The sequence below is a fragment of the Stegodyphus dumicola genome, chromosome 4 (assembly GCF_044657685.1).
Source record: "Stegodyphus dumicola isolate Sdum_Otavi_A_Nest chromosome 4, ASM4465768v1".
Classification (NCBI taxonomy): Eukaryota; Metazoa; Arthropoda; class Arachnida; order Araneae; family Eresidae; genus Stegodyphus; species Stegodyphus dumicola.
The window spans coordinates 4,690,930-5,186,803 of record NC_140771.1 but is presented as its reverse complement, the minus strand read 5'-3'; the positions used below and the strand labels follow the sequence as shown (position 1 = coordinate 5,186,803).

General features: G+C 33.8%; 3 protein-coding genes and 2 non-coding genes across 7 annotated transcripts; 2 read left to right on the top strand and 3 right to left on the bottom strand.

Moving 5' to 3' along the window:
* Positions 1–51,140: 51,140 nt before the first annotated feature.
* LOC118188907 (papilin-like) lies at positions 51,141–397,135 on the top strand. 2 transcript variants are annotated; one of them, XM_035359432.2, is made up of 37 exons: positions 51,196–51,277; positions 200,965–201,025; positions 268,685–268,736; positions 294,871–295,046; positions 302,766–302,823; positions 313,591–313,693; positions 315,944–316,077; positions 317,915–318,038; positions 319,368–319,448; positions 319,545–319,717; positions 321,762–321,894; positions 324,452–324,578; positions 326,972–327,182; positions 329,889–330,068; positions 335,002–335,175; positions 337,913–338,092; positions 342,221–342,362; positions 344,743–344,920; positions 348,511–349,455; positions 351,479–352,203; positions 355,313–355,492; positions 362,256–362,432; positions 365,642–365,818; positions 366,562–366,897; positions 367,459–367,662; positions 369,881–370,048; positions 372,209–372,403; positions 376,075–376,263; positions 380,074–380,124; positions 380,207–380,377; positions 380,785–380,945; positions 381,073–381,163; positions 384,273–384,428; positions 385,927–385,968; positions 388,303–388,587; positions 391,039–391,314; positions 395,358–397,135. In XM_035359432.2, exons 2-37 carry the CDS (start codon positions 201,009–201,011, stop codon positions 395,516–395,518), a joined length of 6,933 nt encoding a protein of 2,310 aa, XP_035215323.2. In that variant the 5' UTR covers positions 51,196–51,277; positions 200,965–201,008; the 3' UTR covers positions 395,519–397,135. The 2 variants fall into 2 exon arrangements, with proteins under 2 accessions (XP_035215322.2, XP_035215323.2); XM_035359431.2 differs by lacking the exon at positions 200,965–201,025 and having other exon boundaries at positions 51,141–51,277.
* Positions 160,898–160,970, top strand: TRNAM-CAU (transfer RNA methionine (anticodon CAU)). The gene has a single exon. It is a non-coding gene; the product is annotated as a tRNA-Met (tRNA).
* Positions 234,506–234,587, bottom strand: TRNAS-AGA (transfer RNA serine (anticodon AGA)). The gene has a single exon. It is a non-coding gene; the product is annotated as a tRNA-Ser (tRNA).
* A 16,390-nt stretch (positions 397,136–413,525) lies between the features above and the next one.
* LOC118188902 (serpin B8-like) lies at positions 413,526–436,212 on the bottom strand. Of its 2 annotated transcripts, none has more exons than XM_085814489.1 (4): positions 431,954–436,212; positions 423,288–423,607; positions 418,405–418,841; positions 413,526–414,511 (listed from the first exon to the last, which is right to left on the bottom strand). In XM_085814489.1, the coding sequence occupies exons 2-4, from the start codon at positions 423,597–423,599 to the stop codon at positions 413,677–413,679; spliced, it is 1,584 nt and encodes a 527-aa protein (XP_085670615.1). In that variant the 5' UTR covers positions 423,600–423,607; positions 431,954–436,212; the 3' UTR covers positions 413,526–413,676. The 2 variants fall into 2 exon arrangements, with proteins under 2 accessions (XP_085670615.1, XP_085670616.1); XM_085814490.1 differs by lacking the exon at positions 431,954–436,212 and adding an exon at positions 427,187–428,019.
* Positions 436,213–440,070: 3,858 nt separating this feature from the next.
* Positions 440,071–491,882, bottom strand: LOC118188908 (LIM domain kinase 1-like). Its single transcript, XM_085814488.1, has 13 exons — positions 491,748–491,882; positions 488,445–488,541; positions 488,183–488,318; positions 487,933–488,042; positions 477,110–477,298; positions 476,167–476,260; positions 474,019–474,233; positions 465,808–465,955; positions 465,321–465,599; positions 463,640–463,705; positions 461,619–461,834; positions 451,718–451,872; positions 440,071–444,407 (listed from the first exon to the last, which is right to left on the bottom strand). Exons 2-13 carry the CDS (start codon positions 488,537–488,539, stop codon positions 444,161–444,163), a joined length of 1,950 nt encoding a protein of 649 aa, XP_085670614.1. The 5' UTR covers positions 488,540–488,541; positions 491,748–491,882; the 3' UTR covers positions 440,071–444,160.
* Between the last annotated feature and the right edge of the window lie 3,992 nt (positions 491,883–495,874).

Genomic DNA, 495,874 nt, shown 5'->3' with positions numbered 1-495,874 from the left:
TAAAATAGATATTCAAGAAAATTGCAATATCAAGTAGTATAATATCAAATTATATCATGTACACTGGTGTGCAAATCTTAAGCAACAATGCAAATTTTAATCAGATAACCATGCAGTTGCAGAAAATGGGTTGTTGCTATCGGTACAATGAACACGCAATTCAGTAGAACGGTCATGCATATGCAGATGTCCGGAAAAAAAACATCACAGGCTACGTAATCGTACGCAAAACGCGTGTGCTCCACTCAAGACTACCATAAAAGGAAGGAGGAAGACGCAATTAAAGACATTCGCTGCAAGTACAAGTGAAATCTTTCATGAAATATGGCTAGACCGAATCCTCTGGATGACTTCACGAGTGGAAGAATGATCGGAAAGCTGGAGGAGGGGTGTAGTGTGACCAGTGTGGCTCAAGATTTCGAAGTCAACAAAAGTGTCGTTCGCGGGCTTGGAAAGCCTTCCAAACCATAGGTACAGCTATTAAGAAAGGTTGGTGGTGGCCGCTCTAGGAGAACAACTGCAGCAGATAACCGATATATCGTTTTGCAGGCGAAAAGAGCCCAAAACCAGTCAGCAAGCTCCACAGCTCAGCAACTGTGTACAGCAACCGGCGACAATTGTCGTGGTTTACTGTGTCCAGACACTTTCACAAAGATGGCCTATTCGCCCGCCATCCTGAACGCTGCATCCCTTTGAAAGTTGGACATCGGCACCACCGTTTAGAGTGGTGCAAAAACTAGGCATCTCTTCAATGGAATCGTGTCCTCCTTACGGATGAGAGTCGTTTTAGTACCCCAAGTGATTCTCAATGCCAACTTATTTGGAGAGAGGTAAGGACATGGTTTAATCTCAGTAACATCATGGAAAGAGACCATTACGGTGCCCTGGAGATCTCGTCTGGGGAGGCATTATGCTGAACAGGCGGACAGAGCTCCACGTTTTCGACAGAAGTTCTGTAACCGGAAATCACCATTATCAGGAGGTAATCCTTCCCTATGTGCGTCTGTTGAGGTGCAATTGGACCAGACTTCGTTTTTATGGATGACAATGCACGGCCATACCTGACTCATGCTGTTCAGAAGCTACTGAAAAGTGAAGATATCACTCGAATGGATTGGCCAGCATACTCCCCTGATTTAAATCCCATAGAACATGTATGGGATGCTTTGGGGAGACGCCTTGAGGCACGATTACATCCTCCACCGAACACCCAACAACTGAAACAGATGCTGATTGAGGAATGGGCATTCTCACCTCAAGATCTGTTGGACAATCTGGGGGGAGACGGTGAGAAGCAACCATTGCAGTAAGGGAAGAGCATATCCCACACTAAGGAACATCTTGTTATTCTTCCTCTTATACAGATAATCATGTGTAATGATACTATGAGTTCAATAAAGCCTGTTTATGTTTAATTCCATACTGTATGTGTTGTATTCATTTTTGCGCAATTATGCTTTCGTCATCGTTTAAATACAAAATGCTGTTTCTTATTTCTGAATTTCATGTCTCTCAGACGATGTCTCGTGGATTATGTCAAAAAGAACACCTGTTGCTTAAGTTTCGCACACCAATGTATAATATCAAACTACATATAAGAATAATAGCCAAAATTTTAAATTGAATATTGCCAAAATCGGAAGAATTAAAATGTACCAATTCTGCTGTGGTTAGCAAAAGTAGATTCCCCCCCCCAAAGAAAGTGAAAATTTGACCTAGATATTTCAAATTAGAAGTATTAAGATTTTTTTAAAGTTATCTATGCTATTATATATGTGCATCTCTAGGCAAACCCGGGGGGGGGGGTTTGGAATTTAATAATGAAGACATAGAGGATTTACTGGAAGATCTTACAAATGAGCTTAACAAGAAAAGAACTGGAACTATTCAGAAACATCAACAAAAGTGATTTTGAAGCAAGTGTCTTGAGAGGGAGGGAAACCTAGTTTTTTTTTATCTGAAAAATTTGAACAGAATGGGGTAATGCACAAATTTCATTTAATGGCATCCACAATGATAGAGCTACAATGCATCATTTTTAGTGGCAATGTCATAACTATAATTAGGTATATTTTAAAGTGTAGAAAACAACAAATCACATTGAACAAATATTCAGATGAAGACTGAGTCTGCCTCAAGCAAGAAAAGATTAAAAAAATTTCCAAAAAGATGGCTACCAGCTATTTTATGAAAAGGAACTCCTTGTTGTTGTGCCTTATCTCACTTGTCTGAAGCCCACAAAGTTCTTCGTGGCAAGAAGTGCATGATTGAACCTGTCATTGGCAAGATCCTTGAGTACCATACAAGTGACATTACAACTTCACTCAGTTTTGTCCCGAATTTTGATGGAGAGCACCCCGGGGCAGGGTCCAAGGGTCTGCCACCTCTGTTTCCCTACCACCAATCTCTTGAGGATTTTTGGCTCACCGCATATTTAAAATGCCCCCTTGCTGTACAGACACCATGCATTGACAACAATAACAATACAGTCAAAAGTCTTTAATCTGGAATGATCTGTAATCCGGACCTCAAAGCTACACACTTTCTACGCATGCGCATAATACCTTTACGCATGTGCGTTTAATGTATAACGGATGGTATAAGCTAAGCTAAAATTATCTATTTCAGTTAATGTTGCAGATTGCATTGTTCCTTAATCTTCTAATTGGATCTGCCTTATTATTTTTTGCAGACTGTTAGTGCAATTTTATAAAAAGTAAGCTTGAACTTTCGATTATGTCAAAAAGAGTTTGAAATTCTGGAGCTGCCAAAGAATCTACAAAGTGAAAGCATGTTTCGATGTCCATTAAACAAAAAGTGGAATTGCTGCAAAAAATGGATAAAGGCATGAAGAAAGTGACAGAGAGGTGACTTATAATCATTGGCATTGGCAGAGAGGTGATTTGCTTCTCTAACCATTCCGAAATCAATCATGCTGCTCTGCGCGGAAGGGGGGGAAGTGGCAGCGCACAATGAACTGGAAGTTGATCTGTCAGCACTATCTTCATCTTCAGGGCAGATGTTTTTATTTTATTCGACTTATAATTCCTTACTAAATGTAATGTTTCATATTGATGTACTTCGATATGATTTAAATCAATTTCCTTGTCATTATAAATATCACGAATATACATCAAATATTTTTCTGGTTGCAATTTTCTAATTTCGACTATGCGTAATGTATGCTTTCCGCATGCGCTCGTTGAAAGAAATGTTTAATAAAGTAAAAAAATAAATATTAAGCTTTTTTACTTCCTTGTATGAAGTAAAAAGGAAGTATTGTAATCCCGAAAAGTTTCAGGCAGCATATTTCAACGAAAATATCCATTTTGACCGCTATCGAATGCAATTTAACTATGTTTCTGCATGAAATCTGTATGTAAGGACAGAATAAAAGACCCTTTTCCATCAAAAAAATTACAAAACTGCTTTAAAATGAATTCTGAAGAGAATTTTTCGTGGCATCTGTACGAACGTATGTACGTACGTGCGTATCACGCATAACTCAAAAACGAGTAGCCTCAGAACTTTGAAATTTTGTATATAGGACTGCTATAACATGTACATGTGCACCTCGTATTTTAATTGCAATCGGCAGCACCAAACGTATATAAATATATTTATATATATATATCCAGTCTGTTACCCGGTTCAGTGATCTCAGTTTCTTCACTCTTACATGTTTGTAAGTTATACATTTTTTGCTTTAAAAATGATTGAATTATGTTGTTTTTATCTTCCGGTTAAGATTTTTATGCCTTTAGTAAATCTGTATGCAATATTTTTAGAATTATCAACAATTTTAAAGTTGTTTAAAATTGTTGATAATTCTAAAAATTGTTGATGATTCTAAAAAGTTGTTCAAAAAAGCGGAGTATCAACAATTTTAGTTGTTTAATATTGTTGAAAAGTTGTTTAAAATTGCTGATAATTCTAAAAAGTTGTTTAAGTGCAGCTAAGCCTTTTTTTTTAATGGCGGCCATTGATTGTTTACATTTGAAACAGCAGGCTAGTGGATTTGTTGCCAATCTAGAGAAACTTAGCTTCGCAACAACAAAGATAATGCCTTCATTTATTATTGCGAATTAAATCATGCTTAATCCATTCGGGAATTTTTTCAAGGAAATAAGTGTTTGAAATTTACTTCGTAACTTTTAATACAGATATTTTGAGTTTTTATGTATTTTTGCCTTGTTGCGAAATGAGAACTGAATTAATTGAATGAGAAAAACTCAACCGTCTGTGAAAAGCTGTTTCTTTTTTGTTTTGTTTGCTTAATTTCTTTTATACATCGTTCTAGCTTTATTATAGTATTTGAATAGAACATGTGGCAACGATTAGATAATTCTTTAAATGATGTAAATTTTGTGCCTTCTGAGCGATAATATATGAACTCCGACTTTCGTAAATATTAAGAGGTGCCTGCTCACGCAGCTGAATTTTCTTTGCCCACGAGTGTTGGTTAATGACCAGAAAAAGTAAGTCATAATGAAATATAATACTGTTAAGTGAATCTAGCGCCAGAGTGTCGCTATGGTAAACAAATAAAGTGAATTTTTAAGAATGCATTTATTCTATTGTGGTTTATGCGCTGTCCATGAAGTAGATTTAATTCAATCCAATAAGTTTAAATGAAATGCAAGAAAGAATGTGTATAATTTAATATTCCGTACAAGGAAGTCGTGGTGTACACATCAGATTTTTTTTGTAAATTTTGATACCCTTTAGATCATAATTGCTCTTTATTTCATAAATTACGGTTTCATATTTTTTATTTTATAATTTCTGCATGCCATCTAACCAGATTTAAATTGATGATCTATAATCCAGAAAAACCGATAATCCGGAATCGCCAAAGTCCCGACGAGTCTGGATTAAAGACTTTTGATGGTATTATGTTTGCCTTTTCTGTTTTAAATTTAATTATTTCCATTAATGTATTGTGCATGAAGTAATATTTTAAATTGTAACTAAGCAATCAATGTGTGGTCCAGGATCCAGAAATGCATTAATCCATTTTACACTAATTCTTATGAGGAAAATCATTTTGGTTTCTGAACATGAGTGACAAATGACCTTCAGGAACAAATTAAATTTGCGAAGCAAAGTTTCATCATTTTAGAAATGTCCGCAAAAGTGCCAATGAAAGAAAAATAGATTTTAGAAAGCTACACATTTTACAAATGTTCCATACTAACAAAATATGTGATGTTTTATTGGTTTCATCATTTTAGAAATGTTCACAGAAGTGCCAAAGAAAAGAGTAAATAGTAGTGTTTTAATTTGAGAGCATTAATTATACTGTAAATATGGTTTTTGATTCAAATGCCTTTCAGAAAAGCTAAAAATCATCTCATGTCATATTATTTACTGATAATATTTTGAAATACCAGGTGGCCGTAATTAAACTGACAGTGCTCACAATGTTCTGTAGCTCGATCTATTTGCAAGAATGACGCCACATTTTGTAGGAAAATTAAACAAGACGGGGGACGAAGGATTCCGCGAAAAACAAAATTAGTTCCAAAAGTCACCGCTAGGGGAATATTTGGCACTGTGTAATAGAAAATAGAGTGTTAACAAATGCAAATTAATAAGGAATAAAATTACCTTTTATTATGAATATGCCTTACAGTACGGTATGGAAAATCTTACAAAAGATTATCAACTTCTATCCAGCCGTGTATAGGAGTTACTGTACCCCGACCATGATAAGCGATTGACTTTTGCTCCCACCTTTCTTGCCAGAATGGAGGTGGATGATGCTTGGCCGTGGAAAATCTTATGGGGAGACGAGGCCCACTTTTACCTGGATGGAACTGTGAATACCCAGAACTGCCGAATTTGGGATGACAAATCACCACATGCAGTCACAGCAATTCCCTTACCTTCACCAAAGGTAACTGTTTGGTGTGGGTTCACAGCGGAATTTATCGTAGGTCCATTCTTCTATGAGAACATTACCCCGACAGGACCGGAAACCTGTTCTGTTACCGGAGAGAAATATCACCCCATGTTGAACAGCTTTGTCATTCCGGCACTTCAGCAAAGACAATGTCTGGGAGCCCCTCCACACGTTGCTGTATGGGTGCAACAGATGCTATGACAGAAATTCATAACAGAAAGAGTCATTAGCCGCTACTTTCCAACTGCATGGCCACCTTGGTCGCCTGATCTTACCCCATGCGACTTCTGGCTGTGGGGTTACCTTAAGTCCAAGGTCTATCAAGGAGTAGTCCAGGACCTGGGTACGTTGAAGGATAACATATCACGGACTGTACGGGAGATTCCTGCAGACATGTTACTTTCTGCTGTTGTGCATACTGTGCATAGAATGTAATATGTGGTTTACAACAATGGCAGCCACATTGAACCTCATTTGAATGCAAAATAAAAGGTAATTTCTGTATTGATTTGCATTTGTTAACACTCTATTTTCTATTACACAGCGCCAAATATTCCCCTAGCGGTGACTTTTGGAACTAATTTTTTTCGCAGAATCCTTCGTCCCCCCGTCTTGTTTAATCTTCCTACAAAATGTGGCGTCATTCTCGCAAATAGATCGCGCTACAGAACACTGTAAGCACTGTCAATTTAATTATCGCCACCCATTATGTTACAGTGTGATCTGCATAATTTGAGCAAAATTGAATTATGGCTCTAGGATATAAACTTTGCAAATCTTTCAGACCTTAAATCTTGAGAATTTAAAATTTTTAGTATGCACACTTTTTTATTTTACATGATAGGTAATATTTAGTAATATAATAATATGCGAACACTATAGCCAGTTATTGAATACATGTAATTTTAACTTTTGTTCATTAATATAATTTTTTAAGCATTTGGTATTCCCCTTTATGAAAAATCAGGATGTGCCTCTGTTGTTTAGTGAATTTCCATGACTGGCATTGCTGAAAAATTCCATGATGTTATTGTGGAAGACAAATGAAGAAAAATGTGTGAGCTTAAGATTATAGGCATCTTAAAACAATGCACATTAACCTGCCTGACAAATTTATGATTAAAAAGAAATTGTAAAATGAAAAAGAAAAACAAAATCTGAAAGGATTCAGATTTTAATATTGCTTCAAAGGGTTTGTTAAGGTTCCCCTCCCTTTTTGCTGAGCTCGCTGTTTGCCAATCTACCATTGGATTCACTCCTATGAACACACTTTTTTAAAATTGTTTTAGCTTTATTATTAAGAACTTATGCCATCTAAAATTTAACAGCAAAATCACAAAATTTTTAAACTCTCCATATGTGTAGAATCCCCGATGCAGTGTTAAGTGTTACCATTAATTTTGTATCAGTCTTTTCTCATTTCGTTATGAACTATGTCATGAAACATAATCAATCATGAACAGTGTTCCATTTTATTAATAAGATGACTTACACAAAATTTTTTTTTATCTCTTTATAATTATCTTTTAGTGTTTTTAACTTTATTTGTTAAATATGATATTCTTCACACTGACGTGACATTAAATTCAAGACAAAAATGTTTTATTTCGAACAGTGTTGCCACTACTTACATTCAGATTGCTGAGTTTGTTGATAAAAAATTCATTAAATTTGTGTCAAATATAAAATAAGAAAACGACATAAAATTCAGGCTTTGAGATCTTGGGGGTGGAGGACTGTGTGTATTAAAAATTTGGTGGCTTTAGGTGATGTCATTTTTTCACAGTGCAAGGAACATATGCACATACATACAGACGCTTCATCATTTAATTTCTTTAAAAATAATACATGGAAATAACATTTGGTAGCAACAGTTTGAAAAGTAATTTAGACCAAAAAAAGAAAAGAAAAATTGAGGTTCGAGACTAATAGCACTCCTGGTGCTAAAAATGTGCTACAGTTGTTGATTATTTTATTAATTATTTATGATTACATGCACAGTGATGTTTAACAGCAATCATCAGAACTTTTGCATTGGTTTATAGTTGTGGATTAAACGTGGATGTAATAAATACACACCACGGTCAAAGCAGTGAACAATGAGTGACGAAATTTTCTTGAAGAAGCCATTCTTTTGACTGGGAAGATAATGTTTTTTGAATTTTTAAGGAATCATCTTGGCCAATTACTTGCAGAAGAGAAAAACAACAACATGAACCTGTTATGCTGTTATGTTTCAGACAGTCTAACAAAACTGTCTGAAAAAAAAGAAAAAGAAAAAAAAAAAAAAAAAACTATAACAAAAACAATCAAGATTGGCTCACAAGAAGATGCTTTTTCAGTGCAGTACACCATCTCGCAAACTGCCTTAGCAATGACAAAACTGCATGAATAACATCTTAAATTATTTGTTTATCTGTCATAGACTTCAGACTTATTACCCAAGCGATTTCTTTTCTTGTCCTCAAACCTAAAAATTTTGCTAAAGGCAAGGAAATCTTGTCAAATAGGGATGTCATCACTTTTATCAATATGTATTATGTAACCTTTGACAAAAACTTCTTTTTTTGATGAGGTGAAAGCTTTGCAAATTCACTGGACAACATGCATAGCTCACAATAGTGACTGTTGAGAAATAGAATGATTTTTTTTTTTTTTTTTTTTTCAAAGAATGCTATTTATTTATTTGTTCCAGTTTATTTGATCCAACTCTGGTAATTCTTCCTAAAACAGAATTGGCTCCCGAAATACAGTACTCACTTGACAACTTTTGTGATCACTTTTATTTAGTTTTTAACCTCAGCAATTAGTATGATCACAAAATATAAATCACATTTATTTATTATTACATAAATATGCTTATGTGAACTAATTTTGTAATCATTATTGACATGTTCATTATGTGAAAGCATTTAAGCTTTAGAATAAAATACATATTTCATTTTATAAAATAAATATTCATGATTGTTATTAGTACATATAAAAAAAGTATGAGACTATTCCTATTAAAAAAAAAGAAATTTTAGACTATAACAATTTAATTTTTTATTGGGTCACTAACTGTTTAAAGAAAAAGAAGTAATTTCAACAGTAAAAATTTTATTTTTCCACATTTAATTAAAATTATTTTATGTCAATGTGTAAGTGTAGCTGCTTGTAATTTTTTTTTGGGGGGGGGGCTAAAGAACTTAACCATTTTTTTTTTTCTATTTAAGAATGTTTTATTCGTTTTAATTTTTTATATTTGAATTTATTTATATTGAATTTATATTTATATTGAATGTGAGAATTTTAAAGAATGTTTTTTAAAACTTTTTTATTTGAGAATGTTTTTTCTGTCCACATATAGAACTGGAATATAAGCTGTTTAGGAACTTTTTAATGATATCTTTATTATATTCTCTTAACCATTATATACATTTCCAAGTATATTACATTAATTTCTGAAGATGAAATTTTTCATCCAGAAATCATACTTTAGAATTTGAAAGTAAAAATTATTCCAAAATAAGTACCTCTATAAACTAAACCCAGTTTTCTAATATTCATTAATGACTTATAGATCTGTTACCGTGAAAGACCAAAATTGGAGGATGTCAACTTTCACCGGAGAATGTCAACATTCACCAAATACGTCGGTGAAAGATCGAATATTACATTACATTTTTTTACATTCGGACCCTCACCGGTGTATGTCGACAATCACAGATATGCTCTGGTGTACGTAGAAAAGAGAGGAGTATATGTACACGCTGTCATTGCAAAAAGAAGTGTTCCACAAATAAATGCAGCTGTAAAAGCAAGGGCCTCTTGTGCAGTTCAATGTGTCATAATAGTTTAAGTTGTTGCAATAAATAAGATTTGAATCACATAATTTAGTAAGTTTTTAACTTCTATTATTTTCCTCTCTCATTTTGAATGTACTGTGTGTTTTAAGTTCTTATATTCTTAAGGTCTTATTTTAAGTCTCAAGTGCATTTTTTCGTGACTGAATCATGGAGAAGATATGTTCAACATATAAGAATGTTCAACATATAAGAATGCCGGTAAATGTCGACATTCACCATGTACTAATGGTGAATGTCGACATTTACCGGTGTAAGTCAGAAATAAGAATATTTAAAAAATATTTCGGACATACACCAAGCAACTATGTGAATGTTGACACTCACCGGTGAAAGTTGAGATTCTCCAGATTTCGATGTTTCACCGTAACAGATCTACGTTGTAAATCCCAAAATGATATTTAACACAAAAAAACATTGCAATCCTTTTCAAGAGTTCAAAATTTTGTGTGCATAACTTTAAAATATTTAAATTAATAAATTTTCACAAAAATATATACTATTTGTATTATGGACGTAGATTTATTAGGAAAAAAAATTCATTTAGAACTTCATATCCCAGAAAAAATTAATGTGCAGCAAACTGAGTTTTATTTTGGAACTTTATACTTCATAGAAGAGAAAATTTTGCAAGATCCAGATTCTACTACTATAGCCATCTGTAGGGCAGGTTTAGATATTTGTTTATCTCTCCATACTTATTTTGTCACTCTTATTTTTGTATATTCATAAATAATAAGAAAAAATAAATTTTCGGAATGTCATTTAATACTTAAATGAATGTAAGGTAGAAAGGCAGTTTGAAAGTAGTTTTTATACCATAAAACACTAAAATGGTAAAATCGAAGTTTTTAAAAGGTGCAGAAGGAATTCTTAATTTAATAAAAGCAAATATATATTGTTGCATCCGTATAAGTTCGTAATACATTGAATGTATTAGGAACTGTCTGATGAAAAGTTAATAAAATTATTCTTATGCTGAAATTTTGCCTCACAGATATTCGTACAATATCACACAGTAGTTATATTTTAAACTACTGAAGCGTTAAATAGAATACAATTTGAAGCACAGAGAAAGCTAAACCAATCTCAAAATTACGGCAACTTAAGTAAAACAACAACTCAAATGAGATGCGAGATATTTTCTCCAGCTTTTAATCAGTCAAGTTAGTTTCTCGAGGTTTCTGGAAAGCAAAAGAGAGTAGAATTACAGTTACGGCCAACATTATTGCATTTATTTCAATTTAAATATAAATTACGACATATCTACTATTTATTAAATGCACGTGCTTCTTTAAATTTACTTTTTCAGCGTAGCTTTCTCTTAAAACTCGTCACGCGCTGCATTACACGGGGAAATAAAACAATTTTAATTACAATTCTACCAAAAATAGCTAAATAAATACAAAATCCGTAACAATATATAGATCCCTCTCGAAGTCGCAATAAAATTAATTGAAAATGTTAGATTTTGCGATTCTTTTCTGTAAGAATTCCAACTAAGGAATTGCTGCTATCATTAAGAGGTGCTGCCATCTAGTTGTTGCTTGTTAAATTAATTTCACACGTGAGAATGGAATTATGTTTCAACCAGGAAAGTTTTTTGTCCTCGAACAGGTTTCAGTTTTGATATTGTTTATTTGTTTTTCATTATTACAATAAATATGTGATACTGCAATAAACTGTTCAGTACAGTATCAAAATCTAGAAAATAAAGGGTACCGTGATACAGGAGTTATTATATAGACCTCTAATGTATTTCCACATTGGGCCATGAGGATAAAAGTTCATGATGTAATTAATGCTTGCGGCGAGTGATTCTTGATTGAAGAGGAAAAGGAACTTGACCCTCTGTATCCCGATAAATATGACTGGAGAACTAGAAAAGGTAGCTTTTATTAAGCGAAAAGTACTTTTTCTTTAACTTATGCATCGCAAGTTTTCGTAAAGAGTTCGTAATTAAATAATAATTAATTGTTGATATTAATGTCAAAATATTTTGACACACTTTTAATACTTTTCATAACGAGTATTCTTGAATGCACAGAACTGTCATTTTAGTTAATAACCTAATCTGCAAACAGCTAACGCGCAAGAGAATAAGGAAAAATTAATTTTTTATCAACAAAATAAAAAATATTTTTCCCTAATTTTAAATTTCGCTTACCGAATACTTACTAAAAATACACTAACAATAAACTAGCAAACTTTTAATGATAGCAAAGGGAAACAAAATTAAGACATATATATGGTATATTGATATTTTATCTGAAATCAAAAGTTTTGTATCTGAAAAGACATGATTGGTTAGAATTTTGTAATTTTAGAAGTCAAAAGTTTGGTATCTGAAAAAACTTGGTTGGTTGCAATTTCGCAATTTTAGAAATCGTTGGTTACAATTTCATAAATCAAATATATTGACAAATAAATAATCAATTTTCAGACTAATATTCCTTTCAAATACAGTAGGTGATCGGTTAACGAACATAGTCCGTTCTAAGATTATGTTCGCTATCCGAATTGTTCGTTAACCGATTACCGATTTACAATATATGTTAATAGGAATATAATTAATTCGTTCTGGAGATCCTAAAAATTAAATTTTAAAAAAGTGTCATGTACAAGTATAATTTCTTAGTAAATTTATTTATTACATATATAAATACATACATATAGTCTTACTTATTAATCAGTCCTTTTCCTTTCTTTGGACGTTAAAGAACATGTGCAATGTCGATTGTTTTTCTCTCTCCTTCAGGACTTTCAGGAAATGATTGATAGCAATGTCGTTGTAGAGATCAGCAACCCTATTGACATCAGCTTGGTTTGGGTGCCATTTTAAGACGTCCTCCCACTTCTTGAAAAGATCTTTAATGGCAGATGTCGGCACATCACTGGCAGTTTTCTCTTGATTATGGAATTTTTTTAAATGCTCTAGGATTCTCAGAGTAATAAACGAGAAGTGGTTTAAGCCAAAGAATATGTATTGTTAAAAAAGAAAACTTCGCAGCAGCACGAGTGGCTCCCTTCGAACGAAAAGGGAAACAGCTGCGCATGCGTAAAATATCTGTCGTCAAAAAGCGGCAATGCTCGAAGCTGATGTCAAAGTTCGAACAGGTTTATCAAGAGTTTAAAGCTGTGTGACTCCAATTTTTCTCTCTCCATATTGACACATACAAAATCAGACATCAAACTGCGATGTGGATAATGCAATTTCAACTAGTAAAGCAAAAAAGCACGAAAATCCGAGTTTAAATTATCTCGAAAAGTCAAAGAATGATTCGTCTTAACCCGTGCTCCTCAATTTCCTGTACACGTGGCGGAGGAGGAAAATCTCGGCCAGGTTCGGTACATCAAAGAATTTGTAAGGAACCCTTTCAAATTCTTTCGGTACATCACAGAGGGGGAAATTCTCGCCAACAGGTTCCGTAGCCAAATCCTTTGGCGAATTTTCCCTCTTCTTTCTTAGCGGCGTAGAAGACAAACTAGTTTACATTACGTCTATGGAGCCTTTTCTTCTTTACATAGACGTTCTTTGTTTAAGCTTCATATCACCACTAGTGTTAGCTCCCAACAGTAACGTCAATCGGTCTTTAATGGGTTTATGCTTAGGAACACTTTTCTCATCTTTTGTGATGTAGGTACGGTTCGGCATGCGCTTCCAAAACAAACCAGTTTCATCACAATTAAATATTTGTTGTGAACAATACCCTTCTTTTTCAATGAATTCTTGAAATTTGAGACGGAACCTCTCAGCTTCTTCTTTATCTGCATTAGCAGACTCACCATGCATGACCACATGTTTAATGCCAGATCTCCTTTTAAACTTTGCAAACCAGCCTTGAGTTCTAGATTTTCGATTGATGAACCTGGAGTTTGTTCTTTCAATTTCTCAAAAATTTCTCTAGCCTTCTCTTGAATGATGGCCATACTAGTTACATCTCTTTTCATCTCCCGTTCATTTATCCAAACTAAAAGCAAACTCTCCATTTCTTCATGGATGGCACTTCTTTGTTTCTCAGATATAATTTTCGTTACTCCTTTAGCGGCTTGAGTCTTCTTAATGATATCTTTCTTAGCTAGGACTGTGCCTACTGTAGACCTGTTTAAGTCGTGCTGTCGAGCAACAGTCATTTTTTGTCCACTCTCTACTTCTAGTTACAATCTCTTGCTTGGTTTTTATGGTGAGCACAGTTCCACTCTTTTTAGGTCCCATAATATTGTCAGATTTTCAGGTTTTATTTATAAGGCGTTTAGAGAAGCACATACGAAAACCACAAGGACAGAAACCAACTATGGTATACAACTGACAAAGTGTCGTCGCACACTACCGTACGCCTCATACGGTGCTGCCTCACTGCTACATAGTATCGATGATGACGTGTCAGCGCACGCGCACATCCATTTTCAGGACGAATTAAGGACTGGTATCGGGTGTTCGGAGAGCCGAGAGGTTTACGTTAGAATTAGTTTTTATTCGTTATCCGAATATCGTTCGTTATCCGAACACAAAAATCTTTCCTGAAAGTGTTCGCTGTCCGAACTGTTCGTTAACCGATCACCCACTGTAATTAAACGTTAAATAACTTATTTAATTTAAAATGAACAAAGTATGAAAACTTTTTATGTTTTCAGAGAAATTTTTCCAAGTAGGACAAAACTTCATATAATTAATAACAACCTGGTCTCTTTTTCTTATTAGATCCGGAGCTCTAAATAAGAAGGATCCGGTACTTTTTTAATTTAACGGAACAATTATTTCAGTAGAAATTTGATGTAGAAAATTTTACTTTTAGCAATAAAATTAAAAACTCGCTTATTAAATTTTAATTTATCACTTTACATTTTATTTAATTTTAATTATTTAATTACTTTCATCTTTAATTATTTGATTAAATAATTATGAGTTAGATATGAATTAATTAAATAATTGTTATAAATTAGATTATAATAAATAAATATTAATTATTAATATCAATTGAATAATTATTAATTAATTTGATACTCATTAACTATTTAATTTTAAAATTATTAATGACTTTAATAGTCATTTTATTTATTTATTTAATCTTGTTCCTCTTCCCTGATGGTCTTCCATAAATTAAGCCTTGTTGACACATAAATTAAAGTACGTATGTTCGTATGTAAATAATTAGAAATTTTGTATACAAATACAAAGTTTTGTATAATGTTAGTGCATTAGAGAAAAGTTAATAGAAATTATCTTCATCATGAATTATATATGCTCATCGCTTAATCGGGTTCTTATTACTTTTCAACTGTGAGGAATAGCTGTTCGTATATAAATTAATTCCCAAACAGAATCGAAGTAAAAAAAAAAAAATCTTAACTGAGCATTCCCCCCTTTTTTTGGGGGGGGGGATAAGTACGAAAAAAAGTTAATCAAATCTTGTATCTTCAGATCTTAGATTTATATAACAAAGTAAATTAATTATCTCGATTTATAACTTTTCTGGTGCATTATTCTCGTTAGTTTTTAATGATAATGAAAACGAATGTAAGGGCGTACTTCAAATATTTCACATTTTGAAAGGTTTGCAAGAAACACATATCTGAAATGTATTAGTGGAGCGCATAAAATTCCTTCGTTGCAGTTTGAGACTGCTTCATACAGAATTTTGTTTGCAGAATTCAATTGAATTTGGATAGATTCAAGGACAATATATAAAGTTTCTACGTAGAGTCCGCTGGCATGGAGACATATTGCCTCGTCATTTGTAATTGGTGAAATTGTCTCTTGTTGGCTATGGCAATGGCGATCGACTTGTTGGCCATTCCTGCTATATAGTACTTAAATATAAGTAAAATTCTCCAAGTTACTTAAAAATTCAATTAAAACTTATATTCATGATAAATATAATGAATCTTGATTTAAAATCAATTTCCACGATCATGAATTTATAGGTTTATGTGGAGCATAATTCTGAAGTGCACATGGATATCGCAACCGAGGGAAGAGGCTGCGAGTACAGACCAGTCGGCTTCTACTGCTCTTTGTGATGATGAATCTTTGAAAACTGTTGTTTACATTTTATTTCGCAATATTCAGCATGTATTTGCATTTCTTGTAAAGATAACTGGACGAAAAAATTTTCAGCCATCTTACTTTGGAGTTAAGCACAAAAGTCACGTGATAAAACAGAAAATATGACTGGGAGCCCATTGGTTCGTTCTAGAAACCCCTTATGCGTCTAATAACATTCTATTACATCCAAAACTATTAATTGCTTTACTGTTTCAGCATCATTTCTAATAGCTTACTTTTTTTCTAGTTGCGAATTAATTATTAATTTAGGTATATTTCTCCTTGGATTAGGATACATGCTAAGAATTCGAGAAAACGATTTTTTTAAATTGTTTCCTGTTGCTTAAATTCAAAATTATGTCATAAATTTACATGCTGTGTGTAATGGAGATGATTTTGTTTCAGAGTCTCTGTAGTTTCAATTCTTTTAAGACATGGTTTTCCATTTGTACTATGATTCTAAACTAATAAGTGGACTGTATAGCAAAAGAACTAACTAATTTATTTACAGTAATTAATTATTCAGATTTAATACATGCTCTGGCATGTTGCTTAGCCGAATTCAGATAGCCAAGTGAGAGTTTCTCTCCCTATCCAATAGGTGGCGCTATATTCTAACTTAACATGCCGCCGCCCGTTGAAATTACAAATTTCAACATGTAAATTACAAACAAACATACAATTTAACAAATCAAGAACAACTAATTCTACAATACAATATGAAAGCTAATAGATAATCTTTCATCATGAATATAATATAAAATAATGTAACATTTTAAGAACATAAACATTCACTATGCTACAATCGAACTTATTCTTTAAACAATTCCATTTTAATGTAAAGCACAATTTTCAATAAGAACATAATAATGTAAACTAAGCATTATTATCCTGGATAGGTAATAAACAAATTTTACTAATACATCGAATATACACACCATTTGATGTTTTCACTTTAACAACTCTGGCCTTATTATCTTTACCAGGTAAAACTTCTAGAATTCTTGCTAAAGACCATTTAAATGGCGGAAGATTATCTTCCTTTAACACAACTAACATACCTGCCTTTAAATTTTCTTTATTAATAAACCATTTGGTGCGTTGTTGTAGATGATTTAAATAATCAGTTTGCCAACGTTTCCAAATAACTTGAATGAACTTGGTAATAACTTGCCATTTAGACAGTCTATTATCTGTAAGATGAGACAAATCTGGTTCAGGATATGAAGTAATGGAACGTCCAATTAAATGACCCGGCGTTAAGGCTTCAAAGTCATTTGCATCTGTTGATAAGGGTAAAATTGGACGAGAATTCAGAATACCTTCAATCTGTGTGACAACAGTCCAAAATTCTTCTAAAGTTAATTTATAACTGCTGATTGTACGCTGAAGATGGTATTTAAATGACTTAATACCTGCTTCCCATAAACCACCGAAATTTGGTGCTCTAGGTGGAATTAGTTTCCAATTTATACCTTCAGATGTTAAGAAATCTGCTATATCAGAATTAGATTTAACGACTAAACTACGCAATTTTTTCAGTTCTGATTTTGCACCAACCATATTAGTACCGTTATCTGACATTATGGTATTAAATTTTCCACGTCTAGCAATAAATCTTTTAATAGTAGCAAGTAATGAATCTGTGGTTAAATCAGTTACTACCTCTAAATGTACTGCTTTAGTAGCTAAACATATGAATACAGCAACGTACACTTTTGCATAATTACCCTTTCTCTGATTTTTATACTTACTGAGGAATGGACCAGAAAAGTCGAGTCCACAAGTATTAAATACAAAATCTGAATAAACTCTCTCACCAGGTAAATTTCCCATAAGTTGTTCACATACAATTGGTTTAACCTTAAAACATGTTACACATTCATGTACAACCTTTCGAGGTATATCTCGACCATTAATAACCCAAAATTTACTACGAACCTGATGCAATAGTGCTTGAGCACCAAGATGTAAATATTTAACATGGTAATACTGAAAAATTAATCTAGTAAATACATGATTTTTTGGCATTATATAAGGAAACTTTTGGTTGTAATTAAGATTACTATTGGCAAGTCTGCCTCCTACTCTCAGAAGAGAATCATTATCTAAAAATAGACATAAAAATTTTAACTTACTTTTGGAAGAAACACAATTTTTATTTTTTAAAGATAAAATATCCTTGCTAAAATGTTGGAACTGTACATACCTGATCATGATTTTCTCAGCGTCATCCAATTCTTTAACTGTTAGAGAACCTATTAAATTTTTTCCCTTACAATTGGCTGTAAATCTACAAACAAAACTTAATACACGAATAATACGAATATAGTTATTACTAATGTTAAGAATATGATCTAAAACAAGGGAATTAGAGTTCACATTTAAATTAACTAAGTCATTATCCTTAAGTTTGAGTTCTTTGACGTATTCCACATTATCCATATCAGATGAAATTACTTCACAAGGATTAGTCAAAAACCTCTCCTTAGTCAAGAAAGTTGGTCCATACCACCATAAATCATTATGAAGAAGATCTTTAGGTTCAGCTCCACGTGATATCAAATCAGCTGGATTATTGTGAGTGCTAACATGGTACGACTCATGAACCGCAGTCATGCTTCGAATAACAGATACTCTATTAGCAACAAATGTCTTTAGTTGATAAGGTTCCTTCTTAATCCATGCTAACACTATTGACGAATCAGTGAAGTAATAAACCTTGACTATAGGCAGCTGAATGGCCTCTAATATTCTTTTCATTAGTTTTACCAACAGAACTGCACCACAAAGTTCCAAACGAGGAATGGTAATTGACTTCAGAGGTGACACACGAGACTTGCTGCACAGAAGTCTTGATGAACATTCATTTGAAGATGACATACATTTCACATAAATTGCAGCACCATAGGCTTTCTGACTAGCATCACAGAATTCTATAATTTCTATTTGTTGTAATCCTTTGGTTAGAACAAATCTGGGGATGCGATAATCGTTGACTATTTTTAGACTATGCAGAAATGCCTTCCATTCTTCAGAGTAATTTTTAGGAAGAGGTGTATTCCAATTTAATTTTAGAAGCCAAAGGTTTTGTAGAATATTTTAGCTTTTGTCGTAACAGGTCCAATTAAACCTAACGGATCAAAGAAGCGACCTATCGTTGATAAGACATCTCTTTTCGTTCCAGTTTCTTCAATGTCAAGTACCTTTAAATCATAAGAAAAACAGTCTGTAGACGTATTCCATGACATTCCTAAGGCTTTTGTAATCTGAGGCTTACTCGTAACTTGAAAGGAGTAATCCTGAGTAGCACTTTCTTTATTCTTCAATAATTCTGGATTGTTTGAACACCATTTGTGTAACTGCATTCCACCACGTTCTAGAAGACAGGTTAACTGTGTCTGCAACTCTTTGGCTTCTTGCATCGTATTAGCTCTAGTAATAATGTCGTCCACGTAACAGTCCTTCAGTATGGCTCTTGAGGCATGAGGTAAGTCTGTCGCTTCATCCATTGCTAACTGCTTCAGGACCCTTGTTGCAAGGAATGGTGCACTTGCTGTTCCGTATGTTACAGTCCTTAGACGGTAAGTCTGCACAGGACTACCAACTGATTCCTTCCACAAGATCAACTGCAGGTTTCGTTGAGATGGTTCAATAAGTATTTGTCTGTATATCTTCTGAACATCAGCTCCTAATGCATAGTTGTACTTTCGAAATCTAATAATAATAGAAAATAAATCTTCTTGAGGTATTCTCCCTTTCATTAATATTGAGTTCAGTGACTTTCCATTGCTAGTAGCCGCGGATGCATTAAACACAACGCGAAGCTTGGTAGAGGCTTTCTCTGGCCGATAAGCTCCATGATGACTAAGATAACTGCAAGTCGATGTTTCAATTTCTTGAACTTCTTCCATGTGATTTAGATCCTTATATTCTTTAATAAAATTCTTATATAATGTTTTCATATTCGAATCACTTTCTAGTCGATTCCACACTTGATGCAATCTTTTCTCAGCCAGCGTTTTCGATTCTCCTAATTCTACGTCTTCCCTTATGGGTACTGAACTACATATCTTCCATCATTTTGTCTATAGTGAGTACGCTTGAAATGTTCTTCACAGTATTTTTCTTCTTCACTCAAAGCATCCTCGATATTTTCAATGGATTCAACTTCCCAAAATCTTTGCAAAATTTCTTCAACTCTTTCTTCACTATTTAGAACTACACCACAATAATTTACACTCTTGCACGCACCAGACGCGATATATCCAAAAACTGTTTCTTGGAATATCAACGGTTGATTTTCTAATTGAAATTTTCCTTGTTTTAAAATCTCAAAGAACAATTCGGCCCCTAATAACATATCTATTTTGTTAGGTGTTCCAAATAGCGGATCCGCCAATTCAATATCAATGGGAATATTTAATGACTGCACATCTAAACTCCTTGATGGAGTTACACTGGTTATTTTAGAAATAACCAAGCAATTAACTGATCTTACATATGTAAAATCCTTATTCGAAATCTGTACATCTAGTTGATAATTAATATTTATAACGTTCTCATTAATTCCGGATACAGATGCAAAAATTCTTTCCTTCTTTAAATTTAACAAATTAGCAACTCCTTCACACAAGAAACAACTCATGCTGCCGTTATCAAGTATTGCGCGAACTGGGATTCTTTTTCCTTCGGAATTGCAAATATATATTAGTGCAGTCGCCAATAAGTCGTTTTTTCTGCGTGTCAAAAGACAACTTGATTGATTTTTATTAGAGACATCTGCGTTCTTGTTTATAATTTCGTCACTCCCTGATTCCGTTTTTGTTTTGTCTAACTTATGTTCGATGGCGCCATTTCTGAGCAGGCGATGTATTAATGAATGGTGTTTTTTATGGCATTCCGAACACCTGAACTTAGAATTGCAATTTGCGATTAAATGTTCGTTACTGAGACAGTTTAGACACAATTTATGTCTTTTAACTATTTCATATCTTTGATTTGGATTTAATTTTAAAAATGAATCACATTTATGCAGTGGATGATTATTATTTTTACATATAACACAAATCGAAACACTATCGGTTTTAACCATCAGAGCCTTTGATTTCGAACTTTTTTCTAACGGATATTTCATTTTATTAATACCACGGTTAATGTTATCCAGTAACTGACATCTTTTCTCTAAAAACGAAATTAATTCATCAAACGTAGGAACTTCCGTAGCATTAATGCTTAGTTCAAATTGTTTGCGCGTTTCGAAATCTAGTTTCTGAAGTACGATATTTAATAACAGAATATCCGATAAATTATTTTTCTCATATTTTAAAACATTCAAAGCCCTAACGTTTTTAGTAACATTATCTATTACATATCTTATTCCTTTAGACGATTCGAATGTTAAAGTACGTAAATCCATTATTGACTTTATATGCGTCTCAACTAATATTCTTTTATTCTCATACCTATCTTGAAGAGCTTTAAATAGAGAATTAAAAGTATCATCAACAGTTTCAAGATTTTTTGCTTCATCTGTTAATGCAGCCTTTAAATAGTAGAGTTTTTGAACTTCTGTCAGTTGAGTGTTATTCGCTATGATGTTTTCGAATTGAAGCTTAAAGTTATTCCATTTACCAGAAAACTTAGGAATTGGTAATTCTGGCAAACGTATTTGTACTTTAGGATCAAATTTATTACAATCATTTTCATTTTCAGAATGTGCGATAGATGATAGAATTTCCATAATTCTTACCTCCAGAACTTCAGTTCTATCTTCCATTTCGGCGATTTCTTCATCAATAGCTGTGACATCTTTTTCATCAACGCTTTCGAAATATCTAATCCTCAAGTTTCTAATATCCATTTGAATGCTTTGTAGCGATCTATACTTTATTTGAATTTTGTTCTTATTCGAACTATCATCATACGCCTTCACTACATTTTCTAACCTAGTTAGTTTCGCTTTTAACGAAGTTTTATTTCTATCTAATGCCAGCATGCTGTTCATTTCTCCGGTTCTGCTGACCATGTACTATGATTCTAAACTAATAAGTGGACTGTATAGCAAAAGAACTAACTAATTTATTTACAGTAATTAACTATTCAGATCTAATACATGCTCTGGCATGTTGCTTAGCCGAATCCAGATGGCCAAGTGAGAGTTTCTCTCCCTATCCAATAGGTGGCGCTATATTCTAACTTAACACCATTTTTAAAGAGAAGATTAATTTTTTAAGCTTAATATTTTATTTTTGGAATAATACTTAGCAGAAAACGAAGACCTTCAGAATTATTTACTTCAAAGAAGTCCGCAGTTTCAGTTTTGTTCATGTAAGTTTTTGAAATTACTTTCGGAAATTTATAGCATTCGGTCATTTTTGCGATACATTCTAGGCAAGAGCAAATTTTCCTAATGTAATTCAACTTCAATTTGCTGAGAGAAGCGTCTTTAGCGAAATCTCTGCAAAGTTTTTGGAGTATTACATTACGTTACGTTGCCATGCATTTATTAACCATGCGATTTAGGAAGTATTACCTTTGCGCCTAATGTAAGCTAATATTTATTTTTTTTCTTCCTTGCATCCTGGGGTATAGCCAGCCAATCCATTTCTAGATCACTGCCATTCGACCATATTAGGTCGATAAGATATTTAATTTATCTTTTAGGTTAAAATCGGTAAAATCGGTTAAGAAATCTAGAAGTTACCAAAAACAATATCTGAAAGGTTTTAATTGAATGTCATGTTCTTCGCACTTAAACCATAAGATTCAGTTCAAGAGCAATATCGCAAAATAATTTTAAATTGAGCATATCTTTAGAATTTTCGATACACAGTCTCACGCGCTGGAGATAAAAATGTTTTCTCTGTACAACGTTGCCATTGCTCGCTTTGAAAGCCTTGAGTTTGTTAATAAAAAATTCGTCTTAAGTTTTACAAAATATAATATCGATAATAAAACAAATACCAAATTTCATATTTGGGCTTCCAGATGCCCATATTAGCAGTAGGCAAAATTGAATGGCTCTAGGTCAGTTGGAAAACCTAGCAAGCACCGGACCACAAGTGGCTCTAGTACCGTACAGTTTTTTTTTTATCACAATATGAGAAACATACATACATTTATGCAGATTCTTCGTTATTTAATTTCTTTAAATATAATACAGGGCGATAATATTTGGTGGCAACAGTTTGAAAAGTAAAACGGAGATTCAGAGTGATTCGACGCAACAGCGCAAAACGAAAACAATAATCTTTGTTCAATTTCTTAATAGTCTACAAAAGTCATGTAATTTAAAACATATTTAATTTACAGTACACTCAGTTGATAATTATGAATATTTGTAGTTTTACTGTAATTAATAAAGTAGGTTTCTAATGATATATATTATGTACGTCAATTATGGAATCTTTCAAATATTTTATCGTTATTATCAATTTGTAATACGTTTTCTGTGAACTTCTTTTCTGTAATTGAATGACTGAAAACAGGTATAAAGTATAAGAGAAAGTAAAGATTTCCTCCCCCCCCCTCAAATGTATTTTTTTGCGTGACTTCATGAAATAGTGACTGAATAACAGGAATTTCTTGTATTTCCTAATTCCCCCTCCCCGAAAATAATAAGTTATTTTCTTTCAGTTATCTATGTAACCATACGCTGTCACTTATTACACTGAAGTACGTTTCCAAAAAAAAAAAAAAAAAAAAAAAAAAAAAAGTGAGAAAGTGAGAAAGTGCACTCGAGGAAGAAATAAAAGACTGTGTGTTGTAATGGCAATAAACGTCGGGGAGAATGTCACGATGTATTTATTGGTTATCGAAACAGTAAATTCAATGGTTCACGCATCTTTACGATGTCCGCGCTTAAATCACGAAGATGAATCACGAAACACTTTCGTCCTCTATTGGTTAAATTATTTGACCTCAAGAGTTATTTGAGAGGCCCCCTTCCGAAAAAAAAAGGGATGGATATTTGCTTTCATCTTAAATTTAGAGTTATGTGTGTGAATTTATTCTGCTAAGCTCAGACAGATCAATGCTCTAAATATGCAGCAGCACTACTGCTACTACTACTACTACTACTACTTCTATTATTATTATTATTATTATTATTCCGAACAGGCTATTAATCTCGAAACGGGATTTGCGGAGTATTACTTTAAACGTCTGAATGACTTATGAAATTGTTGCCACCAAATATTATCGCCCTGTGTCATATTTAAAGAAATTAAATAACGAAGAATCTGCATAAATGTATGTATGTTTCTCGCACTCTGAAAAAACGACGGTACCTAGAGCCATCAAATTTTGAATAACGTAGTCTTCCACCCGAATATGGACACCTGGAAGCCGGAATTTTTTCGAATTTGTTTTATTACCTATTTCATATTTTGCAAAACTTTAAAGAATTTTTGATTAACAAACTCAATGATTTCAAAGCCTGCAATATCAACACTGTTTGAAAAAAAAAATTAATCTCCAGCGCGCGAGACTGTCTATTGGAAATTCTAAAGATATGCTGTTTTTATATATTTTGTGATTCTGCTGTTTGCCAGCAATTCATATATATACTTGGAAATTTTGAATAAAAAAATTAAATTTTTTGCAATAAGCTTAGAAATGCATCTACTTTAAGGTGATTGTAAAAATTTTATAGGTTATAATTGAAAAATTTTTATCGGAGAATTTATATATATATATATATTAAAAAAAAAAAAAAAAAAAAAAAAAAAAAGAATTAAAAATAAATCAGAAAACATCTGCGAATTTTATGTAGGTCGAACCTAAATTTCGAATTGTGAAAGAAGGAATCAAGTAAATTAAATAAAAAAAAAGAGGTATTAATAAATATATACCGAATTCAATTAACTTAAGAGCTAAAATTTTGAGACCTAATTTTTAAAAATACGAATAACTTGTCACTTTGGCATGATTTGAGTCGTAGAATGCAAATACGGAAATAAATAAATAAATAGGTGTGTCATTTCAGAAAAAGTTCGATTTCTGTGTCAGAATGCCTACGTTAGAAAAATGCTATATATAAACCTAATAGATATCTTAAGTCGCGCTTTCGAGACGTGAAAAACGAAAGTTAAATTTCTTCAATCCGTCCAGTTGAACGGGAGATAAAGAAACTGGCCTTTTTTGGGGGGCTAAAGAGACAATTTGCTCAAAAGGGAATATTAATTTCGTTTTGGCATTTTGCGTTGGTTCGCTATAAATGTCGGTTCGCTTTTCAAATTTTTTCACCAAATATATTAGATCCCTGTATTATATTTAAAGAAATTAAATAATGAAGAATCTGAATAAATGTATGTACGTTTCTTGCATTTTGATAAAACAACATTACCTCTAGAGCCATCCAATTTTGAATAACGTAATCCTCCTCTATATGAGCATCTGAAAGCCAAATTTGAAATTTGGAATTTGTTTTATTATCTATTTCATATTTTGTAAAACTAACGAATTTTTTATTAACTAACTGAAGGATTTCAAAGCGAGCAATGGCAAACTGTACAAAAAAAAAAAAAAAAAAAAAAAAAAGCTCGCGAGATTGTGTATCGGAAATTCTAAAGATACGCTCATTTTAAAATTATTTTGCGATATTACTGTTGAATTGAATTTTGTGGTTTAAGTACGAAGAACATGATAATAATTTTGATTAATAAACAAAGGTAACACAGAAAACGTTGAAAAATGGGGGATGGGGGCGTAATGAAAAATCTGAAATGTTTCAGATTTTTATATATTTTTTCTCTTTGTGCGTGTGTGCGTATATGCTAAAAAAATCTGATGTGTACACCACATGACTTCCTTGTACGGAATATTAAATTATACGCATTTTTTCTTGCATTTTATTTAAACTTAGATTGAATTAAACCTACTTCACCGACAGCGCATAAACCACAATAGAATAAATGCATTCTTTAAAATTCACTTTGTTTACCATAGCGACACTCTGGCGCTAGGTTTACTTAACAGTATTATATTTCATTCATATTATAACTCAGAATGTACAAAATGTATATCATTTAAAGAATTATCTAATCGTTGCCACATGTTCTATTCAAATACTATAATAAAGCTAGAACTATGTATAAAAGAAATTAAGCAAACAAAACAAAAAAGAAACAGTTTTTCACAGACGATTGAGTATTTCTCATTAATTTAATTCAGTTCTCACTTCGCGAGAAGGCAAAAATACATAAAAACTCAAAATATCTATAATAAAAATTATGAAGTAAATCTCAAACGCTTATTTCCTCGAAAAAATTCCAGAAAGAATTAAGCATGATTTAATTAGCAATAATAAATGAATGCGTTATCTTTGTTGTTGCGAAGCTAAGTTTCTCTAGATTGGCAACAAATCCACTAGTCTCCTGTTTCAAATGTAAACATCAATGGCCGCCATTAAAAACAGGCTTAGCGGCAATTAAACAACTTTAAAATTGCTGATAATTCTAAAAATATTGCACACAGATTTACTAAAGGCATAAAATCCTTCACCGGAAGATAGAAACAACATAATTCAATCATTTTTAAAGCCAAAAATGTACAATTTACAAACATATAAGAGTAAAGAAAGTGAGATTACTGAGCCAGGTAACAGAGTGGATATATATATAAATATATTTATATACGTTTGGTGCGGCCGATTGCAACCGAAATACGAGGTGCACATCTACATGTTATAGCAGTCCTATATCCAAAATTTCAACGTTCTGAGGCTACTCGTTTTTGAGTTATGCGAGATACGTACGTACGTACATACGTTCGTACAGACGCCACGAAAAATTCTCTTCAGAATTAATTTTAAAGCAGTTTTATATATATATATATATATATATATATATATATATATATATATATATATATATATATATTTTTTTTTGAAGGAAAAGAGTATTTTATTCTGTCCTTACGTACAGATATCACGCAAAAACATCGTTAAATTGCATTCGATAGCGGTCAAAATGGATATTTTCGTTGAAATATGCTGCCTAAAACTTTTCGCGATTACAATACTTCCTTTTTACTTCGTACAAGGAAGTAAAAACAAGTTATATATTCCATTATAGTTCCTTAAGGGAAATATAGTTTAATGCCATGTTCTAGTTTTAGCTGTAATAAGTGTTTAGCTTCTTATATAACGGAAATTTAATTTTTTTTTCTTTTGTGCGTGTAATTTTTCTTGGAATAAATTAAGAGAAATATAAGGTTTCATCTCTCGCAGTATAATAAATATGTATCCTTAAGGGAAATATAGTTTAATGCCATGTTCTAGTTTTAGCCGTAATAAGTGTTTAGCTTCTTATATAACGGAAATTTAATTTTTTTTTCTTTTGTGCGTGTAATTTTTCTTGGAATAAATTAAGAGAAATATAAGGTTTCATCTCTCGCAGTATAATAAATATGTATTTAGCTTACCTTGGGAAATATTTAGATGGACAATTCAGATGTTTGGACAATTCAGATCAGCTGTGACTCAATTTATTATGGAGGACTGGAGTTCTATTGTATTTGATATTCAATAAAAGCTGCCAGACGATTCTGTAAACTTATATTTTATAGGTAGTGATTTTGGATTTTATTGATGCTGGTCAGTATAAGGAGATGCAAATATTTCTGAGACGTCAGTATAGAAGTACTTTCAATAATCAAATAATCGTGCAGTTCTGGGGATATTATTTTAAACAACTCGCATTTTCCGCGAGCAGATGCCTATTCCAGTTACATTCCAAAGTTTGGAAAATAAATATTGCATTTCCATTCAGCTATAGAATTCCAAATGGATTTATTGGAAATATAATAACTGGAAGAACGTGAGGAAAAAAAATTAATTTCTTGCAAGAGAATATTTTCGTGGAGAATAGCTATTTGATAAGGAAATATTCAATGTCATATAGTGTTTAGAAAGATCTGTAACATTTGAAAAGAAAAAAGTATCCAAGAATAAAACTGTAATTGACTCCAAATGAAGCGAGATATTTTTCCATCTTTAGAGAAAACACATTTTTATGAAATCTGTAAAACTGATTCGTTCGTTCGTTCGCCGCCGACCTGGCTTCCGTCCTAAGGTGGTAGACTGTCAAGATCAGCGACTCTTATTTTGTATCAGCCAAAGTAAATTGTTACAAAAATTAAAGAATGTGTATCAATGATATCTTTGCACTTTGTGCGACATATGTACAAATGATATATTACATAATCAAAATTTGCATACGAGAACTAAGCAGTTACAACTGCTGCCTTCAACCATATTTATAAAAAAAAATACAAGTTTGAAAGTTATTAGAAACCTCTTAAAATCGTGAATTCATATTTTGTTCCAAATCTCATTTTGTTCTTAGCTATTTGGGAACGGCCACACAATTGAATCCCAGTCAAGGTAATTAGATCATAATTACATGAAAAATGTGGTCACTATTTAAATTCATTTTTCATGAATTCTCAAGTCTAAAAACCAAAACAATAATAAAAAATTAACAAATTATCAAATTTCATTATTCATAGTTAATACGAAAAACAGAGCTGTAAAATTAAATTCAGAGAACATTATCTATTTATAATGATTCTTATATATCTAAATCAATTCTTATCTATGCAATAATTTATCTTAATTATATAATAAATGTCCTCCTAATTAACATATTCCAGTTTGAAATACAATTATTCTCAAAAACTAAGAAAAGAAAAACAAACAAATAATATAGCAATAACATATTTTAAGACATAGCTTTTAACTAAGAACGTAACTCTTTTTTAAAAACAGGGCAAGCATAAGAATTAGAAGTGTGATAAATGTTGTACTGTGTGTGCGTTTCTAGATTTGATCTTAAACAGTTAATACAAGATGAACCCTCTTTACAGTTCGGAACTAATTAAATTATGTATGCAGTTACTAATAAGGATGCATACAGCATCTACTGTTCGTAAAAAAAAATAAATGTGTGGTAGCTTCGATTAAGCTCAACCGAAGGTCGACATTCTGAATGCTATGGTAATCGTAAAAAGTAATACAGAGGCTGTTCGCACATTTTTAGACGATTTTGTTAAGCGGTAATAAAAAATCGTTTGCTGCAAAAGAAGTAATTGCAATTGTACTATGTTTTTAAAAGTCAAAATTATCGTCTATGGCTTGAAAGTTTTGTTTTTATTCAAAATGGCGAATTTAACAAAGCAGTGGTTCGAAGGCTACATTTACGCCCTTTCCGAAGAGAAATATGCATATTCCGTTATCCAAAAACGTGTGTGTGTGTGTGTGATTATGGCAAAGCCTCGAGGGCTATCTGCCTAAGAGGAGGGATGCCTTCGTGGAGGACTTTCTAAGGGAAACTGGCTCGTATACACGTTACACATGGGGAAAACCACGAAAACGGCCAAGCAGCCAGCCCGTTCGCGAGATTCGAACCTCGGACCGAACTACCAGTGTTCAGCGACTTTACCGCTCGGCCGCTGGTGGGCCCCTTATCCAAAAACGATGTGAGAGTCATGGTTTTGTGATATCTAAAGCGTCGATAGGTAATATCATCAACAAGAAAGGAAACAAACGTCAAATTGGAGCCTCAGGTGGGACAAAAATTGCAAACAAGTATTCAAGGAAAAGAACGGACATCTTCGACTATTGCAAAGTTACGTTTTTAATGCTAAAAGAAAATCCTAGTCCTAGTCAAAGGACGGTTGCAAAATCATTAAAATGTTTGGTGTCCACTGTAAACAAAATGATAAACGTTGATTTAAATCTTAAGAAAGCGAAAAAACGCAATGTGCATCGTCTTCTTCCAAAGCAAATCGCTCGACGCAGGACACGCTGCAGAATTCTATATGAGAAACACTTATCCAAAGAAAAATGGAAAACAATTGTCACAATAGATGAAGCATGGATGTATTTAAATGATTGTAACAAAAAAAGAGCCATTTATTATCATAAAAGGGGAGAAAAAAATTGAAGTACATGGTCCATTCAAAGAATCGAAAGAAAATTTTTCTAAGGGATTCATGATTGTTGCTGGTTTTTCTTATAATGGTAAGTTAAAAATAAAAAGAGTGCAAAAAAATGTCAAGATTAACTCCAAATATTATCAGGAACATATTTTATCGCCCATTTTTCTAAATGAAATACCATCGCTTTACCCACAGTGCCATCCATCTGTGAGACTCCATCAGGACAAAGCTAGCAGTCACACATCAAAATCCACTGTAAATTTCCTAAAAGAAATGGAACAAAAAACTGGTATCAAGGCCATACCCTTCACTGATATTCCTACTAAATCACCCGATGTGTCACCTATCGTGATCCTATGGATTTTTTTGCTTTCGGACTTTTAAAAACTGCATTATCCAAACGTTGTCCCAAAAGCCTAACAGGACTCTGGAAAGCTGTTCGGGAAGAATGGGATAGAATACCTCTTCTGCCACTTCAAAAGGCATTATTATCCTGGAAACTTCGGTGTCGAAAGATAGTTCTGAATAAGGGATGTCAAATAGAACATTTAAAACACAGGAATTTTATGTAATTTAGTTTTTTGAATACAATATACATCGTCTAAAAAATGTGTGAACAGCCTCTGTATTACGTTCTGAATTGTGCGCAAAGCTGAATCAGTCAGTAAAAAGAAGCACAGGATTTTTTAAGAAAAATATACACCTTTCACTTTTCAAATTAGTGCCATCAAATACTATCGCCCTGCATTATCTTTAAAGGAATGAAATAATAAAGAATCTGCGTGTATGCGCATCACTCATTCTAATTCCGTATGTATGTTGCTAACATTGTTGAAAAACTACTGTACCTAGAAGCATTAAATTTTGAATAACGTTGTCCTCCACCCGAACATGTGCACCTAGAAGCCCCAATTCTGAATTTCGAATTTTAAATTACATATTTTGCAGAACTTTTATGAATTTATTGTTAACGAACTCCACAATTTGAAAGCGAGCAATGGCAACAGTGTATGGAATAAAACATTTTTATCTCCAGCGCGCGAGACTGTCTATCGGAAACTATAAAGATATGCTGCTTTTATAAATATTTTATGATTTTGCTGTTGAATCGAATTTTATGTCATGTAAGTGCGAAGAACGTGATATCTGATAAATAAAGTTAACGCACAAAAAAATAATAATAAAAGGGCACACAAAAATTGTGATCCATCTTACGAAGAAAACTGAACATTGACTATGATAAATTGAGAAAAATTTGAAAGAAATAGGAAAACGAATGCCAACACTTGGCACTGCATCGGGAGTTCTAAAATAGGCTGCTTTTAAAATTTTTGTAGTTTTGCTTTTGAATCGTATATAGCGTAAGAACAAAGAAAATGGTGCTTAATAACAAAGCTCCATTTTCTTCGCACTTAAGCCATACATGGCTCACCAGCGTCCGAGCGGTAAAAGCCGCTGAACACTAATAGTTCGCGCAGGGGTTTCAAGCCTGGCGAACGGGTTGGCTGCCTGGGCGTTTCCGTGGTTTTCCGCTTGTGTAACGTGGATACGAGCCAGTTTCCCTTAGAAAGACCTCCATGGGGCATCCCTCCCTATCCGTGTAAAGGCGAAGCACGTAATAAGTAAAAAGAATAATAATAATAACAAGCCCCCCCCTAAAAAAATCTGAAAGGTTTCAGATTTTAAATGACGTCCAAAGAGGCTTTTTTTAACGTTATGTGTGTTACCTTTATTTATTAAATATCATGTTCTTTGTACTTAAACCATAAAATTCAGTTCAGTAGCAATGTCGCAAAATAATTTTAAAATGAGCCTATCTTTAGAATTTCCGATACACAGTTCCGCGCCCGCTGGAGATAAAAAGTTTTTTTTCCCCGCCGTAGAGTGTTGCCATGGCTCGCTTTTAAATCGTTAAGTTTGTTACTCAAAAATTCGTCAAAGTTTTACAAAATATGAAATCGATCATAGAACCAATTCCAAATTTCTAATTTGGGCTTCTACATGCCCATATTCGCAGTAGAATGACGTCATTCAAAATTCCATGGCTCTATGTACCGTTGTTTTATCACAATGCGAGAGATATACATACATTTATGCAGATTTTTCATTATTTAATTTCTTCAAATATAATGCAGGACTCTAGCATTGGGTGGCAACAGTTTGAAAAGTGAAACGGACATTTATAGTGATCCAATGCAAAATCGCAAAACGAAAACAATCGTCATCAGGGACAAAGACACTTTGGACTAATAATAATGTTGGCAGGAGTGAGTGCAGCAACAGACTGGTAGACTGCGAGTTCAGCAAGAGCGTAAAAAGCTTTAACAAATGCCCCTTGGGCAATCGTTAAAATCTGAAATCTTTCAGATTAATTTTTTTTTAAAAAATTTGTATTAAATATACAGATTATTGATAAGAGTCAGTTGTTGAAAATAAAAGCAAATTGTGCGTTATTTTTCCGGACCTCGAAAAAGTTGTCTTGCCTTGCTTCAGAGAAATGTGACGTTAAACCTTAGGGAATATTTAATGCTTCTTTTGGAATCGTGAACATATTCGGAGAATGTATATTCTGTAGTCTCAGAACATGATATACATCTTGCATATAAATCAAAAGCTTTTAATTCAAAGTAAAAATCGCATTAAAAAAAATCTCGCATCCTAAGTCGTTCAGCATACGAATTACAGCGAACTGCGCGTTATGTAATGAAGATGCGTGTCATTTAACCTACTTTCTAATTTTCTCAGGTAGAGATTTAATTTGGAATTTCTGTTTGTCACTTATTTAACGAGCATCCTTCCAAAAAAAATAATAATAATAAAAGGATCTATCACTTTCTGCTTCTTTACTGTAATCTGTAACGACGATTAGGTGGTAGCCATTATTCCTCTAGAAATGCTTTTGCTTATCTGAAAGCAAACATTTGGCACAACAGGCTGTTCGTGACTTGAAGATTACTGTCGGTGAACCTTGGAAGAATATCAGCGAGACCGTCTCCATCCGACCCGGGAGATAACAGACATTCGAGTGTTACAGCATTCTTCCAGATAAATAAATATTCTCACGTGTAACGATGAGGTCTGCAAATACTGGAATTTCCCTTTCCGCTTAAAAGGCGCGAAATACGTATAATGCTAAAAATAAACGAGAATTTCCAGCATTGCACTTTGTCACACTGTTGCAACAATTCGAAAGCGGGCAAAATGGATACTTTCGTTGAAATATGATACCCGAAATTTTTGGCAATCACAATACTTCCTTTATTTCGTACAAGGAAGTAAAAAATAAGCATTTTCCATTAATTTTTTTTTTTTTTTTTTTTTTTTTTTTTTTTTAATACAAATTAAGGGAAAATGCTTATTTTTAACAGAAACTCTTTCAAACAGAAAATTCTTAGTGAAAAAGGGGCAATTTGCTCTGAAGGACTATTAATTTCGTTTTGGCAATTTGCGTTGAAAACTATAAATGGCGAATGACTTTTCGAATTATTGCCACCAAATATTATCGCCCTGTATTATATTTAAAAAAATAAATAATGAAGAATCTGCATAAATGTATGTATTTTTCTCGCATTGTGATAAAACAACAGTACCTAGAGCCACCAAAATTTGAATACCGTAATTTTCCATAGAATATGGGCATGTGGAAGCCCGATAATAATAAATAATTTACAAAGAGCATATCCTTAGAATTTCCGATACACAGTCTCACGCAATGAAGATAAAAATTTTATTTCGATACAATGCTGCCATTGGTCCCTTTGAAATCGCTGAGTTTCTTAATCAAAAACTCATAAATGCTTTAGAAAATATGAAATAGATACTAAAACAAATTCCAAATTTGGGTTTTCAGATGTCCATATTCGCAGGAGGATTACGTTATTCAAAAGTGGATGGCTCTAGGTACCGTTGTATTATCACAAGGCGAGAAACACACATACATTCATGCAGATTCTTCATTATTTAATTTCTTTAAATATAATACAGGGCGATAACATTGGGTGGCAACAATTGGAAAAGTGAAACAACGCTTGTAGTGAATCAACGCAAAATGCCAAAACGAAATTAATAGTCATTCTGGGCAAATTGCCCGTTTGGACTAAAAAAAAATTGAAAGCTTTCAGATTTTATATTACACCCAAAGGGGCCCTTTTTTTAACGTTTTGTATGTTACCTTTATTTATTAGATATCATGTTCGTCGCACTTAAACCATAAAATTCAATTTAAAAGCATTACACAAAATAATTTAAAAAGAGCCTATCTTCTGAATTTTCGATACAAATTGTCGCGCGCTGGAAATAAAAATGTTTTTTTTTTTTTTTTTTTTTTTTTTTTTCGGTGCAGTGTTGACATTGCTCGTTTTGAAACCGTCGAGTTTGTTAATCAAAAATTCTTTAAAGTTTTACAAAATGTAAGCTAGATAATAAAACAATATTCAAATTCCAAATATGGGCTTCCATGATGCCGATATTCTAGTGGATGACTACGAAAGGAGGACATCATATCAATGTTTAGTTTTCTTACTAAAATGGCTTTACAAAACGTTTTTTCTTGTCCTTTTATTAATTAACGTTTTGTGCGTTTACTTTATTTATTAAATATCGCGTTATGTGCGCTTAGCTGTATAAAGCTGTACAAAAATTCGATTCAAGAGCAAAATCACAAAATATTTAAAAGCAACATGTTTTTAGAATTTCTGATAGACATTCTCGCGCACTGAAAAACAAATTTTTTTTTTTTTTTTTTTTTTTTTTTCGTACAGTATTTCCACTACTCGCTAAAGCGAGTATACAAAACGTGAAACAGATAATAAAAGAAATTCGAAATTCAAAATTTGGGCTTCCAGATGCTCATATTCGGTTGGAGACATAGGCTACTCAAAATTTGATATCTCTAGGTACCGTTGTTTTTTCATGATGCGAGAAAAAAACAAACATTCATGTAGATTCTTCATTATTTAAATTCTTTAAATTTAATGCAGGGCGATAATATTTGGTGGCAACAGTCGGAAAAGGGAAACGCCGTGAAGTTAATAGCCCTTTTGGGCAAAATGCCCCTTTGGACTAGTAAAACATAAATGTAGGAAACCATTTTTTCGATACTTTTATTCATATTCTTAATCTAATTGTTATCTTAAAGTTATTTATTGCAATTTTGTTGTACGAGGTGTTCTCTTGTACTATAGAATAAAGTGTAATTAAGGGAGTTTGGGGGTAAATAAGGGAGTTGAGGGAGTCTGGGTGTAATTAAGGGGGTGAAAGAAAACATTTTTTTGAAAGGGGTGGATGCAGGAAAGTTGGAAATCCCTGCTCTAGATCAGCAATTTCCTGTTTCTTAAATATATAATGATATCTAAAAAAATAATTTATTCTATCACGTTGAAGTTTGCTAATTGAGTGTAACAGTTTATATGCAGTTAAATTTTTAATTTTTCCATAAGCTTATACGAGGTTTAAATAAAATCTCTGTGATGACACAAGTAATTTCAAGAACGAGGAATTATATTAGACAAATTCTGAGTAAACTGCGTATTATCTATTTTTTAAAATGAAAAACCTACCTTCATACTTCTTTTTTTGTACCTCAAACTGCATAATATGTATTAGTTTTTCTGTGCTGAAGTCTTTATTTTTATGCTTATTATCTTTTAATGCACAAGATTAGGTGCTGTTTGTTATACTAATTAGAAAGGTGTGGCAAATGTTTCTGGCTTGAAACTGCAAGAATTCCGAAATAAGCCCCCAGAGATGCCATAATTGCAATAGTTTACATGTCCAAATACCAACTGGGGGGAGTGCCGCCACATCCAAACTAATTTTTATTTATTTTCCCTCAAATAAAGTCCTATTCGATAGCTATATATATTTTAATAGCATTAACTTTGTATTCATGACAAACGAATTTGATGCAGTGAAATTAACTGTATGAATGTGTGGAATAACAATGCCACATAAAAATTTCAAGTGTTCATTTGACGAATTCTCTTGAAAAATCCATCTGTAACTTTGAGTTTAAATGTTACTGTTGCGTGCATACGGGTTTGTAATAGATTCAATGCGCAGAGAACCGGTGATGGGTTGATAAAAATTTATTCTATCGAAAGAAACATTTCACAGTTCTGGAACTTTCCACTGGTACAGCTCCTTACAGTACCACAGAGCGCAAGAAGTAGTTACACTTCAAACTGCTGAGAACGTTAAGCACAACGCAGTGCAATGCGCATCTAAAGAATGAAGCTAATACGGAGATACATCAATTCTCCGAATTCACGCTAAACTAAACAACTGAGAATCTGATGCTTTCCTCGGTTTTATATGGTTTTTCCCAGGTCGCCGAGAAATCTCGAGTACCTTCCCTTTTTTCGAAAATACTGAAAGGCATATGAGGGCCGAACACGGTTATGGTTACGTATCTAGATCAATTACATTTATTCAATCACAGTACTAATTACAGTTATACATGATTCAAACCAGAATGTCGCCAAATGTTCGCCAGGTGTGGCGATTTTTGGCGATTTCTCGCTAAATTGGGCGACAAACCGACGTCGGCTTGGCGATATATCGCCAATCTAGCGAGATAGCGATTTACTCGAATGTTAAATAGACTTGTCTTTGTATTCTTATTTTTCCGGCAAAGCTTCGCCTCCTTAGATTTTACATGTTTACATTACACAAAATATACTACCATTTCACATACTTTCTCATTAAAATTATTTACATCGTACAAAATTCATAACAATATATAGTGGGCCGAACATTCCTTCGAGTCGATTGGTGGTGGGGTAAGAGAGATGGGAGACCCTCGGAGCCGTTCCCTGAGGGTTTCTCCTTCGAAACTTGGACGGAGCTAAGAAAGTTGTACCCACATGATGGCCGAGGCCCATGCCAAGGACAGGGGCAATCCTGCAGTCTCCAACACGATAAATTTCCTAAAAATTAGTTGATTAAATACTTCCCTTCTTAAATATACGCCGTTAGTACCTTTTGGAAATTTCGAGTGTACGTTGGTCTCCATGACACTTCGTGTCTAACCTATGCCAGTGTCGATCCTATGATGTTTTGATCTTATGCTAATGTCGATCCAAACCGTATCAGTTATAAGCTGGTGTCGAACGTACGTCGTGCCACTCATATGTGATATCGATCTTATGCTGGTGTCAGTGCTGTGCTGGGCTTGTGCCAGTTCTGTGCGAGTGTCAATCGTATGCCGTGCCGATCACATGCCAATGTCGATTCTCTAGTCTGCTGATCATATTGTTGCGTGCGTACGGGTTCGTAATAGATTGAATGCACAAGTCCGATAAAAAGTTAATAAAATATATTCTTATCGCAAGAAATATAGCAAAACGCTGGATTTTTTCCCTCAGAGATATTCGTACAATATAATCACAGTATCAGACAATATAAATAGTGGCTATATTTTAAACCACTAAAACATTAAATAGAACGCAATCCAAAGCGCAGAGAAAGCTAATCCTATCTCACCGCGAATTCGCTACAATCAACAAGCAATGGTTATCTAAACAACAACTGAGCTGAGATAACATTTTAAATCGGCCACGCGAGCTAGTTCTAGCATCTGTATCTGTATCAATCTTGCTTTTTAAGCAAGAAGAAAGGAGATGAGGACTTTGGCGAACGCCGTTTCCTCCAGTCCGTGAGAGTTAATTATTGAAACATTTAACAACAAACGTTTTTACAACTTTTTATTAAGTATTTACAAACATCCATGCCTTCTCCGGGATTCGAACCCAGGCCCTTCGGCACGGTAGTCAGCAACGCTAACCACTATACCGGTTGGGCGACTAGTTCTAGTAATTTCTGGGAAGTAAAAAAGTGTGGAACTACGGTTACAGATAACATCGTAGTCAATTACATTTATTCAAATTAAATATCAATGACAGAGATAAATTTAGTTATTCAATGCTAAATGCACGTGCTCTTGTATTTTTACTTTTCCTGCTTAGCTTTCTTTTAAAATTTATCACGCGCTGTTTTGCATGGGGAAATACAACAATTTTAGTTATAATTATATTAAAAATATCTAACTAAATGCCGCCCAGTCGGTATAGTGGTCAGGGAAGGTAAACCGCTGAGTTGACTTTCGACCCAGGTATAGATATACCCATGCAGAATTGGTTACCAACTCGGCGGGAGTGAAGCACTAGCTACCAGGCCGCTGCCCTGGGCAGCCCCGGCTGAGCAGACGACATTTATAAAATGCAAAAAAGAGATATACATGTGCATACAAGGCACTTGAAGAAGAGTACAATCAAAATATATGTATATACATATAAATACCAACTCATATACAGATATATACACACTTACGTACATAAATATTCCGAAACAAATAAAAGTATACATACTCTCACTCATATTGATAGGGAAGCTGACTGTGATGCGGAAGGGCCTGGTTTCGAATCCCGGAGAAGGCAGGGTTGTAACTGTCCGTCCTGGTGGCCCACCTATTAGGTGCCTCCATAATAAAGAGACCACCACATCCGCCTTGTATAAATTAATGGACTAAGTTACATTTTTAATTGTTCAAAATCTGCCATTGGGGGCAAAAAAAATATCTAACTAAATGCAAAATTCGTTACAATATATTAATGTCGATGCCATAGCGTATCAATCATATGTCGATATCGAAAATAAGTTGTGCCGATGTCGAATATTTATCGTGCTGAGCGTATGGCCAGTGCAGGATTTACGTATAAGCTACAGCTTAGGGCCCCCGCTTTTTTGGGAGGTCCCCCCCCCCAAAAAAAAACTCTCTTAGGTATCCGAAAATCATATTTGACACATAGTATCTAGAATTAAAAAGCGCCCCACATCACAAATAGCTTAGGGCTTTATCAAGTCTAAAACTCCAGCCCTGCGTATGTTGTCGTCTATCCTATGCCGGTGTCGATTCTATGCGAGTATCAATCCTATGCCGTGCCGATCACAAGCCGATGTCGATTCTGTGTCGTGTCGCTGCTGTAGCTGTACTGTTTCTACACCATTTCGATATTATGTCGATGTTGACTTCCACTCATAGGAACGACGCAGCATAGAATCGACACTGCATAAGATCGATATTGCACAGGGTAAATGCACTGTACAATAGATACGATCAGGAGATCGACACTGGCATAAAACCGGCACTAGTAATTAGCATGCAGACAGAAAAGAAAGTTTTTTACAATGATGTAATAATAAATAACATAAACAAATACATATTTTATCATGTTCACAGAATAGCCACAGGCATACTCTGGGCTCTAAATGTTCAAACTACCATAGGAAACACTGCATAGAACTGGCACCGATAAGCGATCGACATTAGCATCACATAGCACTTATAATAAACAATTGTGCATAATCCGCAATGTGAGAATTTGCCCACGTTATTATTTTTAATTCACTAGCCGTAGAATCGCAGTCTGTTTTTGAGTTGCCGTGTCGATCTCGCGCCGGCAGATAAGCTAGCTTTTCGTTTCAATGTCGATCAACTGCCTGTCACGACCCTGCTACATTGATGAAAATTGCGCACTTATCCTTTTCCTCCTTTTTGCCCATTATTACATGATTATCAAAATTTCTTTATCATCATGTATCTAATATGATCGAGGGCGATGAATAACCAGCAGTTTCGATCCTTTCGTAAGAAAAGTAAAAGTGTTTTCTTAAAAAGGTTTTTGCTTGTGAAGAAAAGGGAAGTATGTTTGATTGCCTTTGAAATCGATTGAGTTTCATTAATCATCTATATAAAATGAGGTTGCTTTTTTCCCTACTTCAAATGTTTCACTGGCTTATTTCTCTTCCAGTTTGAAGTAAATAGACATCTATTTCACTGTAGATGTGGCAACTATTGTAGTTCATTAGCTAAATATGTAGTATAATTTTAACTGAAAAATGAACAGTGCGTCGCTAGGCAACATCTCGTGGGAGATAATGAAAATCCTAAGTTAAAAAATAAATCTGTTTTGATATTTGCCAAAACCTAAATTCTAATACTAATAATTGCCAAAAACCTAAAATCTAATACTATCTAATACTAATAATTGCCAAAAACCTAAAATCTAATACTATCTAACACTAATAATTGCCAAAACCTAACATCTAATACTATCTAATACTAATAATTGACAAAACCTAAAATCTAATACTATCTAACACTAATAATTGCCAAAACCTAAAATCTAATACTATCTAATACTAATAATTGCCAAAACCTAAAATCTAATATTAATAATTGCCAAAACCTAAAATATAATATTAATAATTGCCAAAACATAAAATAGAATATTAATAATTGTCAAAACCTATCTTTTACCTACCATTCATTTCATAGGAAAAGCTGAAATGCATTTGACACTTCAAGAAATTTTCTTTTACATCACAAAATTGTTCAAAAGAATAATAATATTCTCAAGAAGGGGCATGTCGCTCAAGTGGGTAGTCGTTAGCGATGCTGAGCGCCCGGGTTCGAATCCCGGAGAAGGCATGGATGTTTTTAGATGTATAGTGTCTGTCCGGCAGGGGGATATTCTAAATACCCGGCGAGCCGAAAGTCTTCTGGAGAGGGATGGAAGACCGTTGGACTCTTTCCCCCGAGGATGCAACATTGGGGGCGAAACTGAGCAAAGTCGTACTCTCACTTGTACGGTGCTCAGGGCTCTTGCCAACGACAGGCGCAGTCTGACACTCCTTGCCACGATGAATTTCGTGGACTTGTTGTAATGTTACTGTCAGACAGGTGAAATAAGTCACAAGAAGGGGCATCGTTTTTTTTTTTTTTTTTTTCTCTCAAAATGGCCTGAGCTCTCCATACACATAATTTGGGATACGAATGTACTTCCGACCCGGGAATACATTCGTATACCTAATTCACAGAATTAGGAGTAATTTCCATCTTACTCCTAATTCACGCAGTTTAAGAGTAACATGTTTTCTCTTTCTGTAGTCACCTGAAGTCTTGATTTTGAAATGAACATCGAAGGCTTTAGTAAATCGCACTTGCTTTAGTCTAAATATAGTTGTTCTATATTGTTCCTTTTAGTAGTAAATATGGCTTTTCCAAACGAAACAAATATAGCGCTGGTTTCAAATGCAAAGTCATTCAGATTGCGAAAGAAAATGGAAATCGGGTTGCAGCAGGGATGTTTTGTGTTGGCGAAAGTTTCACACGTGAACGGAAGAAAAATGAAATCGCGATAATTAATATGCCATAGAACAAATATGCTATCATTTTTATATCCGGAGTGTAACGCGAACTCGTAAATTTCCATCTAATTTTTTTTTTTTTTTTTTTTTTTTTGAATGTGCGCATTATACCCCAGAATATACGGTACTTAAAAAAAAAAAAAAAAAAAAAATACTGAAACTGTATCTGTAATCTCTAATAAATCTAACACAGCTGTATGAAACGTAGATTAAAAATGGCAAGCTCACAGATAATATGGCGTTGCAGAGAGCTTTATTGCAAATGTAAGAAGATTAAATATAAACAAGAAATTCTAATTCCACGTAATATGTAAATCTCATTCTGCATTGCGGGTAACCTTTAGGATTTATGAATTAATTATTAGCTACGCATAAATAATCATTAGTTTTTCGAGATGTTCATTTATCATTTCAGCGGATCTGATCTGTGAAAACAAAAGAGGGGTAAAAGTCCTCGCATGCGCTGTAATTATGCGAATCTGCCTTCTGTGATGTTTTTCTTGTTGCTTCCATGCATAACGCTGACTGTGATTTCAGTGGAATATTAATAAATAAAAGAAAATAGTACAAAAAATTTAGTTATCTAAATGTCCCGTGAGTTCGCTAATAACTCAGTCACTACTATAGCTATCGTCACCAAACTTTCCACAGTTCTTTTCTGGGTTCTGAAGAAGGTCGACGTCCACTTTTTTCCAAACAAAAGTAGGTAAATTCAGAGATATTAATTAAAAACTCGGAAAAACGATCATTTTCGCCCTCATTTTTCCGAGTGGCAACAGTCTCGCAAGCTGGAGATGAAAATATGTTTTATTTCGAAAGTTGTTGCCACTGCTCGCTTTCAAATCCTAGAGTTTGTTGATAAAAAATTTATAAGTTTTACGATGAAAGCAAAATAACATTGCCAGACATTAAATACATTATTCCCGATTCCGAAAATTCGTGGGAAGCCATTTTGACTATTCCCATCTTCATACGCCTTTAATCAGCCGAAAAATTAATTTAAAACTCTGAAAACTCTAATTTCCGCACTCATTTTTCCGAGTGTCGCAACGTTGGAGATAAAAATGCTTTATTTCGAAACGTGTTGTTAAAGAAGAATGTCTCTCTGTGTGTGTTTGTTTGTTCGCGTTATTGATTTCTGATCAATTATGATAATTTTTTTGCCACATTTAATCGACTAAAATTGTAGACAGGTAAAATATTGTATGGAACTTGAGCTTTTACGACCATTTGATTAGAAAGACGAAAATCATTAAAAGCTGCGTGCCGTTCTTGCTGATATAGTGAGAAAGAATTAGCTTATTATTCTATGGAAAAATTTTTATATGGTTTCCATATCGGATCAGACTGAAAAATGTATGACTATGAATCGTATTTTTGGCATCGTTATTAGAGAAGGATTATAGCGGTATCGTTCTCTCTGCTGTTAGATGCATCGCTCTCAATCTAACTTATTGGGTACTTCCGCTGGTTTAATATAAATTAAGCCTCGGGTTTATTTCTTTGAATGATGAAATGCGGTTCTTAAAGTCTGCATATTCCTTAGGGATTATTGATCCTGTGGAATACAGCGCCTGTTGGCACATTTTTTAGACGATTTTCATTGTAATTACAGAATTATTTTACTAAAATTTTTATGTTTTAAGTGTTCTGTTTGATAACTATTGTTCTTCACTATCTTTATGAACCGTAATTTTCAGCCTTTTGTAATATCGGAAGAGGTATTTTATCCCATTGTTCTCGAACACTTTTTCAAAGTCTAAGGAGGTTGTAGGTCGACATTTAGGTTTTGACATGTCGCTTGTTTTGTCTTGATGCAGTTCTAATGACTGCTCACACCGTATGTAAAGAGACGGTCTTTTATATTTGAAAATTGGGTATAAAATATGTTTTTCATAAAATATGGAGTTGATCTTCACATTTTTCTCCACTCTCTTTATATTTAATTTTTCTTTAGATGAAAAACCAACAACAATCATAAAAACCTTTCTTTAGATTCCTTGAACCATGTTTTAAGATTTTTTCTTCTTTTTTGATGAGAATAAATGGATCTCTTTCTATTGTAGTCATTTAAGTACACCCAAGATTCCTCTACTGTGAACATTTTCCCATTTCTGTCCGGATAAATGTTTCTCATAAAGAATTCTGCTGCGCGTTCTGCGTTCGGCAATATGTCGTGGAGAAAGAGGATGCACATTATGTTTTTTCGCCTTTTTGTGATTCAAATTATCATTAATCACTTTGTTTACAATTGACACTGAGCATTTTAATGATTTGGCGTTTGTCCTTTGACTTGGCAGATTTTCTTTGAACATTATAATCTTACTTTTGCAACATTCGAAGCATTCAGGTCGTTCCTTGGATACGTACTCGGAACAATTTTTCCACTTGAAGCTAAGTTCTGTCGTTATTTTCCTTTCTTGTTGTCAACATTACTCATCATAGCTTTAGATATCAAACACCCATAACTTTCACAAAGTTTTTTAATAACTGGATACGAATAATTTTCTTGGGAAAGAAGACAACTATAAACTTCCATCTATAGTTCCAGAAAAGCTAAATCGTCTAAAATATGTGCGAACAGTTTCTGTAGTTCTCAGCAATGATAATCTGTAATAGCTAAAGGTTTTTAGCCGAAGCGGCGTTAGCCCAGAACGGCTATTAATTTCGTTTTGGCATTCTGCGTTGGTTCACTATAAATTTGGTTCACTTTTAAATTGTTGCCACCAAATATATTAGAGCCCTGTGTTATATTTAAATTAATTAAATAATGAAGACTCTGCATAAATGTATGTATGTTTCTCGCATTGTGATAAAACAACGGTAAATAAAGCCATCCAATTTTGAATAACGTATGTCTAGATCCGAATGTGGGCATCTGGAAGCCCTGATTTGGAATTTGAAATTTGTTTTATTATCGATTTCATATTTTGTAACACTTTAACGAATTTTTGATTAACAAACTCAACGATTTCAAAGCGAGCAATGGCAACACTGTACGAAAAAAAAAAAAAAATTATCTCCAGCGCGCGGAACTGTGTATCGGAAATTCTAAAGATATGCTCATTTTAAAATTATTTTAGGCCACTGCTGTTGAACTGAATTTTATGGTTTAAGTGTGAAAAACATGATATTTAATAAATAAAGGTAACACACAAGACGTTAAAAAAACGCCCCTGTGGGCGTAATATTAAATCTGAAAGTTTTCAGATTTTAATTTTTTATATCAATTATTTTATTATTATTAAAGAGGTATGTTTTTTTGAACATGAACAAAAATATCGGGATACATTCAAAAATTAATTTCATCTTCCGGAGTATATAGAAATGCCACCCTGAGAAATCTATTTACCGAAATTTTGCAAATCCAAAAGAGCGCAGAACTTCAAAACAGGATAAAATAATAAACTATGATCTCCGCAACCATAAATTACGATACCCCAGGGATATACAGACCACCTGTTGAGATACTACATAATAAAGCTCAAGCTGGACGGTTGTTATTGCTTAAGGAGTTTAAGAAAAATCACCGGTGTGGTCGCATCTGGCTCCAATTTCTTCACAGAAGTTCTTTCTTGAAGGGTACAACTGAAATGAAGGAGTGCTTAGTATTTTAATATCTGTTGTTAAATTTTATGAAGCAAGAGGAGTTTAAAATTCTTTTTCATTCCCTTAGAATTTTTAACGTGCATAATTTTACTTAGTGTGCTGAGGCTCAAGTTTTTAAGTACGCTAGACTAATTTCCAAAAATTAAAAAGTCAATTTATTTATAATTAAGGAGTTTAACGAGAAACCTTTAAATATATTTTCATAATGAACCTTCATACCTTCATAATGAATTTTCATAAATATGGTGCAGATAATGGACACATTATAGGTATACGCTGCACACACACACAAAAAGAGACAGTTCTATATCTTCTGTTCTACTGGGCCGATTGACGAAATTTACCTTGCGTTTTCTATGTCTCGAAAGCCCGACTTAGGATATGTTTTAGATTTATATATAGCATTGTTCTAACATAATTATTTATTTACTAAAGAAATATTGATTATATTATCTCCTAATATAAATTTAGTAGAATGTATCAAAATGAGGGAACCCAGAAGTATGAAATTTAATTCCGAAAATTGTTTTTTAATAGGAACTTAGCGAAAATGCTACATTCAGAATGAGTTCTTTGGTACTATAATTTGGCTTTAATGTCTCAGGTTTCATAAAAATCCAATCACTTAACGGAATTTGACCTTAACTAAATTTGCGAGTTTGGCATTATCATTCTTACTTGAGTAAAAGACGAAACACCTTCGCATTTATAATTTATTGTTCATTGAACGGAAGTTGGTTTGTTCCCCCTTGAAAAGTCAACCAATTTCTGATCAATGACGATAATTACTTGGTTTATTAATTTTCTTTTTCAAAGTTTGAACTTTTGTTATTCATGATTTAAATTCAAATAACTTTCAAAATCTTTATCATGATCTAAATTCATGTCCCCTTAAATTTTTTTTTTTTCATGATTTACATTCAAGTTCCTTTTAAAAAATAATTTTCGGTATTAAATTTAGTACTTCTGGGTTCCTTCATTTTGATAGTACATTCTACTAAATATATACAGTCAAAAGTCGTTAATTCGGACACCCATAATCCGGAATGATCTATAATCCGGACCTCAAAGCTAAAAACTTTCTGCGCATGCGCCGCATTGACACATGCGCATAGGTGTTTACGCGTGTGCGTAAGACCTTTACGACTGCGCATATGCGTGTGCGCAAGCGCAGAATACGTTTCCGCGTGCGCATTTTATGTATAACGGACGGTATAAGCTAAAATTATCTAATTATCTATTTCAGTTAATGTTGATGATTGCGTTGTTCCTTAATCTTCGAATTGGATCCGGCTTATTATTTTTTGCAGACTGTAAGAGCAATTTTATAAAAGTAAAGTTGAACTTTCGATTATGTTAAATAGAATTTCCGATGCTGGAGCTCCCAAAGGATCTACAAAACGAAAGTATGTTTCGATGTCCATCAAACACAAAGTGGAATTGCTGCAAAAAATGGATAAAGACATGAAGAATGTGACAGAGAGGTTAGTGAAAACGAAAAAATTTCGATTGACAAGTTAGTCGGTATTCTCGGCACAACAATTACGGGACTTGAACAGCGGAACTTTGTAACTGAACAAGAAATTGTGTCTGTTTATAGAATTAAAGAGAAAGTATTATCACATAAAACGAAGCAACTTAAACAACTTACATTGAAAGAAATGTTTAATAAAGTAAACAAATAAATATTAAGCTTTTTTTTTTTGTAAATTTTGATACCCTTTAGATCATAATTGTTCTTTATTTCATAAATTACGGTTTCATATTTTTAATTTTAGAATTTCTGCATGCCATCTTACGAGATTTAAACTGATGATCTATAATCCGGAAAAATCGATAATCCGGAATCGCCGAAGTCCTGACGAGTCCGGATTAACGGCTTTTGACTGTATCAGGAGATAATATAATCAATACTTCTTTCGTAAATAAATTATTATTATCTTACTTTGCAGCTATTGCGCAAGTCTTAGAAAAACTTGTTTTCGATTTTAATGAATTTCAGTTCATTCAATTGTTTCGGACTTTTTCTGAAATGACATACCGATTTGTTTCCATATTTCAGTTTCTATGACTCAACTTTCTGCAACCCAAATATTCAATTTTGTAAAATTTAGTGAGAAACTTACCGGGAAATACAAAAATTTATATTGGCGTACTCTTTTCGGTTTGCGCCAAGAGTAATTCGCTTGGCGATATGCAGTTTTCTCCCCATTCTAACCATTATAGGCGTTGGTCACTATTGAGGCCATAAGCGGTGGTCTCTTTATTATAGAGGCGCCTAACAGGTGGGTCACGGTTGCCTCCTATGAAGGGACAGACAATTTACATCCATGCCTTCTCCGGGATTCGAACCCAGGCCCTTCGGTACGGCAGCCAGTGTCACCATTTTAATATATTATATCAGTTAAATTATACTGAAGATATATTGTGTATAGTTACAGGTGTTCCATAATTAATTAATTATTTAATTAAAATTGAAGGGTTGTGCTGTATCTAGACTTTAAGTTACGTAAGTTGCGTTAATGTCTTACAGATCTTAACAGAATGGAAACTAGTTATCGCTTAGACTGAAACAAATCCTTAGGTTTAAAGAAGTTTAAAATAACCATTTTATTTAAGTCTCAAATGAACATAACGCACTGCTTCACAAGCTCCGCTACTCCCGGAAATTAAAATTAATATTAGATACCGTTAATTCAAGTGTAGGTAACGTAAGCTTAGACTGCAACGCAAAATAATCTACTGAAGCTGGCTGAAGACAATTGCGACGCGCCCTTTAAACTTCGGCTAGCAAGATGCTGAAGGCGAGAATAAACTAAGCAGAGCTGGTGATTATACGTAACAGCAAGACAAGGCTGCCAGAAGCTCTAATTTAAACGGATGTAGATTATGAAGTGGTGTATGTTATCCCAAAGGAGTCCTTGATAAGCTAGATAAGACAACTATGCCTTTGAGTGGACATGACTTTGCTGAGCTAGCAGGTGAAACTCCGAGAATGGTCAAGAAAATAAGGTAAAGGTGAGAAGACCATTGTCTTCTTTATTGCATACGAGCCAATCTGATGGAAAGCGACAACAGATAAAAGTCACACGGCGCAAGAAAACAAGTAAACGCCAGTAATCCAAGATAGGTTGCGAAGTTACGGTCTCTAAGCATGTCTGATCAAATTATGTTCTGGAGTGACTGGTGTCAAAGAACTTCGGAAAAAATCTGCAGCATCGCAGATAAGCTCACTTTTAAAGAAACATTCTTCTGTAGGGTCGATTTTCAAGTCATCATGGATCAGTTTGTTTTGTAATCAGATAATGAGCATTTCAGATGTGCTCAGAATCTGATTCTATACCTGGTGTTTGTGTAAATCTACATTTTAGACTGACGCCCAATCTGGAGATGTGTGGCATAGAACTGGCCTTGCTAATGCATAGGTGAATCTTGAGAGACAGTCCGGAGTAATTTCCAAGAAGTACCGAAAGCGATACCACGGGCTTTTCCTAGAAAGTGCTTAATATGATAAGTCCATGTCAGCCTTTGGTTAATGATGCCCCCCAGATAACTTAAACGATCGTCGCCCAGACGGTATAGGGATTAGGGAAGTAAACCGCTGAATCGACTTCCGACCCAAGTATAGGTATATCCACGCAGAATTGGTTACCAACTCAGCGACAGTTAACAGCTAGCTGACAGGCCAGAGCCCTGGGCAGCCCCGGCTGAGCAGACGACATTTATAAAATGCAAAAAAAGACATATATATGTGCATACAAGGCACTTGAAGAAGAGTACAATCAAAATATATGTATATACATATAAATACTAACTCAGAAACAGGTATATCTACACTTACATACATATATATTCAAAAACAAATAAAAGTATACATAATCTCACTCATATTCATATATGCATCTATACATATACGTTATCATAATAGTTAAAGTTTACATGAAGCATGCCAATGAGGTACGCGTGATCCTTAGTATAAATTAGGTACCATAAATAAAAGATATAAACATGTACAGATATAAACAGTACAAACTTTGTTTATGAAAACCTGGCACAGCATAAATACAAAATTACATATTGAACATACATATCACATGCTGTGTTGCTGACATATTGAACTAGCTTATATAATTAAGACACAATAACACGCCGAATAAATACTAATTCAGAAGTCAAACAACAAAAACCAGCGTTATATTTAAAAAATTGCCATACTGAAGGTGCGATGTCTATTTCTAACAGAACTGTGCTTAGAAATGGCGTTGTTAGAACTTAATGTGTGTTAGATACGACTCAAGTTTGTACTTTGTGGCTACTATCTTACAGCGTCAGAAGAGTAATTGCTACTAGAAGAAGTAGTCAATAATTGAAGAGTAATTGCAGTAGTCAATTATCGTTTTCAGTTTCCGCTGGGCAACTCTGTTACTTCTGGAATCAATTTGGCCAGAAGGGGTATTAGGGGAGCCTACTATGGTGCCGAAAGTGCCGGGTTCGAATCCCGGATAAGACATGGATATTTGTAAATGCATAGTGTCGGTGCGGCACGGCGGCAATCTAAATATATGGCGAGCCAAAAGTCCTCTTGTGTAGATTGGTGGGAGACCCGCGGATCTTACCCGGGGTACTCTCCCTCAAAATTGGGGGTGGAAAATAGAAGTCCAGCCTCTCTTCGGAGTAGGCTCTGGCTACCATTGTTCTATGTAATAGGGACAAGATAACAACGGCAACAACTTAAACTATTTACACTGTTCAAAAAATCCTTAAATAAGTAAAGGTTGTTCAGTACTATTTGCCTGATCTTGCGTCTCCTTACAAATAGGGCCTTTAATGCATTTATACAGATTTGCCACTTCTTGCACCCATCCTCAATATCTAAAATAATTTCCTGAGTTTGGAGACTCTAATCTTCAACATTCAAACCCTCAGCTTAAATACGTAAGCAATTAATTTGCATTCTGGTGAGAACTATGGAAAGGATAAGATATAATAAAAGTTTAAATCATAGTAATTGACTAATTAACATAAAATACCTCATAAAATCAACCATCTGAAGGACTGGTTGTCGGTTTCCAAGACAATGGATAGATCGGCAAACGGATATTAAGTTGCCCTCCACGAAGCCCACACATCGCACTAATTGACTTTGATCTATGGAGTCACTTAACGTTTTTATCTTCGTAAAGAAGATTCGGGTTTACAGCATACGCAGCAAAGAATCCATCTCGCTTGTCATTAGATCAATCATCTTGCTATCGAACTTACATTATTAAAATGCCATTGGCACTGAATGAATTTGTGTCGTAATAAGACCATTTTGAACAAATTTTGCAGTTGTAAATACTGTAATGATATAATACTGAAATTAAAAGCCTGCTGTTAATATTGTAGCAGTCTTCCTGTAAAAGCGAGGCTAGCTATACAAGGCTTGGTTTGGTTTGGCTTATTTGATTATGGCAAAGCACTCAAGGGCTATGTGCCTAAAGGGAAGGATGCTTTCGTGGAGCACTTATTAAGAGAAGCTGCTTCGTATACATGTTACACATGGTGAAAACAATGAAAACGCCTATGCAGCCAGCCGTTCGCGGGATTTGAGCCTCGGACCGAACTACCAGTGTTCAGCTACTTTACCGCTCGGCCACTGATGGGCCATGCGGGTTATTGCATTATAAATTGTAAACGTAACTATTGATCAGCTGAGTGTAAAGCTATCGTTTATTCCATTTTGTAATATTTTTTTATCCTCAGCCGGTGTGGAGGTTGCAATCGTTTGTTCAGGATGGAGGAGGGGATAATAATAACAAACAAGAAACAAAAAATTTAAAATAAAATGTATTACTGAAGTTTTTTTTCTTTCGAGTGTTTCTTTTTATAAAATAAAAAAGTATGTAATTATTATTTTTTGAACACTTCCAGCTGCAGCTACACATCCGTGCCGCACACTTTGTTTTCATCTTCGCCTTTCTGAATTATATAAATTAAGATGTTGATGTCATTGCTACGCTACGAATTAAATCAATGTGTGATTCCTTAATAAACTGAGCACTTTAAAATTAATATTCGTGTTTCTTTATTATAAAAAAATACATTTTTATGTTATTCATTTAATAAAATATCTGACTGATGTGGAAAATAAAGTACCTTTAATTTATAACATGTCATTCTATTGGTATCTTTTATGAATATTTGGAACTTTAATAAGTAATGAAAGATATTTCGCATGCTATTTTTTACGTTCCTTACATAATCGTTTGGCTTTTTAAGCATATTTAGTTCAATATTTAGTTTAGAACGTTCGAACTGCTACCCCGTGATGCATCGTACTCCAAGAAAAGAAGCTTATGGAGGGCGTTATCGGGATTTATCTAAGGAACCGTTAAGAACTTAGTGTATTAACATATAAGATGACACCAAAAAAGTGTGCTAAGTAAGGCTACTACAAGCAATTAAAGAGCTATTTAAAACGTCTCATAAGAAATAAACAAGAAAAAAAGATACGCGTGATATCGAAACTTGCTCCGCGGCGCCAAACATTGGCGAATTGGCGTCCAGTACAAAGTCGCCAATCCGAAGACGAGCCGGTAGGTAAAAAGACATCTTTTCAGTTCGTGACCTTGGTCCAAGTAGGGAAGGAAAAGTTTTACGTGGGGTCCTCTCCTTTCGCTTGACCCGTCCTATTCTCATTCCACTTTGAGCGATGCTGCCGCTAAGGATGGAGTCGAGGTAAGTCTTCCAAAATTTCTTTTCAACCAGTATTTTTCTACGGAATATTTCTGCGAACCCCTTTTTGGCGGCTTAAGAATGAATCGCGTGCCAGACGCACGTGTTCTGTGTTTAGAATTTTTTTTCTCTCTTCAACTGGAGTATAAACAAAGCACAAATACTTAATGCAAGACAGATTTGTAGGAAAGGGACATTATTCCTAGGCAGATTTTACGTATATTAACACAGGCGGTATTTTATTTCAATACGTGAAGTAAAAAACATGAACTGTGTATTGTCGTGATTCTTAATACCATACAGCGGCTTCCAAAAGTGTTCCTACACTTTAAGAATTTGTATAAAAACGTTGTAGCCAGGAATTGAATTCGAATATAAATCCCAACATTTTTTTTTTTCATATCATCTCCATGCGATTTCGAATAAAACCTAACTTTTTTTAAATACTGACGTATTTTCTTTCTCTAAAATTTAAAATGTAAGGAGGCATAGATATAACGCTCCACAAAAGCAATCATACACCGAAACATTTTTGTAAAATGTCATACATAAAATTATCGTCTGCAATTTTTTTTTTTTATTTTTCAGCTTTCGATGACATTTAAAAAGTCGTTTGATTTCATTCTTTGCTTGCTTCGTTATATTTTATTTAATATTTAAAAATGGCTCGTAGTCGTAAGGAAAGAACGAATAGGATTCTAAAATAGGTAAATATATTAAGGTAAAGGCAATACAGCATCAGTATTTTCGTTGAAGTATAAATACAAGTGTACACTTTGTTTGGAAAATGTATTTTCAGAAAACTATACACTTGTATAACGAAAATTTCTAAAAGATTCCATAAAAGAATTGTATTTGGTTTTCATAGAAGCAATATTTTATGCCCATACATATCATTTATTTATATTACTAAAATGAGTACTTTATATAATGGAATGTTTTTTTTTTCACATTAAATATTAAAAAATTATTTTTCGTCGTTAGTATTCAAGTTAGAAAATATGTATAGTAAATGAGTGAGTAAATTAATATGTAAGCTAAATGAATGAACTTGCATTACGTTCTTTTGTTTTCATGGATAAAATAAATAATTAAGCACAACTATGAAAGAGCGATATTTAAAATACGCTTGGTTGATTACTTAAACGCCCTTAAATACGTATTTTACTGTAAAACCTATATTAAAAATAATTTTTAACAATACCAGTGTTCATATTTTTAAGGTCTTAAAACACATAATATGATTTTTTATTTGTAATGCAGTTGTTTTCCCAAAAGTATTTGTTTTGTTAATCAAAAAAGATTTCAGGGTATTACAGAATATTTCAATTTCAATCTGAGAGAATGTTTCTAATACGTTTCTAAATGTCTGTGGCGATAATTATTTCAAAATATAAGAATTTCCTTGCATTTTGCGTCTTTTCCTGAGAGAATTTTTAGTATTAGTATATTTTTAAGAAGTTATTTATCTTGCTTTCTTAAATGCTTTATCGATAACGTAAAAACTTGTATATTTAAATTTTAAATTATTCCTTGTCAAAGTACTTCATGTATTGTCTGAATTTTTTTTGTTCTAAAATTTATATATAGTCTATTTTACGTGTTACATTACATAATAATTAATGAATGATTATGATGAACATACATTCCTTCATCAACTATCTTTATGCAGTGTATGATAGTAGACGAATTAATGTGTATTTTCTAATGTATATATTTCAGATGCCCTAAGTGTTCCACTATTTATTGTAATTCAATATTTATGCAGTTTAATGAGAATTTATATTGATAAATTAGGTTTTCCGAGTGTACAGTTCAGGCACTTTCGCTTTATGGTTTATCATCCAACTAATATTATATCTTCTACGCTTATAAATAAATGTGATATACCCAATGAAAATTTCTCTTAAGTTTTGTAGTCGATGTTTTCTCATGAAACTTTTCTTTTTAATTGAAAAATTTGCGTAAAATTAAAATTACTCGTAAATTTCAAAATCGCAGTATTTCTTCCGGAAATAGTTATTTTGGAAAACCTCTTTATTTATTTGTAGCGTAAGTTATATAAAGCACTGTCTGCATTTGAGTTATCTGTCGATTGATAAACTATAAACGACGGTCTGTATAACGAAAGTATGGACGGAGAGTGGGTAAGTGGGAATAATCCTCCCCCCCCCCGAGTTCAACTCTCAAAGACTGAATGGCTGGCTGCTTGATGTTTCTTATGGTTTTTGGCTTCGTTATTTAAAATAAATATCAGCTTTTCTTGTATGCCGTTCACTAAGGCATCAATCCAAGACACCTTACTATTCAATAAGTACGGGTTACAGAAAGTATACACCTGATTTAAAGAAAATACGTAACTGTTCTCAGTCGTTTCTATTTTCTTTTTATGTGGAATTGTGGAAGCTTCGCCAGTGGCTGAGTTTGTAAGACCACTGAATACTGGTAGTTCGTCCTATATTCGAGCTTCAAGGACTTCGAGCTTCATCTAGGATTAACAAAAACTTTTCATGATTGAAAAATTGGGATATGTTTCTTGCATATTATATTGATGCAACAGCAAAATTATGTCTGCCAGATTATATAATTACTCTTTATAATCTAGCAATTGATTTTTATTCTGAAATTCTCAAAGATTTTTGTATTTGTATAATTAACGGTACATGCAACTAATATCTGAGCGCCGCCTGAGATAACCACTGACCTGACTTTGTCGTAAAAGATTTAGTGTTAATAGTCATCCTGGCAGAAGGGAATATTTCCTCCGTGTAAAAATATAAATATAAATATCACGTGGGCATACAAGTCCTGTGTATAAGCATAGATATGTTAATTACAAACATTGTCTTGTACAAGTTGCATGTGATTGTTACATAAAATCGTGACAATTATGTATACATTTAAACATTATCTGAATTCATATTTACAATTCTTGTACTGAGATAATCAAAGTAAACTTGTAATTCATTTACACATTGACTGGATTTTCAATATCATTTAAACTGCCCAATCAATATTATTTTTATCAAGTACATACAAACTGGATAGTAATATGCTTACATTACAATAGTTTTGCTCTTACAGTCCTGTTATTATTCTACGGGGTGAGCTATTTTTCTAGTGTTGATTTTCAGTTGTTGTAGTATTTTGAATTGGTATTAAAATTATGCTGCGAAGATACAATTCTCAAGAGAGGGGGAGAATTTCTGAGTACCTTACTGAGCATAGCCTGATTACCTCCTCTATTTTAGTTTTCGTCTGCTTGTTACCGCAGGTATTCTCCGCCCATTGCGGCCAATATTCACTGCTTGGCATTTTTAAATGCAGTTTATCGGTTTGTGAGCAGTTGGAAGAGGAAGTGATCTGCATCACTTACTGCACCACATTCACACAATTCTGATGCTCGTTTGCCGAATCTCTTAAAGATAATGTGGGAAGGGACCACGGCCAGTGTAAAATTGAGTTTGTGCTCCGCTGTATGTATTAATTGAGCATGTAACTTTCGGAAAGAACTTGTAGGTTTTCCTCCCTGTGCTTTCCCTTTCCCATCTTTTCTGCCATTCTTGTAAAAGGCTATTGAGCGTGATTTTTTTTTTAAATAGGACTGCGAAACACTTACTGCGTTTACCAGTCTACTGGAGTCATTGGCTGCAGATTTCGCAAGCACGTCCGGAACCCAGATCAAGATGAGTCTGTCATCTGGTCGGATACTTAGAAGAATGCAACTAATATCTGAGATTCTTAAATAAATATCGCTGATCTGCTGGACCTACTCTTTGGTTGGGCGTTGGCAGTGGTAGACGGTTTCATCGGGTGGGCTTTTTGCTTAAAGTCTATTTGTTATATGATGGTACAACTGCCTACTTGATGGAGACCTGACGCTTGACTTGTGTTCGAACCCGCCTTTGATATTTTAAGTGGTATACTGGTTGGTGTTCAGCAGAGATGACTTTTTCTGCTCTTGCAAACCTTCCGGCCCAGCTGGTATAGTGGTTAGTGACTCCAGTTTGCAGTACCGATGGGTCCGATTTCGAATCCTGTAGAAGGTGTGGATGTTTCCAAGCTTGTAGTGGCTGTGTGGCAACAGGCAGTCAAAATACACGGTGAGCTGAAAGTCCTCTCGAGAAGGTGTTCTTTCTCAAAATTGCGGTGGAATGGCACATTTAGTACGGCGAGACTATACTTACACGACCAGTCGTGAATTCTTGGTGTCCCGCCCACTTTTACCTGTACCCTGCGCTCGAACTCAGAAGAACGGGCTGAATGGTTTGTTTTCGTTGTTCAACATGAATACGAGCCAGTTTCTCTCAGAAATTCCTACGCGAAAGTAGCCCTTCCCTTTGGCAGGTAGTCCGTGTGTGCTTTGATATTCAGATAACTTAATCGCTGCACACTACCAGTTCCGTCCTGGGTTCGAATCCAGGCGAACGAGGTAGCTGCATTGAGTGTTTTCATGGTTTTCCCCATCTGTAACCTGTATACAAGTCACTTTCCCTTAAAAAGCCTTCCAGGAAGGCATTCCCCCCTTAGGCAGGTAGTCCTACTGTGCTTTGCCCGAATTTTGATAGTACATATAAACCAAAACAAACAGAGCCGCCCAACCGATATATTGGTTAGTGTCGCTGACTGCCGTGCCGAAGGCCCCGGGTTTGAATCCCGAAGAAGGCATGGATGCTTGTAAATGTATAGTGTCGGTGCGGCATGTTGGCACTGTAAATATGCGGCGAGCCGAAAGCCCTCTCGTGTTTGATGGAAGGGGAGGAAGGTGGGAGACCTTCGGTCCGCCCCTCCCGGGTTGATCTCCATCAAAATCAGGGGCGGAACTGAGCTAAATCGCACTGTCCACCTGTAAGGTGCTCAAGACTGTTGGCAACGACAGGCGTAACTTACGCTGCTTGCCACGAGGAGTCGTGGGCTTGGGCCGATGTTACTGTCAGACACGTGAGCAATAAGTAACAGCAATAGACCAAACCGATCTGAAATTAACCATTCTTTTTTCTTCAAAAAGTCGCCAGACTGCGCCAAGGTGGTTGCGATAATACCCCAAAGTACCGAATATATTTCTGTAATGCAAATCGAAGCCTTATCACCGCCTGTGGACGCAAGTTTCGCGTCTACTACTATCTAAGAGAAAGAGGGCCCTTAAATCATTCTGCATTTCCTTATAATGATGTTTTTTCTTTTATAAAGGCAAGGAAAATGGTCAACGTGGGTCTCTAATAATAAGGCTGAATTTAGTGTCCAAATATGCATAGTTGGGTCCTGATACAAACGGATGTCCGCCCAACAGCGGCTGAGCGGTAAAACGCTGAACATTGGTAGTTCTGATCTGGGTTTGATTCCAATTTGTTCGTTTCCATGGTTTGCCCCATGTGTGACATGTATATGAGCTACTTATTCCTAACCAAACCAAACAAACGAGTGTATATCGTACAAGAGTGAAGTAAGAGTGCAAAATTTAGTAAATCTTTACATTATAGTAACCCTGCTACAGCAACCTGCTAGTTTTTTTTTTTTTTTTTTTTTTTGACGCCCTTTTGTTTTCACGAAGTAAAGGCATGTTCCCCCCCCCTCAAAATTTTTTTCCAACAATCTGCTAGCCGAATTACGCTTATACTAGAACTTTTGTGGAACAAAAGTGCTTAATTATGACAAAGATTAGGTGCGAAATTGGGAGAAAGTGTGGAATCGCCTACTGCTTGCCGCGTTTTTAAAAATTGCATACACACGGTATCCATGTACACGTCGACCTATTTTCACTTAAAAAAACCATCACAGAATTGCACAAAAATGGCATTGCGCACACTCTTGACTTTATCCATGTACACATCGACCTATTTTCACTTAAAAAATCAAAGAAAATTGACAAAAATCCAATTCTTCGTACTCTTGAAAAAAGCGTCAAACAAATAAGTGGGCGATTCTGCACTTTAGCAGAGAAATTGTTTCCAAGTGCTTATTAGCTAAAATCCCCACTGGAATTTTCCGGAAAATGTCACATTACATGTCTCATGATCTCTCATTTCTCCGAGACAAAATAATCTGTGATTCGAACTGTGTACTTCTCAGATTATTGCTAGTAAATCCTAGCTAGTAACCTTTATCGCCTTACCAAAATATCGCCAAACTACCTGTTACCATATTCTAAAGATTAGTCCAAATTTTTATAGGGACTTAATTATTTAAAAAAGAAAAAAGATTATTTTTTGCCCTTAATGGAAGAGCTTAACGCAGCAGAGCAAAAACTATTCTTCACTAATGACCCCTTCTCCCAAAAAAGGCAACTAAATTTATTGTCGGTTCAAATAAAATTATCCTTGGCTTTTTAGGTTTTTAGCCAAAAACCTTCCCAACGAACTTCACTCATACAGAATTATTAAGTAAAAGCCGTTAAAGAGGTGAAAGTTCACTTTCTCTTTCAATTATGGAAAAATAATTACGTTCACCGTACATATAATATAAAAGTAGCTTATTGTACGCATTCGTACGAATTGCTAAATTGAATATATACTACGTGCTTTCGGAAGCGGGCAGCTGATGTTTTGTGTGTAAATGCATTAGGAAGAAAAAAAAATCTGAAAGTTTTCAGATTTTACATTACGCCCAAAGAGGCTTTTTTTTTAACGTTTTGTGTGTTACCTTTATTTATTAAATATCATGTTGTTAGCACTTAAACCATAAAATTCAAGTCAACAGCAATATCGCAAAATAATTTTAAAATGAGCTTATCTTTAAAATTTCCGATACACAGTCTTGCGCGCTGGAGATAAAAAAAAATTTTTTTTCCTTAGTGTTGCCATTGCTCGCTTTTAAATCGTTCAGTTTGTTAATCAAAAATTCGTTAAAATTTTACAAAATATGAAATCGATAGTAACACAAATTTGGGCTTCCAGATGCCCATATTCGGGTGGAAACGTACGTTATTCAAAATCGGATGAATGTAGGTACCGTTGTTTTATCACAATGCGAGAAACATACAAACATTCATGCAAATTCTTCATTGTTTAATTTCTTTAAATATAATGCAGGGCTGTAATATTTGTTGGCAATAGTTTGAAAAATGATCCAACATTTATCGTGAACCACCGCAAAATGCCAAAACGAAATTAATAGTCCTTCTGCGCTAATAAAATATTTTCTTCAGATGAATTTCATCATGGAGAAAACGACATTTGAATGGATCTTGAGGAAATTTTCTGAACTGGAAATTTTGAATCAGAAATTTAATATTTGTATGCAAGGCAGTCATGGGGGAAAATTGTACGCAAATTTTCTTAGTAGAATCAATGCAATCTGAGTACTATTTGTAAATTCAACACAAACCGGTAGGTTTTTAGACACAACGCCTCTTAAATGTTGAATATCTTCAATGTTTCTAAAAGGTTGCACTTCCAGTTCTTGCACTAAAATAGACACAACCACCAGAAGAAAAATAAGTAACACATCCAAAAATATAGCCCTGAAACACGGGAAATCTCAGACGAGTAGATCCTTGCTTTCGTGCTCTGGATGCCAGTCTGCGAGGATACTGACTGAGTTGAAGACATTTCCGAAGCATGTTGTACAATCATAACGTGATCGTCAGAATGCTGTGCAATGCATTTCCCATTTTAATTTAAGATTGATACCTTGCTAATGTGACTCCTTTTTAATACAGCGTGTATCGCTTAAAAATCCTTTGTATTATGTCGATATGTAGGTACATTATTAAAAGTAATAACGATTGTATCCTTACGTTTTATTTTTAGTAAAAAATTGCTTTGTCCTTGAAGGACTATTGTTTTCGTTTTGCGATTTTGCGTTGAATCACTATAAATGTCCGTTTCACTTTTCAAACTATTGCCACCCAATGTTAGAGTCTTGCATTATATTTGAAGAAATTAAATAATGAAAAATCTGCATAAATATACGTATATTTCTCGCATTGCGATAAAACAACGGTACACAGAGCCATCGAATCTTGAATGACATAATCGTAATACGAATATGAGCATGTGGAAGCCCAAATTTGAAATATGGAATTTGTTTCATGATCGATTTCATATTTTGTAAAACTTTAACGAATTTTTGATTAACAAACTCAACGATTTCAAAGCGAGCCATGGCAACACTCTACGGGGGGGAAAAAAAAAAAAACTTTTTATCTCCAGCGCGAGAAACTGTGTATCGGAAATTCTAAAGATACGCTAATTTTAAAATTATTTTGCGACATTGCTATTGAACTGAATTTTATGGTTTAAGTGCGAAGAACATGATATTTAATAAATAAAAGTAACACACAAAACGTTAAAAAAAGCCTCTTTGGACGTAATTTAAAATCTGAGACCTTTCAGAATTTTTTTTTTTTCTGATTTGGTTTGGCTTATTTAATTATGGCAAATTAGCACCCGAGGGCTATCTGCCTAAGGGAAGGGACGCCTTCGTGGAGTACTTTCTAAGGGAAACTGTCTTGTATATACGTTACACATGTGGAAAACGCCCATCTATCGAGCCCGTTTGTCAGGATTTGAACCCCGGACCGAACTACCAATGTTCAGCGACTTTACCGCTCAGCCGCTAAACATTGATATTTGGTGAAATAATGTTTTTTATATGTGTGATATAACTAAGAAAATTCCCCTTAGGAGTAGCTCGAAAGAAACTTTACACAAATCAATAGATAGATAGCCATTCATATAATTACGTATCATTTGCATTCATGTGAGTTCTGTTTGTAGACTACAAAATTTAAGATACAGCAGCTCTAAGATGAGGGAGGGAACAAAACGTGATTAAAAATAATACTGCTGGGAAATTTCAGATTACAGCTAAGTAACTGAAAAAGGAATTTACTGTTAAAATTTGAAAATAAATAAATAAATAAACATTAAAATTTGTAAAAAATTAAAGAAAAATCGATTCAATTTAACATTTAAACGTAAGTTAAACAGTTATGATGGGCTTACCGCTTTAAAACCTTAAGACAAAGAATGTAAAATCATATAGTTAAAATACTGCTCAAAACTGTTAAACGGCATAGAAGATAAACTTGAAATGATATATTTCATATGAATTAATACGATGAGAAGTCTTGTGAAATGCCTTAAGGATGAAAAGATTTAATTATTATTCAAGACGTAGCAGTGCCTTTTCTGTTATAAACTTACCCTTCTACTCCACAAACTCTTACAATTCCATTCTTCCTCACAAATCTCTACAACCTCTTCCTCCTATGCATTAGTACTATGAGAGGTCTTATCAACTGGCTTAAGGAAGAAAAGAATTAATTGTTCAAGACGTAGCAGAGAGTTTTCTGTTATAAACTTACCTTTCTGCTTTACAAACTCCTACAATTTCTCCCTTCCCTATAAGCCCCTATAAGCTTTTCCTCCTGTACATTAATGGAGAGTTGATGAGGTGTCTTATGAACTGGTTTAAGGAAGAAAAGAATTAATTGTTCAAGACGTAGCAGAGAGTTTTCTGTTATAAATTTACCTTTCTGCCCTACAAACTCCTACAATTCCTCTCTTCCCTACAAGCTCCTGTAAGCTTTTCCTCCTGTACATTAATGGAAAGTTGATGAGGAGTCTTATGAATGGGTTTAAGGAAGAAAAGAATTAATTATTCAAGACCTAGCAGTGCGCTTTCTGCTACACTCGGGGCAGCTATTTCTCGCAAATGAAGTGTCGACAATTTTTATTTTTCCAGGACCTGAAATTCGCATTGCGGAAACAATATAACCACCTTCGAGTCATTAAAAAAAAGGAAGCTATATATTACCTAAATTAGTAGTAACCTGCATTCGGTTTCTATTTAGTTGATTAGGCAAAATAGGCTAGGGCTATCTGCCTAAGGAAAGGGTTGCTTTCGTGGAGGGCTTTCCAAGGTACACTGGCGCGTATCCACGCTACACTTGGGGGAAAAATCACGAAAACGCCCAATGCAGCAAGCTGTTCGCATGGAATCGAATCTAAGTCGAAACTACCAGTGTTCAGCGGCTGCTGGTGGATGTAACCCGCATTGAAATTTGTGAGATTTTTCATCCTACTTTCTCGGTTTGAGAGGGCTTTAACTGTAATAATTGGCTAATTTAGTTTCTATTATCTTTTTTACTTCCGCGTAAACCATAGTTTACTAGTAGCATTCGTACAAAAATGGGGGGGGGGAGTTCTGTAATGAGGACATATTTGTAACGAAACCTGCTGTATGACTTGAAGTTTTGCAGGTTAAATAAATATATTTGAAAACTTTAACCACCTTATTAAGAATGTTTTAGTTTGGTTTATTTGATTATAATAAAGCACAGGAGGGCTATCTGCATTTTAAAAATTTTCTCGCTCTGTTAGTTAAATCAATTGCTAATTTAATCTTTAAATTTATTTTGCAAATTAATAAGAACATGCGCATTATTATCGTTATGAATTTAAACTGAGTTTCAGAAGTAAATATAGCATTTTTATGATTCCTGTAATTAAAATGGGGCAGTCGATTCTGTTCTTTTGTAATGTTTCTTCACTAGATCTCAGGTCGTGTCGAGGGGCACTGAACGTACTTCTCGAGTACGCTATTTCAGAAATACAGGGACAACTGATTATCCACTTGTGCAACTCCCGAGTTTTCATGCCATGCTGGGTCGTGAACATTGCATGAAACTGTATACCATGTGTCATATTTAATTTCAGCGAGGCAAATATTATTTGCTATTTACAATTTTCTTTTCCATTCTGCGGCACAATTTTTGCAGTTGAGAGCTGGCTTGTGTTTAAGAGCAGTTACTGTCGGAGAGGGATTACGTTTTGATGAATCATATTTTAATATTTTAATCTGGCAATGGCTGGCTTGTATTTAACAGCGGTTACTGTCAGAAAGAGATTATGTGTTGACGAATCACTTCGAAAATTTTTTTGCTGTCTAATTCTTGTTATATAGAAAGCCAGTAGATGGTGTAAAACCATGTGGCAAACCTTCCTAACGACGTAAAACCATGTGGAAATATCCTTCTTTACATCCTTGTCTTCATTCCGATGATAAATTCTGATATGCTAGATAAGACAACATATTTCTAATTAAAATATGGTATTTAACCTACGAAATAATCAGGAAATGAAATTATTTCGTCAGTTTACACCTTTCTGATTAGTGCAATATTTATAGAAAAACAATCTAGACTGGTCTCCCCAGGAGTTAGAGTTAAAATCACGGGAACACTGGTAGTTCGTCTCTGGTTTGGCTCCCGGCGACTGAATGATCTGACTATATGAAATTTCTGTAGTTTATCGCAGGTGTAGCTTGGTTACTATTCTGGGAACTTTTACGTTTCGCCGGCGCAAGTCTCGCCAAGCAGACTTTATTGGCGACAACACACAGTATGCACATAAAAAATGCAAATGTTCTACGAAATTTTTATTTTGAAGGTATAAACATTTTAATATCGTTTACAATTTTGTAAATTTGTAAAAAGACGTTATTTTAAAAATTTATTATGCTTTAATGGTACAACATCCTGATTCGCCGTTTCATATTACATGCCCCCCAAGTGATCTCATCTCAAGTAAACTACGCTACAACAATCTAATTCTCTCAATAATTATCTACATTAATTTCAGGTTAAATCTTAATTTGGAATACGAGTCCAAGAATTATTTCAATTCGCACGGATAGCTTAGTCAGAAATTATTAGTCCAAAAGGGCTTTGTCCCTGAAGGACTTATTTTTGTTTTGTGATTTTGAACTGAATCACTATAAATGTCCGTTTTACTTTTCAAACTGTTGCCAGCGAATGTTAGAGTCCTGCATTATATTTGAAGGAATTAAATAAAGAAAAATCTGCATGAATGTATGTATATTTCTCGCATTGTGATCAAACAACGGTACATAGAGTCATCATGACGTAATCCTCCTACGAATATGGGCATGTGGAAGACCAAATTTGGAATTTGCTTTATTATCGATTTAACGAATTTTGGATTAACAAACTGAAGAATTTCAAAGCGAGCAATGGCCATACTCTACGGGGGGAGGGGAACGTTTTTTTATCTCCAGCGCCTCGGAACTGTGTATCGGAAATTCTAAAGATACGCTCATTTTAAAATTATTTTGCGACATTGCTATTGAACTGAATTTTATGGTTTAAGTGCGAAGAACGTAATATTTAATAAATAAAGGTAACACATAAAACGTTAAAAATTCTAAGATTCTTTCTAACCCTTTGCGGCCCAGTGTGTCCGGTCTAGACACATCTAAAAATTTTCTTCTATACGCACAGAAAAATTGAATGGAAAAGGATTTATAGGTTACTACAGGTTACTCTGAACCTTCTTTATTTGCAGTAGATGGCAGCTCAACACGAAGCAATCCATATATTTTAGCCATGTTTAGTTTTTTAAGACCCTCATTTTTCAAAGAAATCTTCCAGATTCTTTTTAGGGTATAAAAGGAATCGTTTGAAAAGAAATTTCTATGTTACTTTTTTTGGCTGTATGCTAATCTCCTTATTCTATATTAGTTTTAAATTTTTACCTTGAAATCTTGCCTAAAATCAAACGGCGAACTCTAGGTGTGCCCAGACCAGGCTCACCGATAATCTATGACAACTGAGAGTCTGTATTCTTTGTTTCTCCGCATCTGATCGGTCAGTTCATTGACAACAATGCTCGTTTCAGAACTCTTTTCCGAAGCTCTATTCAATCAGTGGGCCCACAGAATTAAAAGATAAGTGCTATCTACACAAAATTTTACTTGTGTACTCCTCTAATTAGACTGCCTACTTTAATTTTTTTTGTTATCAAAACTCTAACTTTAAAAGATAGAGTGCCGGAGAGGGTTAAATCATGTATCCTGGACTGATTTATTTACCGAAACTATTACTACCGTTAATTAGTGACATTCATTTGCTAAATTTTGTGCGCCCTTCGCCAAGACCCTAAATCTTCGTATAATCTTCGTTCTTCATGATCCCTATTTTCTCTCACCAAAACGAAGTGAATGTATTTACAATCAAATATTCTTTTAATCGAAACTTATTTGTACCCGCTCGATTAAACCATATATATGTCTTTATCTTATAAATACACAAAGACGGTAATATGTATTTAAACTGGTGTAGAATGTAGATTCAGACTTTTAAATAAATAAGCCCTGATAGTTGAAAAGGGCTATGTCGTGATAAGAAGTTACTGCTGCCTTTATTTATATCTTAACAAGCAGCCATGAGACGACTCCTCTCGACAGACACTCATTTGTAGCCTCTCAGCTCCCCGTCGTTGCTACTGTATGACAAGGAAACTCTTCGCGGAAACAGCTACAATTATAGCCTTTCTTATTTTAGTCGATTTAGACGGTTTTATTTGAAGTTAGGTAAATTTCGTCGATTTTTAAGTTGTATTTTAAGTCCCTGATATCTCTACATATAATAAAAGAAAGAGTCTGTGTCTCTTTCGTTCGTGCTGCACGTAAACTAATACACCCAGGGCTACGAAATTTGGTACATAGGTGCATCTAGACAAGAGCCAGTGCACCTCGAAACCATTTTATCAAAATTCGAATCAGATTTTTTTTTTTTTTTCATTTTATCTTTTCTGATGAAATCGCATCATTTTGAATAGTTTTATTCTTTTAGAAATGTTGGTTTGGCAACAGTTTTTCATTCAGTTGTATACTGGACTGCTGAAAATCAGCACTGTTGCCACTTGGAAAAATGAGAACGATAATTCTGTGCAGCTTTTAAATTTAATGTTTCTTTTGGATGCTGGACGTTTGTCGAGAGAAGGCGACGGAAATCTGGTTAATTTATTTATTAGGATAATTAATATCTTCATTAAGAGTTATTGCTTATTTCATTGTAATTTTTTGTATGTAAAACATTTTTATCGATTTTTTTGAAGGGGGGGATAAAATTAGCTTTTAAATTCAATGTTTAGTGTTCCCGTTAGGCATTATTACGGTACATTTAAAAGCCAGACGAAGGCTGGCCGCATATACAATAAATAACTCTAAAAATAAAATGAACAATGGGTATAATGAAATACAAATAATGTCGGAAAAGAATTAACATACGCTTGATGTTGAAATTTTATCCGAAGGGGAAAAAATGTAACTTTAATAAAAATTAATACTTTCTGAAGTAATAAATTTTATTTAAAAGATTTAAAAAATTTTTAGTTTTTCCCGTTGAGTCTACAACTTATGTGCCCGAAAAAGTAAACTTACCTCAGCCGTCTTGTTTTATTTATGTATACGGGTTGTTTCAATTATAAGACAGTATTTACTTCCTTTAAATTACCCTTCTGATAATCATAACCGTCTTATATAGACAATATAAAATTTAAAATATGAATTGTTAAAACTGTTTTATCTATATTCATAAGCTGTCGTGGTAAAAGAAACCACATTTTCTCAGTTTTCCGGCAAAGTTTGGTACTGAGACCCTGCAATTGCTTAAGAACAATTACCTCAATTAAGTTCACACATGTAAAATGTTAGCCGTGAGCTTTTTTCCCCGCTTGTAATGTATTTAAAAAATGCTGGTCGTCTAACTGCTAAGAGCTCAGCAAATTCAAATAATCTTCAGAAGAAAAGCTTTTAAATTATTTTAAAAAACCTAAATTTGCACTGCCAGTAGCGAAGTGATAAAGAGTGCTAAAACCTGGAAGTTCGATCTGGCGAACGGGCTAGATGCACGTTTAGATTTTCCTCGTGTGTAACGTGAATACCAGTCAGTTTCCCTTGGAAAGTCTTTCACGAAGACAGGTATCTAAGTCCTCGTGTGCTTTGCAATATCTGAGTAACCTAACCTAACTTATTAATTCGGCTATTTAATGCAATTAAGTGGTAGTATCCCAAATAGATTACCCAAGATAATCCGAAATTACTTTGCATTGAAAAAACGGGTTTTGCAAAGTCAGGAATAAGTAAGTTTAAGGCTTTTATATTATGCAAAATCACAGAACAGTGTAATTAGGTTAAACTATTTGAATATGGCAACACACACAAGGGCTGTATGCCTCAGGTGAGGGAAGCTTTCGTTGTTTTCTGAGAGAAAATACTTCGTATTCACGTTACACGCAGGGAAACTAACTATGCAGCAGCCCGTTCGCTTGAGTTCGAGTCCAGGTCGAACTACTTGTATCCAACCTTTTTAACTGCTCAGCTATTAGTGGGACCCGTACATCAGGTGCATTTATGATGAGTTTCTTTATGTGTAATGAATGGTCCATATCTGGCTAAACCAGAAAAACGTTCTTTAGATATTTTCTTGCTTGGCCAGAAATGGAGATCTTCTAGTAAACTGTGGATAAGTGCTGCCACCAGTTACTTACCAAATGGTTTCATTTTCAAAAATGAAAATTTTGTGTACTGCCAAAAGATCACCCCAAAAAGGGCTTGACAACTAACAACTAGACCCGTTTTAATTATTGTACTCGTATTTTACCCTGGAATCAGTACAGATATCTGATTTCCGTTTATTGCACAAGAGATGAACTGTTGATTGTTATAGATTACTAGCAGCGTAATGGTATAGCCGCGAAATATTGGTACTTTATTCCAGGTTCGGTTCTCGGCAGCTGCGCAGACTGGTTGCTTGGGATTGCAATGTTCTTTCTCGTGTATAAAAATAAATGCGAGTTATTTTAGTAGTTGACGAAGGGCATCCATTCTAAAGTACGCAACTCTTTTCTGTTTCCCTACAATCAGATTCAACCTTAAAAGCGTGGGAACCATTGAGATATAATTTGAGAATTGTGTGTGTGTGTGTGTGTGTGTGTGTGTGTGTGTGTGTGAGGTGGGGAGGAGAATTTTTAATAATTTAATTTTTCACCGAGGAACAAAGTGCAATACTTGTGTGTTAGCTGGCATCCATCGATTGACAACCACCAAAGTATTAGCGATTTTTGGCAATGAAATATAGTTTATACATCGGTAGACCGATGTAACAGGTTTTTGGTTCCCGGCGAATTGATGTAAGACGTTTTCTCAGGTGTTTGGTATTCGCATTGAGTAGCATCACTCTGTTATTCTCCGCAGCTACAGTGGATGGACAAAAATATGGAAACACCTTGTGAAATGCATGTTTGAAAAGAAAGATTGATTTTAATGAAATATGTAGGTGGCGCTGGCGTTTTTGACTACTGACGCCACCTATACAACTTCGTAAATGTGCTAAACAGTTCAGTTGTTGTCGGAGTACTGTTATGTGACGTTGTCATTGCATTATGTCAGAGTTAACAGACTTCGAACGTGGGTATGGTAGGTGCTTCCGTAAGCAAGGTAGCCGAGGTGTTTAGTGTTTCAAGAGGTACTGTATCGAAGATTTATTCCGCATATTTGAAAAGCGGAAAAACATCATCTGCTAAATCACAGCGCGGACGAAAGTGTGTCCTGAGTGATCGTGACAGACGATCATTAAGGGCAATTGTGACGAAAAATAAGAAGACCAACAGCTGCAAAAGTTACTGCTGAAATGAATGTTGTGTTACCGAACCCTGTGAGTACCAAAACAATTAGAAGGAAGCTTCATAAACAGGGAATTGCTGGCCATGCTGCAATTGAGAAGCCACTCATCCGTGATGCTAATTCCCGTAACAGGAAAAGGTGGTGTTTAAGTCATAAAGCCTGGACTATAGAGCAGTGGAAGCGAGTAATATGGTCTGACGAGTCTTCTTTCACATTGTTTCCCACTTCTGGCCGAGTTTACGTCTGGAGAACGCCATCTCAAGCCTATAATACAGACTGCTTGTTGCCAAGAGTGAAACATGGCGGGGGTTCTGTTATGGTTTGGGCAGCCATATCGTGGTTCTCTGCTAGCCCCATGATAACTGTGTCAGGGCACATGACTGCCAAGACTTATGTGAACATTTTGGCCGATCAAGTTCATCCCATGGTACAAACTTTGTTCCCCGATGGTGATGGTGTCTTCCAAGACGACAAAGCCCCTGTTCACACAGCTCACATTGTCCAGGACTGGTTTTCTGAGCACGAGGATGAGTTGTCCCATCTCCCCTGGCCACCACAGTCAGCAGACCTGAATATTATCGAACCTTTGTGGTCTACATTGGAACGGAAAGTGCGTTCTCGTTATCCACCGCCAACATCGTTATCTGAACTTGCCACCGTTTTGCAGAAAGAATGGTATAATATTCCCTTGGCAAACATACAGGAACTGTATTTATCCATTCCGAGAAGACTGCAAGCTGTTTTGGATACCAACGGGTTTCCTACACCATATTAAGCAAAGAAACATGTTTTTTTAAAGGTGTTTCCATATTTTTGTCCAACCCCTGTATCTCTGCCTTTGTATAAACTCTGCAGATTAAGTAACTTCTCAAAGACAAGTTTTTCCTCTCACTTTCCGATTCTTATTCTAATAAAGTGTCAACTGTTGCTGTCGATACATTTTCATCCTATATCGTCTGCAGTTTCATTGCGTGAATTAAATATTTGCGATATATTGGGAAAATATCGTATGCCGAGAAATAATAGATTGCTTCTTTTTAGTCCAAAGAGGCAATTTGCCCAGAAGGGCTATTCATTTCGTTTTGGCATTTTGCTTCGATTCACGATCAGCATTGTTTCATTTTCAAATTGTTGCCACCAAATATTATCGCCCTGTATTATATTCAAAGAAATTAAATATTGAAGAATCTGCATGAATGTATGTATGATTCTCGCATTGTGGTGAAACAAAGTACCTAAAGCCATCCAATTTTGAATAACGTAATCCTCCTGCGATTATGGGCATCTGTGGAAGCTTAAACTTGGAATTTGTTTATTGTCGATTTCACGAACTTTAGCGACGTTTTAATTTTCAAACTCAAGGATTTCAAAGCGAGCAATGACAACGTTGTAGAGAAAAAACATTTTTATCTCCAGCGCGCGAGACTGGGTATCGAAAATTCTAAAGATATGCTCAATTTAAAATTATTTTGCGATATTGCACTTGAACTGAATTTTATGGTTTTTAAGTGCGAAGAACATGATATTTAATAAATAAAGGTAACACACAAAATAATAATAATAATAATAATAATAAAACCGCCGCTTTGGACGTAATTTAAAATTTGGAACATTTCAGATCCCCCCTCCACGTCTTGGCAGGTCGAGTTAACACATGAGGCAAAAAGTCGCAAAAACGAAGGAACAATATCTGAAATTAACGAACAAACGGGACGGCAAACGTCGGCCCGAGTATATTCCTCATGGAATGTTTTCAAAAATGATATAATGCAGATATGTTGTTTCTTCGCGTGATCTGAAGTCGACGTGCAGGTGGGGGCGAGCGAACAATAACAGAAAAGAAAGAAAAAAATGTATCTTTCTAGAAGATTCTGGAATAACTTCTTTGTTTGTTCAACGTTCGAAGATCTCTGACTCAGGAATGGTATTATTGGCGATGCGTCGATGGGTTTCAGCTAAATCACTAATGGCCACAAATTTCTGTGTACCGGAGTACATACAGAAAAATGATAAAAATCTAAAGCTTTGATTGATTTATTGCATTCTAAAAAACCTGAGTAAACTTTATGAAGCACCCCGTATTAATTTTCACTACGCGAAATGATCAACTGTCCTACGTCCGTTTGTGCGCTTCCAGCTAGGACTATGACTGGTCAACGATGCATTAATAATGTTCTGCTGCCTCAGGTTCGCATGTTCCGTGGTGCTGTCGGTGATAATTTGTTTTCGTGAACGACAGTGCAACATGCCGTCGAACAGTCGTTGTCCTGGATTGTCTAAACAGCGAGGATATTCAACGCCTCGTATGGCCAGCAGATTGTCAAGATGTGAATTCCACTGAATATGCTTTGGATGCTTGATGGGTCGACAATGCCCTCCAATAGATAAGGACATCCTCGTCCGTGCACTGACAGAGGAATGGAATAAATTACTCCAAACAGCTGCTAGATAATACTGTGCAAAGGATGACACGACTTGCGGAATCTTGCATCGCCCTCGATGGCGGCCATATTCCGTATAGACATCTTACGCCAGAATACCTGCAGACGGTAATTGCACTTGAATGAGTTTGTTTTCGGAATGTTATTGTGACCAAAAGTATTGGAATCGCCGTTCAGATTTCATACATTCTCTCGGAACCTTTCTAAATTAAAGCAAGTGCGTAGAGAAGCTGGAAGATTATTTCAAGAGTTCACACAGATGAACATTAGATTACGGAGCCCTTAGTTCTCTCTGAAATTTTAAGATGTGCATTCAGAGTGAAACAGCATGATACTGGTGATCTATTGAATTGATGCTGCAACAACCAGGAGTGGATGGGGCTGGTTTGACCGGCAAGGCCAATTTGCAAAAAGGTGCCGTCATTCTTTTTGCAATTTGGTTGTTGTTCGCTAAGACAAAAGGTTGCCCAGACATAACGACACAACGTAGACCATAGTACACGGCACCCTTATGAAGTTCAGCTTATATCACGAAGAATGCAACTTTCATCGAGGTGCTGGAACGGCCATGTATCGAGGAGCTGGAACGGCCATGTGAAGGTCTTTATTTTGTTGAATGATCACAAACTTGCAAGAAGTGTCGCCATCTTTATGATATGCGATATGCCATCGTGGTCAAATAATCGGTATGCTGGGACATAACAATTCCCTGCTTGTGCCATAGAGTAAAGAATTAGATCGAACAGTTACGAATTTGATGAGCTAACGACGACTCGTTTAAGATGATACTTAGTATGTTTACCGCTAGTTTTTGTTTTCGGAGGGAGAGGTGCTGCTAAATATTTTTCTTCGAATGAGTTTATTATTTTTTGCTGCATGAATCCTACAATTATGATTAATATGTCATTCGTTTTTAAACCATCTATTTAAAGTGCCTAACCGGTTAATGAGGCGGAGCTATAGCTATCGGCGCCTCGGAAAATTGCCCAAATTCTCAATAACCCATTTATTGACCCAACCAGACTTCTGTCGGACATAATAAAACTAATCTTAACAAAGTTTTAATTAAAACGTTTGATGGTTCTTACGTCAGGATCCAAAAGATTCGAAAGAGGGAAAACGAACAAATGACGTTGTTCGAAAGACACAAGGACGATAGCACAAGTGCGTATTCAAAATCAGCTTATGCGAAACAAATTTTACTTATTTTGTGACACAATTTAGAATGCGGTAGGTTATACTTATTGGTTTTTTTTTTCAGTTAAAATTATTTAAATGTGTAAACATTTATTAGATCATACTTGTTTTTACCTATCCGTAAAGTATTATCGCATTTAGTCTCTTCAACACATTCCTTCTCTGATTCGATCTAAATTAAAAAAAAAAAAAAATAATACAAAAAATCTGAAATGTTTCAGATTTTAAATTACGTTCCAAAAGGGCATTTTTTTAACGTTTTGTGTGTAACCTTTATTTATTAAATATCACGTTCTTTGCACTTAAACCATAAAATTTAGTTCAATAGCTATGTCGCAAAATAATTTTAAAATGAGCCTATCTTTAGAATTTCCGATACACAGTTCGACGCGCTAGAGATAAAAAGATCCCCCCCCCCCGGTAGAGTGTTGCCATTGCCCGCTTTTAAATCGTTCAGTTTGTTACTCAAAAATTCGTTAAAGTTTTACAAAATATGAAATCGATAATAAAACAAATTTCAAATTTGGGATTTCAGATGCTCATATTCGCAGTAGTCATTCAAAATTGGATGGCTCTGGATACCGTTGATATTTTATCACAATGCGAGAAATATGCATGCATTTATGCAGATTTTTCATTATTTAAATTCTTCAGATATAATGCAGAACTCTAACATTTGGTGGCAACAGTTTGAAAAGTGAACCGACATTTATAGGAGTCCGACGCAAAATGCCAAAACAAAAGTAATAGTCCTTCGGGACTCAAATCCCTTTGGATTTAAAAAAAAGTTAAAGTTTTCAGATTTTAAATTCCGTCCAAAGGGGTTGTTTACGATCCTCGTATTAGAATGGCGCCGACATGGATGACGCAGTTTCGACTTTAAATATTAATAAATTCAATCACTCTCGGTCTATTTCAACCAAACTGAAGACATTTAATAATATAACATTCACACGTAAACATTTAGTAATAATTCAGGAGTACAGATAAGCATAAAATAATAATTACAACAGTTACAGGTCAGCTACGCTTTTAGCGACCGAATTCTACGAACGACAAATCTCAAAAGCGTGTTGCCAACGCAGGGCAACGAAAAGGTAGAAATTAATTCGACAGGCGTGGAAGTGAACAGGGGTGTTTTTTAACATTTTTTGTGTTACCTTTATTTATTAAATATGTTCTACGTACTCAAACCATAAAATTCAATTCAACAGCAATATCGAAAAATAATTTTAAAATGAGCCTATGTTTAGAATTTCCGATACAGACTCTTGCGCGCTGGAGATAATTTTTTTTTTTTTTTTTCCCTGCAGTGTTGCCATAGCTCGCTTTGAAATCGTTTAGTTTGTTAATCAAAAATTCGTTGAAGTGTTACAAAATATGAAATAGATAACAAAACAAATTTCAAGTTCAAATTAGGACTTTCACATGCCCATATTCTATGCAATATTACGGCTATTCAAATTTTGATGGCTCTAGGTACCGTTCTTTTATGAGAATGCGAGAAACATGCGTACATTTATGCAGGCTTTTCATTATTTAATTTCTTTAAATATTATGCAGGGCGATAATATTGGGTGGCAACAATTTGAAAAGTGAAACAACGCTTGTATTGAATCGACGCAAAATGTTAAAACGGAATTAATAGTCCTTCTGGGCAAATTTTGCCTTTGGACTAATAAAATAAATGAAGTCTATGAAATTTCTCCTTCAGTGATCGAAAAATTAGCTCTTAAAAAAGGTGTCGTAAATACTACGTGTTAACGAGTTCAGTCTCCATTCACTCCAGCCAATAAATAATAGGGCACTGTTATTGCTTAGAGATACTAATTGCTTACTAACCAAGTTAAAATAACCACGCAAGATTTTAATTCATTGTTATGACGCTGAGCCGACGCAAATGCTTCCACCTGTCACTCACGTCGACAGCAAAGTATAGTAGTGAATTTCTTTATTCGTTGGCAGCATGCCACATTCTGTGGGTACGTGATTGCCATTTGGGGAAAATTTAAAATTGAAGAAAAATTTTCCTTAATTTTCTGGCGGCACGCTACTGGGACTGGGGCAATTATGCGGAGCGGATCTTTGTGGCGTGGGCTCGTGAATCAGCCGCTAAATGAGGAGAGCATTTTAAAGTGCTGCAAATGGGAAGTGCTTATGCATTGAAGCATTTTACTAAAGACGATTCCCGGTGATATTAAACTGCCAGTTTTACATATTGAAAGTAAGATTACATGAATGATGTCTATTTCCCAACAGCTGGAACGAAACTTACTTGTTCCTTCGGTGGTATTATGACCATCAAAAATGGTATACGAGTACATGTAATAAAAGTAAAAGGAGTTTCGCTATTCTTCAAGGATAAAATCATTTCCCGATTTAATGAGGGAATATAACAGCCCTTAACAGCTTACTGTAATAAATAACTAATATTAGCCTCTCCGAGCTTATCTGCATGTTTAATACTTTATTACTAACTAGCAGAAGTACCCGATGCCGGTTAAGTTAGATTGAAAGTAGTATATCTAACAACAGAGAGAACAATATCGCTGTAATGCTTCTTTAATAACGATGCAAAAAATACGATTCATAGTCATACATTTTTTCAGTCTTATGCGATATGGAACCACATACAAAATTTCGATAGAAAAATAAACAAACTAATTCTCTCTCATTATATCAGCAGCAATGCCAGCAGTTTTTAATGATTTTCATCTTTCCAATCAAATGGTCGTTAAAGCTCAAGTTCTTTCCAGTATTGCACCTATATTCAATTTTAGTCGATAAAATGTGGCAAAAATTTCATCATAATTGATCAGAAATCAATAACGCAAAAAACAAGCAAACACACAAACAGACATTCCTCTTTATATGTATGGATTTTGTAAAACTTACAAATTTTTGATTAAAAAATTCTCCGATTTGAAAGCGAGCAGTAGCAACACTTTTCGAAATAAAGCACTTTATCTCTAACGCGCGAGACTGTTGCCACTCGGAAAAATGAGTGCGAAAATTAGTGTTTTCAGAGTTTTTAATTAATATCTCGGCTCATTCAAGTCGTTCGAAGATGGGTCGAAATGGCGTCCCACGAGATTTTGGAAGCGGGAATAATGTATTTAATGTTTGGTAATGCTATTTTTTTTTTCATTGTAAAACTTAGAAATTTTTATTAACAAACTTTGGGCTTTGAAAGCGAGCAGTGGCAACAACTTTCGAAATAAAGCAGATTTTCATCTCCAGCTTGCGAGACTGTTGCCACTCGGAAAAATGAGGGTGAAAATAATTGTGTTTCCGAGTTTTCAATTAATACTTTTGATTTTAGCTACTTTTTTTGGGGGGGGGGAATTGGACGTCGACTTTTTCCAGGACCCAGAAAAGAATCGTAGAAAGTTTGGCGATGATAGCTATAGTAGTGACTGAGTTATCAGAGGACAAACACACACACACCTTCTTCTTTATATATATATATAGATATTAGCGGGTTGCAGCCAAAGCAAAATTTATAAGCTCTATGTATCTCTGAAGAGCAAATGTATAAAAACATTTCAGTATGAATGAAATCAGTTCATTGAATGAAATCAGTTCATTCTTTCCAAGCAAAAACCAATTCATAAGTATTTTTTTATTGCTAAACCAAGAATCAAAAACTTTTGACACTTCAGGTTAATATATATGACGTCATGGTTTAAATCTGATGTAATATAACATTTTCTAAATATCAATAAAAGAATTTACGTGGTATTAATATATCGTGTCAATGATACTAACCTGAAACAAAAAATTTGCCATCAGCTGCTATTTATTTAAAATGCTGACATCATGGTCCATGGCTGACATACATTGACGTCACATGCTAATCGCGTGCTTTTTTCAGCGTTAGAATTGGACATTATTTAATAATAATATGTTTTATTTAAGTTTGGCAGTGCTATTTTTATTTCGTATTTTGTAAAACTTGGAGAAACTTTTTATCAACAAATTCTACGATTTGAAAGCAAGCAGTGGCAACACTTTTCGAAATAAAGCAGGTTTTCATCTCCAGCGCGCGAGTCTGTTGCCACTCGGATAAATGAGGGCGAAAATTAGCGTTTACAGAGTATTTAATTAATATCTTTGTTGGCTGATGTCGTTCGAAGATGATAATTGTCGAAATGGCTTCCCTCGAATTTTTGGAATTCGGGGGGGGGTACCTTTCTTGAAGCTTAACTGCCCGCCGTTCCGGAGGAGATAATGCCACAAACAAAAAACACAGACGCGCAGGTATTTTAATAGTATAGATAAGATAAGAGGATTTTCAACTTTAAAAGAATGTGAATTAGCAAATACAGAATTTTGCATTAAATTTTATTTCGATATTGATACGGTCAAATAAAGACAGCTCTCTTTGCACACACGTTTTTTGAAGTTCATTAGTGTTTAATTAAACAAATCCAATTTTTTCCGTTTTTATGCCGAAAAAGAAAATTTTTGTGACGTAAATAACGAAGAGATTCTACATCGTGTGGGTGTTATAGGTATTACAAATTCTAATGCATTTGAGTATTGGTAATAACAGCAGTGATAATAATTAAAATGCGAATTTCAGGTATAAAATATTCATTGGGTTATTTAATCTATTTTATTTCAAATGCATTCCGTTCTGTTTTTGGCAGTTTTTTCCCCCTAAGTTTTTTTGAAACCCGAAAACCAACTGATCGTTAAAATGTGCTAATTTTCCCATCAACCTGATTCTTAACAGCTTGCCGGGGTTGATGGCTTTCCGTAAGGATTTAAAAGATTGCTCCACAAATGAATCGAATTACCAGAGCAGGCTCCAATCCTCACACTATCTTCTCAAGGTCAGTATTATGCTGTTGAACTCGCTCGGCATCTGGCTGGACCACTCTACTCTCTTGGATGTGCTGCATTATATGAAGTGAAGAGAGACACCTTTTGAATGTATTGTTTCTCTAGAGCGAGAAAGAAATGAAAATAAGAGCTTATTTGATATTTAAAAGAAAATCAATATTTGATAATTTGTATCGATAACGAGACCGTCGTTATCGATACAAGTTATCTGTGAAAAATTATTGGATTACTGGAGAAAAAATTACCTTCACTAATTTTCCAAATCACTTCTGAATCAAAGATACTTTTTTTTTATTATTTCTTATGGCGGATTGCAAGGCTAACTGTAGACAGAACAAGCAAATATGAAAGAGGACAAAAAAACTATTCACAGCATATTCTACAATAAATTTGTTTTGTGTCTCGTTTCCCAGTATCTCTACAAGTTTAATAAATAATAAAAATTTAATTAGAACCGTTGGGTAGGGATTTTTCTCACGCTGGTATACTTATAAGGTATTTCTCCCGCCTTCTTAGCATGCCTTCGTAGTGTAGTGGTCAGCACGATGGGCGCGTATTTTCAGAGGTCCGTGGTTCGATTCCCGGCGAAGGCGTTGCTCATTTTTCATTTCTTTCTGCTTCAAAAATAACCTAATGACTCTACAGTGGCGTTGTGATTTTTCTTAAGAATGCGACGAATTCCCAGGGGCAATTGTAACGAGCATTCTCTTCCGTAAATGTTCTGCCGTTCGTTCCATGGATATCAGTGATGTATGCTTACAACGAGGCAAAAATTTTTTAGTTCAAATCCAAAATGGCTGTTTGAAAATGCATTGCATTATAATTGTAATTCCAATGCTGTTGAACAGAGCGTGAACATGGAAACTTCTCATCTTATAAGGTATCTCTCCCGCCTTGTAGGCATGCCTTCGTAGTGTGGTGGTCTGCACGCTGGGCGCGTATTCCAGAGGTCCGTGGTTCGATTCCCGGCGAAAGCTTTGCTCGCTTTTTCATCTTGCCTGCATCCAAAAAATACCTAATGTCTCTACAGTGGCGTCCGAACCAAAAGGGTGGTGGATGATGATTCTCCACACCCAGGATTTGGCGATTGGGTTCCCTAAACCCCAGTCGGCATGCCTTCGTAGTGTAGTAACCTGCACGCTGGGCGCGTGTTCCAGAGGCCCGTGGTCCGGGGAAGGCGTTGCTCATTTTACGTCACTTCTGCTATAAAATTATCCTAATGTCTCTCCAGGCTGCACAATTTAGAAATTGGGCTTGGGACAATGTTCATTCGATGCAGATGTTCTAAAAGACAATCATGGCTATTAACAAGACGAAAGATAGCAATAGATTTCTCTCTGAGCCTTAGAGGAATGCCAAAAATTCTGTTAATTCGTACTTCACGTCTGTTCCATTCAGTAATGTCTTTCCAGATAGCTTCTCTGTAGTAATTTTTTTTATTACTGTGTAAAAAAGGGAAGGTAGTTGTCAGTTATTTGGAGGATATTGGCCCCTTTCTTTACCAACAAATTTACCCTTTCCTTTCCGTGAAGGTCACAGTGTGATGGCATTCATTGCGTGGCGAATTTTTTGCCATCCTGAGTTCCTTAGTAGCTGCTGACGTTTTAAAACATCAACAGACATTGGTGATATCTAATGTGTACACCACAAGACTTCTTTCTATGGAATATTAAATTATGCGCAATTTTCCTGCATTTCATTTAAACATACTGTATTAACAGTTAATGAATTTCGAATTAAATCTACTTTGTCGATAGCGCATAAACCACAATAGAATAAATGCACGCTTTATAGTTAGTTCACTGTATTTATTTACCATGGCGACACTTCGGCGCTACGTTCACTTAATAGTTATTCATTTTATAATTCTGAAGAATTACCGCAAGCTATATTCAAATACTACAACAAATCTACCTAATGAATAGCTATATATAAAGCTATATATAAAAGAAATTAAACAAATAAAAAAGAAACAGTTTTTCGTAGACGATTCAGCGCCGATTACCAAATGCGCATGCGCTACTAATTCAGTTCTCACTTCGCGGCAAGAGAAAAATACATAAAATTTCAAAATATTTTCATTAAAAATTGAAAGGTAAAGAAAAACATAAAACACCTAGTACAGTTAAAACAATTTAAAAAAGCAATTTCTATAATTAAAATTACAGTTTCTACGCCAAAACAAGCTAATAACTTGATAATTCCAGAATGAATTAAGCATAATTTAATTTGGGATAATAAAAGAAGTTACTTTGTTTTTGATAAGCTCAGTTTCTGTAGATTGGCAATAAATCCTTTACTCTGCTGAGTTTCAAATGTAAACAAACATGGTTGCTATGGTTATCAAAAATTAGGCTTAGCCGCACTTAAAAAACTTTTAAATTGTTGACAATTCCACAATTATTGCATGCAGGTTAACTAAAGGACTAAAAATCTTAACCATAACAACATAATTCAATCATTTTTTAAAGCAAAAAATGCACAATTTACAGACATAAGAATTACATTTGGTGCGACCGATTGCAACCAAAATGGGAGGTGCGCGACTACATGTTATAGCAGTCCTATGTACAAAATTTCAACGTTCTGAGGCTGTTCAAAATTCATTTTAAATCAGTTTTATAATTTTTTGGGGTAAAAAGAGTCCTTTAGTCTATCCTTACGTACAGAGACTACACGCAAAAGCATCGTTAAATTCCATTCGATAGCGGTCAAAATGGATATTTTCGTTGAAATATGATACCCGAAATTTTTCGCCCTTACAATACTTCCTTTTTTACTTCGTACAAGGAAGTAAAAATTGGCTAGATTTCTTGGTTTTCACCTTGTGAAATGTAAATACGAGCCATTTTCCCTTAGAAATTCCTCCACGAAAGCATTCTTTCCCCTTGACAGATAGCTCTCGTGGGCTTTGCCGTACTGCTACTAATCAGTTCAATCGCATGCTTATCATATTCGATATTCGTTTATGATTTTTGTGTTTACGGTATGTGATCAATAATTAAGTTAAAAAATTCCTTCACAGAAATACTTATTTTTGTTATCTTGGGAGTAATAATGAAGTATTAGCCCTCCTGGACTAGTAATAGTAGGAAAATATTTGTAGCCGTTGACTTCGGCCATTGATCACTTTCATGTGGACAACTAGGTTGTAGCTTGCTCATAGCACGTTTTCGAGAGTAGCGATATTTCAAACCGATAACAATGGTGAATGTTTTATTCAATGGCTGTTCTTATTCATGAAAACTGCTACAAATTACAAAACTTAAACAGTCAGACAGTAAGAAATGGGCAGCAAGCTCAACCTGTTTCATGAATGTTGTGTGTCAGAGCAGGTTTTGTATGTATGTATTCAGCGAGTCGGATAAATGATCAGTGAATAAATTCCGCATTCTCCGAAGTGGCTTGTGTTTTGACCGTTTTCAGCAATGCGAATAATGCCATCTGCTAAACAGCATAATACCGAACTAAAATTTTAAACGTAGATATGTTATCGGCAAAATATGATACGCCGGCAATGTATATAATGCCGGACGATTTTAGGCAAATTAGGAAATATGAGAAAATGCCGGACGATTTTAGGCAAATTAGGAAATATGAGAATTATTACTTACTTTCTCTAGGCATTGTATATAGTACCCAGGCATTCTATAGAATGACAAATGCTTTTTAGACAGACGATTTTAGGCAAAGTAGGAAATATGAGAATTATTACGTACTTTCCCTAAACATTCTATAGAATGACAAATGCTTTTTAGGCAAATTATGAAACGCCGGCATTCTATAGAATGACAAATGCTTTTTAGGCAAATTATGAAGCGCCATCATTGTATAGAATGACAAATGCCTTTTAAGCAGACGGTTTTAGGCAAAGTAGGAAATATGAGAATTATTACGTACTTTCCTTAGGCATTCTATAGAACGACAAATGCTTTTTTAGGCAAAATATGAAACGCCGGCATTCTAAAGAATGACAAATGCTTTTTAGGCAAATTATGAAACGCCGTCATTGTATAGAATGACAAATGCTTTTTTAGGCAGACGGTTTTAGGCAAAGTAGTAAATATGAGAATTATTACGTACTTTCCCTAGGCATTCTATAAAATGATAAATGATTTTTAGGCAAAGTATGAAACGCCGGCATTGTACAGAATACCTAGGCATTGCATATAATGCCGAACGATTTTAGGCAAAGTAGGAAATATGAGAATTATTAAGTACTTTCCGTAGGCATTCTATAGAATGACGAATGCTTTTTAGGCCAAGTATGAAAAAAAAGGTTATTATTTAAAAGACTTTCATTCCTCAAAAATACAAATGTTATTTTGAAAATTAGTGAAAGAGTGACATTAAAAAACTGTTATTCGAAATATGTAAAAATAGAGTAGGGAGATAAAATTGTATTTTCTACCTGGCTGAGACTGGGAATCAGCAAGATCTACCTGACAGCGGAAATTATATTCAGAAACAATCATAAGTTTCACAACAATGCCCTTTTTAATACCTGTTTATTTTTAATGGCAGGGCTCGTAAAGGTGGTCAGTTCAATATCATTACTTGTACCGTTTTTGTATGTGGTTTGAAAGTTCTTTCAACGTTCTGGTCGCGTCGTCCGTGTCCAGTACTCAAATGAGTTTTCATGAAGTGCGGGAAATAACTCGGCGTCCGTCACATAATACTGTATAGTACTGACACTTTCTTTAACAGGATTAAATGAATGTACTTTTGTTTCCCACAAACATCACATCCTAGCGATTCGGCGGCCCTACCCCCGTGGTTCTTTCTTAGTAGTCATGTTAGCGTTTTTACGTTATTTATTAACTTCTGGTAAGTAGTTTGGTTTTACGAAAAGAATCGGAAATGTATTTCATATTTTGCCGGTTTGTCTCTTAGCGTTCTATAGAATGCCTAGGAAATGTGTGAAATATGAATCGTTTCATACATTACCGTTTAGTTTTAGGCATTATATATTACCTTTTCAAAATACTTATTGTTTTCAGTTAGGGGATTTCGTATCCTCGTAAAACAGAAAGTAGTGGAATTTAAAGAGAATATTTGTTGCAAGTCTCGAGCAGAAGCGATCCAATAAAATATATTCGCAACTCTATCGTGAATAATTATATTTTCTTTATTTAATCAGTGCAGATCTCCATGTGGTGTGAATTTATGATGTGTACTATCATACTAATTTTTTTTTCTATATGGCTTTGGGAATTTGAACAACTCGTTTTAAAAAGAAAGGTTCTATGTCTTTAATTTCCAAGAAACTTATTCTTAAAGTAATAGACTTGTCGTAATTGCTTAGCTTAATATTAATAGGCATTGAACTAAAATCTGCTTATTAGTCTCAAAAGAGCATTTTATGTTGAATCACTATAAACGGCTTATCACTTTTCAAATTGTTGCCACCAAATATTATCACTCTGTATTATATTTAAAGATATTAAATGATTAAGAATATGCAGGAATGTATGTATGTTTCTCGCACTGTGGGGGAATAATAAAAAAAGGGTACCTAGATACGTCAAATTTTGAATAGCATAGTCCTCCACCCGAACACATGGGGACATGGGCACAAGGAAGCCCCAGTTCTGAATTTCGATTTTTTTTATTATCTCCTTTATATTTTGTAAAACTTTAACGAATTTTTGATTAAGAAACTGAACGATTTCAAAACGAGCAGTAGTACCACTATACTGAGTAAATCGTTTTTTTTTTTTTAATCTCCAGCGCGCGAGACTGTCTATCGGAGATTCTAAAGATACGCTGTTTTTTAAGTATTTTGTAATTTTGCCGTTGAATCCCATTTTATGTGGCGTAAGCGCCAAGAATGTGATCTCTACATATAATAAAACAAAGAGTCTGTCTGTGTGTGTGTGTGTGTGTGTGTGTGTGTGTCTTTCGTTCGCGCTGCGAGTAAGCTAATAGACCTACGGCTACGAAATTTGGTGCATAGGTGCATCTAGACAAGAGCCAGTGCACCTCGAAGCGAGTTTTTCGAAATTAGAATTAGAATTTTTTTTTAGTCCCAAGGGATTTGAATCCCGAAGGACTATTAGTTTCGTTTTGGCATTTTGCGTCGGACTCATAAATGTCGGTTCACTTTTCAAACTGTTGCCACAAAATGTTAGAGTCCTGCATTATATTTGAAGAAATTAAATAATGAAAAATCTGCATAAATGTATGTATATTTCTCGTATTGTGATAAAACAACGGTACATAGAGTCATCGAATTTTGAATAACGTAATCCTCCAACGAATATGAGCATGTGGAAGACCAAATTTAAAATTTGAAATTTGTTTTATGATCGATTTCCTATTTTTTAAAACTTTGACGAATTTTTGATTAACAAACTCAAGGATTTCAAAGCGAGCAATGGCAACGTTGTGCAGAAAAAACATTTTTATCTCCAGCGCGTGAGTCTCTGTATCGGAAATTCTAAAGATATGCTCGTTTTAAAACTATTTTGCGATATTGCTGTTGCACTGGATCTTATGGTTTAAGTGCGAGGAACATGATATTTAATAAAGAAAGGTAACACACAAAATGTTAAAAAACGCCCCTTTGGACGTAATTTAAAATCTTGAAACATTTCAGATTTTGTTTTTATTTTATGTTTTGTGACGAAATCACGACATTTTGAGACATAATGGGCTATAGGAAAGCGAGATTTTACTCTACGCACTCCATTTTCACATCGTCATGAAACGTAGGCACTTAGCTATTTTACGAACTTAAAATAAATTTCGTGTTTCAATAAATCGATTAAATACGAATTTATTTAACAAAGGGAGCTTAACACCTTTTCAACCGGAGTTTTTCTAAAAACGTATATGTTTAAAAATGTACAGTGTTTTTTCTTCTTTGATTTTTGGACACGTTAAACTTTCATCCTTGCGACTGCTTATACAAAAAGAATTTTGGAAAAATGATAATATTTTGCATTTTTAAAAATTTTTTTAAATGAAGATTCCGAGTACACTTCTCACATCTCACATCTTTACAAATGTGATTTGGGCAACAATTTTCCTTTCTTATTGTTGATAGATTTTGGATGAAATAGCATCATTTTTAATAGTTTCATTCTTTTAGAAATATGGGTTTGGCAACAATTTTTCATCGTATTTCTTATGTCACTGTTTTTAAGAAATTGGCATATTTCATTGCCATTTCTTTATATATACTAGCGGGCAAGCCCGCCAGCTGAGCGGGCTGAAGCCCGCTTATCATTGTTCATTTTTAAAAGAATATCCATGTTAAAATTCGCCTACATTCGAAAGTTGGACCGAACTACCAATTTCCGGCGATTTTAACCGGTTTATTCCCGTATGCATCCATACGGTACTGCATACACCTTACACATGCGGAAAATCATGTAAACACCCATTCAGCCAGCCCGAAAGTTGGACCGAATTAGCAGTGCTCATCGGTCTTGAGCGGGCTGCGCTCGCTTTATTCACATATACATCCAGAAGACACTGCATACATGATACACATGCGGAAAATGACGAAAACACCCCTGCAGCCAGCCTGCTCGCCAGGACTTGTAAGTTGAACCGAACTACCAGTGTTCAGTTTTCTTGCGCCCGCTTTGTTAACATATTGATGGAGGATATACTGCATAAACGATAATATGCGTAAGATCAAGTAAACACCTATGGAGCCAGCCCGTACGCCGAGATCGATATTTGGACCGAACTACCGGTGTTAATCGGTTTTGCACGGGCTGCGCCCGCTATATTCACATATGCATCCAGAAGACACTGCATACACGATACACATGCGGAAAATCGCGAAAACACCCATGCATACAGCCTGCTCGCCAGGACTCATAAGTTGGAGCGAACTACCAGTGTTCAGCTTTCTTGCGCGGGCTGCGCCCGCTTTATTCATTTATGCATCCAGAAGACACTGTATACACGATACATATGAGTAAAATCACAAAAACACCCGTATAGCCTGCCTGCTCGCCTGGATTCCAAAGTTGGACCGAACTACCAGTGTTCAGTGTCTTTACAACTCAGACGCTAATGGGCCGTTGTAGAAAGAGTGATCGCAAAAATAATGTTTTTTATAAAGTTGTTCTGCAGAGTAAAATTCTGCACGGAATATTCTGTTCTTTGAGTTTCTTTCATGTTATTTTTTGCTTATTTCACTATTTGTAAGATATTGAAAAGTTTTGCATGATTTTTTTTCTTCAACGGAAAGTTGGTTAATTTTTTTATTAGGATAATTAATATTTGTATTAAGAGATATAGCTTATTTCATTGTAATTTTTTTCTCTTGAAAATATAAGATAAAATATCATTAATTATAATTTGCTTTTCAGAATTTTTTGTTTTTTTGTATTTTTTTATGTTATTTATTGCTCATTTCACTGGCTTTAAGATATTGAAAAGTTTTGAGTGATTTTTTTTTAAGGAAACAAAGTTCTTAACCTGCTTTATACCATTTGAGTTCTTAAGATTTTGCGAAGGGAAGTTAGTTAATTTATTTATTAGGATAATTAATATTTGTATTAAGGGATATTGCTTATTTTATTATAATTTTGTTATACGTAATAACTTTTTTTATGAAGTTGGTCTGCAGAGTAAAATTCTACGCATTTTTTAAATTTAATGTTTGGTGTTCCCTTCAGCCATTTTTCCGGTACATTTAAAAGCCAGGCGAAGGCTGGCAGCGAAGCTGCTAGTATTTAATAAGCAAACACACAAAACTTTAATAATAAAAAGACAAAAAGTGTTTTGTAAAGCTATTTTAGTAAGAAAACTGAACATTGATATGATGAACTGGGAAAAGACTGAAAAGAAACATAAAAATGTTATGCCAACACATAGGGAATTGTAAATGTATACTGCTAAGCTGGTTTTAACCTTTTTTAATTTTGCTGTTGAATTGTTTATAGCGAAGAAAATTATGCTTAATAATAAAGCTAAAAAAGGAATGTTATTTATTTTTTAATTAAACAACTTTAGGGGATAAATTTTTTAATGTGTTATTTTTTAATTTCTTTACAAGAGAAATGTATAGATTAAAAATACCAGAATAATATAAATCCGTCCTTAAGCTTGCCGTTTAAGGCAAAGGAAGAAAGGGAGGGAAGGGGGGACTAAATCTTGTTTTGGTCGGTACGAACAAATGAAAACTTCCTGTATTCTATCATACGTCATTTAGCAGCTGATCTCTGTCCAGAAACCAGTTTGTTACATGAATCGAAACGAATATTGCTGTCCAATTACTTCTTTCTTACATCAAAGAACATCAAAGAACTCTTTCCGCCTTTGTTTGTTAAGTGGTCATATAATGAAGGGACTGAAAAGAAAAGTTGTTTCACCTTCCCTTTAGCGCGAAATAAAAACTAAAATGTTCTAGGAAAGTGTTTAGGAGTAATATTAAATGAACGCCAACTAAACGTTTACAGCAGCGGTGCCCAACCTTGTGCTCGCCGATCGTTTTGTATGTTCTCGCGAGCCCGATTAGGTACTACGAACAAAAAATATTTTAAAAATAACCATTCTTTTATATTTCTTAATTGTTAAAATGTAGTAAACATTTATAGTCATAAGAGATATCTTGGAAGACGTTATAAAATAATTGATTGCTGACTGATGAACTTGATAGCGACCATGGAATCTTATTGCTTCATTCCGATGTTAGATGGCTCAGTAGGGAAAAAGTACTTCAACGATTTGTAGAACTTCTTCCACCAGTAAAAGCAGTTTTTGGAATCCGGAAACGAAAGTTATAAAGAATTGGACGACAATAATTGGTTATCCGATCTGCATTTTCTCACGGATATAACAGCTAAACTGAACAAACTGAATGAAGACCTCCAGGGAAAAGAAAAAAACCCTTTTTCAATTGACTGGGACTGTAACTGCTTTTTAAGATAAAGTAAAATTTGTGGATAAATCGGATGAAAGAAAAAAATTTCATCCATTTTCAGAATTTATCAAGCAATATTAATAACCGCAAGACAACTGAAACAGAGAAATACTCGGAAAACCTAAATGCGCTGAAAAATAATTTTGAAGTCTGCTTCTCTGATTTCCATAAAGTTCAACCAATATTATTATTCATCTCAAAATCATTTGCTGAAATTAATATTTAAGATGTATCACATAAGATTGGAAATATATTTAACAAAAATGTTGATGTTTTGGAAATGTACTCGCAATAGGCCAAAATGTGCTCGCGAGAGGCCAAAGGTTGGGCACTACTGGTTTACGGGTTTTAGCTTTCAATAAACTCCGCAATAGGTAGGAGCTTTTTATATTCTTTCTAGTAAGCATTTCGTACAACTGTTGAATCAACGAACGAAGATCAATAAGTGTGCTATAAGTAACCCAGTAACGTAAGAATGACGTCAAAACGTAATCTATTTTTAATATATAAAAAAATTGCCAAGAGGGGTGAGCTATTTTTAGCATTAGATGTAATAATCATAACGTATTCATGAAACTATTAAAAAAATAATCAGAAAATAGTAATTCAAAGGATATTAGCGTGCAACGGTAAGGGCATCGTTGATTCTTTTTAAAAATCTGTGTGTGTAATGGAGAAATATTAGAAAATCGGAACACATCAAACATCGACGAAGATGAGATCCAGTTTGTTATAGGAAAAAGAAATTCAATTTGCAAGAGATTGTAAAAGGTAATGAGAGCTATGTAGGAATTGAACACGGCTACTAGTATTTAATAATAGCTTTGAATGTTTTGCACGTAATGATATTAAACTTCTTACTTTTAACAACATTTTACTAATTAGTATTCTTATTCTATTTTTAAAGATATAGAATTGCCCTGCATTAAAATATGAAACTATTTTCATAGAAATCAGCTCTGATTTTGAGAAATTTCGTAGTTGGAAATACGTACTTAGGTTATTCATTATTTATGGGGGAAAAAATCTGTTGCCACTTATTTCAAAGGCAGTATGTGTACTGAAAACGAAGGAAATTTTCACATAACGAACTGACGAAAAGGACGAGCTTAAATATCTTGCTGTAAAGAATTTCATTAAATTCGAACATTTTTTACATTAAATTAACCTTTAGACATTCATTTATGTAAATAGCTGGGTAAATAATTCTTTTTGAAATTATGTTTGTTTTTTGAATTTATATTTGCTACGACATTCTCCAAATTATACTCAACACGGTTTTAGGTTAAAGGTATCGCAGCTGCAGTTATTGAGATAATCATTCTACAAGTTTTAGTTGGGAGATAACCGACATAAATCTATAGCCTTAATCGCAGGAAACTGCCCCTTTTCTGCTACTTTGGAAGCAAAGATTCACTTATCGGCAGAATCGAAGTAGATAGATTTGTACTAAGAAATGCTAGAATGATGTTTCACAGAAAGAAAACTTATTTCTTTTACTCAGAATTTATCTGTTAAGAATATATGTGACTAAAAATTTAAAACTTTAAAAGTGGACATTTTTCTTTAATTGCGTGCGTTTTCTCACTCTATATATTAACTAAAGTAGTGGTTAATATTATAAAAAAATCTGATGTGTACACCACATGACTTCCTTGTATGCAATATTAAATTATATGAATTCTTTACGCATTTCATTTAAACTTATTCAATTTAAATCTACTTCGTCGGTAGCCCATACATCACAACAGAATAAATGCACTCTTTAAAATTCACTTATATTTGTTTGCCATAGCGACACTCTGTTGCTAGGTTCACTTTCATTCATTTTATAACCTTTACCTTCACTCGCATTTGGTACCAACTACTGTGAGTTATCACCAATAGATCAGGTATGCCTTAGGCCTTTCACGTTTTATCAAAAAGAAGATGTACTATTTGTACATCTATCACCCAGAGGCGTAGAATGCATTCAAAAATTCTAAGGTTTGGAGTAATCTGGTCGTGGGGAAGCAAAAGTTTCCATACATCTTAAGTTGTAAAGCAATCTTTTACAAATGGTCGCATTCAGTCTCTGCTAGATATTAATTCGGAGTTATTTAAGAAGAAGCATTCTGAATTGAGAGCACTTTGTCACAGGATAGGAAAACAGTTTAAATCTGCGTTCAATCAGTAATGTCCTTAACATGCACCGAAACGTCAAAGTTCAATCAGACTTTGGTCAAAAACACGAAGTTCATAAAAATTAGTAGAATTTGCATTCACACACAATTGTCTTTGGTCAAATCGTTGCCATACGCTCTATTCAAATACTATAAGAAACCTAAAATGATGTATAAAAGAAACAAACGAGAGGGGAAAAAAAAAAAAAAAAAAAAAAAAAACTTTTCACAGACGGTTCAGTATTTCTCATTCAATTAATTCAGTTCTCACTTCGACAAAAAAAAAAAAAAAAAAAAAAAAAAAAAAAAAAAATATATATATATATATATATATATATATATATATATATTAAAAATTACGAAGTAATGTTAAATACGTATTTCCCCGAATAAATTCCAGAATGGATTAAGCATGATTTAATTAGCAGTTATAAAAGAAGGCGTTATCTTTGTTGTTGCGAAGCTTAGTTTCTCTAGATTGGCAACAAATCCGTTATTCTACTAAGTTTCAAGTGTAAACAAATATGGCCGCTATGGTAAAAATAATTAGGCTGCGCTATCGACGAAGTAGGTTTAATTCAATAAGTTTAAATGAAATGCGAGAAAAAATGCATATAATTTAATATTCCGTACAAGGAAGTCATGTGGTGTACACATCAGTTTTTTTTATAATATTAACCATTACTTTAGTTAATATATAAAGTGAGAAAACGCACGCAATTAAAAAAAATGTCCACCTTTAAAGTTTGAAATTTTTAGTCACATATATTCTTAACGCATAAGTTCTGAGTATAAGAAATAAGTTTTCTTTCTGTGAAACATCATTCTAGCATTTCCTAGTTACAGATCTATCTACTTCGATTCGCACTTAAACAACTTTTAAATTGTTGATAAGTCTACAAATATTGCATGCAGATTTACTAAAGGCATAAAAGCCTTAACCGGAAGATAAGACCAACATAATTCAATCATTTTTAAAACAAAAAATGCACAATTTACAACACAATAAAGAAACTGAGATCACTGAGCCGAGTAACAGAGTGGATGTGTATATATATATATATATATATATTCATATACTTTTGGTTCGGCCGATTGCAACCAAAGTAGGAGGTGTACATCGACATGTTATAGCAGTCCTATATACAAAATTCCAACATTCTGAGTCTACTCGTTTTTGAGTTATGCGAGATACGTACGTACGTACGCACAGACGCAACGAAAAATTCTCTTCAGAATTGATTTTAAATCAGTTTTATAATTTTTTTTTTTTTTTTTTTTGGAGGAAAAGAGTCCTTTATTCTGTCCTTACGTATAGATGTCACGAAAAACCTCGTTAAATTGCATTCGATATCGGCCAAAATGGATATTTTCGTTGAAATATGATACCCAAAATTTTTGGCAATTACAATACTTCCTTTTTATTTCGTACAAGGAAGTAAAAATTAAAAGTGCTCCATCTATAATCCACTTTTCTCCATCGTTCATGTAAATGCGAGCCAGTTTCCCATCAGCGTTAGAGCGGTAAAATCGCTGAACACCGGTAGTTAGACCTGGGTTGGATCCCGCAGAACGAAAGTACTAAAAGGTCTATGATAAATTAACCCAATTTTACAATTTATTATTAATGCCGAAATACATCATACAAAATGCCTTTCAGTCAACTACAAATAAGCATTCTTATGTGTTTTTTTTTGGGTGATGCAAGTAAATATTTTAAATAAAATAGCTTTCATGAAATATCTTTTCCGTTCGTTGTTCGTTTAATTTATCTTAGTCATTTCTAAAATCTAATTACTCAAAGCACACAGTATGGAGCAAACAGGAGTATAAAATAAATCTCTCGTAAAAAAAAAAAATAATAAGCGAAAAAGTAATTGAATAGAAGAACACATTGAGACTTATTTGACAGCACAGAAGTAGGCGTAGCACTCAACTCATCTCGAATATTTACCACCGTGAAACAGCAATAAACTTGAAACACCGTGTGGGACTGAAATATTTGCACTAATTTCTCTTCAAAATAACTAGTCACGTACATTTGACCTTCGGGAACAAAAGTTATTTTAGACTTTATTCTCTTTTCGGTATTTCCTCTTATTTGAAATCTTACGAGTGGAAATACCATCACATTTACGATTAATCTGAACTGATGATCGTGTATGATTAAGCAGAACGAGTTTTCTTCGAAGATTAGCATCTACATAGGTAACAAAAAATGCATATTTTGCGTATTATGCAATTTTTCCAGTATAGTGAAACAAGAAAATGGAATGAAAATTCTTTTCATCATACATATATTCATGTATTTCGTAAGAGGTCCGTTTCCTTTATTACCATCAGGAATTTGCTTTGTAACATTTTTATTAAATTATTTATGCGTGTAGCATTTAGTATATAGTTATTAAAATATTAATGAAATCGATAAGTATTTCTATATTAAATTGTTAAAATTTTTTATGCACTAATTTGCCTGAAATAAGTTAACCAGTTAACTGTGGCGCTCTCGTTTAAGAGTGCGCACCGTTTTGTGTCGCCAGAATCGAGCCATGCATGACGAGTATATTCGTCCATCACAGAGTAAGTTGCGCTGGTAAGATATTACATGAAAAAGATGGGTTTATTTTATAAAATTGAATATTTTATTACTAATATTTACTTATTTGGTTAACATAAGCATATATTACATACATATTAAGCTAAAAACGCAATCAATTAAAATATTATACATATAAAAGTAAGAATTTAAATTCCTGCTGTGGAGTGATATTCAGCGAAACAGGGTACTATGGGACTTTGCAAATCGAACACCAGTCACATGATTCCTTCCTGATCTTACGTTTGTAGCAACGCCAACACCTTCGGGTAGGGTTGTTTTTTTTTTTCGATGTTCCGGGTGTATAATCCGGAACATGATTCCCGCCTAATTGGCTTATATTAGGTCTAAATCAGGGATGACAAACTCATAGGTACACTTGGGCCAAACAAACAAGGTTTAACTTTAGGCGGGCCAAAAATAAATAAATAAATAAATAAATATTCATAGAAACGTAGATTTATTTCGAATAATACAATAATAAACATATATATATATTTATATAGAAAAGAACAAGAAAAATTTAATGTTTACGTCCTGATACTTGACATCTCTTCTCTGCTATTATCTTTCCTATTTCGGGAGAAATTTTGTTTGCAGTGATAACTTTCAACGCTGACCCAAGGTGAGCATCATTAATACGGTTTCTAATAGGAGACTTATTACCTTTCATGACTGAAAGTAACTGCTCGCACCGATAAGTGCTGCCAAACATGGAAATAATTTCATATGCGAATTTTCGAGTATTTTCAAACCTGGCTGGTAAATATTTGTAAAATTCAGGCACGCCCACTTCAATGAATTTTGCTTTCAAATTTGAGTTGCATTGAATCTCGATCACCTCCATCTGCATATGGCTGGGTACTGAGTCAATACTTATTGAGAAAAATCGGGGGAAAAAAAAAAAAAAATTTCTTCGAGGGAACAAAAATCATTAAACCTCGTTTCAAATTCAGTTGTTAAATTTGCAATTTTTTTCTGCGTATTTTTGATACGAACTAGTATCATCTAAACTTGATTTGTTCATGCTGCACGTCCGGAAGTGCGTCAAATCTTCATTTTTAAGTTGTTTTTCCCAAAGAACTAGTTGACATTTGAATGCTTTAATTATGTCAAACATGTTCGTAATGATATAATCTTTTCCTTGTAACGATAAATTTAAATCGGTTAAGTGTTTAGTTATATCAACCAAGAAAGATAAATCTTGTATCCATATTGGATCGTGTAATCTAACAACACAATAAATTATCGTTAATTACTTAGCAGTAAACATTTCATTTTTTTCTTCGTCGATATATTATTTTATTATTATATATTATTATTTGCCGATATATTGGCCGGGCCGCAAAAATATTTGTTGTGGGCCGCGAGTCTGACATCCTTGGTCTAAATGATCGAGTTTGTGTCGATTTATTTCTTTCAATTGGATACGCCGGAAAAGTGTCTTCAATAAATTTGACCAAAAAGTTGATACGCGAATAATATTCCATTATTTTTTGTATAATATGAATGCATTCAGACACATAATGTTTAAGAAATGGAGAAATATCTTTTTGTAGTACTTTTCGAGTCGTTTTCTTGCTGCGGAGTACCCTATGATAATTCCATCGCTCCTATCCACTCCACCCATTTTTTTATTATAATCAATCACTAGCTCCGGTTTCTTTGTTATTTTTCTTTTCTCTGTTTCTATTACGTTGCCATTATGTACAATACTTACTAAATAAACCTCCGTCTTATCTTTCCATTTCATTATACACATGGCCCACCAGCGGCCGAGCGGTAAAGTCGCTGAACACTGGTAGTTCGGTCCGAGGTTCGAATCCCGCGAACGGGCTGCCTGCGTGGGTGTTTTCGTGGTTTTCCCCATGTGTAACGTGTATACGAGCCAGTTTCCCTTAACAAGTCCTCCACGAAGGCATCCCTCCCCTTAGGCAGATAGCCCTAGTGTGCTTTGCCATAATTAAATACACCACCATTATACACATGACGAGTATACTCGTCAATACAGGAAATCGTGTCGCTTCTCCATAACGAGTAAACTCGTCAATCACAGTTAACTGGTTAAATAAAAAAAATTTTGCTTATGAAGCAGAGGGTCCTATGTCTTACTGCTTTTGAAATTGAGAGAGTTTTGTTCAGATCTACGTCGCTCAAAGTTTGTTTTTATTTTGCTAATTTAAAACTCTATTAGCAGGTTGCAACCAAAGCAAAATTTATAAGTTCTATGTACCCCTGAAAAGCAAAAGTATGAAAACACTTCAGTATGAAAGAAATTAGTTCATTCTTTCCAAGCAACAACCTATTCGTTGACATTTCATTCATATAGCATGCTGTCTAACTAACCAGTGTGGTTTACGACCGCTGATGGTTTTATTCTTCAGTATTATGTAAGTTCACTGAGTGGAAATGCAGCGTATGCATCTTAGAAGGCATATATATCAAATATTATAGATGAAAATAAGTTCTATTTTTATGCCTGGGATTCTGCAAGGCCCATTTGTTCTTCGAATCAAAGGTATCTTAAACTTACCCCCCCCCTCCCCAAAATAAATTAACAAGGTTTCTTCATAAAAGGACTAGGAATTCCATTTTAATGAAAGCAGCGAAAATTGATGAAAAGATTCTTAGTTCTGCTGGCCTAGCAAATTTGATTTCCGAAATTAACTTTCCGAGCGTCATGTTTACAATCTAGGAATAAATGCAACTTAACGAAACGATAATTTTAATGAATAAATGAAGAGTAATTACTCTCACATATTTCAGCCTGCATGTAAATATAAAGCTGTGCACTGATTTAAGCCATTCTCCGATTAATATTGTGTTCAATGTTGGATGATTCGTGTAGATCTCTTGAATGAGGAAACCTGAAGAAGATAAGTTTCATTTTATGTCTAAGCGATAAGAGATTAGTACAAGTGAAGAATATAGACCCATTAGTAATAAGGTTGCGCTCCAAATCTTCCTTGAAACTATAAGTTCTTTTTTTTTTCCCTTAATTATAGTAAAGCACGCGTGGGCTATCTGCTTTAATGGAGGGATGGCTTTGTGGAGGATTTAAGAGAAATTGGCTCATATCCAAGTTACAGTTGCATATGGAAAGAATTATTACTATTAGAAACATTGTTTCATAATGTTCGAAGAAAGATTTTCTTACTTTTTCCAAATCTAAACACGTTTAGATTTGGAATCAGATGTTTAACTAAAGCTTGACTCATCAACAAAGAGAACTTGGAACCACTGGTGTTCCTCCACTTCTGTTCTTTGCGCCAGTTTAAAGCGATCTCTCTTTCGTTGTGAAGACAAAGAAACTCATATCATTGGCTTAATGGCATAAAGACCTTCTTCATTGAAACTTTTATACACGTTTTGCCATGATACAACAGTTCTAGTGGTGGCTGCAAGCTCTTGAATTTAACTGCAAAATAGTAGACGCCCTGCTATTTCGTGTTACGACAATTTTCATGGCGAGCGTCTTGCTTAGAAGCCCACCCCGAAAGTGCAGTGTTTATTGGAGTATAAAAAAAACACCAGTATCATACAATAGATTACTATGACGACTATCTCTACAACGGACCAGAATCATCTGTAGTTACGAAAGGTCTTTTCAGAAGCTACATGAAGGGAAATATTTGTAAAAATTTGCGAAAACTGAAAGTTTTCTAAGATTTTAGTGTCAAAGGACTCGTCATTTTGAAAGTATTCTTTAATAACTCCAGCAGCTAGCAATTAATTTGAAGAATGTAGGGTTCTACAGGTTCCTGGTTGTGCATATTATGCTCACAATACCACCTTTCCTTTTTCCACTAAATGACCGTAATATTTCCAGCAGTATATTTCATTACTTTTAAACTGAATGTGATAATTTTATTGCATAGCTTACTAAAAAACGAATGAAAGGAATTTGTCTTTCTTGAATTTATCTTTCTTGAAATGAGGAAAGAAATTTATCTTTCTTCGGAAAAGGCATAATCCTACCCTTTATGAAGTTCTCATTTATAACAGTAGCTAGTTATGGAAACACAGCAACCAGTTACCGGATTAGCAGGACACGTGCTCTGGATTCAAGATAAAAAAAAAAATCTTTAGCACGTGATCAGAAAACTTAGGTTTCCATCTCAGCTTTAAGACGTCTCTCTCACCCACCAGTCACAGCTCTTTAATTCGACATTAATCTGTTGACCCATGTCCCCCATTAATCTCAGATGCGATTTCTCGTCGTGCCATAAGCAAGAAAAGTTAAGATTTCCGACTCTCTTATTCTTGAACAAAACAGCAGCTGGAAAAATTTTAAAAGTTCCTCGAGAAATACCACATGACAATTCTCGCACCTTTTTTTTTTTTTTTTAGTCCAAAGGGGCAATTTTCCCAGAAGGACTATTAATTTCGCTTTGGCATTTTGCGTCAAATTATTACAAGTGTTGTTTCACTTCTCAAATTGTCGCCATCCAATATTATCGCCCGGTGTATACTAATTTGTTGTTTGTTTGATTGTTTTAACTTGATTTTTTTGGATATCGAAAAATAAATAAATGACATTATGTTAATTTAAATGTACAGAAACGTTGGTGGTGTTTCAGCAGATCTTATTTTCACTTTCACGAGCGCCTAGTAGGTAATGTGCAAAGGGGAGGGAGATGGAAAGGAAATGAGAAAAACGAACTTTTGAACTTGAACGGTACGGAAGCTGTTAATGTGCACATTATGTCCTTGAATTGTTTACAGTTGTTCATGTTTACTGTTCATTTCGATTTTCCTGTTCATCTGGAACGATAAGTTAAAACGATCCACGAACCCATACCTTTGTCGTGTTGGAACTTTCCACAGCAATACTGATCCAGTTATTCATAGTGTCACAGAATGCAATCAGTAGTTACACTTCAAACTACTAAGATTGTTAAACACAATGCAATGCAAAGCGCATCTAAAGAGTGAAGCTCGCACAAAGATCTCATATGGAAGTCTACTCTCAGCTAACAAATGAAAAAAAGATGGTCTTTGTGCTCTTATATACCTTTTCCCGGCCGCCGAGAAATTTCTGGTATCTTGAAATTATTGGAAGGCATATGAGAGCCAGGTACGGTGACAGTTGGATATAAGGATTAATTACATTTATTCAGTTACAATACCAATGACAGTTATACCTGGATCGGACCAAAATGTCGCCAAATGGTCTCCAAGCTGGGCGAATTTTTTAGATTTTTTTCCAAATTTGGCGACAAAAATTAGTCTCCAAAGTCATCGCTAACTTTGGCGACATCTCGAAAATTTAGCGAAATAGCTATTTACTCAATGTTGAATGGACTTACTTCCTGTAATTTATTTTCCAACAGAGCATCAAGCATTTCATGTTAGATTATACACAAAATACTATACTTATAACCATAACTTTACTAAAATTATTTACATATATACAAAATTCGTAACAATATTGTATTTTCGATTGTGTATGCGAGATTAAATAAGATTTGTTAGTTTTAGAAGAAAAATTATTGTCTTGTATTAGAACTTGTAAAATTCCTTCTCTATTTTTGAAAATTTCTGAAATATTTTGAGTCAGTTTGTGATTAGATTAATTCTAGAACATGCATCTTTTTCATTGTTTTATCTACAAGATGAGAGGGAAACAAGCACAAATTTTTTTCTTCATTTTTGGTTTATGAGGTGTTGGTTTACATTCTAAAAAGTGTTCTTTGGCTTTTCCCACAAAGGTCAAGCACAATGCCACTGCGGTTGAAAGCGGTTTCAAAGACCTCCGCTATCAGTCGTTGAAAAGTGCAGCCATCCTTAAAACGAACGATTTATACGAGCGCCGAAGGGTTCAACAGCACATACGAGTGGGTGAGAAGTTGCTGAAAAATGAGAACTGGGTGGGGGAGGAGAAAAAAAACAGTTATTCCGGAATTATACGAAGTGCGATGAGCTTCATCCGTCAACGAAAATCTTAATGTTCCGTTAAAAAAAAGTGGCACCGCTTTCATAAACATTTCCGTAATGTGACTGTAATGTGACTTCCGTAATGTTTTAATCGGTGTCATTTAAGAGAGAAAATGTTCTGTACTGCAGATGAAACGCGTAAAAAAAGGCATTCGTTTAACATAAAAAAAGATTGTTTAATGAGGGAAATTTTCAACTACTTGGGGTATTGAGAAAGGATATTTCAACAGGGTTTATAGAGACACTTAAAATTAGATATACATACTATTCACTTTTAACTAATCAGAGTTAATTTTTCGAGAATGTTTAATTCAGAATGATTATTTGTCACATAAATTAATTTTTGCATCTTAATGGAATCATCTAAAATATTTAACTTTACTTAATGTATATTGGGAACTTCTTTTTAGTTTGGTTTACTGAGGAATCCAGAGAGGAGTTATAATAAAAGGAAGACTTATCAAGAATAATTAATGTACAATGTTTGTTTCGCACATAGGACATTTTCTTTACTTCTCTTCGTAAAGCGTATGAAATCGTTAGCGTACGTGTGTGTGTATAATTATGGCAAAGTTTCGAGGGCTATCTGCCTAAGAGGAGGGATGCCTTCGTGGAGGACTTTCTAAGGGAAACTGGCTCGTATACACGTAACACATGGGGAAAACCACGAAAACGTCCATGCAGCCAGCCCGTTCGCGGGATTCGAACCTCGGACCGAACTACCAGTGTTCAGCGACTTTACCGCTCGGCCGCTGGTGGGCCGTTAGCGTACGAGATTGCCAGTTATGTGGGTGTTAGAAAATGTTCTGAAGCCACCAGAGTGAAATTAATTCAAGTAAATATTTCGTACAGGAATATAACAACTGTAAACAAACTGAGGTTTATTGGCTCCCTTTGGAACCATGGAAGTACTATCATGAAACCATTCGATAAATATACTTGAGATACTACCAATTTGAAAGCAGCGAGAACACTTGTCACTGATTTGGAAGATAAAACTGCCGCACATAACTCAAGCCTAAAAACAGTTTGGCTCTTCAGAGGGGCGACTCTTGATTTACTCGGTATTGTCTTTGCCATCGTTCTGCCAACTGAATTTCTGGATTTACTTTTGCTCCGAAACAACGTCCAGAGGCATCGGCAAATCCGTGAATTTCAGTTGTTATACCTAGTCCAATCACGATACATCTTTCAATATCCATGTTCCTCATACTTTCTAAGAAACTGATGCCATTCGTGATGTTCTTCATTTGGAAGGAGATCATTCCAATCGATTTTAAGACGCCATAATCTTTGCATAAATATTTCAGCTTTAGCCACTATAGGTCCAAGAAGTCCCAAGGGATCAAGAAGTCTCGCTGTTGAGAAGAAGTCTCGCAGGACACACCCAGCATTTTGGTCTCAACAGGATCGGGAAAAATGTAGTCTTTGTTTTCTATTGATGACAGCTCTGGATGATTTGCACACCATTTGTTCAGTTGCATTCGTGCTTTCGACATAATGCCAATAAGTTCACTTTGCAGCTCTTTAGCTTCTTCCAAATACGATGCTTTACATAAAAAACATCATCCATTGTTGTTAGCGGGTGTTTTCACCCTCGATGTTCTTGATCTGCAAGGTTAGCGCGAGTATGGCTTAAAAAGAATAAAGCTTGGAATGGGAAATCACTACAGAATTTGTTCATGATCTATCTCAGCGCTCCGCAACCGGTGTGCCGCGGCACACTGGTGTGCCATGAGTAGGATATAGGTGTGCCGCAATCAAATACATGTATTTTACATTTTGCAATTTTTTATCATGTATTTAATACACAATGACAATTTTTTTTTCCCTTAATAATGTCTATTTTAAATGTTTTTATATATTTCACTGTTGTGTGGTTGTGTGTGTGATTGTAAGTGTGTCAGCATTTGAATTTTTTCGGCACTTCCTTGATAACTCAGAACTCTTTGTGTGCCACGAAATTCCAGAAAGATTTTTTGTGCGTCGCAGGTGAGAAAAGGTTGCGAAGCGCTGATCTATCTGACATTCACTGGCGCTGGAGCTGCCTTGTACTCTTCTGTATTGGTTACTTTTATTTTATTTATTTTACACTTGTTTGTAAGTTGCTTAAAGCTTCCATAATTTCCGCATTTCTTTTATGATAAAAAAATTTATTCCCACACAAATTCCATCGGAAACAGAATTTCGTGAATTTGCATTTCCCAAGTTCTGTACTACTCCAGATAAATACTTGCTACAAATTCCTTTCAGTTGATATTCCTTCTCTTAAAAATCTTAAGTGTGGATCTCTATACAACATGAAAGGGAAAAAAAATGATGTTGCCAGAACATGGCATCTCGAATTCCGACAATTTCATGTTAAGATATAAAACGGTGGAACTACTGCACTACCGAATCAAAGATACTACAACCTTCCAGTGTTTTTGTTGTATTATATAATAATTTCTAAAGTCAATATTAATTTGATTACTAATATTATGTATTTAACAATTCACAAATATTTGGATTCATTATTTGGATTTGTTTTTAAGTGAAAAGGTTATATGCATTTTGAGAAAGCGATCTTGTAAAGTTTCTTTCTCGAAACTTTGGGCTCACCAGCGGCCGAGCGGTAAAGCCGCTGAACACTGGTAGTTTGGTTCGAAGCTCGTATCCCTCGAACGGGCTGGCTGCAGGGCGTTTTCGTCGTTTTCCTCATGTGTAACGTGTTTACGAGCCAGTTTCCCTTAGAAAAACCTCCCAGAAGGCGTCCATCCCAGATAGTCCTCGAGTGCTTTGCCGTAATCAAATAAACCAAACCATAACAAACGAATTCCGTAAACGTTACAATCGAATTAATCATTCGCAAATTCAATTCCTTATTCAATTAAAAGTGTTTTTAGTCCAAAGGGCCTTTGTCCCTGAAGGACTATAGTTTTCGTTTTGCGATTTTGCGTTGGTTCACTATAAATGTCCGTTTCACTTTTCAAGTTGTTGCCGCCGAATGTTAGAGTCCCGCATTATATTTGAAGAAATTAAACAATGAAGAATCTGCATGAATGTATGTATATTTCTCGCATTGTGATAAAACAACGGTACATAGAGCCATCGAATTTTGAATGACGTAATCATCCTACGAATATGGGCATGTGGAAGCCCAAATTTGGTATTTGTTTTATAATCGATTTCAGATTTTGTAAAATTTTAACGAATTTTTGATTAACAAACTCAAGGATTTCAAGCAATGGCAACGTTGTACAGAAAAAAACATTTTTATCTCCAGCGCGCGAGACTCTGTATCGGAAATTCTAAAGATACGCTCATTTTAAAACTATTTATTTTGCAATATTGCTGTTGAACTGAATTTTATGGTTTAAGTGCGAAGAACGTGATGTTTAATAAATAATGGTAACAGACAAAATGTTAAAAAAAGAAAAGCCCCTTTGGAAGTAACTTAAAATCTGAAACCTTTCAGGTTTTCTTTTTTTTCGATTTTTTTTTTTTTTTTTTTTTTCTCATGAATGATGTACTGAATTTTCAGAAGATAATTCTCAATAATTGTTCACTTGGCCAAATGACTGTCTTGCATTATTTTATGGTACCTTTGTTGACTATTTTATGCGATAAGACTCGCCATCAACGGGATGTCGACATTCATTGCGTAATTTCCGGAATGAAAGAAAAACGAAACTAACTATTTCTGCATTTCCCTCGAACATGTTACACAGCCGGACGAGCTCATGCGCGTGAAAATGGTTATTTCCGCTTTGTCTTGAGTTTTCGTTGGCAAAACACTCAACAGCCAAAACAACGCCGCCGGATTTTGCATCGGTTAGGACGCAACAAATGATAACTTTCTATTTATTGGAATTTATATTCTGTTCGTTCGTACGGGAAGGGAATGCGCGTGGGTTGTGGACGTGCCCTCCCCGTTTCCACTTCGTGCTCTGATCTGGTTAATTAGCCTGACTCATTGCTCGCCGGAACAAGATAGCTACTTTTTCCCTGGCAGTTCTTATGATTTTTTAACGCACTTCCTCATCTTTATTGTTGATTATATCCGCATTTGCCTCCCCTCTTAATAGCTGGATGTATTGCCGTTGATGAATGGTTGGTCCCGTTCTTTTCGAGTTCTTGTTGAACTCGGATGTGTCACGCTGGCAACCGTTGATGGAAGTGAGATTTTTGGCCAGTATCAAAATTTTGGCCATCATCCAGATTTTTCGCCAGTATATTCTGCTTTTCCTATTCTAAGAATACTTAAAAGATGAAAATTGGTCTTATAATGTAAGTCAACAAAGAAAATATTTAGACTATCTCTACGACGATAGCATTTTGCCAGGCTGTCTGTCATCTTTTCCCGTGGCACTATTTGAATAGCCTTTATCATAAACACGGCAACAACCACAACAAAGAACATATATTCCTGAACATAATTTTTTATCTTTCCATTTTCACTTCCTTGCACTAAGGAAGTATTTATTGTACTCGCGAAAATTTTCAGGCATCATATTTCAACGAAAATATTCATTTTGACCGCCATCGAATGTAATTTAACGATGTTTTTACGTGACATCTGTACGTAAGGACAGAATAAAAGGCTCTTTTCTTCCTAAAAAAATTTAAACTGATTTAAAATGAATTCTGCAGAGAATTTTTCGTGGCATCTGTACGTATCTCGTATAACTTAAACACGAGTAGCCTCAGAACGTTGAAATTTTATATATAGGTCTACTGTAACATGTAGATGTGCACCTCGTATTTTGTTTGCAATTGGCCGCACCAAACGTATATAAGTATATGTATATATAGATCCACTCTGTTAAGCGGCTCAGTGATCTCAGTTTCTTTATAAGATGTGCATTTTTTGCTTTAAAAATGATTGAATTGTGTTGTTCTTATCTTTCGGTTAAGGCTTTTATGCCCTTAGTAAATCTGCATGCAATATTTGTGGAGTTATCAACAGTTTAAAAGTTGTTTAAGTGCAGCTAAGCCTAATTAATTTTGCGATGGCGGACATGTTTGCTTACATTTCAAACTTGACAAAATAGTGGATTTGTTGCCAATCTAGAGAAACTAAGCTTCGCAACAACAAAGATAACGTCTTCTTTTATAATTGCGAATTAAATCATGTTTAATCCATTCTGGAATTGATTCGAGGGAATAAGCATTTCAGATTTACTTCGTAGTTTTTAATATAGATATTTTGAGTTTTTATGTATTTTTGCCTTGTTGGGAAGTGAGAACTGAATTAAATGAATGAGAAATACTGAATCGTCTATAAAAAACTTTCTTTTTTGTTTTGCTTGCTTAATTTCTTTTATACATAAATTTATTATAGTATTTGAATAGAACATGTGGCAACGATTCGATAATTCTTCAAATGATATAAATTTATATCCATTCTGATTTATAATGTGAACGAAATGTGACGCTATTGAAGCTAGCGCCAGAGTGTCGCTGTGGTAAACAAATATAAAGAATTTTAGAGTTTTTTTTTTTTTTGTTGTTGTTGTTGTTGTTGTTGTTGCTGTTGTTTATCCGCTATCGATGAAGTAGATTTAATTCAGTCCAATAAGTTTAAATTAAATACAAGAAAAAATGCGCATAATATAATATTCCGTGCAAGGGAGTCATGTGGTGTACACATCAGATTTTTTTCATATGTTTAGTTGTTAATGGGTTTATTGCCTCACCTTGTTTTTCACTTAAGCTTTGCATATTTTTATCATTTTCAATCCCCTAAAAATAGAATCATCCATTTTCGACATTTTGTTCTTTTTTATTTTATATCATTGTTCTTGTGTAATACTTGAGCTGTTTTATATGTGGATTGATCCTTCCAATAAAGCCATATGTAATAACAACATTTTTGGCATCGGTATATTGCGAAGGTAAAAATTTTGCATACATGTGACTAATTTACTATGATTTATTAATCATAAAAACTGAGACTGAGGTAATTGAAAATAGGAAATTTGCATTTTATATGATACTAATGATTAATTTATCTATCTGAAGAAATTTTATTTTTGTTGGGAGAAGCAGAAAACACTTTTTGAACGACAACTTGAAAAGAGTTATGGTTTTCATTACGCATTTTCTTGCCCTAGGAAAAATATGTTGCTAATAAGTTTCTGACAAATACTTTTTGCAAGTCTCGTAATTTACATCATCAGTGTTATGTAAGAGTCATAATTGACTTGGATTAGTCTCGAAATGACGAAGTGCAGACAAAGATTACTATTTTTGAAATAAGGAGGGGGGAAATACTCAAATTAAAATTAAACATTAAGGGTCTAGTGCTAACTTGAATTATAATTTATGTTTTTCATAATTTTTTGGCTTACATATGTATTTTGCATTCTACTTGCAGTAGAAAGCTTCTGAGACACAAACGTTACTCATTTCATATCAGAAGAGGATAGCCTAGAATAATTTTCGAACTTGAGAGAAATTTGAATAGAATTCTACTTAAAAAAGATAGCGTCTTTTTCGAAAGCTTATTCGTTCATTAATATTTAAACAATAACCGCGCGTCAAATGTTCATTATTGAAAGTTTTGATCATACAACGTTTAAAAAAAAAGTTTGCTGTTGCTGAATCCGATTTGGCGTGTCATTTATGAGAGTTTATGAAATTCTGCCAAGGTGCAGCTTTCTAAAATATAGCATTTCGTCGGAAAAAACCATTTAGTCGTTTGGGGGAGTCGGATTTTATTCTTCACGAAATAGGTAGCAGCAAACAGGACGGTTTGTGAGACATTAAAATGTCGTTAACACATTAGTCCTCTTATAATGGAAGCTTCTACTTTCGAAACATTGATTTCTTCTGGACTGAGTACAGTTTTAAAGTACTTTAAAAGCAATGAGTTTGGCAAAAGCTTAACTCGCGCTAATTCAAAGCAAGCGAGAAAATTGAATCCAAAGTTTTCTCAGTAACTTACTTCTATGTGAATTTAATCGCATGGCACAGGCCAGCTGCAGCATGGCGTTATGACTACGTACAGAAGAAAAGTGACTGGCATGAATCGATATTCTATATGTGTTACATTTCTTTGTTATAACCAATTAAAAGCAATATATTGTTGCATGTGTGCCGGTTCATAATGGACTGAATGCACACAGAACCGATGATAGTTTGGTAAATTGGTAAAGCACATTTTACCAAAAGAAACACATTACAGTTATGGGACTTTCCACAAAAATACTCTTCTCAGTATCGCAGAGTAAAATCAGCAGTTACACTTCAATATGAAAGTTAAACACAATGTAGTGCAAAGCGCAAGTGTTGGGTTGAAACATGTGTTGGGTTGAAACATAAGTTTTTAAATTAAAAAAAATTTTATTTTAACAAATCAAAAAAAAAAAAAATTAGTCAATTATATATTAACGTTGCCATTGCTATAAATTGCCAAGATGTCGAACTATAGTCATTTGGCTGCAACCCCTTCGTTCGGCTAATTCTCGAGTGGTTTGACGCGCGTCTTAGTGCAGAAGTTGTTTCAAATGCTCTTCATCAAACTCATTGGGTCGTCCGAAACGAGCAGCGTCTTCGAGGTGGAAATTTCGATTTTTGAAGTTGGCGAAACATTTTCTTGCAATTCGTTCAGGCATTGCACCTTCTCCATACAATTTAAAATCTCTTGGGCAGTTTCTGCGGCTTTGGCGTCTCGTTTAAACGCAAAAAGAAGAAGGTGTGGAAAATGCTTAGTTTTGTCGACTTGACACTCCATTTTAATGATCTGGAAAAGAACAAAAATTTGCTCAGACGAAAACATCAAATACGCCATCTTGTAGAGGGAAAGATTCTCTTTCAAATAACACAAAACACTATGCCAATACATTCTATTTTTACCGTGTAATTTTAAACACAACATAAACGGCCGTTACTTATGTTTCAACCTAATAAAAAGCAAAGCTCACACGGAGATAACTCAATATTCCATAGTCAACTCTGAACAGTGAAACTGAGAGCTGATGCTCTATTCGATCTTACATAGTTTTACCTCGTTCCGCTAAGAAATCTCTAGTGTCTTCTCCCATTTCTCAAAATTACTGGAAGGCGTATACTGTTACAGTTACACATAGGGACCAATTACAGTTATTCAATTGCAGTTATGCAGGATCTGGAGCCAAACGTCAACCCCCAAGTTTGGCGACTTTTGGCGATATCTCGCGACTTTTGACAACAAAAAATAGTCGCCAAACCGTCCCCAGCTTGGCGATATTTCGCCAATTTTTTTAGATAACCATTTACTTAATGCTAAATAGACTTGCCCCCAAAATCTTATTTTCCGGCAAAGCTTTAGCTTCTTCAGACATTTCGTTTTACATTAAAAGAAATATAGTATAATTTTAAACTTAACATGTCTAAAATTACTTGCATATATATTAAATTCGTAACAATGTTACAATGAATAATTTATGCCTTTGTTTATTTTTAGCTAGTGTCTGTACTTTTCGTCATTTTATTATATCTTAATTCATGTGATTTATATGTATTTGGTAATTTTAGAGACGTACTCATTACTGTTATTAATAAAAAATGTGTTACTTACCCGGGTAGATTAAAATATTATTCGTGCGCGGCTAGCAGTGAATTTTTATTTGAAAGGGTGGAAAAAAAAAAGGTGCTTCGAAAATATTTGTAAAAGAAATTACAATAATTTAAGAACCGCTCCTTGAAACAACTTTATTTCAGGCAATGGTATGAATGCCATGTTTTTTGGAGATACAAGTAATTTAAGATTCAATCTACAAGGAAAAATTGCCCGTAGTTGGGAAAAAGAACTTTTAACCTATCATTTAATCCTGATGTACTCGATGAAGAGCCCATTAATAAGCATATCCATCGAGGATTTATTCTGATTTATGCGAAAAACACAATGGCAAATACGCCCCTAGTCTTTTTCCTCTTGCAATTAGATTTTATAGACTGCTATTCTGTAAAGTGCTCTAAATGGTTTACTCATGAAATCCCTAACCCCCCCCCCGCTTATGTTACAGTCAATTGGATCGTAAATGCTGTTTGTTTGTTGTTACTATTGGAAATTTAAAAATATTATTAGTCCAGAAGAGCTATTAATTTCGTTTTGGCATTTTGCGTCGATTCACTTTCTGCGTGGATTCGCTTTTCAAACTGTTGTCACCAACTATTACAACCCTGTATTATATTTAAAGAAATTAAATAATGAAGAATCTGCATGAATGTATCTATGTTTCTCGCATTGGGATAAAACGATGAATCCTCCAGTGAATATGGGCATCTGGAAGCCCTAGTTTGAAATTTGGAATTTGTTTTATTATATATTTCATATTTTATCAGAGATTAAAGAATTTTTGATTAAGAAACTCAAAGATTTTAAAGCGAGGAATGGCAACGCTGTACAGGAAAAACACTTTTATCTCCAGCGCGCGAGACTGTATATCGGAAATTCTAAAGATAGGCTCATTTTAAAATTATTTTGCGATATTGATCTTGAACTGATTTTTATGGTTTAACCCATTAACCGCCAAAACTACAAGGAATGATTCTTTTCTCGTGAAAATAATAACAAATATTAAATTAAGCATTTATAACACAAATTTACATTGAAAATAATAATAATAATAAAAAAAATGATCTTTCCTGTGGAAAACGCGGGTGTTGCGTTCGCGCAACGTCAGCGGAATAAGACTACGGATGTTTAATGAGTAGGATTGTACTCGTGCGATGTTTCCTTTGAGTGGAGCACGTGATTACTTTTTAGTTGTATAACGTTTTATAAATCTACAAATCGCTCTACTTGTAATTAATTTAATATTAAAATATACATTATATTTCTTTTACAAAGACAGATTATTTCAATTGAAAGATTCAAGCATGAAAAGCTCCACTACAATCATGATGTAAACCTACATTACATACTTTGCATCTATAAACAATCTGGCTATGGCACTCTTTACAACGAAGTCTTTTGTTATCTTCGGACTTTACAATAAAATGTCTACCATCTTCATGCAATGATTTTTGAATGCTGAAATTACTAGGTCTTCCTGTTGCTGATCTATTTTTGGCTAAATCTACACTCTCAATAGGAGTTTGCAAAAGGAATAATGCAACCTCGCGTCTGAAATCTAAAAGAGACGTTTTATTTCCAGTAGAAGAAAGTCGTGATATTTTCTATGCATTTGTCAAGGCGACATCAATGTAATTAGTAAATATTGGCCACCACCATTTTTTGCCACGAACTCTTATTCTGTAATTGGCTACTAAATTGTCACATAAATCGACTTCAATCATTTTGGCATTGTATTGTTCAATAAGATGAGGCTGAGATATAAAAACCTTTTTCCTTTGCATTTTTGAATAACGGGAAACATTTTTTATGAGTTTAATGTTTCCAAATGTTGAACCAACGGTTACAACCGAATTGTCGTTCCATCGGACAAAAATTATTTTGTTTTTCTCTTCATACTGGAAATCATAATAACCCCTATCTTTCTTATGGACACATTTCACAGTTTCTCGTTTGCACATTTGTATGCGGTTCTCCTGAATTGTTCCTGTAGCATTGAAACTTTTATTTTTTAGATGACAGAGAAGCTGAAATGCTGTAAAAAAGTTATCAAAACAAAATAGCGTGATTGGCGGGAGTTTCAACAACACTGAGCAAATTTATCACCACACTTCCTCCAAGACAAATTTCTTCATATTCTGGTAATTTTGGAGCTGTCCACTTACGTGAATAAATATCGAAATGAAACACATATCCATCAGATGACGCCAGATTCCATGCTTTGTTTCCAAATCTTATAGGTTTCCCTTTTAAAAACATCTTTGCTGAATGTTTGCCTCGATAAGGAATCATTTGCTCGTCAATACTCAGATCGCAAGAAAATATACCAAACTGTAGGAATTTCCTATTTAGTAAGTTTAGATACGGTCTCACCTTATATAATTTATCAGTATTATCAATTTGACTATTGTCAGCTAAATGCAAATTCTGCTTCATATTACTGTACTGCAAACGTGACATCGATTCTTGTACAATAGGAACAGAAATGTCCTTATCAAGAGACCAATACTTTTCTTCTTAAATGATATCCTGTAAAAAAGAAGGTAAAGAATGATATCCTGTAAGCAATAATATTCCAATAAATCTTCTCATATAGGCTTCAGATGCAATAAATTCTGGGCGTTTTTTTTTTTTTTTTTTTTTTTTTTTTTTTTTTTTTTTTTTTTTTTTGCTGAGCGTATATATTTGTCTGTTCAACGAGAAGAGAGTAAATATCTGAACCAAACAGAAAGTCGAAAATCTCTCCACTAGTTTTACCTTGTATTTTGTCTTTTATAGTTTCTCTTCTATCTCTTTCTTTATTTTCTTCCTGAGACATAACTAACGGTTCCTTTTTTATCCATTTCAAGTTTTCAGTTTTCTGCTTTTTAAAGTTTTTCGTATGACTACCACTGCTTTTAGAAGGCTGAAACTTACTTCTTACGTGAATTTCAACTTCTCCAGAAGTATCATTTGGTAAAATATCATTGTCATTATTTAAAACATAGTCTTTCCCTTCTTCTTCATCACTAGCTTCTGCAATTTCTGGGGGAACAACAAAAATATCAGTTTCATTCTGGTCATTATTAACATTATCATCTGTTTCTTCATTAAAAAATCTTTGAAGGGCTTCTTATAATCTAAGATACCTCGTTCTAGGCATTTTTTTGAGCAGCCAGAACATGAACCAGAACGTCGAAAGGAATGAGTAAAAACGATTACCCGTTTCCTGCTGACGTTGCGTCAGCGCAACACAATGTTTTCCCTTCCTTCCCAATATAAATACTATAAACATCTAATATATATACTGCTTTGATAAACGGTGACCTTGACAAAAAATAGATCACTCATAAAGACGGCGATTCTTTCCTGAAATATTTTCGGCAAAAATACCCGGTCGAAAATTTTGCTTAAAGTATGAGATTAATTATTATAAACAAAAGGATTGTTGAAGGCAAATATTTTTTTACAGACATAATCTTCATAATATTCCCTACACAAAATCATCTGCTTGTACAAAATATCTTGGGTAGTTATATTTATATACGCATTTATTTTGACCGTTGCGTCAACGCAACACCAGCGGCTGATGGGTTAAGTGCGAAGAACATGATATTTATTAAATAAAGGCAAAACGTTAAAAAAAAAAAAGCTCCTTTGGGCGTAATTTAAAATCTAAAGGCTTTAAGATTTTTTTTTTTTTTTTTTTTTTTTTAGTCCAAAGGCATTTGAGTCCACCGAAGGACTATTACTTTCGCTTTGGCATTTTGCGTCGGACTCCTATAAATGTCGGTTGCCTCAAAATGTTAGAGTCCTGCATTATATTTGAAGAAATTAAATAATGAAAAATCTGCATAAATGTATGTATATTTCTCGCACTGTGATAAAACAATGGTATCTGGAGCCATCCAATTTTGAATGACGTAATCCTATTGCGAATATGGGCATCTGGAATCACAAATTTGAAATTTAGAATTAGTTTTATGATCGATTTCCTATTTTGTAAAACTTTAACGAATTTTTCAGTAACAAATTCAACGATCAAACGATCAAAAAGCAAGAATGGCAACACTGTACGGGGGGAGGAAAAAAAAAAAAAAAACTTTTTGCCTCCAGCTCGTCGAACTGTGTATCGAAAGTTCTAAAGATAGGCTGATTTAAAATTATTTTGCGACATTGCTATTGAACTAAATTTTATGGTTTAAGTTCAAAGAACATGATATTTAATAAATAAAGGTAACACACAAAACGTTAAAAAGACGCCTCTTTGGACGCAATTTAAAATCTAAAATATTTCAGATTTTTTTAAAAATCTATGTAGGGATTTTTTAAATTTTTTAATAATTATTTTTAATTTTGAAACCTTTCCTTTAAATTCTTGTTTTCCACCTACAATTCCCTACCGGAATGAGTTTTCAGTATCCCGTTTTATGTTGAGTTTTCAGTATCCCGTTTTATGTAAAAGAAGTAGAATCTGTATTTAATGGGAAGTTCAGTCACTTCTGTAGAAGATCGCAGAAGTTCTGCGTAGAGCGTGTTCTGCCTTTAAACCTATCTTACTACGTTCGGCTGTAGTGTTATATTCCTGTTAGTATTTGCCGGCTAGGTTTAATTACGGGACAACTCGGTTAGTTATTTCTGTACAGCTTTGGCTAAATTTTAGTTAGAATTAGTTTAGTTCCTTTATTTTCTATTTAAAGCACAAGTGAAGGCTCTCCTGTAAGCCAGTGCTATTTTTACTTTGAATGAATAGAAAGGTATTTTAACCCATCTTTTTAGACGTATCTTCATAGTTGTGAGAACAGCGAATAGTCCCTAGACGCTTCTCAAAAGTCCTAGTAGCCGAAGACTCATAAATTAACTAGAACTTTATGTTTGTTTTAAAGTTGAGTTTTTTTTTTAATTCACTACGCAATGAGTTTTTAAATACTGTTCTTATTTACTCCGAAAATCTCGTATTTTTGCACAGTTGAATTGCATTTATTCGGTGTTTATTTTGAAATCAATTACAAAAGATGTCTTGGATGGATGTCCGCTGGGAACATCGCAGAGAAAACGTCGTCATATAAACCATCGTAGGAGAAAAGAAAGCAACCTGCAGTACCATAGCGTTCCCTAAACCACCAGAGCTTAAATTGCGCCTGAGCCCGACTCCGGTACGTCTTATAGTTTTCGATATAAATCATAATTCTAGCCGGAGCGCACCGGAGCCCTAAATCAAAGGCTCCGCACTGAGCGGAGAACTTTTTTGTAGCTGAACAACAATTTCAGTAGAAATTTGATATCGAAAATTTTATTTTTTGCAATAAAATTATATTACAAATCGCTTAGTAAATTTTAATTTTAATTTAATTACGTTTATCTTTAATTATTTGACTGTTTTAATAATAATAATTAATTTTATTTAATTAAATAATAATCATTAATTAGATAATAATTGACAAATACTAATTATTAAAATTAATTTAATAATAATTACTTTCGTAATAATTAACTATTTGATTTTTAAATTATTAATGATTTTATTTATTTATTTACTTTTGTTTCTCTTAGCTTACGTTCTTCCATAGGGCTCCGGCACTTCTAATTTTAGAAATCAAGCCCTGCTAACCACTATACCGTCTGGGCAGCCAATCACGCACGTGATTACTGTATCTTAAACTGCTTATTAATACGGTGGAACCTCGAGATACGAGTTTAATCCGTTCCAGCATTGAGTTCGTATAGCGAATTTCTCGTATCTAGAAACCGTCGTCCCCATTGAAAATGATGGAAATCCAGTTAATCCGTTCCGCGCCCCCAAAAATCACATTACCATCTCAACTTCAGTCGACGTACCTGGTGTTTTTCGGAGAAAGTCTAAGTAAAGTTTCTTAGCCTTAGCGGAAATGATAGCTTCCGACACGGAATCGCCTTTTAACTGCTTCTGGTCCAAACCAACAACAGCTTCTCAACATCTAGGAGTTTTGGATGGTGCTTGGAAGTAACGGTAAGCATATTTCGTAAGTGCACATCTGTATCGCCACCGAGAGTGTGGCTTCTGGAATGGACCATTAGGCTTCTCATAATATTTCTATCATTTCACATGACCTTTGCCTGGTTTTTAAGCAATATGCTTGAAAATGGCTTGCCACCTAGTTCTCTGTACAAAATAATCAAAGCATCGTGCATTTCTTGTAAAAATTTTCAGTACGAAGTTAGATCAAATATAAGCATAATTCTATATGTAAGTAGAATTCTTAGCATTTTTATTACGGTCTATGTGAAAAGTATGTTCTACAATAATAACAAATGCGCAGTTTTGTTTAATATGAACTTTCCTAATTTGCATTCCTACACATTTATTGTGTTATATTTCACATTAATAACTGTTCATTCTTAAATGAAAACACCTAACTCTTCACCTGCACAAGAAATACTCTTCAAGCAGAATGAATTTATCTTATTCACAGCAAAGAGGTTTAATTTATTCATATATAACTTTTAATATTAACAATAGGTATAATCAGATTATTCATAATGTATATTTTGAATCTTAACTTCAAAATCAAAGGAATGTAAGCATTGAGATAAGAAAATACTAGATTCATTGCAACACTTCTAGTTAATCTCAGTTTAATAAAAAATTGTACACTTGAATTCTGTTAATCCACAAGTCTTAGTACATGCATAATATGGAAGGCTAATTGAAGCTTGAGTTATTTTGTCGATATAAAGAGGTACGAACATTAATCCAAATGTCCAGTGCGTGATAAGTTTCGCGAAAGTGAAATGTTGACGATTAAATAAATAAACTTGTAAAATAAAAGCACTACGAGATTTTCTAGATAGCAGCATTTATACGCATACATTTATAACTGAAAAAAAAAAGCAAAATAAAACGTAAACAACTTTTTGCGGTCATATGCACAGTTTCACAGATTCAGCGACGCAAGAGAAATAGCTCATTGGTCTGTTTTTGAAACCCCTTCCTCAGTGGTGATACTGATGTGCACTTGTGAATTATGCTAACGGTAACTCCTTTGGCCACATCGAGTTACTTAATTTCTTTCTTCTTCTTCAGAATAGTGCAGATCGTCGATGTCGAACAGCCCTAAGTCTTAGCCATTTCCGTCACTTCTACACCACGCTTATGTTTATCTATGATCTCTTTCTTAATTTCAAAGGCCGTGGTTTCCTTCTCTTTCTTTGCAGCCCTAGCTGAGGCAACAGTCTTCTTGGGAGGCATCGTGAAATAATTATTTTCACGTTAAATATAATAAACAATTGACTCACAAGCGTACAAACACGTAGATCAAAGTACACTGAGTGATCTGACGAGAGTATTTTCCGATTTGAGCCGGATCGGAAAACGCGTTACACATATCTATCTAGTCTGGCTCGGTGTTCGTTACTCGAGTCACTGCTCGTATTTAGAGACGAATTTTTCGCTCATACTTTCCTCGTATCTGGAATTGTTCGCATATAGAGGTGCTGGTATCTCGAGGCTCCACTGTAATGTTATACAACTAACTTTCGTAATTTTTTTTATTATACCATTCTGCAATACTGTGTTGAATTATGTAGCTTGCTTGTCATTCTAATTAGAAATAAATAACTTCTAATCGGAATCAAGCACTTGTCAAATGTACACTTTTTAGAATCGGGAGATTATTTTTGAGTAAATGGTAAATCCAATCCAGCCTCGTGCTTTCCCGTAAGTAGACAGCCATCGTAAACTTTGCCGCGTTCAAGCAAACTGCTGAAAAAGTAACCGACAGACTTGCGCTGTATTCTGCACAAATATCCAAGCAGTCTAAAATAAATTTTCCTGCACTGAGATGATGACCCCCTCCTCTGCAAAATAGTGTGGTATTACCATCGGCGCGACTGATTGAGACAGGGATTGATTGAATGTTGACAGATTTGAGGAATGAATTAGGAACATCTCTGGCGGCGCTGAAAAGAGGACGAGAGTGTTGTTCCGCGCGCCCAGTTAATTTTTTATGAGTCAAGTAACAGTTATGGAAAATGAAAGGTCTGACTGTAATTGCAGTATAATTTTGTCACTCTTAACATTTTTCAGAGACGTGGGATGATTAGAAGCAAGCTGTTTCACTTCCTATTCGATTGTTAATAGTTCTAAATGAGGATGAAAACCTTCCGGATGGTGACACAGCCGGAAAGAATATTTTTTGAAACTTCTTAGATTTCCTTTTCGTATTTCTCAGGACACATGTTTTTCCTCATATCATTATATGTTTTTATTAGAAAGATATTTTTGACGAAATTTAAGATGAAATATATTTTTGTTCCTTACTCATAACCGCGATCGGAGGTTAACTTACTTTGTAGAGACATTAGGTTATTTTTGAAGCCGGAGACGTGTGAAAATTCAGCACTGCCCTCGCCGGGACTCGAACCTGAAGCTCCCGAATATCGACGAGTGTGCTACCGTTACACCACGAAGGCATGCAGAAAGGAGGGAGAAAATACCTTATATACTCCCCCTTTGAAAAGGCGACTGGGGATTATTGGCCCAGTCGCGAAATCGTGGTGGTGAATAATCCTCATCCACCACCTTTTAGTTCGGGCGCCACTGTATCAGTATCAAAAGTGGGCGCAGCCCGACCCGCCTAACCAAACAAGTTGGTCTTATGGTCATGACAGGCCACTCTCATTTCAACAAAGGAAAAAATGAAACATAAAATATCTATATGAGAATAGTTATGTGTTAATAATAATTATAAACATAAAAGTGAAGAAAAAGAACAAATACAAACATTTAGACAAGAGCAGACACCAAAGACAAAAACAAACAAGGAGGGAAAAGCAAACAACAAACACAAACAATGGTAAAACAACAAATTAATAGTTACTGTAGAGTCATCAGGACTTTTGAAACCGGAGACATGAAAAATGAGCAATGCCCTCGTATGGACTAGAACCTGGACCTCTCGAATACGCGCCGAGTGTGCTAACGGTAACACCACGAAGACGTGCTGGAAGGAGGGAGAAAATACTTATGCTACATCAAAAATGCATTCCTAATTAATGTGCAAATACAGTTAGTTATAAGTGGGCGTGACACCAGATATTCACAGTTTGTCATTCAGATACTGCTGCACTAGCTATTAAGCTGCGCCCCAATTTTGATTCAGAACATCTCGGGGGACGGTCTGAGGGTCTGTCACCCCTTCTCCGCTTTCACCAAATCACACGTCATAGAAAGCAAGGATGAGTAAAATGCAAAGGAGGGGTACACGACTTATGTGTTGGAGTTATAAGGTATTTCCCCTTTCTTTCCTGCATATCTTCGTAGGGTAACAGTAGCACACTCGGCGCATATTTGAGAGATCCAGGTTCGAGCTCCGGCGAAGGCATTGCTCGTATTTCAGCCTTCCGCTTCAAAATAACCAAATAATTCTTCAGTGGCGACCGAATTGAAGAGGTGGGGAACAATACTTCGTCACCACCAGGATTTGGTGATTGAGTCCCCTAATCGCCAGTCGCGTTTTAAAAAGGGTTGTATATTTAAAAGGGAGTGTATTTCAGGCAATGTCTTTAAAAGAGCATAGCCCATTTTTCACGTCTTCTGCTTCAAAAGGAAAAAAAAAAATCCTAATGATTCTGCAGAGTTGCCAAGAAAATAAAAAAGTATCCTTATGATCATTGTTGTATTTAATTGTATGAATATATTGAGAAAAAGGAAGTTTTATTATAGTAGCCCAATTTTAAACGTAGTACGGCTTAGATTACTGGTTGTCTAAGTCGTATTAAGTTCATGCTCATAAATTTTATTAACCTTATCTCAGGCACAATCTTGCCTCCTTGAAACGATGAATTTTGCGGGCTTGATCTGATATCAGGCATGCGAGATTAGTCACAACAATAGAGGCGCTGGCATGGGAATTAGTGATAAGTACAAGAAGAAGAAAAGCAAAGGATTAGAATACGAAATGCGGTTGTTGATGACTGATTTGCAAGTTAATGTGTGTAGCAACAATTATATAAGAACCGCCAAAAAATCAATTAACATTAAACTAAAAAAACTAAACCACAGAACAAAAACAAGAACAAAGCCGTAATGAAAACAAGTAAGAAATTTTTTATACAACAAGTAAGAAACATTTTAAACAACAGACATCAAACTACTATACTGATTTTGTAGTTTGATATTTCATAAAAAAATATAAAAAGAAATGACCCACGGCAGTTTTTCGAAAGGAACTGTTTTCTTTCCTGCAACTTATTTTATCTTTACTAATAAGATTGTGAGGTTCCACTCTTTTATCTAACAGCTAAATATGTAGAAACCTCTTGAACAAAAGAAGAAAGTCTGTTTGTCATCTATAACTCATTCACTACTATAGCTATCGTCAGCAACCATTCTTCTGTGGGTCCTGGAAAACGTCGACGTCCACTTTTTTCAAAAACAAATAGCTAAAATCGGAAATATTAATTAAAAACTCGAAAAACTATAATTTTTTACCTCATTTTTCTCAGTGGCAACAGTCTCCCAAGCTGGAGATGAAAATCTGCTTTATTTGGAAAGTTGTTGCCACTGCTCGCTTTAAATCATAGAGTTTGTTGATAAAAAATTTCTAAGTTTTACGGTGAAATCAAAATAACATTGCCAGACATTAAATACATCATTCCCGATTCCGAAAATTCGTGGGAAGCCATTTTGACTATTCCCATCTTCGTACGGATTTAATCAGTCGAAATATTAATTAAAAACTCTGAAAACGCTAATTTCGGCACTCATTTTTCCGGGTGGCAAAAGTGTCACACGTTGGTGATAAAAATGCTTTATTTCGAAAAGTTGTGCTACTTACTGTTCGCTTTCAAGTCTTAGAGTTTAATCAAAAATTTGTAAGTTTTACAAAATCTGTATATATAAAGAAGAATGTTTCTCTGTGTTATTGATTTCTGATCAATTATGATAATTTTTTACCACATTTAATCGACTAAAATTGTATACAGGTAAAATATTATATGGAACTTGAGCTTTTATGACCATTTGATTAGAAAGACGAAAATCATTAAAAACTGCGTGTCATTGTTGCTGATATAATGAGAGAGAATTAGCTTATTTTTCAATCAAAATTTTTTATGTGTGTTCCATATCGCACCAGACTGAAAAATATACGACTCTGAATTGTATTGGGTTGACAACTAAGTAATTGCGGATTTTTTTTTAGAAAATCAAAGACAATTTTTTCATGGAACTTAATAACTTTATTCTGTAATGTATTGCCCATTTTGATCAATGACCTTTTGCCATCTTTCAGGCAGCATCATAATCCCACGTTCATAAAACTTCTGGTTTTTATTAGCAAAATACTGAGTCAGGTTCGATTTGACATCATTTGTCATCATCATTATTGAAATTTTTACCATTCAAGGAGTTTTGTAAAGATCGAAACAAAAAGTAATCAGATGGTGCAAGGTCAGGACTATATGGTGGATGTGGCAAAACATCCCAACCAAGCTCCAATAATTTTTGCCGAGTGACCAAAGATGTGTGTGGCCTTGCATTGTCATGATGGAACACAACACCTTTTCGATTTGTCAATTCGAGCCGCTTTTCTTCAACTGCATTGTTTAATTTCGTTAGTTGTTCAATGTAGACATCAGAATTGATCGTTCGGTTGGGTGATAAGAGTTCAAAGTAGACAATTCCTTTGTAGTCCCACCAAACTGATAGCAAAACCTTCTCTTGATGAATATCAGCTTTTGATGTTGTTTGAGTTGGTTCACCTAGCCTGCTCCACTATCTTTTCCGCTTCATATTGTTGTAAACAACCCATTTTTCATCGCCAGTTATAAGTCGTTTTAAAAATGGATATTTTCATTACGTTTCTTTAGCAAATTGCAGCGGTTAATGCGTTGCTTTAAGTGCGTTTCTTTCAGTTCGTGAGGAACCCATGTATCGAGTTTTTGAACATAGCCAAGTTGTTTTAAGTGATTTTCAATGCATGTATGTGTACATGAAGCTTCTCTGCAATCTCACGTGTTGTACTGTGACGATCCGAATCGATTATTGCTTTGATTAGGTTGTCATCAACTTCAACTGGACGACCAGAGCGTTTTTCATCTTTGAGTGAAATATCACCAGAACGAAATTTGGCAAACCAATTTTGACACTGCCGTTCTTTTAAGGCTTCGTCACCATAAACAGCACATAACTTTTTATGAGCTTGCGATGCGTTTTTCCCTTTGTGGAAATAAAAAAGCAAAATATGACGAAAATGTTCCTTTTGGTTTTCCATTTTTCAACGAACGCCAAACGAAAACTACGCAACCGATCAAAACGCTTTTTTTACTGATTGACAGTTGAATTGCCAACTATCAAATAACAAAATGTGTTTTACATTTGTACTACGTCTGCAACCCTAAAAATTCAACTGAAGCCATCTATGAGTGAAATCCGCAATTACTTAGTTGCCAACCCAATATTTTTTTGCATAGTTATTAGAGAAGAATTACAGCGGTATCGTTTTCTCTGTTGTTGGATGCATTATTCTCAATCTAATTTAACTGCCTTCGAGTACTTCCGCTAGTAAGAAATAAAACTTAGGTAAAGCTGAACTGAAAGATATAGCCGAAGCTATCAAGAATTACTTAGTAGTTGGCCGCTAAATATCAAATAAGCTGGCGAAGCTATCAAGGACTTGAAATGCGGCCGAGTTTAGAAAGAGATATAGCCAAAGGGGGAACGCGCGCTAGTCAGGAACTCTGAGGCTCTCTCTCGAAGTCAGTGGAACTTCGACTTAAATACTATTCATTTGCATTAAACGCGATTCTACAAACACATTCTGGTAGGAAATTGTAAGCTGAAATTGAACTAAAATTAACTGTTAAAAACTTAGGATAAACCTTACAAGATTAAATGTGAATGTGTTCGATTTTCTTTTCAGATGAATTTTATGGTGTTTTAATTCGAAAAGACATTAGCGTACAACCAATTAGAGTACTTATAAAAAAATACTTAGTTTTGGAGTAATCATTCTTAAAAAATGATAATTATATGCCGAGTAACGATATAATTCTTTTCACACATACATAACTTCAAAGGAACTTTAAAAATCGAGTAGTTCCCTTCATTTTCTTTTCGGATCTCGAATTTTTATTTCCACAAACAATTAATCAGAAATACGTTCGCTTTTGTCTATGATAATATTTTCTTTAAAATAGCTCTTAAGTATTTACGAATTCTTTCCATTCAACATTGCTTTACCCCACACCGGTTAAGTGATTACATTAATAAAACAATTTAGAATGATTTCACCCTCCCACGCTTTCTTTCCAATAGAAAGAGGACTGCTGGGGCCACAACTTCCTCTTGAATTCTTATCGTTCATTAACACTGCCTTCATTGAAGCTCTTTCGCTAATTGGGGTCCCTCATCTGGCCAAGGTTGCAGGAAGACCGTATCCTCCGCCTGGCCTTCCACACTCGTATGAAACTGAAGCGGCCCCTTCCCTGCTGGTCTACGGAACTTTTCCCTTTGAGGCCTCTTTTCTAATACTCAAGTATCAAGCTCACTGAAATTGACAGTGATGAAATGTTTCACCCCACCATAATTCCCTTTTATTTTTATTTATTTTTTTTTTTTTTTTACTTCCTTGTACGAAGTAAAAAGGAAGTATTGTAATCGCGAAAAGTTTCAGGCAGCATATTTCAACGAAAATATCCATTTTGACCGCTATCGAATGCAATTTAACGGTGTTTTTGCGTGACATCTGTACGTAAGGACAGAATAAAAGACTCTTTTCCTCCCAAAAAATTATAAAACTGCTTTAAAATGAATTCTAAAGACGTACGTACATACATCTAGCATAACTCAAAAACGAGTAGCCTCAGAACGTTTCCCGGCTCGGTGATCTCAGTTTCTTTACTCTTATATGTTTGTAAATTGTGCATTTTTTGCTTTAAAAATGATTGAATTATGTTGTTCTTATCTTCCGGTTAAGGATTTTATGCCTTTAGTAAATCTGCAAGCAATATTTGTACAATTATCAACAATTTAAAAGCTGTGCGGTTAAGCCTAATTTTTAAATAACGTGGCGGACTCTATTCATTTTCGACATCTTTGTTCTTTTTTTATTTTATATCATTGTTCTTGTGTAATACTTGATCTGTTTTATATGTGGATTGATCCTTGCAATAAAGCCATATGTAATAACATTTCCAATAACATATGTAATAACGACAGCCTTCTTATTCCTCACTGTGAAACTGCATTTTTATCTTGAAAGGGACATTAGTCCCGTATTTGATAGAAGTCTCGAAACGGCATTTTGCATCGAAACACTTAAATGCTATGTATCACTTTTCAAATTGTTGCCACCAAATATATTATCGCCTTGTATTATATTTAAAGAAATTAAATAATTAAGAATCTGCGTGAAGTTATGTTTCTCTCGCACTGTCAAAAACACAGTGGTACCTAGAGACATGCAATTTTGAATAACGTAGTCCTCCACCCGAACATGGGCACCTAGCCGCCCGAATTTGGAACTTTTTTTTAAATTTAAAGTTATGTGATTGATCTTATGTTTGTATAATACTATATAATTTTAAAAATTGTAGATAAAATAGGAATATGTTTTGATAGTAGTACAAAATAAGGTTTGTAAATAAGTTACTTTGGTTCAATATTGTAATTGTTTTATTGTAATTGAAATTGTGTTGTTTTGATTTTAAGATTTTAAGCTTTTTAATATAATTTTGATTTTAAAACTCTTTTAAACGGGCGAGTGTTCATCTTTGATAGATCTTATTGGTTTAATGTGAAGTTTACCAGAAAAAAAAAATTAGATCTGATGCTTTGTAATTCTCCTACTTGCCAATTTGTCTTGTTTGCATTACTGTTTTTTATGTTTGCGTTTTATTTTTGTGTGATTCTTATTTATTAACAAGGCTGGTATGATCGAGGCGACCTATATTGGTCATAGGGTCTTCATTGACAAAGGGGACCGGGCCGTCCTCCTCTAAATCAACCTAGAGCCATCCAGTTTTGAGTAACGTAGTCCTCAACCCGAACGTGGGCACCTGGAAGTCCGAATTTTGAATTTCATATTTTGTAAAACTTTAACAAACTTTTGATTAACAAACTCGACGATTTCAAAGCGAGCAATGGCAGCACTGTATGGAATAAAACATTTTTTTACCTCCATCCAACGCGTCAGATTGTTTTTATTATTTTTAGTCCAAAGGGGCTTTGCTCCTGAAGGACTATTGTTTTCGTTTTGCGATTTTGCGTTGAATCACTATAAATGTCCCTTTCACTTTTCAAACTGTTGCCACCGAATGTTAGAGTCGTGCATTATATTTAAAGAAATTAAATAATGAAAAATCTGCATAAATGTATGTATATTTCTCGCATTGTGATAAAACAATGGTACATAGAGTATCCAATGACGTTATCCTATTGCGAATATGGGCGTGTGGAAGCCCAAATTTGGAATTTGTTTTATTATCGATTTCATATTTTGTAAAACTTTAACGAATTTTTGATTAAGAAACTCAAGGATTTCAAAGCGAGCCGTGGCAACGTTGTACATAAAAAAATTTTTTATCTCCAGCGCGCAAGACTCTGTATCGTTAATTCTAAAGATATGCTCAATTTAAAACTATTTTGCGATAATTCTGGTTTAAGTGCGAAGAACGTGATATTTTATAAATAAAGGCAACAGTCAAAATGTTAAAAAAACGCCCCTGTGGACGTAATTTAAGATCTGAAACCTTTCAGATTTTTATTTTTTCATATTTTATTTGTTTATTTAAAATTTGAAACTGCTTTTAACTTTTCTTGTTTATTGAAATACCGGTAAAATGTAATTGTTATTTAGGAACCATTAAATGATTCCATATTCTAAGTAAACAGTATACATATACTGTTCATTAATTTCACATTTGTTTAGGAATTTAAGTCAGCGGGAGTTTTGGGCAAAATTCCTGTATGAGATAAGTGTGTCTTGATTTTACATACATTGCTAGTAGTAACAAATTATAGCATTTACATTCATAAATATACTCTGTGTTAAAGATTCCAAATAACAGAATCTTGAAAAACTCACTTTTACCTTCGCCAAAGATGAACACAGGACTTGCGACTGTCTTGTAGCATGTTTCGATACTATACGAGAATACATGGAAGATATCCATAGCACCTTTCCAGCTTTAGACACCAGCGACCGAGTAGTAAAGTAGCTGAACACTGGTAGTTTGGTCCGGAGTTCGGATGCCGTTGAATGGGATCGCTGCAAGGGCGTTTTCGTGTTTTCCCCATGTGTAACGTGTATGCGAGCCAGTTTCCTTTAGAGAGTCCTCCACGAAGGCATCTCTCCTGTTAGGCAGCTAGCTCTTGTGTGCTTTGCGTTAATCAACTTAACCAAACCAAAATCTTCCCAGCTTTATTATGCGTGCAGTCGTGTACATGTAACTAAGCAACACGTCAGTGGTCTTTTGTAACTTGTACAGATGAGTTATAAACATCCGAAATATTAGCTTAACCAGTTAACTGTGCAGCCCTCGTTTAAGAGGTCGCCAGAATCGAGCCAATACGAGTATATTCGTCAATCACAGAGTAAGTTGCGCTGGTAAGATACTGGATGAAAAAGATGGGTTTATTTTATAAAATTGAAAATTTTATTACTAATATTTACTTATTTGGTTAACATAAGCATATATTACATACATATCAAACTAAAAGCGCAATGAATTAAATTAAATATTATACATATAAAAGTAAGAATTTAAATTCCTGCTGTCGTGGTTTTTCCACAGTATGTGGAACATACATGCAATCATGCAGTTTCTTCATTATTTAATGTCTTTAAATATAATACGAGGCGATAATATTTGGTGACAACAGTTTGAAAAATGATACTCCGTTATAGTGATTCAACGCAAAATGCCGTTTCGAAATTAATAGCCCTTCTGGGCTAATGCTAATACTCTTCTGGGCTAAATGGTTTTCCCCATGTGTAACGTGTATACGAGCCAGTTTCCCTTAGAAAGTCGTCCACGAAAGGCATCCCTCCTCTTAGGCAGATAGCCCTAGTGTGCTTTGCCATAATTAAATACACACACACACTTCTGGGCTAAAAGTTAATGACGGTAGCTACATAAGTTGATATTTTGCATACAAAATGTGCCGTCAATAAATACACCAATGCTTTCATTTAAGGGACTGCAGAGTGCTTATTGAACGTATGAATGAAAATTACGCATAAGCAGCGCTGAGGAAATAGTAGATTTGTTGCTATGCTTTGTAATCAGTGAAAGTTGGCAATTATTTCCTGCCGGATGCGGTTATCTGCACAAAATGTGTTGATTGCCCTGAAGGTTTGAGGTATTCTTACTGCGCAGTTAAAATGCTATTCATCGGAAAATTTTCAGAAGATAAAATTATTCCTAAATAGAATAAACTCCTTGTTACACCACATCATGTAATACAATTTACGTATTAACAACAAAAGTTTTATGTTTATAAAAAAGCGAACTTTTCTGTATCAATACGGACGTGAGAAAAAGGAAGTTTACAAAAATCTCCGCTGAGAATTTTTGCTAAAATTTAAGTACTTTTGTTAGGATTTAAGAAGGAAAAAGAAGTAGCACAAAAGAAGACATATTTAGCTAATTCCCCATAATATTCACAAAATTGGGAGAGTTCTATATCTCCCATTCTACTGGACCGATTGTCGAAATTCAACCTGCGTTTTCCGTGTCTCGAACGCGGAACTTAAGATATATATTATATTTATACATAGCACTGTTCTAACATAGGTAATTTGACACATAATTGGTTATTTTCTGAAATGACATGCCAATTTTTTACCATATATCGATTCTACGATTCAAATTATGCCAACTGCCAAGTTGTAAAACTACGAGTAGTTTGAAAAAATTAGCTCTCAAAATTTTAGTTCCTCCATGTTAATAGAATTTGGTATACATTTATTAATATCTCTTTTTTTATTAAATTTATTTGATTCTTCCTTTCACGTTTAGAAATTTAGGTTCATTCCAAATAAAATTCATCCATTTTTTATATTGTTTATTTTTAAATAATTTTTATAAGCTTTTCGAAAAATATTTTGAATTACGACATGTAAAAGTTCTGCCACCATCTTAAAGTAGATGTATTTCAAAGCATATCTGCCAAAAAAATTAGTTTTTTGCTCAAAATTTTCAGATATACGTGAATTTACTTTTGGCGTGTTTTGAAATTTGGCGTATTTACTACAAGCGATAATAACGCCAAATGTTTACGCACTCTGTTAAAATTATTTGAAAGAATGAATGATGCATTTCGCCCTCCCCCGCTCGTGGACAGTGAAAAATGGGAAAGGAAAATAGGTTGCTATGAATTAAGAAGTTCGCCAAATGAATTATTCTTGGCGCAAACTGGAAAAATGCGCCAAGATAAATGTTTAAATTTTATCATAAATGTCTCACTAAAAATTACAAAATTTAATATCTGGGCATAATTTGAGTCGTGGAATCGAAACATGGAAAAAAAATCTGTATGTTATTTCAGAAATAGTCCGATTTTGTGTCAAAATACCTACGTTAGAACAATGCTATATATAAATCTAACACATATACTAAATCCCGCTTTCGAGACATGCAAAATGAAAGTTAAATTTCGACAATCCGTCCAGTAGAACGGGAGATATTGAACTGTACTTTTTTTTTTTTTTTTTTTTGGGTGCGTGCGTGCGTGCAAGGTGCATATGCTGTTATCTCTACTAACGAGTGCCTTAAAAATTAAGCTACTGAAATGCAAAATTATCGATCTCTGCTTGGAATGACTCGCATGTGATACGTTAGTATTTTAACATTTCTTTCATATATTGGACATAATGTACGTCAAAAACAGGATACACTGAAGATATCTTCGTTTATGTGTTTTCCTTGATGTTGCGGTATATTTTGGTCTATCGAGAAAGGTGAAGAACGTTAGAACAGCCACGAGCAAAAAGAAATTTCACTTCCATCCGAAGAAATCATAGCTTCAATGAATAATTTATAAAACATTTTTAATTTTGTTCTTCTTTTGAGAAGCGAATGGGTGACATGCGATCAAAGCGGCACTGTACAACTGGGTTTTGAGATGAAGTTTGTCACATTGCGGGGATTTCTGAGAATCATGGAGTTTGTCATATTGTGAGGGTTTCTCGGAATTTTCGCGAATAAAAAAGGCAGTGGAGTTTTTTTAAGTGTGTAAACGTGACCTTTTTGGCTTCCTAATTGTCCTTAAGTTTTATATGTGTATGGCTTGGAAGATTAAGTTTCAGTGATTTTGGTTGGGGGATCTTAGAAGTTTCAGTACACGTAAAAAGTGAATGTCAGTTTTAAGGGGTACTCTTCGCAATCTAAAGAAAGTTTTCTCAGATATTTTTTCATTCAAAATTCTTTCCTAAAATCGAAAATGGGGGAAAAAAAACACCCTACCATAAAGAGAATGTACGATCTACAGTGGATGGACAAAAATATGGAAACACATTGTGAAATGCATGTTTGAAAAGAAAGGTTGATTTTAATGAAATATGTAGGTGGCGCTGGCGTTTTTGACTACTGACGCCACCTATACAACTTCGTAAATGTGCTAAACAGTTCAGTTGTTGTCGGAGTACTGTTATGTGAGGTTGTCATTGCATTATGTCAGAGTTAACAGACTTCGAACGTGGGCAAATTGTTGGAGCACGTATGGTAGGTGCTTCCGTAAGCAAGGTAGCCGAGGTGTTTAGTGTTTCAAGAGGTACTGTATCGAAGATTTATTCCGCATATTTGAAAAGCGGAAAAACATCATCTGCTAAATCACAGCGCGGACGAAAGTGTATCCTGAGTGATCGTGACAGATGATCATTAAGGGCAATTGTGACCACAGCTGCAAAAGCTACTGCTGAAATGAATGTTGTGTTACCGAACTCTGTGAGTACCAAAACAATTAGAAGGGAGCTTCATAAACAGGGAATTGCTGGCCGTGCTGCAATTGAGAAGCCACTCATCAGTGATGCTAATGCCCGTAACAGGAAAAGGTGGTGTTTAAGTCATAAAGCCTGGACTATAGAGCAGTGGAAGCGAGTAATATGGTCTGAAGAGTCTTCTTTCACATTGTTTCCCACTTCTGGCCGAGTTTATGTGTGGAGAACGCCATCTCAAGCCTATAATACAGACTGCTTTTTGCCAAGAGTGAAATATGGCGGGGGTTCTGTTATGGTTTGGGCAGCCATATCGTGGTTCTCTGCTAGCCCCATGATAACTGTGTCAGGGCACATGACTGCCAAGGCTTATGTGAACATTTTGGCCGATCGAGTTCATCCCATGGTACAAACTTTGTTCCCCGATGGTGATGGTATCTTCCAAGACGACAAAGCCCCTGTTCACACAGCTCACATTGTCCAGGACTGGTTTTCTGAGCACGAGGATGAGTTGTCCCATCTCCCCTGGCCACCACAGTCACCAGACCTGAATATTATCGAACCTTTGTGGTCTACACTGGAACGGAAAGTGCGTTCTCGTTATCCACCGCCAACATCGTTATCTGAACTTGCCACTGTTTTGCAGGAAGGATGGTATTAGGGCGAGTCAAATGAAAGTGAGCCAACCCCTCCTCAGCAAGAATGGTTCGGTCCATGCGGCGGATGCGCATAGCACAGAGACAGCCTTCATTTACGAAAGTGACGCGAAAGTGTGAGGTTAAAGTTCTTTAAGGCGCTCTTACACTGGGTTGAAGACGGTAGCGTGACATAATGGACGCTCCAAAAAAGGAACAGCCTGGTGTGGTCAGGTTTTTGACAGCTGAAGGTGTTTCCCAACATGAAATTAGTAGCCGTATGACTGCTGTGTACGGTGAACATTGCATCGCATTGGCCATTGTGAAGCGTTGGAGCAAACGGTTCAGAGAAGGACGTGAAAGTTGCAAAGACGTTCCAAGACCGGGCCAAAGCCACCTTGCAATCACCCCCGACACAATTGCACAGGTTGTTGAGCTGATTAGACAAGAACGGAGGATAAGCATCGATGAATTGGCAGAGCGTGTGAACATCAGTCACGGTTCGGTTCACACCATAATTCATGATCATCTCGGTTATCGGCTTTTGTGTGCTCAATGGATGCCCAAGATTTTGAACGACCGCCAGAAGACGGAGAGGTTCGGCGCTGCTTTGACTCATCTCATCCGGTATCACAATGAGGGTGACGACTTCTTGTCTGCAGTGGTGACTGGAGACGAATCATGGTGCCACCACTACGAACCTGAAACACGCCGGCAAAGCTTACAGTGGAAACATTTGAATTCACCACCCCCGAAGAAAGGAAAGGCTGTCATTTCCTCGGGAAAGGTGCTATTGACTTTTTTTTTCGATCGTCAGGGGCCATTACTGATTGAATTTGCTAAACGTGGAGAGACTATCAATAGTTCGCGATATTGTGCAACGCTGGATCGGCTGCGTGTCGCAATCAAGAACAAACGACCTGGAAGATTGACGAATGGTGTGATCTTGCTACACGACAATGCTCGTCCCCACGTCGCTGATGTGATTAAGACACAACTGGCAAAGTTCAAGTGGGACACGCTGCAACATCCTCCATACAGCCCAGATTTATAGCCATGCGACTTTCACATTTTCGGGAAACTGAAAAAACATCTCAAGGGTACCAGATTCGTGTCGGACGACGCCGTGAAAGAGTCGGTTACAGACTTTTTGAATCGACAGCCCAAGGAGTTTTATAAGACGGGGATCACGCGGCTCATTTGTCAATGGGATAAATGTCTCAATGTTCATGGAGACTACCTTTAAATAAAGTACTCTGTTTGTCATATATTCGCATTGGCTCACTTTCATTTGACTCGCCCTTATATAATATTCCCTTGGCAAACATACAGAAACTGTATTTATCCATTCCGAGAAGACTGCAAGCTGTTTTGGATGCCAACGGGTTTCCTACACCATATTAAGCAAAGAAACATGTTTTTTTAAAGGTGTTTCCATATTTTTGTCCAACCCCTGTATATATATATTCTGAGGAATTCCGAGTTTAATAAGAACTGCTAGAATATTTGCTTTAATGGCAGCTTGAACTATGCTTAAAAATTTTCCTAAAACAGTAGTTTCAAAATTTCAAACTTCTCTACAGAAACAGTTTTTTAATTTTTTTTAAAAACTTTTCTTTCAATACGTACTGCAGCGATTTAGAATTAATTCTTATGGTGTGGTTTATGTGCTTATGACAAAGTTTGGAGGGCTCTCAACCTTTATCGTGGCCTCGAGAGGCAGGAACACGTTCTGTCTTACAATGCTAAAAAACCTCAACTTAAATAACTCTTAACCAGATCTGCATTCTGGTGGGTGAGCGGAAAAGAAAAGTGATATAAAAATCTAAATCATAAATAACTGGTTATATTAACAAAATGGAACCTTACATCATTATCTTAAGAAATTCCTATTTGAATTATGAAAATCTTGTTAATGAGTTATAAAGTAGAGTAATAAGATTATTTATTGCATTCGGGGGTGGTTTTAGGAAATTTGTGTTTCGGGCAGTTGCATATTTCGCCAACTAACAATACGTTAACCCTCTGTTGCATACAAATAATCTAGAGAAGTTAGACGAAAATGTTTGTATTTTTTCTACTTAAAAATAAACTTAGTAATAATAAAAAAATTAATTTTATTCAAATTTCGTTTTAAATAATGGCTACAGTTTGTTCACTACAGTGGACAGCATGCATATACGTACGTATATACGTACATATTGTATATTTGTATTTTCAATGTATGTATATACGTATACGTATGTACGTATATACATACATTGAAAATACAAATCTCTTCCCAACAATTTACGGTCATTGCATTTTAAATCATTTCCTGCCTTGTTTGCAATGACCATTACCATCTTCTAAAGGGTAAATCTACAACTGACCAAAATATCTTCATTTCGTCGATTGTGATTGAATTCATTTTGCTACGATTTTGTAACCTGTACCTATTGGATTCAAATGTCAAATGTTCTAGAAATTCCTTGCCAAACATAAACATTTCCAGTGGTGTTTTGGCTTGATAAGCAGTACATTCACCTGATGGCGAAAATATAGAAAAGCCAAAGCCGAAGTCAGCAATTCTAATGGAAATGCACTAGTGAAGTAAAGCACAGCGGTTTTACATAATTTCTGAGTAAGCTATTCGTACGAATTGAAATAATTCTTACGTTTAAACCTGTATTCCAAATTAAGATTTTGCTTGAAATTAATGTTGATAATTACTGAGAGAATTAAATTTTTTGTAGCCTAGTTTACGTAAGATGAGATCACTTGGGGTCACGTGATACGAACCGGCGAATCAGGATGTTGTACCATGAAAACATAGTAAATTCTTAAATTAATGTCTTTTTACAAATTTATTGTCTTTAGTTATCGGCATTTTTACAAAATTTTAAGTGACATTAAAATGTTTATACCTTCAAAACAAAAATTCTTAGAACTAACATTTGTCAATATTTTTTATGTGCATACTGTGTGTTGTCGCCAATAAAGTCTGCTTGGCGAGATTTGAAACGGAAAAGTACAAAATTTTGTCGTTGGAGGTACATATCTAGAATCAGTGTTTTAGGAAACACTTCTTGGGGCTGTATAGAAAAACTACCTATTTTTGGAAAAGCAATCCAATGAAAACAGAGGTTATTGCTCTTTATATGATTGGAAATCTAAATTTACTCCAGTGGAATTGATTTAACATTCATATCTCTGTAGCATCTATGATCAGACGTTTTATTCCCTCTTTTGTTGTCGGGAAAGTCTTTGTTCTTGAAAGATTTCTTCCAGTTGCTTTAAGCCAGTTGGAATCATTCAATGAATTCGTCATCATCATTCTTCAGCTGAAGAGCGGGCAGACAATTCGGAAGCCACCCTAAAGTGACAATAACTCATAAAACCCACGGAATGGAATGAATCCCAGTGTCCTTCGTCAAGCGACTCGAAGTTGACTAAATGTCTGATGACGTCACTGTATGAGACCACTATATTATTCTGGAACGAGAATCGTTCTTGGAGAGATGGGAAATAGAAGGGAAAGGGAAAAAAGTTAAAATTACCCACGCAGTTAAATGCACTTCTCAGGCGACATCCTGTTTAGCTTCGGACTCGCACGTGCTGTCGCACTTTTTTTATTTCTGAAATATTCTTTTTATTCAGATTGGATTCCTTCTGGATTCTCTTGGCAGTGTTGGAATGTCCCGATATATTCGGAATAAGATGTTCTGCTTCCAAGTCGTAGTAGGTTCTTGACATAGGATTTTTTAAATTGTGGAAGAGAGGGTTGTTGCTAACTTTCCTTTACCCTAACCGCTTTATCCTACACGGGAAATGATGTAGGTTTTAGCAGATTTTCTATTTCATAATTCTAACTATTAGCATGATAGTAAAATAATACTGAATTACCTGCTGCATTTTGTTCTTGTTGGGGAAGGTATTTACAAGAGCCGAAGGACATTAAGAAACATTTTGCTAATTTTATTTTGTCAAAACTATTTGTATTTGATGAAGTGTAATGAATATACATTATCGGAAAAGCGTGTAGTTTTTATACCTGAGTACTTTTTTAATTGCTTTGAAGGATATCAGACTTTTATGTTCTTGTATACTGACCTACTTACTGAATATTCTTTGCTGATTTTACGGTACTGATATATATATATATCAGAAGAAAGAATATTTTCAGTCACTTAAATACTGGAGGTGTTGGTGTATGTGGTTATGGCAAAGCCTCGAGGACTATCAGCCTAAGGGTAGAGATGCCTTCGTGGAGGTCTTTCTAAGGGAAACTGGCTCATATACAGATTACACATGGGAAAAACCTCGAAAACGCTCATGCAACCAGCCAGTTAGCGGGATTCTGGCTTCGGACCGAACTACCAGTGTTAAGCGACTTGACCGCTCGGCCGCTGGCAGGCCTAAATACGGGAGGAGACATAATGCAATTAAATGTACTCATTCACAAAATCGTAGTTTTCGTTTGTAAAACTTTTTTTTCGAGAATATTATGCAATTTCATTGTAACATATAAAAGAATTTGCTTATCTGTATTCAAATGTATTAAGATTTTTTTTTTTTTTTTTTTTTTTTTTTTATATTTAGTTCATACTTTTTCCCGTCGTTGGGGAGGGGGGGGAATTAGGATGTTCAATTAACATCTTAACGCTAATTGAAATATTGCTATCATTCGTAATATGGTAGCAGTATTTTAGTTAAAGTTAGATGTACTTTGAAATTCTTCAAATATCAGAATATTCGAATAGTTATTTCTTTTTCAGATTCGTCTAAAGACTGAATAATTGTTTAAATAATTTTGTTTTATAAAATGTGCATTGTAAAATGCTTGATAACTTATTTAGGAACATTTCCAAAGCCTGATAAAAGTATTTTCATTTATCGGCTAATTATCGAGATGGGGGTTTTCTGCCGGTTAAGACTAATGGTTCCGAGTAACAAAAACTCACTTTGTTTACTTGGTTCATTTCTTCCTCTCCGTAATTTGATTCGCCTTCATTAAAACGACCGCACGAAGAGCCTTGAAATATAGCTCCTGGACGTTCGAAGCGCGGCTTCTGCCGCATCACTCCAAAATCGTCATTTATCGCAATAAATAGACGGTGCCTTTGTGTTTGCAGAGGGCGATTTCGACTACCCCCCTCGCAATTTCATTTTTTATTTTTAGTATATTTATTTTTTTCCGAAATGTGGGAAGCGGAGGCGCCTCCTAGATAACTTCTAATTGGCAAGCCGAGCTGAGCTCGAAGATGGCCGCGGATACTGCGAGATGAGATAAATTGATCTTTCTCGACTGCCAACATCTCGTGTGGGCGGCTGGTAATCCAGTTTCGTTTGCTTGTTTTTTGCGTGTGCTTACAACGGGGATAGTTGCAGGTTACATGCGTGCCCAAAATAATCTCTTCCCCTGTGCTTTCCCTCCTTACCTTGTTGCGAAGAGATCCCGCGAGATCCTTTCTCACAGAAACTTGCCATTCGATTCCCATTTACAAGCAAATGTGAAGCGAGGTGGAGATGTTTACAAATTGAGGGAAATAGCTGGTTATGTTATATCGAAGGGCGTTCCTTACTTCCGGTTGTTAATTTACTTGAATTCGATTCTAGTATAGGTATGCTGTTGAACAGAGTTTTAAAATGTATTTCAACATTTTTCGCTTCTCACAGATCTTAAATGGAAATTTTTTTTCGTAACAATTTATGTAATCGAATTTGATTTCGTTGTCACTAGATGCTGAAGTAATCAGATATCTGTATTAATTAATTACTGCGACTCGATATCATTTTCATTTATTAGGCCAAAGGGGGAATTAAAAGCGCTTTTACTATTATAATTCATAATTTATTATAATTATAGAAGGGTTATTAATTTCGTTTTGGCATTTTGCGTCGGACACTTTAAAAGTCTGAATCAGTTTTCAAATTGTTGCCACCAAATATTATCGCCTTGCATTATATCTAAAGAAATTAAATAATGAAGAATCTGCATAAATGTATATATGTTCCTCGCATTGTGATAAAACAACGGTACCAAGAGTCATCCACCACCCGAATATAGGCACCTTGAAACACAAATTTGGAATTTGTATTATCATCTATGTCATACTTTGGAAAACTTTAACGAAATTTTGATTAAAAAACTCAGCGGTTTCAAAGCGAGCAATGGCAACACTGTACGAGGGGGGGAAAAAAAATCTCCATCGCACGAGATTGTGTATCGCAAATGCTAAAGATATGCTCTTTTTAAATTATTTTGCAATACTGCTTTTTAAATTATTTTGTGATACATTATAATTTTCTATTCAAACTTTTGACTCGCGAGAAGCCGCGAAGTTTGAAGTGTGTCTTAATAATAATCTCAATTTATGATCACATTCAGATTTTGTTTCCGTGAATGGTTTCATAATACCATGAACTTTTTATGATAACATGCAGATACTTTATTTTGCGTATGAATAATCTTGGTGAGATTACAGATATATTTTTAAAAAAAGTTTTCAAATTTTGTATTACGGACTAGGGGGCCTTTTTTTGACGTTTTGAGGTGTTACCTTTATTTATTAAATATTATGTTTTTCGTCCTTAAACCATAAAATTCCATTCAACAGCAGTATCGCAAAATAATTTAAAAAGAAAACACCCATCTTTAGAATTTCCGATACACAGTCTCTCGCGCTGGAGATAAAAATGTCCCCCCTCCAGTACAGTGTTGTCATTGCTCGCTTTGAAATCGTTGAGTTTCTTAAAAAAATTCTTTAATGTTTGACAAAATATGAAACAGATAATAAAACAAATTCCAAATTTGGCTTCCAAATGCCCATATTCGGGTCTAGACATACGTTTTACAAAATTTGATGTCTCTAGGAACCGTTGTTTTTACACAGTGCGAGAAGCATGCATACGAGTACATTCGTGCATATTCTTCATTATTTAATTTTTTTAAATATATTGCGGGGCAATAATATTTGGTGACAACAATTTGAAAAGTGAAACTCGTTTTATAAGGATAGGCCACAAAATGCCAAAACAAAATAATAGCCCATTTGGACTAACGCCCTTTGGGATAATAAACACCATAAATGGTTTACCTAGCCATACAAGTTTACAATTATGCTCTTGGACATACACAAAATACATAGTCACCGATTTGTAATTTTTTTTTTCTCTTTGGGGATCTTCATGGCGAAGCAAATGAATTTTTAACACTTTTTTAAAGATTTAAACTTCGTACGTTTTCATTAAAATATACCTCATTTACTCAAATTTGCGTAGTCTAAGTCGAGAAGGCTTAACTGATTCGATTAATTTCTTAAATTGGAACCTAAATCTAGTTTCAAAGGCTCGAGAAATATTTCATTATGCAATCTTTTTTGAAACTTTACGTACATGTACCAATGTATATACAGAAATTATATTCTAGGAGTAAGTATATGTGTTTTATCACTTTGACATTTATAATTATGCTTAAATATTTCATCGCAAAATTGCGAGTACTTCGCTGGCATACGTGAGAAATCTGAGACAAATTACCTATTAAAAAATGAAAGCAAGCTTGAGTTAAAAACAGCTGGCAAAAGAAAGATGTTGAATTATATCTGGTGCTCACGCAATTTTATATTCGTTATTCCATACGAGCGTTTAGTATATCAGAAGTAATATCCAGAGATTGCGGTACCGTTGAAGAGAAAGCAAATACAAGATAAAGGGGGGGCGGAATGGAACGAAGAACATAAATAATAGCATAAAACGCAATTAGTATTAGGGCAGGTGCTGCGATAATGATTTTTTTCCACCGAAAAAAAAGTAGTATTTAGATGTATCAATTTGTTCAAGCACCATGACAGATTAAGTTGTAACCAAGTTAAGATTTGTAATCAAGGGATTTTTAGTTCAAAGGGGCAAATTAGCCTTAAGAACTATTAATTTAGTTTTGGCATTTTACGTTGGAAACTATAAATGTCGAATCATTTTCAAATTGTTGGCCACTAAATGTTATCGCCCTGTATTATATTTAAAGAAATTACATATAATCATGCAGTTTCTTCATTATTTATGTTTCTCACATTCTGATAAAGCAACGATACCTAGAGCCATCGGAATTTGAATAACGTAATCTTCCATAGAATATGGGCATGTGGAAGCCCTAATTTGAATTTGAAATTGGTTTGATTACCGATTTCATATTTTGTAACACTTCAACGAATTTTTGATTAAAAAAACGAAACGATTTCAAAGTCAGCAATAGCAACACTGTATGTGGGGGGGGGGGGAACACCCACCTTTTTTTTATTTCCAGCTTGCGAGACCCAGTATCGGAAATTCTAAAGATATGTTCTTTTTAAATTATTTTATGATATTGCTGTTGAATTGAATTTTATGTTCTGAGTACGTAGAACATGATATTTAATAAATAAAGGTAACACACGTAAAAAACGCCCCTATGGACGTAATAAGAAATCTGAAATCTTTAGGATTTTTTTTTCCTAGTTATCTCGGATTTTCGCCGCAGACGAAAAAGAGAGGGCAAAAGCTTTTAACAACTATATCATCTGCTTTAATGTAAAAGTTTCAACGGCGTAATGGTATCCACTGGCATGTTTTATGCTTCATTATGGAAGCATGGCACCCATGTCGACAGCCGTCTCATTGTCTGGAATCGATACCGATTTGAACTACCAGTATTCAACAGTTTTAGTAAGCGAGTGGATACGACTTTTGATCCCCTGCAGTTCTACTCCCAATGGAAGCATGGATTGCATCCGATTTTTTTTCCCATTTGTAATAACGTTTATTACTATCAATTTTTTCTTAGAAAGCTCTGAACGAAAGCATCCGTCCTAAAGCCAACGCACTTATCACAGAGCATTCTTCCTTTTGAGCTGATATTCGTATCAGCTAAATCATAACTGATATCAGTTGAAAACTGTTGCAGCCGTTTGCTGAAACTTCGTACTTTTTCGTAAAAGTTGGTGATGGTAGCAATAACTTACAAAAAGTGCTTTTTGTCTATCACCCCCCCCCGTAAATTTAACTTTTTATGAATATTGGCTCTGAGATTTAAGAATATTGTCTTAAACGAGATTAATTCTACTCTACTTGTTTCAGTAATGATCTTAAATTCTCTCCTTATCAGTGCCCCTCGTAATCACATGGTGAACGATAATGCAACATGAATTATCATTCCAAGTGAGGCCCTAGTTGTGGTGAAGTGCGCCATATGAGGCGCACTTCACCACAACTATGGTTGCCGCGATGTGTTTGTTTCATGCTGTTTTTTTACTTCCTTTTACGAAGTAAAGGAGGTATTGTAATCGCGAAAAATTCCGGTTATTATACTTCATTGAAAATATCCATTTTGACCGCAGTCGAATGCAATTCAACGGTTTTTGCGTGACATGTGTACGTAAGGACAGACTAAAGAACTCTTTTTCCCCAAACGGATTATAAAATTTATTTAAAATGGATTCAGAAAGACTTTTTTCACGTACTACGTCTATACGTACGTATGACATCTATACGTCTATACGTACGTACGTTTCTCGCATAATTCAAAAACGAGTAGCCTCCGAACGTTGAAATTTTATATCTAGGACTGCTATAACACAGTTCTGCACACTTCATTTTGGTTGCAAAACTCAAAAGGGCACCTAACGTTATATAAATATATTATGAGGTATTTTCTCCCTCCTTTTCCGCATGCCTTCGTGGTGTGATTGGAAGCAAAGAGATGTGAAACTTAGGATTGGAGTCCTAGGAAGTGAGAATTGAATTAATTAAATGAGGAATAGAACTATAATGAAATAAGTTTAAATGAAAGGCGGCAAAAAATGCGCATAATTTAATATTCCGTACATGGAAGTCATGTGGTGGCGACTTCAGATTTTTTTTTTTTTTTACGTTAGCAGCCATATTTGTTTACATTTGAAACTTATCAGAGTAGCGAAGGAAGTCAGTTTCTACACCTTCAGCGCCTTTTCGCCGACTGGGACCAGAAGTAAACATTTAGTTTTGTGCGTCGAAAAATCTACCTTGTTGCTTGCTTTTGCGTAGAAACTCTAATTTTAATCGTGAATTTTTTTTAATTGTTTTAACTGTATTTGTTGTTTTATGTTTTTCTCTATTTTTCAATTTTTAATGAAAATATTTTGAGGGTTTATGTGTTTTTGCCTTTCCGCGAAGTCAGAACTTAATTGAATGAGAAATGTTAAGGCAGAAAAAAAAAAAAAAAAAAAAAAAAAAGCGCATAATTTAATATTCCTTACAAGTCATGTAGCGTCCGCATCAGATTTTCTAAATAACATTTTGCATTATTTAAAGACAACAGATGTTTCGACGTTTTCCCACCTATTCCTATTTCATAGTTATTATTATACGATACACTTCAACTTTTACTTTTGTCACCTCTCGAAAACTCTCCAAATTGTACCACAGTTTTCATGAGATCTCAATTAATTTCGAGCAGCATATAATATCATGCCCTACAATTCTATTAAATTGTTTCGACAGAGATGCAAAGCGCGATTAATTCAAGTGTATTTTACTCTTGCCTTTTTTTTTTTTTTTTTTTTTTAAATGCGTGAAAAACATTCGCCGGGTAACTAATTGAAAGTAACAATGCAGGTGTTTATTTCAAAGTACTAGCTACCTGCGTGCAGACCTCATTGTTTCGGAAGGAAAGAGTGGAAATCAATATTCATAGCCGCATGCCAGAAATAGCGGCATCGAAGCTGTATGGATAACTTTCCGCTGCATAAAGTTGACATGTTTTGTTCAATTAAAATGAATTTCTCTTACGTTCTTATCGATTTCGAGTTTTATTATCTACATTGTCTCAAAATTTCTTGGAAATATGCCATTAAAACTAAAGCGGAACGGAACTCTTCTATTTTAGAGAGCGGAACATGTTAGTTTTTCGCAATTATAAAGGTGTACAAAGTACTTATTTTAATATGAGTGGTAATTTTCTTGTTTATTTCAATACTAGCGAAAGTATCCGATGTCAGTTAATTTAGATTGAGAGTAACGTATATAACAGCAGAGAGAACGATACCGCTGTAGTCCTTTTCTAATAACAATGCAAAAATTACGTAGTTATACATTTTTCAGTCTAATGCGATATGGAACCCACATAAAAAAATTTCGATAGAAAAATAAGTTAATTTTCTCTCATTATATCAGCAACAATGTCACGCAGCTTTTAATGATTTTCGTTTTTCTAATCAAATGGCTGTGAAAGCTCAAGGTCCATCCAATATTTTACGTAGATTCAATTTTAGTCGATTAAATGTGGCAAAAAATTGATCATAATTGATCAGAAACCAATAACGCCAACAAACACACAAACAGATATTCTTCTTTATATGTATGCATTTTGTAAAACTTACAAATTTTTGATTAACAAACTCTATGATCTGAAAGCGAGCAGTAGCAACACTTCGAAATAAAGCATTTTTATCTCCAACGTGCGACACTGTTGCCACTCGGAAAAATGAGTGCGAAAATGAGCACTTTCACAGTTTTTAATTATTATTTCGGCTGATTAACGTCGTACGAAGTTGGGAATAGCTGAAATGGCTTCCCACGAATTTTTGGAAGCGAAAATAATGTATTCATGTTTGGTGACGCTATTTTTATTTCGTCGTAAAACTTGGAAATTTTTTTACTGTAGGATTTGAAAGCGAGCAGTGGCAACAACTTTCGAAATAAAGCAGATTTTAATCTCCAGCTTGCTAGACTGTTGCCACTTGGAAAAATGATAGCGAAAATGATCGTTTTTCCGAGTTTTTAATTAATATCTCTGATTTTAGCTCTTTTTTTTTTTTTTTTTTTTTTTTTTTTTTGAAAAAAGGGAGACGTCGACCTTTTCCAGGACCCCCCAAAAAAAGAATTGTAGAAAGTCTGGTGACGATAGCTGTAGTAGTGACGGAGTTATTAGAGGACAAACGCACAAACTTTCTTCTTTATATATATATATTTAGATCTTTAGAATTTTCTTGAAGCTCCTGATAAATAAAATGAATCTTCATGTATGGACATTGAGTTTGTTAAATCAAATTATTAGGCAAACTTGCAGTTTACTTTTGTCTTCAGCTAAACTACTTTGTCCTTCTTTGCAACGAAAAAGAAGTGTGTTCGAATTATTATTTAGGAAAGAGACATTTCATGGTTATTTTGCCTGAATAAACAGTTGTGGATTAGCATTTATTAGATGACAGTAAAGTACACATACGGTTATCTGCCTAAAGGAAGGGAAGCCTTTGTGGTGCAATTTCTAAAGGAAATTGCCTGGTGTTCTTGTTACATACAAGACCACATATATGCCCATGCTCTCAGCCACTCTCCAGCTCGTGGCCTACCAAAATTATTTCAAAAATTGAATTTTCATTTTCTGCTGTTTCATTATTAAGGAGATCTTGAACCCATATTTACACCTTCTAATGAGATTGTCATCCGCCCTTCCCTCTTCCCCTCAGAAAAAAAAGTTCCATTAGTGTCGGAATGGATATAACTGCTAAATCACTTGTATTTCGAATATCGGCAGATAGGCAGAATATCGACAGTTTGCATTGTTTACTTTCATAATACTAACACAAATTTCCCTTAGAAAATTCTCCACGAAGATAACCCTCTCTTTAGGAAGATAATTCTAATATACTTTGCCATACTGAATGAATTAAGCAAACAAATCCTCTCTAAAATTTTATAAATTAACCACAGGAAGTTGTTTGAATGCAAGAAATACTTATTGGTTGGGGCCTTTGTACTCTAACGTAACTGCGAATTTACGTAAGTCGGTATTACGTAAGTAGAGGATTTAATGTTTACTAAACTATCAGAATGAAATTATATTCAAGTAGATATCTCATACTGCAATATATCAGCTGAAAGCAAACATGACTGGGCATGCACGATATCATCCCTAGATGCGTTTCTTGTCAGGTTATGGGTTAATATTATCTCACGAATTGCAAAACGCTATGGATGCTATGCGTATTACCGACTAAAACCGCCAAACATAAGAAACTTTGCAACAATTTAAGTATTTGAATAATAATAATAATATAATAATAATAAAAAACTGAAAGGTTTCAGATTTTAAATTACGTCCAAAGAAAGGGGCGTTTTTTTAATATTTTGCCTGTTACCTTTATTTATTAAATATCACGTTCTTCGCACTTAAACCATAAAATTCAATTCAAGAGCAATATCGCAAAATAACTTTAAATTGAGCATAGCTTTAGAATTTCAGATACAGAGTCTCGCGCGTTGGAGATAAAATTGTTTTTTCTGTACAATGTTGGCATTTCTCGCTTTGAAATCCTTGAGTTTGTTAATCAAAAATTCGTTTTACAAAATATGGAATCGATAATAAAACAAATTCCAAATTTGGGGCTACCAAATGCCCATATTCGCGGGAGGTTTACGTTATTTAAAACTGAATGGCTCTAGGTACCGTTGTTTTATCACAACGCGAGAAACATACAAACATTTATGCAGATTCTTCATTATTTAATTTTTTTAAGTATAATATAGAACGATAATATTTGGTGGCAACAATAAAATCCCAAAACGAAATTAATAGTCCTTCTGAGTGAATTGCCAATCTGGACGGGCGGAACGACGGTTCGTGTTTGGGGGGGGGGGGAATGAAGATGTTCAATAACGTCAAAAAATTAGGTTTTTCTTCGAGCATTTTTCTTCGATCATTTCCATTTCTTTTATTAAAATGATGTGCACTCTCTCGAAACTTGCGTGTATGTTGGCTGAAGATCTTAGCTTCTGTGTTATATCTAATATGGCGTTTTTGCCATCTGAGTATCTTCTTTTAAAAAATGCACACTTCAGTCGCTGAGTGAGCGGAAATCTATTGCTGAAGCATTTTTCACTCTTTTACTGTATAGATCTTGTCATAACGTTCCAGGTGTCATACTAAGGCGTATATGATTAGATCTCTGAATTAATAACCCTAAAACTGCATCCTTGATGTACTTCAAGATTTTTAGAACACCCGTCCTGCAGTTTATGTCGAAGGCGTTAACCATCTCGCGAAATCTCCTGCTGTGTGTTGGATTCCATTACTGAAATAAATCGAGTCATCTGAAAGAACTCCCCCCCCCCTGTTTCCTTCAAAGTGAAGAAAATATTTGCATTTTAGGTAAATAAAAAATTGGAGGACGACGGTTTTTGGATGGGAGTTGGCCATTAATTCCCTTTCTGATACTTAACTTTGCTACAGTTTTTCTATAAGTAAGAAGATATTTCTGCGATGTGGAAAATAATGTGGCATTTTCTGCGATATTCATACTGTCCTTTTGTTGTTCACTCAATTAGTTTTTTATTACCATCTGCTTTTATAAAAATTTTAAACATCCCAATTATTTTAAATCATTTCTTAATTTTTTTTAAATACTTGGATGACTATAAAACAATGAAGGACGATAGTTTTTAGATGGGAGTTGCCCATAAATTTCGTTTATGATACTTAACTTTGCTACACTTTTTGTGTAAGTAAGGACATATTTCTGCGATGTGGAAAATAATGTGGTATTTTCTGTGATACTCGTACTGTCCTCTTGTTGTTCACACAATTAGTTTTTCATTACCGCCTGCTTTTGTAAAATTTTTTAAATATCCCAATTATTTTAAAATAATTTCTGAATTTTTTTAAATACTTGGATGACTAATTAAATAAGCAAACCATAAACGTTTTGACTTGCGGAGGACTCTTTTTTTAGGGGGGGGAGGGGGGAAGAATCAATTTGCACTGTGGCAGAGACCTTTTAAGCCTACTTTACATCTTACATAATAATAAGTTAATAATGTTTAGAAGTAGTATTGAGCTTGATTGGTTTAGTTTATTATGACAAAGCACGCTAAGGCTATCTGCCTAAAGGGAGGGATGCCTTCGTGGAGGACTTTCTAAGGGAAACTTGTTCGTATACACGTTATACTTGAGGAAAACCACGAAAACGCCCAGAAGTAGTGTATTGAGAATGGGAGAAGGAAGAGGGTGAGAGTCAGAGATCCCCAAACGTTTTGTGCCTAAGAGCAAGCACATTCTATAATATCAGCGGGGTGGCGGGAACACTTTCAAAGCAAATTTATAAATTCACATACTTAAGAATACACAAAAATATTATTTTAAGATATAAAAATTATTGATTCTATTATATAATTACTAGAACAGACAGACAAATACAATAATACAGACAGGTACAGGTAGAAGCTAGGCCATCACCTCCGTAGTACCACAGATAATTGAGGTATTGCTGAACCTAGCTAACTGCTAAACTTTCCACCCCAATTTTGAGGGAGAACAACCCCGGGGGGGTCCGAGGATTACCCGCCCCTCTTTTTTTTACCATCAACCCCTAGAGGACTTTCTGAGATAACTGATTTCTGGTATAGTAATGTACACAAATCATGCTGAGAAAAGACTGTCTTTGAAAAGTTCAACAATTAATGCTTCCAATAATACAGACAAAAGTTTACAAATTCCTTGGTTTACAATTCGTTGGTATAAAAATTCTTCATAAAAATTTAATTCCTCAAGTCAGTGTGATAGTTGGCATTGCATTTCGTAGGCCGTTATTTCATAATTAAGAGAGTATGATGATAAAGCAGCTTTTGAGCAATCACCATCAAGATGTTCACCTGTAATTCGAGATTTTGCACTTTTTAATTCACACCTATTGATAGTTAGATGTTAAATTTTAACACTGAGATTTATTTGTGATTTTCCAATTTGGGGATATTTGTGATTTTGCGATAGCCATTGTTGAGAACAATGATATTTGACATTTTGTAATTTTTAATAAATAACCGAGTTCCGGTCTTATAGGGTTTTCCTCTGCCGCCAAGAAATCTCAGGTACCTTCCACATCTCGAAATTACTTGAAGGCTTAAGAGGGCTGGATACGGTTACCGTTACACATAGGAATCAATTACAGTCATTCAATTGCAATACCACTTACAGTTATGCGGAAACCGACCGAAATGTCGCCAAGTTTGGCGATATTGCGCCAATTTAGCGAGAGGTCCATTTACCTTAATATTAAATAGACTTGGTCCTGTTATCTTATTTTTCGGGCAGAACTTCATCTTTTCCAAGCTGTTACATTTATACACAAAATACTAGAATAACACTAAAATTATTTAGATGTATACATAATTCGTAATATATTTTCACTCCTGTGGCGCCCTGAATCGTTAAAAATATTCCACATTTTTCTTTTAATTCATCAATACCTTTTGTTTTGTGAAAGATAGAGCAGGTTACGTTTTTTTACACATCGAAGCAAGTTTTAACTTTTTTTTTTAACACTGACTTTAATAATGCATTAACCTCTTCGTACCGGTGTAATTCATTTTCTGACATAAGTCTGGTAATTACATACTCGATTCTTATTGGCATCATTCGAAAAATCGTATAGAGAAAGTCGAACAACCAGGTCTAAAGCAATATCATCTTTTTTTTTTTTTTTTTTTTTTTTTTTTTATATATATATATATATATATATATATATATATATAGTTCTTTGCTCGCTACCAAGTCACGAACCTTGTAAATTTCAGATTTCGTGCTCTTTCACCCTTTCGAAGGTTTCTTATGTGTTTATTCCCCTCCCCCCTCTTTGAGGCGTGTTGTATGGGGGGGGGGGTTGGCAAAAAATAAATTTCTTCTTTGCGCTATTTGAGAATGAACGAAATTCGCACCTTGGCCGTCCGCTCCATTCCCGCCCTTTCAGGAAACGATCCTTTCCCCAAAGATTTACGAAGCTAGAATGATAGTGACAGGTAAGCGGGAAGGGTCACAGGTCGATGTTTGGAACCAACGGGACCGCACGACCTTGGCTTTGGTATTGCTACTCGGGCTTACCGATTCCATTATTTATCGCCTTGATTGGCATACGGAAAGTTCCGTTGGTTTAACTCAATTAACTGGCATTGTTTCGTACATTAACCTTTGTTTAGGACGCATTTTTTTCCAAATGGCGGGCACATGCCTACGAGTATAACGGCACTGGCCACTCCTAAGGCCAGAAGTGGTGGCCATTTTATTTTGTGTGGAGGCACCTAAAAGGCATGACTGTTAACTCCTATGAAGGGTCAGACAATTTTACATCCATGCCTTCTTCGAGATTCGAACCCGTGCCCTTTGGTATCACAGTCAGGCTTCCCTAACCCCTTGTTGTTACCGTCTGGGCGGCAGGACGGGTGTGAAAGCCTATCGATCGATGCCAAAAAAATGTACTAAATGAGGATGGGCTATTGGTAATTTTCTGATTCGAAAGGACAGGGATTATATTTATCTTAAATTTTCAGATTAATATTGCTTTTTGTATACTTTAGGAAAGTTCGTCCGGGACTGAATATTTTCCTTATGATGGATGACCTCGTCGTTGTCATTTCTCAACACGCCTGGAGAGTGGGAAAGAAAATTCTGTAATAATTTTAATTAGATTCCCTTTCATGTGATTATTATCGATTTAGCGCACTTTCAAGCTCGCTGCCTATGAAATTGAATAGAATCTGGTAAAATATCAATTTCTGTACAATATTTGTACAGAATTTCTTGTACAGTGTTACCATGGCTCTCTTTGAAATCGTTTAGTTTTTAAATCAAAAATTCGTTGAAGTATTAAAAAATATGAAATCGATTATAAAACAAATTAGGGTTTCCACATGCCCATATTCTATGGAAGATTACGTTATTCAAATTTGGATGGCTCTAGGTACCATTGTTTTGTCACAATGTGAAAAACATGCATACATTCATGCAGATTCTTCATTCTTTAATTTCTTTAAATATAATACAGGGTGATAATATTGGGTGGCAACAAGTTGAAAAAGTGGAACAACGCTTATCGTGAATCGACGCAAAATGCCAAAACGAAATTAATAGTCCTCCAGCGCAAATTGCCCCTTTAGACTGATAATAAGTAAAATAGTTTAAACCATGTAAAATGAATCTTTTTATGGCCAAAGATTATCTTAATGAAAGGAGTAAATAAATGGGGAGTGTAAATGAAACGAAACTAAAAGAATATGAAGAATTAAAGCATTTTTTCACGTTGTATAGTGCTGGAGTGGTCAGGATATTGAGTTAGCTGTTGGAAGATTAAGCTTTAATTCGTGGTGATGGTGCAGTTCCCCCCCCCCCAAGATTTCTTCTTCCTTATTAAATTTAAAACTAAGCCAGTCACATAGAATGTGTAAAATTGGGGTGGAGAGCAAAACAACTAACGATTCTGCATTCTACAGTGGCGCTTGACTTTTAACGTGGTGGAGGATAATTATTTTTAAACTTGATTTAGTTGTCTGGGTTAACTACTTTTTCTTCCAAATTTGCCCTTTAGATGGAAGACAATGTAAAGAATTAGATATTCCTCTTGGTGTTCTTTTTTATACTTGTCATCACGTTCAAAGCTGAAAAACTTGATTTCAGTTACTGTTGTACACACAGCAAACTGTAAGCACAGTTGATTTTTTAACCTGCTTCAAGAAATTGGTACAAGCGTAATTTATGTAATTAATTAATAAAATTTTCACTGCAGATCCCAAACCATTTTCTTCTTACTTTTTATTCAAGTTTAGTTTAAGTCATATAAGTTGAATATCGCATCTACGGCGTCGATTTCATGTAGGTAATTCTTTCTATTTTGTTATAAAGCATTTAATTCCATTCTAAGAAACTAAAACTGATTTGTAAGTAGAAGTAATGAAATGATTTGTAAGTAATGATTTGAAAGTAGAAGTAATGAAGAATGGGAAAGTAACTTAAAATTTGGTAGAGAAGGAATTGACAAAAAATGGTAGAGAAGCAATCTGGTATCCACTAATAGTTATTCTACCAGTTGCTGCTGATACTGAAACAGAAACTACTGGCGATGTTACTTTCTTCTGACCTATTATTGCAGCAACCCTTTTCAAAATGGACCTTCCCCTCATTGTTGGTTCTTTGTGCTAGGGGAAAATTCTTGCTTGAGGATTGCATCCGCCTGCAGGTGCACAAATGGTACTTTGAAGTCACGTGCGGCATCACTTTCATTCGCTTTAAATTGCCGATGGTAAATCAATGGGTCAAGAAACAAAAACTTATGCAAAACTATGAAAAACATTTAATTTGTTTGTTATGCTAGCTTAAGAAAATTTTTATCACAGCTGCCAGTCATCATAGAGAGTATAAGATGGCCGTAAAAGGTATGTTTTGATACATCCTCTTATAATCCATTGAAACATCATATTGCCATCAATCATATTTCCCACTGAATATCATATTTTTAGTCGAAAACCGTTCATCGCAGATATGTTGAAATAAACTTTTTATTCACAATAACTTTTACTGCTAGAGTTTTTAGACACTTAATGGTGGAATGCGGAATTTGTTTTGCGAGTTAATGTTTTATTAAATTTAAAAGTAAGCAAAGAAATTTAAAGGGTATTGACACTTGAGGAGAAAACCGAAGTATTTAAAGAAACATTTGTCGAAGAATATTTCAGATTAAAGATACTAAGTTATATTAGAAACGATAAATTAGAGACGATGTTCATTTAGCTAATGTAAATATTAAGTTTTGAAAAGTTATTTTTTAAGGAACAAAAAAGGAAAATGACTAAATAAATAAATAAATAAATAATAAAAATCTGCAGGTTTCAGATTTTAAACTACGACCAAAGGAGCGTTTTTTTAACGTTTTGTGTCCTACCTTTATTTGTTAAATATCATGTTCTTTGCACTTAAACCGTAAAATTGAGTTCAATGTCGCAAAATAATTTTAAAATGAGCCTATCTTTAGAATTTCCGATACACAATTCCGCGCGCTAGAAATAAAAAGATTTCCCCTCCCCCGGTAGAGTGTTGCCATTGCTCGTTTTGAAATTCTTGAGTTCGTTAATCAAAAATTAGTTCCAAAATATTAAATCGATAATAAAACAAATTTCAAATTTGGTCTTCCACATGCCCATATTCGCAGGAGGATTACGTCATTCAAAATTCGATGGCTGTATGTACCGTTGTTTTATCCCAGTGCGAGAAATATACATACATTTATGCAGATTTTTCATTATTTAATTTCTTCAAATATAATGCAGGAGTCTACCATTGGGTGGCAACAGTTTGAAAAATGAAACGGATATCAGTAGTGATTCAACGCAAAATCGTAAAACGAAAACCATAGTCCTTCAAGGACAAAGCCCCTTTGGACTAAAAATAGAGGAAAATATTAGTAAGCAATAAGAAAAAAAGAATAAATAAATAAATAAATATATAAATAAAAAATAGAGGAAAGGTAATTTATGAGGCGATCTCCGTGATCTTCTGTTTGTTTTCAGGTGTATTATTATTAGCTGTTCATTTGTATAAGTTCTGTTTCTCACAGTTAATTAAGTTTGCATTATATACATGAAGTTCATTAATTTAAAGCCTGTGAAAAATTTATTCAAATGCAAAATAATTCAAAAATACATAAAAAGAAATGTGCTACCACTAATTCCAAAGTGTGCTCAGGTAAGATCAGAAAACAATTCGCTTGGGATTATGCAACAGGATATGTGTTATACTGTATGAAATGATATGCAACATGATGTGTGTTATAACCATTGCGTGCTATACTGTACTACGCAAGCATGTATTGTTATAGAAAAGCGATTATAAAACATTTCGAGAATGAAAATCAGCTTTAGAATATCATTTAGTTTTAGATCAAGTCAAAGATTTAGTTTTTTCTGTTGTTGATGGTATGTAGCCATTTTTTGGGCGTTCGATAAAATTTTCATGTGATGTTCCGTCATTAGCGTTTTTATTGGAGTTCAACACCACAACGTTGATGCATTAACACTGCACCACAAGCCAGTTTGTTTAGGCATCTTTTCCCTTAGGCAAATAGTCCTCGAATGCTTTGCCCGAATCAAATAAACCAAATCATATCAGTTGCAGGATATTTCAAATGGTTCGCGACCGAAAACGAAGTGGTCTCACGATATTTTATCCCCCCACACATGCAAATATCTGCACAGAAGATTATGATACAGATATTAGCATATGTGTTTAAGTTTCCCATCCGGTCCGCGGATAGAATTTTAATTTACCGGTCCGAGGCAAATTAAAAGAAATATATATTTGTATATTATATATCCATCTTCTTTTCTACTTTGTTTAATATTATTTTTTTCTTCCATTTTTCAAAGGACTGGTGATCTGTTTACTTTCTCTATTTTTGTTCCACAAAACATAAATCGGCGGATATAGCAAGCACAGACAGCTAGCTTTCAATCGGTAAAGTAGCGGAAGCTCTTTGTTAGTTATAGCTGTGGATTGGCGCGAACAAGCGTTATCTCTTTCTCGGGGAGTAGACTTATGGAAATCCAATTATAGGTGAATTAGACCTCTTAGAAAAAACTGAATCTTAATTATTTTGATTAAAACTTAATAAAACTTAATTTGTTTGCTAGGCAGTAGGTAAGAACGACTTGTCTCATTTCACGAGGTTAAATTCAATACCCTCAGTAAATGAAGAGAAGCTTAAGAATTATGAAGATGGCTTGAAAAAACTGCGCTTGAGTTCGAACGAAGATTTCGGTGCCATTCAAATAGAATTGGATATTTTTACCATGCCTTTCAACGTAAATTGTGAAGCAGTGAGGTCAGATTTACAGCTTGACTTAATTGAGTTGCACTCTAAAAATCACCTCAAGCAGTTGTTTCTAACTATGCCAAAGTTAGAGTTAACAAATCACTATCGAAAGTCCCAAATTTAATATCTCACGCCCAGAAAATCAGTGCTATGCTTGTTTCATCTTAGGATATAGTTGAACAAGGGTTTTCAACCATAAACCTTAGAAAGAATTGTTCCAGAAGTAGACTGACAGATGAGCAATTAGCCTCAATATAAGGAACTTTTGAAAATGAAATCGCAATTTCATTCATCTCATTAACATGTTTAAATTGTAATACTTATATATTGTTTTTAAAATTTTAGAAAAATTTATCTTGGCCCGCCAAACACTTTTTTTTTTCCGATTGTTGGCCCGCAACCGAAAAAGTTTGCCCATCCCTGCCTTAGGCAAACAGCCCTCGAGATTTGCCCTAATTAAAATAAACCTTCTAAGTTTAAACCCAGGTGAACGGGCAGGCTGCGTGGTTAGTTTTCGTGGCTTTTTCCGTGAATACAAGTCTGTTTTACTTAGGAAGACCTCCACGAAAGCATCCTTCTTCTTAAGCAGATATCCCGCGTGTGCTATGCGATATTCAATACCTAACCTAACTTAGCCAATAAACTTCTAAAAGTGCATGGGGCAACAAAAACTTTACCATAGAGTAGAACAGGTATTGCCCCAATACACTAACCAGCTAGAATATAAAAAACTTGAACTGGCTATATGCTATTTTTAAGCAATACTGAAGTTATACATTGTAACTTAGGCAGTAAGCATAATTTCGATTATGATGGGAGCAATCTGCTGAGAAGCGTAAGCAGTCTTCTTTGTGGTGCCTTACATACTCAAAATTCTTTTGCCGTTCCAAGACTTTAAGTGATCCTGGAAACGGAAAGTTAAGTGCTATCAGGTGTAAGATTTCTGGGAGTCATTGAACACGGCCCGTCAAATATCCTGTAAACCGATGATCAAGAATTAATGGGTCATTCTGTATTTCAAATACACTGATCTTTCGCGTATTTTACCCTAAAAGAACATATTTAGTGCCATAAGATAAATATTACTTTTAATGCGTCGGAAAGCTCAAATTCAATATTACAAGTATTCAGGTGAAAGATAAGCATATACAGACCACATTTAATATTAGTTCGCAAAATAACACACACATATAAATAAAGACTGCTCACTTAAGTGACGCAAAAATTCATTCCAAAATCATAAATCGAACACCACAAAAAAAAAAAAGGGGGAGAGTGTTGTTAGTTCACGACAACAGAAATCCTTCAGAAAATTGTGTTTTGAACTGAAAACCTCAGGGTGAAATATTTTCTTTACACAGGTGGATGGATATCTAACGAATCAGGAAATGGTATCTGTTAGGAATTGCGAAAGAATGCCTTTCGTATCGAAATGACAGAAAGTAAAAAATAAGGAACATAATACCCCCTAAGCTTTCAAAATATTCCAGAGCAATAGGAAGAAAAAAAAAGGTAAATGTTCACGCAGTGACATAATTTTTTTTTTTTTTTTTGTATCCTTACATCCTCGTTATTTTTTTATTTTATTTTGCGATATTGCTTTTTTTCATTAAAATAAAAAATATTAAGTCTATTGAGCTGAGTAATGAATTATTTGTAATTGTAATTTCCATCGGTGGTTTATTTCGAAATGGTCAGAATGTTAGCGATAATTCATAACTGAGAGCTTTGTTTTTTATTTTATTACCATGCAATGTGCCATATATCTTCTATATATATAAAGAAGAAAGTCTGTTTGTCCTCTAATAACTCAGTCACTGCTATAGTTATCGTCACCAAACTTTTTACAATTCTTTTCTGGCTCCTAGAAAAGGTTTAAAAAATAAACTAAAATAAAATCAGAGATATTAATTAAAAGCTCGGAAAAACGATCATTTTCTCCTTCATTTTTCCGAGTGGCAACAGTCTCGCAAGCTGGAGATGAAAATCTGCTTTATTTGGAAAGTTGTTGCCACTGCTCGCTTTCAAATCCTGGAGTTTGTTAATAAAAAGTTTCTAAGTTTTACGATTAAATAAAAATAGCATTGCCAAACATTAAATACATTATTCGCGATTCAAAAGTTCGTGGGAAGCTATTTGGGCGATTCCCTTCTTCGTACGAATTTAAACAGCCGACATATTAATCAAAAACTCTGAGAGCGCTAATTTTCGCACTTATTTTCCCGAGCGGCAACAGTCTCGTGCGTTGGAAATCAAAATACTTTATTTCGAAATGTGTTCCCACTGCTCCCTTTAAAATCGTAGAGTTTGTTCATAAAAAATCTAAGTTTTACAAAATCCATACGTATAAAAAAGAATGTCTATTTGCGTGTTTGGTTTCTGATCAATTATGATTAATTTTTTGCCACATTGAATCGACTAAAATTGAATATAGGTGAAATATTGGATGGAACTCGAGCTTTTACGACCATTTGATTAGAAAGCCGAAAATCATTAAAAACTGCGTGCCCATTGTTGCTAGTATAATGAGAGATAATTAACTTATTTTTCTATCGAAATTTTTTTTGTGGGTTCCATATCGTATCAAACTGAAAAAATGTATGGTTACGAATCGTATTTTTTGCATCGTTATTAGAGAAAGATTACAGCGGTATCATTCTCTCTGTTATTAGATGCATTATTCTCAATCTAATTTAACTGGCATCGGGTACTTTCGCTAGTATACAATATAAGCGAGTTCAGGAAGTTCGTGTTTTGTGGCTAAAGGTTTGGTTTATTTAATTACGGCTACATGGAAGAATAGTTTTGCCAAATTTTCTGTTTTGTCTTACAAGACTCAGCGTCATCAGACGTCTCTTATTGAAATGACAGCGTCTCCTGGATTTCTGTGTTATTAACTTGGAATAATTTTTGCAAAGTTTTCTTCTATGTTCCGATTCCTCCCATCACTTAAAAGCCTTCGTTTATGCCGAGAAGATTAATGAATTTATGCAGTTTTTACATCTAAAATTCTTAATATTTGTATGAATCGTTCAAAAGAGCGATGTAATTGTTTTTACACCCTCCCCCCAACCTTTCAGTCGCTTTTATCTGATTTCAAATAAGGAACTCGGTTTGTTGACGGTAATAAGTTTTGCTAATTGATATTAGTTAATTCATGGTAAAGGATAATTAAATTCACATGAAGAAAAAAAGTTATATTGAGCGGAGGAAATGGTTTCCTAATCGAGATCACGTGGATGGCTCCCGTATGACATCGTTCATTTATCTTACGGCTACCGCAATTCGCTTGCGAGATGGTGCCGCCCAACTTTATTCCATGGAATTTTTATTTATTTACATGTATAAAGTTTCAGAAACTGAGCATAAAAGTCTCACGTAACGTAACTGTTGTTTCAGTCGACAGAGCACGTGACCGCGGATAACTTCGCCCATTAAAAGAAATATACGGCTTCGGCTTTATTTTTATAGACGATGCGATAAAGAAGTCTTTACCACGATCCGGAAGGAGTAGTACAGTAACTTATTTCCCGTCTGGCCCCTTGTTACTGCCCTTTTCGCACGCAGTTTTATTCTCCCGGTGTTTCAACGGAGGTATTATTATGGCAGCAAAAGTTCTTTTTCTTGAATTGTTAGGATTTAAGGTTGTCATATAAAACAGTAGTTAAAATAACTGTATTTCCTTCGATTCTTAACATCAAATAGTTTCTGGAGAAATTCCGGGCATGTATTACAAAGCCGATATTTTTACTTCCATGTACGAAATAAAGAAAGTATTGTAACTGCGAAAACTTTAGGGTATCATATTTAATCAAAAATGCCTATTTTGACTGCTCTCGGATCCATTTGATCGATGTTTCTGCGGGATATCTGTACGTACGAACTAAATAAAGTACTCTTTTTCTTTTTTTTTTTCCTCCCTAAACCGAATTGTGAAATGATTTAAAATACATTCAGAAGAGATTTTATTGTGACATCTGTACGTACGTACATATGTATGTATGCATCTCGCATAACTCAAAAACGACTAGCTTCAGAACTTTGAAATTTTGTTGAAATATGAAAGAACTCTCCCCTCCCCCCCCCAAAAAAAATGTAAAAGATATTCAGAAGAGATTTTTCTTTAACGTCTGTACGTATGAAACTCGCATAACTCAAAAATGAGTAGCCATAGAACGTTGAAATTTTGTTTATGGGACTGTTGTAGCATTTAGCTGCGCACCTTCCTTTTTCGTCGCAATTGGCCGCAGTAAACATATATATATATATATGTGTGTGTGTAAGATATAACAAAATACAATAGCTACTTAAAAAATAATTCGCGATCTCAAAATTAACATTCTAAATTTGGTGTTGTCCCCCTAAATTCATCTGTTCTCCCAAATTCGAGATTTGTCTACGTTTTGTAACGCTACTAACTAACCAATCATACGCGTAGATTAGCTGTACTTGTACATCAAATTTGGTATAAATACCCCTGACAGTTAATTACGTCATTCTTCTGCTAGCTTCTACCTTGTTAATAGCTCCTCGCTTTGCTTCCCCGTCTAATATGCTTGCGTTTTAATTTTAAGAATCAATGTACATAGCAATTTATCATATTTCATTATGACTGAATAGTAGAAATGTCTCAGATTTAATTATGATTGGATACATATCTACTGAAATGATTTGATATGCGTGCAAATAAAAAGTGGAAATTCGTCAAGTTCATCTTTTGTTATCTTCATCTATAAGCCTTCATCCTCAGCCATGATCACTGCATGCTCATTCCCCTTCTGTGCTTCCGTAATTATTACATATATATTCCTACTCTGTTACCCTGCTCGGTGAGTTCAGGTTTTTTTATTCTTGTATGTTGGTAAATTGCGCATTTTTGCTTTAAAAGTGACTGAATTACGTTATGCTTACGTTTCGGTTGCAGTTTTTATGCCTTTAATTAATCTGCTTGATATAGTTGTAGAATTATTAACAATTTAAAAGTTTAAGTAGCGCTAAGCCTAACAATGTAACCATTTGGTTACATTTTAAACTCTCAGTAGAATAGTGAATTAAGTCAGTTGGTGCATCCGCTTCAGTGTCTTTTTGCCCAATGTGACTAAAAGTTAACTTTCAGTTTTTTTGCTCCGAAAATTTTGTATTCCCGCCGGCTGGCGGAATTGCTTGTTTTTGCTTAGAAACTCTAATAGTAAAAATAATTTTTTAAGTTCTTTAAACTGTATGTTTTTTTCCTGTATCCCCCCCCCTGTATTTTACAATTTTTAATGGAGATTGAGTTTTTATCTATTTTTACCTTGCCGCGAAATGAGAATTGGTTGATGTAGGAATACATCTCTTCTGCATTTAAAATTCGAAGAAATATGTTTAAATGAAGTGCAGTAAAAAAAGTGTATAATTTAATAGGCCCTGCAAGGAAGTCAGGTATCAGATATTTTAAAAATTTTGTCATACATTTTCTTAACGGCTTTTTGAATAGTTTAGTTGACCTTTGTCTTTACTAACTTGCTATTTGCTCTGTCATCTTTTTTTTTTTTTTTTTTTTTTTTTTTTTTTTTTTTTTTTTAAGGGGCAATTTTTCAGAAGAACTATCAATTTTATTTTTCCATTTTGTGTCGATTCACGATAAGCGTTGTTTCACTTTTCAAATCATTGCCACCCAATATTATCGCCCTGTATTATATTTAAAGAAATTTAATAATGAAGAATCTGCATAAATGCATGTATGTTTCTCGCATTGTGATAATATAACGGTAATTAGAGCCATCCAAATCTGAATGACGTAATCTTCTATAGAATATGGGTATATGGAGGCCCTACTTTGAATTTGAAAATTGTTTTATTATCGATCTCATATTTTGTAACATTTCAACGATTTTTTGATTAAAAAATCTGAACGGTTTCAAAGAGAGCAATGGCAACAATGTATGGGGGGGGGAAGAGATTTTGCATTGCGTGCAAAGGGCGTTTTTTTTTTTTTTTTTTTTTTTTTTTTTCGTTTTGTGTGTTACCCCCTTTATTTATTAAATATCATGTTGTTCGCACTTAAATCATAAAATTGAATTCGTACTATTCGGTTAGAGTGGCGTCAGTTAAAAAAGCGGCGTTTTTTGGGGCCACCAATCGTTGCCAAGTATAAAATTATGAAATAATAACAGAGTTCAAAAACTAAAAAAAAAAAAAAAAAAAAAAAAAAAAAAAAATTAAGGCTGTAAAAAGTAATTTTTTTCTAATTTCGTAATTCTTAAATAAATTAAATGATTCTTTTTAATTTTTTTATCTAGAATATTACACATATAAATAAAACACAACGAAACAAAACGAAATTTAATTTAAACAAGTGGCATAAATTTACAAATATCAACAGTAAAATGTATATATATCCACTTTGTTACTCGGCTCAGTGAGCTCAGTTTCTTTACTCTTATATGTTTGCAAGTTGTGCATTTTTTTGCGTTAAAAATGATTGTATTATGTTTTTCTTAATCTTCCGGTTAAGGTTTTTATGCCTTTAGTCAATATGCATGCAGTATTTGTGGAGTTATCAACAAATTAAAAGTTGTTTAAGTGCAGCTAAGCCTAATGAATTTTGCGATGGCGGACATGTTTGTTTACATTTTAAACTTGGCAAAATAGTGGATTTGTTGCCAGTCTAGAGAAACTAAGCTTCGTAATAACAACGATAACGCCTTCTTTTATTATTGGAATTAAATCATGTGTAATCCATTCTGGAATTAATTCGAGGAAGTAAGTGTTTAGATTTACTTCGTAATTTTTAATATAAGTATTTTGGGTTTTTATGTATTTTTGCCATGTCGGGAAGTGAGAACTGAATTGATTGAATGAAAAATACTGAATCGTCTGTTCAAAAAACTGTTTCACTTTTGTTTTGTTTGCTTATTTTCTTTTATATATCGTTTTAGATTTATTATAGTATTTGAATAGAACATGTGGCAACGATTAGAGAATTCGTCAGGTGATATACATTTATATGCGTTCTGATTTATAACATGAAAGAAATGTAACGCTATTAAGTGAAGCTAGCGCCCGAGTGTCGCTGTGGTAAACAAATATAGTGAATTTTAAAAGAGTACATTTATTCCATTTGTGGTTTAATGCGCTATCTACGAAGTAGATTTAATTCAATCCAATACGTTTAAATGAAATGCACCAAAAAAAATAATATAATTTAGTATTCTGTGTAAGGAAGTCATGTGGTGTACACAACAGATTTTGTGTGTGTGTGTGTGTGTGAAAAGACTTTCGTCTATGTCTACGGTTTTGTTGGCACCACCGATTTTATTTCTTTTACAAGATATCAAACTATTTGCACATACCTCAAGTAGTTATTCCAATCGACTGTCATATTATGGCTGATTTATAACTAATGTTGGCAAAATTCAATCGAAGTCAATTCCTGACACCACAGACAGATAAAACGAGCCACACTGAGGAAAGAAAAACGCGAGCCTTCAAACCATATTTTGGTTATCAATCCTTTGTTTTTTCACAGGAAGAAGGTATGTAACAACGCTATATAAGATCTTTGTTTGAGTCAAAAGTTAATTTCATCGGATGATTTTGAGAACAAAGTCAATTGCTACGAATTATATCTTTGTCCTAAAGGAATCTTTATGGTAGCCTATTTTTCCTTAGGTAATTTCCAAATTGTGAAACCCAATATATTTAAAAAAAATAATAATAGTAACGTGTGATGATATAATATAAAAGATAATTTTTTTTTCTTTCCTTACAGAGTTGCCATTGCTCGCTTAGAAATCGTTGAGTTTCTTAATAAGAAAACTCATAAATGCTTTACGAAATATGAAACAGATAATAAAACAAATTTCAAAATTGGGCTTCCAGATGCCGATATTTGCAGTAGGATTACGTCATTCCAAGTTGGATGGCTCTAGGAACCGTTGTTTTATCACAATGCGAGAAACATACATACATTTATGCAGATTCTTCATTATTTAATTTCTTCAAATATAATGCAGGGCGATAATATTTGGTAGCAACAGTTTGAAAAGTGAAACGGACATTCAAGAGTGATTCGACGTAAAATCGCAAAACGAAAACAATGGTTCCTCAGGGACAAAGCCCCTTTGGTTTAAAAAAACATATAATCTCACTATTTATATATGTGAAAAATTCGTAAGGGTCGAAAATTCGTAATTAAAAGGGACTTGATGGAATACAAATCTGATAAAGGATGCGATCAGGTTTCGTACTGACAAGATGAGTTTTGGGACTTGTATCCATCTAAAATTCTGCGTTAAATATCTGCATTATCATAGCTTTACGTTCAAAAATGAAAAATGAGTATAAAAAGTACTTTATCTCTAACATTTCCTAAGAACTAATAAGTCAAGAAGATTCTTCATGTCTGACCTTGAAGTAGTTTCCCAAAACGTAAACACGATTCGCAGTACTTATCATTACTAATCCTTACTTGTGGAAAAGTTTCTCCCCTTCTCTCTTTTCCTCAAAGAATCACGCCTACGCACTTCTTACCCGCTCTTCTCCTGTTTAATAAGCACTAGAAGACTACCTTGAAGAACATGGGACATTATTTGCCAAAAAGGTGCGCCCTTCCCTATCATTTTTCTCCGTGTTTTTTTAGTTAAAGCACGATTTGTTCGACGAGTTTCGAACTGTCAAGCATTTGCTAGTGCAGGTCTTTCCAGTGTAAGATTTTTTTCCCCGTCTTCTTCTCGCCCTCTTCTAGTGCTCTTGTGAATGATTTCGGGGGAGTGCGGACGGACATGAAAAGGATCAGGTAATTATGAGGGGGAGGCCGATATGTTGAGCAGTTATACTTCCCGTTATACTAGGTTCGTCTGTGAACCGATGCTTTAACGCGCAAGAAAACTCGTTGAAAACTACGATCGTTCAAGGTCTTCGACTAGAAATTATAAGAAATTCGGTGTTATGTGCTGCATCGTAAATAATTTTCTTGAATTTATTTATCTGCCTGAGCATCCTCTAATGCGTCTGTAACATCTGAAAGTATTAATTTGATATAAAATTTCTCTAATTTGCTTAAATTGGGGGCATTTTAGAAGTAGCCTTTTGACATTGCAGTCGCTTCGAAATAATTAAAGTTCGTAACAATCTTGATTTATTTCGCCTCATTAGCTAAATCTCCACGCTTACCGAATATTATAATGGTATAGAAACGAGGACAGAATGATCTTCCTACTCCCGTCTAGTCATGAGCCCATCAGCTGCAAAGTCGCTGAACACTGTTAGTTCGGTTTGGGGTTCGAATCCCGGCGAACGGACTGGCTGCATGGACGCTTTCGTGGGTTTTCCCCATGTGTAATGTGTATGCGAGCCAGTTTCCCGTAGAAAATCCTCCACGAAGGCATCTCTTCCCTTAGCCCTCGAGTGCTTTGCCCTAATCAAATAAACCAGTAGTAACCAGTACCCTCTAATCCAGTAGAAAGATGTTTCACATCATAAGTGTCTAGGCTTCTTTATATAAGGAAAAGAAATGGCCATAAATGGTAAGTGTAATAACATTGAAAAATTAAAACACACTTTATTAGCCAGTATTACTGAGGGAAGTTTCAAAAGCACGTCACGATCGTCGTAATAGTACGACGAATAACGCTGAAACGATCAGCAACACAGCCTTCAGGTTATCAGGCTATAACGGTGAAGACAGCTTCACGGCAAAGCACCAGAGTACAGCTCTCGACTGTGCTCGGTCGTTCCCGGAACTCCACGTACTCTCGAGACTCTCCCCGCTACAACTCGCGATACTTCGATGACCAGCTAACGATCAACTTGCTAGACGTGGCACTGACTGACTTGACACTGACTAACTCTGCGTGCAGACAGGGTTCATATAGCTCTCGGGCTGCCTTCGAGAACATTCTCAGTCAAACCGGTGAAAATTCGTTATAGAAAGTTCTCAATCCGTCTATGGCATATCGCCACTTCTGTCGCCAAAAGGGCGATTTCTCGCCAAATAGGGCAATCCTGCCTTCCCTTGCTATTTTCTAAAACCGCTTTGCGGGGAAGTTATCTTACCGCGGCTGGACCTTTCGTAACAACATTTTGTGACTTTTCAGTTAAAGTTTGTTTGAAGTCTCTTTCTGAAAGGGGTTACTTATTGTGTACTTTCTTGCTAAGAAAATTGTTTCAGTTTCTTGGACACAACCATAACTTGAAGTGAGTCTTCGATTGAAACACGCTTCAGGTTCTGGTAGTGTTAAAGCAACTGAAACAATCTTTTGCTTCATAAATTGGGTATAAATGTTTTCCCGTCCCGGCGCAGATGAATTCTTTAGTACTGAATTTATCTAAATGTGTCTCTGGTATCAGATGCTATGGCTGCAGTCTTTGTGGATGGCAATTAATTTACTTATAGGTGTAAATCCTTGTGTGTGTTGAATTGGCAGTGGCTTATTGTAGTACGTGCCTTTGGATATTCGCAGTACTTATCATTATTACACATTTGTCCACGGCTATTTTCATAGCATTCACGGATGAAGAAGATTACTCTTTAAAGTAGCTATGGGATTTAACGAGCTTAATATGAAAATATCAGGGAACATATAAATAGTTATTTCCATAGCATTTTAATTGGGAAAATGCACTGAACTGTTCATAACCCTTCGGAAATTATTTAACAAATGCTGTACCCCTAATCTTAATATTCGTAAACTGCTCACCCCACGAATGTTTACCAAGCAGTGGTAACACCTTCTTAAACAGGGAATTTAAGAGGGTGTTGGCAGTGGTGGTCTGTGGCGGACCCCGTGCGCCACTTCCTTCTCCGTGAACGTTGCCATACCTCCGATATGCCTAGGTGAACCCTCAGAGAGACAGTCCTTAACAGTTGAAAAACTGAAAAAGATTTTATTAAAACCCTATCAGGGCCAGAGACAGTGATCGGACGTGCACTGTAGAATTTATAAGGGGAACCATGCCAGTGGCAGAGATGATGATCGGACGTGCACTGTCTATGGCATGATGGACGTGCACTGTCTATGATGATGGACGTGCACTGTCTATGATGATGGACGTGCACTGTCTATAGAATTTATAAGGGTAACCATGCCAGTGGCAGACAGTGATCGGACGTGCACTGTAGAATTTATGAGGGGAACTATGCCAGTGGCAGAGACAGTGATCGGACGCGCACTGTAGAATTTGAGAGGAACCGTGCCATTGGCAGAGACGGTGATCGGACGTGCACTGTAGAATTTATGAGGGGAATCATGCCAGTGGCAGAGATGATGATCGGACGTGCACTGTAGAATTTATAAGGGTAACCATGCCAGTGGCAGACAGTGATCGGACGTGCACTGTAGAATTTATGAGGGGAACTATGCCAGTGGCAGAGACGGTGATGGGACGCGCGTAGAATTTATGAGGGGAAGTGTATTCAAGGGTGCACTCATTTCGATAACAGTGTCTTGAGCAAAATAATGATAAAATGGTTAAACACTATTCTGCAATTTTAAAAAAGTTTTTTTTTTTTTTTTTTCCCAATGGCAGATTGTGAAATGGCAGATTGTGTGAATGGCAGAAATGTAACCCAGTCCATTAATCTATACAAGGCCGGACGTGGTGGTCTCTTTATTATGGAGGCACCTAATAGGTGGGCTACCATCGCCTTTCCTATGAAAAGACGGACAGTTACAACCATGCCTTCTCCGGGATTCGAACCCAGGCTCTTCGGCATCGCAGTCAGCTTCCCTTACCACTGTACCGACTGGGCGGCTAGTAAAGTCAAATTTGGAATAGAATTTAAGGTTAATAGAATTTAAGCTTTCGCTTGATTTGTGATTTCCCTTCCCTATAGTTATGATTTGGAAATATACAGGATGGAATGAATGCTGTAAATCACAGGTACAGGTAGAAGCTAGGCCAGCACCTCTGTAGTACCAGAGGTCATTGTGGTATTCCTGAATCGGGCTGGCTCTTAAGCTTCTGCCTCAGTTTTAGTGGAGAGCAACGATGTTCGGAGGTTCAGCCACCGCTCCCGTACCCTCAACCTCTCGAGAGGACTCTCGGCTAGCCTTGTATCTTGAGTGCCGCTTTGCCGTACAAGCAGGGCTTAATTTCTAAAATTAGAAGTGCCGGAGCCCTATGAAAGACTCTCGGGAAAGAACAACAAAAATAAATAAAATGACTAATAAAATAATACCTTATAAATTCATTGTACTTTTTGGAGAATAAGCCTTTGATATTTGTGTGGGTGCTTTTCGTTCCTTAAAAGTCTCAACATCCATCCAAGGGTTTGTTTCCCAAAGAAAGAAGAGCATGCATTCAGAAGTTGGAATCGATTTTTAATATGATTTTATTATTTAAAAAAAAATCGAGATCAGATTTCTGCTGAAGTTGCAATTCATTTTCATTAAAGAAATGCGGGAGCTTTCTTGTTTAGGGCTCCGACTAGAGCTATGATTTATCCCAAAAACTAAGAAGTACCGGAGCGGGCTTCCGGTAGACTCAGGTGCAATTTAAGCTCTGCGTACAGGCACTGTACGCTGAGACATCATACCCTGTCTGATTCGAACCCTGGCTCATCGGTACAGTAACAACCAAACCGGCCGGGTAACGTCGAATATGAAAACATAGACAGATTTTACAGCATATATTTATTTCATCGTGTAGTTGGCTATGGATTCAAACTATTGCCACGGTAAGAAATACCTAAAAGATTATCTAATTGTTGGCTCATAATTTTCCCATTATTTATTGCTAGATGAGGGCTGTCATCACCCCCCCCCCCATATATCTAACGGCGAGATCTCGTTTTCAACTCATCGCTTCTCAGTGACTGTCAGTACAATAACCTTAAGAATCAGACGATCAGAGATGTTTTTGTTTTTGTGTTTTCTCAGAGGGGGAGCTTTCAGCGCTCTAACTGAGCGGTTCTTGTCTCTTCTACGGGACAAAACACTGCCTTATAACGCTATCTTGCGGTTTTGCTTCCGATGCCGGTGGGCGCACAGAGAGGAATCTGTTCTCGAAGATCTCGTTTTACTCATCTTCTCTTTCTCAGTTTTCCTTACGCTCCGTTCTGCTTACTTCGAATGTTGTGCAAACCTGTCACTTTGTTTTAATGCGGTGTATTTGCTTTCGCTACCCATTTGTCCCTGTTAAATTAACTAACATAATATTAATCTGTAGGGAAAATAAATATGTTTTGTAAAGTGCTTTTGCAATGAAAAGGATCCTTTCAGCGGTGACTGCCAGGCATTGAAAGCATCGTTATTATGATGTGTGTAATTTACAATTTAACATTAAACGGATTTCGTTTTGCTATGGTAACACCTTTTATGTGCGATTTTATTTTTGGCAAGTTTGTAATTAGTATCACTTGTATTTATTTTGCTCTCTAAAGTTACTGCTATGCACACATTTTATGAATACTGGAATTATCTCTTTAAGGTATTTCTCCCGCCTTCGTGGTGTAGTGGTCAGCACGCTCGACGCATATTCGAGAGGTCCGTGGTTCGAGTCCGGGCGAGGACATTGCTCCTTTTTCATCTCTCTTGCTTCGAAATAACCTAATGTCTCGACGAAGTGACTTTTAATTTACTTAATTTTGTATGATAATACAATGTTTAAAAGAAGATTGCGACTGAATATGATTACGTTTGTAGTCTTCCTGGTTATCCAGAAGTGCGCACTTTTTGGTAAATTTTTAAATGATATATAAAAACGCAATTTAACATTTTAATCAATTATACATTTTTCTCCATTATCTACAATGTCTCGCCATCTTACAGGCAGCTTTTTTATGCCATTGCTGTAGAAAGACTGGTTTTGATGCAAAAAATTTTGAAAGTTCGTTGTGTACATCCTGTTTAGAATTAATTTTTTTTTTCCAGTAAAAAATTTTGTAAGGCACGAAATAAGTGAAAATCACTTGGGGCAAGCTGGAATGCGGCGGAAGCTCCCAATTAAATTCACTCATTTTTTGCGGCGTTGTTCGAACCGTATGCGGTCTAGCGTTATCACGATGAAACAACACTTTCTTGATATTCACCCATCATGGACGGTTTTTAATCCATTCTGAGTTGAGACGGCAAAGTTGTTCACTATAAACTTCTGAATGAATCGTTTGATTTGGTTCTAACAGTTCAAAACTTCCTGAACGGTGTTCATTCCATGCTGCTTTTTCCAACTTAAAATTTTTTAAACCATTTCTGGGCAGTCCTTACACTAATAGTGTGTTCTCCATGTACACTATTAATTTGTATCGCTGCAAACCTGGCAGATTCACCACACGGAAATAAAAAATGCAGTACAGCAAGTTTGTACGGATTATCTATATTCATCTTCTATGGGTAATAAAATGCATTCGATATTTACGAAAGTGGGTGATGGACTGAATAATAAGTTAGTCAAACGATGTGACAAGTTTCAACAGGTTCAGTAAATGCGTCATAGTGAATTCCACGCATACTCTTAATGCGCACGAACTTATGGACTGACCCGGTACGTTAAAGTTGTTTTTGCAATTAAAAAATTAACACAGACATTCAGTGTAAAACCAAACTGTCTCCTGAAAGCGCGAAATGGAAAAGAGGCGGGCTTAACAGCTTTGATAACAAATGCTGTTATAGCAGTATCGGAGAAGTGTTTTTAACCACAGTAGTACTTCGTTTACTTATAGGCAATCTATATACCGTATTTGCCGGCGTATAAGACGCATTTTTTTTCTTTGAAAATAGGTCTGAAAAACGGGGTGCGTCTTAAACGCCGATACTGTGTCTTATACGTCGATGCGTCGTTTGTGAATGGATCAAAGTTTCATGAGATGAAGTGAACACAGAGACAGGGGTTTAAATCATTTAACCCTTTGCGGCACAGTGTGTCTGGTCTGGACACACCTAAAAATTTCCTTCTGTACGCACAGAAAAATTGAATGAAAAAGAATTTATAGGTTACTCTGAACCTTCTTTATTTATAGTAGATGGCAGCTCAACACAAACTAGTCCATATATTTTAGCCATGTTTAGTTTTTTAAGAACATTTTTTCAAAGAAATCTTCCAAATGTTTTTAGGGTATAAAAGGAATTGTTTGAAAAGAAATTTTTATGTTATTTTTTTTTGGCTGTGTGCTAATCTCCTTGTTCTATATTAGTTTTAAATTTTTACCGTGAAATCTTGCCTAAAATCAACGGCGAACCCTAGGTGTGCCCAGACCGGGCTCACCGATCATCTAGGACAACTGAGAGTCTGTATTCTTTGTTTCTCCGCATTTCATCGGTCAGTTCATTGACAACAATGCTCGTTTCAGCACTCTTTTCGAAGCTCTATTCAATCAGTGTGCCACTTTGGGAACACCCACAGAATTAAAACGATAAGTGCTATCTTTACAAAATGTGACTTGTGTACTCCTCTAGGCCTAATTTGACTGCCTACTTTTTTTTAAATCAAAACTCCGACTTTAAAAGGTAGCGTGCCGGAAAGGGTTAAGAAATGTGGCATTAGTAATGTTTTGAGTGGCACAGAGGACAATTCGTTGAATGAGGATTCAAATGCTGATTTAGAAGAGGTTTCAAATGACTCTTCATTTAGTTCCGGAGATGAGTGTCTGAGTGTTGACGAAGGAGATTAAAAGGTGTTCTTTCCCAGATAGATTGGGTATTTGCAGAAAGTATTACTTTGTATTTGTATTACTTTATATATATACGCCGGCAAATACGGTAATTTACATTTTATATTCACATTTCTAATATTAATTTCCTTTGTATTTTACCTATGACAAACATTCCTTATAATTAACCAGTCACTGATTAAAAATCTAGATGGTTCTATCTCTTTCCTAATGTGATGTAGAAGTTTATGTTTAGGTGACGCGTCATCAGTGGCAGTCTTGGAATTGGGTCGTGGTTTAGTTACTTTTTATCAAATGCCTTAACACACTCGTTAAAATCTCATTAGAGGATTTCCGAGGACGACTCTATACAATCATAACCGCAACGAAATTTATCAGGCTCATTATAGTTCTTCTAGGCAGTCATTTTCGAATATCTCGCCTCGGATATTAATTCCACTGCCAGATTCTTTGCTTCCAGGGTCGTCTGCTCCCGCGAAACCTTGACATAGGCGGGGCTTTCATTATTTTTCAATTAGATCATTCTCTTCTGTACAATATTTAGCCTCATCTCTATTCGGTGTAAAGCAATTCATTTTAATTAAAGATGAAGCAGCGTTTTATTTTATTGGTTACTGCAAATCTTCTTGAAGCGATTTTATATGGCGCATGTGCATTAAATTACTAGGTTTTAGTAAACCAATACTTAGCGTTTAAAATTTTTCGTTTTTCTCTTCTCGAGAAAAGAAATTTTAGGCAGTATTTCTTAAGAATTTTCGAAGTGTTGACTGTTAATATTCTACATAATTAAATAAGTTTGATTTTTAAAGTGGGTACTTAAATAAAGCTTGGATTTCTTAATAAATAGAGAAAAATAAAAACAAAAATTTGAAGAGAGATTTAAAAAAAAAACCACTCTGAAAGGTTTTAGATTCGCAAAATAGTTTTTAATTGGGCATATGCTTTAGAATTTCCGATACACAGTCTCGCGCGCTGAGGATAAAATTTTTTTTTCTGTACAACGTTGCCATGGCTTGCTTTGAAATCCTTGAGTTTGTTAATAAAAGATTCGTCTTAAGTTTTACAAAATATGAAATCGATAATAAAAAAGAAAGTTCAAATTTGGGCTTCCACATGACCATATTCGCAGTAGGATTTACGTCATTCAAAATTCGATGGCTCTATGTACCGTTGTTTTATCACAATGCGAAAAATAGTCATACATTTATTCAGATTTTTCATTATTTAATTTCTTCAAATATAATGCGTGACATTGGATGGCAACAGTTTGAAAAGTGAAACGGACATTTATAGTGAACGAACGCAAAATCGCAATACGAAAACAATAGTCCTTCAGGGACAAAGCGCCTTTGGACTAATAATAAAATGTTAAAAAAAAAGGCTAACAATATTAGTTTGATTTATTTGATTGTGGCAAAAGCCCCCTTGGATTTCTGCCTAAGGGAAGTGATGCCTTCGTGAAGGATTTTCTAAGGAAAACTGGCTCGTGGAAAGCAGCTACTAAATAAATATTAAATTAAAATATAATGCTCATTAAGATATACAATACCCATTCATGGTAAAATCCTAGTATGCGGCACGCATTTGACGCGATTTTGGAAATTGTCGCCAACACCAAAATGACGCGTTTACGTTTGTCGCCAAATTTTTGGCAATTGCAAAATGAAGCATCACCATAAGTTTGCGTAGGTAAAAATATAACAAAAGGATCATTTGAAAATGATAAATCCGTAAGGAAACAGTGAGACATAAGAACAAAAGCATGCGTTTAGAAGTTGAAAATAGTTTTTAACATACTTCACAACAAGTAGAAAACAAAAATTAGTATTTAGTAGGTAGTCAGCTTGCATCTATTGTCCATTGAAGCACGGCACGTTTTCCTTCTAGGTCCAATTTTCAAAGAAAAAAAAATTCGTGTTTAAATATTGATCATCCATTACACTGCTCATCGTAAACAAAAAATACGCTATCGAGACTAAAATGTCCTTCTACATCAATAGAACTAAAATCATTCACGCTCACTATTTCGCTAAATGTCATGTGCACTGTATAAAACTTCCTATAAATCAATAAAACTATAATCATTCACTCTCACGCCTGCAAAATAGCTGTACAATCAACAACTCAATAAAAAATAGTTATCCATTATTTTACCGTTATGATAAATAAAACCAGAAACTCGCCAAAGAACCGATAGAGAATATAAACTCTCGCCTCCCGAATTTCGCCAAATCTCATATGTACCTTATACCGATTAAACCTCATTCTTTCTATTACTGAATTTATTTTTAAAATGCACTACATAAACTAAAACAGTTCAATATTACGATTACAATTAATCCTCTTTGAACCATTTGACTAAACAAAATAAAATGGTCAATGAAAACAATGATCATACATAATATCCTCAATCTATATGAAGAGAAAATTGTAGAAATCAAATTTTGAATAACAAAGTACGATACGAAATAACATGTACTAAAAAACTTTGTGCAGAAGATTAGTGGAAAGTTTAAAATGCCAAAGTCGAAAGGAGAGAATATTTTAACACACGATGAAAAAAAAAGTTACAAAGTTAGAAAGAATTATGATAGGAAAAAATGAAAATCCACGTATTTTTATTCAGTTATTCACCTAAGCAGTAATGGCTAGAAATCTGTCAGTCGTATCCTCCCCCCCCCCAAAAAAAAAGTAGTTTCGAGAATTTTTAACTCGTGTAGTTATCGTCTGGCGTATCAATTATTCAGTGTTTCGTTTTTGACTTTCTCATTGCTTTTACACAATATTTGCCACGAGTTATTCAGTTATTAAAATTTCGGTCAAAACTTGTATTCGTGGGTAATCCATAATGGTCACATTTTTTTTTTTGAATTTCTAGATAGCAAATGTATCTCATATAATTCTACTTTTTTTTTTTCAAAAGCTTTTGAAGTGCTGTAGTGATTTATAAATAATTTTACATAACGTTTCAATCTGCACTGCTAATCCGGAACCAACCGAGACGTTTGCTGATGTCAGTTGCATGTCTGGGCAGAATCAGCATTTGGTTAAGACTCAACAAAACGAGTTAAAAATTTACTTGCCTCCTTACATCATTTTTACAGCGAAGCATGTGTTGCGTGCATCTGGCAAAATGCCTTACCTAACTGCTGCCAAACCACGAATAGTTTAAAAAGAAAATGGTGTACTTGACGTTTTCTTTTTCGTGAATGGATTACAAAGTTGTTTGAACTTGAATAAAATCTGCTATGCATACGATGATGCACTTTTGAATCAAAGTTTTGGCAATTGAAACATTTCTGTGAGTAGGTATGAAAAAGTACGGCAAAAATTTCATATTTTATTCTTAAACTAGCGGAAGTACTCGATGCCAGTTTAGTTAGATTGAAAGTAATGTATCGAACAACAGAGAGAACGATACCTCTGTAATCCTTCTCTAATAACTAAAGAATTAATAACTGTAGAATATAATCTATATCTCTAATAACTATAGAAAAATAAACGACTTTCCTCTCATTATATCAGCATCACCATCACACAGTTTTTAATGATGTCTTTCTAATCAAATGGTCGTAAAAGCTTAAGCTCCATCCAATATTTCATCTATATTAAATTTTAGTCTAATAAGTGTGGCAAAAAATTGATCATAATTGATCAGAAATCAGTAACAAACATTCTTCTTTATATATACAGATTTTGTAAAACTTACAAATTTTTTATTAACAAAAACACTACGCTTTAAAAAGCGAGTAGTAGCAACACTTTTCGAAATAAAGCATTTTTATCTCCAATGCGCCACACTGTTGCCACTCGGGAAAATGAATGCGAAAATTAGTGTTTTTAGAGTTTTTAGTTAATATCTCGGCTGATTAAAGTCGTACGAAGATGGGAACACTCGAAATGGTTTTCCACGAATTTTTGGAATCGGGAATAATGTATTTAATGTTTGGAAATGCTATTTTTATTTCATTGTTATTAAACTATGGTTCGATTGCCGGCGAAGGCGTTGCTCACTTATCATCTCTTGTGCTCCCCCCCCCAAAATACCTAATGTCTCTACAGTGGCGCCCGAACTAAAAAGGTTTTGGATGATGATTCACCTCACCCAGAATTTGGCGATTGAGTCCCCTAAAAACCCCAGTCGCCTTTTAAAAGGGGGGGTATATAAGGTATTTCTCCCGCCTTCCTAGCGTGCCTTCGTGGTGAAGTGGTTATGCACGCTGGGCCGGTATTCCAGAGGTCCGTCGTTCGATTCTCGGCGAAGGTGTTGCTAATTTTTCATCTTGCTTGCTTCCAAGAATACCTAATGTCTCTACAAGTATTATACTTGTGTTGACATTTTGTATGGCAATTAATCCAATGAAGTTGCCTCAGGCCAGCTGTATGTCTGTAGGCTATAGCTGTATATCTGTGGGTCTGCCACTTAAAAGATAAAATAAAATTATTTATTTATTTTATTATTTATTATAATAAATCTATTTAAAAAATATATATATTGTTGCGTTTTTCTTTTCTGACCCAGTTGTTACGTTATTTTCTTCCTTCAGGTTCGCACGGGGTTTGTAGATTTGGAGTGACGACACTTGATGAAATATCGAAACACACTTTATTTACTAGTATTGTCAGGACAGCTCCAAAACACGTTTTACAGTCGTCGATGAACTACTATAAACACGCTGACACGATCAGCGACACAGCCTTAATTTACATTCAGGTTACTTTAAAACAATTTTCGGAATTAAACTTACTAGCTATGGATTCACTCTTTTTAGATAATTCTACTAAAATTAATCTTAGGAGATAATATAATAATATTTCTTTAGTAAATATATATACATATATGTATTTAATATATAAATAGGCTCAAAATTAAAATCTCTAAATACAGTTTTTCATTTTCTTGATACTGAAAATTCGTTTTTTAAGTCCAAAGGGATTTGAATCCCGAAGGACTATTAGTTTCGTTTTGGCATTTTGCGTCGGACTCATAAATGTCGGTTCACTTTTCAAACTGTTGCCACAAAATGTTAGAGTCCTGCATTATATTTGAAGAAATTAAATAATGAAAAATCTGCATAAATGTATGTATATTTCTCGTATTGTGATAAAACAACGGTACATAGAGTCATCGAATTTTGAATAACGTAATCCTCCAACGAATATGAGCATGTGGAAGACCAAATTTGAAATTTGTTTTATGATCGATTTCCTATTTTTTAAAACTTTGACGAATTTTTGATAAACAAACTCAAGAATTTCAAAGCGAGCAATGGCAACGTTGTGCAGAAAAAACATTTTTATCTCCAGCGCGTGAGTAGTCTCTGAATCGGAAATTCTAAAGATATGCTCGTTTTAAAACTATTTTGCGATATTGCTGTTGCACTGGATCTTATGGTTTAAGTGCGAGGAACATGATATTTAATAAAGAAAGGTAACACACAAAATGTTAAAAAACGCCCCTTTGGACGTAATTTAAAATCTGAAACATTTCAGATTTTTTTTTTTTTATTTTTTTTTTTAATGTACATAATGTGAAGTTCTATGGTTTTCAACTGTCATTTTGTCACTATGTATGTTTATGGCGCTTTTTCTAAGTGTTCGTTTCCAAGATTCGAGGTTTCGTTTTTATATGGCCCACCAGCGGCCGAGCGGTAAAGTCGCTGAACACTGGTAGTTCGGTCCGAGGATCGAATCCCGCGAACGGGCTGGCTGCATGGGTGTTTTTGTGGTTTTCCCCATGTGTAACGTGTATACGAGCCAGTTACCCTTAGAAAGTCCTCCACGAAGGCATCCCTTCCTTAGGCAGGTAGCCATAGTGTGCTTTGCCATAATTAAATACACGACCACCACACCGTTTTTATATGAATTTTAAAGTCTTTTAAAAGCATTTGATGAAATCGTTTTATGGTTTTTGACCTCAAATGGACCAGGAGAACAAAACATATTAATCGACTTTTATGAAGTTTAAGTTCATTTTCCTCTGATAAGTTCTGAATTGGAGTTTCAATAAAAGGAGATTTATTTTAATTAATTTTTATTTGTATAATTTTGTATATTTTCCCTTTCGCATTTTTAATTTTCGAGAACTATGAATTCCTTCTTTAATTCTATTAGTTCTGATATGTTATAACTCTTATACATTATGCCTTGCAATTATTATATGGTTGCAATTATTATATTATAGAGGAATTGCCTTGCTTTTATTCCAATTTACTAATTAATTTAGATGCTTTAAGTATTCTTTAATATATATATTTAATTAAAAATAATATATGTTTTAATGACAATTGACCCTTTTGGCATTTGCTCGCTTTTCTAACCTTTACTTTAATAAGCGTTTAAATGCTTTGACTTCACTTCCCTCAAATTACATTTGCAATTACACGAACGTGTTGTAAAGTGGTTAAACTAGTTCCGCTTCGAATGATTTATTATAGTTAATTTTTCATGCGATGTCTTTAAAAAAATCTGAAGTTTTAAATTGAGCTTCGTCAGATATGTTTTTACTGTTTTTTCCCGTAGTAGTTTAAATAATCCGCTAAATCAATGCACTGTTTTATTCATTCAATGAATTGTTTATGTTAATTTATTTTTCGTTTCGTTTCTGTAATACCCTAAAAATTCTTTGAAATAATTCAGTTAATCGACTTTGGAACAGAGATTTTCACGTGCAGTGTGATTCTACCTTTATTAATATATTGCTCAGAAATATTATTTGAAGACGAAATTTTTGTTTGATTTATGTGGTAGCATAAAAATAATGAACTGCAATAAATAATGGATTTTGTTTTGTTTTGCCTTTCTTTCCGAATTATTTTGTAACCTGTCTCTTTGAAAAGGGATTTTTCGATATGGATGCTTTTATTGTTAGAAAAAGTGATCATATTGGATGGTCACCACGAAAGGGTACACTGTTTTAGGAAGGTTAGGGAAGTTTTATTTAGTGAGAACTGGGGATAATTTGGCCGTCACGGGAGTGAATGGTTTGGGAAGAATGGAAATCTTCCGTCCTCGCAAAGTGGAAGAACAAAAGTTAAGTCTGAAGAAGTTTTGGTACTTTTCTGTTTTACCAGCGCAGGCGATAAAGTCGCCAGTAATGTTACAACTAATGCCTAACGGAATATCCTCGCTGGTAACCTTTTACGCATCATTTTCAAAACAAATCGCAGCCATTTCTTATCAGATTGATTGTTTCTTTCAGTACTGGAATACAATTACATAGAATTTCTATCAGAGAGTTAATTGTTGTGCCCTAAGGCCATTCGCGGTAATTAAGTCAATTAGGATGCAATCACACCGCTCACCCCGAAGGCGAAAATATAGAAAAGTCAAGGGTTAAGTTCATCCATTCTAATAAGAATCCACTAGCGAAGTAAAGCACTGCGGTTTTATATAATTTTTGAATAAGCTATTCGTACGAATTGAAATAATTCTTGCATTTAAACTTGCATTCCAAATTAAGATTTAGCTTGAAATTAATGTAGATAATTACTGAGAAAATTAGATTTTTGTAGCGTAGTTTATGCGCCGGCTCATATCACTTGGGGTCACGTGATATGAGCCGGCGAATCAGGATGTTGAATCGTGAAAGCATAGTAAATTCTTAAATGAATGTCTTTTTTCAAATTTATTGTCTTTATTTATTGGCTTTTTTACAAAATTTTAAACAATATTAAAATGTTTATGGCTTCAAAATAAAAAAATTTTAGAACTAACATTTTTCATGCGTATACTGTATGTTGTCGCCAATAAAGTCTGCCTGGCGAGATTTCCGCCGGCGAAACGGAAAAGTACCGAAGTGTTATTATTATGAAAACAGTTTGATGAAACTTTGACTTGATAATGTGTACTTTTATGTCATCTGGAATTATCAATGATGATTTTATAGCAAGACAGTAGAAATAACTTAAGATTTTTAATTATTGTAGATATGAGAACATCGTTTTGTTATTGTAGAAAAGAGATTTCACTAAAACACATTTAATGCGAGCGTTTGAAATCTATTTATTAGCATTTATTTAAATTATTGAGATTTTATATCTTTTGATCATCCTGTGACCATCATCAAACTGAACTCCAAGGGAAATGAACCCATCAGTGTCCGAATAGTAAAATCGCTGAACACTAGAAGTTCGAACAATGTTCAAAATCTGGTGAATGGACTGACTGCATGGGCGATTGCGTGATGTTGTTCATGCGTAATCTGAATGAGATCCAGGTTCCCTTAAAACGTCCTGCCACATCTGCGACCGAGCGGTAAAGACGCTGAACACTGGTAGTTCGGTTCGGCGAACGGGATGGCTGCATGGGTGTTTTAGGGTTTTCCCCCATGTGTAATATGTATACGAGCCAGTTTTCCACCAGCGGCCGAGCAGTAAAATCATTGTACACTTGTAGTTCTGTCCTGGGTTCGATTCTAGGCGAATGGGCTGTCTGTATGGGTGTTTCGCGCTTTTGTCCATGTGTAATGTGTATACGAGCCAATTTTCCTTAGAAAGACTTCCACCATAGCATCCCTTCCCCTTAGGCAGTGTGGTTTTGCATAATCAACTAAATATAAAACCAAGCCAATCCCTTAGAAAGTCCTCCACGAAGACATTCTTCGCCTCAGGGAGATAGCCCTCTCATGCTTTGTCTTAAGCTAAATAATTCAATCCAATGTACAGAAACTGCGAGTCTGTGTTAATGGCTCGCATATTGAAATTTTAAGAATAGTTACTTGGGAAACTGTTACAAAAGCTTAGCAGAAAGGCATAAGTGCCGGCCATTAAATAGATATATATATTTTTTTAAAAAAAAAATTGAAGAATGTTGCGTAACTTGGATATGGCAAAGCGGAGAAGGGTACCTGTCTTCTTAAAGGGTGGGATGCCTTTATGGAGGACTTTATGCCAGAAACTAACTCGTATGCATCCTTAAACATGGGGAAAATCATTCGTACAGCCAACCCATTCTTGGGGATCTAACCCGGGTCGAACTGCCAGTATTCAGCGATTTTTAACCACTCTGCCACTGATGGAGCCATTTGAAAGGGGGAGCTAATCGTAAAGGACCTGTGATAAGAAACATTCCTCACATTTGTTCGTGTGATTAGCATATCTAGCTCCGAACTGAAAGATTTGGTTCAATTAGCCTGAAGAGCGTAATTGATTTTTCATGATTTCTGCTCCACTTGCTCCCAAATGATAATTACACATAATATAGTAGTTGTTGTTAAAAAGCTCTTGTTTGGTTTGTAACTTATATGTTTGCATGAGATTATACAAACTGAATTTAACTAGTAACGTGTAATGGTTACTGCCACTTGGTATACAAGCAAGATGCATTCATTGATTATTCAATATAGGCACAGATTTCTTATATAATGAAATATCTTTCTTTATATATTTATGAATAAATTATTCTAAACCGGTTAAATTTTCTAACGTTTTCTAAATTTGATGGTAAACCTTTCAGAAGCTATGAATAAATGCTCCGATAACTTAATACTTTAATTCTGTAGCACGCATCTATATGCTACGCTCTGTACAAATCTCCTTCCCGAGATTTATTTTATTCGATGATTCCGCCGAGTCAAATTATCGCCAGTTACGCATGAGCTGACACGAGTAGTTTTCTTCATCATCGAGTCATCAATGTTATCTCCGCTGAGAAATTCCAAGGAAATGTTCTTTGGTGTTAGGTTTCTTTATCCTTCTTTCTTTTTCTTCGAGAAATTGTCGATATGTGAGTGCACACGAAGACAGATTCAGGAAGAAAGACACGGTTTTCTTTCTGGAAGATATAAAAATAGCTTTATGAAGACAGCAACAATCAATTTTACCAATTAAAAACGCGTAAAAAATTGTTTTATTGGACTTTGATACCCAGGGCTTTTGAAATGATGTCTGTGATTATAATTATCTAATGGTGGACCAGGCTATAAGAATTACGCAAATGGTAGCTCTTTGGAGTACATTTAATTCTGTCTTGTGGGCACCACATTATTTTTTTTTACGGCCTATTGAGTTACACACATTTTTTGCTGTATTTCATTTAAATTTATTTCCTCGAATTTCATTCGAGATATATATCTCATTCAATTAACTCAGTTCTCACTTCGCAGCAAAGCAAAAATACATAAAAACTCAAAACATCTCCATTAAAAATTGCAAAATACATAAAAATTAAACACCAAATACAGTTAAAACAGTTAAAAAAATATTTTTACGATTAAAATTAAGAGTTTCTACTCAAAAACAATTCGGCTGGCTGAAGAGAAGGTAGATTTTTTAGGGCACAAAACTGAATATATGCTTTAGTCCCACTCGGCAAAAAGACACCGAAAGTGCAGAAACTGAATTCACTATTCTACCGAGTTCCAAATGTAAACAAATGGCGGTTTGTTAGGCTTAACTCGCCATTTATACTTTTAAATTTTTGATAATTTTAGAACTTATATTCTAGAAACGTAAAAAACCACGTAATTTATTCTCTTTTAAGGCAAAAAATTTGGATCGATAAAATGAGTACCAAGTTCGCTTGGGCACTAAACACTGAGGGTCCTGCGACAAGCTGACCACTTGTTCAGAGCATATGCTTACACACCCCGGAGCCCACGGTCAAGAAAGCAGATTTCGGGCACTGCAGGCCTTGGCCCATTAGGGCTGTTACGCCACTGAGTTTAGTTTTAGTTTTAGTTTAAGGCAAAAAATGCACAATTTACCATCATGTAAGAATAAAAAAAAACTAAGCTTACCGAGCCCGGTAACAGAGTTGAAATATATTTACATATAATTGGTGCAGCCGATTGCAACGAAAAAGGGAGATGCACAACTATACGTTATAGCAGTCCCATATAAAAAAATTTCAACGTTCTATGGCTACTCCTTCTTGAGTTACGTGAGGTACATACATACGTACGTACAGATGTCCAGAAGAAATCTCTTCTGAACCCATTTTACAATCCTTTTTGGCAACGACAGTCTTTTATTCTGTTCGTACGTGCAGATGTAACGCAAAAACCTCGTTCAGATGGTTTAGTGAGAGATTGAAATGGATATTTTCGTTGAAATATGATACCCGAAATTTTTTGCGATTACAATACTTTCTTTACTTCGTACAAGGAAGTAAAAGAGTATTAAATATTTTTTATGTTCTGGGGATTTTTTTCCCTCTTAATTAACAGGCTGCCATTGTAAAATTATATTTCCAACTTATTTTCGCACTTTTTACTTTATATCTTCCTTCTCTTGTTACAAATGGTCCTTGTTATATGACTTATTTTTAAACAGTGGGCTCCCCCTTTTTTTCTTTTAACTAGCTAATGTTAGGGGAAAAAATATGTCAGGTTGTTATTTAAAAGTTGAGCCCAAAAGAATCTATTCTACCAGTCTATTCTACCATTTCTACCATTTATTTTTTCTAAATTTCTACCATTTATTTTTTTCTAAATTTGATGGTAAACCTTTCAGAAGCTATGAATAGATGCTCCGATAACTTAATACTTTAATTCTGTAGCACGCTACGCTCTGTACAAATCTCTCAGTCGTAATACTTATTATTTTAGACCCTTTTTATATAAGATGTTCTTTGTATTATTATTATAAATAAAGCTTGATAAGGTACCTGCTATAAATAAGCGGCTAAAATAATGATAATAATAACAGGCCGAGCGCCGCCGGAGAAGGCATGGTTGTAACTGTCCGTCCCTTTATAGGAAGCGATGGGGGCCTACCTATTAGGTGCCTCCATAATAAAGAGACAGGTGATGGTGACAGGTGAATGCAGGGCCCGGACACCCGGACGGCTTAATATGACAAATCGGGTGTCGTCCGGTACCCGCACCTATTTAGAACAACACAACCCTGGCGACTTCCTGAAAGGGCTGCATCAGGAATATATTAATGGAGAATATGTGGTATTGACGTGGCCAAACAAGGGCGTGTGCATATATATGCTTCAGTATACAATTAATAAAAAGTTTCATACATAGGTATATTGGTGGTATAAGTACATTGGATACATATGTATATTGGTCTAAGTGGTTAATGAGATAGGCATAATAAAGAGACAACCACATCTGGCCTTGTAATAGATTAATGGACTGTGTTACATTGTAACTGTTCGCAATCTGCCATTGGAGGGGGAAACAATAACAGGCCGAGCGATAAATTCGCTGAAAACTGGTAGTTCCGTCCTGGGTTCGAATCCCGCCGAATGGGCTGGCTGCATGGGCGTTTTCGTGGATTTCCCCATGTGTAACGTGTATGCGAACCAGTTTTGATTGCAATGCTTCTACGAAGGCATCCCTTCTCTTAAATGCTTTGCCATAAGTAAAACCAAACCTATATCAGTAATAAATTATTATTAGATTGCTGTTTTAATTCTTAACTGTATGTTCCTCTTTTCAATGTTCAGTGATTTGATTTTAAACAATCAAAGCATACGCCATATTTTATTTAGGCCAAAATTCGAAAAACAATTTGCAGTTTTACGCGCCGGAGATAATTCCCTTTCCCGTGCAGTGTTGCCACTACTCGCTTTGAAATCGTTACATAAGAAAATTCGTTAAAGTTTTGCAAAATATGAAATAGATAATAAAACACATTCCGAATTCGGGCTTCCAGATGCCCATATTCGAGTTGAGGACTACATTATTCAAAATCTGATATCCCTATGTACCCTTGTTTTTTAACAGTGCAAGAAACATACATATATTCATGCAGATTCTACATTATTTAATTCCTTTAAATGTAATACAGGGTTCTAATATTTGGTGGGAACAATTTGAAAAATAAAACGCCGTTTTATAGTGAACGAAGGCAAATTACCAAAACGAAATTAATAGCCCTTCTGGGCAAATTGCACTTTCGGACTAATAGTAGTAAAATACTGTTTTGTGCCCATTCCTTGGGGGACTCGTACACCTTAAAACCCATAAGATATTCGAGTATGTGATTGTTGCAAAAATTGGGATAACTTATTTATTTTACAAGCAGTTACTTCCAACGTTTTACAGTTGACTACATAATATAGCTGCTTTTTGAAAGAGTAATCAGAAAGTTTGTGTTGCCACAAATATTTTTTATAATTTAATCCGCTTTGTGACAAATGATTTCGTCGAGTTTCCACCTTGCGCGCACAGTTTAAAACATTCTGTTGCATAATTTAATTCCATATTTAATATATAGCTTTTATAACATTTGAAAACGACTGTGAACCAAAAATTCTAAGAATTTCAAGTTAATGTTTTGTTTTATTTGAAGTTGAGTGTATGAAATGTATTTTATTAAAAAAATCTGTAATATATTCTTGCATAAAATTTTTTAATATTAAAATATTCATCAGATTGTTGGTTCAGTTAGAAAATAGTGCCCGTGTAAAGAATTCCATCCAATTTCAACTATGTCCCATTAGCCATTTTTAAAATATCATGCACGCAAGGTGGAAAGATGACGAAACATTTTGTCACAAAGCGGATTCAATTGCAAAATTATTTGTGGCAATACAAACCTTCCGGTTACTAGTTCGCAAAGCTGCTGTATTATGAAGTCAGTTGTAAAAAGTTGGAAGTAATTGCTTTTAAAATAAATAAAATATCCTAATTGTTTCAACAGTGAAATATTCGACGATCATAAAGGGTTTAATTAAGGTGTAGGAGCCCCCTTAAGGAAGCATTTTATGAGGAAAGACCTGTAAATGCGAAGTGACAGTTTTGAAATTATAATCTGGAAAGTATGCCTCTTTACCCCTATTTCTAGAACACTGAAAATTTTTGGAGAAAAATCCTCTCTCGTTTGAAGAGATGACACATTTTTATATTCATTGTGTGCAAAATATTTCGCATACGTTGATTTCTTATGCTTTAAATGAATGAATGGATGCATTTATGGGTAGTAAAAAGAATAAAAATGCATTCGAAATAAAATAAAGTTCCGTGGATTTAAGCAAAACGGGTTGAAACTTTCTCTGGGTCTTGGCAAACGACAACTGTAAACGAACCTCGATTCCTAACGAGAATAAACCGGCATGTCAGAGCTTTCCACTGGAGTTAAGTCAAGGTGTGTCAGCGAGCCATTTTTTTCTCTTCGGGCATCAAACTCGTAAAAGCAAACACAGTCTTGTTTTTACCCACACTACAAATAGAAACAAGAAACGTTTACCTTTTTTTATGCGCATTCTTTTCTTTCTTCTTCCCTTTCCTCGCGTGATTTTCGTTTACTCCTAACCCATTCACCCCATGGAAATGAGGCATGAAAATCTGATCTTCAGTGAAAGCTGGTGTCGTGCCAATAGTGTCATGGATGTCTGTGTTCCGGTTCTATATTTGAAGCCTATGACCTCACTTCGATGCTTCTTCACAGTCGATGCAGTCTGCAACTGGAAATATTTGGCAGGATTTTTAAAAACTTGTGGCTTGGCAATCAAATGGAGTCGAGGCCATTCAAATATCTTAGCGTATTTCAAGTCCATGATTCGGGTACTCGAACAAATATTCGGAAGAATTAAAACTCTTAAGAATATAACTGGACAAATTATTACATGACTTCTAAGCTTGGAACAACCAGCCGTTGATCCAGTGGTTGAAATCACAAAATACAGTTGGATCGTAGATTTAAGTTTGCGCGTAGGAATGGGATACTTACTTGGGAATTTTGTGGTTTGTCCCATATACAACATGTCCTCCTTACCCAGCCTTATTTTTTCAGCTGTTAGTCGTAGACATATGCCTTAGAGCAGGGTTTCTTAAACTTTTTTCAATCGTGGCCGTCATTTTATCATTAAGATTTGTTTCGCGACCCCAGGACCCCATAATATTTACAAAAATTTTGTGGGTCCCCCCCCATAAGAAAATGCGCGAATCCGACACACGCGTGAGCGAAACCATCAATTTTTTCACAAGTATAATGGACGTTTATATTCTAAAAAGAACGCGTCGAAACGCTTTCCTTTTTTCTTTGTGTGCTTTGTCCTTTCTTTATCTATTTTCAGATACATTGTGTAAAAATATTTGGTAATTGTAAATTTATTATAATAAGTTTATCAGGACTTGTATTTCTCCGAATCTGCTTGGCGAACATGACGTGTCCTGACTAAGACAGTGAGTTTGACTACAAACTATGTCCTATGGAGAGGCGACAGGATGAGAAGCGTTTAATTACCCTTTATTTTCCACGATATTACAGGCGCTTCCGCACTTCGGGATACAAAGACCAACCACTTGTGGCCTGAACGTAAAAATATGCCAACTACTAACTAACTAAAAATAAGAAATAACTTTGAAAACTTGACACAAATGACTAACGCTAAGACTGGCTTTTTAAATTATGACGCATGTAGTACGCAAGCTGCGGAAAACTACAATACGTCTTTAGCTTTGAAGAGGACTAAAACCTCTGGCCTTAAAGGCGGACAGCAACTGATTGAATCTCGCGTGAAGTACAGTGGCAAGAAGGCTCACTCTCCCCATCTAACTCTGCTCTTGGCAAAAAGCCACAACTTAAATACTTAAGTACAATTTGCATAAACAATTTGACGTGTTTATTCTGGCCGGAAGTCGAAGGTAAGAGATGATTGTAAAGTTTTAAAATAAAATAAACGTTAATAAAACTTAAGATCGATCCTTACAAGTTAAAGAAATATCAAAACTGCTAAAATTTTTGGCGACACAACAGTTTAAGAAACCCTGCGTTAGAGAAATGTTTTATGTGACACTGTAGAGTCATGAGGATTTTTTTAGGCTGGAGACGTGAAAAATGCGCAGTTCGCTCGCCGAGACTTGAACCCTGGACCTGTCGAATACGCATGGGGTATGTTTTCAGTTACACTACGAAGGCACAGAAAAAGGAGAGAAAAAACACCTTATGTACTTCCCCTTCTTACTGGGCATAAGAGGACCCAATCGCCAGATCCTGCTTGTGACAAATTATTCCCCACCATTTTTTAGTTTGGGTGGCAGTTGCAGAGTCATTAGGCTCTTTTGAAGCAGAAGACATGAAAAATGTGCTGTGGTCTCGCCGGGACTCGAACCCTGGATCTCTCAAATATACGTCGAGTGGGCTTCCAATTCCACCACGAAGGCATAATCAACCACGAAGGCATGCCAAAACAAGATACATGTTTTGGCAACCTTAAACTCATAGTCCACAGGTGTCAAATATTTTGTGGCTTATTTTTTGTAATGACTGTAACATTTTCAGAGACTAACATTTCACATATAAAAAGTTACAGTTCGTAATTTTTACAAATTTGGTTTCTTTAAATTTAAAAATACCAAAATATAAACGTTTGCATTATTTAAAACAATTTTTGTGATTGAAAGTTACATCAACGTCCATCGGTTAGGCCGGATGAGTATTTTAGTGGCTACGTTTTATAGATAGTTACCATATTTTAAGAAAAATAATCCAGGAAATTTTATGAACATTTCATTTCAGTGTTTAAAAACACTATGACTTCTATATTATGCAGTCTTGCTCCTCGGATAACAAAGGAAAATTGACAACAAACTCTGTCATTAAAGTACTAAAAACTAGATTACGCACATTCTGACACTAGTCTGCATTGGAAATATAAATGATCCATAGGTTAGTTAACGGACTACTCGCTAAGATCTCGAAAGTACCTGATTTTGTTTAAAAATACCTATATTCCGGCAAAAGCATTTCTAAAATTTTGTGGAAGCTCTTCCTCTTTTATAAATTAGTAATATCCTTTCCAAGGTTTAAAATTATTAAGTTCTCGGGCCTTTTTCACTGATTGAATGATAAACATTAGTTGAATTTATTAAAGTACTAATAAATAAATAACAACAGTTAAATAACAACTCTTAGACTTTCGTAGTTTCAGTAGATGCTCCATTACTTTCCGAAACACTTTCTGTACTAATGGGTTAAGGAACTAGCCACCAAGAGCCGAGCGGTAAAGCCGTTATTACTATTATTTACATGTTCCGCCCTAAGGCACTACACGGAAGAGATGGATGTCTACGTGGAGGACATTTTAAAGGAAACTGGCTCGTATTAACATGTTACACTTCGGGAAAACTGCAAAAACGCCCATGCAGCCAATTTGTTCGGTGGATTCAAACCTCGGACTGAACTACCAGTGTTAAGGGACTCTACCGCTCGGCCGCTGGTAGGCCCCGTGGTAAAGCTGTTGAACACTGGTAGTTTACTCCGGGGTTCCAGTCCCGGCGAAGGGCTGACCGCATGGGTGTTTCCGTCGTTTTCACTATGTGTAGCGTGTCTGTGAGCCAGTTACTGTTAAGAAGTCTTCCACGAAGACATTCCTCCTCTTAGGCAGACAGCCTTGCGTGCTTTGCCATAATCAAGCAAATGAAATGGTTAAGGAAGTTTTTATTAGTTAAAGTTAAAAATCGATTAAATAAATTATTCAAATAAACTAATTAAAAAATTAATAGAGAATTTTCGAAAGACTTGACATGTGTGCTTATACACGTGAGAAAACCACGTGGTATGAAGAATTATGAAATTACCCCTTTTCAAAAAACAGAAAGAATTATTTTCGATCAGCGATTCTACTAATATACTTTTCAAAAGAAAATAAGAATTCAAAGAGTGTAGAAAAACTGAAATATCGCTACTAGCCACCGTTACTTGATCTCTTAACTTCTGCTTGAAATACATTATTTTATGTTTTATGGCTGGTAAAATATAATTATATTTTAATTATAGTAAATGACACTTAAATATTTTGCCCGACCAGTGGCCAAGTGTTTAAGACTGAAGAATGCTACAGCTCGATCCAGGAAACGAGTTGGGTGCACGGCTGATTTTCAGAGTTTTCCTCGTGTGTAACGTTAACAAGAGCCAGTTTCTTTTAGAAAAACCATCCACAAAGGCATTCCTCCTCCTAGGCTGATAATCGTATTCAAAGTGTACTTTGTCATATTCTAACCTTAGATACTTTCGTTGAAATGCAAAGCTTTCCCTGGTAATGAATATTGTGAAACTGTTTCTGAGGGATTTTTAAGCTTAATGGAAACATAAATGTAAGCATTTTCTAGGTTTCCTTAGAGAAAGCTTAGGAACTGAGAAATTCACCATTGGTCCCAGTGTGTAAGACTTGAGTATGATTAGTTTGATCACATCTGAGTCTGCGCAGGTTTTTGTTTCCATGGTTTTCCCCGTATGTTGTTGTTGTTGACTAATCCTCACGTGTCTGACCTAGTCAGCCCAAGCCCACGAAATTCCTCGTGGCAGGGAGCTCAAGATACACCTGTAGTTGGCAACAACCGTGAGCATCTTACAGGTAACAGCGCGATTTAGCTTAGTTCCGCCCCCAATCTTGATGGAAAGCACCCCAGGGGAACTCTCTCCCTACCATCAACCTCTCGAGAGGACTTTCGGCTCGCCGCATATTTAAAGTGCCCCCATGCTGCACGGACACTATGCATTTAGGCCCATAACACACAGGCATTTATTTGTTTCTCACGAACAACTGTTTCGGGAAATTTTAATCTATGCTTTCTTCGGGATTCGAACCTGGGCTCTGTGGCACGGCAGTCAGCGACGCTAACCACTATACCGGTTGGGCGGCTATCCCCACATGTTCGCGAGTATAAGGTAGCCGGTGATAGTAGTCGCTGAAGCGGGATAGTGTTTAGTGACTGATTATGGTACCGAAGAACCCGGGTTTGAATTTCGGAGAAGCCCATGGATGCTTGTAAATGTATAGTGTCTTTGCGGCATAGGGGCACTCTAAATTTATGGCGAACCGAAAGTCCTGCGGTGTGGTTTGCGGGCTGCTGACTCTCAAAATTGGGGTGGAATTGGGCAAAATCATAGTGTCACCTGTATGGTGCCAAAAACTGTTGCTAACGACAGATGTAATCTTGTACTCCTTGCCATGATAAATTTCGTGGGTTTGTTCTGATAGAATAGTCATAACAAAAGCATGTAAGTTAGTTGCTTTAGGCAAATGAGTGCTTTGCGTATTTAAATAACCAATCCTAATTAATCTGAAATGACATTAACCAGGCTGACGAAGAAATGTAAATACTTTTGTAAAATAAAAGCTTTTTGCTTTTCTCTGTATATGTACTTCAGTATTCTGAAATCGGAAAGCATGATGTATTAAAAAACTGATACAGTTTATAAGTTTTATGGTCGTTTTCTCTGTCTTTTAGAAATAAAGGTCGAAATACAACAGATACTTGAGCGCGAGTTTTGTCACGTATTACTCATCAAAAGTGATAAAGGAGAGATGAAGGCCTTCTGCTTCTCTTTGATGATGTTTGATGTCTTAGTTGAACATTTTTAGCCGTTTGGCTGCCGGCCAAACATAAATTCGGTATCCGCTTCTAAGCATGCTAAAAATGGCTGTTTTAAACTTTTATGTGTTGAGATAAAAAATTTTAGTCTATCTTTACGTACTTGTCTTTTTTTTGTGGAGGGATTAAATATAATCGATAAATTTTCAGATTAGTTTAGTTAAATTTATATATCGCCATCTTGTTTATAAAACCATACTCATTTTAAATACTGATTTCTGCCATTTTTACCATGTCCGTTCCATGCTTACTTCGCTTGTAACTGTTGCTGCTTAGACGTGATTTCGCTGTACTGTGTTCCTGTCGCAACTGTATTAAAAACTGTAAATGTTCCGAAAATAGGCACGATTAGAAAACCAAGTGAACTATTTCTCCAAATATGCATTTAAGTAAAAGTGGAATTAAAACTGCCTCGACTGCCAAACTTCTTATTCATTGTGGAACGGCATTTCAGTATTCTACGCAATCAGTACGCTGCATCTTCGATATGGATCTACATTCTACGCTTAACAACACTGCAACATCTTTTTCTCTTTTTTTATCATATATATATATTATCCGGCTCCGTGAAATCAGTTTTTTTTTTTATTCTTATATGTCGGTAAACTGTGCAATTTTTTGCTTTAAAAGTGATTGAATAAAGTCATTCTTATGTTCCGGTTAAGGTTTTTATACCTTTAGTTAATCTGCATGCAATTGCTGTAGCATTATCAAAAATTTAAAAGTGCTACTAAGCCTAACGACGACTCCATTTGTTTGCATAGAAACTCTTAATAGAACAGTGAATTAAGTCAATTTCTGCACCAACTTCAGCGTCTTTTTGCCGAGTGGGATCAAAAGTAAACTACTGATCAAAAGTAGCTTTGTGCACCGAAAAATCTGTCTTCCTGCCCGCTGGCATATTGTTTGTTTTTGCGTAGCAACTAATTTTAATTGTAATTTTTTAACTGTATTTGGTGTTTTATGTTTTTCTGTGTTTTACAATTTTTAAGGAAGATGTTTTGAGATTTTATGCATTTTTGCATTCCCGCGAAGGGAGAACTGAATTGATTGAAGACGAAATAAATATCTAATGAAATTCGAATAAATACATTTAAAGAAAATGCAGCAAAAAATTTATATGATTTAATAGGCCGTACAAGGAAGTCATCTGGTGTTGTTATAAGGTACTTCTCCCGCCTTCTTAGCATGCCTTCGTGGTGTAGGTGTCAGCACGCTTGACGCGTATTCGACAGGTCCGTGGTTCGAGCCTCGGCGAGGGCATTGCTCATTTTTCATCTCTCCTGCTTCCAAAAATATACCTAATGTCTCTTCAGTGTCATGTCTTCTGTATGAATCTACAAGTAAAAATTTAGGTGCTTACTTAAATTTAGATTCTAACGTTGAATCTGGTGACATAAAAATAAATCGTTTCCTTTCATTCATTGGCAAGCCGTATGATTTATCGTAATTTTCGAACGGATTGTTTATCCTGTCATACTTAGTTTTTTTCTGCTGTGAAATATTTTTTAATAGTTTTCATCATTAGAAAAAAAGGTGCCTCATTGCACGTCACTCTCTGAAATATGATAAGCATTTTTGAAAACAAATTCTGTAATTAATGTAGCGTTATTTTTTGTTTGTTTGTTCATAAACATTGGTCGGTTAGCGTGAGTGCTTTAAACTTTTCTTTTCGAATTTTTATATTCACTTACGGAACTCCGAGTGTTCGGTTTAATATAGCGCCCTCTTGTGAGAGGAGCAAAATTTAGTTTAGTTGGTTCAAAGAAACGGAGTGTTTCAAATTTTGCCAATCCTTAATATTAAAAGAAAATTGGCCAATTCAAAGGAGAGTTTCGAATGGTTCAAGGCTTGGTTGGTTGTTGATGAATGTACGCAGCGGACGTATGGTGCGTTCGCTCATTCCACTTTGTCTGTGCTATAGAGCACCTAATTTATAACTTTGTTCATTATGTAATTAATATTCATTAATATTCAATTAAATATTTGTGTGACCTAACTTAGTTTTATTTTGGAACCAGCGCCATTATGTCGTAATAGTCTCTCGTAATTTATAGCTCTTATTTATTACCAAACACCGAGGTTCCGTAGAGCACATTTTGAAGACCAGTATTCTATGGCAAGTTCTTTTCGCCACTTTTATATCTAACTATCTTAGTTTTTAATCTTAATAATGCAGTAGTAGAAAGATATTTTCTCTTAAATTCTCAATTAAAGTAACAATGGGAATCAAAATGCACATTTTGACCTCGCAAATGCTTATTTGCATGCAATTCAATGGTAATATTACACCAGCTCTCGGCTAGTGATCCGAAACATCTTTTGGAAAACAAGGAAAGACATACGAAAAAGGGGAATGGGAAGGGGGAAGAGGGAAAAAAACACCACGACTCGCACGTGTTTCTTTCCGAACCACAGACAAATCTATAACCAGAAGTGACAACCACTGTTCTGACGTAAGACAGACTCGCTAGCTGAAAAATCGACTTGATCGTTGCGACCACACGGAAAATCGCTGCGAAAGAAGGGGCGTGAAGAGCTGGGGTGGGAGCGAAAACAAAAAATACCAGACAAGGAAAAAAAAATCCTGCTCTAAGATAAGATCGTTCAACTCCACCCAACTCTTTGGACGTCCTAGCGAGAGAAATTGGAACAAAGTAGTTCAGGATAGTTCAATGCAGTTCCGACAGATATTCCGAAAGGGGGCAGAACTATCTGTATTTTTTTTTTTTTTTTTTTTTTTTTTTTTTTGAGTTATTTCCACTCATCCACGCCCTTGTTCAGTAATAGATTCCTCAGTTTGACTCAAGTTTCTTTTTCTAATCTCTCAACTTTGTGACAAAGGTTTCTGGTCTCGTGAATGCTTATTTTTAACCAAACCAAGCAAATTATCATATCTGCCCTTCAAAATTCGGATTCATATGAACACACGATCTTGTCATAATCTGCATATTTGCCAGTTTTTGTGTTACGAGGCGTTAAATACTTCGTTATTTCCGTTCTTTATTAATTTACATTTTGAAGAAGCAAGCCAGAAATTACACGAATTCTCTTTTACGTCTTCCTTTATTGCAAAATGGAGTTCATATTTGTTATTTGGTGGATAAATTGGGGAATTCTATTTCTTATGGACTATTCCACCATTCCTTGCGGACGCGTTAACCATGAGCTATAATTTTAAAAGAAACATAATATACTGATTTAGCAACTGAGTTTCCTTTCAATACAAAGGCTATTCGCACATTTTTAGACAATTTTCATTGTATTTACAGAAATATTTTACCTAAAATTTTTGTACTTTAAATGCACTGTTTGATAACCCTTATTCTTCACTATCGTTCTACACCACAATTTCCAAGACAAACCCTTTTGTAGTATCGGAAGAAGTATTTTTTTATACCATTCCTCTTGAACAGCTTTCCGAAGTCCAAAGACTGTTGTAGATCGACGTTTGGACAATTCACTTTTTTAAAGTTCAAAACAGCAAATATTCACGAGGTAATTATCGGAGGATTTAGTAGGGAAAAAAGGTGAAGGGTATAAACCTTGACACCCGTTTTTTGTTCCATTTTTTTTTCCAGGAATTTAACAGTGGATTTTGGCGCGGGACTGCTTGCTTTGTCTTGATGCTTCTGATGGCATTGTGGGTAAAGAGAAAGTATTTCATATTTGACAATTAAGTATAAAATATGTCCCTGATAATATGTGGAGTTGACCTTTACAGGTTCTTGCACTTTCAATAATTTTTATTTGTCGTTATATCAAAAAGCAATAACAATCATAAATCCCTTTGAAAAACTTCTTCAGATTCTTTGGGCAATTTTTAAGATTTTGTTCTTCTTTTTAATGATAATAAATAGACTTCTTTTCATTGTATCATTTAAATACATCCAAGATTCATCTATTCCGGCAATACTTTTTCTATTTTTATCCGGACAAAAGTTTCTCACGAAGATTTCTGCAACGCGTTCTGTGTTCGGTAATATATCGGGTAGATTCCAGTTAACATTGAGCATTTTAACGATTTCGAAACTCTCCTTTGAATTGGCCGATTTTCTTTTAATATTAAGGATCTCACCTTGGCAATATTGGAAACACTCCGTTTCTTTTTCTTGGATATGTGTTTGGAACAGTTTTTCTCCTCGTAGCAAAACTTTAACGTTTTTTTCTTTCTGGTGTCAGTATTACCTACCGTAGCTTTATATGTCGAAAAATAATGGCTTTCACAGTATTTTAATAAGTATATACGATTAATTTTCTTCGAAAAGAAGCCAAACATGGCTTCCATCCACTGATTCTTCAAAAGCGATGTTTTTCATGAAAACAAAACTGTCAAGTAGCAGACGATATTATTCTAACATTTTGTGTGCTACTTTTATTTATTAAATATCACGTTCTTCGCACTTAAACCATAAAATTCAGTTCAACAGCATTATCGCAAAATAATTTTAATATCAGCATATCTTTAGAATTTCCGATACACAGTTCCGCGCGCTGGAGTCTTTTTTTTTTTTTTTTTTTCTTCTCCCATGCAGTGTTGCCATTGCTCCCTTTGAAATCGTCTAGTTTGTTAATCAAAAATTCTTTGAAGTGTTACAGAATATGAAATCGATAATAAAACAAATTTCAAATTCAAATTTGGGCTTCTACATGCCCATATTCTAGGGAAGATTACGTTATTCAAATTTTGATGGCTCAAGGTACCGTTGTTTTATCACAGTGCGAGAAACATACATACATTCATGAAGATTCTTAGTACTTAATTGTTTTAAATATAACACAGGGCGATAATAATACTTGGTGTCAACAATTTGAAAAGTGAAACAACGCTTATCGTGAATTGACGCAAAATGCTCAAACGAAATAAGAAGTGTCCTTTTGGGCAAATTGCCCCTTTGGACTTTAAAAAAAATATCCAAGCAGAAGTTTTTTTTAACAGCAAAGCAAAATCGTCTAAAAAATGTGGTGCGAATAGTCTTTGTGAAATGAACGGGAGGGGGAATGCATAAAATGTGCACGAATGTTTTCCATCACATTTCATTTTCTGCCCTATTGAGAGGAATACTGACAGGACCGCTCTGTCAAACAGCGCTTGGTCGTGAAAGCTTTGGCGATAAAAATTTTCCCATGTTTGCATAGCAAAATAACGTATTCGAGATCTCGGTAATGAATAATTGTTGATAACGATGTGTTTATAGGGCTATTTCGGAAGCTGCTGTTATCAAAGCATTAGGCTCCGTTGTATTCTCAAGTTCAGATGTGAGTAAACAAAGTTAAAAAAATGCTTCTTCGGCTTCCGTTGAGATATGCTTATCGGTCATGTACCATTCTATGCCTCCTACGTTATTCAATGAGTATGAACTTTGCCACTCGTTGTTGATAAGTTTATTAGTTGTAGCAGTGCATTTCACTGCTAATTACTTGGGTGATATACAACTTTGAGACAATCAATGTAAAATGCAGTAACCTGAAGTCCTATACAGTTTTGCTGCGATAGGTACCTTGCATTGCTTGCACTACCTGTTTATTATACGGAAAGTGGTAGCTGAATTGAGTAACTTTTACTCAAAAACATAATAATTTTCTGAATTAATATAAAAATTAAATTGCGCCAGAGCCCGGTGGAGCTCGGCTCCGGTACTTTTCAGTTTTTTAAATAAATCATAATTTTAGCCTGAGCCCACCGGAGCTCTAAATAGAAGGGGCCCGGCACTTCTTTTACATAAGTCAACCACAATTTCAACAAACAAATTTTATTTTAATAATAAATATTGATTAAAAATCGATTCCGACTTCTGAATGCAGGTCTGTTTTTCCCTCGAACACAAACTTTCCCTCGGACAGATGTTGAAACTTTTAAGGAAAGAAACCCACATGCCCAAAGGCTTATTTTCTAGAAAATGCAATGAATGTATGAGAACGGGTTAATTTTTCGTTTCTGAAAGGGCTAAAAGGCATCGCCCTGGTAGTGCACGTGCCACGCTAGTGACTTCCTACTGCAGAGGTCCTGTACGGTATAACCAAACGCCTGGAACCACTTCTGTCCCATATATAGAGAAGTGTTACATTACGCCCAAGGGGGGCATCTTTTAAGGCTTTGTGTGTTACTTTATTTATTAAATATCATGTTCTTTGCACTTAACCTATAAAATTTAATTCAACAGCAATATCACAAAATATTCAAAAGAGCATATCTTTAGAATTTCCGATACAGAGTTTTGCGCGTTGGAGATCATTTTTCTTGTGTGTGTGTACAGTGTTGCCATTGCTCGCTTTGATATCGTTGAGTTTGTTAATCAAAAATTCCTTAAATTTTCACAAAATTTGAAACAGATAATAAAAGAATTATTAATTCAAATTCGGGCTTTCAAATGCCCATGTTCGATTGGAGAACTACATTATTCCAAATTTGATGGCTCTAGGTACCGTTGTTTTTTCACAGGGCGAGAAACATCCATGCAGATTCTTCATTATTCAGTTTCTTTAAATATAATACATAGCGATATTATGTGGTGGCAACAGTTTAAAAAGTGAACCAACGCAGAAAATAAAACTACGCAGAATACCGTTTTGAGACTAAAATAGCCCTTTGGGTTTGACACCCTTTTGGGCTAATAATAATTGATTTCTTAAATACTTTCTTAAATAATTCTGTTAGATTTCTTAAATACATCCAAACATTTGAGACCAAGAATTGCTTTTCCAATTTGTTCTAACCGTTCGCTTTTCACTTCACTTCACTTCACGTCAGAATTCTGCCTGTCACATCATCCACGAAATGAAAGCGAACCGCCTCTCTTGGGCTATATACGGTTGCAATGAAAGAACTTCTCTCACTTTCTACCTCTAGCCGGATGTTAAGCAAAAGCAAAACCGCGCGACGAAACGGCAACAGCGTTCCCACCTTCGCTTTTAAAGAGAGTGGCAAATAAATCCCGCTTTATGCGCCCGAAATGTCCGCCCAGAGAAAGATTTGCCGCGGCACTTTTAATTTACCGGGTAACAGCAGCCGGGCTGCTTTATATTTAGTAACCAAATCACTTCTGCGACCGTGACGGAATTCCCAGCTAAAATTTTTGGGGCCGTGCGCATAGTAACTGCGCATGATTTGAGTTATGAGATGGTATATCTACATTTACTAGCTGTAAAAGATTGTAAAGGCTTTTATTAGCGTTAGGTAAAGAAGCATGTAGTAAATGGTGCGTGGTTGAAAAACTTAACGGCATTTATATAACTGTGAATTACGGATCGTTGTTGATTTTGCTTTCATCATATAACAGCTTAGGGTAATTTTTCTCTGTTGCTTTAAAATTAAATACGAGATATTTCTATCTCATTTGAATGCGCTCGAACTAAAATTTGTATTCTGACAGGAAAAACAGAAAGCGAGAATGACAGTAAATGTATTCAACATAAATAAATCCTTACACAGTCTTAATAGGCAGTCTGTGTTTTAGAGGAAATTATATCATTCACAGGCTTACGGACACTGTTTTTGCGCACACTTCTTATATAAGGACAATTCCAGAATCCTCGGACCTCGAAATGGAAAATCGGTACTCTCCCACTTAGCGGATACACCATGGTAGAGGACAGAAAATCTTGTTCCCGTGAATGTTCGCTAATGGGAAGTTCGACTGGTATGTTGTTTATTTGCTAGAAATGGTGCAAGCTGTAATCATTTATTCGTACCAAAATTTTTATTGATAATACGTGTATCAGTTACGAATATATATTGCATTTATCGCAGGATATGTGAAAACTTCCAAAAGGTTTGCGACACCACCAGTGATCGATTGGTTATAACCGTTGAATACTGGTAGTTCGACCCGGCTTACGATCCCTACCAAAATGAGCTGGCTGTAAAGTTAGTTATTACGGTTTTCCACCGCTCTTAACTTCAATACGAGCCAGTTTCTCCTGAAACGTTTTACACGAAGGCATTCCTCTTCTTATCGTGTGCTTTGTCATACTCAAAAAATCTAAAATCGATTCTAATGTAATCCAAATAATCTAAATGTTGGCAAATATTGCCGATTTAACGACAAAATTTGTCTCTAAGGCCTCGTAAGAAAATTCGGCTCATTTCTCCAATTCTCAAACTGTATTCACAGTTTCCTTATCAGTCGACTCAGAGCCAAAGGCTGTACAAAATAATGTATGGATTAAAATACCAGGCTTGCCAATCCGTCCAAATGGCAGATTTTCTACTTTAGGAAGAAAATATTGCCTTGCCAATCCTTCGAAACGGCAGATTTTGCCCTTTTGGTAGAAAAAGTTGCCCGTTAATTGTTTGTAATTTTAGAACCGAGCCTTGGATACAAAATGCCCTAAGTACTAAATAAAAACATAAAAATAAAAAAAATATCTGAAAGCCAAAATAGAAGACATAAAGCAAAAATATTTACATAAAAGAAAACAGCACTACACTAATGTATTTATTGTTTAGCTATCAAAGTCTTATGAGATGGATCTCTCCCCTTAATCAGGATAAATAAATTTTCATAGTTATAAACTATTCCGTATTTCCTTTTATTTTGACTCACCAGCGAGGGGTTAAGCTACTGAACTCTGGTAGTTCGCCTCGGGTTCAGATTCCGGAGAACAGGCTTGTTTGTTTTCGTAGTTTTCTCATATGTAACTTAAATAGGAGTAACAAATTTCTCTTAGAAAGTTGCCTACGAAGGCATCCCTTTCCACAGGCAGATAACAGATAATATAAGCCTGCAAATTGTTGTGACTTAAACGATTAACCTAACTATTAATCATAATCTATTTCTATTTGTCTACTAAATATATTACACATTATTACATATAAGATTGCATTAAAAATTATTGCAACATTAGATAAATAGTTTTTTTTTTTTTATGCTTGAATACAAAAACAAGCCACTTCTGCTCATAAAGTCGTCCACGAAAGCACCTTTAGAATAGTAAGTTACTCACTTAAATATTTTACTTCTTTTGTCTGTTGTTTCTTTACTTTCTTGTGCGAAGAAAAGGAAGTATTGTAATCACTAGTTTTCGGGTACCATATTTCAACGAAAATATCGATTTTTAATGCTATTGAATCCGTTTGAAAGATATCTGTGCGTAATATCTGTACACACGGACAGAATAAAGAACTTTTTTTTCTTCTCAAAACGGGTTGTAAAATGTATTCAGAAGAGTCTTCTTATATGTTGGTAAAGCATGTAGTTTTTTACTTTAGAAGTGATTGAATTATGTTGTTCTTATGTTCTGTTTCAGGTTTTTATACTTTTAGTTAATCTCCGTGCAATAGCTGTAGAATTATGAACAATTTAAAAGTGCCGCTAAGCCTAACGAGGCTGCCATTTGTTTACATTTGAAACTCTTAGTGGAACAGTGAATTCAGTTGAGGCACCAAATTCAGTGTCTTTCTGCTCAGTTGGATGCAAAAGTTCTTTCACTTTTTTGCACCAAAATACTTGTCTTCCTGCCCGTTGGCCGAATTGCTTCTTGTGACGTAAAAACTCTTATTTGAATTACAAAAATTGTTTTTCTTAAACTGTTTTTAGCTGTATTTGGTGTTTTATGTTTTTCTATATATTATACTATTTTTTCTGAAGATGCTTTGAGGTTTTATTAGTCCAAAAGTCCAGTTTGCCCTGAAGGACCTTAATTTCGTTTTGGCATTTTGCGTCGTTTCACGATAAGCGTTGTTTCACTTTTCAGATTGTTGCTACCCAATATTATCTCCCTTTATTATATTTCAAGAAATTACCATAATGAAGAATCTGCATTAATGTACGTATAGTTCTCGCACTGTGATAAAACAACGGTGCCTAGAGCCATCAAAATTTGAATAACGTAATCTTCCATAGAATATGGGCATGTAAAAGCCCAAATTTGAATTTGAAATTTGTTTTATTATCGATTTCATATTCTGTAACACTTCAAAGAATTTTTGATTAACAAACTAAATGATTTCAAAGGCAGCAATGGCAACACTGCACGGGGGAAAAAATTATCTCCAGCGCGCGGAACTGTGTATCGGAAATTCTAAAGATACGTTCATTTCAAAATTATTTTGCGATACTGCTGTTGAACTGAATTTAACGGTTTGAGTTCTGAGTACGTAGAACATGATATTTAATAAATGAGGATAAAACACAAAACGTTAAAAAAATTCCCCTTTGGACGTAATTTAAAATCTGAAACCTTTCAGAATTTATTATTATTTTTGCTTTGCTGCGAAGTAAGAATTGAATTGATTGAATGAGAAATATATCTCTTAATAAAATTTGAGGAAATGAGTTTAAATGGAATGCAGCAAAACTTGTATATAATTTAATAGGCCGTACAAGGAACTCGGTGTGGTTAAAATATGAAAGTTCTTATCATCCTGAATAAGACTCGGTAAAACTTTTATGCCTTTAAAAGTAGAACGCGACTGTACTTGAGTCAAGTTAGTTATCCAAATTTGTCAAGTTCCTTGTTACAACTTAAAGATGCTTACCACTCCCGCGTCTTATTTACGAGTTCTGTTTCCATCCTTAAATCACGGTTTCGAAATCAAGCGAGTGGCTGCAGCTCCGATTTTACGAGTCTGTCAATTATTGCACAGGCGCCTCTTCAGTTCCTAAGACGATCCCACAGATTGGCCAATTGTGAGGTGCAGCAGACAGGAGCCGGCTTGCCATTGTTTTGGAGTTCATGGCCCATCTGTTCCATCTGAAATTGATTCGTTTTATTCACTTCACCCTGTGCAGAGATAATTAATTCTTTTCACTCGCCGAATTTTTATCTTGAAAGAAGAAAAGTGAAGTTGTTAGTTTTCTTAAGAATGCGACGAATTCCCAGGGGCAATTGTAACGAGCATTCTCTTCCGTAAATGTTCTGGCGTTCGTTCCATGGATATCAATGATGTATGTTTACAACGAAGGCAAAAATTTCTAGTTCAAATCCAAAATGGCTGTTTGAAAAGGCATTGCAGTATAATTATAATTCCAATGCTGTTGAACAGAACGTGGACATGGAAACTTCTCATCTTATAAGGTATTTCTCCCGCCTTCTTGGCATGCCTTTGTAGTGTGGTGGTCTGTTACCTGGGCGCGTATTCGAGAGGTCCGTGGTTCGATTCCTGTCGAAGGCCTTGCTCACTTTTTCATATGGCCTGCTTCTAAAAAAGTACCTAATGTCCCTACAGTCCCTACAGTGGTGCTCGAACAAAAAAGAGTGGCAGATGAGATGATTCTCCCCACCCAGGATTTTGCGATTGAGTCCCCCTCTAAAAGGGGAAGTATATAAGGTATTTCTCCCACCTTCCTGGCATGCCTTCGCGGTGTAGTTATCTGCACGCTGGGCGTGTATTTCAGATATCCGTGGTTCGATTCACGGCGAAGGCGTATAAGGTATTTCTCTCGCCTTCCTAGCGTGCCTTCGTGGTGTAGTAAGGTTCTGCACGCTGGGCCGGTATTCCAGAGGTCCGTGGTTCGATTCCTGGCGAAGGCGGTTGCTAATTTTTCATCTCTCCGGCTTCTAAAACTATACCTAATGTCTGTACAGTGGCGACCGATCTACAAAGGGTATTGGATGATCTCCTCATCCAGGATTTGGTGATGGGGGGTTCCCTAAAAACCCCAGCTGCCCTTTAAAAGGGGGGTATATAAGGTATTTCTCTTGTCTTCTTGGCATGCCTTCGCGGTGTGGTGGTATGCAGGCTGGGCTTGTATTCCAGAGGTCCATGGTTCGATTCCCGGCGAAGGCGTTGCATATTTTTCATCTTGCCTGCTCCTAAAAAAATACCTAATGTCTCTACAAACTTATTAAAATATCTGATGTATTCCTTGTACAGAATATTAAATTATACACATTTAACTTTTTTAATCGAACTTTGACTGTAATTTTAGCGTTTGTTCTATCTGTTTAGTGAAAGGCATCTTTCTTGGATCTTAACTGCAGAGGTTAATCGTTTACGATGCGCCTCGTTTACCCCAATTTTTCTCATCTTCCATCCTATGCCCAATCCAAAGGAGCTTATAAAATTGCGCCCAAAATTCGTGATGGATGCAGGTGCCTGTAACTTTAAGTAGAGGTCATTCTCTGACAGTCTATCGCATCACCGAAATGTTTCAGCGTCACGACCTGCCCTTCCGAGGTCAACGATTCTGATCCGAATCAGATACAGACACTGTTCGATGTTCCGAGTGCTATGACGACCTTCGTCTAGGCGAGCGAGGCAAAAGAAGCATTTCCTAATCGTAGATTTAATTTCGGAATTCACTTCTTTTTGACGGCGTTCTGTCAGTTTCTTAACGGCTTTCCAGATGCCCATCGTGTCGATTACAACGGGAGATAAAGTTTTGGCCCGTTTCCGGAGACTGCAGATGTTTGAGTTCACAGGTCACTAATGACTTAATATTTGCGCTGCTACGGATGAAAATTTTTTGGAAATATTCACGATTAGAGAGGCGAGTAAGTGATAGAAGGTTATTAAACTGACGGTTTTTATCGATTGACGGTTGTTTGAAGGTATTCTCTGTTCCTTATAAATTTCAGCTGTGTAGGAGGATAAAAGACCATGAAAAGATGTCACGAACTTAGCATATAGTTTAGTTTAACATTCATAACTTGGAGGAACTATAGTTAATCAATCTTTTTTAGTTAAGTTTTGATTTATAAGTTGTTGTGTTTCTTGTTTTTTGTGTTGTGTTACAATGGGATACTATCGGCAATGCAAGTACCACATTGTAATTTAAAAAGAAGATTTTATCGGAACAGTGTTTATGCCGTGAAACTTAATTAGTCTGAAAATTTATTCATCATTTCATTCATGTAAATTATAAACTAAGTGGCGTAACAGCCCTAGTGGGCCAAGGTCTGCAGTGCCCCTATATCTGCTTTCTTGACCGTGGGCCCCGAGGTGCATGAGCATATATGTACAAGTGGTCAGTTTGTCGCAAGACCCCCCCCCCGGTGTTTAATTCCCAAGTGAACTTGGTGCTCCGACCCACTCAAGGGATGACCTTGCCCAGTCGGACCTGTGGTGCGGCTGCGCAACGCGCTAGCCACTGGGCCACGGGGCACAAATGTAAATTATGTTTTACTAATATTCTTAACTATTGTGCGTTTGGTTTATTTCTGTTGTTTTAAGTATTCTTGTCATAGGCATACCATGCTGTTGTTGTCGTTGCTCACTTGTCTGACTTATACTCAGCCCAAGCCCACGATATTCCTCGTGGCAAGGAGCGAAAGTTTACGTCTGTCGTTGGCAACAGCCTTGAGCACCTTACAGGTGACCAAGCGATTTAGCCCAGTCCCCCCCCCAATTTTGATTGAGAGCACCCCCGGAGGGACGGGTCCGTGGGTCTCCCACACATCTTCAACCACTGACCTCTCGAGAGGACTCTTGGATCGCCGGATATTTAGAGTGCCCCCATGCCGCACGGACACTATACATTTACAGACATCCGCGCCTTCTCCGTAATTCGAACCCGGGCTCTTCGGCACGGCGGTCAGCGACGCTAACCACTCTACCGGTTGGGCGGAATAGGCATACTATTTTCGGTACGATATTAATAAATATTTTAAAACTTACTCCGATTTTTCACGCTAATTTTTTTTACACGATAGAAACTTTCTCAAATGGTAAATGGGAATATATTATCTTCGCATTGTTACGAATCTTTATTATATGCGGCTTAAGTTTCTGTCTGTCGCCGATAGTTTATTGGTTGCTTGCGTAACTGTACTAGCCAATGGGGTGAAGTTGCCACGGCATTCAAATAGTCTATACACACTGATACCATGCATGCAGTTATCATTGTTTTAATTAAATTATCATGGTATTTAAGAACGTTTGAATATTTTTATTCATACAATTGTTGCTTATTATGCATTTAACTTTATTTACATATGAATTACCTAGAAACTTGCTAACGTTGAGAAATTAAATGAGACGAAACCAACTAACGAGTTGTGCTTAGTACCAGCTTACGAGTGTGCGTAGTGCGTAACCTACCTGATGTTTACCCAAACCCCTATGCTAAATATCCTTTCGAGTAAAGAGTTTAAAATTTTGACCGATTTTATTCCAGCATTGCGTTTTAAACTGAAGAACGCAAATTGAGCGTGTCAGGGGGAACGTGAACATTGGTTTGCATTAGCAATCATCTGTTTATAATCAATTTATAATATCTAGAACAGCCGTCATTTCGTATGACCGCCGGGCTTTCTAGTTTTATATAACGTAGCACGAAACATCTGAAAAACGAAGCTTTGCCAGAAAAATAAGATCACAGGAGCATTACTATTTATTATTGAATAAATGCCTATCTCGCTAAACTGGACCTGGGTTCGATTCCAGATGAACGGGCTGCCGCATGTGTAACGTGTATACGAAAGTCCTTAACGAAGGCCTCCCTCCCCTGAGGCTGAGATGAAAAATGGGCAACTGCCCTCGCCGGGAATCGAACCGCGGACCTTTGGAATACGCAGACCAAAAAAACCTCTGGAATCGCGTCCTCTGGAATACCTTATTACCTTAACACTTTGTTGCTCTCTTTTAAATTCTGAGAAGACTCGTATATATATATATATATATATATATTTTTCATCTCTTCCGTTTCATTTTTAATTTCGAAGCTAAGTTCACATTAATCTTTAATGCTGATGTCGCGTTGATATTTTCATTAAAATAAGTTTAAAATACATTATCTGCCTTTCTATATTACGATCTGATTTCAGGGGGAGGACTGTGCAGGTAATTAGGTCACTGTGTTAATTTTATACAGCGTATTTTGATATTTAAATTTTTTCTGCATATTAAAGATATTTGTATTTTCTTCAGCTTACTTACAGTCACACATGAAGATGCCTCATATGGAAGCAATTCTGAATCACCAAGTCTTGCTTATCTGGGAATGTGTAAATAAGGTGTACGCCCTACTCACCAAGGTCGTTTAAATAACTGTCAAAGTTTTCCCCGTTTAGCATAAAACGAGGAAAATAATGTGTGATATATTCGTAGGGTGGAAATGTCAGGCCATAAAGTATACATTGCTTTGTATGCAGGTGTGAAAATGACTGGAAAGAACACTCAACGTGCGTTTAATGACGAAATTAAAATGTTTAATATACTAACTAACTAGTCTTATAAAAATTTCCATTCAGATAACCATTTCACGTGAGAAGCTATTCACACGCTGAAAAACTTTGCTATATTTGTACTGTACGTGTAATTTATTTTCCAAAATTAATAACCTAAAAGGAGACTTTAGTCCAAAATAGGACATTAGTCTCAAAAGGGCATTTTGCGTCGAAACACTGAAATATGCTTTTCAAATAGTTGCCACCAAATATTATGGCTCTGTATTATGTTTAAAAAAATTAAATCGTCAAGAATCTAAGTGAATGTGTGTATGTTTCTCGCACTGTGAAAAAACAATGGTACATAGAGACATCTAATTTTGAATAACGTAATCTTCCACCCGAGCATGGGCAACTGGAAGTCTGAATTTTCAATTCCGTATTTTTTTTATTATCGATTTCATATTTTTTTAACTTTAACGAATTTTTGATTAAAAATCTCAACGATTTCAAAGCGAACAGTGGCAAAACTGTAAGGAATAAAATATTGTATCTCCAGCGTACGAGACTGCCTATCGGAAATTCTGAAATATGCTGTTTTTAGATATTTTGTGAGTTTGGTGTTGAGTCGAATTTTATGTGCCGTAAGCGCCAAGAAAGTGATATACAGTAAATAAAGTAAATAAACAAAATTTTAAAAAAAGTTTCATAAAATCATCTTAGTAAGAAAACTGTAGCATAGATACGATAAACTGAGAAAAGACTGAAAAAAATATGAAAATGTATGCGAACCCTTAGCACTTCATTTAAAACTCTAAACACAGGCTGATTTTAAAATTCTTATAATTTTGCCGTTGAATTATATGTGACGTAAGTACGAAGAAAATGATGCTTAATAATAAAGCTGAAAAGACGAAAAGAAATTGGGTTAGCAGGCTTGAATACAACAATGACGTGGTAGATTGTGAACTCAACGAGAGCGTAGAAAAACCTTAACAAATCCTTTTGGGTGACCGTTTAAAATCTGAGCCCTCCTTTTTTAGTCCAAAGGGATTTGAATCCCGAAGGACTATTAGTTTCGTTTTGGCATTTTGCGTCGGACTCATAAATGTCGGTTCACTTTTCAAACTGTTGCCACACAATGTTAGAGTCCTGCATTATATTTGAAGAAATTAAACAATGAAAAATCTGCATAAATGTATGTATATTTCTCGTATTGTGATAAAACAACGGTACATAGTCATCGAATTTTGAATAACGTAATCCTCCAACGAATATGAGCATGTGGAAGACCAAATTTGAAATTTGAAATTTGTTTTATGATCGATTTCCTATTTTTTAAAACTTTGACGAATTTTTGATTAACAAACTCAAGGATTTCAAAGCGAGCAATGGCAACGTTGTGCAGAAAAAACATTTTTATCTCCAGCGCGTGAGTCTCTGTATCGGAAATTCTAAAGATATGCTCGTTTTAAAACTATTTTGCGATATTGCTGTTGCACTGGATCTTATGGTTTAAGTGCGAGGAACATGATATTTAATAAAGAAAGGTAACACACAAAATGTTAAAAAAACGCCCCTTTGGACGTAATTTAAAATCTGAAACATTTCAGTTTTTTTTTTTTTTAAAGGGGCAACTTGCTTAGAAGGACTATTAATTTCAATTTGGCATTTTGGGTTGAAAACTATAAACGGCGAATCACTTTTCAAATTATTGGCCACCAAATGTTATCTCCCTATCTTATATTTAAAGAAATTAAATGATGAAGAATCTGCATAAATGCATGCATGTTTCTCGCATTGTGATAAAACAACTGTACTAGAGCCATCCAAATTTGAATAACGTAATCTTCCATAAAGTATGGGCATACGGAAGCCCTAATTTGAATCTGAAATTTGTTTTATTATCGATTTCATATTTTGTAACACTTCAACGAATTTTTGATTAAAAAAACTAGTATTCTCTTAAACATTTTTTTGGGGGGGAGGGTGAATTATGTTACCATAGCAACCATTTTAGTTAAAAATTATTATGATGTTTTCGTTTAGTTAAATTTTTAAAACGTTTTTTTAAAGGAGTAAATTTAAATGATTTTTTAATGTTGCTGTTGAATGAAACTATTAATATTTAGATATTTTTAGAATTTTTAATACGTCTGAACTCCTACATCCCTTTTAAATTAAATTAAAAATACCGACGTTTGTATGTACTCTACCTCCGGTAGACTTGTAATATGTGAAAAGCGTCACTGATTAAAAGGCCAAATGTAGCTAAAAACGAAGTTAAATGATGCTGAAATATAATATTCATGAATATTAATATAATACCCAGATGCAAAGAGGCGTTTTTACCAGGGCTATGAGTCTCAAAACGGCATTTTGCGTCGATTCACTATAAATGTCGTTTCACTTTTCAAATTGTTGCCACCAAATATTAGCACCCTGTATTATATTTAAAGAAATTAAATAATGAAGAATATGCATGAATGTATGTATGTGAAAAAACAATGGTACATAAAGACATCCAGTTTTGAATAACGTAGTCCTCCACTCGAACATGGGCACCTAGACTCTCGAATTTGGAATTTTTTTTATTGTCTGTTTTATATTTTGTCAAACTGTAACGAATTTTTGATTAACCGACTCAACGGTTTCAAAGCGAGCAGCTGTACGGGATCACTGTTACGGCATCACTGTACGGGAGAAGCAAAAAATTCAAATACAGATATTCTAAAGATGTGTTTTTAACAATATTTTTAGCCTAAAGGGACATTAGCTCAAATGCTGTCGAAATGTACAATAGATGTTTGTGGGTTGAAATGGGGGGAAAAAAAGAGTCCCCTTGGGCTTAATATAAAATCTGAAAGCTTTCAGTTTTTTTCTTTTAATTATTTATTTTTTCCCATTTTTATGGCCCACCAGCGGCCGAGCGGTAAAGTCGCTGAACACTGGTAGTTCGGTCCGAGGTTCGAATCCCGCGAACGGGCTGGCTGCATGGGTGTTTTCGTGGTTTTCCCCATGTGTAACGTATATACGAGTCAGTTTCCCTTAAAAAGCCTTCCGCGAAGGCATCCCTCCCTGTAGGCAGATAGCCCTCGAGGCTTTGCCGTAATTAAATAACCTAACCTAACCTTTCCCATTTTTATTTATTTACTACCAAGTTTCTATATTTAATATTAACGCAGTTATTTTTTCTGCACTACTGCGAATTGATTAATTGACGAATGATGCTTTTAAGACTAAATTAAAATAAATAATGCTTAAGATTATAAGATAAAATTATAAAATAAAATTCGATTTTGCAGCTACCGCAAAAACTCTTTCAGAGACCAGAAAAATGTATCAATTTAAAGAATTAGAAATCGAAGAAATAGTTTGGATAAGCGTTAAATAATTTTGTATGTACATGTGTTGTAAAATTTAATTCTTTAGCAAATACTTTTTTCAGTTATACGAATACTACTGATGTAATTTGCTCTTCAGTAAAATAATTTTATAAATGTTTTTTTCTTTTTCATTTTTTGATATTTCAATCCATTGTTTAAAAAATGTGTTTTCATTTTCTGTTATAGGTAAGCATTTTGATGTCCTTTGTAATACCAGGAAGCTGAAAAAAATGTATCCTCACCCAATGTAAGAGTAATGTATAACATGTCTCTTGAAAATTTCAGTAGTTGTGGAAGTATGAATATGCATGCTAATATTCTTCACAGCCAAACTTTTAACACTGGGGGAAAAAAAAAGCACGTCTGCCATCTTTGTAAGATAAATTTTAGCACATGCAATTTTGCATCGTTTATAATTGATGATTCAGAATTTTATGCTTATGTATTTACTGTATCTTCTGCTTAGGCTGCAATAAGTACTTTTGCTTATTACAAAATACTCGCAGTTATTAGTCTACGGATCGGGTGTACAGTTATGCCTTTAATATGCAATGAAAATAACCAATCATAATTATGAGAGAAATAGATTCGTAACCACAAAAAATTTCGACGTGTGAGGGAACTAAGTATTTAAATGACTATAAATGGTTATATAGATGAAAAGTACAAAAGTGTTTGAATATGTTGTAGAAATAAGAATTATGTTGGCAAAGATCCTCTTTACACTATAAAATCAATAAGAATCACGTTGATAAAAATTCACCTACGGAAATAAGTCGTTCAGCTAGAAACGCGACATTTTATTATTATAAAATTATTTAAAAGCGGAACCAAGCTTCAAATCGCTTGCCTTATTCACTAAAAGTGTTAAAATCGTATTGCACTTATTTTTGAAAGCTTCTTGTCTTTTTTGTACCTTTGGTTACCAATGTATGTCGCACACTTCTACTATAGTTATGCGTAGAAAATTATGCAAAATCCATATAATTAGGATTTATTTATTATTAGACTAGTAGCAAATTATGAAATAAGTTCTTTAATCTATGAATATTTTGCTAAAGAATTAAATGGAGGGGGATGGAAACAGATATACCCCAGGTAACTATTATTGAAACTTGGCATATGGTGTTTGTTACCTATTAAAAAAATTCATATTTTCGTTGTAATAGTTTTATGTTTTGCATGTCGAGTAATTATTCCTTTATTTTGTTTTCATATGAATTTGCCTGTTTGTTTCGTTGAAAGTACATTTTTTGTGATAATATACATTTTTACGTGCCATGTTTTTCATATAAAATTAAAAAAGATGCAAGAAATATTTTGCGGATCCAACAAAGGATTACACAAAAGAGGTTTAAATCTCTTAGACTGTTAGGAGTATCAAAACATTTAAAAATTAATGAAATATGAGACAAGCAAACGTTTAAATTCTCAGGCCTCTCGTTCTCCTCACAAGTTAGAATTTCTCCTTAGAATTAAAAATTCATGAAGTATACATATGCAAACACATTTAATGGTCACAATTCAAAATTACTATGAAGTATTAGTGTAAAAAATACTGTAACAACTTAAAGTATTTATTTATTTTATTTTACCACTTTATTTTATCTTTAGGATCTTTAGTATCACTTCTATCTTTCCGTTTTCCTATCAGAAAGTTAATTTAAATTCGCGCGTATTCAACTGAGGTAGGTAGAGAAAGTATTTAAAGGAAGGTGTTAGATTATTCAATCAGAACGTATTGTACACTGCGGGGGGGGGCAGTTCTATATCTCCCGTTCTACTGGTCCCATTGATAAAATTAAAATTGTGTTTTTCATGTCTCAAAAGAGCGGCTTAGGATATATATTAGATTTATATATAGCATTCCTCTAATATTGGTATTTTGACACAAAATCGGATTTTTCCTGAGATGACACTCCATTTTTTTTTTTCCATATTTCGATTCTACGACTTAAATTATGCCAAACTGCCAAGTTTTGTAAAAATCCCATGAGTAGTTTTTAAAAAATTAGCTCTCAAAATTTTAGTTCCTCAATGTTTCTTGAATTTCATATATATTTGTTAATGTCTCTATTTTTAATAAACTTATTTTATGGTTTTTTTCACATTTAGAAATTCAGGTTCATTCCAAATAAAATTCACCATTTTTATGATTTATTTTTAAAATTTGTAATTTAAATAATTTTCATAAATTTTCGAAAATAATTTTGAATTACAACCTATAAATTTTTTAACATCCTCTTAAAGTAGATGTATTTCTAGGCACAACGGAAAAAATTAGTTTTTTATTCAAAATTTTCTAAAATGTACTTGACTTTACATATTGGCTCATTTTGAAATTTGGCATATTTGTTATAAGCGATAATACCGCCAAATGTGGTTACGCACTTTGTTAAAATTATTTGAAAGTACGAACGATGACTTTTTTCATGCTCGTCTGCAATGCAAAAAGCGAAAGGAAAATTAGGTTGCTGTAAATTAAGAAGTTCGCCAAGTAAATTATTCTTGGAGCAAAGTGAAAAAAATACGGCAAGAGAAATTTTTGAATTTCTCCGTAAATTTCGCACCAAATTTTGCAAAATTTGATATTTAGGCATGATTTGAGTCGTAGAATCGAAATATGGAAAAAAAATGGCATGCTATTTCAGAAAAAGTCCGATTTTGTGTCAAAATTTCGCCAATCGGCCCAGTAGAACGGGAAATATAGAACTGCCCCCCCTTTTTTTTTTCTTTCCCCGCAGCGTACATATAAAAGAAATTAATGCGTTAAGATTTATTTTAAAGCAAATTAAAACAATATTTTAATTGATCTCTTTCATTTTTTGCAATTTCATAATACATCCTTTCACTTCTGAAAGAAAATACGAGCGCATTATCACCGACATTTCCTTTCTGGTTTAATAAGTCTTCTTGTAACACAGTCTCTCCATTACATTGATTCTGTGCTTTGGTAAGGGCAAACTAGGTGGGTGTTTCAGATGTCGTCTGCTCTGCTCTTCTCAATAACCCATTACGTCTACATCCATGCGCGACATTGCAGTGATCGGCTGCATGGAAATGCCGGATGCGGAGGCGGATTCGCGTATCTCTCATCATCGCGGGTGTTCGTCACCCTGCCTTCTCCTCGGGGGCCCCCGGGAGCGCATATGTCACCAATTTGCTCCCCAACCCTTCACTCGCGAACATCCATCACCCAGTCCTGCCGCAAATGTACATAGCATCGTGGAAAAGCAAAACGAAAAAGCGAAGCGAGTCAATTGACAAACCGATGAAATGTCCGAAGAGAAAGCGTTGAAAATTCCTCTCTGTCCTTTACGGACTGTTCACCGAAAGTTATTCTGGGACTTTTCCTTTGCCTGCTGTCAGAAAATGTACTCCAAATAGAATGCACTCGGTGATTGCCAAATGATTAAAGGAGATTTAACGGAACTTGAGAAATAGAAACTCTGTAATAACTTTTAGTAAGGATGATGTCGTCGCATCGAATTACGGTAGAGTATCCCGTTTTTCATCACACAGTAACATCACACAGCAAAACTTCACTTGTGTTGATGGGATTGGTGCATTTCCAAATTTTTTCAATACACATATAGAAATTCCACTTACTGATACTGATTCGGGTAACAGTTCGAAACACTTTACGTCGGAGCACGGAGATTTAGTGCAAAGGGGCAATTTCCCCAGAAGCACTATTAATTTCGTTTTGGCATTTTGCGTCGTTTCACGATAAGCGTTGTTTCACTTTTCAGATTGTTGCCACCCAATATTAGAGCCTTATATTATAGTTAAAGAAATTAATGAAGTATCTGCATGAATGTATGTATGTTTCTCGCATTGGGATAAAACAACGGTACCTAGAGCCATCAAAATTTGAATAACGTAATCTTCTACAGAATATGGGCATGTGGAAGCCCCAATTTGAATTTGAAATTGGTTTTATTATCGATTTCATATTTTGTAACGAATTTTTGATTAAAAAAACTCAACGATTTTAAAGCGAGCAATAGCAACACTGTACGGGGGGGGGGGAGTCTGAAAGTTTCAGATTTTAAATTACGTCCAAAGGGGCGTTTTTTTAACGTTTTGTGTGTTACCTTTATTTATTAAATATCATGTTCTACGTGCTCAAACTATAAAATTCAGTTCAACAGCAATATCGCAAAATAATTTTAAAATGAGTGTATAAATTTCAAATAATTTTCGATACAAAGTCTGGCGCGCTGAAGACAGAATTTTTTATTTTTTTTTTTTAATTTTATTTTTATTTTTCCCGTACAGTGTTGTCATTGTTCGTTTTGAAATCGTTTAGTTTTATAATAAAAAATTCGTTACAAAATATGAAATCGGTAATAAAAAAATTTCAAAATTCAAATTTGGTCTTCCACATGCTCATATTCGTAGGAGGATTACTTCATTCAAAATTAGATGGCTCTAGGTACCGTTGTTTTATCACAATGTGAGAAGCACACATACATTCACGCAGATTCTTCCTTATTGAATTTCTTTAAATATAAGACAGGGCGATAATACGTGGTGGCAACGATTTGAAAAGTAATACAGCCTTTTAAAGTTTTCAGCCCAAAATGCCAAAACGAAATTAATAGTCCTTCCTTGCAAGTTGCCCCTTTGGACTAATTATGTGCGGCGCGCGAGTCTGTGTATCGGAAATTCTAAAGGTATGTTCATTTTAAAATCATTTTGCGACATTGCTGTTGAATTGAATAATTAAATTGTAAATTAAGATTTTATGATTTAATTTTTATGTTTTAAGTGCGAAGAACATGCTATTTAATAAATAAAGGTAACACAGAAACGTTAAAAAAAAAACGCCACTTTGGGCATAATGTAAAATCTGACAGCTTTCAGTTTTTTTTTTTTGTTTGTTTTGTTTTTGTACTTTTAAAGTATAACATTAAGTCGTCTTTTTTTTTTTTTTTTTTTTTTTTTTTTTTTTTTTTTTTGTCTGTATGAGTTATATTAAGCTATCCATAAATGAAATACAAATGGAACGAAATCAGCAAACATCTGCTACAGTGTACTTTAAAGGAGCTGAATTCCACATGAACTTAATTTTTAGTGCCAAAAGCTTTCTTTGCTGTGTTTTAAGCTTTGAATGTTTTTGAATATTCTCTTCTAGGAAGATGCTATTTTTTAAAATCTGTATAATCATTTTGACCATGGAGAATATTAAAAGATTGATTTATCTAAAGGATAAAGCCGACTTGTTAGACCACTGTGACCATCTTCCGAAACTGAGTCAACGGAATGTTGCTCTTAAGTTAAATATTTCTCAATGCTTCATTTTAAAAATCCTGAATTTTTTATTTACAAACAAAACCAAAATCGCAATGTAAAGAGAAAACGGGTGTAAAGCAGGAAAGATCACAATTTTGAGATAGCACTGAAGCTTTATTTTTACAGATATTCGTGAAAACGGTGTAGAACTCAACGGTTCATTGATGCGGCGTTTTCACTGCATGGGTGTGTTTTCGTGGTTTTCTCCATGTGTATTAAAGCGATTTTCCTTTGAAAGTCTTCCACGAAGGCTTAACTCCCCACAGGCAGAAAACCCTTGAGTGCTTTGCTATAATCAAATAAACCAAAGCAAACCATTTGAGTACAACTGAATATTGATTCATTAACAACCAGAAATACCAGTGAACATTGTTCCAACTTCTGCCACCTGATTTATTTTAACGCGTGCAGGTTTCGTAATTTTTCTTGAGTGCTACTTAAATACAAGATGGTTTATTTGAGAAGGTCGTCCATAACAGCATCTTACATTAAAAACAGCTTGGTCTCCAATGCTTTTGCCATATTATATTAACCAAACCAATTTGAATATCTGTTTGAAGTACATTTTTGTTAAAAATCACGAAAATAAGCTTTTGATAGAAAAATAATATTATTAAGCCTCAATAGCCTGGCAAAATTTTTTTTTTTTTTTTTCCATCTGCCTTTTGGAAAAGTTAAAAATTGTGACTTTATCTTGATGTTTTATCTATTAGCCCAAAGAGCGTTAGCCCGGATGGGCTATTAGTGTGGAAACGCGATTTTGCGTCTTCCACTATAAACAGCTGTATATCTTTTTAAATTGTTGTCTCCAAATATTACCGTGTATTATTTTTAAAGAAATAAAGTAATGACGAATCTGCATGCATATACGTATGTTCCATGCTTTCTGAAAAAATGAAGGTACCTAGAGCAGTCAAATTTTGAATAATGTAATAAAACATTTTTATCTCCACCGAGTGAGTCTGCATATCGGAAATTCTAAGGATATGCTGTTTTTAAATATTTTGTGATTTTGCTGTTGAATGGAATTTTATGTGGCGTATAAGCGGAGGACATGGTACAGCGAAGGAGTGATTAACAAACACACAAAACGTTAATAAAAGAGAAAGTTTTGCAAGCCAGCTTTTTTAGTAAAAAAAATTTGATGTGTACACCGCATAACTTCCTTGCACGAAATATTAAATTATACGCATTTTTTCATTTCATTTAACCTTATAGGATTGAATTAAATCTACTTTGTCGATAGTGCATAAACCACAATAGAATAAATGATGTCTTTAAAATTGACTATATTTGTTTACCACAGTGACACTCTGGCGCCAGGTTCACTTAACAGCGTTACAATTCATCCATATTCATCCATCGCAAAATTCATTAGGCTTAGCTGCTCAGAATGCATATACATTTATATCATTTGAAGAATTATCCTAACCGTTGCCACATGTTCTATTCAAATACTATAATAAATCTAAAACGATGTATAAAAGAAATTAAGCAAACAAAACAAAAAAGAAACAATTTTTCACAAGCGATTCAGTATTTCTCATTCAATTAATTCAGTTCTCACTTTCCGACAAGGCAAAATACATAAAAACTTAAAATATCTTTATTAAAAATTACGAAGTATTAGTTATTTCCTTTGTTGTTGCTTAGTCTCTCTAGATTGGCAACAAATCCGCTATTTTGCCAAGTTTGAAATGTAAACAAACATGTCCGCCATCGCAAAATTCATTAGGCTTAGCTGCACTTAAACAACTTTTAAGTTGTTTATAACTCCACAAATATTGCATGTAGATTTATTAAAGGCATAAAAACCTTATCCGGAAGAGAAGAAGAACATAATTCAATCATTTTAAAAGCAAAAAATGCATAACTTACAAACATATAAGAGTAAAGAAATTGAGATTATTGAGCCGGTTAATAGAGTGGATATATATATATTTATATACGTTTGGTGCGTCCGATTGCAACCAAAATACGATGTGCACATCTACATGTTATAGTAGTCCCTACATACAAAATTTCAACGTTGTGAGACTACTTGTTTTTGAGTTATGCGAGATACGTACGTACATACGCACAGACGCCACGAAAAATTCTCTTGAGAATTCATTTTAAATCAGTTTTATAATTTTTTTTAGGGGAAAAAAGTCCTTTATTCTGCCCTTACTTTCGGATGCTACGCAAAAACATCATTAAATTGCATTGGAAAAGCGGTCAAAATCGATATATTCGTTGAAATATGATACCCTGAATTTTTCGCGATTATAATACTCCTTTTTACTTCGTACAAGGAAGTAAAAATTGAACCGTCATACGATTGAACTGAGGAAAGACTGAAAAAATATAAAAATATTATGCGAACGCTTAACCCGGCGGGGAGATTCTACGAATGTTGCTTGCTGTTGAATAGTGTATGGCATAAGTACGAAGAAAATTATGTTTAAAAATGAAGCTGAAAAGACAAAAAGAATTGGGTTAGTAGGAGGGAGGGTAGCAGCAGATTGGTTTAATCGGGACGTCAGTGAAAGCTTAAAAAAATGTTAACAAATCCTTTTAAGCAATTGGTAAAATCTGTACCCTTTGAGATTTTCTTTTCTTTCTTTCATTCATTCTTTCTTTTTAACTTATTTTTTCATTAATACGAAATAACTTTAGCGAGTTTTAGCAAGCAGTATTATAAAAAACTGTAGTTTGCTATTATTTTATGGTTTTTGAGCTTCTTACGCATTTTTTGCAAAAGTTAGAAAATTTCAAGGCAGAAAGTATTGGTTCTGAAATAAGATATAATGGTCGGCTAGTTGATAGTAGCGTTTAGATTCAGTTAAACTTCCTCCTTGCACAAGTTTCTCTGCCCCCCTATCAAAGAAAAGAATTGAATGGAGCATCGCCCAGAAACCAGTTATGACGATGGAAACGAAAAGATTCTGTATACCAGTTCTAGAACTCTGCGGCCAGTTTTAAAATTCAGCTGACTCTATTTCTACGATCAAACTCTGCGGCTTCAGCAGTCGATTCTTTTAAAATTCATCCAAATAGCGTAATCTAATCTATAATTTCGGCTTGCATATTTGAGGTTCCCATCTAACGTGTTTTTTCTGAAATACAAACTCAGTGCAATATTAATCTAAAGCATATTAATAATCAGACGTAATAATCTAAAGAATATTATGGTTGTCACGAATACTTGCAATATGACATGTCCGAATAATTATTTGTGAATAGCAGCTAAACTAGTATGTCTGAATTGTCGTTTAAAATATTAAAAAATCTTCTGCATTGCATGATTTCATTAATTTGACTAGCTGGCTGCGAGGAAAAAAAAATTCTACGTACACATGAAAAAGAAAGTGCATAAAAACATATCAGTACGAATAAAAATCAGTTCATTCTTTCCAAGCAACAACCAATTCGTAAATAATTTTTTGTTGCCAAACCAAGGAACAAAAACTTTTGAAACTTCAGATTAATACGTATGAAGTCACGAATGTAATATAGCACCCTTTTTCAACCTGAAACAAAAAAGTTGCCAACAACAGCTATTTATTTAAAATGCCGACATTATCGGAACATTTTCGACATAGTATGACGTCACATGCAATTGAGTGCTTTCTTCAATGTTAAAATATATTTAATGTTTGCCAATGTTATTTTTATTTCATATTTTGTAAAACTTACAAATTTTTGATTAACAAACCCTACGATTTGAAAGCGAGCAGTGGCAACACTTTTCGAAATAAAGCATTTTTATCCCCAACGCGCGAAACTGTTGCCAATCAAAAAACGAGTGCAAAAATTAACGTTTTCAGAGTTTTTATTTAATATCTAGGCTAATTAAAGTCGTTCGAAGATGAGAATGTTCGAAAAGGCTTCCCACGAATTTTTGGAATCCGGAGGTACATGTTTCGAACTTAACTCTCTACCGTTCCGGAGGAGATAATGCCACAAACAAAGACAGACAGGCGCGCATGGATTTTAATAGTATAGATTCAATGGGTGTTTGTACAGTTTCTACCATTGAACTGCGGTGCTTAACCACCAGGGTGCCTGGGCGCCATAGCCCTACCCCTCATCGAATAACATGATGAAGTTTCGAATTATGAGAAATATAACTGAATGTGCTAAATAATTAAATGAGTAAGAGTTTAAATTCATAATTACTAATAGTTAAATACATATTTTTTCCTTAAGTACCTAATTACTAATTCATACATAATTAACTATTTTTTAACAACTATTTCACAGAAGAATACACGTACACACAAGAGAAACAAAATACGAAGTGCGACGCCTTAGTGCCACTAGTGAAAACAAAATGGAATCAGGAGGAAAAAAGAACAATATACAATAAAGAATCTGAGCAACAATTTCCATAACACATATACAAAATTACATATTACTAAATGGTCTACCGTTCCGGAGGAGATAATGCCACAAACAAAGACAGACAGGCGCGCATAGATTTTAATAGTATAGATTCAATGGGTGTTTGTACAGTTTCTACCATTGAACTGCGGTGCTTAACCACCAGGGTGCCTGGGCGCCATAGCCCTACCCCTCATCGAATAACATGATGAAAGTTTCGAATTATGAGAAATATAACTGAATGTGCTAAATAATTAAAGGAGTAAGAGTTTAAATTCATAATTACTAATAGTTAAATACATATTTTTTTCCTTAAGTACCTAATTACTAATTCATACATAATTAACTATTTTTTTAACAACTATTTCACAGAAGAATACATGTACACACAAGAGAAACAAAATACGAAGTGCGACGCCTTAGTGCCACTAGTGAAAACAAAATGCAATCAGGAGGAAAAAAGAACAATATACAATAAAGAATCTGAGCAACAATTTCCATAACACATATACAAAATTACATATTACTAAATGGGTGTTTGTACAGTGAAAATGATAGCAAAGCATATATTTTAACATTATATGCTATATTTTAACATTTAAACAATATTCATTGTTAAACTAAACAAACATTAAAACCCCTGTTCATTTCGTTGGCCTATATGTAGAAACTGATTTTAATTATTAAAGTTTAGATTCTATAGTTGTGAGTATAAATGGGATTTCCTATTTGTAATGCATCCGGGTATCAATTTATTGGTATATTTATGTTTAGCGTAATCTCCAACACTTATTAGAATTGATTTCTTTGACTTCCTTTGGAATGATTAACAAATATTTTGTACATTCGTCTACTGTAATACTGCCGGATATATTGCAGTTACAGATATTTTGGGAACGCTGCCTCGTCACTGGGAATGCAATGGATATCTTACCGAAACGAGTAATTTGACAGTGTTGCAATTTTATATGTGGAATTGCTGTAACATGTAGCTGTGCCCCTCCCTTTTTGGTTCCAATCAGCCGCGCCAAAAGTACATATATAATTTATTAAAGTAATATTGATTATACTATCTCCTAATATTATATACAGGTACCCAGTCTATTAACTCCTAATATTATATACAGGTCAGTGAGTTCAATTTTTTTATTCTTATATGTTGGTAAACTGTACTTTTTTTTTCTTTTGCTTTAAGAGTGATTGAATTATGTTGTTCTTATGTTCCGGTTAAGGCCTAACGAAACCGCAGTTTAGTTACATTTGAAAACTCTAACTAGAATAGTGAATTAAGTCGGGTTCTGCACATTCAGTGTCTTTTTGCCGAGTGGGACCAAAGGTAATCTTTTAGTTTTATACACTGAAAAGTCTGCCTTCGTGTCCAGTGGCAGAATTGCTTGTTTTTGCACTAATTTTAATTTCTAAAAGTGTTTTTTTAATTGCTTTTAACTGTATTTGGTGTTTTATGTTTTTCTGTATTTTACAATTTGCAATGAATATATGTTGAGTTTTATGTATTTTTGCCCTGCCGCGAAGTGAAAACTGAAATAATTGAATGAGAAATATATCTATAGGAATAAGTTTAAATGAAATGCATCAAAAATGTGTATAATTTAATACGCGTACAAAGAAATCATGGTCTCCACATCTCATTTTTTTAAAAATTGTTAAAGGGCAAATTTGCATCATTAATCAGGACAGCCCTACCACTTCGAATCTTCGATCGTTGTGAGGTAAACTGATGGGTAAACTAAATAGCGTATCTACGAAAAATTACTGTTTTGCATTCAAAAATGCTGTTTATGGTTAATCAGGTTTAGCTCTGGAAGTGTATCTTCTGGTTTGTTTTGTTAATTGTCGATTTCCGCATACTGAGCAAAAAACGAGTGCTGCAGAAGGAGCTGTGGGTGTTAGTACCAGCACAGAGCTCTTACGGAATTGATATCTTTATGAGTATGAGAAGCTACGTCGATAAAACACTTCCCACTCGATCACGTGAAAAAGAACATCTTCATGCAAAGAGAATGAAAGGGAAATAAACATGTCATTCTGCTGAATTTTATAACTTACCTGCTATAAGCTGCTGCTTCCCACTGAATAAATTGTTCTCTTGGCATGAAGATCTTAGTTTGCCTTCTAAATGCGTGCCCTTAGAAGTTAATAAATCTTAGAACATTGCATTTGATATCTGGTGATTCATTAACATTCTTCGAAACCCAGAGTAATTATTAAACTAGCTTTATTTTGGTTATTTTTTAAGAGGACGGTGGTCTTTAAAAATTAGATTTTTAAGTTTTTGTGTTTTCAACAAGAAATTTTACACATATACGTATTATCATCAGTTTATGAAATATATGATCAAAATTTCAATTTGTTTTAAATTAAAAAATTTTTAAACAAATAATTAATTATTTTAATTAAAGATTAAAAATGCTAAATGCTCCTTGCGCGCTAATTTTCAATATTTCTTCCTAATTTTTCCTTTTTAGTTATAAAGACTTGACAAAACTTTTTGTGTATCCGTTATTGAATATGATGGATCAGAACGGATACTTAGTTTTCGAAAAAAATGTCACATTTTGTTAAACATTATCACAAGTTTAAACTTCTTAATAACCTCATATCCAAAAATGCATACTTGGATCTACTGTAACATATAACAAGATGGTTTCTTCCAAATATCATTCAATTTTAACCAAAAATGAGACGCATGGAGCATTTTCGAGAGATTCGAACAGCGAAACATTTTGTTTTGAGAAAACCGAATTTAAAGCTTTTCTTCAAACTTACCTTTAATACATGGTCACGAGAAACAGCAAGTTAACTTTAAATATGTATATGTAGACACTAGATAACATTTTCGTATCATTTAATTATTTTTAATCTCATAATATTAAATATGAGAAAAATAAACATATCGCAAATTGGTATGTGATTCGAAGTTGGAGGTAGAAACAATTTATGCATTATATCCAATGAAACTTTTAAAATTCACTCGCATCATATGATTTACCTTCATTTGTTACATTTACATTATCTTTTAATGCTTTACAATATTTTTTACTATTTATGTTTTTTCCCAAGCAGGTAAACTTCTCCTTTTGCTTTGGTTCAAGCAACATTGGTCACGCTTTTTTGCAACGAGTAGGGAAAACGTGTTTGTTTCTTCTTGTTCTCTGCGTTTAGCATTCACACAACTAATGTTAAATTCATTAATAATTGTTAATACTTGACATTTCTAGCCCTTTTTTTAGAAATAAACACTTCTTTTGGGCAAATATATAAATTATTACATCAATAAATAAGTGTTGAAATATGTTTTCTCCAAAATTTAAAGGGCAGAGTTTACGTTGTTTACACATTACATACTTCTTTAAAAATTAGAATATTTGAACTCTGTTTTTTGCATGCGACGTAGTTTTGTATATGGAACATTACGAGAGGAAAAAAATCAATATTTTGGTTGATTTTTAGCTATTTTAAAGTCCAACGTCCCCTTAATATGAGGGAGTATTTCTTTGAAGTTTGAAAAAGGTTTAAATTCCTCGGGTTTCCATAATCTTTAAATGTCAAATCTGATTTTGCACTATAACTTTACTTTTTTTAAAACAGTCACTTAAAGTAATAGTTTTCCATCACAGATTTGAGGATTTATAAAATTGTAATTCTTGTTGTTCTTGAGGCTTGTACATAATAGTTTTTCATTGACAGTAATAAGAATCGAGACAAAAAGTTTGTCAAATTATATTTATTTATAACTCTTTACAAGATGTTTAAAAAACGTGATTGTTGGGTTTATTCTCTTAAGTGTTCATTTTAGATAATACTAGCAGCTATGCGGCCAGCCTTCGTCTGGCTTTTATATGTATCGGAAAAGTGCCTGAGGGCATCACCAAACGTTAAATTTAAAAACTGCGCAGAATTTTACAATGCAGAACAACTTCATAAAAAAATATTACATGTAACAAAATTACAATGAAATAAGCAACATCCCTTAATGCAGATATTAATTATCTTAATAAATAAATAAATTAACCAACTTCCCGTCGCCTTCTCTCGACAAATGACCAAGAGAAACATTAAATTTAAAAACTGCACAGAATGATCGCCCTAATTTTTACAAGTGGCAACAGTGCTGATTATCAACAGTCAGCAGTTCAGTATAGGATTGAATGAAAAACTGTTGCGAAAACCACATTTCTAAAAGAATGAAACTATTCAAAATGATGCGATAAGATCGAAAAGGTAAAATAAATTTAAAAAAAAAAAAAAACTGATTCAAATTTTGAAAAAAATCGCTTCCAGTGCACTGGCTCTTGTCTAGATGCATCTATATATCAAATTTCGTAGCTCTGGATCTATTAGCTTACGCGCAGCACGAACGAAAGACACACAGACTTTTTCTTTTATTATATCTAGAGATTTACAATTAAAAATTTGTGCAGGATATTAAAAAAAAAAAACATTTAGTGAAAGATGAAGTATTAGTGAGGAGGATATATAATTCCCACAGATTGACAATATGAATTGATGAAGTACTTTTTATGATTTGATTACTTAAAGTAAAAACATTTCGTAACTTCTGCACTCTGTTATAGACTTAAATGCTTGTAACTTCTTTAAAAATTAGAATATTTGAACTAGGTTTTTTGCATATGATGTAGTTATGTATTCAGAATATTACGAGAGTAAAAAAACAAGTTCAATATTTTGTTTGATTTTTAGCTATTTTAAAGTTCACCATCTCCTTAATAAACATTTTCACAAAAAAGTAAAGAGGCCAACTACAAATTTAATGGAAGTTTTATTCGCCCACTCTTCCTCAAATCATTCAATCTTAAAAATGTTGTAAACTCCTGAATGTTGCTCAGCTCCATAATCTGGCATCTTAAAGTTGAGCACATCAGCTAAATCCAGCACGCCTTTTCCTCACCACTATTCCCGCTGTAAGATGTTATTACTAGGCATTTCATTTGGCAATATTGCTGCGTATTTTTCTTCGTTACGTACGGGGTTCGTGGATTTGGAATGAATAAGGACGACACTTGATGAAGTATCGAAACACAATTTATTAGCCAGTATTATTCAAGACAGCTTCCAAAAAAACACTTTTACAGTCGTCGGAGAACTATAACCATGCAGAAACAATCAGCGACACAGCCTTCAGGCTATCTGGCTATAACGGTGGAGACAGTTTCACGGCAAAGCACCAGAGTGCAGTTCCCGAGTCTGCTCGGTCCTGTACGTACTCTCGAGAATCTTCACGCTAAGCTCGCGATGCACTCGACGATACACTAGAGTACAGCTAACGACTCGGTTCAGTCGTTCCCGGAGCTCAACACAGTGCAAGATGAGTGAGTGAGTGAGAGGTTATGGCGCAATACCAAAGATGATCAAAACGCGCCAAACGCAAGATGTAACTCAGTAGCTACAGTATCAAATGTACTTTTTAGCAATAGCTTTTGAACATTCCTCTTCTTTGCAAAAAAAATCTTCATATATATATATATATTCTACACATGATTTTTTTCTTGGATAATTAATTATGAAGACACATATTCTTTTTCATTTCACATCATCATCGTGGATGCGCTATGCAACCCACAGTTTTATATAGAATATATTTTTAGAACAATGGGCAATAGCTAAGCGAGCGAACTAGCATCTTCATGTGAAGAGATCTGAAGCAAATGTTTTAAGTTTTCGAAATTTTGTGTTCAGGTTCCGAATTAGCTACGTCAGCAATGTCACGCAAGCCATGTGACATAGACTGATTTAGACATGACGCAATACAGAAAAGTTGTTACAGTTTTTAGAAAAGAATACTCGGAGAGAATGCCATAAAGAGAGGAAATACCCAAATTAAAAAAGAGGAAATAAAAGGATATTCCTAAATTAAATTATAAAACTGATTTACATAGTTTTTATCTTATATATTTCGGGTGATATCAAAATATCTTTTAAGGAACTTTATACATCCTAAACATGAAGAATTTCCTAATTTTCCTAATTAATATTCAGTAGAAACGAAATGGAGTATTCTCTCTTAAAAATATTTCATCAAAACACCTTTCCGGTGATTGCTGACTTAATTTGCGCTAACAGCTTACTTATCTTGGCAACTCTGATATTCTGTGCATTTTCTTTTTATTTATCTGATTTTATTTTACCACAGCTATATATCACGCTTTAGCTAAAAAATTGCTCATTTCTTCAGATGTTTCTTCCCTTTTGAAGTAAACACTAATTTAAGGTTGTTGAATTACTAGAACGGATCTCGTATTAGCTTCTACATTTAAAGAAAATGAGAGGAAAAAAATTTCCCATCATTAGCTGTTGCGAAATTAAGTTAACTGCGATTTCATTTCGTATTAATGCGAGTGAAATCGTTAAACATTTAATACCCGGTGGAAATCACATTAATGTGAGAGAAATCATTAAACTTTTAAAATTCGGAGCAAATAACGTAGCCGTAGCCGTAGTTGATAGTTTTAGAAATCAGAGATAATTTTTTTTCATTGGAGGAAAAACTCGTTGAAAAGCAAAGAGATAAAATATTTCCCAAAGTCGTTAATATAAATGCAATATTTGTATGCAGTAAGAGTTTAAATTAATTTTTTACTAATTACAACATTATATTTTTACGAATTTTGTACGTAGATAGGTGATTTTAGTGAAATTATATGCGAAACTGTTGTGGTTTTTTGTGTAACATAAGAAATATCTAGAGACAAGCTATGCCGAAAAAGTAAGAATACAGAGACAAGTGCATTTAACATTGAGTAAAAAGGTATTTCGGTAAGTTGGCGAGATCTGGCCAAGCTGATAACGTTTTGTTAACTAATTTTGTCGCCAAATTTGGCGGGAAATGCCAAAATTCGCCAAAGTTGGCGACTATTTGACGACATCTTGTTCTGTTCCTGTATCATCTTAATAGGTATTTTAAATGAATAAATGTAATTGACCACTGGCTTCAATCGTAATTCGTGCCTCATATTTCTTTTCAGTAATTTCGGGAAGCAGAATGTACTAGAAATATCTCGGCGGCCGGGTGGAAACTATATAAAGCCGGATGAGAGAGCATCTGCTCGCAGTTGTAGTTATTGTTGTTGTTGCGAATTGTTAGTTCAGCGTGAACTGAGATATCTCCGTGTTGGCTTTCTCTTTAGGTGTACAGTGCGTTGTGTTTAACATTCTTAGTAATTTGAAGTGTAACTATTAATTGTATTCTGTGTTACTGTGAACACTTGTACGAGTATTTCTGTGGGAAAATTCCAGAACTTTGAAATGTTCCATTTGATAAAAATAAATTTAATTAATATATCGTCAGAGCTGTGTGCATTCAGTCTATTACGAACCCGTACGTACGCGACAATATAATGGAACAAGTAATCATACAAGTGAAAGAACAGCATAAGAATTGGTGCTTGCCTACGGGTTCGTAATAGATTGAATGCACAAAGAGCCGATGATAGCTTGATAAAATCTGTTTTAACAAAAGGAACACTTCACAGTTCTGGAACTTTCCATAAAAATACTGGTGCAGCTCTTCTCAGTATCACAAAACACATTGAGTTACACTTCAAGTTACTCAGAACGTTAAACACAACGCAGTGCAAAACTTACCTAAGGCGAAGCTCTCACGGATATGTCAATACGCCCTAGTCGACTCTGAACTGAGAAAACTGAGATCTGATGCTTTTTCCGATCTTGTAGAGTATTCCCCCAGTCGCCGAAAAATTTTTATAGTATCTTCTATTTTTTTAAATTACTGGAAAGCATATACATAATAGCACAGGGATTAGACCAAAATGTCGCCAAATGGTCGCCAAGTTTGACAACTTTTGGCGATTTACTTGAATATCCAACCAATCCTATTACTCCGGTCCACCAGCGGCCGAGCGGTAAAGTCGCTGAACACTGGTAGTTCGGTCCGAATCCCGAGAACGGGCTGGCTGCATGGGCGTTTTCGTGGTTTTCCCCATGTGTGACGTGTATACGAGCCAGTTTCCCTTAGAAAGTCCTCCACGAAGGCATCCCTCCCCTTAGGCAGATAACCCTAGTGTGCTTTGCCATAATTAACTACACCAATTAAATACACACCTGTTACTCCGAGACAGCGTGACTGCCACATCGATACCACCATTCAATCACTCCTGATTATAAGTTCTTCAATAGCTCAGCGCTAGACTTCTCCACTTAGCTACATAATTTTTGGCGATATCTCGCAAAATTCGGCGTCAAAATTATTCACAAAATCATCGCCAAATGTTCCCCTTATAATGCTGTTTTCCCGGTACAGCTTCGGCTCTTGCAAGCATGTTACATTATGCAAAAGATACCACAATTTCACGCATAATGTCACAAAATTATTTACATGCAGTATGTTGCATAAAGTAGAAAGTATTGTATGAGTGCATAGCTACTTTCTGTAGCATGCAAATAATCAGTTTAATTTAATATACCATTTAAGGTAACCAACTCAAGAGAAGCAATAATTTATCTTTGGAAGTAAAATAACTTAATCAATCATTAATTCCTTTAATGATGTATTTCGTGATCGTACTGGTTAGCTGAGGACTTTATTAAGCTAAGGACCGAATATGGTACAGCTTTGTCAACAGATGTTGCCCCAAATGACACCCTGAAAGTTAACAGGTAATAAATAGTACTGAACCTGGTTCTCGCTTTTGGTCGTTGCCGTATCACTTAAAGCTTTTCACTTTCCTTGTAGAGATATTAGGTACTTTTTTGGAAGCAGGAAAGATGAAAAATGAGCAACGCCTTCGTCGGGAATCGAACCACGAACGTCTGGAACACGCGCCCAGCGTCCAGACCATCGAACCCAGAAGTCACGCTAAGGAGGCGGGAGAAGTACTTTATATACTCCCCCCTTTTAAAGGGCAACTGGGGATTTAGGGGACCCAGTCACCAAATCCTGGGTAGGGAGAATCATTATCCACCACCCTTTTAGTTCGGGCACCACTCTAGAGACATTAGGTATTTTTTGGAAGTAGAAGAAGTGAAAAATGAGCAATGCCTTCGCCGGGAATCGAACCACGGACCTCTGGAACACGCACCCAGCATGCAAACCACTACACTACGAAGGCAATCTAAGAAGGCGGGAGAAATACTTTATACCCTAATGCCTAATGGACCATTTCAAAAGTGGAACAAATTTATAGCTACTTCGCTGGCTTGGCGGTTGTTAAGCAAAGCAGTGATTTCGAAGGTAAAGTATATATTTTTTATTTCATACAGTAAATATTCCACATAGCATGGGGAATGGAGGACAGTGTTCTGTAGAACGTAATATAGAAGATTCAGAAATTTTATTACAATTTTTCTGTGGAAGTTTCTGTCTTCAGTAAAGACCATAACCATTAATTTTGAACACAAATTAGAACGCTCGTCTGAAGAATTTTAAAAGAGGTTTTTTTATATTTCTGTGTTGCTGTCCTGCAAAATAAACACCCGTAGAGATAGCTTTATTTAGCTAATGTAAACTGCATCTTCATTAAAATGTGTTTTCTTTGTTACAAGAATTGACGTTGTAATCTATTTCGATGCGAAATTGAAGGAAAAGAAATTGCACTAAACTCTCCAGAACACTAAGATGATTCCGATATTGATTGGAGTGCACTTCATATATATAAACTGGAAGACTGGTGCATTTTTCTGGGGGTTAGCGATCCGTGTCTTCGGCCATCTGGAGAAGACATTTTTTTTTTTTTTTTTTTTCTGTAGTCTACCTGTATTGGATTTTCTACCTTCAAAGCTAAAGAAAGTCAGTACTAAGAACAACAATAAAAATAAATCTTCTGCACTTCATCCCGATGGGTTTCGAGTCTTTCCAGTTTGACACGTGAGAGCTAAATTCGTTTTTATCCCCCCTACCGAACAGCCACACGTGCCACCTTTTGTTTCAGAGGTGCCGTGACATTATTGGATTCTCTCCAAGGGGACCAAAGTAAAATGATAGAGAAAAAAACTCACGGCTGGGGTAAAAAAAGGTGGAAGGAAAAAAAAAAGGGATAACAAGAAAAATACTTCATTGAGGTGGAAGTTGAATTGGAAGCGCTCGAGGCCTTTGAACTAAATTTAACATTTTTTAATTTGACTTCACGTATGTATCAGGACCAAGCAAACAAAAGAATGCTAATTTTACTTTTTTATTTTTTGTCATTGTAGTACCTTATGCGAGTTTTTTTATTCCGAAATAGCAACTGTTGGTGTTACAAGTAGGGTAACTTAGTTGGTTTCCCCTTGAAAAGTAACTGCTCTAGGTTTCAGATTGATTTAAACCAACTTAACGTGATTTTAAAGTAAATGTCAATCGAATTAAATAATAGTGATGTAATTTATTAGTATTAGCTTAAATTGCCTGCAATACGTAAAGCTCAATTTTTGTGTAGCTTTGACTTTTTTAAATGGAGAAGAAAATTTTATGAAATTGGAAATTAATTTTCAATGTTTTTAATTAAGAACTATGAAAAGTTACTCCTGTTTTAAAGGAATAATTTTGATGTGTTTATAAGGTATATTTTAGTTTTATAATTAGTTATTTTTAATTTTGAAAGCCTTTCCTTTCAATTCTTGTGTTCCACTTACAACTCCCTACCAGAATGCAAATAAGTTAGAAGAAGTATTTAAAGGAAGTCCAACTGACTTCGAAACAGTGTGCTTAGGAGTCCTTAGTGGCGCGTGTTTGCCTTCTGCCTAATTCTTTCTTGAGTCTGTTACGCTCGGCCGTATTGTACCTGCTAGCTCAGAGAATCGCGGGTTAGGTTAAGTTAATGACCACTTACGTTAGGTATTTGTGTCTAGCTTCGGCTAAATCCATTAACCTTAGTATAAGATTAGTTAGATTAGAAGGCATGCTAAGAAAGCGGGGGAAATACCTTATACATTAATAAAAAAATTAATGACTTCCGTATACGGCCTATTCAGCTATACACAGTTTTTTTGATGCCTTTCATTAGAGATATATTTCTCATTTAATCAATTCAGTTATCACTTTGCGGCAGCGCAAAAATACGTAAAAACTCAAGACATCTTTATTAAAAATTGTAAAATACAGAAAAACATAAAACGCCAAATGCAGTTAAAGCAGTTAAAAAAAAATTACAATTAAAATTAGAGTATCTACATAAAAACGAGCAATTTGGCCAGCGGGCAAAAGGCAGATTTTTCGGGGCACAAAACTGATAGTTTAGTTTTGGCCCCACTCGGCAAAAAGACATTGAAGGTGTAGAAACTGACTTAATTCACTATTCTACTGAGTTTCAAATGTAAACAAATGGTGGTTCGTTAGCTCGCAACTTAACTCGCCACTTAAACTTTTAAGTTGCTGATAATTCGACAACTGCACGCAAATTAACTAAAGGGATGAAGAAGGGAGGGGAAAAAAAAAAAAAAAAAGGAAAAAGAAAAACTTAAGCGGAACATAAGAACAACATAATTAAATCACTATTGAAAAGCAAAAATATGCACAATTTACGAACCTACTTCCCAAGCTAGGCTTTAGTTGGGAAGATATGAGAGTTGAGCGGAAAAGTGCTGCTACGATTTTCTGTTTAATATGTCATCGCACTGTATTGAATATCTGAGCTCGAGTTCTTGCAAGAAAAGTGAATTTTTGAGGAAATCCCTTTCTTATTAATTCTGCAATTTGTCACGTGCCGCCCGGACGGGAAAGTGGTTATTGACTCTTAACTGTGGACCGAAGGCCCCTGGTTCGAATCCCGCAAAAGGCATGGAAGTAAATTGTGTGTCCCTTCACAGGAAGTAACGATGGCTTCTTATTAAAAGCCTCCATAATAAAATGACCACCGCTTCCGGCCTTAGTAGTGGCCAAAGCCTATACTGGCTAGTTTCTGCCATTAAGGGAGAAAAAATTTGCCACATCGGAAATCGAAGGCGGGACATTGAAACCTGTGGAGCGATTTAAAAAAGCTCATTGTTAGATAAAAATCTTAATAAATAATTTTTCGACCATTTTTGTTAATGTTTGCCCTTCTGAATTAACCTCTTCGTCGTCCGTAACGCGTCTAGCGCGTTCAAGTGAAACTTTCGCAGCGCGGCCGTAACGCGTTTCAAGCGTTCTTCTACATTTTAAAACTTTTAAACGTTTAAAACGCTTTCTAAATGTTTACTTGTTTGAGTTTTTATTTTTGTTTGTTCTAATACCTCCTAGAGGGTAGCACTAATCATGCATTCTATTTCTAATTGAATTTGCCTCGGATTTTATGAATATTCGCGCCATTTTACATAAGATACAAGACAGTGAGAGACAGATGGCTTCAACGTCTACTCAGCAGAAAAAGAGAAAAAACGAGGTTGTGAATTGGAAAGACAAGAAGGATATACGTACAGTGCATAATAATTCGATGATTGATGTTGGAACACGGAAAAGAACTGTAAAAAACCAATAATTGTAAAAGATTGCAACAACAAAATGGGAGGAGTGGACCGCCTGGATCAGATGTTATCAAATTATTGTGCCATTATTTCCAATACAGGGAATTGGTATCATTTCTGATGTCTGATTGATAAAATGGCCAAGCCCACATGTAAAGTAGCCTATTGCATTCTTCCTCCGGCTCCCGGAACCCACCAGCGGCCGAGCGGTAAAGTCGCTTAACACTGGCTGCATGGGCGTTTCCTTATATGTAACGTGTAACTCTTGAGGCCACAGGGAATTGTTGCCATTAGATAGTGGAAGGCGAGGGACACATGCCTGTTTATCTCTGGTAGCCACCAGGCGTCCCCGTCTTCCGTCACCTACCTACCTACTACCTATGTAACGTGTATACGAGCCAGTTTCACTAAGAAAGTACACACCACGAAGGCATCCCTCCTCTTAGGCAGGTAGCCTTTGAGAACTTTGCCATAATTAAATGAACCCATCTACCTTGGTACCGTGCTTCTAAGACCTTCAAATCATTGTTGAATCGTTCACGCTGCTCATCACTGCTTGCAAGATTTTTCGGGAAGTTATCAAGATGGGTGTGGAAAAATTGTACTTTGATGATCATGCTGCAGTCAAGCATTTTGAAAGTTTCCGAAAGTTGTTGGACTATTTCGCTGCAATTCTGTGCTCGTGTATTTCCAAAAGAGTCTTGAAAGACAATGTTTTTGAATGCCAATGAAGCATTCTTTTGAAGTTCTGTCTCTGTTCCGATGAAATGTTCATTCTTAAGAAGTTGCCGAATTTGTGGACCATCAAACACACCTCCTTTTATCTTTTCAAAAGAAAGGCTAGGAAATGCTGACTTCAGGTCAGATTTTGGCAGTCAGTTCGACTGCTTCTCACGAGCTCTGCTGCCCTCAACACACAAAAAACAGGGATAATCGGTAGATTCGCGTAGCTGGTAAGGAGGAAGTGGACCATTTTAAGATCAACACAGATGATGCATGTGATATTGCAACAAATCAATGAATCTTTTTATGCTTTCATATACTTCAAATAAACAAATTGAATGGCATGTCGGAACTGCACCAAATAAATTTCCCTTGTGGAGATGGCAGTCTTCAAGCTTCCCCTTGAGCTATTCGATGAACAATCGCCATTGAGTTGCGTTATAGACCGAAATTCCCAACTCTTCCATTAAATCATGTGCGCTATGGCAATATACAAATCCACCATCACTTCGAAAGTGTTGCAGAAAGGCACTTTCCCTTTGATCGAAAGTAAGATATCTTAACTCCTTTGCCAAGCAAGTTTTTCTCGTGCATCTTGACGCTAACAATTTTGAACGTTTTTGGATAGCCTCCAGATCTGGTGCCAAATCATTCAACTTATGCTGCACAAATCCCTTTCGAATGGAATCACGCTTCAGTTTCGAAATCTTTGTCTTTGGGGTCAATTCGATATTCACCTGAATCGTATTCCTGTATTTCCAAAGAGGGGTAGAGGCCGACCAAGCAGCGGAGAGGTAATGTCGTTGAACACTGGCAGTTCGGTTCGAGGTTCGAATCCTACGAATGGGCTGGCGGCGTGAGCGTTTTCCCCATGTGTAACATGTATACGAGCCAGTTTCCCTTAGAAGGTCCTCTACAAAAGCATCCCTCCCCTTAGGCAGATAGCCCTCGAGGCTTTGCCATAATTACACACAAAGCAGTAAACCAAAGAGGGTAGTTCTTTGAAAAACGGCAGTGGAAGTTTAGCTGCGTGAGGCATTGAGACGTGTAGCCCCCTGATGGTAAACTAAGATACTCTATTTTATATTTGTTTTTCTTGTTATATTATAATGTTTTCACTATACAAAAGTAACAGTCACTTGAGTAATCTTTGGGCTCTCGTCGAATCATAGTATACCTTATGGAAATTTAGAATGTGTTCCCTTCATCTACAGTTATAAACTCTCGACACACTGCTTGATGCACTTGAGAGAAAAAAACCTGACGTGGTAGAAGAACAGTTTTGGAAATCAGCATGCCTATTTAACTCTAAAACAGCTCAAAAATCGAACCGAGCAGAAATTGTGTTACAAATTGTTCCCCAGTGTAATTATTACTGTGTAAAAAATCTGCAGTCTGGAGTATTCTGGAGTACATATTACCAAAGCTTAATTCATTACTTTAAAAAAAAAAAAAAAAAAAAAAAAAAAAAAAAAATTGTATCTCCGAGTCTATCCGGAAAGTTGACGAAATTTAACTTGCATTTTTCATGTCTTTAAAGCTCCACTTAGAATATATATTACATTTGGATTCTATGACTCAAATTGTGGTAAAGTGCCAAGTTTTGTAAAATTCGCACCAGTAGTTTTTAAAAAAATTAGCTAGTTAATATCCCTTTTTTTTTTTAAAATACTTTCTTGATTCTTTTTTTCAGAGTTCAAAATTTAGGTACAAAATAAAATTCGTAGCTGTTTTCTGATTTGTTTTTTAAATATGTATTTTATAGTAATTTTTATAAATTTTTCGAAAACCTGTTTGAATTATAATCCATAAAAGTTTTACCGACACCTTAAGTAAATGTATTTTTAAGCATATCTGCAAAAAATGAAAGTTTTTTTTATTCAAAATTTCCCTAGATGTACGTGAATTTCTATGTTGGCGCGTTTTGAAATTTGGCATATTTGTTAAAAGCGATATTAGGGCCAAATTTGGGTTACGCACTTTATTTAAATTATTGGAAAGACTGAATGATGCATATTTTTTCACAATGAAAGGGAAATAGATTAGTATATGAATTAAGAATTTCGCCAAATGAATTATCTTAGCGCAAACTGAAATAAACGTGCCAAGATAAAGTTTTTAATTTCTCGGTAAGGTTTCGCCAAATTTTAAGATTTTTTTAATTTTTAGTTTAATAATTTTAAGTTAAATTTTAATGTTTAGGCATAATTTGTGTCGTATAATCGAAATATAGAGGGAAAAAAATCCGGTATTTCATTTCGGGAAAAGTCAGATTTTATATTAAAATACCTATGTTAGAACAATGCTATATATATTTCGAGACATGAAAAACGCAAGTTAAATTTCGTCAATCGACCGATTAGAACAAGATATGTAGAACTGTTCTTTTTTTGTGCGTGTGTGTGTGCAGAGTGTACATAAGAATCTTTTTTCATCTTTTATATGAATGGATATAAAAGGCGTCTGTAAATGAGTTCTTTCATATTCAGAACCAGAAACGGGTTGAATGAATGTTGTTCTCCTTTTTTAATCACTCTGTAACACTTTACATTAATGTTAATTTCGGGTTTATTCTTTTAATATGAATAATAAAACTGAATCACCTCTGTTCTGTGATTCCGAGGCAAAATTTGCTCAAAGAAATGTTCTAGGAAATTTATCATAAAAAGAAGGGTTTGTATCATTAATAATACTATGAAAAAATGAGTATTTTCCATTGTACGCAAATGTGAGTAATAAAAATTTGTTTGTGACGGAAGTTCTCCAATATTAGCTTTTCATTGTTCTAACTAAAATTAGCCTCTTTGTTCTAACTAAAATTATTATTCAAAAGGTTCTTTGTATTTTTTAGAAATATTAATTACCATTTGCGGATAAAATATTGGTAAGATTTAATAATTATTCTCGTTAAGTTATAATTGTGAGTCGTATGTGTTGGCGCGTCTTTATCTATGTGTTACCTGCGTAAAGTTCTCGTGTTTCTGCTAATGTGTGACGTAAATACGAGTCAGTTTTCCTTTAAGAACCTGCTTGGAGACTGCGCGCCGTTGCCGAGTTGGCAAAACAGTGTACTGATAATTCGTTTCAATCCAAGGAGGTTAGAAAAGAAAGGGTTCGCAGTTTCCTCCACTATCGGGGAATGAAACTCCACCGAACAAGCGGCGTCCATGTTTGTAACTTCAAAACATTGCATTACGACAGTGAAACGTACGTGTTTCTAAGCTGTTCCGTGCATGTATTTTCCAGTAAAAATATGTTAAATTTATAATTAAATGCTTCGCTATTGTTAATTTTTTGTTTTAAAGTTATAAAGTTGATATCCGTAATTTACTACGTACAAAAAATCATTAAGAAATAGTTCGAAATCTAAATGCATGTGCATAACATTAAAGCCTTTAAAAATGATGTTTTCTGCATATTTCAAGAATTTGTTTAGGTTTTATTAGCAACCTGTTGAGTGTACTTTCCAATTTTTCTTTTAAGAAGTGATATTTCTGATATATTCACAATATTATCATAATCTATTAAAGAATCATTTCATATACAAAATTTAAGAGATAGGAAAGAAAGTTATTTTAGTATGCTTAAATACTCCAGCTTTAAGTTGTAATACACTAAAACAGAAATTCTAATATTATTTTTATTGGCTACAGCAGTTGTTGTAAAAGCTAATTTCAGGAGACTGGTACTTGATGCAAATAGTATTTCATTTTTTAAAGCATTTTTGGCATACTTTAAAAATTCAAATACTTCTTAATTTCAATTAAAAAACACATTGTAACTTTTATCCATTTATCAATTTTTAGAAGTAGTTTAGGGAAGGGAAGATTGTTTTTGTGGAAACCTGAGAAAAGTGTTAATTTTGATTAAGCTACAGTAAATGAAATAACTTCATGGAATTAGAAAATCTAAACTGCTAAACAAATAGAGATAAAAATAAACAGGAAATAGATTTGCATTATACATGTCAAAAGCGACAGCTCATTAAGGGATGTTGGATTTAGATGGTTGCTTAACTCAGTGCATCTCCAATTTAAAAAAATTAAAAACTTATTTAAATTCTATTCTGACTTATTTCTAATGCTTTCCTGGTCAGAAAATTTCTACGCATAATGGGAAAATGATGAAAAAAATATCATCATATTTCATATTTATGAATCCCAAAGAAATTGTCTTGAATTAAGCTGAATTACAGAAATATACCTATATAAATTTTTGTTTCATAAGAATAAATTGAATTTAATTAAAAAATAAATTTAAATATAAATTTAATTAAATATTCTTTGCGCCCTTGCTGCAAGGAATGAAATTTAAATTTAAACAAATTTAAATTTAAATTTTAACAAACACGTATAAAAGTAAAAAAGCAAATTTAAAGCTAAAAAAAAGGCAAAATAATTTTTAAAAAATTTTTAAAAAATGTGCAAACATATAAAAGATTTAATTCTCGAACTAATCTACAATATCATTTAAATTCAGAAGCATAAGCGAATCAAGTGCAAAAAAGAGTTAGGTTTGGAGAAAACTTCCCCTTGATAAGTCTGTCTCCTGCCTACTCAACAGTCATTCATTCACTTATGCATTTTTAAAAAAAATTGTTTAGTTTAATTTTAATTTGCTAAATTAGTGAATTTATTTTCATGGATTGGTTTTGCACTTGATTTGCTTATGCTTCTGAATTTAAATAATATTGTAGATTAGTTCGAGAATTAAATCTTTTATATGTTTGCACATTTTTTAAAAATTTTTTTAAAAATTATTTTGCCTTTTTTTCTTTTTTTTAGGCTTTAAATTTGCTTTTTTACTTTTATACGTGTTTGTTAAAATTTAAATTTGTTTAAATATATATAAATTTTTGGATACATCTTTTCGCATGTACAATTGTGTAAATATTTTACTTACTTTTATCGCTATACTGCCCAGAAATTTTTAAGTTTATGGAAAGAAAATTTAACAACAGAACAGTTTATCTTGATCAAATGCACAAAACTTTAAGATGAATAATAATTAATACATGAAGAAAAGCATTGCTTTATTTAAGACCTTTACCATTCATAAAAATAGTAGCAATTGATGTCTTCCTTTTCATGAAAATTATAAAACGAATTACCTAAAATGTTCAAAATATACAGTTTAAATCCTAGCATACATCATTGTATGTTAAGGAACGAAGATGCCAGCTATAAACAGAATATTAAAATGTGTTAAACATACTTTGATTATTATTAAGTCCTTTTTTTCACATCTGGAAAGAAAACAACATGACATTGTGACATTTTTAACATAGTTATCAAATTACATAAAGAAAATGAATACTTACTCGTGAAAAGTAATCCCAGGAATCATTTTCGAAAATCTGTTTGTGCATCCATATGCTACACAAGCTGACATGCTTCAAAAAGAAAAGAAAAAAATGTTGCAATTACAGACTTTCTTGCACAAGTCACAGCGATAACAGTAACATGGCCGCCAAGCTTCACCATTTGAGTTGAACTTTCCCTCCTTCTATTCTAATCTCCTTGTTTTAATCTGACTTTAAGAATTTACACCTTGTTAGAGGTTAGGAAAGCCATTATTTCTCCCCGATGAATAGCCATTTCTCAAACACTGATATCATCCACTTCGCGCATTCGCTTAGCATGAATGATGGCAACTGCAAACAGAAGTAGCACATTATGAAGGAGAACGTAAAAAGTAGAAATATATGAAGTGGCAACGTTATAAAAACATAAATCATTTTAAATCTGCAAAATGCGCACAGCACATGCTTTCATCGTGTCGAAATGGTAGTGCTACTTATATAACATTTTTGTTAGAGATCACTGAATACTAATAATTCGACCGGGGTTCGAATCCTGGCAAACAGAATGCCTGCTTGGGCATTTTCGGATTCCGCCCTCCCCTTTCCCGTGTGTAACATAGACGAGTCAATTTTCCTTTGAAAGCTGTCCATGGTGATATGATTTTTTCGTAGTCTAATGAACAATTCTCCTTAAAGGCATACAGGGCCCACCAGCGGCCGAGCGGTAAAGTCGCTGAACACTGGTAGTTCGGTCCGAGGTTCGAATCTCGCGAACGGACTGGCTGCATGGGTGTTTTCGTGGTTTTCCGCATGTGTAACGTGTATACGAGCCAGTTTCCCTTAGAAAGTCCTCCACGAAGGCATCCCTTCCCTTAGGCAGATAGCCCTAGTGTGCTTTGCCATAATTAAATACACCACACCACACCTTAAAAGCATACATATTTTTATATAGGTAAACCTAAAATTTTTTAATTAAATAACTCAATCCGTAAGTATAAATTCTACCTTATTTTTCCTGAAATTAATAATTTTAGACTCATTCCTACCACCAACTATCGTGGAAATTTTAATAAGAAGCTCTATGATAATTCTTTGTTTACTGAGTATGTCAGGTGTCAGTAAGAGTTCTTATATGTTCTGAATAGTTGAATCTTATTTGAATTCTAATGCAATGTAGTAATATGCGAAGTAAATTAACCATACCTTTATTTAAATGTGTAGAGAATTAACTATTTATCCAGTTGGTCAACAAGCAGTAGCTAGGAAAACTTGATGCGATAAATTCTATTTTTTTAAGTACCGTAGAATTTGCCAATAATGCTAATTAACAGCTGAAGACAACTCAGCCTGAATTGTCCTCAGCTTGAAATCTTATTGGCACTTTTTAAATTAGTGTTCAATGAATGGAATTTATTGCAAATAATTTTGAGAATATCGCGAGATATAGTTTCTTTAGGCCAATAAAACCTATTCACTTTTTTTAGAGACTTAATTTTATTTTATTTTTGACTATACTACTTTCCTTATATGCTCTAGAAGTTTCACTGGACTCTCTGTATACAAATATAAATGACATCCGCTGTTTTTAGATGCACTTCGAAGTGTCTTTTTTTCCCTCCCCCTTCTTTTTTTAATCAGTAGTTCGCGTTATCAAATTATGCTGTGTTGAGATGTATATTTTGTTTTAAATCAGTTTTCTCCAACCACATAACTATAACAGATCTCATCCTATTTAAAAAAAGACTTGCATAAAGAAACTATTTTCATATTGTAGAAAAGAAATAAGAAGTATGTCACTAAACTAGTCAAAATAAACAGAAATCAAAAGAACGAAATTTGTAGTTCCACCTACTGAATAAAATATAGTTAAAAAGATTTAAAATTTAGCACTGAACTTATTTCATAATTTTAATAATTATTATTTTTTTTTTTCATTCAGTATATGCATTTGAGTATCTGCATTTTTCATTATTTTACTTTCTGGCCTGTTTAAATGACGTATTTCTAGCAAAATGCCTCAGAATCTTTTTATTCATTTAAGAAATCTTAACGTTATATAATATAAACTTTTGATGCTTTCCAATAAAACCAATATCAGTCTACAGCTTAATTTTGCCTAATCCTAAATTTCAAACTGGCTTGCTACTCTACCTGTATATAATATCACCTCTTTGATTTCTCTCAGTTTTTCCCTCATTGATTCCAACATCTGGAATTTTAAGTCTTAGCTGAATTGATTGCAGGAGTGTTGATATTAAATAAAAAAATACCTTAATGTAACGTTAAGTTGGCAAAAACAAACAATCGTACGTAAATTTTCATTCTACGGATATCTTACCCATATCCAAACGATTTTTATATTTTATGGAATGAACCAACAGTTAAGAAGTAGGCTTTATGCTAGTAAGTCAATTAATAATACCCTTTTAAGTCGCTAATTTCCGCCATAGTAGATAATTAGATGCCTAAACCAGTCGAAGTAAACTTGCTGTTACTATTTGTTGGAAGATCGTCTGAGATTGCTGTCGTCAATCATATTTTGGAGGTTGGAGCCTTGTCATTTAGTTTTTATTTAGTTTTTCCGCCAGACCTTTCACCTGGGCCGGAAGCTATCTCTGAGCAGGTATTGAATAATTGCTGAATTTTTTTATCTCGAACTTATTTTGTAAGTTTGCTAAAATTTTCTTGCTTTTGATCTACCGCATTTCCCTTTCTTTCCTTTTTTTTTTTTTTTTTTTTTTTAAATCCGATATAAAATTACAGGTATTGTTTCATTTCCAAAACTTATGATCAGTCCTAGGACGTCAGATTATGTTCTATGCCGGTATTTGATTTTTTTTTTGTCTGCGGTAATGTATCGTGCTATTAATTAATTAAATTATTAATTAAAATTAAATATTGAAGTTAATTAAAACGAAACTCGATTAAGTTATTTAATAAAGAGTGTAATTTTGTTTAAAATTTACTGTTTAGTTTGAATTACCATTTTATCGAAGTAATTTCCCGGTCTATTTCAGGGATGGTATTCTTCATGGACATGGTTCGCTTAAAATAAGCATTTTATTTTTTTATTTTAAGCGTTGGTATGGCCATGATATTTTTTCTTTCGTGTATGAAGTAAAGCAAGTAATGTAATCTCGAAAAATTTCGGCTATCCTATTTTTTTAACGAAAATATCCATTTTGACCATTCTAAAAGATGTTTTTTCCCGTGACATCTGTATGTACGGACAGAATAAAGACTCTTTTTCCTTAAACGGATTGAAAAATGGATTTAAAATCGATTCAGAAGAGATTTTTTTTCATGATTTCTGTACGTATATATGTATCTCGCATAAGTCAAAAAGATTAGTTTCAGAACGTTGAAATTTTGTATGTGGGACTGCTATAACATATAGTTGTGTACCTCCCATTTTTCGCTGCAATCGGTAACACCAAAAAATATATAAATATATATTATTTGTATATTAGAAGTGTTTTATGTATATCCTAGGAAAATAAAGCAGTTTAGGTTTATTAGAAAGGTATTGTAGTAAAATAAACCAGCAGTATAATTACAATATTAAAAAAATTAAAAAATAGGTGAAATATTGTAGTAACATAAACCAGCAGTATAATTAAAATATTAAATTTTTTTAAAAGGTGAAACGATAATATAACGATATAAATACAAAGCAGTTATTGATATTTAATTATAGATATTTTATTCATATTTAAGCAATTATCGTAATCGACGGAAATTAGTTGACTTATCAAAAGGAACAAATCAATTTCAGATCAATTAACAATAATTCATACAAGCAAAGTGTTTCTTCGTTTTTCCTAAGTAAGAATCGATGTGAAAAGAGCAAGTCAGTAAGATTGAGCCAAAACTACTATTCAAAGTACCAGTTTAATTTTACGTCTATAAACACCATATTTAACTAAACAAGCTACAAATAGTAATGTCTGCGAGAGAATATGTTTTCTGCTAATGGTGGTTAAAAACATTAAAAAAAAAAAAAAAAAAAAAACTTTCTAAAAAAGAGGGCTTTTAACTTTATAAAAAAATTGTGATTAGAAATTTTCTTTGTAATGTAATAAACATATGCTTACCTGTTTGTATAAATGTGAAAAATTCGACAATCGAAAATTACTTATGTAACGTAACGATGAATAGCAGCAGTAAGAAAAAGTTTTGAAAGAAAACGATTTAAAAAAATCTAACAACCCAACCCTAGTTCGAAATTCGCCATTTTTACAAGACTTAACTTTTCCTCTTTTCCCAGAGTAAATATAATTCTTTTAGTGTCCGTAATTAAATTCAGTTTGTTAAATGTACTAAGTTTAGACTAGAAGAGAAACACGCTAATGTGACAATCAAAATCGTAAAAAACAACCTTATATTTAGCGTAGGTATAATGAAACACTCAATCGATTTCGAGGGCAGCTAAAGGTCCCTCCTCATCAGGAGAAAGAAATACATAGAAAGAAGAAAATAGGAATCACAGAAACACGTGGTGCTTATCAGCACTGCACGTGGTTATAACTAGATTTTTAATCAGAGTTGCACTGGCCGCCTACTTTTACTGAGCCAGGCTGTCTGATCAAGCATAAAGAAATATTAGCGAAGTTAAAATAGGGAGCGAGGGGCAAATGCACATTACGCTCAAAATCTGAACTTCAAATAATGGAAAGCAACGACTGAACGGATTTTTATACCCACTGGTAGTACCAAGTGCGAGGAGGTAACGCCATCTATCGGCAAAAATAATTGAATTAAGATAGTAGAATTTTAAAGGCATTAGGAAAGACTGGATTGGACTTCAAATCATTAACTAAACTTTAAATCTTTGTGAATGTGAAAAGCCTCAAGAAAATCCAATTCGCCTATGGAAGAAGCCTTTTGGATGATCTTTGCAGACCCAAAATCAAAATTATGGTTAAAAGTCCAGCTATGATACGCTATTGAAGACTTGTTAATTTCCCCTTTTTTGACATAAGATTCATGTTCCTTGATACGAAACTTCAACGCTCTTTTTGTTTGGCCAATATATCTTAAACCACACTGACATGATATACTATAAATTCCCCAAGAATTCAAGACAGAAACGCAATCTTTTAGAATCGAAGGGTGAATTTTATTAATAGGGAAAAAACCGACTTGAAAATTGAATTTCTGGAGAATCCGTGCAATTTTATAGCTAACAGAAGGATAAAATGGAAGCACGACAAGGTCATTGATATTATTTCTAACAGTGGAATGTCTTCTTTGATGGGAATCTGAAAATTTTTTGACGGCTTTATCAATAATCACGGGAGAAAATCCCCGGTCAATCGCAACCTTTAGCTGCCCTCGAAATCGATTGAGTGTTTCATTATACCTACGCTAAATATAAGGTTGTTTTTTACGATTTTGATGTACTAAGTTTATTTTCAAATTACAATTTTATCTGCTACTTATAATTTTTAAATAGCTTGTAAAAAAACGCTACACTTACGAAAAATATCTTGCTTAAATTTAAGAATTTTGCTTCTTTTTTATAGCTTCTTTTATTCACGGGGTAATTGAATTATTGAATAAGCAATACGTATAATATTTTTTAGCATTGTTGAAAACGAAATTGAAGCAAAAAACTCACTCCGCAGTCGGTAGGATTCGAACCTACGCGGGAAGATCCCAATGGATTTCTAGTCCATCGCCTTAACCACTCGGCCACGACTGCTCTGTAAATGGGAGCTTATCTATTATCACAACCGAGTGCACGAGTTTTAAAACACCGCACGTGCATGGAATAGCTGGTAGAGAAAATTTTCTTACTTTACTCTAATTTTTTTTTATTAAGTTACCCTCCTTTTAAATGAATAAAAGCACGAGTGAGATTAAATCTCGAGTGTTTTTTTTATTCATTATCAAGAATTTTACATATTTTCACTTAACGCTAATGCAAGTAATTTTCAAGAAAATCTTCCAGCAATCGGTTTACCGTAATTTCATGGATTTATCTTAACTTCCCCCTTTTCCCTCCTCCACTTTTCTTAAAGAAATACCGCACGCGCGTATTTCTTTAAGAAATCGGGCGTTCACGATAAAAGTTTGATTGATTTCGAAGTGAATAATAAAAACGCTTATGTTTTTTTTAATCAGATGTTATGAAATCAGTCATTGTAATTTCATTTATGGACCGTTTTCATAAGATTTAATTTATTACTATAGCTTCTCAGATTGAATATTCAGTTTTTCAGAAAATATCTATAAATTAAAGGTCTTTCTACATTCTGCTTACCAGTTTGATAAACTCATGAGTATTTTCGGGTTTGATTTAGGTATTCATTTCGTGAATTATTTTTTTTTCATAATAACTAGGAGCAAAAATGGTATTGCAAGGCAAATCATCTGCAACTGAAGTTTTCATCATCTGTGTTATTTTTAAACAGTAAAATATGAGATAGAGAGCGCAAGAAGTGTATTGTATGATTTTATACAATTTCATCATTTAAGGTTTCTAGTTTGCTCCTCCAAACACTCCCTTGATGAAAAACTAAATTATTTAAAAGCAATAGCTATTGACAGGGGCTTTTCACCCAACATTATTAATCAAGTAGTTAAAAAATTCTCATCTCAACACACCAAAAGGCACACTCTTGTTTTAGGAGATTATAAAAAATTCTGTCGTCATTTCCTTCTTTCCATCAATTAGCTATAAAGTTGCACTTATTTTGCGGAAATTTAACTTTCGGGTCGTTTATTCTCCCATCAATAAAATTCCGAGTTCCGTACTCAATGACCCCACTCCGGATATGAATTCCTAGGGTATTTATAGGATTCCTTGCCAGTGTGGCTTAATTTACATTGGCCAAACTAAGAGAGCCTTAAATTTCGCGTGAAGGAACATGAGGCATATGTTAGCAAAAAGGAAACACAGAAGTCTTCTGTTGCCAACATTGCTATTCCGAAAATCACACTTTCAATTTTTCTGTTGCCAAAATTATTCAAAAAACATTTTCCATTCGTGAACTGGATTTTCTAGAGGCATTTCACATTCAAAAAAATCTTCCTATTCTAGTTAACGACCCTAATTCTAATCCATCTTTGCCTTCAGCCTTTAAAGAAATTATGTTTTAGTTCTGCATTCGTCAACAGATGGCGTCAGTGGCTTATCTCCTGTCCAGGCTTTCTTATTTTATCTAATCATTATATCTTATCTCGTTCATTTGCGCTTTGGCAGCTGAGGATGATGGTTCGGTAAAACCATCGAAACTAGTCATTTGAAAATATAACGCTGATTTTTATTGTTTGACTTCTAAATTAATATTTGTTCGGCGTTATCTTAATTTAAGGTGTATTTATTTTTTATTGTCACTACCTACTATAGGTGAAAATTGTTACCTCCTACGAAAGGACAGACAATTTACGTCCATGCCTTCTCCGGGATTCGAACCCCGGGACCTTTGGTAAGGTAGTCATAGTTGCTAACCACTTTCCCGTCTGGACGCTCATAATTTAAGATACAGAACGCGATACGCTTTCTGATTCATTTTCATTCTGATTCAATCATTCTGATTGATTTTTAAAAAAAAGCATCTCGAAGATATTTTTATTATTTTCAGTGAATGGATTTTCTGCCATGGCAAAATAAAATGTACTACAACTTGCTCGCGCCGTGCACTTGCGATCCTGTGCGCTTCCAGGTGCCGTTAAATTTACGATAAAATAATATTTTCAAATTTAATTGACGACTTATTTATTTTTACACAAAACTATTATTATTCATGTAAATTATGGGAGCAGAACTGTACTGTAAAGTAGTACATTTGAAGCATCTAAAAATGCACCCGAGTTACGCATCAGAATCAAAGCCCATTATTTTTATATTAATTCTTTTACATACATATACTTGAGGTCTTAAACTTGATACTTAAATACTTGAGGTCTTAGAAACGATGCTATTCCAAAATGCTCATTATATAATGAGCGTGATTAATGCTCATTACTTAATGCACGGTGAATACTCACCTTGAGATTTCATTAACTTTTTCTTTAAACAGTTCGCACATGGCGAATATCTCCTTTGCTAAAATCTCAGATTCATCAGAACTGACAAGTTTTTGAATTTTAACTAATATTTTGAAAATATTTAATAAAGCATTGAAGTTACAAGCACATGTTAGAGCGCTTGACAAGCAAGGCTGCGCACGCAAAATTCGCAGATCAGCCGCCCAGCCGGTATAGTGGTCGGGGAAGCTGACTGGCATGCTGGAGGGCCTGGGTTCGAATCCCGGAGAAGGCATGGTTGTAACTGTCCGTCCCTTCATAGGAAGCGATTATGGCCCACCTATTAAGTACCTCCTTAATAAAGAGACCACCACATCCGGTCTTGTATAGATTAATGGATTGGGTTACGCATGTAATTGTTCGCAATCTGCCATTGAGAGGGGGGGGAAAAAAAAAAAAAAAAAATTCACAGATCAAAACTCTCCTACATCTGTGACTGTGAGTCCGTTACAGTTACAGATGTAGGAGAATGTTCGCGATAGGAGCAATTAACGATGGCTAATAATTGCTAAATTTTAGTTGTATTAGAAGATTAATTTTCATAAACCTTTCAATCAAGTTTGCCTCTTGTCCACGTTATCGAAGTTTAGTTAAATTTCTGTTTAATGTGAAGACAGCAATTCATCAAAGCAAGAGGAAATTAAACAGGCGCAATCAGGTAGCTAATTAGGTTTAATTAGGTTAGCTAATTAGGTAATTTTCATAATTTTATAAAATTTTAGACAAAGAAAGTGATTATTGATATTAAATTGCTCAATTTATATGGCGCCAACTGTATGAAAAATTACCTTTAGGCCTATGTATTTTCTCCTTTTAAGAATAATTTAACGACAATAGGTGCATCATTGTTGGATGGTACGGCCACATCCTGAACCTGGTATAATGACGTAGCAACCCATTACCCCACCGTGCTGGTAATACCCCTTTAAACACATTGAGCTCTTTCTCCCATCTCAAACATATTCTGGCAAACACCCGAAAATTAAACGTGCAGTATGTCATCAAAGCTTTTCGCGGAACATGGGGTATATGTTTACATTCGCTCAACTCTTACGCATGAGATCATTAAGTGTTGTGAGGGGGGGCTGGGATTCTGAAAATGGATCGAGAGATTTAACAGAAGTTTCTTTTGTGGTGCGGCAGTGAGACCGCTTGGCCTTGGAGGTCATCGTCGCCAGAGGGGAGTGTTAGCTGGGATCGCAAAAGACTGGGGAATGTGCCCTTTGGCACCCCTCTTCCGTTAGGGGCCCAACCACAAAAATATGCGATGGTGACGCAATTATTAGAGTTTTGCATTTTGTATTTGGAGCATTCTACCGAAAAACATTTTTGCAATGAGTCTTTCAATCTTGTAACAGAACAATTGTTAAATATTAGTTAAATATCTCTGTTAATATTTTTTGCAAATTTTAGGGGATATTCTGAAAGAGAGCGAATATAATTTTTTTTTTTTTTGCCGCGAACTTTAAATATTTTTTTATATCATTTTAAAATTGCCATTGTAGCTCTTAACTTGTTTCTACATTTAAGTAATTTTAATATTACTTTCATTAGGTATGCGTAAGAATACCTAATGAAAATACAGCTCAGAAGTCCAAACCAGAGTTCTGAGTTATTAAAATTTGTTCCTAGCGATTAGGCCTATCAACCGCAAAGCGATAAAAATCGCTGGATGCTGGTAGTTCCGACCTTGGTTCTATTCCAGGAGAACAGGTTGGCTGCACGGCCGTTTTCGTGGCTTTTCCCACGTGTAACATGTATATGAACCACTTTCTCCTAGGAAGTCTTCCACGAAGGCATCTCTTCCCTTAGGCAGATAACCCTAGTGTGTTTTTCTATAATTAAACCAAACCTTCCTGGCTTTGGCATACAGTCAGTTGGCTAATGCATCACACGTATTTTTCGTGATTGTTATTTCATAGTTTGTACCCAGTTTTAAAAATGTTGGTTTAAATCCTGGGTACTAAACAGTAACTGTAAACTCTGCTGTGCAAAGTTTCACGATTTACTTTTCGTGTATGTTGAGAATTTCGCCTTTTATCGCTGGAAATAAAATTCACTGCCCTAATCTTTTCGTAGGCGAAGCAAAATAGTTATCCTAGATGTAAAAGTTAGTGTTCTGAATTTAAGCAATGATGGAGGATTTAACAACTGTCCTAACTGTCCCCCTCGCTACCGAATCTGGGGTTTCGTTTATAATTTCAGCACTTATGAAGGCATTGCAATGAAATTTGAATATGACTTGTGAGAAATGAAAGCTGTCTGCGGCAACACGTCTAGCCGATCTGCTTCCTGCTTAATCGATGTCTGCTGATTTTCATTTCGTTTCTGTCATTTGACTGAGGCTGTCTACGTAACACGTTAATGCTTGTGAGTGTTATTTACGTATGCGTACACGCAGGATAGCTCGAAAATGTATAGGTGTATATTTTCGAGCAGCGATTTTTATAGCAGCGAATGTTTATTGCCCACACTTACTGAAAAACAAAATTGATGGCAACAACAATTTCTGGACAAATACGGAGGCAAATATTCACCGAATTAGACTTGCATTTGGATTTTGTAGACGAAATCTGAAATAAATAAATTTACATACAAAATTTTATTGGAGAAACATACAGAAAGTCTTCCGCAAATATTCGAAGAGCTATCCTCAGTGTGAAGAACTGACTATTGGCTCTTCCAAGAATTCACTGTCATCCAAAGATTATCCAGAAGCCTCTTCCATCATGTTGCGAAAAAAAGCGAAACTTCATGCATACTGTATCACTGCAGTTGCAATTTGCAGTAATTTCTGGACAAATATGGAGGCAAACATTCACCGAGTTAGACCTGCATTTGGGTTTTGTGAACGAAACTTGAAATAAATAGATTTTATTGGATAAACAAGCTGGAAGTCCTCTGCGAATATTCGAAGAACTATCCTCAGTGTGAAGAGCTGACTATTGGCTCTTTCAAGAATTCAATGCTCTCGTAATAATTTACGATTATCCAGAAGCCCTTTTCATCATGCTGCGAAAAAAAGCGAAACTTCATACATACTGTATCACTGCAGTCCACGAATTTTAAAGGCGTGACCAAGGGAAGAAAATGGATTATTTATTATCAATGGTTTCGTACACTTCTTCCGGAAAATGCGAGTATTCTGCACCATACTTCGTCCTCAGTCCTTGTTGATTCCCTTATTTCAAAGGGATTCTGGCCTTTGGGGCTCATTCAATCTGACGCCCTCTGGTTGTTTTTATGGGAATTTCTGTATGGTAGAGTTCATGTAAACAAAGCACGGATCTTAGATGCCTTGAAAGAAAGCATCAGCAAAGACACTCAAGAACGACAAGCTCGGCAAAGTATGCAATGTTAGGTTATTTAATTACGGCAAAGCCTCGAGGGCTATCTGCCTAAGGGGAGTAATGCCATGGTGGAGGACTTTCTAAGGGAAACTGGCTCATATACACTTTAAACATGGGGAAAACACCCATGCAGCCAGCCCGTTCGCGGGATTCGAACCTCGGACTGACCTACCACTGTTCAGCGACTTTACCGCTCGGCCGCTGTTGGGCTTAGCAAAGTATGCAAAGACACTCAAGAGATATATTGGCAAGCATGCTGCAAAATATAGTGCGCCGGTCTCAGTGTTGTTGAATGTAAATGGTGACCATTTCCAACCCGTGTTATGATTCCTATTTCTCATATAGTGACGTGCCAACCTCAAATTCTAGTTTGATACCTTCCGTAAAATTAAGTGTTTGAAAAATTTCTGGTTCAGTAGCGTGTGATAATTCCTGTATAACTAATAATTTGAAATTTGGTTCCTTTAACTTCCTGTGCGTAGGTATTTTCTCTAGAAGTATGCAGTTTCAAGCTTTGTACGGATTTTAAATACTTATGCTAATTAGATTGCTAATGTTTTGGTAATTGCTGTTTTCAGTTATTTTTCGTCGTATTCTCTGGAAGCATATTTTCTGAGCAGTGTTACTTGTTGTATTATTTACGTAATTTGAAATAAGTATTTTCGTCCGAAAACCATACACAGTAGATGGGAAGCAATAGACTTCTTTTGGATTTATAAAAAAACATTTATAACAAAATAAGAGAGAAATATTATCACCTTGTATTATATTTAAAGAAATTAAATAATCAAGAATCTGCATGAATGTACACATGTTCCTCGCATTGTGAAAAAACGGCGTTACCTAGAGACATTAAATTTTGAATACCGTAGTATTCCACCCGAGCATGGTCACCTGGAAGCCCGAAATTTTTAATTTCGATTTTGTTTTATTACCTGTTCGTATTTAGTAAAATTTTAACGAAATTTTAATTAACAAGCACAATCATTTTAAAGCGAACATTGGCAACACTGTACGGAGAAAAAATAATAATATATATCTTCAGCGCACGAGACTGTCTATCGGAAATTCTAAAGACATGCTTTTTAAAATATTTTTTGATTTTGCCTTTGAATCGAATTTTATGTGGCGTAAAACACCAAGAACGTAGTATTTAATAATAAATAAATTAAACACGCAAAACGTTAATAATAAAAAGACAAAAAAAAAAAAAAAAAAAAAAAAAAAAATTTGTAAAGAGTAAGAACACTGAACATTGATATGATGAACTGAGAAAAGACTGGAAAACGAAAGACAGAAAAATGTTATGCGAACTCTTAACACTGCATAGGAGATTCTAAACATGTACTGATATGCTGCTTTTTAAATTTTTGTAATTTTGCTGTTGAATTATATACGGCTTAAGTTCGGAAAAAATGGTGCTTAATAAAAAAGCTAAAAAGGCCAAATAAAAAAATTAGTAGGAATGAGTATAACAGCAGGTAGACTGCGCTTTCCGCGAGAGCGTAAAAAACCTTAACAAAACTTTTAGGCTTCCATTAAAATCTAAAACCTTTCAGAATTTTTTTTTCGGGGGGGGTATTATTGTTTGTAGCCTTTTTTACTTCTTTGTACGAAATAAAGGAAAGTATTGTAATCACGAAAAATTCCTGGTTTCATATTTCAACGAAAATATCGATTTTGACCGCTATCGAATGCAATTTAACGATGTTTTTAATACTTAGGGGCAGAATAAAAGACTCTTTTCCTCCAAACGCATTATAAAACTGATTTAAAATGGATTCAGAAGAAATTTTTCCCCGTGGCGTTTGCACTTACGTTCGTACGTACATATGTATGTATGTATCTCGCATCACTCAAAAACGAGTAGCCTTAGAACGCTTAAATTTTGTATAGAACTACTATAATATGTAGCTGTGCACCTTCCTTTTTGGTTCCAATCGGCCGCACCAAAAGTAGCTAAATCTGCATGCAGTAGTTGTAGAATTATCAACAATTTAAAAGTTGTTTAAGTGCGGCTAAGGGTATTTTTTAACCGTAGCAGCCTTATTTGTTTACATTTGAAATTTGGGAGAATAGTGAATTTAAGTCTTTCTGCACTTTCAGTGTCTTTTTCCCGAGTGGGACCAAAACGAAACTTTCAGTTTTGTTCACTGAAAAATCCGCCTTCTTGCACGCCGGCCAAATTGCTTGTATTCGCGTAGAAACTGTAATTTTAATTGTTTGTGTATTTGGTGGTATATATTTTTCTGTATTTTTCAATTTTTAATAAAGATATTTTGAGGTTTTATGTATTTTTCCCTTGCCGCGAACTGAAATAATTGAATGAGAAATGTATGAAATGAAATTTGGGGAAACAATTTTAAATGAAATGCAGCAAAATCTGCGTGTAATTTGCAAGGCCGTGCAAGGAAGTTATGTTGTGTACACATCAGATTTTTTTTATTCTATCTTATAACTGTTTGTTTCAGTATTTGATATCAAAATTTACCTGGTCATCTCTTCGTGATACTAAAATTTAATTTAAAAAAACTTAGTATCAAAATTAGGAATTGATTCAGTTCACGAATAGTCTGACTTTAGGCTCTTTACTCTCTGTTATTCATAGTCTGTTATAAATTTTAATCAGAGAGTGAGAAATTGCCTATAACGTAACTAAAGAAATTTGGGGGTTTACCATCGCGCACTGCACATGCATTTCGTGAGTGAGAAGACGCTTGACCTGTCGGCTTCTACACGACCCCTGAGCTACAAAGGGAAAAAAAAACTGCATCCCCGCCCTCGGAGTTAAGCGATCTTTTTTTATATCATTATCCGCATTAAATTTTACATTGTGAAACCACATATTTAGGCCAGAAGAGACATTTCAGGGAGGTCGAGGGAGATTTCCCCGAGCTCGTATAATGGAACTGATCGTGAGACAGTCAGTCCTTTTGATGACTTCCCTCTGGCCAGATGATGTGAACCTGCTGTTGGCCCTACATAAGATTTTTTTTTTAATGATTATCGCCTTCTGAAAAGAGAAATTTTTCTCGAATTGATTCCAGCCCAGAAATCACATATAAAAGCTCCTGCAAGAAGCCGATGGGATTCTTCACATTTTATTTGCTTTTACAAACCGTGATTCATTTCATCTGATAAGCCCCACCCAGTTTCTTACACTCCTATCTGCTTGGACCTAGCCTGTTATCTCTTTGGCAAAAGTTGTGGGGTAAGAAGTGCACAGTACTCGTTTTTCTTTCTTTTTATCGGTCGATTTTAAAGATCCAATAAAAGTTCCATCTAAAGACAGTGGTTAATATTTCATCTCCTACCTCGCAGTAAGTTTTTATCTAAAGGCATATTCCTTAACAGTTTAAAGCAGAAGAAAATGTGTCTTTTAATTCTTTCGATTAATTTATAGCTAATTTTTAGATTATGTGACGAGGAAAAACAAGTGGTAATGCCTCTTGACCCTTTGTTTCGCGTCGAAATAACCATTTCGATGTGACAACAACTGGGGATCTTCGTGCAAAGTCTTAAAATGATGCATTAACAAGAAATGGAAACGTTCAGACGTTTCAGAAATTGTCTTTTTACTTCATCTAATACTTTTTAATCTGCGAAGCGGTATAAGAATGCTGTCGTGTAAGTAAGCCGTGTCTTATCTCTAGAGCTTTCCTCTCCGAACAGCCCATTTTTTTAGGCATGACGTTTCATCAAGATATAACTTTATATTTGAACGATCTGTTTATGTTAACTTAGTAATTTCCATTACTTAATTTGATCACATTTTAACAGCGGAGCTTGTAACTGAAGAAATAAAATAAAATTCCAACAAAATATTCTAATACATTTGGATTCTAAAAAATAAATCTATAAAATTTGAATCCAAATTAGACAATCTGAAGAGCTTTTTCAAAGTCCACCAGCGCTTGTTTGCGAATAGAAAAACAGGGTTGGTAGAAGTTACATGATACGAAATGTTCAGGCGCGGTAAGGTAGCTTCCCCGCAAAGCAGTTTTAGCTTTGCCATAAAATGGCAAGGGACGGCAAGGTTGCCGTATTTAGCGAGAAATCGGACATTTGGCAATATTAGGCGACAAAATTTGTGATATACCATGAACGGATGGAGAACCTTCTGGAACGAATTCTTACCGGTTTAGCCCAGAATGTTCTCGAACACAAGCCGAAAGCTATATAAACCCTGCTGGTGAGTGCGAGTTAGTTAGTGTGTCTCATCTAGTTAGTCCGTGCGAAGTCAATCGAGTTGTTAGCCGGCCAGCGAGTGCCGAGTGGGTTGTCGAGTGCATCGAGAGAGTCTCTTTGTGTATCGCGGTTAGTGCATCGTCGAGAGAGTGTGTTGAGCTCCGGTAAAGACTGAACTGAAGAGTCGGAGCTGTGCTCTGTGTGTCGTCAAGTGCATCGCGAGCTGTAGCGCGAAGAGTTTCGAAAGCACGTGGAGTTCCGAGAACGACCGAGCAGAGTCGGAAGCTGCACTCTGGTGCTTTGCAGTGAAGCTGTTTCCACCGTTACAGCCTGATAATCTGAAGGCTGTGTCGCTGGTTGTTCCAGCGTGTTTATAGTAGATCTTCGACGACTGTAAAATGTGACTTTGGAGCTGTCCTGATTAATACCAGAAAATAAAGTATGTTCCGATATTCCATCAAGTGCTGTCGTCGTTATTCATTCCAAATCTACGAACCCCGTACGAACATAAAGGAAGAAAATAACGTAACAATTGGTGTCAGAAAATACCGTAACAAGAGCAAGACTCGGATTTCGTTGTGTAGGCGGTAAGAAAGCAAGAATAAAACGCGCGGCTGTAGCAAACACAGTACGTACAGTTAGTTGCCACATTTGGCGATCAACATAAAGCAAACACAGTATACTGTGTTTGCTGTATAGCTGGTACTTCGGAATAAACTTAATAGCTTAAGTGGAAACGAGTCAATTCTCATGGCCACCCTGGTCATGACATCGTATCTACTGATTTAAATTTTTCCCGTTTTACAGTAAAACGGCGAAGAAATTGTCGTTCACATTTCTAAGTGTTTGTCAAGTGACCATAGACCTAAGATAAACTACTAAACATATCCACAACTAAAGTGTTTTTTTTTATAGAATAGACACTTTACGTCCATTTCCCTTTCTGGCTTGACTCCTAACTATGGTAACAATTGCTGCGATGTTGATATTTTACTGGTAGATACCCTGAACCCAGTGTAATGGTTTGAGCAGCCATTGGGTGCACGACACGCACATCTCTAGTTCGGATCGACGGTAATTTGAACGCAGATTGGTACATTTCTGACATCTTACGTCCGGTGGATTGGGCCCTATCTTCGAAGCCCCTCAAACGCCATGTTCTAACAAGATAATGCAAGACCACACGTTGCACGTCGATGGAGGTCGTGTTCTGACCTCTCTAGATACACAGGGTATTTGATGCAAAGGGTGGCAGCAAAGGGTGGCTTACACGGTCTCCAGACCTGTCACCCATTGAAAACATCTGGTATGGGGTTGCTGACAGACTGACTCGCCACCCCTATCCGGCTGATACGGTTGAACAAGCGTGGTATAATAAACTTGAAGCAGCATGAAATGAGTTGCCCGTTTCTGTCATTCAAGCTCAGTTCGACTCCATGCCTAACCAGGTAAGGGCCGTTTTAGATGCAAAGGGTGGCAGCTGTTTCTACTAATTTCGCACCCTTGTGAACTCTCAAACTGCTTACAAATTTAATCATTTTATCTTCATGCCATACTCTTTACGTACAATAAATATCTTTTTTGTAATTGCTTTCCTTCGTGGTGTTGCAGTTTTAATGGCCGGCAGTGTAGTATTCCATTCCTTATCATTCCTTCCAAATTTTTTTAAATCCAAATTTGTTATTTGGAGATAACATGCAATAGTAATTAGGTTCATTATCTTAAAAATGTGTGAAACATTCCCGTGTTTTATTTATATTCTCACGACATTACCAGTTATAAAGAGCACCTTAAAATTATATTACTCTTCGTTCGTTCTTCATTCGAACTTTTTACGTTGAATCTGCGCTCGCAAGCAACAGAACTAAAATCGTTATGAGGTAACTTTTATTCTTATAATTTCCCATCAACCTGCGCTTTAGTCTCTTTCGACATACAAGGTATGTTCTCTCATCTACTTGATTACTGGGGATGTGAGGGCAAAGGTTATTTGCCCGGCCTTTGAACTATTCATCACCGTTTGTTCTGAGCAATTGATATGCATAAAAGTTCCGTTGGTGATGTTGAGGTGGTATACATAGGGGGATACTTGTGTACCATTTAATTGCCCTGTAATACGAGCAAGATGTTGTTTAATTGCATATCATGAGACCTTTCCTCTAACATTATTTTTCTTAATAAAAAATAATTTTTTAATGGTGGTTAAAAACAACCCAGAGCTCCAGCTGTTTTTCTTCCTCATAATAGCAATTATGCTAGTAATAGGTTTCTGTATATTATGAAGTACGTACCCCAGACGAAGCAGCTTTCGTTGCGGAGTTGGGTATTTTCTGTAAAGTAATCTTTTGTTTGTTGTTTGAAATGGACTACAGTCATGTTTAATTTACATATCTTGAGTTCTTTCTAATAAAGAAGCGGAAGAAAATAGTATCTAAACGTTACCTTTCTTTTAATGTGTGCATGTTTATAACCAGGGCTGGGACATTCGAAATCCGAGAATTTTGATCGACTGAAGATTTGAAAATTTTTTCGTCATTCGAATTCTTTAAATCCTAATAAAAAAAATGTTAATAATTTGGAGCGATTAAATTTTACTGGCTCCAACAAGAGCGTTCATTCAAGAATGAAACACCATTTTTGCGAGCCCCGTTACTCTTCGTAGCATCCCTGGGTGTCATAGTGTTTCAGCATGGCATCTAGAGAAATCTCGCGGAATTTATCGGTATTGTGTGAAAATTTCTCTTGAATTATCTGGACAGTTTTGGATACATAATTCGCTATTTAATAGGTTGTAAGATTCTAACCTGTGTACTTTTAAGTTACAGTTAAAGTTGAAGAAGCTTAAGAACTGGTAAGCGAATAACCGCTTGAGTTCGTGTGACAGAAAATAAAACTCGGAAAGGGTTAAATACCCTTTATTATTCCAAATTAATTTCACAGAACTCCTTCTTGGAGTTTTACAATAAAGCCTCCACTCGGGCTTGAACTCAGAAACTAAGAAATTAAACTTAACTAATCTTAACTAAAAAGATATAGCGGAGCTATCAAGATTTTAACAGAGTTGGCCCCTTAACGCTAAATAATGGCGAAGGGCCTAAAGTACGGCCGAGCGTAATAATAGCTTAAGAGAGAGTAGCCTCAAAAAAGGCGAACGCGCGCTAGTCAGAATCACTGGTTCTCTCTAACGAAGTCAGTAGAACTTCACGGTTAAATACTTCTCCTCATTTGCATTCAAACGCGATTCTAAAAATACGTTCTCGCCGGAAGTTGTAAGCTTGAAATTAAGAAAAGATAGGAGTGTAACTTTAACTCAAAATTGAACTGTTAGATAAATTAACATAATTCTTACAAGGTCTTGAATGTTTCTAGCAATTAATGCAGTAATATATAAGCACTGCGTTGCGCGTACGACTTTATTTGTTACCCGTTGAATTCTGAAATTTAAGCTGCTATTCAAGCGTTTTGCCAAATTATGTTCTATAAAGGAACTTACAGATTCAAGAGTTTTAATTATGCGCTTTATTAAATGAATTTCCCGTGTACCTTCTGATACTGACTATTTTGCAAAAAAAAAAAATCCTTAAATTTGTTTTCCGTTAGACGCAGATTTCAAATTTTGCATTGTTTAAAAGCTTTCATTATTAGATAAAGTGATTTTTTAAAATTTCTTTCTCTCCCCCATCTACTTTTTTTTTTTTTTTTTTTTTCTTATTATTATTTGAAGGATTCGAGAGGTTCTAGAATCTTTCAGAATTTTAGATTCGAGAAAATTTAGGATTCTTCTCCTCTCTATTTATTAAGGTCTGCCGTGCCGCCCAGACGATATAGTGGTTAGTGGAGTAAACCGCTGAGTTGGCTTCCGACCCAGGTATAGATATATCCATGCAGAATGTGGTAACCCATTCTGTATGGATAACTCAGCGGAAGTTAACCACTGGCTGCCAGGCCGCAGCCCTGGGCAGCCCCGGCTGAGTAAACGACATTTATAAAATGCAAAAAGAAATATGCATGTGCATACAAGGCACTTGAAGAAGAGTACAATCAAAACATATGTATATACATATAAATACCAACTCAGATACAGATATATACACACTTACATACATATATATTCCTAAACAAATAAAAGTATACATACTCATATTCATATATATATCTATACATATGCGTTATCATGATGGTTAAAAATAAATTGAAGCCAAATTTATTTAACAACTTTTTTATTTATTAACACGCTTGGAGTGGCCGAATGAGACTAAAAAGGGAGATGCACAACTACATGTTATAGCAGTACCATACACAAAATTTCAATGCCCTGAGGCTACTCGTTTTTGAGTTATGCATGATACGTTCGAGTTAAAAAAAAAACGCTTCTGAATCCATTTTACAATCAGTTTGGGGGGAGCAGAGTCCTTTATTTTGTCCGCACGTACAGATGTCACGCAAAACATCGTTCAAATGGATTTGAGAGCGGTCAAAGTGTATATTTTCACTGAAATATGATACCCGAAATTTTTCGTGTCTGCAATAGTTCCTTTACTTCGTACAAGGAAGTAAATCCTTGGAGAATTCCTTAAAAATCATCTGCCACCAAACAACAAAGCATTTTTGCTAAACCTTTGGAATGGTCGAGAGCTGCGACAACTACATCATTTAAAATCTCTTATTTATTAATCAAGGAGAAGACACCACATACAGATGGTGTTTAAAAAAGAAGGCAGGTGTCAGAAGCGGGAAAAGAAGTTGGTTTATTGTAGTTTTCGGGTAATGAATGCACCAGGGTTTTTTTTAAGACAATTTTTAGAGAAAATTTTATTATCTGTAAAACCAACCTTCAGATAAAAAATAAGATAAACTTCCATCTTAGGTAAAAAGGTGCATTTTATGGTTAAAAAAAAAAAAAAAAAAAAAAAAAAAAAAAAATGGTAGTTTTTAAATGAAGGACAAAGAAAAATAAATATACTGTTAAGTTTACTGTGCAGAGTAGCTGACTTTGAATGAGGTTTCGACAACACAAATGTTCTTCGTTCGTGTTTGAGGAATATGTTAGGCTGTAGTAAAATTTGGTGAAACTCCTTAGATTAATATCCATTTTGTTGTTGTTATAAACAAAAGTTTGAGGGATAACTGGTAGTTTTCCTTCTGGTGTGTAAAGAAAGCTTGTTAATTTGTACCGTAACTTCTAAGTATTGTTTAACTATGCCCTGTTTAATTCTAGGGAACTAAAATTACAAAGCAGTTAATGAAGACACATCTAGCCGCCATGGCTAATTGATTATATGGTATCTATCTTTTCCAAAAGTAAATTATTGGTAAATTTATCCTGAAGTTTCGTCTTCCGGAATTCACATTTAGCAGTGTAATGATAGGTTAGGTTAGGTTAGGTTATTTAATTACGGCAAAGCCTCGATGGCTATCTGCCTAATGGAAGGAATGCCTTCGTGGAGGACTTTCTAAGGAAAACTGGCTCGTATACACGTTACACATGGGGAAAACCACGAAAACACCCATGCAGCCGGCCCCTTCGCGGGATTCGAACCTCGGACCGAACTACCAGTGTTCAGCGATTTTACCGCTCGGCCGCTGGTGGGCCAGTGTAATGATAGACATTAACGGAATATCCTTTTAATTAATAAATATCTGGGATGTTTCTTTAAAGCATTATTCGACACGAAATTTGACGTTATATTTTGAAGTATAAGGTATTTCTCCCACTTTCCTAGCGTGCCTTCGTGATGTAGTGGTTCTGCACGCTGGGCCGGTATTCCAGAGGTCCGTGGTTCGATTCCCGGCGAAGGCGGTTGCTAATTTTTCATCTCTCCAGCTTCCAAAAAGTCCTAATGTTTCTACAAGAGGAAAAAAAAAAGTGATAGTTTTGCCTCCATCTGTAGTAACTTTAATACGCTTCTTATTAAGTTGACCATTTATTCGTGACGAATAATGCTAGTCTCTGATTTTACTGGCGGTGTACATCTGTTACATTCTATAATTTGATTCCTTGAGAATCTGATAATGAAAGCGCTTTCAAAACTTTTCGAGAACTCTTTTTATAATATTGTCGTATACAGCAGTGTTTCTCAACCGCTGGTCCGGAAGAAATATTTGCCGGTCCGCGAAATATCCAGCTATCTGTCCAAAACCAAAGTGTCATCGCCCGACAACCGATATTACAACAGCACCTACATTGCAATAACAATAGTTTACTAGTTTAGAAAATAATATGATCGAATAATATGATAATGAAAAATATAACAAACTGGCAACTATGTACCTAATCGCCTTTCATAAATACACTTAGTACAGCAGTGCCGTACACCAGTTAGTGTGCCCCTGTCTGCCTTGAGTATCGCTGATTACTTGAACGCTGACTATCTATTGTAGTGTTTAAGGCGCCTTTAGGGTTAGGTTTCGCTTTTTTATCTTCTTACATTCTTCTTCACGCTTGGATAACTGAAAACTATACATCAGCGTAAGTTTTTAATAACCTCCGCATTTAATACTGTGCTATAACTATTATTTCTTTAAGTAGATTAAAAATCAAAACCAGGATGAGTAAGAAGGAAACGAAAGGCACATTACTCAATTTTGTGCAAAGAAAGGATTCTCCAAAACCAAATACGTCGTCCGCCTCTTCGAATACAGATGAAGGTGAATCTAGTTCACAATCAGCCCCCCCCCAAAAAAAAAAAAAAAAAAAAAAAAAGCTTTGTAAGGAATTATATCGCAGACTATTTGAAATATGGTTTTGTCCTTTGGCCACAATCGAAATTGAGAAAATTGAAGAAAATTGTCCAAAGCCTGAATGTGTTGTTTGTAGAGATGTTCTTTCCAACGAAAGCATTATTATGAATTCCGATTATTTCAGCTGTTGCCACACGAGGGCGAAAAGATGTTGACGAGTGGCGCTTCAGGTATGGTAGATAACGGATTCTCATTCGCTTGTCTAGGGACCGTCACTGATCCGTTTTTATATGCAAGGTTTTTTGTGATTATTTTTTTGTAATATTATGTGTCTTTTCTCAAAGGTTTATTTACTTCAATTTGATAATTATACTGATAGGTAATAATTACAATATTTACTTATCTTTATACTTAAATAAGATTGTAGGCAAATGGTAATAAGAATATTACAATTAGCTTATGTAGTACTTGTTGAATACCTTGTAAAGTTTTTAGGGGAAATCACTGGCCCGCGAAATTTTTTTGTAAGTTTAACCAGTCCGCGGACCAAAAAAGGTCGAGAAGCACTGGCTTACAGCACGTGAAAAAGAGACCTGGTTTTGAAGGGCACTTTATACAAGCTTAAAAGAAGGCAAGGCAACATCTAGTTAATATTCACGTGTTAAAATTCTTCTGTCATCTTGATATTTGGTAAACTTTGTGTCTGATCTATGTATCTTTGTTGGCCTGTTTATATCTGTTGCAACGACATCACATTTGTCATAGGGTGGAGTGTTTTATTCTTCACGAATTTAGTACTTTGACAGTTCCATTATCTTGTGTCAAGACTCTTTCCAGTGCATCGAGCTTTCACTGAAACAAGTTCGATACTTTTTTCTATCATCAAGTGTCAACAATGAAAGGAAGTGCGGGCAAACTGACAACCCTTTTCAAAGATTTCTGAATGAAAATGAATTCTTTATTTTTTTTCTCTTAAGTGAGAGAATAAATTCAAATACAGTGCGCATTTTGTAACAAAAGTTTTATCTTATTTAAAATCTTTTTTTTTATATCCGTGCAGCGTATAAAAAATATTTTTCTTCTAATGCTTATTGTATTGGCTGAAATTGTTTGTTCTGTTCGGAAGCAGCATGTAGCAATTCTAGGCCACAGAGGTGGACCTTTCTCATTTTTTATATAGCTTATTCATTTGAATAAATTATTTAGCTTTCCTGAAACCGTAATCGTTTTACTTTCACTACCACTTTGTATCTCATGGAGGTAACTGCTTGGTGCGTCGATGTTTTTTGTCTTAGTTTCCAAAGTGTGAGCGTAGGCGCCCTTCTTTACAGTGGCTGCGCGAAATAGGCCACAGTTTCATAATTTTACTTCTCATTTTTTAATTCAATGTTTACAAGAGCATAAACGTTTTTCTTTTTTTCTGTTAGCTGAGAGTAACAGGATAGCACAACATTAATAAAGCTATCTTGGCACTTGAAAACTAAACGGAAGTGACTGACGCAACATATTTTAATTTATAAGCGAAATGCACGAAGGTGAAGCTAATGCTAACTCAGTTACGAAAACGAAATACTCTGCTTTATATCCAACTGATTTATTGGAATTTGGGCTAAAACGAATGCCATGACCACCGTTTATGATTTCGGGGAAAACATGTACGCTCTAGATATATACGATGCGACATCTGGTGCGAATCTAATAAATTAAAGGTATGCATTTAGTTCCGTTAGATGTCGCATCCCCGTCTACTATTAGCTTCTTCACATTTCTGTATTTCATATGTAAATATATTGTTACGAAATGTACAGGTACGGTGAGATAGCTTCCCCCGCAAAACAGTTTTAGGGTTGCCATAAAACGGCAAGGGAAGGGAGGGTTGCCACATTTGGCGATATACCATGAGCGGATGCAGAACCTTCTGGAACGAATTCTTACCGGTTTAGCCCAGAATGTTCTCGAACACAAGCCAAAAGCTGTATAAACCCTGCTGGTAAGCGGAGAGCTAGTATCGAGTTAGTCCGTGCGGAGTCGATGAGTTGGCAGTCGTTCAGCGAGTGCCGAGTGGGTGGTCGAGTGCACCGAAAGAGTCTCTTACAGTATCGCGGATTAGTGCATTGTCGAGAGAGAGTGTTGAGCTCCGGGAACGACTGAACGGAGGAGTCGGGAGCTGTACTCTAGTCTATCGTCGAGTGCATCATGAGTTGTAGCGTGGAGAGTTTCGAGAGTACGTGGAGCTCCGAGAACGACCGAGCAGAGTCGGGAGCTGTACTCTGGTGCTTTGCAGTGAAGCTGTCCCCACCGTTGTCGCCTGATAGTGTGAAGGCTGTGTCGCTGATTGATTCAGCTTATTTATAATAGCTCGTCGACGACTGTAAAATGTGATTTTGGAGCTGTCTTGGGAAATACTGACCAATAAAATGCGTTTCGATACTTCATTTAGTGCTGTTGTCATTATTCACTGCAAATCTGCATGAACCCCGTAACGAACGTACTAAAGGAAAACTGTACCGAAGGGCGGGTTCGAATGCCAGCATGTTTGTAAATGTGTAGTATCTTTGCGGTATGGGGGCACTGTAAATTAAGGGCTATAAATAAAGTTCTCTCGTGTGGTTTGGTGGTAGAGGTAAAGGGTGGGAAAGACTTGACCTTCTCGGGAGCAATTTCCCTCATAATTGAGGTGAAACGTAGAAGTCCATCTTCTTTGAGGGTCTGGCAACCATTCTTCCAAGAAATATAGGCTCGAAAATAACAGCAACATTAAAAGCACGCTTTTTAAATGTTAGTTTTAACTATTATCATTCTTTTCTGTGTTTAACTAATAATAACCTTAGAAATATGTTCTTAGAAAGAAATTTCAAAACTAAAGTGAGTAACAGTTATTTTATTTTTGCAAAGTCTCTTCCTTCTGTTAAAATGATAAAAAAATTCTTTCTAAAATTATGTGAAAGCTCATTGGGGCTTATCATAATTGCTAGTAAAAACAGAAAAGAAATTCAGTGAATTCGTGATCGAAAAATTTCGAAACAAACACAGAGGCGCTATGAATTTAAAGGAAAAAAAAATAATAATAAATTGTAATTATTAAAGATTTCAAGAGCGATTTTCGGAGATGGATATGTCCAGTTTAAAAGGTGAACTTTTGTTTTATACCGAGATCTAATTTTATTCTTTTTCCATAGATCATATTTCAAGATAAAAAAAGTTTTGATCGAGCTACTCTGTTTCATGGTCGTCATCCCCAAAACGCTAAACTTGATCGACAGATAGTTTTTCCACATGCTGATTCCATGGCTTGATACAAGCATGATGGGTCGCTCTCAACGTTGTTTTGCTGGCAGTCGTGTTCATTCTGGTTTTGTACACTAGAATGATATATTGAAAGGAGCAAAACAAACCTTTGTGGGCTTCCATTCTGATCTGTTTGGATAAGTTTTGTTTGTTCTGAAAATAGTTTACAGTTTCTCTTCGGAATGCTGACGGCACCATTTGCTTTGTTATTCAGAATCAAGCATTCTAACGTTAATCCACATAACGTGGAGTAGATATTTTTTTGCCATTGCTAATGAAATTACAGTACAACTCCATTTATCCGAACTCCGACTATCCGGATCGCTGATTATCCGAATCCCTTTCAGAATTTAAGAAAAAAATTAAGATAGAAACATAGTTTTCGACAATCAACGATTTCAGACATTAAAAGGAGCAAACTTACACTTTTAAACTTCATGTCACTGCTTGAAAACGAAGATGGAAGTTGTTCAAGAAAATCAATGAAGGCAGCAACAAGCGAAAATTTAGAAGATGTCGTTTTCAAGCTGTTTTTGCAACAACGTTCTTATGAGAAACCCAATTTCGGGTCCGATTCATTGTGAAAACCAAAGATGTTAGGCTTAGCTCAGAAGCTTGGTTGTACATCCTTTAAAGCTAGTAACGGATGGTTAAACATTTTAAGTGCAAGCACGGTATCCGTACTTTGACAGAGATGTCATTGCTTACTTTGTCAAGCAATGGCTTTCAGCACTTGAGCAGTACGCTATATAACATGTACGTAAAAATGTTGCCTTTTCATTTTAATCAATTAAAACCGCTTTTTCTTTAAAAATGGGTTTTTGTCCCATTTTTAACATATAATAATTAAAGTGTACGCAGATCCTTTTTTCGGCGAAAAATTTCCAGTTATCCGAATTTTTGATTATCCGAAAGAGGTCCGGTCCTAAATGATTCGCATAATTGGGAGTTCTACTGTATTAAAATCTCCCAAATGTTTTTAAAAATTTTCTTATTTTAATTATAAGATGACCTTTAACGACCAAGTAGTCTTTCCGTTTGTGACAAAAACATACTGTTGCTGGTGTATGGGTTTAAAACTAGAAAAAATACTAACTTGAAAAAATTGTTTCATAAGAATAAATTGAATTTAATTAAAAAATTAAATTTAAATACAAATTTAATTAAATATTCTTTGCGCCATTGCTGCAAGGAATGAAATTTAAATTTAAACAAATTTAAACCTAATTTTTAACAAATACGTATAAAAGTAAAAAAGCAAATTTAAATCCTAAAAAAAGGAAAAAAGCCAAAATAATTTTTAAAAAAATGTGCAAACATATAAAAGATTTAATACTCGAACTAATCTACAATATCATTTAAATTCAGAAGCATAAGCAAATCAAGCGCAAAATCAATCCATGAAAATAAATTTACTAATTTAATAAATTAAAATTAAATTAAACATTTAAAAAAAAATGCATGTGTGAATGACTGTTGAGTAGGCAGGAGACAGACTTATCAAGGGGAAGTTGCCTCCAAACCTAACTCTCCAATCATTCAATTCTTGTTTCGTCATTCATGCAGGCAAGAGTAAAAGTCAAAACCAAAAGTAATTCCAATAAAGTGATTCCCTTAGAAATTAACATTTAAGAATTCACATTTAAGAATTCAAGTTCAAAAAGGAAAATACTAATGAAGTCTTTTGAGAAACGAAACACGAATTGAATGATTGGAGAGTTAGGTTTGGAGGCAACTTCCCCTTGATAAGTCTGTCTCCTGCCTACTCAACGGTCATTCACATATGCATTTAAAAAAAAAAAAAAAAAAAAAAAAAAGTTTAATTTAATTTTAATTTATTAAATTAGTAAATTTATTTTCATGGATTGATTTTGCACTTGATTTGCTTATGCTTCTGAATTTAAATGATATTGTAGATTAGCTCGAGTATTAAATCTTTTATATGTCTGCACATTTTTTTTTAAAATTATTTTGGCTTTTTTCCTTTTTTTAGGATTTAAATTTGCTTTTTTTACTTTTATACGTATTTGTTAAAAATTAGGTTTAAATTTGTTTAAATAACTTGAAAAAATTTATTTTATGAAAAGAAACGTTATACAGTTCTGGAACTTTCCACAAAATACTCGTACACAGAGTTTAAGACAATATCAGTAGTTACACTTCAAGCTACTAAGAACGTTAAACACAGCGTAATGCAAACGCATCTAAAAGGCGAAGCTCACACGAAGATCTCTCAATACTGCGTACTCAACACTGAACTAAACAATAGACAAACAGACGCTCTCTTAGATCTTATACAGTTTTCTCCTGGTCTCTAGTACCTTCCATTTCTCGAAATTACTGGAAAGCATATGAGGGCCTCATACGGCTATAGTTACATACAAGATCAATTACATTTATTAATCCCAATTCCAATTAGTTATACAGGGACCAGACCTATATGTCGCCAAATGATCTCCAAGTTTGGTGACTTTTGGCGATTTCTCTCCAATTTAGAGAGATGACCATTAACCTCAATGTTAAATAGACTCGCCCTGTAATGTTATTTTTTTGGCATGGAGGAAAATGCAAAATGTTCGGTTTTAATTCAGGTTTTCCAAGATTTAGGTAGTCAATTGTGAAGTTACAGGATTGTTTTGTAAAGATAATTTACTTGTTCACTTCAAAATGACAGATTCTGAGATTGTTTGCATAATTATTCTTTAACCCTCTTTAATTAATTGGATAATGAATCTTTCTACATTTCCGGTGTTTCTTAGCGTATGTATTTGTAAAAGTAAGCTTTCAGATGCCGCAATAAATCGTACACCGAAAGCTGACTTAGGGAGTGAAGAATATACGAATTACCGTAATTAGCGAACGTATAAGTGAGATTGACATTAATCATATGACAGTTAGATACTGAAAACGTAAATTTTACGTGTCATTCATTTTCAGGAAGAAATTAAAAGCAGTGCGTTTCCGCATTGCGACCAGGTTATGTCTCTGATATGTGAAACTGCGAGGGGGGGGAAAGGAGAGAGAGAGAGAAAATGGCGGAGGGGAAAGAAAGTGCTAATGATATCTGTTGGCTCAATAAGCTTTAATAATAATTCTGGGAGCTTTGAATCTGTACCTTTCAGCAGAAATGAAAATTCTTTTTATTCTAACGTTATTTTGGGATTGATTTCGCGTTTTCTTTTTCTAAAACATAGTTTTGTTTTCTTTTCCTAAAACATAGTTCAGAATTCTGTTTTGTGGTTAAGCAATGAAACACTAGCAATTCATCCTGGATTTTTTTTTTGGGGGGGGGGGGAGAGGGACAAATTATCAAGATACCTGGCTGGAATTTTCTTGCTTATTTTTATGTGTAAGGGTAGCTATGAGCCAGTTTCCTTTACTACAGTATTGTCTGCATAGGCATGTCTCCCGTAAATATTTAGTACGTAAATATTGGTCATTTCTTCTCCAGATTTATTTTTCCTCGTATGAAACGAAACATATGGACCAATTTCCCTTATAAATCTTCTCCCCCTCCCGATACTTAGTAATTTTAATAAACTTCTTCGTCAGTATTAATTCACTACTGAGATTAGAATTAGGAACGGATAGGTAGAAGTAGAAGTAGGCAGGACACCAGAATTTCATCATTGGTCGTACAAGTATAGTGCCGCAACGCTTACTGTGCAATTCCTCTCCAATTTTTAGGGGGAACAACCCAATGGGCGGTCCGAGTGTCTCCCTTCCCTTTTCTCCTATCTCCAACTTCTCAAGAGTACTTTCGGCTCGGCGTGTATGTCGTATGTCCATTGCCGCACAGACACTATACGTTTACAAACATCCATGCCTTCTTCGGAATTCGAGCCTCGGTCCATCGGTACGGCAGTCGACGTAACTAACCGCTGTGACGGCCTTTTTGTGCATCTGAGAATGTAGCATGAAATATACATGTAACATGAAGTGCATGAATGATACATGTAGCATGAAGTGCAGCCCTTTATAAACAATTGTTAAAATTGGCATACTAAAATTCTCGATTTAGACGCCTTCGATGGATAATTAAGAGGTGTTCAACGCATGGGTCATTCAGTTTCAAAAATAGATAAAGAATTCGGATTTTCTTCTTCCCCAGAATCAAAAATACGTAAGAGTAGACGAATATTGGGAGGGGGGAGAATAACAGGGCAAAGTCCAAGGGAAAAGCAAACTTGAACAATCGGTGATCTTCAAAGATTCAGCCGTTTCACACATATAGCGATACCAAACCACCTTAGCTCAAGTGACCATGCGACTTAAAGAGGAGTCCAGTCGGACAGTCAGTAGATGGATTGTGCAGTGTGTCTTCCACATATGAGCTTCAGAAGCCAAAGGCCAACGAGAGCATCATTTCTGAGTGCACGCCACAACGCTTAACATTTTATTTTGCATGCGTCATGAAACATGGTGACTGGACCATCGACGATTAGAAGCAAGTGGCATGATTTGATGAATCTCTTCCGTCTGCATCAGCTCATGCTAGACAAAGAATATGCTACCAGCCCCACAAAGTCATAGGATTCAGCTAGTCAGTTTGGAAATGTACAAGTCATGGTAGCTCAGTTATGGTCCGAGGTGTTTCGTCTTCGCTATGTTCGGGACGCTTGATACTTTATTAAGTATCTAAATGCATCTAAGCACGTTGAGTATTTGGGCAATTGCTTACATTTCACCATGCTTTTCTGCCATGCGAATGAAAATAAAGTGCATCAGCAGGACATCTGTTTCTGTCCCAGATCCTTGTCAGCTACCATCTTGTTCGATGAGCACTTCGGTAAATTCGTGATGTTGAAATGGTCTCCGAGAGCTCGGACTTTAATTCCATTGAATACCTTTGGGATACTCGGGGAAGAAATGTCCAAGCGCGTCATCCATCACCTGATTCCAAGCATTAACGGATTTATGGGAAAATCTAGATGATGTTTGGCAGGCTATACTTCTGGAATATTTTTGCGGGCCTTGTTCATTCCATGCCTTGTCGTATGACAGCCGTTATCAAGGCTAAAGAACCATCAATTCGTAACTTATTAGGTTTCCCTGATTCAATTACATATCGATGTACAATCCAGTTTTCTTTACAAATACAGCTTTTTTTAAAGATTCATCATCTTGAGATTAAATGTTGTCGTCATTAGGAAGTGCTTTTACAGATAAACAACTGAATTAGTGTTGTATTTCATTTCTTCGTCTTTTCCATCTCTTAGTGGGAAAAAGTGCTGTAACTATTTATTCTGTAAAATTATCTTAGGCGTTCAGTGTTTAAAATAACGTTAATGCAATTAAGAAAGAATAAACATTCTACACAGAAACAAATCTGTAATGCTGTGTCAATAAAATCGTATTTTAATTAGCTTCGAATAGCTGAAAAGAAAGGGTACACTTTATTTTATTGCAAACTCTCAAACAATGTTTCCTCTTTCAAGGTGAAAATACTACCAGTAATGGGAAAGGTTTTTTACGGTTATAAGTCAACAAAATATGCAAACATTTTTCTACAAAAAGATATATGTGCCAGCGCTAGCAGCTGGCCCCCATTGAGTAAAATGTGGTGTTCTTAGCTTTCATAGCAATGACCATGTTTTCAAAATAGAAATTGACGCACCTTAAAACTTTTTATTGACATTCTATTTCGTTCTTTGTTTATTAAAATAACTGACCTAAGAAATATGTCTTCATGCCGAACGTATCAAATTGGCGCATATGTCTTTCTTCAGAGAATTTTTTTGCCGCGTGTTGTTCTGTAACTGAAGAAATCCTGAACGCCTCCCCCCCCCAAAAAAAAAGAGAGAGATAGAGAGAAAGGAAAAACAAACAGTTTGATACTTCGAAAACTTTAGCATTAAAGTTTGAAAACATTAAAAATATTAAAAGTATAAGATAAAAAATCTGATGTGTACACCACGTGACTTCCTTGTACGGAATATTAAATTATACGCATATTTTCTTGCATTTCATTTAAACGTATTGGATTGAATTAAATCTACTTCGCCGACAGCGCATAAACCACAATAGAATAAATGCATTCTTTAAAATTCAATCTAGTATTTGTTTACCATAGCGATACTCTGGCGCTAGATTCACTTAAAAGTATTAATAATTATATAACAGTTAACTTAGTTTCCGTTATATAATTATTATATAAGTTAACTGTTATATAACAGTTAACTGATATATTTCGTTCATATAACTCACAATGCACAAAATTTATATCATTTAAAGAATAGAATTATCTAATCGTTGCCACATGTTCTATTCAAATACTATAATAAAGCTATAATGATGTATAAAAGAAATTAAGCAAACAAAACAAAAAAGAAACAATTTTTCACAGACGATTGAGTATTTCTCATTTAATTAATTCAGTTCTCGCTACGCGAGAAGGCAAAAATACATAAAAACTCAAAATATCTATATTAAAAATTACGAAGTAAATCTTAAACACTTTATTTCCTCGAAAAAATTCCAGAAAGAATTAAGCATGATTTAATTGGCAATAATAAATGAATGCGTTATCTTTGTTGTTGGGAAGCTAAGTTTCTCTAGATTGGCAACAAATCCACTAGTCTCCTGTTTCAAATGTAAACATCAATGGCCGCCATAAAAAAAAGGGCTTAGCGGCACTTAGACAACTTTAAAATTGTTGATAATTCTAAAAAAATTGCATACAGATTTACTAAAGACATAAAAAATCTTAACTGGAAGACAAAAACAACATAATACAATCATTTTTAAAGCAAAAAATGTACAATTTACAAACATATAAGAGTAAAGAAACTGAGATCACGAAGCCGGGTAACAGAATGGATATATAAATATATTTATATACGTTTGGTGCGGCCGATTGCAACCAAAATACGAGGTGCACATCTACATGTTATAACAGTCCTATATACAAAACTTCAACGTTCTGAGGCTACTCGTTTTTGAGTTATGCGAGATACGTACATACGTTCGTACAGACGCCACGAAAAATTCTCTTCAGAATTAATTTTAAAGCAGTTTTATAATTTTTTTGAAGGAAAAGAGTATTTTATTCTGTCCTTACGTACAGATATCACGCGAAAATATCTTTAAATTGCATTCGATAGCGGTAAAAATGGATATTTTCCATGAAATATGCTGCCTGAAACTTTTTGAGATTACAATACTTCCTTTTTACTTCGTACAAGGAAGTAAAAAGAAGTTGCAATCAGACCTTGGTATGCATACTCCACTTTATTAAGTGTGTGTGTGTGTTATTACGGCAAAGCCTCGAGGGCTATCTGCCTAAGGGGAGGGATGCCTTCGTGGAGGACTTTCTAAGGGAAACTGACTCGTATACACGTTACACATGGGGAAAACCACGAAAACGCCCATGCAGCCAGCCCGTTCGTGGGATTCGAAACTCGCACCGAACTACCAGTTTTCAGCGACTTTACCGCTCGGCCGCTGGTGGGCCCCACTTTATTAAAGTGATAATGAAATTTCAACTTGAAATAAAATCAGGAATATTAGGCTTGCTTCTTTAAGAATTAGTATCCCAGAAATTAAAGTTATCAATCATAAAAAAATCTTGTATTTAATAAGAGCTTTTTGAAATAGGAGTTCTAAATTGTAGAGTAAAAATTGCTGTATTATTATTTCATCATACATTAACGTCATGTGCAGAATTGTGCACTTATTTACTGTATTTTAATTATTCAAGATTTGGTTGCACATTTATTTCATTGAATCGTTTTTGCACTTGGCTTGCAACAAATATTTCCCTCAAATAGCAATACTTTTTCTTTTCCTGACATGCTTCTGCTTTGGAAATGTTTAATAATCAAAAATCGATTGCTATATCTTATTTAGTTTTTATTTAAAAGCGATAATCCGCACAAAAAAGTTCTGCTCTTGCAATCTGGAAAGCTCACAAAAATTTTAGAAAATACTTTTTAAAGATATGAGGACATAATATATTATATGAGGACATTTTATAGTTGGTGGTAAGAGTTTTTTTTTATTTTCTATTAACATGACATCTTCTCTTAATGAAAAAATAACTTTTCTTTTCGAGCCTTTGAAATATTATTTATTTATTTATAATAATCTAATTTATACACTTGAAAAGATACTTTGGTATTATAGCAAACGCCTTGGTAGAAGTCGCCAAACTGTGGCAACCACGCGCATAACAATTCTTCAGTAACCATATCGATAATTGTAAGTTTAAATAAGCAACGTTGCCATTTTCATCAATGGTCTGGTTGCATTAGAAGCCGTAAATGCGATTTGCGATATTTTTTGCTTTTGATGAATTGAATTTTAAAATATGCGCTTGTGGGATTTGCCTGCAAACGAGGAAAATTCTGTGAAGTTTCTGCAGGAATATAATACTTTGCGAAAAAAGCGGCAATGTTCAGATTCACATTAAAGACCGTTTTGGAAATGCAGCGTGAACAATGTAATGAACGTATCGGCATTCGAAGCAGTGATTGTTTCGAAAATAGTTGTCTGCCACTTACAACGGCAGATATATTTATATACTGCAGGAATAAAGAATTAACAAATGTTAAATTTCCCTTGGAAGAGTTAGAAACGACCGATAAGACTGTTGTAGATTTTAATAATTACATTCAGAGAGATACCATTTATTTGTAAGTAGTTTTATAAATTATTTTCCGGGATCAATATTGAATTAAAACTAAAATATCGGATTTTAACGAAAGTTTCCCATCTCCGTAAATATCGTCTGCACAAACAGTTCGCATGGCGTGTTTAATCATATTTTGTCAAATGATATTTAGAATTTGAAAGAAAGAGACTTGCTTTAGAACAATGAGTTGTGAAATTTGTAAACAAAATATCATTAATTTGTAAACAAAATATCATTAAGGTGTCCGAAATGGAACTATCACGCTACCAGAATTAGAACCATCATTTACTTCCAGTTCTGGTGCAAAAAGTCAGCTATAGAATGTCACCAAATTATGTGTACAGCTTTAGGTACTAATATTGTATCGTGTATGACACTGAAGATTTGGTACTGAAACATCAAAAACAAGGACTATGACATTCAAGAAGCAGAGAGCTATGGCAGCCCTACTAATGAGTCTATGAGGCCCGCCTGAGAGAACTTATGGAAGAAGATGTGTATACAACTTCTGAAGAGCTTGCTAAGTTAGACGTTAGTGCCACGTCCATCAGTCGCGCTATGCATCGCATAAGAAATTTCTTCTCTGATTTAAACCTGAGAAATAAACAGAAAATATGCTTTAAATGTAGATCATTAAAAGGCTGTTATTGTTAAAAGGCTGTAAAAAATTGGATTCACTCTGCTGATTTGTGCTTTTTATGAGCAAATTAATTGCTAATGCAAACGAAAGCAATTTATAATCAAACATAGCTTCTGGCTGTTGGTAAAAATAAATTTTGAACTTTTCCACGTCTCTTCGCAGAAAACGAGAACTGGAGAATATTTCGAAATATTTTGTCGTTTTAGATTTTCATTTTCTTCTTAAACGGTGCCGTTTAGAGTTATTCTGCTTTTAGTTTTTCTTTTTAAAGTGCCCAAGATGATTGGATGTCAACTGCAGTTATTTGCCTCATTTGTTGCGCAGTGATGGATGATCTACAATTCAACCTTAATAATATAGCTTTCTCCCCTCCCTTTACGTGGACGCTTCCATTACGTCATTTCCCTCCCTTCCTTAAAAGCATTTCAATGTACTCAGCAAAGAATAATATTCTGTTAAGTGTCGATAACAGAAGCTACGGTTTTTACGTTTTATTTACTCAAGTCATTTTTTTAAATATATATAATCATCTCATTGCTTTTAGGGACATACACCTAGCGGAACTTTTTATGTGACTGAAAATATCTGGGATTTTAGAAAAAGAGAGAGAAAAGCGAAAAGTTTCATATTCCTGTTTGGCAACAAGTCATTAAAATGCTTCGTGTCTTTACTTTCATTAATTTAAACCTTGCTCTAAACGGTGCTTATTTAAATAATAAAGAAGTAAGGAAAGCAAAGCTTTTCATCTGAATAATATTTTTTTTAAAAAGAAAATTTAGAAACACTTCTATTTAAATGTAAATGTTTTTAGTTTAATAAAAGGAGTATGCAGATGACCGTATATCTTCGTAGATTAAAGATTTGTTCTATTTCTCATTAGCATTATTTAGATATTTTGTTCGTAAATTGACGAATTAAGATATTTTGTTCGTATGCGTGTAAGCGACAAATTTTGCATGTAGTTACTGTTACTTATGCACGTAGTTAATATTACTTATAAGCCTTCACATTCCAAAGGAACAATTTGCCCCGAAGGACTATTAATTTCGTTTTGGCATTTTGCGTTAGTTCACTAAAAGCGTTGTTTCACTTTTCATATTGTTGCCACCAAATATTATCGTCTTGTATTATATTTAAAGAAATTAAATAATGAAGAATATGCATTAATGTTTCTAGAGTTGTGATAAAATAACGGTACCTATAGCCATCCAGTTTTAAATAACGTAATCCTTCCGCGAATATGGGCATCTGAATTTTGGAATTTGGAATTTTGAAATTTGAAATTTGGAAATTGTATTATTATCGATTCCATATTTTGTAAAACTTAAGACGAAATTTTGATTAACAAATTCGAGGATTTCAAAGCGAGTCATGGCAATGTTGCACAGAAAAAACATTTTTATCTCCAGCGCGCGAGTCTGTGTATCGGAAATTCTAAAGATATGCTCAATTTAAAATTATTTTTCGATATTGCTGTTGAACTGAATTTTATGGTTTAAGTGCGAAGAACATGATATTTCATAAATAAAGGTAACACACAAAATTTTTAATAAACGCCCTTTTGGACGTAATTTAAAATCTGAAACCTTTCAGTTTTTATTATTTTTATTGTTATTTGCTTCCGTTATAGTGATGGTTTATCAGCAATTTATATGTAACAGTTGATGATGTGACAGTTCACTAATATGTTACAATTGTTAATACGTTACAGTCTTACTCGTCTGACATTGTTTTGGCGAAGGAGCAAAAGTTGCGTTTGTCGCTGGCTGAGGCCTTGGGCATCTTGTATTAGAAAAGGCGAAGAGAAAAAATGTGTATGACGTGGACGCATTCAATTGATTAAGGTTTATTAATGGTTGACAATATTCAACAATGTTTTTAACGGAAACGTTGTATACAGTGAAGTTTTTGATTAATTTCACGAGTTAATTCATTTTGTTAACACTGTCCATTGCTGCGTTGAAATTTGAATTACGTTGTAAATTAAAAAGAGTAAAATTATTGATCCACCTTAATTTAATATTTCTTTAGTAGTATTTATTTTTTATTTAGTTTTGTTTAATCCTGTCTCAAAATGTACGTTCATCTTTAAATTAGGTTTTATCCTCCACTTTTTATTTCTTCAGTTCTGAATAGCATGCAGTTCATGCCTTTAGCGAGTTTCGCGCGTTCGCGTGATCATAGAATTTGCTTAGCCCCGTCCTGGTTTTGAAGGCGAATTCTTCATGAGATAGAACGACTCTATCAGCCTTTGGAGAGCACTTTGTTTCCGGTATTTTAAGTGCCCTCATGCCGCAAAGCAGTGTTATATGTATAAACATGCATGTCTTTCTCCGGGAATCTCAGCTCCAAAGTTATGGCAGCCAGCTCCTCTACCACCATATCAAGAGGCCGCGTTACACTATGTACATTTCCTATATTTTATCATAAGTCTTTTCTTGTTTTTCTTAGTTTTAGGATTTTTGATTTGTTTGATTTTTAGGATTTTTGTTAATTTTGTTTAATCTATCAATAGCTTTTGCCACAAATGTGCAATGGAAATTTCTTAAAACAGAAAATAAGTACTAGTTACAATTATTACACATGTGTGAAATGTCTGTTGAATCTTGGTGTCTGGGATGTTCCAAAAGTATTGTTACCCTCTCCTTTTCATATTCTTTCCACAGATGTACACATATTGTAGAGACATTAGGTGTCTTTGGAAGCAGGAAACATGAAAAATTAACCAAACCTACTCCGGGAATCGAACCGCGGACCTCTGGAATACCGGCTCAGTGTGTAGAACCACTACACCACGAAGGGACGCTAAGAAGGCGGGAGAAATACCTTATAATATGTGTGTTTCCCAGAGTTGTAGCTAGGGTTTTCAGTGCTCAGGGGCAACTGAAGATTTCGCGCCCCCTACTGCTTGCCAAGGATGGAAAACATTTAATTCTAAAATGTCGTAACATCAATTTGGCGCCCCTGGTGTTTCCTATCTATATTCCACTTCAGATTGTACATTCATTAGGTATTTTTAAAACAAAACCCATGAACAAATGTGCAGTGCCCTCGCCGGGACTCGAACTCTGAACCTCTCGAATACGCGTCGAGTGATGTTTCCAATTACACCAAGCAAGCATGCGGAAAGGAAGGGGAAAATATGAGATGACATTAGTTCGTAGCTTGGCCTATTTGTGTTTTTAACACTATATCGTCAGTCAGCATGTTCTTACCAGCATGTTGCATGACTACATTGTTGCAGAACTCCAAAGGTGGTTCTGCTGATTCCAACTGAATGGAGCTCGCACCCCCTGTGCCATCTATATCAGAAAATCCGTAAACCACATGTTAGATTGCCTTTAATACTGCGTCAAAAGTTGGTGGCCTTGATCTCTATTTTCCCCTTTTCGTCTGTAGTAACTTTCCTTCTTGCTTGCATTTAGTAGTCTATTGTTGCAGCAGGTTTAAACGTTTTTCTTTTTTTTGCCTCGTTACCTTTAAATGCGCTAATATAACTCTAAGGAACTGTAATTCATTGAATGTTTAATGGTTCTTGTCCAGAAAAAAAGTACATTGCTTATGCATTGCCTTTGTGTTTGAGGCTCTGCCTTGATGACAAGAGAAATGATGTTCTTGCCGTTGTATTAAGATATGTAACTGAATTATTTACGGATAACTAATTTTATCCGACGTGAAAGTAATTTCCTGAATCATAATTTTCAAATCATGTTTCTCAGTAGTTTAATTCCGTTTGAGAATGACATTCTCAGACCTTAATTTTTTGTATTTTCAAATTTTTATTACTATTTAAGCAGCATATTTACTTTATATCTTCAATACACAACTATCGTAAGCCTATGTTCTACACACACACACACACACAATATACAAGTATCGTAATCGCTACACGCATTACAAAGCCATATACATGAAATAACTTTGTCTTTATCACTGTAATAATATTTGACGCCTTTTAGACTTTGTAAATGTAGTGTTACGTGCATTTGGGTTCATGATGGATTGAATGCACACAGAACCGATGATAGCTTGATAAAATTTATTATCCGGAAAGAAACAGTTTAAAGATTTGGAACTTTTCACAAAAGTTTCTTCTCAGTATGACAAAGCACAATCAATAGTTACTATTTCAAACTTTAATAGATGTAATCAATTTTAGTGAATTATCTGCGAATTAGCTGTGAATTACCTGCGAATTACTGACAAAGCACAATCAATAGTTACTATTTCAAACTACTAAATGCAACTCATTGCAAAGTACATCTAAAGAGTGAAGCTCTCACGGAGATCTATAACTACTGCGAATTCACCTCTGAAGTAAAAACTGAGAACTGATGCTCTCACTGGGCAATTATATAGTTTTCCCCTAGTTCCGGAGAAATCTCTAATACCTTCCTTTTCTTAAATTTGCTTGAAAGCATATGAGAGACGGTTACAGTTACATCTAGGGATCGATTACAGCAAAGAATTTGTAATCTCCCTTACAAATTCTTTGATTACAGTTAGTCAACTACAGTACCAATTCAGTTATACAGGGAACGGAACAAAATATCACCAAGGTGACTTTCGCCAAATTTGGCGACAAAAATTAGGTGCCGAAACTATTAACAACTTGGCAATATCTCGCCAATTTAGCGAAATAACCATTTACCTCAGTTTTAAATTGACTTGCCTGTGTAATCTTATTTTTCTAACGTTTCAAGCATTTCATGTTACCTTATATAAAAGATATTACAATTTCGCAGATAATTCACTAAAATTATTTACATCTATAAAAAAGATTTTAAGATTATAAGAATTCTTTAATAGTTAAAAAGCTAATTAAATCGCGAATCTTAGTTCCAGTTAAACAAAATTATGAATGAAACCACATCCTTACATTTGAAATGATGACAAAATCCGTAATCTCACTTCGAAATGATTCATGAATTTAATTTATTATCATCTGTTTTTTAATTTTGTTTCTAATGAATTTTTTTTTCTTCCAGGCTTCTGCTCGCCATCTCGTTTCTTGCTTTAATCACTACCTCAGTTTCACGTGTAAGTATGAATTATTTATGATATTATTTTGAATAGTGGTTATTATTTGATTTGTACACGTGGCAGTTAAATTTTCTTTCAAGGTAATTTCGGAAAAAAGCAGATGGTACTTAACTTATAAAATTAATTCATTTAAAGTCCTAGAATACTTTTCCATTTTAGATTTATCCGAAATGTTATAGATATTTAATCGGGTTACTTTTTAATTAATAAAACGCTTTTTTAATTTATTATTGTTTTTGTTTCCTTGTTACATTTGATAATTCGGTACTTTTTCATAAGTTTCATTTCGAACACTTTCATTTTGAAGTTGTTTTAATTTCGAACATATTAGCATGTATTTAGTTTTTTTTGTACGTAATTGGTATTAGGATATAAATGTAAATTTTCAGAAAAGGTCCTTCGTAAATCATGCAAAGAAATTGATGACTTTCAGAAATGAACGCTAGTTTATTTTTGAATCGAAGTAAGATACATTTTATTACAGTAAAATCCCTATTATCTGTCATTAACGGAGCACAGAACTGGTTAGTACTTGGATCACCGGGTATGGCATAAAATTAATGAAAATTTATCGTTATCTTTAAATGAAAAAAATATTTTATTACAAATTTGAAACCAAAATAAAATAAAATACAGTACCCTGTCAACACAAGACTGACTGCTAAAATAATTTAACGATTTTATTTTATATTCCTACTGTCGTAAAGTTGCAGGGTCGCAAAAGGACTGTCAATGTTATAGCTAGGTTCTTTTCAAACAAGTCTCAGCATTTCCTTGTCAAAGCTGCAGCAGCTCTTATGATAACGTTATTGAGACAGTCCAGATATTGCTGAACAGGAAGGAATAAAACTTGGTCTTTGTTGCATCCTTACAAAAATCAATGATACGCTGTCAAACCAGGACTTCTGGTGGCCAAAATGTTAAATGCACTTTGTGGCTTCCTGAATTCAAGACATTCAACAGTCTTTTGTGAATTTTAAATTCCTTATTTGCAATCATTCACTTCTTCCAGCTGCTTGTGTAAGTCTCAGGCCCTTCTGAAGGTCCGCCTCTCTCTGCGGCGGAGGGTCGCTACGTTCCTCGGTCGGGGGGAGCGGCTAACGGGCCACTATCAAGCTGTAGGTGGTTTCCCAACATGGGTGGCTTGAGCAGATCTTCGACCAACGACCAAAGCGTTTGCTTACGGAGTACCTTTGCAAATAATTGAAATTATCTCCATATCAGCGTTAATAAAAGTTGGATATAATGAAGAGAAAGCATTCGCTTAAGAAAGAAGGAAAATCCACTGGGCTAAAGTCAAAATAAGAAGTCCTCATTGTCAGGACACAGGAGTTAAATACCTGCGGTTGTCACAAGAGGAGGGCGATTAGTGCCCCGTTGCTACGCGACCACAGGTAACTCAGGTGGAGAGAGAGGAAGCAGATCTTGGTGGTACATCTAACATCACACTCACAAAGTCGTTTTGTTGGGATAGGTTTTTTTTTCGGGGGGGGGGACTTATTACGTGTTCCGCCCTTGGGCACTACACGGAAAGGGGGGATGCCCCGTGGGGGTCTTTTTAAGGGAAACTGGCTCGTATCCACGTTACGCATGGGGAAAACCACGAAAACGCCCATGCAGCCAGCCCGATCGCCGGGACTCGAACCCCGGACCGAACTACAGTGTTCAGCGGTTTTTACCGCTCGACCGCTGGTGGGCCTGTCGGGATAGGTTGGGGGTCAATATTACAGCCGATGATAGGACTACTGATGCCTAATATGTTGTAATTGCTGATGTAGATAATTGCTGATGTATAATGTAATTGCTGATGAGGTAGAAAAGGCTTGTCCTGCGCTTGTGTATGCTTACGTATCGTGTCGTATACTACATACGCGTCGCTATACCAAAGAATATGTATTGTTAAGAAAGAAAACTTCGCAGCAGCAGGAGTGGATAAGCAGCAGGAGCAAAAAGCAGCAGGAGTAACCGGATAATTCCAACGCAGAAAAAGGCTAAAATAATCGAAAGCCTATATGTTTCACGAATACCATTCGCTGTTTTCTTTGATCCGAGTGGTTTCTCAATAATTTCCCTTTACACAATCAGTCATTTCCTCCAAGTTCTTGCCTCAGTCATAGATTGATTTCTTTATGAGTTTTGATAACCAACCATTCTAAAACGATATTATACAACACGACAGTAAGAGAGTCTGACTATCGTGTCGTGTAGCCGAAGAACGTCTATGTAAAGAAGGAAAGTCCTCATAGATGTAATGTAAACCAGTTCGTCTTCTACGCCGGTAGAAAGAAGAGGGAAAATTCGTCAAAGGATTTGGCTACGGAACCTGTTGGCGAGAATTTCCCCCTGTGTGATGTACCCAAAGAATTTGTAAGGGTCCTTACAAATCCTTTGATGTACCGGACCTGGCCGAGATTTTCCTCCTCCGCCACGTGTACGAATCGTTCGTTGACTTTTCGCGATAATTTAAACTCGGATTTTCGTGCTTTTTTGCTTTACTAGTTGAACTTGCGTTATTCATATTGCAGTTTGATGTCTGATTTTATATCTGTCAATATGAAGAGAAAAAAAATGGAGTCACACAGCTTTAAACTCTTGATAAGCCTGTTCGAACTTCGACATCAGCTTCGAGCTTTGCCGCGTTTTGGCGACAGATATTTTACGCATGTACAGCTGTTTCCCTTTTCGTTCGAAGGAGCCACTCCTGCTGCTGCGAAGTTTTCTTTCTTAACAATACATATTCTTTGGTATAGCGACGCGTATGTCGTATACGACACGATACGTTAAGCATACACAAGCGCAGGACAAGCCTTTTCTACCTCATCAGCAATTACATTATTTGACTGTCATCAAGAACGCTCATGTGACGCAAACATTACGAAAACAAACGAAAAGAGGAGATCATAAACTTGAAGACTTCTGTTAAACAGTCTAAATTACTTCCTTATAGAAACAAACACCTTTCAAATTATAAGCCTTTATCCTGTCATTTCCTTTTAGGTTAACCCTGCATTTCATTACCTAATATGTCATTACGATACAAAACAGCAGCTTAATAGTGGAGAAACATATTTGGGGGGATATTTAAAGAAGAGACGACATGTTGCTATCTGCAGTGCAAAGGTGTAGTATTGACGTTCTTAGAATTATCATACTCGGAAGCAAAACGGACAGTATTCTTTAAACAAAATACACAATACAGTAGTAATAATAAGATTTTCGTAGGAATTATGTTTTGTTCTTATGAAATGTGACTAATCTGAGGTCGTAATATGTTTGTATGTTTATTAAATATTTCAAAATGACCTTTTTATATATATATATATATATATATATATATATTCAGAAATTAAATACGTAAACAATTTTTGATGAATAACGTCTAAAATTACGATGAAATAATATATTTTTGTTAAAAACAGCAGAAGTTTGAATAAATCTAGACTTACGCTCTTGGTGCATAGCAAAATTTACACTATAGCAGTGCATGTTATGAAAGAAATTTTTTTTTCGTAGTTCACTTTTTATTCGAACAGAGTGAAGTGTTTAAGGCTCTTTCTGAGTATAATCTGAAACAAAATATTTCGGCTTGCCGTACGTCTCTGGCAAATGTAGAGTGAATGACGTATTGCATTTAGTAGAGAACTAATATGAGAATTTGTGAACAAGTTTGAAGCCTTTAAATTCAGCTAGAAAGAAGTAAATAAAATAACATGCATTTAATAAGTAAAAAATTATTAATTTAGTTAGGGAAAAATATTTATTCTCATAGAAAATAGTGTAAAACCAATAAGAAAATTTCTTCGCTGAGAAAGTGGTGCTGCCATCTAGTGTTAGATTATCTTACTTCCGAAATATAGGAATTAATTTTAAATGATGTTTTAAGAGACTCTGATACTTTAATAACTAAGGTCGTAGTTCCGAATTTTGATTTTTTTTGGGGGGAAGGGGTGCTCCAAGCTTCATTTATTTTAAATATTTTTTTAAATTTAAGGTTTTTATTTATTTATTATTTTTATTTACATGTCAGTATTATGCAGTGTTCTTAAAATTTTCCCTTTAAAACCGCTCGTTGTTCTCTCGTCGAAAAAGTAAAGAAATTATGTAAAAATTCTGATTATTTTACTTGAATAGGTAAGACAGGCAAATAAGTTAACAGGATTTTCAGAAAATAAAAACTTCCCTGTCATCTGAAGGTTTTTCCTTCCCCCTTCTCCGCTCTATTCGGGAATAGGGTCCATAATTCTGATGTTAAATTCATCTCTGACATATATACATTTTTGCAACAAAACACATTCACTAGCTGTTCTAGAAGTCTTTAACCCTTTCCGGCACGCTACCTTAGGCCTAGAGGAGTACACAAGTAAAATTTTGTGAAGATAGCACTTATCGTTTTAATTCTGTGGGTGTGCCCAAAGTGGGCACACTGATTGAATAGAGCTTCGAAAAGAGTGCTGAAACGAGCATTGTTGTCAATGAACTGACCGATGAGATGCGGAGAAACGAAGAATACAGACTCTCAGTTGTCCTAGATGATCGGTGAGCCCGGTTTGGGCACACATAGGGTTCGCCGTTTGATTTTAGGCAAGATTTTAAGGTAAAAATTTAAAACTAATATAGAATAAGAAGATTAGCATACAGCCAAAAAATAACACAGAAATTTCTTTTCAAGCAATTCCTTTTATACCATAAAAAAATCTGGAAGATTTCTTTGAAAAATGAGGGTCTTAAAAAACTAAACATGGCTAAAATATATGGACTAATCTGTGTTGAGCTGCCATCTACTATCAATAAAGAAGGTTCAGAGTAACCTGTAAATCCTTTTTCATTCAATTTTTCTGTGCGTGCAGAAGGAAATTTTTAGATGTGTCCAGACCGTCATACTGTGCCGCAAAGGGTTAAAGCGCTTCTAAAATTAATTCTTCCTCAACCAATGATATATTTTTCAATGTTTTTGCTGTGGAAAATCTGAGATGCTTCAGTTAAGATTAGAACTTGGAGCAAATAAGAAATCACCATGGGGCGAAGTATGAAAGGTGTGGAATGGTGAGAACTCCTGTTTGGACCCAAAATTCAAAGACAAAGAGCGACAGTCGACGGAACCGTGTAATAACACTTTTGTCCATCTAGAGTTAAGATTCAAGCTGAAGAATATAAAAACTTTGTGCAGTGTCAGTCTCTTTGGTAACATACGATTAAGTCAAGATTCTAAATTGAACTTAGTGACTTATCGCGATGTCTAGCTAAGCAAACAGAAACGTAAGCAGAATGTAAAAGACCCTTTTATTAAAAACGCAAATAAGTTGAACAGAGGACAGTCTTGGTGCTTAGAAAACAAGCCAGCAGTTTTTGCGCAAAACTCAAAATTAACTCAAAAGTAAGGAATTCAATTTAAGCTAAATCTATGTCTTCAGCTAGCCAAAGGCTACCCAGAACTATTAAAACGCGCAAGTTGGCTCTAACCTATACGGCGTAACAGCACCGTTTACAAGAATAAAGCAACGCCGCAGACAGGAATGCTATCGTGGAATATCGACTGTTAACGTGGCCTTCAACAGGCAGAACACGCTCTGACAAAAACAATCTCAAATCCTCACTTAAACTAAAATTTGCATTCTAGCATGAAAGCGGAAAGGTAGAAGTGACCGTAAAATTTTGCAGCATCAAATAATTGCATATTTAAAATAATATTTTATAAATTCTATACTGTGATTAAATGCCGATCTTTGCAAAATTTCTGCTGTGTGAATGAGAAAAAACTACTTTACGCTCTTCCTCATGCTTTTGCTTAGCAAACGAGTACCTTAAGACACAATAACACGCCGAACAAATAATAATTCAGAAGTCACTGAATTATTAAATGAGTACCTTGTCTGCAGTGGCTATGAGATCTAGTTTCCCATCAAATTGCATAGAGGCATGTGTTCATAGCTAAGTTCGTTGTGTATGCTATATCCTTGCAACAATAATTATTTTCTGGATCCTTTTTGGCTTTTGATATGCACAATCTCCTCGTTATTGGATATCAATTGCTTCCGTTATCTTTGGTATCTCCTCTGAATTATCGGAATCACCAATGCTATTCGAAAATCTCCGAAGAGGAGAGGTCACAAACCTCTTCAATCTCTTTTAGAGTTTGAATATTTTCCCGAGCTTATCAGAACTTAATGCTCTTTCGCTTCTCAAAATACGCCATTTTTGTCATCGTCATCCACAAAACATTTTACTCAAAATAACCAGATATATCTGAGGAATTATGAGACGTAGTTCTCAAAACGGAGTGGTTAAGGCAGGGATGGGCCAACTACGGCCCGCCGGAGATAGAATTTTAATTTGTCGGACCTAGGCAAATTAAAAGAAATATGCATTTATATATTATATACCATCGTTTTTTCTACTTATTATTTTTAATATTACTTGTATTATGTTTAAATATTATTATTATTATTATTATTATTTTTTTTTTCCAAAGGGCTGATGATTTTTTTGTGTTTTTTTATTTTTGTTCTATAAAACATAAATTGACGGAAATAGCAAACGCAGACAACTTTTAATCGGTAAAGTGTTAAAATGGGAAGTTCTTTGTTAGTTATAGCTGTAGTTTGGCGCTAACAAGCGTTATTTCTTTCTCGGGGAGCAGACATATGGGAATCCAATATAGGTGAATTAGACCTCTCAGAAAAAACTTTATTTAACTTAAAACTTAATAAGAAAACTTAATCTGTTTGCTAAGAACGACTTGTCTCATTTCTCGAGGTTAAACTCAATACCCTCAGTAAATGAAGAGAAGCTTAAGAATTATGAAGATGATTTTAAAAAAACTGCATTTTGAGTTCGACGAAGATTTGAAGATTTCAGTGTCATTCAAACAGATCTGGATATTTTTACCATGCCTTTCAAGCTAAACTGTGAAGCATTGAGGTCAGATTTGCAGCTTGAATTACCGTATATACCCGCGTATAAGTCGATATATTTTTTTTTGGGGGGGAAAGACTTCAAAGTGGGGGGGGGTCGACTTATACGCGGGGCCATAAAAAAATTAAAAGAATCGGAAGTTCAAAAATTTCTTTGTATAACGCAGTTGTTTTCTTCCCGCACTCGAATTGGACGACTTATCAAATAAGTCACTTGCTTGAAGTAATTTCATGACTTAAATTATGTGACGAACTACAGTGGTGGCCAAAATTGTGGACACTTTTGGAAATTTTTATGTTTTTGCCCCTGAAAAATCGAATGCCTGCGAAATACCCTCTGAATGATTATAAAATCATTTAAAAAATGTTGTATTAGCAACGAACTAGACGGCACGGAAGATGATGCTGTTTTTGAAAGTGAAAATGACGACGAAGGCTGTAGTAGTGATTGTAACAATACAGAGTTCGAGACTGAAAATATGTATAATGACGAGCCAATGACGACAGAAGAGTTCTATGAAATGTTTGGCGAATCTGACCATGAATCGGACGTTGAAGGATTTTGATTTTGTTTATTTACCAAGGTATTTTTTATCGTACATTTACTTTTTTTCTCAGATGATTTTGAATAAATGTAGTACTTAAAAAATGTTTTTCGAAGTTTCTCGATCGATTTCGGAAGTGGGGAACCGACTTATACGCGGGTTTCTTATTTTCTACGAATTTTTTATGTCGAAGTGGGGGGGGGTCGACTTATACGCGAGTATATACGGTAACTGAGTTGCAATCTAACAATCATTTCAAGCGGTTTTTTTTCTAAATATGCCAAAGTTAGAATTTTACAAATCATTATCGAAAGTAAGTTTCTCAAATTTAATATCTCACGCCCAGAAAATCAGTGCTATATTTGCTGCTTCATCTTATATATGTGAACAAGTGTTTTCAAGTATGAACATTAGAAAGAATTATTTCAGAAGGAGACTGACAGCTGAGCATTTAGCCTCGTGTTTCTTAGAATCAGCACTTCGAAACTTAATATAAGGAACTTTTAAAAATGAAATCGCAATTACATTTATCTCATCAACATATTTAAATTGTAATACTTGTATATTATTTTTATAATTTTAGAAAATTTTATCTTGTTTGCCAAACTTTTTGTTTTCGATTTTTGGCCCGCGACCGTAAAAGTTTGCCCATTCCTGGATTAAGGCTTAATGCAGCTTCTGTCAACTAACCAGTAATCGAAATCGACTATATGAAGTTTAGATTAAATAACCATAACTCTGCCTTTCAGGCGGAATGCGAGGCTCTGTATCAAGCCTTAATTTGGATTAACAGATGTGTTGCCTTTCAAAATGCGATTCATATTTACACGGATTGTTTGTCGCTGCTTCAGTCTCTCTCCCGCCCAGACAACGTCAATCACATCATCTTGAAAATCAAAAACTGTTTACAAGCTTTGAACGGCTATTTAGATGTAAACAACACTGGCTCAAAGCTCACGTCTGGCATATTGGAAACGAGAGGGCCAACTGTCTGGCCAAGGAGGCAACCTCCGATATGGATATCCCTTTTATTGAAATTTCATGATCTAAACAGATGGTCATCACACACATGAAGAAATTTTACACTGAATCCTATGGGAAAATTCACCAAAAAATGAAGGATACATAAAAATTGTCAGAATTTCTAACAAAATGGCTATTTTTAACAATACTGATTTAAACCAAATCCTTACTGGCCACGGGAGATTTTCCTATTATTTTAAGAGATTCAACTTACAAAATAATGAACTTTGGGCTTCTTGTAATGCAATTGGAGACGCGAAACATTTTGTTGAGGACTGGCTTATTTTCGCCGATCAGAGGAAGCTTTACAAAATTGATAATGCTATATATAATGATGTGGCCTCATGGTCACGAAGGTCTGAGTGTATCCCCAATGTATTACAACCAGTGATCGAGGGTCGAAAATTTGACAAATTATGGCAAATTATGGCCAATTATGGCAAATTATGACAAATTATGGTCATTCAGCTGTTTTCCTATCTTACATTTGAGTTTGAGACCGCTGAAATACTAGAAATTCACTTGTGCTGTAAGTAATAAATTATTGATGTTTAAATTCCATTTAAAGCTTTCAATCTTGTAAAACTAGACTTAAAAAACGAAAACTAAGAAATCGTAGCGAATCAGATATCCCGCTTGTAAACACTGTATTCTCGACCAATTTTGTTTTTCACCACTGTGAATGTCACTTCAAAAAAAATTGTCTTCTATGCTATCAGCAAAGGCTCACATTATGTCTGCAGTCAATTAGTCCATTGTACTTCTGGAGATATTTCTCTTCTCGCTTGGCATCGTAAGTAGTGTAAGTAGTGTCAAGGTCTTTGAAAATGGATGACATTCACGCCAGAGGGTCGCGACCCAGCCAAGAGATTGTAATCTGGTTAAATGAGAGTTGCCTCGACTAATTATCCCAAAATGCTAGAGGGTTCGTTGCTATTTTTTTTTTTTTTTTTTTTTCAATTAGCTACGGTGTAAATAATTGCCTCTCGTGTCTGCATCTTTCCTCTAATTAAGAAAAGGGTTGATGTTATCTCAGTAGTCCCCGCTCCCTCATAATTTATACTTTGTTTACGTATAATGTGTTTTTCTGAAACGTATTTATTTGGCACGATACAAGAATTTTTTTTTAAGAAAGGAGATGGATTTTTAGAAAGGTGTAATTCTACAAGCTCTTAGAAAAAAAGTGAAAGAAATATCATCTTTCGAAAGGCGGTTTGCAATTATATGTACGTTGTAACAATATGTATACATCGTTTTCTGAACGATACAATGTGTGTATCGTGTCAGAACACGCAAATTAACTAACTAATGACAGAGATATCAATTGGCGGCCTCTATATCTGTGGTGCCCAACCTTGTGCTCGCCAGCCCGATTAGGTACTATGACAAAAAATTATTTTAAAAATAACCATTCATTTATATTTCCTAATTGTTAAAATATGGTAAGCATTTATAATCATAAGAGATATCTTGTAAGACGTTATAAAATAATTGATTGCTGACTGATGAACTTGATAGCGAACATGGAATCTTATTGCTTCATTCCGATGTTGAAAGAAAAAAAAACAAATTTCACCCATTTTCAGAATTTATCAAGCCCTATTAATAACTACAAGGCAACTGAAACAGAGAAATACTCGGAAAACCTAAATGCACTGAAAAATAATTTTGAACTCCACTTCTCTGATTTCCATAAAGTTCAACCAATATTATTATTCATCGCAAAACCATTTGCCGAAATTAATATTTCGGAATGAAGCAGATGTATCACATAAGATTTTTTTTGGAAATATGTTTAATAAAAATGTTGTTGTTTTGGAAATGTGCTAGCGATAGGCCAAAGGTTGGGCACTACTGCTCTCTATGATGTATTTTTCCTTTCTGTTGCTTCTTTAAAGCTTTTGTTGAAATTTGTATAAAAATTGGCTATTTTTACTTCCCTGTATTTTACTTCCTTTAAAAGGAAGTTTCAAAATTCTTTTTAAAGAAAAAGCGTTAAAGAAATGAATAAATGAAGAAAAACATAAATCAAGAAGATGAAGAAAAACATAAATCATAAAATTTTGATTAAGAATAATTAAATAAATAATTATGAATTATAATTTATAAATATTAATTTTTAGAGTCCTATTAAATTCAGCATTTCTGTCCAAAAGTCTTTTTGTTTAAGAGTTTTCCTAATCATATCTCTTCAGGGAAGATTCTTGTTATCACAGAGTATCACATATAAAAACTTTTACATAATTCATTAGTTATAATTAAATGTAAGACACCTAAATATTTATGATACTAATTTTCATATTGATAAATTATATTTTACTATAATAAATACAAAGGGGTAACATTTTCAGAAATCATAATACCACTTTTTACTATCTTTCATTTGCAATTTCTGATTTTACAAAATGGGAAGGCTCCGTAGTACCTCTAAACAAACATTTCCATCAATAAGGCTATCATCTTGAGCTAACCAGTGTGTTTTGTCTTAGGTTCACAGGGGTGTTAAGACATTTACTTGAAAAGGCCTCTGTTCCTTGCATGAGGTAACTGGCTTTTGTGAACTGCACTATGTAAGAAAGAAGGAGCAGACAGACTGTAGTCCAGCTGAACCAAAGCATAGAAAGCAAGTGCGTTTAGAAGGAAAATTAATTTACTCTGCTAATTTGATCTTTTACATATTCTTTATTTTTCTTACATGCATATTTATCAGTTTATATATATATTGGTAAATTCCGCATTTTCCCCTTTAAATGGGATTGAGTTATGTCGGTCATATATTCCGGTTTAGGTTTTTATGCCTTTAGTTAATCTGTTTGCAATACTTTTAGAGTTATCAACAATTTAAACAAGTGCTGTTAAGCCTAACGACTCCGCCATCTGTTTACATTTAAAATTCTTAATAGAATAGTTTGTGCACCAACTCCAGTGTCTTTTTGCCGAGTGGGACCAAATGTAAACTTTCAGTTTTGTGCGCGAAAAAAATCTGTCTTCTTGCGCGATGGTGGTATTGCTCGTTTTTGCGTAGAAACTTTAATTTTAATTACAAAATTGTTTTTTTAATTGTTTTATGTTTTTCTATATTTTACAGTTTTTAAATGACGATGTTTTGAGTTTTTATGTATTTTTGCCTTGCCGCGAAGGGAGAACTGAATTAGTTCAATGAAAAATATATCTCTAATGGAATTCAAGGAAATAAATTTAAATGAAATGCAGCAAAAAATGTGTTTAATTTAATAGGCCATACAAGGAAGTCGTATGTATCTACATCTGATATTTATTTTCAGTTATCCATTGATGATTTTTGCGCATTTAAAAAATTCGATTTTCTTTTTAGATTCTAGAATTCAGTTTATGATATTCATTTCAAGAGAAATCATTGCGAATTTAAGAAGGAATAAAAATTGAATCATGTAAGGGCGGAAATCAAATATTTATTTCCTTTATATATACTGTAAAACTCTCAGTTATAGCGTATTGTTCTGTGCTAGTTATAGTTAAACGAAGTTAAGTGTTAATTTATTTACTTATTTTTAATTTTTTATTCATTTGAATAATATAAAAAGACAATACACTATTGCCTTTATTTCATAACAAAATTATTAAAATAATTTAGGAGGATTAAATTGCGTCGGAGCCTACTGGAGTACTTCTTAGTTTTGGGGATAAATCATAATTCTAGTCGGAGCGCATCTTTTTTGTAACCGAACAACAATTTCAGTAGAAATTTGATCTCGAAAATTTTATTTTTTGCAATAAAATTATATTACAAATCGCTTAGTAAATTTTAATTTATCTCTTTACATTTTATTTAATTTTAATTTTTTAATTACGTTCATCTTTAATTCGGGAACGAGAAGTGAATCAAGAGCGGTTAGCAAGGATAGAGTGGAGAGCGGAGCGAATCAAACTAGCAGTGGGATCAGGAACGGTTAATGTGGTGGGAAGCGAAAAACGAATCGAAGGTGTAGTGGGATCGGAAGATTCGACTCAATCAAGTGCTAACTCCTGAATCTGATTTTTTCTCCCTCCTGTTGTAGTTTTCGGATTCCCTAAAACGTTCTTTTTGCATAGAGCAATAAAATTTCTAGAATAATAATAAAAAAATATCAGAAAGGATATGTATGATAAAAATTAAACTCATTTTGAACATTTGAGAATAAACATTATTTTCTTCCCTAAAATGGAAATCGAACTTTCCTGGCACGCTTCTAAGCGAGAGCTTTCGGTGATAAATTCTAAAAGTGCTCTCCCCTTTTTCGCGAATCGAGGGTTCGCTCTCTCTCATCAGTGAATCAGTTCGTGAACGAATGGCGCATCTCTGTTTCTGGCATGTATCCTACAAGAGCTCTGCTTGAACTGTAAGAGAGCCGCCACTTCGTTTTCCGGAATCAAAATTCATTCGCTGAGTAGCGTGAATCAGTTCTTTGAATCATTTCCGGAGCGAATCGCCCAACCCTTGTTGACTGACAGAATAGTCAAAAATTACTCATCACTTCGGTTCCTGCGAGCAGTTTTCTTCTATTATTAACCATACTTCATCGGCGAGCTGCAGCGGAAGATGCGCTAATGCTGTGCACGTTCTTCCAAAATTATTCCAAAATTGAATATTAATCGCATTTTTAACCCGAAAGGAGCTATTAGTCTCGAACCTGAGTTTCTTCGAATAATTTTCCTTATCAGTTTTTCAAATTAACAGGTGACACGACGACAATTAATCCTAGAGGGGAAAAATGATGTTCTGAATTGGTACTGGTCCCTAGGCTGCCAGATTATACCGGAAACTATTGTCAAAATATCACGTGATCAGAAGCTTCGTATAGCTCTTAAAGCAACCAATTGAATTTCCCCCCCCCCACTCTATTATATACGGGAGACTAAAATGGTAAAAGAAAGAACAGTTAGTAGGAGAGAGTACAAGAACAGAGACCAACTGTGCCGTTATCATATAAAATTTTTAAAATGGGGGGAAGCCCCTTTTGGGACGACATTCAAATCTGAACCTTTTCAGATTTTTATTTTTACTTTTGTTTTGTTCTATTTTTTTTTTCTCAAATTATAAATTCATTTTTGTTCAGATATTTATAATTTTGCCATATATGCAAATTGAATTAAAAAAAACTGCCCACATGATATTGCAAGTTCTATATAATCTGTCTTTTAATTACATATTTTTTAACAAAATAATTTTCAAGAATAGCATTGTCTTCTTGAAAACGTATTTCCGTAAACGTTTTGTTAAAAAAAAAAAAAAAAAAAAAAGTGGAATAGCAGGTTTATATTAGTCTCATTTCTCGTGTTAAATCCTGGTTCACGTTAATTTATATATTTGTTGAAAGAAATAGTAAATGTTGTCGGTATACATCAAAGATTTTTTTGTTCTCTGCTACTTCTTTCTCATGTCAAAAGAGCAAAAAAAAAAATTTGAAAATAAAGCTTGCTGAGTTTTTTGAAGCCTTCTAATCATAAATGAATAATTTAAGGACTCTTCTATGATTTTACTCTTGAATTAGCTTGTCTGCATTCATGCTGAGAAAGCAAAAGCTTGGAAAAGTAGAAAAAACAAAACCTTCACCTGAAAAGAAGTATTCTGAATGTCTTTGTCTAATTTCTTTTTGCTTGCTTCCCTCTCTGTCTGTAAGCTTTCTGTAAATGAATAAATAAATAACGAAAACTGAAGGCAGTAACACCCCCTTCCCCAAAAAACACGTCGCATCATTTTCGTATAGCATCGTAACAACAAAAGCCTATCGACTGCACGCCGTGAGCTTTTATTATACCCGTAAAAGGATATAAATAAAAGCTCACGACTGTAACTTTAACGGTGATTATTTTTAATTTGCCACGATAGAAATCTCAATGAAATCATCGATCAGGCAGGTGTGATTCGACGACTGATGCAAACAGATAGCTGGTAGAGCAGATATACCGTGATACTTGATAAATAACGAGAAATCTGTTAATGATTTTTAAATTAAATCTGCTTCTTTTTGTAGATGTGTTTATAGTCCAATTTGATGTTTTTTTTTTTTTTTTTTTTTTTTTTTTGCATTTTACGGTTTTAACTAAAATTCTAAAGTTGTCTTAAGTTTTTTGCATCATTAAAGAGATGTAAGCAGAGGAAAAGTGGTGCATGTGATAAAAATAAATCGCTGATGATAGCTAAATCTAAATTTCGTATCTATTTTAAAAAATGTCTTAGAACGTGAAATGCGAGATCGAGGATGTAGTTAAATTTTTCGGAAGCTTTGATTTATAATAAGTTATTGTATGATTAAGCAGCTTTTCTATCTCTTTCTTTCAACTCACACTTTCTTGCCAAAATGCAAATCGACTAGCGCGCGTGCATTCAAATAACTGGAAAGAAGTCAATATTTAAAGGAAGGTTTCGGAAGGTGAAGTTGGAAGGCATTCTTCTCCATTGGCAGATAGTCTTCGAGTGCTTTGTCATTAAATATGTAAACCAAACAAAACCATAAAATGTTGGCGTAATCTTTCACCGAATGGATACTGTTCAAAACAGGCATTGCATGCCATCCATATTTTTATAAGTGCTATTAGATTTTCTTTAACAGGTAAACTGACTGACTTATCTTTTTATATAAAAGATATCACTAAAGTAGCAAGTTGAAAAGTAAAACTTCTGTAGATTCAACATATTTACTTTTAAGCAATATGAATACTTAACATTAAACGACGAAGATGATGGAGATAGACGTATAGTTGGTTTACCATAAGAAAATACAGCGTTTCACCGTAATCTCCCTCATTATTTAGTTGAGAGTTTACGCCGGGCATATTTTATGTGACAGATGAACGCTTTGTGAGTCGGTAACATAAATCGTAACATCAAAGCATCGGAGATTTATTAGCGAAGGATGTAACGAAGTAGCTCAACCGATTAAAATAATTAATTACATGGCCATGAAAATCTTAATAAAGGAATAATTTAAAAAAAAAATTGAAAGCTTTCAGATTATTACGCGCGTTTTTTTCCATTCCCAGACACATACACATTTCAAGGGCATTTGGGCTAACGCCACATTGGGCTAAAAGTATTTAGAAATAACTTATCTTTAGAATTTCGAATAGACAGTCTCGCGCGCTGGAGATGAAAATGTTTTTATTCCGGACAGTGTTGCCACTGCTCGCTTTGAAATTGTTTTCTCAATCAAAAATTCGTTAAAGTTTTACAAAATATAAAATAGACATTAAAACAAATTCCAGAATGCAAATTTGGTCTTTCAGGTATCCATGTTCCGGTGAAGGACTACGTTATTCAAAATTTGATGACTCTAGATACATCGTTGTTTTTTCGCAATGCGAGAAACATACATACATTCATGTAGCTTTTTCATTATTTAGTTTCTTTAAATATAATACAGGGTGATAATATTTGGTGGCAACAATTTGAAAAGTGATTCGACGTAAAATGCCGCTTTGAGCTTAATAGCCCTTCTGGGCTAACGCCCATTTCGGCTAATTATTTTCGTTGTTACTTCACGAACATTTTTTTTCAGTTGATATTATTGTAGGAATAATTCATAAATTAACGTGTCTTCCGCACTGAAATTATTCTAGTATAAATAGATTGGAAATGCATATAGAGTAAAGTGACCACACGTCCCGATTTTGGCGGGACAGTCCCGCGTTCCGCCGATTTTTAAAAATGTCCTGCTTTTTAGAAAACATCTGCATTTCTTATTTTAAATGTACTGTAAAAATATATTACCTATTATTTATTAATTATTATATGAAATAAAAAAATACATAAATAAAAAACATATAAAATGCATACAGAGTAAATTAAATTGGGCGATGTAACGAGTTAGATTCACTCGGTGGTGTTCGATCATTAACATTACGTCTCATCAAGGAATATGTATGAACGGAGGAAGAGCTAGCATTAGCTGAAGGGCTATTTGCTTTCCACACCCTAAACCACAATCAGAAGTTTCAGATCAATTGATTGTATGTCGCAAATGATCAAAACTTTGTCCGAGGAAAAACCGAAGCAATTATTTGTAATGTTTTTTCACTATATTCGTTTTCACAACTGCAGAAAGAAATAAATTAAATGCACACTTATATCCATATATTATGATGCTTCCAACCACAAAGATTTAATATTATTTCCCACAACTGGAAAATTAGGCTTAACTTTTTGATCCAGAAATAGGAATTAAAATTAGAATATTAGATTTTGTTTCATTGCCCGGGGGGAAACTTCACAAATAATTTTTCATTCAATAAGTACTATTTTAAAAAGTAATAATTTTAACAATAAAATTATTGCCTATTGTGAGGATAACACTAATGCAAATTTTGGTGGAAAAGCTAGAAGAAGCATCAATAACGTTTTTACGAAACTTAGCGAACATTTGAACCAATAAATTATTCGGGTAGGTTGTGCAGCGCACATTCTACACAGTACTATTCAAACAGCATCTGACTTACTTCCTGTGGATCTTGAAAATATTAATGCGAGAATTTATTCGTATTTTTATATTACAACACTGTGCGTGTTGAAAGTTTGAAGGATTTTTGTGAAAGCGCAGAAATCGAATATAAAAGAATTATTGGTTACAGCAAAACACGATGGCTAGCTCTTTTACCAGCTGCAGAAAATATTTTTAAAATATGCGAACCATTAAAATCATACTTTTTATTAGATAAATGTCCAAGAATATTGCAGCTCTTTATTGAAAATGACACATCACAAATTTGGCATCAGTTCCACCACAATCAAGCTACATTATTTCACAATGCTGTAATAAAATAATTGAAGGGGACAAAATTTCAATTACGGAAGTGTCAAATGAAATCAATAATTTAAAAACAAAATTGCGAGAACGAATTGATAACGATTACGTTCCTTTAGTTATTCGAAAGGACATCACTAGGTTGGAAGAACAAGTTGCCATTAAACGACCTTGTTTTCTGAAAGAAGTCAGAATTTTTTATAATAACTGCTTGGAATGTCTTGAAGAACGGACAGTTCAATTCGAGGACATTCAAAATTTTCATTGAGGGATATTTAAAAAGGAGATTTTATGGGAAAATGTGGAAAAATCTTTTTTAATATATTAGTAACCACTTTCCGAAAAATAATATTTGCGAAAATGATCGTTTTGATGAGGTGTCATTTTTAAAAATATGCGTTACTTAAGAAAAAATTAAATGTTCGTTGTCTCCAAATGTGGAAACAGACAAAAAATGGACGGAGTTATTCCTTCATTTTTACAGAATAATATTCCTTATGAAAATATTTTGAAAATTGTAGAACATGCGCTCTCCTTTCCAGGAACAAATGCAGCAATAGAACGTTTTTTTTTTTCTAGTATCAATAAAATATGTACAAGTGAAAAAACGCAGTTGAACATTTAAACTTTAAAATATGTTAAGACACAATAACACGCCGAACAAATACTAATTCAGAAGTCAAACAACAAAATTCCGCGTTATATTTTCAAATTTTCACAGGACTAGTTTCGATGGTTTCACCGAACCACCATCGTCAACTGCAAAAAGCAGACCAATATGGCTTTTTCAGCTGACGATGGTGGTCCGGTAAAACCATCGAAACTAGTCCTGTGAAAATTTGAAAATATAACGCTGATTTTTATTGTTTGACTTCTGAATTAGTGTTTAAAATATGTATCAAGCGTAAAATATAATTCGACCAATTCATGTGAGAAATTTTACGGCATTTCAATAAATGATCCGAATCTATTGCAAAATATTTACTTGGATAAAAAATATGACTGTGAAAGAAAACCATAATTCTTTTTAATAAAATTTTAAATTGATTAAAAAACATAATATTCAAATTATAGATTTTACAAATATTTTTATAGTTGCCAATAGTTAATAGTTAATAATAAATATATTTTTGTATATTTATAGAAAAGTAAATGAATGTATACAATAAAATACATTTTTTTGAATTATTGGTCTGCTTTCATAACTAAATTACAATTCTCATTTCATTCCGTTTGTCCCGCTTTGTCTCTATGAAAATTTGGTCACTTTAATATAGAGGCAAGAAGTAAAAATAAAAGTAAAAATAGTTTTTTGTTCGCAAAGTGAGCCCCAGAATTTGATTTTGAGAATTAAATTTGTGATCGGAGTATGCTTAAGCGCTTTGAGAGAATAAAACCTCCAAGTTTCTTATTAAGTGGCCTTTCTTCCAAGAAAATTATCCTATTAAAGAGTTAAAAGAAGATAGTTTTTCTACTATCTGATGCTTATATTTTATTTAATGCGATGCAAAATATCTCTTGTTGCGAAGTCAGAATTTTTCTTTCTCATGAAGACAAGTAAACATTTAACTGTTTGAATCTTGTATTTTTATTATAAGATATGATTTAAAAATTGTCCTGTTTTGAAACTAGACCTTTGAAGCTTTTTCTTTTTCACCAAAAAAAGTTACTTAATACCGTTTTTAAACTACTAATGACTCAAAGATATTTTAATTACGCCTTTTTATAAAGGCTTCAAGCACTTTTAAGAAGCCGTAAGATGAATTATGCTGAGACAGATTTTCAGCAAAGGAATATAAAAAAGCAAAATTATATGGGGATAGATGCAAAACCAAGAAAATGATTACTACTTAAGTATTTAAAGATCGTATTACACTAATTACTAAAAGAGCCCGTTATTACTCAATGAAAGGAAAGAAAATATTTATGTGATGACGAAAATAAAAGATTAAATATATAAAAATTACCGGTTAGTTAATAATAAGCTCCGCTTAATGCAGTTTCTGTAAGTATCGAACGACCTATTTGTAAAGAAATTAGGTTATTTCCAAGCAGATAAAAAATGTGCAGTGCCCTCGCCGGGACTCGAATCACGGAACTCTCGAATACGCGCCGAGTGTGCTGACCATTACACCACGAAGGCATGCTAAGAAGGCGGGAGAAATACCTTATACATTAATGGCCGCGAGAATAAGACGCCTGAACACTGATAGTTTGACCCCGGGTTCGAATTCAAGCAAACGGAGGGGGGCTGCTTGGACATTTCCTTGTTTTTCTTCATTGCAATATGAATAGAAACCACCTTCGTTAAAATGGCTTCTATGAAGTTATTATGTGTTTTGGTGGCACTCCAGCGGCCGAGCGGCAAAATCGCTGAACACTGGTAGTTCCGATCTGGGTTCGATTCCAAGCAAACGGGCTGGCTGCATGGGCGTTTTCGTTGTTTTTCCCCGTGTGTAACGTGTATACGAGCCAGTTTCCCGTAAATAGCCCTCCCCGAAGGTATCTCTCCTCTCAGGCAGATAGCCCTAGTGTGCTTTGCTGTAATTAAGTAAACCAAGTGTTTTGCCATATTTGATTAACAACATTAAACACCAGTAAAATCTACCATCATATCTAGTATCGAAAGCTGGAGAAAACTAAACCCAAGTTTCTTAACATTTCATGCAAGGGAGACTTGAGTTCAGACTCCACTTCACTGTATGAATGATCTTTTTGTTTTAAATTGTTAAAGAAATCGATTGTAAACAAAATATTCTTATATAGCAAAGCGTAGGAATTGAACCGTATTCAAAATTCCTTTTCTTCGCTTATATGACACATTTCCCCCACCCTTCTGATTCTTTTTCTGTTAATACTATTTTTATTGTGTTTTGCTGAAAAGCATAAAAGAAGGAACTTTAAATTTATATTTAAGAATTTATTAGGAATTTTGGTATGCTGATATTAATTCGTAAAGTTTTAAATCAATTGGGCCGCCCAGACGGCATAGTGGTTAGGGGAGACTGACGGCGGTACTGAAGGGCCCGGATTCGAATCCCGGAGAAGGTAGGGATGATATTATCTGCCCCTTCATAGGAGGCAAAGGTGGCCCACCTATTGGGTGCCTCCATAATAAAATTACTACCACATCTGGCCTTAGGAGGGGCCGATGCCGGCTTAAGCAAGTGACCGCCATTGGGGGGGGGGAGTTTTAAATCAATTTTAATGAGAGTTTTCGCTCAAGAAAATTCAAAACTGCGAATAAAACAATTCTTATCTGGCAACATTTTTTTAACTTTCATTCGTAGCCCGCAATTTTTTATATCTCTTATTTTTTTCTCATTATGCCATTCGTCTAAAGATACAGCTCGCTGTCGCGCGGCCTGATGTCTGACCTCCATAACTTTGTCCCACCTGAGACTGATATATATCCGCACGGCATCATAAACTTGGGATACGGAGTGTGGCTGTCCTCCGTCTAGCTGTTTGCGATCCTTTTACGAGACGATTGCCGCATTTCTTATCTAGTCTCATCGCCAGCTTTGTGAAATAAATGCCCTTTTTTGCAGAATCTTTCAAAGATGAGGCCCTTCCTCCGCCAAGATGTATGCTTGCGACTGCGACGCGTTGTCATAATTACGTCTGACTGTTACTGCTAGGCGTTGTCTCGAAATAAATTCCAAGCTGCAACACCCAAAGCTTTGTATACTGCAGTAGAAATAATGTGACTCATGAAAGGGAGAGTTCAAGTCAATCCAATTTATCTCGCAAAATACTTTTCGTCTTTAGCTATTTCTGCTGACGAGCATCAGATCACCGCGTTTCGCATGTAGTTAGTTCCTCTGAAGTGAAATCTATGAAATATGCCTTTTTAATCCGGTTGACAGCTTGGTCTTAGACTTTCAGCACGCCCATATTCTTTTAATAACGAATTGAAACCCTCCGTATTTGTAATGATGTGGATTACGTCCTTTAGCTGTAATAAACGTAGATCAGAGCTCTTAATTCCCTCGTTATATAAAATACATATAGATTTAAATGTATACGATAAGGAAAAAAAATATAATTATTTTTCTTGCAGATAAAATGCAAATCATATTCGGCTTATTTTTATGATCGTAGCAGTGAATCAAAAAACGTCATTAATATGCCATTTATGCTAACCACGTTTGCAAAATCTCGTCCTTCGGTCATTTATAGCTAATCATTCATAATTTTTATACATAAATCACTTCGAAGTGTACGTTCATTTTTGGTGTGCTGTAATTAGGGTTAAGTGAACCAACCATCTCTTAAAAATGCGCGATCATCAATCGAATTGAGATAGGTTATTGTTAAACGAAAATGCTTGTAACAGTAGCATTAACAACATATGTTTTTGAATTCCATTCGATTCTTTCCTTTATCTGTCCTTTCTAGTTATCAAAACGTAAAGGCGAAAGAGGCCATCAGCGGCCGGACGTAATGCCGCTGAACGCTGGTAACTCGGTCCGGGGCTTGAATATCGAATAACGGACTGGCTGCATGATGGTTTTCCCCGTATGTAACCTGTACACAAGCCAGGTTCCCTTAGAAAGGCCTCCACGAAGGTTTATCCGCCCCTTTAATACGTAGCGTGTTTTTAAAGTAAGGGCCGTTTTGTTGTATACACTACTACGTGTCGCGCGGGTGGCAACGAGTGCTTGCGTTGTGTTCCGGCGTCCCTTGGAAACAGGACAGGACTAAGTGTGGGAAGCACCAACACATCGCCATTGGCAGAACTGGTGTCGCTCCTTCACACTAACTGTCTTGAGATGAACACCTCCACAGGGCGTACTTACGCCACGCATCGGTGTTCATTGAAACGTTAATCATTAGGGCATAGAGAACTTGTGGTACAGAGCATGGCCGGGAGATACAGTTGCTGATGACAATGACATTGCAATACAATACCATACATTACAGTTGATGGTGAAATTATAAATATATGTACACAAATAAACAAATAGAATTGAATGTTTACAACTGTGGTCATTTGCAGCTGTGTCATTTTCAACTTGTACGGTCTGTTCTGTGTCTTTAAAATGTTCAAGATTATCAAATCACTCGCCACGTTTTTGGTCAGCAAAAAACCTGTGCTTCCTGCTACTGCAGACATTCACTAGCAGATTTGTGAAGTTTACGGAGCTATTGCCGTGAATGGAGGCAAAGTGCGTACGTCAGTCAGACTTCAAAGCTGGCTGCTACAACGTCCATGATGAGTCCCGCTCTCTGGTCGCCCATCTGCGATCACAGACGATGTGGAGGCTTCAGATGAAGCCAGTGGCGTAGCTAGGGTGGGGCAAGGGGGGACATCTGTCTCCGGGCGCAGCCTCTAAGTTCTGCCAAACTGATGCTACGAAAGTTTTTAATGAAATGTTTTCCATTATTGGCACACAGAAAGGGGCGAAATTTTTCAGTTGTCCCCGGGCGCTGGAATCCTAGCTACGCCACTGGATGAAGCAAACGTTCTTGAGAACAGATGCTTCATCATAAGAACTCCTTCAAACGAATTTCCTGAAGTGTCTAGTCTAGGATAAAAAACGGCCGTGGCCTCTTGGTTATCGGAGCAGGTAGCAAGTTTCTATGAAGAAAGTATTCAAAATCTAGTTCTAAGGTATGATAAGTTGTTTAAACTAACTTTCAACTATGTTGAAAAATAAGGAAACATATGTAGAATCTGAAAATAAATTTGGTTTTTGAAAATTTTCTTTCATTTGGTTTTTATTTTCAAACGGCCCTAAAAACACCCCTCGTACTTTCACTGCCGCATCACTCATATTCGGGTGGAGGCAGAAAATTCTGATCAGGCAGCGTCACTCGTATTTGGGTGATGGCAAAATTTCTTATCAGACCGCGTCATCCATATTCGGGTGACAGTTCTTAGGAGATACAGTATATTTCAAAAAGTGATTGTTGATTGCTGAAGAAAAAAATGAAAATGTTCGTTCATTCCATTCACTAAATGATTTGTGCTGTCTTTGGTATCAACTTTTCCTTCTTCCTAAACAACCAATTCTTGTAAAATATAATCAGTAATATGTATACACCACATTTATCACCGGTGCATTTATCAGTATCTCGGCTGTTCTTCATCGTTGCTATTCGAATCATAATCTGGAGATGTAATTTTGTTTATTATCTTTCTGGAAAATCTCGGGTGTTCTTCATCGTTGCTATTCGAATTTTTGTAAACCTCTCAACAAGTTTTTTCTTCACTGCTATGTGATTAATTTAAAAATTGCTCTTTAATTTTTCTTTCAGACAATGAAAAAAGTTGGGGGCAACAAAATTAACACAAAATTTCAACTGGTTATCACTACAGAAAAAATGTATGGGGAAAAAGAAATAGTTTTCGAATCTCACACCCTTTCTTCGTTCTTGAGGAAAGCTTTTAAATTGAATGCATGACCCAAAATATTTCGCTCTAGACATTCTAAACTCTGATCAGGCAGCGTCACTCGTATTTGGGTGATAGCAAAAAATTGAGTAAGGAAACAATTGAGGCATGGTAGCAGCGCTCGTGGCTAAAGGGCATTTTCTTACAAACTCGCGTGGCACTCAATGTGTTAAGCGGATAGCCCTCGAGTGCTTTGCCATAACGAACCAAACCAAACTAAGGTGGAAGTATCAAATTCTTACTCAGGTTACAAGTTTTATCCAGTTTATCCAGAGGGAATCTTAATGGACTTTTCTGTTTAAAAGTAAAAGTTAGGAATATTTTAGGCGTAAAATGTGAATAAAAATGAATTTCTTTGAATTTATTTAATCTTTGCAACAGACGACAGAAAAAGTCAATACTAGTTAAAATGACATCTGAAAATGCCCTTATGAATGAGTCTTAACTTGGCAGATCCGAATGTGATTCTTGCGCTATTAGGATGGACAGTTACAGCTTGTTTGTAGCTATTTTTCTCTCTTACTGGAAGAAATTTGCTGAAAGACAAAATGATGTTCCTGGATAATCTGCTCAGCAATCCAAGTAATGTTTAAAGCGTAATGCGTTTAAGTAGACAGAAGAGGAATGCGTTTTCGTTCACGACATCAGCAAGTTTGGGTCTAAAGCCTAGAAAGAAAACATTAATTCTCGCCGTAAAACTTCCAACGCATCTCCTTACTTTCGGAAAGAGGGTGTATGGGAGCTTCTTATTGTGAAAAGCGTAATTAATATAAAAGTCGACCTCAGTATTCTCTCAGATATACCATAAAATATAAAGAGAGAAGGGAAGCCATTAGTATTAGTCTGGATGAATATCTTAAGAGATAAAGCAGCCTTTGTATTAATAAAATAGTGTAAAAAAATCTGGCTGTTCTTGCCAGCTCGAATCTGCCTGGTTATTAGGCCTAAACAGAAATAGAATTTCTTCTGTCAGAGCAGCAGTATATAAACTGCAGCTGTGGACCAGGGCCGGCCCTAGCCTTTTTGCCCACAAAGCTATATCTGAATCGCACCTGCTGTGGCACCAGTTCTGGGTGGGTCAGTAAAGGACACTTTGTCTGAAACTTGACAGTGTTTCTCGAAATTTATGACGTATTTCCCCCCCTTTCTCTCTCTCTTTTTTCAAGCTGAAATTTTCTGAAGTTCCTGACATCTTAAATTCTTAGCTCAACGTTTTTGATGTTATTCTCTAACGATTTGACCCCAGTGGGCACCTAATGAATGTTATTAATACAGTTCATTGTAGCATTGTTTCCCAGTATTATATCTATATATATTATTTTGTTGTTGTTGCGTTGATGATTTTCTTTTTTTTATTTATGTATATCAAAATGGATAATCAAACTTAATTTGTGAATCTCAAATTGTGTGGAAATTGTATTGTTATCTCATTATGTTCTAAAGCATTATTTCTTAATAAATACTAGATTCGGGATGTCAACAAATGGGATTGCACGATATATCATAGTAAGTAAACTATAATATCATAGTAAGATCGACGGTTCCCAACCTTTTAAGAGCCGTTCCCACTGGGGTTTATCTGAGCTAACGGAGACAACTGACGTAGCCGACTCATCTCCAAAACCAGTTTTTTTCCCATAGGACAGCAAGTTGAAAAATCTGAACTGCAAGCACAACGGAAGCATGCTAGTCCAAAGAATATGTATTGTTAAGAAGGAAAATTTCGCAGCACCAGAAGTGGGCTCCCTTCGAACGAAAAGGGAAACAACTGTGCATGCGTGAAATATCTGTCGCCAAAAAGCGCCAAAGCTCGAAGCTGATGACGAATTTCGAACAGGTTCTACTCTCACGTTTATCAAGAGTTTGAAGCTGTGTGTGTAATGATGCAAGTTCAACAGCCAGTAAAAGTGGAACTTCACCTAATTTTCTTGTTCATATTGACCAGTGTTTCTCAATTTCCTGTACACATCGCGGAGGAGGAAAATCTCGGCCAGGTTCGGTACATCACAGGGGGGGGGATTCTCGCCAACAGGTTCCGTCGCCAAATCCCTTGGCGAATTTTCCCTCTTCTTTCTAGCGGAGTAGAAGACAAACTGGTTTACAATTACGTCTTTCTTTCTTTCTTTATATACGCGTTCTTCACTCCGTTAGCCCAGATAAACCCCAGTGGGAACGGCCCTATAAACCTCCAGTAAGAACGGCCCTTTATATCCCATGTTTCCTTTTCACTGTTGCCAGACAATCATTTCCCTCTTCTCTGCCAAACTCGAAAAATATATATGCATTTATTTAAATTTATATTTTGTCAATATATTACGTGTGTAACATGTATATGAGCCAGTTTCCCGTACAAAATCCTCGCCGTAGGTATCCCACCCCTTAGGCAGATAGCTCCAGTGTGTTTTGCCATAATCAAGTAAACCAAACCAAACCAATCCAATCGTGTAATTTACGAATGACTAGAAAATTAATCCTGAGAAATTTCTTTTTCAGACTCGTCATCAGAAGCGACACACACATCATAAGTTCCCGGATGATCACATCACCGTAGGATTTCATTCCAGCGAAAATGAGCATGGTCCATGGGAAAAGTGGAGCGAAAGTAGCGAGTGTTCGAGAACATGCGGTGGAGGCGTGGCATTTCAGACAAGAACATGCCGTGACGCGAAGTAATACTTGAATTCTGCTGCTATTTCTGATATTTGTATACAATATTTTCAAACTGACATTTAAAAAAATATTTTTTGCTAAAATTAAAAATGCTTGCTCTATCCATGAACATTATATTGCTCATTTTAATTTCATTTTAATTTTCTTAACATGTATAAACAAATACTGCTTCTCGGTGTTAAAAAGAAATAAATACCTTTATTATAATTTAATTTTCTCGTCTTATTTGTTAAATGACAGAATCGGAGCCGAATGATTGATAAAACTTCAGCTCCATCAATGAGAGACTTTGTAGGTATGAATATGTTTTCCCTGCAATTTAAGAATCTGCTGCTAAAAAGACTTTTTTCAGGAACTGTGAAAAGACGCACGTAAAGAAGGAGAACCTCGTTACAATAGCAGTCCCAGGTGACTGAACCTCCTTGGAAGATATGAAGGTCGTTACGGCTACCAAGCATTATGTCTCCCCAAACAAGAATTCCGCGACCTCCAAACCGGTCTCTTTTGATGATGTTGCGTGCTCCCCGTTCCCTCCAGATGTGTATGCATCTAGTATCGCAACTCAGACAAAATATGCTCTGATCCATAAAGAGTTCTTGACGCCATTAATTATCTGTCCAATTCTGGTGTTCCCTGCACCACAGAACACCTTCTCCGATAAGCAGGCGTTAATAGTCACCGAACAGGCCGTCGTGCAAACAGACCACCATTGTGCAGCCTCCTGACCATGGTAAAACGCAAAAGCGGTCATCCAATCGCCTGTTCCACGTGTCTTAAGATTTCTTTCGCTGTTTGGTGACTGTTCCTTCTTGCCTATAGCACAATATACCGGTCTTCTGCTGCTGTGGTTGCTTGTGGACGACCACTGCTGAACCGTCAGACAGCTGTTCCTGTAATTTGAAATGCTCTCCAAAGTCGTGAAACAATGCTGTGAGCAATCTGGAACTCCACAGTCACACTTTTCACACTTCGAACTTCCTCAGGCTTTCCAGTGATTCCACCTCGGGTACAAGCATCAAATTGTCGTCTAACAGATTCATTGTTTGACATTTCACATTTGATGTAGCAAACTCTACGTCTTTCAAACTGATATATGCCATGCAAAAGCTTCCCCCAAATCCTGAACTCCTACCTCCAGCAATCTTTGTACCCCTCCTACGCTCCCCCAGTACGTCTAGTTGCATATATGAGCATGCGCTAATGTACCTGACCCTAGCCGATCTCCTGATTAGTCTTTCAGTCCGCTTTGTCTCTTCGTTCCACTGATAAGTTAATTTTTTAACTTCGTCCTTAATTTTTGCACACCAGTGTATTTTTCCTGATTTTTATTCTGCCGGGCTAAGTTGCAGTTGGTAATAAAAGCAACTTTAAAGCATTCGCTAAAACGTTAGCATTAGATCGCTTTTCGGCCTGAAGCTTTTGCGGTTTATCCTTGCAGTTCTGCAGCTGGCTTTAAAGCTTTGTAGATGGAGTCTCGTTGGTTCTCTTCAGAAATTATTTCATATTACATTTTATGCACAGTCTATATTGATTTCTTATGCTATGGCGAGAATTTGATAATAGAAGGAGGTGAAAGGGGCGAAATATTATTTACAGAAGGGCGAGCTGGGAGTATATCACAGACAGTTCCAGGGCGCTCACAGATTGAACCAGTTCAAGAAATAAGCACTTCTGGAAGCTTCAGTGCATCCTTAGGAAGGGCAGCTTTCCCTCAGTTTAAGTAAACAAACAGCTCAATTACCCACCTACTGGGGGGGGGAATTGCAGAAAAACCATTAGGCCAGTAAACAGAGACGTAACATAAGACATAGAAACATCAGAAGGTTGAAAAATGTCGTGGGAAAGGAAAGGATAATTGATGCAAAAATTCATAGACGTGGATATACGACCTTATCCTATGACATTGACGAGAAGTCGCGACAGATTCCAAGTAAACTATATATTGTAAAAATGAGTAGCGGGAGGCCGATGTATAGTAGCTTTACATTCTGCCATTTTTGAGTTTTCACTATTTTATCGACTTAACTGTTTTTTTCTGTAGATGAAAAAATATGCAGGAATAATATTCAAATTAAATGCGAGAGACATTCCAATCTTCGAATCCCATATATCTTAGAAAAGATTCATGATTTAAAAACTGGAATATTTTTGCTCATTTTATCTTTAGAGTCCCAACCTAAAATGTCGTTAAATGTTTTAACTCAAAGCTTTGAAAAAGTAAATTTTATTGGCCTTCAATGAAAGCATTCATTAAAAAAAAAAAACGGACTGCTGTTTATTGCCCTTTTAAGTCTTTGAAGGGTGGTGGTTACTGTAGGTTAACTGTATTGAACGTCTCACTCACTCAATAAACAATATATGAAGGATAAACCAATAAAAAGAGGCTATAAAATATAGAATTTGTGTGATCAGTCTTCTTACAACTTAAAGTTCCAAGTTTATTGCGGAAAATCTGAATCCAAAGTGGAAATGTGTCTTGGAGCAAGAGTTGTGTTAGACTTGACTCCAGAGCTAAGCGGAAGGAATCACATTGTCTACATGGACAACTTTTTCTCTCCTATCGAATTGCTCATTTTGCTGAAAGGACAGGATATATACGCAGTGTCAACTGTAAATCCAAGCAGAAAGAAGATGCCAAAACTAAAGAAGGAAAAATCCCTACAACAAGGAGAGTTTGATGCTTATGCTTTTAGTGAAGAGATAGATATCTGTGTACGGGTGGAAAGATAAGAGAGGGGTAAACCTAATGTTATATTCTGGGCAAACTTTACTACCTAGATAAAAAGATGACACTCGAAGTAGACAGACATGGGCGAATTGAATGTACTTTTTATTGGTGAATACGAACTAATTATCAAAAACATATTTTTCGTCACACATGATCGTGGACGCAATACGCACACCCACAATTTTTATACAGAGTATCAGATAACAGATTATATTAGATAACGGTGGAGTTAGCAGCACGGTAAAGAAAAGGGACCAAAGTAATGCAAGAGAGCTGAAACTAAAGTGCGCAGTTATCCAGTATGGAGGCTCACCAAGAGAAGGTTTTGATTTAGATCAAAAAGCTTTCAGTAGTTAAAAAAATAAATAAATTAATAAATAAATAAATACTGGATTAGCTACGTCATTAGCACTAGGCAAACTATATAACGTAGCTTAATGTAGAAAGTGCACAGTCCAGAATAGTTATTACTACTTTTAGAATACAGAGAGGAAGTACCCAGATTAAAAATGATAAATTAAAACGCTATTACTATGTAGAATTCTCCACTGTGTAATTCTAAATTACAGTTAAAAATGAAGGATCTTAAGAACTAGTAAGTGAATAATCGTTTGAACTCGTGAGACAATAATTAAACTTGGAAATGGTTAAGACCCTTTATTATTCAAATAAGATTTAACAGAACTCTGTCTTGGAGTTGTACAACAAAGACAATACTTGGGCTTGAACTTAAGAGACTAAGAATCAAACTAAACTAATCTTAACTAAAGAGATATAGCCGAAAGTATCAAAATTCAATCCGAGTTGGCCCCTTAACGCTAATTTGACTGCGAAGCTATCAAGGGCCTAAAGTAAGGCCGAGAGTAATAATAACTTTCGAGAGAGTAGCCTAAAAAGACGGATGCGTGCAGCCAGAATATCTGGTAACTCTCTCTTTAAAACAGTAGAACATTGCGGTTAAATACCGCTCTTCCTCATTAGCATTCAGATGTGATTCTAAAACCACGTTCTGGCCCGAAGTGGTAAGTTGAAATTAAGAAGCGACAAGAAACGAAGTTTAACTCATTTAACTGTTAATAAAATTAACATAATCCTTACAACTAAATTAAATTATAAAGCTGATTTACGTATTTTACATATATACAGTCAAAAGTCTTTAATCCAGACTCGTCGGGACTTCAGCGATTCCGGATTATCGATTTTCCGGATTATAGATCATCAGTTTAAATCTGGTAAGATGGCATGCAGAAATTATAAAATTAAAAATATGAACCGTTATTTATGAAATAAAGAGCAATTATGATCTAAAGGGTATCAAAATTTACAAAAAAAAAAAGCTTAATATTTATTTGTTTACTTTATTAAACATTTCTTTCGATTCGCGCATGCGTAAAGCATACATTACGCATAGTCGAAATTAGAAAATTGCAACCAGAAAGCTATTTGATTTGTATTCGTGATATTTATAATGACGAGGAATTTGATTTAAATCATATCAAAGACGGAGTACGTCGAGATGAAATACTACATTTAGTAACGAACGAACGAACGAAGATTTATACCACAGTTCGTGAACTTAATCACATTCTGGGAACGGGGTAAATCCCGAAAAGCGTCACCCTAAGATGACGTCGAACACTCCTGCTGGGCCCGGAGTCCCACACCCCCGAGACACCAACAAATTTATGGAACCCTCTTTTGATCGCTCAACAACCAAAAAGCACCACCGCTAAACACGGGCCGGTCAAGACCACCGTCCCGGCCGGAGTGAGACCACGGTGGGGTGGGCGATGGAAACTTAAGGTCGATGACCGGCCGTTAAATTGGGCTACCTGCCAGCACTACACGGGATGCCCCTCTCCTTAGGCTTTACATGGAATTCCAAGGACAGCAGTGACCAGACTCTCAATGGTCCAGTTTGCTATTTGGCTACCAATACCCTGGTGGAAAGGACTTACACCTCCCGGCCCATGAAGAGCAAGTATAAACCTACCCCATGGACCATCGGGAACCGCCAAGTTCATAAATTATATACCCCCGTGGCCGAGACTGCCTAGGTACAGATCCTAGCCAGTGCTGCGCAGAGTACTCTACGTCGACCCCCGGGATAGCTACATTTAGTAAGGAATTATAAGCCGAATAAAATAAAAACATCTGCCCTGAAGATAAGGATAGTGCTGACAAATCAACTTACAGTTCATTGCGTGCCGCAACGTTCCCCCTCCCCCGTGCAGAGCAGCATGAAATTGATAAATAGATTTCGGAATGGTTAGAGAAACTTTATCCATTTTTTTCAGCAATTCCACTTTTTGTTTGATGGACGTCGAAACATGCTTTCCCTTTGTAGATCCTTTTGCAGCTCCAGCATTGAAAATTCTATTTGACATAATCTAAAGATTCAACTTACTTTTATAAAATTGCTTTAACAGTCTGCAAAAAATAATAAGCCGGATCCAATTCGAAGATTAAGGAACAACGCAATCTGCAACATTAACTGAAATAGATAATTAGATCATTTTAGCTTAGCTTATACCATCCGTTATACATAAAACGTGCATGCGTAAACGTATTATATGCATGCGCAAAGGTATTATGCGCATGCTTCAACGTATTATGCGTTGACGTATGCGAAGAAAGTTTCTAGCTTTGAGGTCCGGATTAACGACTTTTGACATATATATATATATATATGTATATCATAATAAAAGCACAGGAAAAGACGGAGCACTGTTGATGCGTAGTTATCCTATATTGAAGAGGAAGTATTCTGATTGCGTCGTAAGCTAATTGCAATCCTCGACTGAGGCGATTTTAATTCCGTTTTTATTTCCAATTGACATATGTTGCCACAGATCACTTGGGACACTAGTCGTGCCTGTTTAAGACCATTTACATTATTGATATCATTACTATAGGAAGCAGCGTAGCGAAATTGCGTCCAAGCACAGCACAGACAGAAGCTGAAGTGCATAGTAATGAAAGATAGAAGCACGCGAAGAGAAAAGTTTTGGTTTACAATGGTAGTTTCAGTTCCCTATTATTACATCATCGAAGCTGCGCAGGCCATAGAATGATCTAGAAATGACGCAACCCACAGAAGTTATTGGGGTTTTTAGAATAGAGATTGAGAATTAATGTTTTACTGTTAGTTTAAATTATAATTTTGATTCACATATTTTTTTATCTTACATATATATGTATATGTATATATATATATAGATAGATAGATAGATAGATAGATAGATAGATAGATAGATAGATAGATAGATAGATAGATAGATAGATAGATAGATAGATAGATAGATAGATAGATAGATAGATAGATAGATAGATAGATAGATAGATAGATAGATAGATAGATAGATAGATAGATAGATAGATAGATAGATAGATAGATAGATAGATAGATAGATAGATAGATAGATAGATAGATAGATAGATAGATAGATAGATAGATAGATAGATAGATAGATAGATAGATAGATAGATAGATAGATAGATAGATAGATAGATAGATAGATAGATAGATAGATAGATAGATAGATAGATAGATAGATAGATAGATAGATAGATAGATAGATAGATAGATAGATAGATAGATAGATAGATAGATAGATAGATAGATAGATAGATAGATAGATAGATAGATAGATAGATAGATAGATAGATAGATAGATAGATAGATAGATAGATAGATAGATAGATAGATAGATAGATAGATAGATAGATAGATAGATAGATAGATAGATAGATAGATAGATAGATAGATAGATAGATAGATAGATAGATAGATAGATAGATAGATAGATAGATAGATAGATAGATAGATAGATAGATAGATAGATAGATAGATAGATAGATAGATAGATAGATAGATAGATAGATAGATAGATAGATAGATAGATAGATAGATAGATAGATAGATAGATAGATAGATAGATAGATAGATAGATAGATAGATAGATAGATAGATAGATAGATAGATAGATAGATAGATAGATAGATAGATAGATAGATAGATAGATAGATAGATAGATAGATAGATAGATAGATAGATAGATAGATAGATAGATAGATAGATAGATAGATAGATAGATAGATAGATAGATAGATAGATAGATAGATAGATAGATAGATAGATAGATAGATAGATAGATAGATAGATAGATAGATAGATAGATAGATAGATAGATAGATAGATAGATAGATAGATAGATAGATAGATAGATAGATAGATAGATAGATAGATAGATAGATAGATAGATAGATAGATAGATAGATAGATAGATAGATAGATAGATAGATAGATAGATAGATAGATAGATAGATAGATAGATAGATAGATAGATAGATAGATAGATAGATAGATAGATAGATAGATAGATAGATAGATAGATAGATAGATAGATAGATAGATAGATAGATAGATAGATAGATAGATAGATAGATAGATAGATAGATAGATAGATAGATAGATAGATAGATAGATAGATAGATAGATAGATAGATAGATAGATAGATAGATAGATAGATAGATAGATAGATAGATAGATAGATAGATAGATAGATAGATAGATAGATAGATAGATAGATAGATAGATAGATAGATAGATAGATAGATAGATAGATAGATAGATAGATAGATAGATAGATAGATAGATAGATAGATAGATAGATAGATAGATAGATAGATAGATAGATAGATAGATAGATAGATAGATAGATAGATAGATAGATAGATAGATAGATAGATAGATAGATAGATAGATAGATAGATAGATAGATAGATAGATAGATAGATAGATAGATAGATAGATAGATAGATAGATAGATAGATAGATAGATAGATAGATAGATAGATAGATAGATAGATAGATAGATAGATAGATAGATAGATAGATAGATAGATAGATAGATAGATAGATAGATAGATAGATAGATAGATAGATAGATAGATGCAAAATGAAAAATCTTTCTTTCCTCGTTTTAGACAAAATGGATCGGAATGTATTGGACCTAGTAAAAGATACATATCATGCAACATTCAGGTAAGATTTTTTAAATTTTTTATGAATGAATGCTTAAATTTTGGATGAAGATTTTTGTTTTGATTTTGAAACATGTTCAGTCAAATACGTAATTAAATAATTTATGACTTGTTTCTGTTTGGAACATAATTTCTCCCCCCCCCCCTCCTCACCTCTGATTGAACCATATCATATGCAACTTCCTATTTAATTTTCTCTTATATATTATTTTAATCTCCTCTGTGATGATAAATTTATGAAGAGTGTCCTTGAAATCTGAGCACATTTTAAAAAGTCATATAGGCGATTTTGCTGAGGACTTATCAAAGAGGCGTTTTTCTTGGGGGAGGGACAAAGGCGGTATAATTCTCAGCTGCAAACGAATATAGTGAATAGGACCTCAGAACGCTTGTCACATGGATGGGGCTGTCGGGAAGTTTTCTGAGGCCCTAAATTCTGTGATGCTGCTTTGCTGTTTTATGTCAATTTTTTATCGTGCAGCAAAATACGAAAAATTCATACCAAGAAAAAGATTTAAAGACACTCTAAAAAAGTCGAAAAATAAAGTAATGGTAACTGTAGCTCCCTGTCAAATTTATAATTGTTGGATCTAATTCTTCACTCTCTTACTCAAAAGCAAGAGTTTTTAAGTCTTGCCACTTGGATTTAAAAAAGTGTTCTAAAGGTGCTGGCCCGTTTATTCAGGTTGGCAATAGTTCGCCATATTAACACCTTTATATGGATATTTCAGCGGTCTTGATGAGTGTTGCTTTCTTCATGAAACCGAACTTAATAAATGTGCTGGCACATCTGTGTTTTTATGTCAGTGAATCCTTGCATCTTGAACAACTAAATTCAAGGTCAACTTAAACAAGGTACAACTGTTCTCAAACAAGTTAACACTTTCCTAAGAGCTTCCCAGAATCATTGGTGAGGGTTGCTTTCCTCACGATATTGAACTTCAGAATGGGTCAAGCTCTTTTCTGCCATTATGACATGGAATCCTGCGCCTTTACAAACGATGTGAAGCGGGAGAAAAAAGTGTCAACACCTTTTTTCACAATTTGTCTGCTCCAATAAGGCCAGCCTCATCTGCCCCTGGCCTGTCAGCATTAACAAATTATCTGAAGAAAAAAGGGTCTCGGGTAACAATCAGAGTAACGAGCCCACGAATCGGTAGCAAACGATATTTGAAGATGTTTTGAGATTTCTTAGAGATTTAACACTTAGAAACTTCTGGACTTTTAGACTTTTAATGTTTCTCAATACTTCACTCTTGTTAACAAAGCATAGAAGGAAGTTATTTGCAGAACTATGAATTCGGCCCAGATGAAATTTTGTCTAGCTTATTTTCCAGGCACAGACTTTGAAAGCTTCGACAAAGGTTTTGTTATCTATTCCAATCTTTCTTGAATAGTCTCATACTTTTTTGCGCTTTGCTGTCACTTATTGCATTGTCACCAAACACTTAACATAACTGGCGATGAATAACGGCAGTTGTCATTTTTCTTGCTCTTAGAACCAGAAGACTGGCCGTGTACCTTTCCGGGTCATTCGATTTTCTTAAACTTTTTAACTTCACATTAAGAAGCATACAGACTGACATTGTAAATGCAAGTGGTGTCAGATTTTCCACAAAGAATGCCAGAAGCCTGCATACGTATTCATTCTCATGTACGCGCAAAATTTCAAACCGTATTTGTAAACGGACTTGTTTTAAAAATAAATTTCGTATTTAGTTACCTCTTTTGAATTCAGTTATAATATTTAGAGATACTAGCTGACGTACGGAAGGGTCTGCGTTCGAATTCCGGAGAAGGCATGGATGTTTGCAACCGTATAGTGTCAGGGCGCATGGAGACCCTCAAAATACATGGTTAGCCGAAAGTCCCCTCGAGCGTTTGAAGGTTTGATGGTCCTTATTTATGTTATCAAGATCATAATTTAATTATCATTCATATATTCCATTCAAAAATTCTGATGGAGTTAAGAAAGGCAAGCTTTTTGTAGTTTCTTTGAATACTCTGTTCCGTGTAAAAAACAATTCTCTCATCAACTGAGTTCGTATCATAATTTGACATCTCATGATGCTTCACCTCTCTCATAATCAAGTGGATAAGATAGCTGATGGCTGATAGTTTGTCCTGGGCTCCAATCCGAAGCAACGGACTGGCTGCGTTATGTGGTTTATTTTATGTTTAACATAAGATATCATGACTGATGAGACTACGAGCCAGTGTCCAGGGCCGAATTAACGTTATATGCTACACAAGCCATTGCTTAGGGCCCTCACTTTCTTGCACCCCCCTCAAAAATTAAAATATACTATAAATAGTATTAAAATATATTATAACAGACTTATAAAAAACCCCATATCTCAAATAGCTTACGGCCTTATCAAGTCTAAATCTGGTTCTGCCAGTGTCCCTTTCATAACCTAAATGTAAGCCAATACTCATTAAGCCCATCGCAGAGAATTTAGCCCTGCATGAAGTCATCCCGCCTCTTTAGAGAGATAATTGCGGTGAACTTTGCTTATAATCCAGTAGATCTCAAATCGTTTTTCTGCTGTGATGATCCATATGATTAACCCATTAATGTTTCACAAGCAAATTGTCTCTTTCAAAAATATGGCCCTGGGACGAAATGCCTTTCTACACTCATGTCCATAAATTAAGGATAATGCAAAATCAGGCAGAGGAAGAGTTAGAAGCAAAACAAATTTGACTTATTTGTAAAGCTTATTTATTAAACAAAAGGTAAAGAACAAAAAAAGATGCTATACGTTTAATATTATTAAAAAATTAGCGATTTTTTCTCCCTGGAGCAAATTACAAAAAAAAAAACCTATTTACAAAAAACCAATATTACATGGTTGGTATGATTGTTAATACATTGTATGCCTCCCAGACGATGCAATAGAGTCCGTACAACGCCTAGGCATGCTGAGTATCAAATTATCGATCTGATCTTGGAGGATATTACACCACTTAAAAAGCAATGCTCTCCTAAGTTCCAGTAGAAATGTAGGAGGAGGTTGACGGGTTGCAACTCGTCGGCCAAGTATGTCCCACACATGCTCTACTGAATTCAAGTCCGGTGAGAATGCTGGCAAGTCCATACAGTTGATATTCTCCGATTGAAGGCATTCGCTTACAATGTTTGCATGGTGAGGACGGGCGTTGTCATCCATAAACACAAATTGTGTGCCCGTGGCGCCCCGAAACAAACGTACATGTTGTTCCAGAATGATGTCCCAATAGATTTGGCTTGTCATGATTCCAATTTGAACATGCAGGTCAGTTCTGGAACACAGAATAATTCCACCCCAAACGAGCACTCCTGCACCACCGTAAAGGTGTCGTTCAATGATGTTTCCTTGGTAGTAACTGGTATCTGGAGCTCTCCATATGAAAGTCCGGCGAGAATCAGACTGCAAGCTAAACGTGGACTCGTCGGAAAACATCACACAAGCCCACTGTTGCTGTGTCCACAATGAAAGCTCTCTACTCCAGGCTAATCGCAAGCGACAGACAGTGAGTTGCAGTAAAAGGAATGCATCTGGCAGGTCTACGAGAATATAGACCAATCTGCCCTAAGCATCTGTACACGGTCTGCCTTGAAATTGTCGTACAAGTGGCTGAAGACAGCGGACGAGACAGGTCTGAGGCTGTGCTCCGCCTGTTTCTTTTGGCAGTAACTGCCAAATACCGGTCCTCATTCGGCGTTGTAACTCTGGGGCGACCTGTGCTGTAACGTCTACTCACATTACCATCATATTGGAATCGTTGCCTAAGCCTGGAGATGACACTCTGGGTAATTCCAAGTTCGTCTGATACTTCCAGTTGGGTACGCCCACATTCCAAACGGTCGATAATTCTACCACGTAAAAAATCATTCAAATGCATTCTTTGTGTCATAACTATTCAGTTATTGCACTGAAATGCTTATAAAGCGCCTGCGAACAATTTTACTTCTTTGCCTGTATTCTTTATATATTACTCTCTTACACTTTTGTCATTGTGACGTACCATCGGTGTCATCTGGTTACTTCCTGAAATTTGCATATGATTCTTGAAGATGTGTGTAGTGATTTTTACAGGTGATATATTTATTTTAGAGTTCGATTTCCGCGTGATTCCGAATTATCCTTAATTTATGGACATGAGTGTAGTTATGCAACTATCTTATGTATATTAGGCCTTCATGAAGCCATCCCGCGCCTTTAGACAGATAACTGCAGTGAACTTTGCTTATAATCCAGTAAATCTCAAATCGTCTTTCTGCTATGATGATCCATATGATTAACCCATTAATGTTTCACAAGCAAATTGTCTCTTTTAAAAATATGGCCCTGGGACAAAGCCTTTCTAGTTACGTGACTATCTTATGTATATTAGGCCTTCATGAAGCCATCCCGCCTCTTTAGACAGATAACTGCAGTGAACTTTGCTTATGATCCAGTAAATCTCAAATCGTCTTTCTGCTATGATGATCCATATGATTAACCCATTGATGTTCCACAAGCAAATAATCTCTTTCAAAAATATGGCTCTGGAACGAAACGCCTTTCTAGCTACGCAACTACCTTATGTACCTCTAAGAATCGTTCATTTCACTTACCATTTAACCCTTATCAACTCCTAACTCGGCGGAATATCGAAATTGTAAGAAAGGAGACCTGGTGATAGAAAGCAGGGCCACTTGTGTGTGATCTGACCGACGCGGCCAATTTGCATAATGCTGGCACCTTTATGCAAGTTGACCATTGTTCGCAAGGTACTATGGTGCCCCAGCATTAAGACATAAAGTTGGCCAACATCTTATGAAATATACTATTTACCATGAAGAATATAACCTTCATCAAGATTCCGCGACGCTTATTTGAAGATTTAAGTGAATAATCGCCGACTAGAAACATGCCGGCATCTTTTGCTGGTTAGCCCATTGTTTATCAAACTAAGGCGTGCGTGGCGCTCTTATGAAGTTCAGTTTTTACTGTGAAGAATGCAACTTTCATCAAAGTACTGGTACACCCATGTGAAGATCTAAGTGAATAGTTGTTTACTTCAAGGTACCAGTGCCCATAAGAATTTCATTTTCTTCAATGTAGAATGCAGTCTCCGTCAAAATTCCGGGACATTCTTATGAAGATCGAAGTGACTAACTGCTGCTATCAATAGAGGTTCCAGCACTTTTTGAAAGTTTATCTTGTTGACGTAAGTGGTGCCTGCGTCTGTGTGAAGTTTAATTTATACCAAGAAGAATGCAACCTTCATTAAGTCGCCGGAATGTCTATGTTCGGGTGTTTATTTTAGTGACTAGTCACCGACGTGCATAAAAGTGGTTGCACCCTTATGAAGTTCAACTTAGAACTTGGAGAAATCAAGTGCCATGCATTTAATGATAGTTTCTGTATTGACGAAGTCTCTCTCAATAAGGTACCAGTACCGTTATGCAAGTGGACCATTGTTTACGCAGGCACCTTTATACCAGAATGCCCTGGCATATAAAGGTGCCTGCACTCTTATGAACTCATTATTTAGTTCAGTTTATGACTTGAAGAAAGCAACTTTCATCGAAGTGCTGATATCTTTATTCAAAGAATCTTTATTAGCAGTAACAAAATCCCCTCATAGAGGTATCGGCACCGTTCGTCGAGATGCGGAAACCTTTTTTTACGTCAAAGCCCTTTATGATGGCTTCTGTCTTGGTGATCAAACGCCGAAATATTATAGAGGTGATGACATTTTTTGTGACAAGGCGGACGTATAGGCATCAGCCTCTTTCGGAAATTACCCGAATTTCTGATAGCCCCATCCGCCATTGATAGAAAGATCCTGTTGGGAGTCTTGGATTACAAAAGTCTAACTTTAAAGCGTATAAGGTATTTCTCCCGCTTTCCTAGCGTGCCTTCGTGGTGCAGTGGTTCTGCACACTGGGCCGGTATTCCAGCGGTCTGTCGTTCGATTCCCGGCGAAGGCGGTTGCTCATATTTCATCTCTCCGGCTTTTTCGATTAACCTAATGTCTCTGTAGTGGCGCCCGAACTAAAAGGATTGTTGGATTAAGATTCTCCGCACCCAGATTTGGCGATTGGGTTCCCTAAAAACCCCGGTCGCCCTTTTAAAAGGGAGAGTATATAAGGTATATCTCCCACCTTTTTGGCGTGCCTTCATGGTGTTGTGGTTCTTCACGCTGGGCCGGTATTCCAGAGGTCCGTGGTTTAATTCCCGGCGAAGGCGATTGCTCATTTTTCATCGTGCCTGCTTCCTCTTCCCCCCCGGGGGAAAAAAAAAAAAAACCTTATGTCTCTATAGTGGTGCCGACAAGGGTGTTGGATGATGGTTTCTCCTAACCCAGGATTTGGCGATTGGCTCCCCTAAAAACCCCAGTCGCCCTTTAAAAAGGGAAGTATATAAGGTATTTCTCCCGCTTTTCTAGCGTGCATTCGTGGTGTAGTGGTTCTGCATGCTAGGCCGGTATTCCAGAGGTCCACGGTTCGATTCCCGGCAAAGGCGATTGCTATTCTTCATCTTTCCTGTTTCCAAAAATATATACTTAATGTCTCTGCAGTTTCAGGCACCACTGTAGAGACATTAGGTTATTTGGAAAAGCAGAAGAAATGAAAAATTAGCAAATGCCTTCGCCGGGAATCGAACCACGGACCTCTGGAATACCGGCCCAGCATGCAGAACCACTACACCACGAAGGCAGGCCAAGAAGGTGGGAGATATATACCTTATAAGCATAGAACATTGAGCATTTTTGGGTTATAGTTTGTCTGTTTTCATTAGGTCAGTGAAAAAAATCTCTTAGTATATCAAAATATTTAAAAAAAAAAGCTATCCTTTTTAAGAGACATATGAGGTTGTGAAATGCGACATTTGATAGCGTTACTGATCAAGAGTATTTTTTTCACCCTCTATAATCCCCGTGTGGATGATGAAAAACACATGTCTTTTTTTCCACTAGTTGTTTGATCCCTCTCTCTTTGAGTTTATACAGCTGAATTCCCTTCCATATGTAAAGAAGAATTTGTTTCTTAGCGCATTTGGAACCATAATGTTTCTCTGATTTGTGAAGTGCTTTGACTTTTCTTTTCCCAGTATAAGTTATATTGGCACTCTCTTTGCCTCATTTCCGAAGCAAAGAATGTTTTGTAACACACTCTTTTGTTTAGACAGCTGAGATTATTTTTCCCGTGTTTATAGATTATTGATGAAACTTGGCCTTCGGAGTTTGTGTTTTTATAATCTAAGTTATAAACGTATTAAAACTTTTTTTTTTTTTAAATTTCCATTCATGAGCGCTTAATGTTGAACAAAAACATATCATATACCGTCAAAAACTACGCGGAAATATTTTCGTTTAAAATTCCATTGTAAGTTCGATTACTTACAGCATTCAATAACATTAAAAATTATCCAGTATTCAGATATTTTATTTATTTTTAGTCGCGTGTAAATACAGTTTCGTGCTACTTTTTTGGGGGGGGGGGTCTATTTTTTTCACTTCTGCAAATACGGTACTCTATTTTTTATGTATTGCAATACATAAAAAATAGAGTACCGTATTTTGTATGAAATTGGAAATAAAAAATGATGAAGAAAATAAAGTATTTGATATTCATCCTGCTGTGCCTTGAAACAATTTCAAATTTAATTTAAATAGTAAACAGATTAGTGCTATAATATGGAAATTTTTTATTTTGCTCTTGATTTTTAACCATACTGTACAATGCCCAATGCTAAAAACTAATTTCTATCTGATGGTAGTAGCAGAAGTGTTTATTTTTCATTCATCACGAAATGTGTCAGAATTCCTCAGTTTAATTATTTATAAAGAAATATAAATAAATAAGTTTCTAAATATTTCTAAGATTTCAAACACGCAATTCAAATTTGAAAACCCCGGTCGCCCTTTTAAAAGGGCTCTATGTTCTAAGTTCTGTTATGAGCTAGTTTTGCTATAAAATGTGAGGACATCTTGAAATCTAGGATTTTTTGTAATATGCTAGATACATGCCAGCACGAGGAGGGGGGGGGAAACCTTTATAAAATTAAAATTTAATCATTAGAATTTTATAATTCATCTAACTTATTATATATATGCATTTATGAATTTGTAATTAAGAAAACATCAAGAATGATTAATAAGAAATGCGCTTTTAAAATCGCTTGCAATTTTTTTTTGGAAATTATTGTGACTTTTTTCAGCATTTGGTAATAATTCATATTTCATTTCCTTTTATTGTTTTATGAATAAAGAATTTTTTGGCCATTTCCTTAAAATGGCAAATGAAATTGAATAAATGACATACAAATAAATTTTATTTTGAAATGGAATATGTACTACCAAAAAATTTGAAATATTGCAAAAAGCATTTGAGGGCCACATATTAACAAAAACTACATTAAATCACTTTAGACTGTTTTAAAAAAGGCAAAAAATATATAGAAGTTGAATTACATTCTGATAGGCCATGTATTTCAACTAGTGAGTAATATGTCAATTAAGGCAGAAGTATGGCCATTAGTGATTCTTGTTTAACAGTTAGCGATATTATTCCTATATCATTTAAATTGTACCAACCAATTTTAGAAAATAATGTGGATTTGCAAGTCGCTTTTCAAATTGCTCAACTTTTTCCTAAAATAACAAATTCGTTTATTGCCTGATCTTTTGTCAATACAAATTCTTCTTGTAATGCTGCATTACCAATGCTGATACATGAATATATGCTTTTATTAGCGAAAAGCTCAACAACTGAATACATAGTAGTCTAAAAGGGAACCAAAACTGAAATAACCACGTCAGAGTCGGTCAGAAATCAAGATAATAATAACTGTTTTCGTCAGTCAATACAGTTCAATTTTTTTTTACACATAAGCAAAATTTAAATTATCCGAAGTGTTTTTTTTTAATAGTTTTTATCAAAAAAAATCTAAAATAACTATTCTGCTATTTTCTTTTCTTTTCATACTCCTCCTTATAGCAGCTAATTAAATTTTCAGTACACTTTTCGCAATGACTTGACATATTCTTTCCAGATTGGAATTTGTAATTTGTGTTTTTAACTATTCTGATAGCCCCATCCGCCATTGTGTCAAATTTATTTTAATTCTGGAAAGTTATCTTTTTTCATTATTAAATTTATTTTAATCAAATTGATATGCATTCCTTTGGTTAATATTAGCAAAATATTTATCACTTTAACTCTTTATGATTACTGTTGAGCAGTTCCTGCACAAATACCATCCACATTCTTCATTGAAATCTAATTCATTTCCATTGTCAGCAATTTTATCAATACAGTCAAAAGTCGTTAGTTCGGACACCCATAATCCGGAATGATCTATAATCCGGACATCAAAACTACAAACTTTCTGCGCATAGGCGTTTACGCATGCGTGTAAGACCTTTACGGCTGCGCATATACGTTTGCGCATGCTCGAACGGACAGTATAAGCTAAAATTATATAATTATCTATTTCAGTTAATGTTGCAGATTGCGTTGTTCCTTAATCTTCGAATTGGATCCGGCTTATTATTTTTTGCAGACTGTTAGAGCAATTTTATAAAAGTAAGCTTGAACTTTCGATTATGCTGGAGCTCCCAAAGGATCTACAAAGTGAAAGTATATTTCGATGTCCATCAAACAAAAAGTGGAATTGCTGCAAAAAATGGATAAAGGCATATCCTTTGTTTCTCTAACCATTCCGAAATCTGTTTATCAATTTCGCGCTGCTCTGCGGCGGGAAGGGGGGGGACGCCGCGGCATGCTAGGAATTGGAAGTTAATCTGTCAGCACTATCCTTATCTTCAGGGCAGATGTTTTTATTTTATTTGGCTTATAATTCCTTACTAAATGTAGTATTTCATTGCAATGTACTCCGTCTTTGATATGATTTACTAAATCAAATTCCTCGTCATTATAATTAGCTTCCTATAGTGAAGAAAATGACACAGAGGTTATTGAGAATGAAAAAATTTTGATTGAGAAATTAGTTGGTATTCTCGACACAGCAATTATAGGACTTGAACAGCGGAACTTTGTAACTGAACAAGAAATTGTCTGTTTATAGAATTAAAGAGAAAGTATTATCACATAAAACAAAGCAATTTAAACAACTTACATTGAAAGAAATGTTTAATAAAGTAAACAAATAAATATTAAGCTTTTTTTTTTGTAAATTTTGATACCCTTTAGATCATAATTGTTCTTTATTTCATAAATTACGGTTTCATATTTTTAATTTTATAATTTCTGCATGCCATCTTACCAGATTTAAACTGATGATCTATAATCCAGAAAAATCGATAATCCGGAATCGCCGAAGTCCCGACAAGTCCGGATTAACGACTTTTGACTGTAGCTGTGACCATACATGAAATGTAATAGCATATATCTTTTGAAAATGTTGGTGTTAATAGTTTTTTTTAAGTGTAGTGCTATTAAATCTATGCGATGGAATATTTTTGGAAATTCTTTATCATTCTAAACTGTTTCTTTCAAAGATAAAGAAGTTATCAGTAGAAGAGTTGACCAATTATGCGAAATAAAAATCTTGTTTCTTGGGAGCAGTATGGCCCATGCTAACTGAAACTTCATAAGTTGTATCTGTAGTTTAGCTATTTTGATATTATTAAATTAATGTAGTTTAGCTATTTTGATATTATTTATATATTATTAAAATTTATTGTAAACTTTTAAAGGAATCCAGATGTAGTCACAAAGAAATTTAGTACTGTATTGTTATTTCTTAACTTCACTTTTTTTTTCCAGGCCTGTCCAAAAGGCTCTAAAGATTTCCGCGAAATTCAGTGTGCCAAATTTGATTCTATTCCCTTAGGTGGGAAATACTTTAGCTGGATCCCTTATAAAAAAGGTATTGTTACCATAATTTCTCCTTTCTGTTACCATAATTTTTTCTAATTATTCATAATGCTGTCATTAATTACAATAAGGTTAGTACCAATGATGTGTCCAGCAATCCAAGCATTGCTTAAATAATGAAAAATTTGCAACTGTTCAAAACTTTAAATAAGATCGAATTCGTGAACCTAATTTTTAAAACTTCTGTTTGTGATTTTTTTTTGCGAATAATGCTGTGATCTTCTCATGAATAATGAATGAATCTTCTTTACTTAATAAAACCAAGCTTAATTTGATATAACATAACTCATTTTATTTGATTTTTATTTTAACTTCACCGCTGGAGAGAATAAATAATGGCATATTACTGTTGATAAGGGGAGCATAGTAATGCGCTTGCACAAGCAATCACTTATCTATTTAGACTGGATATTGTTTCTTGCTTGTTTTAAATTTTGCTAATTTTCATCTGTGTTTTCTCTAGTATTTGTTTTCCTTCTACAGGTTAAAGTGTATGAGAAGTTATTAAACAACATGTCTGATTCCAGAAACAAAGCTATAATAGCTGATTTATAATAAATTCTACTTTCAAAGCAAAGACTATATTTATTCTTTACCATAGGAAGAAGGAATTATGCATTATCATGCTTCTTTGGGCAACAGGATATAATAAGTAATTTTACAAAAGCTAGTTTATGATATTGCTATAATGGATATTCATGCATCCATTGCATATACAGCCTTTGAAGCTGTTCGCTTTGAAACTGAACTTACAAGGAAGTTCTTTCAACCTTGAACTCGCAATTTTTCTAAAAAAATGCATGTGAATCTGCTTTTCTAGAAATATGAAATAGTAAAAAAATTAACTGCTGATATTCTATATATAATACAGTCAAAAGTCGTTAATTCGGACACCCGTAATCCGGAATGATCTATAATCCGGACCTCAAAGCTAAAAACTTTCTGCGCATGCGCCGCGTTGGCAAATGCGCACAGGCGTTTTACGCGTGCGCGTAAGACCTTGACTACTACGCATATGCGTGTGCGCAAGTACAGAATACGTTTTCGCGTGCGCGTTTAATGTATAACGGACGGTATAAACTAAAATTATCTAATTATCTATTTCAGTTAATGTTGATAATTGCGTTGTTCCTTAATCTTCGAATTGGATCCGGCTTATTATTTTTTTCAGACTGTAAGAGCAATTTTCTAAAAGTAAGCTTGAACTTTCGATTATGTCAAATAGAATTTCCGATGCTGGAGCTCCCAAAGGATCTAGAAAACGAAAGTATGTTTCGATGTCCATCAAACAAAAAACGAATTGCTACAAAAAATGGATAAAAGCATATCCTTTGTTTATCTAACCGTTCCGAAATCTGTTTATCAATTTCACGCTGCTCTGCGCGGGGGGGGGGACGTCGCGGCGTGCAATGAACTGGAAGTTGATCTGTCAACACTATCGTTATCTTCAGGGAAGATGTTTTTATTTTATTGTGCTTATAATTCCTTACTAAATGTAGTATTTAATTTCGATGTACTCCGTCTTTGATATGATTTAAATCAAATTCCTCGTCATTATAAATATCACGAATACAAATCAAATAGTTTTCTGGTTGCAATTTTCTAATTTCGGCTATGCGTAAGGTATGCTTTACGCATCCGCGCGTTGAAAGAAATGTTTAATAAAGTAAACAAATAAATATTAGGCTTCTTTTTTGGTAAATTTTGATACCCTTTAGATCATAATTGCTCATTATTTTATAAATTACGGTTTCATATTTTTAATTTTATAATTTCTGCATGCCATCTTACCAGATTTAAACTGATGATCTATAATCCGGAAAAATCGATAATCCGGAATCGCCGAAGTCCCGACGAGTCCGGATTAAAGACTTTTGACTGTATACTGTATAAAGAAATAGTTTAGATTTAAAAGTCTAAGTCCAATGTCTTCCTAATATTTTAGGTTTTGGCAATAAAGTTGACTCAGATTAAAATAAAGTTAGTTGCAGGGGGGAACATTAAAAAAAATCAGCAAATTGCATTTTGGTGAATTTTATTTTATATAAGGTGAGATAAACAAACTGTAAAAAATTTGATTATAATTAACTTTAAAATCAGACTACTATGTTCTCTTGTATGCTATGTAAACTTGGCCATACTTGAATACTGAAAATATTTACTTTTATGACTGCTTGTGTAATCCTTTAAGTCACTGCATGTTCACAAAAAATAAACAGCAACCAATGTTTTATGCTTTCAGGTTTCAATGAATGTGAGCTCAACTGTATGCCTAAAGGTGGTGATAAATTTTATTATCGACATTCCCAAGCTGTAATAGATGGAACTCGTTGTAGAGAAGATTCTTCAGATATATGCGTACAAGGTGTTTGCATGGTAAGTTGCTTCCTGAGATCTTTCCTCCTTTCTCTTTTCTTAAACATGTGTTTATATATACAAATTAAGAGAATTTTCACATTTAATTGATTATCTCTAGAACAGATTTTAATGAAATTCAGTTGATTTAAAAAAGAAAATGTATACCATACAACACATGGTATAGCAGGATCATTTCTAAGATTCATCAGCATAAGACAGTTTAAAACAAAGTTTGCAAGTCTGGCATTTCCGATGTTAGGTTGCATTCTTTGCTATTGCTCGTGTCTCCATCTACTCATATATATTCCTATACAACAACATTAATAATTCTTCACTACAGACTGTCTGTCTTGGCCCGTATCTTGTAAGAGCAAAAAAGGATAAGTATTTTGATATTGAAATCCACGGAAAAGTTAAAAGAGTTTTAATAGACAAACTAAAACCACGTTTTCTAGTGAAAGATGCTGATATTCCTTTCCAAGACTCCCATTCCAAGAAAGCAGAACTTGGGGAAGCACCTGCACTGAAGAAAATTTAGAAACTCAGCCATGAAACCAAGGCTACTAGAACCGGCAGACATGTGAAATTCCCCCAGTCACTTTAAAGACTGTCTTCCATAATCGCTGTCACTAGGAAGGTGATGTGTATCATTGCTTCAGTTCCATCAAGTTTCTAATTTAGTTAAAGTTTAAAAGCAACACTTTTTCTTGTCTCAGTGAAAAACAAAGGTCGGTATTCTATCATACAATTTAATGTGCATGTAAAATGTAAATAAGTATATATAATGTTGTAAGGAATAAAATACTGATTCTATTGGGGTCAGAGAAGTGTTATTTTCCTACATTTGCATATAGACACCTCATGTATTATCATTGAAAAAATGCATCCTTTGCAGTTACTTCTAATAATTCTATAAACCCCTTCCTAGTATTTTCGTTGCTAAATGAGGAAACAAAACTGGTCATTGCGATTGAGTCTGTGCTATAAGTGTGGTTGGGAGCCTTTGCATTGATGGGATTGATCTCTGCTTTGATGAGATGTGGCTCCAGTATATGGGTATGCGAGTTGAGTCATTTAGTTGCACTGTGGAGTGCGGTGCTATGGTGTGTGACGTCATTCTTAATTTCCACTAGGTGAGCGGAGGTTATTATTTTTATTACATCTGAGTTATCTCTGGAGGCAGCTAATAGTTTGCTGAGACCCTTAGACTGCTTTCCCTTCAGGATGTTCTTTCTCAAAAATAGGGCAAAATTGTTTATTTTGCTAGGACTATACCTGTATGACAAATTGTGAAATTCTGGTATCTTTCCCTACTTGTACATGTGCCAGGTGATTTAGTTTTATGTTGTTTGGAGATGTGTGTACAACTCCAGTGTCGAACTTTAGCATATTTTTATGTTTATTAGCAGTATCATAAAAAAATATAATGCTTCTATACTTTACATGTAGATAAAGTAATTAGTTAGCTTTCAAAAACTAAGCGTAGTTAATTGTCTTCATTGTCTGCAGCTGCTGAAAACCCTAGTTCTGCACACATTTCACACTTCTAAATAAAAGAAGGCTCATTAAACAGTAGGTATCAGGAGCTGTTTTACTAATGGCTAAAAGAGATTCTGCACAAGTAATAGAATTTTCTTTCTGTTATTTAAATGAATTGCAGAATAAATCACTGTAGCTCATCGCACTTGGGGGTCCGATCTGCTTTCTGTCTTATTACAGTTTCTTTTAAAAACTGAGAAGTATCAGTGCTGAGCTTCAGCTGAATTTAAGCATAATTGTTGTAGTATAATTATATAGTATTATTTGCATAGTATTATTTATTTGTTAGTTACATATATACATTTTAAATTGTTAGGCTGTTGGCTGTGATATAAAGCTTGGCTCTGATATCAAAGAAGATAAGTGCCGAGAATGTGGAGGAGATGGTAGTAATTGCAAAACTGTTGAAGGAATTTTTGATCAGACAAATTTGGAAATGGGTAATTTTATAATGTCTCTAAAATTATTATTGTGATTTTTTTAATTTTATCATTTTGAAGTATCATTTTAGAATAGAAAAACTAAATAATAGTTCTTTACATTAAACTTCTTAAAATTTTCTTTTTTTTGCTAATATTTAAACTATAAATTCTAAATAAATTAAAATTAAAATATATTACACATATGCAATGTAATTATGATATAATATTTTAAAATTTTTTGTAGTTAACTTTGTTATTACAATTTCATATTTTATTTGATTTTTAACCCTTATTTTTGATGCTTTTTATTTTGATGATTGATATAAATACTGACTTATTTACATTTCTCTGAGAAACTTGAGAAATAAATATTTTATATGATTTTGGCTTCTAATATTTTCTTTTATAGTATTAGCAGTTTTTTAATGCTTGATTATTATTATGAATAAGCAGTAAGTTAGGTTGCAAACAATATTCTTTTTCTAGCATTTCTACACCCCTTGTACATAAATATCTTTAAAAGAATGTTAAGTTTTCTGTCAGTAATAAAGAAAGCAAAAATTAAAATTATTTCTTTGCAATATCCAAACAATAAAGCCAAGCCATTAAAAGAGGGTTAAGCAAAGCTGAATGCAGCCTTTATAGTTGCTTAATCTGTCCCATTCTAAAATCTTGCATGTCATTTTCATCAGCAAGATGAGGGCAGTGTATATGTGCATAAATTGTGTAACTATACCAGTGATTAGTCTAAGCAGTAAAGACTAGGTTTGCTACAAAACATGTGTATCTGAGAAGAACTAGTTCTATCATTTCTAGCATCTTTAATTAAAAAATTAAACGATGAAATATGAATACTGTTAAGATAAAAAGATTGATCAGAAAATGGAGCTTAGAGAAAGAACATTTCATCCCTAAATTTTTATTTGAAAATGAAACAGTATACATGCCAATAATTCAATGATTAATAGGAACAGATCCCATTTTGGTGTATTTGTAAATTTAAAAAAAAAAAAAAAAAAAAAAAAAAAAAAAAAAGCTTTTTTTTAGCCCACCACTGCATAAGAAACGCTGAAATTTTTTCATTCATTAAAATTATTTCATATTATTTGTAACCAATCTGTTAAGCATTTTATGGAATGCATGCATGTTGCAGCATTGTTTAATGTAAATTAATTTAAATTGTTTAAGTACTGCGTTGAAAGAAAGGATCTTATTATCTAATGATTTGACATTGCAATGAATACATGCCATTTGTGTGCCAGTTATACATAACATACCCAAAGATTATTCTGTGACATTTATATAGAGATGCAAATCTATGGTCATTAACACTGTTTATTATTTTAGGTTATAATGACATAATTCTGATTCCTGCTGGGGCAACAACAATAGAAATTAAAGAATTGCATGCTACAAATAATTATCTGGGTAAGTCATTTAAAAAAATTACTTTTTTTAATTCATTAAACTTTATATATTTTCAGATAGCCCTTTTATCATATTTTTATTTTATTTTTTTGTCAGCTGTTAGAAATTCATCAGGTTATTACTATTTGAATGGAAATTGGCAAATTGAATACAGTAGAACGAAGAAGTTTGCTGGAACATACTTTCGGTATGAAAGAATATCTGCAGGTTATGTTGATCAGGAATATATTCATGCTGCTGGACCTACAAGTGAACCAATATACATAGTGGTAATTATTCATTCTGTGTTCTTAAAGACAAATTTATTGCTAATATTTTCAATAAAGATGTAAACATTTCTATTTTTTGTTAAAACTTTCCTGAGATAATATGGTTAAAATAAAATTTATGTTATTACTATTTAATTTAGAAACCTTTGAATGGAAGTATCATGCACACATGATAGACTGTTATGTGAATAAGTTATTCATGTATTCTTTGCATCATAATATAAGTGTATATTATTATATATATATATAAATCCTCATATCAGTCTTTGATACTGATTAAGAAAACTGAAATAGGAGTATAAAATGACTTAAAGTCACTATAAAACAAAAGCAATTTAGGGTAGATTGCTATATTTTCAATAAGGTCACATAATACATTTGCTATATTTTCAATAAGGTCACATAATACATTTTATACAATATAAAAATCTCATAATAAACCTTTCATAAAACCTTTCTTTGAATGTTTGCCCGTGCTTCTGTAGGAAATAGTGTTACAGTACAAAGTCCAACATCCGGATGTCCAATATCCAGAATGATCTAAAATCAGGAAGTCAAAGCCACCAAAAACTTTTTTCCTGTATGCTTTACACATGCATATTTGATTCCCCCTCCTGCACATAAGAAAACACATGGAGAGTCCTGATTCTTAATTTCTCTTCGGCACTAAATAAAAGACCTTGTTATTGCAGAAACAATCATTTTAGCATTAATTTGGCTCTGTTGCTGCATATCTGCTTGGCATACATCTCAAACCAAAACATTCTACACAAATACCATGATTGATTTTACACCTACTAATATTTTATATCTCTGATGCCACAACCTGGTGAATCATTATTTATTATATTTTGCTTTCATCACTGCATGTTTATCAACATTTTATTACTCAAGTGTTAACATCATGTTAACAACTCAATTACTCAAGTTGTCATAACACAACTTGAGTAATGACTCATGCAATGATACCTAAACAATTTTTTATGTGAGTAATTGAATAATAAAGAGTATAGTAACCTTTTATGTTGACATTACGCTTGCCGATAATTACAGATTTAAGATAAATGCCCTAAGAAATGTTGAATGAGGAAAAATTTAACAAAAATTTCTTCCTTATGCTAAAAATAAATTTTCTTAATGATATTCATGAGCCAAAAGATCATTCAGTGCTATTTGGATTAAGAATAACTGTTTTGTTATTCACATAAATCCAGAACCAGCACTGTATGGCCACACCAGATGGCAAAATTTAGAGAAGGTGTTTGGTAGCAGAATTTAGGATCAATTAATGTCAATCATCAGTCAATTAATGAATGGCAAAATATGTACTATGGTTCTAGATCCAGAAAATGCCTCTACCAATAGTAAAGAAAGTGATAGAGAGATTATTTAAAACGAAAAAATTCGATTGCCAAGTTAATTGAATTATCCACACAGCAATTATAGGACTTCAACAATGTAACTGTACAAGAAATTATGTCTGTCTACAGAATTAAAGAGAAAGTATTAACACACGTACCAAAAAAAGAAGAAATTTAAACAACTTGCATTGGAAGAAATATTTAGTAAAGTAAACAAATAAATATTAAACTTTTTTGTAAATTTTGATATACCCTTTAGATCATAAATGTTCATTCTTTCATAAATAATGATTTCATATTTTTAATTTTATAATTTCTGCATGCCACCTTACTAGATTTAAACTGATGATCTAATAACCAGAAAAATCCCAAATCTAGAATCGCTGAAGTCCCGATGAGTCCGGATCTTGGACTTTGTACTGTACTAATTTTTCACATGTATATATTGCTTTCACTGTCTTATAAGTTTTAAAAGTTTTCATTAAGTTCCCTTTTACTTTTTATGCTGTCTGCTGTCAAAAACCAGTGGATTGTGCGCATTTAATTATGAAAAGGAAGACTATCAAGATTATCTAAATTTTCTATTTAAAAAAAATTATTATAACATGCAAATATACTAAAAATAACCATGTAGGACTGCAAATATGACATTATTGAAATTTTTTGTTGCAATTTCTTTATAGCTTTTATATCAACAAAAGAATTTAGGCATAAAATATGAATATTCTGTTCCTGTTGGCTTCAGTAATACTCAGCCTATCAGTTATTCATGGATATATTCAAACTATGGACTATGCAGCAAAACTTGTGGTGGAGGTAAAGAAATTGTTTTTCTTAATTTCACTTTATTATCAGTTGTTCACTCTGACATTGTTCCTTGTCACTACTATTTAGTTCATAATTTTCATAAGGATCTTGTCTGTCCTCATTATAATGTCATTTTATTGTGAAATTTTTATTATGTTTTGTATGGAAATTAATTTTGTTCCTTAAATCAATGTAATCTTTGATTAATTTCTGTTTCATAATGAATTAGTGTCTGATTTTTAAGCTGAGCACTGTATTGTTTTTATTTAATTTTTATCAGCATCAAATGTAATTTTAACTCTTTTTATGTATAAGTTTTATAAACAGTTCTAATTTCACCTTAATCACACATATGAGCCAAAGCATACACTGACTACCAATAAGTATTTGGACACCTGTGATAGAAAAGAAAAACTAACTTTATTCAAAATCAATAGCTGGTAGAGCCTCCATGAGAGGTAATTACAGCGTGGATCCTCCGGGGCATACTTTCCACAAGTCTTTGTATGACAGCTAGTGGTATTTTCTTCCACTCAGCTTGGAGAAGACATAGAAGTTCCTTCACCGATTTTGCACGGGTAGTGCACCCCTGAATTCGGCGATGCAACTCGTCCCAGAGGTTCTCGATAGGGTTCGGGTCTGGACTCTGAACATCGAAACATGACAAATGGCATTGTCGTCCTGAAAGTAACAGGGGTCCAACCCGTAAAACTGCCACAATGTAGAAAGCACATTATCATCCAAAATAGTGCAGTAGGCATCGGAATTGAGCTTACCATGAACGGGGACCAAGGGTCCCAGCCCATACCAGGAGAAACACCCCCAGACCATAATTCCACCTCCGGCGAACTTGACTGTTGGCACAATGCATTCTGGCAGGAGACGTTCTCCAGGTAGATGCCAGACCCTGCCATCCGAACTGTAAAGGGTGAACCTTGATTCGTCACTCCAAAGAACCCATTTCCACTGATCTACGGTCCAATTTTGATGTGCTTTGCACCACATTAACCTAGCAGCGCGGTTGGACTTACTTTGTGATCAAAGGCTTATGGGCAGCAGCACGACCATGAAAACCAAGCAGATGTGCTTCCTTATGGGTGGTATTCATTGAAACAATACTCCCAGATACCTGTTGAAACTCCTTGCTGATGAGGGCTATCGGTTTGGTACGGTTCTTCCAAATTTCTCTGGATAGCACTCGTCGGTCTCTATCGCCAAGTTTTGTTGTTCTGCCGACTCGGGGCACATTCTGACAATCATCGCTCACCTTCCACTTCTTAATCACATAGGCCACTGTCAATATTGGGTACTTCAGATCGGTAGATATGTCCCTTAAGGATCGGCCACATTTGTGATACCCGATAATTATACCTTTCTCAAAATCAAAGAGCTCCGAACTGCGAGGCATCTTGCATGCGACTAAAGCCAATGCTGTTTCCTACACGATATATACCGGTGGAGTCTGTGGCGTACATTGGGACCGCAGATATCATCATTTGCATAGGTGTCGAAATACTTATTTGTAGTCAGTGTATTGCTAGTGATAATATGTTGACCCTTATGTTGTATCTGCATATGAATCAGTAACCAGTAAAATTAACAAAATATTTTATACCTTTACAGAATTGTTTCCTATAAGTGAAGAGTTAGAGATAATATTAATCAAATATACTTATGTATAGAGTTAATTTAACATACTGAAAGGTAAATTTATGAATAATGTTAAATATCAGTTTTTCTGTTTATTGTTATTAAATTAAGTAGTTAGATATGTAGAATATGATACTGATTAAGAGGGAATATTTAGGATGAAGTATGTTTTCTAGTAATATCTTGTGTTGGTTTGCATTTACTTGGTGAAGGGTATTTTTAAAAATATTTTTGATAACCAAATAGGTTAATAAAATTGACTATAAAGATGATAAATTCCATTTAAAGGGAATATAAATTCCATTTAAGATCCAGTTAAGATTGATATCAGTTCCATTAAATCAAATCTCAGTCTTAAATAGCTTTAATTACAGTGCCCTTTAAGATGCATTTTCTCATGGGATCTATTCCCATTTGTCATATTGTGTGCTAAATTGCATAAAACATGTCATCTAAGATTGAATTGTGAACATTGTTGGAAGCTTAATGTGGTGCATTGTTTTCACGTAAAATTGCAATTTCACTTCCAGTGTTCTAATATATAACTACAATTCTTTGAAAATGCGGATGCAGATTTAATATATATTTAATATGTAAGGGTCTTGCAATACCAAACCTTTGTAATACTGTATCGGTTAAAAGATTTGCTTGGGTTTGTTTATGTGTTTTAACCATATGTAATATGATTTGGAATCAGGAACTAAATTGAAAATGCATAAGTGTAGCAATTTTTTTTACCCTATGTTTTTAAATTGTCAATATTTAATAGCACTATTTTTTTGGCTTATTTTATTTAAAATGCTTCAACATTAAAATATATTAATATTTTCATATTACAATGTTTTATCTAATTTACTAATTACTGACTGATTATCTTAGAAATTTGTTTAATATAAAAATAAATTTTCTCTTAAAGGTACACAGACTCGGAAGGTTAATTGTGCCACAACTGATACTTATGAGGTTGTTGCTGATTATTTATGTGATGTTTCAGTGAAACCTCCAGCTACTCAATCTTGTAATGAAGAACCCTGCCCAGCTCAGTACGTATAATCTCCCAAAGACTTTTTGTTTAGTGCGAAGTTAAAATTAGTCTTGAGTATTCTTAGGTAACATAGTTTTAGTATCTAACACAGCTAGATCATCCCAGTGAGCTGTGCTGTAAATGAACCAGGGCAATTTCACAGTCACAGGATAGTCAAATGCAATCCATTGTAGCGGAAGTGTTACGAGTTTACTAAAATGTCATTTTCAGACTATGGAATTGGTTTTTGGAAAGTGGATATGTTTGAGAAATTTGGAACAAGGTCGTGTTATCATTTTAAAATAAAAAAAAAGTGAGTTATACGAGCATTTCGTTTTAAAAAAATAAAAATATATCTCTGTTTTAGAGAAATAAAGTGGTCAGAAAGAATGACGTATGGGGAGATATTTGGTTGATGTACTGCAAACATTTTATTACACATTATATCAGACAAATCAAGAAAATAATTAATCAATTATATTACAATAATTATTAATTTTAAATATATTTTACAGAAATCAAACGAAATAAAAACTGAAATTTTCTGGAAAATTTTGTTTGGAGACCATTTGGCGCCCCTCTACGAGCGGCGCCCAAGGCATCATACACCCTCTTACCCCCCCCCCTTCGCTATGCCACTGCGCAATTAGTGCATTCAAGTGAAACTTCTGCAGGGTGGCAGTAAGGCACTTCAAGCGTTCTTCTCCATTTTAAAACTTTTAAACATTTAAAACGCTTTCTAAATGTTTACTTGTTTGAGTTTTTATTTTTTTTCATTCTAATACCTCCTGGAGGGCAGTATTAATCAGGCATTCTATTTCTAATTGAATTCCCCCCCCCGGGTTTTATGAATATTCGCACCACTTTACATAAGATACAAGACGGTGAGAGATCTTCAACATCTACTCAGCAGAAAAAGAAAAAAAAATGAGGTTGTGAATTTGAAAGACAAGAAGGATATACGTATGATGAGTACAGTCCATAATAACTATGATTGATGCTGAAACATGGAAAAGAACTGTAAAAAAACCAATAATTGTAACAACAAAATGGGAGGAGTGGACCGCCTGGATTAGATGTTATCAAATAAATCCTGCTGTTAGAAATAAGCAAAGATATTATTACTTTTCCATTATGCTTTATTTCCTTATAATTTTACTTAATATTCATTTACATTCATCCACTTTGAAAGTTATGTATGTACAGAGAAAGCAATGTTGCACGCTGCAAAAAACAAAGGGCCACTGGGGAGAAATTTTCGCAGACAGGAAAAGATGGCGAAAGGGTTAAAGAACCCTATTTCAAAGCTGCCTACAAATGAAAACACTGACTGGAAAATTCTGAAATTTTGTTGCAAACTTAATGAAGGTCTAAGAATGTCTTTTTTTTTTTTTTTTTTTTTTTTTAAATAAAAGTTACTAATAGCATCACCAGAGGGCATTGTATTAATAAATTATACGTTTATCCACACCTTTAAAATAATTTTGCAGTTTTATAAATTTTACAAAAAATATGTTCCATATGATTGCAAACATTTTCAGCTGCCATCCGAAATTGCAAGAATGCATGTTCCACAATTGACTCAAGTGTGTGCTGGGAAATGTTCAGCATGTGGCATGAAATGCTGATAAGGTAAACTTCTTGGATTATCATGATTACCATATGTTTCAAATGTCTCCAAGGCCAAAAATCGCATGGATCGAGGTCTGAGGATAGGAAAGGCCACACATTATGAAAATGAAGGCTGTTTCGGGAAAACTATTTAACTAACAAAGCGCGATCGTAAACATATCGTCATTGTAAGCTATAAGTACATTGAAAACAAAGTCTCCGTGAATGTTTCTAAGTTTTATAACAGCTGCTGCATGATGTCAACAAAAATTTACATTTTTGCTACAGGTTTTCAAAGTAAAATGCCCTCAGGTGATGCTATTTGCAACTAATTGTCTTTTTTCTGAAAGACATTCTCATTCCTTTATTAAGTCCACCACAAACTTTCACGATTTTCTGATCACTAGTTTCGCTTGTAGGCAGCTTTGAAATAGGGATCTTTAATTATAGACACCCTGTATGTTATGTACATTAAAGTACATTTTATTTTAATGAAATTCATTATGATGTATGTGATAATTCTTTACACAAAAAAGACTATCCTGATTTATTATATTTTTCAATATAATAAATATGATTTCTTATTGGTCTGTTAGTTTTCAACTATGCAATTAGAATCGTTAATAATATATCAATATGTAATATGTATTAATAAGTTTTATGATATTTTGCAACTATATTAAATTTACTAATTTTGTGGTATAACTAGATGGATTGACCCTGTTATTTGCTTTCAGTATATTTTTGTTTTATTTCATTTTTTTTTTAAATTTTAAAACTTTGAAATAAATTGTTATTTAGTTGGCAAGTGTTTGAGTGGGATGAATGTTCCAAGTCCTGTGGTGGTGGAGTGCAGTACCGGCAAGTTCATTGCCAAAGGAGTGGCCACGAGGATACAGCAGTGGTTGCTCCAGATTCAGAATGCCTAGCTAATGATGGTCCTAAACCTGTGTACGCTAGGGCATGTAATGATGTTGTGTGTCCAACATGGGAAACTGGTGAATGGTCAACTGTAAGTTTTTTGTTTCATTTTATGTTAGAAAAATTATTAGTAAGTTTTAAAAGTCATCTGCATAAAATTTACTTCCCTGTAATAATCATTCATTGTTTTTTTTTTTAATCATTTCTGAAGTATAATTACATTGCTTTAAAAATGCATAAAAGATATGAATTTTGAGCATTTATCATTATAAATGAAATTATTAAAGGAAACGTTGTAACTTTAACAAACAGGCTACTTTTAGACACTTCCAGTTTTTGAAAGTAATTTAAAAATTTTTAAATACATGAAATGGAAGTTATAAAAGTTTTTTCCCTTACAAATGTGTGCCAAATCTAACTTAGCTTGCTAACTTGCTAACTAAGAGTAACCTATCATTCACATCCAAGATCATCACTAATGATCAGATTTCACATAGTCACAAAAGATTAGGTATTCATTTTCATAAAATGACTTCAAGTCCATATTCCAGTGATGATAGGAATACTGAGATGGATGAATTGCTACACAAGGTGATTATTTTAATAAAAACTATATTTTATTATAAACTATATTTTAAATTATAAACTGTATTTATTTATTCTTTATTATAAAAATATATAATTAAAAGAAAAATGATATTTTAGTTTTATTTTAAACATTTAAAATGTTTGACTTTATTTTCAAAAACTAAAAGTGTCTGATCCTTTTTGTACGATGCTGTGTTTGCACACAGGATTGCTTCTTTAGTGCATATTAACTATGAAACTATTATTTTGGTCAATACAGAAATCATGCTTCAGAAAATTATGTTAAGTCAGTGACTCGTTGTTGCATAAGACTTCATTTTGTGCAAAATCAACACTATTTTATAAAATTTTCAAGTATAATATTGTTATATACTACTGAGCTTAATATCATTACAGTGTTTGATATGCAGAAAATTGCATTATGTAAGGATATTGCATTAGAAAATTCTGCCCATTTTTCTGTATTTAACTTTTATAGCATTCAATTGTATACAAATGCATATTTAATTTCAGATGCAGTTTTAAGCCATCAGTATTAAATTTTATATTTTTGAGTTAAGAACACTTTTCAAGTTTAATTAATCAACCCTTTAGCCTTCATGCAAGGCCCACCTACTGGCAATCAATTCAAACTGATTTTATCACACCTTCATGTCTTATGGGCCTGGGCTTCACAAAATCCTAAAAAAACTATTGGCTTACTGATTTTTATAATTCACATAACTACTTTAAGAAGATTTTATCTCATAACTGTATATGAAGTAGTCAATAGATGACAGTACAAATCCTGTAAATTTTATTAGCCCAAAGAGCATTAGCCCAGAAGACCTATTAATTTCGTTTTGGCATTTTGTGGCATTTCACTTTTCAGATTGTTGCCACCAAATATTATCCTCCTGTATTATATTTAAAGGGATTAAATAATGAAGAATCTGTATAAATATATATATGTTTCTCTCTTTGTGATAAAAGAACAGTACCTAGAGCGATCAAATTTTGAATAACGTATGTCTCCACCTGAATATGGGCCAAATTTGGAAGCCCAGATTTGGAATTTGGAATTGGTTTGTTGTCTACTTCATTTTTTTTAAGCAGTTATGGGTTTTTAATTAAGAAACTCGATGATTTCAAAGCAAGCAATGGCACACTGTATGGTGGGGACCACTTTTATCTCCAGCACACAAGACTGTGCATCAGAAATTCTAAAGATATGCTCTTTTCAAATTATATTGTGATATTGCTGTTGAATTTAATTTTATGATTTAAGTACATTAACATGATATTTAATAAATAAAGGTAACACACAAAATGTTAAAAAAATGCCCCTTTGGGCATAATATAAAAAATCTGAAAATTTTCAGTTTTTTTTTAAATAATTTATTTTTTCCAGAATTTTGAACAAATTTACGTATGTTTTATGCAGCATATTTTAGCTTTCATTTATCCTATATTTTTGTAACATGAGAAGTAACCTTATTAAAGCTGATTTTAACATTGAAAATCTTGTTTGTATTTCTGTTATGAGCATTTTTTCTCATGTGCATTTCTTTTACAGAACTGCAATATTGGATTCATACATTGTTTCAAGAATTACATAGAAAATACACACAAATTGTTAAATTAGTAAATATAATTACTTGTGAGCCATTATGCAATTTTATGCAAATAAAATTTCAAATTTGTTAACTAGCAGAATAAAGTATTTGCACCACATAGTGTTTAATTTGGGCTATATAGTTTTATAATGTAAATATGTTCAGTTACGTTTTGCTGTTAAACTTGTGTGTGCAAATAAAGCCACAAAAAAGGTTAGGAAAAAAAGTGCACACATTGGTAGATAGTTTTGTTTAAAAAATTAAATTTCACAAAACAATTTTAGCTAATGATGATACCAATTGCTTCTGAATTTTATGAAAAACATAAATGGATCAATGGCTCATTTCTTAATTTTTGAAAGAATTTTATAAAAAATAAGCAGGGATTTAATCGAGTTAATCACTGTTACAGGGCTGAATTTGTTTTTGTTTAATCGAGGGGAGGAAGTAGACATGTGTTACTTAAAAAAAAAGTGCAATGTAAGAATTGATATCAAAGATTTGAAATTAGTATTATGTACATTTTAATCTTGTTACATATGGTAATGTACAACATAGTTTTCTGTGTCTTTGTTTACTGCATTACAATAGTTTTTTTTATTTTATTTTATTAGTGTGATAAATCGTGTGGAGATGGTATACAAACTAGGGATGTGAAATGTGTGATGAAAGTTGGTGATCTACAGAAAATAATCAGTAAAGAATTTTGCAGTGACCAAGAACCTGCATCTACTCAACCCTGTATATTAAGACCTTGTGAAAGAACTGAGTGGATAGTAGCTGAGTGGAGCGGAGTATGTATTGATTTGCTTTTCAGTATTTATAAAATCACTTTTAACTCTTTTTAAATACATTGATGGAATAAATGCACACCTATTTCTTGAATAATCAAATCTTTATTAAGTAGGAATGCAAGTTACTACTGAATTAATTTTTAATGCTTTAATAGCAAAGCAAATTTCTTTTCTACAATTTAGCATTGTCATTTTTGACAGCTCATTTTGAATATTTTATGTTCTATATCTGGAATTTCCAGAGGACTAAGTCAGCACCAGATTAAAACCAGATTTAGAGGGCTAAGCAATTAAGATTTTGGTGCCTGCTTCTCCCTCGTCCCCTTTCCATTAGTCAGGGTTTAGCCTCACCATATATTCCATGATAAAAATGGCAATGAGAAATTTTTCTGATGCCCCCTTTCCTTGATGCCCTGAGCATGTACCTATTTGCCTGATGGTAATCCAATTCTGAACTAAGTCTTAAATTAGTAGGCCTATCATGTTTAGTTTAAAACTGGGTAAATGTGTAGTAATTTATCTACCGTTTTTAATTAGTTCTTTATATTTTAGGTGGTGGCAGTAAAATTGGTTGCTGTTTTAAAATAATTTTTCATCTGCTGTTTTATCACGCTTTTGTGTTTAAAAATAGCATTTTAGTGGCGCCATCTACAAAATAAATGACGAACTAAAAGTGGTAGATTGCTAACTACATGATTACTTAAAATTCTTTATGTGTTAAATTGAAATTTGCATACTAAAATGAGATAGTGGTTTATTTTTTAATCTTATTATTTTTACTCTCTTTAACTATTCATGTTCTCTTTTTTTCTCTGTAATAATAAATTCTGAAGTGTTAAACTGTCAAGTGAAACCCTATGAAAGATCTATGTTTATTAAATTACATTCTGCACCTTTTTTATTTGAAATTTTGTTCAATTAAAAATTGAATTTTGTTTCATATGTGAAGCTATTAAATCCAGCCGGATAGCTCTAATAATATATAATTTTTCATGTTTAGTCATTTCTGTCATTGTATAAAATACTAAATAATGCTGCATAATGATAGATACTATAATTTTGCAACATACATGTAAATAGTTTTTTAATGAAATATGTTTTGTATTTCTTCTGATGGTTTGCTGCTCATGCACACTATTGCAAATAACGTCTTTTATTCCATAATTTTTCTAAATATAATCTGTATCTTATACAATCCTTATTAAGAAGCTAAAGCAATTATTTACTAATATTATGCACTGAAAAATAATATTTAAAATAACTGAAGGTGAAATATGTATGTCTAAGAAAAATTTTCTTTCAGAAAAATTGCAGAATACTGCATAAAAAAGTATTTTCTATTCCTTTTAAATTTATCATATGTTTCAATCTTGCATTTCTTATTCAATTAAGTGAGCCTTTGTCTAGTTTTTGAATATTTTTTTATCTCCAAATAAGTGCGACTTCAGAAATTTTTGTTTTAATTTATTTTTCTTTTATTTTATTCCCTCCCTCTCCTTCATCAAGGAGAATTTGATTTGGTATTTTAAGTTCTGCCCTTATATGAATGATAGTAAGTAATGGTTTGCTTACGGATGGAAATCTAGAGTGAAGAGACTGTTTCAGGGTTCGTAGCGGTCCTTACAAGTGCTTATAAGTCCTTATATTTGAAAATAAAATATAAAGGCCCTTATAGGTGCTTACTTTTTCTTTAAAGCCTTTATTTTTTTGTTTTTAGTGCTTATTTTTTGCTTTTAGTGCTTTTTTTTAATCCTTTGTTTTTAACGAACGCTCATTTTTTCCCCGTACCAAAGCTGAAACTAAATAAACAACTTTTCGTATATGCAATGTCAGATGGTGAATCATACTCCTGGAAATTGCTTTCCCCCCTTCCTCTGCATTAACGTAACCTATGGTACGTGCGAGAGTACAGACAGGTGCACGTCCTTCTATTGGCCAAGAATTGCGAAAACGTAGAAAATTCCGGTACATTCGGGTATTCTTTTCATCCCACCCAAATACTACACACGTTTGAATTTCTATCAAGATTTTAATAATTTGCATTCTCGTTCCGCATGGTCAGTTCATATTCATGTTTATTATGATCGTTATGCTTATATTATGAGTATATGTATGAATATTTATAATAGTATAGTTGCAGTAACTGCTGAAGTATAGATAAACTTCAAAAAATAGGTGTGTTTTTACACAGATTAGCTTTCTAAGGAATAATATTCGGAATGGCATAAATAAAAGGAAAGTAATCGAATAGTCAAAATAATTTAATTTTCTTTGCCAATACATTATACAAAATTGGTTGGGAGTTTCTCCGCAAAATCTCTAATATTGAAGCAGCGTACTTTTTTTTGTCACTGTCCAATCTGGATTGAATAGGACTAAAAGTTTTTGCAGTCTACCCAACCCAAGCGAAGATTGATTCTATTCCGGAAATTTAATACAGTCTGTTGAAAATTAGAATCAGAAACACCCCAGATTAGTAAGTCTCTTTCTTTTCATTTATTTAGTTCTTTTTTTCTCCGAATACCGGCAGGTGTTGATTCCGATTGCGTAATATCACATATGGCAGAATTATGCCGCACGTATTGCACAATAACGTTTGCGGTATTTTGTATTGATAATTAATTTTGATGTTCAGTCTGAGATTTGTTTATGCACACTTAAAAGAGTTTTACTGTGCTTTCTAAGCAGAATATTTCTCAGTTCCGTTGGTTTTTATATGATGCACATATCGAAATGTCAAAATCATTTATTTAGCCTAAATTTAAATCTAAAGAACGGCTACAATCTCTCCCACTCCTCTTTTTCCAGTTACTATCCGGAATATTCGGGAATTTCGAGTATGTGGGTTAGTTAAGCTTTTACTGTTAAAGGATGACTGAGTGAAGCAATTTCCTGTCTTCTGATTTCAGAAATGTGCCTCCTTATTACTTAAATTACTTTGCTTGGGATATATGTTAAGGGAAAACTGTTATGCAATGAAAATTTAGAAAATGTTCAGAATTTTGATTTAAGTTAAATTATTTAAATATTAATATGAGTGGGAAAATAAATTGTATTTATTATTAGGTGCCAAACGAATACAATTAATATGGCTTATTATTATTTATTTTCTATATTTTCAACTGAAATATCATTATTAAATTTTGTAATATAGTTCTGCACAGTTTTTTTTTTCTCTCATTGTAAACTAATTCTGTAAATTGAACTGTCATTTAAAATAAAAATTAAAAAAAAAAAAAAAAAGTTAATTGTTTTCCATAGTTGAGGTAATGCTTCTCTTAATAAATATTGCATTGCTCATATTTTAAATTACAAGTCTAATTTTCCTTTTAAGGTTATGCAGTTGTGTATAATGTAATTAGACAGATGCTTATTTTTTCCTTAAAATGTGCTTGAAAAGTGCTTATAGGTGCTTGTTTTTTTAACTAAAATGTGGCTATGAACCCTGTGTTTGCTGCCGTTCATATTCTTCATAATTTTTCTTCCAAGTAAGGTTTGTATATCCAATATTTTAGCATCAGAAATTAAAATGTTAGTAACGAATAAACATAATTATTTCATCTATAAAAATAGTATTAAATAAAATTATTTATTAAATAAAATATTTTATTTAATAAATAAAATTATTTTAAATCTAATTAAATATGTGTAGATAAAAAGGTACTGAAAAATAATAAAATATTTTGAGAACAAGTTTATTTAACTTAAACTTATTTTTAAGTACCTATTTGTACAGATTAGCAAGAATAAAACATATTGAGGATGGAAAAAATGGTTAATAGTGTAGGCAATTGGAAGAATGAAATGGTATTGATTCATGAAGAAACATTTTGTGTCTTAAAATATTGAAGTCTGGCATGTTGTTATTGCCTAGTTATTAAATCTTTCATAACTATTAACTGGCTTTATAGAGTTTGTTTTTCTTTGGTAGCATAAACTAGCATCCTAACAGACACTGAGCGAATTATCTATTTGCCTGTAAAGAACTACAGAATCTTGAAAAGATTTTAAACAACTGTTTTATTAAATCAGAACTTAAACATAAATACAGGATTTATGCTTATCTAAACAACCACCAATTGTGGTAGTGAAACTTAAAGTAAGAGTAAATTCAAATTTAAAACTAAGTCCTATTAGTCAAAGACTACACATTGGATTTAATGTTAAGTTGGCTCAAAACTGCTCATTGGCATAATAATCTAAATATCAGCAGCAACAACACAAAGCCACAGAATTACAATCTTATCAGAAATAGCAAAATCTAGTAACATGGCCTCAAGAGGTAGAAACATACTCTATCTTACAATCCTGAAACTTCCGTTTCAATACTGTTTAACCTTATTAACATTCTGGTGAGAAAATCGAAAGGAGAAGTGATAGTAAAGATTTAAATCATAAAATAAACTTATGTAAAATAATAGTAACCCCGCAAATTTTATGAATTTCAAATCTTTTTTTTTTTAATAAAAAAGAACGAAAGTTTCACTATATGTGCAAATTTTTATTATCTTGTTATAAACAATACTTGTATTAACGTATTTACTAGCATGTTTAGCTATTACCTGCTTAATCTTTTTATTCTTAATTTTTATTCTTTTTATTCTTAGTTCAGCACGTTTTCCATTTTCATTCTCTAAATTTTTCTATTCCCCCTCCTTCTTTTTTTGATGGAGACATTTTTTTTTTTAGTCTAAAATTGAGCATCATAATTATTAGATATATTTTATTGTATAAAATTTTCAGTAGGTGATCTGAAAGCACTGTTAATGCATAAAATTATGAGAATACAATTCTATTAGTTGTTTGATGTCCTATAATATTTTGAAATGATATGCTAAGGCATGTATAGGCACATGAGCAGATATTGAATAATATTATGAAGCATTTCAATGCATTTATTTGGTGTTCTGATTTTGGCATTTCATTATTGCAGTGTGAACGTGTATGTGGCTTGCAGACTGAATCTCGTCAAGCATTTTGTGCTAGTGAAGATGGAAATTTGCATCCTGATCAGATGTGTTCAAACAAAAGCAAACCGGCTCTTGAAAGGCCTTGTTCTAATCATCATCACTGTAAAGCCATGTGGCATGCATCTGAATGGAGTGAGGTGAGATTGAACTTCAACTTAAAAAATAAGTGTGAAAGACCTTTTTTTTTTAAACATAACTTTTTAATTTACAAATTGGTAAAAACGGAACTGTAGATTGACCTAGGCTTTGAATAAAATTGTATCTATTTTGAAAGTCATCAGATGTAGCTTTTTCCTTATCTTCTTCTGAAGAACTTAAATGGGACTGCCCTCAAAATCAATAGAATTTTATTTTGATGTTATTTAAGATCTGAAATTATTCTTGCTAGCTAACACTGTCTTTTCATACTTTTTGTTTTTTTAGTGGCTTGCTGTTAGTTCAAAATGTTGTCAGAATTTTTGTACTTGCATTACACTCTTGAAATATAAAAATCTAAACTTCATCTCCACCTTTGAAATTGTAGGAGCCACTTCATGGGCTCCAGTTATTAGGTTGAATTAACAAAAATAATAATAATAATAATAATAATAATAATAATAAATAATAATAATGGGCCATTTTTAGGGGAAAAAAAACAACAGCTATATAAACTTTCTTGGGTGTCTATTAATACTTTACACACACACACACGTTGATGGACTTAATTAACAATATTTGTTGATAGCTAAATTAACACAATATTTGTAATATATCACTATGTACTTTGCATATGCTCATTAGTACCAGTTGTTTTTGCCTTTCAGTGCCTTAAGTCCATTTTTATTTCAGCAACCACTCATTATGAGGTTCTTTTCTTTGAGCATCAGCTGAAGTATCAATAAATGCAAGAATTGATACACTTCTTCCAATTCCCTCCCCTCCAAAAACAAAAACACTAAATTAGTATTTTTACTTACTTATTATCCAGGCTATTCGATATACAGTGAACTCTTTCTTAGACAATCATCTATGATTCCAGCTGATTCTGGTCTTCTTTTATTGTACTTGGTCATGTTAAAGAGGATATCCAATATCCTGGTCATGTTAACCCTTTGAGGGGTGGTGGTCGCGCTCTGAAACCACAAATTTTTGAAATTTTTCCCGCTCTTGTTTCCAAACTGTTTGAGTGAAAACCGATTGATTACTTATCTTTTACCTCTAAATAACGCAAAATTACTGTAGAACTGTACATTTTTTAGGTCTTAGTATTTTAAATCGGATGCCTTTTAAAATTCATTTTCAGTGAGAAAAAATAACTTCCTTTTATTTATATTAATAACTTAAAATTTAAATTTTTTTTTTAATCGTACATCATTATTTCTATCATAAACAATAAAAATACAGCAATAATTAAACTGCATATATAAACAACCTGTGTATATTTATGGTATTTCCTTTGTGGTTTCAGGGTGCGACCACTGCCCCACTAGAGCATTGCATTACAATGCTCACATTTTTCTAGAGGCTCGGTGGTCGCGCCCTGAAACCACTGCTCTATATAGTAATGTTTGCTGTTTTGAAATAGAAGTGTTTATTTTTACCCGGATATAGATAAGGAGTTTTGAAATCACAGAGTTATTGTATCACCAAACAATACATGCACTTGCCTCCATAAAATATTTTTCGTTTCCACACATTTTTCTCTGCTTTCAACATGCTTGCTCTCTATGCTAGTACTGTGATTTTCTAAATTATTTTGTGTGGTTCCAAAAAATTGCAAATATATTTTTGAATAATTAAAAATAGAAATTGTGCAAAAATTTAATTAAATTAAAATATTTTGCCAATATTTTATTTTCTACTGTTGAGATTCAAAATGCCTCGCAAAGGGTTAGAAATAGCTGATGCATTAGCGTTACTTGAAGAATTACCTTCAGATCCAGAATCAGTGGTCTCTGAGGATGAAAGTGAAGGAGAAGGAAATACTCCTGCTTATGGAAATATAGAAGATGAAAGTGATGATCAGTCAGAAAATGATGATATAAATTTACCAAGTCCTTCCAGAATTGCAGATGTAACATGGAATAAAATGCAGAATGTAGTGAAATTGTTCAGTGTTGGCTTGTGCATGTACCAAAGAGATAAAACATGCTTTGAACAGTTCCATAAAAAATAACTTAAATCTTTGACATTAAAAAAATTACTGAGCTTTTTAATATTCTATTGAGTTTTTTTATCTATTTATCCCAATTTCCTTATTATGTACATTCTTATGTTTTCACTGCTGCAGGAAAATTACATAAATTATAATTTTTTTTCTGATGATATACTTTGTAAAATAAAGTAAAAAATTTATATTTGATGCAATTTTTAAGTGCAGTTTTTTTTTTTTTTTTTATTCGCAAATTTCGTCATTCATTGAAAATTCATACGGAAAAAGGTAAGTTGTTTTTTTCTGCTAACTCAGTAAGTTTCAAAGTCCTAGACGCGCACTGGTTTCACAGCGAAACCACCACCCACAGATTAATGGGCGGGAGTAGATTTTTTTTAATTCATATATTATTTGTCTCTAGGATCATAATATTCGATTTCTAGTGTTTTTAGTTAAAAAAATTTTAAAAATAATATAGCGTGCGTCAAAGGGTTAAAGAGTGTTTGTTTATGATATTTGTTATTAAGCTTATGTTCCAAGATTTCCAGAGGTGGTTGTCTTTAAAAGAGAGAGTTATAATAAAAGGATTCATTGTAATTTTATTATGACATTGCAGTTTGAATCTTATAGTTAAACTTTTTCTCCATGATAATTCAGTACTGTGATTTAAAAAAATGCACTTTTTTTTTTAATATTATGCAAGCATGTGGTATGTTTGCTGAATTATGTTATATTTTCTCTAGTGCTCTGTTCAGTGTGGAAGAGGTGTAAGGACCAGAACAATATTTTGTGGATCATGGGACTCTGGAAATATTCACAAAGTTTCTGAAGAACTCTGTTTGTCAAGTAAAAAGATGGAAACTCAAGAAGTATGTCATGGTGAAAAATGTTCTGGCATTTGGTATACTGGACCATGGACTAGGGTAATGTGAATATATTCCTTGCATTATTAGATGTTCAAAGTATTTGTTCAATATACTGTCATGTATACTTTATAAACGTAATCACTTCCATTAATTTGCTTTTGACTAAATTTCAGTTAATTTGTAAAGCCTTCAGTGCCCATCTATATTGTGACTTTTGAAAAGAGGATAAACATGGGATGAGAGGAATTTGTAATTTTGTAGAGTATTCCAAATCTGTCATAGTTTAAACTGATGGCTTTGTTAGTTTCAATTTTCTGTTTAACGCAATACAGAAGATAGGGAAAAATAATTCACTTATCTGATATCTATGGTGAGGATTTCTAAATGCTTCATTTTCTAAACATAATCTATTTTTAAAAAATTGAAAATTAATGCATAAAAGAACCTTATTAAAGAGTATTTGTAATGGCCAGGAATGCGGCATTCTCCAAATATCACAGTATCCTCTACTAATACCAGATACATCAACTTAGTCTTTTAATCAAGGAAAGCATTATTATTGCCAAATACTAAGAATTAAAATTACTCGTTGATAAACAAATATAGTAGAAGCTCGACTATCCGAAAAGCTTGTGAAGTGTTAAATTCCAGAATATGTGAAATACATGAAAATTCCAAATAGTTGAATGTATATGAAATAGAATTAATGTTCAAAAAACAAAATCAATGGGAGAAATTTTTGTTCTAAACTAATAAAAACAATCATCTTATTTATTATCAACTTGGATATCAAAAGCCTACATTTAAAATTATCTAAGATTTTGATAAAAAATTCATTTCAGATATCAAAGCTGGCATATTTCACAGGCCTTAAACATGAAAGTAAAATATCTGATCTAATTATAAAATTCTGCCAAATATGAAATTTGGTGAAAAAATTTCAGCAATCATTCTGGCAGAAGTTTAAAGGAGCAGATCATTATTTATTTAGTTAAATAATAGAGAGATATAAATTACAAACATAACATATAAGAAACTTAAATCACTTATAATTTTCACATTACATCACATCATATGATTGTGTTGTAACATTGTGCTTATTTACTTAAATAATAGAGAGATATAAATTACAAACATAACATATAAGAAACTTAAATCACTTATAATTTTCACATTACATTGCCATTGTTTTACTGTTTTCAAAGTCATGTATCATGGCTTTTGTTGGCATCTTGATCCTGTAACTTATCAAGAATTAATTGAATTTATATTAAACCAAAATAAACTTCTTATGATTGTGTTGTAACATCATGCTTATCCATTACAGAATTATGAGCTCCATAATGGTACTACAAATCTCTCATTTACTAGATTTTGAGAAAAATATTTTCTAAAATTTTAAAATATTCCATTTAGTTGAATGACAGATAGTCAGGCTTTTACAGTGCTATTAATTTATTCTTTTACTATGCCTAGATCGAGAAGTAAAAACTAATCTTAGGAAACAAATGCTGTTGCATTAATGTGAAAACATTTAATTACATTGACAAAACTATCCCTGCACTCTGATAGGTATACATTGCAGAAGTATTACTAGGATGCCTCCATTCTAACACTTTTTGATAGTCTGTAACAATCTGGGGAAAATTATGAAGTTCTTTTGTTCAGTTTCCTTTTTGGTCATTTATCTTTTAACTACAGTGGTTTAAAACATCTTCATAATAACATAAGCATATTTGTTATTTAGTAGTGACTTGTGATTTTACAACAAATTGTCACGATAGTGGTGGTGAGTTGCACTAAAACTTTGGTTGATTAATCTAGAAGACAATTAAAATATTTAATGTTCATTTTAAAAATAAATATTTAACTAATTACCTTCATGAAAGATAGTTCTTAAATTTTTGATTAAAATGTAACAGAGACTTTCTTGGATTTTGTTGTTTTTAAATAAATGCATAAATAATCATATTACACTTGCTTAAGGGATATTATTAGTTGATAAGTTTTTTGTTTTCTTTTTTTACAATTAAAATAAAAAATTCCGTGTTTTTAGGTATTGCAGATAAATAGAAGCACCATCAACTTGTTCAGTCTTTTAACACATCAACAACATGGTGCATCAGTTGAGTTTTAATTCAAATTACATTTTTTTCGAAAGTAAAATCCATATTTTTTGGAATTCAACTAACTGGAAAGTTCAAGTAATGGAATATTTAAGAATTTTAGAAAAAATTTTCTTCCTGAAAAAAATAGTAAGTTAGATATTTGTGATGCGATTTTAGACTTGTAATATTATTAGCACATGTTCATTATTTCTAAACAATGTGATAGCACCAGTGGTGGATAAGCATGACATCACGACACAATCATAGGAAGTTCATTTTGATTTAATGTTAATTTGATTAATTCTAAATAAACTTGTTTAATTGTAAAGAATCATAAAAGTTCTCTATTCTTCACATTTTGAAAAATGACTATTATTTGAGACTGCATGAGGTGAAGTATTTTCAAAGTTACAGGATCCAAGCATTTAAAAAAAAGGGGGGATACAAAATTTTGAAAATAGATAAACAGTGGAGATGTAACATGAAAAATTATAAAGCAATTTAAGTTTCTTATATATTGTATTCATAATACGAATCTGTTTTTTAACTAGCTAAATAAAGAACAGTCTGCTGTCTGCTCGTTTAAACTTTTGCAGAAAAATGATTGACAGCAACTCCACCATATTTTGTATTTGGTAGAATTGCACAATAATCAAAATATATCAGCTTTTATGACCGAGTTGCATATTTTTTCAGAATCTTAATGTAATTTTAAGCCTTAGGCTTTTGATGTTCAAGTTGGTAACAGATATGATGATTGTTTTTATAACTTTAAAGCGGAAATTTTGTACAGCGATTTGTCAGAATTTTCACGTAACTGGAAATCAGCATTTCCCAAACTTTCCAGGTAGTCGAGCTTTTATTATAATATTACAGTATATAAGCATTGAGAATGCTTTATTGATTAATACTAATGTTTTATAAAAGCATAATTACTTTTATATATGAATTCCACTTGTATACCAAACTGGATCATTACTGGTTCTGTATTTATAATAAAAGTGTCCTTATAATAAAATATTGTTTTACTGTATTTTTAATTACTTTCATTTAAGTTATCTTATGTGAATATAATTTTTTACATAAACCCTTATTTTTGAAAGTTTCATAGCTTTCACTTATTGTCCTGAATACCAAGCTAATACATAAAATTTAATGAAAAGAAAAAAAAACTTTTTATGCTTAAATATAAAGAGCTACATTTCAAGAGCTTTCATTTCAAGATAATAAATGTTATTGAATTATATTATACAAATGATTCCCAATCTAAACTATGTACTACCTTGATGCTTCATGGCAGCATGAAATATTCTGATAGTTTTTTAGAAATTATGCTTAAGCTTTCTGATTTTAGAATAGAACCACTGATGTGCTAGTGCCCTGATAGGAAAATCATCCAAATGCTGTACAAACTTGTGTTATTGAAAAGTACTCTTCAGCTTATCAACTGGCTTCAAAATTACATTTATGTTGGCAGTGCCAACAAGTTTGCAAAGATTTAAGATCAGAGTTAAAGTTTAATCTGAATTTGCTCTATAGATGGAAATCTTACTAAGCCTATCGCAATATATATAAGATTTGCCATTTGAGAATTGACTGACTTTTGGATATCATTAGAAGAAAAATAATTTGTGAGTGATGTCATGCTTATGTGAAGCTGGGTTATCAGTGGTAAGTGTAATAAAGGTGAAGTATCATCATAAAAATTCATCGTGGAACAAGAAATGATATGAGTATACACACAACAAATTGTCACGATTGTCACACTTTCAAGATTTCAAAAGATTTGCCATGAAAAACAGTTCATTCATCCCACTAATTGTGATTCACTTATTTAATGATATACTTTTTAAACTAGGTATTTATTTAGTACTTTGCATGTAAATTGTTTCCAAATTTAAAATACATGTTTCATTTAGTTCTTAATTTAACCAAGCTGTTCTGACTGCCATGAAAATATTCTGATACAATTAGAATGCTGTAAACTGAAAATGTTTGGAAACCACCACACTGCATACTTATCTTGTCACTATTTTTATGTAATTTCCTAACATGCTGTAATAATATGTTCTTTTAGTGTTCTGTACCATGTGGTGGAGGTCAGCAAACCCGTAAAGTTATGTGCTTGCTTCAGAACTCTGTTGTTACTCATAATCATTGTGATATCCAGTCACAACCATTTGATGTTCAGCCATGTAATATGCATCCATGTGATGAAGGTACTATTGCTTGTTTTAAATAATGCATAAATTTGATATTTTATTCTTATTTACATGCATGACTTCACAGTATCTCAATTTATGAGGTATTTGAAATTGTGTATACAGCATAATTTTCAGTGCACTACTTGTTTTTGATCCATAATGTTATGAATGAAAAATATTCATAGATATATTTAATGTAGTATAAAATTTCTGTAAAGCATTATTAGATATAACTAAACTCAGTGGCACAACAGTCCTAGTGGGCCATGGCCTGCAGTTACGCGATATCTGCTTTCCTGACCATGGGCCCCAGGGTGTGTGAGCATATGCCCTGAACAACTGGTCAGCTTTTTGCAGGAAACCCTGGTGTTTAGTTCCCAAGCGAACTTGATATTCATTTTATCAACCAATTCAAAGGATGAAAGGCTAAGTCAACTTTGCCCAGCCCGGCAACTGAACCCCGGACCTGTGGTGCCGCTGCACGATGTGCTAACCACTGCAGCACTGAGCCTCATTATTAGACATACATACATAAAATAGTAACAATCTGGAGTATTTTAAGAGATTAATGATTGAATTATAATTCTGAGAAATGGTATATATCTGGTAACTGATATATAGTGTGGTATGATTCCTTTAGTTCAGTAGAAGGTTTTTCACAAGTTATTCCTCTTACTAAGTTATTTCTCAAAAACTGTTTTTTAAATACTAATAATTCAATAAATCTCTGATTTGATCTGATAGTTATTTAGTTTTGCTTTTTAAATCTACGCATTTATACTATAGGTACTACATTTAAAATATAAGCTGGGTAGTGTTTTTTTTTTTTTTTTTTAATATTTCTACACTCTTTTCCCACAGTATTATTATAATACATGCTTGTGCTTTTAATCAAACAGTATATTACAATAATGTATTTTCATTAGCAACAGTTTTATATTCTCATTTTAATTACACATATATTTATCCAGCTCTTTTACAGAGTTATTTCACATGTTTTTTACATGCCAAAATGTTAGTTTTGTACTGATGAATTTAACAAGATGGGTGTTTCTTTATATGTTGCCATGCATAATTTCGATGATTTTGTAAAAACTACTTTGACACAAGGAAGAAAAGATATCTAAGTATATGACAAGGTTATAATGACAAAGTAAATTAAAATTGATCAATTTTATTGACATTTATGAATGAGTATAGATTTTTATTAAAATATAAAATTTTTGTAAATATGTTACTTTGAGGCTACTACATAATGACTGGTATATTCTTGAATAAAACCAAAAATTAAATAAAAAAATTTTGAAATTTCATTTAGTAACATGTTTACCATTGTTGTTTAAACTTGTTACCATTCAGTGGCTAGTTTTTATCTATAAATTCTCAGTGAAAAAGCTTTTCATCTCTTAGATGTAAGGATATTGGTACAATATTCCTGATATCTTCATTTTTGACTTTTTATCGCTTTCAAAAAATTTGTCAAGTCATTAACAATTTGAAGTTTAATTGTAATTTCTAGAGTATGGTGCAAATGGAAGAATTTTGTATGCTAGCTGTATTCATTTTTATCCAAATCCAAAGCTTTTTTTTTTATTATAGAGAATTCATCATATTTTCCTGACATAAATCATTAAAATCTGCTCATGTTAGATATCAGCAGTATAATTCTTTGTGCATATGGAAGAAGCTTGTGTAGACCATGCCGAAGTCCTTTTTTATGTCATCAGAGGGGAAGTACTTTCTTTTGTATATGGACATTGGACTTTAAAACATGCGGATACATTTACAAACATCCCTGCCTTCTCTTGGATTTGAACCGGGCAAAGCGACGGCAGTTAGTGTCGCCAACCGTTATTGCAGTTTATTGGCCTATATTGGGTACATTGTGTTATGATCTAGATGTACTAGATCATAACACAGTGTACTAAATCATAACACATGTTCATTATACTGAAAGAGAAGTAATTCACTTAATGCATGCATCTCCTTGTGAGCACCAACGGAAGGACACTGTTAATTGAGATACAGTTACAATTACATACATACATACATACATACAGTTTATTTAAAGTTACAGTTTTAGGTATATGAAATAATACAGTTAAATAAACAGCTAATAAGAAAATAAGATTTCAAAAGTCCAGTTACGGTTAAAACACCACAAGTATTTCAAATATATTTTCTATGTGATAGTATATTAACAAAAATTACTGCATTTTTTAAGTGTTTCCAAAATCAGTTATTGCAACTAATTTCTTAAACAGAAAAAGTATTAAATGCTTGTAAAATTAGACTTGGGGATATGTTTGTAAAGATGTATACAAACTGTGAATTAATTTTTAAAGTTCATGAATTCTTATTTTTATAACAATAATCCTTTTTACTTTTTCTACAGATGAAGTTATGATTGTGGGTGGTTGTCATAAATCTAAGTATGGTTGCTGCTTGGATGGTGTAACTCCTGCAGGACCTGATTTTGAGGGTTGTCCTCTTGATGCTTCAGAACAAGATTGCAGAGAATCAGAGTTTGGATGCTGCACTGATGGTATTACATCAGCATTAGGACCTTTTGGGTATGTGCAATAAAATAGTTTATCTTTTAAAAATGGGCTGAAACACAGTTACTAGTTATTATAAATTCATTGTTTTTCAGAATCTAAGCTTGAATTTACTCTAGCATTTTTATGTTATTTGAAAATTAAATTATAATATTTCAACAAAACATTGCAAATATAGACTTGGGTTTTGATCTTCTGAACATAATGAATAATAAATTATGAGTGATTTCTTTGGCAATGTAATTAAATTTTTTACTGTACAGTTAGATATACTATAAGGTATTTCTCCCGCCTTCTTAGCATGCCTTTGTGGTGTAGTGGTCAGCACACGCAACGTGTATTCGAGAAGTCTGTGGTTCGAGGCCCAGCTAGGGCATTGCTCATTTTTCACATCTCCTGCTTTCAAAATACCTAATAAATCTATAGTAGTACCCAAACTAATAAAGTTGGTGGATGAAAATTCTCCACCACCAGGATTTGGCGATTGGGTCCCCTAATCCTCAGTCACCCTTTAAAAGGGAAAGTATATAAGGTATTTCTCCCACCTTCTTAGCATGCCTTCATAGTATAGTGGTCAGCATGCTCGACGCGTATTCGAGAGTTTTGTGGTTTGAGTCCCGTCGAGGACATTGCTTATTTTCCACATCTGCTGCTTCAAAATAACCTAATGTCTCTACAATACTATCTTGATATTTTCAATCAGCATGGTCAAATTTTTATTTATTTTGTTGCTTTGAGTATTTTGATAAAAATCTAGGTATTGCATTATCTGGTGAGCTATTAAAAGAGTCATACATGGATTTTTCTCAAATGGAGGCAGAATGCTCCATAAATGCAAACATAAAAAAAAGGAACTGCATAATGAGAGAGTTAAATATGACTATTTTTGTCCATTAGACTGGTAAAATTATGGTGTTGCTTCAGTTCAAGCAAACACAAAGCTAATTTCAGAATGTTATCAAACTAATTCAAAAGAAATTCTCCAGTTACCTGAAAGTTTTATAACTAATTATACTATTTTCCGGAGTCGAAGGGAACACTTCGGTAATTTTACTTACATGATAGTTTCATAATTTTTACTATTAAATATTTAAAATATGTTCTACCTTTATTAAAAGTCTAAATAATTTTGAAATAAATTATAAAATTTCTTTTTCCTGTAAAAGGTTACTGTTATTTTGCACATATTGTATTTTAAATTACTTTATTAATATATAAGTTAATGCTTTAGAAAATTCTATCTTGTGAAATTTAACTGTGAATATTATGATAATGAAGAAGAGGTTTGCTAAATCAAGTTCAATAATTCATTCACAATGTTTCAACAGGATGACTTAATACTACATTTAGAAATTATACTATTCATAAATTTTTGCTGACAAATGGGAAGACCTGTTTCTATGTTGTTGCATTTTTTTATAACTAAAATATTAAACACAATCATTTAGAAGTACACATATTTATTAACAGTTGTTATATAGTAAACCCTTGACCATCTGGGAAGCTCAAGGAATGCTAAATTCCAGATATGTGAAAATTCTGGACAGCATATAGAAAATGGAATTCACATTAGGAAAGTCAAATTAGTTCCTGCCCTAAAATTATTTGTTATCAACTTGAATATCAAGTCTACATTTAAAATTAAAATTTTGGAAAAAAAAAGGATTTATTTCAATTTTATAAAAATTTTATAAAATTTTATATATATTTCACAACTTTATCCAATTATGAAAACCCACCAAATATGTTGGTGGAGATGTCACCAATCATTTCAGCAGAAGTTTAAACAAACATTATTCTTTAATTTGTAGGTAATAAAGAGATCCAAATTATGGATAGCATATAAAACACTTAATTTCTCCCAATTTTTCTCATTACATCATCATCATTTATCCATTTTCAAAGTCTTGTATTATAGCTTTTTCTGATGGCTGGATCCAAAAAGCATTCCCACTTCTTGCAATCTCAAATGTCAATAATTTTTTTCAAAATGTGAGGAAAAAGAATACAATACAGCTTATAACCTTCTTTATAAAAATCAAACCAGCTTACCAAGAATTAATTTACTTCAATTTCTTATGATTATGATAAAAACTTCTTATGATTATTTTGTGATGTCATGCTTATCCATTACTGGTACTAAATTGCAAAATTTACGTGTTAACAGCATTATAAGCTCTATAATGACATTACAAATATCTCATTCAATAAATTTTAAAGGAATTTTTTTTCTAAAATTCTGAAATATTTCAGTTACTTGAGTTTTCCAGTTAGTTGAATGCCAGATTGTTGGGTTTCGCTGTATCGTATTTTTTACAACAAGACAACTTTAATATATCAGTTACAATGTTTGGACATTGCAAACCTGTATTTTATTTTAAGCGTGGTGGTTTTTTTTATTGGTTTTATGTGGTTATTTTATAATATGATTCTGAGAGATGACATACTCATTTCCATGAAAGCATGTTATGACTAACATTTCATCATTACCAAGTATATTCTGAAACCTTTCGTAGTACATCTGTAGATCTAGCAAGATCGATTTGTGTGTACTTCAACAAAATCAGGCTTTGTTTTGTTGATTTTTGACATTAGAGTAGGAGAGTACAGACTGCTGAGGAAGTCTGTGAAGAGATTTCTTCAATGAGTTTTCTGGATATAGTTTTACATATGTTACTATTTTACTATTTCCTCTGACACCAGTACTTTGCTATCTGCATAAATATCAAGAACACTTCCTATTCTGTTAAAATTTTCACCAAATTTGTAAGTAACCACTTTGCTGGGGCATCTTACGATCAAATCTACCCAGCCAATCAGTATATTGGTTAGTGATGCTGAGTGCTGTACCGATGGGCCCATTTACGTATCCCTGAGAAAGCAGGGATTTTTGTAAGCATAGTATCTGTGCAGGAGGCACTCAAAATACACATTGAATTGAAAGAAAGTTTTTTTGAGAGATTGATGGCAGAGAAGACAGATGGGATATCATCAGACCAATCCTCAGAATGTTTTACATCAAAATTGGAGCAGAACTACACTGTTAAGGAGGTGGGACTATAGTTGTGCAACCAGTCGTGAAATTTTGGTGTCCCACCCACATCTACCTGTACCTATCAAATCTATTTAAAAAAAAAAAAAAAAAACTGTTGACTTTACTTGAATGAGTCTGTCTACCAATACTGCAAATGACGAATATATGCTTTTATAAAATGTAAAACTCATTTTCTGCATAAGTCTCATACACCAAGCAGAAAACTTGGAGAGCATAACTGCACTCTCACTTCTGAATGTATTCTAGCAAGCACCACTGACAGCTGAAAAAGAAAAACATGAATGACAATTGTATGGTAGGTCATCATCAATCTTGATGCAGTGTATTGTCAAACACTAGACTGAATTTATTTTCTCCCTTTTTCAAAATATTTTTAGTTTTTATTGTGTATTTCATGTTCATAAATTTTTAATTATTTGAAATAATAACATTTTCCTGTTCTCGTAGCAAAAACATTCATTCATTCATTCATTCATTATGTGACAGTGCATTATCATTAATGAACTAATTTAAATTGCTGAAGTATTTATATATTTTTAAAATTTTCCAGGAAAGGTTGCCCTAAACTAATTAATTGTAATGAGACAAAATATGGATGCTGTCCAGATGGTGTTACTGCTGCCAAAAGTGCCGACCAACTTGGCTGTTATGAGGACTGTGACAGCTCTCAGTGGGGTTGCTGTCCTGATGGATTTACTCCTGCTCTTGGAGAAAATAATGCAGGTTGTAATACTGAAGACTCAAATTGCAAAGATACACAATACGGCTGTTGCCCTGATGGTTTTACCATTGCTACTGGAGCTGATTATGAAGGCTGTGATTTGGATGTTTCATCTGGAGAAGACTGTGTATTTTCAGAATTTGGTTGCTGTCCAGATGGCATTAAAGCTGCTGAAGGTCCCAATATGCTTGGTTGTTCTGAAAAAACAGTGAAAAATATAAAGACAGATTGCAAAACATCACTTTATGGATGCTGTCCAGGAAGTACAGTTCCTGCTGAGGGCCCTAATTTCTTAGGATGTTTTGAAGGTAGTGGTGAATATGAAAGTGATTGTGAAAATACACTGTATGGTTGCTGCCCTGATGATGTCACTCCTGCTAAAGGACCACATTTTGATGGTTGTAGTATTGACATAAAATTAGAAACCAATGCTACAAAGCAAACTGATGGTGGTTCTTTGAACAGTTGCAGTGACTCTTTGTATGGTTGCTGTAAAGATGAAAAGACACCGGCATTAGGACCTAATTTCCATGGCTGTAAAGACACTGGAGAACCTCATTCTCATCATTGTGAAAATACAGTGTTTGGTTGCTGTCTGGATGGAAAAACTGCTGCATTAGGCCCTGATAAATTTGGTTGCTGTCATTCATCTGAATATGGATGCTGTCCTGACAATGTTACTGTTGCTACAGGGCCACATTATGCTGGTTGCAGTTGTCATACATTTCCTCATGGTTGTTGTCCAGATGGTATAACTGTTGCAAAGGGCTCAAGGTAAATGCTGTTTAACTTATTTTTAAATTTTGATTATGAAATTAAATATTTATGTAATATGTATGATATATCAATAAGATCTGGTATAAAACATTACTATTATCAGTTATAAATGAAAGGATAGTTATTTTTGTTTGTCTTGAACAGAATTTCCTCTCTGTCTTGAACTGATTATTCATTTTCCCTTTGAGTTCCATTTTTTAATATATTAATATTTTATTGCATGCTTCCATGAGTATTAAGCACTAAAATGTAGCTTTCAGTTTCTTTTATATGCTAGTTGTAACAAATATTGCTTAATTGAAATATTAGAGATATGAGATGGAGGATTACCAAATTTATGCTTGGTTTTCATAGATGCTAGAAGTATACCCGTAAGACCCATCGGTTTTTATTTCATGGCCTTCTAATAGGCTGTATGACAAGTCATTTTAGAGAAACACATCATTCAGTGAATACTATTTGTACACTACCCAACATTGAAAATGCAATGCCATGAAGGAGTGACCAGAAAGAGATGAAACTTGGGAAACAGTGAGAGACAGATATAAAAAATAAGTGATTTTTATTTTGAAATAATATGCATAGTACAGAGTAAAAACAGTGTTGGCTCAGTAGATTCTAGGCCCTCCTTAGACAGCGATACACGAAGCAACACGTCTAGGTACAGAGTCAATGAGACTATGGATGGTGCCCTGAGGAATGGCTCAATATTCCATGCCAACTGTTTGCCACAGTTCATCTTCTGAATGCGGCAATGGGCGGAGTCTGAAGTGTCATTCAATCACATCCTAAATATGTTCAATTGGTGGGAAATTAGGAGAGAATTGTGAACAGGAAAGCATCTATATGCCTTGCAGAGCACATGGCCTTATGGAAGCAGTATGTAGTCGGATGTTATCCGGCTGATAAAGGACATTGGGCACTCCCTGAAGGTAGGGGGATGTCACCTGCCACAGCACATCATCCCCTAAGGTAGGGGAGTGTCATTGGCCACAACACATCATCCACATATCATTGGGCCATCATAGTGCCCTGAATACGAACTAGAGGTGACCTTCAATCGTACGCAGTTGCACCCCAAAACATGATGCCGCATTGTCACATGGTGGGTCCCTATGCCAAGTATTATGCTGTTTATGATTGTGAAAAACAAAGACGCTATTAAATGGTGTTTATGATAGTGGAAAAATAAAGACACTATTAAATGGCTGAAGATGCAAAGGGGATGAAATTAATTATCAAACAAAGATTAGAGATGTTAGAGCGTGTTAAAAAATTGTGATGCAGATAGCAGAAAAGCTTTTATATGCAATATTTCACACATGACATATCTATTTTTAATATTAAACAATAGGAAGAATGGGTTGATTATTTTCTTTTTATTTCCTACTGGAAAAATTTGTATGGTATATGTCCAAGGATCTGAAATGGATTAATGATGTATCCTAAGGTACCACTGAATTAAGAATCAATTGATAATTATGAATTAATTCATAATTGCTGGTAAGCACCAGCAGATATAATAGTGTCAGTATGTTACAACTGGATAAATGTATATATACAACAGTAAAAATAGTATTTCTAGGTTGCCATAAATTGCTTCCCAGCCTATACTTTTAAGGAATAACTGCTTTAGAGAGTAAGAATATTTAATGTATTTTACATTCCTAAGTTTATTAAAATATGCTATTCCTAACATCATTTATGAATTACTCTCATAGTAAACTTGATTGCTGATAATGTATGTTAAGAAAATAAGCTGGACTTTTATTAGGAGACATTAGGGTGAATATGGTAGCATGTTCAACTACTGGTAGTCATAAAAACCCAAGTTACTTTTATTTCTTATTTACATTTGAATTTTGCTAATTTTTTCATGAAATTTGTTGTTTTTACAACAGTACTTACTAAAAAATTTTTAAACTGATTTGTGAATTTATTGTTTTTTTCCTTATTGGTTTATTTTAAAGAATATAAAATTTTTTGTGAACAATTAATTAAAGTACTTTTTTAAATTTAGGTTTGAAGGTTGTTCATGTGAACATTCTGCTCATGGTTGCTGTCAAGATAACTATTCTTATGCAAAGGGACCTAGATTTGAAGGCTGTGAATGTGAAAATATGCTTTATGGTTGTTGTCCTGATGGTTTAACCCCTGCAGTAGGATTAAATGGAAAAGGTTGTGAATGTCACAAACTGCGATATGGCTGCTGTCCTGATGGTGTAATGCCTGCTTCAGGTCATAATTATGCTGGGTGTCCTTGTAAAACTTTCCCATATGGCTGCTGTCCTGATGGTAGAACAGTTTCTAGTGGGCCAGATGCTGAAGGTTGTCCTTGTCAAGCAATGACTCATGGATGTTGTCCAGACCATAAAACACCAGCTAAAGGTCCATATAATGAAGGCTGTCCCTGCCATTCTCTGACTCATGGTTGCTGTCCAGATAATCAGACTGCAGCATTAGGTCCTGATTATTTAGGTTGTCCATGTATGTCAATGCCATTTGGATGTTGTCCAGATAAACAAATGGCTGCAAGTGGTCCAAATTTCCAAGGTTGTCCCTGTAAAACGATGGTTTATGGTTGCTGTCCTGATGGAGAAACTACAGCTAGTGGTCCACGCTATGAAGGATGTCCTTGTAAAACATACCCATATGGTTGTTGTCCTGATGGTATAACACCTGCAAGAGATCAAAATTTTGGTGGATGCAAAGAAAGCAAGAAAGATCATAAGAATTCAGTAACATGTAAGTTTATTTGGTCAAAGTATGAAATGCGTAATGCAAATCTTCTTCATCTACCCAAAAATGCATGAGCATTCTGCAATGATGTAAGAGATTATGTGTGAAAAGGATTGTAGAGCTTGCCTTTATTCAAAAGGAGGGGAAAGCAGCAGTAATAATAATAATAATAATAAAAAGAAGTGCAAGCTAATTCAGTATTAGTCAGATACAACCAAGATATCACATGACAGAAATCTAATTTTTATAGTTCTGCTGTCTGTAGTATTTAAAAATATAAGAGATTTCTATACATTAATTAATTAATTAATTAATAGCTTTATAAGTAGAAAAAATAGCCTGATTAATCAAGTAAAAGAAATTTTTGAAATAACTTTTATAGAAGAAATATATAGCAAAACCAGTAATTGCAGGCAATGGAAAATTTATCAATTTTTTCTCAAGTTAATCTAATATTTCCTTTCAATGAAATTTTTCCTGTTTAAATGAAAATTTTATGCTTTTTAATTTAAAAAAAAGAGTCAACTTTTCTAAATTGTCCAATAGTTTTATTACTAGGAGTTGATGATATAATTGGAAATGAACCATTCAGAAGCTGTAGATGATACTGAACTTTTGTTTGAGAATTAGATATAAGGATTATATATTTTGAAAATTTATTATTATATATTACTATATGCCATATTTTGAAAATGTCTTGCCTATATTTTGAAAATGTCACAAAAGTTACGAGTCATGCGTATTTATAGCTCATTTTAAAAACAATAATTTGTCTTTTAGTAATTATTGAGGTATCCAACTCTATGGTTTCACTTCATCTTATACCATTTACCAGATCTGATTACCATTATTCAATGACTTTTTCCTACCTATCCCTCCAAGATAAATGCTTATTCAGTCTCCACTATGAGTTCACTTATGAATTTAATTGCCTAAGACATTTTTAGAATGTATACTTGTTCTCATGCTATCCATATTATGCTATTCTGTTGATAATAATTATTGCAATATTTCTTTTCTTATCTCCTCTTATATGGCATACAAAATTTCAGAGATGTGTCCTGGTTTAAGTATCCCCCCTTTATATTATCCAATAACACTATTATTTGAATTTCTACAAATTATTTTAAAACATGGCTCCCTACTCAGTTATAAAGCATATGAGAATCAGTAAATTTACAATATAAAAAACATACCCTAAAAGCCAAAAATGTAAAAAGCTTCATTACTTCGCATTAGATTTTTTGACAATATATTTAAAATTTTGCAATTTCCAAAATCATTGCTATCATAAATATTATTTTTGTGTTTTTCAATAGTCAGCAATGAAAAAAGCAGAATACTCTTGCTAAAATGTCCGCATGCTTTTTTTTTTTTATGCCGAAATACACACTGTTGCATGTTATTACTTAAATTTGTTCGTTATTTACCATGAAATTTGAGGACATTTAAACTTTAATTTTTGACTCGAACAGACCTATTAAAAAAATACATTTCTTAAATCTACTTGTAAACAGGGCTGTGGAGTCAGTAGGGAAAATGACTGAATCTGACTCTGACTCCTGGAATTTTAAAGCTCCCTCATATATATATATGTGTGTGTGTGTGTGTGTGTGTGTGTGTTTAACCACATACACATAGTTTACAGGTTATTTTTTTTTAATATAAAAGAAGTAATAGATGATACAGGAAAAAATGGATGGCATAGCAAATTATTTATATTAATTAGCATTTATTATGAAATGGAAAAACTGGCGTTAGTTATTTCTAAGAAACAGTATAGCTTCGGCAAGATCTCCTTTGTTGGAGGGCCATAGATCCGATTTGATAAACTTCAGAGCTGAGAAGAGTTTTTCCACATTGACTTGAGTGGGAGGAAGAGCTGTTACTGTTAAGGCTACTTCTTTTAACTTTTCAGGATAGATTTTTGTAAGTTCTAAAAGAGGTGTCTTGCAAGCACAATCATATTTCTCTATTTCTTCAAAGGCCGTGTAAAAATCGTGTTTGTGTTTTTTCATTTTTATATCTAATTCGAATTCTCCAATTGTTCTGAGAATAACTTCATTCTTAACGAAAGTTCATAGATGGCTTTCTTTGCCTTTTTAATTTGTTCATCATGCAAGAAAATTCAGTGTTTTGGATCTACACATATTGAACCCAGCAAGATCTCATTGTCTAGCAAACTAGTTTCTCTTTTCTTCATCGAAGAAATGATTCCTTCTGCAATAAACCCACCATTTGAGAAAGAACAAACATCCCATTCTTCCATTCTCGCAACCTGTCAATTCTTCAGATTGCAACTTTTTTGTGGCTATATATGGTGTAGAAAGAAGTTTCAAATTGTGCAAGCTCATTCCACAGTCTTTCTGTTTGTTAGTGAAACATAATGATTATCTACATCTTCTAAAAAGTTCTTAATTCTAACAACCTCTTTATCATCAAATATGTACTTCCTTATCGCATTGCTCGATCTCCTTTGCTCCATTTCCTGCTCACTTCCTAAGGAATAGCATCAATTTTGGAGTTCTTGCTGCTGTTGCTGCTTACCTAAATTTACCAGTGAAATTTGTAACTAAATGAATCAGTTTAATCACTAATGGCAATTATCACATGCATTCTCCTCCCTTATATTTATTTATTAATATGTCAATAAAGTAGAACATAACTATTTATTAATGCGTATAGTCCATAAATAAAAGTAATAACTCATCTTGTCATATATAGTCCATAAATAAAAATAATAACTCATCTCGTCATACTATATAGTCCATGAATAAAAATACTCATCTTGTCATTAATTTTTTTTCAGTTCATTTTAATTTCATTTCAAATTCAAACTGTCCAACGAAAACTGGAGTTGCAGTCGACCTGTTTTTAGCGACTCCAGCTCCAACTCCTTTTACCCCAAAATCTGCCTGACTCCAACTCCACAGCCCTGCTTGTAAACATATGCTGAATTTGCTTATTTATGAATATAAATATTTGTTAAAGATGTTGTTAAATAGTATTTATTTATGCCTGCTTGAATATTATTGAATGTTAATTTTGGTAGTATTCAATTTCTTATGTTTTATTATTATACAGCTGCTAAAGTTTTAAAAAATTACATTTCTAGCTGAAGTTTGCAGTTTGCCTAAAGAACGGGGCCCTTGTCATAACTTCAGTATCAAATGGCATTTTGATGTAACATATGGTGGTTGCAGTCGCTTTTGGTATGGAGGCTGTGATGGTAATGGGAATCAATTCAATTCACAAGAACAATGTGAAAAAGTTTGTGTGAAACCCGAAGGACCAGGTATATATGTCAAAATTATTTTTTTAATGTTTGATAGTTTTATTTAGCAAATTTGAATAAAAATACCTTTTCTATTATAAAAATCTATATTTTAAAATGAAATGTTATGTAAATCGTTTTATATATACTAAAATAAATTAGAATATGAGCAGAGCCTGCCTTCATTTTTAGCATTTTTATTTTATGTGAACATTGGGGAAAGTCCCTTTCTTTACTCATGCAAGATCTAGTATTCATTATTTTAGGATATTTACATTTATTTCAAACTGATTTTTTCATATTTGAAAATAAAGTTTCATGGAAACAGTAAGATATGAGGAAGATTACAATTTAAGAACTTCAAAATGTCATTTTTCCATTAAATGTTGAAAATTAATTTTTTTAAGTTAAATATAACACAAATTAGCGGAAGCGTTGGGGCCTTACACGAGAAGCAACAAGTTCATTGCTGTCAATTCATTACGATATTGCTGATATTTTCAACAAGCCATGAAAACCTTTGCAGACACTTAACTCCCTTCATAACAGAAAATGTTGATTATTACAATTAGGTGCTTCCAAGCATACATGCATTTTCTTAAACAAAACTATTCATTTTGGCTTATTTTTTCAGAGTATCGATTTCTACAAGTCGGTGCCCATCTCATCTTTGATATTAGGTAGTGTTTTTAGAAAGCTTTTATTAAGTGTTGTATTATATATATGTATATGAAGGTATAAAATATGGTAAACTGTAATATAATTTATCAAGAATGTATCAATCAAAAGATAACATACATTATATCTCCTTGATCAATATTTTGATTTTCTTGCATGGCAAATGCAATTAGAGCATGTTTTTTTATATCATTTCCAGTAATTTTATAAAAACTGCTTTATCTACTTTTTGCTATGCATACAGTTGAACTTTGTTTATAGCAAATCCCAGATATAATGAATGCACTTTTTGGTGCCATCCAGTTTCCTGTACACTGAATGATATTCTATGCTATTATAGCAAATCTCCAACACTATGAAAATCGAATATAGCAAACTCTATGGATATCTTAGACTCTAGCTTTGTTTGTATTTTTTTCTAGAATTTCTGCAAGATTTAATGAGAAAATTACTATGTTTTGGATACCAGTATCCGCATTCCATGCATTAAAACAGAACACCTTTATGAGATTTTTCTTTTATATTCACCCCACTTTTCTCTATGTTCACAACAGACAGGTGTGACACTCAATTCTTGAAGAATGAGGATACAGTAAGCATATCTTAGGATGCCACATTGTGTACATGACCACTGAATGAGAAAAATTGCGATAGGTTCTTTCATTCCATTCAGATTCTTTGACTGACAGATTGAACTTTATTCATTGCCAGACAGAACTGTATTCCAGGCTGGTGCTATGAATGAAATTTTCACTAGTCCGGAAAAGAAGTAGTACTGGATCTTATGAGCTTGTGATTCTGCAATTGATTCATCTTCTTGGGAATAAAACGTTTTGATCCTTATCAGTAGGTTTTGTTTGAGTATAAATGCTCTCCAATTTCTATCCTCTAAATAGGGATTTTGCAATTTTCAGATCTTTTGTGAGGCATAAGATATTCTTTACACAGGTTATTGAACCTTTGTATTGCAATGATACATATCTTGGGAAAAATGTTTGTGTTCCTACTGTATTACCATATTTGGATAAGACATGTAGGTGATGAAATCAACAGAATTTGGATAAGACACATAAGTGATGAAATTATCTTCCTTTTTTATATTTTTCTCAAGAGCAGAACTGATATATTCTTTGACCAACCTCTCTGGTCTCTATTTCTATGTCAAAAATTCATTTGCATGGTGCACTGTAAATGTAAAGCTTCTGAAGTGAAGATACAATGAACCTTATTTGAAAAATACAAAATAGATGCAGCCAAATTAATATCTGAATGAAATTCAATTTGTTAAAATCCACTGTTGGTACCATATGGAAACTCTGTAATTTCCGTGCATGGAAAAAATTTGGATAAGAGGAAAAAGTTAAATAAGCGGAGAACAGGTTGTTGAAGAATCATTATTGAAAGGGTTTGCCATTAAAGAAGCTGCAGTTTACCAGTATCTATCCAAATGCCTCAGACAAAGCCAATGAATTTGCTAGACACTTTGGAAAGACTAGAAAAAAAGGAACAACAAATTTAATAGCCACATAATAATAACTGTAGTTAATATGATTTTTAATTAAATTTATTACTTCCTTCTTTTGTTAGATGTAATCAGATTTTTCTTTATTCATCATTCAATTTTTACACAATTTTGTGAAATAATATTTTTTTATCGAACTAGAACTTCTGTACTTTGAACCAAACCAAACTTCCTGTACTTTGAAGCTTGTTATGATAGGGTTTGACTGTATTTCTAAATTGCTCAGCATTTTCAGCTAGAGCCTGGACAGATTAAAAGTGCTGTTTTGATAAGTATGGCTTTTAAATTCTTCATTATAAAAAGTACAAAGTGACAGAAATTCCTATCTTTTGTCCTGAAAATGGTAATGCAGCAATTAAAATTAATGAAAACTTTTCTGCATTTCTGAACAAATCTGAGATTTTACAAATCTGAATTTGTAAACTGAATTTAAATTTGAATCTGAAAACAAAATTGTACAAATCTGAGAGTCATAAGGATAATTAAATACATGAAAAACTGTGATACATTCTACTCCAAATTAGTTGAATGGATTACCTGGGTCCTAGAATTAAGTTTGTTTATTGTGAAACAATGGGAAAATTACTATCACAAACCATCGACATACACCCTTGCAGAAAATACAAAAAAGAAAATTATGTAGTATAACAAAGAATAGCAGATCATGTTGTGATATTTGAAAGTGGCTTTTATTCACTCCAGTGCAAAATATACATGTGCATAATTAAGATACATCATCATATTTTGAAACATACATTTTTGAAAAAGAACACTTTTTCAAAAAGTAAAATTTTAACCAACTTCTTTATCCAAGTTTGACATCGATGGCATAGTTCAAGTTCTTTTGCAAGTATTGTTCTTCAGTGCTATTTATTTCTAATAATCTAATAATGTTTGATTTTTATTATTTACAGCATGTTCCTTTTGTTTTAAGTACTGATTTAATTTTTGTAAATAAATGAACTTAATGTCCGGAATAAACTCTGTTTTGTTCAGGCACTACACTATAATAAACTTGGGAGCAATGGACTGTATTATACAGTCAAAAGTCGTTAATCCGGACTCGTCGGGACTTTGGCGATTCCGGATTATCGATTTTTCCGGATTATAGATCATCAGTTTAAATCTCGTAAGATGGCATGCAGAAATTCTAAAATGAAAAATATGAAACCGTAATTTATGAAATAAAGTACAATTATGATTTAAAGGGTATCAAAATTTACAAAAAAAGCTTAATATTTATTTCAATGTAAGTTGTTTAAGTTGCTTCGTTTTATGTGATAATACTTTCTCTTTAATTATAATTTCTTGTTCAGTTACAAAGTACTGCTGTTCAAGTCCCGTAATTGCTGTGCCGAGAATACTGACTAACTTGTCAATCAAAATTTTTTCGTTTTCACTAACCTCTCTGTCACCTTCTTCATGTCTTTATCCATTTTTTGCAGCAATTCCACTTTTTGTTTGACGGACATCAAAACCTACTTTCGTTTTGTAGATCCTTTCGCAGCTCCAGCATCGGAAATTCTGTTTGACATAATCGAAAGTTCAAGTTTACTTTTATAAAATAATAAGCTGCATCCAATTCGAAAATTAAGGAACAACGCAACCATCAAAATTAACTGAAATAGATAATTATTTAGCTTATACGTCCATTATCCATAAAACGCGCACGCCAAAACGTATTCTGCACTTGCTCACACTCATATGCGCAGTCTTACACGCACGCGTAAATGCCTATTCGCATGTGTCAACGCGGCGCATGCGTAGAAAGAAAGTTTTTAGCTTTGAGGTCCGGATTATAGATCATTCTGGATTATGGGTGTCCGAATTAACGACTTTTGACTGTATCACACTTTTATTCTCATTAATTTACATGGTTCTTGGCCACTCGAAGCCACAAATTCTCTCTCATGCTCTTAGCTCACAATCTTATGTCACAAACTCTAAGAGCTCTAAACACATGCACAGACGCTAGTAATTAGATGCGTGCGTAGGCGTAACAAACTCTTTAGTACAGTCAAAAGTCGTTAATCCGGACTCGTCGGGACTTCGGCGATTCCGGATTATCGATTTTTCCGGATTATAGATCATCAGTTTAAATCTCGTAAGATGGCATGCAGAAATTCTAAAATTAATAATATGAAACCGTAATTTATGAAATAAAGAACAATTATGATCTAAAGAATATCAAAATTTACCAAAAAAAAAAAAAAAAAAAAAAAAAAAGCTTAATATTTATTTGTTTACTTTATTAAACACTTCTTTCAATGCAAGTTGTTTAAGTTGCTTTGTTTTATGTGATAATACTTTCTTTTTAATTCTATACACAGACATAATTTCTTGTTCAGTTACAAAGTTTCGCTGTTCAAGTCCCGTTAATTGCTGTGCCGAGAATACCGACTAACTTGTCAATCGAAATTTTTTCGTTTTCACTAAACTCTCTGTCACATTCTTCATGTCTTTATCCATTTTTTGCAACAATTCCACTTTTGTTTGTTGGACATTGAAACATACTTTCGTTTTGTAGATCCTTTGGAAGTTCCAGCATCGGAAATTCTATTTGACATAATCGAAAGTTCAAGTTTACTTTTATAAAATTGCTGTTACAGTCTGCAAAAAATAATAAGTGGGATCCAATTCGAAGATTAAGGAACAACGCAATCATTAACATTAACTGAAATAGATAATTAGATAATTTTAGCTTATACCGTCCGTTATACATTAAACGCGCAGGCAAAAACGTATTCTGCACTTGTGCACACTCATATGCACAGTAGTCAAAGTCTTACGCGCACGCGTAAAATGACTGTGCGCATGTGCCAATGCGGCGCATGCGCAGAAAGTTTTTAGCTTTGAGGTCCGGATTATAGATCATTCCGGATTATAGGTGTCCGAATTAACGACTTTTGACTGTAATATATATAAATTGTTAATAGTATTATCTGGTTGATTATAACATGGGATATTTCTTTTTAACTGCCCTAAGATTAACCATGGCTCTGAGTTAGCCGTGAATGTTATCCATGGTACTCCCTTCTTAAACCAGGAGTTAACTATTTTTTCTTTCAGTTAACAAGCAATCAAGTATAGGATAACTGAGTGAACATGCAAAGGACATTTTTCATTAAAATACAGATTTTGAGCATTTGCATTCTGCATATTGCTTATTATAAGTTTAGTAATATATCATGCTGTAAAAGGTAATGGTGACATTATTGTTATTATTAGTAGTAGTACTTATTAGTAGCAGGAGTGTCAATGAAAGAAAATCTTTTGAAAACCCCTTACAGTTTAATGTAGAAAACGCATTTTTGATGCTTCAATGGAAAAATTAATTTGAAGCAGCTGGATTCTTATCAACATCAGTTGGTAGAAATTCATAACACTGTTCTAGTAACTAGGAATTAAATTTTAACTAAAAAGTATATGAAGAATTAAATTTTTTCATTAAAATGGATGATTTCTTTGATATTTTAGCATTTTGTTTCTTGTCAGATTAAATTTATTGGCAGCTCCATGATAAAATAGGAATATTAAACTTCTTTTATTAAATGCAGAAAGGTTAAGAGTTTAGTTTATCTGAGTATAGAAGAGATTCAGATTACAAGAATGTGCATGAAGTTGAGGGGGAGAAATATGAGTAATAAAGTTCTAGCAAGAGAAAATTCGAATCTGCAATTAAAATTTAACAAAGATATGAAATTTTAAGTATGAACATTATGCTGAACCAGTGCAAACACTAAACATAAATTTAGAATTAACATGTTTATGTGCCTATGAACACTGCAACCACTTGTTTACTAAATATCAGGACATCCAGAAAGTTCTTTTGTTTTTCTAACTGAGTAATTTTTTCTTCTAATTATTTTGTTACTGCTGAAGTGACATTGATCAAAGCAGATTTTAAAATATGGTCTTTTCTGCTGTTATAGTGTATTGCTAGAATGTGTTGTGGCATAATTTTTCAGTTAGTGCAGCGATAAGAATGGTGAACTCAAAAGTAAATTTTTTTCTTTTTCATATTATGCTCTTTTATTTAAAAAAAGTTCAAAATGCTAGCTTGTAAAGTTTGTGGCAGAAATGGACAAAGTGCTGTTTCTGATGACACAGTTCAAAGCTGGTTTGAAGGTTTAGGCTTAGAAATTTCAGCCTCGAAGATGATGTCCACTCTGCAGAACCATCCTTTGTAAACAAGAACCTTTAAAAGAAAAGCTACCTCTGAAAATCTGAGTTCAAGAGCTCTCAGACAGGCTAAATGTTTAAAAATGTATAGTAATGTTATTGTTGCTGATGGAGGATAAATTGAACATCTGTAATCTGAACTTGAGAGGTTCATACACATGTGTGTAAAGTTTCATATTCGTATGTCATACAGTTTAATAAATATATGCATTCGAAATGCATATATTCTTTTTGAAACATACTGTATGTAAAAATTATTATAGAAATTAACAATAATGATATTGAAATTATCAATGCTAATAAAGTTTATAATACTATTTTATATTTTAAAATTTGTGTACACAGTACGTAATTTTTGAAGAAATACACAATTTATGCTTTTTTTTTTTTTTATCATTTTAGATGCATGTATGTTGCCTAAAGTTGTGGGTCCTTGCAAAGGCACTTATCCTTCATGGTATTATGAACCCGAGACAGATTCTTGTAAAATTTTCAATTACAGTGGATGCCTTGGCAATAATAACCGATACGCAAGCAAAGAAATATGTGAAAGTATTTGTGTCAAGCAAGCTCCTCTAGGTATGATGAAGAATTAATTACTTAATTATATATCTAGCAAATTTTTTATTTGCTCGTTAATAGTTTTATTTACATCAATTTGATCAATTAATTAACAATTCATTCATTTTTTAAATACACATTAAACACTTATTGATTCCTTTTTGTTTTTCATGTGGAAAAGATATTCAGTAAGCAGTATAATTCCAATCATCTGAACATAATGGGGCAAACTCATTTACAGATTAGATGTCATATAATTCAAAATTTTGTTTACAGTTTAACCATGCTAAATTTTATTTTAAATTTAGGCTTGTTTCCATATAAATACCTGAAACATGCTTACATCTTACAAATTATTTATTATTATTAAAAATAACATAATTGTGCATATAAAAATTTTTGATAATTTTTATATGCACAATTATGTTATTTTTAAAGGAGTCTATACACAGAGAAAATAATGCTCAAAACATAGTGGAGATGAAAACAGATAAATTACAGGATAATATTTTGAGGAAGTAAATGAATTCTTGTAAAATATGCCAGCATACTTATGTACTACAATTATATATTCAGAAGTGAAATTATTTTCAAAATAATTGTTATGGGCACTTTCTGATTATCTATGCCCCCGGTTTGAACATTCAGTAGAACAGTCATATTTTTTAGTATACAAATGACAATAATCAACCCCTGCGTGTGTTTGAATGTACTTGGATTTACATGTATTATAATTAATACATACATAATATTTAGGTACATTATAGTTAACTGTTATTTTATGGAACATTATTGACTGGTTGTAAAAATGTAAATGAGCATATAAATTTTTATTTTTCTTCATAAAATGTTTCTTTTTGTAATTATTTATGAACAGAACATTAACTGTGAGCCAAGAAATTAGCCAAACAAGCATTTTTTACCAATTCACCAAGTCCTCAACGAGCTCATCAACTCGATTTTTATCTTTGCAGAAAAAGCAACCTTAATTATTATAATTATTTTACTGACATATTTTACAAATCTGTTCGCCCACCCTTTTTTTAAGATAGAGAACTCTTTTTTACAAAAAAGTACTTTTATTTATTAAGTATCATGTTTATCCTATTTAAGCCATAAAATTCAATTCAACAGCAATATCATACACACAAAAAAAGAAACTTCACATAAAATATTCGTGCTTGAAGATGCACACAATGTTAATGTTAACGTAATGCTTTGAAATCTTTGAGTTTGTTAATAAAAAATTTGTTAAAGTTTTACAAAACATGAAATAGATAATAAAGTGAATTCGGACTTAAAGATGCCCATATTCGAGTGGAGGACTATGTTATTCAAAATTTGATGTCTCTAGGTATCGTCGTTTTTTCACAATGCGAGAAACATGTATACATTCATGCAGATTCTTCATTATTTAATTTCTTTAAATATAATGCCGGGCTGTAATATTTTGTGGCAATAATTTGAAAAGTGAACCAACGCAAAATGCGTGAACTAAATTAATAGCCCTTCTGGGCAAATTGCCCTTTGGGTTAAGTAGCAATATGGTCAACACTTTTACTATTAAAACAGTTTTTTACTAAATGGCTTGTCTTTTTGTTATATTTGAAATTCATCTTCTTGGTTAAGTTGGTTTTATTATAAAAACTACCAATAAGGCCAACACTTTTACTATTAAAACATTTCTGTTTTTTACTTTAGCATTAAATGCACCTGCATTTGTTTTTATATCATCGGCCTCAATTTTAGTTTCTTCTGCTATTAATCTAGCTGTTAAATTTGTTAACATTTTATCACCAGATGGCATTAATTCCTAAGCTCTAATGAGATATTTATATTTATTATTTGAGAAATAATCAAAATCAAATGTTTTCATTAATTTGTTGTTTTAATGCATTTTATCTAAAAACCAGGTTTTCTATTTTCCTAATATAAGAAGCTGCATTCATTCCATCTTCATATTTAATATTAAAAATTCTTGTAGTGAGAAAAATTTTTTGTTGTTCTAAATCTCTTTGATGTATATATAATGCAGTTTATCAAATGTATCTTTTGAATTTGTTCAATTTATATGCTTCATTAGCCTTATCTGTAGAAGATGTAATATGTTTTCGAACTCTTTTTTAGTCTTTTAGATTCATCTTCTGTATCCCTTAAATTTTCATTTCGTGTCACTATGTTGCATAAATCAGGCGGCATAAATAATAATTTTATTTTAAATTTCCACCCATGAAAGAATCTTTTAACTTCTCAATATAATTAATTTCACTTTCATTTACAGCTATTTTAGTTCTTTTACTCATTTCTAAAACAATTTTATCCAGATGAATTATTTACGAATAATTTTCTTTTAAAACTTTCATTTGTTCCAACTTTATTTGATTTTTCATCTGTTCTTTTTTCTGTAAGTCAGCTGAACATCCACTCTGTGACCTGATAATTTGTGTACATGTAAAAACATATTTTTATGTTATATATTTTACTTTACACAAAAGTACTGTTTCGTGTTCTGTACTTAAATATAGAAAATAAAACCAGAATACATTTTACATAACAGAGAAAGAATCCATATTTCGTTCGTCTTTTGTTTTGTTACATAAATAAAAATTTATTTCAGAAAATGCAGTAGTGTTTTACTAAATTAAAACAAACTCATTGTGTATAGGAGAAGCTTGTAACTTGCTTAATTACAGTGTTTGAGCATTATCAAAGTTATTTGATTTTCATTATTATACCTTTGTTTTGCTTTGCTTTTACTAAAAGAAAGCATATTTATTAAGAATGATTTACAAGTGCTCTTTTTCTATTCGTAAACTTTTATAAATTTTAAACTTTTATTTGAAAGCATTTAAATAAAAAGAAATATTATAATGTGTGTATAATTCATATGATGTAACTTATAAAAGTAATGTAAGTTTTTATGGTTGTGGATTTCCCAGCCATTTTATATTTTAGAAAGCAGAAACCTCTACATCCAAATAATGGGAGGGAAAATCCTTTGCAACAAGAAATACTTTAATTTTAAAAAAAATCTGGCCATTCAAAACTTTATTTAAATTTTTAAAAAAAAATCTGACCATTCAAAAGCATTTCTGTATAGAATCAAACTATGCTTTATATTCTCTGTCAACCTTTTGAAACTTAACAACATCATGCTTATAATTTAGCTTTAGCTTCACATTTCGGTTTAAGTATTATGTTTTAATTCTTTTTTTCTTATCTTACAGATGCTTGTGATCAGCCAATGGATGTAGGACCTTGCAAAAAGGTTACCCAAAGGTGGTTTTTTCACAGTTCTGAAAATGTTTGTAAACCCTTTATATATGGTGGTTGCAAAGGAAATAAAAATAATTTTGAATCTGAAAAAGAATGCATGCAGAAGTGTGTCACTTCCAAGCCAAAAGGTTTCTTTCCATTTTAATCATTTTATAGTTTTTAATAATTTAACTTCTGCAGTAGAAGTTATTAATATGTGCTTTGAAGTCAGTTGACATATCCTGTTCTTTTTTTCACCTTAATGAGATTCTTTTCAGTGCATATTATGTATATAAAATCACAGTCCTTTATTTACACATATTTCTTAAATTACTCGAATTGATTTTAAATGTTTTCAGTTTTTAGTTTCACTAAAACTCTTCATTAATTTTATGATCATGTATAGAAATCAGGATTCTGTAAAACTCAGCAAAACACAAAAAAGTTGTGATATGCTGTTGCAAGTATGTTTATAACATTTTATTATTGCAAATGAATAAATAAAAATTATTCATTATTGCAAATAAATAAAAATTAAAATAAATAAGTACATTTAAATGCCAATTATTCTTAAAACAGCTTTATCATTGAAATTTATTGCATTTGTAGTTTTTTCTGCATGTCTATCAAATTTAAATTGTGTTTTTTCATACCTCATTATTTTTTAAAATATAATAACTGAGATACTTTATTTCTCTTTTACAAAACTGAGAATTAAGTTTGTGTTGCTAACCAGACATATTTAGGTCTGGATGTAGCAAAGATATTTTTATTTTCATAAATAATGTATGAAATATTCAATACATTTATTTTAGTAATTTTTCTTTTGTTCAGAGAGTGCATTTCATGTTATAATGAAAATCATGTTTTTCTTTATTATTATTATTTCCAGATTTCACTGCAGTATACAATGCTACTATTGGATCACACATTACAATGGTATGCAAAGCAATACCCACTACTCTTGATGATGAAGCTATCTTATTTCTTTGGTACAAAGGTGATTCTGCTTATCCCATTCATGGCACTGATCGTAGAGACAGCGGTCATGGCAAAAATTCAGTAGCAAGTCGAGGAAGTGATCCCAGATACAGTGTTCATGATAGTGAACACATGACAGCCCTAACAATACATAAAATCAGAATTGAAGATGAAGGACAGTATAGATGTCGAATAGATTTTAAAAAAGGTCCAACCATCAATAGGTTCATGAAGCTTGTAGTTCAAGGTAATTACTGATTAGAAAGCTGCATGTTCATAATTTTTTAAGAGAAAAGTAATCTTAATATAATATAGTGCTCAACACTACACAGAAAATCTTACTTTTAGAGAACACTGTTGAAATAATTACTCTTTACATCATGATTTTGAAATGATTAATGTCATACTGAAACCCCTAAGTATAACTTTGAATTCCTGATTGCATATATTACTTGTAAATGACTTGTTATGATTTAAATGGAACTTCTTTAAATATTAAAAGTTTTAAATACTTTAATTTCTCATTTAGCATACAAAATTAAATTTTTTAAAAGGTAAAAAAGTGGCAGAACGCCTAATTCTTGACATTATTTTTAGACAAGTGTTACATGTAAATAGTATTTACATTTTTAATGCTTGAAGCTGTTAGACATGACTATTTTAGAAATCTTTAGTTTTGACAATTTACATTTGTTCTTACATAAAATTCTTTTTTTAATCATGTTTGTTATTTCATGCAAAAACGTAATATCTCAAGTAAGAAGCTTTAATTTATCAGTATAAAATACTTGTTTTGCTTTCATTTTAGAGCCAAACATTTGTCAGTTACCCCAAGCAGTAGGAAATTGTTATGAGTTCAGAGAAAGATGGTATTACAATTCTCATGAAAGAAGGTGTCAACGCTTTTATTTCAGTGGTTGTGGTGGAAATGAGAACAACTTTGCTACACATTTAGAGTGTGAAAAGCAGTGTGAAAGAAGTTTTGATGGTGAACTTGAAGAATTTAGTTTAGGTATGTTTTATTTGTTAGAAATTTACTTGTTATGTGTATCCCAGTTTCAGATTTAGTATAGATATCCTTGCATACGAAATTAAAATTATGTTATAAGACAACAGATTAATACTTTTAAAGGTAGCTTGTAAAATCAATAATATCTAAAAATAATTTTTGAATTTTTGTGCATTATTAAGTATTATAGTCTTATACGGTACAAAGTTCGAAATCCAGACTCGCTGGGACTTCGGCGATTCCGGATTTGGGATTTTTCCGTATATTAGATCATCAGTTTAAATCTAGTAAGTTGCCATGTAGAAATTATAAAATAAAAATTATGAAATAATAAAGTATTTATGATCTAAAGGGTATCAAAATTTACAGAAAAGCTTAATATTCATTTATTTACCTTATTAAACATTTCTTTCAATGTAAGTTGTTTAAGTTGCTTCATTTTTTGTGATAACACTTTCTTTCTAATTCTGTAGACAGACAATTATCTCTTATTTAGTTACATTGTTGAAGTCTTGTAACTGCTGTTTCAAGAATTTATACTAATTTGTCAATTGAAATTTTCTTGTTTTCAGTAACTTCTCTGTCACTTTCTTCACTAACGGTAGAGGTATTTTATGGATCTAGAACCATACTACAAATTTTGCCATTCATTAATTGATTGATGATTGAGAAGCATTGTCATCACAATGAAAAACTTCTTTTATATCATCTTCATTTATTACCGCTTCTCCTTATTTCTTTATAAAATCCATTAATTGGAAAATCTCACTTTTATTTTGCGATATCCAAAAACTTTTAAAATTAGCGGCTATCATCATCAAATTTAGCTATCCTTCACTATACATATTTGGCTATGCATCATGAGCTTGGCGACTAATGACAAGTTGTTTTGTTAAATTTTATCTTGCTTCTATCGTGCAGAGACAATTAAGCCTGAATTGTATTAGTTATTTATTATACTTATGTCTATTTCTTGCACATGCTTAAGGCTTATTAGAGTTCTGAATAAATAAATTTTCATATATACTTAACCCGTATTGAGGGCTGGCACAAATTGTCATATTTGATGCTGTGATGAAAGGAAAATATAATAGATAATGATTCACCAGGTCGGTGTCAGATCAACGATGTATCTATGTGAAATGTTTCGGTTTGAGATATGTGTCAAGCAAATACGTAGCAACGGAGCCAACCTACTGATCGTACAAATTTATGCTAAAATGAGTATTTCTTCAATAACAAGGTATTTTATTTAGTGTCGAAGTGAAATTAATAATCGGGACTCTCCAGATGTTTTATTATGTATGGAGGGGGAATCAAATGTGCATGCATAAAGTCTATAAGAAAAAAAGTTGGTGGTGGTTTTGAGGTCTGGATTTTATATCATTCTGGATAATGGATGTTCGGATTTCAGATTTTGTACTGTAGTTAAACTACTACTATTTTAAATTAAACCTTTATTCATTTTAAAAGTATTCACCATGAGCTGCTTTAACAGTGTAACATATATCCATTTTGTAATCCTATATATCTCGTCCTTTTTATAACATGCTTTTGCCAGTCATCTGGGTGAGCTGTTATAACTTTCAGTCCATCAACATCCAATGGAAAAGCTGGAATAAAGAATTTTTCACATAACTATAGGGAATTTTTTAATACGCGTTTTTGGCATTTGTAACTTGTGGCTATCTGTCATTTGATTGACTTCATACTTCCACCTCTCGTGTGCCTTGTTGATTCATATTTGCGCAACCAATGCTATTTCCTTAAAAATGCATTCCTTATGTTTCTAATGTATAAAATCATCTCTGTATCTGTGCTTATAAATATAGATTAAAAAAAAACTGAATATGAAGGCACACTGAACTGTGGTTAATATGTTCATTTTCCCATATTACATGATGTAAAATTCTTTGTTACTAGAAATGCCAGTTGTGAAAGTTGGCAACCATGGTGGTAACTTCGGTAATAATTTTCATGATTTAGCATTTTAAAATTTTGTCTTTTTACATACATGGTAGCTATTTTCCTATTTTTAATATTTAAAAATGTATCTATCTTTTAGGCACTTTTTTATCTATCTAAAAAGAGATGGCAATGAAGTTTTTGTAATAGTTCTTATTTTCCTTAAATAATAATTACTCTAAAGATTTAAATAAATTACTAATTATTTAATAACTTTTCTCAAACTTATTTTTTTCATACTTTTAATGTTATATAGAATTTTGTTCATTCGAACCTGATGCTGGTCCTTGCAGTGGAAGAAAAATTCAATGGTTTTATGACAAAGATGGGGTATGTAAGCAGTTTTATTACGGAGGATGCCGAGGTAATGGAAATAGATTCAACACTAAGAAGGAATGCGAAGTAAAATGTGCTGCTTCCCAGGGTATGATATCAAATTATTATTTTTAAGGAATCACATAACCTCCCTTTGTATTTCCTTTTTTTTAATATGTATAATATGACAGAAAACTGTGTTATTTTCATTAGTGCAGTATTTATTTCTGACTTAGAAGCCTGAATTGAAGAATTATTTAGGGTTCTAATGACAAACAGGGATCTTAAGTAAGACATTCTATTAAGAGCCACCAACCCATCACTTCTCTTCATTTTTGTGAGGGAAAAGCAGAATTATGAAAAATTATACGGTAAATTTGGAACCTTCCCTAAATATGGGTAATATTGAAAAATTCTTGTTACATGAAATGTTATTTGACAAAGTGGTAATTTTATTCATTTATATGATGAATTAATATGCATTCATCTAAAAGATGAATCAAAAGCTGCTAAACTTAAAAAAAATGGTGTTTTAGTGATTTTAATATGCAATATTACAAATAATATATAAATGCATTAAATTACGTGACTTTATAGTGTAAAATTTTTAATAATAATGTTGTCTGAAATGGCTAATATCTGCAGCTTTAATGTATTCATTTTGAATGGCCAATACTCATTGGTCATTTAGCTTTCTCATCAGCAGGAATGCTGCCTAGTGTCCATCACAGGGCACAACAGATTTTACACCCATAACAACATTCCATTCCAGTTTAGATGAAGGACACCCCAGGAAAACAGATCCAAAGTTTCTTTCACCCCTTTATCCTTACCATTAATCTTCACAAGAGTACTTTCAACTCGCCAGTATTTTGAATATCTCGATGTTGCCTTGACAAACATCGAAGCTTTCTCTGGGATTACAATCCGAGCCCTAGCAATATAACAGCAAGGATTGGTATTCACTATACCAGTCCAGGCAGCGTTTTAATAATAATACTAATTTTCACCAAATTCCTTTTCTTACAAAACAACAAAAAATGCTTTAGCAAAAATATTGTATGTTGCAGTCATTATCTGCCTGAAGATTATCTGAGATATGTGGACTATGCACAGTTGAAACAGAATTACTTTTAAGAATCTGTTATAAAGTTTCTTTTCACACTGTCATTGATTTTTTTAGTTTTCATATACCCAAGTAGGTTCATAACAAAAAATTACGTGATGTGAGGTTTGATACAGATTTCATACTGAAAAATATCTTAATCCTTTGATACCTCGGAGTATCGAATGCATTTCAGATCAGGTTAGGTTAGGCTTATTGATTAAAGCAAAGCAACTCAAGGACTATCTGCCTATGGGGAAGGGATGCCTTTGTGGAAGACTTTTTATTGGCAACTGGCCCCGATCCATGTTACACATTGGGTAAACCCTGAAAACCAACCGTGCAGCTAACCTGTTCACCAGGATCTGATCCCAAGTGTTCAGAAACTTTACCACTCATGCGCTTGTAAGCTAGAATAACTGAATTCATGCTGCTTGATTTGGAACAAAATAGAGTTTTTCCCTGAACTTGAAGTATTTTTTATCATTTTTTTAATGATAGGAGTTATCTTTTATTATTGCCTGTTTATTCATTTTTTTCTTACTCTCAGAAGATATTCATCTGTGATACCATTTACAAATTTTAAAATGTAGCAATGTATTAAATGCATTTTTTTTTTAAAATTTAAACTATCTATAAGTGTCAATTTTATAATGAAGTTTGTGTAAGTTTGTGCATCCACATGCTATATACTTTTTCATATTTTTTTGAAGAATAAATCATTTTTATTTAATGTTTAATTTCGGGTTAATAAATGACTATTTCTTGACTTAAACTATTATAATGGAGAAATATAATTCTCTTTATAATAAATTTATTTTTGAAGGGTTGATTTACCAAAGTTTCATTTCAAAATTGACGAAGTTTTTCATTGCAAAATGTTTCTTGTAACAAAATAATTTTTAATATTATATTTTTAAATTTAGGATTTTATGTTATTATTCATTCTGATAGCATTTCAGACATTGATTCAGCAATATAAAACTTTTATTTAGATGTATTAAAATTTTTTCAAAGTATTTTTTAAAATTTGAATTTTGATATTATGTGGGAACAAGTTTTTCAAACTTCTTAACATTCATGGAAGCTATTATCATTTTGTGTTTCATCTGCAGCTTTCTGAATGTAGTTTATTAGTTGCTGAAATTGTATTTCTATTTGAAGATGTATGCAAGCTTCCCAAGATTCGTGGTCCTTGCAGTGGTTCTTTCACACAATGGTACTTTGACCGAGAACATGGCGTGTGTCAAGAGTTTTCTTATAGTGGATGTCAAGGGAATGGTAACCGTTTTAATGACAGAGAAACTTGTGAAATTCAATGTAAAAAATGGCCATCAAGTGACAGTCTGATATCTTCAGGTAAATACTAATTTTTTTTTCCATGAAAATTATGTATCATGAAAATCTTCTGTATCATTAACATAATATTATGATTAAAAATTATTTTAAATACAATACATTGAATTGTCATTTTATCAACCAAATAAAAAAGGTATTTATAAATCTATTGAAAATGCTCATTTTGATGTTTTTCACACTGTTCAGGAAATTTGCATATTAATGAATGATATAAAAAATATTCAATCTTGATAGTGAATTAGACTTTAAAATAAACTAAAATTAATTCTTGAGTCATATTGATTATTATTTGAGTAAAAAAATGACTTAAAATATTTTTTAAATGAAGCTTCAACATATTATCCATCAGCTTTGGGTAGTATGCAAGATTCAACAGTGAATTTTAATTTGAGTTAACACCATTTTATACGGAATGAATTTCATCTGCATATTATGTAATATCTTCACTAAAAAAATCTATTTAATTTCTTTTACATTTTACGTAAAATGTTAAAAAGCTTTCTTAACTTCATCAGAAGGTACTTTTTAAAACTATTTAATACATCTCAGAAGCCCATTTTATGAACTGAATCAGTAAGAAGAAATTAGTGATATATTGAATTATTGAGAACTCTTGTATTAAAAAGTTGCACTATTTAAAAACTTTATTTGTAATAAATAATGCGTGATGTTTATATACCTTACTATATCTATCATATGAAAGGATTTTTATGTTATTCTAATGAAATACAGTGTATTAATCATTTGGGACACACAATATATATATATAAACAAATGCAGAAAATTTAAAATGCATTGTTTTTCAACTATGTAATTTATTTAGTTTTATCAAAGCTTTTGTGGACCCCCTAATTGTTGTTTGAAATTCATGTGGTTTTAATTGCATGACTTTAATTTTCTGAATATGGAGAATATCAAAATGTATGATTTATTTGGAGGAGAACTGAAAATCATAGCATCATAGCAAAACAGACTGTTAGAATAATTTTACAAGCCTAATTTGATTTATTAGGAGATTCGATGCTAATCACTAATTTGGATAAAGAAAATATACTCTTTACTTTCTCCCCCTTTTGATTGCTGAAAATTCATGTTTAACTTTCAAAATGTTTCCATACAGATAACAGTTGAATGTACATGATTGAAAAATGTTTTGTTGAGGTCTGCCCTCCCCACACACATACTTAAAAACTCCTTAAAAATATTCTTTAGCTAAATATGTTATAATCACTATTTTTTGAGTTGGTTTTGTGAAATATGTTAGTTTCTTGAATGTATTAATTAAGCCCAGCTTGTACTTTCTTTATTTAATCCATTTAAATATAATGTGTGAATCTGCTCAACTGAATATTTAAACTCTTCTTTTTGAACTACTCTTGAAAATAATTAGGTAATATTTTCATAATTGAAAAGATGTTTGTGCTTATTTTAATTTTTAAGTAATGTTGAATAAAAGTAATTATTTTGTCTATATATTCTTATTCAAATGAAATCAAATGTGTGCTTAATTTTATTTGAATTACAAATATTTAATTTCATTTTGATGGAAGATTTAATTATTTCATGATTATATGTAAGATTTTTAAATATTAAAATTAAGGGCATTGCTTAAGAAATATTTTTAACAGAAAGATAAAGTATATTTCAGATTTTTTAAATACATTTTTTACATTATTACATATTAAGAACATTAATTTTTTTCATTCTCCAAATGCAAGAATGTCTGAGATCTCATCAGGCTTTTTGAAGTTTTGTTGCGAAAGTATCATCAAATTCAAAAAATGATAGCTTTTGCCCTGAAAATATTTTAATACATTTCTTTTATTCAGTAAAGTAGGATATTTATCATTGAGGAAATTAAACTTGTTATAAATAAGATATAATTATTATTTAAGGGAAAATATATGAAAAATTGCAACACTATTTAATCTGATGTACAAAATTTGTAGCTCAGTTTTTGACACACATGATCTCTCCATATTTGTCATATTTCTCTCTTTTATTCATTCAAATGATTCATTCTTATTTTTTCATTTAAAAACAACTTTTCTTTAATTTTTTTTTAACTAGTTCATTTTTATTCAATAAGACACATTTCTAATCTTTTGTTAGTCATATAGATATAGGATGTGAATAATGAATACATACATGAAAAAATTGAGTTATTTAAAATAAATAAATCATGGGACAGTCATTTAAAAACTTCTGTATAAACTTATTCTTATATACTGTCCAGTTCAAATTCAAAAATTCCTGAAAATCCTAAAGTCTAGGATTTTTCTGATCAGGGAGTTAAAAAATGAATCTTTATATTATTGCTGATACCAAGGATAAAAGAGAAATAGAAAGCAAAATTAATTAAGCAAAGTCGTACTTTGTGTATGGCATTCAAACTAAAATTAATTTAAGCAAATTCATACTGTGTGTCATGAATTCAAACATCTAAAAATCGAATTTTTTTTAATTATGTATTTTTAAATGGTTTTCAGGGACATTATTAAGAAACAAAAGTTTTTTTTTTTTTTTCCAAAAATAAAAAGAATGAATAGTAGAGGTTATTCAATATACTGTTTTCCAAAGACAGCTTGAAATGTAACTAAAATTAATTTTACCCTCATTGTTATTTATTATTAATTTATAGTAATAACTCAGATTTGTATAAAAACATACTTATTGTTTTACTATTCATTTATCAAACATATTTAAAACAAAACTTGCCTCACTAGGAATTTCAAAAAGTGATATTTACACATTTAACTTCATGCATAAGCTTAAAAAATAATATAGAATTTTTTGGGTATGTGTTTATATGTTTAAATATATTTTGTTATTTATAAATCACTGATCAAATAATCATAGTTAACAGTTGACGTGGTGACATAGAAGTTTTGTCTTCTGTTCTTGCAATATCTATGAAAAACATTATATCAAGTATTATGCATATAAATTTTTCACTAACCAAGTTGATTAGATGTACCTTTTCACATATAGTATGGTTTGAAACACAATAACAAGGGACAGCATTGATGTGCATTGTTTTTCTGACTCTAAACCTTTGAGAGTGCCTGTATGATAGAGATTAAGTAAAACATGTGTTTTTGGTACTGTTTCTGTCTGTAAAGTTAAAATTGCATTAATTTTAATTTTTCACTTAAAATTATTACGTTTTTACAGAAATTCTTGCATCAATGCCTTTGTTACAATTATGCCTTTGTTTTATAGTACATGTTTCCAATAAAAAGTACTGAATGTGAACCATAATTCACACAAAACCATCAAAATATGTTTATGTATCACATGAAATATTGGTAAGTGCATTATATCATCATATTCTTATGCCAGTTACTATTACGTAAGATGCATTTAAAATGGAAAGATGGGGCACATTTTCATCTAAACTTCCAATATTAATAAAATAAGCATTTATCAAATGCTGTACTATTATAAAAACTGTCAGTGCAATGTTTATTATCAATTCCTGTAAATTTGTATTCCATGTTTAATAATAAAACATAATGACTATTGTGGATTTTTCTGTAAATGTGGTATGAAAATTCCATTTTCGAAACCAACTTCAAATTTGCATCTCAATGTAAATCAAATATTTACTGTTTATTTACAAATATATTTCATTCAGTTTTTCTCATTGTATGAAAATTATCTGTTTTTAGATCCTTGCAATCAACCTAAAGATCCAGGACCATGTTTAGGTTATTTTGAAGTGTGGTATCATGATTCAACAGAAAGCGTTTGCAAGAGCTTTATATATGGTGGATGCCATGGAAATGAGAATCGGTTCAGTACATTACAAGAATGTGAAGCTAAATGTCATACTAACAGTGCTGTTAACATTAAACGAGGTAGCAATTTATTATTTGTATATTAAATTTTTTTTTTTGTGTGTGTGTATTGCATGCAGTCACATAACATGGAAATTAGAGCCAAGGAAATATTGGAATTAAAGTGTATACTTTTTTGCCCCATGTTATATTATGCATAGCAAACCAAATGTTTATAATAATACTTACTGAATTTATAATGTTTTTTAATCTTTTGAAACTGTATATTAAGCCAGGTTATTTGTAACCTCCTTTCTTTATTAAAAAGTACAGCCAGACAATTTTTTATTTTTGGGGGTCTTTTTGCCCGTAACATTTTTTATTGTTTAGTTACTTTTTATTATTTCCATTGCAATTTGAAAATTCCTTTACTCTTTAATGATAATGTACTTAAAACTGCATTTCCTTTTTATTGTTATAGATGTTTGTCTGTATGATATTTTCTTTTATTCTTTAAAAATTTCTTGTGTACCATGATTTTATGTCTCTAATACATTTTGCACTTTTCTTCAACATATTTTCATTGATATTCAATGGAAATATGTTGTGATATTTTCATAAATGATTTTCTTCAACATATTTTCATTTACCTCTCATTTGCCCACCAGCGGCCGAGCGGTAACGTCGCTGAACACTGGTAGTTCGGTCCGAGGTTCGAATCCCGCAAATGGGCTGGCTGCATGGGCGTTTTCATGGTTTTCCCCATGTGTAACGTGTATACGAGCCAGTTTCCCTTAGAAAGTCCTCCACGAAAGGCATCCCTTCCCTTAGGCAGATAGCCCTAGTGTGCTTTGCCATAATTAAATACACCACACCACCACACCACCATTTACCTTTCATTTAGTTGCACTAACTTAATCAATTGCCATCAGAACTTTGTCTTTTTCCCCCTCCCCCTTTTTTAAAGATTTTTCTTTTGGTCTTGAGAACATACTTGTGCTGAGTTTTATATAAATATTTTTTAACCATTCATTACAATAAATGTCTACACAGTTTTCATAACAAAGCTGTAGATTTTATATTCTGTTAATTTTCTTTTGCTTAATGATTAGTATTAAATGTAACTTTTCACACATTAGTTTATTTTTTATTTCATTCCTTCATTATTTCATGAGCTTATTAATCAGGAGATGATGATTATGCAGATTATTTGATTGTAAAAGCAACAAAGATATTTAAAATATAATATTTGATGCATATTTTCCTTTTATTATTTTTCAACATTTTGGCTTAATATTGTTCTATAGTAGTTTTTTGAGAAACATAAATTCAATGTTCAGATGTAACAGACATCAGATTAGTATTTATCAGCATTGCAAATACTGAAAAATTTAAGTATTCATATTGTTTGTTTTATTTCGGAATTTATTATTTATCTCAGTCTATTCTTTATATCAAAACAGAATTTGGCAAAAGCTTGTTTATATATATATTTTCACTGCCCCAAAGTCACTGGCAATTAATATTAGCTTATTTATATTATTATTTTATTATATTAACATTGATTATTAGAGTTCCGAAATTGAATCCGAAACTTACGAATCGAGCATATGAGATCCATTAATTACTACCAGATTCTATAGTGATTTTATTACTGATGAAAGTGGCATTTGTCATATACCACAAAATCTGTTCTTACCAGAACCTGATAAAGATAGTGTGGGCTCCTAAGCACAATATCCTTTCAGAGTTTGTATTGTTACTTTCATATGAGAACAAATAAAGTTTTGAAGAGCTAAGATAATTTGAGGGCCCTCTAAGACCTGGGACATATTGGGATAACCAGGCTCTGACTCTTGCAATTTAATTGAACTGTGTATTGATTTGAGATATATTAAGACAAAAGCTATATGAACAGAACCAAATTTGAAATATTCATGTTACCTAGACTGGGACAGTTCTCATTCAGTGATCAGTGTCAAGCAAGAGAGATTGTGAGTATGAAATATTCTTAAAATTAGACAATAGCTTGGACACTTTACGTTAACATACCTACAGATCTAATAAAAATTCAGAATGAACTGATTTGGGCTGAATCTGACTCTCCTATATCCAGGAAGCATTTAATTGATTTTTCTCCTTTTTTTTTTTTTTTTTTTTTTTTTAATTTGGTTGATTTGCTTAGTGCAAAATCCTAATATACCATTTTAACTTTTAAAATATATTACAGTACAAAGTTTTTAATCCAGACTCGTCAGGACTTTGGTGATTCCGGATTAGGGTTTTTTCCGGATTATAGACCATCAATTTAAATCTGGTAAGATGGCATGCAGAAATTATAAAATAAAAAATATGAAATCGTAATTCATGAAATAAAGAGCAACTAGTAAATGCTATGCATGACAGAAAGTTCATAGCTTTGAGGTCCGGATTAAAGACTTTGTACTGTAATATACTATTTATGGATAGTTATCATTTTTATAAATTTTGCTTTTTATACCTTGTATTTACTTGCACAGTTTCCAGTTTTCTTCATTAATTTTACCACTTGGGAAACAGAGAAGAGTTATGCAACATCTACCATTTCTGAGGGAAGTAATGGAAGAACTTAGTGGGTTATAAAGCACTTTTGAACAAATATGCTGATATTGCTATTCATTTAATGTAATCTCTCTCCCTTTTATTATTATTTTAAATTTCCACATTGCAAGGTATTCATTGCTTAGGATATAGGTAAAAGTAGATTTTGTATTTGAAATATATAATTTAAATCTGGGGATTGTTGATAAAGTCCTGTAACAGTTTTATATTTTTATTACCAAAGTATTCTATTGTAAATATTTGAATTTATGGAAATGATAGCATGGAGAAAGGTAATAGGATGATATTACTACATGCATACTATGCTTTTGGTTAAAGGTGAGATATCTGCCCTTTGGAAAAACAACAGTCTTTCTGGAGTCTCTGTTCACACCCTTGAAGTTTTAATTTCCTGGTGGTGCAGTCTTTGTGTCTCTTCCACTTCCCTTTTTGTGTCTATGGGAAGGAAGAATAAATGACCTTGGATGGGATAGTAAAGCATCTTGAATGTGGTGTTTAAAAGCATATGCAAAAATACCAGACCACAAAATCCTGGAAATAGCCATTCTTGGGAAGCTGTCCATTTCCTGAATTAAATAAGCACAAAGTTATGCGAGTTAGTTTAAATTTTCTAATTCATATATTTTCAAACTTTCAGTCTGCGAGTCATATCCTTTCAGACAGCTAAAACACAAGTAGGATAAATATGCAAAGAAACAAGGTATATTTTCATATTGCATCCCTACTCATAATTTCATAACTTATGTAATATTTCAAATAATTTTATTTGCCAATAGTGCAATTACAACTACACTGTAAATAAATAGTTTTATAGGTTTTTAAGTTCATTTGGCGAGTTTGTATTTTAATATAGATGGTCTTCAAATGAAGGGCTTTTATAAAGCTGCTAATCATCGTATTGTTCAACATTAAAGAATCAGGATAATCATGTGCTGGAAACGCATCCACACTGGGATGGGAGTATAAAGTTGCACACATTCAGGAGACTGATAATTCGATCACCATAGCAATAATACATTTTTTTATTTTTCCTACTTGTAGCCAATATTGTGATCAGAAACTTTCCTTGTTTCTAATAATTTTCCATTTATTTCTTGGTCTGGATTCTGCAAAATTTTGTGATTACTGGTATCCACTGTATCTCCAAGACGTTTATGATTATAATGAATTGGATTCTGTTATCAGATGCATATTATAGATAAATAAATTTATACGACTTTCAGATATTATTTTAATTTGATATTTTAACTACTAGTTTATTACCATATTAACATTACTTATTTATTTTAGCGAAACCAACTCATTCTACTGTAGCTGCTGCATCTTTTATAACAAATGAAGGTAAATAAATTTATATACTTAATTTTTTTTTAATATGCATAATTTTTTTTTTTCTAAAATTTACTGATTTTTGATTTTTCAGACATATGTCGACTAGCTCCTGATGAAGGACATTGTGGGTATTCTCAGAGTCGATTTTACTATGATCCTCACAAGGCAATGTGCCTTCCATTCGTGTACAGAGGCTGTGGAGGGAACAAGAATCGCTTCAAGAATGCAGATCTATGCATGCGTTTCTGCTCTGGTGTACAAGGTATTTTAATAATCTCTGCTATTTCTAATCCACTTAAAGCAATTTTAATGTGACCACTCTTAGACTACCTTTTCATTTATTGTTTCTAAATATTAAAAATATTTTGAAAGCTTAACCATTTGGCTTTTTGGTACTAATCACAAATCATTATTTTTAATAAATTAAATGACTTTAGAAATAGGTAAATACTATAAAACTTCCCCAGGACAGCCTCTCATAGTTCCAGATGTTTTTGGTCTTCTATTAAAGTAATTGTTTCCTGACAGAATATCTGTTTAGAAATATCAAGTATTGATGTTTGTTTATTTTTTCAGAAATAGCATTAATTTTAAGAGGATGTAGTCACCATGACAGGATTCACTGTACAGTTTGACAGTTATTTGCTAATGAAATTTGTGTATTTGCAGGATCAGGGGCTGTTGGTGATGCAGCTGTTAAAGAAGCAGTTCCTGTAAATATTCATAATTGTCCAACTAGTAACTGTGGTCATTTGCAATGTCCACATGGTATTGAAGAAGTGGTGGATATCAGAGGTTGCATTTCATGCTTATGCTCAAATCCTTGTGAAGTAAGAGTTCTATATTTCTTGATTTAGTACATTGTTTTTCCAGAGTTTTCTTTTATAAACAGTATATTTTTCTATTATGTCTGTATTACATTAAGTATTTTACAATAGTTGCATTTATAACTTTCAGAATCACAACTGCCCTGAAGGCTCTCAGTGTGTGGTTGAGAAGCATAAGATTTCTGATGGTGATTTCCGCTCTCAACCACTGTGTCGCTTAAGTATGTTTTAAAAGTATCTAACATAATTTTTATATAAATGCTAAATATAATTTACTCATAAAAATTTTTCCTTTTTTCATTTTATGTCAGAGGTATCGTTTTATTTATAAATAGCAAATTTGAATTTGTGCTAAAAATTGCCTGGCAATATTGTTTTAGTATTTAGTTTGTTGCCAATAGTTTATTCTTAATTAGTATGATTCTTTGCATGTATATCAACTTTCTGCATTAGCTGCTGTTGTATACATTTTGTATGAAAAGAAAAGCAGAAATATGAAGTTAATGCTAAGTTAATATATTTTAAGTTAATATATTATGCTAAGGAGAACAGGAAGTGTGAGCATGCTTATTGATGGATATTTGCTAAAACCAAAACTTAAATTAAACGTTAAGAAAAGGACACATATAATTTTAATTAAAGAACATTCACTGTGCCAGAATATCTGTATAATAAACAATATTATCTGATTCCAGATCTAAGAAACTCAGTTAATCTTTTATACATAAATAACATCAATTTTCCCAAATATTGAAAAACTAGATTAGTTATATATATATAAACAAATACCATCAGTTCCCCTTGTTTGGGTTAAGACTTAATTTTAGTCAGTCAATTATGTTCATGTTTTAAAAGTTCTCTTTTCAGTTTTGCAGCAGTATATACTTAGTAAAAACATTTTTTTCTTATTTTGAGAATAACCGATGAATATTCCTGCTGCAATTCATATTCACAAAAAAATATTTTTGGTTCCTGTACCTTGACACTCCATTTTTTTTCTTTTTAAATCCAGTCTATTAATTCTTGGCAGTCAGTTTAAATTTTTGTAGGAATCTTAATTCTTCAAGTAAACTGATATGCTATATTTAATTTCACATGAACATTCGGAGAATGCCAGAAGTTCAGGTTTCTTTGTAAATAGAGCAATTATTCTTTGTTTGTTCATTTCTGGTTCATGTGACTTTTACCTAATTCAATAAAAGAACCTCTAAAATATGTTTGTTCTTCAGTGGTATATCAGTGTGTATATCTGTCAGATATATAGGAAAGAGGGCGCTAATGTTGTTCTAAATGTTGTATTTTATGCACATTTGTACAAGATGGCTGGATCATTTCAATGGTTTAATATGATGTATATTTAATATGATATTAATTTTCAGTGCCCCTCTCAATTTTAACTTTAGTATTAATTGTTTAAATTGCATTATATTTCTCAAAAATCAAGCTGATAAATTTAGCACTGTTCTTAAATTTTATGGATTTTATAAAGGAAACGGCTTATATATAGAAGCAGAATATATAATATTAATTTTCAGTACCCCTCTCAATTTTAGCTTTAGTATTAAATGTTAAAATTGCATTATATTTCTCAAAAATCAAGCTGATAAATTTAGCACTGTTTTTAAATTTTATGGATTTTATAAAGGAAACGGTTCTATGAAGTTGGTACATGAATTCCTCCTTAGGAGTAATTAATCCTTTATCTGTCAAATCTTTAATTAAATTGTATAACGATATTCTTTGTTCTCTATTTTTGTGACATTTCGTTTATTTGGTTTTTGGGTTGTAATAGGATTAACGCTATATAAATGAGAACTTCCACAGATTAAACATTTTAAAATGTTATTTTGACAAATATTAAATAACATTTTTAACGTTTCCTTTAATTGCCTTTACTGTAGTTTTAAATTGACTGGACACAAGTGCAAATTAATTATTGTTACTGTTATTTAGATCCCTAATTCCAACCTGAGTTTTCCCCTCCATTAATCTTGAGATAAATGTAGATAAATTTCTTTCATTTTCAAGTGAAGCATTATAAAAACTGCTATATTCCATTGATAGTTTATTCAAAATATACTTGATTACTATCTTATCTGAAACGGGTTCTATGAATTCAGTTAAGCAATGAGCAAAGACTGTTTTGCTGAAAGCCCAGTACTATCATCATAGGAACCTAATAAAAGTTCAAAAATACAAACTGCACTAAGTAAACTGAGTCAGCAAATTTCAAAATCAGATTAAAATATATTAAAAGCTCAGCTATCTGGCATTCAACTTGCTGGAAAGTTCAGGTAAGCAGAGTATTTTAAAATTTTTTAAAAATTAGTAAATGAGGAACTTGCAACACCATCATAGAGCTTGAAATACTATTAACATGTATACATTGTCTCCAAACAGTGTGGTTTAGTGACAATGGTTAGTGAAATGGAGATTTTTTAGAGTTACAGCATCTGGGCATCAATAAAAACCATGATAAGTGATTTTGAAAATGAATAAACAAGTCATATAGCATGAAAAATTACAATAAGTGATTTAAATGGTTTATTAAATGTGATAATAAATTTACTGTATCCATAATTATCTCTGTGTTATCTAACTAAATAAAGAATGATCTCTTCATTTAAACTTTGCTGGAGTGTTTGGTGACATTTCTGGTAACTTTCGTATTTGGCAGGATTTTATATTCGGATCAGATGTTTTACTTTAATAGTGTAAGGCCTACAAAATACATTTTCTTTTATAACTGAAATGCAATTTTTGTTTTCAAAATCTCATATAATTATTTAATCTCGATTATTTAAAATTAAGCAAAAAAATAGAAAGCTACCCTTAGTTTGGCACAGAATAATTCTGCCAATTTTGAGGACATTCAGATGCAGGTCCTACTTCTTCAGAGGGGGTGGGGATCCCTGAAATGTCTGTGACAAAGCTGCTTTTTTGCCCAGTTTTTAATTCTATATTGACATTTTCTCTGAAAGTGAAGGATACCTTCTAAATGGTACATCATAGGTCAAGTAATTTCCAAAAATGTTATGAACTGTTCAAAGAACTTGCACAAAGTTCAAGAACAGTGCTGTTGTGTAGCTTTCTTAATTCAGATAATTTAAACACCTCCTGAATTTGGAGTTAACAGTAATACCCAAGAAAACATTTATCAGAATTCTTGCCAGATCTAGGGATTGTAATGCTTTATCTGAAATTGCTTTTTTGAAATGAAATTTAAAAATTTCAAGGTAAAATTATGGTACAAGAAGTAAACTTTAGATTATTTTCTATGCAGTGAGAATTCATTCAATTTGAATGTATTTTTTCCTTTTGTTTTTCAAGAATCTAAGAATGGTGAATGTCCTCCTACTTCTACATCAGAGCATCTCTTAAATGGTACTTGTCATGACAGATGCCAGTCCGATGCAGATTGTCCAGGAGGGTTAAAATGCTGTGCTGTCTCATGTGCAAAAATATGTGTATTACCAACATTCACTGGTAAATAGATTATGTATCATTTTTAGTTGATTAGTTTATATATTAATGCATTTCATTGCTTTATGAAAATTGTATGGAGGAATTCCTCAATTAACATAGTCAACTAATCCAAGTGGATGCCATATTAAATGAAATTGTGTTAAATACAACAAATATGTTCAAAATACTTATAATTAATTAAACTATTTTTCACTGTCTTCTTTTATATTCCTTTTTAACAACTTATAAAAAAATTAAAAAGTTGGGAAATGAAACAAGGGAAGTGTCATTTATTAGATAAGCAAACTTTAAATCTGTGCTTTTTTAGACAAAAAGTTAAGGTATTCTGAACATTGCTTAGTTTTTTTCTCTCTCTCTCTCTCTCTCTTCAAACATTTCTGTATAGCAGCACAATGCATAAATAGCAGCTTAGAGCATTTCTATGTTTTTATCACATGAAAAACTGTAGTTTTAATTAATCGGAAAGAAACTGAATCTATGGCAACAAATATTGTCAGATGTACCTCTCCTTTCTTAAGATGCAGTTAGTTGGTTGCATCATTTGCTTGACAGCTGTAGTGCTCTTTGAACTTTCACAATGTTGTTGAAAAGGTGCATGTAGGGACTGGTGGCTAGGCATTTTGCCACACAGTGCAATCTCTGTGGATCCCAATTTTACTGCCTATCACAACCCTAGATTCAAAATTTTGCTATGACAATTTTTTACTGCTTGATACTCCTCTAAATTCTAAAACTTTTGCTGCCCCTAAGTTCTGTTTCTTGGTATGGCTGCACTGGCTATGACAACAGCCATGAGAAGCTGTATTCCATTTCTTGCTTTTATTTCACAAGTTTCACAATACTTAGCCTGATTATTTTTGCTTTACAGTTATTATTAAAAGTATAGCAGAGTTTTTACACATCTGGAGGGCCTCCTAGGCCATTGGCTGCCTATGTACTTTCCTAGGACTGCCGCCCCCAAAATTTAAAAAAAAAATGCTTAATGATTAATTTTTTTTATGTATTCAATAAGTACTTACACAGGACAAATTGTATAAAAGTTATTACACATGATAAATACTTACAATGAATTTAAAATATTTAGTTGTAGTATTGCGAGAATCCGGCCGCCCTTGATTTTCGCTGTCCGAGTACTTTTACACGATGCACCCCCGCTAGGAATGACCCTGCACATCTCTACTATTAGTTACTCTATCCCCTCTTTCTTCATTAGTGGCTCACCAGGGAAAAAAAAAGGGCCAAATGTCCACTACTAATTTCTTGCGAGTATAATGGATGATTTCAAGTCCCCCTTTCCTCATTACCATGCAAGTACTTTCAGGTGTCTTTATGCTTGTAAACCTTACCTAAATGTCTGTAAATTATTTTGTCAAGTAAAAACAAAATACAATTTTAAATTGTGTTATTGTGCTAATTGAATGATTTCATGATTAGTTATTTTAATATACGAATTAATAAAATCTCAAAATTTGAGTTTTAATACAATTTTACGTTTTAGATATAGAAACAACAGATGCTGAGAATAACATAGAAGATGCAGGTGAGACATTGAACATTTTAATAATCATAAAAGAGTAAACATATTAAAACTTACAAGACAATTTTTATTGCTTAAAATTTATGATTTGCATTTTTATAACCTGGCTAATTTTTGTTGCAATCAATATATTTATAGGTATTATACTTATTGCTGACTTATTTTTATTTAGATTTAGAAGGTAATTCTCTTTATCTGTCACATAATATGGTTTTCTTTTAAAATGCTTTTGCAAACGCCCTCATTATTTCTTCGCTGGAAATGAAAATTTTTTCTAAAAAAGGTTTTAATTTGTTTTCCCAAATTGGAATGTGTTGATACATTTCTATTTCACATTATTACAATATTTAAAAGCAAAAAAGAAGATTCTCTCTGCTCTTCAAGATAAGAACAAATATATATAACGAACTGCAACATTTAAAATCTCTGGGTATATAAACTCAGTGGCATGTTAGTCTGCAGTAGGCTATATTAGCACTGAAATAACTCGCAGTTTTTTTGCAGCTTTTTATACCATCACCAAGGGTGGGGGCCAAAGAGACACATATCCAGAATAATACACATAGAGTTATAAAACATACATGGTTTCATGTATCTAATACAAAAGTATAGAATGTAGTGTTGCCTGCTGTTGGTAAGGTAAGGTAATGCCTGTCGTTGGGTAAAGAAAAAGTGCAATTCTTTAAACATAGCTACAAAATAATAATATGATGTTAATATTATTTTTGTTTTAAACGTATGTTAAGTTTCCATAACAATTTACCAAACAATAAATAAAATATTGGGTCATCCAAGATAGTTCTGCAATTTTTTCAAATTGAAATGCACCCTCTTCTAATTATTTCGTTACTGCTCATAAGGAGTGTCTTTAATCAAAGAAGGTGTTTCATACAATCTTTCTGCTTACATTTCATAGTTCTAGCATATGCTGTGGTATAACGTTTTTTCAGTTTAGTGCTAAAAATGAAAAACCCGAAAGTTCATTTTTGTCTTATAATGCTTTTTTTATTTTCAAGAAAGGGAGAAATGCTAGTTACACTATTTGTAAAATTTGAGGTGTAAGTAGACAAAGTTCTGTTTCTGATAACATAGTTGGAAATGTGGTTTGAGAAGTTTTGGAATTTTAGCCTCGAAGATGATGCCCACTCTGAACAATCATCCCCCATAAACAAAAATCTGTTTAAAAAATATCACTGAAAATCCAGGAACTTTTAGACACACTAAATATTCCAAAAAGTACAGTAAATGATCATTTGAAGAAGACTGAGTTTGTAAACTGCTACGATGGATGAGTATCCCATACTTCAATACAGTTTCAGATGTTTCAGTATTTCATTCTTTGCCAAAAGAAATAAAGAAGCCCTTTCTCTCACTAGGTTTTTTAAATGGCTCTTTACTGCAAAAGATGTGACTGCTATATAATTATGTTACAAGAAAAAATCATAGGGTAAGCCAAAAGAACATCCTTTATTAAACATCGAGAAGAGAATTGCATCACGAAAAGTAATGCTGTGTTTATTGTGGAATTACAAAGGAATTGTGTACTACTATGAATTGTTGCCATCAAATCAAACTAAAAAAAATACTGTTTCCAAATAATGTTTAAAAAAAGATAAAGCATAAATTAAAGCAGAGGGTGTCGAGGTGTTGTTTTCTATCATAACAATGCTCAGCTTCACATTTCAATGAATGTCAGAAACTTACTCAATATGGCTGAGCTGTTTTATCCTATGTTCCATATTTATTAGACCTTCTCCCTCTCAGATTTTTGTCTCTTCAAGTACTTCAAAGTTGTATGAATGGGCAGATGTCTGCTTCTATGAAGATTGTCAAACACACATTGATAACTTCTTAAATCCCCCTTTTTTTTAAAAAAAAGAAAAAAAAGAAAAAAAAAAAAGAAAGAAAGAAAGAAAGAAAGAAAAGAACTTTCCATCTGTTGCGGAGATAGCAAAAAGTCATACAAAATGGTATTTATGTTATTCAAAGGAATTTGCTTATACTTTTGTCCTGCTTCATTTGTATTCACCATCAAAATCTGAAGAACTATCCATTAATTTTTTGTTGTTTTGTTTGAAATTTCTTACCAGAAATTATTTTTAGAAACAGTATCTTGTATAATATAATACAAGTAGGACAATTAGTTTTATAGTCTTAGTTTTAAAGTAGATATTAGAATATGTAATATTTACACTTCTTATCAATTAGTTTTCATTTTATTGAAAGACAAAAGCATTTATGAATCTAAGGTGTTAATTATAAGCTATAATTGTATTTTAGAAATGTGAGGTTTTTATTTCCTTTACTTTGAGCCTGATTTTTCACATTTTATTCTAGATTCTCCTTCACCATCTCAGATTTTAAGTGCAAGAAAAGACATTGCTGTCAAATTGGGCACTCCAGCTCTTTTGAGATGCATTGTGAAAGGATATCCAGCACCAAAAGTTACCTGGACTCACAAAAACCATCCTCTGAGTACAGAAGGTGGTGATTATAAAATTTCAGTTGATGGCTCTTTGCATATAATGTCTGCTGTCTATTCTCATGGAGGAATGTATGCTTGCACAGCAGATAATGGTATTGGGAAGTCAGTCACTCGATTCTTTAATTTAATTATTTTTGGTAAGTAATCCACATGTTTTCTTATTAAATAATATTCTTTTTGCATGAAAACTTAAGAAAATTTCTTTAAGAAATTTTTATTTGATAAACATTTTAGAACTTATAATTTTGAATCATTATAAAAAATTTCTAAGTTTCTGATTTAAGAGTACAAATTAGAAACGGTAAATTTTAGAACCAGATTTAAAGCTCAGATACACTGAAATTAAAAATTCTTTGGATGAATTCTAGGGAAAAAAAAAAAGAAAAAAGAAAGTTAAAATTTTTCGAGTTGTTCAAAAAATTCTTTAAAAAGCTTTTACCTTCTTTTTCGATTGAAGAGACATATTTAAGAACACGGAAGATAATAATTTATGTATATAAAATTTTTGACAAATCTGATTTTCCTGAGGTTATGATTTACCAGGTATCCAAAAACGTTTATGCTGATAACATGCAAAGTGAAGTTCAAATAACAGGTGTTGGTAAACCTGTCGGAATAATGCCAAATCTTAATACTCTTATCAAACATCAGTGACTCGTGAGATGTATCAGTTCTGTAGAAATTATAATCTTAAAGTGTGAACGTGTCAGTGTCAAAGATATTAGTTGATTGGGCAAAAAATATTTAAATATTATTAGATTCTTAAAATTGAAATTTTGTTCTTGCTAATTTATTGCACTACAGTTAGCTTAATTTACAGCTGAAAGGATCTGTGTCTATGTTAAGCCTCATAGTGGTAGCCTGTTACTTTATTGAATTCAAACTGGGAAGGAATGCTGCAAAAAAAAAAAAGAAAAAAAAAAAAGCTCCATGTTTGGAGAAGCATCAGTGAGTGAGCACTCAGTGTAAAAGTGGTTTAGTTAGTCAGGAGAAGAGTCTCGAGGATAAGCTTCAAGCTGCTGCCTGATGAAGGAGGACATTAATAATAATCTATATCAAACATGCAAGGAATGTGCACAAAATTTTGGAAAGTCAGACAAAACCATTCAATTACATCAGCGCACTCTTGGGAAAACACAGAAGCTCAATAATAGGTTCCTCGGGTTTTGATCACAAAAACCAAACTCCAGGGGCTCACCATTTGTTCATAATTGCTGTCATGCCACAAGAAAGCCCCATTCCTGGGCCAGATATAAACAAGTGACAAGAAATGGGTGTTGTACAATAAATTAAAAAAAAAAAAAAAAAAGTTGTTCCCTTGTTCTGTGGTATTCACCCCAAAACAAACCATTGATCAACAGAAGTAGAACTGTTCTGTATTTTGGTGGACCAGCACTGGTATTGTGCACTTTGAGTTGCTAGAGAGTGGCAAAACCATAACAGATGAGGTATACTTGTCCTAGTTGCAAAAGACTGCAGCAGCCAGCACTACTCAACAGAAACAGAGATTATTCTTCAAGACAATGCCAGACCTCATATGGAAAAAGTGACCAAGGAAGTGATTGGCATACTTGAAGTTTTACCTCATCCTCCTTATACACCAGATGTTACTCCATCCGACTATCACCTGCTTTTGGCCATGAATAACCATTTGTGAGAGCAACAGTTTTGAAACTGAGATCATGTCACGTAAATAATAGGATAATTTTTTGGCTGTAGGGAACAAGAACTTTTACAAGTACAGGATTTATAAGCTTGTAACTTGTTGGGAACATGCAGTTGAAGCTGAAGGATATTATTTTATTGAATAAAATGAATTTGCACAAAATTACATAATGGTCACACTGAAAACTACAATACAATGAACTTTTTTGGATACCTGATAATCACTGATAAAAAAATATATTCAATGTAGTTATGCTAAATTATGTTCTGCTAAAAATTAATTACTATACAGTGAATTTAGTATACATTAGGTGAAAAAAAAATTAATGGGAAAAAAATTAGAATTCAAATGACATTTCCTTTTTTCTTTAAACACACAGAGAAAGCACTGAAAGATGTCACACATAAATCATAAATGTTAGACGTGTTATCATGCTATTAAAGTGCTGCTCATGAGAACCTGAAATGTGCTTCTTATTTTAAAAAAAATATGTACGAGTATTTTTCTGAAGTAGCATTTAGCAAGCGCTTTATTATAAATGTTGTCTGCTTAAGCTAAATCTTCATTCATGATATTTAAACCTTCAATAATAAAAATCTATTGATCAGCCTTAACAAAGCACTTTTTATGTTATTTTATTATAATAGTTATTTTAAAAGTTCTGTGAGAAGAAACATGATACTAGCATATATTTAATGCACGTATTATTGCTTTATTTTTATGCTGATTTTATGATTACTTCAGCATTTTATTAACCTCCTCCTCAAAGTTATAATAAATCAAAATTCAGACTTCCTATGCATTTTTACATTGTATGTAGTAAGAATTAGCTTATATAATTATAAGATGAACTTTGCTTGTATAAATGTAACATGAATTTTATTTGAACAAATTGTGATTTTTCTTATGTGTGTGTTTTTAGAGGATACAAAAGTTAACATAACTCTAGTCACACCCGAATACCAAGTAGGTTCTGCATTGCAACTTGATTGCATTGTAACTGGCACTTCTCCTATGGATATTACATGGCATTTAGGAAAAGACAGCAAACCCCTAGAATCAGATGGTCATAGAGAGATTTTGGGCAACCATACACTTTTTATTGCCTCTGCACAATACAATGACAGTGGAGACTATATCTGTGAAGCCCAAAATCAACATGGAAAAGCTACAGCATCATTAAATATTCAAGTTCATGGTAAGAAACTGATAATATTTCAAAGAATTTCCTATTAAAAATGTGCCCTTATTAATTTAGAAATTTTCTTTTTAAAGTTCGTTTCAAGAGTATTTAGAATGAAGAAAGTGATAAAATGCTAAACATTGAATAAACTGAAACATTGTTTTCTAAATCTTAAAATAGAAAGAAAATTTACTAGCTTAAAAAATTTAAGAGCAGTTGATAAACATAACAGCATAATTTCTATCGTTTTCCAGATAGAAGCACAAAAATTTCAGAAAATAATGGTTAAGCTTTTGTAACGTATAAAATATAAAAAATAAATTGTCTATTATTTTGAAACTAAGTTTTTTTAATGTAAATGCATGATTATGCCTGGCTGTTTTATGAGTTTTGGGAAGATTTTGGAGGTGCAATCACTGCTGCTCTTTAAACATATTTTTAGTTCCCAGAGTTTCTTAAGAAGAGACTATAGAGTTCTGAAAATTTATAATATAGACATTGTGCATTATTGTAATTGCCTGTAGCTACTCTAAAATGCTTTAGTTACAGATCCAAGACCTGTCTCTGAAGACCCACACTGAAACAGTTTTGTAATGCTCAAACCATGATTCATCCATCTTTAAATTATGACTTTCTGGACTGTGTCTTTGTGACTTTCTGGTCTCATAGAATCTCTGCAGCTAAAGATTCACCAAAAGTTGCTTCTTTGGCAAAATCCAGACTTATTTGTGTAAATATTTTGACTGTTATCCATGGGATTCCAAATATGATGCTCTCTGCAGCATTTAAAATGGATATACTCTGTGGTTAAATTGAGAAGAATGCAGTTGTGGATATTGTCATGCAGGGACTTTCTTCATGCAACCTGTGGTAGATATATGAATTCAGTCGTCCATCTTGCTGAACCTTTGGGGGTCCCTGTCTTAACACACTTGGCATGCTTACTGTTTTATAGAAAAGCACCCATTAGAATGTGGAACCTCTTGTAACTGCAGCATGCATGACCCCATAAATTTATCTCTGCATGAATTCCAGAAGCCAGTTACCTCATTAAAATCCTGAAGATGCAGCAGGTTGTGGGAAAACTGTTGTGGAGTTAGCTAGACTATGTAACAGTTCGCTCACAACTTGCTCACACCTGCAGTCAACTAGACTTCACAACAGAACTATGGTCCTTGAATAATCTTGTCATGGGTGATGTGTTCTATGATCTAGTGAGAATATTTCAGGGTAAGATATAAAATTAGACAATTGTAGTTGATTTTATTAAACTCCCATCCTTCCAGTGGCTGCCACTTATCATGATTATTTAAGTGTTTTCACTCCAACAAACTCAAGTACAAATTAATCAAAATTTGACATCACTAAATGAGAACACATTTTTTAACAGCAGTTACCAATAATTTAACTTAACTTTTAACTGCTATGCACTTGACTAACATATTTGTAGCTTTAGTCTTATGCACTCAAAGACCTTTTAAACCCTAATTAAATAAAGCATTTTCTAAACCTAGGATCTTAGTCAAAAGTGATGTGATAACCATTCAATAAAATATAAATGTTTACCTTTTTCCAATTATCCATTGATTTTTCATTCCATTATTTATTTCTAGTGTCTTAAATTTCTCTTTCTAAATAGTACCTTCTCATTAGTCCAGTTATGCACCATTTTAGTTATAATTTCCATAACATTAATTGTAATTTCACTCCGAAGATGGGTATAAAGAACTTGAAAGATTATTTTGTAATTTAACTAATCAATTTATTTGTCACTTGAATTTTATAGCTTTTGCCTGAAGTTCTCTAGTGATCTATGTAGAAATATTCATTTTGAAATGTGATAGCTTTATATTGAAATTATGTTATTTTTGGAAGATAAAATTTAACCATAAGCCAATAAAATACAGCATTATAACATCACTTTCTAAATTAACAAAAAAATGGGAGAAGGGAGAGAACCATGTTTCTGAAATGTAATTTCAAGATGTATTCTCCCTCTGCATATGCATGTTCTAAGAGTCAACCGTTTAGGACACTTTTCTCTATTTAAGATGCCTAACAAACAATTATCTCCTTAGTTTTGAAAAATTATTGCAATTAATAAGAATGCATAGAAATGAAATAGCAGCTGTAAATGACTGACTCAAGGGGTTTTATGAGTTTTGGGAAGATTTTGGAGGTGCAATCACTGCTGCTCTTTATCCTTAATATGATAAAATATTGCAGATTACCAATATTACTCACAAAGTAAATTCCCAAATGCAATTTAGCTAATTGTTTGAATGGCAGTCTCTCCTGAAGTAATTTAGAACTGAAACTCACCTTTGCAGCTCAAATACAGCCATTTATATTAATTTGCCTAGCCTTTTAGAAGCTTCCTCTGCCAAGATTTAGTTTCTTGGCATAGGAAAAAAAAGGAGAAAAGTTTTCTGATGGTTTTTAAATACAGTCAAAAGTCTTTAATCCGGACTCGTCGGGACTTCGGCGATTCCGGATTATCGATTTTTCTGGATTATAGATCATCAGTTTAAATCTGGTAAGATGGCATGCAGAAATTATAAAATTAAAAATATGAAACCGTAATTTATAAAATAATGAGCAATTATGATCTAAAGGGTATCAAAATTTACAAAAGAAGAAGCTTAATATTTATTTGTTTACTTTATTAAACATTTCTCTCAACGCGCGCATGCGCAAAGCATACATTACGCACAGCCGAAATTAGAAAATTGCAACCAGAAAACTATTTGATTTGTATTCGTGATATTTATAATGACGAGGAATTTGATTTAAATCATATCAAAGACGGAGTACATCGAGATAAAATACTACATTTAGTAAGGAATTATAAGCCGAATAAAATAAAAACATCTGCCCTGAAGATAACAATAGTGCTGACAGATCAGCTTCCAGTTCATTGCGCACCATGACGTTCCCCCTCCCCGTGCACAGAGCAGCGTGAAATTGATAAACAGATTTCGGAACGGTTAGATAAACAAAGGATATGTCTTTATCCATATTTGTAGCAATTCCACTTTTTGTTTGATGGACATCGAAACATACTTTCGTTTTGTAGATCCTTTGGGATCTCCAGCATCGGAAATTCTATTTGACATAATCGAAAGTTCAAGCTTACTTTTATAAAATTGCTCTTACAGTCTGCAAAAAACAATAAGCCGGATCAAATTCGAAGATTAAGGAACAATGCAATCATCAACATTAACTGAAATAGATAATTTTAGCTTAGCTTATACCGTCCGTTATACATTAAACGCGCATGCGAAAACGTATTCTGCGCTTGTGCAGACACATATGCGCAGTAGTAAAGGTCTTGCACGCACGCGTAAATGCCTATGCGCATGCGTCAATGCGGCGCATGCGCAGAAAGAATTTAGCTTTTAAGTCCGGATTATGGGTGTCCAAATTAACGACTTTTGACTGTATAAGCTCATATGACCATGATGCTTCTACCATGTCTTGGCAAAAGATCCAGAAAAACAGCCACTCAAATTCTTTTATATCAGGATGACTCATATTTCATATAAAAATAATTTTTAAATTGCAAGTAATTTAATTACCAGTACCATAGAGAGCAGGGAGAGCCAATATAAACTTCCGTGACCCTATTTTCTTGGAAGGCCCTCGAAAAAAATCAAATCTTGATGATTGATTGATTTGGGTACAAAGTCTTGTTTTTTATGTCTAAAGTTCACAGGTTAAAATAATTAACAAATAAAATTAAAAGGAAAAATGAAATAATTGACAAATAGAAAAACTATTTTGGCAAAAACATTTTGCACATTAAAATTTGCTTTTGTGTGAAATATTTATGTGGTTTTTGGCCAACAATTATTATTCATTTTTTTATTATTTGTTAAACTAGTACTTAAAAATAGCATTAATTTCTTGCCAAGTTTATTTTCTTACATCATACTTAAGCACTTGCATAATGATCATTACTAAGGCCTACAGAATCTTTCTACAACACTGTTAATTACTGAATTGGTTTAATTAAATTTCTTTACATTAGAATTTTTTTTTGTTTTGTTTTGTTTCAGATATTTCTGTTCCTTCCACTTGTAAAGATAGTCCATTTTTCACAAGTTGTGCCATGATTGTGAAGCAGAATTATTGCATCAATCCAACTTATGCGAAATTCTGCTGCTTATCCTGTGCTCTTGCTGGACAACTACAAAGGACTGATGGTACAAATTCATAGTTCATATCTATGTAGGTAGTAACAAATATGAACAAATATAACAGCATGAACTAATATTTGAGCATAAAGACTCTCAGTTTAATGCTATACATAGTAGCCAAGGCTCTAATTTTTGAGTTGGAAAAAGAGGTAATTCTTTATCCATCTCTCATATACAAGCTTTGGAATTTCATGAATTTGTGTTCCAGTGTTGACTTCTCAGCACATGAGAAAAAGAACTTAACATGGGTGCTAAATTGTGTTCAAGTTCTTTTTGACATGAACTCAGCTTTGAAAACTGCCAAGATTTTTCTCTAAAATTTTAACAACCGAGAAAGTTTTTGTACAGCTGTGCATTTCTGCCTCTCATCAGTATTGACAAAGAAAGATTTTTCTAGCACTGGATGCCAAATGTTCACAAAACTGATGAAATTAAGACCAACACATCATATCAAGACTTCTACACCACCTGTGGAGAGAGATTTTGTTTTGCTTAAATTGCTTTATCAGAAAAGCAATAAAAACATACGTGAATAACTTTATTAATCATCTCTCTACACATATTTCTTTTGAATATTGCTTTGAATTCAATGATATTTGCACTTTTGTAAATAATTTTAAAGCTGTTTTCATGCTTGATTAAAAATTTAATTTATTATATTTGCATGAAAGAAATTCAAAATAATTACCTCCCGTTTTACACAGTTCTTTTATATGTGTTTAGAAAATACATTTTATGAGACTTTATTCTATCTGTATACGAGCATAATTGCTTATTAGCATGATACAAGTAATTCTCTTTAACACGATGTAATTTAAAATGTTGATAGCTGAAAATTGTTTCATCTGTTTTTAACTCATGAGTGCCTTTGCCAGTCACATGTAGATAATTAATTAAGCAGTAATGAACTGCACCCATCCTTAAGGCAACTGCTGATGCCGTGCACTAGAAAAAAATTAAGTTCATATTTCTTGAGTTGTATATTCTGTTCAAAAGACATAAATGAATAATTCTTGTTTTTCGTCTTGTAACAATATAATTTTAGGAATAATGAGGAAAATATTATATAATTATAATTGGTTTGCCTTAAAAATAATTACATATCTTAAAATATATGTTTTGTTTATCGAAGAAAATATATTTTATGGTTTTCTGTGAATGATAGTATTGTAAATTCAACAAAGATGAACAGAAATGTGAGCTAAAAATTTTACAACGCTACCATTTCTTTCATTTGATGACAAGAGAGTATAAAAAATTTTTAAAGTGTCTTCTACATGAGACATTTTAAAATAATATATATATATTTCTTTTTACTTTTCTTATTTAATTATTTTATTTATGCCAATAATAAGCACATGCTAATATAAATATCTTTAAAACATTTGCAATATAGCTAATTGTATTCAACTGAAAAATATTATGAGAAATATGAAATTTGTTTTGTGAATAACTATGTGACTAATAAATGTTTCAATTAATGAATGTTGGAATCTATACATAATACTTGCAACTTTATTAGCAAATATTTGTCTCTGTGTAAAGTGTCCAGCATTTTAAATATTTTTGTTAAAATAATTGTTATAAATCATTACTCCTGTTTAAAATTTCTAATAAATTTGACAAAATGTTTTGTACCTTTTGTTGCAATGTAAAACTCTTGTTATTGGTATAATTAATTAACATCATAAAAATAACAGATAGAAATTTGATGAATGTATGCTTACTTATACATATTTATGTAATAGGATGCAGTTAAGGGGGGACATTTAAAAGTTCCTGTACCTTTTTTCACTGTTCACACAAGAATCACACAATTAACAGGTCTTTGTGCTTAACATAATATATACCGTATTTGACCGCATATAAGATGCACTTTTTTCCCTAAGTTTGGTCTCAAAAACAATTACCTGCGTCTTATACGTGAAGGACACAGGTTAACTTTCAATACTGAATGCTATTTTTAGCCCGGATAAAGGTCTAGACACACATAACTTTTTCTACATCTACATGTGTGTGGCCTTCTAAATAAGGGTGCGTCTTACATGCCGTCAAATACGGTACTCATAATTCCAAAATTGCTAATTGGAGATTACCACAAATCCATTGACACAATAATCTCTCTAAATCACCATACAGGCTGAGAGCATTAAATGCATTTTAAGAGTTTGATGAAATAAATATGATCTGTTTGTTAACCTCTATTGTTGTCCTTTGAAATAGTTCTTAAATAAGAGGCTGATCCTGTTAAGGAAATTATTGCTGCATACAGCACCGTCTAGTGTAGGGGTAAATAATACACTCTCAGCCATTAAATTGGTAAGAGCAAAATGACAAAAAATGTTTTATCATGCAGTTAGCCACATTAAAGTTGTCTTTTAAAAAGTTAGCTTACCTTTTAGTTTTAGTTATGCATAAACAGCAGCAATATTGCCGTTAAAGTAAAAATTAAATCTCTCTCAAATTTTCTGAGCTTCGTGTAGCAGTTAAAATAGATAATAATAATAAAGGCTTCCTATTTGTGCATATTATTAATGGGAAGGGAGTTCGTAATAATTAAATAACTCTAGAAAACTCGTAGTTAATGCAGTTTTCATTATTTCAAAAAAAATTTTTTCTTCAAAAATAAATTCATTTTTTAGTCCTCTCATAAATTTTTTAAATTAGGTAAAAAAAAGGGAAGGGGCAACCTTGGCATGGTGTAGATTTTGAATGAAGCTATTGATTTCAAGGGTATTCAAACATAGATCCCTCTTATATATTTAAAAGGAAAAAAAAAAAAAAAAAAAAAAACCTTAAGATGGTTACGCTGATATGTTAATGTTCCCTTTGTTTACAACTTGGTTGAAATAGAACTGTTACAAGTGAAGTATTAACCAGGATTTGGCTCATGCATATTTATGGAAGTGAAAGATAAGATTTAAATATATCAGAATGAAATGGGTCAAAGCCTTTCAAAAGTTTTCTGCAAACCACAGCCTAGGTGCAAATGAAGTTAATGGGATAGATGAATAAGTATGGGTGTAAGAAATTACAAATCTGATTTTGATTAAATAGATAAAGAAACTAAATACAATGATTTGTTACTTTGTGTGGGGTAAATAATGTAATTTAGTGACCACTGAAATATATGGTACATTCAATAAATTATTTAACTGCAGTATAGATTACTTTGGAAACAAAAAGATGCAAAAATTATTCAGTAATAAAAAAAACTATTTATTGGAAGATGTTGCAATAAAATAAGATCTGCAAGAAACTTAGAAATAGTAATGTAACATGGTGATATGATAATGTCACAGAGAAAATACTTATCTGCACTTTTTTATTATCATATGAATGGAATCGTCAAGTCAAAAAGTTAGCTATAATATCCCCAAGAGCTAAAATCGGAGATCAGATCTTTAAAAATCGAATAGTAAATTTTACTCATAGGTGAGAAAAAATGCCATTAAAGTTGAAATTGTGGAGAATTTGAGGTATTTTGTCATTGATGGAAAGAGGGAGTGGGATGACAAAAAATTATTAGAATCATTCCTAATAGCGGTAGACACAGGTAATTTGATCTGAGGTCAAATGTTAGTGGATAGGCTGGCTGCATGATTTTTCAGTTTTCATGGTTTTCTTCATGAGTAAAGATGAGTCTATTACTCTTAAAGTTCTCCACGAAGGTAGTCTTCCCTTAGGCAGATATCCTTTCGTGTGCTCTGCCTTAATCAACCAAGATTTTTTTATCTTTAATCTTAGCAATTGCCACACTGTACTGTTGGGGTTATTAATGAAGTAATCATTACATGTATTGGGCTGGAGTTTCCCGATCTTTCGGCATTACCATGACATCATATAATTTACTAGCATGAGAGATTAAAATGGTTACGATGTTGCAAATAAATGCATCGTTTACTCTGAAGTTAAATACTTTCAAGATGTTAATTTAGAAGTCAAACAACAAAAATCAGTGCTATATTTTCAAATTTTCACAGGACTAGTTTCGATGGTTTTACCGAACCATCACCCTCAGCTGCAAAAGCGCAAATTTGTTCGGCGTGTTATTGTACCTTAATTACTTTCAAGATGCTAATTAACTGTCTCTCAAGCTAAAAATTTTCAGAAATATAACTGAGTATAGCCCTTTTTTAGAATACATACATGTAGTAAAAAAGCGAGAAAATTAATTAATTCAGAACAGGATGGAGAGTAGCAGAATGTTATGAATGAGATATTTAGAGATAGGAATATGAAATTGTGAAGTCATAATTCATGTTCTCCGTATATCGAAAAATACAGTAACATTATAATTTATGAATAATGTCCCTTCCCCTCCCCCGAGAATGAAATCCAAATCAAAGACAGTTTCCTGCATAATGATATTTTATTAAAGTATTTCATAGCATTACAAGATATTTACACTACCCATAAATAGTATCGCCTTTTTTCCTCCGCAGTAACAAAGAGGAAAGGATGATCAGCAGTAAAGGATGGTGCAGAACTTGCTTGAAAGGGCCTTTAACTCCAGTAACTGCTGATGTTTCACTGCCTTTCACGTTTACTTCTACTACTGCCTCGTGCAGAACTTGATTATGATTAACGTAGATTTCTTTGCTACTTGGCATTACAGACAAGTCGTACGTTGGCTGGAACGTTTTGTTGGCTCCTATTCCTTTTATGTGTTCAAACAGTTCCTCAGAACACTCCAACTTAAATTTGGAAAGATAGACTCGAACATTGCTGACATTTAGCTGCTCTCGAATGGAGGCCAGTTTCTCCCGAGTACTGGCCGAGGGTTTTTCGAGAGCTTTTAGTCCATCTCGCTTTTTAGGCAACAGGATAATCATACTATTGCAATTCTAGGACTTCCATATCGGAAAGAGCAGCGAAAGGGAAACTGCCAGCAGCATTCATAGTTGAAACTTGTTTAAAGAAAATAAAAATAAAAAAATAAAAATAAAAAAAAAAAAAAAAAAGCTACTTTTTGCATTTGTCACCTTTAGTTCTCTAAAATCTAATTCGCACTATTCATTAATATTCTAACTATAAGTTAATAGTATTTGCCTTCTCATGGCAAGCGGTGACTTCCAACTATGAAACAGCTAGGAAAATCACTCAACGAAAATCCAACTTTTTCCCCCGAAGAAACAGAAATAATTGATTACTAATTAGCAATAACCTTCTATGATACTACAATGGAGGACTGAATTACTGTACTGGATTTTTATTACTTTTGTAATAATTTCCAATAAACCCGAGAGAGTTTCAAGCGAGGCATGACATTGGAGTGTTACAGAACGATCCTTCCCTGAAAGAGAGAAATTGGGAATGAGAAATGACTTTTACTTGAAGCTGAATTTATTAATAAGGTTAAGTACGCTAGGTGTACTCTGAAGGGGTGGACAATGTAACAAAAATACCTACATCTTGAGTGTAATACTTTATACAATATAGGTCTTCTTTTAGAGACTTAAATTGCAATGATTCATCGTGAAAATGATATATAGAAGTCCTGTATAAATCATTTTAGTTATTACTCCTTATAAAACAATGGCTTTCACTGCATGGCTGAGGAGAAAAACATTTTTCCACTCTGTCCTGTAGCATATTTCAGACAGGCTCAGTGATATTTAGATTAAGGGATTGCGCAAGATATGGTAGATTTCAATCTCACTTTTACGTTTATGAAATGACTTTTTATAAATTTTCGGAAATAAACTCGTGCATTGTTATCCTAAAACAAAACGTCTCCTGCCTGATACAATGTCTGAATAATTGGGAGGACCCAGTCATTTCGACTTTATTATTACTCCTTGACAATAACGTGACCAACCAAGTGCAGTTAGCGTTCCAAAAGTTTTCCATTATACTGCAGCCTAAACCATCACCTATTCACTTCATGCTTCTCTGTGGCCATGAAATCCGGATTCTTTTGTCCCTGAAGAAAAGCTCTACACATAAACCCTCCCAGAAGTATGTCAAACAGCCAAAATAGATTGTTTCTCAAAAATGCACATTTTGCATTCTGTGCTATTTGAGTTTTGCACTCCTAACAGCATAATACTAGTTATCAACGACTTTCTTTATTAATTTCCCTACCAAGAATACCATGTAAAGCTCCCGACAGACAGTATTGGAAGAAATAGTTGAGTGTTGCCTTCTGCCATAATTTGGTTAGTCCTTGCTATATACTTTTTGAATGCAACTCTTTTTAACATTCAATATACTTTTTTTGACAACTTTCGCTTACCTAGCAGTCATTCCGACTCAATGAAATTCTTGCCTTTTTCAGGGATATGTATATGATATTGTTGCCCTCAATACATATAAAAGACTTATCACTGTGATCCATAGAACAGCTCGATGAATATCAAGAATGTTTCATTTTTTAAATTATGACACATTTTTCCATTTATATCCTATAACACTTAATGCTTGAAATTAATATCTCTAACACCACTGAAAATTCAAACTTCAACTTCTATTGCTTTTGATGGAATTGAGAATTTTTCAAGATTTTCAACCAAAAATGCATAATTGGGCTTGCAATTTGGAGTGTTATATTCGCTTAATAGTTTCACTTTCATTGTTCAGCCAGCTTCCTTATTTACCTAAGCGAAATAATGACTTCATGAAGGACTTGTTAATGAAAATTGGCTTAGATGGTATACGAGAAAATGATAAGAGACCTCACGCAACTAACTATCTGCTGGAAGAGAAAATGAGATGAATTAATAATGCTTCGTGGATTTAACTATTGCAGTTTGACGTAATATACATTGATTAACACCATACAAATAGTTATTATATCTGCGGATGGCACTAAAACAGTCTTGATATTACGAATAAAAAGGGGGAACTGCATAAACATTTAATTAAAAAAAATTTTTTTTTTTTTGGAAAAAATAACTTTACACATAGATAACTAGCCCCTAATACAATGTTATTTCATGCCAAAAAAAAAAAAAAAACTTTAAGGTAATTCATGACATGATGGAATACCGCTTGTCCCACCGTGCACCTAGAGAAGTGCTAGTTTTAGCAACCAAAAATGAAAATGCAAGATATAAAAATAGTTCTTGAATAATTATCTAGAAAATATTGATCATAATCGCAAAATAAAAAATACATAATTTAAAAAAAATGCTCTCTGTATGACTTTTTAGATATTTTTTTAATGATTTCATTATAGATTTGAAACAGAGAAGATTTTCGTTCCAATACTTTATTTGCTACAGGGTTGTGGAAGGAAGATATTTAGAAGGCCGTGATGATTTACATTTCACCTCTCTTGCCTCTGCTTAAAATATTTTTCTACAGTGAATCACACTTGCATATCCATTCAGTATTCAATGACATTTTATGTTACACAGTTATATTTTCATTTCTTTTTCAAGTTTTAACATTATTGCAATTTATTAAAAAATATAAATTTGCATCATCAACATGTAAAACGAACATGACACTTGAATTTTAAAATATTTGAACGGTGTTGCCATCTTGTAGCAGCAATTCCTACATGCGCGGTAAGACGTATCTGGTCCCACCTTTTAATTTCAACCATTCTTAGTTAATATATATTAATTCAAATAATATTTTTTTTAGAAAAGGAAACTTTCACATAAAAATAGTCATTCTAACACCAAAAGTTGTTGCTCAGACGATTTAAATTGCATTAGAAATAAATAAAAAAACTGGTTCAAAATTAGACCTGCGAAAATTTCTTATTTTACATTATTTCAATGAATGAACATTAATGCTGCCATCTGTTATACATTTAGAGAACTAAAAGGCATAATTGTACGTATTTTAAATGGAAATTTTCAGCTTTTAGCTGGGTGATAAAAAAGGTGGGACGCCTGGCGTGCCACCGCCCGTCAAAGGGTTAAAACAGATTTATTTTACTCAAACAAAATTACTGGCAGAATGTTTTTGTGATTATAGACAGTTATTATTTATCTGTATTCAGATCAAGTTATTATAGTGCTTATTGCGACTATTCAATAGATAATATTAACCAATGCGTAAAGCATTCCAACAGAGGTAAGCAAAATAGCACTTTCATCATCGGGACCTGAATCATCGGGTTCTTCATTCAGGTATATCCAAATAATACGCACAGGTTCAGCTTTTTAAAACTTTAATCTGTACACAAGTTATAAAAGAGAGGTTATTACAAGAGATCAAAAACTACGCATCCATTTCCCAAGGCATTCATAAACAAACTAAACTAAAAATAGAACACTGATTACATCATAAATCGTTGAGCGCGCGGTTAAAAACTTACGTAATCAGTTCAATCGTTATGCGCGCGCAGAGGCGGAAAAGTATCACGTATTCCAACACCCCCCCCTTTGAGATTCGTACCAGGGAATCTGAAACCCTACTTATAGGTTTACTTAATTATCCATATCTGGATTTTTTTTTTTTTTTTTTTTTTTTTTTTTTCAGGAACAGTCTGGGAAAAAATCGTTAACAGTTCGTTGCTTAGAAGGAGTATCTTTTGAGCTAGTACTGGGTTGTCAGAAGTGGTCTCTGAAAGACGATTTTCATCAGTCTTCGGTTCATTGAGAATAGAATCCTGTTCTGCTCCAGGTATAACGGGGTCGCTTTTATCAGTCACTTCAAGAGGTATTAACCTAAGCAGTGGGCGGAGAAATTCTCCGTTTTTTATTTTTGTTTTTACTAGGCGAACTTGTTCATCATGTTTTTACTAGGTAAACTTGTCTTTTCTTTAACGATGAATCCAGAACATCAAGATCTGGGATTCCTGTTTCTTTAAGATCATGCAAAAACATAGAAGGGGTAAGTGGAGTTAAATCATCAACGTATATCGAAATATAAGTTAAAGGTCTCTGATTAATAACTTCAATGTCGCAAATAACGGTGTTCATTTCTTCTAAATTAAGTGAGCTTCTACCTAGAACCTTTCGTAGAATTCCTTTGATTATACCTATCAGACGTTCCCACCACCCACTCCACCATGGGGCATTAAATTAAATTTCCAAATGATCTTTTGAGATCCGCTATATTGGGAAATGACGTCTCAATCAATTTTCTTCAGCAAATTCTCAGCTCCTGAAAAATTAGAACCATTATCACAGTAAAAGATGGAAGGTCGATCCCTTCGAGAGATGAAACGTCTAAGAGTTTGGAAGAAATGGTCTGTCGATAAAGATGTTGTCAACTCCAGATGTATAGCTTGGTAAACGGCACAAGTAAATATAACCATTCAAGCTTTCTGATTATTTCTTAGGATTAATGGGCCAACGTAATCCATTCCTGAGACTCGAAAACTGCAGCTTCCTTTATGCGATCTTCTGGGAGAGAAGCTTCGATGATCGGTTTAGGCCACAAATTAAATCGTTTACATATTACACAGTTTCTAATTACATTTCTTACTGTTTTCCTGCATTTAAGAATCCAAAAATCTCTTTAAATTGTTCATCAGGGTTTGAACTCCTGTATGGTACAGCAGCATGTGTGTGGTCCAGATGATTTTTTTCTGTAACTGGATGATTACAGAGTAGTATTATCGGATATCGGAAATGTTTTGTATCTTTCCTCATTAAGATTCGAGTTTTAACTTTCAAAATACCATTACAATCAGCGTAACATTGTATCGTTTTCAAGCGTTTATCATCCGGGCCTGTAAATGATTTCTTCTGTACAACTTTTAACAACGCGATCTCTGCCTTATTTATTTCTTCTAGCGTCAAGATTCCAGAAATTCGATTAGACTTTTCAATCTTACAATTGGTAAAAAATCGATACATACATGCAGTGACTAAGTAGTTGGTTGTACGAAGAGAATCTATCATAATATTTTTCCGGGGGTGAATTTCGTGATTAACTGTGCTAACAATAGTCTTCCTTTTTTCTAAATCTATTATATTGAAATCAGGAACTACGTTAGAACTTGGCCATTCTTCCATTGGTTTTATCAGCCACGATGGTCCTTCCCACCATCGAGATTTTCGTAGTGTTTCTGCATCGCATCCCCGTGATGGAAGATCTGCTGGATTCAATTGACCTGGGACGTGATGCCAGTCTTCAGGACTTGTCATAGAACGAATCTCTTTTACTCAGTTAAAAAAAAGGGAGCCCAATTTTCGTTTCCCTTAATCCAATACAAAGCGTCTGCCGAGTCAGACCAGAAAAACTTCCATCACATTTTCCATGTTTAGGTCATTAGTCACACTCTGAGCTAATCGAACTCCAATGTTGCAGGAGAGAACTTCCATTCTTGGAATAGAAATAGGTTTCATCGGTGCAACTCTACACCGTGCTCGAACAAGTTGATAGGTCATTGAAGTTTCGGTCTCCCTTCGTAAATAGCATAAGCTGTCTTACTCGAGTCACAGAATACATACAATGTTAGACTTTTTGGTACTTCACAATTGGGAATAAGACATCGAGGAATTTCTATTTCTTTCAGCTTAGAAAGTTACCGTCTCCACTTCTCAAACTTCTTTGCAATGGTGGTAGGAAGTTCAGTATCCCATGATACTTTCAATTTCCCAGCATTCTTGTAGGAGGGCTTTTGGTCCCAAAGTAACAGGACAAGTGAAGCCAAGGGGATCAAAGATTTTATGTACGGTTGACATGATTTTTCTCTTTGTCACAGCCGTATCGTCTTCAACATTTTCTCGTAAATCTACTGTCAAAAAGTCATTCTTTAAGTTCCACTCAGCCCTAAAGGGTCTTGATTATTGTAACTATACTCCCACCCTCGAAGTTCGAATTTGGCAGTGCTAAGAACCAGCTTGGATTCCTCAATAAATTCTCACGTTCTTCGGGATTTTCCACACTGGTCACACAGTTATCCACGTAAAAGGATTCCAACAGCTTGGTGGCTGTTTTTTCAAAACGGTGAGAAGCATTCTGTAAATTAAATCGAATGGTTGCTCCCAAAAGATACGGGGAACATGAAAGTCCGAACGCAACCCATCTATGCTGGAAAACTTTAGGTTTGGCAGAATCACCACTCTCCCACCATAAAAACTTTAGATATGGTCGATCACTCTCATTCAGTCCAATTTGTAGGAAGGCTCTATGAATGTCCGCAACAACGCCTATTTTCTTTCATCTAAATCGATTCATGATGGCGGGAATGAGCTCGACGGTGTTGGGGCCCTTTTCCAGGCAGTCGTTGATAGAAGATGAGTTTTTTTCTCTGGCCGATCCATCAAAAACAAGTCTCACTCTTGTAGGTAAATGAACATTCGAATCAGGTTTCAAACTTCCAGGTTTATTCAGTTCTAACACGCATTCAACTGGCACTGTCAGATCCAAGAACAAGAAGTATACATCGTATACATCATGAAAGATTTACGCCCTCTATTGGCGATTAAAATATATTTCCAGATAAATTTCCTACATACGTCAGATTTCTGTGTGCAGAAATGCGATACGAAAATTATATCCTAAATCCAATGTTACAAGTATTCCGGTTATTACAAAAACTAAATTAGTAATAAGATAAATATATATAGAAGACATTTTGCAAATATTATCTAAATTATTTAGATAAATATAAATTTCTTTCATGTGAAAAATATGCAATAAATGATTCGAATCTGCCACAGTTAAATGCTTACGAAACTGAAAAAGAGATACTAAGAAATTACTCTATATATGAGGTTTGAACGATTATCATACAAGATAATTCTTAAGTACATTCCCAGCATAAGTTGAAGATATAAAAATATCATAATTTTAGTTTCCATGCAAAAACAAACAAATCGGACGAGGGGCAGAAACACAGATTTTTCGTTGCAAAAAACTGAAAGTTTACTTTTGGTCCCACTGGGCAAAAAGACACATAAGTTGGTGCACAAACTGACTTAATTCACTGTTCTACTAAGAGTTTCAAATGTAAACAAACGGCGGCTTCATTAGGATTAGTAACATTTAAGCAACTTTTTAAGTGTTGATAATTCTACAACTATTCCACAGATTAACTAAAGGCATAATAACCTTAACCGGAACATAAGAACAACATAATTCAAACACTTTTAAACAAAAGATGCACAATTTACCAACGTATAAGATATAAGAATAAAATATTGAGCTCACCGAGCCGGGTAACAGAGTGAGCTTATACATATATCGTACAGGCATCACAAGAAACTATCTTCTGAATCCATTTTACAATCCGTTCTGGAAAAAAGAATCCAAAACGGATTGTAAAATGGATTTTGTCCGTACGTGCAGATGTTCCGCAAAAACATTGTTCAAATGGATTCGAGAACGGTCAAAATGGATATGTTCAAAATGGAAATATGATACCGAAAATTTTTCCGGATTACAATGCTTCCTTTACTTCGTACAAAGAAGTAAAAAGGAGAAAAAATGTAAAACAAAAAGAAGAAAAATATACTTAATGCTAAAAAGTCTTAATTAAAGCATAATTTGAATTTTGTGTTTAATGAAAATGTAACCAAGGCGTACAGTTTTCAAAAGTACATCTCTACCTATTTCAGTAAATGAAGTAGATAATTAGAACTCATGAAAAATCATATTCTCAACAAACATACAAACAATACAAAATACAACAAAAAATATTTAAATAACAGTTAAGATTTTTACGTTTTTCCACAATCTTTGTTTTGGTTACTTTGTTTACCACGAGGTGATGTAAGTGATCTAGTTTCCTTAAAATTACAGGAAACAATCTGCAGCGGCAGCGCCAAACAGGCGATACGGACTCAAAAACTGTACAGAAAAGCGCCAATTGGCGAAACAGTAAACCCGTTTGGCAAACCTACAGGCTGACGGAGAGAGAAGATTTTTCCCCGGCAGTCAAGTGGAACTACTTCAACAAATGTGTGCGTCTCGGTTTCGCCGAGATATGTAAACTTGTGTACTCGCATCTGTACTGTGCTCTGAATTTCTTAAGCCGTTATAATGTACCCGGCAACTGTTACTTTTCCTTATTAAATTTGATTATTAATTGTAACATGTCTATCTTAACTAAGATTTCGGCTTTCCTAGTTAATGTTAGGGATATTTTCGTATGCACGTGTTACTCACACGTACATCATTGGTGACCCTGTCCCTCGCTCCTTCTGTTTCGATCCCTAATGACTATCTGTCTCAATCTTTGTTTAAAAACTAAAAATATACCTTATTTTGATGCCAATGCTCTTCCTTATGACTGATAAAGGCTCAACCCTATTTATTTCCTCCTCATTTTATCGTACGGATTACACGTGGTTTATCACACTTTAAGGAGGATTTACAGGTATGTGGTCAAATATTTTAAATTATCTGTGATTGGTCTTAATTATGTTTTTGTGATATGTTTTGCTCTAAAATTATAGTTTTAATTTAATTATTGATTGTTTAAAATTGAACTTTGGGTAATATTCGTGCTCACACTTTTATTGAGATATTGAATGTCTTCATTATTTTATTCTAAATTGATACTGTTTTGATAAGGTATAGTGCAAAACATTAAGTTTACGATTTACGATATATTTATAATTGGCAACCATGCCAGGATCGGAAGGCCAAACCAACGAGGAATCGAATATGGCGGTTCAGGAGCCACAAATCTCACACGTGGCAGTTAAAATTCCCGCTTTATGGAAAAAGAATGTTAAACTTTGGTTTATTCAAGTTGAAAGTAACTTTGCTTTAGCGAAGATTAGTAGCGATAGTACAAAATACAACCACGTGGTTTCTTCGATAGACCCTGAAACTCTTTCCGCAGTATCAGATATTTTATTTAATCCCCCAGCGACGGCCAAATATGATGCCCTTAAAGCTAAGTTAATAGTAGAATTCTCAGATTCGGAAAGCGAGCAAATACGCAGACTTATTTCTGAATTGCATTTAGGGGACGACAAACCATCTCACTTATTGAGAAAAATGAGAGAATTAGGTGGAAACTGTATAACTGACGAATTTTTAAAATCATTATGGCTGCAAAGGTTACCTTCCGAGGTGCATGCCATTTTATCAATAAGTTCGGAATCCTTAGACAATTTAGCAAAAATGGCTGATAAGATAGCTGAAGTGCGCACGCCAACGAACAACAGCGTGTTCGCGGTCCAGGCAGCTTCGGCGAGTTCCCCCAGAAACCCTAACGATTCTGGTGCCCCCCTCGAGGAGCTTAAGGCCTTAAGGAGTGAAATCTCTGCCCTAAGTAAACAAGTCGAGCGACTCTCCCGCGGAAAAACGAGGAATAATTTCCCCCCGGGATCAACATAACAAAGCACGTAGTTTTTCGCGTGGGCATTCCCGAGAGCGTGTGAACAATTATTGTTATTTTCATTCGCGATTCGGTAATAATGCACGAAAATGTCGAGCACCTTGTTCCTTTTCTCAGAACACTACGGCCCAGGAAAACTAGCAGTAGCGGCTGTCGATCGAAATTCATCGGCAGTCGCGCATTCATGTCGTTTACATGTTTACGATAACAGATTAAATTTAAACTTTTTGATTGATTCGGGCTCGGATGTTTCATGTGTGACACCGACTTCTAAGTTTAAGAAAATGCATCCTGATTCGCTTCAATTATTTGCCGCGAATAATTCCAGAATTTCTACGTATGGAACAAAATTGTTAACTGTGAATTTAGGACTTAGACGAAACTTTTCTTGGAAGTTTTTAATCGCCGATGTACCAGTGCCTATAATAGGAGCCGACTTTTTAAGGCATTTTGATCTTTTAATCGATTTAAAACGAGGTAGGCTTATCGATAATACTACGAAATTAACTCGTATTGGTTCTCTTTCCGATTCTAAAAATTATTTTTCGGTAAAGTTAATATCTGGTGATTCACCATATCACAGAATCTTGAAAGATTTTCCGGACGTACTGAAGTTAAAATCCGATTCGGGTAGAGTAAAGCATAGTACGGTTCATTACATCGAAACAAACGGTCCTCCTGTGCACAGTAAACCGCGTAGGTTAAGCCCTAAGTTATACGAAGCAGTAAAAAAAGAATTTCAATTTATGATAGATCAAGGTATTTGTAGACCATCAAAATTAGCATGGTCATCACCTCTTCATGTAGTTTCTAAAAGTTCGGGCGACATACGGCCAGTAGGAGACTACCAAAAACTAAACGCGTGCACCGAACCCGACAGATACCCTATCCCGCATTTACAAGACTTTAATAATACGCTTAGCGGAAAGACAATTTTTTCAAAAATTGATATCGTTCGGGCATATCATCATATACCAGTCCATCCAGATCATATACCGAAAACTGCAGTTTGCACCCCATTTGGTCTTTTCGAATTTCCGTTTTTAAATTTCGGACTGTGCGGAGCAGCTCAAACCTTTCAAAGGTTTATGAACGAAATTCTTGGAGATCTAAAATTCGCCTACGTCTACTTAGATGATATTTTGATATTTAGTGATACGGAAGATGAGCATAAATCTCACCTACGTACTGTTTTTGAAAGATTAACTTCATATGGATTGACAATTAACGCTTCGAAATGTGTTTTCGGCGTTCCGGAAATATCTTTTTTAGGCCATATAATCAATAAAGATGGTACCAAGCCTCTGACGAACAAAGTGGAACCGATACTTAACTACCCACTTCCTAAAACGGTAAAAGATTTGCAGAGATTTTTAGGATTTTAAAATTTTTACAGTCGATTTTTACCCAACGTAGCCCAGAATCAAATACATTTAACTTCGTATTTAAAAGGGGCTAAGAAAAATGATAAGACAATCCTGAATTTGTCTGAGGAAGCGCGGAGTGAATTTCAAAAGTGCAAACAGCTAATCGCTAATGCTGTTCTTTTGGCACACCCGAAGAAAGATGCCCAGTTGGTTTTACAGGTTGATGCGTCAGACTTCGCGATCGGTGGAACGCTATCACAAATAGTTGATAGAAATTTACAGCCTCTCGCATTTTTCTCACGAAAGCTTTCGCAGGCGGAAAGGAACTATAGTGCGTATGATCGAGAGCTATTGGCAGCTTATGCTGCTATTAGGCATTTTAAGCATATGTTGGAAGCACGGAACTTTTCTTTAATCACCGATCACAAACCGCTGACGTATGCATTCCGACAGCGTTTGGATAAGTGTTCACCTCGTCAGGCTAGGCAGTTAGACTTTATCTCACAATTCACCACTGAAATTCGCCATATAAAAGGTTCGGAGAATATCGCTGCCGACGTACTTTCGCGTATAGAAGCAATAAGCATGCCTAACCCTATCGACTATGAGGAAATCGCTAAAATGCAAGAAATCGACCCAGAATTACAAACATTGCTTAAAGAGTCAAAAGTTCTACATCTCAAAAAACTTTCCTTACCGAATTGTAGCTTACCGATATATTGTGATGTGTCAACAGGTAACGCCCGCCCTTATATTCCTCCGGCATTCCGTGAGAAAGTTTTTGCCACCTTGCACAATTTGTCTCACCCCGGCATTCGCGCATCAACAAAGTTAGTATGTTCACGGTTTGTTTGGTCTTCCATCCGCAAAGATTGCGCGAAATGGGCACGGCAGTGCATTCCGTGCCAGAAAGCAAAAGTAAGCAGGCATACTAGAACACCGTTAATGAAGTTTCCAGACCAATCACAGAGGTTTGATCACGTCCACCTTGACCTTGTTGGTCCCCTACCTCCTTCTCAAAATAATTATTACTGTCTAACTATGATAGATAGATTTACTAGATGGCCCGAAGCAGTACCCTTACCAGACATAACAGCACGCACAGTAGCACAGGCTTTCTATGACCACTGGATTACTCGATTTGGTTGTCCGACTGTTATTACTACCGACCAAGGGCGACAGTTTGAAAGCGGCTTATTTCGAGCCCTTTCCCAATTATTGGGAATCAAGAGGATCAGGACGTCTCCTTACCACCCACAGGCGAATGGACTGATCGAGGAATTCCACCGTTCTTTGAAAGCTGCCTTAAAAGCGCACGATACCAGTGACTGGGTGGCTGCCCTTCCAACACTGCTGATGGGTTTCCGCGCCGCTCTCAAAGAGGACATAGGAGCAACCACTTCTGAACTGGTGCATGGAAAGACTATCCGTCTCCCAGGAGAATTTTTCAATCCGACACCTCCGGATGCGTCCCCCAAACAGTTTGTGGAGGATTTAAAATCTCACTTTGCCAGTGTCCGCCCGACCACGACTTCTAGCCACGGCCAGCGAACATGTTTCATTCATCCACGCCTTCACAAGTCCACATATGTGTTTGTTCGACACGACGGAGTTAGAAAACCACTTCAAACTCCTTATGATGGACCATTTAAGGTGCTAGAAAGACGAGATGAAACGTTTGATCTCGAAATAAAAGGGACTAAGCAAACGATCTCCATAGATAGACTGAAACCCGCTTTTGTAACCATGGACTCTTCTCAAGTTGCTTCCAAGAGTGTGAAAAAAACTTCGGACAATTGTATCACCCGTTCTGGACGATTAATCCGACCCCCGCATCGGTATGTCACATTTCGTTGTCACTGCGGAGGGAGTATGCAGCGGCAGCGCCAAACAGGCGATACGGACTTAAAAACTGTACAGAAAAGCGCCAATTGGCGAAACAGTAAACCCGTTTGGCAAACCTACAGGCTGACGGAGAGAGAAGATTTTTCCCCGGCAGTCAAGTGGAACTACTTCAACAAATGTGTGCGTCTCGGTTTCGCCGAGATATGTAAACTTGTGTACTCGCATCTGTACTGTGCTCTGAATTTCTTAAGCCGTTATAACGTACCCGGCAACTGTTACTTTTCCTTATTAAATTTGATTATTAATTGTAACATGTCTATCTTAACTAAGATTTCGGCTTTCCTAGTTAATGTTAGGGATATTTTCGTATGCACGTGTTACTCACACGTACATCAAATCTTTCTTTCTTTTTCCTTTGTTTTTATTGGACACTTTTACTTGACCGTCAATGAAATTGTACTTTCCGAAGTTTGGAGTCAAACTGTTTAAAAACTTCGACAGTTATAATTCGAAGCGTTCAAATGACAAAATACTGCAAAGATAACGAGTTTTCGAATTTTCAAGATCTGTGGATTCAAATATCACATGTCTAATAAGTATATCATAAAGTATGATAATATCATTTTAATATTTTTGTAAGTAACTTTTTTTCATTAACACTTATCATAAAAGCACAAATGGTTCATCTGCAAGCCTAAAAGTACAAATGTAAAATATCTTACTATCAAGCCTAGATAAATTAAATTAAAACTAAAGTTCTCTATGCCTCTGGACATTCGAAGACACGGCTAATGAACCAAATCATATCGTAATCTGAATGCAAAATCGCTAAAAGGAATGGGCGATTAATGTTTACTTCTTTAACATTGGATTTTTCAGCTTTAACACTGAATTTTTCAGGCGATTTCTCAAGTTTACATGATATATGCGCATCAGGTATACTTTCAATGTCATCTGTTATCCAAGTATTAGTGTCATCCAGAATATACATAGGCTTCATATCTTTCTCATCCAGGACGACTGCTGATATAAAATGACTTGGACTTGCATTATTTCGATAGCCACTATACACTCTAAGCAACCCGCTTGAGTTCGAAGACAAGCGTGTCCTCTTCATGCATTTACCATCATCTGCAAACCTAGGACTGCGCTTCTTTATAGTCTTACTTCTCGAAACAGCTATTGCAGTCACGCCTGAAACTATCACGAATTTTTCGTGTACATCGATTACAGCTGAATGATGGACATCGCTAACAAACATGTAGTCTTTTTCCGTCATTCCTCCAAAGGGAGTTGCATCAGGGATAAAGATCTTATTTAGCTGCAGTTGGCTAGCGACGTTATTCAGTTTTCGATTAATCGCAATTTTAACCTTCGGCAGAATGATCCTCATTTTCTGCGAAGTCATCCTTTTGCGAATTTCGAGTAACTGCTCAAATGTCAAAGATTCTTCGAGCTTACGCATACGAACTGCATCTTTGGGACACAAGATGAGCATTCGAATTCGGTCCCCATTAAAGTGCACCTCCAGACCAAAGTATTCGTCATTCTTAGTATATTCAACAATTGCTTCAACTTGCATCATTTGCACAGACCTATAATGTAAAAAATTAAACTACAGTAAAAAAAAAAGCATTACTGTACATTAATTTACTCGATGCAAAGTATAATTCAGCTCAAATTGAGGAAAGTATGTTTAACGCATAATAAAAGACGTGAAACTAAAATAAATAGTTTGTGTGTGTATTTAATTATGGCAAAGCACACGAGGGCTATCTGCCTAAGGGGAGGGATGCCTTTTGTGGAGGACTTTCTAAGGGAAACTGGCTCGTATACACGTTACACATGGGGAAAACCACGAAAACGCCCATGCAGCCAGCCCGTTCGCGGGATTCGAACCTCGGACCGAACTACCAGTGTTCAGCGACTTTACCGCTCGGCCGCTGGTGGGCCAAAATAAATAGTTTAATTGTTCGGTCTTGTTTAGGAATACCATTTGACGTAATTACTGCCTAAATAATACACTGCCCTCCAAAAGTTAAGGAACAACAAGTTTTTGATGTCTAATTTGAGAAAAGCAACATAGAAATAAGAAATTTAGCTGACATGTTCACTTAACAGTTCTTTATTGAATGTGACGTAGAATGCTTTTTAAGACCAACACAAACATGAATTACAACGAAAAATTGCACTCTTAGCAGAGAACAGCATATCACAGTTTTTCGAGGAAAAATGTGGTGGTAACATTACAAAAATGGGTTCCAATAAGGAATTTGTTCACCTCGAGCTGCAATACATTGGCGGCTGCAACGTTTAATGTTGTCAATTAAGTTGTCGGTTAGTGAAATGGGAAGCAAAGACCAGACCTTGTTCAAGCTCATCTAACACCTTGGAGGAGGATTTAAAGCAGCAGCCTGTCTCCCAAGGTAGTCCCAGAGATGTTCTATTGGATTCAGGTCTGAGGATTGAGCTGGCAATTCCATCCGCTCCATACCGTGATCCTCAAGATATTCTTCATCAACCCGAGCTCTATGCGGTCGCACATTGTTGTCCATCAGAAGAAATTCAGGACCAATAGCAACGGCATATGGGCGGATCAAGGATCTCGTCTCGATATCTCACACTGGTCAAAGTTCCTTCATGGAACACATGCAGACCAGTATGACATCGAGAGAGATCTCAGGTCAAACCACATTCCACCACCACCTCTGTAGTTGTATCTTTTCCCAATGTGGGATTGGTTGTATCTGGTGCTTTGTTCCCTCGAGATTAGCTGACGACCTGAATTACTCTCCCATGTGAACCTGGACTATTCTGTGAGGAGAACAGAAGCCCATTGTTGAGTGGTCGAGGAGACATATTCTCCTGCAAAACATAAACGGGCAGCTCTGAGTCCTCGGGGAAAGGGGACACAAATAACTGGTAGTCTAACATACACTGAAGTGACAAAAGTCATGGGATACCTCCTAATATTTTGTCGGTTCTCCTTTTGCCCGGCGAAGTGCAGAACTCGACGTGGCATGGACTCAACAAGTCGTTGGAAGTCCCCTGCAGGAATATTGAGCCATGCTGCCTCCATAATTGTGAAAGTGTTGACGGTGCAGGGTTTTGGGCACGAACTGACCTCTCGATGATGTCGCATAAATGTTCGATGGGATCCATGTCGGGCGATCTAGGTGGCCAGATAATTCGCTGGAATTGTCCAGAATGTTCTTCTAACCAATCGCGAACAACTGTGGCCCGGTGACATGGCGCATTGTCATCCATAAAAATCCCTTCTTTGTTTGAGTACGTGAAGTCCATGAATGGCTGTAAGTGATCTCCAAGTATCTGAAGGTATCCATTTCCAGTCAATGATCGGTTCAGTTGCACTAGAGGACCGAATCCATGCCATGTAAAACAGCCCAGACCATTATGGAAACACCACCAGCTTGAACAGTGCCTTGTTGACAACTTGGGTCCATGGCTTCGTGGGGTCTGCGCCACACTCGAACCCTACCATCGGCGCTTACCAACTGAAATCGTGACTCATCTGGCCAAGCCACGGTTTTTCATTCGTTTAGGGACCAACCGATATGCTCACGAGCCCACGAGAGTCGCTGCAGGCGATGTCGTGCTGTCAGTAAAGGCACTCGAGTCGGTCTTCTGCTGGCATAGCCCAAGGAAGACAAATTTCGCCGCACTGTCCTATCGGACACGTCCCTCGTACGTCCCACATCGGTTTCTGCGGTTATTTGACGCAGTGTTGCTTGTCTGTGAACATTGACAACTCTACGCAGACGTCGCTGGTCTCGGTCGTTAAGTGCAGGTGGTCGGCCACTGCGCTGTCCATGGTGGGATGTTATGCCTGAAATTAGATACTGTCGGCACACTCTTGACACTGTGGATCTCGGAATGTTGAATTCCCTAACGATATCCGAAATGGAATGACCCATGCGTCTAGCTCCAACTACCATTCCGCGTTCAAAGTCTGTTAATTCTTGTCGTGCGGCCATAATCACGTCAAAGCCTCTTCACATGAATAACTTGAACACAAATGAAAGCCCTGCCAAAGCACTTCGCGTTTATACATTTTCTACGTGATACTACTGGCATCTGTATATTTGCATATTGCTATCCCGTGACTTTTGTCACTTCAGTGTATAGGCGTGTATTGTGCAGGCGTCTGCGTTACGTTAAGGAACGGCTCCAACTACATTCAGTCTACTTATGATGATTAGCTTATTTACTCAATGTAAATATAAACGAACATTTAGGTTTCAGAAAGTGTTAGAAGTATCATCATTCAACTTGACAATTTACGAGGGATTTTCTGTTAGTGGTAACAAACATAAAGAGCCACGTCTAAGCTTTTTCTACAGCCAGAGGCGACTTACGTCATGTTACGTAAGTAGTTCTTTGTTTTTGGTAGTCGGTGTGAATGGTCTGAAAAATTCATTATTTTCAGTTCATGACTAATACTTTTTTACAAAATTAGATTGTGGTATACTGCCGTAGTCTACCGATGGAAATAAGAATTATTGTATATCTGTAAGCGTGGGTTTCATTTCCTTCACACATGTTACTATCGATCGACGCTTAGATGATATTTTTTTTATTTTTGTTTAACAATAAACTTAAATAAGAAAACAATTCTTGATTGTTATATATTATAGGTACAATTGTGGATAGGTAAGTCCGGCATTGTCCCCGCCGGATGAGAAAACAATCTCTGCATAACAAAAAGAAATAAAATGGCGGCGGTCCTCCAACCAAAAAAAAATCTGACCGTCTCCTCCGACTTCCAGGGTCAAAAGTCTCCTTGCCCTCACTGTCCTTTTTCGTTCTTTCTCTCTACTTTTTTTTCTTGTTTTTTACTACTTCCGTCCAACAAAACACTCGGCGCTCTCCAATGATCGTTACGTCACACTAATTATTCTCCTGGCCAGGCTTTTCCTTCTCCTTCTCGGCCTATGGGCTTTACATAGAAATTAAAATTACGAAAGACTGAATCGAATATCTTATTTTGAAAACATTAAAAAAAAATTGTAGCCTTAAGAAACCCTCAATTTAAGTAAGAAATTAACCTAATTAATCCTCTAATAATAAAGAAATAAAATTTAGATGTTCGTATGATAATGATTTAGTTATGAACATTGTTCCAAAGTATGGAAAATCATCAGCATCTTATGCAGCTCGATCTGCTTTCTTTAACTCAAGAATGTTGAGTTACCGACCATCGTTATCAGATAAGCGAGAGATCCGTATGGCCATTAAAAGAAACTAAAACTTTCTTTCGCCAGAATTCAATTAATATTCTATTTCCAACTTTTATCTCCAATACATCACAATATATTTATTAATCTCAGAGAGAATTCATTATAGTTTATGGTGGACAACACAGAAAATCGATATTGCAAATTGAGATGCATTGTTGATGATTTCCCAAATATTGTTTTAAAGGACATGGACATAAAATTAATTCTTTGAACTCATTGTCAAAACTTACTTAACTTCGCTATTTCTACAATGAAATGGTGCATTTATAGTTCTCTTGGGATTAAATTCAGTTTCCCATTTTCCCATAAAGTAAGAAGTACTTAATATCATCATCTTGATTTGAGATTTGAAGGGATCAATAATATTACTAAGTGAGCCGCGAGTTTTTTCTTTGATCCACGAATTCATCTCTTTCAGTAAGGCGGGATTATCGTGAAACAATTCAGTTTGCTTCACGGTTGCACGATGGTAGTTTTCCATTTTTCTTTGATATTCCTTAAGAAGAGACAAACTGGTATCTGATATAATGTTGTTGCCTAATTCCAACACATACCGTGGAGGCCAAGACGTCGGTCGCTGCTCTTCGTTTAGAAATCTAGTATACTCAGCATGGGCATCTTCAGTATTTATTTTACTTCTTTCATAGCCTAGAAACATCCAGACTTCCTGTAAAAGAAAGTAAAAGTTTTAAAAGGAAAATAAATAGCCGTTGTTTGAGGGAAAAAAAATCATCTTACCATCATGCATTAAAACTTCACTGTGTGCTACAAGCTATTGTTATAAGGGTTGAATTTTCAATTTGTATAAAGAAATTCTTATAAAGGTGTTTGTAAAAATTCTACTTGTGTATCCTTGGACTTTTCGTTTGCTTTATTAACCGAGGTAATAAATTTGCGTAATGGGACCTAAATGCCAGGACAGTATTGCAAAGGATTCTGAGTTGATTGACCTTGACCAAGTTGCACGGAAAGGATGAGGGGGGACCTTAAAGGGACATTCTAAGGAAAGGCGTTCTGAATAGCCGAGTGCGCTGTACTGAGGTAAAACATCGATAACTGTTACTGCAAATAGATTTCTATTTGTGAAAATAAATGGCATATTTTACATATTTGTATGCATTACAAATATGAAAAAAGGACAGCATTTAAATTGCTGTATAAAATTTCAAGGGGTTGTAAGAAAAGAAATTGGGTAAACTAAGTATTTTTTTGGTTGGATTACCGTCGCCATTTTTATCCGGAAGTATGTCTAAAAGCATTAGACATACTTCCGGATATCTCTTTAGATCTTGAAAGCAATTTGTAGAGACATAGTAATAGACATTTTATCCTCTAGTATAAGATAATCCGCAACAAATCCTCTAAAGATTGACACCTGTTTTATTTATTATAGTGTCTAATTATTATTTACTCAAGATTTAATGAAGACAAAAATCTTCGTTCAACAACTTTCTTGGTACAAACATAAGTGCTTTAGAGCTGAGTAAAGGCATTTTAACAAAATTTCATGACACGTTTTTTACTACTGTTTTCAGAATCTTTTCTGTCGCATTTTGAAAAAAATTTTTTCACCTTAAAAATCTATTCTGTAATGATGTCAATGAGCTCAATGGAGAGGAGCTACCATTATTCGCAATGCGAAACAACTGCCATTGTTCAAATACAGTGAATTATAAATGCGTTCTTTAGCAAATTTGGTCATATCGCCAGTCAAAGAATTTTACGGGAGTATATTTCTGAGAACTATTGTACGCGGAACAGTCATTTCATACGATAAACCTTGGTACACCATTTTCGAATTGTCATGGTGAGCCTATAAAATCTCAATCACGTTATGTTTCGGCTACGCGGGACTTGACGTCGAAAGGGACAATTCTAAGAACCAGCGCAATTTCCAGGAAACCCACGTAGCTAGGTTACCATTTTCACTTTCTACAAAACTTGAACGCCAAACACTAATCGATTATCGCTCAGATTGGGATCACGTGATGCTTCAGAAGCATAACTTTCGGCTGATTGGTTGTCTCTACCCGGAACATAGGTCCAGCTGAGACATTTTCTTGAGGTTTGAAAAAATCCGGCGTAGCCGCAACATCGTTTCCGTAGCTAGGTGGGACTTTACTTCCGGCGGGGCTCTTTTTCTTAGGAATCCTCCCGTTTAAACCAGTGCTACCAGAATCTCGTTTCTCAGTCTAGCAGGGACCCGTCTAGCAGGGACTGTAGCCAAGTGTGATAACCTCTTTTAGAGTGGCTCGAGGCGTCCTAAAGTCATTCAGGCCCAGCAAGATGACTGAGTTTGAGTTTCTTGGTTGTTTGTAGATAATGGGATCAGTTTTTAAGCATGGATTCTATTACCCTGCACAAGACATTAAAATCTTTAATTATTGGCAGAAATGGGCAAAAGGTGCACATAAAATGACACAGAAAGATGATTGTTAAAATACCTGTATCCACTTCTAAAAGTGAGTTAACAATCTTTATTCATTCTTGATTAAACAAAAATTACAGACTATAGTAAATAACATATGTGACCATCTTTAGGAAGTAATCATGGATTTATCTGTTATGCTAGGTTACGCACACTATTTCCATGTTTTGAAAAGTAAGTCTTTGAGGCTTAGAACTCAAAAGATCCTTGTATTTTTATGAAAATCCCCTTATATCGACAGAAAACAAATAGAGCCTATCTTGTAAGAACATTTAAATTATATTCAGTTAGAGCTGCACAAACCTTTCTTTTAACTGATTCTTCCCCAAATTTATTTACAGTTTGAACTTGGCAAATCCGTTGAATCTTCCGATTGACTTATCCGTTGAATCTCTGGCAGCTATGATGTATTTGAATCCGCTGAAGTTTTCGTGCAAATAAATTGTTTATCTGATCTATGCAACCTACCGATATAACGGGATTTCTTGTAGGTAGGGCCCATTGATTTCTTGGTAAAAATCATTATGTTTGGGGGTCTTTTTAAGAATCATCTTCAGGACAGCAAGGAAGTCATTTATGTATTATATTCCTTTCTTGAAGGCTAGATGTGGTGGTTTCTGACAATCTATGGTAACAGAATAACCGCATAGTGTGAATGACAAAGGAGGAAAATTGTATTGAATAATCAAAGAAGGGGGAAAAGTTGCTGTTCCACCCAAAAAAGATGTCATAATGTATCTGATTTGTTTTATTTGAAACCCTATCAGGACTACTATTCCTCCTTATCTGAATGGGAATAGGCAGCTTACTGGAAGCTATGTTCTGTAGAAATGTAAAATAGATGTCTAAGATGCGAAGGGTTTAACTACCCTTTATTTTCTACGATATTACAGGCGCTCCTGCACTTCGCGATACAAAGACCAACCACTTGTGGTCTGAACGTAAAAATAAAGAACTACTAACTAATAAAATTTAAATAAGAGCTAACTTTGAGTACTTGATACAGATGACTAACACTAAGTTTGGCCTTTTAGTTTATTTATTACATATGTAGAGCGAAAACTGCGGAAAACTACAATATGTTTTAAATATCGAGAGGACTAAACATCTGGCCGTAAAGGTGGACAGCAACTGATTGAAAGCTCGCGTGGAATACAGTGGCAAGGAAGCTCATTTTATCTCCATCTAACTCTGTTCTTGGCGAAAAACCACAACTTAAGCGTTAGCAAGTACAATTTGCATAAACATATTCACTTGTTTATTCTGGCCGGAAGTGGAAAATAAGAGAGGACAGTAAAGTTTTAAAATAAAATAAACGTTAGTAAAACTTAAGATCCTCACAACCATTATAAAAGCAGTCATATTTTTAAAAATGGGTTACACTGTTAAATCCTTTTCTTAGGTTTCTTTATAAAAAGTGTGTAAGATGCTACTTATTCTGCATTTCTGTAAGATATACCGCCGTTCACAGTGAAATAGTTTTTTTTATTGCATTCTTACGTCATTTTGATGCGTGTAAATGTATTGTAATATCTATAGCTTGTAAATGTATAGTTTGTAAATGCGCAGTGTCTGTGCTGCTTGATGACACTCTAAATTTGCGGAGAGACGAAAGTCCTCTCGAGAGGCTGGTGGTAGGGAAAGAGGGGTGGAACACCCTACCATCCCCCGGAATGCTCTCCTTCAGAATTGGGGGCGGAACTGAGCAAATTCGTACTGTCATCTGTATGGAGCTCAAGGTTATTGCCAACGACAGGCGCTCTCTTGCACTTCTTGCCACGATAAATTTCGTGGGCTTGTTCTGATGTTACTGGCAGACAAGTGAGACGAGTCACAGCAACTACACATTTCTATGCCATTCTATTATTCGTAAAATAATTTGTATTTTCTCAAAATTGCCTTAATATAATTCGGGCAATTTTCAGATCAGGGTGATTTTTCTGATAATTATTCAATTCAAGAAACCAGTACATGCCTGCTTTTAAGATTCTTATTAGTACCTGAGTAATGGTCTAGCTTTGCTGGGAAAGCGAAATAATTTCCTCAAATTGAGAAAATAGCTAAACTTTATTCTTTAAATCGGGATTCGCTTGCAATAAAAATGTGCATGTGTAAATCTGGACATACAATATATACTCTTTGAGTAATTATTCATCAGGAATAAGAATTAGTTAAATCATTTATTATTAGTGTTCAACTTTAAATTTCCTAAGCAATACAAGTATTTTTGTTGTGTCAAACTGTGCGAAGTTTCAACCATAGACGTCTTTTATTAAAAATCAAAGAGCAAAATTTACTTCCTTCACTTTGAGATATTATTATTCACTTATCTTGTAATATCGATCGTCCCCTAAACCAAAGATTATGATAGTCAATAAAGTCTATAGTTCCAACCATTTCTTTATTCACTTCTATCTACGTTAGTTTAGATAACCTTTTCCGTATTGCAGATTTTTCATTAAATTATCTTTCGACTAATGAATAAAAATTACTTTAGTGATCATTTTAAGAATTAACGATCATTTCGATTGACATATAAAATGTTTAATCAGGATGAAAAATGCAAAAGCATGAAATTTTTGGAAAATGTCCACAAGTACTGTCAGGTACTGCTGTAATAGTATCTGAGTATTATGCCCTATTTTTTAACATTGAAAATAATGAATAAATAAACAGCAAACTTACATCTGCTCCTCTGTGTTCATTAAGGCCATCCTGAAGAGCAAGGAACGCACCAGTAATACTCAATGGAGCAATAGCGGAACTCTGTTCGGCTTTACCTTTAACCTGTAGTCGACGTGGAACCAGGGATTTCTTATACAGGTCGATTGCCAGATAACTTTGGGCCTCGGCAAAGCGTCGACGTTTCGAAACATTCTTCAGCTTCAACAACGACATATTCTTCAGCTTCGGCAACGACATATTCTTCGTATAAGTTGCCGCTTCTGAAACAAATAGCATCGAGAGTATCGAAAATATCTGGATCCAGGCAATCATCTTGATGACTGAAATGAAACAATATTCAAAGGACTTGATTAAAACGTGTTTTACTATCTAATATTACAATGAGATTTCAATAACAAGAGCTCTTGTTATTAAAGAAAAAAGGCTCTTAAAAAAAATAAGAACTCTTTGTATCCGAAGCTGTGACGAAGAAAAGCCACCTTTCTCGGACACAGATTCTTAGTTCTGGTGGGCATTGCTGTAACTGTCACAAATGCAATACAGTACAACTCCAATTATCCGAATCAATTGGGACCGGACCCCATTCAGATAATTGAATTTTTCCAAAGAAAGGGTCTACGTACACTTTAATTAATTACTGTATGTATTGTATGTTGCAAATGCGAGAATAAAACTATTTTTAAAGAAAAAGAGGTTTTAATTAATTAACATGAAAAGGCACACTTTAACGTATATGTTTCATAGCGTACTGCACAGTAATTACTACTACTACTGAAAGTCATTGTTTGCTGAACATCTCGGTCAAAGTAAGCTGTTTGACTGCCTTCATCTGTTTTCGAGCAGCCAAGTTGCCCATCCAGCTTAACAATGAGAAATTGCATGTGGTCTCACTCAAGCTGGCGCAGTTTCACTTCAACGCAGTTTAAAGACCGGCAAACGCTTCACTAGCTGATGGTCCCGTGTGTTCTTCAAATTCGAAATTAAAATCCACCTTCTTCTTCGACGCTTTCTTCTATCATACTTTCAATAAGTTCATCATCATTTAGAATTTGAAACCCAGGGTCTGACGAATCACACACCATCTATTCCGCTGTATCCTCAGCGGTAACTTCTGAACATCCAGGAATTTTCAAAAGAATGTTTCTAATTCCTCAAGTGACACGTCCTCCTCATCTTCTCCTGTCTCTTCCCTTTCCTTTTCTCGAGCTTCTTTTTCCTTCCGTTCTTCAGGTTGATTTGAAAAATTCTAAAATTCTGAAAGCTAATCGGATAATCAGCGAATCGGATAGTCATAGTTCGAATAATTGGAGTTGTACCTCTATTTCAGAAATATCTGTCGCGTGGAATTGCGAGTTAAAAAACATGACGGGCATTTCCAGCCTGTTTCGTAAAATAATATTTTTTTATCCACTCTCTTGTAATTTAATAACCTTATTGGTTATACTATGGCACCTAAAACAAACGGTAATATAAAGGAGGTTTAAAATCGAATTGTATATTCTTAAGCTGAAAAGTTGATTTTAATAAAGCAGTTCGGAAAACAGTGATAAAATAAGCGAAACATCTAATAGTCAGATTTAAAAAATTTTACCCTACAAGCAAAGTAAGAAACAGTTGAATACATCAAAGTTAAACGTGTTTCATAAATCAAAATACTAGGCACACTTTCGAAAGAAAGGACAATTGTAGGAAAATGCCAAATGGCGAAAAATAAATTCTGTTGATGACAGCAAAACTAATATACTCTTGAAGATATTTTAAAGAGCATTAAGGACTTTTGAGGCTTGCTAAATATGTGTAATTAGTAAGTTAAGAAACAAATAAAATTTAAATTCTAAATTAAATGTTCCATATATCCAGAAATCGTGGCTGATTAAATAGAGCGCTTTACTTCCTTCAAAGCAGGACTTTATTCAAAATTGCCCTTTTTGGCACTTTTCCCCCCCATTCTTTGTTCCCTACTATTAACACAAGTATCCTATTTTATGGTGCCTGTGTACCTGATTATAAGATATTTTCGAATTAAAACGGCCAACGCATAGGCCTTTGGTGACATTTAAAATTTGCTTCTACCAAATTTGCCAAGTTCGAAGACTAACTTCTCTTTAATAAAGATAGCGCCGTAAGCGAAACTCGAAAAATATTCTTATTGGTAAGTATTATTTCTTTACACATTTGACTGCAATAGTCTTCGACATAGAATGAGTAGTCAATTACGACAAATTAAAATACAGTTCTGGATTTTTTGAAGATTTAATGCAATTCTATTTACAGTTATATTTACAAATTAGGCACACCTACAGTGACATAAAAACTCTACTTATCTGCATGTCGAGAATAAATCTTTTATAAACTTGAAAATTTTGATAATCGAACATCACAAACTTAAACTTCATTTTCTAAACGCAGCAAACTGAAAAACTCCCTTTGTATGTCACCAACCAGAACTCCATTTTACAACACAATGTTAAAAATAAAATTTAACTTTAGAACGAGACATTCTCAAACCTATGAAAGCTTTCTGGCACTGCCGTTGTTCCTAAGTTTACTCTTAATCTAAGTTTAACATACGTGAAAGACACAACACATAGCATCTGAAATCGTGAAAGACACACACATCATAGCTTTGAAACTGTAATTAGAAACGTTTATTTTAAACCTCGTTTTTGATTAAAAATGCCTTTTTCAATAGAAACAATTTAATTCTCAAAAACGATGACTAATATAGCATTTTTAAAGTCAATTTCGAAATAAAACGATGTCTAAATTACTAGGATATCCATCAGTTTCCTGACTTTTATTTTGAAAACAAATTGAAATAACTTCTTATTATACCACGCCTAACCTTTTGAAAAATTCATCAGTTTGAATGCTAATGTTAAGCAGAATTATATTGGAATTCTAGCCCCGAATATGAAAATTACTTGTCTTCATAATGTTCATTCATTTTTGCTTTTCAATAACCAAAATAATTTTAAATAGAATAAGGTAAAATAATAATAATAATAAACAAAATTGAAAGCTTTTAGATTTTATATTACGCCCAAAGGGATTTTTTCTTCCCCGCTTTGCACACACATACACGTTTCGAAAGCATTTGGGCTAACTCCCCTTTGAGCTGAAAATATTTAGAGACAGCATACCTTTAGAATTTCTGATAGGCAGTCTCACGCGTTGCAGATAAAAATGTTTTACGCCGTACAGTGTTGCCACTCACTGATCGCTTTGAAATCGTCGAGATTTTTAATAAAAACTTTTTGAAGTTTTACAAAATATGAACTAGATAATAAAACAAAAATTCTGGCTTCCAAGTGCCCATATCCGAGTGGAGAATTATGTTATTCAAAATCTGATGGCTCTGAGTACTACTGTTTTTTCACAATGCGAAAACAATACATACATTCATGGAGATTCTTAATTATTTAATTTCTTTAAATATAATACAGGACGATAATATTTGGTGGCAACAATTTGAAAAGTGATTCAATGCTCTTATTGATTCGACGCAAAATGCCGTTTCGAGGCTAAAACGGAATCTCATGTCTTCTCTACAAATAATGAATAATTTAAATGCAGATGAGTATGAAAATACATTGAAAACTAGACATTAATTTTTAGTTGGATATACGAGGTTGACTTTAAGAGTATTAACGGACATTTGGATATTACCGAAGATATGTGTTTATTTAATACTAAAGGTAACTACCATACATTATTGGATATTGCATTTATAGCTGTTGCAGAATAAATATTTTGAAAAAATTACCAACATCGTGTCCCCAACTGAAGATTAACCGAAATGGACACTGATCATGTTTCCAACCACGAACGAGGCAACAAAATTAAACTATAAATATTTACTTAAGAAAGAAAGCCATTATTAAGGGATGGATACTTACACAACAAATGAACATCCAGTCCTTTTATGTTTAAAATTTCAACAGCAGACTTTATTGCTTAAATATTTACAGTTACACGTCAAACTAATTGCTAAACAGAATCAACTATAAATATTGATCTCCAAATGATTTTTGCCATTTGTTTACATTCTCACGAGAATGTTCATCGCTGAATCTGGCTTGTTCTGAGCTAAAATCAGATATAATGAGATTCCACAAGAGAAGAAGAGGAAGAATGACCTTGCTTGTCACGTGATCTCTGATTAAAACTATTTATTTGAGGTTAGAAATTTCCTAAATTTCGAATTCTCATAGAAATTTAAGAGGATCTTCACAATGCAAATTTCTGTTTTGCACAATTATAAGCTTTTTATATAATTAAGAAACATTCCTAAAATTTGAGTTGAGAAGTAAATTAATATAATCACAGAATATCAAAAGTATATTGTTTCAAATTAATCAAAATAATAAATTAGTAAATTGGCATCAGCACGCAAGAAAAACAGTTTCGTATTTTTTACACACTAATGCTAATCTTATTCAAAAAGAAATGTTCGAAAGAAATGTTAAAAACAGGGAAAACAGCTGTATTCGGGTGACACAGATACTTATTTTAAAGAAATTTTAGGCAAGCATTACGTCAATTTGCAACACTTCCTCTGCAAGACTGTTCATTCCGGGCGTTACAGTTTTTCTAGGGCAGACAAATGCTCTGTATCAACATAAGAAAGTACTGATATACACTCTTTTGCAAAAGAAATCGAAGCACCAAGGACTTTTGCGATTGTGACGAAATTTGGTATGCAAAAACATTTTGATCGAACATGCAAATTATCAAAGGCAAATAAAGAGGAATTGCGATCATAGCGCGCATTTCTAGTACGCAATTCGCAAAAGATAAAACCAGTAACAGAGCCGGAAAATTTATCTTTTTTTGTTGCTGCTATAGTAATTCCGTAAAGAGCAACTAAAGATGCCATTGCGACGATATCGAAAAACTTACAGACAACTAAACGACTTCGAACATGGTCGCATTGTAGGGTTGCGTGAAGTTGGGTGGTTATACCGAACAATAAGCCGCCACCTGCAGTGTACAGAAACTGCTGTGCAAAGATGTTGGCAGCTATGGTTACCACAAGGAAATTGCCGATGAAAGAACGCTCTGGAAGGGGAAGGAGCACAAATGCGAGGCAATATAGGATGATTTTTCGCCAGGCCCGAACCGCCCTAACGGTAACATTGTTGACTATTCAACGCACTATAGCCACGTCTATACGTTACGTGGTACCGTCCACCATCTCACGAAGCTTTTCTGAGGCGGGGTTATGCTCACAGAGGCCTTTAAAACGTTTGCCTTTACCCCCACAACATTGGCGGAGTCGTCTGCAGTGGTGTCGCAGCCGATCATCATGGCTGCCATCAGACTGACATCGTATAGTGTTCAGCGATGAGTCCCGCTTCACTCTTGGAGCAGATGACCACCGTGTTCGTGTCTGGAAAGAATGGGGCCAGCGCTCTCAATCAGCCTTTGTTTTACAAAGGCATACAGCCATAACCTCTGGTGTAATAGTGTGGGGCGCTATTTCGTATGACAGAAGGTCATCTTAAGTCATCCTCCGTACATCTTACAACAGCTCAACAATATGTTGATACCATCCTCCGTCCGGTTACATTACCATTCATGGCCCGTCATCTTGGAGCCAATTTCCAACAATATAATGCCAGGCCACATACCACTCGCATATCTCTGAACTGTCTTCGTGCGGTTGATGCTCTTCCTTCGCCAGCAAGGTCATCAGACCTTTTAACAATCGAACACGTGTGGAACATGATAGGCCGCCAGATTCGAGCACCACAAAATATTCGCAGATCTGGAGTGACAACTGATGAATGCCTGACAGAATATTTCGCAGGATGACATTAGGAACCTGTACCACTCCTTGCCTCGGCGAATTCAAGCATGCTTTGCCGCCAGGGGCGGTTCAACCAACTACTAATTTGAACACTCATTGGGTTATTGTAAGCTGTGAACAGGTACTATGACGTTGATTTTTTAATCATTCTTTTATCTGTGTATAGACTATACACATATTCAATTTCATCAAAAGCAACCACTTCCTTCATGGTGCTTCGATTTTTTTGCAAAAGAGTGTATTATAGTTTATTTCTTTTAAAATAGTACTTTTTTTTTAAAGCATATGTCATCGTTTATATTTTTCATGGTCTTTCCAAGATGTTCTTGGATGAGAAAACACTTCTGTTTTCTTGGTCATACCAAGTCTCTTCTTTGAGTTCTTAATTCACAGTGCGAGTTCGTTGTCTTAATTTAAATAATCTTCTACATTTCTGCTATTACACAGATTTCCCATCTTGTCACTCACAGTGTCATTTAATTATCTTTCTGTAAAACAGTGCTTATGCTTTAAAATCGTCTGCAATCCTTGGAGGTATTAGGCAGCAGAAGCTTAGGCAACGGAATGTGTGGCAGATCAATATCAAAATTTAATGCGATGGAAAAAAAAAAAAAAAAACCTGCGCCAGACGTGATAGGCATTTCCATCTTTCAGTAAGAACATAGTTCCGAAGCTTTATCTAGCTGACACTAACGCAGATGTTTGATCCAAGTTCACACTGCTGTGTGCTTACGGATTCATAATAGATTGAATGTCCACAAATCCGATGACAAGTTGATAATATTTATTTATCGCAACAACACTTCAGAGTCCTGGAACTCTCCACAGAAATACTCGTACACGTGTTCACTGTAACACAGACTGCACAGCAGTTACACTTTAGACTACTAAGAACGTTAACACATACAAATGCAAAGCGCTTCAAAAGAGAAAGCTAAGCCGGAGATATCTCAGTATTCAAGCTAAACTAACAACTCGAAGAAACAAGTAAGAGCAATGCTCGTTCCGGCCTGATACAGTTTCCATCCGACCGTCGATATATTTCTAGTACTTTCTGCTTCTTGAAATTACTGGAAGACAATATGATGGTCGAAATAAGGCTACAACTAATGTAGTGATCAGTTATATTTATTCAATTGCAATATCTATTGCGGTCATACAAGAACCGGATCAAAATGTCGCCAAAACCGTTGCCAGCTTGGCGATATCTCGCCAAATTACCGAGATATCCATTTACTCAAAGTCAAATGGATTTGCCCTTGTATTCTTATTTTTCCTGCATAGCTTGTCTCTCTAGATTTTTCATCTTACATAACATAGAAAAATACAAAAATTTCACGCACTAAAATCATATTATCTGTCTACAAAATTCGTAACAATACTAATAACTAATGTTTACAAATTTTTCTGTTGCTTGAATTTTTACTATGCTGTGAAATTTACACAGTATTTTAAGAGCAAAAGAAATTAAATGTATCATATTACCTAAATGAATCATAAACAATCCTTAAATTGAAAAATCCATGGCTAAACTAGAACTTCGACGGTGTTTCAGGCTCCTTATCAGGAAAAGAATAAACCTCCAACAATTGCTGAAGAACTTCGTGACAATGGATCTGAGGGTATCATTCAAGAAATTCAAAAGCACTCTTAAAAAGTGTGTTTCAGTATTTTGGCGCCTTAGTCCTCCTTTACGCAAATCTATTATTTCATAACTGCACACGCAAACCTGCACCATTTATTCACTGCTTTTAGCTCTGTCTCCCGCACAAATTTCACGACAGAGTAGTAAATTCGCTAAGCATTAGTAAGCTAGCTAGAAAGGCCTCTTTCTCCCCTTAGGTAGATAGCCTTAGCGTAGTTTGCAGTAATATAAAGAAGACAATCCCCTCAAATTTCTTGCACTTTAAATGAACATTTGTATTAATTCGAAATAGTTGCCAGTACAACTATTATTACTTAGGACATTAACGACGAACTATTATTACTTAGGTCATTAACGACGAACTATTATTACTTAGAACATTAATGACTAAGATTTTGGCAAAACTATCTGTAACTTTATACTCCTTCCATCTCATTTTGCCATCGGAGGTAGAATACTTCATCTCAATAAGAGGACCACAATATACAATTCTTCTTGCCCTTAGCCTAAAAGCTGCAATAAACCTTTCATTGAATGTGTCTCACATGTACCGTAATAGTATCTTTAAGTAATCAGCTCCAGTCTGGACCTTTCATATGTAATCTTTACTATAAATTTAGCCTGTGATATAGTGAAGGTTGTAGTAATTTATCTGACTATTTTAAGATCTTTCAATTCCACATTCCCCTTTTTGAATAGTGTTTATACTTTACTATATATCTTTCTGAAAACGCTTTGACGTTCTCATGCTAAAATCCTTTCTGATATTGAAACTTCATGCTTTTTTTACAACTGCTTAAACCATCTGATTACTGATAAGCATAAGCAAAACCGCTCTTTTAGGGGATCGGATCGGAACTGTTTGCTTACTGAAATGAATCAGTTCTTTTTCATAACTCGCCGCTCACTAACAATAACATTGATGAAAAGATCAGGAACGAGACTTGAATCAAGAGGTGTTAGCGAGAATGAAGCTAAAAGCAGAAAGAATCTACCAGTGGGATTGGGACGGTTAGTAAGGTTGGAGCGAAGAGCAAAAAGAATTGAACGAGGAGTGTATCCACTCAATCAAATGCTGATTCCCTGAACTAATTTCTTTCAACTGTAATTTTGAGATTCCCCAAAACCTCCTTTATACACAGAACTAATAATTAAATTCTAGAATAAGATTTTTTCAAAAAGCTGGTAAATAATAAATATTAAACTCACTTTTAACATGGGAAGATAAGCAATCTTTTCTTCCTTAACATTGAAATCGGACATTCCTGATACGCTTCCAACAAGAGCTGCTCGTTCAGTAAATTCAGTCAGTTCATCAACGAATAGCAGGTCTATATTCTTGGGGCACGTTTCCAATTACCTTTTTCTGGAATGAGCTCCTTGAATCAATTCCGAAGTAGCACATCTAGTTATTAGACTTCTCTGCACTTTTAAAAGTGACCCACTTAAATAAGTTAAACTAGTAAGGCACGGAAAAAAGTTTCATATCATATAAATTCTCAGCTGAAGTGTGTAGGTGCGGCCAAATTCATCAAATAGAAAAATAAGGAAAACACTAAAAATAAAAATCGATCTGTTATTAGTTCTAGTTAGAAGGATGCTTAAAAAATAATATACAAAATGGAGGGGGGGGGTAAGGAGATTAACATATTTCTGCAAGGGATATAAGACCCGGAATGTTCTTCGAAAAATAAGCAAATTAACCTATGGGTTCGTTTGCACATGCCTAAAAATCCGGACTCAGGGCAGAGGGAAAGCTCTTTGGATATACATACACTAATCAATGAATAAGAAACCAAAGATCAATATTTTATTGGACCCCTTATGCACGGATAACTGCTCTGATTTATTTGGGCATCAAGTCTACATGCTTCTGGAGTGCATTTACCTCCAGAGAATACCATGCATTTTAGATCTCGTAAATTACATGGAAGAGGAGAGTACTGTCGGATGCATCTTGAATCCACATCACACACATTTTCTATGAGGTTACGATCCAGACTATGCGGTGGCCAGGTAAGGTGTTGGAAGTCAGACTGATATTCAGCGAATCAATTTTGAAGACTTCTGGCACGATGTACAGTTGCATTGTCGTCCATAAAGTATCCGTCACCATCAAGGTAAATATGCAATATTGCAGGGTGCACTTGATCTGCCAGTATATCTAGGTATCTCATGGCTGTTTGTTTACCCTCGAGGAACACCGGGGCACCAGTTCCATGCCAGCAGAACATGCTCCATATCATGATACTCTCACCAGACCCTTGCACAGTATGAGTAAGGCAAGATGGATTCATGGCTTCATGGGGTTATCGCAAAATTTGACGTCTTCTATCAGTGCAACATAAGGTGTAGAGTGATTCATCCAACCCCATTACCCGTTTCCAATCCTCAGATGTCCAGTATCTTCTTTCCCGACTTCACTGCAAATGAATTCTTGCATGTAGGGCAAAAATGAGTGGCTTTCTCACAGGCACCTGACCTATCCTCTGCGCATGGTTCAAGCTGAAATCTGTTGGTAAAAGCTTTGGTTGACGATTTTTGTCAGTTGAAGCACAGTAGGGTCCATGTTCTGCTGTACAATTCGTCGGAGACGACGTCGATCACTCTGTTGGAAAACTGTGTTCGAACCGCAGTTACTTCTTCTAGACAAGGACTATGGGTTCTGATTCCAACTTTTGAAAACCTTTGATATGTCTGATTTTGAGAATCTAGTGAAATTCGAATCCAGTGATCTTCAAAATCAAAGCCCCTCTGGTGATCCACGGTTTGAAAAAGGATTCTGAATCAGTCGAGATTCGTGCATTAACCTAGTGCTTCGCATTAGAGAGTAAAGAACATCCATGTTACAAAAATATACTTTTATTTACATAGCGAAAGCGCACAGCAACATTCTTAACGAAAGCTCATTCTCCTATAACATACTTTTTTCTACACTCAAGTTGCGCATGTGCATTGACAATTACCAAAGGAGCTTGGAAGATACTGCCACCATCTGTTGGATAAACTATTTGCTACAGCCCCTGCTAAACGGGCACCAACAGCAAGCCCTTTTTTCAAATGGTGAAAGATCTGTCGTTTTTTTCTATTTTACTTCATTTATCGTGAAAAGCACTCTTACACCTTACTTATACTAGCATTCTAACCACACGATACAAACAAATTGCATACTTCATCCCTAGCACGCATTCAAATGGAAATCTCAAAGATTTCTAATTCATTGGCCAGTGTGTGTAGTTACTGCTGTTTGAAACTATCCTTATGAATAAGCATTTGATTGAAGTAGACTAGTGTAAAAATCTTGGAATGAAATCCTGTAGTTGTGAAATATATCCAGAAAAAAGTCAGAAACTGTATTAATTAAAAAAAAAAATACTTGGAATGTATGAAAAATCTAGGTTAAGTCTTTCAAGGCGCCTAAAATTTGCTGAACGTGGAATATATCAAAAACTGCAGTTTTGTGAAATTCAATAAACCGATTTTTTTGCAATATTGTAAGCTCAGATTCAAATGGAATTTTATAACGAAAGGTGGTCTTCCTCTAACAAAAGAGCAGGAATAGCACAAAATTGTTAAAAAAAATTTTTCAATTATATTACAACTACCTACCGAGTGAGATGCTGGACGTCGACTAGACTGCAGAATAGCAACCATTTGGCAATGCACCCATTTATTTTGAAGGCGATAATTACCATGGGATATAGTATTAGATCGAAATTTTTGACAAGTTTTCCAGTACATTTGTCGCTGTGGTGATGTAGTGTTTGATTGGGATTGTGTTCCGTGAATTTGAAGGCCATATTATTAAATGAAATTTACCGTCATGTTCTTCGAATTTCTTGACAGCGCTGGCAATAAGGCACGGTTAATGGTCCTCTTCGTAACGGCTACCACCAGTAAGTTACACGGTTGATATGAATGGAAGAAACAGAACCACAACAGTTTTCATCCATATGAAAATTGTTAAAGTTATTTTACTATGAATAAGTCCTAAAATGTTTGGGGGGGAATTGCTCACAGAATGGTAGTTCCTTCCCTGGCCTGAGTCCATCCAATTCAATGAACTATGAGATACGGAATATTAGTCTACTGTATCCGCAGGTGACTTGTTAAATTGGAAGTGAGCGGTTGCTGTGCATAATGTGCAATCCAATTTGCTAACCTCGTTACGGTTGACAAGCCAGATGGTCGTTAATTCGTTGTTTGCCAACTCATACGTCACAACTGATACTCCTTCCATCTCGTTTTGTTGTTTATAAGCCATCTCTGTGAATATGATTACATATTAAAAACAAATGGCATATAAACAACCTATAAGTTAAGCTGTTTCAGATCCTGGTCCAAGTAAATCGTGCAATTACAATGGAATCTGATATCCTACTTATAAAAAACCGGTTTTGATGATATATTGGGTAACCCATAAATAATGAGATTTTTCCATTTGCATGAACTAAAAATCGGAAGGGGACAGGATAAACTAACTGCATCAACCATAAACTACCAGCTATAAAAACAAGTAAATAATAAAAAAAATTATATCATGTTATTATCATTCATGCAAATCTTAAAAAATGCAGTGCTATTTTAACATAGTTTTTTGTTTTTTCCAAATTTGTAATGGAAGTGAGAAAAGAGCATGTTCGAATATTTTTCTCCGTGAGTTCAATTAAATAATTATTAATAGGAATATTAATGCAGTGCATGGGAATCAAGCCAATAAGCATGATAATGGTGGTTTCAGAAATTCCGAGCCAGCACCTACAGCCAAAAACACGAGCCTCGTCTTGGAAGATCTGTACAGCTTCACGGAAATGTCCTGCAAACCCTGTTGGAACAAAATTCTATCGTAACTATTGAGGAACTAAGAAAAGATGAAGGCAACTATATTTTAGATTAAAAAAGAACTATGTCTATCTTAATTTTGAAAAATAAAAGAGGTATAAAAATACTGCATTATTTATGAAGTGACCTGGACATACATGAATATTACGCAGGCACGCTCATATACCAAGATTAGGAATGGCCATAATTTATTGAATGTTTGGGCATGTTTCGAAGATAATAATAGTAGCGACATCTAATCTTCATGACAGTAGGAGATGTATATTAGGCAGGGCCGTTCCAAGTAGGGTGCAGCACGTAAAAGTATGTGGGTGGCCCGGACTCTTGCGATACCACGCCTAAATATTTTTAATTCATCGTAAGTACTTTTTATAAAATTTGTCATTTGTAAGTGAGTATGAAATAAAAATGTTATTAATCATGAGCACTTAAAAAAAATTGGGGCGGTAATCTTCGGAAAGTATGTGGGCAGCCTAGGTACGGCCCTGCTATTAGGATTCAGGAAATTTCAACAGCTGCAAATATTAGATTTCCTGTGAGCTGCAATACAAAATTTACAGAGTTTAAAAAGTAATTAAATTGACCAAATACCATATTCATTGAAAATATTATAACAATGCAACTGAACATTCTTTTCTTCTGACAGAAAAACTAAGCACTTTCTTTTAGTTTTAAACTCCTTCCCCGTTTACAATGGTTGACTAGTTTAATAGATGAAAACTGAAATCGAGAGAAGGAATCATAATGATCTTTGTCAATACAATAGTTCTTTTCATTTAAGTGTAGACTAAATCTATGAAACACTAATTTGAAAAAAAAAAAAAAAAAAAAAGAAAAAAAAATCCAATGACTTTCCTTTACTTTTAACTCTAATTAACTCCTCTGAAGAAAATAAAATAAATGAAGTTTTCAAACTTACATAAAGGTGAGATAACACAATTAACTTTAAAAAATTCTTTTTAATTGTATAGTGTACATAAATTCCAAGTTCAGAAAAGACTACCAAGTATATATATATATATATAATATTTATCACTCTATTTTTTAAAAAATACAATATAAAATTTAAAATATATAAATTTAAATAACAGACTTCAAAATTTTAAATCTTATGCCAAAATACAATGATTGAATAAAGTAAATTCAATATACAGCTAAGCAGAATTGCCTGGAATGATTCTATATTTGATGGTAAATGGTAGACATAAACAAAAATGAAATGTGAAATAAATTACAATGACAAAACACAACATGGCAAGGTACAAACAAAATAGGTATAAATCTAAGTAAATTCATGCAAAATTAAATGTAAGATATTTTCTTCTTTTTTATATTATGCTAAATACAAAATTTTATAAAACCCAGTTTAGAATAGCATTTCTGCTTTTTCCTTCTACTAATCAATATATACCACAGTATGAATCACATGTTTACATTCTTGATTATACTCAATAAATGTATTACAAAAGCATTGTTACATTTTGGGAAGTTTGTTCTGACTTCACATAAAATGGAAGTAAAAAAAGGCATAAACTTCAGCAACCAAAAAATACAGTTTTATAAACACATAGAAACAGGAACTGACAAAAACTTTTGCATAAACCTTAAAATTTTGTGCATTTGCTTTATAAAAGAATACTACTCATTGTTTGATATAGGGTGTGAATATTAAAACAATTCAACAAGCATCCAATACAATAGATATAACAAAAATACAACCAATTAGCATTTAGAGATTTCTCTCAACATATACATTACAGAAAATCCTTTTTTTTTCTGATGCATTCCAACAATACATAAGGGGTTAATTCTTACAACCAATAATTGTCAGAAAAATACAGAAAGAGAACTCACTAATTCAAATTAAATAAAGACCAATTAAATTTAATATTCCTGTTTCTAAGCTACTTCAGAGCAGATATATCAGAATTCTTGGATGATACAGGTATGAATTTCTTAATATTAAACATTTTACAAAGAATTAAAATGCTTCTTCTTTGAATTTTTTCCTTTTTATGAGAATTAGGAAAACATTAATTAAAAAATGAACTTACATCATCAAAACTGCACTATTCAAAAAGGAGCAGAGAATGTCCCCCCTTTTTAATATCTGCCTACACGTATACTTTTGTTTCTTAAATTGTTTTAAATCTGGAAATGCTATTTTAAATTTTAGAATATAACAATGTAATATTTATAAATTACGAACATTTAAAACTCTGATTCAGTCAAAATTAGGAACATTTAAAATTTTGCAATGAGCTACTGCTGGAAACTCCAACAGGAATTCATATTCATTTCACTTATGTATGAATGCTTATCTTTTAGCAAAATATGAAAATAATGATGTAATTCATATACATATAACATGGCACATGACGGATAAAATTCAATGTATCTCAACTTTGTAATATATGCAAATTGTTCAACTGAATTTAAATTAGTGAAATCCTATGCATTTACTTTAGACTTTAACTTAAATTATTTAACTTAAAATTATACTATTAATTTAAGCAGCCAACAATGAAACCCGTAATAAGACTAGCCAAATTTTGCTATGGGTTGACCATATAAAATATACACAATATGCAGATTTGATTTATATATACTAAAATTATGAGAAATTTTCTTAGAAGGGAGGCTATAGGAAAGTATATTTTAAGATAGCAGATATTATTATTATTTTCTTTTATTTATTACATAACAAATGTCAGCACTAGCTAAAACATTTTAAGTGAATGTGATGATTAAGTAAAGTGGGAATATGATCAATTCAACTGATTTTTATTTTATTTATCAGAATGGAAGTTTGGAAAATTATATTATTTTAGGTAAACTTTGTTTTACAGCACTTTTTCCAAAGCTCGTGGCAATCCAGCATGAAGCAAAAAATTATTTTGACATTCACATTTTTCTTATTTAATTTTCCTATGCCACATACTGATAATTCCCAGATTATTTTAAACTTTTTATGATAATTACATTGAATAATAATTATATGATAGCTCTTAAGAATTCAGTGTCATTTTAGTAAGTATTATTTAAATTTATTTACTATTAAAATATTATTATTTGCTTGTTATTAAAATTTTCACCCCACATATTCTTAAATATTACACTATTTCTAAAAACTTTTTACGCTTAACATATAAACTGTTAATTATTTTGTAACATTTTATACTTTTTGCTGTCCTTATGAAATGACGGAGACAAGTAATAATTATTTGAATGCTTATAACTGTCTACATGAAAGGAGTCATCACTTTATTCTCATCTTAAATTAAAAGTAGGATATAATTTCAGGAAGAAATCTGATTGCTGACAGAGCCTCAAACAATCTTGCTCTTTAATAGACTACACTAGGTATAATGAAAATATAACTTTTATATGAAACAGAAAACCAAACAAATTATGTGACTTAACTTTATTTCCATGAAACAGAACTGAACAAATGTGATGTTCCTGTATCTTTTGTTTTAGGACCTGTGGTTCAGAACAGCAAAAGGGGAAAAAAAGACACAAGTTTCATAAACTGTAAGTTTCCAAATACAAGTAAAGTTATAATAGTCCCTAATACAATGGCTTAAATAAGGCCAGTAGTGTTCCCATGCACCTGTATGCCTGTTTCGGGTTTAATTAATGAAAATGAAAATGGTCAATACAGAGCCACATATGTATTCTCAGGTACAAGAGTTCTTCTGAGTGAACCACACCCAAACTTTAATCATAAATATGTGGCTCAAAATTTCGACTACCAGTTGCTAGGCAGTCTACAGGAAATTCCTTTTTAAAATTTCATTCACCTTTTTAGAATTCATACTGTTCTTATTAGTAACATGATATCACAGCTCGACCACTCTTAAAGTTCATATTTACTAAATTAAGAAGCTCCAAAATTTAAGAGTAATGATGGTATAAAGTTAGGAAGTTACATTAGTGATTAAAAAAGAATGATTCTTATATCCACTATCCTTTGCAACATATTTTCAAAAGTATGAGAAATAAAATATATGCTACAGTAAAATATGTTTTATATTTCTTGTTTTAGTAATACAGTATATAATGTATTGCAGTAAAATACTATTACTTTATTATTACTACTTTAATTATTACTTTATTTAATTTAGCAATGTCATACTAGCATAATTCATCAATTAAACATATATAATTATGCATGTTATATGAATATCCTGTTTAATACAGTATTTCCCATGATCCATCAGTTTTTCTCATCTGCAGTTATTCTTGGAATATACAACCAATGTATATGGGGCTACTACTGTACAAACATCCATCCATCTACACACCTATTAATATACTGTTACTTAATGAGCAAGCACATAAAGGACATAATATTAACTATTTTTACATGGCTGTATCAAATGTTTCAGTATAAAACTATATAAGTTGAGAATGTACAGTTTTCTACTTGTTAACTTCATATTTTCCTGATTTCAAAGGTATTATACATAGAAAAAATCATATTTATCTCTTCTTCAAACTTTTAAAAGCAAACATGCATTTTCTTTACAGTCAGTTCTATCAAGAATATCATAAACTACCTAAAATACCCGACACCATGTTTTAAAACCTTAAAAAGTCTCACGTTATACAAACCATCAAGACATCTCTAAACATATACAAAAATAAATACAAAATATTTACAACTTTTACAAACAAAGTATATTACAAACTTCTGATATGAATAAATAATACTTGATATAAATCTTTTGGTAGTTATCAAATACTGTTGCTCTAAAAAGGAAACTCCTAATTCATCTAACTGCATCACAAAGTATAGTTATAAAAATTTAGAAGTATGTTTAGTGAAAGTATTCAATTACATCTAACTTTTAATAAATCAGATATAATAGTCTTATTGTTAGCCTATAATTAAATTACTAAAATAGGGCTAGGAGGAAAAAGACAGAACTGTTAAGCACTATGAATTGAATACATTAATTTATCCCCATAAAGAAATTTTCAATACAAGAATCAAAGGGTAATATGAAAGCACATAATATTGAGCAGGATAAAGGATAAAGAAAAAAAAAAAATAAATAAATAAATAAAATAAAATAAAATTTCCACAGTATTAAAAAATTGTTACAGAATATATATTTCTATTACACAAGATAAAACTTTAAGGCAGAAAACCTTATTTTCTGATAGGTCCATTATTTATCATAATATTTTGTACATAATGATTACATACAAGAAGATACATTTTTTTAAAAATCTTTAGACTACTATCAAGATACATATGTGAAATGAAGTCAGAAGATTAAAAAGGCAACACAAGTTTCTTTCTTTGGTTCAGGCAACCTTTGGTCTGCAATTTATACATCTTATGTTATAATAATAGTTACAAATTCAATTATTATTGAAGATTTACTTATAGGAATAGTTACCTTGCTTCCATGCACATAGTTCATTTTACATTGAAAGCATACTAAAAAATGGAATGACTAGTGGCAAGGAAGGACAGTGATAATAATGAAAATAATTAGAAATACACTATTTTGCCTAAAATGATATTTCACTTTAAAAAAATCTTTTGGTAGGCTATCAGGGTATCTTAGGAAACTAGTTAAAATTACTTATCAAAAATATATTATATAGCAAAGTTTTATAATTCTTTTAATAATGTTGAACAAATAAAGGAAAATGGCAGGCATTAATAAGATTTTGAATACAGATTCTACATACAGAATGAAGGATATTTTTCAAATCTTAAGATACCCAAAGACACATTAACTATAAAATACTTAAGTCAAAGTCTGCCAGGAGAATTTAAGCATTTTAATAATTTTCATGAGTAACGTTTTCTTTAATAATTACATATTTAATCAGTATTTAGAAATATATGCAAAATAATGTTAAATAACTACATTTTACATAACTAAAAAACATTATTACTATTACATTATCACTTCCACTTATACTGTCCTAGTTTATAAAATCAGGTTGTTAAAAAAGGTTTCATAAATTTTTGGAGGAGAGAAAAATTAGGTTTATACTTTTAAAACTTCATGAAATTTCACACAGTTTAAAATTTTAGCTTAATTTTAATTTTTAGCAATTTACATTACATTTAACACAGAATAATGATAATAATTAATTAAAAATGTATATTCACTGTGCAATATTTTAATACTAACCATTATCCTTAACTGGATAAACAGTAGACAATATTTTAAAATTGATATTATCTTTACTACTACAATATGAACATATCTAGAAAATACCCATATTAAATTAAGATGCCATTCAAGGGAAAATATCTAGCCTTTGTGAAATACTATACGTGACAGGAAAATAGACATGAGTACGAGTACAGGCTTGTACAAGTATCTCCCATGTGGCTAAAGACTATATAAATCTATTATGTCTCATTAGAAACAAAAATTTCAAAAAAGCTGAAACATTTATCAATCAAGCACACCAAGGAATTTAATTACCTATAACATAAGACACAGTTTAAAATACTGTAATCTTTAAAAACTGCACCTTGTTAAATATTGATTGCCAAGAATATTATTACCTTTCACACAAATATTAAGCTCTAAAAAGATAACATAGGTTTCTTCATAATGCCATGATCAACTAACCAAAATTTATTAAAAATTAAAACTGAAAAAAAATTAAGACATCTGGAATTATTTAAGTTTTTCAGAAATTACTCATATTTGGAATCTAATTACAAATTGACAAAACTCAGTCAAATGATCAGGATATAATCTGATAGTATAATTATTATTTAGCACGCATTCATTCCTCAAATGTAATTCCTTTTTTGAAAAGTGAAACTTTTAATATAATCTTAAAATCTTAAATACCAGTACCTTTATATCTCGGAAGTCGATAGTTTAATGATTTTCCATTAATTTAACTCAAATAATGGTAGAAAAACTACACACATTTTCATTATTATATTAGTTTTTACAAAACAGCTGATTAACAGTTTTGCTTCCCTGAAAAATGTTGAATAGTACATTAGCAAAATTAATTAGTAATTTCTATTCATTTTTAAATTACTGAAGCCAAAAAGATATTTTTTTTAATGAGAAACAAGTTTAAATTTTAGTGGAACTAGACTTTCAAGTTGATGGAATCCAAGGAATATTATATGAAGATTAATAAAACTGCAACAATAACTTCAATCCCATTCCTCCGGAAGTGCATATGATCTCATCTGCTAATAACAGCGAAGTTAATAATCATATTTTCTCCGCTTCAATGTGACCTTGATAAAAATGTCAAAACTGAGTTGATGCCATTTTGTGTTAGCATATTCTCATAATGATGAATTTACTATATGCCAATGGTATCACATGTGATAAATGATTGTCTGGATGGACAGCTGTTGAAGTCAAAATAAAAACCATTTACTGAAGAAGTTATTTTTGTTTACACAGATAGAATTAATGTTTCAAAGTCTACTATACATGTTTTATTACTAATGAATTAAAATTAATATTATCATTACAATATCATTGTGTTAAATTTTTACTAAATTTCTATTTGAAGAGTAGAAAATTATATATATAATAAAGCATATTCCATTAATTTTTTATTGACAAAAATTATGCTTTTAGTGAAACACATGAAAACATTTATGTCCACATAATTTGTGTTTTGAAATATTTTAAATTTACAACAATTGTTTTCTTATTCCCAATGAAATGAAAGATACAATTGAAAAATCTTTTGCAAATCTTTACTGAACTGAGAGAATGTCTAATTCTTTACTGAACTGAGAGTTGTCTGAGAAAATTTTACATTGGTCACTATAATGGAATGGTTAATACAACAAATGATCATTTTATCAACTACCAACCCTACTTCATTCATTTTGTTTGTAAGAACTTAAGTAATAAACATCCAAAATTACTAAAATAAGTAAATAATTACATATGAACTTCATTCCCAATTTTGTTTATGCAAATCTCTAAAAATAATTTATTTTAGAAGATTTTTGAAATTAGAAAATATATAAAATATTTATAAGCAACAAAATTATAAATATATAATACACCAGGGCTCAAACAATTTCTAAAATAATTTTTCCGGCTAAGAACTTCACTATAATAAAAATAAGAAGTCACATAATACACTGGATACAAAAGTATATATTAATCACTCAGCAATCATCATCATGAAACTGCTTTTACTCCTAAACTCAAGAAGGAGCTTTGAATACCACTTTAATACTAACATATCATTAAAGGTAAGAAAAATGCCCAGTTACATATTGGACATTTTTAACAATTTTTTAAAATGTTAACAGGACAACCAGATGTGATCTATTTCAGAATTTTCTTAAATATACTTTTCTGTGTATAATGATAAATGCAAACTTAAAAAGTATATGATATATACAGTTTATAAAATTTAATGGTTTTACTTCTTTTCACTGTATGTGGCAATCAGAGTATGCTCATAAAAAATTAGTCTGCTCAATAAACAAAGGGTGTAGTAATACACAACAAGATGACAACAACTAAAACACTGATAAAACAAAATACTCAGATAAATAAAATGAAAAGTACATAATAATTTACAAAATACTTATTATAATTCCACTGCAGTTGCTGGGGATTCCAACGAGAGTCTACATGTTCCCTGTTCACTAAATGTTCTCAGGAGAGGGAAATTAGATCGAAAAAAAACTTCTGGACTAGAGTCTGGACTAGAATTGTCTTGAACTTGACTATTGAAGTTGAAAATTGCATTAACGAGCTCTTGAGGTAACTCATTTCTGACTCCTAAATGCATTGACATTCCCTTCAACCACTCTTCCAAAGTATAAAACACTGGCCTAAAATTTTTTTCCATTATGATTAAAAATACTTATCTTAAAAATTTTATAGCATAAAAATAATTAAAACATATAACTTAAAATAACATGGCTGCCTATGGTAACATTTCCAATCATCATTTAAAATTTGTTCCTTAATTTTTTATGTGAAAGCATTTGACAAATACACTCATGTCCATAAATTAAGGATAATTCAGAGTCATGCAGAAATCAAACTCTAAAATAAATATATCACCTGCAAAATCACTACACACATCTTCAAGAATCATATGCAAATTTCAGGAAGTAACCAGATGACACCGATGGTACGTCACAATGATGAGAATGTAAAAGAGTGATATATAAGGAATACAGGCAAAGAAGTAAAATTGTTCGCAGGCACTTTATAAGCATTTCAGTGCAATAACCAAATAGTTATGACACAAAGGACGCATTTGGATGCTTTTTTACGTGGTAGAATTATTGGCCGTCTGGAATGTGGGCGTACCCAACTGGAAGTATCAGACGAATTTGGAATTGCCCAGAGTGTCATCTCCAGGCTTTGGCAACGATTCCAAGATGATGGTAATGTGAGTAGACATTACAGCACAGGTCGCCCCAGAGTTACAATGCCGAATGAGGACCGCTATTTGGCAGTTACTGCCAAAAGAAACAGGTGGAGCACAGCTTCAGACCTGTCTCATCAGCTCTCTTCAGCCACTGGTATGACAATTTCAAGGCAGACCATGTACAGACGCTTAGGGCAGATTGGTCTATATGCTCGTAGATCTGTCAGATGCGTTCCACTTACTGCAACTCACTGTCGCCTGCGGTTAGCCTGGAGTAGAGAGTATGCATTGCGGACACCGCAACAGTGGGCATGTGTGATGTTTTCTGACGAGTCCAGGTTTAGCTTGCAGTCTGATTCTCGCCAGACTTTCATATGGAAAGCTCCAGATACCAGTTACTACCAAGGAAACATCATTGAACGACACCGTTACGGTGGTGCAGGAGTGCTCGTTTGGGGTGGAATTATTCTGGGTTCCAGAACTGACCTGCATGTTCAAATTGGAACCATGACAAGCCAAATCTATCAGAACGTCATTCTGGAACAACATGTACGTTTGTTTCGGGGCGCCATGGATGCACAATTTGTGTTTATGGATGACGCCTGTCCTCATCGTGCAAACATCGTAAGCGAATGCCTTCAATCGGAGGATATCACCCGTATGGACTGGCCAGCATTCTCACTGGACTTGAATCTAGTAGAGCATGTGTGGGACATGCTTGGCCGATGAGTTGCAGCCTGTGAACCTCCTCCTACATGTCTACTGGAACTTCGGAGAGCACTGCTTTTTGAGTGGTGTAATATCCCCCAAGGTCAGATCGATAATTTGATACTCAGCATGCCTAGGCGTTGTACGGACTGTATTGCATCATCTGGGAGCCATATAATGTATTAACAATCATACCAACCATGTAATATTGTTTTTTTGTAAATAGTTTTTTTTTTGTAATTTGCTCCAGGGAGAAAAAAAATCACTAATTTTTTTAATAATATCAAACATATAGCATCGTTTTTTTGCTCTTTACCTTTTGTTTAATAAATAAGCTTTACAAATAAGTCAAATTTGTTTTGCTTCTAACTCTTCCTTTGCCTGATTTTGCATTATCCTTAATTTATGGACATGAGTGTATAAATAACTATAATACTGTTATTTATAGGTAACAAGAAAACTACAGCATAAAAAATGCTCTCTGTGATCGAGATCAAAATAATATCAAGAAACATACTGGCTCATTTTGTTACACTGATAAATAATATACTACTACAAAAATTGTAAGCTGCATCAAGGATGCCACTTGATTAATAATGTTTCATCAATTCCTATACAATCATATTTTTTCTTTCATAATTAAATTATGATGCTTTTATGCTAAGTATTTTATACAGAAAGGGATATGATGTAAGTTTATACATGAAGATTCCTCCTGCAGCAAGGTTATCACACTATTTTTCCACAGGTTTAAATATATTTTTCTCCATCATCAAAATATATAATGTTTGGCGTACAGCCAGCCAAATTTTCAGTTTCAGTGAGCAATTATAAAGACCCTGCTCCATCACAGAAGAGAAGTCCATAGATAATGTAATTATTCTATTATATTATTATTATCTATTCCTGATTGAATTTACTGAATACTGAAATTTCCTTTGTTACTTCTGACATTTTAATTTGAATATACTTTCTGAAACCAAGTCTGAAGGTATACAATACACATTAAAATGATCCATGATTAAACTATAAAGAACAGTGTAATGATGATGCCCAAACTGGTTAACAATCAACATCATGCACACATGCCCATATTCAAATGGCTGAATGCCTTGACAAAAGATGAGCATAATAGTATGTAGCTACAGTCTATTGTGGCTACATACTGTGTTCATCTTTACTACGTATAGCTATAAATCCATTTATGATCACATTATATAATGATTTTATATACTATAAAGATTGTGCATGAGGTTTCCCAAAATATTTATTGATTCAAGTGACAATTATTTTATTAAATAATTTATTTACTTAGTCAAGCATGATACATAAATAAATCAGTCCAATTCCTGAAACATTACAAAATAGATATGAGAATTTCACAGCACATTCTCAACAATGATGATCCACTGATCTATCACTGGATTGAAAAACAAAAGAAAATGTGTTTCAAGAAAATACCTATTTTTTGCAGTAAAAAAGAAATTCACTTGAACTGACAGAGTTTGACACTGATGATTTCATAATGGAGTTTAAATGAATTCAAAACTACTATGCATAGAATAAATAAGAAACCTAAATTTGCAGCAAATGAAGACAAATGTGATCATGTATCACAACGCATAACATCAGCTGTCTGTCAGCAGCTGCAACAGCGAAAATTTTGCAATGATGCAGTTTGAAACATGATCTTTTTGCACACTACATAGCCCTGATGTAATAAATACTAATATGCTTATGATCTTCATAAGGTACCATTTTCATCTTTGTTATAAGATTACAAAAATGGTGTATAATCTAGGAGTAAATGAGTAAAAAAATTTAAATACTTCCAAATTTCAAATACCTTTTCTAAAGAATTATGAAGTGAAACAGTCAATACGAATACCATTTGAAGAAAAGAGATAACTATTATGTTCTTTTGCTGACATTTATACTGATATTACATGGCATGTTCCTTTAATAAATTATCCAATTTTTAACTTCATTAAAGTTTTAGTAATTTCACTGCTAATATTTTGTGCATATACTACTCTGCTTGAAAGAATGCTTACTCTTTATTATAGGACTATTTTTTGTTCATAAAGAAGTTCACACTCAAAACAACAGGGAGGAAATAAGATAATTATTTTCCAGTGGCATAAAAATTCATTGATACCAGAGGCCTGTTTTCATCTGTGCCAGATGATACAGTAATAAACATTCTCACATCGTAGTTTTCTATCCCTAATTAAGTCCATTACATGCCTAATATTTGAGGCCTTTTGAAAGCATGGGAGTTGTTCAGGTCACTACACTGTTCAGGTGCACCTTAAATCAGCAATCTGAATAAATTAATGATTGAATGCAGCTCTATCATTTTGGTAACTTTCATCTAACAGGAAAGGGATTATAGCGTAGTTATGATCTCCTGATACAACAACATCTAGATATGCTGAAGCTGTCATAGAAATAATATGATCAAAAAGCAGAAATACATGCCTGAAAAATCCAAATCCATTCCAAATCATACAGACATTACTGACCCTGGATAAAAGAAATTTCCAAACCAGAAAAAGACAAGGATATCTGTGATTCTTTCCCAAATTCTCAATCAACCACCAGTCAATGAATTATGTAATGTGTTCCATGTGGCCATATCTAATTCTTCCCCTTGTCCCTAAGTCATTCTCTTATACAGCGTTCTTGTGTCGTGCACCAGAAAATTAGTTAAAACCCTACACACTAGTTTAAAACTGCAGATCGATCAAGATAATTTATTACTTTTTGAGATGTATGTGAACAGATAATAGTCGATCCAATTGTATGCTATAGTAAGCGGTGAACTTAGCTACGGGTGTTTCCCAACAATTAAATAATGGTAAACGAAACCCTATCATAAAATGGTATTCTGCATTCAGGTAATGGTAATTAGTCCAAAGGGGCTTTGTCCCTGGAGGACTATTGTTTTTGTTTTACGATTTTGCGTTGAATCACTATAAATGTCCATTTCACTTCTCAAACTGTTGCCATCAAATGTCCTGCATTATATTTGAAGAAATTAAATAATGAAAAATCTGCATAAATGTACGTCTATTTCTTGCATTGTGATAAAACAACGGTATATAGAGCCATCGAACTTTGAATGACGTAATCCTCCTACGAATATGGGCATGTGGAAGACCAAATTTGAAATTTGGAATTTGTTTTATTATCGATTTCATATTTTGTGAAACTTTAACGAATTTTTGAGTAACAAACCCAACGATTTAAAAGCGAGCAATAGCAACACTCTATGGGGGAAAAAACCTTTTTATCTCTAGCGTGCGGAACTGTGTATCGTAAATTCTAAAGATATGCTCATTTTAAAATTATTTTGCAACATTACCATTGAACTGAATTTTATGGTTTAAGTGCAAACATGATATTTAATAAATAAGACACAAAACATTAAAAAAAAAAAAAACGCCCCTTTAGACTTCATTTAAAATATGAAACATTTCAGATTTTTTTTTCTCATTTTTCATGTTCCCTTTTATTGTAAATATAATGTAGGTACAGTCTCCGTAAGCATATCAACCTTTTGTATAATGATCCTTAATGAAGTTCCCTCTCATGCAATCTGTATGGTCTACCTAAAAGCTTCGTCTGATAAAGTTATTTCAAGTTTTGACATGCATGCACATGTTCATTTGAGATGTATAAAGCTGTCTTTCCTTAACATTGCATTTATACACATGTACTCTTCTAAGCTAACTGAAACAAAAGTGTTTCATTATTACGTGAAATGTGATGGTGTAAACATGGCTACCATAAAAATTCATTTACATCAATACATTTTGTACGAATTCTAACAAGGAACAATTGCTACACAGGCGTGTTGGAATTTATTGAAATTTTTGGGTGGAGATACAGTTTCAACTAGAATGTGCAAGAGATGATTTGAAAAACTCAAGCAAGTGATTTTGACCAAAATGATAAGCTACACTCTGAGTTGCCATTTTTCATCAATAATGATATTGACAAGACTATGATAAAAAAGGATCCTTTTTATAACAACACTGGAGAGAGCAGAAAAGCTTAACTCAGTTCAACTAACTATTTCGGACTATATTTGCTAACTACATTTGATCTATATACACTCTTTTGCAAAAATATCGAAGCACCAAGAAGAATTTTGCGATTGTGATGAAATTTGGTATGCAAAAACATCTTGATAGAACATGCAAATGATTAAAGTTTCAATGCAAATGAACAGGAACTGTGATCATAGTGTGCAATTCTTGAAGTATAAAACCAGTAACAGAAGCGGAAAATTTATCTTTTTTAGTTGCTGCTATTGTAATTTCGTAAAGAAACAACTAAAAATGTCATTACGATGATATCGAAGATCTTACAGACAACGAAAGGACTTCGAACATGGTCGCATTATAGGGTTGCGTGAAGCTGGGTGGTCATACCGAGCAATAGGCCGAAATTGCCAACGAAATTGTCTCTGGAAGGCCAAGGAGCACAAATGCGAGGCAAGATAGGATGATTGTTTGCCCGGCCCAAACTGCCCCAATAGTATCGTTGTCAACTATTAAACACACTACAGCCATTTCTATACATCATTGTGGTACCATCCACCATCTCACGGCGCTTGTCTGAGGCAAGGTTATGCTCACAGAGGCCTTTAAGACCCCCACAACATGGGCAGAGTCGTCTGGAATAGTGTTACAGCCGATCTTCATGGCTGCCATTAGACTGGCATCGTATAGTGTTCAGGGATGAATCCCACTTCACTCTTGAAGCAGATGACCACCACGTTCGTGTCTGGAGAGGACGGGGACAGCAGTCTCAATCAGCCTTTGTTTTACAAAGGCATACAGCCAAATAACCCCTGGTGTGATGGTGTGCGGCACTATTTCTTATAATAGCAGGTCATCTTTAGTCATCCTCCGTATATCTTTAACAGCGCAACGATATGCTGATACCATCCTGCAGCCGGTTGTATTACCCTTCATGGCACGTCATCCTGGGGCCATTTTGCAACAAGACAATGCCAGGTCACATATCGCTCGCATATCTCTAGACTGTCTCCATACAGTTGATACTCTTCCTTGGCCAGCAAGGTCACCAGATCTTTTAACAATCAAACATGCGTGAACATGATAGACCGCCAGATTCAAGCACCACAAAATATCGCAGATCTGGAGCGACAACCGATGAATGCTTGATAGAATGTGTTGCAGGATAACATTAGGAACCTCTACCACTTCTTGCCTCGACGAATTCAAGGATGCATTGCCGCCAGGGGCAGTTCGATCAACTACTAATTTGAACACTCAATGGGTGATTGTGAGCCGCGAACAGGTACTATGTATGACCTTGACTTTTTAATCCTTTTATTATCTATGTTTGAGCTGTACACATATTCAATTTCATCAAAAGCAACCACTTCTTTCATGGTGCTTCTATTTTTTTGCAAAAAAATGTATATTCCAGATGGGTGCCTCAAAAATTAAGTGAGCAAGATTTCCATGGTCAAGTCATCACATGTACACATTGCTTGGAAAAAAAAAAATAACCCCTCATTGACCAGGTGACAACTGGCGATGAAAAGTGGATTACTTGTAAAAACACTGTTATGAAAAGAGCATACCATAAGCCTGGACAACTCATCCCTTCACCTCTAAACCGAATTTGAGACTGAAAAATAGGATACTGTGCATATGATCGAATATCTAAGGATCTAGTCTCAGAGGCAAAACGAGCATCACACTCAACCTAGATGTGTTATATGTCTCAGGCAGAGGAATGTATATCCTAGTCAGTAAAAACTGCAATATAAATAATGAATGTAATTTCAGGTAATTTGTAATTTTAATATAAAAGCTTTCCTTACATTTTTCTTGATAATTCAAGAACAAGTAACTAAATTTGTTCTCTTCAATTAAGTATGATATCATAATCTTTTTTTTTTTTTTTTTTTTTCTTTACTAGTAAACTTAACACTCACTGAAAAGATAATTAACACCTAGAAGATACTTTAAAGTTGCATTAAAATTGTAAAAAATACTGAGATTTCTGTACCTTTTATCAGGAGATATATCACAACACAGAAATGCTATTTTAGAAAAGGCCTCAGGACAACCATTACAAAATTTTTCTTTAAATGCTGCAACATTTAGCCCAAAATCAGAACTACGAGGCAAATAATCAGGATCGGCTGGCACTCTTCCTATAATCTAAAACAGTAATAATTGGAAAAAAAAAAAAAAAAGATAAGAAATATGCACTATATATTACATACAGTATTACAATATGGTAGGATTTTCACACAAAACCGCTTTCTATCAAAAATTAACTCCTCATTTAAGATATACACTTTTTAAACACTACTGCAATCCCTCAAGTGTGCTCGTCACTTAAGGTCTATCTAGTAACTAGGAATCAGTGATTTAAGTGTTAATGAGGGCAGAGTTATTTTGGTTTTATCATATCCTGCTCTGATGGAAGTCAAACAGCCTCAACAATGATGCAAAGTAGAAATATATTGGTTGGTATCTTATCCCCACCTGAATTTGGTCAGCTGGTTTCAAGCTTCATTATCATCTTTTAAGTAGGGAAAAATCCAAGGAATTCTGGGTCAGAGATGCATTCATGTGCTTATGCTCACAGCCATTTTCTCATCATAAACATTTCCTGTGTATATACGGTCGTGTTTCGCTATACAGAAGGCTAATTTCACATGGAAAATTTATGCTAAAATTTACTTTCTTGGATATTCCAAAATTAGCACAGTCATACAGACAGAGAACATGATAATTTGGGAAATATTTTCTTAGGAAGCACTTGACCAATCATTCCTACAAAATGAAATTTGCTCACAAACTGAGAATATTGCCTTTATGGCAGCTAGACACATTCTTATGAGTGCAAAAATACTGCTTTTTACTAAAGCTCCATGTCACAGCATGAATAATGCTGAGAAATAATAACCAGATCATGAAACAGAACTTCCTCTACTGTATGTCCTCCTTTACTCAAGAAACGATGGTGACAAATTCAACCAAGTATTTACTATTTCATTTGGAAAACCAGCTATTAGCAACTTTATCCGAATTATGTTATTTTTAGCAACTGGACATTATTCTTTTGCAGTCAAGAGATAAACAAACAACTCATTGAATGAATGCCTCACAAGACTATGGGTGGTAAGATGACAACACATTTGATTAGGTAACAAGGTTAAAGTTTTGTACTCCAGTATCAGTATTCACAAAAGCTTTTGAAACCTAAAATTACTTCAATCGACAGAAATTTTCTATTTGACAACATTGGTAGCACACCAGATAAACATCATACATTTCATAAGTGAATTAATTTAACAATTGAGAATGAATAAATATATTGGCAAAAAATTCACAGGAAAATTTAATGTATTACTTTAAAAATTTAATTTAATTTGAAATATCATATATTTTGAATACCTTCTATCACATAAAATGCAACAAACCAAAAAGATGTTATCTAAATGGAATGAAAATAAGTAGATGTGGAGGGGAAAAAAAGGCGACAGTTCTATATCTCTCGTTCTACTGGGCCGACTGACAAAATTCAAACTGCATTTTTCATGTCCCAAAAGCATGACTTAGGACACGTATTAGATTTACATATAGCATTGTTCTAATATAGGTATTTTGACAAAAAATCAGACTTTTTCTGAAATAACATATGTAACAGACCTATTTAAGTGTAATTGAACTATTTTATTCATGCCATGAACTCATGAACTGTAACCGAACTATTTTATTTAAACGCCATCTCGTGGCGATATGAAAAAACGTCAGTCGAACTCCAGCCGCCATGATGTTAGTTTATTATGTCTCTGTTATTCAACTGTTTGATGTTCCATTTGGTATATGTTTCATTTTTATGTATATTTCTTTTGTTTGTAACCGTTCCTGTGTGCTCTGTTAATAAATCCTTTTAAAGCTAGCCGGCATTAGTGTCTATTGAGGAACGGCTACATCACATTGGCGCCCAACCAAATTTGAATCCAAAATGGCGCAACAAAATGTTTAGAATTTCTGTTTGGCTTTAATAAGCTCTTACTCCCGAACTTAACTTTTAGTTGCTGGAGATCGGCTCAGTTTCTTTTCAGGTGTGGACTACTGGTCAAATATTCTGGAAACCAATTCTGGAATTAAAATTGTCATACCATGCTGCTAGCACATCGAATCATCAACTGGACAATTTCAACGGAAAAGATAAGTTTCGTTTACATTATCGTTTAATCTGAGTTTAAAGTTCTTTTATACTGATTATTTATTATAAGCTGCTTTTTAAAGCAAATGTAAATTCTTTACTAAAATCTCATTTATTGATACTACATAAGAGTATTAAACGAAAGCAAACGGCTTTCTGTTAACCAAACCTTATTTCTTGAATTGTAATTTGTTATTTTAAAATGTTAATGCGCATAGTAATTAATTTGTGAATAATATTGTTTCACTGAATACATGTTTTGATATTAAAGTTTGAATATATTCATGGACGTTGTTCATTAGAATTTATTAGTTTCGATTTTGACATACAGCAGCAGATCTTTTGCCCCCGCGGAAATGTTTAGACTAGCGATGATTTATGATGTGTTTACGTCAATTTTTTTATTATTTTTATTTCCTTTAAGTGCTGTTGTTCCTTAATAAATGTTTTATTCTACATAAAATAAAATATTGTACTTGTTGATTTATCTTTCCACGAACATTTTGAGAAAATGATTATAGTATAATACTTTAAGAAAATACGATTGTTTTCCTTTAATGAATGCATGTCTTGAAAATATTTCTTGAAGCGTAAGAAAATAATTATGAATAAAATCGAATGACTATTTAAATAAAGTAAAAGAGTTTATAAGTGTGTGTTGCTTAATAAGCTTAATATTTTGTTAAGATTAAGATTTCGAAGAATTCAGCTTAAATATAAAAGCTTATGGTAAGACATTTATGTATGTTTTGTATGTTTTGCTAAGTAGTAAACAATTTTTGAGCAATTTATTATATGTTATTTTCTTGATACAAGTTGAATTTATGAGGGCATTTTATGATATTTTTACGACTCCGAAATAATAAACTTTGTGAGTATTATTGTTTACATTTATAAATACTGTTTAATAGGGGTATATACATTTTACTTAAAGCTATAATTATTAATTCTAAAATACTGTATTGTGAATAAAATCGAAATAACAACAAATTCACCTTCATCTTTTCCCTCCCCCCTGACCTCTCATATAATTATGGCTTACCTTGCCAAAGCACGAAAAGAGGATTGAAAAACTCTCGCTGAAGAACTGGGTTTCACTGTAAACGACACTATGCGAGTAATAGATCTTAAAGATCTTATCGTCAATTCTGACACTTATGATGAGGCTTTTACCAGGAATCTTCTGGAAACTTTAATCGAAACTAGACAACAAAAACAACGCGAAAGCAACGATCTGGAGACACGTCAAAGAAAAGAACAAGAACTTTTATTAGAATTGGAACGTTTAAAATTAAACCTGGCAGCTGCTAGCTCACACCCTAACTATGCCGCCTTTGCTTTAAATGCAGCTATTGGAACAAATATTCAACACCTAATCCTAAATTTACAGGAACTTCTGACATTGCAACCTACCTGCAAATTTTTGAAAGACAATGTGAGAAAGTTAATATAAAACAAATAGATTACATCACTCATCTCCTACCTCTTCTGCCTATAGACATTTCGCAAATTATTTTAAGAGAACCAAAAGACAAATTAGAAGATTATTCTTACATCAAGAAGATTCTGCTACAAAGATTCAAATTAAATGCTGAATCATTTTGAATTAAACTTACTACACACCAAAAACACTCTGAGTCCTTATGGAAAGATTTTACTTACGAATTAAACAATTATCTCGAAGAGTGGCTCCATAGTCTCGATGTTACAGATTTTGAATCACTCAAAGACTTAGTCCTCACGGATCAGCTTAAAAGAAGAGTCAGTAGTGACGTTAAGGAGCATTTTATTGATACTTGGGGAAAAATAAAGAGTTCATCTGAATTAGTACAGAAATTGGATGATTATGAAGCTGTATGTGTTAAAAATACAAACTATAAAACTGAACTTCCTGGCAAGCGGAACTATTCTTACAAACCGACTAATACATCCAAACACAAAGTAGAAAATTGAACAAGTGACATACAGAGAACTCATAAAACCTTTTTAAATCGTGGTCAGCAACAAACAGAGGAAAAGCGACCTCCTTTAACATGCTATGGGTGCGGAAAAACTGGTTTTATCAAGTCTAAATATCCAGACTATAACCCCCCAAAGACTTCAAATTCATCAAATTTTGGCACTATCCAAATCCGATCCTGTTTATCTTCCACTCGGACTGCTGTATTTCGAATTAATATTGGTGGTGTTTCCGGTACAGCTTTCGCCGACACTGGTGCTAGTCACTCAATTGCAAGTGAATCTCTCTATCATATTCTGCAAATACAAGATGCAGTATTTGAAAAGACAACACTACAGGTGTCTTTCGCTGATGGTTTGGTATCTGAAAAAGAGGTACTTCACACCGAACAAATCATTCTTCTCGAAGGCAGAGAGTTCAAAACTCCGCTCCTTGTGTTGCCTGATGCCAAAAATAACTCGACTCTGTTAGGAACTGACTTTCTTCAAAAAGCTAAAATTGTGTTAAATCTTGCTGAAAATAAGTGGAACTTTTCTTATGAACCTCGAAGAAAATATAGCTTCGTGAAACCTCATCAATCCCAAGTACTGGAAGAAACCCCAGTTGTTGTAAACAACTGCCGACTACGAGAAAATGAAGGACAGCAATTAACTACAGCCCAACGGCTTGCAACTGATGCATTGCTTAACAAATATCACACTGTCTTCAAAGTAGGGGGAGAAGCCACTAATCAAAAGCCATCTGGCTTACTTCAAACTCCAGTCTATGCTCAACGTTTTGAGACCTTGTCAATTGATCTTTTTGGTCCCCTTCCTGAAACACCGTCTGGTGAAAAATGGATTTTTATTGTGCAGGACTGTGCCACGAAGTGGACAGAACTATTTGCTTTAAAGGAAGCCACGGCCAGAGAATGTGCCACTATTCTTTTGGAGGAAGTCGCCCTTCGATTTGGGTTACCCAGGAAAATAATAAGTGATAATGGTACCCAGTTTACTAGTGCTGTTATGCAACAACTATGCTATATCTTGAACATTGATCAGTCTTACTCCTGTCTATCACCCACAATCTAACCCAGTTGAAATGAAGAATAGAGATCTGAAACCACGTTTAGCAATACTTGTTGGTAACGACCATCAGTCATGGAAGGATAAACTGCCATTAATAAGGTTTGCTTTGAATACAGCCAAATGTGATTCAACTGGACATTCTGCTGCTTTTCTTCAATTTGCACAAGAGTTACAAACCTTAGATGATGTAAAGCATGATATAAAAGCCGTAATTGAGAACGATAATTTTGTTTCCGAAATTACTCCATATTTGAAACGTTTTGCAAGAAATGTACAACAGGTACGAAAAAGAGTCAAAATGCATCAAGATAAGCAGAAACGATATGCTGACAAAAAACGAAGAGAAACACCGAAATTCGTTCCTGGTGATAAAGTTTGGGTCACCCTCCACCCAATCAGCAAAGGTCCACTGAAGAAAACTGCTAAATTCATGAACAAGAGAGATGGTCCTTATGTTATAGTGACTACAAGATCTCTAACCACTTATGATATTGCCAATCCTCATGAACCAGACAAAATTCTCGGCAAGTATCATGTTTCAGCCTTGAAACCATATCAAGATCGAAATAAGCAAAACTCAGCTCGTGTAATTCCAATGGTTACCTTAAAGAAAAGAGGACGCCCGAAACGTGTAATACCATCCGAATCTGCACCTGTTGCACAAGGTGCTGGTGACGCAAAATCTACTCCTCGTCAAACTGGAGGCCGTCCATCTGATTCTCCGCCCGCTGCACAAAGTAGACAAATGTCAGTTCCTGACTTCTTGCCGAGACGTCTACGAAGTCAGAGGGAGAGGATGTAACAGACCTATTTAAGTGTAATTGAACTATTTTATTCACGCCATGAACTCATGAACTGTAACTGAACTATTTTATTTAAACGCCATCTCGTGGCGATATGAAAAAACGTCAGTCGAACTCCAGCCGCCATGATGTTAGTTTACTATGTCTCTGTTATTCAACTGTTTGATGTTCCATTTGGTATATGTTTCATTTTTATGTATTTCTTTTGTTTGTAACCGTTCCTGTGTGCTCTGTTAATAAATCCTTTTAGAGCTAGCCGGCATTAGTGTCTATTGAGGAACGGCTACATCACACATATCAATTTTCCCCCATATTTCAATTCTAGACTGAAATTATGCCTAGATAGTTTAATTGGAGTAAAGGATATAAGATGGGAATATTATTTGCAATTATGGGCCATGGAACAAAGTTATCACTAATAATTTTCAAGGAGGAAGGGAATGCCAAAACACAATTTACTAAAAGGCATTTACTTCCAAATTCAAAAAGCAGACTATTTAAATCATTAGCAATCATTATGGGAATGATGCCATTACAGGGATGATAGAAAATTGTAACTACATGTAGATGAAGACATATTTTTCAGTTATCATTGATAAACTTCTACTTAGATCATTGAATAAATATCCAAAACAACAAGGAAACTGTATATACAATGGATGACTGAGGGAGAATAAGGTTTGACATCAGCCAGTAAAACAGGATAACCATGAATTGAAATGATAAATTTGTGGTGACAGGTAGCGTGGCATTAAGTTATGTATGTGTGTGTGTGATTATGGCAAAGCCTCGAGGGCTATCTGCCTACGGGAAGGGATGCCTTCATGGAGGACTTTCTGAGGAAAATTGGCTTGTATACACATTACACACGGAGAAAAACACAAAAACGCCTATGCAGGCAGCCTCGCACCTCGGATCGAACTACCAGTCTTCAGTGACTTTACTGCTCGGCCACTGGTGGGCCTGTGGCATAAGTTAAAGCTAGATGTAATTATTAGAGAGTTCTTACAGACCAAAATTTCAGACAAGCTCAACGGGTGCATGAATCTGTCATGAAAAGGAAAAAATACATACAAATGAAGTGGGTGATAGTTCCAAAGAAAGGAGCAGCAATGTACAAATGGATCACTGAATGTTAGCATACACAAGCAGTTAAATAAATAGAAATTTTAAAGCAGAAAAATATAATAAAATAAAACTTATATGACAACAGTTGAAGTTTCCCCATTAAAGCTTTTGAAGTCACATATGGAACATGCACCATTTTATGAATGTTGAATTGCCAAACATGCATTTTGTATATAAATTAGCAAAGAATAATGAATATGTGACTGTAAGAGTATACTGGGAAATGTACCTAATGAGGTGTGTATTACAACACCAAATGATTCTGCACTTGCATCAAAACCTATGCAAAAATCCATTTTTGAGAGTAAGGATGTAAGATACAGCCAGACACAATTGGTTTGAACTCCCATCATGCGAGAGGATGTGTTGCATATATGTGCATATCTGATATACACAAACAAGCACATGAGACACATTCACTGCAGAAAGAAAATTAACGGTTATGTGTGGTTTTTGAAGTGATGTTCGGGAGACCTGTAATTCCCAAACTGTGTTCTGTTTAGAGATAAAGCATTCTTTTCCTGTGAAGGGCATCTTCAATCCTCATAAAGTGCACATATGGGCTTAGGAGTATGTATGCTTAGGAGATCACTTATTTCATAGCATTATTTTGCCATTAATGTGGGATGAGTATCATGGGTAATTATTTAGTTAGCCCATACCTATTACCCCACTGAATAGTTAGTTGAAAGCACTGGATGATTTTTGGAAGAGTTCTCTTTTATTTACTGAATGATGTTCCCATGCTTTTGCATCGCTGACTGTAGTTCCAATATGACAAGGAACAGTCAGAAATGCTCAATATGTCATTTATGAATATTTGGAACTGACCTTTAGGAATCAATGGGATGGACACTGAATCATTAGATTAGACATTAAATGGAATGGGTACCAATGCATAGCATCCACACTCAAATCATTTACCTAGGATTGATTTTATTTTTCTGTGGGTGGCTTTTAAGATCATTGTATATGAAACATCAGTTGCTTCTGACATAGACTTCATGGCAAGAATTGCCATAACTGATGCTAATATCCGTGAAACTCCAGGTATCTTTATAAATGTTCAGCAATGCATGTGAGATTGTTGTCAAACGTCCATCACTGTAAATGGTCAGAACTTTCAGTATCTCTCGTGAATAATCAGTACTATTAAAGTCTGCCTAAAAAAGTACTTTATATTGCTTTCTGTATTTTGATTTTCTGTGTCTCTTCTTTATCCTGAGGGTAGTATACCTGATCATGCTTGTGAATATGGTTCATATTGATATTCTTTATCTCGCTGCAACTTTTTATGCAGAGTTTTGAGACACGCTGCCATAGACATGTGGAATATGTAACGGCATCTATGAACCTGCCAAATGCAGCAGTCTCAAACTGGTGGCCCTATAGCAATTTTATATGATCCACAAATACAAAGCCCCTAAATTTAATTAATATTATTACAACATTATTTATCATGGCAGGAATAGCCCACCAGCGGCTGAGTCGTAAAGTTGCTGAACACCAGTAGTTTGGTCCGAGGTTTAAATCCTGTGAACGGGCTGGCTGTATGGGCGTTTTCATGGTTTTCCCCATCTGTAACGTGTATACGAGCCAGTTTCCCTTAGAAAGTCCTCCACGAAGGCATACCTCCCTTCAGGCAGATAGCCTTCGAGGTTGTGCCATAATCACATACACACACATATGGCAGGAACAGGTTGGGAAAACCTATAGAAATTGCAAAGATAAATGCGTTTCATCACCACAATGCCCCTGCTCATTCAAATGTAACTGCTCAAGAAAAACTGTCAAATTTGACATTATAAATACTTCCACATCCTTCATGTACACCGGATTTGGCTTCCCCAGGCTTTCACATACTTCTAAAGCTAAAATATTTCCTGACCTTTGTCAAATGAAGAAATGGTCGAGGCTTTACAGAGGGATTTTGAAGGGCCTGAAGAAAGTCACTTTCAAACACAAATCAAACAGTTAGAAACAATGAACTAAGTGATATTCAGCTTCAAAGGAAAATAAAATATTAATTGAAACCATTTTATTTTACTTCCCTTACCATTTCAGGAACATTTCAATCTACCTTCACATATACAATTTTTCATTAAAAAGAAACATTATTTGCACTCATAATTTTTTGCAAACTGTAAAATAAGTTCATAAATGTTAAAGTGAATCAATTGAAAATGTAATCTATTGATTACCTAATTAAATGTTATATTAATTAAATATATTTATATATCAGTTAATACAATTATAAACATTAACTGAATTAGATATACACATACATGTATGCAAACACTGCCAGGAATATTACAAATGACACTGCAGAAAATGGCAGCAGATGGTGGCCAATTTGAAAAATACTGAAAAAATTTTCATTCTAAGCAAACTTTCTGTGAATGTAATAATTGCTATTCTCTCTTTGCAAATATAAATTTGTTCCTTTTTTAATAGAAAAAGGAATTTTTTTTTTTTTTTTAAATTAAAGAAAAAGCTAAATCTTTCTCAACATTGATGTTTCTCCATTGCAATACTATATATTATTTACATGCTTCACAGCTCTGGGAGTTTTTATAATTTAAGTATTGTTTTTCTTGCAACTGTTGATCCTTTAACATTGTTTATAATTAATTAATAAAAATCATAAGCAAAGTTTTAATTGTAGAATAATTTTGTAAGACGCAGTTTTACATTCCATTTTTCGTTACAAATATATAATATATATATATTTAAAGCATATAAGTATTATGACTATGTTAAATTACCTCACATAAGATTATTCCAAATGAAAATATATCAACACGTTCATCATATTTCTTATGAGACATCATTTCCGGTGCCATCCAATATGGATTACCAACTACAGTATATCTTTTCTTTCTTTCTGGACGTCGTGTGCTGCCACCACTCTGTCTTCTATTGACCTGTTTATCTAGCATAACTCTTGCTAATCCAAAATCAGCCACAACAACCATTTTATCCTGTGAAATAAATATATTATAAATTTACTACTTTAATATATCTCATGGAGTTATCATTTTTCTTTCTGAGGAAGTAATGTTTCAATAACATTTATACAATTTCAGAAAGCAAACAAAACCTATTTCAGATATTTTGTTTCATGTACATTTTTAATAACACAGATATCTAAGAAGTTTTAATAAATTTCTGTATAAAAATAAGTTTTTATAAAATATTTTATTTAAAACTCATAAAATCACTTCATTGCATCGTATTGTAATTCACAAACAGTTTGTGTACAATATCAAAATATATCAGTAAAGATCAGTAAAGTAAATTAAAAATCACAAAAACTTTTGAGTACAGAGACAATAATTGGGAGTGAACTGAATAAAACTTATAAAAAGCGGAAAGCACAAAGCAGACTTCTTCCAGTAAGAAAATAAATTGTAAGATCATTACTTATATAATATATAAGAATAAACTTTACAATATTTAAAAAAAGAAACTTCTGAAAAAGATTTAAAAAAATATTTATGGATAACTCAATGTACTGTAAGATCTTGTTATTTAACAAATAACTATATTACTTATTAAAGTGGCAATGCCATATTTATATGATGTAACTGTTGCTCAGCAACAGAAGAAATTGTTTAAAAATTGTTATTCTGAAGTTTGACCAGCTAGCAGATGTATGAAAATTTTTCCACTTAAGAATTGTATACAAATTATCTATTTCCGTAAACTAAAAATAAAATTTATTTTCTACTAAGAAGATTATCTGTTTTGTCAATTACTGCAAAATACATTACAGTACAAACGTTTGAATGAAATTATCTGCCCATAATCCTAAAACATCATAAACACAGACAAGATTACATAAGTATATATACTGTGTTCACAAAAGCCTTTACATAGCATTTATTTTCACAAGCATTGGTCGCAGACATATAGTTCCAGTTGACACAAATTCTTGTTTTCAAATTTAAAGAAATCAATCTCATAAAAATTACAAAATCTAAACATCTTATGTTTCTTTCAGTCCCTATGACAGAGGGACCAGCATATGTTTTATCAATAATTTGGGTCATCTGAAACATTTTTGTAATTGAAAGTACAGTACAAAGTATATAAATTGTAAATTAAATCGTCAGTGAAATTTTGCCCTTTTTTGCTATAGTCTATGAACCACTGTAAAATCACTCGAATTTCTATCAACAAAAGATTCACAGGAGAAGCATTAAGACTGCTCTACAAACAGCTTTGCCTAAGGCTTCACCATTGATAATTTTGACATTGCCCATTTCATTATTACCTTAGCCATCACTTTCAATATAATTTTTGTTATTCTTCAAATTTATGGCATAAATTATTCCTATACTACTTAAAGCTTGAGAACATTGTTCACTGTTCCTATATTTTCCACTCAAAAATATCATTTTGCATACTTAAAAGTATGCAAAATGATGTTTTTGTATATATCTATAATATTACCAGTTGGTGTTTGTCCATTAACACTTATGTCTTTAACACATGTAAACCACTAGTTTTATCATAATGTATAACAGGAACAGGAACCATTACTGATCATAAAGTTAAAAAAATTAATAAAAAAATTTATTTGGCTAATGTTACCAAATCTTGCTGTATTTTTCTAATACTTTCACATTTTGCCAATGATTTCTTTAAACTGATTGACAGTTTGATTAACACAAAATAAAATAAAATAAAAAAAAAAAAAAAAAAAAAAACCTCATTAAGAGAGATTCTACTGTATCTTTAAACACATAACATTATAAGCACAATATTAAAATAATGTTCTTACTTTTCGCACTAAACAATTATTAGAATTCAGATCCCTATGGATGATATTCTTGGAATGTAAATAAGCCTGGAAAAAATGTACCAATTTATGAAACACTGCAAAATAACACATTCTCTTATAAATAATAATATATAACAAACAATTTGTTTAAAAAAGGAAAAAAAAAAAAAAAGTCTTATGGAAAAATACCAATACAGAACATCTATTTATTTGCAACATCTAAATCAAGAAATATATTCCTAAAAAAAGACTAACATGATCTGAAGCATTTAAGGCAATATTTTTTTTTTTTCAATTAAAACAAACACTCATGAATTATATCTATTTCAAGATAACAGATTTTTAAGACTTGCTGATTTCTAACATTTGATCCACGTTTTGTAGGTATATTTTCCAATACTGGTTTTTCCATTTTGAGATATTTGAAAATCACATCCACATATACATATAAAATATGTATACATAAGTATTTCTCTTGCATAATTCCTTAAAATTGGTGGGGGGGGGGACTCACCCTGAAAGCTAGTTGAAAATATTGGTTAAACTAATTTTTACACATTTTATTTAACTGCATGTTTGATATTACATGATAATTTTGTAATCATCAATCCAGATCAGGTTTCCAATTTGGCTTGACGAAATTTTGCCATACGGCTTTCAAAAAATCACCAAGCAAAGAAGTTAGAAGATATATGCTATATTTCCATATAATTCTACCACATTACCAAAACTTTAATAATATTACATAAAGGTAATATATATTTAAAAATACGCATGAATTGCCAAATTACCAACTTAAATGTTGTCAAGCTGAAGCCATTTTAAAGCCTGTAAAATGGTGATTAATGCCAAATCTATTTATACACAGTGTAAAAATGCATTAAAAAATGACTTTGTATGTATATATCATAAAAATATAGCAATTCTTAAATTATGCGAAATTTATGAATTTCAATACATATGTTGCTTTTCATATGATGCTTCTTTTTATTATTATTCTTTAAGACGAAACAACACTAATGAGCCATAAAAATAAAACTTTTTCCTTTAAGTTCAAAAAGTTGCCATTGAATTTGAGGCTTTTTGTGAATGCTTGTATAGTCAGAAAATACCCAAGTAACATTTCATTTAAACAAATGCAAGGCTACATGTCATTGTTGTTCCCAATAGTCTTTGAGACTGTACAATGAAAATCTGGAATTTATCTTATACTGTCAAATTTTTGCTTATGCAGACTAGTGTAGGTTAAGATAATCACCATTTTATCATAATATTAATAAAGAAGTCATGATTAATATATGAACATGCTGTTTAAAGGAGAAAACTGTTTTTTAATTAAAAGCTTTTCTGCCTCCCCCCATGATAGAATAGCAACCACAATATAAAAGCAGACATTTTCATTGGTATTCAACTCTGTGTCATCAAATGCAGAAAATTTTGGAAATAATTGAAAGACAGAAATAGCCATACACACACTATATATATGTGTGTGGAATCAATTAGATCTAAGAATATACAACATATATATAATACACACACATATCTACATGATGTAATAAAAAGTTTCTTAATATTATGTGAAAAAAGGAGTAAAATAAAAACTTTATGACATATTGTGTGGTAAATCAAATTTTTAAAATTTAGATGCTTTTTTTTATTATTATTTCTAAAATAATTTTACCATTCCAGCTGCAATATCTTTAGCAAAGTTGATTCTTTGTAACCAGGATATATCAATATTCAAGTTATGAATATAGTCTTGTAAAGTACCACCAGATATATATTCTGTTAATAGATGCAACTTTTTATCTTTGTAAAGAACACCAACAAAATGTAGAACATTGCGATGCTGTAATGAACGAAGAACAGCAATTTCTTTTACAAAATTTTGCTGAGCTTCTTCATCTAGGCGATAAAGCTCTTTCATAACCATTTCTTGACCAGTATGTCGATGAGTAACCTGTACAGAAGCATAGAAAAGAAATATGGAGCATGAAATGTTGATTAACTTGAAAAAAGAAGGACCAATAAAAACCAAAAATTTTCACACAGCTGTATAAATTGTTTACTTACTGCATACAATAATTTTACGATCTATTTCAGTATGTTTAAAATAAGAAACTACACTAAATTTAAAATATATTTTACTTCAATAACGTATTACTCACAAGGAATGCTTGGCCAAAAAAACCTCTTCCAAGAAGTTTCCCTAATACTAAATCTGATGGCCGGAATATTTGCTGATTTTTTGCCTGTACACGAAACGAACGTGTTCTCGTTAGATCGTGTTGCTGTCCTTTAACAGGTAACAAGCCTCTGCAAAATTTGCAATGCATATTAGAATATTATTTTTTATTTATAAAATGAAATTATAAATATTTTCATCATACAGACAGAAGTCTAAATATTCATGTATGTATGTTAGAGAAAACCTTTCGTACCGTTCAAAGCAATCAAAGTTTTGCACGAATATTCTGACAACTTAAAAAATACTGTGAGAGTTTTTATTTTTTAATCACTTTAATGTGAAAGTATATACACAAAACTTCAAAACAATGCCACTAGAAACATTCATGAAATTTAATAACAACAACAACAGTATATTCTTTATACTTATTGTGGAGTGAGGCTAATGTGGAAAAATATTTAAATAACAGCATGATTTAGGCAATAAAATATGAAATACACATTTTAAAATTATTCTGTAGTTTATCACAGAGGTTATTGATGAATGGCAGTAACAACAATTATGAAAATTTCTATGCATATTTTGATTTTTCTTTGGCACCACTCTGCTGGCATTATCACATTCATGTTTCTAGAGATTCCTTGCTTTTATGAAAGAATTCTAAAATAATATTTGTGGGTATTAAAAATAACATGCAGAATATGGATATATGCTTTCTTATTCTGTTAGATGATCTAAAGATTAATTACTTTCAATTAGATATTAAGAAGAATCCATTAATTTTTATTCAATAATGAAGACAACAAGAAACTAAAGATAACTGATGTCTGATATTAACCATCTATAATGACAAAATTCTATATCTAGAAGTTTCAGAAAATTCAAAAAAACATTTTAGAAACCTTTTTAAGATATTTGAAATGCTTTCTGAATCAACATGGTGGATATTTTTGTAGTGTGCTTTTATTAGATGGGATGGGATGAGTGAGATTATTGGCGCTAAACCAAAGATGATTATAATGCACCAAACGTGAGGTAGTATGGTCTAGTTTGATGAATTCAAAACAAATTACTAGTGAATAAAATAAGAAGGTGGACAAATGTACCAAATACAGAGGATGAAGTCACATGAAGACAAGGTAAAAGCACACAAGTAGTAGACATTAAAATACACCTCTCTTCTAATTAAGTGGTTGAGAGGTAAGTCACAGCTATTGAAATATTCCTGACAAAGACTATTAAAACATGGACACTCAATTAAAATATGATGGACTGATAGACAAACATTACAATTTAAACAAACAGGCTCATTCTCAGCCTTCAAGAGGTAGTTAAGTGTCACTCTAGTGTGACCAATTCTGAGTATTTTTATTAGAAAAGAGGTGTTCAACCTTTTAGCTCCTCTTACCACATTGAAAAAAACAAGCTATTTTGGGGCCATATGAACGATTTCTAACACCAGTGGCAACTTGAGACCTTCAGAATAAGTAAATCATACAATTGTGAAGGTTTCACAGAAAATTTTTAGTTTCACTCAGGTTTGACGGCTGAAACAAATTTTTGATTTTCATCTCTAGGAGAGAAATGTAAGAGTTTAACCACATTAGTTCAAATTTCCTCAGAATATACTTAATATAAGAAAGTAAATATCTAAAAAAAAATTTTAATGAATCAGCGATTCATTTGATTAATATAGTGAGCTGAAACTGTCTAACACTAACAATAGCTGATAAGGCAAAAAAAAAAAAAAAAAAAAAAAAGTAACAGAATATTTAAGTAAATTAAACTTTATTAATCTACAATTTTTTTAATATAATAAAGCAAGACAGCAACATAAAATTATTTCTTTCTTATAACAGCAACTTGGATAGATAAAAACACAAACAATATATTAAAATGAAGATAATTACTTTGCACACATGTCAACATAAGATTTGAAATTGTCACTACCAGGGGTGTTTGTGGGACCCCAAAAAATCCCCTGAAACTTTTACGGAGTTACTACCGACATTTTGGAGTTTCGAGAAGGGGGGGAGAGAAATGAAAAATTACAATTATGAAGTATTGAATGACCTAATTATAAAAGTTCAATGAATTACTTTTTTTGCAAAACTAATAACCATAAATTTTCAAACATATAAACTACTACATTTTATGTAAATATTTTAAATTACCTGAATTAATTCTTTAAAAAAAAAATATCTAATTTCTGCTGCTTTTTTTTATTTTCTGACGTTTGTGGGCTTGTCTTTCTTTTGTGGTGAACTTCATAATTGCAGGAAAGTTGACTTTTATTTTCCTCATTTACAGTTGATGAAATTTCCTCGAGAACTGCACATGCAGAGGTAGAAGCAGTTTGCTTTTCTGCTAATGTAGAAGGTTTTTCAGAGACTTTTATAGGTGATTCATCTGAAATACATGTTTTTAAGTCCTCTTGATATGTTTTCCAACTTCTGTTTATATTCAGTAAGAGATCTTTGTGAATTGGATCAGTCATTGGATTTTTTTAGCCATATTTTTCACATGAGGTTTCTTTAGAAGCCATTAAATCATATTTAATAGTCTGCATTGCATCTAGGGAATCAATCTTAAGAGAGGTTCTATAGTCAGTGACAAGTGTATCCATTAAGTTGAATGCACTTTCCACTGATGGGCCATGGAAGCAGCTAAGGCAGGCTTGGACCAATTTAGCCAATGTACGATACTTATAATCATTTGTGAAATGATCTTTTAAATTAAAAACTTTAGACCAATATTTATCAATTGTACACTTGACTTGATTTCCACTTTCATCAGATGTGTAGAGCATTTCTTTGGTGATATCAATATCACTCTGGTATAACCTTATTTCAGCTTCTACTTTTAACTTTTCATTATCACTAAAAACATGGTACATAAAAGATGATAATTTTTCAAAAGCTAATATTGTAGTGGTTTTACCTCTTAGCTCTGGATCTAATGCTGTAAAACTAATTAGATATGAATTTTTAAGGGGTAATTTCTGTTTCATATGCTGTGCTGTATTAATATAAGCTTTCATCAGAGAAATTTGGAATTCTTTTGCTATTGGATGATTTTTTTGATAATTTCTTCAGGAGAGTGGAAGCTTCTGCACCAGTAAATATTACTTTGCTAGGTAGATGGAATTCTGGATTTGTGACATCAACCTTTAATAAATCATTATAAGATGTGCACTATATATTTTCTGGCTTCATAAAAAAAAAGAGAAAAATTTTGCCATCAATTTATAAATACTGGAATGTATTAAATGAAGCATTGGTTCTTTTGTTTCAAATAATTTAATATATGTGTTGAACTCTGGTAATACTGCTATATTCAATAAAGTTTTGTTTTGCATAACAAATAACCCATTTAGTACTCTTTTTTTTCCGAGCTAAAGCATCCTTTGTATGTTGTTGGGAATGCAAGCAAGAATACACCCCTTCAACAATTTTTTTCTGAGCTTCAGAAATATTTCTTTTATTGTATACAGCTTCAACATAAGAAAAATAATCCCCTTTATCAGTTTTATCCAAGTAGTGAAAATAAAATGCAATAAGAGCATCCCACAGATCTTGATTCTTTCTAAAACACATAAAATGTACACCCACCTATGGTCTGGTCTCTTCAAGGGCTTAAGTTTTTTAATGGCAAGAGATTCACAGATTTTGAAAAAATTATCTCTTTTACTGCAGCTTTTCATATCAAAATAGATGTCATCAAACAAATCTTCTAAGTATCTATCAAAACATGAAGCAAATTTTTTTGCACAGTTATTAGCTGTGTGACATGTGTCACCATCAATATCTAATAAGCGAGATGCTTTGTTTGATTGTAGTCTGGTTTCAACACCCTTTTTTTTTCCACGCATGGTGTTGCACGAGTCCATTAATACACTAATTAAGTTTGTCCATGGAATATTATTATCTTCAATAGTATTAACAACTGCTTTAAAAACAGCTTCTGAATTGCAAGATTCCATCTTTAGAGATGCAAAATGATGAACTACAACTTCATTTTGATTGTTGTCATAAAACTGCACCAATATTGCCAGTATACTTTCTTGAGCATTGTTAGTACTTTCATCCAGATTTAGAGAAAATGGAGTCTCCTTTAAAGTTTTAATGATATTTTCCTTAATAGTTTTTGCGAGCTTATACTTCATCTTATAACATGCAGTGGTCCTGGACATTTCCAACGAGTTTAGTGCCGTCTGATCGCGGCTCAACTGTTTGCAGAGTTCAATTAAATTGGGAGCTACATTGAAAGAAAGAGAATTCTCGGCGATAAACAAAGTTATTAATTCCTCTTGGCATGCTTTTCTTGTCACTATATCCAATGGCCGAGCATCAGTCTCCAGTAAGTCATCAATCAGTATTTTTTGAATTAGCATAATTACTTAGTCATTGAATGTCTAATGCACTTTGAATATTTTATGTGCGTCACAGTTTTAGAATGATTTGTGAAAGCCTTGAATCGTTCCCCACCATACTTCAGCAGCGAGTTACAAAAAACACAATATGCTTGTCCAGCAACATTTATTTTCTTGCACCATGTGCCGATGGTATCCCCATTACCATCTCTCCATTCAATCCAATTCCACCTAAATGCATTCCGGACACCTTCTTCTAATTATATAATATCACTATTTATATCGAGAAATTTCATAGTGAAATTCTCTTGCTTACATAAATAAAAAAAATATTTCAATAAACAAAACGAAAAATTTACACGTGCATCAATAAATGAAACGAAAATTTTACGCTGCGGAGAAAAAAAAGTTGAGAAGCGATCAATGACAAATAGCTAATACGGTGAAAAATCTCCCTTCTCTACTTATTGGTGCCACGCCAGGAGAGATAAGACCTTTTAACCCAGAGTCACGTGATCGCACATCTGGTCGAACGAAGCCTCTCCCTTTTTTTTCTGCCGCGCCTAATTGCCGAAAAGAATCCAGAAGAGAATGTCCGAGAACCGGGGGAATGAGTCATAGCTCGCAATACGGAAAGAACAAAAAAGAAGTTTTTCCCCCTTTTCACGCATTATCACTGCCTTTGGAGAAAGAAAGGAAAAGTTATCACCACACTGACCTTGCGTTTTCTGCTTTCAAAGCAAACAAAATTACCCAGATCAAAATAAATAATTCATTATTATTCCTACTTCCTTTTGAACGACGATCCCCGGAATTTCCGGGTATCGAAGTTCAAAATCCCCGGAATTCCGGGGTTTCCCCGGAGCACAAACACCCCTGCACTACACTCAAAGCATTATTTTATTTCATTTTAAAGCATCAAATAACCCATCCATCCATACTGAAAGTGAGCCTCAAACCCTAATCGCAATAGTAAAATGCACCGATGGGTCAAGATCTTGATATTCCTTTTCAGTCTCATGCTTACCGTTTTAGGCCAAATGTGGGCCATGAGTTGAACATCTCTGTATTAGAATAAAAGTGCCCCTCCTTATTCAAGAAAACTATGAGAAGTTCTTTTAATATTTTGTGTCTTTTTGAATTATCTCTCAGATAGATATTTTTCTAGCTTTATTTTAAGAATCTAGCAACATTTTAATCAGGATAGCTCATCTGTGATCCAATTGTACCTAACTATTACTTTAGCTTCATTGGAATGTAATATTAAACTAAGCAGAGTTAGGTAATTAAGTTATAAACTAGTCCTGCTCAAAATCTGCCTGAATTTTTGTAACACCATATTTTGCATCTATATGTAATAAGTGATGCTGAATAGAATTAACTTTAATAAGAAATACATTGTTTACGGTGTCTTTCAACTATAATTAGTCATTGCATTACTTCATTTTATTTAAATGATGTTGTTAAGTCTCCTAATTTTCAAAATAGAAGTATTTCAAACATAATGATCATCAAATTTTATATCACTTTTAAACAAATGGTTACAAAGACTAATAATATTGATCAAGTTACAAAATAAAATGCATGAAGTTTGTAAAACAAAGCAGAAATGTGATCCATGGAGAAATTGTTTAAGATAAAATAAATCATAATCAAGCTTTATGGAAAAAGGAAACTACTAAAACAACATGTAACAAGCTTGTCCAGTCACCAGGAGAAGACTCTAGGATAAACAACCATGTTCCACACTTTTAGCCACTTGCTTTGGCAAGTTTAAAGAAATTTATGAAACAAATTTACGATGTTATGAATGATTTGAGGAATCCAGATATAGTCAACAAGCAAACCAATGATAATCTCCAGTTATGGCAGCTTTCAGAGACAGCTAATAATACTTACACTGCTCAGATTTCAAGATATTAAAACATTTAAACTGTTGACTTACTGATTGAGAAATTACTAACAGTAGCAACATATCAAATAAGTTATGCCATTACATTTTGACCAAAAAATTATAAATGTATTGAAATGTAATGTATATGCAGATTCATGATCAGAAAGGAAATTCTCTGTAATCTTTTTATTTTATTTTGCTTATTTTTACTTTTGAATTACACAAATAAAAGACAAAAATTCCATGAAATAATTAATACTGGTTGTAAGACCTGGATTATGGTTCTAACATGGAGATAAAAAGTCCTTCTGCCTCATTAAAGATTGGAAAATTTCCCCAAGACTTAAAAAAGTGTGATAAATCAAATGTCAACAATTGTACGTATAGAAGCACATTGTGAAATTGCCCGCATGAGTTTGTATAATGTAACAAAGCATCTACACACACTACACTGTTTATTCATGATTTTTCTACATTAAAGGAGAAAATCTCCAGTTATTCTCTTGATCTAGCCTCTCCTCATATATTTTCAATTGTAATAAGTTAAAAAATCAATCCTGAAAATATAAAAGTTTGATTTAATCAACAATACCAAGTGAATTTCATGACAAAGTAATATATGATAAACAAATAGCTTCAGTTTAAAAAAAAGGCTTGAAACAGTTTGTTCATATATTTTATATTCATCTATATTTATTTAAATAAGAAAAGTCTGATGTGGACACCACATGACTTCCTTGTACAGCCAACTGAACTATACACATTTTTTTCTGCACTTCATTTAAACATATTTCCTCGAATTCGTTCTCAAGCAGGGCAAAAATACATAAAAAATCAAAGCATCTTCATTAAATATTGTCAAATAGAGGGAAAACTTAAAACATCAAATTATTAGAAACAATTAAAAAATTGTTTTTGCAATATTTTAATTACTTTTCTAATTTTATAATCAAATGAAACTCTAATTTCGAAGAGTTTCTGCAAGATAACAAGCCATTCGGCCAGCGCACAGGAAGAAAATATTTTTGATGCACGAAACTGAAACTTAACTTTTGATCCCATTGAGCAAAAAGACACTAAAGTCATGAACCAACTGACTTAATTCACTATTCTACAAAGAGTTTCACATGAAAACAAATGGCAACCTCGTTAGGCTTAACTCACCATTTAAACTTGTTGATAATTCTACAATTATTGTATGCAGATTAACTAAAGGCATAAAAACCCTAACAAGAACTCAGGAACAACATAATTCAATCACTTTTAAAATAAAAAAGTCACAATTTGCCAAAATATAGGAATAAAAAAAACTAATTTCATCAAGCCAAGTAACACAATGGGAATATATCACCATTCAAATGGATATGAGAGCAGTCGAAAGGGATATTTTCTCAGATTTGTTTCAAACTGTACTAATAGCTAGAAAATACCTTTCCTATTAGTTATACTGACAATATTTATTACTGTGAAATTAATATGAGGAATGACATAGAGAAATATATAAACGTCTTAACACAGTATTTTCTTTGCAAGATGACAGGAATTTTGACAATTGTTCCTTTCGATAAACCAAAACACCAGGAAAAATAAATTAATAAAATACTTAAATTATAATTAAATAAAATAATAAAAATTTCAACCAAAAAGCTACTAAACATGAAATTTCATATAGGAATTTATTTTAAATGTAATTTTAAACAGAACTAATGTAATCATGGTAAAAAATTGCAAAAAATATGCCTAAAATATGCCTTTGACACTACATTAGAGCATAAGAATGCAATGCTTAACATTCCTATCCTGGCAACATATAAATTAACTCCCTTCACAAAATAACATAACAAATAGAATTTAATCCAGTGCAGAACATTTCATAAAAACAAACTGATATAAAAGTAAAAACACATAATTTAAAACAGAATTACCTAACAAAATTTCGAGGCAGTGACAATGACCTTCGAAGTCTTTGTTGAGCAGGTCTGTGTGATAAAGAGCACTTAGGTACAATATGCCTATTTGTAGGTAGGAACTGCGAAGAATCTAAGGAAAAATTCATTGACCGAGATCGTATAAGCACAGCAGGTTCATGTTCAACAGTTAACTGGACTGGTTTATCACGAGCTTGAATTAATTTTTTAACCTGAAAATTTGTTTAACAAATTTTATAATTACCTGTTAAAAGCATATCAGTAAAATAGATAAAAGACAGATTTAAACATAAAAATGGAAAAAAATGTAAATGCTAAATTATTAATTTTAATGAAAATGTAATTTTAAAATCTGCCTAAACACAGTTACAAAGTAATTTTTAATAGCAATATACTGTCAAGAGAATGAAAATAACAGCAGTGAGAGAACATGAAGTAGTATTTCCCGCTATACTGATAATACTGTGGCAGTCCTCGGTGTTATTTTATGTGGTCTGTTGGTGTTTTGCTTATGTTGTCATCTATTAGCATATAGGGATATGTTGTGCTAGGAGCACACCAGCATTTTTGAAAGTGGTAAATGCACTTGGGATAGAATATCAGTCAATTGAATGTTTTGTAGCAGTGCTTTATTTCAACAGTTTCCTTGTACGAGCATTTGATTGGCCTCAGGACTACTACAATGTCTTCATCCATAAATTTCTGTTCATGGACAATCCTGCTAACCTTATTATATTATACAAAAATTGAAATATATGCATTTATATTTCACAAAATCATCTGGATATCGTTTCATGACATAAATGTTTTTAAAAAAGATATACATTTTCCTGGTTAAAGCATGAATTTCACAAAATGACAGATATTTCCTCTACGCATGAATAAGAATATATAATGTGTCTAAAAAGTTCATTAAATGACTCATTATCTCGATAGAATCTTTAGCGAAGCCATGCATTTAAGACACATGATAAGTATCATATAGTGTGGAATAAATTGGCCATTATGATAAACTATCTGCAGCCGTTTAAAAGAGAGTGTGACAGAGTAACAAGTGAACATCATGTTTTACTATAAATAGAGGAAAATGGTGATAAAGACACATTAAATGATGGTGTAAGTATATGAGACAGAACCATGAATAGAAATATATTTACAACTGGTTCAAACATTTTTACCAAAGGAAGTAACTCAGGATTACCTACATTCAAGTTAGCCATTGGTAAAACAGTTATGATAGAAAAAAAAAAGCAAAATACATACAAGTGCATCTGACTCCATGATTAATGCCGGAAGAAGTGGACATTAAATAAGGATATGGTGCAAATCACCACTGACAAATATTTAGTTAGTAGAAGATGTGCACCCGGCTTATACATCAGAAATGGACAAATAAGCAGGAAAGTAAAAACGGATAGAAATTTTTGAAGTTTTTTAATACCATATGTGACCATGATCTATCCTTTCTGTGATTCATCTGTACAAAGAGATGAGATCTGAAGCTTTTAATTCAATATAGAATTCAAACAGCAATTGACAGAATTCACTCTCTTCTTTATGACCCAAAAAGAGTCGTCTCAGGAAAATTTTGGTAGCCTTCTTTCATAATTAATGGCATCATCCTTAGGAAACTTATTACTGTGGATCAAACTATCAACAGTGTATTCTATCAGGAAGCACTGAAATGATTGTTTTAAACAATGTGTTCAGCAAGAGTGCACAAGCTTGAATATCAGATGTTGCTGCACAATAACATGCCAGTGCACCATCCGATTAATGCTTGCCCAACCTTGGCTCAGCCCAGTGCACCTGTTCTTGATAATCTACCATACTTCCCTGATCAGACCTGCAGACTTTTATTTTCTCATCTGAATAGGGTCATGAAAGGTGCCCACTTTGTGGATGCGTCAGCCATCCAAGAATGTGTGACAACAGTTCTGAAATCTACTAGATGCCTTCACTAGCAGTTTCCAGTAGCTTTATAAATTTTCCCAAAGGTGTATTGCAGTGAAAAGCAATTCTTCTGAAAGTCAATAAATGTAACTTATTCATATTTTCCATTTTGCTTGTTTTCCTAATTCCATTTGCTGAATTTTTTAAGTATATTTTATATATTAATTAATTCATGCTTAGTGTTAAACTTACTTCTTCTAAGGAATGATTTTGCAGAGGAGTGCCATTTACTTCTAAAATTCGATCCCCAACATGCAAAGACATCAGATCTTTATTTAATACTACACTAAAATTAGGAAGAAGAATACTATTATTAAAGATTCACTAAAAATATATAATATGAAATTTGTATTCCATTAAAAATATTTTAAAAAATAAATAAATAAAAAAGTCAAGTAGCTTACAAATATATTTCCCCATAATTATCACTGATCGTATTCAGCACAGTTAACAGAAAATGTTTAAAGTAGAACATAATTTTGATGAGAAGATTTTACATTTCTTTTTGCATTAACATCCTTCACACACCTTTCCTTGTAAACTCACAGAACCCATAAAACTATAAGGTGTTTCCCCCCCCCAGGGAATCCCATCTCACCCTTAAAAAATGTATTTTAATTTTATATTTAAAGCAGATCAATATGTTATAGGTACTTTATGTAAAGACAAGTAAAAAAAAATATTGTTTAACATAGAATTAATGTAATTTATTCATTAATAACACTGATTGCTGTTTTGTATTTTTTTAGTGACAGGAGTTATCAAAGTCTAGTTCTATTTGTAGTCACATATACTGAGAAAGATTTTTTTCTTAATATGTTGTCTCGAATGGCATTAAAATTTTAACAGTACTTACTAATAAAAGAAACTTCAGATAAATACTTTTTTAATTTATTATTTTATTTAATGCTATGTAAATATTTTTAAAAACATAATGCAAAGGAGACACAAATTAAAAAAATAGGAGAAAAATGAGTGCTATAATATTTCAGCACTAAAAAAAAGTTATTAGTATATATACACATATATAGATATAAAATTCAATGTCATTTTAAGAACAATTCTAAGGTAATTAATTAGTAATACAGTTAAAAAACATTAAAACACACAGGTACTAAAAGAAATTTTAAGTTACTCTGATATATGAAGCTCATGAAATCCAAGCTCCAATTTCTGATTTTGACAGCAGCCCACAGAAATCTTGACTTTCTTACTTGAAGCTTCAGACTGTGCAGGTATCTCTACTAATTTAATACTGTGTGGTTCATTGGTGAAAGGTAATCTTTGGGATATTGGTGCCATTTGCTGTTTGTAACAACTTGCACTGAAATTAAAAAATATATATACATATCTTTTTATATCTATATTAACCCTCTGCCTGCTCATCTCACGAATTCCATGGGCAACTCAAATGTAGCAAAATCTGCTCATCCCGCGATTTCCATGGGCATGCGTTTTTCTTCCTTTATTGAGAAGCACATCCTATTTTTTAACCACTGAAATAAATTATACAGTATTAAACATTTAGTTTACATTTTTGCCAACAAATATTGTTAGTTGTCCACTAAATTGTGGCATTTGAAGGCACATGGTATTACCGCTCAAACTTCACTTTTTGCGCTTTTTTCTTACACCCGGCTAGAAAACATGGCTGCTAGAAAACACTCGGCGATTATCTTGATTACTTAATTATTAATTAGATTAATAGTTAGATTTATTGAATCTGATGCAAAGACTGTGAAGTTGGACTTTGCCTTGAACCCTGTTTTGAACCCTCTATCATACTAAACTGCATTTCTAAGGTATTTTTCCCTCAGTGCCTTATATTTTCTTAAATTTTATATATTTTACTTTTTATATTATGCAATAAATAGAAATTAACTGTAGTTTGACTAATTCAACTGAAATTTATTTTAAAAAAATTTTGGGGGGTGATAACATCTGAAATTGGTTTTTCTGGCAAATTAGTTTCTTACGATAAAAATCTATATTAAAAAATATTTTCTAGAATGGAAAATGCATTTTTTCAATTCTACAATATATATAGATTTAAAATAGGAAAAAAAAAAAAAAATTTTTTTTTGGAAGCGATTTCGGTTTACAAATTGAGCAGTCAGAGGGTTAAAGCTATATATTAATTTTAATGACAATTTTCAGTTCTTATTATTTATGCTTTCATTTTAACACTTGAAAAAAAATTTAAATTCAATTACGTCCATTTCTTTTGTCACATTAATGTTTATTATAATACATTACATTATGCTACTGTAACATTGGTCATCTGCACAAACAACTAAATGCCAGGTCGAACAGCTGTCACCTATCTTACAACTGAATTTCATGACAAACCGCATATCCCAATTTTAAGACAGAAAAATTTTAATATTATGAATTATACTACATACTGATTAATTTACAAATAATGTTGGTTAAGAATCAAGAGGTCAGAAGCACCAATATGTGCTGAACAGTTTTTTTTTTACATTTGCTACTGGTAGCTGTCAGTGTCATCCACTGCTCAGTGGCTTAATGTCTTCCCATTCATGATTCGCAAACAGTGTTTAGTGTTTTGATGGCTCTTGGGAAATAAAAAGGCCGATTGTTTACTCATATTGACACACTATGCCCACGCAACAGTTTAAAAGTGGACGCAACAAGTTAAAAGCTTTCTTATTTAGACATTTTGGTCAGTTAATTTTGCATATTTGTATACTTAACAATCAATTATTTAATTAAAAAAATTTTTTTGAAAAATATTTATATTGATGCACTGCACTTACATAAAGTATTATAACATCTTTTCATATTTTTAGGGTATTTACATGCAGTTCATGGAGGATAAAAATAAAAGAAATATTTTGATCAACGAAACCCCAAAGATGTTGAAGAAATTTAAATACTGTGCGGTGATGATGAAGATTTAGAAGAGAAGTCAAATCCGATATAAAAGGCGAAGATAAAACTGATATGTGTCAGGAAGTTCATATGAAGAGATGGAAAATAATATCATTGAAGAAGATAGCAATTATTATCTTACTGGTAGAGATCTAAAAAAAAGAGGGAAGATAAGAGTATGTAAGAGAAAAAGGATATGTTCCCTTTAAAAAGAGTATGCTCAAAAAACAAAATTTACTTTGAAAATTTCCAAAAGTTTCAGGTACTTTGATGAAATTGTCTGTTCAGAAATGATATTTGTAATATTATTGTCAGAAATGATATTTATAATATTAACTAAGATAAACCCCAATTTGCAGTTTACAATCAACAGAAAAATCAATAATAGCATTCAGTTTCTTGACTTTCTAGTTTTAAGAGATGGCAATTAAGACTACAATCTATCACAAATCAACAGGTAATCTTGTAATAATCCCATTTGGTTAATTTTCTTTTCATCTGCATAAAATATGTGCCTTCTATTTTTTTTACCAAAATATGCCAAAGAATTTTGTTCCATGCCAGAGTTATACTTGTACAAAACAGAATACATACTATGAATTGCTGAAAACAACAGATAGCCTCCTAATTTTATGGGAAAAAAAAAAAAAAAAGAGAGAGAGAGAGAGAAAATCAACAAACAAGCTCCGCAAGTGCTTCTCAAAAAGAAAAGTTGGTATCAATGTATATAGCAAACAACAGAAAAGTTATTGGAACTTCGCCCGGTACTTTCCTGTTTCGCCGACTTTGTAGGCGACAGCATACAGTATACACATAAAAAACTTTAACAAATGTTAGTTCTAAGAATTTTTTATTTTGAAGGCATAAACATTTTAATATGGTTTAAAATTTTGTAAAAAGCCTTGTAAGGATCTTAAGTTTTACTAACGTTTATTTTATTTTAAATCTTTACTATCACTTCTTATTTTCTACTTCCGGCCAGAATTATAAGCGTGAAGGATTTTATGCAAAGTTTGTCTGGCGAACGCCAAGTACTTAAGTTGTGGCTTTTTGCCAAGCAAAAGAGAGGAAGCAGTGAGTTCGAAGCAGGCCGCTTACCTTAGAAGTTACGCAGTTGCTATTTGCCTTCCAGGCCAGAGGTTTTAATCCTCTTGATAAATTAAAACGTATTGTAGTGTTCACAGTCTCTGTGCTACATACGCTTCCTGTTATTATAAGGCCAATCTTCCACGTGTATTATTCTAAAGTTAAATTAGAGTTTAGTTTTATTTTTATACTTTTACGTTAGACCCCGAGTGGCGGGTCATTGTATTCCGAAGTACGGAAGTCATTGTATATAGAGAAAAATAAAGGGTTTTGTATACCCTTCGTCTGTATCCTGTCTACTTACTACAATTAGTGAACATAGCTTTAGTAAGCTCTCTGTTCCTAGTCAGGTCCTTGTATGTTCCCGAAGAAGGTTAGAAGGAACATTGAACCTGATAGTGGCGCCCAACGAAGAAGAATAACCATGGCCGAGTTTCAAGAAGAACCTGTGCTGCCTGCAGAAACGGCTCAGAATCCAGAAATGCCAGCTGCCGCCCTGGAAGGATTCGGTTACATCGTCCAGACCATGCGCGCTTCGATGAAACCAGAAGCAACGTTTAACGGAAACTCACCGGTAACCAGTTTTTTGGAAAAATTGGATGACCACTTCATGCTCTACCCCGTGCACGAGTTTCAAAAAGTTACCTTAGCAACCAGTGCTTTGAGGGGCCAAGCGCTTAACTGGTTCAAATGTATCGGCAGAAGTCTCTTGGGTCAAGCAGGAAGTCCCACCTATACTTAAGAAAATTTCAAGACTGCCCTACTAAAAGCCTTCCCTGTTGTAAGGGATCGTGCGAAATTAGAAACGGAACTTTTTAGTATATATCAACAAAGAATCGAAAACCTCTCGAGCTTTATTTTAAGAAAAATTCACGTTTTCAAGCTCTTGTATGGAAACCGTCCGGATCCTGAAATAATTCAAGTGATTTTGCCGAGGTTACTGCCCCAAGTGCAAGACTTTATTGAATTAAGAAATCCAACTACACTGCAAAAGTTATTTGAGCTAGCAATCCAGTTTGAAAGTAGAAGAAGGGCGGACGTCGAAAGAAGATGCCAATATCAACAGCGAAACCAATTTGGTACGCCAAGACTACAGCAAACTCAAGCATACGGCTACGGAGAAAAAGCGAATCAGTGGGCAAGGAAACCCGAGCATTCAAAAACAGCCGGCGAACGTCGACAGTTCAATAGCAACCCAGGAAAAAAGTCTCAAGGCCAGGGGAAAAAGAAGGAAACCACGGAAAGGAAAAATAATTTAAACTAAAACAGATTTCTGCTGACGAGAGGGTGCGGAAATCCGAAGGCCACGAAAATCCCTCTTCCTACAAGTTAAATACAGTAATGGTGAAAAATTTGACTCTTCCGAAGATTGAAGTCTTGGTGAATAATATCCCGGCCACCGCACTCCTGGATACCGGCGCGCAGTGTTCCTGTGTGGCAGAAGTCTTTTTTAGAAAGTATTTTCGCAAATACCGCATATATAATGCGGATAATACGACAGTATTAGCGGCGCAAGGAGAAAAATGTAAGTGCATAGGTAAAGTACCTTTGTATATCCGTATCAAGGACGAACAAGTAAAGGTGATGTTTTTTATAGTAAAGAATCTGCAAGCACATTTAATCTTAGGAATAGACTTTCTTTCAGACGCACAAGCTACACTACTGGATTTTAATGAAGCATCCCTTAAGCTGACAATGAAACCAGTGCGTGTAGAAAAGGTTGAACCGCCAAGGTTAAATCTTGACCACCTGCCTAATGACGAGCAAGATAGAATCCGACAAGTGGTAAGTGAATTTGCATCGTTATTTAGTGATATTCCAGGATTTACTCAGGGTACTAACCATAGTATTGACACCGGAGATGCATTGCCAGTTCGTCAAAAACCATACCGGTATGATAAGAATAAGGAAAAAATTATAGAATGGCATATTACCGATATGCTACGTAAAAAAATCATAACGCCCATCTCAAGTAGTTATGCTAGCCCGGTGGTTTTATGTAAGAAAAATAATGACTATCCTTTGGAGCATCCAAAAAGGTGGAGATTCGCTATTGATTACCGTAAATTAAATTCCATAACGAAATATCCGGTATATCCGTTACCGATCATAGAAGAAATTTTAAGGAACATAAAATCAACCAAATTTATGACGACTTTAGACTTAACGACTGGTTATTTTCAAATAGGGGTGAGGCCTGAGGACGTGCCTAAGACTGCTTTTATAACCAAGTCTGGCACTTATGCATTTTTGCGTATGCCGTTTGGCCTTTCAGGGGCCCCGGCAACATTTCAGCGATGCATGGACATTGTGTTAAGACCTGTTCTTGGAAAGTCCACATTTATCTATTTAGACGATATCATTATTACTAGTGATAATCTAGATCAACATGTACAGGATTTAAGACAGGTGTTTTCTTTATTAAGTGAGGCCGGTCTAAAAGTTAATGTCGAAAAGTGCAAATTTGCAGCCCCTGAATTAAAATATTTAGGTTACAAAATATCTCAAAAAGGGATCGAGACAGATGAATAAAAAATAGTCGCTGTACAAAAGTATCCGACTCCAAACACGGCAAAGAAGCTCTCTTCTTTTCTAGGACTTTGTTCATATTATAGGTCCTTTATAAAAGATTTTGCGGCTATCGCTGAGCCATTGTTAAAATTAAAAAGGAAAAAGGCAAGATTCTCGTGGACGGCCGAAGCCAATAGTGCTTTCGAAAAATTAAAACAAGCATTAACGCAAGCCCCTGTGTTGAAATTTCCTGAAAAGGATGAAAATTTAGAAATTTCAGCGGATGCTTCGGATTATGCGGTAGGAGCGGTACTTTCGCAAAATCAGCAGCCCGTGGCATTTTTTAGCCGAACTTTAAATCAAACACAAAGAAACTATTCCGCGACCGAGAGAGAGGCACTTGCAGTTCTGTTAGCAGTGCAAAAGTTCCGAGTCTATTTTGGAAAGGCGCCGATAACAGTATACTCTGATCATGCGGCGGTAACTAGATTGTACTCAGGGAAAAATTTATCCCCAAGGTTAATGAGATGGGCACTCAAGCTGCAAGAATATAATCTGGTAATCAAGCATACCCCTGGAAAGGAAAATATCGTAGCAGATGCCCTATCAAGGATTAAAATAGACGAACAAGGCAATACCGTAAAGATAGCAATGCTTACAGCGTGTACAACAAATTCCCGAGAAACTGTAATAACCGAACTGGGTAAGGATCCTGAGTTTGGAAGTATTTATGAGTATTTGAAGGATCCTGAAAATTTTAGCCACCAAGATATTGTGGCGATAAGAAATAGGGCGGCCCATTACGAACTAATAGATGGTCTATTATTCTATACAAAAACTACGAATTCCAACAACGAATTTCGACCTGTTATCCCAGCTAGTCTTAGATTAAATATCCTGCATGAGCTCCATGACAGCCCTTTAGCTTCTCATGCTGGTATTCGAAAAACTATCCAACGCGTACGCGAGGCAGTCTACTTTCCTGAACTGCAAAAGTTAACAAGGGCGTATGTCCAGTCCTGCCCAACATGTCAAGCCGTTAATTATATTAATTTCCGCCCGGCCGGGTTTCTAAATAGTATTAAATCCGAATTTCCAAATGAAATAATTGGCATCGATTTATTGGGCCCTTTCCCAAAAAGTCAGTTAAATAAAAGTCGCTATCTCCTTGTTATGGTTGATCATTTTAGTAAATGGACCGAAATTGTTCCCTTAAAACGAGCCTCCGCGAAATTCGTTACTGATTCTATTTTAAATAAATATATTTTAAAATACGGGGCGCCCCTAAAAGTTATATCGGATAATGGTCCTCAATTTGTAAGTAATATATTTGAAGACATGTGCCAAAAACTGGGCATACGTCATTTAAAAATGGTCCCGTATCGGCCGCAATCAAATATAGCGGAACGGGTCAATAGAAATATAGTGAAAATTATCCGTAGTTATGTTAAAAATTTTCATAAAAGCTGGGATAACTATGTCAATGAATTTGCTTTCGCCCTTAGGACCGCAAAACATGATACAACGGGCAAAAATCCTGCTGAGTTATTTCTAGGCAGAAAGATTATAACACCGTTAGATAAATTATTTTATGTGCAACAAAGAGCCCCAGAATTTAAAATGGGTGATATAGAAAAACTAATAAAAGAAGCAAAAAAGAATATGGAAGTAGCACAAAGAAAACAGAAGTTATATTATGATTTGAAACGACGGGGAGTAACTTATAAAGTAGGGGATGAAGTTTTAAAAATTAAGCATTCACTTTCTTCAGCACCAGAAGATAAAACTGCCAAATTTTTTCCACGATTTGAAGGACCATATGTTATAGAAAAAATAACTCACACTGTTGTAGTGTTAAAAGCCAGAAATGATGAAACCTGTTCCGCAAACATTGATCAAATTAAGCCCTACTTCGATCGTAATAAAATGCAAATCTTTTCAGATCTTTTGCAGGATCCGGCACGGCAGACACCGCAGGTACAAGTTCCAGAGGTGGGAAAACGACAAGTACAAGGGCAAGCCAATGAGAGACAGAAGCAAGTGAAAAGAAAATTGCCCCGCGGAAAAATTGAATGTAACAAGAAAAAGAAGCCGTTCCACAGTCCAGAAAACAGAGTTCACGAACACCCCCAGAATGAAGAAGGGAGAAGGACGACGTATGTGAAGAGGACCAGGAGAAATGACGGCAACTATAATCCGGCTTTAAAACAGAAGATCTACTCATCCGACAGAACTCTCCGCAGCAAAAGTCACCGAACTGCGGAAGGGCCATCAGCGGCGGAGGAAAAAGTTCAAGGAAAGTTTGAACGGCCAGCAACGAGGTCCAAGCAAGAACACGGAAGAAATTTCCCGGTTCCGCCAAGACCAGCTGCCATCAAACGTCAAAGACCACAAGCAGAGGAGAAAAGGAAAGTATTCAAGGGTGGCTGTACTGGTGAAAAAAGGAAGCTTCCAGAGGAAAGCACTGAAGGGCGAGCCCGTACAAGAAGGAGGATAAATCAAGCTACTATCTGCAGTACCTTTAAAGACTGGGCCCAGAAAAGGATGTCTGAATATTACAAAGATAAGTAAAATTTTATGTTACTTTGCAAACTTAAGTTAATCTTTCATTCTTACTGCAAGTGGCAGATTTCAAGAAGTTTTACCTCATGCGAGGTCTACCTTTATCGCCAAAAGGGCGAGAAATGAGTTGTGACCGATTTTCTTATTATGTTTTTCAATTACTCGCACGTAAAACTAAAGTTGATGTATAATAGCGTTGTGTAAAAACGTAAATATTGTAAAAAGTTATTGTATAAATTTTATTTAAAACATTCTAGCAAGAGAGAAGTTTTGGTCTGAAAGACTTTTTGAAATGTAGTATTATTTCAATGTAGAAAGAATTGGCACTTGCTTTGAAAAGAATAGAAGTTAACAATGTACTACTAATGTATGTTTTCAAATCTGTAAAATTAACGGCATGTTGATATGTTCTGTTATTTTAAATGTTAAGAAATACCGTGATATGGTAAAAGTGAAAGTAATGTTAAAAATTTGTTATTCGTGTGACTGTAAAGATTAAATCATGGCGAATATGTGTTAAAGGTTGAATGATGTAGTTAGGTGCTCTGACGCTACACTTTAGAGTTAGCCACTTTTAGAATAGTACCTCAGGGTTTAGAGTTGAAATTAGGGTGTGTTAAGAGGTCTCATTATGTTGAATTTTAACACGTTAGTGTTTTGATTGTAGGAGGAAGTGTGGCACACGTAGACAGAAACACATTCGTGTTTGGTGTTCTTTTACAACACATGTCAGAGAGCACGGGGAGAGATAATTAAAATAGTCATGAATGAAATAAGAATGTTAAGAGCACTATAATTGTATATGTTACTTGCCATGTCATTGTGTAACATTTCATTAAACTAGTTTCATTAAACTAGTTTTCCTTCCAGATCTCTGGAAGGAACCAGAATTGAATAAAAGCTCCTGGTTAGATGCAGTACAGATGAAAAAAAGATTGTTGTATATCCTGGGAGCTGCTATTGTAACAAATTTCTTTCTTTTAAATTTTCTAGTTTCTAACGAAGTTATGTTTGTAAAAGGTTGGCCTCGCGTTAGATTCTAGAGCTAAAAGTTTTCAACAAGGTCATTTTAGACCTCAGTTTCAAACTAATTAACTCTGGCGGGAAGTATGTAAGGATCTTAAGTTTTACTAACGTTTATTTTATTTTAAATCTTTACTATCACTTCTTATTTTCTACTTCCGGCCAGAATTATAAGCGTGAAGGATTTTATGCAAAGTTTGTCTGGCGAACGCCAAGTACTTAAGTTGTGGCTTTTTGCCAAGCAAAAGAGAGGAAGCAGTGAGTTCGAAGCAGGCCGCTTACCTTAGAAGTTACGCAGTTGCTATTTGCCTTCCAGGCCAGAGGTTTTAATCCTCTTGATAAATTAAAACGTATTGTAGTGTTCACAGTCTCTGTGCTACATATGCTTCCTGTTATTATAAGGCCAATCTTCCACGTGTATTATTCTAAAGTTAAATTAGAGTTTAGTTTTATTTTTATACTTTTACGTTAGACCCCGAGTGGCGGGTCATTGTATTCCGAAGTACGGAAGTCATTGTATATAGAGAAAAATAAAGGGTTTTGTATACCCTTCGTCTGTATCCTGTCTACTTACTACAATTAGTGAACATAGCTTTAGTAAGCTCTCTGTTCCTAGTCAGGTCCTTGTACGTTCCTGAAGAAGGTTAGAAGGAACATTGAACCTGATAGCCTGTGAATAAAGACAATAAATTTGTAAAAAGACATTAATTTAAAATTTACTATGCTTTCATGGTTCAACATCCTGATTTGTCGGTTCGTGTCACGTGACCCCATGTAAACTATGCTACAAAAAAGTAATCCTCTCAGTAATTACGTACATTAATTTCAAGTTAAATCTTAATTTGGAATAAATGCAAGAATATAATGCAAAGTGTAAATAATTTTAAATGCCAGAATTATTTCAATTCGTCCGAATAGCTTACTCAGAAATTATGTAAAACCACATTGCTTTACTTCGCTAGTGCATTCTCATTAGAAATGATGAATTAAACCCTCGATTTTGCCTTTGGGTGAGTGGTGTGATTGCATCCTAATTGACTTAATTACTGTGAATGGTCCTAGGGCACAAAATTTAATTAACTTGGTAAAAATTCTATGTAATTGTATGCCAGTATTAAAAGAAACAATCAATCTGATAAGAAATGGCTGCAACTTGTTTTGAAAATGAAGCGGAAAAGGTTACCAGTGAAGATATTCCATTTGGCATCAGTTGTACCATTATTGGCGACTTTATCGTTTGCGCCGGCAAAACACAAAAGTACCCTTTTCCCTAATAGCCAATAACCCCATGTATCTGCTCCATATTTAACCCTCTAAATGGCATAACTGCCTTTATCCAGTCATGAGATTTTTTTGCCTCTTGGTATATATATATATATAAACTTAGCTATTAAATACAGTTTCAGTGCACATTTTCATAAGCAGATCCAAAAATCCGTGTCACTCAGAAGGTTAAAAGATTTGACCCCAAACTGTGAATACTTGATTGGAAACATGCAGATAGAGACTTCCCATTAATTACATAATTTTTTATGTGGCTAATTTTAATTAACAAAATTACGAAGAACATATCATGTTGGTCTAATACCAACAAGATATTTTATTAATAGTATTTCCACTTATTAGTATGCTAGACAAAAATTTGAATGTGTTAAATGTCAATATTTTAACAAATAGCTCACAATACATTAAAAGAAAAAAAGTGGACCTGAAATATACAAAATATGACCAGCTATGCTTTATTTAGTATAATTCATACATTCATAACAAATACGTGATATTTATTGATATGTTCATGCATATTTGATTAACACCAAATACTTAAAAAAATAATCTAAGGTACAGTTTCATGAAGACTAATAACAGCATCAGAATACTTACCAATACAATCTTGACCTTTCTACCAATGCAAATGACTCACCATCGCCAATATAACTGTTACAATTATCACATTTGAAACACTCTGGATGAAATTTATGATCTCCAGCAACCTAAAGATGTATAATTTAAGAATTTTCAAAACTTGTATCTCAGTACCAAAAATGCATTATTTAAACACAAGCTAAAGAAAAAATATATATTTAGTATCATATTTTGACAAAATATGTAAAATACCACTAAAAATCATTACCATTACAGGCCCAGATATTATCTCATGACAGTTATGACAAAGTTCTCCAAATTCTTTCCAATAATCTTTTGCACAAAACACAAGGCCATCTTTCTCAAAAAATGTTCCTATCATTTGCTGCTGACACAGTGAGCACCTGAAATTTGAAACTTCCAACTTTAATTGCCATTCATAGCTAAAGCACATAAAAATTTATTGCATTCAATAAATAAGTTTTTACAAGATATTATTTTTAAACCTACAAGATAGGACACAAACTCACTTAAAACAAGACCTGTGCCAATCTTTATCACACGCTTGAATACATTCTTCATCTTCAATATTTCTATTACAACCAGAGCATATAGGAAAATCCATATCTGAATAAAAATTTATTAATGGCAGCATCAATAATTTAATTTATACATATGGTGAGAAGAATTAAATATTTTAATTAACTATCATAACTTTAAATATATAAGCAGTTGGTAAAAAGAAGTAAGGCTTCAACCTGGTCTAAAAATATACCTTATGATCTAGTGGCTTGATTATTAGTATACATAGGAATGGTTTCAAGACAGATTTTTTTTTCATAGAAACAAGTTTGTGTTCAATATACACCTTTAAAGGACAGGGAATTTAGGCAGAGAAGAGAAAAATACAGTCAAAAGTCATTAATTCGGACACCCACAATCTGGAATGATCTATAATCCGTACCTCAAAGCTACAAACTTTCTGCGCATGCGCGTAAGACCTTTACGGCTGCGAATATGCGTGTGCGCATGCCCAAAATACGTTTATGCATGCGTGTTTAATGTATAATGGACGGTATAAGCTAAGCTAAAATTATCTAATTCAGTTAATGTTGCAGATTGCATTGTTCCTTAATCTTCGAATTGGATCCGCCTTATTATTTTTTGCAGACTGTTAGAGCAATTTTATAAAAGTAAGCTTGAACTTTCGATTATGTCAAATAGAATTTCCGATATATATTTACTAATATGTAAAGGATCTACAAAGCGAAAGTATGTTTCGAAGTCCATTAAACAAAAAGTGGAATTGCTGCAAAAAAATGGATAAAGGCATATCCTTTGTTTATTTAACCATTCCGAAATCTGTTTATCAATTTCACGCTGTTCTGCGGCGGGGGGACGCCACGGTGCGCAATGAATTGGAAGTTGATCTGTCAGCACTATCCTTATCTTCAGGGCAGATGTTTTTATTTTATTCGGCTTATAATTCCTTACTAAATGTAGTATTTCATCTCAATGTACTTCGTCTTTGATATGATTTAAATCTAATTCCTCATCATTATAATTTGCTTCCGATAGCGAAGAAAGTAAAGTAAACAAATAAATATTAAGCTTTTTTTTTTTTTGTAAATTTTGATATTTTTTAGATCATAATTGTTCTTTATTTCATAAATTATGGTTTCATAATTTTAATTTTATAATTTCTGCATGCCATCTTACCAGATTTAAACTGATGATCTATAATCCGGGATCGCCGAAGTCCCAACGTGTCCGGATTAACAACTTTTGACTGTATCAACTTTATCAAATTCTCATTTCCAAATCATTATTTTCCTCTGTTTTTAAAATGACTATTTCCTTGACATTCAAGGAAACAAACAAAAATATCTAAAATTTTCCTCTCAAGCATACTTACATACTTAGGTAAAAGATGCAGTTAACAATCACACTTGAAAAAGCATAATTATGCTGCTATTTGATAACTGATGAAACTGATTTCTGAATAATATTTTATTTCTGAGTTCTCATGATAATGACTCAACGAGGCAGTCACATACATACAATAAATGTTAAATTTATTTTTTAATAAGTAATCAAAGTTACATACTTTGTCAGTTAAAAAAATATATGTATAAATAACTAAAATTTTATGCGTAATGTATTTTCAAAAGACACATACAGTATATATAAAGACAAAGCATTTTATTATGGCAATGCATTTCCTAAAAGAAAAAATGCATATCTAGAGAATGTCTATTTAAACAAAACTACTGTTCCATTTCTGTTTGACATAGGAACGCAGTGAAAATTACGATGTTTGGCTTTAAACCAGAATTTTCTTTTTTACATGGCATCATCCCTTTTAAACAAATGGTTTTCTTCATTGATCCCCTTATAATTTTCTGCATAATATACAGTACACAACATAATCATAATACAGATAATTGCACATGAGTAACTTATAAGGTAATAATTAGATTAAGATTATACACAAAATTTTTGAAAAAAATTGTTTATTAGATTTACGTTTAATTATTTTTAATTTTACAAATATAATCAAGTTTTCTAAAACAAAATGGGCCATGTAGTATTACTTGTAGAAGTTAAAGATTAAAAGCTTAATCTGAAAATTATAAAACATATATATATTCTTAAAAAGAAAAAGAAAAAAAAAACTTTCTTTTTCTTTTCTTGTTTTAAAAATAGATTTGTGAAAAAATTATCATTAAAGCACTCTATTGTAACTTTTTGCAATCTGTAAGGATGATAAACTTCAAATAAATAATGATCCTAGCTTATTCTGCCAAAACCGATCAATGTCCATTTGCATAAAAAAAAAAAAAAAAAGAAAAAAAAAAAAAAAAGAAAGAAACTACATCACTTTCTTAATAAATCCAGGCTCAAAACAATGATAAATAACAAAATTTTGATAAAATATGAAAAATCACAAAATTGTAATTCTGTTCCGAAATCATTAAACTTTTATATATAATTCTGAAAAGCAGACAAATACTTACAATAGGATTTTACAATTACAAAAGAATGTAAAATTGTCTAATAATTTCATTTCAGCAAATATATGAAATCAATGATTGCCATAAGTCTGATAATATATTAAACAATTGGTCAAAGTAATTTTTGCAAACCTTAGAGTTGTATTTAGAAATTTAAAAAGAGTGACAGAGTGAAGGAAAACGAGTGGACAGGTTATATGTTTGAATAAACGCAAAAAACTATCAAATAAAAATGTAAAACCCACAAAATTGCACTGGTGGATGAACATAATAAAAAAATATACATCAACATTTTGATATTAACTTTTAAAAATTAAAATCCCCAAAACAGTGAAAAATTCCAAAATTATAGCTTTTATTTCTACTGAGAATTCATTAAATAAAACGTCAAAATGATTAAAGATAGTACATATATAAGCATGTATCCTATATTTTTATTCAATATAATAAATACTGGATAGATCCTGCACATTGTCATCATCTGTTTAAATGGTATTGATTAATGACGTTACATTATTTGTAAGCAGTCCCAGTAGAAGATACTTACATTGATTGATTTACAGCTTATCATTTTCATAAAAAACTATCTATCACAAAAAAAAAAAAAAATAATAATAATAATATGCTAATAGGATTTAAATGTTTAAATGAAAAGAGTTTAAACTACAAAAATATATATCAAAACAGCACCGTCTGAGAGATAAACTATCGCGCAAATCAAGTTCTAATGAAACTGGAATACAATTTTATTTAATTGCAGACAAATAATTAATATGGATTTTCTATGACAGACAGATTTAAATGTTTAAATTTGTTTACCTGCACGATAACTAATACATTCTTATTTAACTGTGCATACTGCATACAAAATAATTAAAAAAAACAACAATCATGCAACAGGTATTGGTAAACACAGACTTAAACTTTTCGCTTACATACGTCGCCATGTTTACAACAAATCAACATTGTTGCCATTAAGAAGTAATTTAAAAGTCATGCTGACGACTTTTTGGCTCTTACTTTAGCTCATTGCAATTACGACAGGGCTCATACTTTGCTCATTACAGTTACAAGCACATAATTATTAAATAGTGAAAAAGGAAAGGAAAAAAAAATCTGAAATGTTTCAGATTTTAAATTACGTCCAAAGGGGCGTTTTTTAACATTTTGTGTGTTACCTTTCTTTATTAAATATCATGTTCCTCGCACTTAAACCATAAGATCCAGTGCAACAGCAATATCGCAAAATAGTTTTAAAACGAGCATATCTTTAGAATTTCCGATACAGAGACTCACGCGCTGGAGATAAAAATGTTTTTTCTGCACAACGTTGCCATTGCTCGCTTTGAAATCCTTGAGTTTGTTAATCAAAAATTCGTCAAAGTTTTAAAAAATAGGAAATCGATCATAAAACAAATTTCAAATTTCAAATTTGGTCTTCCACATGCTCATATTCGTTGGAGGATTACGTTATTCAAAATTCGATGACTCTATGTACCGTTATTTTATGACAATGTGAGAAATATACATACATTTACGCAGATTTTCATTATTTAATTTCTTCAAATATAATGCAGGACTCTAACATTTTATGGCAACAGTTTGAAAAGTGAACCGACATTTATCCGTCCGACGCAAAATGCCAAAACGAAACTAATAGTCCTTCGGGATTCAAATCCCTTTGGACTAAAAACTCAAAAAAATATTATTATCTTTTTCTTCATATTAGCATTTATTGCTTAACCATTTATTTTAAGTTAAATATTATAGTTTGGTTTCCATTTAATATATGCCTCAACCACCTTCTAACTAGAGCGAATCAGTCATTTTTGCGTAAGAGCATTACCCTAAGGACAATATAATCTTGATTGATTTAAAGTTCCCTTAATATAAATGAAAATTCGGAATCCAATCGAAAAGCGCCGTTGGGCTATAGACATAATTTTCACACCGTTTTCTTTTCGTCAAAAGCAATTTTTATGCAAAAATGCGAGATAGTGCTCATTAATGTTATGGTAACTTAAATCGCTCTTCTTGCCAAGGCCGATCATAGCGGGTGGCAAGATGGTGCACAGTACGTGGGCGGCCAAATTTAAGGGTGACGAAATGATTTTCAAATTTGTTATATTTGAATATATATTGTCGGAGAAGGCATGACACCACCACTTCTTGGCCTTAGTAGAGACCAAGCTGAACTCGGCTGATGGCGAAGTGGGCGATTTTAACTTGCCCATAGGCGGCCGAGTAATTCATTTTGGGCTCAGTCATAAAAGATGCTGCATGAAGCAATACGTTGTTTACTTCTCGTAGGCTTTTTATGACGTAATATTGTCTACGCCTCTTTCTAGAAACAGTTATGCTATAGCTTCCTGCTTGAACAAAATTTAAATTTTATTTTAACTAGGTTGAAATGTAAGGTTTACAATGCTACTGCTCGAGATACTTTTTTTAGTCCAAAGGGGCAGTTTGCCCAGAAAGCCCATTTTGTTTTGGCATTTTGCTTTGATTCGCTACAAACGGCGAATTACTTTTTAAATTGTTGCCACCAAATATTAGAGCCCTGTATTATATTTAAAGAAATTAAATAACGAAGAATCTGCATAAATATATGTTTCTCGCATTTTGAAAAAACAAGGGTACCTATAGAAATCCAAATTTGGAATATTTGTTTCATTATCTATTTCATATTTTGTAAAGCATTTATGAGTTTTTGATTAAGAAACTCAAAGGATTTCAAAGCGAGCAATGTCAACACTGTACGAAAAAAAATCATTATTCATTATGCATCATTATTATTACACTATTATACAAAGCATTATTATGTATAATTTTAGCCCAAAGGCGTAAGCCCAAAAGGGCTAATAACTTCGTTTTGGAATTTTGCATCGAAAACTTTAAATGATCGTTTCACTTTTCAAATTGTTGCCACCAAATATTATCGCTCTGTGTTATGTTTAAATAATTAAGTAATGAAGAATCTGCATAAATGTATATATGTTTCTCGCACTGTGATAAAACAACGGTACCTAGAGACATCCAATTTTGAGTAACTCCACCGAATATGAGCATCTGGAAGCTCTAATTTGGAATTTGTTTTTATCTATTTCATATTTTGTCAAATATTAAAGAATTTTTGAATAAGAAACTCAACGATTACAAAACGAGGAAAGGCAACACTGTACAAAAAAAAAGTACATTTTTATCTCCAGGGCGAGAGACTGGGCATCAGAAATTCTAAAGATATGTTCATTTAAAAACTATTTTGCAATATTGCTGTTGAATTGAATTTTATGGTTTGAATACGAAGAACATGATATTTAATAAATAAATGTAGTAAAATCTGAAAGCTTTCTGTCACCCCCCCTTTTTTCTTTTTCTTTTTTTAAGATAAAGAGAGGCATTGAAGATAGCGAAAGGTGCAGTGTTTTGGAGTTGTTACTCAATTTGTCTTATCTGACCGTTCTTGTTCGGGCATTATTTTCGTCATTAAGTCATTTCTGAAATCGTTACTTTCCTAATAACTTGAATCAGTGGAGTTGCCTGATATTTTTCTCTCGGTCATTTGTTTTCTGTTTCTGATTGCTTTCTGTTATTTTTAAAATAGTCTGTTTTTAAAAGGTTAAAAACACGAACCCTCTTTTTATTTTCATTACATTTGAGTATATTAAGATACAATAACACGCCGAACAAATATTAATTCAGAAGTCAAACAACAACAACAACAAAATATAATCCTGATTTTTGTTGTTTGACTTCTGAATTAATATTTGAGTATATGTTGAAGTTGCAACTGTTCTAGGGAAATTGTGATCATGGCTAATGCTCAGACAGTGAGCAATGCCGAAGTTGGGCGCGATCCAAAGTTTGTGGAATTCCCTGATTCTTTTAAGCGAAAACAAATCTCTGTATACATGGGGATAACAACAGAATTGTATCGTATATTACGAGCAAAGTTTAATATATCGTTCTTGTATTTTTAATTTCTGCTATTATATTAATTGTAACTTGTATTTTTAATCATCATTTTTGTGTTTTAAATTGAATTTTTCATTTTTTTTTAGGGTATGCTGATAATGTTTTTCCAATTAGGTAAACATTGACTATACGACAGTCTGTAAATCAAATGTCGAGTCAAGATAACCGCAGATCTGCATTCGATAAGTAACTTTTGCAGGTACTTTTCCATTTTGCTGGCGTAAGCGATATAGTCGCAAAAAAATGGTACAACCGATGCCAAATGTAATATCCTCGCTGGTACCCTATTACGCCTCATTTTCGAAACAAGTAGCAGCCATTTCTTATCGGATTGATTGCTTCTTTCATTACTGACATACAAGATAGTTCAATTTTATGCCTTAAGGGCTTATAAAAGTATGCCTTTATGCCCTAAAGGCTTACGCTGTAATTAAGTAAATTAGGATGCAATCACACCGTTCACTCGAAGACGAAAATATAGAAAAAGCGAAGTCAAGAGTTAAATTCATCAATTCTAATTAGAATATTCTAGTGAAGTAAAGCATCGTGGTTTTTATATAATTTCTGTGTAAGCTATTCGTACGAATTGAAATAATTCTTGCATTTAAACTTGTATTCCATAAGATTTAATTTAATACTTAACTTGAAATTAACGTAGATAAAATCTGAGAGAATTAGATTTTTGTTGCGTAGTTTACGTGAGATGAGATCGCTTCGAGTCACATGATATGAACCGGTGAATCAGGATGTTGAACCATGAAAACATAGTAAATTCTTAAATTAATGTGTTTTTACAAATTGGTCTTTATTTATCGGCTTGTTTACGAAATTTTAAATGAGATTAAAATGTTTATGCTTTCAAAATAAATAATTCTTAGAACTAACATTCATTAAAATTTTTTTGTGTATACTGTATGCTGTCGCCAACAAAGTGTGCTTGGCGAGATTTGCGCCGGGGAAATGAAAAAGTT

What these genes read in the sequence shown, in the direction of transcription:
- LOC118188907 (XM_035359431.2), top strand. Translation starts at nt 51,252, where the DNA reads ATGCTGCCGCTAAGGATGGAGTCGAG. An exon ending in TGCTACAAATAATTATCTGG is followed by an intron (nt 319,449 to 319,544) that starts GTAAGTCATTTA and finishes TTTTTTTGTCAG; the next exon opens with CTGTTAGAAATTCATCAGGT. An exon ending in TATGCATCCATGTGATGAAG is followed by an intron (nt 342,363 to 344,742) that starts GTACTATTGCTT and finishes CTTTTTCTACAG; the next exon opens with ATGAAGTTATGATTGTGGGT.
- LOC118188902 (XM_085814489.1), bottom strand. Translation starts at nt 423,599, where the DNA reads ATGATTGCCTGGATCCAGATATTTTCGATACTCTCGATGCTATTTGTT. An exon ending in ATGAACACAGAGGAGCAGAT is followed by an intron (nt 418,842 to 423,287) that starts GTAAGTTTGCTG and finishes TTTCTTTTACAG; the next exon opens with GAAGTCTGGATGTTTCTAGG. An exon ending in TGTAGAAATAGCGAAGTTAA is followed by an intron (nt 414,512 to 418,404) that starts GTAAGTTTTGAC and finishes TTTACATTATAG; the next exon opens with GTCTGTGCAAATGATGCAAG.
- LOC118188908 (XM_085814488.1), bottom strand. Translation starts at nt 488,539, where the DNA reads ATGGATTTTCCTATATGCTCTGGTTGTAATAGAAATATTGAAGATGAA. An exon ending in TGGCACAGGTCTTGTTTTAA is followed by an intron (nt 488,319 to 488,444) that starts GTGAGTTTGTGT and finishes TTCAAATTTCAG; the next exon opens with GTGCTCACTGTGTCAGCAGC. An exon ending in AAGATATTGCAGCTGGAATG is followed by an intron (nt 463,706 to 465,320) that starts GTAAAATTATTT and finishes CATTTTTTCCAG; the next exon opens with GCTTATTTACATTCCAAGAA.